Source organism: Pongo abelii, chromosome X (genome assembly GCF_028885655.2).
Source record: "Pongo abelii isolate AG06213 chromosome X, NHGRI_mPonAbe1-v2.0_pri, whole genome shotgun sequence".
Taxonomy (NCBI): domain Eukaryota; kingdom Metazoa; phylum Chordata; class Mammalia; order Primates; family Hominidae; genus Pongo; species Pongo abelii.
This window is the reverse complement of record NC_072008.2, coordinates 76,556,125-77,043,711: the sequence shown is the minus strand read 5'-3', so window position 1 is coordinate 77,043,711 and position 487,587 is coordinate 76,556,125. Positions and strand designations below refer to the sequence as shown.

At 44.6% G+C, this 487,587-nt stretch overlaps 7 protein-coding genes, 1 non-coding gene and 3 pseudogenes across 14 annotated transcripts in view; 5 read left to right on the top strand and 6 right to left on the bottom strand.

Moving 5' to 3' along the window:
- The first annotated feature begins 12,397 nt into the window (after window positions 1–12,397).
- Window positions 12,398–50,222, top strand: ERCC6L (ERCC excision repair 6 like, spindle assembly checkpoint helicase). Its single transcript, XM_002831796.4, has 2 exons — window positions 12,398–12,600; window positions 46,188–50,222. Exons 1-2 carry the CDS (start codon window positions 12,533–12,535, stop codon window positions 49,870–49,872), a joined length of 3,753 nt encoding a protein of 1,250 aa, XP_002831842.2. The 5' UTR covers window positions 12,398–12,532; the 3' UTR covers window positions 49,873–50,222.
- Window positions 39,519–76,971, bottom strand: PIN4 (peptidylprolyl cis/trans isomerase, NIMA-interacting 4). 3 transcript variants are annotated; one of them, XM_054544711.2, is made up of 5 exons: window positions 76,780–76,964; window positions 72,074–72,147; window positions 57,964–58,083; window positions 57,438–57,506; window positions 39,519–41,390 (listed from the first exon to the last, which is right to left on the bottom strand). In XM_054544711.2, exons 1-5 carry the CDS (start codon window positions 76,895–76,897, stop codon window positions 41,244–41,246), a joined length of 528 nt encoding a protein of 175 aa, XP_054400686.1. In that variant the 5' UTR covers window positions 76,898–76,964; the 3' UTR covers window positions 39,519–41,243. The 3 variants fall into 3 exon arrangements, with proteins under 3 accessions (XP_054400686.1, XP_054400687.1, XP_002831846.2); XM_054544712.2 differs by lacking the exon at window positions 57,438–57,506 and having other exon boundaries at window positions 76,780–76,971; XM_002831800.6 differs by lacking the exon at window positions 39,519–41,390 and having other exon boundaries at window positions 57,329–57,506; window positions 76,780–76,961.
- Window positions 76,972–95,464: 18,493 nt separating this feature from the next.
- On the bottom strand, window positions 95,465–96,180 carry LOC100432504 (TPT1-like protein). Its single transcript, XM_054544237.2, is given in 3 exon segments — window positions 95,465–95,731; window positions 95,734–95,766; window positions 95,769–96,180. Coding segments are annotated over 3 exon segments (501 nt in total). The 5' UTR covers window positions 96,163–96,180; the 3' UTR covers window positions 95,465–95,657.
- A 6,010-nt stretch (window positions 96,181–102,190) lies between these two features.
- On the bottom strand, window positions 102,191–345,194 carry NHSL2 (NHS like 2). 5 transcript variants are annotated; one of them, XM_054544705.2, is made up of 9 exons: window positions 344,794–345,194; window positions 245,767–245,835; window positions 123,342–123,497; window positions 121,350–121,477; window positions 120,864–121,059; window positions 118,322–118,453; window positions 114,779–117,109; window positions 113,187–113,319; window positions 102,191–112,302 (listed from the first exon to the last, which is right to left on the bottom strand). In XM_054544705.2, exons 1-9 carry the CDS (start codon window positions 345,071–345,073, stop codon window positions 111,981–111,983), a joined length of 3,747 nt encoding a protein of 1,248 aa, XP_054400680.1. In that variant the 5' UTR covers window positions 345,074–345,194; the 3' UTR covers window positions 102,191–111,980. The 5 variants fall into 5 exon arrangements, with proteins under 5 accessions (XP_054400680.1, XP_054400681.1, XP_054400682.1 ...); XM_054544706.2 differs by lacking the exon at window positions 118,322–118,453; XM_054544707.2 differs by lacking the exon at window positions 123,342–123,497.
- On the top strand, window positions 123,521–128,469 carry RTL5 (retrotransposon Gag like 5). Its single transcript, XM_024240937.3, has 2 exons — window positions 123,521–127,416; window positions 127,871–128,469. Exon 1 carries the CDS (start codon window positions 124,024–124,026, stop codon window positions 125,737–125,739), a length of 1,716 nt encoding a protein of 571 aa, XP_024096705.1. The 5' UTR covers window positions 123,521–124,023; the 3' UTR covers window positions 125,740–127,416; window positions 127,871–128,469.
- On the top strand, window positions 289,428–289,530 carry LOC112131089 (U6 spliceosomal RNA). The gene has a single exon (XR_002913236.1). It is a non-coding gene; the product is annotated as a U6 spliceosomal RNA (small nuclear RNA).
- Window positions 345,195–379,701: 34,507 nt separating the features above from the next.
- Window positions 379,702–383,175, top strand: LOC100431755 (uncharacterized protein CXorf49-like; annotated as a pseudogene).
- A 20,858-nt stretch (window positions 383,176–404,033) lies between these two features.
- On the bottom strand, window positions 404,034–427,138 carry LOC129052821 (cytochrome c oxidase subunit NDUFA4-like; annotated as a pseudogene).
- Window positions 427,139–429,724: 2,586 nt separating this feature from the next.
- LOC112130839 (uncharacterized protein CXorf49-like) lies at window positions 429,725–439,005 on the bottom strand (annotated as a pseudogene).
- A 43,209-nt stretch (window positions 439,006–482,214) lies between these two features.
- On the bottom strand, window positions 482,215–486,692 carry CXHXorf49B (chromosome X CXorf49B homolog). Its single transcript, XM_024240961.2, has 6 exons — window positions 484,777–486,692; window positions 484,040–484,196; window positions 483,421–483,497; window positions 483,097–483,142; window positions 482,496–482,537; window positions 482,215–482,389 (listed from the first exon to the last, which is right to left on the bottom strand). The coding sequence occupies exons 1-5, from the start codon at window positions 485,998–486,000 to the stop codon at window positions 482,497–482,499; spliced, it is 1,545 nt and encodes a 514-aa protein (XP_024096729.1). The 5' UTR covers window positions 486,001–486,692; the 3' UTR covers window positions 482,215–482,389; window position 482,496.
- Window positions 486,693–486,774: 82 nt separating this feature from the next.
- LOC129047433 (uncharacterized protein CXorf49-like) overlaps window positions 486,775–487,587 on the top strand; it is a 1,882-nt gene continuing 1,069 nt past the window's right edge. The window contains exon 1 of the mRNA XM_054544182.1: window positions 486,775–487,395. Coding sequence (XP_054400157.1) covers window positions 486,775–487,395 — 621 coding nt within the window. The remainder of the gene's footprint in view (window positions 487,396–487,587) is intronic.

The window sequence follows — 487,587 nt, the reverse complement described above, 5'->3', positions numbered from 1 at the left end:
AATGTAAATTCATTTATCCCTTATGTAGGGCAATTTGGCAGTTTCTAGCAAAATAAGAAAGACATATACACTTTGACCCACCAATTCCAATTTTAGGAAATTATCCTACAGATACACTCACACATTTTTTTTTTTTTTTTTTTTGAGATGGAGTCTCGCTCTGTCGCCCAGGCTGGAGTGCAGTGGCATAATCTCGGCTCACTGCAAGCTCCGCCTCCCAGGTTCAGGCCATTCTCCTGCCTAAGCCTCCCGAGTAGCTGGAACTACAGGTGCCCGCCACCAGGCCCGGCTAATTTTTTTTTTGTATTTTTAGTAGAGATGGGGTTTCACTGTGTTAGCCAGGATGGTCTCGACCTTCTGACCTCGTGATCCGCCCGCCTCTGCCTCCCAAAGTGCTGGGATTACAGGCGTGAGCCACCACGCCCGGCCCACTCACACATATTTTTTTAAAAAATGCATGTACCAGGCCGGGCTCATGCCTGTAATCCCAGCACTTTGGGAGATGGAGGTGGGAGGATCACCTGTGGTCAGGAGTTCAGGACCAGCCTGGCCAACATGACGAAACCCCCATATCTACTAAAAATACAAAAATTAGCCAGGCGTGGTGGTGGGCATCTGTAATTCCAGCTACTTGGGAGGCTGAGGCAGGAGAATTGCTTGAACCCTGGAGGTGGAGGTTGAGGTGAGCCGAGATCGCGGCACTGCATTCCAGCCTGGGTGACAGAGCGAGACTCCATCTCAAAAAAAAAAACCAAAAAACCATATACCTGAATATTTATTGTCACTATGTTTTTATTTATTTTTATTTTTCATAGAGACGGGTCTCACTATTTTGCCCAGGGTGGTCTCAAACTCTAAAGCTCAAGCAATCCTCCCACCTCTGCCTCCCAAAGTGCTAGGATTACAGGTGTGAGCTACCATGCCTAGCTCTCACTATGTTTTTAACAGCAAAAGATTGGGAAAAATATCCTTCAATAGAGGACTGATTAAATAAAGTACACCTTTACAATGGAATATGTGCAGCCATCAAATCTAAGGAAGTTCTTGGTCATTTTTTTGTTTTTTGAGATAGGGTCTCACTGTGTTTCCCAGGCTGGTCTTGAACTCCTGGGCTCAAGTGATTCTCTCACCTTAGCCACCTGAGTAGCTGGGACTATAGGCACGTACCACCATGCCCAGCTGATTTTTTTTTTTAACTTGAAAAATTGAGATGAAATTTACATAACATAAAATTGACCATTTTAACTATTTTAAAGTGTAAAATTCAGTGCCTTTATGTTTTGATATGAAACAACCTTTGAGATATATTGGTATGCACTTACCCTCACTCGCCTTCTATCCCCACTTGCCTACCTCTGCTTGTGATAGTGGGAGAGAGTTTTTCTGATGGGCATCTCTGAAAAGTCTCCAGAACACAGGAGGCTGAGAGGGACTGTTGCCAGGGAAAGGTGGTGGTAATGTTATCAGCGGTTCTCACCCCCGGCTGCACATTAGCATCACCTGAGGAGATTTTGAAAATGCCCTTGCCCAGGCCCCACCTTTAGATACTTTGATTTAATTAGGGGTGAGGCCTGGGCATGAGTCTTAAAATTTAGGTATAATTTACACACAGTAAAATGCATAGGCCTTAAATGTATAGTTCAATGAATTGTGATATTGTGGGCGCTTGTGTAACCACTGCCCCATTAAAACATAGAACATTTCCATTTCTCCAGTCACTGCCCTTCACCCTTGCCAGAGGAAGACACTGTTCTGATTTCTATCATAGATTCATTTTGGTTGTTCTTGAACTTCATAGAAAATGGAATCAAGCAGTATGTAACATTTTGAGATTGCCTTATTTCTCTTAGTATAATGCCCTTGAGGTTCATCCAAGTAATTGCGCTGATCAGTAGTTCATTTCTTTTTGTGGCTGAGTGGTATTCCCTTGTATGGATACACCAAAGTTTATCCATTCAGACATCCAGGGACATTTGTGTTGGTCCCAGTTTTTGGCTATTAGAAACAAAGCTGCTATCAACATTCTTGTACAAGTCTCTCTGTGAGCACATGTACTCATTTCTCTTTGAGTGGAATTCCTGGGTTTAACTTTATTTGACACTGCTGGTTTCCAAAGTGGTTGTACCAATTTGCACCCCTACCAGCAAAAAGTGAGACTTACAGTTGTTCCATATCTTTGCTAACACTTGGTATTGTCTGTCTTTTAAATTATAGCCATTCTCATGGGTATGTAGTGGCATGCCCTTTTAGTTTTAAATTGCATTTCCCTAATGGAAAATTATTGTTGATCATCTTTTCATGTGCTTATTGACCATTCATATGTCCTGTCTCATGAGGTGTCTGTTCCACTCTTTTGCTCATATTTTTGGGTGGTCATTTTATTATTGATTTGTAGGAGCTCTTTATATATTCTGGATATTAGTCTTTTGTCAGATAAATATATTGCAAACATAATTATTATTTAAGATATCCCTAGTGAGTCTCACATGAATGCAGACTTGAGAACCCCTGGTGAACTAAAGATTGGCCCCAAAGGCCCCCTACTTTTGCAAGTCCCCAAACTTACTCCCTAGCAATTTTGCCTGAGGATTGTTTTTTTTTTTCTTTTTCTTTTCTTTTTTTTCTTTTTTGAGATGGAGTCTTGCTCTGTCACCCAGGCTGGAGTGCAGTGGCGCAATCTCGGTTCACTGCAACCTCTGCCTCCTGGGTTCAAGAGATTCTCCTGACTCAGCCTCCCGAGTAGCTGGAATCACAGGTGTGCACCACCATGCCTGGCTAATTTTTGTATTTTTAGTAGAGAGAGGATTTCACTATGTTGGCCTGGCTGGTCTTGAACTCCTGACCTCAGGTGATCCACCACATTGGCCTCCCAAAGTGATGGGATTACAGGCGTGAGCCACTGCACCTGGCTGAGGATTGGTTTTTCAATTCATGTGACTGTTCATGGCTGTGGGGGATTTCAAGAGAGAGGGTTTCCTTGTCAGTCTTTCTCCTGCATATCTGCCTGGCTTCTTGGACAGCTCCATTCATCTGAACTGTTCTCTTACACTCTGACTGTGAGAAAGTCTTTTCCTGTCTTCACCCTAAGATTTTCCACATGTAAAACCTGACCTTAGTGCCTGACCCATTTCTACAACCCACAGACAGTGTGTGTCAAAGAAATAAGGACATGTTTTTTTTTTTTTTTTTCTTTTCTTCTGGATGGAGCAAGCTATGTCCTAGGCGCAAAAGGAGTGTGACTTTCTGTATCCCCTCCTGGCTATTATCCTCAGGCTCCCTATCTGCTCACTGAAGGGAAGAATCATTTTCTAGCAGCCTTGGCAACCGATCACCAGAGGACACTCATTGAATCTGCTGTGTACTTGCTGCATGACCTCGTGCAAGGCAATTAACCTCTCTAATCCTTGGTTCCTTCAACTGGTACAAGAGAACATCTTGTTTGTTGTGGGGAAAGTTCCTGGCATAAATTAGCTGCTCACAAAGGATGGAAGACATGGTTCTAAGATCAGTGGAACTGGACTGTGAGAGGAGCTCTCTGTTCTGGGACTTGCCATGCCCTCAATGTGCCCTAGTGTCATATATCTGCCCCTTCCTTCCACACCTTCAGAGGCCCAGACTGGTCAAGGCCCCTCCTGCTGTGTTGTCTTCACCCTGCCCTTTTTGGCTAATTTGAACAGAACATCCCATGAGGGCCCCTAGGCTCTTTAAGCTCTGAGCAGATGGCTGGGAAGCCAGTTCTCTGAAACATACAGTTCTTGACTCGGATCTGGGCAGGGGGCCAAGACCTTCGAAGGGCTGTAGAAAAACTTCACCTTCGCCCCCACTTCCCTCCTGTTGCCCTCGAGAGCTTGTAGTTTTTACTACCTGTCTCTTTTAGTGCCAAAGAGGAAGGGGAAAAGGCCACACCTATTTGGATTAGATGCCCACTTGGAGTCCCTTCTTGGGCTGGCACCAGGGAGAAGCCTTGACCCCAGGTTTTGTGAGAGGCACCCATGCTATGTAGGGAGGGTTTCTCTGCTGCTGCAGGAGGAGGATAAGGAAGCTACAGGAGAGCTCATGGGGAGCTCCCAGAAATGTCCTTGACTTGGGGAACAAGTGGGTACAGGGCATCTGGAGAGTCCAGCGACACTGGGCTCTGGCTGGAGCCTGTTCATCTCACAGCCAAGCATGGGTGGCTTTGTCCTAGCACAAGATCTGGGAAGGGACTAGAATAGGGCTGTCTAGTTCCTGGGTGTAACTCAGAATCCTCTGTGTTACTTCCAGGTCCATCTGGAGGCAGGTATAAAAGGGAGACGGGTAGTATTGGCAAGAGAAGTGGCTGGGATGGGTATGCTTGGCCCTCCCCACTTCCCTGGTTTCTGGTCCCCATTATGTCTTTGGATATATCATTCCCACCCAAGGCCTCATTCTAGTTCTCTAACAGAGCACCCAGTGCTCTCCTTTAGGATTACTAATTGACAGATCATCCATCCATCCATCCATCCAACAACTATTTACTGGTCAGCCATTATATGTAGGGACCATTCTGAGCTCTGCGAGGGTATAACTGTGAAAAAGACAGAAATGTTCTTCACAGAGCTCACATGATCACGGGGGAGCCAGACAGGTAACCAGGCAGCTACATTCCATGGAATAAACCCAATGATAAAGGCAGGATGTGGGATCACAGAGGATGACCTGTTGAGAAGGATCAGGGAAGGTTCCTGGAAGCAGGGAGACCTGCACTGAGACAAGAGGAGTGAATAGACAATAGAGAGGTGAAAAGGGTGAGTCCAGGCAGAGGAAACTGCATGTGGGGAGGCCTGGAGGCAAGATCTGAATAGCTGGAAGTTGTTCAGTTTGAGAAGAGATCGTGTGCATGTATGTGTAGGGGTTGTGAAGAAGTAAGATGTGGCCAGAGAGGTAGTCAGAGGCCAGACCAGGAAGGCCTTGTAAGCCATGGTGAGGAGGCAGGACTTGATCTTGAGGGAATCGAGGGGGCTTTGAAGGATTTAGACAGGGCCATGGCATGATCAGTTTGGTATTTTTGAAAGATGATTCTGGTTTTTGGGTAGAGATCAGATAGTGGGGGAAAGGCACAAATAGAAGCAGGAAGACAAGCCAGGAGGCTAGTGCAGTCATCCAAGTGAGACAGAATGATGGCATAGACTACCGTGGTGGCAGTGGAGATGGAGAGAAGTGATTGGATTTGGGATGTATTTTAGACTCACTGATGAATTGAACGTGAGGGGCAAATACGAGGCAGGCCTCAAAGACACTCCCCGGTTTCTGACTTGGACCACTTTGGGGGTTGGTAGTGCCATTCATGGAGATGGGAAATATTGAGAGAGTAGGTCTAGGGGAGAGTGGGTGAGTTCAGTGCTATGTTGAGTTTGAGCTTCCGGGGTGACATGTCCTATAGCCATTTTGCCATCTGGGTCCAAATCTCAGGAGAGAGGATGAGGCTAGAGACAGAATTGTGAGGTCTTGAGAGCCAGTGAGGTAACCCAAAGGGAGTGGAGGATGCCATGTTTTGTGCAGTGGGACTGCCTTGTCAAAGGTTTCTCTATCCTTTGGTGCCCACTTCACCCAAACCCCGAAAGGCAGGTTTAGAAGGCTTTCATCAAAGACTGTGAAACTTAGGGCAAAGACCCTGCAGGTAATCCTAACTCTTGGCTCCCTCCCTTCCTCCCAGTCCCTGTCATTTCCACAGCATCCTGGGCTGACTTGATTAGTTTCCAAGAAGGGTTTATCCATCCCAGGGGCCAGGCCAGCTGCCATTCTTAGGAAATTCAGTTTCTGGCTCCCTCTGCTGGCAGAGCTGGAGATGACTGTTGGCTGGGGCAGCCTCCATCCCACGGCTTTCCTCCTCCTTCCTGCTTCCCCGGGAGATTAAACCCTCAGTCTCAATCCTCTATCCCCTACCCCCAAATCCCACCTACTTTATAAGAACCCTAGCTAGAAATGGGGTGGGAGAAGCCTAATTAGGTATCTGGGAAACACAAATTCTTACTGTTGGCAGAGCTTTGTGGCTCACACCTGTAATCCTAGCACTTTGAGAGGCTGAGGCGGGAGGATCGCTTGAGCCCAGGAGCTGGAGAACAGCCTGGGCAACATAGCAAGACTCTGTCTCTACAAAGTATTAAAAAAATTAGGTGGATGTGGTGGCACATGTCTGTAGTCCTAGCTGCTAAAGAGGCTGAGGTGGGAGAATCGCTGGAGCCTGGAGGATCACTTGAGCTCAGGAGTCTGAGGTTACGGTGAGCCGAGATCACACCACTGCACTCCAGCCTGGGCAACAGAGTGAGACCCTGTCTCGTAAATAAAATTATTACTGTTTCTAATCACTTTCATCTTTTTTTCTGCCCCAAACCCACTCTCGGTTCCTTTTTTTTTTTTTTTTTTTTTTTTTTGACAGGATCTCACTCTGTCACCCAGGCTGGAGTGCAGTGGTGTGACTCTGCTTACTGCAGCCTCGAACTCCTGGGCTCAAAAGATCCTCCCATCTCAGCCTCCCAAGTAGCTAGAACTACAGCACACACCACCACACACAGCTAATTTTTGTGTTTTTTGTATGATGAATCATGTTGCCCAGGCTGGTCTCAAACTCCTGGGCTCAAGCGATCCTCACACCTCGGCCTCCCAAAGTGCTGGCATTACAGGTGTGAGCAACCACGCTCGGCCCCAAACCCACTCTTGATCTCCTTGTGCATGAAGACTTCATTTGGTTATCAAAAACACTCTTCCATTCTCAGTCCCCAAGAGCAACATTTTGCTGGCACTCCCTCCTCATATGCAGGGAAGCCATGATGTGTGCTGGAAAAAACGCTGGGTTGGGAGTGAAGGTACCTAGGTTTGAGTCCTGTTTCTGTCACAGGTTCAGGGTCTGACCTTGGACTGGTCACTTCCTTCTTTCCCCGTGGCAGTTCCCTTACCTGTGACATTAGACTGGAGTCCAAAAAACCGTTTCAACTCGGCATTCTAGACTTGCGCCAACCATCTTAGCCTTTTTAGTTTTCATACACATCAAGCCCTCTCCTGCCTCAAGGCCTTTGGTCATGCTATTCCCTCTGCCTGAAATGCCCTGCCCTTCCCTTTTTGTTTGGTTAACTCCTCCCTACCCTTCAGCTCTTAGCTCAAATGCTACTTCCTCAGAGAAACCTTTTCCAGCCCTCCAGATTGGGTCAGATACCTCATGGTATGCTATCATAATTGCCTGTAGTTTTCCTTCTGAGCCCTCTTCACGTTTGTAATTTTCCAAATGTTTGTGTGATTATTGTTTCAAGTCCATCTTCACCATGGAACTTTAAGCTCTTTGATAGCAAGGACTTGTCTGTTTTTCTCACCCCAGCACCTGGATCCTTACGTGACCATCTTGTAAAGGCTCAACACATATTTACTAAATAAATGAATAAGTAAATGGATGAATTAATCATTTTCTTCACCTGTCAGCTGCTTTCTGTATCTAACTAGCATCATGTTAAAGAGCAAAAAGTCGAAAGCCAGACTGCCTGGGTTTGGAATCCTGCTTCACCATTCACAAGCTGTGTAAACTTGTGTAAGTTATTCAATCTTTCTGTGCCTCAGTTTCCTCATCTGTAAAAGGAGGATGATAATAGTATATACATTGTCTAACAAGGTTGTTGTTAAGGATTAAAAGACAGTGTATGTAAAGTCCTTAGAACAAGGCCTGGCACTTCAGTGCTATCTAAGTAATAGCTATTGTTCTTATTCGGCCTCATCCATCTCTCCATTTATGCATTCTGAACCCTCCCACAAAGCCTCATTATCTTATTTCCGGCCTGTGAGTGTGGATGACTCAGTGTAATTTGCAGATTAGGTTGAAAAGTTTTGTTTTTTAAAATTCTTATTATGGAAATGTCCAATCATACACAGAAGCAGAGAAGAGGATAATGAACCTCTGTAACAAGCTTCAACAATTATCAACATTTTGCCAATCTTTGTTCATCTATACTCTCCTTTTTTTTCCCTCTGTACTGGAGTATTTTAATGTAAGTCCCAGATGTCATATCATTTTGTCTGAAAATACTCCAACATGTATTTCTAACAGACGAGGACCTTAAAAAAAAAAACAGCAATACCATTATCACCCTTTTAAAATTAACAATAATTAGGGAGAGCTTTTTTTGTTTGTTTTTTTGAGACAGAATTTTGCTCTTGTAGAGGCTGGAGTGCAATGGCATGATCTTGGCTCACTGCAACCTCCGCCTCCTGGGTTCAAGCCATTCTCCTGCCTCAGCCTCTCGAGTAGCTGAGATTACAGGCACCTACCATCATGGCCGGCTAATTTTTGTATTTTAGTAGAGATGGGGTTTCACCATGTTGGCCAGGCTGGTCTCGAACTCCACCCACCTCGACCTCCCAAAGTGCTGGCATTACAGATGTAAGCCACCGCACCCAGCCTAGGAAGAGCTTTTTTCTTTTCTTTTCTTTTTGAGACGGAGTCACCCTCTGTCGCCCAGACTGGAGTGCAGTGGCGAGATCTTGGTTCACTGCAACCTCCGCCTCCCGGGTTCAAGCAATTCTCCTGCCTCAGCCTCCCGAGTAGCTGGGATTACAGGCACGTGCCACCACACCCAGCTAATTTTTGTATTTTTAGTAGAAACGGGGTTTCACCATGTTGGTCAGGCTGGTCTCGAACTCCTGACCTTGTGATCCGCCCGCCTTGGCCTCCCCAAGTGCTGGGATTACAGGCGTGAGCCACTGAGCCTGGCTGGGAGAGCTTTATAAACCCCATTCCCTTGAGAGACGCTGGGGGAATGGGAGCCCTTGATTGGGGTAGATGCATAATGAGGAACAGCAGATAATTAATCGACACTTTAGTGTTTTGAATGGGGCCTGTCACATAAGAGGGATATAGTAGTAACTATTATTTTGACTCTCTTTGATTCTCTCCATTTACCCACTCAAAATCCTCCCAATCTCTCTCTTATTTTCAGGCTGTGAGCCTGGGTGACCATTTATAAAGGAGGACTAGGAGCCTGGGCTGGGGAGTTTCCTGGGTCATCAGAGCCCTGGGTTGAGACCTGGGACTCCAGAAGGCACCAAGAAGGGCCCAAAGGAAGCAGACTACAGGACCGAAGGGGAGGGGAGGAGCAGCCAGAGCTGGGGAGTTTAAAGGAGGAGCCCTACAGCTGTGTGAAAATGGGGCTTAGAAAATCCAATAGCCAAAGGGCAGGCAAGCTGAGGGTTGGTCCTTCCTTCCCAGTGATCAGGACCTTTGGGCATCACTGCCAGCTGGGAAGCAGAGGGGAGGTAGCCGGGGTTCCTGAGGGAGTTCTCTTTAGCTTTTCTTCACAGCCCACAATGGGGCATGCCTACAACAACCACCAGGGGCCTGCTTTGCTTCATCTTCAGTTCTCAACAATTCCCAGGACATGAGTGATAATGGTGGACCCTGAGCCAAAGCACAACCAGACATGGCCTTCCCCAGACTCAAGATGAAGATTTTTGTGCTCTCATCTCTCTTTTCCTTCCTGCAGAATTCTCTCCTACATCTTCTGCCCTATTCTGCTCTTCTCATTATACTCATCCTTTGGGTATTCAGGGTGCCTGGACACTCAACTCATCCTTAGCTCCTTTGTGCTGCTATAATAAAATGCCATAGACTCAAACTCATATATTTTTTTTTTTTTTTGAGACGGAGGTTTGCTCTTGTTGCCCAGGCTGGAGTGCCAATGGCATGATCTTGGCTCACCACAACCTCTGCCTCCCAGGTTCAAGCGATTCTCCTGCCTCAGCCTCCCGAGTAGCTGGGATTACAGGCATGTGCCACCATGCCCGGCTAATTTTGTATTTTTAGTAGAGACAGGGTTTCTCCGTCAAGCTGGTCTCGAACTCCCAACCTCAGATGATCCGCCCGCCTCAGCCTCCCAAAGGGCGGGATTACAGGCATGAGCCCCCGCACCTGGCCATCAAACTCATAATTTATAAACAATAGAAATGTATTTATTATGGTTCTGGAGGCTGAAGAGTCCAAGATGAAGGTGCCAGCAGGATTGGTATCTGGTGAGGGCTGCTCTCTGCTTCCAAGATGGTGCCTTGTTTCTGCATCCTCTGGAGGGGAAGGAATATTGTGTCCTTACATGGTAGAAAAGCAGAAGAGCAAAAACGGCTTAAACTAGCTCCCTCCAGCCCTTTCATAAGGCACTAATTTATTCATGAAGTAGGATCCCTCATGACATTACTTCCTAAAAGGCCCCGCTTCTCAATGCCACCATAGTGGGGATTAAGTTTCAACACATGAATTTTGAAGGACATTCAGACCATAGCACAGCCCAATCCAAGCTTGCCTCCAGGAAAAGATGTGATTCAAACACTTTAGCAGAGTAAACAAGTTCCTTCATAACCTAGCCTTCAACTGCCTCATCAACCTCATTTCCCCGCCACTGCCCTCTTCTTTCCAGTGTGACACAGCGAAACAGCGCAGATTTGTGTCCATATGGACCTAGTATTGAATTCTGGCTCTGCTGCTTCCTAGCGCAGGAAGCTTAGATGAAGTCACTTTATCTCTCTGAGCCTGTTTCCACATCTGAAAAATGGGGATAATAGTATACTAAAAGGCCTATTAACAAAGGCCTTAAAGTCATACAAACCAGGAAAATAGCCCATGTTCTCCAAGATCCCCCACCTCCCCCCCACCCTTTTCTTTTTTTTGAGATGGAGTCTTGCTCTGTCACCCAGGCTGGAGTGCAATGGCACGATCTCAGCTCACTGCAACGTCTGCTCCTGGGTTCAAGCGATTCTTCCGCCCCAGCCTCCCGAGAAGCTGGGATTACAGGCATCCGCCATCATGCCCAGCTAATTTTTGTAGAGATGGGGTTTCACCATTTGGCCAGGCTGGTCTTGAACTCCTGACCTCAGGTGATCCGCCCGCCTCGGCCTCCCAAAGTGCTGGGATTACAGGTTCAGTGAGCCACTGAACCCGGCCTCCAACATTCCTTTTAACTCATAACGGTCTATAAATTTTATAAAAAGCTTAAAATTCTCTGGACATATGATGTATGACTGGGCCAACAGGTGAGTTTTCCAATACTGAATGCTAAATTAGTGTCTTGAGGAATCATGTCTGTGTTCTTAACAGTATATGAACAAGGACAATTTTTGTTGGCCCACAACCTCCTATTTAGTGTCACCCAAGCAAGCCACTTAAACTCCATCACATTTCCTTCAGCTCTAGGCTCTGCCTCTTTTTTAGACTCTGCCTTTGAAAATGACTGTATCTTAGTTAGTGCTTCTGAAAAAATGGTGACCACAGCACTACTTCTTTTTTTTTTTTAATTATTTTTGTCTTCCTTTTATTACACCAAGTATGTGAACCTAGTTACTTATTTCTTAAATAAGAACTTTAATTTTTTTTTTTTTTGAGATGGAGTCTTGCTCTGTCACCCAGGCTGGAGTGCAGTGGCATGATCTTGGCTCACTGCAGCCTCCACCTTCCGGGTTTGAGATTCTTGAAGACCCTTCTCTCTTTCTCTCTTTTTAAAAAAATAAATACAGCATAACGCCCTGTGGAGAAGAAAAAAAATTTTTTTTAAAGAGACGGGAGTCTCACTATGTTGCCCAGGCTGGTCTCGAACTCCTGAGTGCAAGTGATCCTCCCGCCTTAGCCTCCAAAAAGGCTAGGATTACAGGTGTGAGGCACTGCACCCAGCCTTTTTTTTTTTTTTTGAGATGGAGTCTCGCTTTGCCACCCAGGCTGGAGTGCAGTGGTGCAATCCTGGCTCACTGCAACCTCCACCTCCTGGGTCCAAGCGATTCTCGTGCCTCAGCCACCGGAGTAGCTGGGACTGCGGGCGCCCGCCACCACGCCCGGTTAATTTTTTGTATTTTTAGTAGAGACGGGGTTTCACCATGTTAGCCAGGTTGGTCTCGAACTCCTGACCTCACGTGATCCGCCCGCCCCGGTCTCCCAAAGTGCTGGGATTACAGGCGTGAACCACCGCGCCTGGTCGCTTCTTCAATGTTAGTTTAAATCACAGGGACTATGCCTCCCAGGGTGTTTGAATTCAAAGCACGGTCAGTGCCAGGTACTGGCGATCAAGGAAGGGAAGCTATCTGTGGATGCGGGGCAGGGGTTGGTTGGAGGACGCAGGCGTTGGAGATCTCCAGGGGTCGCCGCAATGACTGGGATCATATCGGGCAGTCTCCTCCACTCACAATGATAGCACACGCACGCGCGAACGAATTGGCCGCAGCATGGTTTGAACTGGATTGAAACGCGAGGGGATCACAGACTGACGCAGCACACTCTGTGTCTCGAAGGCAGAGATCACCTCCTGCTTCCCGGCGCGCGTAGGCGCAGGCGCCCACCCTCGTGGGCGGGGCTCAGGCGGTGGCGTCGCAGCGCGTGGTCGCGGATTGGCCGGCCGCGAGGCCGACGGTTGGCTGTGTTCCTCTCCACAGGCGCACAGAGCATGCGCGGGGCGGGAGTGAGCGAAATTCAAGCTCAAAGCTCCAAGCTCCAAGCTCCAAGCTCCAAGCTCCAAGCTCCAAACTCCCGCCGGAGTAACTGGAACCCAATCTGAAGGTCATGGAGGCGTCCCGAAGGTTTCCGGAAGCCGAGGCCTTGAGCCCAGAGCAGGCTGCTCATTACCTAAGGTATGTCTGGACCGCTGGGCGGGTCTAGCTAACCGACCTGGCCCAGAGTGGAGGTGGGGTAGCCCCCGGATCCTCCTGGGGACCCGAACTGTTGAGGCGGAGCCTTTTGAGACGCGCGCTCGCACTCTTCTCGCAGTAGGGTGTGGGAGTCAGCTCTGGATGTTTGACCAGATTTCTAAAACCTGAGGAGACCCCGATACCTCTTCTTTTGGGCAAATGACCCTCCAGTATGAGCTCCTTAAAAGCCAGAGCCTTAATTAATCAAGCCCTTCTTGATTCTTTTCAGTTTATCAAGCCCTAAGTCTAGGGGATACAGAGATGAGTAAAACGAGGTCCCCGCCCCCAAATTGTTTGTAATCTAGTAGTGGAAACGGATCTGTAAAGCAATAATTACTAGGTTTGATAAGTGCTGTAAGAGGTATAATGTATGTGCAGGGCACAGTGTTGGCATAAAAGAGGGAATGGCCAACTACAAGGGTCGTCAGCTAAGGGATGGCGTGGCAAGAGGAGACATTTGAGCTAGGCGTTGAAAAATAAGTAAACATTCACCAGTTGGCTAAGGGTGGGGGGCGTGGTAATGTTGGGTTAAGAATTTAAATTTTTTCTTAAATTGTGGTAAAGTACACATAACATAAATTTTATCTTTTTGTGCAGAAACTGGGTTTTATGAAAAATAAAGTTTATCATCCTAACAATTTTTAAATGTACAGTTCAGTAGTGTTGACTACATTCATATTGTTGTGCAACCGTCCGTCATCTCCAGAACTTTTCTCATGTGGCAAAACTGAAACTACTCCCATTAAACAACTCCCCATTTCCCCCTCCCTTCAGCCCCTAGCAACCATTATTCTGTCTCTGTGAATTTTTGCTTTAACTTTTTTTGAGACACGGTCTTGCTATGTCGCCCAGACTGGAATTCAGTGGCCTGATCATAGTTCACTGCAGCCTTGAACTCCTGGGCTCAAGCAGTCCTCCTGCCCCAGCCTCCCTAGTAGCTGGGACTTCAGGTGGGTGCCACCATGCCCAGCCAATTTATTATTTTACTATTGTTGTTTTATATATATTTTTAGAGACAGGGTCTGGCTCTGTCACCCAGGCTGGAGTGCAGTGGCGCGGTCTGGGCTCACTGCAACTTCCGCCTTCCGGGTTCACGCCATTCTCCTGCCTCAGCCTCCCGAGTAGCTGGGACTACAGGCGCCCGCCAACACACCCGGCTAATTTTTTGTATTTTTATAGAGACGGGGTTTCACCGTGTTAGCCGGGATGGTCTCAATCTCCTGACCTCGTGATCCGCCCTCCTCGGCCTCCCAAAGTATTTTTTTGTGTTTTTAGTAGAGACAGGGTCTCGCCATGTTGCCCAGGCTGGTCTCAAACTCCTGAGTTCAAGCAGTCCTCCTGCCTCGGCCTCCCAAAGTGTTCAGATTACAGACGTGGGCCACTATGCCAGGCCTTTCATTTAGATTTTTCCAATTGTTTGCCATTATACTTTTGTTGTAATAGGCAGCCTTTTGTGTGAATTTTTGTGCACTTTGTAACTGAGTGTACACTTTGGAATTCGGATTGCTGGGTCTTAGGGAATGTGTATTTAAAATTGCCATTCAAGAAAACCATGCCAGATTTTAATAAAGTCAATAGTGTGAGTAAGCATTTATTTATATTCTCTCAGGCTGGTGTGTGATGAGCTATATGGGTCAATTCAAAAGTTAAGATATATAGTTTTACTTTTGAAGCTAGGACTTGTAGTATTTTCTTCTACAGATACACTTACATGAGTGAGCAAAGATGTGTTTGCGTGTGTATACAGTAAGTCCTCACTTAACATTGTCCACAGGTTCTTGGAAACTGACTTTAAGTGAAATGACGTAGCAAAACCAATTTGTTTCTCATCAGTGTTGCAGCAAAATGATATTGAATGAACCAGTGTTGTTCAAGGGCCTGCTGTGTGTCATTTTGCTTAAAGTTGCAGTTGCCAAGAACCTACTGACCACGTTAACTGAGGACTTACTGTACATATAAACATATACCAGAGGTGTGTGCCATGAAGCCCGGCTAATTTTTAAAAGATTTTTGTAGGCTGGGTGCAGTGGCTCGTGCCTGTAATCCCAGCACTTTGGGAGGGCGAGGCAGGCGCATCACGAGGTCAGGAGTTCAAGACCAGTCTGGACAACATGGTGAAGCCCCGTCTCTACTAAAAATACAAAAATTAGTCGGGTATGGTGGCGGGCACCTGTAATCCCAGCTACTTGGGAGGCTGAGGCAGAATTGCTTCAACCCGGGAGGCGGAGGTTGCAGCGAGCTGAGATGGTGCCACTGCACTCCAGCCTGGGCAACAGAGCAAGACTCCGTCTCAGAAAAAAAAAAAAAAAAGATTTTTGTAGAGATGGAGTCTCACTGTGTTGCCCAGGCTGGTCTTGAACTCCTAGACTCAAGTGATCCTCCCAACTCAGGCTCCCAAAGCACTGGGATTAGAGGTGTGAGCCACCATGCCCAGCAGAATCAGACTTTTTATTTATTACACTTCCATTATTACACCACCGTTCAAGTGTTCTACTCTCCATCCTCTACCTTACTCCCTCTAGAACACCAATTCCAACAACTGTTTGATATTGTTGGGATCTATATAGTTCATTGATTCTATCTTTTCACTGTTGCACACCCCTCAGGTTCTCACTTCTCTCCTTACATAATTTGAAGTTCAGAGTCAATAATTGTGGAGGCTTCTTTGTATACAACTTCCACTTATTTTTTTCTCTTTCACACTTCATTATACTGGCTTGGCATTACCAGCCTTCGTATGGTAAGCAGAGTAATGGCCTCCTGAGGATATCCACATACTAATTTCTGAACCCTGTGAATATGTTACCCTCATATGGTAGAGAGGAATTAAGGTCGCTAACCAGCTGACCCTAAAATAGGGAAATTGGAATATCTGGGTGAGCCCAGTGTAATCACAGGGTGCTTAAAAGTGGAAGAGGGGCTGAGTGTGGTGGCTCACGCCTGTAATCCCAGCACTTGGGGAGGCCAAGGTGGGTGGATCACCTGAGGTCAGGAGTTCGAGACCAGCCTGGCCAACGTGATGAAACCCTGTTTCTACAAAAATACAAAAATAAGCCGGACGTGGTGGCACACGCCTGTAATCCCAGCTACTTGGGAGGCTGAGGCAGGAGAATTGCTTGAACCCAGGAGGTGGAGGTTGCAGTGAGCTGAGATCGCACTGTTGCACTCCAGCCTAGGCTACAAGAGTGAAACTCCATCTCCAAAAAAAAAAAAGTGGAAGAGGGAGGCAGAAGAGGAGGTCATGGTGACGCAGTGTGAGAAGGATTCAACCTGTCCTACCTGGCTCGGTAGATGGGGGAAGGGGCTATGAGCCAAGGAATGTGTATGGCCTCTGGAAGCTGGAAAAGTCAAGAAGCACATTCTCCCCCAGAGCCTCCCGAAAGGAACACAGCCTTGCTGCAACCTTAATTTTAGCCCAGTGAGACCTGTGTCAGACTTCTAACCTATATAACCTGCAAGATATAACCTGTAAGATAAAAGATAATACTTTGTGTTGTTTTAACATTTGTGATGATTTGTAACGGCAGCAATAAGAAACTAATACATTTTGCTAAATCCAACTCTGGCCCTCACAGATGAACATGGTTGAAGAAACAATCATGCTGACTGGTCTTACTTGAAATCCATCAATATTAATGTCAAGCAGGCCCTTCATGCTGCCTGGCAATCATATTACATTTCTCTAATGTATTCACTCATCCATTGTACTAGATGCCTGTTTCATACCTTCTTGCTTTTCAGACCTTCAGCATCTCTCCCTCATCTCTATTGCTTCCAATTTCACTGGGTTGATAGACCCAATCAGAAGAGAGTTTCCAGAAGCTTCTTCTCCCATATCAACCTACTTCCCAGCATTATTCCCTCTGTGTTCTTTGCCTTCTATCCTGTTAGTATAGATGAACTCTCCATGCTTCTAGCTAAGGCACAACCCCTCCATTTGTGCAAAAGATCTCATCCCTTGTCACTCACTGGTATAAGGACTTCAACCCACCAATTCTTTCATTGTTAAAAAAAAAAATCCTCTCTTGATCCTATTTTCCTTTCCAGTTATTGCTCCATTTCTTCTCTTTCCTTTACAGCAAAATTCCAGGTGTCATATCATTGTCTACACTTGTCATTTCCTATTTCTTTCCTCCTAACTTCTGTTGAACTCGTCCCAATCAGGTTTTCACCCCATCACTTTACACAAACTGCTTTTATCAAAGTCACCAATCTTTAACTCCTGGACTCAAACGATCTTTCTGCCTTGGCTTCCAAATGTGCTGGAATTACAGGCATGAGCCATTGCACTTGACCAGTTTTATTTTTAACCAACAATAATTGTATATATTTGTGGGGTACAGTGTGATGTTTCAATGCATGTATACATTGTGGAATGATCAAATCAGGCTAATTAACATATCCATCACCTCAAATACTTATCATTTCTTTGTGGTGAAAAAATTTAAAATCCATTCTTCAGCCTGGCCAACATGGCGAAACTCTGTCTCTACTAAAAATACAAAAATTAGTTGGGTGTGGTGGTACGCATCTGTAGTCCCAGCTACTCGGGAGGCAGAGGCAGGAGAATCCTATGAACCCGGGAGGCGGAGGCTGCAGTAACCTGAGATCATGGCACACTGCACTCCAGGCTGGGTGACAGAGGGAGACCCTGTCTCAAAAAAAAAAGTTCATTCTTTTAGCTATTTTGAAATATATGATTCATTATTATTAATAATAGTCACCATGATGTGCAGTAGATCACTAGAACCTATTCCTCCTGTTTAACTGAAACTTTGAAACTTTGTACCATTGACTTGGTACAAAGAGGGGGCTTGGGGCTATGTCTTCTAACGAGTCCTGTAGTTCTGTTGAAAGAGCCTTAAAGTATGTTATGGAAGTGGCTAATCTGCTTGCTCTCAATCCAAGTCCAGAGGTTATACCCAAGGTGGCTATTAAGGGAATGACGTGGATGGCCCTTCCTTTTCTAACATATTGGATGGGTGGGATGGGCAAAGGTCGATCAGGAGGAACAAGTCCAATGGAGGGAGATAGATAAACTAGGGTACAGGTTCCAGTCCAGTTGGTAGGGAGACAAAGGTATGTGTTGGTGCCACACAAAAAGAACAGGACTTTGTCGTGTATACAGGCAGAGATATGGAAAGAGAGTAAGTGAACTAAACATGGGATGTTTTTTCTTTCCTGTGGTTCATTACTCCAAATGGACAAGGAGGAGGCCAGGGAGACACCTACTATAGTAGAAATATAGGAAGAGTTACTTTTTACACATTTAATGCAATAGGATGTTGCACCATTGATATTGAGCCGTGGAAAAAGGTGGGCACCAGGGACAGCACAAGTTAGGCCATAGGCACTGGCTGAGAGAGAGGCTGTCAAACGAGCCAGTTGCAGAAATGCTCCATTTGCTTCAGGTGATACTGGGTAGTTAACTCGGTTAGTTTGATGGTCAGAGGGGTGTTTAATAATGATAGTACGGTTGCATTGGTTAGGTGTTAAGGATCCTACAGGGAGATTTCCTTCAGAGGCTGAAAAGCAAAGTGAAGCTTGTTGTAAAAGGGGGGTGTGTTTAGTTATAGGCCCTTTAATGAGAGAGTCTTGGGGCTTGAGGCGTTGCAGGGAGTTGTAATAGGTTTGAAATAATTTGTTAGCCTGATTGGCCCTGGAAGTAGGATAATTGTCGACCAGGGCGTCAGCTCTTTCAAGAAAGGAAGCTCCCTTTTGGAGTGTATAAATTAGGGTTATGCTCCCTGCTAAAAGGTCATGAAGGGGTGCAGGAAGGGCTGTGTAAGCTGAGGAAGACAGCGATAAGCACATCCAGCATTCGGGAGCAAAGGAAGAGTTAGTTCGCAGCAAGAGGGATTGTGTAAGGTTTGTAGTTCGAGCTTGAGAGCAGTGAGAAGTGGTTGTATTGGTGAAGTTGATGTACTTAGGGTATTTATATTGAAAAAAAAACAAGCAAAAAGCGAAAAAGGTTATCTGGGTAAGAGTAAAGTCCTGGAAAGTTCCTTGAAGCCATAGGTCCCATAGAACAGTAAAGAGCTGATCAGGATATATAATGGGAGTTTCGTAAGGGTACCGCTGAAGGACTGTAACAAGGTGATTAGGAAGCAATGAAAGTTTGGGAGAGAAAGAGACATAAGCGGTTTAGGTGAATTTCTCTTCCTTTTCTTCCAAGATTTGGGTGAGGCAAAGGGAAGTGGGTCCTGTGGAGACACAAGAGAAGGCTGAAGGGGTTTTAGATTTGGTTGTTTGGGTATGTGGCGAAGGGAAGTCTGTTTTCTTGAGAGAAGTATAATGAAACCAGTTGGGGAATCCCTGGAGTTTTGGTGCTGTGGGTGTGGTAAGAATGATTTGGTAAGGTCCCTTTGTTAGAAATGCTTGTTCCCTGGTGCCATAAAGAAATAGCACTTGAACATAAATTTAATTTCCTCAGCAAGGCCATTTTTACTTTCTGCAGAAAGGGCACCCTCGCCAGCAGTTTTGCCAGGAGAGTACACCAAATAAAGGAGACAGGATCATTTATAAACTGACACTTCCACCCTACTGCTGTGTCCAGTTTCCATTGGCTGGAACGGGACCTCACATTCTGTATTTGTCCCGATTGGCTAGCAACTTAGAACTTTTTAAAAGAGGCAAAGGCAGAGGAGAACAAAGGAAGGAGGAAGTAACTTGTGGAATGCTGAGAAAGGTAAAAACACCTTCAAATAAGGAAGAGTGTGAACAGGCTATGACCTAATGCTTGCTTGGACCAGTATAAGCATGCCAGGGCAAATATTTAGGCTAAATTGTGGGCGCTAAGAACATAAAGTACATTGATTTCTTTATTACAGCTGGCCGATATTTAAGAATGTTAGCACAGGTCTTTGAATAAATTTTGCTTCTAAGAGAAGTTGCTATTTATTCCTAATTAGATGGGGAGGAAAGTCTTTGAAGAGGAACCTCTATTTTACTTTTTACACCTTCCATTTAGGTGTGAGGGGGGAATTGGGGGTAGGACTGGGATCTTTTATGAGAACCCAGTCTTCTGGCTATAGGAAGGGATTAGAGGAGTCAGTGATGGGTTGTGGCAGGTATTTGTCAGCATATTCCCAAATGAAATGGCGGATAATATACAGAAGAGGGGAAACAAGGGGAGTTGGTAGAGGTGGCGTTTGACCTTGAGGTGGAACAAAAAGGGCCAGTGGTTTCCCATACATGAGTTCAAAGGGGCTGATCATTAAGGGTTTATGTGGGAATGTCCAGATTTTTAGAAGGGCCAAAGGTAAAAGTGTAACCCAGTCTTTAAGAGTTTGGAGTGAGTACCTGGTGAGGGTGGTTTTTAGAATGCCATTCATTTTTCCAACCTTTCCTGAAGATTGAGGTCGATAGAGGATATATAGCTTCCAGGTGATATGTAGGGCTTGTGCAAGTGTTGAGTAATTTGAGAGATGAATTCAGGACCATTGTCGGATTGAAAAGAAAGAGGCACCCTGAACCTGGGTATGATTTCCATTATTAATTTGGAGGTGACAGTAGAAGCCCGTTTGTTGGTTGTGGGAAAAGCCTCGACCCATCCTGAAAGGGTATTGACGAGAACTGGAAGAAACCAAACCTTTTTAACTGGGGGCATATGGGTAAAATCAATTTGCCAGTCCTGTCCTGGAAGGTGTCCCCTGGCTTGATGGGTTGGGAAAGAAAGGGATTTAGTGTTGGAGTGGGGTGAAGCCTTTTGGCAAATAGAACATTGATGGGAAATGGCCTTTAGCTGTTCCTTTATATCTGGGGTTATGTGTATATGGGAGCTTAAGAAATGTTGTCGAGGGGAATGGCTAGTATGGAAGAGGTTGTGAATGTCCCATAAAAGAGTAGTTTCTTCAGGGTCAGGTGGGACTAATTTGTTTTGTACAAACCAATATGGGGGTTTGACTTGTGCTCCCGCCGTGATTAGTTGCTGTATTTGGTGTTCTGGATAAAAGGAGGGGATATGTTGTATGAGGGGTAATAGGTATTGGGGGATTGGATGGTTGGTTGAGGCTTGTTTTACCCAGTAGTCAGCCTCACGGTTTCCTATTGAAATGTGGTTTTTATCTGATTGATGTCCTTTGCAATGGATAACTGCAACCTTTTCTGGAAGTAAAGCTGCCTTTAGTAAATGATGAGTTTTCCATTAATGATAGGAAATCCCTTAGCCATGACATAGCCCTGCTCGCTCCAAATTTGGGCATTGGAATGGATGGTGTTATAGGCATATTTAGAATCGGTGTATATATTAACTTGTGTACTTTTTGCTAGGGTTAGTGCTCTTATTAGGGCAAATAATTCTGCTTGTTGGGAGGATATGCCCAAAGGCAAGGGGGCAGCCTCTACGACTCTTCTAGGTGGGTATCATCATGATATCCCTCAATGATGGCATACCTTGCTTGGAGGGAAGGGTTTTCTGATGCACTGCCATCTATAAACCAATCTGGGGCTTGCTTTATGTGAGTGGAAGTAAGTGGGTGGAACATGGTGAGAGAACTTTCAATTAAATTCAAGCATGAGTGTTGGTCAGGGTCTAAAATTGGTCCTGAAGGCAAAAGAGTGGCAGGATTAAGGGGGGAGCATCTATGAAGAGAGATAGAGTGTTGAAGGAGAGTTGAATGTAAGGCCTGCATGCGGGAGGATGAGATGGAGCTTAGCGCCTTATGGCTGAGTATATTTTGCAGACTGTGAAAAGAAAATACCTGAAGGGGTTTGTAGAATGTGAGTTTTTGTGCCTCAGGGATAATTAGAGAGGCTGTGACCAAAATTTTTAAGCAAAGGGGCCAGCCTTTATAAATGGGGTCTAGTTGTTTTGAAAAATATGCTACCAGTTGGAGGGAGTCTCCCACGGGTTGGGCTAATAGTCCAAGGGCCTGATTATGAGAACTGTGTAAATATAGATGAAAGGATCTCGGGGTTTGGAAGGCCTAGAGCAGGGGCCTGTAATAAGGCATGTTTTTGGTGAGAGAAAGCATGATAAAGGGCTGGAGTGGGAGTGAGTGGTTGGTCAAGATTGCCTTTTGTGTGTTCATAAAGGGGTTTAGTGTTAATGGCAAAATTTGCTATCCATAATCAGAAATATCCCACTAATCCGAGGAAAGAAAGTAAGTCCCTTTTTGTTTTAGGAAAAGGGATTTGTTGAATGCTTTGCTTTCATGCTGGCGGAATTTCTCGAGTATTTGGAGTTATGATTAATCCTAGGTATGAGACTTTTGGAGAGGTTAATTGGGCCTTCTTTTTGGACACCTGGTACCTGCATTCAGGCAAAAAATGTAAAAGCCTGGTGGTGTGTTGAATACAGTGTTCTAGAGAGGGGCTGCAAAGAAGTAAATCGTCCATGTACTGAAGCAAGATGCTAGGTTGTAGATGTAGCTGGGAGAGGTCTAATTGAAGTGCCTGACTGAAATAGTGAGGGCTGTCCCTAAACCCCTTGGGGAGGACAGTCCAGGTAAGTTGTTGGGAGTGGCCTGTGTCAGGGTCAGTCTAAGTGAAAGCAAAAAGGTTTTGAGACGAGGGATGTAGAGGAATAGTAAAAAAAGCATTCTTGAGGTCCAATACTGAGAAATGGCTAGTGTTGGGAGGAATTTGCAATAGGAGGGTGTAGGGGTTTGGGAACAATAGGATAAACAGGAACAATAGTGGAGTTGATTTATCACAAATCCTGAACCAGTCTATAGGAGCCATCTGGTTTTTTGATTGGGAGAATAGGAGTATTATGGGGAGAATGGGTGGGGATTAAAATATTGGCAGCCAAAAGTCAGTAGATGATGGGCTTGAGTCCCTGTAATCCATTAGGGTTGAGGGGATATTGTGGGACCACTGTGTAGTGCTTAGGATCCTTTAGTGAGATTTGAATTAGAGAATGGTGGGTAGCTATTATGGGGGAGTCAGTGTTCCATACTATAGGATTTACCTGGCTGAGGAATTTGGGTGTTTTTTGTTCGTTTGTTTTGAGACAGAGTTTTGCTCTTGTTGCCCAGGCTGGAGTACAATGGCGTGATCTTGGCTTGCCGCAACCTCCACCTCCCGGATTCAAGCGATTCTCTTGCCTCAGCCTCTGAGTAGCTGGGATTACAGGCATGCACCACCACGCCCAGTGAATTTTGCATTTTTAGTAGAGACAGGGTTTCTCCATGTTGGTCAGGCTGGTCTCAAGCTCCCAACCTCAGGTGATCCGCCCACCTCGGCCTCCCAAAGTGCTGGGATTACAGGCGTGAGCCAGGAATTTGGGTTTTAAGTCTATTTGATGTGGAGTGTCTGAGCAGGGGTTTTGTTCTTGACATAATAATAAGTAAGGGTGGCTTTGATGTAGGGCCGATGAATGAATGATTCCCCCTAGTTTGTGTAGGATGTCCCTTCCTAGTAAAGGAGTGGGACAATGAAGAATGACCAAGAAAGAGTGAGTGAGGGTGACTCCCTGAAATGAGCAGTATAGAGGCAGTGTTTTGTATGGAAGTTCTTGTATGTCCTTCATGCCAACAACAGAAAATTATGAACATTCTAGTGGGCCTTGATATTCAGTTAATACTGATAGGCTTGCCCCAGTATCCAGGAGAAAGGAAATAATCTTACTGGATACTGTACCAATTACCCTGGGTTCCATGGGCTCACTGGATGTGGGGGCGAAGGATTCCAGGCACCCTCAGTCTTCCGTTGTCAGTACCAGCAGTGAAGATATTTCCTCCTGTGATGGTCGGGGGGCCTCACAGGGCCACTGTCAAACAGGGAGGTTGTACCCATTGGGTGCAGTCCATTTTCCAGTGTCCCCAAAGACCACAAGTTGGGCATGGTTTGGTAGGGGGCCAGGGGCTAGGACAAGCCTTTGCCCAGTGTCCGGGGTTGCCACATTGGAACCCTGATGTGGCACTTCAGGGTGACACTTCCAGAGAGGTGACGGAGTTTCCCTTGGGGTTGTCTGGAGGCTTTTGTGTAACTGACGTTTGGACAGCAGAGGTGAGCATCTGGTATTTTAACCAGAGATGTTTGTCTTTTTGAATTTTTTGTTCCTTGTCTCTGTTGTTAAAGACACAGAAGGCCTTCCAGCACTTTGGGAGGCCAAGGCGAGTGGATCACCTGAGGTCAGGAGTTTGAGACCAGCCTGACCAACATGGCAAAACCTCGTCTCTACTAAAAATACAAAATTAGCTAGGTGGAGTGGCGCATGCCTGTAATCCCAGCTACTCGGGAGGCTGAGGCAGGAGAATTGCTTGAACCTGGGAGGCAGAAGTTGCAGTGAGCCAAGATCACGCCATTGCTCTCCAGCCTGGGCAACAAGAGCAAAACTGTCTCCAAAGGCCGCATTTAGGAGGTCCCGCTGAGATGTTTAGGGACCTTCCTCTAATTTTTTTTTTTTTTTTTCAGACAGAGTTTCACTCTTTTTGCCCAGGCTGGAGTGCAATGGCGCGATCTTGGCTCACTGCAACCTCCACCTCCCGGGTTCAAGTGATTCTCCTGCCTCAGCCTCCCAGGTAGCTGGAATTACAGGCACCTGCCACCATGCCCAGCTAATTTTTTTTTGTATTTTTAGTAGAGACGGGGTTTCACCATGTTGGCCAGGGTGGTCTCGATCTCTCGACTTCGTGATCCGCCCACCTCGGCCTCCCAAAGTGCTGGGATTACAGGCGTGAGCCACCGCGCCCGGCTGACCTTCCTCTAATTTTTGTAATATTTTCTGGATATCTGGGGCAGATTGGGAAATAAATTGGAAGTGGAGAAAAGTTTGCCCTTCTCTAGATTCTGGATCCAGATTGGTATATTTTAGCATGGCTTCAGTGAGGTGTGATAAGAAAAGGGCAGGATTCAGGCCTGGCGCAGTGGCTCACGCCTGTAATCCCAGCACTTTGGGAGGCCGAGGCAGGTGGATCACGAGGTCAGGAGTTCAAGATCAGCCTGACCAACATGATGAAACCCCGTCTCTACTAAAAATACAAAAATTAGCCGGGCGTGGTGACACGCGCCTGTAATCCCAGCTACTCAGGAGGCTGAGGCAGGAGAATTACTTGAACCTGGGAGGCGGAGGTTGCAGTGAGCTGAGATCGCGCTACTGCACTCCAACCTGGGCAACAGAGTAAGACTGCGTCTAAAAAAAAAAAAAGGGGGGCTGGATTCTCCTGGGGCTCCTTTGTAATTTCTCTGAGTTTTTCATAATTAACTGCCTTATGGGCATTTTTGTTCATGCCCGTGAGGAGACAGGTAATCATGTGGTTCTGTCGCCTGATGCCATTGTTTCCCTGTTGGTAAGTCCAGTCTGCGTCTCTATGGGGGACTGCATCATTGGCCACTGGATTTTATATAGGGGCTTGGTTATGGAGTTCATTTGTGTGGGCTTCAGCTGAACACCAGATGCTCTCCTTTTCATCAGGAGTGAGGGTGGAGGTTAAAATTATATAAATATCATGCCAAATTAAATTAAAGGATTGGGTTACGTGCAAGAATTCCCTGCGATAGTGAGAGGGATTTTCAGAGAAGGATCCTGGCTGCCATTTGATTTGTGACAAATCAGACTTGGAGAAAGGGACGTGAATACGAGCAATGCCTTCAACCCCAGCCACTTCCCGGAGAGGGAGAATGGCTGGGGTGGTTTGACTGGTGGCTTTTGAAGGGGTAACAGGTGGAGAAGGAGGAGGAGTGGGGTTTGGGGCTGGAGGCTTGAGAGCAGGAGGGCCCCCTGGGGTGGAGGGTTTGGAGGGATGAGGAGCAGAACCAGGGGGCTGGGAATACGGAGGGGGTTCATCTGCAGGGTCAAAAGGGGTTTCAGAGGAAGGGGTTTCGAGCGAAGGGGTTTTGGAGGAAGGGTTTTCGTGGGAAGGGATCTCAGAGGAAAGGTTTTTGGAGGAGGGAGAGACCCAGACAGCGTTTTCATTGAGAAGAAGGCCTTCATGAGGGGTGCAAGATTGACCTAGGGAGGGTTGGGATCTAAGGCAGAAGAAAGCCTGAATGTAGAGAACCTCTTGCCATTTGCCATTCCTGGTTATAAAGTTGTCAAGGTCCCTAAGAATTTGCAAGTAAAAGGAGCCATTTTCCGGCCATCGGCTGTCATTATCTAATGTGTATTGCAGCCAGACCATGTTGCAATAAAAGACTAAATGCTTTGGCTTTATGCTTCCCGGTAAGCCAAGTTTGGTGAGGTTGTGAAGGAGGCAGCCCAGTGGGGAGGATGTAGGAATGTGGGATTGTTTGGCACCCATGTGGACTGGTGAGAAGAAGCCGAGGGTGTCTGTTTTTGTTCTAGGCATCCCCAGACGAAAGACAGAGACCCGGAGTCCTCTTTCTAAAGAGGATGGTCAAGCTGAGATGAAAACTGGGCATCCCCAAGATTTCTTCTAGCTTTTTAGTCCTGCTGGTCCCCTGAGGACTGGGATGGCAGACCTGACTTTTCCTGGTACCGTGAGAAAGCCAGGGGAGGGCAGATCTTAGCAGTTGGCTGGATTAGTGTCCAATGTTGGATGTTCCAGTTGGAATTGGCAAAGGGCCCCTTAGACCGGAGCCACATGAGGAAGAGAGAAAAAGAGAAGGGAGGAGGAGGGGAGAGGGCAAAATACCCATTGTGTGAAGTTGGAGGTGGATTCCCAAGATCTGAAGGTTTAAAGACTTGTTGGGGAGTAGCACCGGCCAGAGCCTCGCAGTCCCCTTCAGGTTAGTTGTCCTCATGCAAATCGCTCCAAAAGTGAAGTGAGAGAAAAGACACGGCAGGTGGCCAGAGACCCTCAGGATCCAGGAATTAACTATGATGAGCTGCCGTTGCCCACTGCTTCCTGGGTTGCAAGAGAGACTGCCCCCAGCACCTGTTCCAGATTTTGGCACCAAATATAAGAGTTAAAGACGAAAGAAACACAAATGCTTGACAGTTAGAAACAGGTTTACTTTAGATAAAACCTGAGAGGGGTTTCTGGCCAATTTTGGTCAGGAGCGCTTTCTCTTACAGACTAAGAGTATATATTGGTTTTAGGGTGAGGGGGCTTATCATAAGCTTAGAATGTTTCTGTGTGAGGGAGAAGATTTATGGCGGGGTTGGAATCTCTCTGGGAGGAGGGGAGGTTATCTTGGGGCCGACATCTTTCCAGCCAGAGGGGGATTATCTCAAGGCTGTCATCCTCCTGGCCAGAGGGGGGTTATCTCGGGGCTAGCATGTCTCTGGTCAGGGAGGAGTTTGGAATGTTTCTGGTTAGAGATGTTATTTGTGGTTTATGGTCATGCTGACCTTAGCCATTAGGCTGATGCCCTTTAGATTTAGGCAGTTTTTTATTAAGGTGAACTTTAGAATGTGGGGCTTGTCCAAGATGCCGATGCTCCTGCTGAATGAGGGGCTTGTCCAAGATGCCAATGCTCCTGCTCTGTCAACACTTATCTTTCATCTTTTTGATAATAGAAAGTCTAACAGGAATGAGGTGTTATTTCAATGTGGTTTTAATTTGCATTTCTTTGATGATTATTACATTTTTTATCTTTAGTCCTGACCTTCTGAACTCCATACTCCTATATGTGATTGCTTGGTTGACATCTCTGCTTGATAATAGACATATCAGATTTAACATGCCTAAAAACTAAAGGACAAAAAACACATTTCTTACCTCAATAGGTGCAGAAAAACATTTGACAAAATCTAGCACCTTTTCGTGATACAAACACTCAACAAACTAGGAATAAAAGGTAACTTCCTTAACCTGATCAAGGGTATCTACAAAAATCCCATAGCTAACATTGTACTTAATGGTGAAAGACTAAAGGCTTTTCCCGCTCATATCAGGAACAAGGCAAGGATGTTTGTCTGCTCTTGCGACTTCTCTTCACATTATAATTCAACATTATAGTGGAGGTTTTTTTTTTGTTGTTTTTTTTTTGAGACACAGTCTCACTGTGTCGCCAGGCTGGAGTGCAGTGGCGCAACCTTGACTCACTGCAATCTCTGCCTCCTGGGTTCAAGTGATTCTCCTTTCTCAGCCTCCTGAGTAGCTGGGATGACAGGCGTGCACTACCACGCCTGCTAATTTTTTTGTATTTTTAGTAGGGACAGGGTTTCACCATGTTGGCCAGGATGATCTCCATCACCTGACCTTGTGATCCACCTGCCTTGGCCTCCCAAAGTGCCGGGATTACAGGCATGAGCCACTGTGCCTGGCCTATAGTAGAGGTTCTAGCCAGGGCAATTAGGAAAGAAAAAGAAAAAACAAAAAGAGCATACAGATTGGAAAGGAAGAAGTAAAACTATCTGTATTTGTAGGTGATGTGATTTTTTTTCCCCTTCAATTTTTTTATTGTTTTAAAACATACATAACAAAATTTACCATCTTAGCCATTTTTGAGTATATGGTTTACTGGTATTAAATACATTCACAATGTTTGTATTAGTCTGTTTTCACATTGCTGATAAAGACATGCCCAAGACTGGGAAGAAAAAGAGGTTTAATTGGACTTACAGTTCCACATGGCTGGGGAGGCCTCTGAATCATGGCACTTCTTACATGGTGGCAGCAAGAGAAAATGAGGAAGAAGCAAAAGCGAAACCCCTGACAAACCCATCAAATCTTGTGAGATTTATTCATTATCACAAGAATAGCAGGGGAAAGACCAGTCCCCATGAGTCAATGACCTCCCCCTGGGTCCCTCCCACAACACATGGGAATTCTGGGAGATACAATTAAAGTTGAGATTTGGGTGAGGACACAGCCAAACCATACCATTCCACCCCTGGCCCCTCCAAATCTCATGACCTCACATTCTAAAACCAATCATGCCTTCTCAACAGTCCACCAAAGTCTTATTTCAGCATTAACTCAAAAGTCCATAGTCCAAAGTCTCATTTGAGACAAGGCAAGTCCCTTCCACCTCTGAGCCTGTAAAATCAAAAGCAGGTTATTTACTTCCTAGATACAGTGGGAGTACAGACATTGGGTAAATACAGCCATTCCAAATGGGAGAAATTGGCCAAAACAAAGAGGCTGCAGGCCCCATGCTAGTCCAAAATATAGTGGGGCAGTCAAATCTTAAAGCTCCAAAATGATCTCCTTTGACTCCATGTCTTACATCCATGTCATGCTGATGTAAGAGGTGGGTTCCCATGGTCTTAGACAGCTCCGCCCCTGTGGCTTTGCATCCTCCTGGCTGCTTTCACGGGCTGGCGTTGAGTGTCTGCGACTTTTCCAGGTGCATGGTGCAAGCTGTCAGTGGATTTACCATTCTGGCATCTGGAGGACAGTGGCCCTCTTCTCACAGCTCCACTAGGCAGTACCCCAGTGGGGACTCTGTGTGGGGGCTCTGACTCCACATTTCCCTTCCACACTGCCCTAGCAGAGGTTTCCATGAGGGCCCCACCCCCTCAGCAAACTTTTGCCTGGGCATCCAGGCGTTTCCATACAACTTCTGAAATCTAGGCGGAGGCTCCCTAACCTCAATTCTTGACTTCTGTGCACCAACAGGCTCAACACCATGTGGAAGCTGCCAAGGCTTGTGACTTCCACCTCCTGAAGGCACAACCCGAGCTCTACATTAGCCCCTTTCAGCCACGGCTGGAGCAGCTGGGACACAGGGCACTAAGTCCCTTGGCTGCACACAGCACAGGGACCCTGGGCCCAACCCACGAAACCACTTTTTCCTTCTGGGCCTCCGGGCCTGTGATGGGAGGGGCTGCCATGAAGGTCTCTGACATGGCCTGGGGACATTTTCCCCATGGTCTTGGGGATTAACATTAGGCTCCTTGCTACTTACACAAATTTCTGCAGCCTGCTTGAATTTCTCCCCAGAAAATAGGTTTTTCTTTTTTATCGCATTGTCAGGCTGTGAATTTTTTGAACCTTTATGCTCTGTTTCCCATTTAAAATGAAATACTTTTAATAGCACCCAAGTCACCTTTTGAATGCTTTGCTGCATTCAAAGAATGCAGCAAATTCAAAAGAAATTTCTTTCACTTTGGCCTGGCACAGTAGCTCACGCCTGTAATCCCAGCACTTTGGGAAGCCAAGGCGGGCAGATCATGAGGTCAGATTGAGACCATCCTGGCTAACACGATGAAACCCCATCTCTACTAAAAATACAAAAATTAGTCGGGCACGGTGGTACGTGCCTGTAGTCCCAGCTACTCAGGAGGCTAAGGCAGGAGAATCCCTTGAACTCGGGAGGTGGAGGTTCCAGTGAGCTGAGGTTGTGCCACTGCACTTCAGCCTGGGTGACAGAGCAAGACTCCGTCTCAAAAAAAAGAAATTTCTAGGCTGGGCGCAGTGGCTCAAGCCTGTAATCCCAGCACTTTGGGAGGCCAAGGTGGGTGGATCATGAGATCAGGGGTTCGAGACCAGCCTGACCAACATGGTGAAACCCCATCTCTACTAAAAATACAAAAAAAAATTTAGCCAGGTGTGGTGGCGTGTGCCTGTAATCCCAGCTACTCAGGAGGCTGAGGCAGGAGAATCGCTTGAACCTGGGAGGCGGAGGTTGCAGTGAGCCGAGGTCACACCACTGCACTCCAGCCTGGGCAACAGAGTGAGACTCTACCTCAAAAAAAAAAAAAGGAAATTTCTTCCACCAGATACCCTAAATCATCTCTCTCAAGTTCAAAGTCCCACAAATCTCTAGGGCAGGGGCAAAATGCCGGCAGTCTCTTTGCTAAAACATAAGACTCACCTTTGCTCCAGTTCCCAACAAGTTCTTCATCTCCATCTGAGACCACCTCAACCTGGACCTTATTGTTCATAACGCTATCAGCATTTTTCTCAAAGCCATTTGACAAGTCTCTAGGAGGTTCCAAACGTTCCCACATATTACCGTGTTTGTTTGTTTGTTTTTTTGACCTGACCTGACCATGTTGGCCAGGCTGGTCTCGAACTCCTGACCTTGTGACCTGCCCACCCCGGCCTCCTAAAGTGCTGGGATTACAGGCGTGAGCCATTTCCTGTCTTCTTCTGAGCCCTCTCAACTGTTCCAACCTCTGCCTGTTACCCTGTTCCAAAGTTGCTTCCACATTTTCGGGTATCTTTTCAGCAGTGCCCCACTCTACTGTTACCAATTTACTGTATTAGTCCATTTTCATACTGCTGATAAAAACATGCCCAAGACTGAGAAGAAAAAGAGGTCTAATTGGACTTACAGTTCCACATGGCTGGGGAGGCCTCAGAATCATGGCGGGAGGTGAAAGACACTTCTTACGAGGAAGAAGCAAAAGCAGAAACCCCTGATAAACCCATCAGATCTCATGAGGCTTATTCATTATCACGAGAATAGCAGGGGAAAGACTGGCCCCCATGATGCAATTACCTCCCCCTGGATCCCTCTCGCAACACGTGGGAATTCTGGGAGATACAGTTCAAGTTTAGATTTGGGTGGGGACCCAGCCAAACCGTATCAGTGTTGTACATCCATCACCACTATTTATCTCTGTAACTCTTCATCTTGTAAAACTGAAATTCTATAACCATTAACTGTAACTCCCCATTTCCTCATCCTCCTGGCCCTGGGTGCCACCGTTCTTCTGTCTGCCTCTATGAATTTGACTACTCTAGGCACCTCATAAATGGAATCATGCAGTATTTATCTTTGTGTGATTGGCTTATTTTGCTTACCATAATGTCCTCAAGGTTCATCTGTGCTGTAGCATGTGACAGGATTTTCTTCCTTTTTAAGCTGAATGACACTTCATTGTGTGTATAGACCATATTTTGCTTATTCATTTATCTGTCTGGGTTGCTTCCATCTCTTGGCTATTGTGAATAATGCTAGTATGAACATGGGTATGTTCATATGGATCTCTTCAGGATCCCATTTTCAATTCTTTTGCATATATACCCAGAAGTGGAATTGCTGAATCATATGGTAATTCTATTTTTAATTTTTTGAGAAACTGATATGGTTTGGCTGTGTCCCCACCCAAATCTCACCTTCAATTGTAATAATCCCCATGTGTCAAGGGTGGGGCCAGGTGGAGATAATTGAATCATGGAGGTGGTTTCTCCCATATTGTTCTCCTGGTAGTGAATAAGTCTCATGAGATCTGATGGTTTTATAAATGGGAGTTCCCCTGCACAAGCTGTCTTGCCTGCCACCATGTAAGACGTCCCTTGCTCTTCCGCCATGATTGTGAGGTCTCCCCAGCCATGTGAACTGTGAGTCAATTAAACCTCTTTCCTTTATAAATTACCCGGTCTCGGGTATGTCTTTATTAGCAGCATGAGAACAGATTAATACAAACTGCCATACTGTTTCCCAGAGAGGCTATACTGTTTTACATTTCCATCAACAGTGCACGTGGGTTCACAATTTATCCACATCTTCCCTAACACTTATTTTCTGCTTTTTTTGGTTGGGGAGGGGGCGGTTGGGGAAGAAGGTCTGGTTCTATTGCCCAAGCCGGAGTGCAGTGGTGTGATCTTCGCTCACTGCAACCTCCGTCTCCCAGGCTCAAGCCATCCTCCCACTTCAGCCTCCCGAGTAGCTGGGACTACAGGCATGCACTGCCATGCCTGGCTAATTTGTTTTTTGAGATGATAGTCATCTTAATGGCTGTGAGGTAGTATTTTCTAGTTTTGATGTGCATTTCTGCAGTAATTAAGTGATGTGGAGCATTTTTTCATGTGCTTATTGGCCATTTGTATATCTTTGGAGAATTGTCTATTCCAGTACTTTGCCCATTTTTGAATTAAGTTTTTTGTTTCTTTGTTGAGTTTTAGTTCTCTATATATTCTGGATATTAATCAGATATATAATTAATGAATATTTTCTCCCATTCTGTGGGTTGCCTTTTTACTCTGTTGATAATTGTCTTTTGATGTAAAAATTTTGAATTTTTTCCTGAGGTTCAATTTGTTTATTTTGTAGTTGTTTGTGCCTTTGGTGTCATGTCCAAGAAATTATTGCCAAATCCAATATTTTGAAGCTTTTTTTTTCTTTCTTCTTCTTCTTTTTTTGAGACGGAGTCTTGCTCTGCTATCTCCCAGGCTGGAGTGCAGTGGCGCAATCTCAGCTCATTGCAACCTCCACCTTCTGGGTTCAAGCAAACCTCCTGCCTCAGCTTCCCGAGTAGCTGGGATTACAGGCACGTGCCACCACGCCTGGATAATTTTTGTATTTTTAGTAGAGATGGTGTTTCACCATGTTGGCCAGGCTGGTTTCAAACTCCTAACCTCAAGTGATCCTCCTGCCTTGGTCTCTCAAAGTGCAGGGATTATAGGTGTGAGCTACTGTGCCCAGCCTGGTCTCGAACTTCTGGCTTCAAGTGATCCTCCTGCTGCAGCCTCTCAAAGTGTCAGAATGACAGGTGTGAGCCACCCGTCCAGCCAAATGTTGTGAAACTTTTACCCTGTTTTCATCTAATTATTTTATAGTTTTAGGACTTTGATCCATTTTGAGTTAATTTTTGTATATGATATGAGGTAAGGGTCCAACTTCATTCTTTTGCATGTGAATATCCAGTTTCCCCAGTGCCACTTATTGAAAAGACTGTCCTTTCCCCATTGAATGGTCTTGTGAAAAATCATTCAACTAAATTTGCAAGGTTTTATTTTTGGGCTGTTTGTTCTAGTCTATGAGTCTACATATCTGTCTTTATGCCAGTACCATAGTGTTTTGATTATTGTAGTATTGCAGTTAGTTTTGAAATCAGGAAGTGAGTCCTCTAGGTTTGTTCTTTCTCAACGTTGTTTTCATGGCTATTCAGGGTCCCTTGAGATTTCATATAAATTTTAGGAAGGGTTTTTTATTTTTTATTTTTTATTTTGAGACGGAGTCTTGCTATATCGCCTCCCAGGCTGGAGTGCAGTGGTGCAATCTTGGCTTACTGTAGCCTCTGCCTCCCGGGTTCAAGCAATTCTCCTGCCTCAGCCCCTGAGTAGCTGGGATTACAGACATGTGCCACCAGGCCTCGCTAATTTTTGTATTTTTAGGAGAAACGGGGTTTCACCGTGTTGGCCAGGCTGATCTCAAACTCCTGACCTCAACTGAGCCACTGTGCTTGGCCATGAATTTTAGGAAGGGGTTTTCTATTTCTTCAAAACACATCACTGGGATTTTGATAGGGATTGTATTGAATCTGTAGATTGAAGTGAATAGTATGGTATCTTAAAAATACTGTATTCTAATCCATGAGCATGGAATGTGTTTCCATTTACTTATGTCTTAATTTATTTTAGCAGTGTTTTTAAATTTTCATTGTACAAGTCTTTTACTCCTTGGTTAAGTTAATTCCTAAGTGTTTTATTCTTTTCGATGCTATTATAAATGGAATTCTTTTTGTAATTTCCTTTTCAGATTGTTCATTGTTAGTATATAGAATTGCAACCGATATTTGCTTGTTGACTTTGTATCCTGTTACTTTGCTGAGTTTATTAGTTCTATCAGTTTTGTTGTGAAAAATCTTTAGGGTTTTCTACATCTAAGATCATATCACCTGTGAACAGAGGTAATTTTACTTCTTCCTTCCTAATTTGGAAGACCTTCCTTTCTTTTCTTTCTTTTTTTTTTTTTTCTTTTTTTTGTTTTTTAGAGATAGCGTATTGCTCCGTTGCCTAGGCTGGAGTGCAGTGCTGGGATCATGGCTTGCTGCAGCCTTAAACTCCTGGGCTCAAGTGATCTTCCTGCCTCAGCCTCCTGAGTAGCTATGACTACAGGCATGTGCCATCATGCCTGGCTGATTTTTAAATTTTTTTGTAGAGATGCGGGTCTTGCTTTATTGTCCAGGTTGGTCTCGAACTCCTTGCCTCAAGTGATCCTCCCGCCTTGGCCTCCTAAAGTGGTGGGATTACAGGGATGAATCACTGCACCCAGCCCTTTTCTTTCTTTTTCTTGCCTAATTGCTCTGGTTAGAACTTCCAGTACTGTGTTGAATAGAATTGGTGAAAGCAGGGATCCTTTCTTGTTCCTGATCTTAGAGGAAAAGCTTTCAGTCTTTCACCATTGAATATGATGTTCATTGTGTTTTTCATATATGACTTTTATTAGGTTGAGGTAGTTTGTTTTTTGAGCAAAACACTCATGAAAAGGTATTAAATTTTGTCAAATGCTTTTTTCTGCATCATTTGAGATAATGAAACTTCTTTCATGCTGAAGAACATTGCCTGGTATGATCTCTCTGGATGCCAAAGCACAAGATGTTTTTTTCCTTCATTAGTTAATGTGATGTATTACGTTGATCAACTTTTGTATGTTGAACCATGCTTGCATTCCAGGAATAAGTCCCACTTAGTCATGGTATATAATCCTTTTAATATGCTGCTGAATCTGGTTTGCTAATATTTTGTTGAGGATTTTTACATTAATGTTCATAAGGGATATTGGTCTGTAAGTTTTTTTTTCTTTTCTTTACTTTTTGTAGTATCTTAATGACATGACCTTTAATATAGAAAACCCTAATGAATCCACAAAAAACTATTAGAGCTAATAGATAAATTCAGAAAGTTGCAGGATACTAGATCAATATTCAAAATTTAATTGTATATATAATTATATACGTATATGTACATACATATGTATATATACAATATATATGTACATATATGTGTGCGTGTGTGTGTGTGTGTGTGTGTATATATATATATATATATTTTTTTTTTTTTTTGAGACAGAGTCTTGCTCTGTTGCCCAGGCTGGAGTGCACTGGCGTGATCTCGGCTCACTGCAGCCTTTGCCTCCTGGTTTCAAGCGATTCTTCTGCCTCAGCCTCCTGAGTAGTTGAGATTACAGGCACCCACCACCACGCCTGGCTAATTTTTGTATTTTTAGTAGAGGCGGGGCTTCTTCATGTTGGTCGGGCTGGTCTTGAACTCCTGACCTCAGGTGATCCGCCCGCCTTGGCCTCCCAAAGTGCTGGGATTACAGGCATGAGCTATCACGTCTAGTCTATTTATTTATATTTTTTGAGGCAGAGTCTGTTGCCTAGGTTGGAGTGCAGTGGCGCAATCTCGGCTTACTGCAACCTCCATCTCCCAGGTTCAAGCAATTCTCCTGCCTCTGCCTCCTGAGTAGCTGGGATTTCAGGCGCAGGCCACCACGCCCGGCTAATTTTTGTATTTTTAGTAGAGATGGGGTTTCACCACGTTGGCCAGGCTGGTCTCAAACTCCTGACCTCAGGTGATCCTCCCGCCTTGGCCTCACAAAGTACTGGGATTACAGGTATGAGCCACCACACCTGGCCTTATTTATTTATTTTTGGGACAGGGTGTCATTCTTTTGCCCAGGCTGGAGTGCAATGGCGCGATCTCTGCTCTCTGCAACCTCCACCTCCTGGGTTCAAGCGATTCTCCTGCCTCAGTCTCCCAAGTAGCTGGGATTAAAGGTGCCCACCACCACACCCAGCTAATTTTTGTATTTTTAGTAGGGACGGGGTTTCACTGCGTTGGCCAGGCAGGTCTCAAACTCCTGACCTCAGGTGATCCACCCGCCTCAGCCTCCTAAAGTGCTGGGATCACAGGCGTGGGCCACTGTGCCCAGCCAAAACAATTCCATTTACAGTAGCAACAAAAATAAATGCTTAGGAATAAATTTATACGAGGAGGTGCAACACTTAGATACTGAAAACTATAAAACATTGTTGAAAGAAATTTAAGAAGGCCTAAATAAAAGAAAGATATCCTGTGTTTATGGATTGAAAGATGTAATATCTTTAAAATGGCAATACTTCCCAAAGTGTTCTACAGATTCTAATGCCACATCTAAGAAAATCCCAGCTGGCTCTTTTGTAGCAATCGATGAGCTACCAGCCTGGCCAACATGGTGAAACCCCGTCTCTAGTAAAAATACAGAAATTAGCCGGGTGAGGGTGGTGCACGCCTATAATCCGAGCTGCTCGGGAGGTTAAGGCAGGAGAGTCGGTTGAACCTGGGAGGCAGAGGTTGCAGTGAACCGAGACCGTGCCACTGCACTCCAGCCTGGGTGACAGAGCGAGACTCTGTTTCCAAAAAAAAAAAAGAGAAAGAAATTGACAAACTATTATAAAAGCCATATAGAAATACAGGGGACCCAGAATAGCCAAAACAATCTTGAAAAAGAGTAGTTAGCCGACTGTGGTGCCTCACATCTGTAATCCCAGCTACTCAGGTGACTGAGACAGGAGGATCACTTAAGGGCAGTTTGAGACTAGCCTGGGCAACATGGCGATACCCCATCTCTATTATTAATTTTTTTTTTTTTTTTGAGACAGAGTCTCGCTCTGTCGCCCAGGCTGGAGTGCAGTGGTGCGATTTCAACTCACTGCAAGCTCCGCCTCCCAGGTTCCCGCCATTCTCCTGCCTCAGCCTCCTGAGTAGCTGGGACTACAGGCGCCCGCCACCATGCCCGGCTGACTTTTTGTATTTTTAGTAGAGACAGGGTTTCACCGTGTTAGTCAGGATGGTCTCGATCTCCTGACCTCCTGATCCACCTGCCTCGGCCTTCCAAAGTGCTGGGATTACAGGCATAAGCCACTGCGCCCAGCCCCCATCTCTATTATTTAAAGAAAATTTTTAAAGGAACAAAGTTAGAGGACTCATAGTTCTTAAATTCAAAACTTACAACAAAGCTACAGTAGTCAAGACAGTGTGGTACTTGCATAAGTATAGATATAGATCAATGGAATAGAAGCAAGAGTTCTACACTGTTCTTTCCTGGAACAGCATGGAGTGCCCATATTTCAGGCACTTGCTTATGTGTAGGGAATAATGGTTGCTGTTGTATTTTGTTCTTTTTGTGTTTTGTTTTATTTTTTTTTCTGCTCCGTAAGTTTTCATATCCACCTTCTGGTAATGGTCTTATCCCCTGGCCACTAGGGTGGGCAAGTAACATTCTTTAAAACTTTTATTGTGAAATATAAGATACGTATATTTCACAATAAATGCATAAATAAAATGTATAAAACATGAATATTCAATTTAATGGTGGCCTGGGCCTCTTAGGATAGGAGACTACACAAGTTTTGGTTTGGGGCTTGACACTGTCAGCTCCGTACTCTATTTCACCTACAAGAGCAATCACTGAAAAAAGCGTAAGGCTTTCTGTAATATTTATTATCTGGTTATTGGTTTGGATTCCTCAGACAAGAACTATTTGGACCAAACTATATGGCTCAAAAGAGACTCAAGGTTCTTCTTGCTCTTTTAGGTCCTTTATATCCTGTCATAAAGATAATACAAGCAGGCAGGAAGAGCAAAGCTGATTTCAAAGTGAGTAAAAGCAGGCAGGGTTGTTGAACTCCTCCTTTGTAATCAGACCTGAACATTTTAGTGCTGCTTGTGGTTGAACTGGGCAAATACCCTTCTGCCAGAATAAACAGGAAGAAAGCATCCTCCTACATGCTAACAACATGCCCTCAGAAAGCAGCTGAACCTGCTGGCTAATCACTCCGGAAAAAAACAGCATAACAGTAATTATGCCAAAACCAAAATTATCCTTTTTTCTGGCATAGCAGATGTGCTTTGGCATCTAGAGGGTATCCTACCAGCCAATGTTCTTCAGCAGAAAGAAGTTTTTTTATTTTGGGGAGCATTTGGTGGCTAACATCCTGACTGACCCTTTGGAATAAAGTCTAACTAAAAATGAAAAATTCTCCAGGGACAGTTAATTTCTTTTACAATGGGTATAGACCTTTAGTACCTCTGGCTCCTTAATCTTCTAGCCCAAGGTTATCTGGTTAACCACTGCCAAACACAAAAGGACAAATACTATATGATTCTACCTATATGAAATATCTAGAATAGGCACATACACAGAGACAAAAAGTAGATTAGATGTCACTGAGGGGTGGGAGAAATGGGGAGTTATAGCTTAATGGGTACAGAGTTTCTGTTTGGTATCATGAGAAAGATAGCAGTGATGATTACACGTTGTGAATGTAATCAATGCCATTGTACCCGTAAAATGGTTAAAATGGCAATTTTATGTTATATGTATTTTACCACATTTTTTTTTAAAACCTAGACATTCTGTCACAGTTATGGAAACGAAAAGTCTGAAATCAAGGTGTCAGCAGGGTTGGTTTCTTTTTGGAGACTGAGAAATAATCTGTTCCAAGCCTGTCTCCTAGTTTATGGTGGTACTGGCAATCCTAGAAGCTTTTGCTTGTAGATGTGTCACTCCATTCTCTGCCTGCATCTTCATGTGGCATTCTCCTCTCTATGTCTCGGTGTCTCAGTTTACCTCTTATAAGTACACTAGTCATATGAGGTTAGGGCCTACTCTAATCCAGTATGATCTCATCTTAAATCAATAACATCTGCAATGTCCTGGTCACATTCATGGGTTCCAGGTCGACATGAAATTTTGGAGGACTCTATTTAACCTAGTACAGGGCACTCCCGTGGATAAAATCTTCTGGGAAATGTACATAGAATCAGAAGGACATTGACAACAAAAAGATCCCCAGAAATGCCAACATTTTATAGAGGATATGTGGATGGAGAGGAATTCAAGATGCAGACTGAGTATCTTGAATGGTTAGTGAGGTAGAAGAAATCTAGGAGAAGGGTTGTATGCCCCTGAACCCAAGGGGGAGGGAAAACTTCAGGAGGGATGTAGTTATCAGTGGTTTTAAGCACAGCAGAAAGGTCAAGAAAGATAAAGACTAAGAACTGTCCATGGAGTTTGGCAATATGGAGGTTGGTGTCCTTGATGAGAACAGTTACATTAGAGTGCTAGGTAAGAAGCCAAATCGCAGCGTGTTATGAATCTTGCTTTCTGTATGCCTTCACATTGAGAGGCAGCAGTCTATTGGCAAAGCAGTCTTTTTAGTCTCTCTTTTTCACCTACCACCTAGATTCTGCTATTAACATTTTACTATACTTGCTTTATCACATACCTATTCTTACAATATATCTATTCCATCAATCCATCTTCTTTTTTTAGGATACATTTCAAAGTAAATTGCAGACATCAGGATACTTCCCCCTAAACACTTCAGCATATAAACTATTAGGTGGATTTCAATATTTGTTTAGTTTTTTTCTTTTAAAGTAAAATTTTCATACAAAGAAATGCAGAAATCTTAAGTGTACATTTGGTGAATTTTGACAAGTGCATACACGTGTGTAACCCAAACCCCTATCAGGATATAGAATACTATTATCACCCCAGAAAGTGCCCTCACACCCTTTCCCAGGCATTTTCCACCTCCAGAGGCAACCACTGTCTTGATGTTTTCCACCATATGTTAGTTTTGCCTATTTTAGAACTTGATATAAGTGAAATCACACTGTTTCTACTCTTTTATGCCTGGCTTTTCCTCAGCATGTTTTTGAGATTCATACATGTATAAATTCACACATGTAGTAGTTTGTTCTTTTCTGTTATTGAGTCCTTTGTATGAATATATCACAGATTGATGGGTTTTTTGTTTGTTTGTTTGTTTGTTTTGAGTCAGAGTCTTGCTTTTTCATCCAGGCTGGAGTGCAGTGGCTCAATCTTGGCTCACTGCAACCTCCATCTCCTAAGTTCAAGCGATTTTCCTGCCTCAGCCTCCTGAGTAGCTAGGATTACAGGGACCCGTCAGCACACCTGGCTAATTTTTGTATTTTTAGTAGCGATGGTGTTCCACCATGATGGCGGGGCTAATCTCGAACTCCTGACCTCAAGTGATCTGCCCACCTCGGCCTCCCAAAGTGCTAGGATTACAGGTGTGAGCCACCGCGCCCGGCCTGAACTTTTTTTTTTTTTTTGAGGTGGAGTCTCACTCTGTCATGCAGGCTGGAGTGCTGTGGCGTGATCTTGGCTCACTGCAACTTCCGCCTCCCAGGTTCACATGATTCTCCTGCCTTTGCCTCCGGAGTAGATGGGATTACAGGTGCCTGCCACCATGCCTGGCTAATTTTTGTATTTTTAGTAGAGATGGGTTTTGCCATGTTGGCCAGGCTGGTCTCAAACTCCTGACTTCAGGTGATCCAACCGCCTCGGCCTCCCAAAGTGCTAGGGTTGTTTCCAGTTTTTGGCTATTAAGAGTAAAGCAACATTGTTTGTTTTTTTGACTCTTAAATGCCTGTCTTATAAATGGCGCTAAGCAGGGAAAAGCTAATTATTAAATACTGTTTGACGGAAATGTGAACTATATTTTTCCCTAATTTATCTCAGAAATCACTATTTAATAATATTGTTTGTGTTTATATGTGATTTTAAAATGATCCCCACCTTAATTAAAATGACCATCCCTGAAAGTGAAGCCAAAAGGAAGGAATCCTCCTAGCCTACTCTGCCATGACTTGGGCTTTAAATGGACCTGTTTTCAATACTGGCATTCAGGTCACCTGCAATTTTTATGTTATCCAAATGTTTTATGTTTTATTGATTTTGATGGAGAATCAAAAGACATCTGTTGTGTCTAATGCATCTACATGCATCTTGACAAGGGGACTGGACATAGAGACATGTCAGGGAGCAGATACTCCAGGAGCTGTATCAGTATAGGGAAACTGTTAACAGGCGGGTCTTTGTTCTTAGAGCTCCCAAGATGGTGGCAAGCCTTTTGTTCTCTGACCTGGGGTTCTTGGCCTCACGGATTCCAAGGAATGGAACCTTGGGCCACATGGTGAGTGTTATAGCTCTATTAGAAGCTGTGGGTCACGGAAGAGAACCGTGGAGCCCAGCAACTAGTGTTCAGCTGGATTAGGACGAACCCAGGCACTTAGCCATGCAGGAACAACGGTGAGCCTTTAGCCCCACTGGGAGCGGCAATGGGCGCCTTGCTGTATCAGAAACGCAGTGGACACCCTGCCATATCCGGAGGGGTGGAAGTCAGCGGTGGGTCTGCAACCGTGGCAAACAGCAGTGGTGGACAGTGAGCGAAAGCTCAGCTCGAGCTGTAACAAACACAGACCAGAAGAGTGTGCAGTTGCAAGATTTAATAGAGTGAAAACAGAGCTCCCATACAATGGGAGGGGACCCAGAGGAGGTTGCCCCTCCCGGCTCGAATGCCTGGATTTATATCCCGATCATTGTCCCTCCCTCTGTGCTCTCGGGCGATATATGATTTGACTATTTCTTTACCTCCTGCTTTTAGCCTAATTTGTATTTTAGTGAGCCCTCTTTACTACCTGATTGGTTGGGTGTGAGCTGAGTTATAAGCCCTGTGTTTAAAGGTAGGTGCAGTCACCTTCCCCAGCTAGGCTTAGGAATTCTTAGTCAGCCTAGGAAATCCAGCTAGTCCTGTCTCTCAAAACTGGGTTCTTGTTGAGAGGACAGCAATAACCCCACTCACATGCACCGAGATTAGCAGGTCTAGGCTCCTCTACCCCTATATGGACCTAGTGGCTGGTGGCCAGATTACAAAACAAAGAGCATTTCTGATTGTTTTGCATGTGAAGAAAACAGAGTTTTATTGAGTTAGGGTCTTTGCATTCAGTTCTCTGTCTCTTCACATTCTTTTTTTTTTTTGAGACAGGGTCTGGCTCTGTAGCCCAGGCTGGAGTGCAGTGGTGACACGATCATAGCTCAATGCAACCCCTGCCTCCCAGGCTCAAGCCATCCCTCCCACCTTAGCCTCCCAGTAGCTGGGTCTATGGGCGCATGCCACCAAACCCGGCTAATTTTTTTTCTATTTTTTGTAGAGACCAGGGCTTCACTATATTGCCCAAGCTAGTCTCAAACTCCTGGGCTCAAGCAATCTGCCCGCCTTGGCCTCCCAAAGTACTGGGATTAGAGGCTCAAGCCACCGCTCCCGGCCGTCTCTTTACATTCTAAAATAACTTTGTAGGGAATGTTCCAAAGGGCCCTCCATAGCAAGGAAAATCAAGTGTGTGTCTTCTGCAACTTAAGCTTGTGTGCCTTTTCAGCTGCTCATTTGCAAACACTATGTGTTGAGCTTAGCTTAGCTCTTTGGGGCATAGGTATAATAGTATGGCTTATGGGCTTCTCCAGATAGAAAAACTTTTCAGCATCTGAACTGGCAGACCCTCTGTGGAGAAGAAACGTTTCTCAAGGTATCAGCCAGTTCTAAAGGGAGGTGGATTAGATGTTGAGAGGTTAATTGGCTATGGTCAAGGAAAATGTTTGCATCTGAGGAAGTAGCTTTGGGGCAGAGATGATTTTATTATTATTATTATTATTATTATTATTATTATTATTTTTGAGATGGGGTCTCGCTGTGGTGCACAGGTTGGAGTGCAGTGGTGCGATTTTGGCTCACTGCAACCTCCGCCTTTCACGTGATTCTCATGCCTCAGCCTCCCGAGTATCTGGGATTACAGGCACCCACCACCACGCCCGGCTAATTTTTTTTTGTATTTTTAGTAGAGACGGGGTTTCACCATGTTGGCCAGGCTGGTCCCGAACTCCTGACTTCAGGTGAGTGACCCGCCTCAGCCTCCCAAAGTGCTGGGATTACAGGCATGAGCCACCATGCCCAGCTGCAGAGATGATTTTATATGGCCACTTGGGCAGGGCTTCTTATAGAGAAGACCTTTAGGTGGGGTTATGACCCAGGGAGTTAGCAACTGGGCAGTTTTGCCAGTGAAAGGGTAGCTTTCCAGGTAACAGGACTTTGTAGCCCAAGTTTAATTGTTGTATCACCTTCCTCTAAGAGTTGTTTGTATATAACATTTCTTTTTTTTTTATTTTTGAAACGGGTCTTGCTCTGTCACCCAGGCTGGAGTGCAGTGGTGCAATCATGGCTCACTGCAGCCTAGACCTCCCATGCTGAAGCGAACTTCTTGCCTCAGCCTCCTGAATAGCTGGGACTGACTACAGGTGTGTGCCACTGATATGGTTTGGCCGTGACCCCACCCATAATCTCATCTTGAATTGTAATCCAGATTGTAATCCTCACGTGTTTGGGGAGAGACCTTGTGGGAGGTGATTAGATGTCCTTTAAAATAATCCTTAAAGAGAACCATGCTGTAGTCATATAATTTCAGGTAAAACCATTTAAACATACAAATTTTTGTTTTTATTGTCCATTCTATGGAATTAAAAACTGACATTTCACCCCATACTCTAGCACTATTCTTCTCCTTGTTCTCTTGCTTGAGGGGTATGGTTCTTTGTCCTGAACTGGTTACTCCACCCTGTCCTCTTGGCTCCCAAGCAGGCCTGGCTTCTCCCTGCCTAGTTCAAGGAAAATAGGGGAGCAATTCTGGAAAAATATTGGAGCCCATGAAGTGTTAGCTAAGTTATCCAGATCATTAGGGATCCTGTGTGCTATAGATGGATAAATCATTACATTAGCAATAAAAAGGACATGTTTTCCCTCCAAGCCCTGAAAAATGGAAGTGATTAGAAGCTAAGTGGCTAAATCAAACTGCATTGTAAAAAGCATTCTAGTCTTGCAAATAATCAGATATCCAGGGCAGTGCTATTAAAAGCATTTATTTTTCCTCCTGATTCCATTGTAGGGAAAGAATACCATCCTGGGTCCAACTTAATTGGTGGAATAGACTGAGGGGAAAGGAAGAGCTGAGATGTGGTTGTTAGACAGACCTGCTAACTAGGGTGCACCAGGGACTGGGGAAGGCAGCTTGGCTCACAGCAGCGGTTTAACCCAGCCAGAAAGCAGTGATATCTAAGGAATACTGTAAACTCTGGTTGTGGTTCAGGCAGAGGTTGACAAATGGGGGTTCCTGAGGGTGGGTAGAGCATACCAATAAGTATTTTAGGCTGGTGCTAAGAAGTCTAGGCACACAGTTGCCATTTAAAAGGCTGGTGTGTGTGATTAGTGGGGACTCTGGCCCAGAGCTAGGGATCAGGGGCAGCACTTTAGTCTCTGGGGAAGACGCCTGGCTAGAGTTACACAGAACCCCAGGTTTCATAGGGGTTTCAGGATACTGGGTAGGTTACCAGTTCAGGAACTTGGAAATAATCTAATAATTTAAGAATGTTATTTTTTCCTTCAAGCTCTAGAACATAGATCAAGACCGCTTTTCAAAGCAGCTCTGAACCATTAATAATTCCCATCAATAGTGGGAGTTTTTCACACCTTGCCAACACTTGGTATTTTCCCACTTGTTGGTTATAGCCATCCTAATGGGAAGTGGTATCTCCTTGTGGTTTTGGTTTGCATTTCCCTGACAACTAATGATGTTGAGAGTCTTTTCATGTGCCCATCTGTATATATTTTTTCCATTTATTTATTCATTTATTTATTTATTTATTTTTTTAAGAGACAGAGTCTCGCTATGTTGTTCAGGCTAGTCTTAAACTCCTGACCTCAAGTGATCCTCCTGCCTTGGCCTCCCAAAAGTGCTGGGATCACAGTCATGAGCCACCGCACCCGGCCCTGTATATCTTTTTTCCCTCTCTGGTTGCTTGTGTGTTTGGCATCATATTTAAGATATTGCCAAATCCAAGTCATGAAGATTTTTACACCTATATTTTTTCCTAAGTTTTGTAGGTTTAGCCCTTAGATTTAGGTATATGATCCATTTTGAGTTAATTTTTGTGTATGGTATGAGTAGGGGTCCAATTTCATTCTTTTGCACATGGATATCCAGTTGAAGACTTCTTTCCCCAGTGAATTATTTTGGCGCCCTTACTGAAAGTAATTGACCATAAACCACTGAAGAATTTTAAGCAGAGGAGTGACATGATTTCTTTTATGCTTTAAGACAGTATTGCTGGCTGCTATATAGTGTGTATTGGAGGGGCAAGAGTTTATGTAGGGAGAGCAGTGAGTAGGAAGCTGCAGTTATCCAGGTCAGAGATGATGGTGACTTGGGTCACAGTAATGGTAGTAGAGATGGAAAGAAGGTGGTTATAACTTGGGAAATAAAGTTAGTAGGACTTGGGACTGCCTGGCCTGGGGGTAGGGCATAAAAAGAAAGGACAGGGATGACTCCTATTTAGGTTGGGGTCAAGGATTCTCTTCAGATTTGAAGTTTGGGTGGCTAAATAGATGGTAGTGTTATTTACTACCACACAAATGGAGAAGCACGTTTTTAGAGGGGAAATAATGAGTCTAGTTTGGGATGAATTGAATTTGATTTCAAGTGGAGATGTCCAGAAGGCAGCTGGAATACGGGTCTAGAGTAGAGCTTGAGGGACAGCTGTAGGTTGGAGAGAGTGATTTGAGAGTCATGAGCACATAGGTGGGAGTGGAAGCTCTGGGAAAACTTGAGGAGAGATTAAAAAGAGTGAGAAGAGGTCCTAGGACTGAGTCCTCTGGGAGGAAGAACACAGAAGAAATGGTCAGTGAAGAGGAGGAAAACCAGAAGGAATCTATAGGAATCTGGTGAAAGGAGGGAATTTTAAGAGGGGAGGGGAATGATCAATACTGTCAAATGCATCATGGAGGTCCAGTAAAATAAGGCCAGAGAGGTTCCCATGTTTCCATGCCCCTACACATAGAGGTTTGTTTTACAAAAATATCACTTCATACTTCTTATGGGTGCCAACTTAAAAAAAATACTGTGGAACCAATAACCTTTGCACATTCATTTTCCACAACTAGTGCCTGAAGGTGTTGCTGGCAGCATCTGGTGGATATTTGTTTGTGTCTCAAGTGACGCCAGCTTTCATTGGCATCTTCTGTGCTAATCTTTCCCATCCTGAATTGAGGATATTAAAAGTCCAGCTGCAGTTTGGATTCTAAAATGAACTCTAAAGCATTCTTAGACTGAATGTTCAGTGTTTCCTTTCTCTTCTTCTTCTTCTTTTTTTTTTAATAGATATGTGAAAGAGGCCAAAGAAGCAACTAAGAATGGAGATCTGGAAGAAGCATTTAAACTTTTCAATTTGGCAAAGGACATTTTTCCCAATGAAAAGGTGCTGAGCAGAATCCAAAAAATACAGGAAGCCTTGGAGGAGTTGGCAGAACAGGGAGATGATGAATTTACAGATGTGTGCAACTCTGGCTTGCTGCTTTATCGAGAACTGCACGACCAACTCTTTGAGCACCAGAAGGAAGGCATAGCTTTCCTCTATAGCCTGTATAGGGATGGAAGAAAAGGTGGTATATTGGCTGATGACATGGGATTAGGGAAGACTGTTCAAATCATTGCTTTCCTTTCTGGTATGTTTGATGCTTCACTTGTGAATCATGTGCTGCTGATCATGCCAACCAATCTTATTAACACATGGGTAAAAGAATTCATCAAGTGGACTCCAGGAATGAGAGTCAAAACCTTTCATGGTCCTAGCAAGGATGAAAGGACCAGAAACCTCAATCGGATTCAGCAAAGGAATGGTGTTATTATCACTACATACCAAATGTTAATCAATAACTGGCAGCAACTTTCAAGCTTTAGGGGCCAAGAGTTTGTGTGGGACTATGTCATCCTTGATGAAGCACATAAAATAAAAACCTCATCTACTAAGTCAGCAATATGTGCTCGTGCTATTCCTGCAAGTAATCGCCTTCTCCTCACAGGAACCCCAATCCAGAATAATTTACAAGAACTATGGTCCCTATTTGATTTTGCTTGTCAAGGGTCCCTGCTGGGAACATTAAAAACTTTTAAAATGGAGTATGAAAATCCTATTACTAGAGCAAGAGAGAAGGATGCTACCCCAGGAGAAAAAGCCTTGGGATTTAAAATATCTGAAAACTTAATGGCAATCATAAAACCCTATTTTCTCAGGAGGACTAAAGAAGACGTACAGAAGAAAAAGTCAAGCAACCCAGAGGTCAGACTTAATGAAAAGAATCCAGATGTTGATGCCATTTGTGAAATGCCTTCCCTTTCCAGGAAAAATGATTTAATTATTTGGATACGACTTGTGCCTTTACAAGAAGAAATATACAGGAAATTTGTGTCTTTAGATCATATCAAGGAGTTGCTAATGGAGACGCGCTCACCTTTGGCTGAGCTAGGTGTCTTAAAGAAGCTGTGTGATCATCCTAGGCTGCTGTCTGCACGGGCTTGTGGTTTGCTAAATCTTGGGACATTCTCTGCTCAAGATGGAAATGAGGGGGAAGATTCCCCAGATGTGGACCATATTGATCAAGTAACTGATGACACATTGATGGAAGAATCTGGAAAAATGATATTCCTAATGGACCTACTTAAGAGGCTTCGAGATGAGGGACATCAAACTCTGGTGTTTTCTCAATCGAGGCAAATTCTAAACATCATTGAACGTCTGTTAAAGAATAGGCACTTTAAGACATTGCGAATTGATGGAACAGTTACTCATCTTTTGGAACGAGAAAAAAGAATTAACTTATTCCAGCAAAATAAAGATTACTCTGTTTTTCTGCTTACCACTCAAGTAGGTGGTGTCGGTTTAACATTAACTGCAGCAACTAGAGTGGTCATTTTTGACCCTAGCTGGAATCCTGCAACTGATGCTCAAGCTGTGGATAGAGTTTACCGAATTGGACAAAAAGAGAATGTTGTGGTTTATAGGCTAATCACTTGTGGGACTGTAGAGGAAAAAATATACAGAAGACAGGTTTTCAAGGAGTCATTAATAAGACAAACTACTGGTGAAAAAAAGAACCCTTTCCGATATTTTAGTAAACAAGAATTAAGAGAGCTCTTTACAATCGAGGATCTTCAGAACTCTGTAACCCAGCTGCAGCTTCAGTCTTTGCATGCTGCTCAGAGGAAATCTGATACAAAACTAGATGAACATATTGCCTATCTGCAGTCTTTGGGGATAGCTGGAATCTCAGACCATGATTTGATGTACACATGTGATCTATCTATTAAAGAAGAGCTTGATGTGGTAGAAGAATCTCACTATATTCAACAAAGGGTTCAGAAAGCTCAATTCCTCGTTGAATTCGAGTCTCAAAATAAAGAGCTCCTGATGGAACAACAAAGAACTAGAAACGAGGGGGCCTGGCTAAGAGAACCTGTATTTCCTTCTTCAACAAAGAAGAAATGCCCTAAATTGAATAAACCACAGCCTCAGCCTTCACCTCTTCTAAGTACTCATCATACTCAGGAAGAAGATATCAGTTCCAAAATGGCAAGTGTAGTCATTGATGATCTGCCTGAAGAGGGTGAGAAACAAGATCTCTCCAGTATAAAGGTGAATGTTACCACCTTGCAAGATGGTAAAGGTACATGTAGTGCTGACTCTACAGCTACTTTACCCAAGGGGTTTGGAAGTATAGAAGAACTTCGTACTAACTCTTTATTGGGAATAGAAAAAAGCTTTGCAACTAAAAATGAAGCTGTACAAAAAGAGACATTACAAGAGGGGCCTAAGCAAGAGGCACTGCAAGAGGATCCTCTGGAAAGTTTTAATTATGTACTTAGCAAATCAACCAAAGCTGATATTGGGCCAAATTTAGATCAACTAAAGGATGATGAGATTTTACGTCATTGCAATCCTTGGCCCATTATTTCCATAACAAATGAAAGTCAAAATGCAGAATCAAATGTATCCATTATTGAAATAGCTGATGACCTTTCAGCATCCCATAGTGCACTGCAGGATGCTCAAGCAAGTGAGGCCAAGTTGGAAGAGGAACCTTCAGCATCTTCACCACAGTACGCATGTGATTTCAATCTTTTCTTGGAAGACTCAGCAGACAACAGACAAAATTTTTCCAGTCAGTCTTTAGAGCATGTTGAGAAAGAAAATAGCTTGTGTGGCTCTGCACCTAATTCCAGAGCAGGATTTGTGCATAGCAAAACATGTCTCAGTTGGCAGTTTTCTGAGAAAGATGATGAACCAGAAGAAGTAGTAGTTAAAGCAAAAATCAGAAGTAAAGCTAGAAGGATTGTTTCAGATGGCGAAGATGAAGATGATTCTTTTAAAGATACCTCAAGCACAAATCCATTCAACACATCTCTCTTTCAATTCTCATCTGTGAAACAATTTGATGCTTCAACTCCCAAAAATGACATCAGTCCACCAGGAAGGTTCTTTTCATCTCAAATACCCAGTAGTATAAATAAGTCTATGAACTCTAGAAGATCTCTGGCTTCTAGGAGGTCTCTTATTAATATGGTTTTAGACCACGTGGAGGACATGGAAGAAAGACTTGACGACAGCAGTGAAGCAAAGGGTGCTGAAGATTATCCAGAAGAAGGGGCGGAGGAAAGCAGTGGCGAAGCCTCCAAGTATACAGAAGAGGATCCTTCCGGAGAAACACTGTCTTCAGAAAACAAGTCCAGCTGGTTAGTGACGTCTAAGCCTAGTGCTCTAGCTCAAGAGACCTCTCTTGGTGCCCCTGAGCCTTTGTCTGGTGAACAGTTGGTTGGTTCTCCCCAGGATAAGGCAGCAGAGGCTACAAATGACTATGAGACTCTTGTAAAGCGTGGAAAAGAACTAAAAGAGTGTGGAAAAATCCAGGAGGCCCTAAACTGCTTAGTTAAAGCGCTTGACATAAAAAGTGCAGATCCTGAAGTTATGCTCTTGACTTTAAGTTTGTATAAGCAACTTAATAACAATTGAGAGTGTAACCTGTTTATTGTATTTTAAATTGAAACTGAATAAGAGGGAATTTTTGTTTCCATAATTGGATTCTTTGGGAACATGAAGCATTCAGGCTTAAGGCAAGAAAGATCTCAAAAAGCAACTTCTGCCCTGCAACGCCCCCCACTCCATAGTCCGGTATTCTGAGCACTAGCTTAATATTTCTTCACTTGAATATTCTTATATTTTAGGCATATTCTGTAAATTTAACTGTTTTGTTTCTTGGAAAGTTTTGTAAAATTATTCTGGTCATTCTTAATTTTACTCTGAAAGTGATCATCTTTGTATATAACAGTTCAGATAAGAAAATTAAAGTTAACTTTTCTCAAGGGTTTTCCATCCACTTTGTTTCACTGAGATGATACTGGCAGATCTTAAGATATGCTTGTGAACATGCTGTTTCATGCTTTCAGCTTAATACAGGTTGAGCATCCCTAATCCAATCCAAAATGGGGAAACTTTCTGAGTGCTGACATGATGCCACAAGTGAGGAAAGTTCCATACCTGATGTCATGTGACATGTCACAGTCAAAATGAAGGTGTATAACACACTGTTTACTCAGCATCCCCAAGAGAAAAGAGATTCTGTTAGACCCCTTCAGCTACTATATATCCTTTCCACACAGGCCCAGATTCTCCCATGCAAGCCTGCCTACAAAGGGTAATAAAATGTTTCAACATACAGAAACTTTGTTTCATGCACAAAATCATTAAAAGTAATTATAAAATTACCTTCAGACTATATATAATGTGTATGAAACATAAATGGATTTCATGTTTAGACTTGGATCCCATCTCCAAAATATCTCATTATGTGTATGGAAATTCTCCAAAATCAAGAACACTTCTGGTCCCCAGCATTTTGGATAGAGTACTAAACTGGAACAGCAGAAAGCTGAGCTAGGTACCTGGTGCTAGGATTCTTTATCACTGGTAGCTTGCCCTGGAGTCACTGCTGACCATTTAGCCATTCTTCATGCACCATTAACTGTGTTCTCCCTTTCGCCAAACCAGGTATCTCGTCTATTCTGACACATATTATCACAGTCTATCTTTGGATTGTAGACTGAAAAGGAGTTTGGTTCCCTTGCAGAAAGATAAAGTGCAGTATAGCACGCTGCACTCTGTCACCAGAGAAGTGGACTATCCTTGATGAAGTACTATGTGTTGGGCACTCCACACAGGTTTCTCATTTCAGCCTTACCGTAATCCTTTGAGGTGAAGGGAGAATAGCATTTCCATTTTTCATGTGAGGAAACAAAGGCTCAGTGATCAGTGAGGCCGTGACTTCCCTGTGGTGACATGGTTGGGGTGAAACAGATTTTTAACCTTGTGTAAATGAATACACTATAATACACTGAGCTGTTTTTACTCAAAACACTTCTGACACCAAATGTGGGGGTTTTCCACATCAAGCAATTCTCCAGTTCTCCAATTCAAAATTGAACTGGTGTCCTACAATTCAGTTTTGACACTACCCAGGGTTAGCATCAGACTCCACAAGTTTAAGGGCTCAGTCCCACCAGACTGCCCTCACTTCAGACGTCAGTGGTAAGTGTTCGGTCCCCATGTTACCCACACTTCTCTCTGACTTGGCTACAAATTAGGGGTTCCCATGACCGTCCCATCCCACCCCCTGGTTTAATAATTTGCTAGAATAGCTTATAAAACTCAGGAAACATTTACTTACTAGTACCGGCTTACTATAAAGACTACAACTCAGGAACACCCAAATGGAAGAGACGTGTAGGGCAAGGTATGGGGGTGGTGCATTAAGCGTCCATGCCCTCCAGGCACACCACCTTCCCAACATTTTGATATGTTAATCCAGGGCTCTCCAAACTCCATTGTTTGTTAGGGTTTTTGAGGTTTCCTTAGGGAGGCATGATTGATAAAATAATTGGCCATGGGTGATTAACTCATCTTCAGCCCCTCTCCCCTCTGCAGAGGTTGCAGTTAGGGCTGAATGTTCCCTCTAATCATGCCTTGATGTTTCTGGTGACCAGTCCCCATCCCGAAGCTACTAGGGGCCTCCAGCCACAAGCTATCACATTAGCATACAAAAGACACCAGTTGAGATTTCAAGCCTTTCAGGAACTATATGCCAGGAACCAGGGACAAAGACCAAATATTTATTTTTATTATATCCCATACATATAAAAGTTACTTGTAAATTATATGTATATACACACTAATAATCTCATGTATATTACAAGAGATGACAGAAGTTCAAAAGAAGCTGAATTTCAGGTTATTGATGGAACAAAATTTTACTCTTACTAAAAGCAATTATTACTATTTTAGGGTAATATGATTGAATATATATCATAATTTTTGAAATATTGGTGTAACTGTGAAGCAATTCAGTCTGCATCTGAGTTCAGCTTACCATTTCCCTGTGCTTCCCACCATGATGTGAAGGGAGTGGCTGCGCCCTACATCTTTGTTTTTCTGTCCCTTCTACCACACACACAAATGTTTGTGAAAATTCAGCTAATAAACTTCTTTCTTCCCTGATGTAGAAAACAAACAAACCCACACAACTTATTTGCCTTCAAGGAAGCTTTAGCGGCCTATATCCATTTGATCTTAACAGTGAAGCGTCTAAGTCCTAGGAATATTTCTCACTGAAAATAGCAATGCTCTTTCTGTTCAAGTGTGTGTGTACTATGACAAATTCTATTGTTTGGGGAAAAAAATACATGCTCATATTCAAACAGTATCCATGGCAGGGATTTTTAACCTGGGGTTCATGGGTAGAAGAAGTCAGGTGTCTGAATTTGGATGGGAAAAAAAGTTTTATCTTTTCTCTGTCTGGTAGCTGAAATATAGCATTTCCTTTCATCATGAATGTGAAGCAGGAAAATAGGGTCTGGAGGCAGGGAACATAAGGCCAATTCACACTAAAGCTACTACAGGAAATATCCTCTCCACAGGGTGTAGGCCAAGTAAATGACTTTGTAACTTCACTTCATCCTTTCCATTTACATAGGGTATACCCCAAGTAACCAATGGACTCCTCTAGGGGATATTTAAACTCCCCAAAATTCTCTAACAGGGTCTTTTGAGCTCCTATGCTGTGGAGTGTAGTTTCGTTTTCAATAAATCCCTTCGTCCCTTCCTTGCTTTGTTTGTGCGTTTCGTTCTTTGTTCAAGATGCCAAGAACGTGGACATCCTCCACGGTTAACAAATGTACTCATAAACTGCAGAAGTATTAGCAGTACATGTTATGTCACCAGTAGAAATCACATAGACTTTGGGGTTATTGCAGATATCTCAAAATGCCATTGATATTCATTACTGCGAAGTCACAGTGCTTTTTAGACCTTCTACCAGGTATTTAATAAAGAGGCACACACACATATTACAAACTTTTTTTTCTGAGACAAGGTCTTACTCTGTCACCCAGGTGGCAGTGCAGTGGCACAATCTTGATTCACTGCAACCTCCGCCTCCTGGGCTCAAGCGATCCTCCCACCTCAGCCCTACTTGCCCCTGCCAGGAGTAGCTGGGACTACAGGTGTGCGCCACCATCACGCCTGGCTAATTTTTTGTATTTTTGGTAGAGACAGGGTTTCACCATGTTCCTCAGGCTGGTCTCGAACTCCTGAGCTCAGGCAATCCACCTGTCTCGGCCTCCCAAAGAACTGGGATGGATTACAGGCGTGAGCCACTGTGCCCAGCCACAATTTAAAAACTTTGGACTACTGTATTTCAGCATAGTTGATGTCTTTTGTAATCCTATGTATTTTACTTTAAGCACTTAAAGTCAACATTTTTTCTTTTTTGAGACAGGGTCTCGCTCTTGTCACCCAGGCTGGAGTGCAGTGGTATCACGGCTCACTGCAGCCTTAACTCCAGGGCTCAAGCAACCCTCCTGCCTCAGCCTCCCTCCTGAATAGCAGACACTACAGGCACACACCACAATGCCCAGCTAATTTGTAAAATTTTTTGTAGACAGGGTCTCACTATGTTGCCCAGGCTGGTCTTGAATTCCTGGCCTCAACTGATTTGCCCTACTCAGCCTCCTAAAGTGCTGGGATTACAGGTGTGAGCCACCGCATCCAGCCTAAAATAAACATTTTGAAAAGGGATCCATAGGCTGGGCAAACTGCCAAAGGCTGCAAGGCACAAATGAAAGGTGAAGACCCCTGATCTAAGGGTGTGAGGTGAAAAATCTCTCACCCTCCTGTCCTGGAGTTCTGGATTCCCATTCCCAGAGACAGTCTATGATGTACAAGCACAAGTACATATGTGTATATATTTATGTTGCTACCCAAATGATAGTGTATTGTGTACACTATTCTGTACCTCATCTTAAATTTTAAAATAACTGCATGATACTCTATTGAGGGATATACCATAATTTATCATCATCTATTGTTGGTGTTCAGTTTGTTTCCAAATAATGCTGTAATGAATATCCTTGTATCTTTTATACATATGATTATAGGATACATTCCTAGAAATGGAGTTGCTGGGTCAAAGGGTATATTTATAAATTTGACAGGAATTGCCAAACTATTTTCCAGAGGATATAATTGCATTTCCACCATTAATGAATGGATGAATGTCTGTTTCCCCACACCCTTACCAAACAATGTTAAACATTTTTAACTTTACCAATCTGACACATAAAAAGAGGGAACTTGTATCTTATTTTGATTTTAATTTGCAATTATTTTACAATGAATACGGTTTGTTCTGTAAACACTGAACTTAATCAGAGATATCTTAAAGCAGAATTAAATGCATATGCTATAATGTATATAAATCTGTATAAATCCTTAATTTTTTCATGTCAACTCTTTTTTTTTTTTTTTTTTTTTGAGACAGAGTTTTGCTGTTGCCCAGACTGGAGTGCAGTGGCGCAGTCTTGGCTCACTGCAACCTCCACCTCCCAGGTTGAAGCAATTCTCCTGCCTCAGCCTCCTGAGTAGTTGGGACCACAAGCATGCACCACCACGCTCAGCTAATTTTTGTATTTTTAGTAGAGACGGGATTCCACCATGATGGCCAGGCTGGTCTTGAACTCCTGGCCTCAAGTGATCCACCCACCTCGGCCTCCCAAAGTGTTGGGATTACAGGTGTCAGACACGCTGCCTGGCCCGTTTACCAGCTCTTTCAGAATCTTAGTTGTCAATCAAAAGCTAACTTCCTAAAGGTTCGCTTGGTGTCAGAGGTCCATTCCTGCCTTACTTTCTCACAGGCTAGCTATAACTGCTCTCTCTCCATACCACAGAATTTAGTTTGCTTTTTCTAGTCCACCTTTCAGTACTCTGGCTTCTTTCCTTTGTGGTGACATCTGTGCAATAGGTATTCACTTAGTATCCTGGGCAAGTCAATGTCCCAAGCAAAGGACTCTAGCTTGGTAGTGTCTCATGCCTATATAGCTCTTCAGAATTTACTGCCCTTATTTAGACACATTGTTTTATTTTATTTATTTTATTTTTATTTTTTTGAGATGGAGTCTCGCTCTGTCGCCCAGGCTGGAGTGTAGTAGCACGATCTCGGCTCACTGCAGCATCCACCTCCTGGGTTCAAGCAATTCTTGTGGCTCAGCCTCCCAAGTAGCTGAGACTACAAGCGTGTGCCACCACACCTAGCTAATTTTTGTATTTTTAGTAGAAACGGGGTTTTACCATGTTGGCCAGGCCTCAAGTGATCCACCTGCATCAGCCTCCCAAAGTGCTGGGATTACAGGCATGAGCCACCGTGCCCAGCCTAGAGACATTGTTTTTAATGTAGTTTTCAAAGTACACGTAGGCAGGGTGCAGTGGCACTTGCCTGTAGTCCCAGCTACTAGGGAGGTTGAGGCAGAAGGGTCATTTGAGCCCAGCCTCAGCAACGTAACAAGACCCCATGTCAATAAATCATTAAAAAAAAATCAATCAATAACATGTAGTTTCAGCTTTAAATTTTTTTAGACACGGGGTCTCACTGTGTTGGCCAGGCTGCAGTGCAGTGGATATTCAAAGGTGCAATCCCACTACTAATCAGCACAGGAGTTTTGACCTGCTGAGTTTCCAACCTGGGCCAGTTCACCCCTTTTTGGGCAACCTGCTGGTCTTTCACTCCCAGGAGGTCACCATGTTTTTCTTTCTTTTTTTTTTTTTTAAGAGGCAGGGCCTCTGTTGCCCAGGCTGAAGTCTGGAGTGCAGTGGGCATGGTCATAGCTTACTGCAGCCTCGAACTCCAAGGCTCAAGTGATCCTCCCACCTTGGCCTCCTAAAATGCTGGGATTATAGGCATGAGCCACTGTGCCCAGATGAGGTCACTGTATTGATGCTGAACTTAGTGCTGATACCCGATTGGCATAGGACACTACAGCCCAGAACTCCTGGGCTCAAGTGATCCTCCTGCCTCAGCCTCCCAAGTAGCTAGGACTACAGGCGCACACCACTGGGCCCAGCCATAGTTTCATCTTACATCTGTTTCAACATCTCTGTATACGCTGGCATATCTGCTCCGTGGGGAAAATCTCATGGAGGCATAACCTACTGAGGTGCTCAGAAACTCTTCTCAAGTGGGAAAGTCAGGTATCTAGGTAAAGTTGCCATTATATAAGCGGGTATAATATCAAATGCAGCTGAGGGAGAGAAGGCAGTGTGTTAAAATAATCTGTTAAGAATCACATAGCTGCGTTGGCAAAGTTTTACTTTTGAAGCAGTATAGTATTCATATTAGTAATCTTTATACTTTTTTATGTGTCATAAATATGGCATTTTAAATTTTTAAAATTTAGATGCACAGAACATTGGCCGTGGAAAGGACAGTCCTAATGTAACCCATACGCTGAAGATGAGGGAGTGACGTTTTTATGCTGACATCCCTCCCTTTAACCAGCACTCGGTTAGTCTAGTACAAAACAACTCATGGAACAACTGAGTGCTTTTTTCCTCCAATAAACATTTATTTAAAAAGAAAGGAGTTAACACTGAAAGGCTATAACGTGCCGCGTACTATGTTAGGACAGTGGAGCTAATACCACCTGTCCTGGAAGATCAGAGTTGACTAACATGTAAAACAAATGTTGTCTAGGAACTTATTTTATGATTCTCACACACTAATCTATTTGATGCCCAATATTTTCAGTTGTGTGAATAGTGTGAGTTGATATCTGCTTCCCCTGAAGATGGTTTCTGAATTAATTTATGGGACAGACTGAGAGTCAGATATAGTTCTGGGAGGAAAGAGAACACAGGTTAAAGGGAGTCTGCTTGACTTCTCTTTGAGAACGACTGACTGAATACCTACTACAGTTGACATTCACTTAGCCCCACCCTCTTACACCTACAAACCCATACTTAGAGCTTTCACAGAATACAAGGAGCATCCAATATCTTTTCTTTTTAAAAATTTTTGTACTTCCTTGCAGCTCCAGCTCAAAGGAATATCTAACACCTTTTAAAGAAACAAAATGTATAAAACTTATTCAGTCTTTCATATGATTTTATTTTCTTCCTTCAACCATAATAATATGATATCCAAATTTTGTCTTAACCGGTGGGTCTGTAAACACAGGCTTATCCAACCCACTTACAGGCAAGGCAAATGCTGCTTCTTGAAATGGTCCCACCATGGACCCTCTGGTCATCCAACCCAAGTCGCCCTGAAAAACCCAAAAGATAAGTGATATCAAGTGGCCCTGAAGAGGGAACAGTTCTACTGCAGCTTGAGAGAATTTCCCAACATTTTGCTAAGGTTACGAGGTATATTCCTAAGAGCAATACAGGAACAGGCTCAATAAGGACAAATAGGTAGAATAAATCTAACTAGACTGAACACATAAGTACTCTCAACACTGCTGGACTTTGAAGTTAGCTGTGCAAGTTTGGTCATGCCTAGGTTTCGACACAGGTGACCCTTATTCTACTATTCACAAGTTGGACATTTCTGCTTTTGAGATCTTTAAACCAAAATATGGCTACAACTAATGGTTGAACAAAGGAATGATCCCTACTTCTGTGTTTCTTCTGTGGAGGATGGAAAATTTTATTTTATTATTTGTCATTTTTACTTTGCTTTCTTACCCTGAGAGAAAATTATAAATAATAAGAGCAACGTACCCCTTGCCTGGCTTTATCTTCACTATACTGTGCGGCCACTTCATTGAATCTCATCCCAGACTTTAACTTTTCCATGGCTTCCATGATTTTGCCATGTTTTTCACATAGAATGTGTCTGACCTGCAAGGAAAAAGTACATTCATGTAATACTTGGAGACCCAAATGACTCCTTAAAGTACAGTGGTTACATTTGGATTACCCCCACCAGTTAAAAAAAAAAACACATTAGTTCATAGCCAAGTAAAAATCCTGGAAGTTTGCCCAGGACAACAACCACAATCCCATTCCCCATATTAAGACAATGTCTCAGAGTCCTGATTTAGATGGAAAATAGGCACCTGGCTGTGGGAAGCTCCTCTTTTTTTTTTTTTTTGAGAAGCAGTCTTGCTCTGTCATCTAGGCTGGAGTGCAGTGGCGTGATCTCGACTCACTGCAACCTCCGCCTCCCAGGTTCAAGCAATTCTCCTGTCTCAGCCTCCTGAATAGCTGGGTTTACAGGTACGTGCCATCACACCTGGCTAATTTTTGTATTTTTAGTAGAGATGGGGTTTCTCCATGTTGGCCAGGCTGGTCTCGAACTCCTGACCTCGTGATCTACCCGCCTCAGCCTCCCAAAGTGCTGGGATTACAGGCGTGAGCCACCGCTCACGGCCGGGAAGCTCCCATCTTTTACCATATACCTCCATGCTAACAGGAGGAAGAAACATGATACAGGTTGAGAGCTGTGGTCCTGGAATCAAATCCCAACTCTGCTGTATGAACTTAGGCTTTATTTATTTATTTATTTATTTAGAGACGGAGTCTCACTCTGTCTCCCAGGCTGGAGTGCAGTGGTGTGCTCTCAGCTCACTGCAACCTCTGCCTCCCGGGTTCAAGCAATTATCTTGCCTCAGCCTCCCGAGTAGCTGGGATTACAGGCACCCGCCACCACACCCAGCTAATTTTTGTATTTTTAGTAGAGATGGGGTTTCACCATGTTGGCCAGGCCGGTCTCGAACCCCTGACCTCAAGTGATCTACCCGCCTTGGCCTCCCAAAGTGCTAGGATTACAGGTGTGAGCCACCATGCCCGGCTGAACTTACGCATGTTTTTAAACCTCCAAGTGTTTCTCCATTTGTACATCAAGATGCGATGATAACGGGACCTATGTGTTCTCATAGGATTGTGAAGATTGAGATAATGCAGCTACCACTGACCAATGGCTAGCTATTATTTCATCAGAGGATAAAAAAAACCTGCTAGAAAGTATTTCTATCTTTTTTTTTGAGACAGAGTCTCCGTCTGTTGCCCAGGCTGGAGTGCAGTGGCCCGATCTTGGCTCACTGCAAACTCCACCCACGGGTTCAAGCAATTCTCCTGCCTCAGCCTCCCAAGTAGCTGGGACTATAGGTGCGCACCACCACGCCCAGCTAATTTTTTGTGTTTTTAGTAGAGATGGGTTTCACTATGTTGGCCAGGCTGGTCTCAAACTCCTGGCCTAAAGTGATCTGCCCACTTCGGCCTCCCAAAGTGCTGGGATTACAGGTGTCAGCACACCGTGCCTGGCCAGGAAGTATTTCTTACTAAAAGAGACCCAATGTATAAGCCTCCCCACAATTCCACACTTTGAAAAGGTGTCATAGGTTGAATATTAAGAACACCCAACCCTACTGAAGTATTCAAATTTGACCTATGTTTACATAAAGCCATGGATTTAAAAAAACACTATTATCCTTAAAAATGATTTTGTCAAGATAGCTGTTTCGCAGGATTTCTCATTTCACATTCAAATAGAATCACTTATAGTCATGCGTCACTTAACTACAGGGAAACATGAGAAATGAGTTATTAGGCAATTTTGTTGTTGTGCAAACATAACACTGTACTTACACAAACCTAGATGGTATGGCCAGCTACACACCTAGGCTATATGGCATAGCCTATTGCTCCTAGGCTACAAACCTGTACAGCATGTGACTGTACTGAATACCATAGGCAACTGTAACACAACGGTAAGTATTTGGGTATCTAAACATAGAAAAGGTACAGTAAAAATATAGTATAAAAGATAAAAAATGGTACACTTATACAGGACACTTTAAATGAATGGAGCTTGCAGGACTGGAAGTTGCTCTGGGTGAGTCAGTGAGTGGTGAGTGAATATGAAGGCCTAGGACATTACTGTACACTACTGTAGACTTTTTTTTTTTTTTTTTTTGAGATGGAGTTTCACTCTTTTGCCCAGGCTGGAGTGCAATGGTGCGATCTTGGCTCACCGAAACCTCCCCCTCCTTAGTTCAAGTGATTCTCCTGCCTCAGCCTCCTGAGTAGCTGGGATTACAGGCATGCGCCACCACGCCCGGCTACCAGCTAATTTTTTTTTTTTTTGAGACGGAGTCTTGCTCTGTCGCCCAGGCTGGAGTGCAGCGGTGCGATCTCAGCTCACTGCAACCTCCACCTCCCGGGTTCAAGTGATTCTCCTGCCTCAGCCTCCCTAGTAGCTGGGATTACAGGCATGCACCACCACACCTGGATAAGTTTTGTATTTTTAGTAGAGATGGTTTCGCCATGTTGGTCAGGCTGGCCTGGAACTCCTGACCTCAGGTGATCCGCTTGTCTTGGCCTCCCAAAGTGCTGGGATTACAGACATGAGCCACCATACCCAGCCTAATTTTGTATTTTTTGTAGAGACGGGGTTTCACCATGTTGATCAGGCTGGTCTCGAACTCCCGACCTCGGGTGATCCACCCGCCTTGACCTCCCAAAGTGCTGGGATTACAGGCATGAGCCACCGCACCCATTCCCTACTGTAGACTTTATACACACTATATATGTAAGCTACAATTTATAAAACACTTTTCTTTATTCAATATTAAATTAGCCTTAGCTTATTGTATCTTTTTAACTTTATACATTTACAAAATTTTAAACTTTTTGACTCTATTTAATAACACTTGGCTTAAAAAACAAACACATTGTGCAACCGTACAAAACTATTTTCTTTCTTCATATCCTTATTCTATAAGCTTTTTTCTTTTTTTTTTTTTTTTTTTGAGATGAAGTCTCGTTCTGTCGTCCAAGTCGGAGTGCAGTAGCACAATCTCAGCTCACTGCAACCTCTGCCTCCCAGGTTCAAGCGATTCTTGTGTCTCTCAGCCTCCTGAGTAGCTGGGATTACAGGCGCGCGTCACCATGCCAAGCTAATTTTTGTATTTTTTGTAGAGACAGGGTTTCACCACGTTAGCCAGGCTGGTCTTGAACTCCTGACCTCAAGTGATCTGCCCGCCTCAGCCTCCCAAAGTGTTGGGATTATAGGTGTGAGCTACCACACCTAGCCACTATAAGCTTTTTTCTATTTAAAATTTTTTTTTTAACTTTTTAAACTTTTTTATTAAAGACTAAGACACAAATACACACACTAGCTTAGGCCCACACAGGGTCAGGATCATCAATATCACTGTTTTCTACCTCCATGTCCTGTCCCATGGAAAGGTCTTCAGGGACAATAACATGCATGGGACTGTCATCTCCTATGATAATGCCTTCTTCTGGAATACCTCCTGAAGGACCTGCCTGAGGCTGTTTTACAGTTAATTTTTTTTTTTGATTTTTTTTTTTTTTATGAAGTATTTATTGATCATTGTTGGGTGTTTCTGGGAGAGGGGGATATGGCAGGGTCATAGGATAATAGTGGAGAGAAGGTCAGGAGATAAACACATGAACAAAGGTCTCTGGTTTTCCTAGGCAGAGGTCCCTGTGGCCTTCTGCAGTGTTTGTGCCCCTGGGTACTGGAGATTAGGGAGTGGTGATGACTCTTAAAGAGCATACTGCCTTCAAGCATGTGTTTAACAAAGCACATCTTGCACCGCCCTTAATCCATTTAACCCTGAGTTGACACAGCACATGTTTCAGAGAGCAAGGGGCTGGGGATCAACAGCATCCCAAGGCAGAAGAATTTCTCCTAGTCAGAACAAACTGGAGTCTCCTATACCCACCTCTTTCTACACAGACACAGCAACAATCTGATCTCTCCTTCCTTTCCCCACACTTCCCCCCCTTCTTTTCAACAAAACCGCCATCGTCCTCATGGCCCATTCCCCATGGTGGCTGTCTCTTCGGAGCTATTGGGTACACCTCCCAGACAGGGCGGCCGGGCAAAGGCGCTCCTCACCTCCCAGACAGGGCGGCCTGGCAGAGGCGCTCCTCACTTCCCAGATGGGGCGGCCGGGCAGAGGCGCTCCTCACTTCCCAGATGGGGCGGCCGGGCAGAGGCGCTCCTCACTTCCCAGATGGGGCGGCCGGGCAGAGGCACTCCTCACATCCCAGACGGGCGGCCGGGTAGAGGCGCTCCTCACATCCCAGACGATGGGCGGCCGGGTAGAGGCGCTCCTCACCTCCCAGACGGGGCGGCCGGGCAGAGACGCTCCTCACCTCCCAGATGGGGTGGCCGGGCAGAGGCGCTCCTCACTTCCTCCCAGACGGGGTGGCAGCCAGGCAGAGGCGCTCCTCACTTCCTCCCAGACGGGGTGGCAGCCAGGCAGAGGCGCTCCTCACTTCCCAGACGGGGCGGCCGGGCAGAGGCGCTCCTCACCTCCCAGACGATGGACGGCCGGGTAGAAGCGCTCCTCACTTCCCAGAGGGGGCGGCCGGGCAGAGGCGCTCCTCACATCCCAGACGGGGCGGCCGGGCAGAGGTCCTCCTCACTTCCCAGACGGGGCGGCCGGGCAGAGGCGCTCCTCACCTCCCAGACAATGGACGGCCGGGCAGAGGCGCTCCTCACTTCCCAGAGGGGGCGGCCGGGCAGAGGCGCTCCTCACTTCCCAGAGGGGGCGGCCGGGCAGTGGCACTCCTCACCTCCCAGATGGGGCGGCCAGGCAGAGGCACTCCTCACTTCCTCCCAGACGCGGTGGCAGCCAGGCAGAGGCGCTCCTCACCTCCCAGACAGGGCGGCCGGGCAGAGGCGCTCCTCACTTCCCAGAGGGGGCGGCCGGGCAGAGGCACTCCTCACCTCCCAGACGGGGTGGCCAGGCAGAGGCGCTCCTCACTTCCCAGACAGGGTGGCGGCCAGGCAGAGGCGCTCCTCTCCTCCCAGACGGGGCGGCTGGGCAGAGGCGCTCCTCACTTCCCAGATGGGGCAGCCGGGCAGAGGCGCTCCTCACTTCCTCCCAGACAGGGTGGCGGGGCAGAGGCGCTCCTCGTCTCCCAGACGAGGCGGCCGGGTAGAGGCGCTCCTCTCTTCCCAGATGGGGCGGCGGGGCAGAGGCGCTCCTCACTTCCTCCCAGACGGGGTGGCAGCCAGGCAGAGGCGCTCCTCACCTCCCAGACGGGGCGGCTGGGCAGAGGCGCTCCTCACTTCCCAGACGATGGGCAGCCGGGCAGAGGCGCTCCTCACCTCCCAGACGGGGTGGCCAGGCAGAGGCGCTCCTCACTTCCCAGACGGGGTGGCGGCCGGGCAGAGGCGCTCCTCTCCTCCCAGACGGGGCGGCCGGGCAGAGGCGCTCCTCACTTCCCAGATGGGGCAGCCGGGCAGAGGCACTCCTCACTTCCTCCCAGACGGGGTGGCAGCCAGGCAGAGGCGCTCCTCACCTCCCAGATGGGGCGGCCGGGCAGAGGTGCTCCTCATCTCCCAGACGGGGCGGCCGGGCAGAGGCGCTCCTCACTTCCTCCTAGACGGGGTGGCGGCCAGGCAGAGGCGCTCCTCACTTCCCAGACGGGGTGGCGGCCAGGCAGAGGCGCTCCTCACTTCCCAGACGGGGTGGCCGGGCAGAGGCGCTCCTCACTTCCCAGACGGGGCGGCGGGGCAGAGGCGCCCCTCACTTCCCAGACGGGGCGGCCGGGTAGAGGCGCTCCTCTCTTCCCAGATGGGGCAGCCGGGCAGAGGCGCTCCTCACTTCCTCCCAGACCGGGTGGCAGCCAGGCAGAGGCGCTCCTCATCTCCCAGACGGGGTGGCCAGGCAGAGGCGCTCCTCACTTCCCAGACGGGGCGGCCGGGCAGAGGCGCTCCTCACTTCCCAGACGATGGGCGGCCTGGCAGAGGCGCTCCTCACCTCCCAGACGGGGTGGCCAGGCAGAGGCGCTCCTCACTTCCCAGACGGGGTGGCGGCCGGGCAGAGGCGCTCCTCTCCTCCCAGACGGGGCGGCCGGGCAGAGGCGCTCCTCACTTCCCAGATGGGGCGGCCGGGCAGAGGCACTCCTCACTTCCTCCCAGACGGGGTGGCAGCCAGGCAGAGGCGCTCACCTCCCAGACGGGGCAGCCGGGCAGAGGTGCTCCTCATCTCCCAGACGGGGCGGCCGGGCAGAGGCGCTCCTCACTTCCTCCCAGACGGGGTGGCGGCCGGGCAGAGGCACTCCTCACCTCCCAGACAGGGTGGCCGGGCAGAGGCGCTCCTCATCTCCCAGACGGGGCGGCCGGGCAGAGGTGCTCCTCACTTCCCAGACGGGGCAGCCGGGCAGAGGCACTCCTCACTTCCCAGATGGGGCGGCCAGGTAGAGGCGCTTCTCACTTCCCAGACGGGGCGGCCGGGCAGAGGCGCTCCTCACTTCCTCCCAGACGGGGTGGCAGCCGGGCAGAAGTGCTCCTCACCTCCCAGACGGGGCGACCGGGCAGAGGTGCTTCTCACCTCCCAGACGGGGCGACCGGGCAGAGGCGCTCCTCACTTCCCAGACGGGGCGGCCGGGCAGAGGGGCTCCTCGCATCCCAGACGATGGACGGCCAGGCAGAGATGCTCCTCACTTCCTAGACGGGGTGGCGGCGGGGCAGAGACTGTGATCTTAGCACTTTAGGAGGCCAAGGCAGGCGGCTGGGAGGTGGAGGTTATAGCGAGCCGAGATCACGCCACTGCACTCCAGCCTGAGCAACACTGAGCACTGAGTGAGCGAGACTCTGTCTGCAATCCCAGCACCTCGGGAGGCCGAGGCGGGCAGATCACTCGAGGCCAGGAGCTGGAGACCAGCCCGGTCAACACGGCGAAACCCCGTCTCCACCAAAAATACAAAAACCATTCAGGCGTGGCGGCGTGCGCCTGCAATCCCAGGCACTCGGCAGGCCAAGGCAGGAGAATCACAGGAGCCCGAGGCAGGGAGGTTGCAGCCAGCCGAGATCACGGCAGTACAGTCCAGCTTCGGCAACAGAGGGAGACCGAAAAAAGAGGGAGAGGGAGACGGGAGAGGGGAGAGGGAGGGGGAGAGGGGAGAGGGAGGGGGAGAGGGGAGAGGGAGGGTGAGGGGGAGAGGGAGGGGGAGAGGGGAGGGGGAGGGGGAGGGGGAGAGGGAGGGGGAGAGGGAGGGGGAGAGGGAGGGGGAGAGGGAGAGCTAATTTTTTTTTTTTTTCAAGAGACAGCTTCTAGACTGCCTGCTTGCTTCTGCTTCCATACTCACAAAGTGATTGTCTGATACAATTCCTGGGAAAATGTACACTGCATTCATGGTCACAGATAGGGCATACCGTCCACCATTTTATAAATGAATAAACGAGTATTCTACTTTAGACAGTGCGACAAAGAGTTTTTCATTCCTGTGGGGTCTGCAAGTGTGACCAACCAACTGGCAACAGTGCAGCTGTGTCTTGGAGAGCCAAGCTACAGAAAGAGTTTTGGAGTGATGACTATGGAGGTGGCAGCTGAAGTGTGGAATTCATGAGGTTACCAGGAAGGAGATGAAAATGAGAAGAGGAGGAAAGAAAACTAAAGTAACCTTGGAGACTATCAATGTTCAAGCAACAAGTAAAGAACTCAAAAAGTGTAATAAAAAGGGGCCGGGCGCAGTGGCTCACACCTATAACCCCAGCATTTTGGGAGGCCAAGGTGGGAGGATCCCTTGAGGCTGGGAGTTTGAGACCAGTCTGGGCAACATAGCAAGACCCCCATCTCTACAAAAATTTTAAAAAAAATTAGCCGGGCATGGTGGTGCACATCTGTAGTCTTAGCTACTCAGGAGGCTGAGGCAGGAGGATCACTTGAGCCCAGGAATTGAAGGCTGCAGTGAGCTATGATCATGCCACTGCATGTCATGCACCCCGGCCTGTGTGACAGAGCAAGAACCTGTCTCTTAAAAAGAAAAAAGAAAAAGCATAATAAAAAGGAAAGGCCATATAGGTAGGAGAGAAGCGTGTGCTAATAAACCAAGGCAGGAGAGAGTTTCAAGGAGGAAATGGTCAACAAGAGTTAAGTGTTGCAGAGACATCAGGTAAGAAGTATAATAAATTGTGCAATGATGGAGCAATGATCTCAGAAAAAGGAGTTTCCGAAGCCAGAATGCAGCAGGCTGACTGAGGAAACAATGGCAAGTGGGAGGGTGATTCAAACAAACTAATTTTGTTTGAAAAGGAGAAAGGGCTCTGGCTAGAGGCAAAAAGTGGAAGACATGTAAATACGAAATTTACACTGGGCGAGGTGGCTCAGGCCTGTAATCCCAGCACTTTGGGAGGCAGAGGTGGGCGGATCACCTGAGGTGAGGAATTGGAGACCAGCCTGGCCAACATGGAGAAATCCCATCTCTACTAAAACTACAAACAATTAGCCGGGAGTGGTGGTGGATGCCTGTAATCTCAGCTACTCGGGAGGCTGAGGCAGGAGAATAGCTTGAAACTGGGAGGTGGAGGTTGCGGTGAGCCAAGATCGCACCACTGCACTCCAGCCTGGGCAACAAGAATGAGACTCCATCTCAGAAAAACAAAAACAAAAACAAAAAAACCCATGAATGTTAAAGGTCCCTGGGCATATTTTCAGAATGAAGGGAAAGACCTAGGAAAAAAAAAACCGGTTGAAGACAGAACAAAAAAGAGGGTAGAGATAAATGAAGGAGCAAGGTTTGGTATTCAGAACACGGTTTCAAAAATTAGCCTTAAAGGAAAAAAGGTGAGGAGGTAACTTTGTTGATAGGGGGCTGAAAGCCAATGAGTTCCTGACAATGGGTCTAGTTTCTACTTTCTTGTTAAAATACTAAAAACATTTAAAAGTTGATGAGTACTTATCTCATTAAATCCACACACTAACCCTGTGAGACTAGATGAGTGTTTCTTAACCCTGGCAGCATATTAGAATCACCTCCAGAGCTTCTAGAAAAGTTTTTTGTTTTTGTTTTTTGAGATGGACTCTCACTCTGTCGCCCAGGCTGGAGTGCAGTGGCGCAATCTCAGCTCACGGCAACCTCCGCCTCTCGGGTCCAAGCGATTCTCCTGCCTCAGGCTCCAGAGTAGCTGAGATTCCAGGCGCATGCCACCATGACCAACTAATTTTTGTATTTTCAGTAGAGACAAGGTGTCACCATGTTGGCCAGGCTGGTTTCGAACTCCTGACCTCAAGTGATACACCCACCTCGGGCTCCCAAAGTGCTAGGATTACAAGCATGAGCCACAGAGCCCAGCCCTTCTAAAAAAGTTATCAAAGTCCAGGCCCGCCTCCAAGAGATTCTGATGCAGTTGGTCTGGGGTGAGACCCTAGGCACTGGTATTTTTTTAGGCAAATCTGATGTACATCTAGGGTTGAGAACCATGGAATGAAGTTCTCTCTTGACTGATGGGAGTGAGGTGGTGGATGGCTACAGGTGGGTGGTAAAGGATTGCTGAGCAGCACTGAGGGCCTAGGTAAAGTCAGAGACCAAGTATTAGTAGTCCCAATCCCCAAGGCTGTGTGACTTTCCAGTAGGGCCCAGAAGTTCTGGGGAGTTTTTTTTTTTTTTTTTTTTTTTTGAGACGGAGTCTCGCTGTGTCGCCCAGGCTGGAGTGCAGTGGTGTGATCACGGCTCACTGCTACCTCTGTCTCCCAGGTTCAAGTGATTCTCCTGCCTTAGCCTCCTGAGTAGCTGGGATTATAGGCACCCGCCACCACACCCGGCTAATTTTTGTATTTTTAGTAGAGACGGGGTTTTACCATGTTGGCCAGGCTGATCTTGAACTCCTGACCTCAGGTGATCCGCACACCTTGGCCTCCCAAAGTGCCAGGAGTACAGGCGTGAGCCACCGGCGCCTGGCTGAATTTTTCTTTCTTAAGTAACTGTTTCAAATTTGAGTCAAGCTACTGAAATAAGTTAATCTATGAGCAAATATAATACTCATATTGGAATTATTAGTAAATATTTTATTTACATACTTATTAAAAATCAAGTATTAATATTTAAGTTGCCCCAAGGTAGACGTTTTCAAGGAAATCTATCTATTCTTTTCTTTTCCCTCCTTTCTTTTTTATTGATGCATAGTACATGTACAGTTTCAAGGTAATGCAATAATCTAATACATTCATATAATTGGTAAAGATCAAATCAGTATACTTGGAATATCCATCACCTTAAATATTTGTCTTTTCTTTATACTAGAACCACTCGAATTCTTCTCTTCTAACTATAGTTCTGATTTTAAGTGCATAGAAAGTAGACCATTGGATTGATCCTGAGTAGCAAGGAGGTGGCCAAAAGAAAAATTGGACCTCCTCAATCCAATGATCAAGCCCTTAGGCCTAATTTTGAGTGTGCAGGGGATAGGAAAACAAACATGAAGCCTAGGAGAAAGTGGGGAGATCAGGGTGGGCTCGAGGGCTTGGGGTCTGTGAGGAGAAGAACAGAGGAACAGGATTGGCGGAGGCAGGAAGGGAAGGGGAAGGAGGGAAGCTGTGGTCAGTGGATGGGTCTCAGAATCTGCACAGCTTATAGCGACAAAAGGGCAGGGTGTGGGCACAGGGGTGGGGTCTGAAGCAGAATGACAGAATGTGAAAGGAGCTGAACCCTAAAAGGCTGGAGGGTCCCAGGGTCCCTCACCGACTGGGGCCTTCAAAAAACACTTGAAACAACCCAGCTGTCCTTCAACAGGTGAATGGTTTGACATACTACAGCACTTCCACATCATGGGATACAGGTTGAATATCATTTATCCAAAATGCTTGGGACCAGAGTGTTTCGGATTTGGGAATATTTGCATTATACTTACCAGTTGAGCATCCCTAATCTGAAAATTCAAAATCTGAAATGCTATAATGAGCATTTACTTTGAGTGTCATGTCAGTGCTCAAAAAGTTTCAGATCTTACAGCATTTTGCATTTTGGATTTTTGGATTAGGGATACTCAACCGGTACTATTTAGCAATACAGAGGAATAAACTATTGATAAACAAAACCACTTGAATGAAATCTCCAGCGAATTATACTGGGTGAATAAAACCAATCCGAAAAGGTTACATACTGTATTATTCCATTCATATAACATTCTTGACATTATAAAGTTACACAAATGGAGAACAGATAAGTTGCTGCCATGGGTTAAGGGGGCAGAGGTGGGGCAGGAAGGAAGCGGGTATAGTTATAAAAGGCCAACAGGAGGGATCCTTGTAGTGGTAGGATTGTCTGTATCTTGACTACACCAATGTCAATATCCTGTTTGTGCTATTGTACTATAGTTTTGTTAGGTGTTACCATTGGGAGAAACAAAGGAATACGTATTATTTCTTTTCCTTTTTCTTTTTTTCTTTCTTAGAGACAAGGTCTCATTCTGTTGCCCAGGCTGGAGTGCAGTGGCGTGATCATGACTCACTGCCGCCTCAAACTCCTGGGCTCGAACAATCCTCCTACCTCAGCCTCCCAAGTAGCTGGGACTACAGGCACACATCACCATGCCCAGCTAGATGTATTATTTCTTACAACTGCATGTGAATCTATAATTATCTCAAAATAAAAGGCTTTATAAAAAAAAAATTTAACCCTAATCTACTTTCCTAGTGAATAACGTGCCACTCCTTTCCATATATCTCATGAGTGGCCACACTGAACTTATTTTTTTTCCAGAGAGGGTAAGACGCCTCTTTAAAGCCATATGCACCAGGTGTGGTGGCTCATACCCCTATAATCTTAACACTTTTGGAGGCTGAGGCAGGAGGATTGCTTGAGGCCAGGAGTTCAAGACCAGCCTGGGCAACATAGTGAGACTCCATCTCTACAAAGATAAAAACAACAAAACAAAGTTTTTTAAAAATTAGCTAAAGCCGCCAGGCACGGTGGCTCACGCCTGTAATCCCAGCACTTTGGGAGGCGAGACGGATGGATCACCTGAGGTCAGGAGTTCAAGACCAGCCTGGCCAACATGGTGAAACCCGATCTCTACTAAAAATACAAAAAACTAGCTGGGCGCGGTGGCGGGCACCTGTGATCCCAGCTACTTGGGAGGCTGAGGCAGGACAATCGCTTGAACCTGGGAGGCGGAGGTTGCAGTGAGCCGAGATCGTGCCATTGCACTCCAGCCTGGACAACAAGAGTGAAACTCCGTCTCAAAAAAAAAAAAAAAGTAGCTAAAGCCATATGCAGTGCAACAGGCTCTTAGGTTAGATGCTTGTGAAAGCGTATTAGGTGAAAACTGCATATAGCCAAAATTACCCTAGAATATCCCTTTATGAAGATGTCATATGGGAGACCAGCATGTCAGCTCTCATTTAAGCCCAGACATAGCCAGACACACTCTACTCCGTTTGTAACATGAAGTAACTGGGTTTTATTTAGGGGCTATGTTTTATGAAAACTTATCTTTGGATACCAGGACCTCACTTCACATGACTGGATGCTCATACAAGAATTCAGGGCAACTATAGAAAAGCAGGTGCATGTCTCTCATCTCTCTCTCTCTCTCTGTGGGGCATAGGTTCATTGAATAGAAGAGTGGGCAGAACAGTCCACACCATTCACATGATCTCTCTTTTTTAGGCTGCACATGTATGGCTGAATTTATATGATGCAGTTCCACTGCTATGCTTATCATACAGCAATGAAATATATATCTTTACCTAACTGCTCCCAAGTAGCCTGTGATAACAAGGACCATCTCTTACTTTTTATTTATTTATTTTTTTGAGACAGGGTCTCGCTCTGTTGCATAGGATGAGTGCAGTGGCACAATCATGGCTCACTGTAGCCTTAAATTCTCGGGCTCAAGCGATCCTCCCACCTCAGCCTCCTGAGTAGCTAGGGCCACAGGTGTGCACCACCACGTCTGGCTAATTTTTTATTTTTATTTTTTTAGTGACAGGGTCTTGCTATATTGCCCAGGCTGGTCTCAAACTCCTGGGCTCAAGTGATCCTCGTGCCTTGGCCTCCCAAAGTGCTGGGATTACAGGAATGAACCATTGTGCCTGGCCCATCTCTTACTTTTTTATTAAATAAATAAATAATTAAAAATCCCCAGAGCCTAATACATTGCTTGGCACAGGGCAGATGTCACTAAGTCCTTACTGAATGAATGAATCAAAGTACAGGCTCCCATATCCTGACTAAAACATAGAAATTGCCTTGTTACATAGCACTTACTAGTTTGCAGATTAAATTTTCTCCCAGCAGATACTCCTCTGGGACTAGGTTAAGTATTTCAAGTAATTATTTGCTGATTTTCTCCTGCCCCCATTTTTATGGTCAAGACCCTGGTTTGTAGCTCACCAGTGGGGAAGCTTTCTAAAGAGACCTGCACCCTTGCCTGTTTATTCAGCAGAGGCCTTTTAACACTTATCTAATCTCTTGGTTTCATAAAATATTATTTTGTCCTGAGAAATAACTCAATTACTGGGAAGATCTAACTTAATGCATTTTAAGGAACAATACTAAAAAAGTATGAAGAAATTCTGGGTATCTGAGAAAGTATATGAGAAAATATTTAAAGGGAATTACTTTTCATAAGCAAGTATGAGAAAATATTTAAAGGGAATTACTTTTCATAAGCAAGACTGGTCTATATTTTCCATTTTTTTAAAATTTATTTTTATTTATTTATTTTTTGAGATGGAATCTTACTCTGTTGCCCAGGCTGGAGTGCAGTGGCGCAATCTCAGCTCACTGCAACCTCAGCCTCCCGGTTGAAGCGATTCTTGATTCCCGTGCCTCAACCTCCCAAGTAGCTAGGATTACAGGTGTACACCACCACACCAGGCAAATTTTTGTATTTTTAGTAGAGACAGGGTTTCACCATTTTGGCCAGGCTGATCTGCCTGCCTTGGCCTCCCAAAGTGCTGGGATTACAGGTGCGCCCAGCTACAATTTTGTGTTATTTTGATTTTACACCAGTGTTAAGCTAGCCTGTTAGAATGAGTTAAGCATTCTGTCTTTTATGCGTACTAACACATAAATGGAATTTATATTTAACATGGAAAAAAAGGAACCAGTAACTCACCTTTACTGCATTGCCACCACCTTTGGGACCCTGAGCCTTCTTGTCAGCACTGTCACTCCCAGATGCTGCTCCCCCTTTAGAGAAGAGAAGAGATGACAGGTACTCATTTAAACTGCACCTCTATGTTTACAGAAAGGTCCAACACACAACGGGAGTGGATATTTCCATCATAACGCCACACTTCAAAAGGGAACTCGGCCAGACACTTTACAACAACGGTATCCAATCTTTCGGCTTCCCTGGGCCACAATGGAATAATTATCTTGGGCCACACAAAATACGCTAACGCTAATGATAGTTGACAAGCTAAAAAAAAAAATCACAAAAAAAATCTCATGTTTTAAGAAAGTTTCCGAATTTGTGTTGGGCTGCGTTCAAAGCCGTCCTGGGCCGTACGCAGCCCGTGGGCCATGGGTTGGACAAGCTTGCTTTACAACATCAAGCTAAATTAATCTGACCCATCTTTCTTCAAACAGGAAATCTGTGCCCTATATAAACCCTTCACAGAAAATGGATACACAAATGAGTGTGCTAATAGGTGAATGAAAGCTCCGGAAGCCTGGCCCAGATTCTCTGCATCCAATTTAACACCCTGCCTTCTGAGGGCAGACTCCTAAGTTCTTGTAAGAGTTCTATCATATACCGCAACTGTGTATTCAAGCATCACAATTCCAGTAAGTAAAATCTCCAAGAATATATTTTTTAAAAAGATCAAATTTCCCACTACCCATTTTTGGCTAAAGAATACATTCATGTCCAAATTTCTAGAGTCTACTACATTGCCTATTGATGTCTTCCTAGAACCATTAGCAGCATCTTACATTTTACTAGTATGTCATTTTGCTACTATGGTAACTTCTGTGTCAATGGCAGCCTACGTACTGCTAGAGGCTGACGTTCCTAAGAATTACAGTTGAATTAAGGGTTCAGTTCAATAAACATTTCCTATACAACTACTGAGTTCCAGGCACTGGGAGTACAAAGATGAACAAGCCATGTACTTTCCTTCAGAAAACTCATATTCTAGTGAGGAAGACAGATCATTTCAGGAGAATGCAGGAGATGCAGAGATGGTTATGGACAGGGGGCTGTGGAAGCACAGAGGGACACTGGAGCCAGCCAGGGAAGGTTTCCTGGATGAGTAGGAGCTGGTTAGCCAAAGAAAGGATGAGGAGACACTCCAGAATGGGGGAAACGACATGGTATGTGTAAGAAATTGTATGGATGAAGCCAAATCTGAGGTGGGAGTGCACTCAGATGAGCCTGCCTGAGGGAGGTAGCTGAGGGTCAGGGCATTGAGGCCTTTTGGCCCCATTAAGGAGCTTGGGATTTATCCTAGACGTAATAGGGAGCCATCGAAAAGTTTTTTTTTTTTTTTTTTTGAGACGGAGTCTCGCTCTGTCTGTTGCCCAGGCTGGAGTGCAGTGGCGCGGTCTCAGCTCACTGCAAGCTCCGCCTCCCGGGTTCACGCCATTCTCCTGCCTCAGCCTCCCGAGTAGCTGGGACTACAGGCGGCCGCCACCACACCCCGCTAATTTTTTTGGTATTTTTAGTAGAGACAGGGTTTCACCGTGTCAGTCAGGATGGTCTCGATCTCCTGACCTCATGATCCACCAGCCTCGGCCTCCCAAAGTGCTGGGATTACAGGCGTGAGCCACCGCGCCTGGCCACCATTGAAAAGTTTTAAGCAGGAGTCTCCATCTTGCTTGTCTTAGTATCTCCAAGCCTAGCACAATGCCTGGCACACAAAAGGTGTTTTAATAAATGTTTGATTAAACTGAAAACCCCAAATACGGACTACCAAAACCCTAAAAAAATGTTACTGCCAAAGGAGTGTTATTAAATCAAACTCCTAACTGGGTTTGCTATAGATCCACTCTTGAATGATGATGCCTTCCAGTTATCCCATCCTCTTCCCTGCTGGATGCTGTCATCTTCTGACTGCCACCTCACTGCCTTTGATTTCCTGACAACTCTGGCATCAGCTTTGGGCTTCCTCTCCACCCTCACTCCTGCCATTACCTTGAGTGACCTCACCATCTATCTTGGGGAATCTCACAGTTCTAGGTCTCTTTCCCGAATGTCATGCTCTCTACTCCAAGCTACCTGCCCCGGGGGCACACGATGGAACTGTGCCACTCAGAACTAGTTCAGTCTCTGGCTATAACCTCCTGTCCTTCCAGCTTCCTCATGTCTCATTCCCACACTACTGGCTCTTTAACTTCACAGAACCTCTCCCTCGACCCCACTCCCTTTGTCCTGCTACATTGACCTAGACCACCAGACCTCTTTTTCCCTTCCCACTCTGGACCCCATGTTCATTCATCTGAACTGCATTCCCACTGGCCCTTGTAATTCCCTTGTGTTGCTATCCTCCTATCATAACTGCCTAACAAAACCTCAACCATGGCTTAAGGCTGCACCTAGCTCTTTTCAATCCTATATTGTGCCAGTTGCATGGTACTAGGTAAATCAGACTGTGAAGATTATGTAGTCTACAAATTCATGGGCTTTGATCTTAGTCAGGCTCCTAGCCCTGAGCGCACTTCTTTTGTGTTTCATTCCCTCTCCCGTTAGGATATTCCAGACCTTTACCACTCTCCTCAAGATGCCTACTGAGTCCCTGCCCCTCCATCTCCTTTCCTATGACCTCAAGCATAAGGTGTCCCTACTCCCCCTAGGTCCTGGATTCCATTTTCTCCTAAATCTCACTCTTCTGTACCTTTACCTCTTTTACTTTACTGGATCCTTCAGCTTCACTCCCAAGTTTTCCCCATTCCAAAGAAGCAAAGAAAATAAAACTTTCTCTTAATCCTCTGTCCTTCTCTATCTACCATCCCATTTCCATGCTTTTCAATTAAAACTTTCCAAGAAGTCCAAATTACCACTTTCCAGTCAGTTCTCTAGTCACTGCAATCTGGCTTCTGTTTCACTGAAATCACTTTTACCGAAGGCCACCTCTAATTTCCAAATCTGCTGTGCTTGATAGACTATACCCTCTCTCTTTAAAACATTCTGGTCTCTCCAGCCTCTGGCCACCATTCTGCACTCCCTCTATCTGTCTGCCTCTTTCTCTGCCTGTCCTAGGATCACATCCTCTGCTCTCTGCTCTTTTCATCCTATAAACTCTCCATGGATAATTGCATACACTCTAATGGGCTCAACTACCATCTATAAGTTAATGACTCCTAAAACTTACATGTACAGTCTAGACCTCTCCTTCAAACTTCAGACTCAAATATCCAACCACTTCCTGACTATATCTCCACTGAGATGTCCCACAGACACCTCAAAGCCAATCTATCTGAAAGTGAATTCATCAATCTCATCCCTGCTCCTCATGTATCCTTGATGTTACCCTGCAGGACCAGCAACAGGTTAGAAATCCAATCCAGAAAACAGAATGATCGTTGATCCTCCCTCACCATCCCTCCCCAACCCAATAAATCACCTAGTCTTGACTATTTCACATCCTAATATTTACAGAATCTTTTTTCTCAGTTCCCACAGCCACTCCCTTAGGTCAGTCCACCATCATCTCTCACCAAGACTACCACAACAATCTCCTTACAGGTCTTTCTGATACTTAACCGTCCTTCTTAGCAGCATATATAGCACTCTCCATGATCTGGTCTTTGTTTCTGTTTTCATTCTCACCACTTGCCATTCTGCCTTGAGTTTTTGCTCCAGCAACACTACACTGCACACATCATGCTGTTTCTCACCTCAGTGCTTTTGCTGCTGGACCCCAAGTAAGGAATGCTTTAACTTACCCTCAATGCCCATCTTGACCTCTGCCTAATTCATCTCCAGGAAGTCTTCCGTTCCCTGTTCCCCAGCTAAATGAAGCACTTCCCTCAATTTCTATTATATCCCATACACATCCCTCAACACTACATTTAGTACAGTGCTTTATGATCACTAAGCCTTTATCTTCCTCACTATTTCGGGAGCTTCTTAAGGCCAAAATCTTTTTTTTTTTTTTTTTTTTTTTGAGACAGAGGCTTGCTCTGTCGCCCAGGCTGGAGTGCAGTGGCGTGATCTCAGTTCATTGCAACCTCTGCCTCCCGGGTTCAAGCGATTCTCCTGCCTCAGCCTCCCGAGTAGCTGGGATTACAGGCGCACACCACCACGCCTGGCGAATTTTTGTATTTTTAGTAGAGACGGGGTTTCGCCATGTTGGCCAGGCTGGTCTCGAACTCCTGATCTCGTGATCCACCCTCCCTCGGCCTCCCAAAGTGCTGGGATTATAGGCGTGAGCCACCGCGCCCAGCCCTCTGTCTTATTTTTATATCCTCAGCGCTTAGCACTGTGCCTGACACATTTCTGTTCAATGAATGAATGATTTCTTCACCGATGGTGGGCATGTCATTCTGTAAGCATTAAAGTGAACTTTAAGGACCATAATCAATGTGTACTTCTTATTGCTGGCTTTTGATAAGACCCAATTTTAGAGCTCTAATAACCCCTTGAAATAGCAGCCCTAAGTCATCGCCTCCGAGGAACTATCCCCACCAGATTCCATTACCCACCAGGACGGTCCCTGAACCGTCGCCCAATGTATTCCTACAGATGTAATCGATGGCAGCACTGTGGGGCCACTGGCTACCTGCTGCGTCCGTCCCGGACTCCACAGATGGACTGTCTGTTCCCCCCCTTCGCTCCTCACCCGCCCCCATTCTCCTTGATCGCTCTGGCCGCTCTACCTTTCCCCGCTTTTCCAGAACCACTTTTTCCTTTGGGCGGCATCTCGGAAGCTTGTTGCTGAACTCTGAACTGCTCCAGTTGCCGTACAAGCCCCTTTAGAACCCCTTCCATGGGCATGTCCTAAACAAATGCCTGAAAGCCGTATCTCAATTGACCGTTCCTATTGCGGCTCCGGAAGCAGGCACAGCTTGGGGCAGACCCCGTCCTTTGACTCTTGGACCAATGGGGCTGAAGATGTCTGACCAATAAGACGCTTGGGCCGAAACAAAGGCAGAGGGGCGGAGACAAAGGCCGGATTAGGGCGGGAAGTCCCGCCTCTGCGCTTTTTGTGACTTCTTTCACGCATCCTAATTTGCACCAGATCCCCCACTCCCCACACTCTACCCCCGAAACTCCCCCATTCCCCCCAACCCGGCTTTTTTCACGCGTACGCAGTAGGAGCCGCGGGGGCGCTCTGCAGTCCCTCGGCGCCAGCTCTGGCCAATCCCGCGGGGCCGCCAGACAAAGGGAAGCAAGAGAACTGTGGTGGCGGCCAACTTCTGCTGTCTCCTCCTACACACGGGGCTGCCCTCCCTGGCAGTTTTTCGTTTGTTAATTTTATTCTGCAGTTGTAGCTAATTGGGTTCAAAAGGTAGTTTTTTAAAAAGTCTGTCACCTTTTTGCCTCTTGCAGAGCTCAGTCATGGAGAAACATTGGAAGCAGTCTAAGTGCTCCTCAGTCGGGTACTGCTTAAATAATGTTTTAGCCACACAAGAAGATATTATACAACATTCAAAATAACGATTGTAAGGCTGTGTGTACAGATGGGGGAAATGTTTTTAAGATCAAGATAAAGAATATGATTCCTTGTAAAAGAAGTATATGTAATGTATGTTATATGAATATAAAGGAGAGGAAAGCTATACAGCAAGATGTGGCCAGTGGTGCTAGTGCATACAGGTCATCGTGTTTGTTTCTGTGTATTTTCCAAAATTTCCATAATGGTGCAGCATAATGTAGTAAAAGCATGGATTCTGGAGCCAGATTGCCCAGTTTCAAATCCCTGCTCCACATCTGTCTACTAGCTCCATGACCTTGAGGAAGTTACTTCACCTCTCTTTGGCTCAGTTTCATCATCTGTGAAATGGAGTCGATGATAATAGTACCTACTATTATCCTATCAGATGTTGAGAATAAAACAAGTTCATATCTGTAAAGCACATAAAATGATGGCTTGCTCATATTAATAGTGTTTGCCTAAGATAAATGATTTTTGAATTTGTGCCCACACACTTTTTCTCCCCTTACAATCCCTCCCACCATCAATAATTTGTATATGATATGTCAGGGCGTTTCCTCCACTCCGTGAGACAGCTGTCCTAGCTTGCCACTACCAGCCAGAATATAGAGGTCTTCCAGCTCAGTTTAGTTTTTGGATGCAGCCTTGCTGGACCTGGAGATGCTTCATGCTCATACCAGGGAATCAGGTATTTCTGAGATTGTGCTCATGCCCTACTCAAGACATAACATGGAGCCCTCTTATGTTTGGCTGCTGTAAATTCTGGACACATTTCGGGCACTCCTTGTTTCGGATTGGGAGTGATCAACTGCGGAGGACACATCTAGTGGTGAGGGGATCATTGCTCTGCCACTTCTGAGGTGGGTCCTGCCCCTGTACTAATTCTCCAAGTTCGGCTGCGAGATGGAGGGATGGGGGAGTCGGGATTGGGTGTTGACGATGACAGTGTAGCCTTGTGTTCATCAGGTTATCTATGGCCAAGAGGCCCAAGGGGAACCTTTACTTTTGATTTTTCATTGGGAAGAGCCTTTCCTGTGACCACTGGCTATGGCAGTTGTGAAGTAGGAATGAAGCAAACTAGAGTTCCGATCCCAATGAACAGCCAATGTTTGTCAATGGCTGATGTGCCTAGCAAATGCTTAGTGCCTGGAACACTGTGAGAGCTCTGTGCATTGCAGCAGATAATAACAGCAACAATGATAATAAGCAAGCCTGTGTCCATGGCTGAATTTTTCAAGCAAGACTGAAGGCCAACAGCTCCAAGGGGAAAAGAATGGGCATAGGCCTGCTGGAGGTTTCAAGGTCAAAAGCACTTTAAGACAGATCTCAACTATGCAGTATGGATTACAAAAAGATGGGGCAGGTATTATGATACAATTTTAAGTATTCTGAAATGTGAGTTTAACTTTCATTTTCTTCAGTTTATATTATATTCTATCACTTGACACTTATTTTTTATTCAAGAGAAAAAGACAATAAACGTAATTTGAAAAGCAAATCATAGAAAAGCCAGCTTCTATTCAGGGTTAAGTCTGCACCAGTCTATGGAGGCAGACTGTGGATGAGTCTGTGGAGCAGAGTGACAAATTAACTGAAGAGAGAGGGCAGGGGGAGAAAAGAGGAGAAAAATTCAGCCTTGAAACCATGGTAACATCTGCTGGAGTGTGCACTGCGACTCAGCCAGCAATGGCTGCCAGTTGTATTTTCTGCTAATTACCTCGTCAGGTTCGTTCTTTTATGCATTACTTGAGGAAAATCAGGAAGAGAAGCTGGCAGCCCTCTTCCCAGGACAGAGGTTCACAGACCTTGGCCCAGACTCACACACTGCCCCACCTGACCTGCTCCACAGCCAAAGAACTACAGTTTTTTCCTATTTGAGATCCCAGCAGAGCTTATTCTGCAGGGGAAAGCTTGAAGCAACAAAACACAGAGATCTAGCTGATCCCATTCATAGATGGTCATTGCATAGGGAGCTCTAGGCCCCAGACTCTGGGAACAAGGGCAGGAAAAGGTCATGTTTGGAAAATGAAGACAGGAAAAAAAATCAGTACATAGTGGATGAAATCAGCCATCTATAAAAATAACTACTCATCGTGGCAAATGGACATAGGTATTAATATTAAATATATTGCTGATATGACTGATGTGTCTCCATGAGTCCAGTCCGTGGCCAAATAATTTTCTTTTTTTAATATTATACTTTAAGTTCTAGGGTACATGCACACAACATGCAGGTTTGCTACATAGGTATACATGTGCCATGTTGGTTTGCTGCACCCATCAACTCGCCATTTACATTAGGTATTTCTCCTAATGCTATCCCTCCCCCAGCCCCCCACCCCACGACAGGCCCCAGTGTGTGATGTTCCCCACCCTGTGTCCAAGTGATCTCATTGTTCAGTTCCCACCTATGAGTGAGAACATGCGGTGTTTGGTTTTCTGTCCTTGTGATAGTTTGCTCAGAATGATGGTTTCCAGCTTCATCCATGTCCCTGCAAAGGACATGAACTCATCCTTTTTCATGGCTGCATAGTATTCCATGGTGTATATGTGCCACATTTTCTTAATCCAGTCTATCATTGATGGACATTTGGGTTGGTTCCAAGTCTTTGCTATTGTGAATAGTGCCTCAATAAACATACGTGTGCATGTGTCTTTATAGTAGCATGATTTATAATCCTTTGGGTATATACCAGTAATGGGATTGCTGGGTCAAATGGTATTTCTAGTTCTAGATCCTTGAGGGATCACCACACTGTCTTCCACAATGGTCAAACCAATTTACACTCCCACCAACAGTGTAAAAGCCTTCCTATTTCTCCACATTCTCTCCAGCATCTGTTGTTTCCTGACTTTTTAATGATTGCCATTCTAACTGGCATGAGATGATATCTCATTGTGGTTTTGATTTGCATTTCTCTGATGACCAGTGATGATGAGCATTTTTTCATGTGTCTGTGGGCTGCATAGATGTCTTCTTTTGAGAAGTGTTTGTTCATACCATTTGCCCACTTTTTGATGGGGTTGTTTTTTTTCCTTGTAAATTCGTTTTGAGTTCTTTGTAGATTCTAGATATTAGCCCTTTGTCAGATGGGTAGATCGCAAAGACTTTCTCCCATTCTGTAGGCTGCCTGTTCATTCTGGTGGTAGTTTCTTTTGCCGTGCAGAAGCTCTTTAGTTTAACTAGATCCCATTTGTCTATTTTGGCTTTTGTTGCCTTTGCTTTTGGTGTTTTAGTCATGAAGTCCTTGCCCATGCCTATGGCCTGAATGGTATTGCCTAGGTTTTCTTCTAGGGTTTTTATGGTTTTATGTCTAACATTTAAGTCTTTAATCCATCTTGAATTAATTTTTATATAAGGTGTAAGGAAGGGATCCAGTTTCAGCTTTCTACATATTAGGCTAGCCAGTTTTCCCAGCACCATTTATTAAATAGGGAATCCTTTCCCCATTTCTTGTTTTTGTCAGGTTTGTCAAAGATCAGATGGTTGTAGATGTGTGATATTATTTCTGAGGCCTCTGTCCTGTTCCATTGGTCTATATATCTGTTTTGGTACCAGTATCATGCTGTTTTGGTTCCTGTAGCCTTGTAGTACAGTTTGAAGTCAGGTAGCACGATGAGTGGCCAAAGAATTTTCTAACCCACTTCATACTAGGTAATGAAGCTTTAAGTGACTGGTTTTTCAAAAAGGACTTCAGAGAAGAAGGCTCCATCTGTGTTTGTCCAGCATTATCTAAGCAAAAGAACTACAGTTTCTGGAAGACCTTACTATACCAGTATCTCATGAGGTAGATTTTGTTTTTTAGAGGCAGTGTTCACTTAAGACAGTGGAAAACAACCAACACAAATTGCACACATACTATAAGCCAGGAGCTTTCCCTTCGTGATCTCTTTTAGGGTTCACAACTGCCTTATTTGGAAAATATTACTATTGCCATCTTTTTTTTTTTTTTTTTTTTTTTTTTTTTTTTTGGGGACAGAGTTTCGGCCTGTCACCCAGGATGAAGTGCAGTGGCACGATCTCGGCTCACTGCAACCTCCGCCTCCTAGATTCAAGCAATTCTCCTGCCTCCGCCTCCTGAGTAGCTGGGACTACAGGTGCCTGCTACGATGCCTGGCTAATTTTTGTAGTTTTAGTAGAGACGAGGTTTCACCATGTTGACCAGGCTGGTCTCAAACTCCTGACCTCAAGTGATCTGCCTGCCTCGGCCTCCCAAAGTTCTAGTATTACAGGTGTGACCCACCCCACCCAGCTCTATTACCACCTTAAAGCTGAAGAAACAGGGTCAGAGAAGTTAAGAAATGTGCCCCAAGTTTCACAGCTATCTAGGGTCTGTGGCAAGGTTGGGCAACGAACTCGTCTGTCTGACTTTCAAGTTGGTACCCTCTCCATGATGCCATGCTGCTCCAGGCTTTGACATCCCCTAAATGAAATCTAAGAACATCCAGTTCTCTTTTTTTCTGAGAGCACGTTCACCAAATCAGCTCTCCAGGGACCTTGAGGCATTTGGGGACACTCTGTGCAAGAGGCCCCAAGGTCAAGTTATACCCCCAACATGGGACATAAATAAGCCTTTGGCTTACGCATCAGTGTGTTATTATGAGTAACCTGGAATGTGCTCTCCTCTGCCTGCTGTGCTGGACCTTCCAGGCTGCAGAAGCACAGAGGCAAGGAGAAGAAACATAGTATGGGTGGGGCACAGTGGGCAGGGTACTGTAGACAAGGAAGAGGGGAGCTGCTGGGGAAGAGGTCTTCTGCATCCTCAGCCTTGGGCACTGGTCTCCATGTTCAGTGGATTCTGCCTCCTAAACAACACTTCTCCCTGCCCCCCATAATTTTATGGTGAACAGTGAACATTTTGCTAGATTTGCTTTATCACATATTCACCCATCAATTTTTCTTATTTTTGTTGCATTTCAAAGCAAGTTACGGACATCAGCACACTCCATCCCTAAACACTTCAGTTGTCATAATGTTAACTAGGAGTCACTAATTATCTCTGGCTTGTCCCCTGCCCTCCCCACCACTGCCATAGCCTTCTGCATATTCTCTAGACCATCGGAACAGCCTCCACATTGATCCCTCTGCTGCCAGTTTCACCTTCTCTTCAAACTACCTTCTGCGGCATCTCAGAGGGACCTCTTAGAAACACAGAACTGATACTGTGACTCTCCCAGTTAAGACCCTTCAGTGACTCCCCATTGTCTGATAGGACACTGTCTCACTTTTTAACCTGGAGGCCCAGGGCCCATTATACTGACATCTGCAGCCTCATTTCTCGCTAGTCTCCACTTGGCGCAACCATATAAAGTTACTATTTACAGGCCCTATCTTAAGACTCCATGCTGATCTCTCTCCCTGGAATGCTTTCCCTTATTTTTGATCTGGCTAATTCTTATTTACCTTTCAAGACTGAGCTCAGGTGATACCTCCTTCCTGGAAGCCTTCCCTGACTCTCTTCTTTTTCCCAGTCTGGGCTAGACACTCCTCTGTGCTCCCAAAGTACCCTATGCTTATCCCCAACGATGTATAATTTCTATTATTTTAAATTTGTAAAGTTTTGTTTTATGGCCCATAACATAATGTGGTCTGTCTTGGTAAATGCGTCACGTGTACTTGAGAAGAATAGGTACTCTGCCGTTGTTGAGTGGAAGGTTTTATACATGTTAGTTGGATCCTTTTGGCTGATGGTGCTGTTGAATTATTTCATATCCTTCGTAAATTTAGTTTTGTTGTTGTTTTTAATTTATTCATTTGGCCTTTTTGCCTTTTTAAAAATTATTATTTTTATTATTATTATTTTGAGACAGTCTCGCTCTGTTGCCCAGGCTGAAGTGCAATGGCGTGATCTTGGCTCACTGCAACCTCCGCCTCCCAAGTTCAAGTGATTCTCCTGCCTTAACCTCCCCAGTAGCTGGGACTACAAGTGCGAACCACCACGCCTGGCTAATTTTTTGTATTTTTAGTAGACACGGGGTTTCGCCATGCTGCCTAGGCTAATCTCGAACTCCTGAGCTCAGGCAGTCCACCCGACTGGCCTCTCAAAGTGCTAGGATTACAGGTATGAGCCAATGAGCCTGGCCTAAAAAATTATTATTATTATTATTGTTAATTAATTAATTTATTTTTTGAGACAGAGTCTGGCTCTGTTGCCCAGGCTGGAGTGCAGTGGTGCCATCTTGGCTCACTGCAAGCTCCCCTTCCCAGGTTCACGTCATTCTCTTGCCTCAGCCTCCCGGGTAGCTGGGACTACAGGCACCCGCCACCACGCCTGGCTAATTTTTTTCTGTTTTTTTTTTTGTTTGTTTGTTTGTTTGTTTTTGTATTTTTTAGTAGAGACGGGGTTTCACCGTGTTAGCCAGGATGGTCTCGATCTCCTGACCTTGTGATCTGCCCACCTCGGCCTCCCAAGTGCTGGAATTACAGGTGTGAGCCACCACACCCGGCCTAAAAAATTATTTTTAATTGATACGTAGTAATTCCACATATTATGGGGTACAGTGTGAAATTTCTATACTTGCATACTATGTATAATGATCAAATCAGGTAATTAGCATATCTGTCCCCTCAAACATTTATCATTTCTTTGTGTTGAGAATGTTCAAAATCTGCTCTTGTAGCTATTTGAGAATACGCAATAAATTGTTGTTTATTGTTGTCACTCTATAATGCTATAGAACACTAGAACTTATTCTTCCTATCTAGCTGTACTTCAGTGTCTGTTAACCAAACTCTGCCTTGCTAAATTTCTATTTATTTCATTATTTGGTAACAGAGGAGTATTAAAATCCCAAAATGTAATTGTAGATTTGCCTATTTCTCCTTTCAGCGCTATCAGTTTTTACTTCAGATAATTGGAAGCTGTATTATTAAGCACACAAATGTTTAGGATTGCTATGTTCTCTTGATGAATTGGCCATTTGATCATTTTGAAATCACTTTCTTGATCCCTGGTGATATTTGCTCTGAAATCTACTTTGATATTAACCTAGGCATTCCAGATTTTTCTTTTTTTTGAGACAGTCTGGTTCTGTTGCCCAGGCTGTAGTGCAGTGACAGAATCACAGCTTATTGCAACCTCCGTCTCCTGGGCTCAAGCTATCCTCCCACCTCAGCCTCCTGAGTAACTGGGGCTACAGGTGCATGCCATTATGCCAGGAGATATATATATATATTTTTTGCATTTTTGGTAGAGATGGTATTTCACCACGTTGCCTAGGCTGGTTTCAAACTCTTGAGCTCAAGTGATCCACCTGCCTTGGCTTCCCAAAGTGCTGGAATTACAGGCATGAGCCACAGCCACCCAGCCCCAGCTTTCTTCTGATTCATGTTAGCATGGTAAATATTTTTCTATCTTTTTACTTTTAACCTATTTGTGTCATTATACCAAAGTGAGGGCTTTTTTTTCAGGGAGGATATAGTTAAGTCCTGTGCTTTTCCTTTTTAAAAAAATTATTTTTTATTTTTTATTTTTTAACTTTTTTTTTTTTTTTTTTAAGAAACAGAGTCTCACTCTGTCACCCAGGCTGGATGCAGTGGTGTGATCACAGCTCACTACAGCCTTGAACTCCTGGGATCAGGTGATCCTCTGGCCTCAGCGTCTCAAGTATCTAGGACTACAGGCATGCGCCACTACACCTGGCTAATTTTTTAAACATTTTTTGTAGAGATGGGGTCTTGCTATGTTGCCCAGGCTGATCTCGAACTCCTGGGCTCAAATGATCCTCCCACCTTGGCCTCCCAAAGTGCTGGGATTATAGGCATAAGCCACTGTGCCCTGCCCTCTGTGCTTTTTCTACTTAATATGACAGTCTTTCCCTTTGGATTGGGAGTGTTTAGATGCTTTGCATTTAATGTGATTATTGATATGGTTAGATTTCTATATGGTTTCTCTTTGTTCCATCTGTTCTTTGTTCCATTTTCCTCTTTCTTTGCCCTCTTTCAGATTGAGTTTCTTTCTTCCTTCTTCTTTTTTTTTTTTAATATAAAGAGATGGGATCTTTCTCTATCACCCAGATTGGAATGCAGTTGTGAAAACATAGCTCACTGCAGCCTCAAACTCCTGGGCTCAAGGGATCCTCCCACCTCACCCTCCTGAGTAGCTGGGACTACAGGCACATGCCACCACCCCCTGCTAATTTTTAAATGTTTTGTAGAGATGGGGTCTTTCTATGTTGCCCAGGCTGGTCTCAAACTCCTGGCCTCAAGCAATCATCCTGACTTGGCCTCCCTAAGTGCTGGGATTACAAATGTAAGCCACCATGCCTGGCCAAGTATTTTTATGACTCATTTTTATCTCCATTGTTGGCTATTATCTATAACTTTTTGTTCTATTATTTTAGAGGTTGCTTTAGGGTTTATATTATAAATCTTTAACTTGGCCAGGCGCAGTGGCTCATGCCTGTAATCTCAGCCCTTTTGGAGGCTGAGGCAGGCAGATCACCTGAGGTCAGGAGTTCGAGACCAGCCTGGCCAACATGGTGAAACCCCGTCTCTATTAAAAATACAAAAAGTTAGCCGGGCGTGGTGATGCGCGCCTGTAATCCCAGCTACTCAGGAGGCTGAGGTGGGAGAATTACTGGCACCCAGGAGGTGGAGGTTGCAGTGAGCCGAGATCGCACTATTGCACTCCAGCCTAGGAGACAGAGCGAGACTCCATCTCAAAAATAAATTAATAAATTAATTAATAAATAAATGTTTAACTTTTCATATTATACATTCAGATGATATACCACTTCACCTACAGCATAGGAACCTTACAAAGGTATACTTCCATTTCCCTCCTCTGGCCTTTGTGTTATTGTTGTTATATATTTTACTTATCTACGTCATAAACCTCACAATATATTGTAATTATTTTTGCTTTAAATAGTCAATTATCTTTTTCATTTTAAACATTCTTATTTTAAAAGAATTATAGATTAACAGGAAGTTATAAAATACTACAGAGAGGTTCTGGGTATCTTTCACCCAGTTCCCCCAAATGGTTACATCTTACATAAATATAGTACAATATCAAAACCAGGAAATTGGCACTGACATAATGTGTGTTTATGGTTTTATGTCATTTGATGCCCCGTGTAGGTCCATGGAACTACCATCAAGATACAAAACTGAGGCAGGAAACAAGGGTCTGGAGGCAGGGAACCTACGGCCAATTCACGCTGACTTCCTAGAACTAAATCAAAAGGAAAACCCCAACTTTGTACACCTAAGTAACAAAAGGACCAGAAGCTACTTTCTTTGCAACATGCCCCTTTTCTGCAAGGCAGATGGAAAATTGAAAGTACCTCTAATTCGTTGCTTTCTGCTTTGTATAGGAGTGCAACTTTGTAACTTCACTTTAGCCTCTGATTGCGGACCACTACTTACTTCATTTGCATGGAGTGAACACCAAGTGGCCAATGGGAAACCTCTAGGGGGTACTTGGACCCCAGAAGATTCTGTAACTGGGCTCTTAAGCCCCTGTGTTCGGAGTCTTCTCCCACACTGTGGAGTGTACTTTCATTTTCAATAAATTTCTGCTTTTGTTGCTTTATTCTTTTCTTGCTTTGTGTGTTTTGTCCAATTCTTTGTTCAAAATGCCAAGAACCTGGACACCCTCCACCAGTAACACAACTATCCCATCATCCTCATCTCTAAACCCTAGAAATAACTAATCTGTTCTCCATCTTTATAATTTTGTCACTTTAAGAATGTTACATAAATGAAATTATGCAGTATGTTACCTTTTGAGATTGCCCTTTTTCACTCAGCATGGTTCCTTTGAGATCTATCCAAGTTGTTTCACGTATTAATATTTCATTCTGTAGTATTCCGTGGTTTGGATGTACCACGCTTTGTTTAGCCACTCACCTATTAAGGGACAGTTTGGTTATTTCCAGTTTTGGCTATTGCAAATTAGAGTGCTGTGAACACTCATGTATAGGTTTTTGTGTGGACATAAACTTTTATTTTATGTATTTATTTTATTTTGTGATGGAGTCTCATTCCGTCGCGCAGGCTAGAGTGCAGTGGTGCAATCTCGGCTCACTGCAACCTCCACCTCCTGGGTTCAAGCGATTCTCCTACCTCAGCCTCCCGAGTAGCTGGGATTACAGGAGCACACCACCACGCCTGGCTAATTTTTGTGTTTTTAGTAGAGATGGGGTCTCACCATGTTGACCAAGCTGGTCTCGAACTCCTGAGCTCAAATGATCCACCAGCCTTGGCCTCCCAAAGGGCTGGGCTTACAGGCATGAGCCACCGCACCCAGCCCATAAACTTTTTTTTACTGGACTAATTAAACAAGAGTGCAATTGCTGGGTCAATCGGTAAGTATATGTTTGGTTTTTAAAGAAAATGCTAAATTATTTTCCAGAGTGGCTGTACCATTTTGCATTTCCACCAGAATTATGTGAGTGAACTATTTCTTTGCATTTTTACCAGCATTTGGTATTGTCACAATTTTTTTTTTTTTGAGACAGAGTTTCGCTCTGTCGCCCAGGCTGGAGTGCAGTGGCATGATCTTGACTCACTGCAACCTCCACCTCCTGGGTTCAAGCAATTCTCCTGCCTCAGCCTCCTGAGTAGCTGGGACTACAGGTGCATGCGACCATGCCCAGCTAATTTTTGTATTTTTAGTAGAGACAGGGCTTCACCATGTCTCGACGGCCAGGTGGCCAGGATGGTCTCTATCTCCTAACCTCATGATCTGCCCCCGTCGGCCTCCCAAAGTGCTGGGATTACAGGCATGAGCCACCACACCTGACTGGTATTGTCACTATTTTTAATTTTTGTTGTTCTAATAGGTGTGTAGTAGTATCTCATTGCTTTCTTAATTTGCATTTTCTAATGGCTAGTGATGTTGAACATATTTTCATGTGTTTATTTTCCATCTGTAGATAACTTTGGTGAACTGTCCCTTCATGTTCTTTGCCCATTTTCGAATTGCATTTTAATAATCATTGTCTTGGGTGGGCATAGTGGCTCACGTCTTTAATGCCAGCACTTTGGGAGGCTGAGGCAGGTGGATCACTTGAGGTCAGGAGTTCGAGACCAGCCTGGGCAACATAGTGGAACCACCACCTCTACTTTTAAAATAAAAACAAAAAAATGCCGTTTAAGATAATTGTAGATTCACATGCAGTTGTTAGAAATTATGAGTCCATGTGTACCCCTTGTCTAGTTTCACTCAATGAAACTTGCAAAACAATAGTACAGTATCACAAACAAGAAATTAACATTAATATGATCTGTCTATCTTATTCAGATTTCACCAGTTTTACATGCACTCAAATGTATATTTGTGTATTAACTCGATGTAATTTTACCATGTTGTAGATTCGTGTAACCTCCGTCACAGTCAAGATACAGAATAATCTCATTACAAGAATCCCTCATGATATTCTTTTATAGCCACAGCACCTCCCTCCCTCCCTCGCTCCCTAGTTTTTAACAACCGCTAATATGTTTTCCATCCTTGTAAATTTGTTATTCCAATAATGTTATGGAATCATACAATATGTAATATTTTGAGATTGACCTTTTCACTCAGCATAATTCTCTGGAGGTTCATTCCAGTTGTTGTGTATATCAGCGGTTCATTCCTTTTTATTACTGAGTAGTTAGTATTCCATGCTATAGATGTGCCACAGTTTGTTTAATCATTCACCTGTTAAAAAAACATTTGGGTTGTTTCTCATGTTTGGCTATAAAGCTGCTATAAACATTTATGTGCAAGTTTTTGTGTGAACATATTTTCAGCCAGGCATGGTGGCTCATGCCTATAATCTCAGCATTTTGGGAGGTCAAGGTGGGTGGATTGCTTGAGTCCAGGAGTTCGAGACCAGCCTGGGCAACATAGTGAGACCCCCCAGTCTCTACTAACAAATAAAAAAATAAAAAATTGGGAGGCTGAGGTGGGAGGATCACTTGCACCCAGGAGGTGGAGGCTGCAGTGAGCTGTGATTGTGCCACTGCACTCAGCCTGAGTGACAGAGCAAGACCTTCTTTCAAACCCCCACCCCCCAACCATAAGTTTTAATTTCTTTGGGTTAATTGCCTAGGCGTGTAATTGCTGGGTTGCATGGTAATTGCATGTTTAGTTTTGAAACAAACTGCCATACTTTTTTCAGAGTTGCTGTACCAATTCACATCCCCACAAGTAATGTATGAGTGATCCAGTTTCTCCACCTACTTGCCAACAGTTTGTGTTATCACAGTTTTTTATTTTAATCATTGAACCAACAAGATTGGTGGCAAATTGGAAGTGGGTGGTGAGCAAAAGGAAGAATCAAGAATGACTCTTCGGTTTTGGGCTTCAGCGGTTGCATGGATGGTGGTGCCATTTATTAGGGTGGTAAAGATTTGAGAAAGAGCAGGTTTGAGAGGGACAAAGGAGTTCATTTTACACTTTATATATATTTATATATATAAATTTATATATATAAATGCCAGGTGGACCACTGGATACACAGATTGGGCTCAGGACAGTGGTTGGGCTGGAGAAAGAGATTTGGGAGTCACTTCTAAACTCATTCACACAGACTTTTTCTTTCCTTTGCGTAATTTTCCTAATATAGAGGCCCAGAAGTAGGATTACTGAGTAAAACGGTATGAGCATTTAAAATTTCCTATTGCATATTGCCAGATTTTATTTTAAAGGGGTGGTATTTATTCATAGTGTTAGCAGCCAGTAACCGTGCATCAATTTGATATTCTTTCCAGCCTGACATATTGCAATTTCTTCTGCCTCCCCTTAATTTTTGCTACTATAATTGGCCATTCAGTTTTCACAATTTAGTGTGTCTTTGCTCATTAGGAAGTGTAGACATTTTCCCATATGTTTGCCTCTTAATAGTATTTCTTCTTGTCTGTTTGTGCCTTTGCTCATTTTTCTATGGTGCAAGAGTGTTCTTGTCGTAGCTGCAAGGACACAAGCTGGTGACTGTTGGCTGTGCTCTAATGTGTCCCGCAGAGCAGGGGTGCATAAGGGTTGACACGGTTGTCCACTCTCTTTTTGAAAATTTGGAAGCTTCTGTTTTGAGCTTCCTTAACACCCTGCTCTACTGGTTTGCCGTCTGCCTCTGGCTGCCCCTTCTCTGTCTGTTTCCTAAGGAGACGTCTTCTGCAGCCTTCTCTGATATGTGGTATTACTCAGAATTGTATCCTGGGTCCTTAAGAATATTTCTCATTGTAGGCCGGGTGCAGTGGCTCATGCCTGTAGTCCCAGCACTTTGGGAGGCCGAGGCAGCCAGATCATCTGAGGTTGGGAGTTCGAGACCAGCCTGATAAACAGGGAGAAACCCCGTCTCTACTAAACATACAAAAATTAGCAGGCATGGTGGTGCATGCCTGTAACCCCAGCTACTCGGGAGGCTGAGGCAGGTGAATTGCTTGAACCCGGGAGGCAGAGGTTGCGGTGAGCTGAGATCGCTCCATTGCACTCCAGCCTGGGCAACAAGAGCGAAACTCCATCTCAAAAAAAAAAAGAATATTTATAATTGTACAATATAACATGCATACATACATACATACATATATACACACAGAAAAGTGCTTAAATGTATAGTTTGTACACTTGTAAAATTAGTTACAAGTGAACACCATTGTGACTACCATGCAGGTCAGAAAGTAGAACTTTGCCAGCACCCCCAAAATCTTCCATGTGTCCTTATCAATTACAATTTATCCTTAGAAATAGCCAATCTCTTAACTTTTATGATAATAACTTGCTTACTTTTCTTTTCTCTCCCTCTGCCTCTCTCTCCCTCTCTCTCTCTCTCCCTCTCTCTCTTTTTTCTCTGAGACGGGACCTCACTCTGTCACCCAGGGTAGAGTGCAGTGGTGTGATCAAGGCTCACTGCAGCCTCAACCTCCTGGGCTCAAGCAATCCTCTGGCTTCAGCCTCCTCAGTAGCTGGGACAACAGACACATGCCACCATGCCCAGCTAATTTTTTTTTTTAATTGAGAAAGAGTCTTGCTCTGTCACCCAGGCTGGAGTGCAGTGGTGCCATCTTGGCTTACTGAAACTTCCACCTCCCAGGTTCAAGCAATTCTCCTGCCTTAGCCTCCTGAGTAGCTGGGGTATAGGCATGTGCCACCACACCCAGCTAATTTTAAAAATATTTTTAGTAGGGGAGGGGTTTCACCATGTTGGCCAGGCTGTTCTCGAACTCCTGACCTCATGATCCACCCGCCTCGGCCTCCCAAAGTGTTGGGATTACAGATGTGAGCCACCGTGCCCGGTCTTTTTTTTTTTTTTTTTTTTTTACTTTTTGTAGAGACAGGGTCTCACCACGTTGCCCGGGCTGGTCTCAAACTCCTGGGCTCAAGTTCTTACCTGTGGAGGGTGTCCAGGTTCTTGGCGTTTTGAACAAAGAATTGGACAAAACACAAACAAAGCAAGGAAAGAACAAAGCAACAAAAACAAGAGATTTATTGGGAACAAAAGTACACTCCACAGGGTGGCAGTGGGCCTGAGCAGCTGCTCAAGGGCCCTGGATACAGAATCTTCTGGGGTCCAAATACCCCCTAGAGGTTTCCCATTGGTCACTTGTTGTTCACCCCATGTAAATGAAGTGGTGGCCTGCAATCAGAGACTGATGTGAAGTTACAAAGTTGCATGTCTATGCAAATGAAGACTTGGCCCACAATCAGTCTGATTGGTTGTGGACAGCAACCAATCAGAGGCTGAAATAAAGTCACAAAGTTATACTCCTATGCAAACATATGATTGGTTGCAAAAAGCAACTAATTAGAGGTACTTTCAATTTTCTGTCTGCAGAAAAGGTGGAGGTTTGCAAAGGGTGTAGCCTCTGGTCCTTTTGTTAGTTAGGCGTGGAAAGTTAGGGTTTTCCTTTCAATTTAGTTCTAGGAAGTCAGCGTGAAATGCCCTTAGGTTTCCTGCCTCCAGACCCTATTCTGCCTCAAAGTGATCCTCCTGCTTTGGCCTCCCAAAGTGCTGGGATTACAAGTGTGAGCCACAGTGACCAGCCTTGCTTTTCTTTAGTTTTATCATCTACATGTGCATTCACTTTTTAAAATGTATTAAATAATGTATTTTTCTTGGTAGAGATGGAGGTCTTGCCACATTGCCTGGGTTGGTCTCGAACTCCTGGGCTCAAGTGATCCACCTGCCTTGGCCTCCCAAAGTGCTGGGATTACTGGCAGAGCCATGCACCCAGCTATATGTGCATTCCTAAACAATAATTTAGTTTTGCTTGTTTTTGAACTTTATATAAATGGAATCACACTGTATGTATTCCTTTGTGTCTTCTTTCACTCAACTTCATATTTGCATGATTTATACATGTTGTGTGTGGCTGTAGGTTTTTTTTTTTTTTTTTTGAGACGGAGTTTCACCCTGTCACCCAGACTGGAGTGCAGTGGCACAGTCTCGGCTCACTGCAAACTCTGCTTCCTGGGTTCAAGCGATTCTCCTGCCTCAGCCTCCTGAGTAGCTGGGACTACAGGTGCCCGCCACCAAGCCTGGCTAATTTTTGTATTTTCAGTAGAGACAGGGTTTCACCCTGTTGGCCAGGCTGGTCTCTAACTCTTGACCTCGTGATCTGCCCGCCTCGGCCTCCCAAAGTGCTGGGAATACAGGCGTGAGCCACGGAGCCTGGCCGTGGCTGTAGTTTAATTGTCGTTTCTGTATAGCATTCCACAATTTATTCATTTTGCTCTTGATGGACTTTTGGATTGTTTCCAATTAGGGCTGTTATGTATAATGATGCTTTGAACCTTTATATATCTTTCTTTCTTTTTTTTTTTTTTTTTTGGCAATGGAGTCTCGCTCTGTTGCCCAGGCTGGAGTGCAGTGGTGTGATCTCAGCTCACTGCAACCTCCGCCTTCCAGGTTCAAGCGGTTCTCCTGCCTCAGTCTTCTGAATAGCTGGATACAGGCACATGCCACCACGCCGGTAATCCCAGCTATATATATATATATATATATATATATATATATATATTTTTTTTTTTTTTTGTATTTTTATTAGAGATGGGGTTTCGCCATGTTGGCCAGGCTGGTCTCAAACTCCTGACCTCAGGTGATCCGCCCACATCAGCCTCCCAAAGTGCTGGGATTATAGGCGTGAGTCACCGCGCCCGGCCTATATATCTTTCAGTAAAGCTATGTACACTTTTCTCTAGGATATATACCTAGGAATGGAATTGCTGGGTTCTTGGAGATGTGTATCTTCAATTTTAATAGATAATGACAAATTGTTTTCCCAAGTTGTTGAACCAATCAATAGCCCCATCAGCGGTGTATGAGGGTCTCTGCTCCTCTACATCTTCCTCAACACTAATTATCATCAGACTTTAAAAAATTTGCCAGTCTGGCATATGTGAAATGGTATGTTGTTGGTGTGTGTCTGTGTGTGTGTGTGTGTGTATATAACTTTTTTTTTCTTTTTTGAGACGGAGTTTCGCTCTTGTTTCCCAGGCTGGAGTGCAATGGTGCGATCTCGGCTCCCTGCAACCTCCGCCTCCCGAGTTCAAGCGATTCTCCTGCCTCAGCCTCCCGAGTAGCTGGGATTACAGGCATGCGCTACCACGCCCAGCTAATTTTATATTTTTAGTAGAGATGGGGTTTCTCCATGTTGGTCAGGCTGGTCTCGAACTCCTGACCTCAGGTGATCCACCCACCTTGGCCTCCCAAAGTGCTGGGATTACAGGTGTGAGCCATTGCACCGGGCCATATGTGTGTGTATATTTTACAACTTTATTGATATATAATTGATGTACAACAAACTGCACATGTTTTAAGTGATGATTTGATTAGTAAACATCCTTGAAACCAGAGCCACGATCAAGATAATGCACATATCTATTACCTCAAAAAGTTTTCTCATGCTCCTTCCTCATGCCCCATTCTCCCTCATTCCTCATTTCCCTGACAGTAGATGAGGTTAAGCACCTTTCCATGTTTATTGGACATTGGGATTTCTTCTTTTGTGATGAGCTCATACAAGTCTCAACAAAGCTGAACAGTGTAATGAAGTAATCAGATGGGAAAGTTAGAAAGATGTGAGGTTGTGGGGATTGAAGTTAAGATTTCAGTGGTACAGCAGTTCTGGGCCATCGCAAGATCCACTCGCGGCCCTGAGAGTGGGTGACTGGAGCAGAAAGGGAGGGCAACAGAGGTGAGTAGGCTGAAGAAACAAGAAGCGTGGGAAGTGGGATAGATCTTTGACATGAATGTTGAAGTGATTTGGATTTGGGCAAGACTAGGGGGTGGGCAAAAGGATAGAATGGAGGGAAGTGCCTGAGAGGTACAGCCGGTCATGGTCTGGAAGGTGCAGTGGGGAGCAAAGAAGGGGCCCGCTCCACCTCCAGATGCAGAAGTATTTGGGGGAGGGAAAGAATCTCTTAGGAGAGGGCTACAGGCGAAGTGCGGTTCTCAGGAGACAGCGAGGTCTCAGTTAAGGAAGGTGTTTAGGGAAGCTTTCTATTTCTGTTGTTGGGGTATTTAGCAGTCCCTGTGCTATGGTTTGGATGTGGTTTATTTGTCTCCATCAAAACTCATGTTGAAATTTGATCCCCAAATGTTGGAAGCTGGGTCCTAGTGGGAGGTGTCTGGGTCATGGGGGTGGATCCTTCATGAATGGCTTGGTGGCAGTCTTGCAGGAGTGAGTGAATTCTCAGTCTCACAAGACTGGATTAGTTCTCTCAGGAATGGATTAGTTCCTGCGACAGTGGGGTATTTTAAAGCCGGGATGCCACTCAGGTTTTCCCCTCTTTGCACGTGTCCACTTTCTCTTTGACCTTCTCCACTATGTTGTGACACAGCACAAAAGCCCTTGCCAGAAACCAGGGCCATGCCCTTGAACTTCTCAGCCTACAGAATCACAAGATAAAGAAATCTATTGTTTTTCTAAATTACCCAGTCTCAGGTATTTTTTTTTTGAGTTTAAATACATTTTACTTTTAGACAACCTACATGACATGTTTTTCTTAAAAACAATGCCTCCACTCCAAATAAATCAGTCAAAATAATGAAGAACTCAAGATGATATCAGTCCCATTTGTCTTAAGTCCTGGTGTTGTGTGGATGACAAACAGAAGCCAGTTATGATGACAGGTGATAGATCCAAAGTAATTGCCAAATTTGTTAACATTTTTCCATTTCTAAACCATCCTTAAAGAAAATCATATATCGGGTCATACCATCCTCACAGTAGTCCGCAGAGCAACCATGCCATCTGGATTCATGTTTTCTGGTAGTTTTTGAAATTAGCAAGGATGTGCTTGATCTGTTCTGCAGCTCCTGTCATAAAAGATTTTACTCTTTTTGGTCTCTGTTCTTCCAGTTTGCCTTTAATTGATTTCATGTAATCTTTGATGCACTTATTGTAGGCTTCTTTTGTGAAGCTTGTTTCTTGCAGGTGATGATTCATGACAATATCGACACCAGTGATTACTGTGCTTTCAGTACCTTTGCCCTCAGGGCCTTCAGTGGAGGCATTTCCACCAATGAGTGAGTCAAAAATGTTACCTTGTGTCCTACTGACTATCTTCCCTTCCACCTCCAGGCGCAGCCTGTCTGCGATTTCCTGGCTCATGTAGCTGTCGGAGAACATCTCATCATGGCTGATGAGGTCCCAGTAGATAATCATGATGATGGCTGAAGGGAGACAATGGTGGCACTAGATTAGCAGGAGCCCAGAGCTCAGAGTGAGCATGGTGCAGCCGAAGTGGTGCTGGGGGGATGGGGGGAGTGGATGGAAAAACTCAGGTATTCTTTTATAGTAACACAAAACAGACTAAGACAGAAAATTGATACTGAGAAGTACAGTGTTGGTGATAAGAAATGCCTGAAAATGTGGAAGCAGCTTTGGAAATGGGTAATGGGCAGAGGTTGGAAGAATTTGGAAGAGCAGGCTAGAAAAAACCAAGATTCTGGTGAGGGCTTATTAGACAAGATGACTATGGAAGGTCTGGAACTCCTCAGAGATTGGTTAAATGGTCCCGACCAGAATGTTGATGGAAATATGGACAGTAAAGGCCATTCTGGTGAGGTTCCAGATGGAAATGAGGAACAACATATTGGAAACTGGAGTAAAGGCCATCCTTGTCTTAAATTGACAAAGAACTTGGATGAACTACATCTATGCCCAAATGCTCTGTGGAGGCTTCTTATAGAATTGAACTGGCAGGGGCAGGAAATCCCTGCTCCATCTCAGATGGAATTTAATAGAATACTTGGTGGAAGAAATTTCTAAGCAGCAAAGTATTCAGGCTGCTGCATGGTTACTTCCAACTGCTTATGGTGAATTTCTGGAGAAAAGGGAAACACAGCAAAAAAATTTGGAAAATGCGTAGCCTGGCCAAATGGCATAGAAGAAAAGAGCATTTTCAGGAGAGGAGACCAAAGTTGCCAGGTGCTAAAGTCAAGACAATGGAGAAAAAGACCCTGAAGCCATTTCAGAAATCTTCGAGGCTGCTTTTCCCATCACATGCCTGGAGGCCTAGGAGGACAGAATGGTTTCTGGGGTAAGGCCTGAGCACTGCTGCCCCTGCTCCACCTCAGGACGCTGCTCCTCACATCACTGCTACATTGTTTCTGACTCTGGTTGAAGCTCATTGGCCCCTGGTACTGCTTGGGCCATCATTTCAGAGAGTGTAAGCCATAAGCCTTGGTGGCTTCCATGTGGTATTAAGTCTGTGAGAGCCCAGAATGCAAGAGCCATGGAGGCTTGGCAGCTTCCACCTAGATTTCAGAGGATGTATTGGAAAGCCTGGGTGCCCTGGCAGAAGCCTGCTGCAGGGGCAGAACCTCCACAGAAAGTGTTCATGAGGCAATGCTTAGTGGAGCCATGGGAGTAGGGCTGCCATGGGGACCCCACAATTATAGACCCACTGGCAGTGTGCAACTTCAGCCTGGAAAAGCCACAGGCATTCAACTCCAACCTGTGAGAGCAGCCACATGGGTGGTATTCAGCAAAGCCATGGGGCAGGGCTGCTCGAGGCCTTGGGAGCCCACTCCTTGCACCAGTGTGCCTAGGAAGTGGTACACAGAGTAAAAGATTACTTTGGAGCTTTAAGATTTAATGTCTGCCCTGCTGGATTTTGAACTTGTATGGGCCTGTTACCCTCCTTTTTGGGTCCAATTTCTCTCTTTTGGAATGGGTGTGTTTGCCCAATGCTTGTACAACCATTGTATCTTGGAAGTAAATAACTTGAATTTTTTTTTTTTTTTTTTTTTTTTTTTTTTTTTTGTTGAGACAGAGTCTCGCTCTGTCACCCAGGCTGGAATGTAGTGGCGCGATCTTGGCTCACTGCAAGCTCCACCTCCTGGGTTCATGCCATTTTCCTGCCTCAGCCTCCCAAGTAGCTGGGACTACAGGTGCCTGCCACCATGCCCCACTAATTTTGTTTTGTATTTTTAGTAGAGACAGGGTTTCACCATGTTAGCCAGGATGGTCTCGATCTCCTGACCTCGTGATCCACCCACCTCAGCCTCCCAGAGTGCTGGGATTACAGGTGTGAGCCACCATGCCTGGCCAATAACTTGATTTTTAATTTTACAGACTTATAGCTGTTAGGAACTTGCCTTGGGTCTCAGATGAGACTGGACTTTTATATTGGTGCTGGAACAAGTTAAGACTTTTGGGGCTATTGGGATAGAATTATTGTAGGTTGCATGTGAGAAGGACACTAGTTTTGGGGGGCCCAGGGTTGGAATATTACGATTTAGATGTAGTTTGTTTGTCTGCACCAAAACTCATGTTGAAATTTGATCTCCAAATGTTGGGAGGTGGGGCTAGTGGGAGGTGTTTGAATCATGGGAGCAGCTCCATCATGAATGGCTTGGTGCTGATCTGGTGGTAGTAAGTTCTCACTCTAGTGAGACTGGATGAGTTCTCTCAGGAATGGATCAGTTCTTGTGACAATGTGTTGTTATAAAGCCAGGATGCCACTCAGGTTTTCTCTTCTTTGCACCTATACACTTCCCCTTGGACCTTCTTCACCATGTTGTGACACAGCACAAAAGCCCTTGCTAGAAGCCAAGGTCATGCCCTTGAATTTCTCAGCCTACAGAACCATCAGCTAAAGAAACCTCCTTTCTTTATAAAGTACCCAGTCTCATATATTCTATCAACACAAAATGGACTAAGACACCCTGGAACTGGGGTTCCAGGAAGGCACAGTTGAAAACGATGGGAGGAAGAGGAGCAGGGAAAATTGGGTATCAGAGCAGAGTATGAAGTAAGTGCTGACCAGAGGAGTTCATAGCCAGGGTAGTGGCCCTTAGATAACAGGAACATGAGGTCCATTGGTCCTGATTCCCAGGGATGCCATGTGAATTGGTCTCAGCAGTGGCTCCACTGGATGGTAAGCTCCATAAGGGCAGGCATGGTGTCTCCCTCAGTCACTACTCTACCCTCAGCTCCTAATGCTCCACCCAGCATGTTGTAGGAGCTCATTAGACATTTGTTGAATGGAAGCATAAAACAAGTGGATGGAGGAGCACATGATGCCTGGCCAATTGTAGGTGCCTGATAGATGCTAGTGACATTTTATTCATGGTATTTTATGGTGGACTGATTTAGCCATTTGCATATGTGACATGACATGTCCTTGGAGAGAGTTTATTAATGGGCACTAATGAGGCTTATGAAACACTGAAGTCTATTTAAAGTCTACTAGCATGTGTCCTAAGATGGTGACAATTGAAGAAAGTTATAAACCTAATAAAATGAAATGTAATTGATCTTAAGTAAGGAGTGGGTGAGGGAATTGGGATGGGCATGGTGGCTCACGCCTGTAATCTTAGCACTTTGGGAGGCTGAGGCAGGAGGATCACTTGGGCCGAGGAGTTTGACACCAGCCTGTGCAATATAGCGAGACTCCGTCTCTACAAAAAAATTTGAAAATTAGCCAGGTGTAGTGGTGCATGCCTGTGATCCCAGCTATTCAGGAGGCTGAAGAGGGAGGATTGCTTGAGCCCAGATGTTCGAGGCTGCAGTGAGCCGTGATTGTGCCACTGCATTCCAGTTTGGGTAACAGAGCAAGACCCTGTCTCAAAAAAAGAAAGGTAGGGGTGGAATCAGAATAAGGATTTGTAAGTGTTTTGCCTGCACTATTCATGGGAGAAAGACACCTGTGATGGACAAAGAACTGTGTCACCAAGATCCCCCTTCAAGGGAGGATTTACTGCCAGCTGCTGAAAGTGCTGTCAGCAAAGAGCCTTCTTCAGCTATTGGTTCCTTCAGGGATTTCCTCAGCTTGAGACAGACATCTCACCCAAGGTCAAGCCCTTCATGGCGTGGCCCAGAGCCAATGCCTTATTGAAGCGGAGATATGAAGGCCTGCCCTTTGGCCCAATGCAGGACAATGGACAGGTCATGTGAATGCCAGAGCCAGCCATTGAGTGAGCAGAAGCTTTGCGACACCTGCATTGCTACTCTTTTCTCCTCCTAATTTTTTTTTTTTTTTTTTAGATGGAGTCTTGCTGAGTCATCCAGGCTGGAGTACAGTGGTGCAATCTTGGTTCACTGCAGCCTCTGCCTCCCGGGTTCAGTTCTCATGCCTCAGCCTCTCGAGTAGCTGGGACTACAGGTGCACCCCAACACACCTGGCTAATTTTTGTATTTTTAATAGAGATGGGGTTTCGCCATGTTGTCCAGGCTGGTCTTGAACTCCTGACCTCAGGTGATCTGCCCGCCTCGGCTCCCAAAATGCTGGGATTACAAGCGTGAGCCACCTTGCCCAGCTGCCTCCTGTCTAATCTTGTTTCCTTCCTTTCTCTTCCACAGATGTTGATCCCTAGGGCATTCCCTAGTAAACATCCCACACAGTAAACTCCATCTAAGCATGTGCTTCCTGGGGACTTCAACCTGTGATGACAACTTAATGTAAGGGTCAAAAACTCATATGCCTTCAGGGACCTGAGAGATAATATAAGGGAATGAAGCTGGTTGGGTTTGATGCAACAGGGAGTGGTGGGAGGTAAATTGGAGAGACTGTGCTCCATCTAAATTTTTTTTTTTTTTTTGAGATGGAGTCTTGCTCTGTCACCCAGGCTAGAGTGCTGCGGCGCGAGCTCAGCTCACTGCAACCTCCACCTCCCAGGTTCAAGCAATTCTCCTCTCTCAGCCTCCCGAGTAGCTGAGACTACAGGCGCCTGCCACCACACCCAGCTAATTTTTGTATTTTTAGTAGAGATGGGGTTTCACCTTGTTGGTCAGGCTGGTCTCGAACTCCTGACCTCAGGTGATCCAACTGCCTCGGCCTTCCAAAGTGCTGGGATTACAGGCGTGAGCCACCATGCCCAGTCCCCTAAATTTTTAAAAATTGACAAACAGCACTGTGTACTCTAGATAATGTATGTGAATTCAATTCAGCCTGCAGCCCTCCTGTTTATGACCTTTGTTTGAGAGGTATATTCTCTCTTCTGTTAATTAACATACCAGGACCTGTCTTTTGTGAGTTTGGTTAGTATGAGTAAATCCTTAAAAGCTTCATCAGCTTATGATGGTGTGGCACTGCTGTGGTTTGAATGTATCCTTCAAAATTTGTGTGTTGGTCTTCGGTGGCGATGGGTGGGGGTGTGGGCATGATGGACTGGTGGCTTTATAAGAGGAAGAGAGACCTAGGATGGCATGCTCTTGCTCTCTTGCCATGTGATGTCCCCCACCCTGTTATGACTCAGTAAGAAGGCCCTCTCCAGATGCAGCAACACGTCCTTGTACTTTTCAGCCTCCAGAACTGTAAGAAATAAGTGGATTTCTTTTCTTTATTAATTACTCATTCTATGGTATTCTGTTATAGCAACAAAAAATGAACTAAGAGAGGTACAAAGGAGTTCTGAACCTGCTGGAGTGAACACCAGACCCTGAACTGCAGGGTTCTACCAAGGGACTGCTTGCCATGAGGCCCACCTCGAGCTAGCTTCCTTTTCTGACCTTCATCTCCAACTTAAACACGTGCTATTGTCTGAGGGTGGCCCTGGCTCCTCTCCCTTCCCTTGTAGGTTTTCTAGCTATTTCCAGTTCTGGTGTATCTTTTGGAAGAGCAGCCGGGTGGTATCAGGGGCCTGGGGAGACACGGATGCTGGCTACAAGAACCTCAGCCTTAGAGGCCTGGGACAGTTGGGAATAGAGAACAAAGTTCCTTTCTTCTTTTGATGAGATTTGACTCTCAAATATGGCTGTCACCATCTGCATGGTGGGACCATACCCTTCTTGAGGGATGGAAATGATCTGGACCACATTTGGTCTGGGATTTTTCCCTCCCAGCCCAGACTCACTCTGGTCTGCCTTGCTGGGTGACTTTACTGAGCTAGAGAACACAGAGGGAGTTTTTGCCCTGGAGATGGTTGCTAAGGCTGCCTCCTCCCCTCAGGCCTGGTGATGGCTGCCCACTCCCCCTTGTTGACTCCATGAACAGCTGGACTCGAATCCCTGAAATGAAGTCCCAGAACATGGGTTACCTGCCTTTAGGCCCATGGCTCAGTGGGCCAGGTTTCTGCAAGACATTCTGTGCCACATAGCTGTTTTGAGCTCTCAGGTTCGTGAGCATCAAAGCCATTGTGTGTGGGCCCCATACTCATGTGGATGGTTAAACATGCTCACAAACTGGGCTGAGTGTCTGAATAAAAGTATCATTGCTACAATAAAAACCAGAGGGTGAAACAGAAAATGATTTTAACAGAAAAAGTTTATTTTAAGAAGACACAAACAGCTCTAGCTATATAAAGAATACAGTTCAATTGCTGGTAGCAAGCCAGTAAGGAATGCCTTTTTTTTTTTTAAAGAAAGACAAGAAAAACCCTTTGTAATATCACCCCACAGAGGGCTCCCTTCCATTTTGTGTTGGAATCCTAAAAAGATTGAGATCGTGATCTCTCCTACTTTCTGCTTCTTCTTGAAATGTTAGGGACACATTCCCAGCTCTAGGAGATGTGTCTTTCCTGTACCTTCCAGTTTAGGGTATGGTCTGTAAATTCTTGTCTCCCTTATTTTTCTAAGTGCATTGTTGGCACTCAGTAAGCACTAAATGGTAAGGGCTAACTTAACAAAAGTCCACCTCCTGACTGCATACTAGGACTGGCCAATGCTCATTCCTCAGTTTGCTTTTGGCAAGTGTAGTATTTTTGCTGCTTTTGGATCCAAGGCACAAGCCTGGTTTCTCTTCCTAATTCTGGAAATCCTAAACAGAAGGCATAAAGGAACTGTTTCATGGATGCTTTTAAATAGGGAAATCCTGAAAATTACTTGCATCACTGACTTTTTAAAATTTAGATTTCAGTAAGTGGGTAGATCCCTGGGCTCAAATGACAGAAATCAAGCTAAAGATTCTAAGAAGCAATTTGCTGAGCTAGGATAAGTTGCAGCCTGAGACCTAGGTCTGAGTGGCTGAGTCCACATCAAATTAGAGTGCTAGTCCTCTGTATGTCAGCCTGTTTTGAATTGCCAATGGAAAGAAGGTCTCAAGAGGCAAGAAACGGCAGATGCTTCAGGAGCCCCCACCATCCCCTTCTTGACCAGTCCCATCAGATCTGGACCTAAACCAGAGAACTGATGAGGGTGCTGGACTGTGTGTGTGTGTGTGTGTGTGTGTGTGTGTGTGTGTGTGTGTGTGTGTGTGTGTGTGTGTGTGTGTGTGTGTGTGTGTGTGTGTGTGTGTGTGTGTGTGTGTGCGCGCGCACACGCGCATGTGTGGTGTGATTTGTGAATTTATTAGCCCTCACAGTCCAGGTTGAGAAACCAAACTCACACAGACACATACATATCATCCATTCTTATCCCACAACGTTTATACGAGAAAATGTGAAAATGTGAATCTGAGCTTCAGACTCCCAAGAAGTGTGGGAGGTGGAGATGGGAGCAGGATGGAGACAGACGTGAAGAAGCTTTAGAACAGAATTCATTCAGAGGTTCAAAACACAGGAGGAGGTGGTGTGCTGAATGTCTCGTGGCTGTGTTGTTGCATGGGCAATCCCAAGGAGCCCATCCCAGGGGCTGAGGGTCCAGAAGGCAGGGAAAAACTGTGGACACAGAATATCTTCTGCACCTCATTGGTTTTCTCGCTAGGGCTGAGTGCTCTGTCTAGAACAGGTCCAAATTGCATTAGGAAATGGATACATGGATATTCCAGGTTTAAAAACCAGCCTTTGGAACCTGGTGATTTCCCTAGGAAATTGTAGGCTGAACTGGAATCCTATGGCCTGGGCTGCCATACTTTCCAATGACAGCCCTAAACTCATGATACTAGTATGAGGCAGGACAGGGTGGACAAGGGTAAGGGTGGGAGTCCCCAACCACAGATTTGAGGGAGAAGTTATGGAACAAAATAAGTAAAAGAACTCAGAAATTCTCTCCTTCCAGTTTATCCCAAACCCAGGGAAGCAGAGGCACATTGGGTAACAAGGATAGGTCTGGGGAAAAAAATGAGGGTTTCTACACTGAGGTAGTCAGTAATGAGAGAGAGAGAGAGCTCATGAAGGACACCCTATTGAAGGGTAATGGTTGGCATATGCAGCCCCCCTCCACCTGCCCCTGTGCAGTCAGTCTGGTCTGACAATGCAGTAGATGGGAAGGCAATAAACCACATCAGCTACTGCACAACTCAGTTATCACATAGGGCAGCTCACAGAAATGCCTGTCTCAGAAGACAGTCTGGATCAGGGGTCAGCCTAAGGCTTTGCATAGCCCATGAGCTAAGAATAGTTTATATTGGCAGGGCGCGGTAGCTCACGCCTGTAATCCCAGCACTTTGGGAGGCCGAGGTGGGCGGATCGCAAGGTCAGGAGATCGAGAACATCCTGGCCAACATGGTGAAACTCTGTCTCCACTAAAAATACAAAAAAAAAAAAAAAAAAAAATTAGCTGGGCACCTGTAGTCCCAGCTACTCAGGAAGCTGAGGCAGGAGAATTGCCTGAACCCGGGAGGTGGAGGTTGTAATGAGCCGAGATTGTACCATTGCCCTCCAGCCTGGCTACAGAGAGAGACTCCGTCAAAAAAAAAAAAAAAAAAAAAAAAAAAAAAAATAGAGTGGTTTACATTATCCAAAGGTTGCAAAACGAACGAATGAACAAACAGCAACAACAAAGAAGAATGTGCTACAGAGACCACATGTAGCCCACAAAGCCTAAAATAGTTACTGTCTTAACCTTTACAAAATTTGTCAATCTCCCATCTAGATGATGGGGGAAATCTCACCAGTCTCTGGTGAGAAGCCTTTAAGCATCCTCAAAAAGAGAAACCAGAGGAAGTCCAGGAGAAACAAGGGAACAATGGAAAATAAATGGAAATGCCAATCAATTCGACTAGTGTGGCTCTAAAAGATGCATGGCTTGCAATTCCACAGAATAGTAAGGTATGCATGTACTAAGGAAGGAGGCCCCAACTAAAGAGAGAGCCACACTAAGGAACATTAGGCAAAGAATGTTCTGGAAAAGAGACTGCATGCAGAGCTTAGTACTGATTAGGGAATTCTGTTATTGTTTGATAAGATGGAGCTGGAATTTGAGCCCAGGGATTGACAGAATATCAAGCCAGGGGAAATTTCTACAACACAACTAAATATGAGCATTTAACAGTCTGAAAATTTCTCATAAAGATTAAGAAGGGAAGGCTAAAGTAGACTCTGGGAAAGCTAATATTGGTTGGGTTGTACCCTACTTTTAAATAAACACCAAATACAAAAGTTTGCACTAAAAAAAGTAGAGACATGATGAGACAATGACAAGAGGAATCTCGGTTTTTCAAAAAGAAGTCACCAGAAGGTTCCCTTACATAGGAAGTTTACCTCTAAAAAATGATACTTGATATATAAAAAACTCATTTTTCACACAACTTTTAGCGAAAACATCCATTGTACTAAGTAGGGTGCACATATTGAATTTGGAGGGAAACTAATGTTTATAAACTGAAAATCCAATTTGTCTTTGGATTAATGAATTAAAGAACTCTTGAACATTTTCCCTTAAAGCATATATATTAGTTCATTGAAATACCTGGGAAATTCATGTGTCATAAAAGTAGAAGCCAGCTGTCGGTCTTCTATAAATTGTAGTGCTTTAAATGAAACCAGATTGGGCCCAAGGGCAGGAGACCTGGAATTGAGGCTGGGCCCCACCGCTGACTCACTGAGTGACCTTGTATATAAGTTATTTGACCTTTCTGGGCCTCAGCTTCCTCATGTGTGAAATGAGAGCAGTTGGTCCCTTTCAGCTCTAACATTCCAAGACTGCAGATAAATATAGAAATAAGATAAATACAACAATCTAGAAATAAGAAATATTCCCCAAAGTAAGCTTTGGAGTCAGTAGAAAAAAGTAGCAATGAAATATAATAAAAAGAATAAAATTTTAACCACTAGCCAAGGTAAATATATCTCATTTAAAAATGAATGAAAAGGTTTGTAATTTACAATTCATCAGAAGACCTCAGCACATACATATATTGATATTTCTTTGCCATGATACACATGGGGGAAGGAATGAGTGTGAGGTGACTTGTACAATGAGCACAATGCTGCATTTGCATGCACAACGTTTTATAAAATTGGATGTTAGAAAAAGCTCACGACCACCTAAGGAATAAATGTCTATAAAGCTTGGCATTACAAAGAGGCTGAGAGGGGTTAACTAGTTGTTCCAGTTCAGATTTTGTTTTGGAGTTCGTTGCTATCAAATTCTACTATTTAGGCAAAAATCTTAAAATCAAATATACTTCTGCCAGAGCCTTACTGGAGAACAGCCACCATGGTGAAGACAGGTATTTAAGAGCTGGCAATACCAAACAAACTTAACGCCTTTCCCTTTTTTCTATTTGTGAGTTAAAAAAAATCTGTTTTTGTTTTTTTTTTTAACCCAAAGCAGGCCAGATGGGCTGGCTAAGTCTAATCAAAGATTTTGCAGATTGAGCAATTTGTTGATCCAATATGGTAAGTTCTTTTTTATTTTTTTTTCGAGCATATGCACCGGAGTCCCATAAAACATGAGACTCCTCAATCTGATAATTTCTTAAAACCAAGCAAACATATGCCTGACCAAGATAACAATATACACCTCTTGGCCAGAGACTGGTCCTTATGATGAGAGCCAGAATAATGGTAAAGGTTGGAATCAGTTGGAGAGTTGTGGCTATAGTGATTCAGAGGCTTGAAGGAGTAACATCACTGGAATGCGCACACACACACACACACACACACACACACACACACACTCTCTCTCTCTCTCTCTCTGTCTCTCTCTCTCTCCAGGGATGCTGCTGTTGCTGCTCCTGGAACTGCACTTTGAGAATCATTGGCCTAGATTTTGGGCTTTACTGAACAAAAGTATAATGCCCATTTCACATTGCTCATTACTTATGCAAATTTCTTCTTGCTAACCTTATTAAAAACGCCCCAAATGTGTGTCTATAACTATTTACTATGTATTCCTCTATAAATCTGTTTCAAAGTATTCTAAAACTTTGCTTATTTCATATTATGTTTATATCATTATACTTTTTGCTGCCTTTTGACAAAGGCACTTCCTTATACCTCTTTCCCACTCTCTTGTCCTTTTAAATCCCTAATATCCTTGTCACTTGTAGCTGAAATACATGCAAAGGCTTTGAAAGGATTGGGGGCTGTGGTATAGATATAGTCTCATTTTCACACCAAGCTGGACTGATAACCCATAACAGAGATGAAGCAGGGAAAGCAGAAGCTTGTAAACGTAAGCTTATTGGAGGTAAAGTTGTACCTCCAATAAGTTTAATAATCACTACCAATACTGGACGACTGACATTGATTGGAAATGGATTGGACAGTTTCACCTTTCACAAACAGGACATATTTTCACAGACTCTTTAATTCTTTATGTTCTTTACTCAAATGGTAAGTAGTATTAATTCCACTTATGTAAAAATGTCAATGTACAATATGAATGATCTAGGCCTTCTCAGTGGCTTTTAGTAGCCATTTCTGAGAGTCCCTTGGTAGTAACCATATTGAATAACATTGGGTATCAGGACAATTTAATTGACCATCAGCTAGTAACTCAAATGATTCCAGGCGATTAAGATATTTTCTATATTCTGGAGTTAGGCATCAGGGAATTTGGCCTTTCCATGGTGAAAAATACACTTCTACAACTAGTTGATGCCTAACATTCTGCAAGTAGAACTTCATTCCATTGGCTTAAGGCTTTTCCCTTGTTAAAATGCAACTAACCCTCAAAAGAGGTAGCATTAAGCCTTATAATCTCAAAGTAAATGAATTTATCCCTTTCCTGAGAGCACGTTTTTCTTAGAGAGGAGGAGAAGGAAGTAGGAGGCACTGAAGAGAGTTGGTGCTGGGAAGCGAGGTTTAGGAGAATGGAGCAGAAAGAGGAGAGGGAGGATCCTGGTGACAGACCTTCAACTCAGTCACTCTTTTGTTGAAAGGCTGGCCTTGGGAGCATCCCTGCTGAAATGGGTGTTAACTTGCCACCTGTAGGCTATTACTTAGAAATCAACTATGTTTTCCGATATTAACACTACTAAAGATTCTTTAATGTATAGGCACACAAAGACTTATAGCAATGGAAAAATAGGTAGCAATAAAATATTTGGTGCAACAAGAGATAGGGAGTTAACCCCCCACCCCAAATCAGAAGGACTATACTTGTTCATAGGAAGAAGATAAACTGATATTACTTTAAAGAGTGCAAATCACAGGGCTGGGACGAGGGTAAGGCACTTGCATGGCCCTGAGAGTGGGCACCTCTTTGAATTTTGCACCCTAGGTGCCTCGCTCACCTCACCCTAGTCCTGGCCCTAGCAAATCATATTAAAGCGAAAGCTCACCATTGTGTCACAGACTTGATAATGGAAGGTGGAACGAGTGAGGAACAGAGCACTGAGCGTGAACTCATCTTTTTCCTGACGTGTTCATTGATGAGGAAGAGGGCAAGTGCATGGACAGATCTGCTCAGACTGACAGGTACAGAGAGACTGCAATCGGGTCTGTGTTGTCCAGATAGTTACACTGGATGTCAGGTGCAGTGCTTGTTAGGAGAGCCTGGTAGGATCTCCTCTGTCTTTGCACGTTCAAGGTAATTTATCCAGATCAACTGGTCAGTTTGTGGTCATTAAGCTAACATTAATTGTTTTGCTTCCTGTTGTCTCATTTCCTTTATGGGTGAGTTGTTGTGCTAGGGATGCAGTTCATGGGATTTGGGGCTGAGGGATAAGTTGGGCCTGGTGGGGGAGGCCCAGTCAGGGGCTGAGGCAGGCCAAGTAGTACAGGATAAGGAGAGGAGACACCAGCAAAGCTTGCTATTGTACTAAGAATAACTACCCTCAAAAACACGTACTAACTACCCACCAAATGCAAAGCATCCTTGGTTAACAATTAACCTCCTCTCCTGGGGATGGTGACTAGATCAAAGTCAGGCTAGCAGAGCCATCTGTTGCTACTGACTGGAATGGGGAGGAAAAAAGAGGATAGGGACGACTTGAAATGGAAGCTGACCTCCTAAGGCCAACTTCATTTCACTCAAATCTCTTCTCTATTCCACCTTCAAAAATTATTATCATTATCATTTGTACTAGTAATTGTAGTAGTGATGGGTTCTCTGTAAGCCTTTCTGAGAGGGGCTTTCAGCCTCTCTTCTCCAGTCTCAGCAGTGTAGGTGCAGAAGGCAGTAAACATTGTGGTAAGTGCCTGGGTGGGAGAGAGAGTGGAGTTATGATAATCAAAGGTAGGAGAGAGGTTGAGTGTTAGGAGTGGGGAAGATGCTTGGTGTTCTGTTAATTAGTGATTAGTAGAAATTTTACGGTTTGGTTGTTTATTTGGGACTACGTCTACCTGTTGCAAAATATTAAATGAGGCCAGGCGCGGTGGCTTACCCCTTTAATCCCAGCACTTTGGGAGGCCAAGGCGAGAGGATTGCTTGAGCCCAGGAGTTCAAAACCAGCGTGGGCAACATAGCAAAACCCCCATCTTTACAAAAAATTAATTTAAAAAATTAAGTGAATACTTCCAGTCTTAAATGTTCTCTCTGACCATATGATTTCTGCCCCAAATCCTCTTGTGCTAATGGGAACACCACTGCGTGGGCCACAGTGATGATGTAGAAGATATTCTAAAAATTCCAGGCATATAGAGTATTGTAGAGGAAAACAAGACTAAAGGTAATTGACAAACATCAAGGTGTCTGAGAATTCAGCTTCAGAATCTTTTGGGAAAACCTCCAGAGGTAGCAAGGTGAGGGGAGAGGCAAAACCCATTAGAAGTAGTAAACAAGAAACTTCCAGAAAAGTCAACAGAAGTAACAAGGCCTATACTATGTGAGTCCCATACTCAGCTTTAACGTTCAACTAGTCATAATGGTTCCCAAGGAGCAGACCCTGGTGTCCTTTCATTTTTGCTAAGCAAAAGCACAAATACTCCTTCATTTACTACAGAGGAAAATGTCTGTTTTTTGGAATTCTAAGTCTGGAGCAGACAAATGTGGCATTCATATATAAACTGAGGCCAGGGATGAATTGATTTTATTTCCGGCAAAATCCCTGAAATTTGGAATTTGGTTAAGACCGTCACACCAAGTAGTTCTAGTACTTTCAAAAGCAACTGCGCCTAGCTGTTTATTATTTTAAGTGTTGAAGTGCTGGTTGCAAGGGAGTTGGTGGGCCTGGCCTGTTTCCAGAAGTCTCAGATTCAGAACTATAACAACAAAGGGCCTAGGCCTAGGGCTTCTCTTGTGAGAGGCCCAAGTTTTCTCAGTACTTAGTGTGGTTTTTCAGCTGCTCTGTCCAGCTGGAGTGTGGGCAGTTGAGCTAAAAGGTGGCTTCTCATTGGGCAATACGACCTATCAAAGTTGAGATCTGCTTGTCTCTGGAACCTTACTGCATCCTCCAGGAGGTTGACCATTGAATCTATTGAGTGAGGGGTGAAGTAGGAAGGGGGTGGGGAACTCTCTTTGTGAAGCAGGCTACAATTTCATTCAACTATTCTTTTTGCCTCTTGAAGACAGTAGACAATTAACTTTCCATCATTGGTCAGCAGGTTTTCTTTGCTCAGTGCTTTGTCTTCCTCCCCAACCTCCCAGAAATCAGGCATACAAAAATCAAATGAATCACTGCTCTTGCTCTGCTTAGAAAATTGAGCTGACAAGAATAGTCAATTCTTATAGGCTTCGTCGGGGGTGGGGGCAGGGAGGGGTTGCAATGATTATTCTGAAGCTCTTTCAGTATGCCATTTACCCAGGTTCTTATGCTCTCCCACAGCAAGGTTAATTGAAAGCTGGTCAAACACAGAACCTAAATAGCAAAAAGTAGCCCTTTTGTGTGTGTGTGTGTGTGTGTGTGTGTGTGCGCGTGCGTGCATTATGGGCCATAGCAACTGGCAAGACTGCCTTTTAGATTTTTGATAGATCCTTTTAGTTTGTATGTTCTTGGTTTTTGGAACAGAGTCGGACTTCCTTTAAACAAAACCAAACCAACCACAAACCACGATCTGAATTGACTGGTGGGGGGCAAGACGCACTTACTTTCCATTATCCTTGAGCCTTTGATGACGCTGTTCCTTCAGTTAATTACTTCCTGTAATGAATTTTATATGCAAATGAAATGAGAGTTCTTAGAATGCAGCATGAGCTGGGCGCAGATCCTGGCTATCGCTGTTGACAGACACATGGAGGATCTCAACGTGCACTTGTGAGTTACCTCGGCTAGATCTGAGTGAACAAATGGCTGTCTTGTTTGTTGGTCAAGCTTGGTTCATTTAAAGCAACCCAGTCCTGGTCTTTTCTAGCTAATGGGGGTGGGTGGGGGGGGCGTCTATATGTTTATTGAAACTTATCACCCTGATCTCCATGTAGACAATCAAACTGAAAAAGGCATTAAGTTTCAGGACGGAGTCACAGTCATATTTTGCACCACAAAAGCCATCCAATCAACCCCATGCCGAAATAAGTGCACCCTGCAAACCTCTTGTGAGCGCAGGGGAAAGCTAAACTGTGGTTGAGGAGGCATCAGAGTCTTTCTGTGTTTGCACACAGGGCCATCAGAGCCTCCCTAGGAAAGTGAATAATAAGCAATGGCACCCTATGTCCCCCAAGTTTGGCAGCCTCCAATCTGCTCTCACACTGCACTCCTCAGTGACAGGAGCCAGGGATGGAGCAGCCAGGTCACTGAATTGAAAAAGTGGCACATGTGCCCTGACATCTGAAAATTTCTTCTTAGTTAGTGCACACCACTGGGGGAAAATAAGAAACTTGGTAGTCAGTCATGACAAGCTTATAAGTATGAAAACATAAAAATGTCTGAAGATGATTAAGTGCCAGATGATTTTAGCTCTAGATGAAGTAGCCTCTCTCCTGCTGTCCAGAGTGTGAGTTAATGTAAAAGAAATGTAGGCTCTGTTGTTTCCATGGTTCTGTTTAAAGACCCTTTCTCTTCCCCCTTCTCTACTCAAGTTTAGTAAGTAAACCCTGCTTGTTGAGCCCAGGGCTTAGGTACTGGGGTTATCGGTGGTTTCATAGTCTTTTGAAAATTGTGCAATAATTCTCCGAGCCAGTGGGTTAGTGGTCTTCAGCAGTTCAGCTGCTGAGGGACGAGACCTTGGAGTTGCCTTACTTCCCTTCTTCTGTAGCAAGGCCTTGAAATCGTCATTTCTGCCAGCATCTAGGTTGGCACTGCTGCCTGACCCTGCAGTGGCGGGGGACTCACTGATTGGAGACTCAGCTGTGTTCTTTATTGGTGAGTGGGAACTCGTTCTGCCGCCCACAAAGGCCTCACCAGGTTCCTTCCAGCCGAGCAGCTTCCTTTTGGACCTAGATAAGAGAAAGTTTGATTTGAGTGAGTTAATGCAGCAGACATTTACCAGTGCTTCACAGACCCCCATGCCTGTGACACAATCCAGGCGGCAGCCCTGCAAGCGGCCGTATTGACCTGCTTTCTCTCTCACCTCTAAATCCTCAGAGTCTGTTGTTGGGCCCTCCCGTCCCCACATTCCTTTCAATGCTCCCAGCTGGAGTCACTTGCCCTGTGCCTGTAGCCTCAGTCCTGCCCAGGTTCTGGGACCAAGGACGAATTTCAGGAGACAAGGCTAGTAGCTCAGTGACTCTGAATCAGGACAGCCTGGGGACCGATCCTGTTTTGGACTGGTGGTCTAGCTCCAATAATAGACTCTTTCCAGTTTTCTTGTCACTGAACCCCTGCCTTGTAACCCTGTCCAATAACTGGTCCCCATCTGGTTCCTCTTTTCCTAAGTTCCTGTTTAGATATGCTGCCTGGTGCCCCACTTCACCTCTTGATGGGATTTTTTTGGTACAAGGAATTCTGTGAAGGGTTAAATGTCTCTGACTATAGACAGAGCTAAGAGAGAGCAGATGGAGCCACAATAGGCCAAGTGGTTGCTAGGAGACGAGGGGCCTCTCACTCGGCACCTGCTCCTCCTCTCCCCTCCCTTCCTCCACTTTACCCAACAATGTCAGTGAATTTGAGATGCGAGGCCCTGGACTGCGCTCACATATGTGGGTATCTGAACTTAGCCTCCAGGTGCAATTCTAATGGCTGCTTAAAGGTAGCAGTTTTTCTTATTTTTAATTTTTTTCTTTTTCTTTTACAATTAGGATTTCAATGTGGAATAGCAGGTTTTCTTTAAGTACAAAAAGGGAAGGCAATTGCAATTAGAATTAAGGAAATTGGTGCAGACCTGTGTATCACAGTAAATAAATCTTCAGTTGTGCGTGAAGCCACAAACACGTCATCATCATCCTCCACAATCCATTCGGCTGTTTTATCACTGATTAAACTTTTTTCTTCGGTGCCTGGTTCCACAGAACTCCCTAGACATAAAAAACCAAAAGGAATGACTTTGACCACAATAGATAGGACAAAGCACATTCTCATATGTTATTTCATTTGATGGTCAAAGCAACTCTGTGAGGGCAGCAGGGTGGAGATTTTTAATATCTCCATTTTGCAGAGGAGGAACATGAAGTTCAGAAGCTTAATGATTTGCCCAAGGTGGAGTGAGTGGTGAAGATCAGCATGGGTCCCTATTCTCTCATGTCTTTGTCATTATAACAGGTGGCCCGAGCATTCTCTTGTTTTAAACGCTGTATATCATTTCTCTAAATGAAGGAGCTGGGAGTGATCTAAACTAGTGACTCCCACCCAGTAGGTGAGAGTGGAACCTATTTGAATCTCAGAGAGGAGCCTGTGGAGTCTGAGGAAGTGTTTTCTACAACTACCTGGGGCTTTGATTTATTTACTTGACTTAGTCATGATTGACTCATATTGAAAGTCCAAATTTGCATATAGAAGACCATGAGATTTCGATTTTTGGTGTTAAGGGTTCAGAAAAGAATGAGAAACATGGATGAACCCTGACAACATTAAGCTTAGTGGAATAAGCCAGTCACAAAAAGACAAATACTGTATGATTCCACTTATATGAGGTGTCTAGAGTCAAATTCATAGAGCCAGAAAGTAGAATGGTGGTTGGAGGGAAGAATCTGGGGGGAGGAAGAAAGAGGAGTTATTGTTTACTGGGTACAGAGTTTCAGTTTTGCAAGATGAAAGGAGTTCGGGAGATTGGTTGCTTAACAATGTGAATGTGCTTAACACGAATGAACTGCACACTTAAAAATGGTCAAGATGGTAAATGTTATGGGTACTTTACCACAATTAAAACAAAAAGAGACAGAAAAAGAAAGGATGAGAAGCATTATGTATTATGTTTATGGTTCCAGGAAGAGCCAAAGAACTCAAACCACCCAAGAAAGTGAGCTCCCTTTCCTCCGGAAGGCACAAAAAGAGGCTGCTGGTGGCAACATATTCCATTGTTTCAGATGGCTCCAAGCCTGCCATGGCACTTGAACTCAGTCTGGTGGGGTATTGAGTCCCATGTAGGGAACTAAATTCAGTACAGCCAATGAAAAGTACTGTACAGTGAGGTGGAGTAGTTCCCATGACAGGACGCATGCTTGGCTAGGGACGTGGGATGCTGAAGTCCTAGGGTGCTAGAACCTAGTTTGATTTCATTATCTCAGCACTAGAGACTTAGGGGGAGAGTGGCCTAAACTGGGCCTTGGAGATCTGCCTCGGGCTAGTCTTGATCTCAAGGGCAGTAAGGCCAGCCCGTGGTTCCTATTTAGAGTAATTCAAACCCTCAAGGGGTGCCCGCTACTGACTTGGGATCAGGATAATTATTCTGGGGCATCTGCTTCCATCTCTGGCACTCCATTCTCACCCTCATGTCTCCTGTGACTGAAGGAAAAAGCCAGCAGACAGTTTACTAACCCAGAGGGCTTGCCTCCCTTTCACTGTCAGCCTGAGGAGTTGAAGTCACCCTTTGACCAAGTGATTGCAGGTCATCGCCGGTGGGGGGACGCTTGGTGTCTTCCTCCAGGGTGATGATGGGGCTGAGAGGCAGCCTTGGTTCTGCCACATAGGCCTCCGTTTGAGCTGTGGGAGAAGTGAGAGGCAGGTACAGCACGCTGGGTTTTTTTGGTACGGGAGGTGGAATCTTGCCTTTCTTTTTCTCAGCTTCTTCCTGGCTCTGGAGGCTAATTCTTTCAGGCAGAACCCTCACCTTGGGGCCCTCATCCTCTGCACTTCCCTGGGGATGCTGCTGTGTTCCTGAGAAGAAAGCATCAGAGGAACTGGCAAAAGGCGTGAAAACAAGAGATGAGGGTGCTGTTGACTCCCCTGGGCTTCTGCCATCTGGGAAGCTGGAGGGCTTTGGTTTCCGCACTACTGTGTAGCTGTCTTGAGGGAGTGGTCTCGCATGTTGAATTGAGCTCCTGGGGGGCATAGCCAAGGTTGGTGAAGTTAGTGCATACTCCTCGGGAACAGATGGTGGCTTGTGGACCAAGCTTGGAGGCCTCCGGGCCACCGGAGGCTTCTCAGCTACGGGAGGTTTTGTCTTTCTCTCTGGCAAGGTGAAGACTTCTTCTGCTCTGGGTTCCTCGGCATAGTCAGGGCTCTCAATGTCATCTTCCGGCTCAGACTTGCTGACCGACCTCAGGCGAACAGAACGTAGGTCGGACTGAGTAACCATAGGCATGATTGGCTGGTTGGGATTAGTCTTCTGGGCCAGCTTGACACCAAAATTTGTCTCTGAGTGGTGCCGACTCACCTTGGTTTTGCTTCGGATGGAGATACTCATCCCAGACAGATCCAGGTTGGGTGAAGAGGTCAGTGGTAGGTCAAATGATAGCCGTGACTTGGGAAATTTCTCCATTGGTGACGTCGGGGGTAGTGATGACTTCCTCTCAGGTACCACTGGACGTACCCGGCCACTGCTGCTTGGAGGGGGTAAGTGGCCCAGGGTCAGGGACATGGAAACAGTGGGTGTTGGTGTTTCCGACTGGCTGGAGTAGCCACTGGAGGGTGACATCAGTCCAGGGGGCCTTCCCGGGGATGATATCTCCCTGGCCTCCACTTCAATGGAGAGTTGGGAAGGTGTAGTGGCTCTGGAGGTGGAAGGTGAGGCAAGAGACTCTGAGCTGCCCTGAACTTGGGTGCACTCAATGACTGTGGTGCCAGTGGCAGTGCTGGAGCTGGACAGGGATTGGTAGGTGTCACCAGACTTCCAGTCAGTAAGATACCAGTGGTGGGATAATTGTGTACCTTCTGGATCTTTGTGGTTTGGAACAGCTGGGTGACCCTGAGCATCTGGGTGGGACGAGTGATGTCCTTGATGTTCCAAGGAGAGGCAAAGGCTCTTGGGCCTCTGGTCCTTGGGTAGTGCTGACCCACCTTCAGGCAAGAGGCCTGGCTCATCTTTGACCAGTGAGACACTGCGTGTGGGTGGGGAAGGCTTCTTTTTGGCCTTCCTAAGTGAGATACTCTTGGACCTCTGCCTTCTGTGCTGGGCCTCTTGCTGGGCACTAAAGGAGGCGATGTTGTCAGCACTGTTACTGCCTTCAGAGCTCGTACTGGCAAAAGGCAGGGCACAGGCCTCATTGGCCTTCTGCTCCTCATCATAGTCCACATCTGTGGTGCCTGAGTCTGTGGGCACAGACAGTGACCGCTCCCGGAATCTGCTGGCCCCACCAGGGCCTGTCTCCAGCCTCGAGGTCCCACTGGTCAGAAGGCCAATCTTGGAGAGTCTTTCGGGCATGTGCCTTTGCTGAATAAGGCGCTCAGGGTAGCCAGCTGATCCACTGCATCCTGCTGGGTTATCACGAGCGACAAGGAGGGTAGCAGCCTCCTTAGGAACCAGAGGTGGGACTTTGTTTAGAGAGACCCAAGAATTCCCACAGGAAGGATTCTTCCCATTTTCATTGACTTGATTGCTCTGGCTGGTGGCACTTGGAGTCATGTAGGTAAAAGCATCTCCCTTCCAGGAAGTGGAGAAGGTTGATTCTGTAGGTCCATTGCAAGAACTGGGGACACTGTATACCATTCCCATGCTCTCCATGCCAGGAGGGTTTGGGCCACTCCGTGCCTGGTGAGGTTCGTCCGGCTCACTGGAAGGAGTTCTCAGTACTGGCGAGGTGAGACCTGGGAACCGAGCATCCTGACCAACTGCAACTCTTCCATGAACCCCTTCTGGAACTGAGTGACTGGGCCTGATGTCGGAGGTGGTAGAGTGGGCCACACTGCCTGCTGGGCTGTTGCTGTGACCTGGAGGAAATAAACACAGGACATGAGTGCTACAGCAAGGTGTCTCCCACCAGCTGTTTTGAGACACGAGCACCAACTTTTTGCCAAGAAGCATTTGCCAACAGCTTGGTCAGAATTCCTTGGTTCTTCCCTTCCATGGATGAGGATGCTGGGGAAATTGGGTCCTTGCCCATCACTCCACAGTGAGACACACGGTGCCCTTGAATGGTCCAGATGGCTGCCAAATACTTTCCGGCTTTGATTATTCCTCTTAGAGCTGAAGTGTCACGTGGGATTACCTTGCATTTTCCCCATACTTTCACCCCAGGCTCATGAAACCATCACAGACCTCAGCATTCATCCATCTAGAGATGAGAGTAGAGGCTTCTGAACTAAGGACAGCGTGGTGTGATGTTTGGCTCCAGCAGTGACTCTGGAGTATGCCCAAGCTGCAAAGCTAAGAGTCTGGTTGCATTGTTCGCACCCGTCACCTTTACGCTTTGCAACATAAGAGGCTGAGGATAATCTACAGATGTGAGGAAACCTTTTGGATGTTCCAAATCCCCAAAGGTTTTCTCATACACACAAACAATTAATACTGTCATGTCATTATTATTATTATAGCTACTACTGCTATGAGAATTTGTAACAATAGCCACCATTTATTGGACACTGACTATGTACCAGGCACATGGTAGGCAAGTTACATACAATAACGCTAATCTTCATGCTAATTCCACCGTGTCAGTATCATTATCCCCACTTTATAGATGAAGAAGCTGAGGCTCAGAGAGGTTATGTCACTTGGCCAAGGTCTCCCGGTTAGTAAGCGGAAAGACCAGGGCTCTTATCCTCTGCTATCTCCCCGGTCTGTGCTGCTGGCCAGCATTCACTTAATGGTAGTAATGGTTCTGTTAAGATGATGGTGAGGATCCCTCTCTCCTCATCTATTTGCCTAAATTTGGCATATCTGGTTGTATTACATTTATAATGGGAAACAATAATGTAATGGATTCATTAGCCCGGGAGACCTACTCTCCATATTCAGTTGCCACCCTTGATGAGAGGCCCTTAGCTATTCTTAATTACCATATTGGCTTTTTCAGGACATCCGGAGGCCCCCTCCTCCACCCAATTATTCCTGTTCCCCATCACCACAGTACCACCTGGGTGGCAGGATTGGCGGGAGTGGGTAAGGGGAAGGGACTGGGGAATCAGCTGTGGTGGGGTCACCTTGGTCTCGCTGGGAAAAGTTAGAGAATCCAATAATGGTCCGCCTCCGCCTCAGGGTGGACTTGGGGTTCACGGCTGTCTCTGTGTTAAACAACGAGTGTCGCAAACTTGCATGTTTATCAAACTGCTGCCCTGTAGCCAAAATAAAGACACTTGGGTGCATCCTGGTTTCTGTTTAAAGCACAGTGGAAATTGGCCTGAGAGAAGAGAATGATGGCAGTCGTGATGAGCATGAATAGCATCCAAGGCAGGTGGCACTTCTTCCTCATCCTTCCCAACTTGGCCCTGGGCATGCATGCTGGGTTTCCCAGGCTGCACCCAGGTTGCCTGTAAGTCTTAGGTGGCCTGGGGCAGTGGTTTTCAACCCTGGGCGACATATTAAAATCAACTGGGCAGCTTTTGAAACTGCAACACCTGGACCTTACCCCAGAACACTGAAATCTCTGGGAGTAGGGCTCACGTAGAAGCATTTTAAAAGTCTTCAAGTGATTATTCAGAGGTACAGCCAGGGGTGAGAACCACTGGTGTAGAGCAGCGGGCTGGGACTAGATGCTGCCTGACTGTGATCTTTTCTGAGAAGGCCTTTATATGGGCCAGGTGAGGCCAGTGTCTCCAAGAGGCTGCCCTACTGCCCTCCACCATCCAGGAAGATGCCTGATAGTCTGTCCTACAGTCACCTGGTCACATTTTACCAAAGCTGGCCCACAGCATGGTGATTGAGCTCCATTTCTTTCTCTTTCTCTCTCTCTCTTTTTTTCCTGGCACTGGCTTTTCAATTTAGGAAAATTATTGACACAGATTTTAATTATCACTTCATGTGAGTTACATGGTACTTTCAAAATACCTGTTAATTCAGTTTGTTTACTGACTTGATAATGTTTTCAAATTCAACACAATTAAAATGGAAGATTTCCTCAATAATATGCCTTACTTAATATTATTAAAAAATTTTTTTAGAGCTGTATTTCTCTTAAAGTGCTAGGTCAGTCTTTGGGTGCTGGGAAATGGCTGGGTCAGAGTCAAGGCAAGGCAGGGTGGTGGGGCGAGGTCTGTGATTACCCCTCCCTTTCTCTCATTCAGCAGCTGGCTAGCCAGACCCTCCCCCGCCAGCCAAACAGCTGCACACGTTCACAGACACCTCAGCAAATGGCTCTGTGGGCAATGCTCAGGGACAGCCTCATTGAGAGGAAGACAGACATTTATTTATTTATTTAGAGACAAAGTCTCACTGTCACCCAGGCTGGAGTGCAGTGGCGCGATCTCGGCTCACTGCAACCTCTGACTCCTGGGGTCAAGCAATCCTCACATCTCAGCCTCCTGAGTAGCTGGGGCCACAGGTGTGCGCCACCACACCTGGCTATTTTTTTGTATTTTTGGTAGAGATGGGGTTTTACCATGTTGCCCAGGCTGGTCTTGAATTCCTGAGCTCAAAGGATCCACCCACCTCAGCCTCCCAAAGTGCTGGAATTACAGGCGTGAGCCACTATGCCTGGCCAAGATAGACATTTAGACACAAAATGTTCAACATCACTTCTGGAGCCTTTCCTCATCAGCCCTCACTCCTTTTGGTATATTTCCCTAGGCTGTGGGCTGTATTTCCTGCCTCTGATTTTCTGAAATGATGCCAGTGACAGTGGAGGACCCCATATCCAGGGAGCATTGCCACGTGTGGCAAGAGCTGTCCTCATCATCTTCATCAGCATTTCCCAGCAGAGCACAGGCTGGCGCTGGCTCACAGGACCCCTCTGATCCCTTTAGGTTACTGAGATCATGGTTTCATCATGTCGCTGGCCCTAGCTCCTTGTCAGATGACTGGCCCTCCTTCTCTTCCCCTTAGAGCTCATGGAGTGTAGATCATGGATTAATAGTGAGCATGGTATAGTGTGCCACATTCCCCCAGAGCCACAGCCAGCTGGGCTACATATAATACAGCATGTTCCCCACTCTCAAAGTTGTACTGGGTCCCCTTTTGGTCTTTTTTGGCCTTAGGACCTTTCTACCACTTCTTTTCTTGAAAACTTGCCAAACAAGTTGAGGAGGCCCACCTTGCTAGAAGACTAGTGTCCAGTGAAAGTGCTACCAGGCCTTTGGTTACCACCAGCACTCCAAACCCTTGTTACCACCAGCACTCCAAACCCCACTCTCCCGCTCCGACTCTTATCAGTGTACTCCAAACCCAGCTCTGGGCACAAGAAGTTGTCTTGCCCTGACCCAAACAGAACTCACAAACTTTAAGTTTCCGTAAGTGCTCTGAAGAGCACAGAAGTTCATAAGGCTTTGGAGCTTTCTGTTAAGAAAATTTTGTTTGCTATCAAATGGTCTCAGTTAGGGTGGCAGTGCCAGGAGGGGGTGAAGAAAGAGCAGCCAGCGCCCCCTCTTCTGCGTGCCTCCGTTCCCTGGCAAGAGCCATGACCGTGACAGCGCAAGGTGAGCCGGTAGCAAAGAAAGTCTCACTTCCCTCCCCCAACACCCAGTGCATCAAAGAGGATGGTCTGTAGAGGCATGAAGGGAAGAAGACAGAGGCAGTGCTAAGCAACTCTACCAGAGATGTTGATGGGCACAATGTCAGACTGCGTGGAGCAAGGCTGAGGCCACTGCTTCTCCTCTAGGATGGGCAGAGGGAAGAGGCTATTCCAGGCAGTTTGCTTGTCGGCTGTGGTAGACAGGCTCAGGGAGGCCTCGTGGGCCCTCACACCCTGGGTGGTAGTCTCATCCTCGCTCAGCTGCCGTTTTGTAGGCTGTTGGGAGAGAAGGTGATGGAAAGGGTGTATTCCTGCCTGGCGATGAGCCAGTGCCCATAGGGTGGCTGTTTAGGCTGGGTAGTTGGAGGCTTCGTCTGGGAGGCAGGAAAGCGTGGATAGGCCGCCAGGCCAGGCACCTGCTGTGCAGGGCCTATCCCAGTGGGGCCTCAGGGTAGCTCTGCTGGTGAGCAGGGGTGAGCAGCTTCCACTGGGTAAAGTAAGCAGCTGGAGGTCTCCTGTCAGTGGGTGCATGCTGGCTCTCCCAGGTGGGGGATGAGGCAACTCACCATCAATACAAACTCCAGACGCCTGGCAGACTGGGGCCTTGGGTTGGGGGTGGGCTCAGTGGCCTCATCAGAAGAGCGGAAGGTCTGCCCCACAAGTCTGGCCTCCGAGTACTGTTCCTCATATTCTTCTGAAAAATAGCACAGTGGAGACACACACTCTAGGGTGCCACAGCCGAGCGCTGGGCCGGGGAAGGGCCAAGAGCCAGGACTCCTGCTCTAGCTGCCAGGCCTGACTTGCATTTTCTTTAGGCTATTTCCAGGTGTTTGAGCCACTGGATTTGGAAATGGAAAAGTGCTTGCTTCCCAGGACCACGAGGGTCGAGGAGAAGAGAAAGTCAATAAATTCACGCTGTGGTGGTTTGGGGACCAAGCCCTTATCTCAATGACCCCCACCTTGAGTGCTCAGTTACGAAAAGAGGCTCAGAATGCAGACACCTTTTGCTACTTTGGACTGCAAGGTCCTCCCTTTGAAGCCCTGCAGCTCTTAAGGTTTTCTGCGACCCTACCAAGGAAACGACCTGTGTGAGGCAAGAAGAGATTTACACCAGGAAGTCCAATCTGGAGTTCTTTCTTGGATGTCAAGAACTTTTACTTGAGCCTTTGTGGGCCGTGTTCCCTGCACCTTAGTCCCGCTGTAAGTGATGTCAGGTCTAGGAGGGCTAAGGTGAAAGAGAGGGAAGGAGGAGGTAACAGCATAAAAGAGGCAGAAGTTCAGCAGCATCATCAGTGAGTAAGGATGCACAAGATTTGAATGGGGTTGATTGAAGTGATGAATTTGATGAATACATGAAGAAAGTGAGAGTAGAGAAGGGACATTCATGCTGTATGTACAGTGAACAAAGACTCAGAATCACAGAGATTTGGGGTTGCTCTTGGGGTTCTTTGGTCGAACGCCTCATTCTGTGCCCAGACTCCCTCCTCAGCAGCCCTTCTAGGTGTTTCTTCAGCCTCAGCGCACACACCTGCAGGGAAGGGGAGCGCCCTCCCTCCCAAGGCAGCTCATTTCTTCCACGGACAGTTGGGGCTGTCAGGTGTGTCAGAAAGTTCTTCCTTATCTGGAGGTGGAATGTGCCTCCTTCTGGGTTTCCACCCACTGGTCCTAATTCTGCCATGGTAGCAACACAGAGCACATCGACTCTTTTTGTGTGTGGCAACTCCTTTGTTATCTGAAAACAAGGCTCATGGTGTCCCTTGGCATCTTGCTTTTCCAAGGTCACCACTGCCCTGGTAGGGGGTGGGGGTTATGGTTGTTATCCTGTTGGTGGCCCATCAGCAGTTTTCTATTCGCCATTAGAGTTAACCTTTATTAGTATAGATAAAGGAGTGCTGACAAGACCTCTTTTCATGCTCAACATCCACTGAGCACCTCTTGGCAGGTGGGGAGGGAATCCAGCCTTGTGCCAGGTGCTTCTGGAAACCTAAGGGTAGCAAGATGTGATTCTTTACATCGAGAATGTCAGGCTTGGTTAGCGGGGACAAAATAGGTGACCTCTGGGTGCTGTGTATTGGGCTTACTTTGGTGAGGCAGTAGCTATCCAGGGGCGGTTATTGCAAGAGCAGAGTGAGTGAAGCCCAGAGTGGGAGATCCTGCAGATGCCCCCTTTGTCTTCTGGTGCCAGGATCCCAAAGGCATGAGCGATGGGGCAAGAGGGGGGCTGGAGGGAATGTAGGCCCACATTGTGGGAGTCTCCCACCCAGCTCTCGGTGAATGGCATGACTTACGGCCCTGCCTCAGCCTCTGTCCTTGTTTCCCCATGGGCTACTGAGCTGAAAAAAGGGGCTGGGGCTGGGGGGAAACAGCCCCGGAAATAGCCTCTTTCAGAATCATTAGGCTGAAGGGTGAAAGCTGGAAACTGCTTTGTCGATTGTTTTTAAACTGTTCTCTCTCTTTATCTTGCTGGTCCCTGTTCTCTTTCTTCTTTGCCTCCCTCCTACCGCTGCGCATCTCGCCTCAGGGCTCCGGCCGGCCGCAGCCCCCCTCCCTCTCGGTACCTTGCAACAGGCTCTGGAGATTGAGCTGCGCCTCGCGAAGCAGCTCCTCTACACTCGGGGGCCTGCCCGAGGAGAGGAACACGTTCACTGGCTGTCGCCATGACGACCTCGAGTGGGCAGTCGCTGTCGCATTTTCCCGACTCGAGTTAGCTGCAGCTAGGGAAGGAGAGAGTCAGTGAGAGGCGCAGGCGAGCTGGAGGGGAGCGGCGCGCGGCGGCCAGTGGGCGCCCGCGGTTCCCCAAGGCCCGCCCTTGCGTGGGGTGGGGGGAGTGCGAGGCTGCGCTTAAAAGGCGGGGAATCGCCAGCCGCAAGATTTTTCCTCGACAGATCCTGCCGCAGTCCGCTCCCTCCCGCTCCGCTCGCCCCTGCCCGCCCGCCCGGTCGCCGCCGCCACCGTGTCGCCCGCATCCTCCGCCTGGCGCCTCCGGGCTCCGTGCCGCCGCCCGCCCTCTCCGGCCCCGGCGACGAGGTAACGCGCCCTGGGCCGAGCCGCCGGGCCCTCCGCCCAGAGCGCCGCCCTCCGAGCTCGCCCCGGTGGGTGTGGCCCGGCCTGTCCCGCGCCCCGCCGCCGCACTTCGGTCCCTCCCGCGCCCCGCCGCCGCATTTCGGCCTCCTCCGGCCGCCCGTAGCTCCAGTTCCCCTTTCCCCACTACGAAGCCCCAGGGCCCCTGGGCTTGTCGAGATGTCTGAGGCGTCAGGAAATCTCAACAGCCTCCGCATGGCGAATGTGGCCCTGCGCGAAGAATTAAATGCCCTTCGCGGGGAGAATGCCAATTTGGGCCTCCAGCTCGGGAGAGCCCTGGCCGAGGTTAATTCCTTGCGGGGCAATGTCTCCAGCTACATCCGCTGGCCAGTACCCATAGTGCCCGTCCTTGCGGAGGAGAACTTGGAGTTCGCGCTCAGTGAGATCGAAGCCATTCCCGGGGGAGAACTGCCCTTCTTGTGCCGGCCTCCGCCACGCGCGGAGCCCGACTGTATCTCGGATGATCTTTTGATTAACGTGATCCAGGATCGCAGCACCCCCGACGGGCCCGCTGATCCCCCTCTGCTGCCCATCCCGCCCCCGCCGGCGCTGCCTCCGCCCGCGTCAAAGGAACCGCCCCCGCAACCCTCTCTGCCACCGCTGGAGCGGCCTGAGATAGAGCCCTTTTCAGGAGACCCAGTCTACCTGGCTGAATTCCTGATGCAGCTAGAGACCTTCATAGCCGACCATGAGGATCATTTCCCCGGGGGCGCCGAGCGGGTGGCCTTTCTGATCTCCTTTTTCACTGGCGAAGCCAAGGACTGGGCCATCTCGGTCACCCAGGAAGGAAGCCCCTTGCATGTCAACTTCCCGCGCTTCCTGGATGAAATCCGTAAGGAATTCTGTGGCCCCATCCCCCAACGTGTGGCTAAAAAGGCCATTCGCAAGCTCAAGCAGGGCCACTGTACCCTCGGCAGCTATGCAGATGCTTTTCAGTTCCTGGCTCAATTCTTATCTTGGGATGACTGCCGCCTCCAAAACCAATTCCTCAAAGGCCTGTCGGAATTCTTCCGCAAAGAGCTCTTATGGTCAACAGAAATGGCCGACCTGGATGAGCTGATTCTCGAATGTGTGGAGATAGAAAGAAAAGTGCGCGTTCCCAAGCCTATCCCGCTCCCTGGAGTTCGAAATATCATCTTCCCTTTTGCTCCGAGTCTCAATGAGGAAGAAAGTGAAGATGAAGAGTACTACAGTGAAGATGAAGACCAAGAGGCACGCAGGCACAGGCTTCACCCCAAGGACCAGAGGAAGCGCATGTGGGCTTTTCAGCAAGAGATGAAGGAAAAGGAGGAGGAGGAGATGAAGGAGGAGGAAGAAATGAAGAAGAAGGAAGAGAAGGAGAAGGAGGAGGAGGAAGAGGAAATGAAACAGAAAGAGGAGGAGGAGGAGGAGATAAGGAACAAGAATGAGGAGGAAGGAGAGAGTAAGGATGAAGAAGATGAAGATGAGGATAGGGGCCAGAAACCAGAGCGAGAGCCGCAGCAGGATCCAGGGACTGAGGAGACCTACGGTGAGGTGGAGGAGGAGCCACTGGATGAGGCCCAAGATGATGACCTAGATGAGCTGATGGAGATGGAGTCGACCTTTGTTCAAGCATCATCCCAGACTTCTGGCCCCGCAAGTGGTTACCACCCTGAAAACTTCCTGGGTGCATCGCCTCCCATAATACAGCCTAGCAGACGGAGGAACCAGAATCGAGTCCCACTTCTGGAAGGCCTTCCAGGCACCAATTCACCATTCTACAGCTCCCCCCAACTGATTCGCCGCACAGGTCGTTTAGGGCAACGCCAAGTTCGAAGACGCCCCCCTGTGCTTTTCCGCCTCACTCCGAGACAGGGGGGCCACCGAGCTGCTCGTGGCCGAATTCGAGTGTGAGTGCTGGGGCCAGATGGCCACCCAGAACACACCCTTCTTTTGCATCCCCCGCCCCTGCTATTGCTGCCATACCTGCCCCATTTGCTGACCAGGACTTCAGGGAGTTTCAGACCTGCAGAACCTGAAGAAGACCTGCAGAATTCCAGACCATCTTGCAACCATGACCAGAGAGCGACGTGTGCCCAACCAGGGCCACCTGGGAAAGGAGGGATCAGCAATAGCTGCCCTCTTGGCATGTACTCTGCTCAGTCCGGCCACGAGCTGGAGAGCCAGTTTCTGGGCCTGTTCCCATAAATGAACTGGTCACCCTCTTGTATTTCCCCTCTGGTTGTTCCTAACCCTCACCTCTCCTGCGTTTCTTCACCCTATGTTCTACAGTTTTATTCTCTGACTGACCCACCAGGACTTCACCCAATGCCTCACTGATCTGCCCCAATGAGCAAGAGGACAGGCTACGCTGAACTCCTAAAGCCACTGAGGCCAGTTGCTAGATATAATCGATGGTGAGCAGGATGGTATCCAGAAATGTCCCTAGAAGCCTACACTCATTTCATGCCACACCTCCAGCAGAGGGCCTGGAAGAGGACCCGACATCTAGCCCAGTGAGAGTGTGCAAAGCCACGTGTCAAATGGACAACTTGACCGAGATTTGCCCTTGACTGACTGTGCAGGCTGGTTCCACTTACAGCACTTGAGTTTACCTTTGCACAGATTCCTGTATCAGGGCTCTTGGACTGACTTGCCACATCTGGAGCCCTTTCCTCTCACCACATTGCCCTCCTGGGCACCCCTGGTGGACAGCGCCCAACATTGCAGGCTCCACCACTTTCCTTGATGTTGCCTAAAAGGTAGCCAGTTAGGGTTCTGGAGAGGAGAAGGAGGAAGAAGAGGAGGAGGAGAAAGAAGCAGCAACAATCATTCTGCCATTGTAAAGAGTGACTCTTTCCTTAGGGATGGTGGTCTTCTCCCCTTGCCAGGCCTTGGACTGCAGCCCCCAGTCAAAGGTCTTTGCAGGACACTTTCTATCCTTGGAGTTGCAGAGGAGGCCTGATTGGCCATTCCTTCTGGGACAGACAGAGAGAGGGCCCATGGCCTGCTCTGAGCTCCCTTCAATTTCAAGGAACCCTTAGTTCTGAGAGGAGAGAGGAAGGCTGCACCCACCGTGGCCTCACAGCTGGGACCCCTTCATGACTCTGACATGGGGGCCAACCCCTGGCCTGCTGCTGTGCTTCAGTGACACAGTAAAGCTTAAGAGGGTGGCTGCCTCCTAGGAACTCCTGGGACTTCTAGGTACAAACTCAGGTGCCCTTATAAAGAGACCCACTGCTTGCCTTGAGTCCGGAAAGTACTGCTTCTGCAGTGAAAAACACACACTTACTATGTCAGTTTTGGCCATAAAATGCCAGCCAAATCCACTGCTGGCCTGAACTGCCCCTGGACACTGGACTTTCTGCACAGTGACTGGCAGCAGAGCAAGTGCAGCCAGGGTTTGTGGCCAAAGGGAAGAAAGCAGAGTAAATTCAACCTCTGTTCCTCATGGGAGTCTGACCAATAACCTCAGGCCGACCTTAGGATCTTGGGCCTGGAGGCAAGAGGAAAGAGCTGGAGGAAGAGGAGTCGCAGAGAAACCCAGTCCTCTGACTGGTTTCTGGTGAGGTCTCTATTCATCAGTGGGAGGTAAGATGCCCTTTTCATTAGCGCTTTTGTTTCTCAGCCTGGGGATCAGTGGATTTGGGTTCCTATAACCTGTTGCTACCTTTTAAAAAGGTCCCCTCTCTCCAAAGAGAAAAGTAATACATAATCATTAAAGAAAGTTTGGAAAACAGAGAAAACTATGAGGACAAAAAACCCCCCAGCCATTCAGAGTCCCACCACACAGAGGCAAGCACTATTAACACTTTGCTGCCTTCCTTTCTAGTGTGTTCTTGCTATGTCTTGTCAAAGCTGAGATCACCCTGCCAGTTCTTGATCAGCAGGATTTAAAATGGCTGCCACCTGTGCAGTCATGCATACTGAATAATTCATTAAAGCATTCTCCTAATTTGTTGGACCTTTCAATTGTCTGGTTTTCCCCATCCCCACCAGGGCAGGAGTAAACAACTTTGTAAAGAAAATTTTGTCTGTTTTTCAGCTGATTTTATCTGATTTCCTCAAGAGTGCATTCCAGAAGGGGACCTGCTATTCTTCGAGGGGACCTGCTATTCTTCGAGGCGGTGGACCCTGTTTGCTGATGGTTGACACTCTGGCCCTGCTGCCCCATGTCCCTGTGGAGAAGTGTGAAGGACGGGTGCCTTAAACCCACACTTCCAGGGACCCTTCAACACAGGTCCTGCCTGTTCCCATGGTGCTTCTCACCCCGAACCCTCAGAGCCACAGCCAGGGACAGAGCAGATGAGCAGTGAGCTGGTTTCCACCCTCTGGGGCAGGAGGCGCTTGGGCTTCCCTTTGACCCTCTTCCTTCCTTTCCCAGATCTTCAATATTGGTTGTGATGTAACAGCCATAAGAGCTGTAAGAGGAACTGTGGGCTTTTGGAGCTTTCTTGGGTTGAAAGGGGTGGGGGGAGGGGATGCATGCAGGGGTATGAAGGCAGCCCAAGGTCTCCCAGAGGCTCGGGAGGAAACCCTTTTGGAATACATGTGTTATTGTTGCATTACTGTGTTGTGAAGATAAGAAGCTGCTCTGTATGCTAAAGCTTTCTCTCCTCAATAAAAGTATAAAGGGTGTGTAAAGATTGTGCCTCTTTGTTATTGAGCAAGCATAGATGGGTACAGAGTAGGCATCGGGTGCTTCCAAGGTCCCCTGCCGGAGTCAACCCTACCCTGAAGTCTTGAAATCCTTAGACAAGGAAACCAAGGGCCGGTGAGGCTCAAGGGACCTGCCTACAGTTCTGTGCATTTGTGGATGGCAGAAATTGTTGGGAGGGAAGTGGAAGCACTGGGCATCTTGAAAAATAGCATTCGTTCTCCCGGGGACTATGGGTGGCCCAGCCCTACAGGCACGCATGGGCCCGCATGGGACTTTGAGTGAAGGAAGAGAAAGAGGCCAGGTTGGCTGGGGAGGGCCCTTCCGCTTTTTGGCACTAGGTGGCGCTATGGGACACCAGTGAGTTAGCTGGTGAAGATGAATCACAAGTCCCCAGAGCAGTCCATGTAAGAGGCCCTCCAAGCAAGATCTCATGGCTCCTCACGGACTGTGGGGTCAGAAGAAACTGAATCCCATTCTGGGATTTGCCCAAATTTCCCAGCATGAATTGGACTTTTTTTTTTTTTCCAAGGGAAGTTGGTGGGATCATTCATTAAGCCTCTGCTGCTTTTGAGTGCTGTGCCAGGCACTTCACATCTGTTATCTTATTTCATTCTGATAATGATATCCTGGGGGGAAAGAACTAACTACCCTTACCCTCATCTTAAAGATGAGGACACCAAGGCTTAGAGAGAAGTCACTGGCTCAAGGTTCACAGCTAGTGAGTGGCTCTGTCACAGCCCTGCAGCTGCCCATTAGCTCTGGGGACACTTAGCACCTCTCTGCCCCCACTCCGCTGGCCCTGCTAACAGGCCAGGCTGGTCTCCTAGTTCTGCCCTGTCCTACCCCCCACCTCCAGCCTGCAGGATTCCCATGGGGGAAACAAACCCTGGTTTCAGAGGCACATTTGCTTTGTCCCTTTAAGAGGAAGGGAGGGAGGGAGGAAACCATGGTATTTCTGACCATGTGTCAGGCACTTTCGCCAACATCATTTCATTTTATCTCCACAATTAAGTGAGGCAGGTGATGCTGTCTCCTTTTAGAGCTGAGGGACCTGAATCTCAGAGATATTAGGTCATATGGGGGACTCCAGGTCTTCGTGACTCCCAAACCCATATACATTCTTAACTCAAATACACCGTGCTTGCTATCTCCCAGGAGAGACTCCTGACAAGCTGAAAGTCTCAACCTGTCTGGATTCTGGGTCTTTGCCAAAGCAACGAAGCACGCATCAGGTGCACGATCTCTGGAAGCTCTGGGGGAACCAGCCAGGTGGCAGTTCTGAGTATGTGGTTGACTGCCCCTTCTAGGGAGGAACAGGGTTATGGGGTCGTGGACTTCATCAGTGAGCACTGGGACTCCCCAGTACTCTTCAGGGGGCCTGACAAGGTCTCCAGAACCCAGGGGATTTCTTATGACATCACAAGTAGTGATAGGTGAGCCCAGATTGTGTTATGGCCAGAGAAGGTGGAAAAAAAAGAGAAACAGAGTCAGCCGTGCCCCAACCCTAAAGCTGGAAGCACTGTGGGAATGGGGAAAAGAACCCTGGATTCCAGTCCAGCCTTGCCGCTGACTCTATATGGGCTCTGGCATGAGTCTCATCCCCTCTCGGGCCATGGTTTCTTGATCTGTCTAGTCACTGTTGAGTCCCTGGGGCCCAGCACACTACTTGATACACAGTAGAATCTCAATCCTAGTTTGGTACATAAATGAAGAAGCGAGTGAATAAATGGGCCACTGGATGGAGACCTAGAGGCAGCCTGCTAAGGGCATCTGCAGGTGATACAAAGCTTGGAGGACTAGAAGATCTCCTCTAAAAGGGAATGAGGGGCCAAAAAACTCTCCCTAACCTGGAAGGATGCACTGAAATGACCTTTACTAGGGGCTCATCTGAGATCCTGCAGTCAGGTTCAGAAAAGCAACTTCAAAAGCCTAAGTGGGGGAGATGTGGCTTAGAAGAAGCTTGTGAAAATGAAAATCTGAGGATGTGAATTGACAGGAGATTGGTCAGAATCATAGACTGACCTGGCTGTCAGATGCGCCAATGCTTTCCTGGGCTGCTGCAATAGCAGTGTGGAATCCTTGAGATGGGCAGGGCCCACCTGGGGCCCTGGCTGCCCTGTGGAAGGGGACAAAGTTGCACCTCACAGAAGCCCTTTGGCTTGCCAGGAGTAAGAAAACATCAGAATAAAAGGAAGGAAGGAAGGAAGGAAGGAAGACAGTAGAAGGGTGACAAGGATGGCGAGGGTCCTAAAAACCCTCTCCTGGGCTGAGCGATGGAGGAAGGCAAGGAAAATCTTGCTGCCTGTGAAACAACTGTGACTTCCCCACGTTCATTCTGTAAGTGAGGAAACCAATCAGGCAAGTGGCTTGAGGTCACTTGCCCTGTTTGCCGAGTTTGACTGTGAACCCCAGCAGTTTGACATCCAGAGCCCATGCTCTTACCTGTACTCCCCACCTGCACCCACGCCGTTGGAAACAAAATCTCCAGGAATGTCTACATCTAGAAAGCTCCCTAGGTAATTCTAACATCCAACACAGCCCAGCCTAGAGCAGCATAGAGCTTTGGGAACTAACTAGCCCGTGTGACATTTAATGGCCAGTTTGGTTCTGAGCCTTCCCCTAGAGCTCCCTGGAGCAAGAACCGACCCACAGATCCAGTTCTAGCACAAAGTAAGTGATCAAGAAACATAGCATGCGTGACAATCCCTCAGCAGGTACCATGGTCTGATGTGAGCTTGCCCCTCCTGGATACCTGCCTCAGACAGCAGGTGACACCCATTTGAGAGAGATGTGCCACAAGGTCAGTGCAGAATTCTGCCCCCGAGAAACCAGGTCCATAGGAGCCAAAGCCTGTGCCCTTGACAACCAGGAGTGGCTCCTGAGGGTGGGGGTGGACTCTTCCAGGGGATCAGGACAGGCATTAATCAGGCAAGAGACCACCCCTTTAATGGGAGGTGGGGAGTGGGCTCCACCTCCGGCCAGCACTTCCTGTATCCTGCCCAGACTAGGGAAAGCTCGGCAGGCCACTTCTCCCCAGGGACTCTAAAGACAGAAACACAAATACCAGGGCTCTCGGTTGCCCTGGTAACAGCGGGACCTACTTGGAAGAAAACAGTTTCTTAAAGGCTTAGGAGGGTGGATATTTCCTTTGACAGAGAGCAGGCCCTGACCTGTTCCCTGTGTCCCCTCTCCCCTTCCTGCCTGCCACACATCGGGTAGAGCAGGGCCCCTCGCCTCAGCAACTCTCCTGATGGGGGATGGGGGTGGTGTGTTTGTGTGGGAAAGTAGGGCCCGGGCTTTTTATTCTGCTCTTGCAGTGGGCTGTTCAAGTGAGAAAGAGGCTAAAATGGAAGGTATCAGCAGGTGAACTCATGGCGAAGGTCCCCTGGCCTGGGGAAGCCTTGCCTTGTAGGATCTCCTCACATGACCAAGCTGGAGAAGGGCGGGTGCCTCCAGCGACTGTGGTCTCCTTCACCTCTTGCATCATACAGATGAGGCCTGTTGGCTATGAGGCTTGCCAGAAAGAGTGTCCCCAAATTGATGACCTCTCCACCCACAGTTCAGCCCTTCCCCCTCTCTCACCTGAGCTACTGAAGCAGGCTCTAGTCTCTACCTGTTCTAATAGGTCCATCTTCAACATGCCTGGGGGTGGGGGCCGTGGGCCTTTGAATTCACACACCTGGCCTTGCTGCTCCTGTACAAAACCCCTCAATGGCTCTCCTTCCTCGTGGGAAGACTTGTAGACTTGCTTTTGGCATTTTCTTCCCTATCTGCTCATTAATTATCTATGCCATCTCATCTGCCTATGCTATCCTTCTTTCCTCTTCTACTTAGCACAAATTCCAGACATCTTGAATTACTTCCTGCTTTTCTGTACATACCAGGCCCTTGCATGCCTCTGGGCCTTTGCACACTCCATTCCCTCTCCCTTAAAAATTCATGAACACTCCTGGCCTCACTCCAACTGGCAATCTTCTCCTCAGTTCCAAGACCACTTCCTCCGCGAAACTGCCTCCACTCCCCAGACAAGCCCCTGCCCTTCTGAGTTCCCCTCAGGCCCTCTAACCCCGACCCCACTGGCCTGTGAGGCTTGAGATCCACTTGGGAGCAGAGGCTGGTCCATGACTCCAAAGTGAATTTGTTACTGCAAGACTGTGGTTCAGTGGGAGAACATGGACTTGTCCTCTTTGCAGATGAAGGCTGCATTGGCAATGGCCTTTGGAAGGAGGACTGGCCCCCTGAGACCTGGCTGAGGGCTGATGGTACGCACGTGGAGCTGGGAGCCCCCCAGATAAGGTTGGAGGTGTGGACAGTAGGGACAAGCAGGGGAGACAAAGCAGGAGCTTGCAGAGTTGCTCCTTCCCAGCGAGCACCCTGTTGATGGCTTCCATTTCTCTGAGGGCCATCACCTCCTCTCAATAGTGTGCTAAAGAGTGACCTCCACTGGGCTTGAGAGTCACACAGACCTGGCTTTGAACCCTGGCTCTGCCACTCCCTTGCTGTGTTCCCTTGACTTGGCCATTTCACTTCTCTAAGCCCCAGTTTCCTTTTTCTGAAAATTGAGATAATAATAGCATATATTAATGAGATGATTGATATAAACCAGCAATAACAACAAAAATAGCTAATAGTGCTTACCGTGTATTGGGCATTAAGTGGTTTACATTTCTTAACCCACTGAATCATCACAACCCTATAAGGTAGGTAGTGTTATTATTCTGCCTTTTGCAGATTAAGAAACTGGCACAGAAAGTTTCTCCTGCCCAGTGTCACAGCACTAACATGCAAGTGCTTTTGACCCCTCCAGTAAGACAGGCAAAGTTCTGTGGATCAGAAGTGAAGCCCATGGAGCAGGAGAGTTCCAAGATCCAGGGCAGGGTCTTGATCTTTTTTTAGGTAATGGACCCTTTTGGCAGTTTGGTGAAACCTCCGGACCCCTTCTCAGAATAATGTTTTCACGTGCATAAAATAAAATACATAGAATCACAAAGGCAAACAATCATACCGAAATGGCTAGAAAAATATTTTTTAAATTTTGTGATCTAGTTGTGTTACTACTTTCATAATGCACTAAATCGCAAGATTTAGTGGCAATTCTATAGATTAGAAATGTTGAAGTGGTGATGAACACAAATGATTTTTTGAGATACTTACAACAACAGTAATGTGATATGAAAATATTTGTGATTTCTGTTGGTGATAAAGTCACAGATAACCGCTAATGCTACTGTGGTTTGTCACTTACATTCCTAATTTGAGAAAATGCTAAATTGTTGTTTGAGATTCATGAAGAAAAGATCAAATAATCTTCCCATCCAAGTTTGTAGACCCTCTAAATTCTCTCCACACACCCCTTGGAGGTCCATGGAGCTCAAGTTAAGAAGCCCTGCCCTAGGGTGTCAGAGAAAAGACAATGGCAGTGCTGTCAGTTACGGGGACAAGCTGGGGGCTGGAAGAAAGACAAGTGTGTGGTTTCTTTTTCAAGAACTGTTTACAGAAATTGTGAAGTCTGGCAGCTCCCTCTTCCTCTTGGTCCTGAGTCAGCAGCCCAGGGTGGGGCTGAGGCGGTCACACTTGGTTTGAGTTTCAAGCTAACCACATACTCATCCCAAAGAGTTGATTTGTTGCCATTTCCTTACCATGGAAATGTTGGTGGGCTTTGCTCCATTTTAAAATGGGGACCTGCTTGCACACACAGATTTTTCATTAGTCTGGAAATAATCTTTAAGTGGACATGTGGCTCTAAGACATCTTCTGAACTAATGAATGCTTCCACACTAGCACCCTAGCCAGGCTTAGGGCTTGCAGAGGGAAGGGGAAAGATGACCAACTGGGCCAGGGACCCCAAAACACTAGCCAGGATCAGCACTTGCCCAAAATCCCCAATTCTTTTTCCTGACTTCCTGACTTTACCGTCTGTCAGCTGAGTCCCTGCCAAATAGGGAAGCACAGTCCTGGGCGCCGTGACCAAGGAGACATATGGTCCGAACAGCAGTAGGCCTCTGCTTTTCTAACTTGCCTCTGTTCCCATTCAAGACTCAAAGCGAGTGGCACCCATGAAGAGCAGGCCCCAGGCGTATCCACAATGCCTTGCGTGGGGGTCCCGGCTAGCCAGGGCCTCCTGCTTTCTGCTCTTCCCCAGGCCCTCATATTTAGTCAGAAATGAGCAACACTTGGCTGATGGCCATATACTAAAAGGGCTGCAGCTTAATTTCCACAGTGAGAGGGTAGAATTTTGACAGCCTTATGCACCATAGCCACTGGCTAATAAAGAAGCTGCTTCAGAATGAATCTGCCTCAGTTAGCTGAGGAGACATAACAATATGCTTTGGAGGTTCAGGCTGAGAGCTCCACATGCAGGAGTGTAGAAAAGACTCATTTTCCTGACTGTAAAAGACATATATGTATGTTCTTAGGTTGGCCAAGGCTCTCAAGTATAGGCAGAAGGAGGCGGAGGGCCAAACGGGAATTCAAAAGAAATTTGGTTAGCTAGATTGACCAAGAATCAAAGAGAGAAGACCCCAATTACAAAAATCAGAAGTAAATGAGGGGACATTACAATCACCCTTACAGAAACAAAAGGGATTATAAAGGAATACTATGAACAACTGTATGACACTAAATTAGACAACTTAGATGAAATGCTTAAATTCCTAGAAAGACACAAACTATTGAAGATGGCTGGACAAGAAATCAAAACCCCAAATAGACAAATAACAAGCAAAGAGTTTGAATTAGTAGTGATCAAAACTGCTGACAAAGAAAAGCCCAGACATAAATGACTTCACTGGTGAATTCTTCCAAACATTTAAAGAAAAATTAATGCCCATTCTTCACAAACTATATAGAGGAGGTAATACTTCTCAACTCATTCTATGAGGCCTGTATTACCCTGATACCCAAACTAACAAAAACATCATGAAAAAACTACAGACCAATATCTCTTATGAGTATAGATGCAAAACCCCCCAACAAAATATTAGCAAACCAAATCCAGCAACATATAAAAAGGATCATACATGATGACCAAGTGGGATTTATCCCAGGAATGCAAGATTGTGTTAACATCTGAAAATCAATTAATGTAATACACCATATCGATAGGCTAAAAATTATTTGATAAAATCCAACACTCTTTCATGATTAAAACCCTCAACAAACTAGGAATAGAAGGGAACTTCCATCACCTGACAAAGGGCATCTATAAAAAACCAACACTGGCATCACAGTTAAAGGTGAAATACTAGATGCTTTTCCCCTAAGATCAGGAACAAGACAAGGCTATTCACTTTCCCTACTTCTGTTCAACATTATACTGGAGGTTCTAGCTAGAGCAATCAGACAAGAAAGAGAAATAAAAGGCATATGGATTAGAAGGGAGAAGTAACCCATATTTGCAGAGATGACATAATCTTGTACATAGAAAATCCTAAGAAATCCACTAAAAAACTATTAAAACTAATAATTGTGTTCAACATGGTTGCAAGGCCATGAAATCAATTTAAAAATTGTATTTCTATTTACTTGCAATGAACAACCTGCAATGAACAACCTGCAATGAAATTAAGAAAACAATTCCATTTACAATATCATCAAAAGAATAAAACACATAACAATAAATTTAACAAACGTGGCGTGAAACTTGTATGCTAAAAACTATGAAACATGATACAAAATTAAAGGTGGAAACAAATGGAAAGACATGTTCATGGATCAAAATACTTAATATTGTTAAGATGGCAATATTCCTCAAATTGATCTACAGATTCAATGCAATCCCTATCAAAATTCCAATTTCTTTGTAGAAATTGACCACCTGATCCTAAAATCCATATGGAAATTAAGGGGACCCAGAACAGTCAAAGCAATCTTTAAAAAGAACAGAGTTGGAGGACTCACACTTCCCAATGTCAAACTTTATACAAAGCTATAGTAATCAAAATAGTGTGTTGCTAACATAAGGATAGACATGTAGATCCATATAGTGGAAAGAAATTGAGAGTCCTGAAATAAATCCATACATATATGGCTGATGGATTTTTGACAAGGGTGCCAATTCCATTCAATGCTGAAAAGAATAGTCTTTTCAGTAAGTGGCGCTGGGACAACTGAATATTCAAATGCCAAAGAATGAAGCTGGAATTCATTCTCATATATATACAAAATTAAACTCAAAATGGATCAAAGACCCACATGTAATGGCTAAAACTATAAAACATAGAAGGAAACACAGGTATAAATCTTTAAGGCATTAGATTAGGCAGTGGTTTCTTAGATATGACATTAGCAGCACAAGTAACATAAGAGAAAAACACAAATTTGACTTCATCAAGATTAAAAACTTTTGTGTCACAAATAATGCCATCAAGAAAGTGTAAAGAAACCAGGCATGGTGGCTCATGCCTGTAATCCTAACACTTTGGGAGGCTGATGTGGGAGGATCACTTGAGGCCAGGAATCTGAAACCAGCCTGATCAACATAGCAAGACCCTGTCTCTACAAGAGGAAGACAAAATTAGCTGGGCATGGTGATGTGCACCTATAGTACCAGCTACTTGGGAGGCTGAGGCAGAGGATTGCTTGAGCCCAAGAGTTCGAGGCTACGGTGAGCCATGATGGTCCCACTGCACTCCAGCCTGGGTGACAGAGACTCTACCTCAAGAAAAAAGCGAAAAGGCAGTCTACAAAATAAGAGAAAATATTTGCACATCATATGTTTGATAAGAGACTTGTGTCCGAACATATAAAAATATCTTACAAATCAAAGGAGAAAGACAAATAATAATCCAAATCAAAAATGGGCAAAGGATCTGAACAGACATTTCTCAAAAGATAGTACTATATACAAATGGGCAACAAGCACATGAAAAGATGCTCGACATCATTAGTTATTAGGGAAATGCTAATAAAAACCACAATGAGATCCCACTTCACACCCACTAGGATGGCTATAATAAAAAAGTCAAACAAATGTTGGTGCGGATGTGGAGGAAGTGGTACCCTTGTGTTAATACATTGCTGGTGGGAATGTAATGTGATGCAACCACTTTGGAAAACAGTTTGGCAGTTCCTCAAAATGTTAAACACAGAGTTACCATTTGGCCCAGCACTTCCACTCCTAGGCATGTACCCAAGATAATTGGAAACATATGTCCACACAAAAACCTGAACATGAATGTTCATAGCTGCATTATTCACCATACCCAACAAGTGGAAGCAATCAAAATGTCCATCAACTGGTGAATGGATAAATAAATAAATAAATAAATAAATAAATAAATAAATAAATAAAATGTGGTCTATCCATACAATGGAATTATCCAGTCACAGAAAGGAATGAAGTACTGACGCATGCTATAACATGGATGGACCTTGAAACATCATGTTATGCGAAAGAAGCCAGTCACAAAAGGCCACATAGTCAGTGATTTGATCCTATGGCATGTCCAGAATAGACAGATCCATTAAGACACAAAGTCGATTAGTGGTTGCCTAGGGCTGGGGAGGGGATTGAGGGGAAATGGGGAGTGACTGATAATGGGTAGAGTTTCTCTCTGGGATGAAAAAATGTTCTAAATGGGTTGTGGTGATGGCTGTGCAACTCTGAATATATTAAAACCCAGTGAATTGTATGCTTCAAATGGATGAATTGTGTGGTTTGCACATGCTTTATGTCTTAATAAAGTTGTTATCAGAAAAGAACCTTGGTAAGTCAGAAACATACCACAATATCATACTCAAGCATCAAAAGAATGGCCACAAAATGTGATCAGGGCAGCTGTGATAAACTTCAGAAATTCTAGTGCATCATACTTGATCGTATAGTTACTATGTATCAACAGATATGCTACCATTTAAAAGTAAACTGATTACTGGGATGCAAAGATATATACTATAGAGACAAGCCCCATACTCAGACCTCAGTAAACTCTTACTAGAGTGTCTTTGTTCCAGTTTAGAAGGGAAAATAGGGCTGAGAGTAGCATGCACAGTTGGAGTTTCAAACTCACCACATGCCCACCCCAATCATCTGACCTGGGTCTTGATCTTGAAATCAGCTCTCCTGGCCCTATGCCAGGATTTCACAGCCCAGTCTGTAGGACCCTGGTACCTATAGATATGTAGGTGGCAAAATGGAGATAAAAACCCACTGACTAGTTGTACTTATCCTTTATAGATGGAGATTTAGTTGGCACTCTCAAAAAATGGTCAGACTTTCCCATAACAGCTAGCCAAGTTTCTCAGCTTCCAAGACCACCCTGGTTCCAGCTGGATTCTTTCTCCCTCCCTGAGGATGAGGGAGACCCCATGAGCACCCCCTAGCTGTCCTCACTGGGGCCAGCCATCCTTGCTACTGTTATTAAGCATCCTCAGGTGGACCACACTCTTGCTCATGTCTCCTCCCTTCTAACCTTGAGGAACCTTGAGCTTGATTTTCTCCAGTGTAACCTGATGAGCCCAGAACCACGCCCCTGCCCCTGAGTCGAGTGGGGATCCACGCATGCAGTCCTTTATCATGAGTCCTCTATAGTAGTCTCTACTTCAACTCTGTCCATTGCTTATCTTGTGATTCAATATGTTTTTCTTGTCCATCTGAATTTATTTAATATTTGGATCTCAAAGATCTATTATATTTAACCACATTTCAAAAGTTTGTGATTAGAGAAAGAAACCATCCATAATTTCACCTTGTTTATATGCATAAGTATTTGTACATAAGTACAATCGCAGTGAAGATAAAATTTTGTGCCATATTTTTTTACTTATCAAATCACAGGAAACTTTATGATCCAGTTAGAATTACTGTCATACTGAGGGAGCAGACAGAAGTCCCAGGCTCCATTATTTCCAACGATAACAGTTGTTAACATTTATATATATATAGCCCTTACTATAGGCATTGCTCTAGGCATTTGACAAATTTAATCTTCATGACAGCCCTATGAAGCAGGTACTATTATTTCCCTCATTTTACAGATGAAGAAATTGAGACACTGAGAGGTTAGATGGCTTGTCCGACATCACAGTTACTATAACCCAGGCTGCCTGGTACTAGAGTTTGCACTCATAACTCCTCTAGGGGGTCTTAAGCTTGAGTGTGTGCATCAGAATGCTTTGGACAGCCTGATAAAACACGAATTGCTGGGCCCCACTCCTAGACATTCGAACTGAGGAGGTCTGGGGAGGGCCCAGGAATTTACATTTCTAACAAGTTCCCAAGGGATACTGCTGGTGCAAAGATCACATTTTGAGAATCACTGCCCTACACTACACTAGTGGCTCACATGTTAGAGATACCTGGAACCCAACACCAGCCCTTACAGTGGCCAGGAAGGGAGCATTCCTTGTCATCTGCTTTCTTATTTCCTTCTGTCACCCTTCCCCCCACAATGGCAGGGCGTCCACTGAGCAGTTGCATATCACAAGGGGGTTGTCTTATCCGTGCCAGCCCCAGACTCAATTAGCTAAATGCAATCCCATCCATTAAAAGGCCTGATAAATCAGTCCCTGGCTGTCAGGCTGCCCTGGCCACCGCTGAATTAATGCCTGTGCTGTCACTTGCCTGGCGCCTGTAGCCAATTGATCTCATAGGTTAATAAGATTAACTCAGGATTAACTCAGTCAGTCTCCCTGCAGCCTCTCACGCCCCGCGTATCCACCCCCCTCACCAAACTTCGGGAGGTTCAGGATTGTCCTTGGTGGGAGGAAGCTCTGCCGTCCTCCAAAGACAGCAGCTTTTCAGGATAGTAAGGGGCCCTTTAGGTTGCATCAACTGAGTCAATTTGACTTTGTAATCTGCAGGATTGGGACCAGCTCATCTGAAAATTGATTGCCGGACATGTAGAACAAACTGGTTCAGTGTTAACGAGGAGGAACGGATTTGTCCATCTGACCACAACCCAAATTGCTTGAAAATTTGGGCAGCTGTGTTAACAGGGAAAGAAGTTGGGACATGGAGTTGGACAGACCTGGCTTTGAGACTCTGCCTCATTACGACCCCGCTGTGTGTTCCCTCTGAACTTAGCTTTCTATATTAACAAAATGAGGCCAATAATAATTCCACCCTGTCTGCATTCCAGAGCAATTAAAGAATCATAAATTGGCCTATCGCTGCTTCAAAGGTCACTGCCTGAGGAGACAAATCAGGAATGGAGATCACAGCTCAGAGTGGAAAATGAAGCCAGGCTTCTGAGTTCAAAGATGAGTTCTTCCTCTTCCCAAATTCCCCTCATATCTGCCTATTGGCTTGCCTTTATGGAGGTCACCTCTGCCAAACAGTCCTCTTATAGTGGACACCGTGATGTGCCGCCAAGGTTCCACCTCAGGGATAAACAACTTATTCTCTTAAATGTTGGCCAAGCTGTCAGAAGGCATTCTGTTGTTAGCTCTCTTTGGGGATTACTTTGTCCAACGTCACATCTTGCCAGGGTGGCTCCCTCACCTCAACTCAGGGCAGCTCTGTGGGGCTTTCTCAGCTCCAGAGCTTCCCTTTTGGATTGACTGTGGCCTTTGTTGCAGTTTACATTACCCTCTCTGCATAATCCTGCTTCCTCACCCACTTTCCACAGTTGTGGATCCCAAGGGCCCCCTAACAAACTTCCTGCACACTAATCTCTGCCTCAGGGTCGGCTTCCTGGGGCCTCCAATCTCCTCTGGCAGGAAGGGCCCTTTGCAGTTTGAGAGGCTCATTGGCATATGCTCTCCCGTGGGCTCAGGCATGGCTCAGAGGCCTGCTCCAGAGAGGAGGCCGCTGCTACCTTTCCCACTCCCTTTGTTTCCTAATGGCTTCTAGGCAATTCTCTCTTTTAAAAATTGTCATGCTTTTCTGTTATGCTTTCCTTTTTTGTTCTTATTACAAAAGCGAAACATGCTTATCATAGTTAAAAATCAGAACATACAAACAGAAAGAGGAAAAGAACATTCATAATCCTACACACCAGAGGCAACCACGGCTGATACCTTGGGTATATCTTTCCAGAAATTTTCCTATGCCAAAGATGGAATCATACTGTAAACATTGTTTTGTGGTTTACTTCAACTCTCTCTCATTACCACAATAACTATTTTCTGCCAGCCATGTTCAGCCTCCCTATGAGAATGGGAAAGTGAAGACTCAGAAGCCTGTGGGCAGCCAGAGGCCCTAGTCCAGCCCCTTATACAGAAGAGATGTGGAAACTGAGGGTCAGAAAGAGGAAGGACCTCTTCTCAGGCCCCACACTGAGCCAGACGGGGGCTCCTCCCCAGGCACCCAGAGACCATCCAGATCACCTTCTGACCTGGCTCTGAGCCTCTTTCCAAATGTCTGAATTGCCCAACCAGGTTCAAACCAGGAGAGGAGCAGAAAATGGGACTGGCATAAAAGAAATGTAGGAAAATGAAACCAGCCTGTTGATGTCTGTGCCTGGGTCCAGGCCACTTTGCAGGTGTATGGTAGGCGCACCTGACAGCAATAACTTAAGAAATGAGGTTTGCCACATAGCGGTTGCTGAGGGAAGGTGCTAAGTGAGGGTGCCATATAAACTGCATGCTTTTTGCAAGAGGTTGTGGTTCTCCTGTCCAGCCTGCTCCCACTGGATCACCTCTGTAAGTAAGTTCCCTCTAATAAAACCCTGTGTCTCATTTGCTGGCTATGGGTCTCCTCTTCGGCCTCTTGAACCTGGTGCCATCCCTGCTGAAGTCAATAGGGGTCTAGCACAACAGCAGGGTTCAGCATTTGGTCCACAGGGGAGTCGGCAAGCTGTGTACAGAGCACCCCTCACGGCAGGTGGCACCCCTCCTCTTGCCGGCTACTGAGCAACCCCACCTCCCATCTGTTTCCCACACAGCAACCAGAGGAATCATCCTCAAAAGTCACTCAGGGATGAGGCAATGGATTCTTAGATATGACACCAAAAGCACAGACAACAAAAGAAAAAATAAACTGAACTTACATCAAAGTTGAAAACTTCAGCACTTCAAAGGCCACCACCAAGAAAATGAAAAGGCAGCCCACAGAAATGGAGAAAATATTTGCCAATCATGTATCTGTTAAGGAACTTGTATCTAGAATATAATAAAGATCTCTTATAACTCAATAATAAAAAGACAAATAAGGTTTGGGCATGGTAGCTCATGCCTGTAATCCCAGAACTTTGGGAGGCTGAGGTGGGAGGATCGCTTGAGGTCAGGAGTTTGAGACCAGCCTGGCCAACATAGTGAAATGCTGTCTCTACTAAAAATACAAAAATTAGCTGGATGTGGTGGTGTGCACCTGTAATCCCAGCTACTTTGGAGGCTGAGGCAGGAGAATCGCTTGAACCCAGGAGGTGGAGGTTGCAGTAAGCCAAGATCGCGCCTCTGCACTCCAGCCTGGGTAACAGAACGAGACTGCATCTCAAAGAAAAAAAAAGGAATGAAGTTCTGATCCAGGCTACAACATGGATGAACCTTGTAAACATTACACTAAGTGAAAGAAGCCAGCAACAAAAGGCCACACATTATATGACTCCATTTCTATGATATGTCCAGATTAGGCAAATCCATCAAAACAGAAAGTTGATTAGTGGTCACTAGTGGCTGGGGAGAGGTAGCGGTTGGCAAAAGTGGAAAGTGACTGCTAATGAGAAAAACGTCTCCTTTTTGGCATAATAAAAATGGTCTGGAATTAAATGGTGACAGTTGTGCATATCTGGGAATATTCTAAGAGTCACTGAATTGTATGCATTACATAGGTGAATTGCATGGTATGTGAGTTATATCTCAAGAAAGGTATTAGTAAAGAAAGAAGTGAATCACATCCCGTTGCTCCCCAGCACATCTTCCCATTGCTTCTCATCACACAGGACTAAAATGCAAAGTCCTTACCATAAGGCCTGAATGATCTGGCCTCTGCCCCTCCCTGCTTGCTGGCTCTTTTCCTATCACAGGGGCCTTCTTGCTGCTCCTCAAACATGCCAGGTCCATTCCTACTTCAAGACCTTTGAACTGGCTGTTCTTTCTGCCTGGAACACTCTTTTCCCTGATTTTCACATGGCTTGCTTCCTTCCTTCATTTGGGTCTCTGCTCAAATATCACCTCTTCAGATAGATCCCTGATCTTGCTATGGTGTCCTGATCCTAGTCACCCTAGCCACATCACTCTGCTTACTTTTCTTCATAGCACTTACCACTACTTGAAGCTTTTCTTGGTAAGTGGTTTCATTGATGACTGTCTGTTTGCCCTATCCTGGACTGTAAGCTCCCTGAGGTCAAGGATCTTGTCTGTCTTGGTCACCAGCATATCCACAGTGCTTGGCACATGGCAAGTGGTCATTAAATGCATGTTGAATGAATAAATGAGTGAATCTCACTTCAGCCAACTGTCTTTGCAAGTATCCACTCCTGCTTCTGAGGAGGACTGAGTGTGAGTATGTCAAGGGGTTGTATAGCCCCTCCCTGCTGCTAAAATGCTACTACAGAACTGCTGCTGCTGCTGCTATGGCTGCAATTCTTTAATTTACCTTATACTTACTTACTGTGGGACTTTGGACAAGTCTCTTCACTGAGCTAAGACTCAGTCTATATTTGCAAAACTGAGATAATAATAATGTCTCACGGGGTTGCTATGAGTGTGTCCAGTACTTCTTAGTGCAGTGCCTGGCTCACAGAAGAAGACTCAATAAAGAGTAGCTATTGTTATTATTTAAGCCTCCCACCTCTCCTTAATTCCAGGAATTTGGGACACTCTTTTTGCAGCAGAGTGGAGGACTACTTGCACACCCAGACAGTGCTGGAACTCTGGTCCAGACATCCTCCGCCCAATTAGCTGTCTTTCCCATATAAACCTTTATGGCCTCAGCCTGCATCACTGCAGGCTCGGCCCCTGAGAGCAGCCCCCAGCCACCCTGCACAAGTCCACCCAGGTAGGGTGGCCGGATGCTCAACTGGCCTTCATCCTCCTTTTCTGGGCAGAGTCCGGGGCAGGGAGATGCACTCACAAACTGTTTTCCACTATTCTGAAAATTCTCAGTCCCAAAACATTGCACATAACCTCCATGGCCAAGTTACTTTCCTAATTCCGGTTGCCATAACAACGCGATTTAATGAAGGAGCAATTTTTTTTTCTTAAAATAATTCAACCCGTTTCCATATCAACAGGGGTTTATTTTGGTTCCACATGCAGCAAGGGCTTGGTAGCCCAGCACCTGACAGCACCTTCTGCACTTTGGGAGGAACTTGAATTTCCAGGGGGCCATTTGAGATGTGGGAAAGGGACTGTGGTGGCCGTGTGTGCTGAGGAGGCCATGGCCTCAATAAAGAGAGCAATAAACAGTGTGGGCACCTCAGAAGTTCCTCCTTGGGTTTATTTTTTATTTTTTATTTTTTATTTTTTATTTTAGGTGGGAGGATGGAAGAAACAAGGAGGGGACAAGTCGTTCAGCGTCCTGTCCAAAGTCTAGGGTCTACAGAAACCAACTCCCTGTTGCTGGGCCTCCCTCATGAGACCACAGGCTAGGAGGAGAGTCCCGGGGCTGGGGTTGGGCCTCTTTGTTGGAAAGCTTGCTGGAGGGGGTCACGGCAGGGGAAGGGGTTGCACAACATGCATAGTAAATGATTCTATCTGTGCCTAAGCTGGCTGTATGTGACTAGATTCCTTCATAAATTTACTCATTCAAGAAACATGACTGAGTACCTACTAGGTGGCTGGTACTGTGCAGGGGACCTTGAGGACACAACGAGATACAGTCCCTGTCCTTAGGAAGCTCCCAGTCTGGTGATGAGGAGGTCATTCTCAGAGGCTGTCTTCTAGGCCAGTGCTTCTCAAACTTTTTTTGCACATGAATCACCAAATCCCCTGGGGATGTTGTTAAAACGCGGGTTCTGTCGCAGTAGGTGGAGCGGGGGTGTGTGTGCTGAGATTCTGTATTTCTTAACACTCTCGTAGGTGATGCAGCTGCTGCTGCTGCTGGTCTTCATACCTCACTTCGAGTAGCAAGGATCTAGACAACTAAGAAGTTGGTGGAGAAAATACGGGACCAGAGAAAAGCACTTCACCCCTCTGTTCCTGGCATCCTTGGGGGGATGCCCCATCCTGTGGATTTTGGCTGCATCTCCTACTGGAATGGGGTGACTTTCTCATTGAGCAGAGAACTCTGCTTTGCTTTCTGAAGAACTTCTCTAATTCTGTGGAGTTTTTAATAAATAAGAATGAAAAGGTGGAACAACCAGGGTGTTTAACAACCCTAGCTGAGAGGCCACCAGAATTGCTTCAATTCCTTTCTGGGGAAGTCTAAGTTAGCCATGTAAAGCAGCACACGGAAGGACAGAGCCCCAGCCTTTCTCAATGAAGACCCTGCCTGGGCTGGGTGAGGTGGCTCACGCCTGTAATCCCAGCACTTTGGGAGGCTGAGGCGGGAGGATCATGAGGTCAGGAGTTCGAGACCAGCCTGGCCAACATAGTGAAACCCCGTCTCTACTAAAAATACAAAAATTAGCCGGGCGTGGTGGTGCCGCCTGTAATCTCAGCTACTTGGGAGGCTGAGGCAGGAGAATGGCTTGAACCTGGGAGGCGGAGGCTTGAACCTGGGAGGCGGAGGTTGCAGTGAGCCGAGATCGCGCCATTGCACTCAATCCCAAGTGACCGTGCAAGACTCTGTCTCCCAAAAACAACAACAACAACAACAACAACAACAACAAACCTGCCTGAATGCACACTTTGGAGGAATGTGTTTAAGGGGGCCAGTATAAGTCAAGAGTCAAGTTCCAGTTCCAGCTCTGTTTCTTCCTAAGCCCTGTGACCTTGGGCAAGTCAAGTCATCTCCCAGTGCCTCATCTATAAAATGGGAATAACAATCACACTTAATTCACAGGGTTGTTTTGAAGAGTAAACGAATTAATGTTTGTAAAGTGCCTGACACACAGCAGGTACCAAAACAGCTCATTCATTCAACAAATACTTAGAGAGCCCTTTCTGTGTACTGGGCCCATAAGCTTGGGGAATACAACAGTGAACAGGACAGACACAGTCCATGCCCTCACGGAGTTCACACTAAAGCAGAAGAGATCTGAATGATAAGAAGGAACCAGCCGCACAAAGAGAAAAAGAGCACACTTGGCAGGGGAAACAGCAAATGCAAAAGCCCTGGGGTGGAAAAGGATGACTGAAAGGAGCCAGTGTACGTGCGATGTATGAGGGGAGCATGGCAAGAAAAGATGTCACAGAGGTGGTCAGGGGCCATATTACTTCAGAGTCTTATGGGCTGCAGTCAGGAATTTGGATTTGATGCTCGATACCTGAAAGCTGTTGGAGGGTCTATGGTCTGGGGAGGGGAAGGGACCTGTGTGGTGTGACCTGACTGCTCTCCTTCACTGCCTACAGTGCCGGCAACCTGGGCTCAGCGTTTCCTTCCCTGCCAGACCCGCATCTCCTCAAATTTCTGGAACTAGAAAGCCCATCCAAGGCCTCGGGATTTCACGTCTAGATGCTCACTGGAGAAATGTGTGGGATGCACACACTACTAGCCTGCTGCAGTTTGCTCAGGCTGGTCTGTGTGCAGAAGGTCTCTGTGCTCAGTGACCACTCTTCTGGCCCCGCCCCCAGGCAGCAGAGCGAAGGCTCTGGAGCAGACGATGTGGGTTCAAATCCTGGCTCTGTCGCTTATTAGCTGTGTGACCCTGGGAGATTCACGTTGCCTCTATGGGCCTCTGTTTCCTCATCTGTAAAATGACGTAAGAATAGTAACTACTTCCTAGGGAAGTTGTGATGACGCAGTGAGTGAATGTGAAGGCAACGCTTCAGCCTGGCACCTAGGAAGTGCTGCACGAAGCCTGTGGACAGGCAGTAGGTTGGTGTCTTTGACTTTGAGGCTGGGGTGAGTTAATGTAAGGGCAAATACTGCAAATGCCCCAGAACCCTTAACAAAGGGCAGCTACTGCCGTGGCTGGGATAACACTGCACACCAGTGTGCCACTGGGTCCCAGTTTTTACTTTCCACCTTGAGGAATCGCCAAGACCTGTCAATCTGACCTCCTAACTCCCTCTCAAATCCGTTCCTTCTCCCACTCACTGGCACCTCTCCAAATCAAAGCCCTGTTACTTCTCAACTAAACAATTACAAGAACCTCCTACCTGCTGCTCTTCCTCCCTCAGATCTTGCTCTCTTATGATCCAGCCTCCACGGGGCCAAGAGAGTCATCTTCTAGACACACACAAGTCAGATCAGCTCTTCCCTCTGCCTCAAAACCACCAGGATAAAATGCCAGTTCCTCAGCCTGGCTGACAGGGTCTCCCCAGTCTGGCCCCTGCCTCTTCTCCGCTTCACATGCGCCGCTTCCTTTAGGAGCACCATTCACCAGCTGAATTGTTCCTTTGCTCTAGAATGCCATTCTCCCACCCATGCCCTGTTTTCCACCTAGTAGAAGTCTACCCTTGCTCCTAGAGTCTCTATGACGTTGTCCCAACTTCGCTTTTCCTCATGGGTTGTTCCTTCCTCCAACACCCCCCCGGGACTCTATCTTCCGTCTGTTGGTGCACATGGGTCCTCCTCCCCACTAGATGGTGAGCCCTGAGGGCAGAGGAGACAGCAGAGCAGAGCAATGACATCATCTATCACTGTGTAACCTCAGCACCCAGCCTAGCCAAATCAAGGGCTCATGAGCACAAACACTGGCAGGGCCCAGGCAGGTAACACCAAAGAGAGAAGCAGGCTAAATGGGGCCTGCCGTGAACTGTGGAACTCCCTGCCCACCCACAAGGGGGCCGAACCCCTTAGTGTTAGCTGATTCATCCATCGGGACCAGATCTTAAGATTTTTTAAGAAAGTGCATTGGGAACTAACTTACATTATTTATTTATTGTTTATTTATTTATTTAAATTTTTTGTATTTTCAGTAGAGACGGGGTTTCACCGTGTTAGCCAGGATGGTCTTGATCTCCTGACCTCGTGATCCGCCCACCTCGGCCTCCCAAAGTGCTAGGATTACAGGCATGAGCCACCGCGACCAGCCTTTTTAAAATTTTATTTTTTTATTATTATTATACTCTAAGTTCTAGGGTACATGTGCGCAACGTGCAGGTTTGTTAAATAGGTATACACGTGCCATGTTGGTTTGCTGCACCCACCAACTCGTCATTTACATTAGGTATTTCTCCTAATGCTATCCCTCCCCCAGCCCCTACCCCCCAACAGGCCCCGGTGTGTGATGTTCCCCCTTCCTGTGTCCATGTGTTCTCGTTGTTCAACTCCCACCTATGTGTGAGAACATGCAGTGTTTGGTTTTCTGTCCTTGTGATAGTTTGCTGAGAATGATGGTTTCCAGCTTCATCCATGTCCCTGCAAAGGACATGAACTCATCCTTTTTTATGGCTGCACAGTATTCCATGGTGTATATGTGCCACATTTTCTTAATCCAGTCTATCGTTGATGGACATTTGGGTTGGTTCCAAGTCTTTGCTATTGTGAATAGTGCCACAATAAACATACGTGTGTGTGTGTCTTTACAGTAGCATGATTTATAATCCTCTGGGTATATATCCAGTAATGGGATCGCTGGGTCAAATGGTATTTCTAGTTCTAGATCCTCGAGGAATCGCCACACTGTCTTCCACAATGGTTGAACTAATTTACACTCCCACCAACAGTGTAAATGCATTCCTATTTCTCCACATCCTCTCCAGCATCTGTTGTTTCCTGACTTTTTAATGATCGCCATTCTAACTGGCATGAGATGGTATTTGTTTATTTCTTCTTAAGCTGCACTTCTGAGTGTGGAAAATTCATTTTTTGAACTATGCAGAACAAAAAAACCTGAACTTCAGGCCACACTTCATCTTTCAGCCTATCATCTTGCAAACTCAGAACCTTTGTGTGTGTGTGTGTGTGTGTGTGTGTGTGTGTGTGTGTGTGTGTGTGTGTAATGAGGGAATGAATGAATGAATTTTTCTGGATTCAAGTCTCTTTTTTTTTTTTTTTTTTGAGACGGAGTCTCACTGTCGCCCAGGCTGGAGTGCAGTGGCGCGATCTCGGCTCACTGCAGGCTCCGCCCCCCCGGGGTTTACACCATTCTCCTGCCTCAGCCTCCCGAGTAGGTGGGACTACAGGCACCCACCATCTCGCCCGGCTAATTTTTTGTATTTTTAGTAGAGATGGGGTTTCACTGTGTTAGCCAGGATGGTCTCGATCTCCTGACCTAGTGATCCGCCCGCCTCGGCCTCCCAAAGTGCTGGGATTACAGGCGTGAGCCACCGCACCCGGCCTCATGGATTCAAGTTTCCTATAGCTACTGTAAATTTCAAAGGTTTGGGGGAATTTACACGTAGTCAGTTCAGTTGCTATTTGGTTTGATTTTTTGGCGTAAGGACATGAACGTCAAAATTGAAAGTCAAGTTTTTACATTTCTCTCTTTAAAAATGAAGCCCAACCTTCTTTCACTTGGTGGTTATAACAGTATTGCATTTCCTGGGTAGCTCACAGGCCTTGTGAGCAGACCTGTAACCTCAATTGTGGTGACATCCCTCTTTGAGATGCGGGTCACCCCAGAAGGAAGGGAGGGATGTGAAAGCCACAGAGATTGTTTCCATGGTGGCTGATTTGCTTAGTTTGGTAACCTCTTATAAACAAACTGTGCAGAAGATGGCAACGGCACAGTTCCCTCCAACTTCCACCTACCTCGTCCCACTTATCTTAGCCCCAAGTAAGAGAGGTTGGGGGAAAGACTGAGGACTCTGAATTACAGGCATCAAGGACTCAAATTCCTTTTAGGTCCTGACTCCCTGTCCCTGGGACTCCTATAACTGGCTTTGGGCTGCAGGGAGGGACTTGCCCAAAGGCCTGCAGGGTGGGAGGCAGCCAGTTGCATTTCCTGAGTGACTGGAACACCAGACCTTGAGCTGCTTGATCCCCCATTCAGGACCAAGGCACTCAGTCCCCCAGCTACCAGGGGTGTTGGTTCATGGCTCACAGTTGAGTCTCTTCTCCAAGGTAACAACCCCTTTCCTGGGGGGCAGCCTGCATCCAAGTTCTCGTCAATAGATAGGGTGGGGTGGGAGGTGGGGGAAGAAAGGCCCAGCTGCCTGGCCTCAACTGGGGCCATCTGAAGAGCATCTCAGCTCCAGAGCTTCCCATGTTATCAACTGAGGTCTCCAGTGTGCCCACACTGCAGGTGAACTCCTGTCTCTGACCAATCCTGCTCCCTCACAGGTGCTGTTCTAGAAGGCAGTTCCCAACAAACCTTTTGCAGGCAAATCAATATCTCCAAATTTGTTTCTTGGAGATGCCAGCCTATGACAATCCCGTGCCTTGGCCTCTTTTCTCTCCCTGCCTTTTCTTCCTTGTTGAGCACAATCACTCCAAACGCCCCCATGATCATCTCAGAGGATGATACTCAACTCTTTCCTGTTGCCACGGCCACTCTCCCAGTCTGCCCACTTGCATTTCTCAGAGCCTGGTGGACATCTTCACCTGGATACCCACTTTTTTAGTCTCAAATTTAATATACTTAAAATAGAACCCTCTCCTGCTATCCTAATCCACTCTTCCTCCTGACTTCTGTATTTCTGTTAATGAATCCCAGGCTGGAGACCTCAGCGTCACCTTGGGCAACCTCCTGCTCAGAAACCTTTAGCATCCCCTCAGTGTGAGCAGAACACATGCCCATGCTCCTTATCTTCATACTCAAGGCCTTCCTTGTTGACTCAAATGAGGCTGATTTCCTGACAACCCTCTAATCCAGGATTTCTTAACAGTTTAATGGCTTGGACTCCATCAGGAGCCTAATGAAACTTATGGGCCTCTACTTGGAATGTTTCTACAAGCACAAAATAAAATACATAGGATTACAAACGAAGCCAATTGCATTTAAAGTTATCTATATATGTCTTAAAATTTGCAACATAGTAATATGCATTTCATTATTAACACATTAAGTAACATGAGCTAGTGGTGGGTCCAGTGACTGCCATGATTTTGAAGTAGTCGTGAATGGGACAGTAATTTAAGGCACCTGCAGCAGCAGTAATGAGATATAAAAACATCTGTGGCTCCTGTTAGAGACAAAGTCACAGGCTAACGCCGCTGTGATGTGTGGCCTGTGTTCATAATGGAAGGAAAGCTAACTTTCAATTACAGGTTAATGAAGATAAAGTTATAATTTTTTCTCATTTAAGTACATGAACTCCTGGTCAAGCACTTCTGTGCTATAGGGAGTCCATATTGTAGCTCAAATTGGATATTCACACTTCCCTGAACGAATGTCACGCATCCCACATGCATCCTGGCTGATGCTGGAAACTGGTACTCGGGCACCGGGTCAAGTCGGCCTCACTCTCCACATGGACCTTCTGCCACAGGCTGGCCAGGGCTTGGGGCTAAGAGCTGTGCAGAGCACTGCCTGCCCATGGGCAGACCTGGGAAGGTATCTTCTCTGGCTTTTCTCCTCTCAGGTCCCAGGCCCTGTCTGAGTGAATTTACATGTTTCTGATGGCCCAACCAAGATTACCCAGGCACTTGGCTCATGGGGTAGTGTACAGCCATCAAGCTAGTTGTAGAGCATCTAGTTGAAGATGCCTTCTCCAAGGTGCCATTTGGAGCTGTGAAGAGGCCACTACTCTGCCTGGGTCCTTCTCCTGAACCTTGGACCTGGGACTCATCCAGCTCTACTCTTACCTTGCTACCAGATTCTAAATGTTCTGCAATGCATGGGACTGTCCTGTACAATGAAGAATTGTCTTACCCACAAGGGCCATGATGGCCTCAGTGAGAAATACTGCTTAGGAAGTTTATAACTGTTTGCTTAGTGCTTCAGTAGTCCTTGGCCTGGGGTGCCAGCAACGGAGGCAGAGCAAATCTGTGGGCATTTCTCTGGACTCTTCCCAGTCCCCTCTGGCCTGAAATCCCAGTGACCTTTACATCTAGGATTGGGATTGAGGGAGCGATGTATAATATGGTGAGAACCTTCCCCCACTCCCTCCACTGTGGCCACTGCAGCTATCAGTTCCAAATCCAAGCTTTCCCAGGCATGGGACTTTGCTAGGTCAAGAGGAGCTACCTGGGCTTGACAGCTGCCACTAGGGAGGGAAAAGTTGGCAAGAAGCTGTTTTTAGTTTCCTCCAGATGTCTGCTGGCCTAGGACCCTTTGGCTCTGTCCCCTGGGAAGGAATGTCTGTCCTAGGCAGCCTCTGCTTTGCTACTGGAGCTAGGGAGTGGGTACTCCTATCTGGGGCAAGAGAATGTGCCAACTCCTACTGTGCTTTTGCGGGTGAATCATTTCCAGGTAGGAGCTGTCACGAGTCACCCTGGTGTTCACCTCCATTGCTTTCCATGAACCAGTCTAGTTTCCTAAAAATACCTGCTCCCTGTTTCCCAGGCCAAAATGCTCCAGGAAATGCCTGCAGCCCATGATTGTCAGATAAGTGGCTTCTTCTGTTAGTTTGACCTGTATTCTGATGAAAGGGATTAGTCACTAATACTGCAAAAAACAATATTCTGTGACTTTCAAATTATATCTGTTAAGAATAATGAATACTTATATAGGGCTATTTATTATACTCTATAGTTTATAAAGGCTACTTTATATATTAGGTTGAACCATACCAAATTGCTGGCATTTAAATGCTTTGGACAGTTTTATAGGATTCAACCTAACACGTTTTCTCATTTATTCCTCACCGTAATGCTGGGTAGGTATTTTTAGCCCCATTTTACAGAGTAAAGTACTAAATCTTAGAGTGGTGAAATGACTTTTGACTAAGATTATATATATAGGAAATAGCAGGGTTGAGACTTGAACTAAGGGTTGAGACTTGAACTAAGTCTGTCTGATGCCAACTCTCACGCTCTTGGTTCTCGAGGTAGGATGATTCAGCCTGGAAGACCACTGCAAGGCTTCGAGACTCCTAGACTACCCTCAGGAATCCCCTGGCTGGTTTCTCTTGTCACCTTTTCTTAGTGGGAGAGATCAGCAGGTGCATAGATGCCTGCAAGTAGAAGGCTCTAAAGTGATGAGGTGACAAGTTCTAGTTTTAAGGCTTTGGGAGCCCTGAGGAGGTACAACAAAGACAATATCCAAAGCATGTTAATTCACCCATGCATTTATCCATCCAAGAGAATGCTACTGGGTAGCTCCCATGCATGTGACAGGCTCTGCACTAGGTGCTAAGTTAGTGCAGAGCCTAGGCTGCCAACATTCAGGGAAGAGGCTTAATCAGCAGGGCTTCTACACTTTGGCCAGCCTCAGGAGGGGGCTGAAGCAGTAGAGGCTGGGGTGAGATCACCATGTGCATGGGACTTAGATTTCCTGTGACACTGCTCTGTCTTCCTAGCCCAGGCATGATTTGGGAGGCCACAGCTTGTGTGACCAAGCAGAAAGAAGCTGAGCTGTTGCCTGGTGCTTCAGGAGTCTGATACCACTGAGAGTTTCTAGGCTGCAGGGCTGGAGGAGGCAGCAGTAGGAAGGGAAAAGGAATGCTGGTGTTCTACTCCTCAGCATGGTAATGGGGAAGCTGGCAGGTGGGGCCAATGAAAAAGAGCTCCCTCCCAGGCAGCCACAGGAAGAAATTCCTTTCTCCTGCGCCTAGCTGCTCTGAACCCTTGGCTCCACCATGGGGTTGGGTCTTGTAGCTGGCCAGCTTGGGGAGAAAAGGCTGGGGGAGGGCTCGTTTAGAACTTAGGCAGTGGGCATGCGACCGCCACCTTTGTTCGGGGACAGCATGTTGTCCTGTTGGAGATAATCACATTTCTCAGCTTCCTGTCAATCCAGGGGCCAAGCCCCCAAGCCTGCTGTGGAGTCCAAATGCTTCCCAAACCTGGCCTGACTCAGGCCAGGGCAAAACTGGCTGCTCCACCTGTCCCCAGTGCTCTCCAGCCACCTGCCTCCTCCCATTCTGCCGACACCCATCCAGGCACCAAACCCCGAGCTCAAACCCTGATGCGAGTCTTCTTGCAGGATGCAATTGAGCCCATGCTTACCATTCCAGGCTCTAAGCTGTGCCGCCATGGCTGTCACCACTGCCGCCCAGGAGCACAGTGGCTCTGGGGCCACACAGTTAAGATCTCACAGTTGAGTAAGCCACAATGTGGGTTCTTCACACCACACCCTCCCCAACCACAGTGGTAGGGATTTCCTCAGAGCCCCATTGCCACACACTCTGCTTTTGAAAAAAAAAAAAAAGGAAATAGGCATTGGGTTTTGAGTGTGATGAGAAGCTGTGAACAGAGGCGCCTCTGAAAGCAAAGAAAGGGGAACCTGTGACAGACCTCAGATAATCACCTCCTGAGCACCCAGGCTCTTTCTAGATCTCTGTGGCCATGCTACAGCTTGTGGAAAGGCCAGGGCCATTTGTACAGCAATGTGCCACATAATGGCATGTAAGTTAACACAGCAGTCCCCAACCTTTTTGGCACTAGGGACTGATTTTGTGGAAGACAATTTCTCCACCGACTTGGGTGGGGTCATGGATTCAGGATGAAACTGTTCCACCTCAGATCATCAGGCATTAGTTAGATTCTGATAACGAGCACGCAATTGAGATCCCTCACATGCACAGCTCACAGTAGGGTTCCTGCTCCTATGAGAATCTAATGCCGCTGCTGATCTGACAGGAGGTGGAGCTCAGGTGGTAATGCTCGCCCGCCTGCCACTCACCTCCTGCTGTGTGACCCAGTTCTTAACAGGTCATGGACTGGTACGGGTCCATGGCCCAAGGGTTGAGGACCCCTGGGTTAATGGACTGCATATATGACAACCGCATATATGACAGTGGCCCCATTAGATGATACCATAGTTTTGCTCTATCTTTTCTAGGTTTAGGTATGTTTAGATACACAAATAAGTACCATTGTGTTACAACTGCCTGTAGTATTCAGCACAGTCACATGCTGTATGGGTTCGTAGCCTTGGAGCCATAGGCTGTACCATATAGCCTAGGTGTGCAGCAGGCTACACTATCTAGGTTTGTGTAAGTACACTCTATGATGTTTGCACAATGAGGAAATCACCTAATGACGCATTTCTCTCATAGCGTATCCCCATTGTGAAGTGAGGCCTGACTGTACTTGGCTCGGCTGTTCTGGTCTGCACTCAATCAGCATACGTTGAATTTATTGGAGTCCACAAACCAAGACCCTGAGAAGCTTCATGAGTTGCCTCGAGTGGTGAAGTTGAGGATTTTGTCCTCAATGTCTGACCTTCTAATCCATTCCTACCAACCACAGAGACACACAGCTCAGGTGACATTTTGAATCTCTCTGCCTGCTCAACTTCCACTGTTCAATACAGTAGCCAGAAGCCACATGTGGCTCTTAAGCTCTTGAAATTGGCAGTCTGAACTGAAATGTGCTGGATGTGTAAAACATACACCAGATTTCAAAGACTGAATATGAAACAAAGAATGTAAAGTATCCCATTAATAATTTTTAATATTTGATTACATTGTAAGACACTATTTTTGATATATTGGAGTAAATTAAATATATTATTAAAATTAATTTCACCTTTTCTTTTTACTTTTTAAATGTGGCTACTAGAAATGGGGACACTGGTGGCTGGCGTGGCGGCTCACGCCTGTAATCCCAGCACTTTGGGAGGCTGAGGTGGGCGGATCATGCGGTCAGGAGTTCGAGACCAGCCTGACCAATATGGTGAAATCCCATCTCTACTAAAAATACAAACAAAAAATTAGCCAGATGTGGTGGTGGGGGCCTGTAAATCCCAGCTACTCAGGAGGCTGAGGCAGGAGAATTGCTTGAACTCGGGAGGCAGAGGTTGCAGTGAGCCGAGAATGCACCACTGCACTCTAGCCTGGGTGACAGAGTGAGACTCCGTCTCAAAAAAAAAAAAAAAAAAAAAAAATGGGAACACTGGTGCCAAAATTGGCAAATAGATGAATGAAATACAATAGTTCAAAACAAACTTATGTATATATGAGCATTTAGGATATAATAAAGGTGGCATTTCAAATCAGCTGGGGAGGGGAATGTAGCTACTAAGACAAAATTCAAAATTCCATAAGTGGCTGGCATTTGTGGCCCACATTATATTTCTATTGGATAGTGTGGTGCTAGACTTTCTATTTTACCTAAATGTCCATTAACAAGGGATGGGTTCCACACATCATGGTGCATCTACACAAGGGGATGATATGCAGCTATTAAGAAGAATGAAGGAGATCTCTTTGAGTAGAAACTAGAAAACTTCAGAGTTATTGGTAAGTTGAAAAAAAGGGGCAAGGAATGGGCCAGTATGTATTGTATGATCTCATTTGTGTATCAAAAGCACACAGATGCTTATATATGCACAGAATAAGTTTGCGAGGACCCACAAGTAACTGTTAATTCTAGATGATTTTGACATGTATGTTTCACTTGAAACTCTCCAGTACTATTTGAAATTTTAACAGCAAACGTGTCATTTTACAATAACAAACCATTAAATATATTTATTTTCATGTAACATAAAACTATTAAAATAAAAAGTAAATAAAATAAAATTTTAAAAAATCAGTTTCTATTATTCAATTCATAGCTTTATTTCTATTCCTCCACTTGTAAACACCCCTTTCAACTTCTTCTTTCTTTTTTTTTTTTTTTTTTTTTGAGACGGAGTCTTGCTCTGTCATCCAGGCTGGGGTGCAGTGGCGCAATCTTGGCTCACTGCAAGCTCCGCCTCCCGGGTTCACGCTATTCTCCTGCCTCAGCCTCCTGAGTAGCTGGGACTACAGGCGCCCGCCACCACGCCCGGCTAATTTTTTTGTATTTTTAGTAGAGACGGGGTTTCACCGTGTTAGCCAGGGTGGTCTCGATCTCCTGACCTCGTGATCCACCCGTCTCGGCCTCCCAAAGTGCTGGGATTACAGGCGTGAGCCCCCGTACCCGGCCAACTTCCTCTTTGTTATTCCTCCCTTTCTGTCCTATTCTTTCCAAACCTTCTCTTTCCTCTCTCCTTCAAAACCCACAAGGGTCTATGAATGAGGAGCCATTCCACTTCTGTTGGCTCCCCTTGCTCAGCTGCTGCCTCTGTCTTCCCGCCAAGGAAGAGCCTGAGGAAGGGCACCATGTTGGGTACTGCTCGATTCCAGACACAATAATCAAAGATGGCCGCATCAGCTCTATCAACTGTGGAGAAAGAGACCTACCTGGTGGAAATACATCCTACCATTTCTTCCTAGCAATTTTGCCACATTCATGTTAAGAGAGGGCGACACAGAAGAGAGGACAATAACTCCGTAAATTGTGTCTGTGTGTTTTTTTCTTTCCTGGTTCAAGGGTGGGCAGAGGCAGGGTAAATGCAGGAGGCATTGGAGAGAAGGTTTGGTCCACATTTGGGAAACCAATTTAATTGCCACCTGCAGTTAAAAATCACTAAGAGGGTTTAAGTGTTTTGAAAAGAGAACTATAGTGGTTGGAGAAAGGAAAAAAGCTCTCCAGCTTCTGGGAAACAGGTATAACAAGAGATGTGTTTGCTCCAGGGCAGATGGGAACCTCAGTCCTTAGACTTTAATTGAGAGAGGAAGAAAGACAAGAGGTCTCAGCAGACTGTCAAGCAGATAATAGCTTCTGAAGGGTGGGCCTGCAAGAACTGAGAAATGAAAGACCTGTTGATGTGTGTAGGGGACAAGTGGTGTGGGAAAATACCAAATTTTCTTTTACACTCTTTCTCAATGCAAATGGAATAAATTCTTTCGAATAAAGAAGGGTTTTGAATGTCTACTGGAACTTTTTTGTTTATCACAGACACACTTTCCCCTCCCGCTTCTCCCCCAAAAAGTTAAGGACCTGGCAGTGCAATAAGTAGCAAGAACACTGGATGGGGAGTCAGGAGACAGCCATGGTCCTGAATTTGCAGAATATGACAACAAATGATATATATGAAATTCCCCTGGAAGCTGTAAAGCATAGTTAACTGCGGTTAAGTGTGGTTAACTGTTATGAAACTTAAGTTTGTTTATGGCCCTTCCCATTTCTTCCCCTTTTGGGCCCTCTTCTCTTCCAACCTGTTGGAACAAAAACTACTGGGCCCAAGGTTTGAAAGGAATCCAATTCAAAGAACACATGTTGGTCCCAGAGAAGATCACCTAGACTGAAGAACGTTTTCAGCATCCTAAGTTAATGGTAACTCAGCTATTTTTAAAGTAATATCCCATTCAAAAATTGGAGGACTAGGAAGAGATTTGTTAAATTATACAAAATTACAGCTGGGGAGGAGGAAAAAGTTCTAGTGTTCTATGCCATTGTAGGATGACTATAGTTAAAAATCATGTATCATTGCTAGGCATGGTGGCATGTGCTTGTAGTCCCAGCTACTTGGGAGGCTGAGGCAGGACGATCGTGTGAGCCCAGGAGTTTGAGTCCAGCCTGGGCAACACAGTGAGACCCAGTCTCTAAAAGAAGAAAAAATTTAAAAACCCAAATGATAATATATACTTTCAAATAGCTAGAAGGAGGATACTGAATGTTCCCAACACAAAGAAATGATAAATATTTGAGATAATGGGTATGCTAATTACCCTGATCTGATCACTATACATTATCTGTATACATTATCTGTATCAAAACATTACTATGTACCACATGAATGTGTACAAATAATTACATTTGTCAATTTTAAAACAACTTAAAAATTGGAAGCCAACAATTTACCTTTAAGAGGAATTCTGCATTCAACATAAAGCTAGAATGCCATATATTATCCTACACAATTTTTAAGTACTAAATGCTTTTTTCAGATTAAGTCTAGCAAGCTGATTTCTGGACTGAAGGACTGACATCATACTGCTCCACAGAGGCGAGATAAGGAGAAATGGACCCTCCATACACTGTACCTCAACAGCCTTGGGATTGGCTTTATGGGCTCCAGTGGCCCAAGTCCTGGGGACACAGTTAGCTAAAATATCTCCTTGCCTCTTCCTCACTCCCAAAAGTTAGTCTGTCACCAAGTTCTGTTGATTCTACTTCCCAAATCTGTCCAGAATCTGGCCATTTCTTACCATCAGCACTGCCACCACCCTAGACCAAGCCACTGTTGCAGGCAGAAGTCTCCTAAGTGGCCTCCCAGCCCCCTCTCCTGCCCTCTGGCTCTACGAAGCAGCCACAGTCAGCTTTTTAAAAGAGCAGCCCTACTGCATCTCCCTTCTGCTTGGACCTCGGATGAGGAGATCTTTGGCTAATATCTGTCTACCCCTGTGGCCTGAAAGCTCAGGGTGCCAGCAGGAACCCTGTCTGTTTTGATGACCACTGTAAGCTCAGGCCTGGCCTCATGCCTGGCATGTAGTAGACACTTATTTGTTGAATGAAGGAATGGATTTTAGCAGTGCACAATCGTACAGTGCTTTAAAGGTAACAAAAACTTCATTTGATGCTCAGAATAACCCTGTCATAACCCTGTGTTATTGCTCTTATTTTGCAGATGAGGAAATTGAGGCTTAGAGCATTGCCTATGTTGGCAGAGTTAATGCAGAGCATATTGAAATCCAGGTCTATGGGGGTCAAAAGCCCATGCCTTTCTGGCTAAACCCCTCAGAGAGCTACGGGAGTGTGGAGGGGGCATGGAGTTCAGAGGCACTTTGATATTTCTTGGCTGTATAAGGGGCTACTTTACTCAGGCCTTCAGGGCCCTAGAGGCAAGTCCTGTGGGGATTCCCTGCCAAGCAGCCAGGGAGGACAATGGATTCTAAATCAGGCTTTCCTGGATGACTACTCTAACTACAGTGACCTTATTTTCTGAATCTCAAATCAGAATTCTTGGTCTGACAAACAGAATAAAATACTTGAAACTGGGACTTTTCTGGAAAATCCAGGGCACAGAGTTGCTGTACCTATACCACATGGCAGCTACATAATGGGCACTTCTCGGCAAATTCTGACCCAGACACCTTGGTCTATCACATCTCAAGATTTCTTTTAAAAAACAAAAGCTGTTTTCTGGGCCTCACCCCAAATTCTTTCCATCTACGTTTCTTGTTTGTTCGTTTAATTACTTCCCTTACTTGCTCTTATCTTTCCTGTTTACAGCTTTCTTCTCAGTCTGCCCGAAAGAGCTTCTAGGTCCTGCTTGCTGATGGATGCTATAAGCTATTGAGAGAAATCATAAGCAAAAAAGTGCTTGGGAACCATGGCAACAGGGGCCATAGCAACAGGGGCCAAGCACTGAGAGACAGCCCTTCCTGGTTTCTGTTTTAGACCAAGTGGTGCTGATAAGGCCTGATGGTCCCATTGTGTCTGCTAGTCAGGCAACACTGTTAGCAGGAGGCATTATGGCAAAATTCTGGTTTCAGAAAGAGCTTTGCAATGCTCTTGCTTTACTGCACCCTGCATTGCAATGGTGGGCTCATGGTAAAGGGCATTGCCAAATCCAGGGTTGAATCTAAAATTTGCCCCAATTACTCCTCACATGTGGTTCAAGTATACTTAGAGCTCCATGATGGACAGGCAGGCAGGTCCCAGTGTTAGGGTGACAACTGCAAAAATTTGGTTGTCATTCTCTTGGGCCTGGAAGTCGAGAATCATAAGGTTGTTCAAGCAATAGATCCTAAGGATTTATACTGATGTCTGGGAGAGAAGGGGCTCTTAGTGAATTGGGGTGCAAAGTCTCTTCCCATGGAGGTTATCTATCTCTCTGATGTACCAGGTGCCCTTGAACAAAAGGGTGGGCTCTGGAGGGGCTGTGAACCTGCCCTGCCTTTTTCTTGTCTTGTTTTTTTTTAGATGACGAACTCTTTCAAGCATATGGAAAAATATTAGGAACAAATTCATTTCCCTTTATTTGCCTCAGAACATTTTTCCTAAAGAAATAAAATACTACAGCTTGAGTCGAAGCCCCCTGCATGTTTTAAAATGTGCTATGTTTGTGCTCATAAACAATAAACTACACAGTATGGGTTGTATGTTCTTAAACTGTATAAATTGCATCAAATTGTCCATACCATTCTTTGCCATCATGAACATTCACGGCATATATGCCGTCATTCACCTGTGTCAGAGTTTCTCTAGGGTATAGACCTAGGAGTGCAATAACCGAGGTAAAGGGTGGAAGTGTAACTTCTTAAGCCTTTTTGAGGGTAGTATTCTGGTACTTATTTAAAATAACTATACACTGTTGGATGCTGTAACTGCACTTTCATAAAGCTATACTAGGGCCGGGCACGGTGGCTCACACCGGTAATCCCAGCATTTTGGGAGGCCAAGGCAGGCAGATCACCTGAGGTCAGGAGTTCAAGACCAGCCTGGCCAACATGGTGAAACCCCGTCTCTACTAAAAATACAAAAATTAGCCAAGTGCGGTGGAGCACGCCTGTAATCCCAGCTACTCGGGTGGCTGAGGCAGGAGAATCACTTGAACCCAGGAGGTAGAGGCTGCAGTGAGCCCAGATCATGCCACTGCACTCCAGTCTGGGCAACAGAGTAAGACTAGGTCTCTAAATAAATAAATAAATAAATAAACAAACAAATAAATAAAGCTATACTAGGGGAATATTCACACACACGCACACAGATATAAGTCCAAGGATGTTCACTGCTCCATTGCTAGTAATGAGGTGAAAATGGAAGCATCCTCAACATCCATCAATGGAAGGTGAGGCAGACAACCTGTGGGTCACCCACCCTATAGAATACCTTGGACTTTGGAAGGAAGCAGGCCCTTTTTCACCCATCTCCTTGACTCCTGGATTGAAGAAATAATGTTGCTCACAGCACAGGGCCAGGTATTCGGGAAATGACTGGTAACTGCTTGTGTATTGGATAGAGATAACATGACTACTGCCATGTAGGGACCTGGCCAAGGTTCTACATCTGCAGAGAAACCACCTTTCCTGGCAACAAATTCCAATATATCTGGGTAAATAGTCCAGAGAATAGATTCGAACTCAGGTTGTAGAATCATCATAAGGAGACAGACTTTATAAATATTTGAAAGCAATATTAGCAAATTGATGAGATGGCTTGCCTTGTCTCAAAGCTAATTGAACAAGAGAAATAAAAGACTTTTTCCTTTAGTTGTGAACATCAAGAAGTAAACGTATTTGTGGTACCTGGCTGTGTGTTGACTTGAGAAGTCCAAACTTATATCTAGAAACACAAGCACACTTGCATTTACCAGGAGCTTAGCAGGCACAAGTCAGGAAGTTTAACTTGAAAAATGACATGAATCATCTCAACACATAATACTTCTTGAATGTCTTTATGCATTAGGCACTGAGGTGGGTGCTTTGCATTCTTTGTCTGGGCTAGTTTTCATAACAGCACTGCAAGGGAGATACTATAAGCTTCATTTTATTGGTAAGGAAATGGAGAGGTCAAGAAACTTGCCCAAGGTCACCATAGTTAGTGATAGTCAGGATTTGAACTCAGATCTGTTTGGTTACAAAGCCTGTGTTCTTCTCAATACTTCACTTTGGAGATAGAAGTATTAACGCAGTTAATGAATTTGCTGAATTTGGCCTTAAGCCTAATATATCAAAGAGGAATCCAACAATGTTCTCCATGCGTCCCTCACTCGCAGCCTCCTCCTGAACAGAGTTGACAGAGGGATTCCTCAATCTTGGATCACTATTTACTCATTCAGTAAATATTTTGTTGAGTGGCTACTCTGTGCCAGGCACTGTTCTTTAGGTCACAAAATGGACACACCAGACAGCCTGGGCCTGAGTCAAGGGTAGCCATCTTTCAGTTGGGTCTGAGGGTGCCCAGAGGCCTGTGAGGTGCTTTGCACTGAGCACTCAGGCTGATAAGAATGTTCCAGAAGGTGGAGTGACCAATTGACCCAATAAGAACTCCTCTCTTGGGGAACATGTATGTGACAGATACATACAGAGGAGCACAGGCAGTGAGGTGGCCCAGAACCCAGGAGAAGCCCAGGGAGACAGCAGTAGCAGAGCCATGGAGAATGGGGAAAGCAAAGTCATGGGGAGCGGTCTTGTCCAGCACTCCTGAGACATCAGTTGTAAAGAGCAGTGGCTGCCAGGGAGGGGTTCACTTATACATTAATCCTTACACTCATGTCCCATCACCCAAGGAAACGGAAGCACACCTTTGTTCTCTCAACCTGAAACAGGCCATCTAACCTACAGCTCTTGGAAACTCAGACTATGAAGAGCTGTGCTTCACAAGGCACAAGCCTGCACTTCTGAACCTGGCTCTTGAGTTCTGTATTTGGTCCTCTTGGTGCGTGTGTGCGTATGTGCATTCATGTGTGCATGCATGTGGTGACAGTGAATTAAAATACATTTTGCTGGCTTACATCTGCCAGCAAACTGGCTTCCAATCCAGGCTTCCTTGTCCTGGCTTGAGATCCAGAAATGGTTCTGCATGAAGCTGAAAGAGGGTAGTAAGGATCAAAGAATCTCTTTTGACACTCTAAGACTTGCACCACGTGGGTTTGTGGATCATGGGTATCCTGGAGTGCTGCTAGACACCTAAGGTCTTGGGGACACAACACTTGTGGGCTACATCCACCGCTGGGCTGTTGTGAGAGCCTCAACCATACTCACGGGGAACAACTGGAAAATCTCTGCCTTCCCTGACCACACTCCCACCCCCACCACCTCAGGTTCTCATCCTGCTCTCCAAGCACACATTTAAAAGGCTTATCACATGCTGTTATGGGGAGAGAGGATATGGAGGAATAGGCACTCCTATATACAGCTAGTGGGAGGGTCAACTGAAACAACTTCTTTGGAGGGCAGTTTGGCATTAACCGTCAAAGTTTTTTTTTTTTTTTTTTTTTGATACAGACTCTTGCTCTGTTGCCCAGGCTGGAGTGCAGTGGCACGATCTCGGCTCACTGCAAGCTCCGCCTCCTGGGTTCACGCCATTCTCCTGCCTCAGCCTCCTGAGTAGCTGGGACTACAGGCGCCCGCCACCACGCCTGGCTAATTTTTTTGTATTTTTAGTAGAGATGGGGTTTCACCATGTTAGCCAGGATGGTCTCGAACTCCTGACCTCGCGATCCACCCGTCTCGGCCTCCCAAAGTGCTGGGATTACAGGCGTGAGCCCCCGCACCCGGCTAACTGTCAAAAATTTTAATGCACATTCCTGTTCACCAACAATTCCACTTCTAGGGATTTCCAGCATAGATTTAGTGCATATGAAAATACATGAACAAAGAATACATGAATATTGGAGTACTATGTGTAATAGCAAAATACTGGCAACAACTCCAGTAGAAGACAGGTCAGATAAATTGTGGTTCAGCCATATAATGGAATTCTCTGCAGCCATTAATAATAATTATGTAGCTAAGATATGTACTGATGTGGAATGTTCTCCAAGATACAATGTCAGGTGAAAAAAGCAAGGTGCAGAATGTTGTGTATAGTATGTCATCAGTTACATTAAAAATCTTTCTCTGTCTTTCTTCCCCACCCCTTCTCCATACACACACACACACACACACACTCACATACACTTGTATATGCACAGGTCATTTTGGGAATGACACTAGAAACTGGTATCTGTGTTCGCCTCTTGAGGGAGGAGCTGTTAAAGTGGGGATGGGGGGTTAGGGGTAGGCAGGAGAATTACTTTTTTCATGAAATAGTCTTTTACACTGTTGAATTTCTTTCCACAAACATATAGTACTTTAAGAATGTAACAGTAATAAGCAAAAGCAAAATTAATTGCAGAATTCCTCACCAATAGGGGAGTGGTTAAATAAATTGTGGTATGTTCTTACTAAGGAATACTATACAGCTGTTGAAAAGAAGATATATTCTGCCATAGAAAGATGTCCACAGACATATTAAGTTTTAAAAATCAAGGCTCTGTGTAAAATACGTAAATAATTTCATTTATGTAAAAAGATATGGCCGGGCACGGTGGCTCACACCTGTAATCCCAGCACTTTGGGAGGCTGAGGCAGGCGGATCGCTTGAGCTCAGGAGTTTGACACCAACCTGAGCAACATGGTGAAACCCTGTCTCTACAAAATATACAAAAAATTAGCCGGGTGAGGTGGTGTGTGCCTGTGGTTCCAGCTACTTGGGAGGCTGATGTGGGAGGATCACTGGAGCCTGGGAATTCGGGGCTGCAGTGAGCCATGATTGCACCACTGCACTCCAGCCTGGGTGACAGAGCAAGACCCAGTCTCAAAAACAAAACAAAACAAAACAAAACAAACAAACAAAAAAACAACAACAACGACAAAAACGAGATATAAATACAAACACATATGCAGGCATATTCATAGGAAAAGTTCTGGGATGATATACACCCCACTGTTAATGTGTGTAGTCTTCAAAAAAGACTAGAATTGGTCAAGTTAAAGGCGGACTTTCATTTTTTACCCTAAATACTTGTTGATTCACTTTATATTTTTTTTGTACAGTAAGTTCGTATTTTATTTTACAATAAAACACACAAATGATAAATTACAGGCAGGATAACAAGTCCCACTCTTAGAGGGATCTGCATTCTAAAACTTGGTTTCCTTCTACACTCCTCCATCCCAGATCCCCCAGTGACTTCTCAGAGCAGACAGACCCAGCTCCCAAGCCTGGCACTGGAGGTCTCAGTGCTGTGGTTGCATCTCACCTTTTCTCCCACTGCCCCTTCACACTTTCCTCTGGAAAGGCCACTGGTATGCCTTCCCAGCCCCAAGCAGGTGTTCATCTTTCTTCACTTATTCAATTTGCTTCCCTCATGCTCTGTGCACCTAGATACTGCTTCCTCCCCACTCCACCCCTAGTTTATTGAACTTCCTTTCACTCACGCTATAGACCTAGCCACCTCCTACAAGCCCTCTGGAATCTTCTTGCCCATTAGCGAGTGAGTACCCCAGGGACTCATTCTGAAATTGGGAAGCTGCCTTGTGACATTCTTTATTGGGCTATCTTGTATTGCTAGTTAACTTCTACAGAATCATTTAACTAAAATGTGAATATCACTCTTGTGTTTACGAAGCACTTCCACAACTATTACTTTTTTTTTTTTTTAACAAATCTTCCTGTCCATTTCACGAGGTAGGCAAGGCAAGTATTGACATTATTATTCTCATTTCATTGATGAGGAAACTGAGGGGTAGGGAGGCTTCTTGTTCAAGGTGACACAAGTGGAAAGTGATCTAGAGGAACCTAGATCTTCCTGACTAGTCTAGGACACCTGCTTTTGTTCCCCCAGTCAGAATATAAGTCCCTGGAGGACAGGAAATGTGTTTTCAATGACTCTGTGCACAGTAAAGGGGCAAAGGGAAAGTCATCAGCATTCTGATGGCAAGCTTACGAAAAGGACAGGACAATCGGCCATCCGAAGGGTATGTAGTGAGGACTTGCCAAGTGCTTAGATCAGGGCTGCATGCTGGAGGGAGAAAAAGGCTGTCTTCATGTGAGGCCAACGCACCAATGAATTAGAACACAATCAAATATGAAATGAAAGCGATTTGAGGTGGTACGCAGATGAACTTTTTCCTTTCTTTTTTTTATTATTATTTTTTGAAACCCCCCAGGCTGGAGCGCAGTGGTGCAATCACAGATTACTGCAGCCTGGTCAGTCTGGTGGTGATGTGTAGTATGGACTGAAGTAGGCTTGATAAGGGACCCCAGAAAATGTCACCAAGGTGTTAATGCCCAGAAGAGTCAGGCCTTGAAGCTAAAGTCAAGGCCATTTCACGGAGACCCATGTGGGAGTTGTGCTTTCTCATGTATTATTTAAGGTGTTAAGAAAAATTATCTAAAACTTAACCACAAGGCAAAAAATATCACTGATACCCTTTCAGGAGCATGTGAGAGCACCATCCATGCAGCTGTTTGACTTACAATTCCCTATTAATTAAGTTCCAGACTCGGTAAAGTTAAAAGTTAACTTGTAGAAGAAGGATAAGTTGCAAATGATTTTTGTCTGGTAGAAATGAAAATTAATTCTGTCCAGTAGAAAAGGCAGCCACAAAGGTTACCATTATATTACTCTGTAGAACTAACCAGTTTTTGTTTTTGTTTTTGTTTTTTTTGAGATGGAGTTTCGCTCTTGTTGCCCAGGCTGGAGTGCAATGGCGTGATCTCAGTTCACCACCACCTCTGCCTCCCGGGTTCAAGCGATTCTCCTGCCTTAGCCTCCTGAGTAGCTGGGATTACAAGCATGCGCCACGATGCTCAGCTAATTTTTGTATTTTTAGTAGAGACGGGGTTTCTCCATGTTGGTCAGACTGGTCTCGAATTCCCGACCTCAGGTGAGCAGCCCGCCTCGGCCTCCCAGAGTGCTGGGATTACAGGAGTGAGCCACCGCACCCGGCCAGAACTAACCAGTTTTGTATCCAACTTTTTTTTGTTTGTTTGTTTGTCGAGATGGAGTCTTGCTCTGTCATCCAGGCTGGAGTTCAATGGCGTGATCTCGGCTCATTGCAACCTCCGCCTCCTGGGTTCAAACGATTCTCCTGCCTCAGCCTCCTGAGTAGCTGGGATTATAGGTGCGTGTCACCACGCCCGGCTAATTTTTTTGTATTTTTAGTAGAGACGGGGTTTCACCATGTTGGCCAGGCTGGTCTTGAACTCCTGACCTCGTGATCCGCCCACCTCGGCCTCCCAAAGTGCTGGGATTACAGGCGTGAGCCACCGCGCCCCGGCCCCAACTTTTAAATCTTATTCCAGCATTCTTGTGAAGTCTCTCACACCTTTTTAAAACTACTTCGTTGCAGTAAAATATATGTAAGACACAATTTGCCCTTTTAAGTGTACAATTCAATGGCATGAAACATATTCACAATGTTGTACAACCATCACCACTATGGATTTCCAAAATGTTTCATCACCCCAAACAGACATACTGTAACTGATAAGCAGTAATTTCCTATTTCTCCCTCTCCTAGGCCCTGGTAACTTCTAGTCTACTTTCTGTCTCTCTGAATTGGTAATGGTCTACATGTTTCATATAAGTGGAATCATACAATATTTGTTCTTTTGTGTTTGGTTTCTTTCGGTTAGCATAATGTCTTCAAGACTGAACTATATTGTAGCATGTGTCAGAACTTCATTCCTTTTTTTGGTTGAATAATATTCCACTTTATGGATATCCCAAATTTTATTTCTCTACTCATCTACCGATGGACATCTGGGTTGTTTCCACCTTTCAGCTACTGTCAATAATGTCTCACTGCAGGTCAGACCCCCCAGGCTGGGATGACCCCCAGCCCAGCCTTCCTTCACAGCCCAGGCCCTCTCACAGCCCAGTGCTATGAACATTCACGCAACTGAACATACCTGTTCAAGTCTCTGTTTTCACTTCTTTTGGGTATATACCTAGAAGTGGAACTGATAGGTTATATGGTAATTCTATGTTTAACTTTTCAAGGTAATTCTATGTTTAACTCTCGTGTCTTTTTAAAAAATCAGCTTTACGGTAATGAGTTAAATAAATCTTTGACACGTGATCATTATACATTTGAATAAGACTCATGTTTTTACCCCTTTGAAAATTACATCTTGATAAGGGTGGTTTATTTACCTTGCTTTTTTTTTTTTTTTTTTGAGATGGAGTTTCACTCTGTCTCCTAGGCTGGAGTGCAGTGGCATGATCTCAGCTCACTGCAACCTCTGCATCTCAGGTTCAAGTGATTCTCCTGCCTCAGCCTCCCGAGTAGCTGGGATCACAGGCACCTGCCACCACACCCAGCTAATTTTTGTATTTTTAGTAGAGACAGGGTTTCGCTATGTTGGCCAGGCTGGTCTTGAACTCCTGACCTCAAGTGATCTGCCCGCCTTGGCCTCCCAAAGTGCTGGGATTATAGGCGTAAGCCACTAAGCCCAGCCTACCTTGCTAACCCTTAAAGCAGAAAGCCGACACCTGCGCCTCCCTGTGACCCCCATTACTTACTGCATCTCCCTATAAGGAAGTATGAGAAATGAGGGCCCCCTTGTTTAACCAACGAGGCCAGCAAGATATTTTGGTAGATCCAATGAGAAAGGAAATTTTTAATTAGGGTCCTGTGGTAGTGATGGGAAATGAAGTCATGTGAGGGCTATAGAACATGTGTATCTTTATTATTGCTGGGAACATATGAAGATGGAACATCTTTCTCCTCTGGAACACAAAACAACTGTTGGTTCTCTACAGCATGATGACTTCTGCTAGGAAAGCGCTAGAGAAAAGCTTTGCTTTAGGTGAACTCTGGGACCAGGCAGACCACAAGGAGGCCCATTGGGAGAGATGCTAGAATTCTTTTTGTTCAGCCTCAAAATTTGCCTTCATTGGCATCTGACAGGGAAGGAGGCCCTGAGGAATCTTTTAGGCAGGGAAGGAAGAGGAGAAAAAGGACTTGGCCTGGAGTTTGAGGAGGAGGGTGGGCACAAAGGTGGGGGAGAGGGCGCAGTATACAGGTGGTGGGGAGGGAGTAGGGAGCAGCTGCACTGCCTGGGACCCAACTCCTCAAAGGGGATTTTTAGTTGCCTCTATGTGGTATTTTCTTCAAACTATACCACCCCACCAAAAAAAAAAAAAAAAAAAAAAAAAGAATCTCTCCTAGAGCAGTGATCATACAGAAAATCAGAGGTGTTCTTGGTCTCACATATTTTTAATGTTTCAAACCAAGAAAGTTTTGCTTTTTTGAATAAGGCTGACATTTTAAAATACCTGTATTTCCCCCCTTACAGCTCAAAAGGAACTAACTGGATTTTGATCCCAGTTTTCTCACTTTTGAGACAAGATATGGAAGAGCAGATGAGTGCAATGGATGAATTTCACAGGTGGTTAAGAAGGTGCAGGAAAAAGAAAACCAGATTAAAAAAGAATGTCATGGTTATAAATATGATCCGAATATATCTATTTCTGAAAGCATACCGGGCAGGTTAAGAAAATAAAGGTAAAAACCTACTTTCTTCTGACACCCTTATTTTGCTATCTTGCAGGGCTAGGTCAAGATGAAATATATATAATAAGCAAAGAACTGCATGTGTCTTTGAGAGGGGCTGGGTGGTACAGGGGAGAGGGCCCGGGCTATGAAGGCAGGCGTGCTGGGGGTCATCCCAGCCAGAGGGGTCTGATTTGCAGTGAGGTCTAAAGCAAACCCTGGATCTCTATTTTCATATGTTTAGGGTGAGGACAATAATTCGTGCCTTAGAGGGTTGTTAGAAGGGTCATAATAGAAGGCCTCCAAGAAAAGCACGAAAAAAGTGCTGTGGAAACCTGGTCTTTGGTACGCATCACAGGTACACATCACATCACTTACTGCATTGTTCTGGAATAGTCCCTTTTTATATCTGTTGCTCTGGTGATACCAGAAGTTCCCTGTGACTTGTTTGCCTCTATAACCTCCTTGCCTGTAAGCCCAGTGACTGGAACATCATACCCAGCCACTCTGTCTTTTAGCAAACATTTACTAGGTCCTACCAGCTGCCAACTCTTGATAGCCACACTCTGCCCTCCAAACCACTGTTCTCTCCTTGCTGCCTCCTCAGCACCGAAGCCCCAGAGGCTCTGACCAGACCCCTGTGGTGGACACTGTGATGTGTGCCCAGATTCCCCTTCAGGACTGAAGGCCTTATTCCCTCAGCCGCGGAACTGCTGCTGGCTGACGGCCCTCTTTGGGAAGTGCCCAGCTACCTCCTCAGACAGAGATGCTTTGCCCAAGGCTATGCTTCCTCCTGGGGGCAGCCTGCATCTAAGGACTGGTCCCCTCACCCTGACTCAGAACAACTCTAAAGGACCAACCCAGCTCCAGAGCTCCCCAAGTGTCAGCTGAGGCTGTCATTAGGACAGCATCATAGCCCAATTTCTCCCTCCAACCAGTCCTGCATCTTTCCCTTAGACTCCAGATGCTGATCCCAGAAGTACCCCAATAAACTTCCCGCATGTGACATGCAGACCCCAGGCTGGGTTTGTGGCCTGTGCAGGCTCTGGCTTGGCATCTGGAAAGCCTCAATTCCAAGTGACACCAGGAGCTGTGATAGTCCCCAGGACCAGTCACTGACATAGGCCTCACTCACAGTTATATTTCTCTCTCCCCCTCTCTTCTCAAGCTTTTCTTATAAAATGCATTGGGAACCAAGGGTGGAGGATATAGGCCTGTAAGTGAATGATGACAGGAATGTGAGAGATGCTACAATAGAGACATGAACCTGGTGCTAAGCTGAACTTAACCTGGGGAATTTGAAGGAAGGCTTCCTGGAGGAGGTGCCATTTAAACTGAGTCTTGAAGGATGAGCTGAGGTTTGATGAGTGGGCAAGGATATGGGAAAGACATTCCAGAAAAAGGATACAACATGCTGGAAGGCACAGCAGAGTGTGTGGGCAGGGGGAGTAAGGGGCAATAAAGGCTGGGACAAGAGTAGAGACAGATCGTGCAGGGCCTTCTAGGCCATAGGAACTTGGTGCTCAGAAAACATCTGCTGAGTGAATGCCACATTCCAGTGTTGCCTAAGTTTCGGCCATTGGGGTACCAGTTTCACAAGTTTTGCTGTATGTAGGCACCACTGGTTCTATTTACAATTCACTTAATCTTTTTCTCTAAGTGAATTGTTATTTTTTTCTTAAACAAATCAATCTATATTAAAAGAAATTCTATATGGAAACCATAACCAAAACCAAAAGGAGTATCACTTGCCATAAATAGAAAGTGGCTGTATAAAGAAATACAATGAGAACAGAAGAGAGTGATTAAATTCTATGTAGATATTGTTGCCTGTCCATGTCTTTGAGCCTGAGGCCTGCTCTAGCTTTGTTACAAAAGAAGATTAGTAAGCATTACAGAAGTTGAAGAATAGCACCACACTGAGACCTTCTCCTTGATGTAATCAGAAAGCTGGAAAGAGAAGGAAAAGAGAATCATTTTCTCACCATGTAATTCAATGTTCTTTAAAGCTGTACTATGTGCCATTAAAATCGCCTTGGAGTTCCCTCTCTACCACTTCGCAGACTGTGAAAACAGTTGGTAAGCACTAAAGTAGCCTACAAATGTGGTTGTTATTGCCACTTTGCCGCTGCGGCCATTGGCTCTGGAGCCATTGCTTGGCTCAGCGAAGGTTTCCAAACCAGTGCCTTTGGCTACCCTCATCCCAACACTGTAGGGGGGAACCAGCAAGGGTGGGGCTGGAGAGAGGGGGACCCTGGGAATCCTAGACTCTGACTCAGAAGGGCCAGAGAGAGTGTCTTATCTTCCCACTCTGGGGAAGCTGGGACCATAGGAGGGGCACAATTTCTCCAAGGCCACAGGGGTGGTTAGTGTTAGCAGTCTAGGGAACTGTTAACATGAAAAAAAACAATAGTATAGTTCATTGTTTTAGGCTACTGATCCCAGTAGGTGTTATCTGCAAGGCTGGAGTACAGAGTGTGGGAGAAGCCAGCCCATGGGGCCTGAGAGCATGGGGCACCATCAGAGATATCAAACTGCTGGGCTCTTCAGCCTGGCTGAGGTTGGCGGTGGGCCTGAGGCCTGTGTGATGGGCAGTGTGGAAAGAACCTACCAGAGGCTCAAGTGTTTATAAAAGAAACCCAAGGAAATGAGGGAGGCCAGCACATCAGAGCTGCTCCAAAGGGCAGTGCCAGGTCAGCCAGGGACATCCTGGGACTGGGCAAAGCAACTAAGCTTTGGAGTTTGATGGGCCTGTGTTCAATCCCCGTTCTGTCACTTCCTAACTATGTATGACTTAAGGTAAGTCATTTCAGTCACTTAAGCCTCCTCACTGGAGTATAATGTGGGTAAGGATGGTACCCACCTCACAGGGTTGTTGTGAGGATCACACAACCAATACAATCAATTCAAAGACAATGCATCTCAGTCAATCTTGGTGCTTTATTTGCCTCCTGGACTCCTGCTAAAGTGCTGAATTTACTTTTGCAATACCAAGGCATGTAGGCAAGGAGAGGCAGGAAAGGGGAGGCAATTAATGCAAAGCTCCTAGCACAGGGCCTGGTACATTACTTAGCATTGCTTCCCTCCCCACCCTCGCCCCTGCACCCTGCGCAACCAGATTCCTGACCATACATTTTCTTCTCTCTGGCTCCCTCCCCTAGTCCAGACTCCCAAGCCCATACCTCCAGGCCCTGTCTGACCTATTCTTGTGCTCGCCTGGCCCACTTATCTCAGCTATGGGGTTAATGAGGAGTCTTTCAAGTATATGCAGATAACAAAGTTGAAGGGTCACACTTCACAGGGTGGGACAGGGACCTCCTTCACCTAGAGACAGGGGAAGGTGGATGCTCTAGGGCCGATGCCTGGCCAAGCAGCTTGTGCGGCTCACTGGAGGGAGAGGCCAGCTGTGGCCTCTGTCTGTCGAGGTAGAGGTAGCGTCTCTGCTGGTAGAGAACAAAGAAAAACTCTGGTCTCCTGTGGCATTAGAAGGCAGTGCCTGAAGCAAGTCCCTCCATTAAAAGCTACAAGACGGAAGGTTAAATATAGCCCTTTCCAGTTGTCTAGGACAAAGATTTATGAAATGTCAGAGCTGTGTTAGAGTGAGAAACGATCTTATCTCAGCTCTGTTTTTAGAGAGTAGAAAGGAGGCAATAGAGAAGAGAAATAATTCCGGACTTTCACCAGTGGGCCATGGGAGGCCATCACAGGATTTTGAGCAGCTGCGTCTGTTTTTTAAAGGCTCGCTCAGGCTGCAGAGTGGAGAATGGGCTGGAGAGTGGGAAGCAGGGAGCCACATAGGAGGGAGAGAGATGAGGGAGGCCAAACCAGGGGAGAAGTTGTGAAGGTGGAGGTCGGGGGGGTGTTGGGCCTTCATCCCAGGTGAGGGTGGCCCCTCCTTCCCATTCTCTCTCCCTCGGAAGCAGAAAGCTCGCTCCTACATGCCCTTCTTCTCTAGGGCTCACTCTGCGTCGCTGTGAAAAAAGTAACCTGCAAAAGTTACCAAGACCCTTGGCTCCTTCTCAAGGCAGGCCACTGCACCCATGGAGGGTCTGTTGGAAAGTTCCTCCTTGTCTACAGACCTCAGCTTTGCCTCCTGAGGCCCCACGCAGACCCCATCTACTCCCGTCATCCGGTGACAGTCCCTCAAAGACCTGAAGACCAAAGATCACTTTCCTCTGATTCTTCTCCATGCCAAACAGCATGGAAGTGTGGTCCTCACGGGACTTCGGTTTTGGTCCCGTCACCACTTTAGCTCATAAACTGCTTTTGAGCATACACCTGATGCAAAGGGCCAACTAAAACTCCAGAGACACAGCATGGACTCAGTCTGTCCTGCCAGCTACCTCCACAAGCAGTAGCTTTCAGACATTTTCAAGGGCATGTCACTGCGGCATCACGCGCCCCCTCCCCCACCACCACGTGGCTAGTCTTCTTCACAGAAGCCAGAGAGGGGTCCTGGTGTGGCACAGGGCCCTGTACTTGCTTCTGCCTTACTGCCAGGAGGTCTGGCTTGAATTGCAATTAGAAAGCTCTTGGTCCCTTGGTAGCAACCTGTGTGCACAGAAGACCAGTGACAGGAACCCCTTTCCTGCGTCTCTTTGCCTACATGCCTTGGTATTGCAAAAATAAATTCAGCATTTTAGCAGGAGTCCAGGAGGCAAATAAAGCCCCCAGATTGAATAAGATGGATTAAATGAGATGGAATTTTCTACCACCAAAGGGACAAGGCCTCAGAATCTGGGACAAGAGTAGAGGAAGTAAGAGGTGCAGTAATTCTTACACACACACACACACACACACACACACGTGCAGAATTCCTCCATCACTTTCATTAATCCTTTAGGATCTCAGAATATCAGGGTTGGGATGTGATCACATCCACCCTCTCTTCCAAAGCCATCCGATTATGAATTCCCTTCAGAGGATCTCAGTTAAGTGGCCATCCTGGCCCTCCGTGCACACCTCTAGAACGCAGTCCCACTCCCTCCCAAAGCAGCCCAGGCTGCCCCAGCATAGCTGTGAGTGCAGAAAGCTCCTCCTCTTCCATGAGCCCCAGTGCCTTCCCTTCTTCCCTCTGCTGAGCATGCACCCCTCCTCCCCCAACGACTCACCTCCCCGGATCCAGAAGAGGGTGACAGAGTCGGTTCTCTCCATCCCAGCGGTGTGGATAACCAAGAATCCACATCCAGCAAGTCCTCATGCATGAGAAAAGTGTGTGCTGAGCCCACACTGGGGGCAGGGAGCCGACGGGCTCCACACTGTCCCAAACCCTGTCCCTAGGCTCCTCAGTGGGTGCCCAGGGACTTTCCTGAACCCCATTTCCCAGCACCTTGGTCCCATCGATCACATACTCCTTTGCCCATTGAAGTTGTTCCTGGGCAGCCCAGCCTAGGGAAAGCAACTGAGGATTCAAAAGTGAGTTTCCTCTCTCTTTCCCCACCCTGCTGCACTCCACCCACAGCCACCCTGGACCCGTCGGCCCAGTCACAGCGGATAAGCCAGGGAAGTTTACTGTGAGTTGGGCTTGTCTTTCTCTAGGTAAGGTTCTCAGCCAAAGGCCCGAGTCAGAGCCCCTCGGAGGGCTGACCTCCCGCTCAGCGGCTGTCCTGCAGTGAGGGGAAATGAACAGGAACTGGCTGTCTGAGTCAGCGCCCCTGGTCTATTGTCACTGTGCGGGCCCCTTCCTTCCCAGAGGAGAGGCGTGCACAGGGATAGGTCTTGTTTTTTGCAAGTCTCTCTTCCACACACACACTTTCTCTCTTGGCCTGGAACGAGTCTGTGAACTACGGCTGGATGCAATTCCATTCAATTTCCCCCAACGCCTAGCAATGGCCTACTCTACAGCACATAGAGGTCATCTCCTATCATCCTCACCACAGAGGAGCTAAAGACAACTAGTTCCATTTAATCCAGGAGGAAACTGAGGCTCAGAAAGGGAAAGGGGCTTTCCCAAGGCCCAATGGCTAAAGGATGAGACTTGGGGTCATCCAGCTTGCTCTTCGTGGCATCAGGAGAACCCTGTCGATCTTCCCTACCTCTTCACCCACCTACACTTCTGCCAATAGACTGCAGATTCCAGCAAAGCCTATTTCCTGGTGCACAAAGCACAAGAGAATCACTGGCTTTCAAACACTGAAAACATATCTTGTTCCAATTTGTTTCTCTTTGTTTGGAAGGACAAGGACCCAGGAAACAACTCGCATGTGGGAGAAGCTCCTTACAAAGGGACTTCTTTGTTCTTCATTACTAAATGACTACATTGGCAAAATGAGCATGGGCGATGGATTGAGCCCTCGTTCCAGTAACTGTCTTCTAATCAGAAGAGAGGCATCACTGGCTCTTGCTCACAGGGTGGAAAGAGACTCAGCGTGAGATTTATTCTCTTTTCTATCTTTGCCAGGGACACAGAAAGATAAGGAAACAGCTTGAAGGAAGGCTCAAGATGGAGGTCTACCTTCGCACATGGCCAGAGCCACCTGCGTTGAAAAGACTTTCAACTCTTTGAGGGCAGGGCCAGGGCTCATGCATGGGTCTCTGGAGACCCTATCTTCAGAATGTATTTGTACAGCATGGTACAGAAGCCATAGAAAAAGACTGAGGTGAAATCCCCAGACAAGGAGAATGCATTGTGTCCCTGAGCTGGGAAGAGGGTTAGTTTCCAGGAGCAAGGAATGGTTAGATGCATTCAAGAATTTAAGTAGTCCGAGGCGTAAGCACTGTTCACTTTAGCACCACTCAGAGGGTGACCTTGGCAAGGATGGCTTCACGGAGGCCAGAATGCAGCAGGTTAAGGAGGGAAATGGGAGGGGAGGGGAGACACCTCTCAGGAAGTCTGGCTGTGGTTAGAGAGGAAAGAGGGCCGTAGCTGGAGGGAGAGGCAGAACTGGAGAAGGGAGTCAGATGTTTGTCAGGATGGGAGAGATGCTGTGTGTTTTTAAGTTGAGGAGCTTCTGTGAAAACTGCAGTTCCACCCTACCCTCTGTACTCTCTGAAGGCTGAACTTCACTTCAGACCAATTAAACCAGAACTTCTGAGGGGTGGAGCCTAGGCATTGATACTGCTTCAAATCTCCCCAGGTGGAGAACCATTGCACCAGTTTTTAGGAAAGTCCAGTCTTAAAGCCCAGCTAGTGTGCTAAAAGCAAGGACAGCCTGACTGTCTTACCCCCCTCACATTGGCAGATTAGCATAGGGACTAAGAAGACAGACTTGGGAGCCCTACTGCCTGGGCTCAAATCCCAGCCTCACCATTTACAGCCTGTGTGCCCTTGGGCATGTCACTTAACCTCTCTGAGCCTCAGTTTCTAATCTATAGGTCACTTATGTAGTCTATGGTTTCTCATTTATATGTGCCCTTTAGGAGCTAATAAAAGGACCTATGCCATAAAGTTGCTATGTTGACTCAGTGAGTAAATATCTGCACACTGCTCAAGCTACTGCCTGGCTCCACAGAAGCCTTGCTGGAGCTGGCCCGTGTTTCCTAGCAGTCCTCCTATGGCCTTTCTGACCGGTATCCTGGGCCTTCCCTCTAAGGCGCAGGAGGGCCACCTTTCTAAAACACTGCTGCTCCTACTCTGGGCTTGGCTCTCCCACTGGCTATTCTCTCTGGCCTGCCTCACACATACCTGAGTTTGTCATCCCGTTTCACAGTCACATCTCACCCCGGATCCCTCTGGGCTGGAGGTGGCTGCTGTTGCTGTGGTAGGAGCTGCCATTGCACATTGCACATGGCCAGAGCCACATGTTATTTGAGATGGGAAGACTCCACAAATTAGAGTCCCAGTCCATATTTGTCTTTTGTTCCCCCAACTCAGGTTTGGGGGTTCTTTGGGCTGGAATCATGGTAAGCTATTGTCCCTGGGTGGGGAAATGGCTGTGTATATAAGTTTCCATGACACAGACCTCATGTTTCTGGGGTTGGAGACCTATTAATGAGGGCGGTGGGGAGCCATCTTCGTCCTCAGAACCAGCAGTGTGACCTCTGGCTCTGAGCATCATGACTCTCAACCTTTCCAACCTCGCTCTGTACCCTGGGCAGACAGCTCCCATCCCCCAAGCCAGCCAGGAAGACGGTTATGGTGCAGGGTTGGGATAGTCAAGATTCTGGCAAGGGAGAGGCTAGAAGTGGCAGTATTCAAAGTGGGGAGGTGGGGGGAGTGTGAAGAGCTAAGCCTGGGAAGCTAGAAACCCCTAAAGCCAGGTCCCAGAAACAGAAGCAGGGCCCCAGGCTGCTAGGTGGGTCAGAATATTCCACAGGGGCAGTGAATGCCTTTTATCTCCTGTGTGGCATGGGAAAGGGGATTGCACATCTCTGAGACAAGCTTAAAGGGCCCGAAGAGCACCCCACCTGTACCCCACCCTGACCAGGCCTATGAATTCCACAAAAGGAATTGATAGAGGTGGCTCTGTGCTACCCTCCTCAATGCCAGAAACAAAACTCAGAGAACACACTCCACCTGAATTGTGGGGAGCAATTAGGAGCCTCACCCTGCTCCTGGGACCCCATACCCCTCTGTCTGTGCTCTGGGAGATTTTGACAGGAAACTGACTTTTGAAATAGAAAATCTGCTATTGAGAGAAATGAAGGTTTCATCAAAGACAATTTACTCCACATGACTGGAGATGGCACTTAGGAGGCCACGTTAGCCCAGATTGTTTGAAAGTACTGCCTAGGGGTGATGAGGAGCTGACACATCAGTGTGCAGGGTCTCCTACCAAGGACATCTTTCCTTGTAGTCTCAAGCATCATTTTTGCCTCTTTTCAATGTCAGAGCCTTGTCTGGTTTCTCCCAGCTTGATAATGGCTGTACGGCCATGACCATGTGGCCTAGGGTGTCTCTACTCTGTTAATGAGGAAATCCCAGAGGTCATAAGGACAACTCTTGGGCAGTGGTGGTGGCAGTGGTGGGGAAAGAAGCTGGACTGTTGCCCCTATTGATCTCTGTAGCTGCATGACCCTGGGAATGTCATCTTACCTTTGTGGATCCATAAAATGAAAGGTTTGTGGGAGATTAGTGGTTTCTAAGCACACACCTCACCTTTACTAAAATGCCTGGGTCTCACCATAATGGAGACAAAAAAATCTGCTTTTCTCGTGGAAGACTTTTCAATGTTGCCATGCAAAAATAATAATATGCATGACCATATATAATATACACTGTGCTCGGCTGGGCTCGGTGGCTCACATCTGTAATCCCGGCACTTTGGGAGGCCGAGGCAGGCAGATCACCTGAGGTCGGGAGCTCGAGACCAGCCTGACCAACATGGAGAAACCCCATCTCTACTAAAAATACAAAATTAGCTGGGCATGGTGGCGTATGCCTGTAATCTCAGCTACTCGGGAGGCCGAGGCAGGAGAATCGCTTGAACCCAGGAGGCAGAGGTTGCAGTCTGCTGAGATCGTGCCATTGCACTCTAGCCTGGGTGACAAGAGTGAAACTCTGTCTCAGAAAAAAAAAATACACACACACACACACACACACACACACACACACACACACACACTGTGCTCCCCCAAGACCCCCTCCACATCCCTCTCACCCCCTCGTTGAGAACCCCTGGTTCAGGTGATTTTTAGAGACCCTTCCTACCCTGATCATCTTGGACAATAACAATGGCAGCTCACACACGCTCCTTGCAGCTCACACACGCTCCTTGCAGCTCACACATGCTCCTTGCTTACTACATAGCAGGTGCTTTACATGCAGCACCTGATTTCATCCTCACAACCACCCCATGAGGTAGGCACTATTAATTCCAACTGACCAAGGAGGCTCGATGAGCTTAGGTCACTCGCCTGAAGACACACAGCTTGTAACTGGCCAAGTCTATCTGAGAATCCAAGAGCTGTGGAAGTCTTCACCATGTTCAGAGTTCAAGCATTTTAGAGGAAGAGAAAAACCCACAACATTTTCCTGATGATTTCCCATCCAAGGCAAAAACTAGAAAGCTTTGCTTGCTTAATCAGATTTCAATGGCACCCAGCACTGAGAGAAGACAAGGTGGTTGCTAACTGAAGCCACCCAGCAGCACAGGCCCAGGCTGGCTTTGTTGTCAACTGGGTGTGACAGTGGAAAACAGTATCTAACACTCTTGTTTCAAAGCATCCGTACACATGCCATGATAAGGTTTTACAATATGCAGCATTTTACACTTCACAAGGTCTTTGAGAACGTCCCAGATCATTTGCTCCTCAGGCTATTATTATCAACATTCCTACATTGCAGATGAACAAACTGAGGATACAGGGGTGAAATAGCTTCCTCTAACATAAGGATCTGAACTTGAGTTCAAACGTGCAGCTTCCCACACTAACTTCATGATCTCTCCCCATTCCTTGTAGCTGCCTCTCTCCAAAAAGGTACCTAGTTTTGTCTTTATGTCTTCCGAGTGTGTTCGCTGGCTCAGTGAAATGATATGATTTGGTTTCTCAGCTTGACAGAATGATTTCCCAGTGTAATGGTTGTATGTGTTAATGGCTTTTATTATTCTTTGCACAAACAACATTATAACAACATTAATGGAAATCTAAGGGAAAGAAAAATCCACCAAGCCCGCCACCCACAATAAATCAAGTTTTGATTTTTCCACAATTCTCTTCCAATTATTGGCCATGTGCAGACATACTTTCTGCAGGGTTTGTGAAGCTCAGCATAGAAACAGTTTTGTGTTTTGCCTTTTGCATGTTATACTTTATTATAAGCATTGTTCATGTTGCTCAAGTCTTAATAATTAGCTTTCATGGTCCACCATATTTCAGTGAAGTTGGATGCAACATATTTATTTTGCCATTCCCCTGGTATTTGACATTAGGGTGGCCGTTGTATCTTTCTTTTTACACCTGCTTTTTGCTTCCTTCTATGTTCTGGCCCAGAAAATGTAGGCATATCACGATTGGCCCCAACCCCCAGGGCCTGTGCCTCTGCCTCCAACACATCTCTGAGTCGTGGGAGGAGAGCACCAGGAAATATTTTGTTCGGTGGCCTAGAATGTTAACTTCTTCCGTACCTTCCAATGGACTCATTAAGTCTGACTAGAAAATAGGTCTTTAGGAAGAAGGTCCCAGGGGGATAGGGGTCAATGGACTCCCTTATAAGTCTCTGCCACTTTAGCTTCCACCATACTGAAATCAAGGATGTGAGAATTCAATAAACTTGTGAAGATGAAAGAGCCAGGTCAACTATAAAAATGCCTTGCAAATGTAATGAGATGATTTCCTCATTTTGTTTAGGTACAGAGAAGAGAACGGTGGACTCATTTTCATCCTCAAGCACAGGCCACCGTGTTTACAGCACTGATTCGGTTGCTTGCGGGGAGAGGGATGTTGGAAACCAGCATGATACCAGTTGTCTGGATCTGAAGCCTCTCTCAGCCTAACCTGGTTTAGGCTTAAATTCAAGAATCCTCTACTTTCTTATTACCTCAGGAATCCCTGGCTCTAGCTTCCGGACCCAGCATGGAGTCCCCAATGAGTTCAGTTATTCCAATAATACAAATATGCCATCAAACAGATATGTGGTGGGACTTCTACAAGGCTGGGCATTGCAGCCCTTGTTGCCATAGAGATTTGCTAGCCCTACCACAAGCAAGCCCAGACCCCTCCTTCCACCACATCCAGTCTCCAGGGTTACTAATGCCTGTCACAGATGCAAAGATGCTGAGAAGCACATGGTATGGTGCAATAGGCAAAGGCTTGAGAGTTAGGCAGATTTGGGCTCAAATCCTGGCTCTACAACTTCCTTGTTATCGGATCATGGGGCAGCTCTCCCTTAGAGTCTCAGTTTTCTTATCTGTAAAATGGCATCAATAATCCCTGCCTGGTGGTTTTTCTGAGTTAAGTAAAGTTGTGGATGAAAAGTGCTGGCATATAATATGTGCATGATAGATATTAACTCTCTTTCTCTTCTCTATGGGATGCTAGTTCAAATAGATGGTTCATATATGCACAGCTATGCGTATGCTGTATAGTGACGGTGGCGCTAGCATGCATCCCCCTCCCCACCACATACAGATTCACAGGGTGACAGGGCTACACTCACTCAATAGGCCAAAGGGGCTGTGAGAGTTGGTGAGAACTCAATCCCAACTCATGAGCTTGGCAGACAAGGCTTTCCAATCTTAAAGCAACCTATGCTCTAAGGTCCTGTTGAGTTTCCATGTGCTGCGACTGCCCCGCTCCCCCCTGCCCCCACCCTCACCCCTACTGGCTGTGTGGCTGGTTTTGCTCATGCTTTCCCTGCTGCAGCTCAGCCTGGCTGCTCCTCCACAGTCTCCTAAACCTGTGGGGCTCACTTCTGGCTCCAGCCTCTGGGAAAAGTTTCCTCCCCCTGCAATAATAATCACCCTTCTTCCTTTGAAAAACAATTTCAACTTTCAAAAGCTTTCCTAGCTACCTCACATTGCATCTTCCCAATTACCCTGGGAATGTGCTAAGGATCCCCCCTGAGGATTTGTAGCTTTTTATAGCCAAAGGACAGAGGTAGCAGAGGTGGATGACCTGCCTAAGATCACCCTGCAGGTTACTGGGTAAGAGAGATCGGAACCCAAGTCTTCTGAGTCTTGGTCAAGGGTTCTTTCCCACCCTTTGGTATACAAATTGTAGCCCTTGCCCTAGAAAAGTTTATATTTTACTAGGGGGAGATAAACATGCAATAACAAGTATAAAAATGATAATACCAGCAATGATAAAATGATGTAAAAGGTATCAATTTAGTACTGAGGAGCGGGTGATGAACTTTATTAATTAATTTTGTATGAAGTAAGGCGGTCAGTCAGGGACAGTTTCAGAGAAGAGGAAACACAGGATCAGGATTCTGAAGGCTGAAGAGAAAACTGTCAGGAGAAGATAGCAGGTAGAGGAGGTGTTCCAGGCAGAGGAAAGTGTATTAGTGAAAGCATGGAAATGCTGAATGGGAGCATTTGGAGACCTTCAACTCATTCAGTACGGCTGGATCAAGTTCAAGGTGAGAAATGATAGCTGGTGAGGCTGGAGAAGTAGGAGGGGCCCAATCATGAAAGATCTCTAAGTTGTGCTAAGGAAAATATACTTTATCCTAGAAATGGGTGCTTCTCAAGCCTCAGGCATTGGTATCTCAGTTTCCCAACTTTTGCCATTTCCATGTGCTTCCTATGCTACTATTTACTTCATCATTTTATTCAAAAAGACTCACTTTAAAAACATTTAACCTTACCTTAATTTAAAAAAATATGAGAAATCATGGGTTTGATGTATTAGTTATATATTTTTTGAATACACATTAAAATATATACAGAACTTGAAAGGCAAAAAGAGTTTTCTCTGTTACACCTACAATGATCCCCTGGGCCACCTGAGATCCACTCCACACTTGGGGAGCAATCGTAATCTCTCGTACCCCAATTAGTAAGACTTGAGTTCATAGCAAGGGAGCACAGGGACAGCTCATTCTGGTGGCTGTGTTGGGCGTGCCCAGGAGAAGGTCAGAGGTGGATGCAGGCAGCCCAATTCTGGAATAAGCGAGAGTGACCAAAGGCCTGGATTTGGACTCTGACAGTAGGATAAGAGAGGGGCTCAGATGTCTCAGAGGAGGCCTCAAAAATGAATACTTTTTGAATGAATGAGCAGATAGATGGATGAGTGAAAACTGTAAAGTGTGTAGTGAGGGAGAGAGAGAGAGGAGTGAAGGATGACTACCAGGATGCTAGTTTGGGTTACTGGAAAGACAGTGGGGTCACTAAGAGAAAATGGAAGAGAGAAAAGCGAGCAAGAAGAGAAAGAGTGGCACAAGTTTAGCCCAGTGGGAGTGAGTGTTCAATTGGGGCTTCTGGGATAGCCTAGGGATTGTGAGTGAGCAGGTGTGGTGTTGTGGTAAGGTGAGGACCAGGAGGTGGAAGGGAGAGGGAGGGAAAAGCAGTTATGAGGCTACCTCCTCGTGCTGCCAGAGGCTGTTCCCATAGCTACTACGTCTAGGATGACCCTGGATTGGAGCTGGCATTGAAGATACAAAGCAACTTCTAAGAAATGAAACAATAGCCAGTAACTGTCCCAAGTTGTCACATCAGCAATTATGTAAAAAGTTATCTTCAAGCTTCTGTACTGGGCTGCACAGAGCATCTCCATGTAATACCAGTAGGTCCTGAGCCTTCAGCTCCAAGGCAGAGAAGCAGGAGACTCTGAGGTGGTGTTTGGGCCATTCACCTAATGGTGGCCTTGGAAGAGTATGTCCCTGAAAGATTCCAAAGAAACTTCAATGCTCAGAATTTTTATTCTTTAGCTCAGTCCACCACAGAGACCCAAATTCAGCCCATATAGGAGGCTAAACAAAGCCCTGCTCTGACAGGCGGGCTCCAGAGACAGTTACCCTGCCTGCTAGCATATACCAAGTTGCTTTCCTGTAGCTTCTCTCCCCACAACGCCCTGTAAGAATCGCATTGTAGGGCTGCCCCTGGGACTGGCTGGCCTTGGACAACTACCCTCAACTGCGTAGCCAGCTGAGTCCCCAGAAAGAGGCAGAGGCAACCCTCTGGGCCTGAGCATGGCACACTTTTGGCAAGAAAACAATCCATTTATTGCTTTCTTATGGTAAACGTGAGTCAAACTTGGCAAAAACTTTTCCTTCCTTCCCACTGGCCTGAATGGTGAATGAGAGCTTCCCAAACAGGCACAGAGGGAACTGCAGGCTCCTCCTGGACTCTGTGTGATGCAAAGGGTGTGTGTGTGTGTGGTGGTGGTGGTGGGGGCGGTGGGTGCTGACAAAGTAGAAGAGGGAACTCCACCAAGACAGAGGGAGGAGGGCACAGAGAGAAAGTGCTTGCGACCCTAGTGCATGAAGCCTAACCCCAGGCAGCAGTGGAAGGTACTTTCAAGTGGCCAATGGGTAGATAGGAGGGTAAGAGTTGGTGGAAGTGGGTGAATGGATGAAGAGAAGTTGCTTCCAAATTGTTCTTGCACCGCCTGGGAAGGTGAGCTAGGAAAAGTTGTCTGCAGACCTTGATTTCCACAGTGTCAGCATCCAGGAAGGAGTTGTTGGGGAGAACTATGCCAGCACCCTTGAGTCCATATCTGGAGAGGGGCAAGGAAGGGGCAAAGCAGAGCACACCCAGGGGTAGGGGAACAACAAACTCAAGGCTGGCAAATGCTCCTCTCGCCCATGCATGAGGAGAGCTCTGTCAGGGCTGGGGCAGGGAGGTGGGGGGCAGGGCATTACACAGCAAGAAACAGATTTGTCTGGATCGTTCCATGCATGCAGCATATGAGGTAGAGTCAGGAGAGGTGTAGGTGTACATGTTCAGGGCGGGTATGGGGGCTGGGGCGGGGGGAGATGAAGGTTTGAATAACAAAGGAGGCTCGGCTAGTAAAGAATAAGCCATGCATGGTTCCAAGATTCTGCCTACTGGATCCAGGGAGAAAGCACAGTCCTAGCCATGAACTTCAGTCATTGGCACGCTGCTCACTTCTCTGACACTCCAGCCACCCTCCAGAGGCTACACAGGGTTGCCGGCAAAGGGGCTGGCCCCTCCCAGCTCAGGGTGCTCTGACTTATGCAATTCAGCCTGGCACAGGAGCAGGGGAGCTGGGAGTTCACCCTCATTTCCCTCGGGTTCTCTCCCTGCCCCCTGCCAGCCCCTGCAAGTCACGCCAAGGGTCAGGGGCCCCGCATGGCAGCAGCTGGGAGGCCCTGGCTGTAGGAGCCCCGGAAAAGGAGGGAAGGGAAAAGAGTACCTGTTGCTGAATGCATCCTGCTTTGGCTCTTACTCCTCGGTTGCTTGTGGTGAGAGTTGCCCATCATTCTGCTCTGGACTGGCAGCCACCGCGGCGGCCGCTGCCACCTCCTCCTCCTCCTCTTTCTCCTCCTCCTCCTACTCCTCCTCCTCCTCCTCCTCCTCCTCCTCTGCCTGTGCTCCTCCCCAGGTGCTTACATCACCTCAGCTTTGCTTCTCACATACATGGCTCTTCCAAATCCCACTTGTGCCCCTGGCACAGAATTATACAGATCTGAGCCTCTCACTTGGACTAGAGCCTGCTAGGAGCTTCTCTCAGTCTCTCTCAGTCTCTCTCTCTCTCCCTTCCTCCCTCTCTCTCCCCCTCCCTTTCTCCCTCCCCCTTGCTCAGTGCTCCACTCGGGGTCGAGCAGCCCAGGTTCCAAGAGAAACCCTAGCAAGCCCTGAAAGTGGCCCCCACTTCATCTGCCTCTGCAGAAAGGGCCAGCACAGGCACCCTCCGGGACCCGACTCCCCCACCCTCACCGTCCCTGGCTGTCTCTGCTCTCAGTGCTGTCATTCCTGCTGCCGCTCGCTCGCTCACTCACTTGCTCACTCTGTCTGCAGAAGCTTGCAGGAGCGCAGGGCCAATAACAGAGCCTAATCCAGGAGTGTGACAAGGACTAGTGAAGGAATGTGCTACCCAGGAATTCTAAGTGACACAGCTCCCTGCTCCACTGGGGGATGGATCCAGTTCTGTAAGTGACAGCTGCCAATGAGCTCTGGGCTCCAGTCCTGACAGAAATCTGGGAAAATTTGGGCAGAGCACAAAGCTGTCAGGCTGCAGACTTGGAGCTAGCACAGCCAGATGCCACAAGAATGCCCAGTGTGGCCACCAGGTGTACTTGTTTCCTTGTCAGACACACCTGAAGCCTCACTGCGCTCTCCCCTCCCTTGCCTGCTTTGCCTTCCCAGGGGAGGGCAGAGCTGGCAGCCCAGAGATTCGCAGACTGGAACTGGGACCCTTGGCAGCCAATGAGAGGGCTCCTTCCATGAGTCCCACAGCAAATACATGCGCTCTCTCTCTCTCTCTCTCTCTCTCTCACACACACACACACACACACACACACACATGCACACACACACGGACACACTTATGCAGCTGCTCACTGTGAGTGCTGCAGCCCTGTGGGATAAGTGACACGGGGCAGGTGGTGCTAGCTCAGTAGCCCATTCCAGCCCCAGCAGCCTGGCTGTGAGGAAGGGCTGTGGCTCCTGGAACCAACTCTGCCACAGCTAGACAGCCTCAAGTGCCTTCACTCAGGCGAGTGGTGGTACTGCTCAATGCTGATGTCATCAGATTTGTGCTCACTGGGACAGGGGGCCTGTCTGTAATAGTCATGGCCACGGAGCACTGTGGGTGTGGGTCCGGCTAGAGCTTCAGCCTGGAAGACTTGGGGCTCTGTGCCACACAGAAAGCAGAGCTTTCTGACTTTGGGGCAAGAGATCTAAAGTGGGATGCCTGCATCCATCTGCCCACTCATCTGCCCAGTCATTCAGTCATTCTTTCAGCAGTTCCCAGGGATCTGCTCTGGCCAGGCTCTGTGTGAGGGTTGGGACATAGAGGTGCCAGTCATTGCCTAGGAGGGTGTGAATGACATGTCCACAGGCCATGACAATACAGAGAAGGATCAATAATGTTGTGGGACTATCAAAGAGAAGCTTCTTCAGTCTGGAAGGTCTGGAGATACCTTCCCAAGGGAGGTGATGCTTGGACTGGGTCATGAAAGATGAAGAAGATTTGGCCAGAAACAGAAAGGGGAAGGACACACTGTTAACTATTTGGAATATTACCCCTGCTAGGAACCTCTCCTGTTGAGACCCCAGCTTTCAAGGGTCTCTTCAGTTTTCTTCAACAATTCCATAAACATCTCTCAAGCTACTGACTTCAGGCTGTCTCAGCCTAGTGGGGGCAACAGATAATTATAGAGAGGAATCACAGGATAGTGTGACCCACGCTTGGGCTTTGCAGCTCACTGTGGAATGGGAGGCTTCCAAGGGGACCGATATGAGGCCAGAAAAGAGGGCTTGGGAAATAGAGGTCCCAGAGCAAGCGTGAAGGGCCAGAAGTGAAGCATCTTGGGAAAATACATTTATGAATATGATAAAAATCATGAAGATTGAACATGGCAAAAATCTTCAAGGTGATAAGTGAATAACTGAAGCTTGGAGAATGTTTGGTTCCTGACCTCTTATCCATTTGTGATGGGTCCTAGGTATGAGTCTTGGTAGCTTCAAGGTTGTAAACATGGACTTTAAGCTCAGAGAGGCTGGAAAAGACAGGACCATAACAACTTGAGATGATTCTAGAATGCGTGGGACATCCTGAAAGTGAAAATAGAATTGAATTTGCTTGGGCTGTGCACTTGGGACCCTGGATTATATTTCCAGGAACCACATGAGGAAGCTTGAATAGGAACAGGTATGTTTTGGAAGAGTTTGGGGAGTAAAGGCATGGGGGGTGGTGGGGAGGAGGAATGAGTGAATGATCACAACCTGGACACACTTGTGTACTCTTACTTAGGTCAAGAAGTTGAACATGACCAGGGCTACAGAAGCCCTTCTCGAAGCGGTTTGTGTGTTTGTTTGTCTGTTTTTTTTGAGACAGGGTCTTGCTCTGTCACCCAGGCTGGAGTGCAGTGGCACGATCATGGCTCACTGAAGCCTCAACCTCCTGGGCTCAAGTGATCCTCCCAACTCAGCCTCCTGAGTAGCTGGGACTACAGGAGCGCCCCAGCACTCCCAGCTAATTTTGCTTATTTATTTTTTGTAGAGATGCGGTCTCACTATGTTGCCCAGGCTGGTCTTGAACTCCTGGGCTTAAGTGATCCTCCCACTTCGGCTTCCCAAAGTACTGGAATTACACCTGTGAGCTACCACATCCGGCCTCAAAGCAGTTTTTTAACCATCATTGCATATCGTTCTCACACCAGCCCTGTCAGGTAGATAATACTAGTTTAATCCACTCCACAGATACTTAAACAGGCTAAGATAGGGGAGGCAGCTTAGCCAAGGTCCATACTGGCTTCTTCTACTGGGCCTACACCCATGCTCAAGATGTTCCCATTGGAGGAAAAACAACAAAAGAGAAGAGCAGACACGGAACCCCTCCTTTCTCCCTTTTGCTTTCTGCCTCACCATTCTTCTCCACTTCTCTTCTGAGCTTCTCATTTGGGAAGCCTATATCTCGTGTCCCACGTCCTCACCTCCTCCTCTCTGTAAGCCCCATTGTGGCCCCTGGAGCTTTTCTCACCCAAGCACCAGTGTCCCCATGGCCATAGCCCATTAGATGCTTAAGGATCTGCTGGGAGTCACATACTCCCTCTGGACTAAATGAACCCAACTGGTACATGGTGCAGCCAGGTTTTGGACCCCTGTCTATCTCCACATTCAGTGCTTTCTCCACCATATCCTTTTTTAATCATCTAAATTGGATGAGGAATGCTTTTAGACATCTTTTATGCTTTCCTCTCCCTCCCCTATCCATTCACTGAGTCCTGTAAATTGTTCCTTAGAACTGTCTCAAATTGGAGCACTTCACGGCATCATCTCCACTTCCCTCACCCTGGTCCCAGTCACCATCATTCCTCCCCAGACCCCTGCAATGAATATCTTCTTCAGTGGGCTCCCTGATTCCACCTCTGCATCCTAAAATCTGTTCATGACACAGCAGCCAGAGTGAGCTTTTACAAACATAAATCAAACCACATCACTCCATTGCTTGGAACCTTCCAATGACCTGTTGTCTAAAGTGTCAAGTCCACACTCTCCAGCTTATACTCAGAACCAGCTTCATCTGACCTCTTTGCCTCCTCTCTCTTGATTCCCTGAAACAGACCCCTCTGCCCATTCAATCTGGGCTACTCATTCTCTTGTTTGTCTTGTCATTGTGGCTTATCATTTCATGGTAAAGCCACCAGGGAAAAGCTTTGTGGTCAGAGAAGCCTAGATTCAAATCCTCATGCTGCCATTTCTACTTGTGTAACCTTGTACAACTTACTTAACCTCCCCAGCCTCCATTTTCCATGTATAATGGGGGAATGAAAACACCTAACTTGTAAGCTACTGTAAGCCTTTCATGAGATAATGCTGAAATGAGCTAAACAACACCAGGCCCATAGTAGGTGCTTGCTAAACAGTGCTTCCCATCCCCTCTCACCGCTTCTACCTGCTGTTCCCAAACCGTACAGGCTGCTCCTCAAGCTTCAGCCCAAATCCCATCACCCCTTGAAAGCCCTCTTTGCACACATCCCTCCTAGCAGTCTGCAGGGATAATTCCTCTCAATACCTTCAGCTCTGGCTGGCTGAGCCTCTCATTTGTCCTTAAACATAGATGTCCTGGAATTGTTCCAAATCTTCCACGTATTCATGAACCTTCTCTGCCCCAGCAACTTATGAATGCTTTGCGGGATGGGCCAAAGTTTGGGTGTTTGAAGCTGTGCCTTGTGGAGGGCCTTGCACAGAGGATGGCTCAGTTAGTGTCTGCCCATTCATGGGCACGGGCCAAGCTACCCTGCTCATGCAGACTTTCCTTCCTCTCCTTCTTCCCAGCCCTCCTTTGCTCCCTGAGGATCCCTCTGAAAGCTCAACATGCTTGGTCCTTGTTCCCCCACCAACCCAAGAGTCTTCTCCAATTTTTCTCATCCCTTTCTACTCATCGGGGTGCACATCCAGGTTGGGTAGGGTGCTGGCGGCGCTGTTCTGATGGGTTCACTGATGTAAGATCACTGCCTGTGGAGAGGGTCTGGAAAGGCTGGCTAGCCTTTTCACTGAGCACTGTGCTCAGGGAGGGAGGCATGGTGGCTTTAGGAGGGGGGCTGAACTCCCTGTGGTGTCTTCACGTGGAGTTTGGGAAAGAATGGCTTCTTTCTTTTTCGCCTGTGTGCAAGCTAAGCCCAGCCAGGAGCACCCAGTTCTATCGAAGAGAGAGGGAGGGCCAGGTCCCACCATTTGGCTGGTCTCCCACCCTACTTGATGCCTTAGGCACACCAAGGGAGGAGACAGAGAAGTCTGAGGCCCGAAAGAAGCAACTCAGGGGCCCAGGTCCCCAAAGTGAAACAGCTTAAGGTTCATCATTACCACCTCACTGGCTGTACCCCTCTGTACTCAGGGATGTCAAAGTGGTGGACAGGGAAGTGCGGCAGGTGGTACTATCTCTGGACTGCCCCCTGGAACCCAAGAGCTGGGACAAGAACTACCCCTGTCACTTTAGTCATGCTCTTACTCCTCACAACCACCCTGTCAGGTGCGGATTATTAGGACCTAAGTTGAAGATGCGGAGACAGACATTAGATTAAAAAATGGAGCTAGTAAGTGGCAGGGTTGGGACTTGAACCCAAGTTAGGCTGACTCCAAGCTTGTCTCCTTTTCATTCTGCTGATCCCATCTGCCATAACCTGCACGTGCTCTAATCTGGTGTGGGGAATTTCCAGGCGCAAGTTCCATAAGGAAAAGTGAATTCTAATACACAGTCTGACTCTGACTCCAGTGGGCTGTAGCCTGCCAGCAGCTACTCTCATAGTGCTTGTGTGTTGTGTGCCCCAAGAGAGCAAACTCACTCAACCCTGGGCCCGGAGACACTTTCCAACTGCACATCAGGCACAGTCCCTCAAGCCTGAAACACAAACTTCTCTTCTAGCCCTGATGAAGTGTTCTCTAGGTTCTACTCCTTCTGTCTAGAATGCTTTTCCTTCCACTTCCATCTCTGCTTGTGAAAAGTCAGACTTATTTCTCAAGACCCAGCCCAAATCTCAAGACTCTCCCTCACCATGAGGCTTTCTCTGAGCCTTACAGCCAGAATCGACTTCACCTCTGCACAGCCATATCCTCTCTACAGATCTCAGGTCCATCTTGAGCCTTTTCTGATCTTCCCAAATGTAAATAGTCTTCCCCTTGAGTTAATTCCCACGGTACAGTATTCCCCCAAATGCAGTACACATTGTGCTAGTGGTATGTGAGGTGATAGTACGATGGGGAATTTTAGGAATACATGGATGATCTTTTAAAGTTTAACAGTCACATATTTATTCTAATGTATACTAGATTCTAAAAAAAATTACAGGGGAAAATTGAGTGCATGAAAAGTAATTTCTTGAACATTCGAGGCAGAATGGAATGAGTTGGTTTAAAGAAAAATAATTTGGTATCTGTGAATTGGATTGAATTACTCATACCTTCCTCAAGGCTGCTGGACAAAAGATCTGCAGTGATGGTTAAAAACTGTTTTGAGGGGTTACTTCTGTAGTCCTGGGCATGATCAACTTCTTGGCCTTGGAAGTGTGTACATGAGTGTGTATAATTTGTGATCATTCATCAATGTGTGTGGTTTTTTTTGTATGTTAATTGCCCGTACAAAGTTTATTTTTTAGAAAGTGCCTGACACATAGTAGCCCCTACTCAAGGGAGGTAGAACACTTTGTATTTTGGGCCAAAGTGACCAGAAAGGCAGTGATGTCATTAATAGCCAAAGAACACGGGGATTAGTTACATAGAAAGTGGGTTTGGTGGAGGCAGGAGGCTGTGGAATTATGATTTGGGAAATGTTTTTCTTTTTTGGCCTCTATCCCAGTAAGAAGCCAGAACGCCTTCTGAGAGCTGGTGTTAAGAGTAGTAGGCCAAGGCCAAGGGGGTGGAACCAGCCAAGGCCCGGATCGTGAATAAGCATACACCCCAGAGGCTAAGCAGAGACGCAGACACAAGGGAAAGAGTGCTGGCGGGAGGCTCTATGACCTTGGGCAAGCCCTGGCCGTTTTGAGCCCCATTTAGTTTCCATCTGGACAGTGAAACATATGAACCTAATTACCTCCTGAGGGTCCTCTCAGCTCAGACACTCAGAGGGGGTTGTCCTATGCACTGATATTAGTCAACAAGTAGGTTCTCGAATGATCCAAGCACCTGCTATGTTCCAGGTACTATTCTGGTTACGGAGGACACAAGAATAAGAAGCCCCAGCTGCTGCCCTCAGGGAGCTCCTAGGCCTCAGTCTTTCCCACATACCTCCCCCTTGGGATTGACCAGCACCAATTTCCAGAATAGAAGGTTCTCTAGAGACTTGCAAAGGAAACCCTCTCTGGGGTTGGAAATGCACACGCCTGTAATGGTCAGGAAGGACAGGGCCATGAATGAAGCAGGCTAGGGTAAGCCACAGGGTGTGGTGGAGACCTGGAGCATGCATGCTGGCCACCCCCAACCCTGTTCCCAAGGCACTCAACCTCCAATCTGGGAAACCTCTCTGCTGACTCAACCCAACCTATCTGTAGTTCACATTCTGCCAACAGTCTGCCAGTTTGCTTCCCACCAGCTGTGGTCTCCAAGTATTTTTGAGCCTATACTCCCATATATACATATTTATGTATAAACCATATATAGGTACTACTGTGCTAATCAGTTTTATAAAATTTAAAACATAAACAAACATGGAAATTAGGATATGATAAAGATAACTGTTAAAAGAAATTCTAATATTTTCTCCTTGCACCCTAATAGATGATACATCCACTTTGGAGGCCACAGGTCTAGCACACCACCCTCTGCCTTACAACCAGATGATGGAAGAAGGCAAAAAGAAAGTAATAAACATGTATTGCACTCTATTATCTTTCAGGCTTTGTTCTCAATGCTCTACCTACCTCATTCATTCAATAGATTTTATTGAGCCTATTATATTAGGCCCTGTGCTGGGCACTGGGTGATAGAGGTGAATGAGGCACATGTAAAGAGTTTACAATCCAGGCAGAGGAGACAGACAATAACCAAGTACACAAATAACCAAGGTAGGACTAGTTCCTGAGAAGTGCCATGAAGGAAATCAGCATGGTGATGCGATGGCAAGGGATGGGGCAGGCATGGGGAGCTAGTTCGGATGAGTAGTAAGAGAAGGTCTCTCCTAGCTAAGAACTGAGCCTGAGAAGGAGCTGGCAGAGGGTGCCAAGGCCATGAGGCCACGAGGTGAGAGGGACCTCGATGTCTTTGAGAAATGGAAAGGAAGCCAGCATGTCTAGGGTGGAAGAGGTAGGGGGTAAGAGGTGGATGTTATTTGAAGTGCAATGGGAAACCATTAGAGCATTTTAAGCAAGGGAGCGACAGGATATGATTTAAATGTTTAAAAGACCACCACGTCTGCTATGTAAACAAAGGGCTGGAGGGAAGTTCCAGTAGAAATGGGCAGGAGGCTATCGTAGTAGTCCAGGCAAAAGATGATGGGCCAGGATCAGGGTGACGGAAACAGAGAGAAGCAGGCAAGCATAAGATATATTTAAACCTCATAACAATTTCACCATCTTGCCCATGAAGGCTGTATTACCATCCCCATTGCACGTATGAGAAAACTGAGATTAGGGGAAGTTAAGTAACTTGCCAAAGATCACACAGCTTGTAAGTGATGAAAGCAGGATTCACCCAGGTCTGCCTGGCTTCCTTCCCAGCCTACTCAGGATTCCAAATATGTTTCCTGCTCCAGGGAGTAATTCACCAGGACAATATAGGGTCTTCCTGTTTCAATCCTGAAAAACATTGGGCATTCCGAAAAAAGAAAAAGGGATTGAGGACTATTTGATCCAGCAATCAGCCAAGGGTATGTGAGTGATTCGAACAGTCCATTCCTCCCATTTTCATAAACACGCCGAGTTCACCAGAGCTCTAAGTAAGGGAAAAACCATTCTTTCCTTTGGAGCGGGGAGTGGTCAGGAGGAGGGTAGTGATGGTATATTTGGAAATAGAAAAATAAAAAGCTGCCAACTTGTGCCTTCAAGGAAAACCCAAGGGCGCAGGCCAAGACAGGGGAAGTGACTTGCCAAATCCCTCCTCACAGCCCCCAGAGTTATTCATGTGAAAAAGAAGGCGGAATTGTCCCTGCCAAAGACATGAAGTCCTTTACAGAGCACTTTGTTAGCAAAGCCTAGCATCCCTGTCACTATGCAAAGCGAGCTGGAATGTTGCCATGGCAACGGGCAGCTGGGCCCTTGAATCAGCTTGAGGCCTGCCTTGGCAGAGAGGCCCAAGCCTGTGGGGGCATCTCCTGGAGGTTGGGCAGGGGGCAGGGAGCTGGTTTTATGTTTGTCGATGAGGAGTCCTGAGCTCCTTTCTAGGTACCAGGGGTCCAAAGGCTGTGTCTTCAGGAAGTATTTCCCGTTGTCAGATATGCCTAACTTCCACAACACACAGCATCCCAGGTTGGCATGACCTGATCATTTTCCCAATTCAATGAGAGAAAATGGAAACACCCAACTGCTGTAAAACAAAACTTCCTTATGTTACAAGTATAGGAAGAAACCAAAGCCCAGAGAGGGCAAGTAACTTGCTGAGGGTTGCACAGCCTTACTAGTGCCAGAGTCAAACGGCAACTCCTTTGACTTCTGAGGTAGTGTGAGTTTCACCATACTACACTTCTTTCCTTGGGCACTGGGGAGGGAGAAAAATGAATTGACGTTGACAGAGCCCCTCTATGTACCTAACACCATGCTGGATTCTTTGGCATTCCTCATAGCTCATCTGCACCACAAACCTGCAATGGAGCTATTACTATCCTCAATTCGCACTTTAGGAAACTGAAGCTCAGAGAGATCAGGAAATTGGCTCAAGGTCACACAGCTAGATGGACTTCAAAGACTAGTCTTTGTGCTTCACCACATGGCCTCATGCTTCTGAGGTCAAATGCACTTTTTTCCCCTTTGTGTGAAAGACAGACATAATTGCAAATGATTCTAGACGCTATCCCTACTCTGCTATTTATGGTAAGAAAGTGTTCTGCTGCAGATCACCAAGCTGCCCCTCAGTAAAGCTTCATAACCGCTGATAGAACCCTGGCCCTCAGTTTTTTCATCTCTAAAGTGAGGATACAGTGAGCTTGGGGTTGCTAGAGAATTAGAATGAAAGAGAATGCATAGAAAGTACACAGAGCAAGGTCTGGTGCATAGCAAGTGCTCAATAAATGTTAATTATCATCAAGATTATTCCTTTTAGGGATCAGCTCAAATTCTGCAACCTCAACCACCCCAGCCATCATTTGATGCAATCCCCTTTCACTCCCTAGCCATCCATTCATTGCCAGTTGCCAGCACCCAGAACTGAATTCCTTCCCTCAGAGGAAGGGAAGGGCATCAAGAAAAGGTGATGACGAACTCGAAAAGAATGAAGCAACATTTGCCAGTAAAATGAGGTCTGGAGAGAGGACATTCTAGGCAAAGAGGACATTTTGAGCAACAGCATAAAGGTATGAGGGTTTCTCGTATTTGGGAAGAAAAATAAGTGATCTGGTATAACCAGGTAGAAGATGAGGTAGTTGGAACTAGACCATGGAGGCCTTAAATGTCATGAGAACGGGTGCGGATTTTATCTTGAAGGTGATAGTGAGCCACAGAAGCTTTGGGCAAGGGAGTGACCTGAAGATCAGTAGGGTGGCTGCAATGTGGAAGGCTGATTGGAGAGGGGCCGGGACACCAGTTAGGAGGCTCTGGAAGGGGCCCAGATGAGACATGATGAGGGCTTGCCTCAGGGTGGAGCAGTGGGGCCAGACAGGGAGAACAGACCAAGACGGTGATATGGAGATAGAATGAGTGGTACTATTCCTTAAGTTAGAGAACCCTGGAAAACCAGCAGGTGCGGGGACGAGGAGGAGAGAGCTTGCCTTGGACACAGTTTGTGTGTCTAGAGGGTGGTAAAGATACGTGGTCAAGAGCTGAGAGCTGGAAATAAATATAAATGGAGCAGTCACAAGGTCTTGGGAGTATATGAAGCCAAAAAGCAGGTGAGATGGTCCAGTTTGAGTGGAGAGAATGGGAAGAACAGGGAGCACTGATGTTGAAACTTTGTGTCACAACTCTGTGTCTCTGCCTTCCTCTGCAATGGCAGCCTTCCTGTGCACTAGTCCAACATTTGTGCAGCTCCCTGACATGCAGACCAAATCACTCCTGCAATGTGATGGACAAAGACAGCGTCCACTCTCATGCATAGGGCCTCAGCAAGCCAGGTCAGATAGCAATCCTGGTGTCCTTTACAATGAGGATTTTCTGGACAAGGAACTGGAGAATCCTAACAGATCATAAAGAGTTAAGGGGCAGGCAGAGAAAGCCTTTAAGAACTGGGAAGCTGGCCGGGCGCGGTGGCTTACGCCTATAATCCCAGCACTTTGGGATGCCGAGGTGGGTGGATCATGAGGTCAATAGATAGAGACCATCCTGGCCAACATGGAGAAACCCCGTCTCTACTGAAAATATAAAAATTAGCTGGGCGTGGTGGTGCGTGCCTGTAATCTCAGCTACTCCGGAGGCTGAGGCAGGAGAATCACTTGAATCGGGAAGGCGGAGGTTGCAGTGAGCCAAGATTGCATCGCTGCACTCCAGCCTGGTGACAGAGTGAGACTCCATCTCAAAAAAAATTAATAACAATTAAAAAAAAAAAAGAACTGGGAAGCTGTCAAGCCCCTGGTGCCAGAAACAAGTTTTCTAAAATTCTGTTTTTCACTTGAAAGTTCAAGTTTTATCTTTGGTAACAAATACTGTGAGCTGTTTTCCTTGAAGCAACAGGCTCGTTTTGTTCATTTTTGAGAAAAATGTCCACAAAATACCCAAGTCTGACTAACCATAGTTTACCTGTCAATTGTTCTTTCAAGTGAAAATGACGTTCCAGGAAAAAGGAGGCCTGTTGAGCTCACACCTCAAACAATTGCACAGTGCTCTTCTCTAGACAACCATCTCACTCAGCATGCAGCAGAAGTGCTTTCTGTGTTCTTCCTGTTTCATCACACAGGATATTAAAAAGACGTCAACTCCAGGCTTGAGATTTAATAAAAATTGCCATTTTTTACTGCTTTATCTAAGCTACTTTTCAGTAAGATTGGTGGCTTTTTTTCCCCTTTTTCTGAGTATGTAGTGGTGAAAAATACAAAATACAATGACTGCTAGTACAGGCTGGTGCCACTGCCTTGATTCACACTAAGGTGGTAACAGTTTTGCAAATAGTGCAAAAGTCAACCTCATGAAAAACGCAAATAGTGTCCTAGTGTTATCTTAGAAACAGCTCTGACCTTGAGCATCCTCCAAGAGTCTCAGTAACTCTGAGGGGTCTGTGAATTGTACTCTGAAAATCTCTGGTTTAGAGAAATTCTTGCCCAGGTCCCTGGGAGCAAGTCGAGGAAGGTTCATTGCAGCATTATTTATGGTCATGGAGAGTTGGCAGAACCAAGATGTACAGTCTCAGAGGAAGGGAGAAGTAAAATGTGGTGGATGAGTGCCAAGTCAGACAGAAGTGATCAACGAGATGTGCACATAGCAGCACCAAAAGGCCTCAAAACAGAGGGTTGAGGGAAAAAAGAAACAGAATATGATCTATGGATCAATACTATTTATGTAAATTAAAAGCACATAAACACAGAAAACACTACGTAATTTTCAAAGACATCTATATTTCCAGCAGCATGTATCAAACCATTAGAGAGGAACTGGGAGTGGAGATTAGAGATGAAAGGAAAAATAAGATAAAAAAATTTAAGGACCTTGCATGGATAGATAATGGTGTGCACAACAGTATACTTAAGTGTGCCCTTGAATGCAAACAAGGACAGAATGAATGGGAGGCAGAAAATAAAGTACCTTTTCAAGAGGCTTGATGGCAGAAAGAAAGGGGATTGCTAGAGAGAGAGGTTCACAGAGAGAAGTGGGCAGGGATGTCTGGCTTTGCCTTCTAGCAATCTACCCAACATGCTCTAGCCTGGGTTCCCAATGGCCTCCTGGTGTCTGAAGTTCACAGAATCAGGCCCTGGTAGGGAAGGGCACTGAAGGACTCCACACTTGCTGGCTCCCAATTTCTCTGGGAAGTAAGAGATGATATCATCGTCTAAAAGTAGGAGGTGGTAGGTAGTCCGGCCTCAAGAGCCAGGGAAGGCGTAAAGCAGCTGCCACAGAGACCAGACAAAAGTAAAAGTATTTGTAGGCAGCACTGATGGCTCAGCTGGAGATTGAGGGAAGTTTGGGATGGATGGGAGGGAAATTGAAGAATTGAATGCCTGGTGGCCTTGATTTTTCATTCATTTCTTCGGTGGCCTTGATTTTTCATTCATTTCTTCAGCCAGTCCATTAGTCAACAAATATAATATTTATTATCTATTACATACCAAGGTACTTGGGATATCAATAAGGAGTAAAACAGGCTTAGTTTCCATCCTCATGGACATGCCAGTCTGTGTGTGTGTGTGTGTGTGTGTGTGTGTGTGCACGCGCAGACGTTAAATAAGCACACAAATACATATATTATGAAGCAATAACAACTGCAATGAATAAAGGGTACAGGGTGCTGACAGAGTATATTGGTGAGGCTTGATACAGTCTAGGAGGTCTGTTGGTAAACAGACACTTCCATCTTTGTTTTCAACAGCTGCATAATGCCCCACTATATGGATGCTCCATAGTTTACATAACCAGTCACCTACTGTAGGGAACATAGAATTTTCTCCCTTTCTCTTTACATCATAACCAATGTTTTGATGCACATCTTTGTACATGCATCTCTAGCACTCGTTTGATTATTTCCTTAGTATGCATTTCTAAAAGTAGAATTGCCACATCAAAGGATGTATACATTTTTAGGCCTTTTGAAACATATTGCCCAACTGTCCTGCAGAAAGGAGGTACTGATTTACATGGGAAAATGTCCGCTTTTAAAAAAAGGGTTAATGGTGGCCAAATCTAGGTGGTAACAATTCTGTAAAAAATTTTAAAGGCTGCGTAGTATTCCATGGTTAATTAGACTATTTTTTCTATTTTGCCATTACAAAAAAAAATTTACTTATTTAACAACAATAATAACAAAAGTGGAAAGTTTTTGATAAAAGAAACCACCTACCAAGGTTAGAATATGCTTTCATCTGTTCAAGTAATATGCTAGGTGATAGGACTAAAAAGGTGACATCTTTTTTAGAATCTCCAGTAAAAAAGCAGATTTTTAGTCTCAAGGTTCAGAACGTTTGCGTTTCTGTTAAGCAGTTGATTTGCTTTTATCTATGAATCTTATAACTGATCATGTCTCCCTTTTTGTTATCTGCCATGAAAGGTTAAAGTCAAATTTGGGACCCACATTGATCAAGAGGGGACTTCCTGAAATTCACTTTCTATCACGACTTCTTCACAAGTTACCCTTGTTTTCTCTCTGCCTCATCTTCCTCCCTTACATCTAATTTAGGTTCTGTCCAAGTATAGGATGTATCTTATAAGCCACCTTAAACCCTTTTTGGAATAAGTCAAGGTGGAAATAATTTTTTACAAAAATTAAGCTAAATGCTCAGATCTCCCTCCAACACAGTCCTCAAGAGGCATAGGCAAGACACAAACAGAAAGATGCCTCAAGAAAACAACAAAAACCTAATTGGAGGTCAATCGATTTCTGGGCTACATACGTCAAAGCTGAGGTCTTCAGCTTCCAAACACGCAAAGCAATTTAGCGCTCGTGTTCCCATGGCAACCGTGCCAGCGATGGAGAAGATGCAGCAAGCCCGGCCTGGCGGCCTGGCGGTTGCTGGGGAACTCCGGCTGTTGGCCGCGTGACTTTGCTCAAGTCTGAGTGTTTAGATGCGCAGGGACTTTCCATTAACTGGGAGCTCTGGATTCGGACCTAACTGAAAATGTAGTTGCTGAGGAGAAGTGAAAAGTGTACACTGGAAATGGGGTGACACCTAGGTAGCCTCCAATACTTGAAGTTAGTTAGCACTTTCCTTTTTCTCTTTCTCTCCCCCCTTGCTAAAGAAGGGGGTTAGGAAGCGGGAGATGGGACAACAGGCAAAGTGATCCACCCCAAGCTGTCCTTTTACAAAGGGGCTGAAAGAGTGATGGGGGAAAGGGTGATCTCATTAGCATATTTAAAGCTCCAGCCTAATGATTGTTTTGTGCCTCAACTGAAGAAAAATTGTGTTAACTGCAGGGGGAGAGGCATCATGGAGGCTAGAAAAGGGGAGCCCTAAAGAACTCAAATGGGGTGAGCTCGATGAATGTCATCCTCGCCACTTGGGGAGAATATAGATGAGTACTTATTTGGTCTGGGAGGAGGCAAGACTTTCTAAGCATTAAAATCACAAAGGAAAATGTCAACATATTACATATTTGGCAGCATCATTCAAAAAAATGTCAGCACATCCCAAAGCACAACAAACCAAAAATCAAAGAGAAAATAGCAAATTGGGAAAGAAAAAGATATTTGTAGCATAGGACAGAAAAGGATTAATATCTTTACTTTATATAAAGAGCTTTAAGTAACAAACTCTTTACCAATAAGTAAACAGACAAACATATTTTACTTTTCTAATCAAGAAAAAACCAACTTTATTTCAGAAGAGAGAAAGAGTCCAGAAGAGCATGTCATTCTCTGAAAGGGAAGCTATTAAGAATGACAGAATGTGGATCAGCTCAGGCAACTGCTAAAATGGCCCAGGGAAGAAAGAGTGAAAATGTTCTGCTTATTGCACTGGAGAGATGGGAGTGGGGATTGGGGGGTTTCCTAAAGCTTACTGCACCAATCAAAAAGCAATCATTTTGGAACAACCTGTCAAAATAGTACTGGAACCTGTCACTGACATACGCAAGCAGGAAGGCTCTACTTCCCACCCACACAGTGTAGACAGAGAAGTATGGCAGAGAAAGTGCTGCAGCATCTCGTTGGAAGACAGGGCTGTGGAGTATCCCTGGCACCTACAGCAGAGCTGACCCAGAGTAAGCAGGTGTTCAGTGAGGCCTTGTTGAAGAGTTGTGAGGTTCTCTTCATGATGGCCAAGTCCTTAGGTGGGGTCCTTGGTTCCAAGCAGCCTTCAAGGAACTCACCCACTCTCTTTGAGACCCCACCAGGAGCCTGCTGTGAGTGTCTATCCCAAGCTCAGGTTCTGGAAGGAGAAGCAGACTTATTCTGTGTTGCTGTAGATGGTAGGAGTATTAATTTCTTCCACAAACATTGCTTGAGGCCAATTATGTGCTGGAAATGAGACGGGGTGGAGGAGTGGACCCCAAAATGAGGAGCCTATTACAAACAGTTCCCAGTCTATTGGGAGAGACAACATGTAACTTATGAAACAAGCAGCTTTTGAGATGGGCTTTGAAGGTTGGGTAGGAGGTCAGCACGCAGAGATGTAGTCAGAGAGCATACAAGAATTGGAACTGAAGGCAAAGACATGTGCATGGCGAGATGATCCCTCGGGCCCTTTTCTGTTCTGCCAGTCTACGATTCTGAACTTCAGCCTCATTCTCAGCAATAATATCTCTGTGAAATCATGGATTTCACAGGTATGCTGGTTATACTTTTCTCTCATATATAGAAAAATAAATATGCAAGCATTCAAGTAAAAAGAAAAGTTCATCTGTACCTCTTGAAGGCATTTCAATTAGTGTGGTGGAGTTTACACAGTTCTAGGAAACTGTGCCAGAGGTCATAAGGAGTTATGGAGTGTCCTGTCCCCAGAATGGAGAAGATTGGAGGGGGAGAGAATGGAGACAGGCAAACTGGTCAGGTGACTGTCGCAAGAATCCAGTGAGAGGATGGGCCCCCTAACTTCTCAGAAGAAATGGCTGAGAAGCCTGGGGTGTGCGGGGTGAAGCAGCTGATTAGACCAGAGAGAAGGCTCCTAATTCCTGGTTTGCTGCACTCAAACCCTAACGAGGCAAGGCTCACATTCAATTCTGGTCATTATGTTCTTCTCAACATTGTTTTCCATTTCCCTTACCCAATTTAGGATGTATTATTATGGCTGTTTAAATAAGGTGCCAATCCGACTGGGCAAGAGCAGGAAATGTTTCCACACAGGAAAGACTCTCATCAGATCCCTATTGCCTTTTGCAAATGGAAATCAAGCCTCCTCCTACAGAGGGCATGAGGGCTGAGTCACAGCTGCATTAACGTATTAGTAACACAGAAAATCCTCCTTTTCTGTTAGCAGCTTGGCCAGAGTGTGTCTACAGAGGGGCTGGGGGGAGCGGAGGGTGAAGAAAGGGGTGGAGAGAGGGATGGCTCAGGAGAGGCCCCCACCTACCCTTTTCATTTGCAACCTGGAGGGGGTCTTCCCTTCCCAAACACAGGAAGATGACTCATTTGAAAACCGCCAGGGTGGTCAGCCTAAGTTGGATAGACCAGGCGAGAGTGTCCTGTGCTCCTGGAGGAATGAGAGGGACATGGGGGAAGCTGGACTGGAAGAGGAAGGAATGGGGAGGACTGGAATGTAGCCGCATCCTTACCCCATTTCCTCCCTCATCCCTAAGCCCATCTCTTTCAGTTGAGACCCTTTGCCTTGTTCCAGAAATCATGTGGCCTCCCAGGCAACTCCCAGGGCAGTTGGCTTGAAGGTCACAGGCTCCTGGCCTCTTGGCACGTGTGTGACTTATCTCAAACATGGTTCTCCTTCAACTGTCCAAGACTTTTAATGCCCGACCTGCCATGCAAGCAAGCTCGCCCTGAGGCCCCTAGTTGGTGCCAGGCACTAGGGACAGAAACTAGGAATTGAGCATCCAGTCAGACAGGTGTGCCTCGGAGGACTGAGGAGGGCAACTTTCTCAGAGGATGATCGCCACGCATGTCACCCCTCACCCCATCACACTGGAAGTGCCACAAAGCCAGGAGCCTCATCTGGCTCAGCCACCACTCAGCACCTAGTGCAGAGTAGGTATGTAATACACATTTGTTTAGTTTGTTGAAGGAATTCTAAGCAAGAAAGGAAAACGACATCCATTTTGGTTACACTTACTTTCCAAGCAAAAGAGTCAAGAGGCTTTGTGTCTGATTTGTATAAGCTGCTGGGATAAATACTATAATAGAGAAATAAATGCTATATAAAGTACAGTGGGAGCTGAGAGGGGGACTCTGCCTGGAGTTATCTGGAGAGGCTTCCAAGAAAGGTGTCATTGAGGCAAGTTGTGAGAAATGAATGAGGTTTTCCTAGGTGGAAGTGAACACTGAGACTAGGTGTAGGGAATGGTGGCATGACCAGAGGTGTGCAGGTAACAGGTGGGGACATGTTGGAGAGAGGCCCGCAAGTGGAAGAATCTGGAGGAACCAAAGACTTCCTGAGTGTGTGCTGAGGGCAGGCAGCAGGAGATGATGTTGGAAAGGTTGCCTGGATCCATCTGTGGAGGGCCTTAAATTCCAGCCAGAGGAGTAGATCAGGAACATGTTGTGGAGAAGGAAACCTTAAATAGGGTTGAGCTGGCAGTGAGGTAGGAGAAGCAAGAGGAAGGAGGGGTGGATAGGAGATGATCACGTGGTATGACAGCGTCTAGGAAACTCGGTCACTGTGAGAACAGAGCGGGTGGGCCTAGGGTGAAAGGTTGATGGGGCTGTAGACAAACAGGTTCTCTCAGATATTTCTGGCAGAACTGTACATCGGTATAGCCATCTGAAAGAGCGATTTTGCAATATCTACACATACCCCTCAACCCAGCAATTTGACTTCTTTCTAGGTACATACAACGGAAAATTTCTATACGTGCATGGGAAAATATCTACAAGAATGTTCATTGTAACATAGTTGGTAATGGTAAAAAATAGAAATAACCTGAGTGTCTATCAGTAGTGGATTAAGAAATCAATTTTATTATTCATCTGATGGTATATTATATAGCAGTTAACATGAACAAACTACATCTATGGGTGTAAAAGGGACAGATACCAAAAAACATAACACTGAGTGAAGAAAGTACATTTCAGAGTTACCTCATGTAGTATAATAGCACTTATGACAAATTTTAAAAGTGCAAAACCAAATAGTACATACCATTTATGGATGCATAAACATAGCCTGGATTTGCATCACAGCCCAGACAATAAAAAATAGGACTGGGGAGGAGAATGCAGGGACTTCAGTGGCATCTGTAACATGGTTTTGGTTTGGTTTGGTTTGGTTTTTGTTTGTTTTTTTTTTTTTGATAGACAGAGTCTTGCTCTGTCACCCAAGCTGGAGTACAGTGATGCGACCTCAGCTCACTGCAATCTCTGCCTCCCGGGTTCAAGTAATTCTGCCTCAGCCTCTTGAGTAGCTGGGATTACAGGCGTGTGACACCAAGCCTAACTTTTGTATTTTAGTAGAGACGGGGTTTCGCTATATTGGCCAGGCTGGTCTCAAACTCCTCACCTCAAGTGATCTACCCACCTCAGGCTCCCAAAGTGCTGGGATTAGAGGCATGAGCCACCAGGCCTGGCCTGTCATGTTTTCTTTTGCTAGAACAAGTTTCTGGCAAACATGATGCAAATGTTAACATTTGTTCATTTTGGGTGGTTCATATGCATGTTTATCATAGGCATTTGCTACATTATCTTCTGACATTTTTCCTTAGTGTTTTTTAAGCAAAAAAGAAAAAAGGAAAAGAGGGGAGGAATGAAAGAGACAGAGCCGGCCACTACCTCATCTAGCAAATAGAAGCCTACAGACACTTACTGAAGGACAACAAAGCCACAATCAAGAAAAATAACAGGAAAAATGACCCCACAGCTCCTAATAAATGCTATATTTCAGAGCCTGGGCTCATTGCTACCCTTGCCCCTACCCACCTTTGCTGGCTGTCAGTCAAAAAAACAATAAATAGTATACGAAAGTGGATCCAAGGTGGAGAACAATGATTTGGAACTCTTGCCAGGCCCGGATGCAAAGGCACTTGGAGAGCAAAATTTACACGTATGTTCCCCATGTGAGAAACAGTTCATTCCTGCAGGGTGTCTAAGTACCACGAGGCCTTCTGGAGGGAGAGAGAGGAGGAGGGTTTTCAGGGCATCAGACCAAGAGAGAAGAATGGTGAAATCGAAGGGAACATAACCTACCAAAACTAGAACTATAACTAACTAGAAGCTAGTTATAGCTAGAGGATTTATTTATGCTTGTTTTGTGAATTGTTGTGTCACCATAGCCTTGAACAGTGTTTGATACATAGCAGATGTTCAGTAAACATGTGTAAGTGAAAGGCAACAGTGAGTGACACGAGGTGGATGGGAGAAGCCTTGAGTGTTCCCAGCTCTCCCTTATCTTGATTGCTTAAGTGACCAGATTTCAGGTGTGCCAAAGCAGGCACTCACCATGTTTTCTAGAGAATTTCTATCATTGCCTGAGGTAAGAACCGGGGGCCTGGATTGAGACACTGGCAGTAAAAGGGTGATGGAGTTATAGAGGAGTGAGGCTCCAGGAAGAATAAAGAGCCAGAAGGCTTAAGCAAGACATGCCCCTAAAACATGAAAATCTCACGAGTAGGAACAAGTATGAGGGGGTTTTGGGAAGCAAAATGGACACCAGAGAGAATAAAGAAGGGAATTGGGGGGAGTCTCACCCACTCCGGGCACTGCTAATTCATAAGGTGCCTCCTCCTGCTAGATGTACAGCTTGGAGAGCTGCAATGCCTTTGAGAGAATTAGGAAAAAGTGGCCCCAGGATATAGGTCTTGACTATTGGATTGTCCCCACTCACTTGGGTGTGCTTGCGCAGGGCACAACCTGCAGAACCACACACCGAGGCCCTGGCCCCCAGATCCGCATTCTGGGCCACGAGGTTCTTTCTAGTCTCTCATCATTCTGCAGCCCCTCGCCACCTGCTGGGAGCACTCTGCTATCACTCTGGCTGCCATCCCTGCTTCATAGCCCCTGCCAGTTCACTTTGCCCTGGATCACAGCAGGGCCTTCCCTGGCAAGAAGCCAACAGACACCAATCAGTTCTCAGGTGAATTTTGAATCCTCCTCCTCCTCCTCCTCCTCCTCAGGTGAATTTTGAATCCTCCTCCTCCTCCTCCTCTTCTTCTTCTCCTTCTCCTTCTCCTTCTTCTTCTTCTCTTCTTCTTCTTCTTCTCCTTCTTCCTGTTTTTTACAGACGGGGCAAGCATAACTCACTATAACCTTGAACTCTTGGCCTCTAGAAATCCTCCTGTCTCAGCCTCCTGAGTAGTTGACATTACAGGCATGAGCCACTGTGCCTGGCCTTGAATATTATCCTGTGTGCAAAGACTCTGTGTTCTAATCAGAAACATTTCAACTGCTTCAGATAGGTAGGCACATGCTTTTCTACCTTCCTGAAACAGGTCGAGTAAAGTCCAAGAAGCCTGAAGCCAGAAACAAGCTGCTGCCCCCCTTGGTGTTGCCTACAGGAAATATTGACATTTCTCCCGTCACCATGGAGGAGAAATGCCCTCCAACCCCAACCCCAGCATCCCAGAGAGAGTTTTTGAGTTTGCCGGGCTGGGACACATGCAAACAGCGGGGATAGAGCATCAGCACTCTCCTCAGGACCTCAGTGGCATTATGTCACCTTTTCTCAAGCAGGAGAATGCAGCCTCTTGAATTCCGAGAAAGTGGTGGCCATTGGACAGGAGCTCTGTCACTCTTCACCAAACAACAAAGTCACTCTTCACCAAACAACAAAGTTACCTGCATCTTCCCCTTCGTGACAACATGTCCTTCATCTTTTCTAAAGGCTACCCCCACCCACACTCACTCTGGCTCCCATTCCTTCCTAATAACCACCTTTTCCTTGAACCCAAGTATGGGAAACTCACCTCATCTCTCCTCGGATGCATAGGAGAATTAGGAAAAAGCTTCCTCATCTTTATTAGGGGGAGAAAACAGTATCTACCTTATGGGGTTATTGCGAGGACTGAGTGAGTTAATCCGATAAATGTTTAGTGTAATGCCTGCCATATAGTAGGCACTCAAAATGTTGCTTTATTATTATTAATTATTATTATTATTATCATGAGTGTGAAAGGCACAGTTAAGGGTAGTGAACTCTTAATGGCACTGAACCAGTGTGGACAGACAGGTCTGGGTTAGCTATCTGTGGAACCAAAGTTTGTCTCAGGATGGAGGCCCTACCAAGAAGGCTTCTGGCCACTGCCTGGCTGGCTCCTGGAGCCCTCAGAGTACGTTCCTCTGCTTAGTGGAGTTGGCAACCCTTACCTCCTGACACTCTTGGCTTCCCATCTTGCCTCCTCTTTGCCCTATTTAGACTTGCTCCACTGATCTGAACTGACTGGGCAGTCCCAAAGGCTGCTAGCCCTAGGAGCTGGCCCTGGCACCATGCTGTACCATAGCATGAGGCCACCCTTCTCTATACCCAGCCCAGCACTCTGGGCCTCACAATGTTTGGGAGAAATCTCCTGATGGTTCTCATCAGGAAACACTTGCATATGGACTCCCTGGAACCCAATTTAGGGAGACAACTATTGAGCTAAAAATTTCACAGTCAGGACCAGTCTCAGTATAGGCAGATACGATTTGGGGGAGCAAAAGAAAGATTCCAGAATGTCTGTCACCCAGTGGCTGTTGCCTAAACTTCCACTATTGGAAGGCTTCATTCCTGGGCCACAGCCATTGCTCCCTGTGAGAAGACAAAGTCCCTGAGAATGGGAACATAGTAAGTCAGCCTCCAATGTCGATGGCCTCTGTGGAAGTTTACTGAGCAAAGTCTCTGCAAAACTGGGAAACACAATAGGTACCAGCTCCCTTTTCCCTTGCTTCCCTGCCACAACAACCACTGAGAAATAAAAACTCAAACACAGGTAAGGAGAGCTTGACTGTGGAGATCCTTTGGGGAAAGCTGAGGGCACTAGGCTTCTGGGTATGGTTTCAGGATGGTGGCTGAAGAGGATGATGAAGTGAGATGTGTATGTTGTGGCCGGGGGTGGGGGTGCTGGGAGGGGAAATAAGGGTGCAACCATGTTTTAACTTCACCACCTTCAAGGTGAATGACAGCTATTGTGTATGCTCATCACAATGCATTTTGAGTTAAACAAACCTAAGTTCTAATTCCGGCTCTGCCACTTATTAGCTTTGTGACTTTGGAGATGTCACTTAACCTCTCTGAATCTCAGTCTTTCCATCTGCACAACTCTGTTGTTACTAATAACAATACCAAATTAATAATGTTGTTTGGGGGCTTAAATGAAAAAAGACTTACAAGAGAAACCAGCCCAGTGCAGCACAGTGGCAACTCATTTATCTGCTCCATCTGAATCTTGCTCTGGGCCAGCAATAGGTGCTTTGCCAGCAATGTAAAGACACCGAGAACCAGAAACACACGGCAAAGGTGATCCCTGAACACTTTCTCTGCAGTGTCTGTCCTTGAAATGTCTCCAGGGAAGAGAGCATAATCCTCAGTCTAGGACTTGGAAGCCAGAATCCAGATGGCATGGCCCATTTATCAGCACCACCAGACTCTCAACTTTAATAAGCCTTCTGCATTAGTAACCACAGGAAGAGGAGGAAATGGGCTAGATTCCTTAGTGATAATGAGCACTGCCAGCTCACTTTTATATTGGCAAAGTGCATCGTGATCACTCTGATTAGTTAGTTTGCTCTCATATCAGCCCTCAGGAGGTACAAGGAGTATTTTTCTCTTTGTTTTAAAGATGCAGGAACTGGGAAGCACAAGCTGTCTGCCACTTGCAGCCCTTGGCCTGGTCAATGCCTCTACTCAGTATATGGAGCTGCCTTATGGCTCTTAGAATTTTAGGGATGAATTTTAGAGTCTAGTGCCATTTAGCACTTTTCTGGGAAGACAGGTTGCCTGGTGTTGTCTAAGAGATTCTGTCCTTTACCTATCAGATGAGGCTGTGGGCCGGCCTAGGAGCAAAGAAACTCCAAACCTTAAAAGGTTAGAAATGCAGGACCCAGGGAATTCGGGGAAACAGACCAATGAAAGTGCTTAGCAACATCCCAGGACCAATGCGGGTGAGCCCCTCTGTTTCCATGAGACAGTCTTGATTTTCATTGGCCATGAACATGATACTGTCTCCCTGAATGGGGGTGAGGGAGTGGGGGTTGTCTGCAGCTCTGTTTAGGTGTTTATACCTGTCTATGAAGGGGGCTTAAGAAAACTGGGGGAGTTCCCATTTGGGCCCTTGGCACTGGGAAGTTCTCAGTCATATCAGAAAAATGAAAGCAGTTTGGCAGACTTTTACTGTTGCCATATCCCTGCACAAATGCAAATTGTGCGGGCCATAGGCATGTGGTCTGTACACAATACAAAAAGGCACACATGGTCATCTTAAAGCTCTGAGTGAATAAAAAGCTACTTATATGTCAGTCTCTGCCTGGCCCAGGCCTGTCTCTGTAAGCAGGGAAGGTCAAAGCCCTTCTTCCTGCTCAACTGGCCCTGCTCTGGAATCAGAGTGAATCCAGTCTGACCGGGGACTGGGGGGTTCCCTCCTCAGAAAGTGGTATGAGAGGGGGACTGCAAATAGTGTATGCTGCCCTGGGTGATGCCTCTGAGGCTGGAAGCAAGCTGAGCCCCAGAGGCCACGGGGGCCTCCTACCTCCCACCACCCCTCCACCCCTGCCATGAAGGGCTGGTTTTCCTGACTGGCCACTGTGTGTGAGGCCAACATCCTTGGTCTCTCCAGCAACCCCACCACAAGGGACCTGGCACTTAGTCCTGAGCCTCAGCTGGCAGCTGGGGAGCCACGCTGGTCTGTCTGGCTCCTGCCAGCCCCTCCTTCCCTCATTGCTGGGACTCTGCTAATCCCTCCCATTGTATGCCCAGGACTGCTATTTCACTCTGCTCCCCTGCACTCCCCAAGTACAGTCATCTGTAGCAGACCTGCCTTGAGTATTTCCCACACCCCTGTGACTCTTGTCATTGTATTCAGACTGCTTCTCCTGCCCTGACTTGGGCTGTTATGTGTGCTAGACGCTGGGAAGGCTGTTGGGTCTTAGTTGTCTCCAGCTCCTCTTCCCAGTGTCAGCTTGGACCCTGATGGCCAGATATCTCCACGTGGGGGCTTCTAGCATGCTATGCAGCCGGGGCCACATCAGTTAGAAAATTCCCTTGGGCCACTCTTCTTATGTAATCTCTAGAGTTCTGTGGGGGCCCAAACCATCCAGGGATGTAGAGGAATGGGGACCACCTGACAAGGATACTGGTTGATGCTCATGCTGAGGTGGTTGTGAGTTCTTGTTTAGGAGCAGGACCTTCCCTGCCACTTGATTAGGGGGAAGAATTCCAAAAATTGGGTGGAATCTGGATTCAGTCAGCTGCCCTAAATCTGGTTGTCTCAAGTGAGCCCCAAGCAAGCAAGAATCCAAAAAGCCACAATGTCCTCCACTGTAGCCATATTGGCCCTGAACATCTGCTTCCACTTCTTTAGGTTCCTGATTTGCACTCGCTTTGCCCACTGTGCCAGTAACCCTGCCTTGGGTTCTAGTCTGCTGGGCTTAGCATTGACCTGTGTTCCCTCAGCTCCATCCTCTTCTCTCCCATGACCACAGCACTGGCCATGTCCCTCTGAAAATAACTCCCCACCGTCCTCTCAACTAGCCTGGTAGCTTTCAGGACAGGGACCGAGCTTCATTTATTTCTGTATCCCCAATATAACACAGGGAGTGTATGACATCAAAGGGAGTCCAATAAATTTTGGCAGAACAAACCCACACCTTCATGTTCTCACATAGGACTCAGCCGGTTTCCTCGTGGCTTGGTCAGTTTATTTAGTACTTGCAGAATCTCCACTCCTGTCTAAGAAATAGCCTACCTAAAACTTGAATTTCCAGTTGCCTGGAGAGGGGGAAAAACAAGGGCTCAGGAAAGTAGAACCCAGGTAAAATGGAGGGTAAATATTTGCCAGAATAATCAACATGTGTGGCTCAAGAGGGACAGGGACCACATCGGCCAAGAGGAGGTCTCAGGGTATTTTGATGCATGGCAGCTCCTAAGAAAAGGGGCTGTACTAAAGAAGCTGTTTCTGAGGGAGCAAAGTATCATGGAAAGAGTACGGGTTTGAGGCTAGAGTGCTTAGGGTCGAATCCCAGCTCGGCCATTTACTGTGTGACTTCAGGCAATTTCCTAAGGAAACTTTTCATTACCTCTCTTTCCTTGTGTGTAAAATGGGGATGGTAACATTGTCTACCTCATGGAGTTAGTACAAAGATTAAAACAATATGTAGAAAGTACCTGGCAACACAGAACATTCTCAATAAGCAATATATATTAATATTAATAATATCATTAATAACATTTAGCATGTGATTGATACTGATGCCCAAAGTTTAACCTAGTTCAATTTGCAGTGACCTCAAGCAGTGTCTTCAGGGTGAAATTATGTGTGTGCATGGGTTATATTTTCTAGGAGTTTCATTTTAGTGTAGTAAAGGAAGTGCTAGTAAATTGGCTATAGAAAGACGTAGCAGGTCTGCAGGAGTTGAGACTCACAAAAGTCAGGAAACAGCGCATTGCAGCTGTGTGTGGCCATGCTCATCTTCCCCACATCAATTGTGAGAACCTCAGCGGCAGGACTGAGTCCCACTCCCCTCTCTCTTTGCCTCGCCACCCTACATACCTAGTCCAGGCCTGGCACAGAACAGATGTGTGGGGAGTGAGAGGGTAACCAAATACTTCTGAACAGGAAAGCTACCTGACTTGAGTGTGGGAGAACCTTAAATTACATGTCTACACCTGGTTCATTCCTTCCTTCATTTATTTATTCAACAAAGCACCTACAATGCACCGGGCACACAATATAGGCCCACATCTTCCATCCAGGCCCAAGGCTCCTTGCTTACTCTACAAAGTCCTTGCAGCTCCTTTTTTTTTTTTTTTTTTTTGGCTCAGGGACTGTCTTCTTGGCCAGACACTCTGCTTTTCTGCCTCAAGCTCCTCCCATTACTGCCGACAGTTAGGTGTGGTCCAGTTCTAACCCCCCTTCTAGCCCCAGGACACATCACCCTAGTCTAGCCCTTACATCCCAGGCAGCTACTGGCCTGAAAAAGAGTGGGGAGCTAGGACCAACTCACAAGCAAAGAAGACAGAGAACAACTGAGTCCTGTCTTCAGAGAGGAAGTGGACATGAGGCAGGGTAGGGCGTGAGGAAGCAGTGAGGCCAGGAACTTAGCTGGTGACTGGTTCATCCTAGATGCCTATGGGGGTGAACTGGGACTGCCAATCTCTCACAGAGGTAGCACACTGGGCTGCCGGCCACTGCAGAGCCACATTCACTCAGAGCCCAAAGAAAGAGCAGAGCTTCAGGTTTTTGTTTCAAAGACAAGTTCAGTCTGCCTGACTCTGTGGTTTGAACACAATTCTAGATATTTTCCTGCTGAAATCACAGGGACTAGGGATTGAAGAGAGAGATCGGGATAGAAGAGTAGAACATCCAGGGGCAGGGCCTGAGAGGGTGGCTTCATCCATGATGCCTGCAAGGCCCTTGTCCCCAAACAAGGCCTCCAGACACTTCCAGTCTCCACTGTAGGCCAGTGTATTCCTGCTTTGCAGAGAGAAAGCACTTGGGATCTGTAGCAGCTGTTTCTGTCAGGGCTGGCAGACCTTGTAGGGAAGCTCAGACCTGAGGGTTGCAGGAAAACAGAAGGCGAGCAGCATCCAGCGTGGGTGGCTCCCGAGCACACGACCTCACCTCACCGTTCTCATGTTCCTTTAGCTTTCATCCCACCCCAGCCATGGCCTGCAGAGAATTGATAGCTGGGGGCCAGAATCCAATGAGTAAATGAGCCATACATAAAACATTTGGACCCAGAAAGGGAAAGAGGGACATGCTATGAAACCCTCCCCCAATTGTTTTCTTCTCCAGTTTCTTAAACCTTATTTGTGCTGTCTTCTGTTCGAAAGCAGATTTTGAAAGTCAGGTGTCTGAACGTCTGCATCACCCAGGGCCTGGACTGTGTGCGGAGGAGAAGAGCAGGGTGCCTGGCCCTGGTTCCCTTCCCAGTTCCTTTTCTTTCCAGCCCCCTCCACTCTCCCAAGGCTGCAGAGGAATGGCCGGCAGACATGTTTTGATGGTGTAGCTTACAAATGTGAAATCGTTGTCAATGTTGAAAAGCGACAATATTTTACATTTTAGAAATCTGGATTTCTGGCATCTCTTGTAAAACTGGAAAATGTAGCAACACTGGGCCAGTAATTCCATATGACAACTAGCAGCAGAGCTCAGCAGCAGCTGTTCCCTTAGACAGGGTGCAGACTCTCCAGTTTCCCACGGTCCCCACACCTCCCTATGGTACTCTGAGCATGGAGGGCCACTGATAATGATCGTGTGGATCTTTGTACGTGACCTGCTTCACTCACTTATGTTAACTTCCTGGGCCCTCTTAGCCTTCAGCTGAGATCCCTGATTTATATCAGCTACTTACTGTTCCCAAAACAGACTTCCATATTTGCCTTTATGTGTGCAATGCCATCCTACAGCCTACCTAGAAAACATCTATCCATCCTTTAAGACTCAACTGAAACCTCCCTTCCCCTGGAAGCCTCCCTTAACTCATGCAAGCAAAGTTAGGGACTTCCCCCTCTGAATTCTCACTACATCTAGCCCAATGCTTTATCATCATTTATCCACTGCATTATAATTATGTGTTTATATGTCTGTTTCTGCTTCTAAATTGTGTGTTTCTCAAGGGTAGGGACTGGGCATTCCTCATCTTTGAATCTCCAGCTCCTAGCACAGGGCCTTTACACAGGGAACACTCGAATGCTTGTTGAGTAAGTGATACAATGACTGACTCAAGGGATGAACAGGGAGTCATAAAGCACTTTTCTTTTATGAGGGTCAGAAGCAAGTTGGGTGGCATCAGAGCATTTCTAATTTCCCCAAAGTGACAGCTCTGTGGAGTCAATCTCATTTGGCACTGAGTGCTTGGCACAGAGCCTGGCACATTGCATGTGCTCAGGGGATGCTCCTGGAATAAAATAACGAAGCTCATCTGACCATGGAGAGTGACACTTGAACTTCAGTTTGTGTTTGGAGTGCTCCAGGGACCACCCACATCACTCTCGTTTAGAATGTGGCCTCCAGCACATCCTAGCTCTGGGATCCAGGGCAAGTAACTTAACCTCTCTGAGGTTCAATGTCCAAACTTGAAAAAAATGGAAATCACGATACTTCATTACAGAGTGTGAATGAGGATTAAACAAGGTACCTCTAGGTCAAGTGACATATTTCACACAGTTAATAAGTGTTAGGGCCTTCTGTTAGTCTGAGTTAGTAAGAGAGTATGTGTGTGTGAGAGAGTGGGAGGGTATGGTAAATGAAATGTGGAACTGTGATCCCAAAGCATGGATATGATCTGTGTTCCCATCCAGCTCTGATTCCTTGGGCTTACCCTCTCAAGGGAACATTAGGGCACATTCCCTAACAGGAGTGGCTCCTGTTACAGGATGGTCAACAAAACCCCAAAGAGAGAGATAAACTCAATTCCTCGATCAAAGGCTGCCTGTAGCCCCAAGCTGAACTCTGCCTCACACCAATCCCCATCCCATAGGTATGAATGTTGCACTTGCTGAACCTATTTTGGTGGCAGTTTCCTCATCTCTATAATGGAAATGATAATAACTACTTGGAAGGGTGGCTGGGACCATTAATGAGACAAAGTATCTAAAAGCACTTAACCTGGTGTTGGGGTACAGAGTAGAGCTCAATAAATGTTAGGCCCTTCCCCTTCCCTGGGGCCACAGGGCTGCAGGCTAACAAATGAAGAATGGCAGAGGGAGGGACACCGAGGGTATGTCATGTACTGCAGACTGTGGACACGAAAGTGACAGGGACTAAAGGACTTTTAACAGGCCACGATGAGATGAGATGAGGCCAAGGGATTGAGAATGAGTAAAGAAGATGCACACATGAGTCCTAAACGTATCATGGGGTCTCTGGCTGAGTCCTCAATATCCACAACTCCACACAGGACACAGCTGACCTGGTGCAACCAGCTCCCATCCAACCAAAATGGGCCAGATTGTGGTTAATGGATCTTGCCAAGATTTCCTACAGACACCACATCATGGGGATTATTGATTGGAAGTGTACGCCACTACACTTGACTGAACTTGAAGTTGTAGACTTTCTCAAATGCTTCAAGAAGCATTTGATAGCATCATTGTTTATAAACAGGGAAAAACTGGAGGAAACCTAAATGTCTAACAACTGGAAAATGGTTAAATAAATTGTGGTACAGCCATTACATAGAATAGTGTACAGCAGTTAAAATGACTAAACTCTAACTCGTGTATCAACATGGATAAATCTCAAAAGCATAATGTTAAAAAGAGAAAGTTCAGACATAAGCCGCAAATTCAGGTTGAGACTACTCTAATCCTCCCAACTATCCCTAAGAGTCATGTTGCACAAGATCACTTTCCCTTTCCCAATTGAAATAAAGGGAGGCAAGGAAGGAAAGCAAAGGGAAGGGAAGGGAAGGGAAGGGAAGGGAAGGGAAGGGAGGGGAGGGGAGGGGAGGGGAGGGGAATAGGAGGGGAGGGGAAGGGAAGGGAAGGAGAGGAGAAAAGTTCCTTCAACTAAAGGCTTCTTTGGGCAGCCAATCCACTTCTGCTTCTACAAACTGGTATCTTGGCCTCTGTATGTTTTTTTCTCACAGCTAATCACCCTCTCTGCTTTCTTGGTTCTGTTACTTAGTCTTATCTCCCATGTTGTTATATACCTTGATATCTTTATCTCCTATATATACCATAATGTCCTATTTTATCTCTTATATTATTACATGTCTTTATTCACACATTTCTGCTCTCTACTCATATCAAATGACTTTACATGAATATCATGTCTCATCTCTATTGCTTGGCCAGTCTTCTTTTGGACCAATCATAACACTCTAAATGTACATAAAAAGAGAAATTTGCAGAACATGTATGCACAGTATGATGCCATTTATATGCAGCTTAAAACATGCAAAACAATATTATATACTGTTTATAGATGTATATGTATGTGGTAAGATATAAATACATGCATGGGAATTGGAAACAGACAGTTTGGGACACTGGCTATCTCTAGGCCAGGGTGGGGGCAGAGCTTACAACTGGGTGTGTAATGACCTGTTTCTTAGAAAAGATCTGAAGCAAATGTGGCAAAATGTTAAGATCTGACATTTTCTCCCTACTTTACTGTTTATAAAGAGTTTGAAAGAGTTTATAATTGACTGTTTATAAAGAGTTGAAAGAGTTTGTAATTTTGAAAATGTGGAGAAGAAGATGTTTCAGGCTGCCCTGCCTCAACCTTTTACCCATACCCCTTTGTTAAGGGCCTGCACAGCGGGCATAGGGGTTGCGGCATCTCAGACCACAGCTCATTTAAACCTTTACACAACCGTGGGAAGGAGGTGCCACTTGCGACTTATTCTACAAAGGAGAGACACTTGAGCCTAGATAAGCAAAGTGACTTGTCCAAAGACAAGAAATGTGACCAGGTCGCAGACTCCCAGACCCTACTCTCATACCTTGCACCTGGAAATGAGTCCTGTGCTGCCGAAACAAATAGGGATTCTTTGAGCTTTTGCTATTTTGGATTCTGTGTTAAAAAGGGGGTTGATCGACATTTCTCGACCTGCCACTCACTGGCAGAAGGCAACCCAGGTCTGATGTCTCCCAGCCCTCCACCCAGTGAGAGAAGGTGGCCTTTCTTTCCCTGGTGGCACTGGCAGAGATAGAATGGGAGCTCTGTTGGCACCAGGCTTTCCAGAGAGTTGGCCAGGTGAGGCACCCTCTGCCCTGCAACACGGTATCTCTCATCCCTTACCTAGAGGAACTCAGTGAGAGGCCTAGGAAAGAACCTTCTGCCAACACTGGGGGCACTGGTAGAAATCAAGTGACAGTTTCACAGGCACCTGGCCTGCGGAAGAGCTTTCTTCCCTCACAGGCCTGGTATCTTCCACCCCCACCTACCAGCATCAGTCCTGGGAAAGTACATTCTGCCCCTGTGTGAAGCATCAGTAGTGACCAAGTTAGGGAGCTGCAGCTGCACCAGATGTACAAAGCACACCAGAATAGCACTGCAAGGACTCCAAAAACTAAATTGTCATTGGAACCACAGCCCACAAAAGTAGGCCCGATCCTACATGTTTTTTTTTTCTTTTCTTTTTTTTTTTTATTTTTTGAGACAGAGTCTCGCTCTGTCACTCAGGCTGGAGTGCAGTGGCGCCATCTCGGCTCACTGCAAGCTCCACCTCCTGGGTTCACGCCATTCTCCTGCCTCAGCCTCCCGAGTAGCTGGGACTACAGGCGCCCGCCACCATGCCTGGCTAATTTTTTTTTGTATTTTTAGTAAAGATGGGGTTTCACCATGTTAGCCAGGATGGTCTTGATCTCCTGACCTCATGATCTGCCCTCCTCAGCCTCCCAAAGTGCTGGGATTACAGGCGTGAGCCACTGTGCCCAGCCAATCCTACATGTTAAACCTAAACAGACTGCCTGCTGAAATAGGAGACTGAAATAAGAGCCTCCTAACATAATATCCAAAATGTCCAGGATAAAAATTTAAAAATCACTCATCATATCAAGAACCAGGAAAATCACAACATGAATGAGAAAAGCCAGTCAACATATATCAACACCAAGATGTCAGATGATAGAATAATTGGGCAAAGGTTTTAAACCATTCATCATAAAGTGCTTCAACAAATACTCTTGAAAAAAATAAAAATAGGAAAGCTCACCAAAGTAAAAGAAGATATCAAAAAGAACACACTGGAAATTATAGAACTGAAAAATAAAATAACAGAATTAAAAACTCAGTGGATGGGCTCAACAGCAGAAAGAATAAGACAGAGGAAAGTATCAGTGAACCTCAAGATAGAGCAATAGAAACTACATGATATAAACATGAGAGAAAAAAGGCTGAAAAGAAAACATGAGCAAAGCATTAGAGAGCTGTGGGACAAAAAAAAAAAAAAAAAAGATCTAAGATTTGTATCATCAGAGCCTCAGAAGGAGAGGAGAAATAAAATGAGACTGAAAAAGTATTTGACTAATGAAAGGCTAAAAACTTCCCAAATTTGCTGAAAGACACAAACCTCCAGGTTCAAGAAGTTGAGCAAAACCAAGTAAGATAAACCTGAAGCAATTCATGACAAGTCATAATTAAACTTTCTTTGTTAAAAATAAATAAAAACTTTTGAAAGCAGTCAGAGAGAAATAATGATTACTCACAGTGGAAAAGCAAGTCAACTGACAGTGGATTTCTCATCAGAAACCATGGAGGCCAGAAAAAAATGACACATTTTTCACATCCTGAAATAAAAGAGTTGTCAACCCAGAATCCTATATCCAGTGAAAATATCCTTCAGGAATGATGGGGAAATCAAAAAATTCTCAGAGAAGGAAAAATTAAGAAACTTTGTTACCAGGCCTACCCTGGAAACATGGCTAAAGGAAATCCTCTGTCACCAGGGACTGGTTTAATGGAAGACAATTTTTCCACAGATGGGACTCAGGGGGATGGTTTTGGGATGAAACTGTTCCACCTCAGGTTATCAGGCATTAGTTAGGTTCTCATAACGAGCAGGCAGCTTAGATCCCTTACATGCACAGTTCACAGTAGGGTTCATGCTCCTATGAGAATCTAATGCCCCACTGATCAGACAGGAGGTGGAGCTCAGGTGGTAATACTTCCTTGCCCTGCCGCTCACTTCCTGCTGTGCCGCCCAGTTCCAAACAGGCCACAGACTGGTATTGATCTATGGCCTGGGGGTTGGGGACCCCTGCTGTAAACATAAATGAAACAATAAAGAAGGAATCTTGGAATACCAGGAAGGAAGAAATAACACAGTAAGCGAAAATATGGGTAAATACAATAGATTTTTTCTTTTCCACTTGAATTTTCTAAGTTATGTTTGATGGTTGAAGCAAATACTATCTTATGTGGTTCTAAATGTATGTAGAGGAAATATTTAAGATAATTATAAATAAGGGAGGCTAAAAGGGCGTAAAGGTAGATAAAGTTTCTGCACTTCACTTGGGCAACAAGAGCGAAACTCTGTCTCAAAAAAAAAAAAAAAGGCAAAAACTGAGCGAGCTGAAAGTACAAATTGATGAATCCACAATTATAGTTGGGTTCTTCAACACTCCACTTACAGTAATTGATAGACATATTAGACAGAAAATCATCAAACAGAAAGAATTCAACAACACAATCAATCCGAGAGATGTAACTGACATACAAAGAACCCTCCACCCAACGGGAGCAGAATACACATGGAACATTCACCAAGGCAAAAATCTCAATAAACTTAAAAATATTTGAAGTCACACTGAGTCTATTCTCTTGACATAGAGAATCAAACTACAAATCAATTTTTAAAATATAAGAGGAAAATCTCCAAACACCTGGAAATTAAACAACACACTTCTAAACAACCCATGAATCAAAGAGAAAGCCTCAAAGGAAATTTTAAAAATATATTGGACTGGATGAAAATTAATTAAAATACAAATATCAAAATTTGTGGGATGCATTTAAAGCAATGCTGACAGGAAAATTTATAGCACTAAATCCTTACATTAGAAAAGAAGAAAGGCTTCATATCTATAAGAATGTATAATAATAATAAGAGAAAAATAAACCCAAAGTAAGAAGAATAAAGGAAATAAAGAGAAGAACAGCAATCAATGAAATTGAAAAGAAAGCAATCAAGAAAAGTCAATGAAACAAAAGTTCATTTTCGAATAAATCGATAAAATTGATAAATGTCTAGTAAGAATAACAAAGATAAAAAGAGAGAAGACACAAATCACCAATGTCAGGAATGAAACAGGGTTATTGGTACAGATTCTGAAGGCTTTAAAAGGATATTATAAACAACTTTACACTCATAAATTCAACAACTTAGAAGAAATAGAGGAATATCACAAAACCACAAACTACCAAAGCTCAATCAAGAAATAAATAATCTGAATGTGAAATCTTATAATGATTTCAAAAATTGAATTTAAAATTTTTAAAAGCTTCCAAAAAAGAATGTCCAGGCCCAGGTGCTTTCACTGGCGAATTCTACCAAGCATTAAAGAAAAATTAACACCAATTTTACACAGTCTCTTACAGAAAATGGAAAAGGTGGGAACACTCCTCAGTTAATTTATGAGGTATTATACCCTGATACCTAACTAGACAAAAACGGTATACAAATAAGAAAACTACAGGCCAATATAGTTCACGAATATAGGCACAAAAATGTTTTAAAAACATTAGCAAATAGAATTCAGCAACATATAAAAAGAATTATACACCATGACCAAGTGGGTATTTTACTCTAGTGGAGGTTTATTCCAAGAATGCAAGGCTTATCCAATATTTGAAAAATCAATGTAATCTACTACATCAACAGGCTAAAGAAGAATAACCATATAATCCGATCAATGGATTCAGCAAATCATTTGGCAAAATCCAACACCCATACATGATAGAAACTCTTGGAAAACTAGGAGGAGTGGGGGAACTTCCTCAATGTGGTAAAGAACATCTGTTAAAGAACAAAACAAAACAAAAAACAAAACCAAAACCCTACAGCTAACATTAAACTTAATGGTGGAAGACTGTTTTCTCCTTGAAATTAGGAAGAAGACAAGGATGTCTACTTTCACCATTCTTATTCAACATAATACTGGAAGCTCTAGCTGGTGCAATAGGCAAGAAAAAGAAAGAAAAGGCATACAAATTGGAAAGGAAGGAATAAAACTGTCCCTATTTGCAGACGACATAATTATCTACATAGAAAATCCCAAGCAATCTACACAAAAACTCTTAGAATTAATAAATGAGTTCAGCAAGGTTGCACTATAAAAGATCAACACAGAAAAGACCACTGCATTTCTATATATTAGCACTAACCAGGTGGGAACCAAATTAAAAACACATAATACCATTTAAAGTTGTTCCAAAGAAAATAAAACACTTATATGTAAAACTTGTATAGGATATCTATGCTGAATATGACTAAATGCTGGTGAAATAAATCAAAGAAGGCCTAAATAAAGGACAGACATACTATGTTCGTGGATTGGAAGACTCAACATAGTAAAGATGTCAATTCAGAGGCCGGGCACGGTGGCTCACGCCTGTAATCCCAGCACTTTGGGACCCAAAGGCGGGTGGATCACGAGGTCAAGAGAGCGAGGCAATCCTGGCCAACATGGTGAAACCCCGTCTCTACTAAAAATACAAAAATTAGCTGTGCATGGTGGCATGTGCCTGTAGCCCCAGCTACCCAGAAGGCTGACGCAGGAGAATCGCTTGAACCCGAGAGTCGGAGGTTGCAGTGAGCCAAGATTGCGCCACTGCACTCCAGCCTGGTGACAGACCGAGACTTTGTCTCCAAAAAAAAAAAAAAAAAAAAAAAGTCAATTCTTCCCAAATTGATTTACGGGCTTCATACAATTCCTATTAAAATCCCACAACGTTTTTCTTTTCATAGATATAGACAACTATATTCTAAAATTTACGTGGATAGGCACTAGGCCCTAAAACAGCTAAAACAATCTTGAAAAAGGAGAATAATCAGAGGAATTACTCAGTGCTAAAGCCTACTATATAGCTACACTCATCAACACTGTGTGGTATTGGTGGAGAGATAGATAAACAGATCAATGGAACATAACAGATAATCCAGAAATAGAACCACAAAATATACCCAACTGATTGATTAATTTTATTATTTATTTTTAAGAGCAGAGTCTTGCTCTGTCGCCCAGGCTGGAGTGCAGTGGTGTGATCTCAGCTCACTGCAACGTCTGCCACCCCGGCTCATCCAATTCTCCTGCCTCAGCCTCCCGAGGAGCTGGGACTACAGGTGAGTGCCACCACGCCAGGATAATTTTTGTATTTTTAGTAGAGACGAGGTTTCACCATGTTGGCCAGGCTGGTCTCGAACTCCTGACCTCAAGTGATCTGCCCACCTTTGTCTCTCAAAGTGCTGGGATTACAGCTGTGAGCCACCATGCCCGGCCTACATAACATTCTTGAAATTAAAAAAGTCATATAGATGAAGAATAGGTTCTTGCTTACCAGGAGTTAGCTGATGAGGAGAGTGGGTAGTAGATGAGTACAAATACCAAGAGGCAGCATGAGGAAGATCTTTGTAGTGATGGAACAGTTCTGCATCTCCTTTTTATTATTATTACCGCCATTTTTTTTGAGACTGAGTCTCGCTCTTTCGCTCAGGCTGGAGTGCAGTGGCATGATCTCAGCTCACTGCAACCTCCGCCTCCCGGGTTCAAGCAATTCTCCCTGCCTCAGCCTCCCAAATAGCTGGGATTACAGGTGCCTGCCACAACGCCCAGCTAATTTTTATATTTTTTTGTAGAGATGGGGTTTTGCCATGTTGGCCAGGCTGGTCTTGAACTCCTGACCTCAGGTGACCCGCCCACCTCGGCCTCCGAAAGTACTGGGATTACAGACATGAACCACCGCGCCTGGCTTATTATTATTATTTTTTTACTTCAGTGGCCAGTTACTAGAAGTTCTGCATCTCAATTGTGATGGTTATACAAATCTATACATGTGATAAAATTGAAATGATATACACACTCATATACAGAGTACATGACATGTAAAACTGGTGAAACCTGAATACGCTCTGTGGATTGTACCAACACTTTCCCAGTTGTGTAAGATGGCAACATTGTAAAACTGAGTAAAGGGTCACTCGATCCACCTTGTAAATTTTTTTGCAACTTCCCTTGAGTCTAAAATTGCAAAATAAAAAGCTTTTAAAAAGGGTTAATGTGTTCACTTGATATATTTATTTCCTAGCTTGTCAGAGCTGGCCTTTTTTTTTTTTTTTTTTTTTTTCCAAGCGAGGTCTTAAGCCAGTGTGTTGGAAAGGAGCGAGAAAGCAGGAAAGGAGCAAAACCAGCATTTGCTGAGAACCAGCTCTGGGCCAGACAATTCACATACATGATCTAATTTAATTCTCATGACAACACTGACAAGGTTGGCACTTTAGTCCCATCTCATAGATGAAAATGAGTCCTAGAGAGGTTCAAAGCTTGTCCAAGCTAGTTGTTAATAATTCTTAATTGAAGCTAATAATTCCTAATCGAAGCTAATAATTAGTAAGTGCTTATGCGTGCTAAGTGCTACACATGAAATAGCTCATTTAACACTCACAATAGCTGTGTAAGGTAGGTACTACAATTACTCTCATTCTATAGATATGGGACCTGAGGCTCAGAGAGGTTAAGTGACCTGCCCAAGATCACACAGCATGGAAGAGGTGGAACCAGGATCCAAAACAGGTGTGTAGGAGTCTGATGCTCTTTTCCTCAGCCCCAAGACACCTCCCAAAGCAAAGTGGAATAAGAGATATATTTCTGATTCAAAGGCAGAAATGAGCCCTCCTTGGTGCCCTCAATTAAGTCCCATGTAGTCTCCTACACAGCCCCTAGAACTCTTTATTGCACATATACCTTCACACGTCTGCCTCTCCTTCCGAGTGTTAAATTATGTAAGCTCCTTGAGGGATAGAACCATGGTTTACTCATGTCTGTGACCTTAGAGCTTGCCACAAGGTAGCGACACAACCGATGTCTGCTGCATAAAAGGAGCTGGAGATCACTTTAAATCCTGTGAATGATTCTCTCCTCACTAAGGGGGCTGGAACTGGGAGTATTTGGGAGCCCACTCCTACCTGCGTTGGGTAGTTGGGTGGACTTGGCTCTCTTTAATCCTTTGTTACAACTGGTGGTGTGCTGGAGCCAGTCTGCTTGGCTCACCAGAGCCAATTGTTAAATTTTCATAATTTTGTGAGCCAGTTGTTAAACTGTTGGTAGCTTGAAATTAGCCATAGCAGGAATATTTATACCACAAAATTAGCAAAAGCTACAAAGCAGGGCACCCCATTACACACAGCAGAACTGGTTGTTAAACATTTACCAGCATGCCGCTGATCACAAACATTTGATTGCAGCACTTGGTGCGTGTAAATACCAAATGGAAGGGGCAAAAGTAAGCCTTCTGGGGTGCTGCAAATGTTCTATATTTTGATCTGGGTGGTGGTTACACACAGATATATACACATACACACACACACACACACATATATACACAGCTTCATTGAAATGTACATTTACAGTGTGCTTTATGCAATTTACTGTATATATGCTTTCCTCAGTAAAAAAGAACTCCCAGACTGTGCACAAAGCTATGATTGATTCTGAGTGCCCCCTGCGGAGACCCCACTTATCAGAATGCATAGATGAACCCCAGTGGTATTGATCAGTGTCACCAATAACGCAGCCCAGTCCAGTGCATTTTTTATTGCACAGGACGGGGCAAAGGTGAGCCAAACAGCTGCTGGCAGCAGGAATCCAGTTCCCTTCATGTCTTTTCTTCGTCATAGCTACTGTCATCTCTCACCTCTGTTATTCCTGGCTCTGTGGCTAGGGTCAGTGCTGTTTGCTGACAGGCAGCATGACTCATTACTCGGCAGATCATTTTTCTGATTAAGTGGGGAGATGGATGGATATTTTCCCATACTTGGGCAGAAACCTCATTCGCTTGGATTCTTTTCCTGGAATTACTCAGCTTTACATTTAACGGGCGGTTTTCTCCACTTTTTTTTTCTTTAATAGTACACATAACCTTTAGCTCTCCTCAAACAATCAGACTTGCAGAGAAAATGGAGAGGAAAACAAAGTGATTCCCAAAAATGCACCCTTACAAGGGAGAGGGAACAATCTTTCAAGGGCTTCTTTCATGAAGTCACCCTACTAGATGGGAAGGCCCAGCTGCTGGCAAGCATTCAACTTTCCTGACATAAGCCCCTGACATTTTCTCCGCCTCCCCTCCACCAGCCACCCTTCTGCACCACTTGCTTGGGGTAGCTGCTTTATTCTGCAAAGGAATGACAAGAGCTCTGAGGGCTTGCAGCCAGAGCCCAGCAATCCAAGAAGTGGGCAGAGCATGTGAGAGGGCAGTAGGCCTACCTGCAGGAGTGGGCAGTTGAGCTTGGAGGTATCCCTTCCTGAGGAGGCAGGAGCAGCCACAGTGGGATTGGAAGGGTGGACAAGGATAAGTTAGCAAAGTGCCACTGTCATAGCCTCAGGACATCACGGCCTATTCCCTATCCCTTTTCCAGGCTCACAAATAACCCTTTAGATAAGCCCAGCTCAATCGCAAACACCCAGTGCAGTGGTAGCTGGGCTATGAGGATTTGTTTTTAAGTAGGGTGGTGGCAGCCCCGAGCAGGCCAATTCAGCCCTCTCAGCTGAAGTCATGAAGCCCACCCGTTGGCTCCACCACTCCCATTTCTGCCTGAGCAGGGTGAGAGCAGACTACACAGGCGCTGGCATTGGTCTCACTGCCCTTCCTCTGTATGCATTAGGTCCTTGTGTGAGCTGCCATTTATGACTCCAGTCCTGAACCCCAACCCAACTTGGACAGGGTTAGACTCTGCCTTGCTTTTGCCGGGCCTTTTCTCCTGGGGGATACTTCCTATATCATACACACATACATGCTTGTCTATGCCATGCCTAAGCTTTCCACACCCAAAGGACCACCCAAGAGCCAGTATTCCCAACCCTATCCTTTCCCCAGCAGCCAGGTGGCTGAGATCCTAGCATGCCTCCTGCCACAACTTACTTAAATCACAAAGACCAAAGTCCTTAGATATTCTTGGCAAATCCAAACAACGCTTGGTCCACATATGATGCTGAGGACCCAACCAGGGGCCCAGCTCTACCGACAATGTCCAAAGAAGACCTGGGCCACCGCTTCTGTCAGGGAGGGGTTAGGCTGAACTTGTGGATCCCTGTTGTTTCCTGACCTTCAAAATCCTTCCCAGTGGCTGAGGTAATGTTTGGGACCCAGGCCCAAATCTCTTTCAAGAGAGAGTGTTGTCAAATGAGATGTACCCACTCTAGTGCCAACAATGTCAGCACCTATCATGACCTTATCATGTCACCTCAGTACACTAGAAGCTAGTGCCCCTTCCTCTCTCAAATCAGCTGGGGGGTGAGGGAAAGGGAGGAGTAGAGATCTGGGGAAGGAGGCCAGGCGGAAGGACCTGCTGCCATATTAGATTGCTGGTTCCCTGACACCAGTGACGGGCACCAATAGGCATTTAACTGATGTTTGCTGATTAAATACACAAATAAATGAATGAATTATTCCTGAAATAATAGGGGGAAAACATCCTTGAGCTCACAGAAATCTCGAGCTCTCCTTGAATCTCTATCACAAATCCAGTTTGCCTTCTCTACCTCTTCCTTTGTGCTTCCCCCTTTCAGCTGAGTAGCATTAAGTCATTTTCCCTGAAGTGTAAACTGAAGTCCTCAAAAGCTAAAAGCCTTGCTTGTAGTCATCCAACAAAGTTGAAAAAAGCAAGCCCAAGAAGACCTTGAGTGGCTCCTGGCCCACCACACATGCAGCTGGAGCAGATTGAATCACGTTCACCTTAGCTGAGTGGTTCCATGCTACCAAAATCACAGATGGCTGGGGCTGGACATGTTGCCATCTGCTTTTCTCATAGGGTTCCTAGCACCCTCTGGCCTCAATTCCTCTAGCAGCAGCAGTGGCAGCAGCAGCGGCAGCAGCAGCAGCAGCAGCAGCAAACTCAACACCTCACACTCCTAAACTCCCACCCATCATGGGTTTGGTAGGCAACTCACGAGGGTGGAGGTAGGCCAGGCTGCATGGACCAAGCCTCCTTCTGACCCTTAATACAAAACCTCTAGTGGAGTCACCAAAGCCCACCCATCTCCTTCCTGCCTCGGTTACCAAGGTTCTCGGAGGTCTTGAGAGTTCCCTTCCGCCTCCCACAGGGTCTGTGTTGGACACTCCCCAGACTTCCCTGACAGGGTGAAGGATAAAATGTCCAGACCACGTACCTACTCATTCCAGCCACTTGTCCAGCTGTCCTCCAAACTGTGTGCTCAGGAGCTGAAGGAGGGACCAGGTGAGAGGACAAGGCTGCTAGGGAAAGCCCTGGGCTCTGGAACCTCCTGGCCAAGTTCACCAAATTTCCAGACGAAGGACGGAGGAGAGACGAGCAAATGAGAGAAAGGAAAGGAGGCAGGACCAAAGCTAACCCCTTCTTTTTTCTTTCTAAACTCAATCCAGATTCGCCTTCTGAGGGCTGCTTGAAACTGATCCCCGCGGCTCTGACTCGTCCTTTCTTAAAGACATAGTCTCTGCTTTGGAGGTGGGGAGTGAGGAAAATCCCACCTAGCTAAACGATGTCCAGGAGCAAAAGACGGGGGGAAGGCAACATAAGCACGAAACTCAAAATGCCCTATGCCCCCACTCCTGATCCAGACTCCGAGCTGGAGCCTTACTGGAAGTTCCTTCAGAGCAGCTGACTCAAGATCTCTGCTGGATATCATGAGAGACCCTGTCAGAGCCACAGGGCTGTAGTGGGAAGTGGGTCAGTTTTCTGGCACTGGCAGATTAGGGACCAAAGCTGAAGTCTCAGGGTGTGTAGGGAAGGGAGCACTGGACAGGGAGTCCTGTCTCTTCTGCTACTCCCTGTGGCATCATGGGCCAACCACTTTCCTCTTCTCCTCTCAAACACAGTTTCCCTTCTTCACACATTGAAAAGATCATCACTGCAGCCCTGCCCAGCTCCCAAGTTGCTGAAGTCTCTTCTTATAACAAAAGGCAGCACACTTGGGGAACTGGTGTCTGACCCTGGCATGCTGTACTGCTCTGGCTGGCAGATATTTACAGAGACCAGAGGTGGGACTTTCTGCTGGGTTGAGTGATGGTGGAATCCGGATGTGATCTTATGAGTGGGTAGATGGGGAGTCATTTTGTATGTGTGCCAAGGGAGGAGGTGGAACAGACTGTCTCTCGTGTTTCTTACAAGGTGTTAACAACTTATCAGGATCTGCCATTTGAGGGTGCAGAAAGAGGCTGTGAGTACATCCTTACATCCTTATCTCGCCCTCACCTCCATATTTCCCATTTCCCTCTGCAGGAAAACCACCTAGGCCATTGGCCTGGCAGGGCCTGGGACAGCCTCTGGCTGTGGTGCCTTCCCCATAGCTCTTTCTTGCTGCAGGATCCAGCTCCCACTCTTTCCTAAAGCTTAAACCTGCCCACCCCCTCCCCATGCCTGAGCTTCTGTTCGTTTTCATCGTGTCTGCAGAGCAGGGCATGATCTCTGAGTTTCTTCTTCCTTCCTTGTTGTCCCCAAAGAGCAGCACACAGGCCCGTTTCCTTCTGAGGCCACAGTTCTCAGCTTTGTCTCCACATTAGAATCTCCTGAGGAGCTGCAGAAAAAATACTCCAACTCCATCCCCATCCCCAGAGTCAGATTCCAATAGTCTGGGATGAGGCCTGGGCAGCGCCATTTCAAAAGCTTCCCAGGTGATATTAATGTGCAGCCACAGATGGGAACAGTGGATTTAAAGGTTCCTGCTGTCTATACATCAGGGAATTGAGCAGGGGAGACCCTGATAACAGACGGGGAAGGGACAAAGGGTTAATAGACGTCAAAGGTCTTCCAGGAGCCCTGAGTCTTCTCCATGCATTACTCTCTTAGGAGAAAATAATGGCACTGGTTCACACCACAGCTCAAGGCACAGTGCCAAGTGCTTTATGTGTATTACTTCACTGAATCCTCATGACCACCTTAGGAAATATTATCAGTAACTTCATTTTACATTGAGGAAACTGAGGCATCAAGAGGTTAAGCAATGGGTCCAAGAGTACACAAACAGCAAGTGGCATAGATGGGATTTGAACTCAGGCATGCAGCTGGCCATCAACCACTATGCCCTGGCTGCCAAGCATCAAACCGAGTACTGCTCTAAGACGTTCCCTTCATACCTGGAAGAGCCCTCATTCCACACCCCAGGTCTGGAAATGTGCACTGGGGCTGAAAAAAATGGTGTCACTTAGTTTCCACTCAGGTGTCCTTTGTCCTAAATGGGTCATTTGTTTTTGAGGGAACTGCATTTAAGGGCTGGCAGTCACCTTCCAGAGGAGACAGAGAGCTGCAGTGGTTACAAAATGGACTCTGGTCGGACAGACCTGGATGTGTGTCCCAGCTCCGCACTTAACATGCTGGTGACTGTAGATGAGGCTTCCCTCCTGTCTAGCGCTGGTCTCCTGTGTGTCAAGTGGGATAATCACACCGAGTTCCTGGAGTTGGGAGGGTGAGGTGAGAGTGCATAGGTGAGGTGCCCGGTACAGAGCCTGGCCAAGCCTCCAGCCCACCCTCTATCAGGAGTGCCTTCTAGGCCATGGCATGGACCCCTTTGTCATGCCTTTGGCAGTCTGGCACTGCTTAGGGACCCTTTCTAGGAAAAAAATTGGTGGGAGATCTTTGGGGTAGAAAATAGTAGCTATTATTTTGTGTTTTTAAAGTTTCATTTTATTTTTCATTGACAAATAATTGTATATATTTATAGGGTACGTTGTGAGGTTTTGATACATGTATACATTGTGGAATGGTCAAATCAGGGCAATTAGTATATCCATGACTTCAAATATGTATCATTATGATCATTTATCACACATTTATTATGTGTGAGAATATTTAAAATCTAAGACATTGGTCAACAGGCACTAAGTTACAGTTAGAGAGGAGGAATAAGTTTTGGTGTCCTATTGCACAACATAGGCGAATACAGTTGACAATAATGTATTGCATGTTTCAAAAACTGCTTCTAAATGTATTAGATAAATTACCTAGGATTATAAAAGAAACTGATTACTGTATCTTGAGATGCAATTTACAATATAGCCATATGTGCTTCTTGATTAACACCTTCAATATAACACGATCAAGCAGTGGGTCTAATGACTATTATCATTTGAAGTGGTGATGAGCATAGATGATTTTCTGAGATCCCTGCAACAACCGTAATGTGATATGAAAATAGCTGTGATTCTAGTAGTGACAGTCACAGATACTGCTAATAGCACTGTGGCTTACTGCCCCAGAAACAGCTTTGTGTGCTCTTTTGTTCTTTAGCTATGTGATCTAGACCACCCACTCAGCCTCTCTGTGCCCGTCCTCATCTGTGAAATGAAGGTACCTGTGAGGATGAAATGAGTTAATGAACCAGCAAAAATGGCTCCAACACCATGCAGAGTACTGTGCCATTTGTATTCTTTTGAGATCTGGGATCTTTAAATGTCTCCTTTAAAATACTGCCAAGGCCACATCTTCCTAGGTCAAGAAGTAAGCCCATGTTTCAAGGATGCCAACTCCTGGGCTTCACCTCAGGAGAGTCCCCAGGGCCTCTCCTGGTAGCCCCATTTGTGGCCTCAGTCGCTGTCCTTACCTCCCCACCAAACCACTATACTTACAAGCCCTACCACAGATCCCAGCTTCCTGTGTAAGAGTTCAGAATTTTCCTACAGACTTCTAACAAGTTAAAGACTAATTTGGAAACCTGCAGGGCTCCCTAATTTGTTATAGTTGTTAGGGGTCAGGGAGGGGTTTAGGGAGCATCAGAGCCATCTCTTTACTGTGCAGATGTGGCAACTGAAACACAGAAAGAGACCCTAAGGCCACATGGAAGCTTGTTGGCAGTGTTAGGCCTGGGACCCAAGATTCCTCTCCCTCAGGCCTCCTAGGGCACAGCCAAATCTCCATCCTCTTTGGTTCCTCCTCCTTCATCCCCACCATCTCGTCAGTTGACAGTTCCCGTCGGTTCCATTTCCTCCTAAATATGTCACTTATCTGTCAGCCCCTGCCTTGGCTCAGGCCCTCTCCCACTCTACTCCCACTGGCACTGCTGCCTCGGCCTCCCCACCAGCCTCCCTGCCTCCAGTCTCAACCTCCAATAGAACCTTCCTAATCCGTGCTTCTCTTCCTGTTGCATGCCAAGAATGTCAAGAGCTCAGAGGAAGCTTGCAGTCCCTGAGTCCAAGCTCCTCACTCACCACCCCACTCCACATCTTGCCATGTCATAGAGGAGGAAACTGAGGCTGAGCCAGGAGAATGGAGCTAGCCTAGTCTGATAGTGAGCAAGAGGTAGAGCTGAAACCAAAACTCAGGTCAAAGGGTCATGGAATTTGAGGGCTAGAAAGCTTAGTTTAGTGCTGTTCCCATTACATCACCCGCCTCTGAGAATCACACCCCCAGATCCTATTGTTTCAGGTAACAACTGGAAATATTGTTTTCATCAGGGCCATAATTGCCACTTCCCTTTCTAGGCGCTCATTTTGGAAAAAGCAGACAATACTCCATCTCCTTCTCCCATTTCTCCCCAAGGCTCTTGAAGTAGGCCTCCAGCATCCGCCAGCCTGATTTTCTTCCTTATCTGTTCTAGGCATAGGCAGGCCCTGCCTGTTACCCAACCATTTTCACACATATTTCTACTGGCCTGGGCCCAAAGTCAATTTGCCAATCTTATGTCATTGGACTTCCCTGTTGCCTTGAATTTACTAGAATATACTAGACCATATTTGTCTCCCCTCTGCTGCCCGAACACCTAGTATCAAGCCTGGCAGAGAATGAACATTCAGTCTCTGAGAAATAAATGAATGAATAAAAGAAAATGCTGGTATTGCAAAGGATAAAGAAAAGAATAAGACACAGACAGTCCTGCCTTCCAGGAGCTTAGAGTTTACTTATGAAGACAAGATCTAGAAAGTAGTAGAAATAGTGAATGGATAACCAGGCAGCCATGTTTGACTTTCCTTTCAGGCCAAGCAGGGACCTGGGGTACTGTATCCAGGCTGGAATGCAAAGAGCTGTTAGGTGCAAGGTATAATAGGTCAGTCATGGAGGTGGGGTGATCTGAGGCAGCATCTAGGATCAAAAAGTGGGGATTAAGTTAAGCCTCAGACTCTTAACAGGGCTGAGAAAGTTGTGAAAACCAGATACGGTCTCTAGGACCTAGACACACTAAGTGTCATGGATTGAATGTCTGTGCACCCTTCTTCGTATGTTGAAACCCTACGCCCCAGTGAGATGGTACGTGGAGATGGGGCCTTTGGGAGGTGATTAGTTCATGAGGGTGGATCCCTCATGATGGGATTAGTGCCCTTATAAAAAGAAACACCAGAGAGCTTGCTTCCTCTCTCTGTTCTCTGCCAAGTGAGGACAAAATGAGAAGGGGGCCATCTGCAAAACAGGAAGAGGATCCTCAGCAGACACCGGATCTATGGGTGCAGTGATCTTAAAATTCCCAGCTTCCAGAACTGTAAGAAAAAAAACATTTGTTGTTTAAACCACACGCCCATGGTATCTTATTACAGCAGCCCAAACGGGTTGAGACATTAAAGTAATGAAAGCAAGTTCAGAATGGAGAAGAAAGATTCTGGAAATAGTTCTTCAAGCCATGGGGTATAGCTGCAGAGGCTTATTATATTATAATAATATTTATTGGCCTCACTTGTGAGTTGGGGTGGAGCTCTTCAAACCACCAACAGGCGGCAGCACTGCTAAAGTGACAGGCTCCTAGCTCAAGGCTCTAAGGGCTCAGGGCAGCTTTGGTGGGTGTGGGGCTTCCTAGAAGCGTGAGAACCTATGCTCTTGAAGCATGGGAAAGATTCTGAGAGGCAGGTAGAGTGCCTGGGTGTTTGAAGTCGAGAAAATATCCCAGAGAGCAGAGGCACCATGGTAGGGGAATTCTAAGGCATGACTGAGGCTAGGGAGGAACAGGATTCAGGGAAGAACCCCACTGGTAGGTGAGGAAAAGAGACATGGTCTAGCACCTCCACATGCCAAGTAAAGTGCTGGGGAAGAAGGAGAAGCCGAGCTGAGGCAGGGGCACCATGACAGCCTTGGCTGTCAGGCTCGGAAGTTTCAACTCTATAGGCAAGAGGGTTTCTCTGAAGGCTTCTGAACAGAGGAGCTACCGAATGAAAATTTACTTACAGTGTCAGAAGAAGGGAGTTTCCAGCCTCAGTCCCATCCCTGACTCCCTGAATGACCTTAAGTCGCCCAATCTTCATCTTCCCCCTGAGTAAGATGAAGGGATGATATCGTGGAGAGCCCAGGCTTTGAAACTAGAGAGATGTGGATTCGTATCTCAACTCTGACTTCCTCACTGTGTGACCTTGGACAAGTTACTCAATGTCTCTGAGCCTCAGTTTCCTAGGGAATAATAATGCTACCTCAGTATAGATTCAGAGTAAGGGAAGTTTGAAGGCCTACCTGGACCCTGAGGAGAAGCTCCCTTTCTCTGCCCACTTAGTCTCCCTTGGAGCACACACGTCCAGTGATTTTAAGTTGGATTTGGGTAACAAGAATTGGGTGACAGGCAGTGAACTGGAGGGAAATGGACCAGTGACAGGAAGGCAGGGGATAGATGAGAAGTGTCTGAGAATAGAAGCAATAAGAAAATAGAGGCAGAGCCAGGGCAAAAATGTCTAAGGAACCAATTCCATTTGGTGACTGAGAAACTGATGCTATCATCACTGAAATGAATAAGTGATTGGAGAGATGGGAACACAGCTTAAGTCTTCTCACTCCTCAGCTTTCTGCATTAACAGGGCAAGCATTCACTGAACACCCAGAACATAGTCCTCAATATTTGTGTGTGTGTGTGTGTGTGTGTGTGTCTGTGTGTGTATGCGCACGCATGTGTGTGTGTACACACTCTCACCTCTAGGGAGTTTCCCCTGCCCTTTCACTTTCAGAGAAGACAAGGGCAAAAGAGGAATCTAGATCTTTGCTACTCAAAGTGTGGTCTGTGGACCAGCTATGTCACCATTACCTGAGAGTTTGTTACAAAATGAAGAATTTCAGGTGCCTCTCCAGACCTTCTGAAACAGAATCTGCACTTTGCTTCTCAGTGTCAACATACAAACCATCACCTAGAGATCTTGTTTTCTATGTCACTGGTCCATGGGTTACACATTGAAAAGCAAGGAACCAGGGCAAAAAAAGAGCCACTGTGTTGGGGATGGAGCTTCAAAATGGCGGGGGCCAAGGGAAACCAAGTCAGCTAGGGTTATGGGTTTATTTTGGGGGCTTTTCTCAGACAGGTGGGGCAGTAAATCCCAGAGCACTCCCTTCCCCCCTTCCTAAAAAGCTGCTCAGCACTGTCTCTGGTCTGGACCAAAGCAGGGCTAGTGGCCCTCACATAATCTAGCTTAACCCTAGCCCAACTCCAGGAAGGAAGAAGAGGCCACATAGTGGTTTGCGTCCAGAGCCCTGCCTCAGAATGAAACGTCCTCTGAGCAGTATGTTCTTTGAGGATTTAGCCTGATGATCTGCAGCTGGTTAAAGAGTCAGAGTTTTGGGGTCCCAGCCAACACCTCTTCCCATCAGAGACAAACTAATGGAGAGAAAGAGAGAACTGTCCCCAGGTCATGCTTTTGCTGAGAACATAAGACTCACAGCGATCTGTGCCAGTGCTGCTGTGTGAGCTGAAGTGTGTGTGTGTGCGTATTTTAATGAAGGCATAAAAAAATCAAGGAACTATGTCAGGTAGTGAAATTACGGATAGTTTTTATGTTCTTCTTTGTACTTTCCTGTTTTTTCATAATTAACCTGTTAGTATAAAAATCTGTAAATAAAGACTATTTCAAAAAATAACACAAAGAAAAATCATGGCAGAATACAAGTAAGTGCTGACTTTTGTGCTGCAGATAGTTTATCCTATGGGGATAGTATTCAAGGGAGATTTCTAAGGTGAAAGACAGAGGAAGCAGATGGAGAAGGGGTGCCTAAGATCACCAGGCCTTTACTCTGCAGATGGGCTGAGTCAAAAGTCAAAACCTGAGTCTCTTGGACTGCCCAGCACTGGTCAGGCTCTGACTAGGCTAACTGGATTCATTTCTTGAATCCAAGAACCTTAGATCTAGAAAAATCTGAGAAATTACAGAGCCAGCCCTATCCTTTCCTTCTCACAGGAGGGACTGAGGCTCAGAGAGGTGAGAACTCTGAGGACTCCTAGCTTTTGCACAGGCTGTTCTCTGCCTGTATCACCCTCCATCTGGCCCTTGTCTGCCTAGCTAATCCCAACCCTTCCTTCAAGACTCGGTTCAAACAGCACAGAATCTTGTGAGTTAGGTGGCCTCTGCTGTGCTCACAGAACACTCAATACATTCCTCTGTCATTCATTCGACAAATTACTGAGCACCCACTGTGTGTCAGGCACTGTTCTATGTACTCGGGATGCATGAGTGACCAAAAATCTCTGCCCTAGTGTGTGGTGACTAAATCATCGCATTTGTTCATTCAGCCAGTGTTTACGGATCACCTACGTGTCGGGTCTCTGTACCTGGCCTAAGCTATTTTATGGTCAGGGCAATTGTCTCCACAGGCTTGGCCTCCTTCTCTTCCCTTCACTGTGAGTGCCTTGCGACACAGTGAGTGTTTTCTGAATGAATGAATGAATAATGAAATGACCAAGGTCACACAGCAATCTCATGATGGAGCTGGCACTGAAACCCTGGTCCCCTGACAGCTTGTGCACTTTCTCCTGCGCTCCACTGCAGACAGCTCCAATCTTCCTAACCTCCATCACCTCAGGTGAGACAGGTCACAGAGGAGAGCAAGGACCGGGTCCCTAGGCAGATTCATTTTGGAAAAGGGAGACTCATCCTATCACAGACCCTCTCTGGCGAGAGTGGGGACGACACCAGCCTCGGACAGGACATCCCTGCTCAAAAGCTTGGGGCGATCAAGACTGGACACTCTCCAGTAGGGGCCATGTCGGCCCCATCACTCTGCCCAGCGTCTGAATCTTGAAGTACATTTCGTTTCTGGATCAAAAACAGAGCCACCTCTGGCACTGCAGAAACATTCATTCCTCACGCACCCCATCCCTGGGCCCCGATCTTTCCCTCTGAGCCAAAGGTAGCGCTGGCCTTTGGCAGCCGCACTGCAGCGCCCTCTGCCGGGCATCGGGCTGGCGCCGCCGCTCCGCTGGGCGGGGGAGGAGGGCGGGCGGGGGCCCGGCTGCTTCCAAGCAGCCTCCTGTTCCGGAGGTGCTGAGGGATGGTGACTCATCGCGCCGGCTGCGCCCGCACCGGCCACCCTCGCAGGCTCGCCGCCTCCGCACGCGCCTGGTGACTGGCCGAGCTGCTCCGCGCACGAAAAGCAGCCCGGGGGCCGGCCCCCGACGGTAGCGGCGCGGCAACGCTTGCTTTCCTGGCCCGTGCCCTCGCCCTGCCCGCGGACCTGGGCATCATGGAAGCTTCTGGCGCTAAAAGCCCGCTCTCCTCCACTTGTCGCATTGAGTTTTCACCTCTAACCCGGGATAGGGGTCGTTTTTATCACACCACCTTAACAAGAGGGAAACTGGGCGGGGGGACGGTGAGGCGAGGGCCGGGGTCAAGCAGATAAGAAGCACGGGAGGGCCTAGATTAACCAGTAACCTCTGATTCCAGAGCTCAAGGTGTGCTTTCCATAGCATCAAGCTGCATGGTCCCCCTAACCTCCCAGGTCCTCACCCCCACGCAGGCAAAGGAAGGGTAGGTTGGACCACCTCATAGAGGACCTTGAAAGTCAAGCACCGTAATAAACATTTACCATTTTAGAAAGAAAAGAAAAGCTATAAATGGCATTTAAGACGAAAGTCAGGTAAGCGTTGGGCTTGATTCTGTAAATATGTTTTAGATTATATAGAGCAGAGGGCAGTGATCAGAGCTGTGAGTTCGAAAGCTGCACCAAAGTAAAACAGATTGGAGAAGTAGCACCTGAGACCCCAGCAGCCTCAGCAGGGTCTAAATTAGAGTCAGGAAAATGAGGGGGAAAAAAAAGATTACAGATCTGGGAACGGGAAGGACTTAGTGATAGACTGGATTTCAAAAGGTGGGGCAATTAAAATCCACACATCACTTTGTACTTCTACTCAGGTATTCACTACAATTGATTCTGCCTTCTATCTGAGTAATATTTTGCCAGCTTTGTTAGACGGTTAGGTCCATAGAGTAGTGCTGGTGGCTCAGGCCCCATTCCTGCCTTGAGGACCATGACCTTGTAGGGGGAGAATGCAGATATCTGGTGGCAGTGTCCATCCTGTTAGCTGGAACACAGGTGAGGGCCGTGCTGCTTGCCCAGACAGCATCTGCACATACCACAGAACCCCTAAGCCAGCTCCTACTTCCTCCTCGGGAAAAGTCCGGAGGGCTCCAGCTTAACTCCAAGGCTGCCTCACACTACTGAATATCTTTCTGGGCCTACAATTTGCTGGAGCACCTGAGTGGGAAGCTTGAGCTGCTCTGGCAGCCCCACCTCAAGGCCAGGCATCAAGACCTGTGCAGCTGGCTGCGAGCACCTGCTGCCAGCTGGCAACATTGAAGGGACACACCACTGGGCAGGTAGCATGGCTCTATTGTAGAAGGGTACTGTATCCAGGTGTCAGCACCCCACAAAGACAAAATCTCCACAGAACTGGAGAGTATTATGTCAGCAGTGGACCCAAAGGTAGCTAGAACTTCCTCTGAACCCACAATTTGGTCTATCCAGAACATTCAGGCCCAATAGGCCCTGCTACCCAGCCCGTCTTCCCCTATATAGAGGGGCATGATGAATGAGTGCACCCTTCTGGGGTGGGTTGTTTCCTGGTTCCACAGGACCCCAACCCACAGACACCAGCGTGGAACAGGGGCCACTCCTAATTTCTGGTACTTCCCATCCTCCACCATTCATGATAACTTGCTGTCACCCTGGGCTCTCCTGGATAAAAAAGCACAGCCCCACTGGCTCCTAATGTTACCAGATGCTGCTTGTCTACTTCATCCACTCCTCACTCCCTTCCCTGAAGTTCAACAAGGTATGTAATCAAGCCAGAGTTTTGGTGGGTTGGTTTGTTTGTGATCAGGAAAAGGAAGAGTTGCTCCTACTTTGGAAGTACCACTGAACAGCAGAGCAAGTGTCCAGAGCCTCTGTTTATAATAAATATTTACCCTCAGAGCCTGAAGTGTAGGTCCTCAGAAATACAGACACAAATGTGTGTGTGTCTGTGTGTGTGTGTGTGTGTGTGTGTGTATGTGTGTGTGTGTGTGTGTGTTGGGGATGGGTTATGTGGGTTCTTTGACCCCTGAACATCTTTCATGCAGGCCCCAGTGGTCTTTCTGAAGGAGAAAAAGTTGTGTGGAGAAAAGGAGAAAAGATGTCTATTCTCCCTAAATTAATCTATAATCTCATTGCTATTTCAATCAAATCTCCAGAGGAATTTTTCATAGAACCTGACAAACTGATTCTAAAATCCATGTGAAAAAGAATATGTATAAGAAGAGCTAAAACAATTTTTTTGGGGAAAAGAACAAATGAAGGATGACATTATACAAGGTATCAAATCTACAGTAATTAACAGGGAGTGGCATTGGCACAGAAGTAGACAAATGAGTGAAAGAGAACAGAGAGCTCTCAAGCCAACTCATGTAAAGATGTTAAATAAAATAATAAAAGCTGCATTTATAAGTCAGTGGTGAAAGGATGGACTATTCAACAAATAGTGCTGAAGTAACTAGCTTTCCATTTGAAAAAAATTAAATGAGATCCCTACCTCATACTATACACGCACATATTCCACATAGCTCAAACAACTAAATATAAAAAAAGAATAGAAACCTATAATGGGAAAAACAGAGATTTATATATTTGTGACTTTGGTACGGAGAAAGTCATTTTAAACAACACACAAACACAATCCAAAAGCCAAGAGGGAGTGGTTGACAAATTTGAATCTACACAAAAGAATGATTTTTTTTTAGGCAAAAGACGCCATCAATAAAGTTAAAATACAAATAATAAACTGGGGAAATATATTTAAAATGTATGTATTAGACAAAGAACAATCAAAATATATAGAGAATTTCTGTAAATCAATAAAAAGGTAAACAACTCAAAATAAATATGGGCAAAGTATATGGAGAGGTAATTCAAAAGGAGAGTTACAGATGGCCAACAGACATTTGAAAAGATGTTCAGCCTCTGGGAATCAAGGAAAGGCAAATGATAACAACCACCAGATATCATCTTTCAATCATCACATTCGGAACTCAAAGTCTGACTATATCAAGCGTTGTCAAGAAGTTGAGCAAAACTGCTACTCTCATACACTGCTGGGTGGAGCACAGCCATTATGGGCAGGAATTGGACAACACCCATTAACATGGAAAATGTGCATCCCCTATTACCCAGCAACGCCACTTCTTAGCATCTATCATGAAGAAACTCCTGCACGTGTACACAAATGTTTATTGAATGGATGTTTATTGAAAGATTGTGTTAGCCACCACAATTAAGCAACAACCTAAAAGTTCATCAATGGGTGAATAGTTAAAAAAATCCTGATAAAAGTCATACTCTGCAAAATTACATAACATTTTAAAAGAATAAGTTAGGACTTCTGCTTCTGGGAAGATGGAATGACATACTTTTCCTTGGTCCTCCCTCTAAAGCACAACAAAAAACCGTGAGCATTATATATAAAATGAACACAAAAAGACTGGAGAGGAGGTGGAGAGAAGAATGTACACCTGCAAGAGACCTCAGGACTCAAGGAACAGCATGTGGTGAATTCCCTGGATTTTTGTTTTGCCTCATATATCCCAGAGTTGAAGCATGAAAAAGTCTGCAACCTGGAAATACCAACAGGGGCAGATTTTTTAAAAAGCCTGCTCTCTTACCAAGACAGAAAATTTTATACACTAATTCTTTAGCCAAATACCACAGAAAAAAATATGTGGTCCCGTTCCCAACCCCACCAGCAAAGGAGGGGTTGAAAACATAGCTTTTCACCCTTGCTAAGCTATAACCAGGTGCCCCAAATTTCTCCACTGGGGTGAAGTCAGAGAAGGCTGAGCAGGCATCTGGGATAGACCTACTAGACAGAAAATCAGCAAGGGTATATAGGAACTCAACAACACCCTCAAACAACAGGATTTAATTTGACATTTATAGAACAATAGAACATCTCATCCAACAGCAGAAGACTACACATCCTTTTCAAGTGCCCATGGAATACAAAACATGTTAGACATATCCTGTGTCATAAAACAAATGTCAACAAATTTAAAATAATTGAAATCAAATGAAATGTATTCTGTGACCAAATTGGAAATCAATAACAGAAAGATAAGAAAATATCTAAAACTTGAAAAATAAACAACACACTTTAAAATAACCCATGGGTCAAACATGAAAATTTAAATTTCAAGATAAATTTTAAAAATACATTGAATTGAATCAAAATGAAAATACAACATAGAAAAATTTATGAGATGCAACTAAAACAATGCTTAAAAAGAAGTTTATAGCTCCAAATGCTTATACTACAAAAGAAAAAAGGTCTCAGATCAATCATCTAAGTTCCTACCTCAAGTAACTAGAACAAGAAGAGCAAAATAAAGCCAAAGCAAACAGAAGGAAAAAAACAATAAAAATAACAGCATAAATAGGCAGAACTGAAAATAGAAAAACAGAGAAAATCAATGAAATAAAGAGCTGCTTCTTTGAAAAGATCAGTAAGACTGACAAACCTCTAGCAAGACATACAAATTGCTCATATCAGGAAGGAAATGAATATCACTACAGACCCTTCAGACATCAAATGGATAATAAGGGAATACTATGAACAATGCTACATGCTTTGACAACTTTGATGAAACAGACCAATTTCTTGAAAAATATAAACTTCCCAAATCTACCAAATATGAAATAGATGATTTGAATAGCCCTATAACTATTAAAAACATGAAATTCATAATTTTAAAACTACTCCCTTTAAAATCTCCAGGTCCAGATGGTTTCACTGGAGAATTCTACCAAATGTTTAAAGAATTCTATGCTAATTCTACACAATCAGTGTAACAAACTAATAGAAATCACATGATCATATTAATCAATGCAGAAAAAGCATTTGATAAAATCTAACACTTATTATTATAAGTTAAAAAAACGCTGAGAAATAGAGCAAAAAGGGAACTTCCTTAACTTGATAAAGAGCATCTACATACAACTTATACCTAATATATATATATATTTTTTCCTGGATCAAGCAATATTAGACTTATACCTAACATTAAACACAATGCTTGAAAGACTAAATGCTTTCCCCCTCAGATTGGAAACAAGGCAAGGATCTCTGCTCTCACCACTCTTATTCAACATAGTGTTGGAAGTTCTAACCAGTGTAATAAGGCAAAAAAAAAGAAGAAAAAAGAAAAGATAAAACATGTAGATTATAAAAGAAAAAATAAAACTGCTCCTATTTGGAGACGACATTATAGTCTACATAGAAAATCCCAAGGAATCTACAAGACAATTCCTAGAACTAATAAGTGAGCTTAGCAAGGTTGCAGGATACAAGATAAGCTTGCAAAAATAAATTATATTTCTATATACTAGCAATGAACACATGGATGCTGAAATTAAAAATACAGTGCCATTTACACTTGCTCAAAAACGAAATACTTAAGTGTAAATGTAACAAGATATGTATAGAGCTTATATGCTGAAAACTACAAAATGCTGATTACAGAAATCAAAGAAGACCTAAATAGAGAAAGAAATATGCCACATTCATGGATCAGAAGAGTTAACATAGTAAAGATGTTAGTTCTCCCCAAATTTATGTATAGTTTTAGCTCAATCTCTATCAAAATTCCAGGAGGATATTTTAAACATAGACAAGTTTATTCCAAAATTTATATAGAAAGGCAAAGAAACTAGAATAGCCAAAACAATTTGGAAAGGGAGAATAAAGTGGGAGGAATCACTCTATCCAATTTCAGGACTTATTATGTAGCTACAATAATCAAGACTATGTGGTATTGGTGGAGGGACAGACACACAGATCAATGAAACAGAGTAGAGAACCTAGAAATAGACCCACACAAATATGCCCTACTGATTTTCAACAAAGGTACAAAAGCAATTCAATGGAAGAAAGATAGCCTTTTTGAATGGTGCTGGAACAACTGGACATAGACCAAAAAATGAACTTTGACCTGTGTAGTGGGCTGAATGGTGCCCTCCCAAAAGATATGTCTACGTCCTGATTCCCAGAGCCTAGGGATGTTACCTTATTTGGAAGATGAGCTTTTGCAAGTATAATTAAGATGAGGAGATCATTCTGGATTCAAGTGAGTCCTAAATCTAATGACACGTATCCTTATAAGACGGATACACAAAGGAGATGATGATGTGAAGATGGAGGTAGAGATTGCAGTGACATGGCCATAAGCCAAGGAGTATTGGCAGCCAGCAGAAGCGGGACTAGACAAGGAAGGATCCTCTCCTAGAGCCTCCAGAGAGAGTGCAACCCTGCCCACACCTTAAGCTCAGACTTCTGGCCTCCACAATCATGAGAGAATACATTCTGTTGTTTAAAGCTACCAAGTTAACAGTTACTTGTTACGGTAGCCTCAGGAAATGATATAATCTGTCTCACACCTTATACAAAAAAAAAATCAACAAAATGGATCAGAAACTTAAATGTAAAATTATAAAATTTTTAGGAAGAAACAGGAAAGTGTTTGGAATCTAAAGCTAGCCATATAAGCCAGACCTTATACTTGACAATCAAAACACATCCAAAAAAACAAAATTGATAAATTGAACTTCATCAAAATTAGCAAGTTTTGTTCTATGGAGTACTTGTTAAGAGGATGAGAAAAAGCTTCAGACCAAGAGAAAATGTTTGCAAACCATATGTCTGACAAAGGACTGGTATCTAAAATGTATAAAGAACTGTCAAAACTCAACAGTTAAAAATTCAAACAACTCAACCAGAAAATGGGCTAAAGACATAAATAGACAAGTCACTGAAGAAGATATACAGATGGCAAAGAAGCTCATGAAACAGTGTTCAACATCACTAATCTTAGGGGAGTGAGAATTGAAACCAGAATGAGATACTACTTCACACCTAGAGAAGAACGGCTAAAAGGGAAAACAGTGAGAACACCAAATGGTGATGAGGATGCCAAGAAACTGGAATCCTCATACATTGCTGGTGGGAATGTAAAATGGTACAGCCACTCTGGAAAACAGTTTGCCAGTTTTTGTTTTGTTTTGTTTTTGAGATGGAGTCTCACTCTGTCATCCAGGCTGGAGTGCAGTGGCGAGATCTCGGCTCACTGCAACCTCCGCCTCCCAGGTTGAAGCAATTCTCCTGCCTCAGCCTCCCAAGTAGCTGGGACTACAAGTGTGCACCACCACGCCTGGCTAATTTTTGTATTTTTAGTAGAGATGGGGTTTCACCATGTTGGCCACGATGGTCTTGATCTCCTGACCTCATGATCCACCCCCCTTGGCCTCCCAAAGTGCTGGGATTACAGGTGTGAGCCACTGCGCCTGGCCGTTAGTTTTTTTTTTTTTTTTAAACTAAAAAAAACTCTACCTCCATCTTCATATGACTCAGCAATTGTACTCTTGGGCATTTATCCCAGAGAAATGAAAACTTATTTCCACATAAAAACTTGTTACATGAAGGTTTATAGCAGCATTATTTATAATAGCCCAAAACTGGGAATAACCCACATGCCCTTCAGTGGGTGAATGGATAAACGGTCTTTGATACATCCATGCCATGGAAGACTACTCGGCAATAAAAAGGAGCAGATTATTGGAAAAGGGGTAGGGGCAGACTGTTGATACACACAACAACCTGGATGGATCTCCAGAAAATTATGCTGACTGAAAACAAAATCCCTAAAGTTTGCATACTGTGTGATTCTATTTTACTACATAACCTGGTTGAAACAACTGGATTTTAGAAATGGAGAATAGATGAGTGGTTGCTAGGGGTTAAGTAGGAGGTTAGGGTGGGAGGGAAATAGGCATGGCTATGATAGGATGACTTGAAGCATCCTTGTGGTGATGGAAATATTCTGTATCTTGACTGTATAAAGGCAACACCCTGCTTGTATATTGTACTATAGTTTTGCAAGAAGTGATCACTGAGGAAAACTGGGTGAAGGGTACATGGGACCTCTCTGTATTATTTCTTATACTGCATGTGAATCCACAATTTAATCACAATTAAAAGTTTAATTAAGAAAACAAGAATGAACTAGATCCATATGTCTCCCAAAACAGAAAGGTTTCCAAGACATATTCCTAAGTGAAAAAAAGCAGTTAGTATATATGGTGTGACACCATTTATTTTGAAGTACCCACATAAAACCAAACTGTGTATGCACAGAAAGAGATGTGGAAGAAAGTGGGCACTCTACACTGATAACAGTGGTTACCTTCGGGGAGCAGAGTGGGATCGGAGAGATAGAGATTTGAATTGTAGCTGAATTGATTTTTTTTTCACAATAAGAATATTATTCCTATGTTATTTGTATAATAAAATCATCACCCTGGACACAACTACGTTGTTCTAGAAACGCATATCTGTTTTGCTTATCCTGATTTCACCTATCCCTGTGTCACAAACACTGTGGTCATAGGACCCAGCTCACAGGTCCCCTACCCTTGAGCCTCAAGGAAGTGGCTACTGAGCCTCCTAATTTGGAAATAGGCCCACTAGCAATCAAGGCTACCTTTGAGGTATGGAAGAACCACCTGGAAGAACCAGTGCCCCTATGACTATGAATCTACCCACTGTGGCTGATGACAGCTTAAATAATACACAAAGCTTAGTCCATGCCAATTAATGCAGCAACAATTTCCATAAGATTCAAGTCAACAAACTGTTGTGCAAGTTTCAATACCGGAGGCAGCAAAGGCCTTCCCACCCGCCGACCTGAAAACATGGCAGCAGTTGAGCCTCTTTAGAGGAAACTGTGAACAGCAGGAATGAGTAACAACTGGTAACCTACATCCAGCTGTGCCTGGCTGAGAGCAGACTCGTTAGAGTGGCCCCAGAGTGTACATCCATTCAATCATTTATCCATTCACAATTTATTGGACACCTACTCTGTGCCAGGTACTGTCCTAGGCACTGACTATAGCAGTGAACAGAACAAAGTCCCTGCCCTCATGGAGCTCTCATTCTAGTGGGAGAGCCAACAATAGGCAGGGGAAATAAATAAATTACATGTCAGATAGTATTAAGTGCTAGGAAGAACAAACAGCATGGATGGAGGATATGAGGTGTTGAGGGCGGGGGCTTGAAATTTTAGAAATGGTGGCCAGAGAAGGTAACAAACTGAGAAGGTAACAAACATTCCGGTGGAGATGTGAAGGAAGTGAGGGAGCCAACTACAAAGATATCCAGTTGTTCTGGACATTTTCCATTCCACATCTTTTCCACCCTTCTCCACCCAGCTTGTACCCTGGTAGGCTGACCTGTGTGGACGGCATCAACAGGCTCCCTTGCCCTCTGGCTTCGGGTTAGGTTTGACCAATGGGAAGCACCTGCAAAGAAACCAGAAGAAAATGGAAAAGTGAGATTGGGGTATTTAGTCATCCACTCTCTCTGTTCAGGGTCACCATGAGTTGGCGGCATCCCTGTGCCAAAGGCCATAGCTCCTGTCAGGTGGTTCTCTCCACACAGCAACCGTTTCCCAGTTCCTGTGAGCACTCCCTCCAGGGATCCTTCCTGACATACTGGGGAAAAGCATTCCAGGCAGAAGGAAAAGCAAATACAATGTACCTGGAAAACTTAAAGAATGATCAGGAGGCTAGTGTGGCTGGAATGGAGAGGCAGACGATGGGATTTGTAGGAGATCACGTCAAGGAGGTAAGGGGGACCAGATTATGCAGGACCTTGTGGACTACTATAAAGATTTTGGCTTTGAATCTGAGTGAGATGGGGAGCAAGTGGAGGATGTTGAGCAGACACTGACATGCTCACACTATGTTTTCACAGCATCACTTTGGGAGACTGGTGACAGGGATACTAAAATAATCCAGGCCAGAGACGATGGTGGCATAGACTAGGGTGACAGCAGTGGAGGTGGCAGAAAGTATCCAGATTCGGAATCGATTTTGAAGGTGGTGAAGAAAAATCCTGTTCCACTACAATGACCAGGGCTAAAGGCCAAACTCAAGACCAGCAACTTATTCCTCAGCATGTCATTATGTATGACTGAAAGTTCTGTTACGCAGGAAGATTTCAGAAGGTCTTGCATGCAGCATGACAATCTTAATACCCTATCACATGTGTGGGACATACAACTCTGTGCCAAGGTCCAATCCAAAGGGTTTCTAGACTGTTCCTCACTCCAGAACAACTCCAGAAATGATCATCATGGGTTTTCTAGCCAACTTACCCCACCCCAAAGCCGCATCTCCATGGGGTGGTGCTGGGTGCCATTTTGCCCCCTGCTCTAAACCCCTTATTGGCTCCAGCCACTCTACCTCCATTGGCTCCTCCACGAGTTGGCTTAACCATGTCACATCAGAATTTTGGAAAACACTGTCCACAACCTGTCCTGTCCATACCTCCTGTCCTCTACTCACCGACTCACAGGTTGACAGCAGACAGAACACGTCCAACCACTGAGCAGATAGGGACGTGGGTCACACAGTCAGTCAGAACAGAGTGTGGGCAACAACGCAAAGGTGCCAATATTTTGATAAAGATTTTACAATTTTCCTGGGAAAACAGGCAACTGTCAATCATATGCAGGTCATTGAAAGGGAAGAAGAAATGGAAAACTTGGCCCCATAGGCTGAAAGCCTCCAGCTTGAAATATCTCCTGGGAGCAAAAGTACCCTGGTATTTTTTGGTGCACTGTGTTGATTCTCAGAATGAGACCTGTTGCTTCATATTCACGAACCCCCCCAGCAAAGGCACCCAGCTGGAAACTGGAGAAAAGCACATGATTCTGAGGGCTCATTCCAAAGCCAGGAAAAACTGATGGTATTTTGTTTATGTTCAAAGAAATCAATCCAAAGAGATCAGCCCCACAGCCAAAGTCAGCAAGAATGGAGAGCAAACTGCTGCCAACCTCTGGGTCCTGGCCCACTCATCAAGGGGAGAGGATGACCTTCATTGGAATCTGGGATCCAAGACTTTGAAGTGGTGTGCCCTTGGGCAAGATTCTTAACCCTCCTTAGGACCTTGATTTTCTAATCTGTAAAACAGGGCTAATTCCTACCTCACAGAGTTGCAGTAAAGATCAAATGAGCTTTTGTGTGTCTGGCATAGCCCCTGGGATACTAGCTGCTCAGTATGTGTTAGTTCTCTTCTCATGCCCACCTTTCTTTGGCAAGAGCCAGGCCAGTGATGTGGGGCAACTCTGGGGTTCCAGTGGTCCGTGGTGCCCTTAAGAAGAACTCTCTGAGGGATTCTCCAGCTCTTACATGCCAATGCTGCTTTCTGCTCTGTATTAAAAGGGCATCCCTGGGTAGCTGCCATTTGATCCCAGCAGGACATGGTTCCATGCACAGCTTAGCACCAAAGGGCACTAATGCCTATTAATTAACTGTACATTCAGCTGACCTGCCAAAGCAGCTGATTTTATTTTCAGAATCCCAAATGTTTTCTTATTCCACTCTACCATACCTGAATCCTTTATGCATGTGAACCGCCAATGCAGACGTTTGCTCTCCCCCACTTTCTTTCTCTTTCATCCTCTCAGCACCTCCTCTCTTCTCCACGCTGCTCCCTCTGCCTGTCCCTTGGCTTGGCTCCTTCTCTTTCCTAGCTCTTCCACAAACCCTCATCCAAAGACAGTACTTGTAGGGAGAGAGCAGGTAAAAGTGGCTCAAGTAGATCCGTGGTGAGGTTTGAAAGAGACCATTCCACTTCCTCTTTGCCCTGCCATACCGGCCCATCCTCAGCCCCACTTTCTTGTCCATTCACACTGGGCTGGGCAATGGAATTGCAGAGCAAAACGAGTCATGGTCACTGCCCTCAGAGTCTCGTGGGAGAGACTTGCAGTCCCATGGTGTATATGAAAAACTGCATGGCTAAGAGCAGTGGTTCATACCTGTAATCCCAGCACTTTGGGAGGCCAAGGTGAGAAGATCTCTTGAGGTCAGGAGTTCAAGACCAGCCTGGGCAACAGGGCAAGAACCTTTCTCTACAAAATTAATTAGCCAGGCATGGTGGCACATCTGTGGTCCCAGCTCCTCGGGAGGCTGAGGCAAGAGGCTCATTTGAGCCCAGCAGGTTAAGGCTGCAGTAAGCCGTGATGGCACCACTGCGCTCCAGCCTGGGCAACAGAGCAAGAGCTGGAGAGGAGGGTGCACAGAGGTGGGAAGGCATCTGCCTGCCTCTGAGGGGTTGGGGAAACCCAGGAGACTTGCACTGGGCCTTGATACCTGAGTGAGATTTTTCCAAATGGAAAGAGGGTCAAAGAGCATCCCAGGGGTGGAGATAGCATGGAGGAGAGGAAGGCAGTGTGTGTTTGGGGTTCTGTGTAGCCACACAGTAAGGTCTGAGAGATGGATAAACCATGAACCTGGAAAGGGGAATGTGGAGCCAACTCACCAAAGATGTGTCAGGTTGGTGGGAAGCTGGATCGCAGGGGGTGAGAATGCAAGGCTAAGCAGTTTGGACTTGTTGAATGTTGGGAAGGGACATGATGAAAGCCGTGTTTTAAAAAGAAAATTCTGACAGGCAGAGAGCCAAAAGCAGAAAGGAGGCCAGTAAGGAGATTGCTGCAGTGGTCCTGTCACAAAATAAAGTCCCGAAACAGGGTGCTAACCATGGGAACAGAAATGAGGAGGCAGAGAAGAGATACCACTGGGGCCTACTTTCTCTACCTCTGGCCTTTATCTTGAAGTCATTCTGCAACTTTCCCAACACCTTCTCCCTTGATAACCTTAATGGAACCTGGGCCTCAGGTCTAACTCCTACCTCAACGTGGGCTTATCCCAAATTTATATCTTGAGAGCTGACCCCTCACCTGCCCCTGGGATCAGATTCTAGTTGCTTTCTGGACATTTTCAAGTAATCATCTCATCAGCATGTCCAAAATTGCCATCTTGATGCCTGCCCCTCAGCCCTAACCCAGTCTGGTGGAACCATGTAACTCAGCTACATTACGGGCTTCTGGGCCTAACCCAGCCACTGATGAATCATCTTACATTTCTATAAGGCAAACGTGATTCTCCAGTTCTAAACCACCAATTTATAAGTGAACTTAGAGGACTCAACACATTCACACCTTGGAGGTCGCCTTGCTTCACGCCCCATTGTCAAGTTCCTCCACAGTGGCCCTCAACCAGGGCTGCACTCTCCCGTCCCCTGGAAGTATTTGGAAATGTCTAGAGGCATCTCTGTTTGTTCAAAATGACTCCGGGGAACTACTGGCCTTTAGAGTCAGGAAATCAAGAGGTTAAACATCCTGCAATGCACAGAATCCCACCCTGCAAAGAATTGTCTCACCCCAAGTGACAATAGTACTTTCACCAAGAAACACAGTGACCACTAGCTCAATGAGGCAGGGACTGTATGTTGTTCTCCACTGTGCTCTCAGCATGCAGCAGAGTGCACTGCACATGAGGATGTGCAATAAGTGTTGGTTAAATTAACAAATTGGACTGGGTGCAGTGGCTCATGCCTGTAATCCCTGCACTTTGGGAAGCCAAGGCGGGAAGACCCCTTGAGGCCAGGAGTTGAAGACCAGCCTGGGCAACAAAGAGAGACATCTGTCTCTGCAAAAGTTGTTTAAAAAAATTAATATAGCTACTCATTCATTCATATAACCAATGCCTACTGAGCGCTACCCTTGGTGCTGAGGATAGAAAGATGAACAAAACTTGGGCAATATGCATTTGTATCTCAGCCTGCCTTAGCTCGGTGGGTGGGAAACGTGATCCTGAGATGGAGGCTAAAAGTCCAGAATGCCTCGCCTTCCATAACTACCAAGGGGCCCCTTCCCAGCAAGGGGAACTTACAAGCTAAATGCTGAATTGAAAATTCATTCATTCATTCAACCAACACTTGGATAGCACATAAAACTTTTTGAAGCACTTTCTCAGACATTATCTTGCTGAAGTTGGGCTGCCAAGAGAGGAAGGTGGGGGTGGGGGCTGAAAACTGGGGCCTGAAAGGTTCTCGCCCAGCTCTGCTGGGCCCCAGCAGACAGGCCCTAGCAGACAGTCTCCTGGGACTGAGGCGGGGTGGTGGGGGGCTGGGGGGGTGGTTCTGGTGTGAATGGAAATATGCACCACATGGCCTGAATTGCAGGGCCGACCTCAGGCTCCCACAGCCCCAAACACTTCCAGATGGATTTATTTATAACTCCCAAACCAGAGGCAGCACTCCTTACTGCTTTTCCTTACTCCCCTCCCCACTCCTGAAGCAAGCAGTGGCCGCCCCTCTCTACTCCGGAAACCAGCAGGAGACTGGGAATGTGCAGCCGCTGAGCCACAGCTACAGCCAAACTTGGGCCCCTGGTCACTGCCTGTCCCCTAGGTGGCAACAGCAGCTCACGGTGTGGGTGTGCTTGTGGAGCCTGGTCAGATTCCTGCCCACCTGGCCCATCTGGGCTCTCACAGGACGGCTGCTAAATGGGCAGTGCGAGCCAGGCACATTAACTCTGGCAAGCCTCCGTTCCAGATCTGCCTCCACTTCATAATGCCACAGTCACACCCATGTCTTCTCATTCTCTGTCTCCGGGACATTCCTAGCCCCTCCCCTCCACCATCTCCCACAGGATACTGCTCCTCACTGCTGCCAGAGGCTTTGGACTCTGACATTTTCCAAATCAGGAAACTGAAGCTCAGAGAGGTTGAGCAACTTGTCCAAAGTGACACAGCAAGTTAAATAAAAGAGACAGAAGTTGCAAACCCAAGTCCTGCCCCGATACTAATGCCTCCTAAACCTCAGTTTCCTCATGTGTGAAGTGGAACTAATGCCAGGCAGGTGGTGTGGTTAGAAGCGTTGGCTCTAGAGTGGCTCTGCATGGAGCTCATGATGGTTCTGTTATTTACTAGCTGGGTGACCTTCCATGAGTCACTCTTCCTCTCCTAACTCAAGATTTTTTTAATCTTTCCTTTAAGGATTAAAGAGATAATGAATGGCTTAGCATAGGGTCTGTCTGGCCCGCAATACAGAGCAACAACTATGATAGTTTATTGTTCAATTGAATCATTATAGAGCTTACAGATCCCATCTCTTGATGAGATTGGGAGCATTCAGGGTGTTATGGACATAGATCCATCTCTTAAGATATGGGCCAGGCCCCACACAACATCACCTTCTGACTCCTCACACATAGAAGTAAACTTGGGCCTGAAGAGATTAAGTGACTTGCGTAAGGCCATACTTGTAGGAATAGAGGAGAGAGTTGAACCCAGTTCTAGGTGGTTTAGCCCACCCAGCTGAACCTGAGCATTTTGGTGGCCCTAAGCAGAGCTGTGGACACATGAAACCTGGAGTAACCTAGTGGCCCTGGGGCTGAGGCCTTCCTATCTCCCTCCGCTCCTAGCCATGGCTTGGACTGGTGGTGGCTGGAAGGGATAGGGTAGCAAAGAAACCAGATGAAAGCTCCAGAGTGAAACTTCTAGATGTACATATCTGCTGCCGAAAAATCCTCGTTGCCCTCAAAGTTACTCAGAACCAAAGTATGGCAAACCCACCTCTCTGCCTCCAAAGGTCCAGACAAATTTTCCTGCAGCTGTTTAGCAACACATGACACCAGATTTCTGCTTCAGTGGGAGTCTTTGGCACTCACATTCCTTTCTGCTTGCTGCTGTGCAATTAAACACGCATAATTTCTCCATGTTTTCCCATCCCGCACCACACGTCAGTACCACCAGTGACAGCATGAGGGAATAGCACAATCTCTGTGCGCATGTGGACAAGGGAACCAGTGGGCACTCTGTCAATTGAATGTGACTCACCAAATGGGTTCCAAATCCCATCAGCAATTAGGGTCTATTTATCTGTATTTCCCTCATCTTATCAGTGGGCCACCTAGGATGCTCAGAATTCCTGATAGTCCAAAAATAAGTGCAGTTATTTGGTAAATATCCAGCACACAATAAGCATTTAATAAACGCTCAATCTCTATCCAAACAAAATTAAGTCTCGGAGTTTGTGAGTTTGTAGACAAACTTTACCAGAGAGCCTCAGGGGAAGCTCCTCTCTGCTTCCAGCATTGATACTTAGGAAAGTTTCCTCATGGAACAAAGGCTGTGGCTCTTACCACGGAGACTACCAGATCTACAGCTCCAGTCCTACTGGATAGGCTCTCTGAGCCTCGGTTTCCTTATCTGTGATATGAGAACAATATCACTAATCACAAAGTTGCTCCGAGGCATCTGACACTGAGTCGGGTACATGGTACTCTCTCAATAGATATTACATTTATAAAGCTTTATCTTGCAGCAAAAGTAAATTCTAACACACTCTAGAATTATCTAGAGTAAAATTATTTCTTCTCTCAATATTGATCAAGCATCTACTATGTCCATAGCAGCATAAAAGAAACAAAACAAATTCAAAATAAAGTTTCTTTCCTCTGAGACTGTAATATAGCTGGAAACTTAGGCAGGTGTGAAATATGTCAGATAACTCAAATGCCTTTAGGAGCCAGGAAGGTACTATAAATGAGTGAATGAGGTTGGAGTGAGACAATACGGAGTAGTGGGGACTGTGTCTAGCTGGAGAGCACATACTCCATCTAAAGTGGAAGCTGCCACCCGGCCATGCCAATCTAGCTAACTACTGTCTTGGGGGGGATACAGATCCAGTATTACCAGATTTTTCTGTTTTTCAAAGAAGCTAGAAATCCAGATTGTATGGAAAGATTACTAATTGCTACATGTTAGCACATAGTTTAAAAAGAAACAAACCACTTGCAGACTAAACAAAATATACCTGTGGGCATTATTTGGCTCACCAGCCAACAGTTTGCAACCTCTCCATAATGGTAGATGATAAATTTGTCAAAATAAGTCCTGCTGACAATAAGTCCTAGACACATACAGAGGACATGAGTCCCTTGGGCTGGGATGATCTGGAAAGTTTTCCTCAAGGTGAGCCTACCTTAAGGTAGGATTCAGACTGGGCCCCAAAGTATGAGTGTAAGTCTGACAGGTAGAAAGAAGGAGCAAAGAGCTGTTGACAAGACTGAAGGTAGAGACAAGAATGTTGTAGTCAGAGCTCACAAGCGGTGAAGAGATGGGTCTGGCTGTTAAGGCTTCCTGGCGGGAGGGGCAACTTCTGGCCATTCGGTTGGTCTCAGTGGAGGAGGTTTCTCGTGACAAGAATTAGGGATCTCAGTGTGGAGGAAACAAGGGAAGATGGGAAACTGTTACTTAGAGAGTCTGTTTCTGAGGAGCCAGTCAGAGAGAAATAGTAAACACAGACAGACATATACCTCATTGGCAGGGGTGGGAAAAGTACATTTTAGTTAAGTCCAGGGCCATTTCCAGAATAAGGCAATGTAAAAGTCTATGAGAATAACAAATAAATAATGCATGATCCTAGCTGCTGACTAGAAACAGGTCCAGAAGGTGGGAATGGGTAAACCGTAGCACAGCGAAACCAGCCATGTTGGAAAGGAGGGCTCTGGCACCATATAAGCACTGTGGAAAGGAAGTAAAAAGCCAGGAATGCACAAAAATCTTGGAAAGTATTTTTAAAACACTTTAGTAAGAACATAGGTAAAATATATGTCCACGATTAAAAGCCCCAGGGTTTAGAAGCCATTCCCCTACAAGGCTGTCTGACTGGCTGGGTGAATGACTGAAAGGGGCATCTTACTCCAAAGGGAGAGCACAGAGATGTGTGGCAATGCAGGTGTCAGGAAGAATTCCATAGGCCCCACATCAGATTTTGTGACCACTAAAATGACAGGTGAGGCAGGAGAAGGTCAAGGAAAAAGCACAAGAGTGATAGACAGGATTATAGCCCCCACAACGATGTCCACATCCTAACCCCTGGAACCTGTGAATGTGTTCAGTTACATAACAAGGGGAACTAAGGTTTGCAGGTGGAGTTAAAGTTACTTATCAGCTGACATTGACTGAAATGGGGAGATGCTGCGCATCTCATCTGGGTGGGCTCAATGTAATCACGAGGGTTTTTATAAAGTGAAAGCGGGAGGCTGGAGAGTCAGAATCAGAGAAGGAGATGTATAGAAGCAGAATCAGGGTGATGGGATGTGAGAAAGACTCGAATGGCCACTTTTGGTTTTGAAGTCAAGGAATGCAGGCAGCCACTACACGCTGGAAAAGGCAAGGAAAAGGATTGTCCCGTAGAGCCCTAAGAAGGAATGCAGCCCTGCTAGCATCTTGATTTTAGTCCAGTGAGACCTATCTCAGACGTCTGCCCTCCAGAACTGTAAGATAATAAATTTGTGTTGTTTTAAGCCATTGAATTTGCGGCAATGTGTTACAGCAGCAATAGGATACTAATAAAATTGGCTTTGGACTCAGATGAATGTGGTTTAATTCTGGCTCACTATATACCAATACTTGACCTTAGTCTAGTCATTTAACCTTTCTTAGCCTTAATATCCTTATCTGTAAAATAGAGACCACAATACCTTCACTTCACAGAGTTGAGGTAAAGAGCACCTGTAATGATGAACACAAAGGGATAGTACAGCCTCGCACAGAGAAGGTGCTGGGCAATGTTCTTTTCTTTCCTTCAATGTGTTTGATGAGATCATAATTCATATGTAGGACCGGTGGTGTTCTGGTAAGTGTTCAGCAACCAGCTCTCAAACAAATGCACAAACGTATATATAAATATACACATACATACATAGGTTTATTATAAATTTACTTATATAAGAATGTGAAGTGCTCAATTTACAGATAATACTGAAATATATAATACTCTTTATTATAAATTCCATATAACCAATGGATTCTCCCATAAGGCTTTCATTGATTTTGCTGAACACATATCAATAGCCAAACTTCGGCCATAACGGAAGAGCAAGTGTAGTTCCTAAATGAATGATGGTTGATATTTTCATTCATGTTAATGAGTAAGAAGAAAGTGAAACAACCAAGAAGTATTGGAACTTGACTAATTTTTTTTAAATGTTGAAATAATTTTAGACTTATAGAAGAGTTGTAAAAATAGTATAGAGAGTTTCTGTGTACCCTTTACCCAGCTTCCCCTTATGCTGACATCTTACATAATTATAAAACATTGATCAAAACTGAGAAATTAAACTTAGTACAACACTAACTAAAGTACAAACTTATTTGGAGTTCATCAGCTTTTCTACTGAAGTCTTTCTTCCATTCTAGGATCCAATCCAGGACCCATACTGTATCTAGTTGGTCATTTATTTTGTAGAATGTCTCTCAATTTCAGTTTGTCTTCTGTTTTCTCATATAATTTAATTTTTAATGATGGCTGTATTTAACAACTGGCTCACACGTTTCCTAAATATTTAACAATTGATTCTCACAAACCACTACAAGCCAGCCCCAGCACACCACTCTAAGCAAAATTGACAAACAATTCATTCACGGTTTTTTCCCCATTAATTTCACAAATATTTATTGAGCGCCCTCTAGGGGCTAGTGCTGGGGATATAGAGATGATCAAAACACAGTCCTTGCCTGAGAAAATCAGAGATTAGGGGAGGTGACAGTGCAGTAGCAGACAGTGCCTGTAGAGCGATGGATATGATAGAGGGTAATAGAATGTGGTGGAGCATTCAGAGGTGGGAGGGCCAAACTCTGCCTGAGCAAGTCAAGGGGAACATCAAGGATGAACAAGAGCTCCGCAGGTCAGACACAAGGAGGTTGAGGGAGGCTTCTCATGTAAGATGATGTGTGAGCTGAGTCTTGATGCATGAGTGGGAATGAGCCAGTCAGCTGAGGAAGCAGAAGGAACAATAGTCACTCATTTATTCCTTCATTTATTAAGCATCTATTAGGTATCCATTCCATACTATGCTCTGGAGATGCCCAAACAGGTAATGAATAAGGGCCCTTCAGTGTGACTGGTGATGGTGTCTGAGCTCTCTTGAAAGATGAGGCAGTGTTTGCATGTGTGAAGGTGGTGTCATGAATGAGCATGGGGCATGAGGGTACTGAGTATAGATCAGCAGTGGAGAGGATCCCACGGCCAGACACTTCCTCCCTGAGAGTGCAGAAAGATGAAGGGGGAGCTGAAAGGCCACTGACCATCGTTTAACCTAGAGCAACCAACAGGTTTTGCCGGAGGACGACTGATGCCAGAACCTTCCTATGCAGGCGCCACATGTTCATAGCCCCCTTCTCTCCAGCCCTTCACACTAAACCTCCAAGTAAAGATCCCCAGAACTACACTGAGCAACTTATCCCTGCCTTAGGCAGAAGGATGAGGTAGTGATGATATGGTGTCACAGGCCAACTCTCAACAGAGGTCCTTGACGTGAGACCAAGACGCCCCAGAAAGGTGCCAGTGTTCCTACCTCAGATGCCTTCTCTGACCATAAACTAAAGCAACCCCAACACATACACAACCCCAGCCATTCTCTATCTCATTATACTACTTGATTTTCTTCATAACACTTATTGCTATCTGAATAAGTGCTAATAAGTCCTATTTAGATCTTTACTTATTTTTGCCAGTCTCCTTCCATTACAAGTTAAGCTCCTCAAATGTAGAAACCCTTGTCTATCTTGTCTTCAATACATCCCCAGCTCTCAGCTCAGGGCCTGGCCCTTAGGAGTATTTGTGAAATATTTGTAGAATAGATGACTGAATGAATGGATGAACGAATGCTTTTACCCATGTTTGACAGCTGTACTCCCAATCCTTTGTGGCCCAAACTTTTGCTCTCCATTTTAAGTCTATTGCATATTCCTTCAGTACCTTGACTTAGAACTTGAACCTTACAAAGAGGAGCAACACTAACATGCATGATATTCAGAATGCTCCTGTTAGAACTATCGTGAGAATGCAAAAGATAACAACAAAAACTAACACTTGTTGTGCCAAGTGCCAGCTCCCATCCTAAGCCCTTTATATATATTTAATAAATATCTGTTGAGTCCCTGCCAGGTGCCAGGGATTGTTTAGGCCCTAGGGACATGGCAATGAATAAAAGACAAAAATGTCTGCTTTTAGGGAGCCTAAACATTAGCCAACTTAATCTGAAAACAGCCTTAAGATGTAGATCCTGTTTTAAAGATTATTCCCATTTTAAAGATGAGGAACCTGAGGCACAGAGGCTAAGTAACTTACCCAAGATCGCACAGCAGTGGAATGGCAGAACCAGGCAGTATGGGCCCTGAGCCTGTGTTCCTAACCAGTAGGCTATTCTGCCTCCTGAAGAGCTATGGGAAAGTGCTTGGCAAACTTTCAAAGACTTTGATAAATTTGAATTCCTATCATTCTTGGTAGAAACACATTGTGTTATGTGGGGAGTAAAGAGACTGGGCCAGGGAGTTCAGAGGACGTGTGGAGGGCAGTGGTCCTAGAGGTGGCCTTTGGCACATCTTGGGCCAGGAGAGCACTAGCTGTGCTGTGACTCCCCAGTCCCTTGCTGGAGACTGTCAGACTTAGCAGATCCACGTAGAGTAAGGCTGCAAGAGGGAGGCTGTAAGGCCTCCCCACTGGCACTTACTTAGCTCTTTGTGGGTTTTTCCCCCATTGTCGTAGAGTCCTGTCCTGATCCCCCTTCTACTGATTTGTTGCCCTTGTAGTGGCCCTGCCCCACCCCCCTTGCCACAGTCCTCCCATTCAGCCTCCTAGCCCAAGAAGACAAAGGAAACTTTGAATGTCCCCCACTGGGCTTTTCTGATTTTCTGTTTCCATTGGAACAAAGAACAGCTCACCAAGTGCTCTCTGATCCTTGGAATGAGAAAGGAAAATAGTTTATCACATGGAGTAACTCGCACACCGCCCCCATTGCTCACTGGTCCCAGCCTCTCAGGACGCCCCACATTCCTGGCAGGGCAAGACGGGGAAGGCGCCTCCCTTCTGCTCAGCCCTCAGGGAACCAGTGGGATAGTGATGACTTCCATCTGGGCTGGCCTGTTTTCCACCCCTTAGGCTCCACCTGTGGCCTGGATGGAGCCGAAGGAAGAACGAAACATCCTTTCTGCCTGTCTCATTGCTCCAACCATGGGTGAGCCTCCTAGACTTTGGTCAGCAGATTTCCAAGAGACTCCTGCATGGGGGAAGAGGTTGTGTGGGACCTTGGGCAACACTCTTAACCCCTCTAAGACTCGATGTTCTCCTCTGAAAATGAGTCTAATAATGCCTACTTCACATGGTTAGCATAAGGATTAAAATTTAATGTAACAAATGCTTGATAAATGCTTGGCCCAAACTAGACCAGACTCTTCTACAGAGTTTGGTCTAGGAGAGGAGGTGAGGTTGCTCCAGCGATGGGCCTACCTGCATGGCAGGTGTGATAGAATTGTTTGCTCTGAAAAATGGGGTGGATGCTATCTCACTGCTGGATTTGCCCAGGCCTTCAAGCCAGAGTGAGGCATACTGCAGGGAGCACAGCTGGCCTGGCTGAATGAAGCTGACTGGCAGCCACCGCCCCATCACTATTTGAACAGCTGTGACATGGTATGTTTATAGATGTGGGGTGAAGATAAGATGGCGCTTTGAAAGAAGTCAAAAAAGAAACGGGGAACTGCAGGAGTGAGGATCTCTGCCCTCATGCCCAGGGGGCATGAATGGCAGCCCAGTTGGCCAGGCCCCCACCTTGCCCCCAGAGGCTCATAATGCTTGTCCTTAGAGACAATCACATCAAATTATAAATTGCTTTATAAATGGACAAATTGAGGACACTGAGGGCAAGGGACTTGCCCAAGGTCATCCTGGCTAGACCTGCTAACTCCTACAGTCCAGTGGCTCTCTCCCTCCCCTACATGATCTGTTCCTGAGAATCCCAGATCACATGGCCCTGAGATAGCCCAGGGCAACCTCACCGATCCCCACAGTTCACCTATTCATTGATCCCATAAGTCCTTACTGAGTGTCTCCCATGTGCCAGGCACTGGTCCAGGCACTAGGAATACCACAGGGGAAAACAGACAAAAGTTTCTGTTCTCATTAAGCTTACATTCTGTGGAGGGAGATAGACAATAAATAAAACAAATGAATAAAATATGTAGTAAGTTAGAATGCAATAACTGGCTTGGAGAAAAATGAAACAATGGAGGGGTTCAGGGGACCAGCAGGGCTGGGGGTGTTATTCTATAATAAGATGGTCAATGAAAGCTTCATTGAGAAGGTGACATTTGTAGAGAGACCTGAAGTGAGGAAGTGAACCACGCAGGTACCTAGAGGAAAAGATTTCTAGGCAGAGGGAACAGCAAATGCAAAGCCCCTGGAGGCTGTTTGGGGATCAGTGAGGAGGCCAGTGTGGCTGGTGCAGAGTGCAGAAGGAGTAGCAGGAGAGCAGGAGGTGAGGTCCTACAGGTCAGGGGGTCAGAAAGAGTATGCAGGGCCTGTGGGCCATTGTAAGGACGTTGGCTTTTCATCTGAAATAGAGATCCGGTAGAGGGTTTTGAGCAGAGAAAGGACATGACCTGACTTATGTTTTTGCTGAATCACACGGGCTGTTGTGCTGAGAGTAGAGCATAGAGGATCCAAGCTGGAATAGGCAGGGAGGCCTGTTAGGAGGCTGCTGCAAATAAATACCCAGGTGAGAGATGACAGGAGCACAGATCATAAAGGTGGCAACAAGTGGTTTGATTCTGGATATATTTGGAATGTAGAAACAACATAAACTACTAATGGAGTGGATGTGGAGTATGAGAGTCAAAAATGACCTTGAGGTTTGGGTCTTGAGCAATTGGAAAGTTGGGACTGCCATTAATTGAGATGGTGAAAACTGCAGGAGCAGCAGGTTTGCGGGGCAAGGCCAGGGGTCTGGTTTGAATAGGTCAAGTCTGAGATGCCTATGAGATGCCCAAGTGGATGCCTATGAAAGCCACCCTTGCCAAACAGGGGTGGGGGCAGCAGCCACTCTCCACATCCCTTCCTACCTCATTCATCTACTCACTCACTCAGCAAGTATGCAGTGGGCAGGTCCAGGCACTGGGGACACAGCTCCCTGGCTGGCCCCCTGTCACCAGTCTCGCCCCCCTTCCTGACTGTGTAACACATGGAGGCTGTAGTGTGGGCCTCGCAAAGCTGAGATCAGACTCATCACTCCCCAGCTCCAAACCTGCAGGTGGCTCCCCATTGCCTTCAGAGGACAAAAAGCCAAGATCCGCAGCCACTTACAGCATCTCATTCCTTTTTTTAAACTTTGATTTTAGGTTCAGGGGTACATGTGCAGGTATACGGGTAAACTGCGTGCCTCAGGGGTTTGAGGTATAGATTATTTTGTCCTCATTCCTTAAACACTAGTCACATAGGGCAACACACTGGGGCATGAACATGCCATTGGTATCCATAACTCCAGGGGTCTGCTCAGGGACTCCCTGCGCCAGTAAGGCCCTGCCTCCTCTTCAGCTTGATTTACTCATTTTGTTCCTCCAGCACCTGGCTGAGCCATCTCCTTTTCACTCGAAGCCTACCTTCCTCAACTTTTACACACACACACACACACACACACGCACACATACAGAGGAAGCCTCCGTCAGGGATCTCTGAGTCTGTCTGCCCTCCCATCTTTCCTCCTATCAGGCTGGTTGCTTCTCGAGGGCAGGGGTTATTTCTTATTTGTTCATCTCTGTAACCCCAGCACTACCTTTGCCAGAGTAGTCAATAGAGGTTTATTGAATGAATGAATGAATATACTAATATGTTACAATAGATACTAACGGATCAGAGAGAGGAGAAGCATTTGTTTGGCCTAAGGAGAGGATCAGAGAAAGTGGCTCAGAGATGCCATTGGAGCTAGATGTGGAAGACCAAGAAAGAGTTCACCAGGCCAAAAGAATTCTCAGTGATGTACAACTAAATTTTGCTTTTCACATTGGATACAAACTGGCAGCCAGAAGGCTGAATGTGGCTTGCAGATGCTTTTGGTTTGGCCATATTTTTTTTTGTTTGTTTTTTGTTTTGGCCTGCATAGTGTTTTCAAAAGTAAGGTAAAAAGACAGGCATTATGGTTGGTCACACCATCACTTGTCTTACACTTGGCCGACTCTCACCCTTATGGTACCTGCTGGGAGGCAGGTGGGGAGTGTGGCCCTGTGTGCATTTGATTTGCCTCCTCTGGCCAGGGAACCCCAGTGCCTTCTCACTGCTCAAAAGTCCTGCTGCTAAGGACAGAGCATCCTTGGCTCATTCAGACAGAGCCTCCATACCATGCCAGGCCTGGCCAGCTGGTTAGTAGCTATGGGGATGACAACCCAAATGCCCACCACCTACAGGACCATCATGTCTACCTCAAACCCTCCAGGGTACTCAAGAGCTCTCCTTGTGATGGTGGAAGTGGGTGGAGAGGCTGGGCAGTGTGCAGACAGCAGCTACAGACCAGGCCAGGGCTTGGCTTGCCTTGACCCCCAATTACTCAAAAGATAGAGAACAGCAACCTCAGAATCCCCTCCGTGGCTCCCATCTCAGTAGGCGATTGCATTTTAGCAGGAAGCCTCACTGTGTGATGATAAGGCCTTTGGCTGAACATAAGGCTCAGGTATGGGTCTTCAACCAAGGGCTATGCAGGAAAAGCTGGGCTTCCAGGCCACTGGTGGTAGCTGAGTGTGCCAGAAACGGCATAAGTCAATGTGTGGGTTTCCACGGCTTCCAGCTGGAATACTGCAGGCCAGTTAGAGGAGGAATAAAAGCCTTCGGACACCAGCAACTACTGCCAGAGAGACAGGCCCAGCTGGCTATGTGGAAATGAAGGTGAGAGAAGTTCCCGCCCCTCCCATCTAGCTGACACTGGGGCTCTCTGGCTTTGTCGCCCATACTTGTTCCTGTCGCTGCCAGAGCACCCTGGTTTCAAGCTATACGGAACAAATCCACACACTACAGCTACAGCCAGGTCCCTCAGTGCTGTCACAAACATGTACATAACACACAGCACACCCACAGTCATACCAACACCGCATCATGTCCCGCTGTGTTCACGGTCTTCAGTCTCAGCCACAGCCTAGCCCAACCCAGCCCAGATCTAATGCCCTTCAGAGACTGTGCTGTCTTACAGCCCCACAAGCGGGTGTACCCACTTCCCCTGGCAGCCGCAATGATCTTAAGTGTCTCACTTAACGCCTTGCTGACATAAGTTAGTGGCAGTCATGCAGAGAAAACCAAAAACAGAAAGAAAACAAAACAAAACAAAAAACCCTAAAATTGCTTCTCCAGGGCTTTGAAATGTGTTCCATAAAGTTTCTTTGGAAAGTTTGCTTTATCCATTCTATTTGACTTTGACAAACAGTACTAGGGCTTTGTCTCCCTGAGTTCCTAAGCAGTGTAGCAGGAAAGGGCAGAAACAGGGAGACAAAGATACATGGTCAATCTTTTTCACCCCAGGAAAACTGTCCCTGCAGTTGTTCTGGACACATGAAACAGCTTAGTCAGAAACAGTCTTTCTTCTCCCCTTTTCCTTCCTCACCTCCCCACCCCACCCACTATCTCAGATGCCTACAACTGCTACATACAGGTGGATATGTTATTATGTGTCCCTAACTGAATAGCCCCTCTACGCCCTCCACACTGATTTTGGGGACACCCAGGCTCTACATACACCCAGTGACTGCAGCCATTTGGCTCCACAGGCCATCAGTGCTTCCACTTTGACCCAGTGCCTGACTGTGCCCAGTGATGGGCACATACACCCACACCAGCCCTCTCTGCCCACCTCCCAGTACCTTTCACCCAGATGCTGCCCAAATGTGTGGGACTCAGTTGCTGTCCAGACTACGCGAGTGCCTTCCAGCAGCTGCTGTGTTTGTCTAGCATCTCCCAGTGAGCTGTGCCTTGCCTGCCTGTGGCCAGGCAGATCTGCAACTCATGTGGCCCTTGGGACTGGCTAATGCAAAGGAACCCAGTGATGAGAATGCCTCCTTGATCTTCCCTGCCCTCTGTGCGTATCTCTATGGAGTCTTAGTGCAAACTAGGCCACTGACAGCCAAAGACAGACACAGAGAGAGAGAGAAAGAGAGAGAGAGAGAAAGAGAAAGAGAAAGACACATAGAGAGACATAGAGAGACAGAGAGAGAGAAATCCTTCTAGCACACACCCCTCATTCAGCACTTTGTTCTGGAAAGGACTGGGCTAGGCAACTTGGGCTAAATTCACACTTTGTGCCTGCAACCAGTGCCCTCTGTATAGGCCCAGCTGGCTGCCAATAGGCACGCTGTGCTTGGTCCTTTCTAGTCTATAAATGGGCACCACTTGTGCTGGGCTATGTAAAGACAATTATTTTCAATGGAATAACATCTCCCTCTGCAGCTGACTGCCAAAGTCAGAAATACTAAAGGCATATTCCACTGTTCTTTGGTGGCCTGTTTTGGGAAGGCAGTTAGTCTGGCCTGACTGCTGTATATTAGATGACACTGGAAATCACTTAAGCAAAGCACTTGCAATTTTCATTTCAAAGCAGGTCAAACAAAGAATTCCAGCCACGCCAGAGTTGAAAGGTGAGTAAACACCACCTAATCCTAGAGTCACAAATGTAAATGCCTTTAGGCACCAAGCAGCTAATGAAAATGAGGGAGGTGGGGAGGTGTAAGAAAATGGGAGAAGGAATGGGGAACCACAGCACAGGCGCTTTCCAGAAAGGCATTCAAAATCACGTTAATGTGCCAACCAACAAAACATGTTTGCAGGCCCTTCGGGCCCAAGAGCTGCAAGTTTGAGACACCTGTTGAAGACACGAAGCCCAGAAAGAGGAAGGGACTTATTCAAGGTCACCCAACTGGTCAGTGACAGAGGACCCTGCACAACTATTTGGCAAAATGAGTCTTGTGATGGCTTAATCACGCTCATTCTTTCATTCCTTCACTCCCTCAGCAAACAGGTCCTGACTCCCAATGTCCTAGACACTCTCCTGTCCTGTCACAGCCCCAGTAGTTAGCCAGGCTTGTTCTTCATCTTCAAGAAGTTCTCAGTCCAGTAGGGAAGTGGCAAGAATAGAGCTTGGAAATAGAAATAGAGAGCAGGTAGAATGGGGTCTCGAAAACCAGGCTGAGGCATTTGGATTTTATGCTGGAAGCAGCAGAGAAGCCTTGGGGAAGTCTGAGCAGGCCTCAGAAAGCTGTTCTGCGGAAGATTCATCTAGCAGTGTTGACAAGATGGATTGGGGCCAGGCCAGTGTTGTGGGAGGTGTAACTGGAGGCACAGAAAGTAGTAGGCCTGAGGTGATGAGGTTGGAGGTCACTAACAAGAAAGGAGAAAGGGTGAATGTGTAAGACCCTACAAATCAACAGTGTAAGGGGGGTGGTCTTGGGTATGGGTGTGTGTGTGTGTAGAGGGGGTGGCCCAGGGGTGAAGGAGAAGGGTTGTTATGAGGCAAAGAGAGAGTAGAATGAAGATGACTCCTAGGTGGGCTGGATGGCTGGAGCACCAACAGAGAGGGAGAACCCAGAGGACATGGGTTGGGGGAAAGTATGTGGGTGGGAACATCCAAATGTTTTTCTGTGACAGCAGCCTGTAGACCAATAGAAAGAATCTGGGACTGTCTGTTTTATGTTATTAGCCTCTCCTTCCTCAGTATGGAAAATTGAGTCTGGGCCTTTTGACCTCTTGACTCTTCTAGATACCCAGAAGTGACCCCTGGGGAAATCCCATTCAGTGCCTCTAGTTGAAACAGTCCAAAGATTTAACAAACACTAATCAAATAAATAACTAAAATACATTCTCCGCCCCCGAACTCTTTTTGTCCCCCACTCCAAAACAGCTCTGTGGGAAAGTCAATTTGGGAATTTCCCACATGTGTCTATGACCGCAATGCCAGAACAATGGTCTGAGTCAGCTACAATCTTCAAAATTCTGTATTTGCTTCTCAAATCAAAGGCAGCATGCTGGCAGGCGGAGCCCTGGTGATGCTGTAAAATGATTCCCATGTCACCTCAGGGACCACGTGGGACTTCTGTACTGGCTTCCAAAGCCCAACGCCGGAGCCACGAGGTAGAGAGAAGCCTGCCAGGCATGCAACTGAACCAGCAAACCCATCCAGATGATCTACTCTCCCCACACCCCATAGGGATGGTTCATCTGCCTTCAGGTTCCTCTCAAGTCACCCTTTTCTTTGCCCTCTGGGAAGAGGCTGCAGCATTGGTGAATGAGCAGGAATCACTGTGGGGTTCTAAAAACAGCTAAAGACTGCTAGTCCAAGCCTTGGCTACAGAAAAGAGATTTGAAAATCTGCAGATGAAACTGAAGTTGAAGGATGCTTGGGGCTCTGGAAAAAATAGTAAGGGCTTTGGATTCAACTTAGCTTCAAATCTCAGCTTGACCCCCTACCAGATGCATGGTCCGGTCACAGTTTTCTCATTTCTAAAATTGCAATTATGATATTTCCCTCCCAGGACTACGATAAGGATTAAATGTGATGATGCATGCATAGTTCCTGGCACATAGTAAATGCTTAATAAAAATTAGTTTTATCTTTCACATCTTCCCTTTTTTTTTGGAGACGGAGTCTTGCTCTGTCGCCCAGGCTGGAGTGCAGTGGAGCGATCTCGGCTTACTGCAACCTCCGTCTCCTGGGTTCACGCCATTCTCCTGCCTCAGCCTCCCGAGTAGCTGGGACTACAGGCACGTGCCACCACGCCCGGCTAATTTTTTGTATTTTTAAAGACAAGGTCTTTTAAAATAAGGACCAAGTGCTTTGTCAAAGCACCACCTGGTGAGAAGGCTGGGTGGGGTACAGAGCTGAGGGGAAGAAAGGTGCCACTACCTTAGCCTACCAAGTGGGGACTCAAAAGATGCAGCTCGTACTTGATGGAACAAAAACATAGAAAGTGTTAGTATATTGCATAGCTTACTGGGGTAACCAAAAAAGAATACAAAATAGTGATGAGTTAGACAATGGTGCTAAATCTTTAACTAGCTTAGCAGGAAGTCAACAGATAACCAGAAATTGGTAAACAGACTGCTCTGCCTATGGAGTAGCCATTCTCTTATTCCTTCAATTTCTTAGTAAACTTGCTTTCACTTTACTCTATGGACTCACCCCAAATTCTTTCTTGCGCGAGATCCAAGAACCCTCTCTTGGGGTCTGGATCTGGACCCATTTCTGGTAACATCTTTCTGGCAAACCCTGAAGGAACGATACTGAGGAGACCCCCAACCCAAAGGAAATAGTCTGCAGCACCAATTGGCCGACTTTGGGTAAGTGGGGTGCATTTACCAGTGTAAAGGATGGGATTGAGTTAGAGGCCCAATTTAGGGGAGTTAGTGTCTCTCCTAAGACAGAGAAGGTTAAAGGTCCCTCTTAATAAAAGTCAAGGACGCTTGACTGACCTTGGGTTACAAGCCCAACTTAGGAGCGTTAGAGTCCCTTCTAAGATTTAGGGGGTTGGAGATCCCTCTCAGTAAAGTCCCTCTCGACTAAGAACGAGTTTGGCACTACTATTAACTGCTATTCTCTTTGAATTAATCTGCCTTTGCTGATGGCTGTAGGTGACAAGATTAGGTATATACAGGATCATTGGACATGGGGAGCTTTTTCCTCCCTAAAGGGGGAAACTTGAGAGCTGATGGGAACGCTGGAAAAGATCCCTTTGACAAACAAAACCTTCAAAAAAGATCCCTTCAACAAAACCTGAACTTTTCAGTGGCGTTGCAAATGGGTGGCTCTTTCTCTGGCCTCCCTGAGCAACTCGCCTTCCCCATCCTGCCACAGCAATGTTTTTCTCTCTTTCTTTCTCTCCTTTCCATTTCTTATCTTGTCTGTTACTCAGGGCGACTGTCTTGCCAGAGACTACATGTTGAAAAATGTCCTTGGGAGCTTAACCTTGTAACCACGTGGCAGTACTTTCTCTTGGTTGCCATCAGCCAGTGGACAGGAATTTGGGGTTTCATGTCATAGTTAGCCCTAAAAATTATCTCAAGCAGTTAAAAGCTTTTGCAAGTTCAAAATTGGCTGTTCTAGGCTCCTTCTAGGAAGAGAAATGGAAACTTCCCAGTGCTGTAGCTCAGTAGCTAAGGCTTTGTGTCTTCACAGTGGTGGCCTGGCTTCAGGGTTCAATTCCTGGCTTAGGGAATGACTCTATCTTCTGTCTGTCTGTCTGTGTATTTATATGTGTTGTGTGTGTAGTATAAAAGAGTTTTGATTAATTGGTTTAAAAATAAGAGCTTAAATCAAATATTTTATCAGAAAAGTAAAAGTACAAAGCCTTTTGGTTCATGTGACTTTAGCAATCTTTGGGAAATAAAAACAGTTTTAAAGGTTATTGGTAAAATAAAAATGTCTTCAAAATTTAGACATTTGGTCTAAATTCGGTCACATATTAGCTTTGCTAAATGTTGTAAGGTCATAAAGTGCTTCTTTGACTTCTGAAAGTTGTTCAATTTACCTACTACCTTGGAGCATTAGATTCTAGATAAGGCCTGGGGACATATGGACAGCCTACGTACGCTGGAATGAGTCAGCCTTTATCTGCACTTCTGTCTGATGTTCTAGACTCCAGACCTGGTACCTAATTACAATGGCTTACTAGCCAAGCTTTTCACCAAAAGTAAAAGTTGCTAAGAGTTAACCGTGTAACATGTATTTGAGACTACTAAAGAAACAGTTTTTTTCTTTTTCTTTTTTTTTGATATGGAGTCTCGCTCTGTCACCCAGGCTGGAGTACAGTGGCACGATCTCGGCTCACTTGCAAGCTCCACCTCTTGGGTTCACACCATTCTCCTGCCTCAGCCTCCCGAGTAGCTGGGACTACAGGTGCCCGCCACCACGCTCGGCTCATTTTTTGTATTTTTAGTAGAGACGGGGTTTCACCATGTTAGCCAGGATGGTCTCGATCTCCTGACCTCGTAATCCACCTGCCTCAGCCTCCCAAAGTGCTGAGATTACAGGAGTGAGCCACTGTGCCCGGCTTAAAGAAACAGTTTTACATGCAAAGTGTGTAAAGAAAGTGAAATGTGTCTTGGTAAAAGATTATAAAAAGGCATAGGAATGTGGACTTTTTTTTCTTGCCTAGATTAAAGGGTTAAAGGATTGTTTTAAGTTAGATAAGATAAAGCTGAAGGTTTGAGCAAGTTATGGAAGGTTTGTGAAAAATTAATCTTGTAAAAGAAATTCTGTGTGTGAACATATTCGCTCAAATTAAAGGGGTATTCAGTTTTTCCATAAACTGAACATTGGACTAAAAGCATACTGATTTGGTGCCAGAATTTGGGCCCACGTGTCCAAATAACAGGGTTTTCTTAGAAGATTGATCTGTTTAACAAAAATTATAAAGAGTTATAAGAGGTTTATGAAAATCATACCTTATGGTCAAACTAATTAAAACTGGATAAACTTATAAAATGTTATTTAAAACTAGCTTTGGCATCAAAAATGCACTAATGCAAATATGAAATTTGGTTTTCTGTTTCAAAAAAGATTTTTACATAATATGAAAAGATAATGAAAGGTTTTTGTCTATGCCTTTGGATAAATGGCAGGGAAAAAGGGAGGGGAAAAAGACAGATTCAAGATTCAATTGGCCTCATGCTGTCTTTATTGGGTCTTGTTTAGAAAGCTGATTCTCTCCTCTCTTAGTGAGTATGGGGTTTTGCCTTTTTAAAATATTTATCATTTTGGTTGAATGAGTGACTTATGGTGACCTGGAATTCTTTTTATAATATCAAGTGACTTAAGCCTTTAATATTTGATAAGCTTTCCAAAATGAAATTATAAAGTATGCCTTTTTCTGACCTAATTAATCTTTTAGATATTAGGTTGCCTAAAGTCCAAAAGTGACATTTGGCTTATTTGGTATAAAAGTAATACAGGAAACATTGTCAAATATAAAATGGTGTTTGGCTTTCTTTGGGCTGTATTTCTAGAAATATGTTATTGGTATGTGTTCCAAAATTATGGGAAACTCTTATAATCCTAATATAACTTAGCATATATTATCAGTAATAATTATAATTATTACATAAAATCATTGTGTGCTATAGAGGTAACCAAATTTCTTTGTCAATCATGTTTTTGGCTGTGGCTGCCCTAAGACATTTTGTCATCCACAGACAACTGTTGTCTTGTTTTGATCCTCTTTAAAAGGTGGTTTATAATCAGCTACAGGACTCTAACAGGTGTTCTTGAATGCAGGTTTCTAATAATTTTGGAGATTATGACATTAGAATAGAGGAAAAACTTTCAAGACTCATGGAAAGCTGAAATGTTCATGAATATAAAGCAGAACAGGAGTTGACTGAATGGACTGACCTAATAGAAGACTGAAGTAATCTTTTTTAACTTAGCTTAAAGCATTGCTGATCCTTTCGTTTTGTTTTTCAGAGTCAAAGAAACTTTTCTTTTAAGCTATTTATAGCGTTCAACAATTGAGTAAAGTATACTCCTGGGAATAAAACTTGGAGCATATTTGTTTCTCTCTACCTGATTTCTCCAGAATTTGGAAACTAGTTGTGAGTGTTCTTAACTTATAGCAATAGTTATTTGCATAAGTGCAATAAGAATCTGTTTTCTTTTGCAACAGGACACAATTTGAGAAACTGGTTATTTTACCAAGGCTTTGAATGGAATGGTGTGTTTTCCTTTAAGGAATCAAACTTGACTTATAGAGCCAATAAAAGCCCCTTGGGAAACTGGCCTCATACCTTGTCTACACAGTTCCTGTACAGGGTTCCTGACCTGTGGTAAGTTTAAAGAATGTCACCTTCTGACAGGCCCAGGAGCCCCAAGTTACCTTGGGACCTCAAGGGGAGAGGGATTTACTCAACTTATGGGTATCTGAGGGCACCAATCCATGGCTGGGCTCGGCTTTAAAAAGATCTGAGATTCCATCTATGAAACAGAGCTCCATCAGCCGGTCATGGTGGCTCATGCCTGTAATCCCAGCACTTTGGGAGGCCGAGGTGGGCAGATCACGAGGTCAGGAGATCGACGCCATCCTGGCTAACATGGTGAAACCCCATCTCTACTAAAAACACAAAAACTTAGCCAGGCGTGGTGGCAGGTGCCTGTAGTCCCAGCTACTCAGGAGGCTGAGGCAGGAGGATGGCGTCAACCTGGGAGACAGAGCTTGCAGTGAGCCAAGATCGTGCCACTGCACTCCAGCCTGGGCAACAGAGCAAGACTCCATCTCAAAAAAAAAAAAAAAAAAAAAGAAATAGAGCTCCATCAAAGCCAATTTAAAAAGGGCTTATGTGAAAAATAATTATTCTTGCTGCACTTTATACAAATAGTCCAACCAAGTATAATAAAGCAAATCAGTCTTACCATGATTTATCTTTAGTAAAAATGGGAGACTGGAGAGAGAAAAAAATTATGTTTCAAGAATTGTGGTATACCTGTTATTAGCTTTTAGTCTCATTAGTTGTTTTTAAGTATTTTTCTGCAATTTATACTGACTCTGCTTATTCCTGTGAATCATCCAGTGATCTCCGACTGCTTCTCAGAAGAAACAAGAGGGATGGGTAATGTAAAAATCTGGATCAGTATTCCAATTCTGGGCACATACTGAAATTGGCTACCAACCCCATATTAGCTTGGTTCCAACAATTGCCTAGTTCATGGAAAGCTTTCTAATTTAGTTTACTAGGGATAATTTTACTTATTTTGCTTTACTATTGTGGAATATATTGCTGTTGTACTCTTTGGGTAGGAATGCAGGATAAGCTTACCGAATGTTTTCTTACATTGAATACTTATTAATCTTCAAGATATCACCTTTTGTCAGAACTCAGAATTGTGAATGGCCCACGACATACCAATGCTTTCTGACTGAGCTCCTCTCTACCCTGATTGCAAGAGATCTAATAGTTAGACAGGAATATCATCACCCCTATTCATTAGAAGATGGATCTTTGTCCCTCTGCAACCCTTAGGATTAAGGGTTCTCTTATAAAAGTGAGGGGGGAAATGTCAGAGGTGTTTGAACCACAGCAACTCCATCTTGAATAGGGGCTGGGTAAAATAAGGATGAGACCTGCTGGGCTGCAGTCCCAGTAAGTTAGGCATTCTTAGTGACAGCATGAGATAGGGAGTTGGCACAAGATACAGGTCATAAAGACCTTGCTGATAAAACAGGCTGTAGTAAAGAAGCTGGCTAAAACCCACCAAAACCAAGATGGCGATGAGAGTGACCTCCAGCCATCCTCACTGCTACACACCCACCAGCGCCATGACAGTTTACAAATGCCATAGCAACATCAGGAAGTTACTCTATAAGGTCTAAAAAGGGAGGCATGAATAATCCACCCCTTGTTAAGCTTATCATCAAGAAATAACCATAACTTTTTCAAGTCCACCATGGTGGCTCTGGGTAGTTCTTTTCTCATTCCTTTTTTTTCCTTCAAGTTTTATTTTTTTTTAGAGACAGGGTCTCACTCTGTTGCCTAGACTACAGTACAGTGGTGTGATCATGGCTCACTGCACCCTCAAGCTCCTGGGCTACAGTAATCTCCACACCTCAGCCTCCAGAGTAGCTGGAACTTCAAATGTGTGCCACCATGCTTGGCTAATTTTAATTTTTTTTTTTGTAGAGGTGGGGCCTCACTATGTTGCCCAGGCTGGTCTTGAAGTCCTGGGCTCAAGCAATCCTCCCACTTCGGCCTCCCAAAGTGCTGGGATTACCAGTGTGAGTCATAGCACCAAGCAAAATTTATACTGAGATATAATTTGTGTACCATATAATTCAATCAATTAAAGCAGACAATTCAATGGCTTTTTAGTATATTCACAGAGTTGTATATCCATCATCATAGTGAATTTTAGATCATTTCCCGGTGATAGTGGAAAAACAAACTGTTTTTCCTCTGTTCTCACACCACAACAACAATCAACACAGAAACTTCTGTAACCAAATGTGTGGGATTTTCTCTCCCCGTTCGCCAAATAAGCAATCAATTCTACAGTAGACACAGATGTCTTCCAGTTCAATTCTGATACTATCTACCTGAAGATAGCATCAGATCCCACAGGTTGAAGGCTCAGTCCCCAAGACTGCGTCTCCCCTTCTTCACACACCAGTTGCAAGTTCTAGCCTCTGGAACTTCCGGACAACCGGCTTCAAGTTGGAGTTCCCATGACCCCCTCTTTTCTTCTATTAATTTGCTAAAGCAGCTCACAGAACTCAGGGAAGCACTTACTGACATTTACTGGTTTATAATAAAGGACATAACAAATGATACAGATGAAGAGATGCATCAAGCAAGGAAGGTATGTGGGAAGGGGCACAGAACTTCCGTGTCCTACTTGGGTAGGCCACCCTCCATGAATCTTCACATGTTCAGCTATCCAGAAGCTCACTGGACCCTGTTCTTTTGAGTTTTTGTGGAGGCTTCATTATGTAGGCATGATTGTTTAAATGACTGGCCATTGGTGATCAACTTCACCTTCAGCCCCTCTCCCGTCCCTGGAGGTTGGGCTGAAAGTCCCAACCCTCTATTCATGCCTTGGTCTTTCCGGTGACCAGTTCCTATCCTTGGGCTACCTAGGGACCGCCAACCATCAGTCAACTCATAGGCATACAAAAAGACATCACTTTGGAGACTCCAAGGATTTTCGGAGTTGTATGCCAGGAAATGGAGACAAAGACCAAATATATATTTCATAACATCACACCCCCCAAAAGAAACCCTAAACTTATTAGCTCTCTATTATCCTCCCCACTCCAGCCCCTGGCAACAACTAGTCTATTTTCTGTCTTTATGGATTTGCCTAATCTGGGCATTTTATAGAAACGGAATCATACAGTATATGGGCTTTGTGTCTGGCTTCTTTCGCTTAGCCTAGTGTTTTCAAGGTTCAACCATGTTGTAGCATATATCAGTACTTCATTCATTTTTATGGCTGGTTCCATCATATGAATATACTACAACTGTTTATCCACTCACACATTGAAGGACATTTGGGTTGTTTCCATCTTTTGGCTATTACAAATAATGCTCCTATGAACATTTATGTACAAGCTTTTTTCATGGGGACATATGCTTTTATTTCTCTTGAGTATGTACCTAAGAGTGGAATTACTGGGTCATACAGTAACCTGGGTCATATGTTTAACCTTTTGTGTAACTGCTGTACTGTTTTCCATAGAGGCTGCACCATTTTATGTTCCTACCAGTGGTATTTGAGATTTCCAGTCGCTCCACATCCTTGTCAACACTTATTATTTGTATGTTTGATTACAACCAGTCTATTGGGTGGGAAGTGGGATCTCATGTGGTTTGATTTAAATTTCCCTCATGGATAATGATGTTGAACATCTTTTCATGTACTTGTTGGCCATTTGTATATCTTCTTTGGAGAACTGTCTATTCAGATCTTTGTTCATTTTTAAATTGAGTTGTTTGTCTTTTTATTGCTGAGTTTTAAGAGTTCTTTATATATTCTGGATACAAGTTCTTTACTAGATATATGATTTGCAAACTTTTTTTTTTTTTTTTTTTTGAGACAGAGTCTTGCTCTGTTGCCCAGGCTGGAGTGCAGTGGCACGATCTCTGCTCACTGCAACCTATGCCTCCTGGGTTCAAACAATTCTTGTGCCTCAGCCTCCTGAGTAGCTGGGACTACAGGTGTGTGCCACCACACTCAGCTAATTTTCGTATTTTAAAAAGAGATGGGGTTTCGCCATGTTTGCCATGTTGGTCTCGAACTCCTGACCTCAAGTGATCCACCCGCCTTGGCCCAAAGTGCTGGGATTACTGGCGTGAGCCACTGCACCTGGCCATAAGATTTACAAAACTTTTATCCATTCTTTGGGTTGTCTTTTCCCTTTCTTGATAACCTTTGAAGCACAAAGTTTATAACTTTTCATAAAGTTCAATTTACCTAGTTTTTCTTTTGTCTTTTGTGCCTTTGGTGTTATATCTAAAAAACCATTGCCTGATTCAAGGTTACAAAGATTTACAACTATGCTGTCTTCTAACGGTTTTATAGCTTGAGCTCTTATAGTTACGTCGTTGATCCATTTTGAGTTAACTTTTGTACATGATATAAGGTTAGGAGTCCAAATTATTCATTTTTACATGTAGATTCTCCTTTTTAATTTCAAGGGGCAACACCCTAGTTGAGAATTGGGTCTAGGGAAAATAATAATTATAAAAATCGTTGATTAGGTCTCTATCAGGCACTCACATATGCTACCTCTTATTTTTACAGTAACTCTTCAGGGTATATCTTTCTACTATCCTCCTTTTATAGTTGATCAAAGTAAGACAGATTAACTTGTCCCATATTGCCTGACTGACAAGAAGCAGAGCTAGGATTTGCATCAGGCCCATCTGTCTCCAAAGCCCAGACTCACAGTGCTGCACTGGATTGCAAGTGGGCTTCATTCTGTTCATTGACTCTTTCAACTTATCCTTATGCACATATGTACACATGCTACACACACACACACACACACCACACACACACACTGTTTGGCATGTAAAAAGTGTTTGAGACACCTGAGCTAAATGATTAGATGAGCACAGGTGTTGTTGACAACAGCTGATATTGGGCAAGTTGTGAGCCCAACAACAAAATAAAAGAGGACACAAACAAATGGAAGAACATTCCATGCTCATGGTTAGGAAGAATCAATATCATGAAAATGGCCATACTGCCCAAGGCAATTTACAGATTCAATGCCATCCCCATCAAGCTACTAATGACTTTCTTCACAGAATTGGAAAAAACTACTTTAAAGTTCATATGGAACCAAAAGAGAGCCCGCATTGCCAAGTCAATCCTAAGCCAAAAGAACAAAGCTGGAGGCATCACGCTACCTGACTTCAAACTATACTACAAGGCTACAGTAACCAAAACAGCATGGTACTGGTACCAAAACAGAGATATAGACCAATGCAACAGAACAGAGCCCTCAGAAATAATACCACACATCTATAACCATCTGATCTTTGACAAACCTGAGAAAAACAAGAAATGGGGAAAGGATTCCCTATTTAATAAATGGTGCTGGGAAAACTGGCTAGCCATATGTAGAAAGCTGAAACTGGATCCCTTCCTTATGCCTTATACAAAAATTAATTCAAGATGGATTAAAGACTTCAATGTTAGACCTAAAACCATAAAATCCCTAGAAGAAAACCTAGGCAATACCATTCAGGACATAGGCATGGGCAAGGACTTCATGTCTAAAACACCAAAAGCAATGGCAACAAAAGCCAAAATTGACAAATGGGATCTAATTAAACTAAAGAGCTTCTGCACAGCAAAAGAAAATACCATCAGAGTGAACAGGCAACCTACAGAATGGTAAAAAATTTTTGCAATCTACTTATCTGACAAATGGCTAATATCCAGAATCTACAAAGAACTCAAACAAATTTACAAGAAAAAAACAAACAACCCCATCAAAAAATGGGCGAAGGATATGAACAGACACTTCTCAAAAGAAGACATTTATGCAGCCAACAGACATGTGAAAAAATGCTCATCATCACTGGCCATCAGAGAAATGCAAATCAAAACCACAATGAGATACCATCTCACACCAGCTAGAATGGCGATCATTAAAAAGTCAGGAAACAACAGGTGCTGGAAAGGATGTGGAGAAATAGGAACACTTTTACACCGTTGGTGGGACTGTAAACTAGTTCAACCATTGTGGAAGACAGTGTGGTGATTCCTCAAGGATCTAGAACTAGAAATCCCATTTGACCCAGCCATCCCATTACTGGGTATATACCCAAAGGATTATAAATCATGCTGCTATAAACACACATGCACACATATGTTTATTGCAGCACTATTCACAATAGCAAAGACTTGGAACCAACCCAAATGTCCATCAATGATCGACTGGATTAAGAAAATGTGGCACATATACACCATGGAATACTATGCAGCCATAAAAAGGATGAGTTCATGTCCTTTGTAGGGACATGGATGAAGCTGGAAACCATCATTCTCAACAAACTATCGCAAGGACAAAAAAACAAACATCGCATGTTCTCACTCATAGGTGGGAATTGAACAATGAGAACACATGGACACAGGAAGGGGAACATCACACACCGGGGCCTGTTGTGGGGTGGGGGGAGGGTGGAGTGATAGCATTAGGAGATATACCTAATGTAAATGACAAGCTAATGGGTGCAGCACACCAACATGGCACATGTATACATGTGTAACAAACCTGCACATTGTGCACATGTACCCTAGAACTTACAGTATAATTAAAAAAAAAAAAAAACCTTGACAAGTTTCTGTAGTAAAATGAAGGGCAACAGATATAGCAGATTTCATCTCAAAAAAAAAAAAAAAAAAGATGTGAGCCCAAGATAGGCTAAATGATGCCAGGGCCAGGGCCAGCCTAACCGAAATATAAGCAGTAGCCTGAATAGTAGTACTGAATGTGCCAACAGCTTCTGATCTGATGCAGGGGTGCCATTCCACTCCTCCATGACTGAATAAAGTGTGTCTTGCTGGGAAACCTCTTCTAGTCCTATGCAGAATGAGGTTAAGGACCTATAGCAAGTGGTTTTTTGGGCTTGACAGTCTATGGAGGATTACCTCAGAAGCTGCTCTGTGCAGAGTCCTGGCACCAAATGAGAGCCTTATGGCTCCAGTTGGGTATAAAGCACCATCCAAGGGCAGGGGTTGGCAGGGCCAAAGGAGGGATATGACGGCAGTCCAAGATTCCCTTATAAAGGCGAGTGCTCTAATCAGGAGCTGAGAATGCAAGGAGATGTGAGAACTAGCTAGTAAAGGAAAACCTAAAAGAAAAGTTTAAGGGATGCCTAGTGATTTCTTAGTTTATTTTCTAATAGCAATGAGAACAGCTACTTTGATTAAGGCTTCTTATGTGGCAGGTCCTGTGCTAAGCACTTTAGATGAATTAATTTGTTTAATCCTCATAACAACCCCATGATAGAGTCGTTATTCTTATCTCTTTTTTTTACACATGAGACAATTGAGGTCAAGGGAGGTTAGGTAACTTCCCATGGCCACACAGAGAGTAAGTAGCAAGGATGGAATCTGAACCCAGGCCACCCCTCTCTAGAGTCTGTGCACTTATACTAGCAGGCTGTACAAATGCAAGCAGTATGTAATAAGGGAGGTGGGATAAAAGAGTATGGTCACCTCCTTCTAGAAAGTTGTTTAAGATTTCAGAAACTTTCCACCATCCTCCTAATGAGGTGTCTGGAGCACTTTGGAAAGTTTCTAAATGTCTATAAATAGAAGGTGCGGCCATGATTAGGACTGTGGTCTTGGTTTTTGGAACAGGTCAAGAAAGAAGAGAGACCGGACAGGCGCAGTGGCTCACGCCTGTAATCCTCGCACTTTGGGAGGCCGAGGAGGGTGGATCGCTTGAGCTCGGGAATTTGAGACCAGGCTAAGCAACATGATGAAACCCTGTCTCTACAAAAAATTAGCTGGGCATGGTGGCACACACCTGTAGTCCCAGCTACTGGGGGGCTGAGGTGGGAGGATCACTTGAGCCCAGGGGGTTGAGACTGCAGTAAGTCAAGATTGTGCCACTGCACTCCAGCCCGAATGACAAAGTGAGGCACTGTCCAAAAAAAAAAAAAAAAAGAGAGAGAGAGACTGCCACCAAGTTTGAGCACATATATTCATGAAGGACAAATACTAGCTACTGTTTATAAAATAACTTACTGTGTGTGAGGCAATGTTCTGAGAGCTTTCATGTACTATTTTATTTAATCATCACAACAACCCTGTGACGTAGGTATTATTATTATCTGCCACTTTACAGATGAGAAAAGGAGACATAACATTTCCAAGGTTACACAGATTTAAGTGGCAAAATGGAGATTTGAACCTGGGAATTCTGTTTCTCCATCTGGGGCACCTAACTGCTATGCTAACCTCATCTTGCCAAAGCCTTTAAGGGAGGGCTTAACCACACCTGTTACAAAAGGAGCCAAACCATAATATTACCCTGTTGGCCTCAAAGCAGCTGGCCAATCCTTTCTTGCTTTGCAACTTGTTCTAAATCTAGTTTTAAAAGTCCCTTGTGTTGACTTCAGCAGTTTTCACAAGCATCAGCATATCCTGGCCCCAACCCACCCTGTATCATTCTCACACGGTTACACCACTCTTTCAGATTGGTTTCTCATGGAGAAAAAACAACGCTCTGTGGTTTTCCCTAGGGAGAACTGAATCGCAAGTCTCTCTCATGTCTTCCTGTCCCTGTGTGTTTTTCCCTCTCTACGGTCTAGTGGAAAGACAACAGGCTTTAGTCAGACAGATCTGGAGTCAAATCCTGCTTCCTCCACTTCCAGGTCGGGAGGCCTTGGGCAGGACACTTAGCTTCAGTTTGCTCATCTGTGAAATGAGGATAATCATAGCAGCTGCCTCATAGGTTACTGCGGGGGATGAAAGCGTAGAGGTACTGAGAACATATAGCACTGCAGGGGAGAAAAAAATGAATAAGACAGGAGCCTAGTGTGGCTGAAGCCAGATCAAGAGGGTCTTGAATGTCTAGACAAAGGGGCTAAACTGTATTTAGGAGGCAATGGAGCCTTTGGAGGTCTTTGCAACAGGGGATGACACAATTGTGTTTAACATTTATTGAGTACTTATTCCAGCTTAGGCATGGTTCTTTACTAAGTCCTCACAACAGGCTTACTAAGTCTTCACAACAGGCCTATGAGGAGGTATAACTATTTTTCCTATTTTGCAGATAAGGAAACAGAGATTCAGAAAGGTGAACTAACTTGCCCAAGATTACCTAGCTTATAAATGGCAGCTGGGACTAAATCTACACAGCCAGATCCCAAGGTACAAGCCCTTTACCACAAGACTCTGTTATTTTGAGGCAATTATGTTGTACACAGTAGACTGGGCGGGGAGGGGCATGAAGCAGAGAGACCAGTTAGGTGGCCATTATAGTCATCCAGGTGACAAGGCTTAAAGGCAGGGACCACAGCGGGCCAGTGAAATGGAGGATGTGTCCTTAGCAGGCAGCTTTCCAGAACTGGGCAACTGAGTTAATGTGGGAGATAGGGGAGTTAAATCTAGCCCAGAGATGTGGGGGGTTTTGCTACTTTCCCTAGGTTCTTGGGGAAAAAAAGAATAGTTTTCAACATTTAAAAGTGAGACAGTTTACATTAAAATCTGGAGTTTCTATCTTCTCTTGAAGACCTATAGGTTCTGGCAGCACTGGGCTGTTATTCTCACAGGATACTAGTGGTAGGGCCAGCAGCAGCTTTCCCCCTGAGACAGAGAGGGACATGCCCCAAGACCCTCTGGGACCTGCTTCTCTCTTTCACCTGACTGCTGCAAACCAGGATGCTGGGAGGAATGGTGATGGGGAAGGAGCTAGTTTGGGAGAGGAAAAAAGTACCATCACTATAAAGAAAGCAAGCTCAGAGCCAAGAGGAGGAGGAGAGAAAACAGCCAGGGGAAGGGGCAGGGAATGAGTCTGGAGATAATAATTGGCATAATAAGAAGGGTCTAAGGTCAAGGAAAGAAGGGTATCACAGGGTATAGGCTTTTTAGAGAAGCAATTGGAAGCATTTACTGATGGGGAGAGAGGGGAGAGGAAGAGAGAGACGGAGAGACAAGTGTGGGGTGTGGAGAAGCAGTGTCTAAAATCCAAATATTTGGGCAAAAGCCAAGAGACCATACTGCAGGTGTGCTGGGAAGCTGTGGGAGGAGAGAGGTTGTGCTCCCAACAGAGAATTAAAGAGTGATATCTTGATAAAAATGGGTGTATGAATGATGGAGAGAGTAAATCAGAGGAGTTCAGGGTAAGAAACTGAAAGGCCAGGTCACCACTGTGGTGGTAACGGTCTCCAGCAGCCACTCCTCGGTGTGAACTTCTCTTGCAAAGGCAAATAGCAGAGTGTCGCCAGGGCACAGATGGGTTGGTGTCTGCCTCTCCAGCCCAGTAGTCCCGCAGCCAGCATATGAGGCTGCCAGCTTTAGGCACAAAGGAGCAGCGGAAGTCCGCAAACGAGACACAAACAGGCTGAACAAGGGGGAAGAGAAGTGAGAGCTGCCATGGCTGAATCTTCTCTTTGGAGTCCCATACTTCTTTAAAATTGACTATTCCATTGATAAAATGGTGGGGATGAGTAGGCTAAGAAGAGATACAATTGAGGAGAGGGTATCAAATCCAAAGGAGGTATCTTTCCCAGTGGCACAGCGCTATCACACTTTCCATTAAGGTAGGAGTTTCACAGCCTTGCTATTGTTCAGGGAGGGAGAAAGCAAGGCAGAGAGAAGGAAAATGAGCTTTTGCCAACAGTCAGCATGGAAGGGATCACTAAAGCGGTTCAAAGTCACAGCAGTGTCACAATCTGCTTTTCTGCATTTGTGGACCCAGCCTGTATGTTTCTAGAGACCGGATGAGGGGCTATTTTGTATGCTCTTGCCAATATTTACTGACGATAGTTTTTCTCTATAAAAAATTAAAAAGAAATATCAAAACCATAACTGGAGCAACAGCAGAGAAGGCCCTATTTAACCCACAAGGGTTCCCAGGGATGAGATTATTTCTGCTGCTCTAGGGATCAGAATGTTTTACACATAATTACTACTGTTTCCCCTTCTGATTAATGCCTTATTCTGGAGAATAGCTACTTTGCAAAACGTCAACATTTATGTAATAAGTGTGAAACTCTTTATTTTTTTTAAAGTAAGCCTCACATTGTAACACCATTTCACTGTTCTATATGCTTTCTTTCCTCCTGAATAAAATCTTGAGTTTGGGCTTAATTGAGTTCTAGTAGAGATGATATGTAGAGAAGCCCACATCAAAAAATTTTTTTCCACTGTCACAATTTTCAGTTAGGGGACAGGACTTACAGAATGGTTGTGTTGGAAATAGACACTTTTCCTCAGTGAAACAATCATTTCGCTGGTGAAAGTTTTTTAAATAACCATTTAAAGTCTCTGGAAATTTTCCTCAGAGCACACAGTAAGTGGAGAAACATTTATTCAAGAAAATTTACTAAATATTGGTAAGAACAGATAGAGTCTGTGACATTTGAGCCATGACCTGCTCCAGTTCTGCCCCTCACCAGCTCCATGTTACAGAAGCACTGTTCTGGATGGGTGTGGCCAAGAAAGCAAGGTTCTCTATTCCCCCAGCTCCAAGTCTATGGGTTTCAGCTTCACTCCAGGAGTATGTCTCATCTCCCCCAGCTCAGTATTGCAGAAGTTCTATTCTGAGTGAAAGTGGCCAAGAGGACTGGGCTTCCTTCTCCCACCCGGTCCCAGCTTGTAGGGCAGAATCTTTACCCCAGGCACAACAGGCCAAGAATGCTAGGCCTCAATCATCCTACTGCAGCTGGCTAATAGGATGCAAGCTCCATACTGGGAGAGGCAAGCTGAGAAGACCAGGGACTCCTATCCCCTCCCCACCTCCCCAGTGCCCACTCTTAGAGTAAGGGGTGTCACTCCAGGAGAACCAGGAATTCTCCCCATCCCCAGCTCCAGTGCAGTGACTTAGAGGTTCTACCAGGGGCAGACCCTGAAGGCAAGCCGTAAGGATGGAGAGCTCCACAGTTCTGTCCTAAGGGGACTGGTTATTTAGAACAGAGCCTGGAGAAGTTCATGCCTAAGGGCACTGTCGAAAACAATGGAGATCTTCATGGCAAGCAGTTAAGACAGGGCTGGTAGCTTCATGAAACTAGTAGCAACAAGAAAAATGGCAGACCAGCCAGAAAGTTGCCAGAGAAAACCATGGAAACAGCTAAGAAGACACCTCATGGGATCATACTCATCCCTATGGACTTGGAAGGCTGTGTACATGCACTAGGCTGCACCTACTTCAGGAGCAATCAAGGCAGGACGTGGGACAGACTGCAAAACATTCCTCAAGCCACACACAATTCAAGCAACAAAGGACACAAGCCTTACTGGCTCACAACCTGTGACAAATCACTGACTGAACAATAAGCTACTCTAAACCAGGGGCCACTCCTAGGCAGCCAGGCTTAAAATTTAATCACACTCATCCTTGGAGGTCTGAAAGACTGTACATATGCCTAAGACTAGGCCCTCTCAGGAATGACTGGAGAGAAAACTAAAGTAATAGTTCTTGTTGAACATGGAGCAAAATTGTAAACTTCTTGACCTCTGAAAGCAGTCTCCAAGCCAAACACACACACACACACACACACACACACACACACACCCAACAATAAAGATAGGCAATAGAGATTTTTCAGTCTGAAGAACAACAACAACAACAAAATGAACAGAGCCTCAGAGAAGTGTAAGACAACATTAAGTGCACCAACATATACATACATAATGGTAGTACCAGAAGGAGAGATGACAGAAATAGGGACAGACAAAATATTTAAAGAAATACTGGCTTCAAACCACTCAAATTTGATTAAAAACATTAATATGCACATCTAATAAGCTCAATGAACTTCTAGCAGGATAAAGACAAAGAGATCCACGCCCAGATGTATCACAGTTGCTGAAATAATGAAGTATTGAAAGACAAAGAGAAAATTTTGAAAGCAGGAGGAAACACTTAACTTATCCATCATGTACAAGGAAACCTCAATAAGATTAACAGCTAACTTCTCAACAGAAACAGTGGAGAGCAGAAGGTATTGAGATGACATATTCAAAATGCAGAAAGTAAACAAACAAACAGACAAACTGTCAACCCTTAAGCCCAGCATAACTATCATTTAAAAATGAAAGCAAAATAGGCCGGGCGCGGTGGCTCATGCCTTTAATCCCAGCACTTTGTGAGGCCAAGGAGGGCAGATCACCTGAGGTCAAGAGTTCGAGACCAGCCTGGCCAACATGGTGAAACCCTGTCTCTACTAAAAATACAAAAATTAGCCAGGCATGGTGGCACGCACCTGTAATCCCAGCTACTTGGGAGGCTGAGGCAAGAAAATCGCTTGAACCTGGGAGGTGGAGGTTGCAGTAAGCCGAAATCATACCATTGCACTCCAGCCTGGAAACAAGAGTGAAACTCCGTCTCAGGAAAAAAAAAAAAAGTAAAATAAAGACATTCCCATAGAAATAAATACTAAGTGAATCCATTGTCACTTACAGAAAATACTAAAGAAAGTTTTTCAGGCTAAAAGGGAATGACATTAGACAGCAATTTTTTTAAGAGATGGGGGCTCACTCTGTTGCCCAGGATGGAATGCAGTGGGATAATCATAGCTCAATGCAGCCTCAAACTCCTGGGCTCAAACCATCCTCCTGCCTCAGTATCCAAAGCAGCAGGGACTACGGGTACATGCCACTACACCTGGCTGAGACAGCAATTTAAATTCACACAAATAACCAAAGAGCTCCAGTAAAGGTAGTTATGTAGGTAATGATAAAAGAATAATTACATATTTTTCCTACTTTTAAAAATAATTTAGAAAGCAACTTCATAAACAATATCTATAAAATTGCATTGTTTTCCATAAAATATATAAAAATATAATATATTTGACAACAATAGGGTAAAGAAAGTTGTTGGGAATGGAGCTGCACTGGAATAAGGAAATGACACTAGATGGTAACTCAAATCCACAGGAACAAATGAAGAGAACCACCAATGGTAATTAAGAAGGTCAGTATTTTTTAAACTCTGTAAATATATCCATGCTCTCTTTTCTTCTATTAGCTTCTTTAAAAGACATAAGATTACATAAAGTAATAATTGTAACCAAGTGTTGTTAGATTTGTAACACACATGGACATAATATATATAATAACAATAGCACAAAAATGGGGAAGGGAGCTATATAAAAATAAAGTTTCTGTATCTCACTGGAATTAACTTACTACAAATCTGAAGTAGATTCTGACAAGTTAAGGTGTATATCATAAACTTTAGGACAACAATTGAGAAAAAAACTTTTTTAAAAAGTTAAAGAGGGGGGAGGGATAGCATTGGGAGATATACCTAATGCTAGATGACGAGTTGGTGGGTGCAGCGCACCAGCATGGCACATGTATACATATGTAACTTACCTGCACATTGTGCACATGTACCATAAAACCTAAAGTATAATAATAATAATAATAATAATAATAATAAAGAAAAAAAAAGATTCTTATAACATTAAAAAAAAAAAAGTTAAAAAATAATTAAATGAATTACAGTGTTACACTAGAAAATACTTCATGCAAAACAAGGCAGTAAAAGAGGAACAGAGGTTAAAAAAAAAGAGATGTGAAACATATAGAAAACAAAAAGCAAAACTGAGGCTGAAGCAGGAAGATCACTTCAGGCCAGGAGTTTGAGACCAGGCCGGGCAATATAGCAAGACCGTGTCTCTACAAAAAACTTAAAAATTAACTCAGCATGGTGGCGCACACCTGTAGTCCTAACTACTCAGGAGGCTGAGGCAGGAGGATTGCTTGAGCCCAGGAGTTGGAGGCTGCAGTTACCAATGACTGCACCACTGCACGTCCAGCCTGGGTGACAGAGTGATACTCTTTACAAGAGAAAATTCAAAAAGCAAAAATGGCTTAAGGAACCAGTGAAAGAAAAGCAAACTAAATTCAAAGCAAGAAGAAGGAAGGAAATAATAAAAGAGGAAATAAATGAAATAAATATTAGAAAAGTAGAGAAAATTAACGAAACCAAAAGTTGGTTATTTGGAAAAAAAAAAAAAAAAAAAAGAACAAAATTGACAAATCTTTAACTAGACTGACCAAAAGAAAACTAGAAAAGACTCATCACTACTGACCTTACAGAAATAAAAAGAGAAATAAACAAATACTATGAACAACTATATGGCAACGAATTCGGTAACTTAGATAAAATAGACAAATTCCTAGAAAGAACAGCTTCTAACTCAAGAAGAAATAGAAAATCTGAATAGACTTATAACAAACAAAGAGACTGAATTAATAATTTTAAAACTTCCCACAAAAAAGTCCAGGCCCAGATGGCTTTACTGATGAATTCTACAAAACATTTAAAGAAAAATTCACAAACTCTTCCAAAAACAGAGAAGAAACAAACATTTCCAGACTCATTCTATGAGGCCAGCATTATTCTGATACCAAAGCCAGAAAACGATATCAAGAAAAGAAACCTACAGGCCTTATAAATATAGATGCAAAGTCCTCAATAAAATACTAGCAGATCAAATATAGCAATATATAAAAAAGATTATACATGAACAAAAGAGATTTATCCCAGGAATTTTAAGTTGATTTAACATCTGAAAATGAATTTAAAATCATTAGAATAAAGGGCCAAAACCACATGCTGATTTCAACAGATGCAGAAAACTATCTGACAAAATCTAACACTTGTTTATGATAAAAACACTCAACATACTAGAAATAGAAGGAAACATCCCAACCTGATAAATGCATCTACGAAAAACCCACAGCCAATACCATACTTAATGGTGAAAAACAGAAAGCTTTTCCCTAAGACAAGGGTGTTTGTTCTCACTACCTCTGTTCAACATTGTAATGGAGGTTCTAGCTAAAGCAATTAGTTTAAAAAGAAAAAGAAACAAAAGGCATACAGATTAAAAAGGAAGAAGTAAAACTATCTCTATTTGTAGATAATATGGTCTTGTATATAGAAAATCCTAAGGAAACCACTAAAAATCTATGAGAACTAATAAACAAATTCAACAAGTTTGCTAAATGAAATTAAGAAAACCGTTTGGCTGGACGTGATGGCTCACGCCTGTAATCCCAGCACTTTGAGAGGCTGAAGCGAGTGGATCACCTGAGGTCAGGAGTTCGAAACCAGCCTGGCCAACATGGGGAAATCCCGTCTCTACTAAAAATACAAAAATTAGCCAGGCGCAGTGGTGGGTGCCTGTAATCCCAGCTACTGGGGAGGCTGAAACAGGAGAATCTCTTGAATCCGGGTGGTGGAAGTTGCAGTGAGCCAAGATTGCACCATTGCGCTCCATCCTGGGCAACAGAGTGAGACTCTGACTCAAAAAAAAAAAAAAAAAAAAAAAGAAAAAAGAAAATCCTTCAACTTACAAAAGCATAAAAAAAAGTAGGGATAAATTTAACAAAAGAAGTAAAAATTTCTTACTTTGAAAACTAGAAAACATGGTTGAAAAAAATCTTAAAAGATATAAATAAATGGGAAGACATCTCATGTTCATATATCAGAAAATTTAATATTGTTAAGATAGCTACATGGCCCAAATTTATCTACAGATTCAACACAATCCCTATGAAAATCCCGGCTATCTTTTTTGGCAGAAGTTGGCAAGCTGATCCTACAATCCATATGGAAATGAAAGGGGCTCAGAATAGCCAAAATGTTCTTGAAAAAGAACAGCAAACTTGGGGGATTTATACCTTCCAATATCAAAACTTACCACAAAGCTACAATAATCAAGACTACATGGTGCTAGCACAAGACTAGATATTTAGATCAACTGAATAAGCGAGAGATGATAAAGAAACCCTAAAATTATGGTCAATTGATTTTTGACAAAGATATCAAGATAATTAAATGGGGAAACAAAAATCTTTTTAACAAATAATTCTGAACAACTGGATAGCCACATGCAAAGGAATAAAGTAGGACCTCTATCTGAGATTATACACAAAAATTAAAGAAGATTATAGACTAAATGTAAAAGCTAAAACTATAAAACTCTTAGAATAAAACATGGAAGAAAATCTGCATGACATTGGATTAAGCAATGACTTCCTACATATGACACCAAAAACAAAAGCAAAAAAAAGACTGACAAGTTAAACTTAATCAAGGTGAAAAATTTTTGTGCATCAAAGGATGCCATACAAAAAAGGGCAGAAAGAGCTCACATTACGTAAATATTTATTGCAGCATTATTCATAATATCCAAAAAGTAGAAACAGCACAAATGTGTATCAACTAGTAAATGGATAAATAAAATATGGTATAGCTATAAGATGGAATGGAATATTATTCAGCAGTATGAAATAAAGTGGCAGGTTCCACTTCAAGCATGACAGTGTGAAGAGCAGTGGCTCATGCCACTGCTCTTTGTCATCCCAGCACTTTGGGAGGCTGAGGTAGGAGGACTGCTTGAGGCCAGGAGTTCGAGACCAGCCTGTGCAACATAGTAAGACCCCCATCTCTACAAAAAATTAAATAAATTAGCCAGGCATGGTGGTGTGTGCCTGTGGTCCCAGATACTAGGGAGGCTGAGGCAGGAGCATTGCTTGAGCCCAAGAATATGAGGTTACAATGAGCTATGATTGTACCACTGCACTCCAGCCTGGGCAATGGGGCAGAGACCCTGTCTCTTAAAAAAAACAAAAAGATTGACTTCCAGTTAACATGCACGCAGCTTAGAAGTCGCTACTCCATCCTAACAAGTAAAAAGCTGAACACACTGAAAAGTCAATACCTCTTCTTAGATTAATCAGAGAAATGAGGTCACAGGGCAAACCTCTGCCCTCAAAATTAGAGACAGACAGATGAACACAGAGAATCACAACTCATGGGAAGAAAAACTCATGAACAGAAATCAGTACTGGAGTAGGAAAACCTGAATTGTAATTGATGAATTGTTGGATGCTCAGTGAGGATAAATCTGACAACAGTTAATACTTTTTTATGGGCCATTAAACACACTTTTACAAGTTTAAAGGAATAGCAATCATATACTGTCTGCTCTCAGACTACAATGGAATTGAAATAGAAATCAATAACAGAAAGATGTCTAGGAAATCCTGAAATACTTGGAGATTAAACATATATTTCTAAATAACACACGGATCAAAGAAAAAATCTCAAGAGAAATACAAAATATATTGAACTAAATGAAAATGAAAATATATCAAAATTTGAGGGATGCAGCAAAAGCAGTGCTTAGAAGGAAATTTATAGCATGTACATATTAGAAATGAAGAATGTATATATTAGAAAAGAAGAAAAACCTATGCTTCCACCTTTGGAAAATAGAAGAAAAAGCAAACTAAACCCAAAGTAAGCAGAAGAAAAGAAATAAAAACTAGGACAGAAATCAATGAAACCGAAAGCAGAAAATCATTGGAGAAAAAATCAACAAAACCAAAAGCTGCTTCTTTTAAAAGATCGATAAAATCAATAAGCCTCTAGCTAGGCTAAGAAAAAAAGAGAGAACACAAATGACTAATATTACAAATGAAAGAGGGGGGAACATCAGTACAAATTCCATGGACACCAAAAGAATAATAAAAGAATACAAAGAACAACTCTATGCCCACAAATTCAACAGACTAGATGAAATGAACCAATTCCTTGAACGACACAGTCTGCCAAAGCTTACACAAAAAGAAATTGATAATCTGAATAGGCATATATCTATTAAATAAATTAAATCAGTAATTAATAACCTTTCAAAACAGAAAGCACCAAGTTCAGATGGGTTCACCGGTGAAATCTGTCAAACATTTTATACCAATTCTCTACAATCTGGTTTAGAAGATAGAAGCAGAAGGAACACTTCCTAACTCATTCTGTGAAGCCAGCATTACCCAAAGACCAAAATCAGATGAAGTCATAACGAGAAAAGAAAACCACAGACCAATATTTCTCATAAATATAGATGCAAAAATCCTCAACAAAATATTAGCAAATTGAATCCAGCAATGTATAAAAATAATTATACATCACAACCAAGTGGGATTTACCCCAGGTATGAAAGGCTGGTTCAAGATTCAAGAATCAAATAATGTAATCAATCACATCAACAGGCTAGTAAAGAAAAATAACGATTGTATCTATAGATGCAGAAAAAGCTTTTGACAAAAATGCCAGCACTCATTCATGATAAAAACTCTTAGCAAACTAGAAATAGAAAGGATATCCTCAACTTTATAAAGAGCATCTACACAAAACCTATGGCTAACTTAATGGTGAGAAACTTGAAACTTTCCCGAAGAACAAGGCAAGGATGTCCCCTCTCACCACTTGCTTCTCAACATTTTACTGGAAGGCCTAGATAATGCAATGAGAAATAAAAGATAAATAGATTGCGAAGGAAGAAATAAAACTGTCTGTGTTCACGGATGACATGATCATCTATGAAGAAAATCTGAAAGAATCAATAAATAAACTCCTAGAACTAATAAGCAATTATACAAGGTTGCAGGACACAAGGTTAATATACAAAGTCAATTGCAGTGCTATATACCAGCAATGAACAAGTGGAATTTGAAATTAAAAACTCATTAGTATTATGTTTGCTTCAGCAGCACATATACTAAAATTGAAACAATACAGAGAAGATTAGCATGGCCTCTGTGCAAGGATGACATGCAAATTTGTGAAGCATTCCATATGTTTGGTGTATATTTATCTCAAACTCATCAAGTTGTGTATATTAAATATGCACAGCTTTTTGTATGTCAATCATACATCAATAAAGTGTTCTTTTTAAAAAATTACTGTTTATATTAGCATTCACAGAAAATGAAACATTTTGGTATAAATCTAATATCATCTGTACAAGATCTGTGTGAGGAAAACTACAAAACTATGATGAAGGAAATCAAATAACTAAATAAATGGGGAGATAGTCCACGTTCATGAATAGTAAAACTCAACATTGTCAAGATGTCAGTTCTTCCCAACTTGATCTATGGATTCAATACAATTCCAACCAAAATCCCAGCAAGTTATTTTGTGGATATCAACAAACTGATTCTAAAGTTTATATGGAGAGGTAAAAGACATGGAATAACTACCTCAATATTGAAGGAGAAGAAGAGTTGAAGGACTCACACTGCCCAACCTTGAGACTTACTATAAAGCTGCAGGAATCAAAACAGTGTGTTATTGGTAAATGAACAGACAAGTAGATCAATGAAACAGAATATACTCTCATATACTCAACTGATCTTTGACAAAATAGCAAAGGTAAAACAATGGAGCAAAAATAGTCTTTTCAACAAATATTGCAGGAGCAAGTGGACATCCACATGCAAAAGAAATAGATCTAGACATTGACTTTATACTCTTTACAAAAGTTAACTCAAAATGGATCACAGACCTAAATGTAAAATGCAAAACTATAAAACTCCCAGACAATAACACAAGAGAGAACATGTAAATGACCTTGTGTATGGTGATGGCTTTTTGAAAACTTCGATTATTAGTCTATTTGTAATTTTGACACCTTATCTTCATCTAGGGATTTAAACTTTTCTTAAATTAATAAAATTTATTTTTAGAGCAGTTTTAGGTTCATAGAAAAACTGAGTAGAAAGTACAGAGTTTCCATATACCTTCCACACACCCTGTCTCCATATACATGCAACCAATCTCCTCCACTATCAACATCCTGCACCAGAGTGGTACATTTGTTAAAATTTATGAACTTACATTGCAATGACAACACCAAAGGCACAATCCATGAAAAAAATAGTTAATAAACTGGACTCATTAAAATTAAAAATTCTGCTCTGTGAAAGACACCATCAAGAGAATGAAAGATGTAAGAGTTTGGAGATGTTCTCAAAAACAGTGGAGACTGTGGCAAAAGGCAATTGGTAGGACAATAATAGATTCATTGGAGATACAGGCTTAACTGTAAGCTGGCTAGTTCACTGGAGAGAAACAGAGAAGAGACAGCTGAGAAGAGCCCTCCTGGTATCAGAACAAATCTCAAATACTGATCTAGGGAACTATACTTCAAAGATGCCAGAATTTGATTGGACCAGTTTTTGGAGCAATTTAGGCCCTTAAGGATTTTTGAAAACAATAGAACAATCAGCCAGCAATTAGTGGGGTTTAACAGCTGGCTGTGTTCAGTCAAAGAGAGCCCTGTCAAAACGCAGGATTTTGGGTTTTAAGAAAATGTGGCACATATACACCATGGAATACTATGCAGCCATAAAAAAGGATGAGTTCATGTCCTTTGCAGGGACATGGATGAAGCTGGAAACCATCATTCTCAGCAAACTATCACAAGATCAGAAAACCAAACACTGCATGTTCTCACTCATAAGTGGGAGTTGAACAATGAGAACACATGGACACAGGGAGGGGAACATCACACACCAGGGCCTGTTGGGGGTGGGGGGCTAGGGGAGGGATAACATTAGGAGAAATACCTAATGTAGGTGATGGGTTGATGGGTGCAGCAAACCACCATGGCACGTGTATACCCATGTAACAAAACTGCATGTTCTGCACATGTAACCCAGAACTTAAAGTATAATAATAATAATAATAAATATATATATATAGCCACTCCACCTTTCTCTTTCTTTTTAGAGACAAGGTCTCACTCTGTTGCCCAGGCTAGAGTGCAGTGGTACGATCATGGCTCACTGCAGCCTCAACCTTCTGGGCTCAAGTGATCCTCCTACCTCAGCCTCCCAAATAGCTTGGACTATAGGAGTGTGCAACCATGCCTGGTTAATTTTTTATTTTTTGTAGAGCTGGGGTCTCCCCATGTTGCCCAGGTTGGTCTCAAACTCCTGGTTTCAAGTGATCCTCCCACCTCGGCCTCCCAAAGTGCTGAAATTGCAAGTGTGAGCCACTGCACCTGGTCCATTCCACCTTTCTTGAGGTTGCTGTTTGCATGACATATCTTTTTCCATCCTTTTACCTTCAATCTATTCGTATCTTTGAATTTAAAGAGTGCCTCCTAGAGACAGCATGTAGTTATACTGTTACACTGTTTTTTGGATCCTGTGTGACAATCTCTGCCTCTTGATTGGATTGTTTAATTCATTTATACTTAATATCACTATTACTATTGATATAATTGAGTTTACATTTGCCATTTTATTTTTTGTTTTTATATGTCTCATAGCTTTTTATTCTCTATTCCTCCTTTATGCTTTCCTTGCATTAAGTGAATATTTTCTATCATAGCATTTTGATTTTTAAAATTATTTTGAATAATAAAAATAAATAAATATTTTACTATATTATTTATGTATTAACTGTTGCTCTAGGGCTTACCATAAACAGATTAATTTACCACTTTCAATAATGGACAGAACCAGGGAGAAGATTAACTTTACACCTCAAGACGCCAGAAAAATAAGAGGAAACTAAACTCAAAACTAGCAGAAGGAAGGAAGTAACAAAGAGTAGAGGTAAATGAAGTAGAGAATAGAAAAAAATGGAGGAAATCAATGACCTGACAGCTGGTTGTTTGACAAGATTAACAAAATTGACAAACCTCTAGCTAGACTGACCAAGAAAAAAAAGAGAAGACACAAGTTACTAAAATCAGAAATGGAAGTAGGGGATGGGCATGGTGGCTCATGCCTGTAATCCCAATGCTTTGGGAGGCTAAGGCAGGAGGATCACTTGAGGCCAGGAGTTAGAGACCAGCCTCAGCAACATAGCAAGACCTGGTCTCTACAAAAAATTAAATAAAAAAAAATTAGCCAGGCATAGTGGCACATGTCTGTAGTCCCAGCTACTCAGAAGACTGAGGCAAGAAGACTGTCTAAGACCAAGAGTTCGAGTCTGCAGTGAGCTATCATGGTGTCACTGCACCCTAGCCTTGGTGACAGAGTGAGATCTGGTCTCAAAAAAAGAAAAAAAAAAGGAAAGAGATGAAAGTGGGCACATTGCTACCAACCTTACAGAAATTTTTAAAAAACTGTAAGAGAACCAAGTTCCTAGAAACAAAAACACTATCAAAATGAACTCAAGAAATAGAAAATCTGAATAGACCTATAACAAATAAAGACATTGAATCAGTAATAAAAAAATCTCCCAATAAAGAAAAGTCCAAGATCAGATGGCTACACTGGTGAATTCTACAAAATATCTAAGGAAGAATTAATACCAATTCTTCTGAAAGTCTTCAGAATATTGAAGAGGAGGGAACACTTCCCAACTTATTCTCTGAGGGCAGCATTGCCCTGATATCAAAGACAAAGATATCACAAGAAAATAAACTACAGATCAATATCCCTTATATAAATGTAAAAATTCTCAAGAAAAAATTAGCAGGCTGAATTCAATAGTAGCATATTAAAAGAATATATGCCATGGCCAATTAGGATTTATCCCACGAAAGTAAGGGTAGTTTAACATACGAAAATCAATCACTGAAATGCGTCACATTAATAAAATAAAGAAAAAAGACCACATGATCATTTGAAAATAAAGCAAAACAAACAAAAAACAAAACAAAATTCACACCTTTCATAATAAAACACTCAGCAAATGAGGAAAACAAGGGAATTTTCAAAACAGGATAAAAGGCTGGGCACGCTGGCTCATGCCTGTAATCCCAGCATTTTGGAAGGCTGAGGCAGGCAGATCACTTAAGGCCAGGAGTTCGAGACCAGCCTGGCCACCATGGCAAAATCTTGTCTCTACTAAAAATACAAAAATTAGCTGGACATGGTGGTGCATGCCTGTAATCTCAGCTACTCGGGAGGCCGAGGCATGAGAATCGTTTGAATTCAGGAGGCGGAGGTTGTAGTGAGCTGAGATCATCGTGGCACCGCACTCCAGCCTGGGCAACAGAGTGAGCCTCTGTCTCAAAAACAAAAATCAAACAAAAAACAGGGTAAGAGGCATATATTAAAAACCTACCCAAAGCTACATCATACTCAATGGTAAAAGACTGAAAGCTTTTCTCCTTAAATCAGGAACAAAACAAGGATGCCCTCTCTTGACACTTCTATTCAACACTGTATTGGAACGTCTAGACAGAGCATTCAGGCAAAAATAAAATAAATGGAAAACAAGGAAGGAAGAAAGGAAGGGAGGGAGGGAGGAAGGGAGGGAGAGAGGAAGGGAGGGAGGGAGGGAGGAAGAAAGTACAGAAGAAAGGAAAGAAGAACAGAAGGAAGGAAAAATTCATTCACATAGTTAAGAAAGAAATAGTAAAACTATCTCTATTCACATATGACATGATCTTATATATACAAAATCCTAGAAAAACTATTGAGCTAATAAACGAATTCAGCAAAGTTGCAGGGTACAAGATCAATATGTTAAAATCAGTTGTACTTCTACACATTATCAATAAACAATCAAAAATGACATTAAGAAAACAATTCCACTTACAATAGCATCAAAAAGAATAAAATACTTACGAATAAGTTTAACCAAGGAGGTACAAGATTCATACACTGAAAATTACAAAACACTGCTGAAATAAATTAAAGAAGCCTAAATAAATAAACGGAAATACAGTCTAAGTTCATGGACTGGAAGACTCAGTATTGTTAAGATGTCAGTACTACCGAAAACAATCTACAAATTTAATGCAATTCCCATTAAAATCCCAATATCCCTTTTTGCATAAATGGAACAGCCAATTCTAAAATTCACGTGGTCTTCCAACAGACCCCAAATAGACACATTACTCTTAGAAAAGAAGAGCACAGTTGGAAGACACACACTTCCAGATTTCTAGTTATACTACAAAGCTACAGTAATCAAAACCATATGGTACTGGCATAAAGAAAGACATAAACAAATGGAATAAATTGGACAGTCAAGAAATAACAGAAAATTGATTTTCTACAAGAGTGTCAACACCATTCAATGGGAAAAGAACAGTCTCTTCAACAAATGGTGCTGGGACAACTGGATAGCCACATGCAAAAGGATAAAGTTGGATTCCTACCCTAATAAAAGAGAAATGGATCAAAGACCAAAACGTAAGAACTAAACCAATAAATTTCTTAGAAGAAAATATAGGAGTCAATCATCATGATCTTGGATTTGGCAATGTTTTCTTAGATATAATACCAAAAGCATAAGCAACAAAAGAAGTAAAAAGCATATGCAACAAAAGAAATACATAGTAGATATAAATTTGACTTTGTAAAAATTAAAAACTTTTGAGCATTAGTAGATAATATCAAGAGACTGAAAGGACAACTCAGAATGGGAGAAAATATTTGTAAATCAAATATCTGATAAGGGCCTACTATCCAGAATATATCAAGAACAATTATAACTCAACAATAAAAAGACAAATCACCCAGTTACAAATGGGCAAAGGATTTGAACAGATATTTCTCCAAAGAAAATATACAAAGTGCCAACTAACACATCAAAAGATGTTTAACATCATGAGTCATTAAGGAAATGCAAATTAAAAGTATAATGAGATACCACTTCACACTCACTGGGATGGTTATAAACAAGACAATATTGCAGAACAAGTATTGATGAGGATGTGGAGAGATGGTATAGCCACTTTGGAAAACAGTCTGGCAGTTCCTCAAAAGGTTAAACTTAGAGTTAGCATATGACCCAGAAATTCCACTCCTAGGCTCTGCAAAAATACTTGTCAATGTAAAGGTCTATCAACTGATGAATGGGTAAACAAAACGTGGTATATCCATATAATTGAATATCTTTCCACAAAAAAAGGGAATGATATATTGATACATCTTACAACATGGGTAAATCTCAAAAAACCATATGTTAAGTAAAAGAAGCTATTTTAGAAAGAAGACATATAATATCGTTTATATGAAATGTCCAGAGTAGGTAAATCTCTAGAGACAAAAAGTAGATTAGACGTTTCCTAGTACTGGGGAGTGGAGGAGTAAGAGAGGCTGAGGGATTGGGGGGGTCACAGCTTGAGGGTACAATGTGGATTTGGGGGTTTGAAGCTGAAAATCTTCTAAAATTGATTGTAGTGATGATTGCACAATTCTTTAAATATAATAAAAACCATTAAATTGTACATTTTAAATGGGTGAACTTTGTGGTATTTAAATTACATATTTTTTAAAAAGCTGTTAAAATACTTCAATTAAAACCAGACTACATTTTTGGTATAAATCTGTTTCAGAAATATACTAGTAAGACTCTTACTGTTGTATACATTAACAAATATTCATACGTTAAATTTGTTCAGGATAAGTGGTCCCTCTCTGGGGGCTGCCTTTGGCTGACATCAACCTTAAAGAGGTGCACAGAGCCGACAGGCTGTGGCTGCATCGCTGTAGCACCCTGGGCAGGCAAGAGCCAGATGAGTGGGGGCTCCATCTCCATCCTCTTTCCTATCCTCTGGAGACTTGTAGACACCTCCATACTGGAATTGAAGCCCTGAGTTTTCTTTTCCACCCTTGATCAACTTATTCTTCATGGTGGCACAAGGAGAATAGGTTGCCTAACTGGTAGCTGCCTAACTCTCGCATTTCCCCTTTTTTCTCCTTTGTTCAGTCCCTGGATCGTTTGTAACTAATTTGTAACTGCCAGCCTTCAGACTGTACAGCTGAGGTCACTTGCAGTTAGGAGTCCTGATCTCCAATTTCACCTTCCTATCTGCATCCTTGGCAGTCGCTCAACTTCTCTGGGCCTCAGTTTCCTCATCTGTAAAGTGAAAATAATAATTCCAACTTACAAAATTGTTTTGAAGATTCAATGAGATAATATATTTGAAAATATCTGCTTAAATGAATCCAATATCTTGTCCCATGTCCAGTGAAACCATTCAGTTTACCAGTTAACGGCAGCCAACTGCCTCTGGACAGAAATTAGGAAACAAAGAGGCAGAGAGCAGAGAAAGGGCTGGATTATATGCCCAGGCTCATGCCTATGTATAGCACACCCAGGAATGTCGCTACCCAATTCCCCACTGTGTAGTTTTGGGGCAGCCCAGTGAACAATCTCATGCACAATAATGTGCCCTCCCCCTCCCCCAACTCGTCCCCATTGCTGCCCAGCAATGGTCTATCTGAGCCACATGAATGATGGATGAAGTGAGCCAGAAACTATTGTTCCCTGCATGGCCTTCTCCCAGAGTTGAGGACCTTTATTGTTCCCAGATAAGAGCTGAGCTGGGAAGAAAGGCTTTCATGAGGAAATGTCTGCAAGGCCACCAGGACTGGCTCTCACTTCTGGTTTGGGCTAGCTAGCCCATGAGCCAGCAAGCAGCCCAGCTAAGTCCATTTGGCCACTTGTGGGGGGTCTCAAATCAAGGCATGGTGGGATGGAGGTTGAAAACATGCAGTATAGTGAGGCTCTAGGACTATCACTGATTTGCAGTTCTCTGTGCTCTCTGAGGATATACTAAGGGAGACTTCTGGCCTTAAGTCTGCTGCTGGGGCCTGGAATGCAGCCTGCCTTGACTCCCCACCCCCACCACACAAACATTCCTGAGCCACTGTAGAAACCCCGTCCCTATTCAAAACCAGCTCGAATGTCACCTCAAGCAGGAAGTTTTCTCTAGAGTCCCTTCCCCCCACCACTGCCAGATGTGAGCGTCCCTCCTCCCAAGTTCTTCGCTCAATTGGTTGTTCATCTCCCAAGGCATTTATCACATTCTGTCGTGTGTAACAGTTATTTATGTGCTTGTCTTATCCCTCTTTCTCTGCTACAGTCAGGGACGGAGGCCAATTCATCGTTGTACCCCCTAGTGCTTGACATGGAGTTAGAGTTCATTCAGTCAGTCAGCAGATATTTACTGAGCACCTACTCTGGGTACTTCCTGAGTACTCAGGGAGTAAACACCCTGGGTCTGCTCAGAACCCTGCTACCACCACAAATTCCCCATGGAGGCACTCTTTCCTACCTTACCCTGAGGCACAGTAGGCCGACTGGGGGTCTGAAAAAAAGGGCGGGGGAAGTAACTGGCCCCCCTCCCTTCCTCCGGGGAGTTATAAAAGATGCAGCTGTTGTGGCTCATGCCTGTAATCCCAGCACTTTGGGAGGCCGAGTCAGGCGGATCACGAGGTCAGGAGATCGAGACCATCCTGGCTAACACTGTGAAACCCCGTCTCTACTAAAAATACAAAAAAATTAGCCGAGCATGGTGGCGGGCGCCTGTAGTCCCAGCTACTCAGGAGGCTGAGGCAGGAGAATGGCGTGAACCCGGGAGGCGGAGCTTGCAATGAGCCGAGATCCTGCCACTGCACTCCAGCCTGGGCAACAGAGCAAGACTCTGTCTAAAAAAAAAAAAAAAAAAGATGCAGCTGTTGGGGCACGTGCTCACACCATAATGACTGTGTGCAACTCAGCTCAGCCCAGCACTGCCCCAACCCCAGCCCATAACAGGTCCCCTTGGGGGATTGTACCCCAGGGCAAACATGAGGCAAAGTGCCAGGTAGAGGTCCCTCCTAATCCCAAGATTTCTATCCTGTCCTGCTGACCTTGTGTTCCCACCATGGGGTTTACTGAACATTTGTCCGCACCTGGTACTAGGAGGCTGAATACAATGAATTACATGCCCAGAGAGCATCTGCTTTCTGGAAAGCCCAGTCTAAGAAAACTTAAGACTCCTGTTCTATGGCCTGATTTGGTCTGATTTAGGAGGGCAGGGGAGCCTCCTCTCTTGCCTCCTTACCTACCAGAGGTCTGAGGAGGTGAACTATGGTCCCCAGATTAAACCAGGAGGAAAGTAGAACTATCTCTTTGATGCAAGGACCCTTAGTCATGACAGCAACATGGAGCTAGGCCTGTATTCTTGGGAATGGAGTATGGGGCAGTGCAAAGAATATTAGATTAGGAGTCACTGCTGGATTTGCATCCCAGCTCAGTTACGTGTTGGCTGTGTAACTCTGAGCCAATCTTCTCTTCTTTCTTAGCCTGTTTTCTCATCTGTAAAATGTGGTTAATAATCCACCCAGAACCCTCAGAACCCGACATCACTCTGACCATCAGCCATGACCCTGCCAGAATGTAACTTGGGGGCATGAGAAAGCAAAGTAGATTACACTTCTTTTATGTTTTTAAAAAATTGCTGTTTAGAAAGGTTGTATCATAGAAAGGTCCTGTCACTCAGACTGACAGGAAACCTTAGCAATTTTTTTGTCCAACTATTCCATTTTATTGATGGCAAAACTGAGGCTCACAGAGGGTTAAGTTGGACTCAGGTCCCCAAGGCCACTGCTCCTGATAGTTTTCTAACATAAGAATAACCCATCAACAATAAAACCATGTTCTTTCCCTTACTTAGGCTATGAAGAAAGATTAAAGGTGATCAATAAGGGGAAACTTTTAGGGGTGATGGAAATATTCATTATCTTGATTGTAGTAATGGTTTCACAGGTGCATACATATGATCAAACTCATCAACCTGTATACTTCAAACATGTGCCATTTAGTGAATGCCAATTTTACCTCAATAATGTAAAAGAAGAGCAAGGTGGGGAGAACCCAAATGTTGAGCAGGGTCTGAGTCTAATGCGGCCTCCAAGTAGCTTTGTTGTTCAAGATCAGCAGTCGTTCCACCCTGTTTCATGGATGCACCACAAGCAGCTTCCTTAGAAGCTGTCACATATGGGGCCTCCCAGGAGCTTCTCTCTGCCTCTGAGTTGCTACAGAGCGTGAGGCCCACGAGGCAAGTTCCTCAGGCTACGTCCTGCTCTTTGGCTCACCCATGTGGTACTCCAGGGCGAGCCAGGGAGAGGCGAAGGACTAACTTTTCTGACTTCCTTCTCCCTAAGGATTCATGGGAAACATGCAGTCAGAATTGAATAAAAACTAAAAAAAAAAAGTCAATTTAAGTCATTTGAAAGCTTCCCATCACTTCCCTCTATAGCCATCCTACCCTCCCCACCCTACCCTCTGTCATTTTCCCTCCTCTCACAGCTCCCAGAGGAGACATACATGGACTCAGATGAGCTTCCAGGTCAAAGAACTGACTTTTTGTCTTTTGCCTCCCCAGTTCAATAAATGCTTTTTGAGACTGTGTGGGCTAGGTCTAGTGGGAAACAAAGATGCCTAAGCACTTCTCTGCCCTCCACATAAACTCCCAGCCTTGAAGACAGAACAGGCAAACTTGGACACAAATAACTCTCGTGCTGGGCAAAAAGTGATGCATACCATCAAGAACCACCAAGTGCTATACAGCACTGCATAAAGAGAGTGGTCACTCTCTCCAGGGAATCAGGGGAGACTTCACGGGGGAGATGCCATTGAGCTGAGCCCTAAAAGATGGGTCATTTTCCTTTACCAATACAAAACAGCATTTGGATGGTGTTTCACATTTTACTAAGGGTTTTTTTCATAGCATTCAATCTCATCATAACCATTTGACAAGGTAAGTGGGCTACACCATCAGGCACATTCGAGAGAGAAGGAAACTGAAGCACATAGAAGATGAGGCTCGTAGGCATGCCACTCTATCCGGCTCTTCGGATTTGAGCTCGTTCCTACTTCACGAAGTTGCTTAATAGGCAGAGGTGGGAGGAACAAGGGGGCCAGAAAGCCAGGAGCGTTTAGGGCATGGTGGGTATTTTGGCCACCAGGAAAGTGAGGATTGTATAAAGAAGTGGTGGGTCACAAGACTAGAAAGGCTGCTTGAGACCAGCTTGTTTGTAGCTTGCAATGCCAGGCACAGGCCTGAATATTTATCATTTATCAGCTATGTTTTAGGGGAATAGGGTTAAAATCAGTGTTTGGAAAGGAAGTGGGGACAAAAGCAGTGGTATACATGAGGGTTGCCTTTGCTTCTGCTTTAGGCCCCTAACAAAACAAACGACACTAGGGTAACCCTGGTCCCCCTCTTCAGCCATGAGTAGATTTCCAGAGAAGGCACATGGTGACACTTATTCAGGTTAAATAACAAAAGCCATTTCCTTCTGAGCAGCTTGCTTTTCAGCTCCCATGGAAGGGCAGCAGGGTCAGGGCGCAGAAGGCAATGGGAGAGTGTAGAAGATAAAGGGAGAGCCAGGAAGGGAAGTGAGGCTCCAGGCTACATCCTGACAGCCAACTGGGCCCAGCCCGAGGCCCTCCAGAGATGCTCTGGCCAGTTTCTCACTAGGACAAAATCAGCTTTAATCAATCTGTTTTCCCCTTGAGCTCATTGTTGTTGCAAGCAAAAGAGAAAGCCCCTGTGTTGAGACCTTTTGCTAGTTGTCCAAACAGCAGCGCGGCAGCACACGCCAGGCAGAAAAGGGCAAGCCCCCACAGAGGCAGTGCAAAGTGCATGAGGGTCAGGAAACCGGGGGCAAGTCCTCCTGGCTTCTGCCCCTTCCTTGCTGTGTGATTGTGGGCAAGTTACTGAGCTTCTCTGAGCTCAGTTTCCTCAGATGTCAAATGACACCTACTGGGCTGGTGTGAGAATTCAGCCAGAATTCAAACCAATAGAAGGCCTAGTGTAGCTCCTGGCTCATGGTAGGGACTCGATAAATGCCAGATGCCTCAGTCCCTTCCTAGCATCCCGTGGACAGCCCCCCAGGGAATGCCTGTAACATGATGGAGCAAGGAGTAGTTTTATAAGCAGAAGTCAAGCTTAGTGCAGATTTCTTCAGTGCAAAAAATGTTTATGAATGCTTCCCATGTAATGCTTCTGGAAAATATGTGCTGGGAGAGTGACGAGCAAAAGGAGAAAAGATTTGAAAAATCCCCTTTCTCGAAGGTGCAGGCTGGGGATAGAAGGTAAACTATTGAGCTAAAGAGATTCTTCTGAAGAAGAGTAATCTGAGGTTTAGGCACACCATTTCTGCCTTGAATTTCAGCAAGGAAAGCATTATAGGAAGCTAATGAAGAAATAAAATATGGTCAATGGCCCCTTTATCTGTGCTCACAGAGGAGCCTATTAGTAGAACTATTCAAAGGGGAGAGAAAATTATATTCTAGGCTTTCCTTGCTCTCACCAGAGAGCATCAGAGATCTAGAAAGGGAAAGACCCCTGGAACCGAAAGTTGGTAATTCTTTCACACAGTCCTCCTGGCAACTGTCTCTTAAAAGGTTCTTTTTAGAGAGGCAAGTCACTCTAAGGAAGTATGTCCCAATCTTCAGTCACTTGGGGGCTACCTTCACAATTTTTGTCACATCCACATACCCCCTTAACTATTATTGTTAATTTTTTTTTTCAATTTCTTACCCTTTTACTTAAAAAATCTGTGAATCATTGATGTAAATGGAAAACCACCACCACATGACTTAAATCGAAGGAAACTGCAAAAGTAAACACATTGCTATTAAAAACATAATACTAATTCATGTCCCATCCAAAAGCATGAGATGGACTCCCACTCCCTGGGGGACACAGGTCTACCTTGGGAAGCCAGCTCTAGAAAACAAGACCATTTGCCTTGAGGATGCATACAGGGAGGCACAGCTACTTCCCAAACAGGTACCCAGGTTTAGAGCCAGAGGGCCCAAATGAACAGCTGATTTGGAATATGGTCTCTTCTGGTCTTACCCTGGAAACTCCTCCTAGACAGTGGAGAGTTAGATGGCACCCACTCCCCAGAGACAGGCTGGGAGCTGGGCCAGAAGGACGTCAGGCAAGGGACCAGCCACGATGCCCTGGGCCTTGGTGGTTCAGACTGCATTCACTGTTGGACCCAAAACTTACACTCAGGAAACCTGTCTATTTAATATGCTGTTCATTGTAATTTTTGCAATGATTTCCTCCTTACTGTCCTGTAGTATTTGACAAATTTCCTGATGAGAATGCAAGATATCTTAGGAGCCCAAAGGAGAAGAATGTGGATCTGGTCCCCAGGTGGGTTAACCCAGGCCACATGGTGTAGTGTGGACAGTGGGGATCAGGGAGAGGACCCCAACAGGAAGGTGAAACTGAAGACACATGTCTGCTATGCTCTGAACATTGGTAGCCCCCCAAAATTCGTATGTTGGAACCTAATACCCAATGTGATAGTATTAAGAGGTGGGGCCTTTAGGAGATGATTAGGTCATGAGGACTCAGCTCTCATGAATGGGATTAGTGCCCTTATAGAAGAAGCTTGAGGGAAGGGAGCCTGTTTACCCCTTCTCCCACATGAGGACACATAGAAGGTGCTATCTATGAGGAACAGGTACTCATCAGACACCAAATTTGCTGGCACCTCATCTTGGACTTTCCAGCCTCCAGATCTGTGAAAAATAAGTTTCTATTCATTATAAATTACCTAGTCTATGGCATTTTGTTATAGCTGCCCAAGCTGACTAAGACAGCATCCCTTCTCCAACTGGAAACACTCTTACTGTAATGCTATGAACTTGGAAGGGCTTCCTTTTTGTTCTTACTTTTGTTTTCCATGAGGTTCACTGGCTCTTTACACTCACTAAGAGATCAATCAGTAAAGGAAATCCCTAGATAGCATTTTTAGTGACAAATCCAGGCATTTTGACACTTGCCCTCTCGTAGCTACATTTTCTATACTTCAACTCATATTGGAGAATAGGCAAGTTTCTAAGAAGGCATAGAACTGCTTGATAGACAGACAAAATAGGGTGTTTTTGGTTTTGTTTTTGCATAGAAGGAGGACCAGATTCACTTACTCTTTTGACCAGATAATGGGTTCAGAGAAATCTGTCACCTTCTTCCTTTTCCCCTCTTCTCCGTTCCCTGAATCTTTTCCTCTTCAGGATGGCTGGCTGGCTATCACAGCAGGGTGGGACTATAAGGGTTAAATACAACAGAAAACAGAGAATCAAAGAAATCTTAGGGCTTACGGAAAGCCAAGTCTACAGTGAGGGGCAGAGAGTATAGAGAAGCCACAGGACTGACTGGCTGTAAGGTTGCAGCCTTCAAAGCATGTGGAGAGTCCAGAGGTAACTGTGCAACAAAGCATTCTTTAAGTAAAGGTCATTCTAACCTATGAAACAATAGCCATATCCAGTGTCCAAGAGCGTTTGGAAAACAAGACTAAATGCGCAGTTTCATCAACAGGTCAAAAACATGCCTGCCACATGAAAAGAGGCTCAACATCACTAGTCATTAGGGAAATGCAAAGCAAAACCACAAGATACCACCTTGAACCCAATAGGCTGGACATTACCAGAAACACAAGAAATAACAAATGTTGGTTAGGATGCAGAGAAATTGGGCCCTTATGCATTGTTGATGGGAATGCAAAATGGTGCAGCCAGTATGGAAAACAGCATTGCAGTTCCTGAAAAAATTAAACACAGGATTACCATATAATCCAGCAATTCTACCTCTGGATATATATCCAGAAGAATTGAAAGCAGGGACTTGGCTGATTCTCCTCAACCTATTTCTTATAGCAAAGCTTTATGTTAGCTTTATGTCTAAAATCTTAGGGAGAATAAATTAGTTTGCCTGGCCTGTCAGTGCAGGTAAGACTCGGACACATAAACACAGAGACACCAATCACTATATCAAATACTGATAATCCAAATATATTTAGACACACAGAGTTGGAGATTGTCAATTTGCAAATAAAATTTGACACCATACCTGTAACTGTGAGATGGCAAACACACAAATGAAAACTGAAAAGGTTCTATCCACTATTTTTTTCAACATGATGCCAGGTATTTGGATGTGTGTGTGTGTGTGTGTGTGTGTGTGTGTGTGTGTGTGTGTATTTTGTATTTTGGGGTCCAAATATGTGGCATTGGAATGTTGAGCATTATAGAAGATTAATTGTTGAAGTCTTTGAATGCCAAGCCCGGGAGTTTGGACTTAACTCTAACGCTTCTGTCAAAATGAGCATTAACCTTTCTCCCCATCACAGCTACAGGCTGCTACTCAGTGTCAGGATATACCAGAAATCAGTAGGGTGTGACTGACACCCACCCACAGAAATGAGGGTGTGTGTGTTGGTTCAGTGTGAGAATGATAAACAGAGCTGTCTAAGTCCAGCCACAGGGATGGGGAGAGTTTACAAGCCATAAGAAAGACCCACCATGTCACAAGTGGGAGCAGAGCCATGGCATAGATGCCCGGCCCTTGGGCAGCTTGTAAGGCATATGCCATTCTTGGGCACTTATAGCAGCAGGAATCCCTGGGGTCATAAAGGCACAAGGGCTTCTCCCTGAAACAGCCACAACACTCTGCTGCTGACGCAAACTCCAGCTAGAACTGGGGCAAAAAGTCCAGCTCTCCTCCCATTATTAACCATCCTCCCAATCCTCCACCCTCAGGCTCACTCTGCTTTTTTTCCAGTCCCAGTGCACCAGCAGGCAAAATACCATGGCAACCTGCCCTAAACAGGGAGCGAGGAATGCCTGCCGAGTATTGTTGGCCAGGCTTAGGTCTTTGGGCTGGGCATTGGGACTGTTACTGCCACTCCTTAGCCTTGCCTTCTGCCCTGCCCTCATGGGCTTTCTCTTTTTCTGGAAGTTATCCTTTGCCTCTTGCCTGGGCCAGATGGACAGCTCGGCAGGCACCTGGCGTATGCCCCTGGCTGGACGAACTTATGGCTGCACCTACTGGCCAAAGGATTCCAGGTGGAAAAAAAAAATACTCTGATGGATGGAGCAGAGGTCTGGAGAAAACCAAGAAATGGATAATCCAGACCCACCACTTGGAATGCGAAAGCGCATGCTCAGGTGGTCACACTCTGCCCCAGCGGATGGGTCTGGCGCTCCCAGCCGCCAGAGGCCTCCTGCTGCCAACCGTGTGGTCTGGGGAGTCCAGAGGTCATACAGCTGGCCAGGGGGAAGTGCTTCCCCCACCACAACCTCAGGCCTGCCCTGTGGCATTCTGGAGAAAGGAACCAGCCTCTACCCCACCGCCACTCCTTGTGTGTGGCTTGGTATGTGGAAGGCGGAGGGGGGATTTCGAGTTTCCGATGAGCCTGTATGTTTGCGCTGTGGGCTCTGTGCTTTCCCACACACAGAGCTCTGTGCTTTTCCACACACAGTGATTCCTGCTTTACTGAAGCTGCCAGAGTAGGAGAGGAGGTGGAGGATAGGCAAAGTCAGACGAGGAGTTGGGGGTTTGATGCAGAGTGTGGCATCAATTGCCTGGACGGACCGCAAGGAACCCCTTTGGGCTGTGGTGGGGGAGCTCAGTGACTGTCCAATGCAGTGACCTGGACTTTTTCATCCCTGTGTGTGAGCCAGGCGGGTCTGGGACAAATCGGCTCACTCCCCGACCCTAACACTCCACAGGGAAGCTCAAAGGTGCTCACCTGCTGGGTGGCGGCCCAGACTTCACAGATTTCTAGAGGTTGTCTGGACTCATCCTGGCCCAGCTCTCCAACTTGTGCCTTTCCCACCCTTTGTTGCTGAATGTTCTCCTATTCACCCTTCTTAACTCTCCTCAGGCCCCCTTGCCTTCAGGAAGCCCACCTCAAATCCCTTCTCACCCACGCCCAGCCCAGGTTCCTCTCTATCAGCCCCTCTATGCTACTTTTCTTGTTGGGGGATCTGGCATAGCTGTGCCAACATTTTATTTGATCAAGTAAGAGCATTTTTTAATTTAAAAAACTGCCATACTAAAACCAAGATGTCATAAACAACAAAATGATGTTTTAACATCAAACAATTGGAATGACAATTTTAGAATTTAAAAAACTGAACAGATTTGGCTTCATAAAAACTACATCGGCCAGGCACGGTGGCTCATGCTTGTAATCCCAGCACTTTGAGAGGCTGAGGCGGGAGGACTACTTGAGCTCAGGAGTTTGAGACCAGCCTGGGCAACATGGCGAAACCCCATCTCTACAAAAAAAAAGTACAAAAATTAGTGGCCATGATCATGCCACTGCACTTCAGCCTGTGTGACAGAGAACTTATCTCAAAAAAAAAAACTACATTTTTTTTTTTTTTGACAGAGTCTTGCTGTGTCGCCCAGGCTGGAGTGCAGTGGCATGATCTCGGCTCACTGCAACCTCCACCTCCCAGGTTCAAGCGATTCTTCTGCCTCAGCCTCCCGAGTAGCTGGGACTACAGGTGTGTGCCTCCATGCCCGGCTAATTTTTGTATTTTTAGTACAGACAGGGTTTCACCACATTGGTCAGGCTGGTCTCAAACTCCTGACCTCGTGATCAACCCACCTCGGCCTCCCAAAGTGCTGGGATTACAGGCGTGAGCCACCGCGCCTGGCCTACATCATCATTTTTTAATTCAGAAGAGTAAAAACTTTGTGAAGGACGAGTGCTGATTTGCACTTGGGAACTGCAGACCTAGATGACAATTGGATAACTAAAAGCCTAGCTTAGAGCGCCTGTGATGCCCCCCACACACTAATTTGGGCAGCACTTGGAGTTTACCAAACCACTTGCACATGCTCACAACCCCTGGGATGTAGGTGTCATTATTCCCATTTTACACATGAAGAAACTGAGGCTCAGAAAAATGAAATAGCTGCCCAAAGCCACACAGGCCAAGACTGAAAATCCTGGGCTTATTTGCCTGCCTGGGCCAAACTGCCTCAACACAACAGTGTCAGCAATTCAATTCAACCGGTATTTATTGAGCACAGACTCCATGTTCTTCTTCTTCTTCTTTTTAGTTGTGTTGACACCTGTTATTTTGTTTTATTTTATTTTATTTTACTTTTCTCTGTTGGATCTCTTTTGCTTTTTATTTAATGGCCATTTTCTTTCTTTTTTAATTTCCATAGGTTTTTGGGGAACAGGTGGTATTTGGTTATATGAATAAGTTCTTTAGTGGTGATTTCTGAGATTTTGGTGCACCCATCACCAGAGCAGTGTACACTGCATCCAGCATGTAGTCTTTTATCCCTCACCCGCCTCCCACCCTTTCCTCCGAATCCCCAAAGTCCATTGTGTCATTCTATGCCTTTGCATCCTCATAGCTTAGCTTCCACTTATGAGTGAGAATATACGATGTTTGGCTTTCCATTCCTGAGTTACTTCACTTAGAATAATGGTCTCCAACTCCATACAGGTTGCCAGATGCAGTGTCGAACACAGTGTGTTCCATATCCTCACAGAGCTCACAGGGAAGCAGGGACACTACAGACAACTTGAATAACATCACCATCTCACAAGGTTGTTGTGACAATGAATGACACAATTTATGAAGCACCCTAGCATAAGGCCAGACACCCAGGAGGCATTCAATGAATACTAGTCTCCTAACTTACTTCCTTTTCCTCTTCAAAGCATCAGGGAGTGATTTGGAAAACAACCCTGCTGCCAACAAGCATCTATGCACCCCAGCCTCAGCACAATCTGTTGTATAGCACATGAAAAGTGCTGCAGCGTTCTTGAATTGTGTTCCTTAACATTTGATGCAGTTCATCCTAGTCCTTTCAATCCGGTTCAGAGAACTAAAGGTAAGTACATCTGCAGGACGAGGTTAGGAACAGAGGCCCATGGCCCAAGGACGTTTCTAGGAGGAGCCAAGAGTCAAGGATCAGCTGGAGTGAGGAGAGGGAAGCCCTGATGGGCTGGTGAGGAACAGGAATTCTTCAGGCTCCTGGAGTGTGAACAGGTTGAGCATGAGGCAGGGAGGGTAGAGGAAGGGGCCATTGTTCAATTTTGCCAGAATGGAAGGGAGGAGAGGGGTAGGAGCAGCAGACAAGGGAAGTGAGAGAAGCTGGAGTGCCCAGGTAGAGGGTGCGCAGCTGAGGATGGAGGTTTGCAGAGTCTTCAGTGAGCCTTCCTGTGGATACCAGCTACCATACGGGAAAATCTTTGGCAACCTCTCCACTGGCCAATGGTGAACCAGGCCCTGTGCTGGGCCCTTTTGTCACATGTGTGGTCTCCATGGATTCTCAGAGCCCTGGCAGCAGGAGGAAGTACTAGTCCCATTTTACAGATGAAGAAATTGAGGTTCAGAGAAACCAGGAAACTTGCCCAAGGTCACACAGCCAGCAAGTGATAGGAGTGAACATGCTAAAATCCATACTCTTCTATATAAGCTGTCTGCTCCAACCAGATTATTTTACTCACCCAGTTACCCAGTTAGCAGAAAAGCTATAAGGAACTTTTAAAAAGACTTGAGAAACCAGGAGATAAGTTGTAAAGACTATCTGACTAGATAGTCCAGATATAAGATGATATGGGCTTCAAGAAAGGCAGTGGTAACAGAGTTGGAAACGATGAGATGGTTGTGAAAGTGGAGCCAGACGACTGCTCCCTGTCAGTCTCCTGTGTGAGCTCATCTTTCTCTGCCTGCCTCTTAGCATTTACCAAGGCTTGGTCCTCGGCCTGGCACTCTGTATAGCCTGCCACGGTAATCCCATTCACATCTATAGCTGAGAACTCCCAATTCCCTTCCTTGCTATAAATGCTTCCATCATGACCCAATTTGAAGTGACCAATCGTCTGATAACCAGCTTGCAAAATTCTTGAATACTTAATCAACAGGCAGGCTATGCCCTCTGCCTGAATTGCTTATTGGCCATCTCCTTCACTGGGCTGACTCGTACTCTTTCTCCAGATCCATACAGCTCATCACTTTCTCTGGAAAGCCTTTGCTGACTCCCTGCCTCCTGCTCCTGTCTGTGATGGGTTCCCCCTTCTCTGTCCTCCCATAGCACTAGGCTCTTCCCCATCAGAACAGGCACTACCCTGTCCTATCACTGCCTGCTTGTCTGTCACACCCACCCTCATGGGTGCAAGTTGCTGAAGACAATGACCCGATCTTATTCACAGCCGCACAGCCGGTATGTCAGCCTGAGGCTTGTCTTGGAGTAGGTGGCTCAATACATTTTTGTTGAGCAAATCCTGATTTCATTATTCCCTGGGTAAGTGACTCTGACTAAGTCCCCTCTGAGCCTGTTTCCCCAAAGGTAAAGTGTGTGTGGGGGTAATACTTGGCAAAGCTCTTGTGAGGGTTAAACAAGATGGCATGTGTAAAGCACACAGCACACAGTAAGCGCTCAATAAATGGCAGCTATTGCTGGGTAGCAACTGGTCAGGAAAAAAGAGAAAAACAAGTCTCTCCTCCCTGCTAGCCCATATACACACCCATCCTGCTTCCCTCCTGTCTTCAGGCTCTTGAATAAAGTTGGAAAACCTGAACCAGCAAAAATAATCTCCTTCAGTAAACTCTTAGGAGAGAACTATCTTCTATATCAACAACACACCCTTGGCTCAGCCTCCAGCAGACCAGCCCCAAGTCGGAGGTCTGGTTTTTCTTTTCACCCCATTCAGATATTTACAGTGTAAACCTTGGATGATGAACAGCAGGGGTTGTGGGGTGGGGGGACGCAGAAGCACAGCCAGTGCCAAGAAACCTCAGGAAGGAACTCACACTGGGTCTCCACACAGTAACGCACACTGTTCTGGAATGGAAGTGTAGTCTTCCATCAGAATGCTTCGTCAGCTGCGAGAGAGAAGAAAGGGGTTTTCTCAGCAGTGAGGCAGAGTGAGGTGGGCCCACAGAGGCCAAGTCTCTCTTTCCACACTTGGAACGTAGCCTGCTAGAGAAATGACCCAAGTTCAAGTTCAAGCTCTCTCTTAACCTTTCCGTCTTCATGGTGAAAGAAGGAATAGTATTGGATGCCCTAACTCCCACTTTTTAAACTTCAGCTGAACTGGACTTCCCAACGGATGACCCCCCCCAACTGCCTCAGAGTTGGCATTCAATTTCAAAAAATACATCTTGGTTGCCTAATTCCTCTTTGATTTCAAACTGGACAACTGTCTTCTCATCTTTTTCAAAGCACACATGTATATTTTACGCAGCCAGTATGTACCTACTATTTTTTTTCTGCCTTTTCCACTTAACGTTATTCCATACGTATTTTTGTACCATCAGAGTTCCTGAAGTAGTCACATTTGGTGGCTGTATTGTAGCCTAATATACTAAAACTCACAGTCTGCTTAGCCAAATCCCTATTATTGGCTGTTTGGGTTGTTTCTATTTGTTGCTATAATAAATAACACTTTGCACAATGTGATTTTGGAAATTTCCTCTTCTAGATTTTTTTCTTTGAGTGCAAATTCAATTCCAGAACTACTCCAGAAAACATACGAAAACCAAAGCTCCAAGGGCAGGGATGATTTTTCCATGAAGAAGCAAGCCTATCCATTCATTCTCCCCTCAGTCCTTGAAGTAGAGCCACAGGCAGAAGCTACTCACCTAGCGGTAACTAAATGGGAAAGCACCATGCTCTACACAGGCTCTTCCTTTCGCCTGAGGGAAACAGCCGAGAAAGCCCGTACGACCAGCTTGACCTTCTAATGGACAGTCAGGGAAATTTAGGTGCAGTTGTTTGGGCACAGGGAAGATGGCTCTTTCTGGAAACCTCCAGGCCTTAGACCTACCAAATCTTAGAACCTGACTCAGGACTGGAGCAGGCCACTTACTCTCTAAACTGGTCTTTATTGAGCTCTTTGGTAGACATTGCTGGTTGCCTACTTCACAGCCATCCCCTGCACCTTCTTCCTTGCTAACAGAACTCCAATTTGTAGCTGGCAAAGATTCTTTCATATCAGAGAGGGAAAACTCAACTCCAGTCCCAGGCTTGAATTATGATTGGTCTAAATCAGTCACTGGTCTAAGACGGAGCATGTGACAGAAGCAGAGTGAGGTGGGCAGGCATTGGCCGAGTCTCCCAGTCCACACTCTTGTAACTTGAACTTGGGTCTTTTCTCTAGCAGGCTATACTCAAGAGTGTGGAGAGAGGGTTCTGGCTAATGAAATGTAAGGGGCAGTCTCCGGGGGAAGTCTCCCTTCCCAAATAACAGGACAAAGCCCCCTGAGCAGAAGACCTTTGCTCCTTCTTCCTGCTTGAATGCAGTTGTGATACCTTAAGATGCAACAGCCACATGTGACCATGAGGCAACAAGCGTAGGACGAAAGCCAATTCACTACGGATGGCAGAGCAAGCAACCACCTAACTCTAAACTTTTTGTTATGCAAAAAATAAACCTCTATTTGTTTAAGCCACTCTAAGTTGGGTTTTCTGTTACTTTCAGGCCAAAGTACACCCAGTTATACCTCCCATATGCCTTGCGTGTTGCTAAATGCCAAAGAGGTTACAAAAGAAATGAAAAGTACACTCCTTTACCTCAGCAAGCTGAGTCTACTTAAAGAGACACAAATGAAACACAAAAAGCAATATAAGGAAAATAAGTAAGTAACCAAATGGAAAGGACTGAACTATTTTAGTCAAGGTATATAGAACAGAGCTAGAGCTAGACATAAGCAGAGTACATCTGAGGAATAGTAAAGACCTAGATGGGTCCTAGAAGGGAAACGGGCAATATGTGCAGATACTGTTAGGCTGAAGCCATAGTCCGAGGACTGAAAATTGCTCATTCAGGAGTCTGGCCATGATCTGATACTCAGTGGAAAACCAATCCAGGAGAAATTCATGGTGAAAGTTGTGCTTAAGGAAGATGAATTGAATGGTGAAGTATAGACTGAGGCTGTGGTATTCAAACGGGTGATGACAGTTGGAAGGAGCACAGTGCAAGAGATATTCTGAGATGGGCATGGTGGCGTGCGCCTGTAGTCCTAGCTACTCGAGAGGTTGAGGCAAGAGGATCACTTGAGGCCAGAAGTTTGAATCCAGCCTGGGCAACAGAGTGAGATCCTCTCTCTAAAAAAAAAGAGAGGGAGAGGGAGAGAGAGACTCTGAAGGAAGAATTAACAGGACTTGTTCAAGATTCAGTGTGAAAAAGGAAGACGGAGGGATCCCAGGGATATTACCAATCACCAGGCTGGGAAAGACATACACACACACACACACACACACACAGGCACACACACACAGAGAGAGAGAGAGAGAGAGAGAGCATGAGAGCCCTCAACAAAGACCAGAAAGTCAAGAAAGGGAGATGGGGCTTTTGACTTTGACCTGTTCAGATGACAGTTGACCACACAGATTACTATGTCTATTAGACAATTCCCAACGCAGACATCCTGAGTATGGGGGTGGGGGGCAAAAGAGGCAGCAGAAAAGGGAACGTCATTTGGTTAAGACCACTCTTTCCCAAACCTCAGTCATCTGTATACTACCTTCATGACTTTTGCTACATGTCTAACACCTACACTACTATCCACTTAGTATTTTTCTTTAAATAAACTTCCTTTTCTAAAACTTTACATGGCTTTAAACAATAATACCCTTGAAACCACCAGTTTTGTATGTTAGTTATATTTTCTTCTAAAATACATGAAAATAAATACATAACTATTAAAGTTAAAAAATGTTCAGCCAGGTACTACCTGAAATTATTTCATGTTTCACTAGTGACCTAAACACCACCCTTAGGAAAACATCAGCTCAGACACAAGTCATCAGGGACCAGGTCATTTCAAGGAGCCTGATATCCGAGCAATGGTCCTCTTAATACATTCCCTTCCCCTACATCAGCAATTTACATTCTCTTCAGGGGAAAAAGAATCTTTACCCATCTGTATCAAGCTGTAAGGAAAAGAGAGATGGAGAGAAGATGCCCTGACTATCAGGGTGCCTGGGGAGGGGTTGCTCACACATCAGGCATCTTGGGCTGCACCAACCAGGTGAAGGATCCCCTCACATTGCAGTCTAGTCACAGTGGGGCCTCAAATCCTCTCACTAGAGCTCTAAGGAAAGATTCCCATAACTGGAGCTAACCAAGAAACTCAGAAAGAGGCTAAACTGCTGCCTTCCTCTTCCCTTTCCTTCCCTCATCCACCTCCACTCCTCTAGCCCCCTTCCAAATCTGAGTTGGACTTAGCATAAGAGGAGCATGACTCATAGAAACCGAGGACTGAGCAGCAGGGGCCTGGCTGCCAGGATTCTCCCAAGCTGACAATGAGCAGACCCAGCAGCTCGATCCCCAGCTCATGGCAGACTCAGTACTCCAAAGGCTTTGGGCCTTTAGAGCCCACAAGGTGACAAACATTCCCGGAGGAAAGGTCAGAAGACCAGAAAATGGTAAAGAGCTGGTGTGAAGGAAAGAAGACTGTGTTTATTCAATGGTGATGGAGTTCAGATCCCATCTCCCCTAATGTCTTTTCTAAATTCTATTAGGCCCCCAGTGCCTGCTTTCGTAGTAAAATAATCACAATAGTAATAATTGTAATAATAAGTAATGTTTACAGGGAAATAAATATGTGCCAGGTACTGTGCTAAGTGCTTTTTAGTACTGTCTTATTTCATTTTCACAAATACCTTAATGAAGCAGGTACACTTGCTGAACCCATTTTAGAAATGAGGAAACTGGGGATCAGAGAGGTGAAGTAAATCTCCCAAGGTTACACAATAAGTGGGACAGCCTGGATTCAAGCCTAGGCATCAGGTTCCAGAGCCCCTTAACCATTCTGCTTGTTTTACTCACAAAACCTTCTGAAAGATGTTGACGCTGACTGGACCAGACATAGATCCCTGACTCAGGGCAGAAAACCCATAGGTTGGCCAGCAGCCTAAGGGGTGACCTGACCTATCACTCAAACATGAATACAATGACCCATAGAATCACTCGGATAGTCTTTCCTGTGGATTCTGAATGTGAGACAGGGAGAGGGTCTTCAGTCAGTAATGAAGGCAAAAGCAGACACACAGACATACACAAATACACAAGAGGCAGAAGCCATGAGCATAAGAGCCCTGAATGAGCAGAAGCTATGGAGTGGGGAATGGAGAGAAGTTATAAGCAGCAGCAGAAACAGAAGCTTCTGAATCAGAGAGTAGGAGAATTATGAGTCAATCATTTTAACTACTCCCTTACCGACATCCCCACCTTCTTTACCCCGTTGCCCATCCTTCATCCATCTTGCAAATCCACAAGTGATGTTTAAATCAATCCAAATGTCTACCCTTTGTGCTCCTACTACAGGATTGCTAAGCACTCCTTGGTGAAAATACTCCAACCACGCAGCTGGGAACCACTATGAACCTACTGGGCCTCCGGTACAACTGGGCAACCCTTTTTATTTTCCATCTCCATTGGGCTCTCTCTTCCATTTTATCCAGTGGCTCTCTGAGCACTTCTACCATCTACAAACCCCCAGCCTTGCCACATCCCCCTCACCCAATTTCACAGAGAGAAAGCCACCAGGCAGCAACTTCCCACAACCAAATCTGCACATTCACTCACTGCATCCATACTTTCTGCCTTCCCTCTTGTGACTCCTCCCAACCAAGATTAACACTTCCAACCTGGCCTGCACTCTGTGAGTTCCATCTCCTCCCACCATCTCAGGGACTTCAAGCCTCAGTTGTCCCCTCCCTTACCCGTGTCTCCCATCTTTCCCTCTCTACTGTCAGCCTCTTCTCCATCAGCACTGAAGCATGCCCTCTCTTCTCCCATAACCTGCAATCATCTGCTCACCCTTCCTTTTCACAGACAAACTTCTGGAAAGAGTTGTTTACACTTGCTATCTCCATTTCCTCACTCCCACTCTTCAACCCAATGTAGTCTGACATACAGTTCTACCACTCCACGAAACTAGTCTCACCAACAATTCCTCGTAGCTAACTCCCATTGTTGTTTATCAGATCTTCTTTTATACTGACCTCTCCAAAGCACTGCGACCATTGGCCACTGCCTCTATCTTGAAACTTTTTTGTAGCTTGGCTTCTATGATGCTGTGTTCTCTCCTGATTTTTCTCCCTCCTCTCTGGTTGCTGCTCAGCCTCCTCATTAGGCTCTTTTACCTCTGTCCACAAATGTTGAGGGTTCTCGGGTCTTGCTCCTAGGCCTTCTTTTCTTCCCACTCTACAAATTATCCCTGCACAGTCTCCCAAGGTCTCAATTACCATCTATAAACTGATAACTCTCAAATTTATATTTCTAGCCAAATATCTCCTGAGCCTCAGATCCATATAACCGATTTGCACTTGAGTGTCCCACAGACAACCTAAATTTGACATGCTCAGAACTGAACTCATCATCATTCCTATGAAGCCTGTTCCTCTTCCTTGTTGCCTATAATAGCTAACATTTATCGAACATTTTCTATGCTTCAGATACAGTTCAAAGCTATATATATTATTTCACTTAATCATTAAAAGGAAGGTAGTGTTAATATTCTCATTTTAGGTAAGGAAACTGAGACACAGAGAGGTTAAGGAACTTGTCCAAGGTCACACAGCCAATCAGTGGCAGATCTGGAATTCAAAATCCAGACAGGTTTGCTTCAGAGCCACTACGCTTAACCACCAACCTATTCTCCCATCACTGCTCTCCAGTTGTCTAGGCCAGAAACCTAGGCATCATCCCTGATGCCTGACTTTCCTTCACTGTCCACATCTGTCTATTCTTTCTTCTAAATGTGCCTCAGATTCATCCATTTCTTCCCATCTCCATCACAAATATCTTAAGCAGGTCACCTGCACTCCCAGCCTCCAATGTCACAACTTCCTAACCCACCTTCCATACTGCTTCCACAGTGATGTTTCTGAAAAGCAAGTGTGATCTGAATGGCCAACTATTCCATGGTCCCCTGCTCCCCTCAGGATAATGTCCAAGCCCCTTTACATGGCTTACATGGTCCTTCATGATCTAGTCCCTGCCTGCCTCTCTAGGCTCAGATTCTCCCACTCCCCTCTACCTCCTAACTTTCTGCAACTTCCTTCCTTCCCACCTGCCTTCACCTGGCTACCACCTACTTATCCTTCAGTCCTCTGTTTAGATGAAGGACTATTCCTCTAGGAGGCTGGCTTTGGCTCCCCAAGTCTAGCTTAGCTGCCATTGCCTTATTACCCTGTACTCAGCCCTGTCAGAGCACTTGCCATGCCCTATATTATTTGTTTAATCATTTTCTTCCCCCACTAGACTCTAATTTCTGTGAGACCAGGGACATTGTCTGTTTTGCTCATCTCTGCACCCTATGGTATAAACCATATCAAAGCCCTCTCTGTTCATTTGCCTTCTCCAAGCCATACACTCAGTGGTCAGAGGAATCATCCTGGGGCCAGCTACCTGGAACAGGTCCTGTGCTCTTAAGCTAAGGATATGTTTCCTGAGCTATCAGCTCATACCTTCCTTCCCAGCAGTGGGGCCAAGAGCCAGTGCGTTCTCTTCACTCCATTTCCTGGACAGGATTTGCACTGTGAATTTCAGTTATCACTTGACTTTTAGAACCAGAGTCGAGCTATGTCTTACTTACTGACTCTTTTAATAGCTTTGTGAGATCGATGGGAATGCAACGGAAATAACAATGATGACTCACCCAACCCTACTCTCCTCCCTTCATCACTCTGCACAAAATCCAATCCCACCACTGTCAAGTCAAGTGCCATTCTGGATGAGGTAGCAGCAGCTCCTTGGATATCTGAGCAATCATGCATGGGAGAAGAAGATGCCAAGGAGACCTCAAGTGAGCTGCTAGTCAGACTCTATGGTCAAATGCCCTGTGTGCTTGAAGCCTGTGAAACACAGACAGACAGAAACAGGTAGAGCAGAATGGCGAACTTCCAAGGGGAAAGGGGCTCTGGCTGGAAAATGGGTGCATAATGGGGCAGGCTGCCTTAACAGTATCACCTAAAGGGACACAGGGATGGAAAAAACTCAGGTGGGCTTCCTCAACTCTGCTCGTGCAATCCCTTCTTTCTCCACGACTTCATCAGCTAGGAGCAAGTCATGTTCATATGTTGTACCACAGTGGGCAAGTGGGCTATGATAGTCATTAGCACTGTTTCCCAAATATTCCCAGCACTGTGCCTTGTAGGTAGATGGTGAGATTTCACTTCTTGGCCCATCACAGTTGTGTGGGACCATATGATGAGTTCTGGCCAATGGCACAGAAGTAAATATATGTGACTTCCAAGCTGGAATATTTCTATGCCATTATGATGCCTAACAGGGCTCTCTTTCCCTTTCCCATAATGACTAGCAATGTTCACAATGGTAGATTCTCTGACCACCGGAGCTGTAAGGTAAGGAGACAAGGAGCACAGCCCTCAGCTAACTCATCATAGACATAAAGCAAAGGCAAAGAATAAACCTTTGTTGTCATGACCCACTAGGATTCTGGGGATGTCTGTTAGCACAGCACAAAGTTGTTCATCCTGACCAATAACACAAGCTAAATCTTCCCTTTGGAGTTTAGCATTATTAGAGATAGGAAACCACAACCACCATACTGAGAAGACAGACAATCATTTATCAAAATGACCACCAAAAAATATTAAGCATATTAGTAAGGGTAAGCTTTTAGCAATGTTCTAGATCATGATTTGGGTGGTGGGTTCATGAATGTTTGTTATATTAATATTATTACATTAACAAATGAGGCAAAAAAACACTTGGCTACAAATGTGATGATTATCAGGATACAAACAGCAATTCTGAAATGCATAGTATAGTCCAAGAGTCCAAACCTGTCCATTCAAGGACACAAGTCCTAAGAGGTTCTAGGTCCTTTGGTCCAGGTCCAAACCTAGGCCCTTCCTGGTGCCGCTCTGACTCTCCAGCCTTGCGGAACTACTGATTTCTCTTCCGAAGTCTCCCCTGGTTCTCCCTCCACCCTGGCTACAGCCCCCTCTCTCAAATTCCCAAATTACTGAGAACATGAGCTCCACCTTTTTGTTCTCCACAAGCATTCCCAGACCTCTGCTGCTGCCAAAGAAAGGTACTATGTGTTCTTGATGCCCATCCACCTGTAACTCCTCAACTCTCTTCTAGGAGAGAGCTCCTAACAGGACAGGGTGTAGAGTTTGAGGTCAAAAAGAGCTCGGTTTGAATCCTAGCAACACAATTTACTTGCTATGTGATCTTATAAAAGTTATTTTCACTCTCTGGGTCTGAATTTCTTCATCTTTAAAATAGGAACAATAATACTTAGAACTCAAGGGTTGCTGTTTGCATCCTATGAGTGAGGCTGCAAGCAGAGAAACTGGCACACAAGTAGGCACTCAGTAGCTGTTGCTTCCCTTTCCCTTTTCTACTTTCTCCTCTTTTCAAAATGGCAACTGACCCATACCACTGACCCAAACTGTAACCTCATTCTTTCCTCTTGTTTTCATTTTCCTCTTTTTCCTTCCAGTTCAAACTCCCCCCACCACACACACACACCACCATCATCACTCTCACCACAGTAGACACCTTCATTCAAACCTGTCTCTCATTCACTATCTAGTTCAGGGGCTTTAAAGTTTCTGTTTTGTTTCTCTTTGTTTGTATTTAGAAGTGGCACCCTCTTGCAAACAAAAATCATCTCTAGATCTCTAATATATAAAAGACAGAATCAGAACTGCTCATGGCAGCCCCTGAAACACCTCTGTGGGATTCCCTGGGGCTCAATGGATCACACATTAAAAACTATTGGGCTCTTTGCTCTTTCCAGGTCTTCAGAACATCAGAGCTGGCAGGCCCCTCAGAGGCCACCCACTGACCCACTGCCTAAATTTCTGGATGGGAAACACGCCTAGAGATTCAGAGAGCTTTTGGCTCCAAGGGCTGGAAAGAACCCTGAAGGTCACATAGGCCCCCAGGCTGACTGACAGGTAGTGGGCTCCAGAGTAGGAGAGAGCAGGGGAACCAGCCTCCTGCTCCCATCTCTAGGTTTTGGGAGCACAGCCTGCCTCTCACCATGCCTAGGAAGCAGTATCCCCTAATCAAGTGTCAAGAGGTTGACAAGGCGGACTCAAAGCCTAACACAGCCACTTGGTAGCTGTGTGGCCTGGGGCAAATCGCTCCCTCTCTCTGCAGCTCCATCTTCCCTCTGTCAAATAGGCTCATGATGCCTATCTCACAGAAGCTTTATGTAACTTTACCTGTGTGTGCCTTTACCTCCGCAAAACACTCATAGGCAACACCTGGCTTTCAGACTTTCCAGGAGGGACACAGACAATGGTGGTGGGAAGGAAGATAGGCACCTCACACATTTTTCCTTTTTCCAGGCAGGGGTGAGATTCACTCCCCTCCACAGAACCCTAATTCCTATTTATGAAAAGCCTCTGGCCTCTCACAAATCCCCTAGGCTTTTCCTAGCAAACAGGCAGCTTCCCAGTCCTGGCTGTATTAAGGCTCACCCCTCCCTGCCTCAGGGCCCTCCTTTTGTTCCACTTCCCCTCTCAAGCACACAGCCTGAAGGGCTGCCCAGCTGGCCTTTTCTGAGAGAAAGTTTGGCAACCAGCATCTGAATGGAACCCATTAGTACCTCTTTGCACCACTAATGTGAACTCCCACCCTGAGGCCCTAGAAACTCTAAAGCTACAGAGTGTACCTCAGAACCGACTCCGCCTGGAACCAACCAGGTCAGTGGCCAAGACTCTTTCATTTTATTTCCAGTTTTCCACAACCCCCTCTCCTTCAAATGAGCTGCCTAGGCAACAGGCTACACATTTAGTTAGCAATTGCACTTAACAGCCACAGATTGCCACTTTGGATGGTGCAGCAGCGCATTTGGTTTAGTAAGTGTGCTACCACTATGGTTTTCACATTTCCCTAGGCTGGAAACCACTCTGATAGGATAAAAGGCCCTTCAGACCACCTAGGTCACTCATTACTGCTGACCCCCTCCTGGGAACAAAACAGAAGAGGGCTGCTTCCTAGGATGAGGCTCCTTGAGGGGACAGCCATGGTTGTTGTTTTTAAACTGAGAATCATTAGCAAAAAATTTGTATAAGAAACAAAAATAGTGACAGGACCATGTAAGAGACCCTGAAGGACTCCCGGGAATGGTGCTGTGTGAGGTCCAGAAAGGGCTGCCACAGCAGTGTGTGACATGTGATGTGTGTGGGTGTGTGTTTGTGAACACGTGGGTGTGCATGAGTGTCCTTTACCGAACAGCTTGCCTGAAAAACAAAAAAAGGTCCTGCCAGTTATATTGTTACAAAACAGCTGGAAGCGCACCCTAAAAGAAGTCCAAGCTGAGGCTCCTTTCAGTTATCACTCAGGTATGTCTTGACAAAGTCAAGGATTCTGTGGTTTTGATGCTAGTTAAGAATGGACGCCATCTACCCAGATGTTCAAGCCAAAAACCTGGAGGTCATCCTGGACTCTTATTCTCCTTACTCCCCATCTCCAATCCAGCAGAAAATCTTGTCTGCTTTACTCCAAAACAGATCCTAAATCCATCTGCTTCTTGCCCCTCCACTACCATCTGTGTGGCTCAAGTCACCGTCAGCTGTCCTCTGAACCAGGCCTCCTTCCAGGCCTCCCTGCTTCCACCCTTGCTGCCTCACAGTCCATTCTCTACACAGAAGTCGGGGGATCTTTTAAAAACGTTAAGTCCAATCCTATATCTCTTTTTCATGCCATGGAAGCACATGTTCAAGAGGGAAGCTCCACCAGCTTGGATTACTGAGTGACTAAGAAGAACACATCCCTCCCATCAATCCACATTAGACAGTTCCAGCGAGTGAGAATTTGATACTGGTGGTCACTGGAGCATAACTTATCCTATCCTGACTGATGCATTGAATTCACGTGTATTTTGGGAGCAGGCATTATGGCTTCAACTGAGTCCTAAAGAAGTGTGAGATCCCAAAGGATTATCTTAACCACTGCTCTAGAAGGAAAAGGGAGCTGGCTGAGTGAAGTACGATGTTCAGAGTGTGCAATTAACAAACCTAGTTATGTAAACCCTGGGAAGGGGCATGGTGTTGATGAAAGAAGTCAAGCAAGTAGGCTGCTCAGCAGTCAGGAAATCTGTACCAAAACGAGGATAGAGGACAGGACTTTGGTCCTGGAGGAGAACTGGAATACAAAGAAGAGTGAGTGGGCAGAATTTAGTAGAAGTCGATATGGTGGGAGTGGTAGGGAAAGGGGAAGGAAAGGAAGGGAGGAGGAAACAACCTAGAGGCAGCATGGATCTCCAAGGGTCGCTCTTGGAGGTGCCTGATCTCAGATCAAATTGGCAGCAAGAAGCCCCAGGGACCAATGCAGAGCCCAGCTGTTGTCACAAGTTCCCCAGCTCCTGGGTCTGCTGAAGCCAACGCAATATTTCCTGCCTCTGTTGGGATTTTGGCTCAGTGGCTGGAATGGTGAACCAAGCTGGCCAAAATGAACCTGCCTGGGGATAGCTGGGGGAAGCAGAGGCAGCAGAAATGAGGAGGGGCTTGCACGTCATATTAACAGCTGACAGTTATCGAGTGCTTATCTTGTGCCAGGCACTGTGGCAAGGATATTACATGCTCTCCCTATAATCCTCACACAAACCCCATAAAGTTAGTGCAATTTTATGTCCACTTAGAGACACTGAGCAACTTGCCTGAGATCATACAGCTAATAAATGTCAGAGCCTGATTTGAAACTAGGATATCTCCTCCCCAACCTATGTCTTTCACTATTTTATTTTCTCTTTTTCCTACTCCTTGAATTTATGTATTTGTTTTCCTTTCTCCTAGTTTTTCATTTCACCCCATTTCCTGCCACCTGTTCAATTCCTTCTCCTCACAGTCCTCTACTTGAAATGGAAAAAAAAAAAAGTTTAGTGCACCTTGACATGTCATCTATTATTAATCTTTCTGTCATCCATCTTCTGGCTTAATGTCTCAGTATTTCAGCTTTCCATGCATTGACTACTGACAGGTGACCCTTGTCTCTAACAGCAGAGAAACAGGAAGGCTTTTGGACAGGGCGACTCTCACTGGGAAAAGAGGCAGTGTAGCTCTCTGTGCACAAACAACAAATCCAGGTTTACAAATCAGATACTTGGAAGATCTAAACACTCCTGGAGGGCCTTGGTAGCAATGCTGTAGAGATGAATTCTGTGAAAAGGAGGCCAATGCTTCCCTGGGAGCACAGGTGTGGAGGGCTGGGAAACACTTGGTGTCTGTGGGAGAAGTCCTAGTAGTGATCTTCACTTATTATTGGAAACTATTTAGGATGAGCCTTTCTAGAGAGTCAGCTCTGGTGTCATGGAAAAGAAAAAGCACAAGGGTTGTTCTTAGAATAACAGGATTCTGGTCTGGCTTTGCCACTTATTGGCAGGCCAGCACTGGGCAAACCATGATAACCTCTCTGGTACTCAGTTTCCTCATCTGCAAAATGAAGACAAGAGTCTTATACCTTTCTCATGGGGATGATTTGGAGTGAGGATCAAATAACTTAATAACATCTGGAAGGCATCTCAAACTCAGTAACAATGATTCCTCCAAAGCCACCCACACTCATGTACTCTTTATTTTGGTGAAGACCACCCCTGCCAGCACCATCACATAGGCCTCAAGAACCAAGGACTGATTCTGAAACCTCCTCTATTTCTCTTGCATCTGTGAATCTGTCCACCTCCTCTGCAGGGTTGCCATCGCCACCTTCATCTAGCCCTCCCTCATCTCTCTCTCGGACTACAGTAATATCCTCTTAACTGGCACTGATCTTGCACACCCCTCTCCAGTCCATTCTCAGCACAGCAGCCAGAGTGAGCATTTTGAAATCAAAATCAGATCATGTTACTTCTTTGCTTCGGTGGCCCACAAGACCCTGTAGAATTGGTTCCCCTCAGGCAGCTCGCCCTCATCTCATGCTGCTCTTTCTCTTGTGCTTGTAGGTCATCAAATTCATCTCCTTGCAGTTCCTTAAAAGCATCCTCCTTTCTTGCCTTTGAGAATGATGTTCTTGCTGCCTGGAATACTCTTCCCATACATCTCCTCCAACTCAGGCACCTTCCTAATTATTGATTTCTCCAGGAAGGATTTTCTTGGTCCCCCACAACTAAGTCAATCATTTCTATCATTCATTTTAAATTTATTTTGGTGATTATTTGACTAATGTCTGCTTCTCCCACTAAATGCTTAGCTCCCTGAAGGCAAGGGCCATGGCTAATTGTTCACAGCACCTGGCAAAGTATCTGGCACATGGTAGGTGCTCAATCAATATTTGTCAGAAGAAAAAATGAATGTGGATATCCTTGATAAACATTAAACAGCTGGGCAAAAATAAGGCAGTGCTGCAGAAATGAAGAAACTGATCCTACAAATCACGTGGAAATTCAAAGGTCCCAGAATAGCCAAAACAATCTTGAAAATAAAAAACTAAGTTGGAGGACTAACACGTCCCAATTTCAAAACTTACCACAAAGTAATCAAAAGTAATTAAAGCAATCAAAGTTTTCCAAACTGTGTGCTACTGGCATAAGGATACACATATAGATCAAAGTAATAGAATTGACAGTCCAGAAATAAACCCATTCATCTACAGTCAATTGATTTTTCACAAGGATACCAATGCCATTCAACGGAGGAAGGAATAGTCTCTTTAACAAAAGGCGCTAAAACAAGTGGATATCCAAGAACATGCAAAGAATGAAGTTGGACCATTACTTCACACCATACACAAAAATTAACTCAAAATGGATCAAAAACCAAAATATAAGAGCTAAAACTATAAAACTCCTAAAAGTAAACATGTAAATTTGCATGTTCTTAGATTAGACAACGGTCTCTTACATATGATGGCAAAAGGACAAGCAACCAAAAAAAAAAAAAAATAGGTAACTTGGGCATCATCAAATTTAAAAAACTTGGATATAAAATTCTTGAGTGACATCTTCCAGTATTGAATTTCTTAAATGTTATTCAATTGAATAGCAGCCAATGTTGCTGTGGAGGAAATCAGGGCCAGGCTGACACATTACCTATTGTAGGTTATTATTTATTTTACTGCTTCATGAAGCATTCTTTCTTTACCCTTCAAGTCCAATGATGTCTTAATATTAACCACTCTGTATTATTTTTTTACATTCATTGTGCATTTGTTATATTTAGCTCAAGTATTGTTTTAGTTCTAAAAATATATGTCTTTAATTATAATTATAATTATGGGTTCTCTTTCTAAATTTTAGGATTTTAGAGTTTTTTAAATTGGGGATTCCAATTGTGAATGGCCTGAATCCCCTTATCTGCCTTCTATGTTTATCATATTTTCCCTAATATTTTTTCTCTTTATTTTTCTTTCATTCATGTAGCTCTACCTCACTGTTTATTTGTAAAGAATATTAAAAATATCCATTAAGATAGCAAATGTTGTATAATTAAAAAAAATAAACTTTGTAATCATAAAAAAAGAAAAAAACAAATTTAAAAAACTTCTGTGCATCAAAGGACACTGTTAAGAAAGTGAAAAGGCAACTCACAGAATGAGAGAAAATATTTACAAGTCTATACCCGACCAGGGATTAATATACAGAATACATAAAGAACTATAATTCCACAACAAAATAATAAACAACCAAATTCAAAAACAGGCAAAAGACTCGAATAGACATTTATCTAAAAAGACATACAAATGGCCACTAGGCACATGAAAAGATGTTTAGTCCACAATGAGATACCACTCCACACTCCCTAGGATGGCTATAATAAAAAATTCAGATAATAACAAGTATTGGTGAGGATGCAGAGAAATTGGAATCCTTGTACATTGCTGATGGGAATATCAAATGGTGCAGCCTCTGTAGAAAACAGTCTGGCAGTTCCTCAAAAGTTAGATGTAGAGTTACTATATGAGCCAGCAATTCCATTCCTTAGGTACATACCCCAGAAAAATGAAAGCATATGTTTACACAAAAACTTGAACACACATATTCATAGGAGCATTATTCATAATAGCCAAAGGATAGAAACAAGCCATAGAAACATACTCTTCAATGTGTGAGTGGATAAACAAACTATGGTCTATCCACACAATGGAATATTACTCAGCCATAAAAAATAATGAAGTATTGATACATGCTGCAGCACGGATGAACCTTGAAAACAACATGCTAAGTGAAAGAAGCCAGACACAAAAGACTACATATTATATGACTCCATTAATATGAAATTTCCAAAATGGGCAAATCCGTAGAGACACAAAGTAAATTAGTGGTTACTAGGGACTGGTGGGAAGATGGGGAATTGGACCAGTAAGGGAATGGAATTTCCTTTTAGGGTAATGAAAATGTTCTAAAATTGATTATGGTGATGGTTGCATAACTCCACCAACATGCTAAAAGCCACTGAATTATACACTTTAAATGGGGGAATTATATGGTATGTGAATTATATTTCAATAAAGCTGTTAAAAATAAGGTGAACAGTGAGTTCTAAAGGCTAAGAATGAGCCAGTCATACTAAGATTTGGGGAATGAGTGTTCCAGCCAAAAAGAACAGCTAGTGCAAGGATCCTGAGGCAGGAATAAGCTTGGTGAGGAATAGAAATGAAGCCAGCACAGCTGAAGTGGACCCGGTGAAAGGGGTGGGAGGTGAGGTAAGAGAGGTGGGCAGGGCAAATAGAATGTGGAATCAATTCTGAATATTATGAGGTTCAAGCCACATGGCCACCCCTAATTGCAAGGGGGTGAGGAAGTGCAATCCTGCCATGTTCCTGGAAGAAGGACAGCCAGAGTCTGGGCGTGGTGGCTCATGCCTATAATCCCAGCACTTTGGGAGGCTGAGGCAGGCAGATTGTTTGAGCCCAGGAGTTTGAGACCAGCCTGGGCAACATGACAAAACCCCATCTCTACAAAAAATACAAAAATTAGTCAGGTGTGGTGGCACACACCTGTAGTCCTAGCTACTCGGGAGGCTGAGGGGTGAGGATCACTTGAGCCTGGGAGGTTGAGGCTGCAGTGAGCCATAATCATGTCACTGCACTTCAGCCTGGGCAGCAGAGCAAGACCCTGTCCCCCACCGCCAAAAAAAAAAAAAAAAAAAAAAAAAAAAAGAGAAAGAAACAGAAAGAGAACCAGAACTACTCAGTGAGTTGCACTAATGAAAACCATCCATGCACACTACAATCTTGAATAGAGTTTCAGGGCACTCAAGCTCCTCCTTCAAGTCAATTTCTTAGAGCAGGATTAAGATCCCATGCTGGGTCAGTTCTCCAGCTTCGGCTTTGCCTTACGACAGGGATTCTTAATGAGTTAAATTAAGTTCTTAACCAGGTGTTACATGAAGAGAGTTCAGGAGGCCCATGAACTTGTATGTGAAAATAACTAACTTTATTTTCACTAACCTCTAATTGAAATGATGAATGTAGGCAACAAACCACAGAAGTGTTAGCAATACCTGTGCCTTTGTCAGTAATAGAAATCACAGATCATATGACAGTTGTTGAAGGTATCTTGAAATTTCACTCATTCAATATTTCGGTAATTATAAGACCCAGTGCTAGATCTTGTAATTTGAAATATGCTAAGAAGCACATATACTACTCTATATCACAATTTAAAAAGTATTTTGATAACTGTCTTTCAGTACCATTGTTTTCCTTTGTAAGCCTAGGTATTTTATCTCATGCTTAAAAAACAATTATGAAAACAACTGAGAACTTCAAAGTCTTAGGGGATAATTCACATCATGTTAGGTCCCTGCCCTGTCTTCCTCTCAGCTCGCCCTATAAAATTGCCTCCACGGTAGGTCTGCCAAGCCTCATGTTTAAGACTCCATCTATGACAGTATGGGGAGTTAAGCAGAAGAAAACTTGGAATCAGGTTCCGAAGAAGACTTCTGGGTACTACAGTAGATTTGTGTGCTACTCAATTATATCTCCAGGATATGGCCCAGGCTCTCTTATGCAACACTGCATGGCAGAAATATTGACCTGACAAAACCTTCAATAGTTTGCTGCTGGCTTGCTGGGGCTAAGTCTTTCATTTCTCCGGGCCTTAGTTTCCCTATCTATGCTATGAAGGGTTTGGACTGGATGTCCAAACCACCTATGACAGCCCAAGTTTATGCTTCTGTACCATCTGCTTCCCTGGGGTCCCAAAAAGAGGCCCAGTAGTACCAGGTGCCCCTCGACCTTGGCACCAAGTTTGAGGGGCCACCCCAGGCTTCTATACCGTATGGTAGAGGGGAAACAGTGCTTTCCCCAACTCCAAAAATGCCATCCACAGCCTTACCTCCTTGCCTTTGCTCATGCAACTCCCCTTGCCCAGGGCACACTCCGTGTGTACATCAAGGATCCAGTCCAAAGACAAGCATCACAACAAAGCTGTCACTGGCCACTTTGAACTCCCGTGACATTAGACACAAAGCATCTTTTATTGCAATATTCTTATGCATATGTCTGCTGTCCCTACCCACAGAGTCAACTCCTCTGGGTGAGACCCATATTTCCCCATTTTCAGCATTTCCAGGGCCCAATTCAGTTCCTTTATCTTCAGGTATCAAGCCTAAGATAATGGCTGTGTACAGTCCTATACAATCCTGCAGTTGAGTGGGCACTAAAGAATCAATTCTCCCAGGGTCAAATCCTCTGGCTTTGTGGCTCTGTGGCTTACTAGTTAGCTCATTTTTTGCAATAACTACTAACTTAGTTAATGACACAGTGACAACATCTCCATGCCTGGATTTCTTCATCTATAAAATTGGGAAATAGTACCTGTTTCAAATAAAGCAAAGATTAAGAAGCAAATACAAGTAAAGTGCTGAACACTTAGAAGTATTACTTATAAATTTTGTGTGACAAATATTTAATGCCTGCCAGGCTTATAATCTTCATTAACATGCCTATAAAGTTGGTACTATTATTATAATGATCCCTAATTTACAGATAGAGAAACTAATGCAAAGAGATGTCAGGCTACTTGTCCAGGGTCATAAAGAAAGCAAGTAGTAGGGCCGGGTGCGATGGCTCAGGCCTGTAATCCCAGCGCTTTGGGAGGCAGAGGCGGGTGGATCACCTGAGATCAGGAGTTCAAGACCAGCCTGGCCAACACGGTGAAACCCCGTCTCTACTAAAAAAAGTAAAAAAAATTAGCCAGGCGTGGTGGCAGGTGCCTGTAATCCAGCTACTCAGGAGGCTGAGGCAGGAGAATCGCTTGAACCCACCAGGTGGAGGTTGCAGTGAGCTGAGATTGCACTGCTGCCCTTCTGTCTGGGTCAGAGAGCAAGACTCCGTCTCAAAAAAAGAAAAAAAAAAAAAAAAGAAGAAAGAAAACAAGTAGTAGACTGAGGATTCAAACCCAGAGAGGGTGGCCCCAAGGCCCAAGCACTTCACTGCTGTGCTATCTCTGCTACCTCTCAATAGCTATCCTTATTATCTGTCTTCTGCCAGTGTTAGACCAACTCTAGGTGCAAAAGAAAATTAGGCCAAGTGGTAGGCGGCTTTCCTCTAGCTCGCTTTCTGCTGCTTCTTCGTGCTTTTGATCTTCAAGACACATTTTTGGTTCTTCTTCCCTCTGGCTGACTTTCACAGCCTGACCCCATTGAGTCCCTCCCTCTGATCCGGCCCTCATACGCACATTTGTGCTGCCAACCCGATGGTCAGCAAGATGGTGAATGAGACGAAGGAAGAAGAGTCCATCTGCTCCTTGTGGACAAACTGCTTAGTGAGAGAAGGCTTGCTCCCATATTTTTGGAATTTCATGAATTTCTGTCTCTCAAATGAAGCATACAGTACTGTCAAGAGGACAAATAATTTAACCTGGGTCTCCAAGAGTGGGTCCTCTGAGCCATTAACATTCCCAGCCCACTCTCCTTTGTAGAATTATAGACCGAGCTGCAATAAGTCTCAGAGACATCCCAGTCTCTCATTTTACAAAGGGAGGAATCAGGACCCAGGAAAGAGAAGGAACTCACCAGAGATATAGCAGGTACTCAATAAACATTTTGTTGCAAGAATGAAGGACCGATGATTCATATGCTCAAGAGGTGAGGGGCACAGTCTGTGAAATGGGACCAAGCTATTCTTTATCTCAAGTGCTTCGTGTAAACTCCACACCCTGAACTCAGTAGCACCATTTGAGGAGGCACATTTTAAAAGTACACATGTCTGGACATAACCACAGAGATTTTAATTTAATTAGCCTCAGAGGTAAAGCCCAGACATTGGTGTATGTGTATATATATATATTCTCAAGGTGATTTTAATGAACAGCCAAGGTTGAAAACCACTGCTCTAAACCAATGGTTCTTGAGCTTGATTGCACACTAAAACCCCCTACAGCAGGTTTAAAATTTGAGTGTGTGTGCACACACACACATCAATGTTTTGTTCAAAGTGTGCCCGGTGATTCTAAAATACAGTTAAGGTTGAAAACCAAAACCAATATCTGTTACTTGACAGAGGGTAATTGAAAAGAAATAAATCATAGTTTATCTACCTAGTAAGTTCCATAAGGATAAATATTTTGGCCTGTCTTGTTCACTCCTGTATCTCCACCACCTAAAACAGTGCAAATGGTTTCTTGGTTTTCACTTCCCACTTGCCACTGTGGGAAGGTCAGTTTTAATATCTCTGAGTCTATTTTTTTCATTTCTCAAATAGAAGTAATAACTCACAGGGCTGTCATGGGAATCACATGAGATAACAAATGTAAAAGAGCTTCATAAATTAGAAAGAAAGGCAAAAATGCTAGTTAATTTCACAGAGAAAATTCAATTTCCTGTTTTTTCTCCCTGTGCCCCTCCCCCAGACATTTTAATTCTTTTTTTAATCTCACTAGATATGTTCCTGCTGAATCTCTTGCAATCCACTAGAAAGCCCTCCATCAGATCCTATCCCAACTCAGTGCATTGAACAAAATATCCTCCCTGATAGTGGTAAAAACACATTTCTTTTCTGATCCTTGCTTTCAGTAAAATCTATTCCCCATTGACTGTGATGGAGAACATGGACGGGCATTCAAATTGTGGATGCTCAATTTACTCCATAACTCTAAATTGTTTACTCTTCTCTGAGCCTGTTTCCTTATCAAGAAAATTGAGATAATAATGGTAACTATTTCATGCAATCATTGTGAGGATAAAATGAGTTAATGATGTATATATTGTCAGGCACACAGAAAGCTCTTAAAGATAACAATAAAAACATGGGTTTCTGTCCAAAGATTTTTTAAATTAGAAAAGGAGGGTCATCTCAAGTATAAAAGTAAGATGAGGGTGATCTAGCTGTGACATCTGTCACTTTCTGCTATCTGGAGTTTATTTGGCTGGCCAAATAGAAGTGCAAAAACATAACCCGGGAGGCGGAGCTTGCAGTGAGCTGAGATCGCGCCACTGCACTCCAGCACTCCAGCCTGGGTGACAGAGCGAGACTCCGTCTCAAAAAAAAAAAAAGAAGTGCAAAAACATGCCACTCCCTCTCTCTGTTAGTCACTCAGAAAATATGTATTGAGCACTTACTGCATACCAGGGCAGTGGGGGAAAACAGACAGGAATAAAATACAACTCTTGAGGAGTCTGGTGGGAAACCTAAGCTCTTAAGACAAAAGGCATCAGCCCAGACACCACTGTCAATTTGGCACTGGTATATCCTATTACAGGCAAAATATCTAGGAGTCAATAACCACCTCTTGGGTGTTACGAGGTTCACAGTGTTGGTAATGGCAAAAATTACCAAAAAAGCTAAGGGTAGGCATTAACTAATATAGCAGATTTATTAGATAATATGCAGAGCTTTAAAGAAACACAAAAACTCATCTCTTACTAGGCCAGTTAATCATTCAACAAACATTCACAGTGTGCCTACTTCCAAACTAGATTTTGAAGAAAGAGGAATGAGTCAGCCACTATCCTTGCCCTAAAAGATGATAATACATAACATTTGGGGAGGTGGGGGGTGATTTTTTGTTTACAAAGCCTTTTCCCATACAGGCTTTCATTTGATCCTCCTGACAAACAGAAAACAGAGGCTCAACACCAAAAATTACTCCATTAGCAAATACTGGAATTGGGCTTACATTGGGCAAAATTAGCAAAGTAAGCCAAGTTCATGATCAGGGCTCTTTCTACTCTCAAAGGCCCATCACTAGCCTACAACCACCTAATGTAACTCTGATTTCCCTTGAGCTAGAAGGAACTCTTTATATTCATCTAAATGTATTGGGATCAGAAGGCCTCAACAGTTCTACTCTGTTTCCAAATCCTCACAACCTTTAAGATGGGCTTTAATTCTCCTAGGAAGAGACCTCTAACTTCTAGCTTCCAGTTTATCTTAGGCCAAGGGATGGCCAGGGTGTTCTTTCAAGTTCTAAAGAAGAGGGTCATATTACTTTCAAGAGGTGGTAAAAGAAGGAAATAAACATGAATTCAAAAATGGTCAATAAATACTGGCAGTCTCTGCCTCCTACCCGTAGGGTAGGCTACCTGGAGGAACATAGTGAAAAAAGCATAGCAGGAACATAGTGAAGGGAGTCAGAGAGGGCCGTAAACAGGAAGGAATGCCTGAATAGAAATCTGGAGGAATAAATAAGAGTTTTCCGGAAGACACGAGAGGAAAAGGCTATGAAAACCTTCCCTGCTTCGGTACTCTGTGCTTTTCACATTGGACCCTATGTGAAAGGGTCTGTAGCGAGGTCTGCAGCAAAGTTGTCTTCTTCCATACTGTCTCCCCAGCTAAATGCTAAGACTGAAGAGCAAAAGGTAAGTCTTTTCACTTTGGTATCACCAATACCTGGCAAAAAGCCTGGCAAAGTTATAGTACAATGAGTGGGGTAGGAATTACCCCTCAGAGTCAGCTCTAAATCACCAGATTAAAGATAAACTGCTTTCCTTTATTAAAGAACAGGAAAATTAAAGGGCAGAAATATCTCAGCTACACCAAAACTCACCATTTCAAAGCACATTTAAACAGAACACAGAAAAGTTGTAAAGCCATAGTGAAGTGTTAAATGATTTCCATGTTTTCCCATCTAGAACCCAGAAGCAATGAGCCACCACAATTAACCAGTAACTCTGGCTGTTCATTGTGGAAAGCAGACATTTAGCCTGGATCCCCAGACAGGAGCAGCACAGCCACGTCAAACAACAGCCTGCAGCCCGGGCATCTGGAGGGTGGATGTTTCATCACCATAGAGAGTAGCTCTGCCAGCAGCGACGCAGGAGAGGTGGAGCTGGCAGCAGATGGGGTGAGTTAAAGCCAGTGGGGATTTAGAGGGGCTGTCCTATAAATTATCCAAGAACAGGGTATATCACTGACATATTTCTGTATACCTGGTGCCTGGTGGCACCTGGCACTACAGGACCACTTATACTGTTGTGCAAGTTGTATTCCTACAAGGGTACCCTGCAAAGGGTTCTCAAGTTGGAGACACAATCCAGCCAAGCCCAATGCCTTGTCTGACTGCACATGGAGGAAGAAGTACCTTTATTTAGTTACTATGCACAGAAAGGGTGACTTTTTAAAATTGGTCCACCCAGAGGATACTCCATATTTTAATAATTATTAGCAGAAAAGGGGACTTTTTCTAATTGCTGTTCCCAGAGGATGTGCCTGTCTAAAGATTCCACCAAAAAGAGTGGCTTCTCCTAATTAATCCACCCAGGGAAAGCACCCTTTGCCATCCCTCTACCTGGAGGGGACACCTGCTTGCCAAATTTCTACCAGCTCCCTCTGGCATCTTACGAGAGTGAAATAAATATTTAATAGGACAAAGAGATCCTTCTCCTTCACTAGCTCTTCCCCTTCCCTCATGACCCCACACCCCATGTGCATTAGGTAGTCTGGAAGCTACAGGCACAAAATATAAAACCTCTGTGCAAGCCAATAACATTTGTTTCCTAAATCTGCCATTTTCATTAACTCAGAATTATGGGAAAAAAGATTTCATTGGGCTATTTCGCAACAGGGAGTAAACTTATGTAACTCTTTATTCCAAGAGGTAATACAGGCTGGAAATTGGAATACAGGGAGACTTTGCTATCCAAAATCCTCAAGAAATGAGTTCTCTTAATGGGTAAGTTTCCTGGGAGCTGGAATGTTCCCCACTTTTCAGTATTTAATCTTTTCTTCAATTTTCAGCATTTCAAGTGGAACTCTTCCTGAACACACCCTTCTCAGCCTTCTTAAACAGATTCCTCTGAAGATGCTGAAGCCTCTTTTTCTTTTTTTTTTTAAAACAGTCAAGTTCTCGCCATGTTGCCCAGGCTTGAACTCCTGAGCTCAAAGGATCCTCCCGCCTCAGGCTCCCAAGTAGCTGGGACTACAGGCCCGTGCCACCTCTCCCAGCTACAGCCTATTCTGGATGCCTTATTTATCATCCTCGATGTACAGTATTGCTTGGGAGGCAAACTATAGGGGTTACCTTTAGCATCTCCCCTCTCTGATCACACTATGGAGGGATGCCAAAAATGCCCCCCACAGTTCTCCCTTTCCCTTTGTCCCCTTGCCCTAGTATTTCCTAGGGGGGTTGCTGACAGGGTCACATAAGTGGATGTCTCAGGACCCCAAAATAGCCACAAGAGAGGTTCTGCACTGGAAATCCAAACACACAGCCACCTACCCAGAGATCCCTTTGCCCCAGTCCTCTTCCTTTCTCTGGGTGAGTGTTGGCCTAGATCCACATTCTAAAACTATTTCTGTTGGGATCATGAAGGGAAAAAAGATAAATACTCTTTCTTCTGCATCGCATTTGTTGAAGTATAAATGGGATTAAAAATACTCAATACATTTATACATTCTACTGCGCAACTGGGATGAAGAACCCCTGTCATAGATGGTTAAAGCTGGGAGAGACCACTCCACAGTTTCCCAACTTATTTGAACACACAATCCTTTACAAATTATATTTGTGGATACAAATACAAAATACAAATGTGGATAACACATTTCACTCTTATGCCGTATTATTAACACAATAATCTACCTGCATGAAAGAGTGTGCCACATCAGAGAACACGGGGAAAGCACAGAGTCTGATCTAGACGTTGATTTGGAGGAAACCATTCCAACTTCTATTTTGGAATTTCTCGCACAGCCTATTTCAGAACACTAAATATTCCAACTGGAAGTTTCTTTCCTCTTGCCTATACTCCAGTGAACTTGTGCATAGTGGAGTCGTTATATTCTGTTGCAAAGAAAAATAAGTTGAGATTGACCTGGTGTAGGGATCCAACCCAGTAACATCATGGGTGATATTAAGTGGCGGTGACGTAAGAAAACAAAAATGCTATTCTTGTTTAAAATGTTAGTGGGTTTTGATGACGTGTTATAACCAAAATATGTAAAATAAAAGATGTTTTACTCTACCTCATCATATATTTATCCTTTTTATTAATAAAATAAAACGGTTTCATGTTTCTAATTTCCTATGTTCTCTCTCTCTCTCTTTTTTTTTTTTTTTCCAGAGACGGAGTTTTGCTCGTCACCGAGGCTGGAGTGCAATGGCACAATCTCAGCTCACTGCAACCTCCATCTCCCGGGTTCAAGCGATTCTCCTGCTTCAGCCTCCTGAGTAGCTGGGATTACAGGCATGCGCCACCACACCCGGCTAATTTTTTGTATTATTAGTAGAGACGGAGTTTCACCATGTTTGGCCAGGCTGGTCTCAAACTCCTGACCTCAGGTGATCCACCAGCCTCGGCCTCCCAAAGTGCTGGGATTACAGGCATGAGCCACCGCGCCCAACCCCTATGTTCTCTTATAATGTTAAAAAATATATTGGCCGGGAACGGTGGCTCACGCCTGCAATCCCAGCACTTTGGGAGGCCAAGGTGGGCGGATCACGAGGTCAGGAGTTCAAGACCAGCCTGACCAACATGGTGAAACCCCATCTCTACTAAAAATACAAAAATTAGCTGGGCATGGTGGCGGGTGCCCGTAATCCCAGCTACTTAGGAAGGCTGAGGCAGGAGAATCACTTGAACCTGGGAGGCAGAGGTTGCAGTGGGTCGAGATCGCACCACTGCCCTCTAGCTGGGTGACAGAGCAAGACTCAGTCTCAAAAAAAACAAAAACAAAATATATATGTAATCTAACCTCGCATTATTACTGCTTACAATTAATTCATCTGCAAGACCATTTTTTTTGTCACTTACTTTAATCTAAGTCTGCATCATCATAGTTCATGCTCATTATCCACAAGTATAATTTGTAAAGGATTGCGTGTTCAAATAAGTCAGGAAACTGGGTCTCTCCCAGCTTTAACATCTATAACAGGAGTTCTTCACCTAAGCTGCACGGTAGAATCACATGGGAACTTTTAAATAGTACTGTTTCCTGGGCCTCATCCCCCAGAAATTCTGGATTTATTGGTATGGGGTGGAGCCACAGCATTAGTACTTTTTTTTTTTTTTTTTAACATTTAGGGTAAATTTTACCAACATGTTGTACTGATTACAGAGGACTTTGTTTTAAGCATCACTATATCTTGCTCAATAATATCTATTGGTCTACCTAATGATTTTGTATAATTATTAAGAATTTAGCAAAACATTAACAATTAAAAAAACTCTCTAGGTGCTTTGGATTGGCAGTCAGAGTCTATATGAATCTATGGCTGTAATTAAAAAATGAAAAATGCAATCAGACATGTAGTGTGAAGGATTCTACCCAGGGAGATGGCTGGATTGCCTGGTGGCCAGGGCATCTTGTAGACACTGCTGAGGTGTGCCTATGTCCTTGAGGCTGCCTGGCTGTGAGCTCAGGATTTCCTTGCTTCATATCCATGCTGGTGAGAGTTAGGCATGCTGGGCCCTCAGGCAAACTGCCCAGTACTTTACTGAAACACGCTTAGGCCCCATAAGTTCTGTGAGAAGGTGTTTCTTAACCCATAAACCAGGCTGGTTCTGTAAAACTGGTGAGCTCAACCAGGAGCCATGCAGACATCCCAAGGGGAAGAAAACAGAGAGCCAGCGAGACACTTGGACAAGAGCTCTGCCCAAAGGCAGGGGACGCTGCCTGGCTGTGCAGCTTGCATCCATCCTCTGCTGCTTCATTAAAGCCCCTCCTTGGCATCCCAGCCTGGCAGGTTCTGTGGTCAGCCAGCACCACATAGTATCTGTGACAATAAACATCTCATAGCTGCCTTGACTCTTGGTGGTGCCTCAGCTTCAGTTCCAAAGAATGTTTTCCCCCTTGGTTGGCGAGGCAGTGAACAGATGTCAGTGGGGGAGAATGAAGGGAGGAGTCAGTGGAAAGGAAAATCCTCGGGTTGGGAAAGATGAGCTGACAGCCTCAAAGGCTAGATGCGGCTCCTCCGTGGGCACACAAACATTCTTTACATATTCTGGAAAAGGGAAGAATGGCTACAATTCGTAGCTGTCTAGGAACATTCTTATTATAACTTCATCTTGACAGTATCCCCATCCAGGGATTTCAGCAAGCTTCGTGGAATTTCACCTTCTTAGTATTTAGTGATGGTGTGCATGGTTGCAGCATAGGCACCAGGCATTTCATTAATACATACATTATTTTGGATCCTCACAACAACCCTGTGAACTGGGTAGTGTTTAACCCCATTTTACAGATGAGGAACTGTGGCTCAGAGACACTAGAGTCAGCTAGTAGGTGCTGGGCAAGTGGGACTTCACCTGGAAGCTGACGATTCCAAATCCAAAGATCCATTTCCTCAACATGTCATCCACTGTCTTTTCTATTTACTAAAAGTAATAGATGTTGATTGGGGAAATTTTGACAAATACAGAATGGTAGAAGGAAAATAATACCACTCATCCCCATAATCCCATCACCCCAAGATAATCATTGTCAGCATTTTGGCATAGGCTTCTCCAGTTTCTTCCTATGTGTATGTGTCTGTGTGGGTGCTCTATTTTAGATGATATTGTATATAGTAAATTTTATCTTTGGTTTTTACTTAGCATTATTTTGTGCATTTCCATGTAGCCTTATGCTTCATTTAGAGCATAGCTTTTCATGGCTGTATATTAGTCTATCACATAGACCTAGGAAAATTTATATAACCACTCCCCTATTATTGAATATTTAAGTTTTTTTCCTTTTTCTGGCTAATGCAAATAACCAAAAAATGCAGTGGGGATTCCCTGCACATTTTCCCCCCCACAATATCTGATTATTTCTTTAGCATAAAATCCTGGAAATGGAATTACTGAGTCAAAGGAGACACTCAATGTATAACAAGGCCTGTCTTGCTGACAACTCCTGCAAGGGCAGATACCACCTCCTGCAAGGGCAGAGAACTGCCCTCCCCCTCAGCCCCCAAGGACCGAGGATGTTAACGTAAGGAGACTTCAATCACCTCCGGGCCTCCTAGTCTGGGGGAATAATTTGAGTTTGGTATTTTTCAGTTACTGGGGATCAGGCTATAAATTGTCAGGCAGCTAATTACTGAAGCAAATGATTCCAGTCAAAATGAAAACAGATGATAGATATTTTTTAAAAACTCATTTTCTGAGTCCATTTTCAAAAAAAAAAAATTCTGATTTTCCCCTTGATGAATTACAGACGATTCTGAAGAATCTATGCTATTCAGAAAGAAAAATAATAATAAAAGATATTGTCAAGCCTCAAATTTCCCCACTCACAGAAAAGCAGGGGCATAAATAATACATTTAGCTTTGGAGTGCAACTGGATACACACAGCCGGGGACACACAGCCGGGGACACACAGGCAGGTAGACTCTTGCTTTCTCTCTCTTTCTCACTGTGGCTCGGAGCCCCTCCTGCTCTGTCTAGCCTTTTTAGAGGGGCCCAGGGCCTGGCCCTGCAAAGCATGAAGGAGCCGAGGTTGCCTGGGTCTCATCTGCCCAAGGATAATGAAAACTTGAATGTAGATAAAGAAAATCCACAGTTAGTTAATATTACAACTTCATTTGAACCATGCAGTTTAACCTTCTCAAGACCCTCATATCCAACTCCCTGACAAACAAACAGGATGTGAGGAACTTCCCACCCCACCTCCACCCTGGGGGCTTATTCTGAGTCAGGAGGTGCCTTGCTCCCTCTCCTCCTGAATCACTGGCAGTGAATTCCTCCCCCACACCAGCTCTCTCACATATCCAGGGCTTTGCACAGGCTACTTCCTGAGCCAGGAATTCCCTCCCCCGCCTTCTTCAACCTTCAACGGCCAGCTCCAGATCATCCTTCAGAACTCAGACATCACATCTTCCTGGAAGCTTCGCTCAGCCTCTGTCCTGAGTCAGGTGTGCCTCTGCCTTGCCCCGGTAGCCTAGACCTTATCTCCACAGCTCTATGGCTCACTGCTCTCCCCACTGGACTGTGGGCCTGCATCATAGTTCTACTCTATATCCGCAGAAACCAGCACAGGGCAGGGCCCAGAGTCAAGTACTCAATAAGTGTGCAATGGCTAGAAAGAAAGAAAGAAGGTATTCAATCTAACAGGTATTTATTAAGTGCCTATTAAGTGTCAAGCATTGTTTTGGGAGCTGGAGACACAACAGTAAACACAGATAAAGACTCCTACCCTCAAGGAGCTTATATCTTATTGAGGAGCTTACATTTTAGAAAGAGAGGGAGGGAGGAAGGGAATGGAAGGGAGGAAAGGAGGGAGGGAGGGAGGGAGAAAAGGAGGGAGGGAGGGAGGAAAGGAGGGAGGGAGGGAGGAAAGGAGGGAGGGAGGGAGGAAAGGAGGGAGGGAGGGAGGAAAGGAGGGAGGGAGGGAGGGAGGAAAGGAGGGAGGGAGGGAGGAAGGGAGGAAGGGCTGCCTAATTGCTCAAACCTCCCAAGTTAACTGACTGATACCTAGTGGTCTTGTGCATGACCTCATAAAAAGCACTTTACTGCAAACTACCTGTACACTTAATAAACATATCTCCTGTTTGTGGCATTATTAAAGTAGTCTTGACTGTTAAGATATTGCCATCCTGTGCCCTCTAACTTGAAAACTTCAAAGAGGGCTTATTTGAGTGAAATCATGGAATTCCACAGAGCAGGGAAGAGCTGATAGCTTGAACCAGGAAGGCCAGCGATTCCCAACTGAAAGTAGAGGACTCTAGAGGACCATAGAGTTATCACAAGAAGTCTGTAAGTTTGCAGATCCACCAAGCATTGTCTATGGACTGAATAAGCACTACTCTTCATATGCATGAAGATAACATTATAGTGTTTAAAACTGCAAATTCATTTAAAAGCATTGCTAAATTCACAATAACACTAACAGAATGACAGATTGGTTTTTATTTTTGTTTTTACCATAGGGAATTCTAAAAGTCCAAATTCCATCTTTGGACCCCAAACCGGACTGAGCAAAAGAATCTTCTGGTATGTGAACTAGGGTCCTGGTTCTGGTTATCAGCTCTCCTCCACCTAAATAAGACCTGATTTCCAGGTACCACATGCTGATGTGGTCGGGAATGAGATGGCACCTACCTCTGCAGTTTGGGAGCTCCTCGAAGGGAGACATTGGGTTTTATTCACCTCTGGGTCTTTAGCACCCAGCATAAAGGTCAGACAGGGTCCAGACGCAGTTGTGCCCACTTTTCGAGGCTAGAAAATAATGATCTAAGGAACAGATGATTTGAGGCCTTCAGAAAGAGAATAGAGCAGCAAAGCCAGTGAGCCTGTTAAGCTACTTGAGCACTGAAGGATAAGAAATCCATACCCTGTAAATGTGTATGCTAAATGCACTTTTGGTAATAATTTTACTTTCTTGTCCCCATTGGTTTTTAATAAAAGGTGCCTTCTGAAATGCCAACTAGCCTCTACTAGAATAACAGAAAATAGTCTGGATGCAGGTGTGTGGCAAGTAGTGTCTACAACTGGATTGAAAGCTACAAGGGAGAAGAACAGGTATAAAAATGGCAGAGGGATCAGGAGGGATTGCAACAGTGTCAGGGTCACTGGCCAGCCACCCCTTCCCACGTGAAGATCCTTTTTCTGGAGCAATTTTCCATTCAAAGAAGACTATGTTTTGCTTTAACAAGAGAGCCTGTTGCCTCACACCTATTCTCTATATTCTCTATATGAGAAAGTTTGACCTTCCTTTCTTCTCTCCAGCTTAAGCTCACCCCCGGCCACAACTACAGAACCACAGGGTGCCCTCAGTTACTAAAGGTAACAGGAGTTATTTCTCATCCTGGACAAGTTCCAACTAGAGAAAATGCCAAGACAGTGACTCTCGAAGAACAACTGACTTTGAACTTAGCATCACTGCAGAGGGCAGAGCACTAGTCTGGTTGTCAGAAGGCATGGCTTCTAGGTGGAGGCCTCCTGTCACTGACCTGCTGTGTGACCCAGCCAGTACCACATTCCCAAATCAGCAGATTAAATACATGATTAGGCCACCAACAGCAGGGGTACAAAAGACAAAGAGGAAGGGAGAAAGAATCTAATAAGATATTTTAATTTCAACATCCATGTGAGCTTTGAGTCATTTAAAAAGAGTAACTTTTTTTTAAAGGTTTAGTATTGCTTTCACTTGGAATTACATATGGGGAGGCACTAAAATCTTTTCAGCACTCATGACTCCTGAAGGTCTTGATCTAGCTGGGTGCCTTTGGACAGGTACCTTCCCCTTTCTGGGTCCAGGATGTCAAGTGTTATGACACATATGGTGGTTAATGATTGAATTGTTGGTGCCACACCAGAGAGGTACAGGAACAGATGATGTAAATATACCACTCTCCTCCTAAAACCTAATCAATGTCATCAAGGTCAAGGTTGAGCCCAAGAGCCATAACTTGAATCTTCTCCTATTACTCTACTATTCCAACATCCTGACACTTTTATCACTTTAGCTATTCATGTGTCTAAAAAAAGAGAAGATTAAATGTCTTGTTTCTAAAGTGGAAGAAATTCTAGTGGACATTTTGGTATCCAAATTTCCAGGGAAGATGTTTTCAACACATGGAAATACCATGAAGCAGACCAGGAATTTCATAGTATTTAAAAAGAAAATGGAAAGCAGGGTGGGGTGGGAAGAGAAAAGAAAATGGGTTTCCTTCCCCCTCCATACTCTGTCAACCCTCTGTCCCAAGAGCCTCTGGGGATGAAACGTACCACAGAGACAAAGTAAGCCCTGGCTGAGTGCCTGTTCCAAGTCCCCAAATTCCTGCCACCCTCCCCACTCCATCTGACTCAAGAGGCCATCTCTTCTCTTCATTAGCAAGGACGGTCAGACTCAGGGTCCACAACACCTCATCTAATGGCAAACTCACTGTAGTCTGGAGGTGCTTTTTTCATTTTTTCATCTCCATATAGATTTACAACAGTCTATTCTCACACTGGAATTATGATTTAAACACAAATAAACCAGCTGTCCTTTCTGATTTGGAGCCAGAGTTGCCATAAAGTTGGAAAATCAAGAAGTAGGGATTTTATATAAAGATGAAGAGGGAGTTTCCACCATGGACCCAACTGGCTGTATTCAAGCCAAAATAATTGTAAGAAGCAACAGAACATCTTTCCCACAGCAAGTTCATGAGCTAGTGTAACATGATAGTTTTCCAGTGTTATTAAACATACTTAGAATTATCTAGCCCTTCAGTGACTTCCTTGATGGCAAAGAAGATATTATATCCCTAGGCGGATGGCCTGATTGCTTTTGTAATTATCATCTAAGCACCTACAAACATTATATAGATCTCCAAGGGAGGAGTTGGAAAGCTTAGATTGACTTAGCATATGGTGGCAGGCATGGAGCTATTTCCCAATGGCTTTGACTACACCATTTTTTAGATGAAGAACCTAGTGTACAGGCCACAGATGCCATAAAACAGGACACATTCAAAACCAGATGTGGGGAAAACCTCAACTTATAGGCAGGGCCATGCCTAGGGTGTGGCAACTGCCACAGATCCACAACCACAGGGGCCTTCGGCAGTCCTGTGGTCTACCCTCTCCTCCTTCCATCCCTATCCCCCACACCATACCAGTTACAAGAGCTTTTAGGGCAGTCTCAAAGGGGTTCAAGTTACCAAAGAACAGCCTTCAGTGGAGTGGGTGGGATGTTGCGAGGCAACTAGCCTAGCCCAGTCCACCCCTGTAACCTTGAAGATGGTGGGGGCATGACCCATGATTGTGATTGTGTAGAGAAGCACCTTCAACTTCTTCAGCATCCACTTTCTCCTCCTCTATCTCACTCCTCCTCTCTCTATCCTCCCCCTGCTGCTTCTCAGGGCCCCAGCCCAGCCTGCAGGCTATGGGCCAGTCTGACTTGCCACTATTCAGTCAGTGGCAGCCAAGTTGTCACTGCAGGGAGGCTATATGCTGCTGGCCTGTCAGCTGTCATTCACTCTGGCCGTGTTGCCTTCCAACCTTCCTCCCACTTTCCCAGGTTTCTCCTGCCCCATGGTCAAAATAAATAGCTAGAGGAAGAATCTGAGGGAAATCCAGACAGAAGGAGGATATGCAGGGTAAAATGCTGACCCCCAGCAAAATGGTCAGCAAGGGAGTGGGAATCCCAGGAGAAAAATGCATAGGGAAGAAAAAAGGGCAAGACATGACAATGTTCATTTATTTACTTATTTACGGTCAAAATCTAATATTCGGCTTGCTAAACACCCTGTTGAAGCTTATGCCTGAGCAACAAGGGAGTGGCCAGATGGTGCACTGATTATGCTCCCCAACTCTCTTTGCATTTGGCACTTATGTTCAGACCATTGCTGAGAAGGCCTAATTTCAGTGCTACCCAATCACAGCTCCTGAAGAGAAAAGTGTGCCCTGAGAACTTCAAGGGGAGTCTAGGGTAGGGCATTAGACCAGAAAATGGAAAATCAGACCTTTTCACCAACTTCCAGAAGGTAACTGTGTTCCATTTATGCAGCAGTCCCTTGGGTGCCTCTGAGCCGTGGGACATGTACATTCTCAAAGGCAAGAGGCCACAACAGGAATGAGAGATGGCCACTCTTCCCACTCTTGAAAACTGCCAAGAAGCCAAACCAATGGTAATTTAACTTAACAATTGTTCCTCTCCATTGCAAGCTATCCATTGCATAAAGCCATCTCTTTCTAACCTAGCAGATCACCGGAGAGGGTTAGGTCCCAAAGGTGACTTGGTGAAGCCCTGCCTTCCCTCCCACGGAAAGGGCTCGCTAATTCAGTGGACAGGAAGGTAGAGTTGAAAAAAATGTCCTTAACTTACCCTACTGAACTCAGTAGGTGGCTCTCTGCAAACTGTGTAGGGATTTTGAAAACTACTCCTCAAGCTGACTTATCAAATTTCTCCTAGACTACTCCTGTAATCAGTGAGACCCCAGTAAAAAACTGAGCCCTGCCATGCAGAGGCTCTTGGTCCAACGTCTACATTCCATCTGGCAGTCATCTGTGGCTTCCACCTTTCTTTTCCAATAGGACTCAGTTCATTTATCTCCACCAGAGACCTCTGCCATCTACCTCAGAGGTCAGAGACCTTTATGAAGAGAGGTGCCAGGGCCTGACTCCAGTCCTTCCGGAAGGGGTGGGGATGGGGTGGGGTCTGCAATGAAGAGGGGCTGGCCCAGGCAATTCTTTCCCAAGTTAGCTGGAAGCTTGCACTCAGATCAGCCAGCAGTTATCTTCTGCCTCCATCGGGAACTTTCTGGCCACACTGCTCCTTCTCTCCCCAGCTTTCTGGAGGAACCGATTGGCCCTGGTACCTGGCATGCCCCAGCTGTAGTCAGCATTTCCAGCCTACTCAGTCCCCTTGCTTTCAGCAGAAGTCCCACACTCCCAGGGGCACTGCATTTCCACAGACAGAGGATTCCCCGTGTAAAGTGTTGGGATCCAAAACAGTAAAGGACAAGGGCTCGCGTAGCCCCCCTACCCTCTCACACGTCCCGCGTGCTCAGTGAGGGCACCACTGGGACCTGGTGTTTCTCAGGCATGGCTGATTCCTAAAGTGAATGCGCTTCAGGAAATTGATGATAGTTTCTTTAAATGATTCTCTCCAGCAAATAGCAGCCAGACCCTAGCGGTAGTGGGTAAGGGGTCAGCGAAGCCCCGGACATTCTCCCCTCCCCCCTCCCGGCCACTCCCCAGCACAGCGGCCCAAAACTTGCGGAGAGAAACAAGCGGGAGGGCGCTCAGACACTCCTGTGAGTGCGAGCCGCGTCCACGCTCCAGCGGGAAGTTGCACAGGTTTAAAGCTTGTAGGCACCACCGCCGGCTCCTGCCACCGCGTAGGTGGCGGTCGGCTCCGGCGCGCTTTCTGAAGTGGCCGAGCTCCTAGACAGGAGCAAAGAAGGCAGTGGCTCGGCCATTTAGCTCCCGACGCGGCGATGAGGCCGGCGCCGAGGGCCTGGGGCTAGGTGGGCGGGTGGGGGCGTATCGCCCAAGCCGTCCTGGACCCAGCGGGTGCCCCCCCAAAACCCCAGGAGGCGGCCACCAACCCCAGGGTCGGGAGTCCCAAGGGCACGGGGCTACTCCGGACGGCGGGACCGGGTCCAAGAGCAGGAAGTTCCAGCGGTAGGGCGGCGGTGGGGCGGAGGCGAGGGTCGGGGAAATGGGATCCCCTCACTCCCAGAATGGAGGGGACGGGAGGGGCGGAGAGAGGCGGGGAGAGGGTGGGCACAGCGCTAAGCGCCGACCGGCGCCCCTAGAGGCGGGGTAGACGCCGGGCCGCGAGCCACCGGGACGCCGTTTTTACCTAGCTCTTTCTCGTCCTCCTCCGGGCCAAGCAGGCGGCAGGGAAGGCGGCGGCGGAGGCGCACGGTGCGCCGGTACAGGCTGTCTGTGCGGCGCCCCAGGGCCAGCAGGTGCCCCTCGAGGTCCTCGAGCAGAGCCAACGAGTGGCCACAGAGGTCGGCGAGCTGCCGGAGCAGGCTGAGCGCTGCCAGGTGGCTCACGTCGCGGAGCTCCGCCAGCTGCTGCGGCGGGTTGCGCGGGCACAGGCGCTGGGGTACCACCGTGCGCCTGTAGAACGGCATCCCGGCCGCGGGCGCGGGCGCGGGCGCGGGCGCAGGGGACCAGCCTGGCGGCGCGGCGGGCTCACCCCGAGCAGCGCCCCTGGCCCGAGCGCCCCTGAGCGGCGGCCCCAGCTCCGGGTGTAGCAGGCCCCTGGGCGCGGGCCGGAGAGCGTGCGGGCGCCAAAGAAGACGGGTGGGTAGGCGGGCTGACGGGTTCCTCGCCTAGAGCGCCGGCTCCCCCGGGGCTGCACACTCGCCGGAGCCACCAGTCCCTCTGACTCTGCTTCGCCGGGCTCCTCCTCCTCCTCCCCCTCCTCCTCTCTTTTCTCCTCCTCCTCCTCCTAGCTCTGCTACTTCGGGATCCCCCCACCCACCTTTTTTTTTTTCTTTTGCGGTCAGAGATTCGCAGATTAACGCTTGATCCGGGAGAGGGAGAAAGGGAAGTAGGAGTAAAAAGAGCGAGCTGGAGCGTGAAAGAAGGAATGTCTGCGTGAGGGGGGACGTAAGGTACGGTGTAGAATGTGTGCCCCGGTCCTCCTGAGAAGCTCCACTCCCAGTTCTGATGGTTAAAGTTATTTTCTGCTTTTTTTTTTTTAACTTAAACTTTTTCTTCATAATTACAAAAAAAAAAAAAAAAAATTCAAGCACACCCGCGCCCACACCAGCGGGTAACCAGCGAAGACCGACCGAATAGTTTGACTTCATTGATCTAGCTTTCTTTTCCCAAACGTACTGGGTGCCACGCACGGGCTAGACTAGGCTGTGAATACAACCTTCTAGCACCCAGGAGCTTGGAAATAAGGACCAAAGAACCAAATATCTTATTCGACTGTTTAAGAAGACAATGTCTCCAGGGAGTCCCACAGTGCCTGGACATTGTAAAGCCATTGGAGTGGATGAATAGAAACAAACCCATTTTCTGGAACAATAGACTTAATTCAGATAGAGGGACGCCACTCCATAGTTTATGCAAAAAGAGAGCCCAGGGACGCCTCCTTCTGGTAGGGTCCGCCAGCTGGGATAGGCTCTATCCCTGGTCAGGCTGAGCCGCTGGGATGCTCTCCGAGGAGGGTTACAGGAGCCGAGATGTGCTTTCAGTGCGGGCAACCCTGTGGTCACGGCCTGATTTCTCTCCATTCCAGAAGGCAGAAAAGAGGGGGCACATTATTGTCCTTAGAAAACCAGAGTACGTCAGCATATGTCCTCGTGCACTTAGGACCTTTCCACTCAGAACGCTTATTTTCAACACACTGAGCTCCCATCTGACTCTCCTCTAACCCACTTCTTTGACTTTGGTGTGCTTCCGTTTCTTCCTTCTCTTCATTCTCTTCTCATTTTTCCTCTTACAAATGTTCACATCCTTATAATCCTTTATAATCTATTAGCAAAACACTTTTTTTTTTTAAGAGACAAGATCTACCACTGTCACCCTGGCTGGAGTGCAGTGGTGTGGTCACAGCTCACTGCAGCCTTGAATTCACTCTGGGCTCAGGGGATCCTCCGGTCTCAGCCTCCTGAGTAGCTAGGGCTATAGGCACATGCCACCACTCCTGCTAATTTAGTTTTTATTTTTTGAAGAGACGGAATCTCCCTGTGTTGCCCAGGCTGGCCTTAAACTCCTTGGCCCCAAGCAATCCTCCTGCCTCAGCCTCCCAAAGCACTGGGATTACAGGCATGAGCCACCACACCGGCCAGTAAAACACTTTGAACAGAATACCTGCATCTACATTAATGATTCTGAGTGTGGCCTGTTTTCATGCATTCCTTCAGATAATTAATTGTCCCTGAAGCAGTTCAAGAAGGTTCTACAACTAGTATATTTCAAAATTGCTAATAGATTCTAAATGTTCACACCACAGAAAAATGGTAAATATGTGAGGTAATGGATATGTTAACTAGCTTGATTTACTCATTCCACAATGTATTAATATATATACATCAAACCACATCGTGCCCCATAAATACATATAATTGTTTGTCAATTAAAAATGAAGTAAAAGCGTAATCCGATTTCCCTTTTCAGCATATAGTTGTTTCTTGTTTAGTAAATTAGAAAAGTTGGCTTCTGATTAAAATAAGAACCAACAAATGGGCAAAAGACTTGTACCCTTCCTGAAATGTAAAATCCAGTTGCAGAATAAAAACCCCAAATTCTCTATTTGGCAAACTCAAACCTGAGCCAAGAGAGCAACTGGCAGGAAGCAGGGACTTGGCTGGATTCTCCAGGGATACTTTTCCTTGACCTATGAGCTGTTTAGACTGATCTCTGCTCTGGAGAAGAAGAAATGAGGTATGAGCAGATTGAAGGAGACTGTGTGGTCAGACTGAGCACAGCAGGCCTGGACTGGGCCTGGTCGCTGAGCCTCCCTCACTACTCTGATTCCTTATGCTGATGAATCTTTCAGAGATCTATAATAACAAGCCCAATTCCAAGCAAACCAGCTTTGGCCCTACCCCCTTTCCCCCAGCCTAGTCTGCTCTCACTCCAGCCTCATCAATGAGATGGCCCTGGCTTTCGTCAAGGAAACATCAAGTATTTGCAATGGAGTAACTTCACAGCAGAGCCCCTCCTCCCTTGCCAGGACTAGAGTGGGTCTGCATGTATGATGGAAGAAGCCAAGGGAATATAAGTTGTCACCTTGATTCTTATCCAGTCTCTTCCCAACAGGAAAGGTGAGACCTCGAATAAGGGGCTGCCTTGGGTTCAAGAGGTGAGCAGAGATGCAGAAAGCCTCAGAGGAAGGAGCGTAGGGAGCCAGGCTCTGGTATGTGGAGGGAAAGTTAGAGTTCTTGAAATACCGTGCTCCAGCCAAGCTGGCTGGGCAGGAAAGCAGCTAGGGTAAAGTGTCCTCTCCTGTGCTCCCACATCACCCTCTAGCACAGTATCTGGCACAGTGTACTGGAGGGTGATACGAACATCCTTGTTTAATAATAATACTAATATTCCTTTGTAATAATATTGTCTCCCCCACATGATTGTTAGCTGCATGGCAGCAGGAACCACATCTGTCTTGTTCACTGCTGTATGCCCAGTGCCAAGCCCAGTGACGGGTACACAGTAGGTACTCTGAAAATGCCTGCTGAATGAATGAATAAATGGAGGATTATAGGCAGAGCAAGACATGAAGAGCCTTACTAAAGGATTTAACTCAGCCGAAAGGGCTATAGAGAGTCATTGTGGATTCTGGAGTAGAACATTGCCTGACACAAGGAAGGAAGTGCTTAAGAACTTTTCATGTGGAGGCCAAGGCTGCTACGCCCCACCTGCGCTCACATCTCCAGGACCAAGTAGCCAGAAAGTGCTCCGTGAGTTCAACATTTGCTTTGATTTGCCTATAAACCTTGGCATTTCACATTCAGAAGGAGAGAGAGAAAATGAAACTGCAAAGAAGAGAAGGGGAGGCCCTTGACAGCCAAGCCAGACCTGAAAGTGCTGGATGCTTCCCACGCACCCACCAACTCCCATGCTCCAGGCCTGCAGCAGTTCATCCTGACACCAGATTTTGGAGTTGCACTCTGAGCCTAAGCCTAAGCACCTGTGGAATCAGGTATGGATCCAACCTAGAAACAGAGAAGGAGTAGCCAGAGAGGCAGGAGGAAATGGGAGCGTTGACCACTCAAGACCAGTAAGGCCTCTGCTTTCCTTCCCATCTCCCAATCTGCCTTCCTAGCTGCTGCTAAGAACCTAGAATTTCAATAAAAATGAACTTGAAAGAATAAATAAGTGACACAGGATATGCCATTTCTCGTTCTTTGAGCTGGCAGTTTCCACAGCTACAAAATGAAAATTTATGAGCAAACCTCATGCAACCTACCCAGCATCCCAGTACAGCCCTCAGTCTTATTTCAGGATGAGAAACAAGAAAACTACCTCCATGTTGCTACCTCTTAAATATGCCAGATAGTAGCAACTTGGTGGCTAAGAAGGGATGTTGGCTTTCTCTTTGATATTCCTCTACAGTCAATTGTTTTATTTAAGTTTTTTTTTTCTGGTTTTAGGGACAACGTCTTGCTATGCTGCCCTGACTGAACTCGAACTACCCGGCCCAAGCAATCCTCCCAAGTAGCTGGAACTATAGGCTCGCACTGTGTTTTATCTAAGTTTTAAGAATATATATTTCACCCCACACCCTCTTGCCATGAGACTCAATAAAAATATATGTACAACCAGTAGGGGTATGAAAAGGCTGCTCGTTAATCCTAACTCTAACATTCTGTTATCTGGTTCTAAGTGTCTGTACCAAGAGAAATTAACAAGAATTGGCAAATACTAGATTGAATCGACTCTCTTTTTAAATGTCATTTACCCTTTTTGGTATAAATGCATGGCTCTGCGGTTAAGAATACAATTGAACTCTCTCTCCTCAGTTAGGCAGCCCAGGAGCCCAAAGAAATCGAACTGGCAGCTTTTCAGTCAGACAGAGCCTATAATTCAATTAACAATGCAGACAGTATCAAGGCTAATCAATGCTACACTCTGAAAAGAGAGGGATTTGTGGATTGAGTTTATCTTTACAATGATTATTAACAATTTATCAAAACAAATATAAAATTAGATAAATTATTAATGAAGCATGCAAAGTTAAAAAAAAAAAAGAGTGGGCACACTGAGTGGATCAGTGCTACAAGATTTGAGAGGAAAGAGCATGCTTCTGCCCTAGAGGCAACAGAGGCTTCGCTGAGTGGGAGGGATGTAACCCCAGAGCTGGGCCTACAAGGGTGGACTGGAAACTTACATGGCCATCAATCATCTCCTAGGGCAGTAAGCGTGTGAGCCAAAGATGGCTCAAGGTCCTAAAATAAATTCCTTTCAGTCCAGTCTCAATGCTTCACACACATGGGGCAAACCCTTCAAGAATTCCATGAGGAAATAAACCTTTATTTCAAAAATAAACTTTGATGTTGTTTGAACTTTGACCCTGACTCTGAGCCCAGGCTGAGACTTCGAAAAAAGACTTGTGGCATTTTGAAGGAAACTATGGGAGATTTCAGCAGAATGTGAACAAATTCTTTTTCAGTCCCTCATCTTCATGTCCTATGTAGATCCTCCCTCACCACCAATCCCTCACCTGCCACCCAACTGTCATGTTTTACCCGCTTTGTCTTGTTAGGATGAGACTATAATTAGGAACATTCTAATGTTGTTGCGTTTAATAGGTAATTTTATCTTAACATGCTTACTTTACACAAGAAAAATCATATTAAGCCACTCCCTGACTATCCTACTCTTGACCTGACAACCACCATTCCTCCTCTGCAAACCTCTGTCTCCCCACAAAATCCCAAAGCAGTAAGTAAAAGTCCTTAATCCCCCCAGAATGGGCTATGTATGCCACGTAATGACATGTCTTCAGTGTGTTTGAGATTAAGGCTAGATTTAGGTAATAACCATGTCCATGTACAGCATTACATTGGGTGTTGTCTTAGTCCATTTGGGCTGCTATAACTAACTGCTATAATAAACTGAGTGGCTTATAGATAAAAGAAATTTATTTCTCACAGTTCTGGAAGCTGGGAACTCCAAGATAAGGTGACAGCAGATTCAATGTCTGTTGAGAGCCCACCTCCTGGTTCATAGATGTTGCCTTCTTGCTGTGTCCTCACATGGTGGAAAAGGACAAGGCAGCTCTCTGGGGCCTCTTTTATAAAGGCACTAATCCCATTCATGAGGGTCCCACCCTCATGATCTAATCACCTCCCAAAGGTTCCACCTCCCAATATCATCATATTGGGAATTAGGTTTCAACATGTGGATTTTGGATGGAACATAAACATTCAGACCATAGAAGAGGTTGTTATATAGATCAGGATTTTGTGATTAATTATGGAGAAATACTGAATCTGAATAACTAATGTGTCAGTTTTATCAAGCACCCAAATATGGTTAGATACATGATCAGTCTTCCCTCTCTATAGGAAGCTAGGCAGCAAAACATAGTGATAACAGCCAAACAGGCTTTGGAGATCCACTGATGTGACTTCAAATCTCCAACTCCATTGCTGGCTGTGTGTCTTGGACAGGTTACTTATACTCTTGGTGCCTCAGTTTCCTCATCCATAAAATGGACGTGGCCAATATTCAATTATTGTGTGTGAGTGTGGCTGTACTGATTGTCTATAGGTGACCATCCTGCTTGGCTAAGGCCTATGCCATACATTAAATATTATGAATATCACTCCTAAAAATGGGGATAACAGTGGTACTTACCTTATAGGATTATTCTCAGGATTACATGAGATAATGTTCATAAAGTGCTTAGCACTGTGCTTGGCACGTAGGAGGTACTCAATAAATGTTAGCTCCTATTATTAGCAGTATAGATAGTAGTTTCCTATTTTTAAAAAAGGAAGGGACTTTTTTTCTCCCTTCTCCTTCCTGGGTCAACATAGCTTCAAGTCCTTACTTCAGAGTTTCTGAAGAATTTATTAAAATCAGGAATAGTCTAGATTTTGTCTCTTGCCAAATTACCTTTTAATTTGTCATAGGCTTTCTGACATTCAGGTTGTCTCAACTTCTTTATCAAGCCTTTCTCAGCCAAATTAATAAGATTTATTAGGTTAAACTGCATTACAAATTTGTGGCAATAACAAGTGCTGGTCCCCATTTGCTTCTTTATGTCTGGGTTGCCCCACTTCCCAATCATCTTAGCTATATCTTAAATAAGTAGGATTCTATTGGTTACTCTCTAGCCCAGAATCATCACCTTGGACAATCTAAATGGATGTTTGCTCAACTCCTTAGTAAGCCCAGTTTCTGGAGTTACCCAGAGAACAGTCACTAAATATCTCAGATGAGTTTACATATTCACCTTAAAAATGACTATCTCAGGGAGGAGCCAAGATGGCTGAATAGGAACAGCTCTGGTCTACAGCTCCCAGCGTGAACGACACAGAAGACGGGTGATTTCTGCATTTCCAACTGAGGTACTGGGTTCGTCTCACTGGGTTGTGCCAGACAGTGGGTGCAGGACAGTGGGTGCAGTGCACCGTGCGTGAGCCGAAGCAGGGCGAGGCATTGCCTCACCCAGGAAGTGCAAGGGGTCAGGGAATTCCCTTTCCTAGTCAAAGAAAGGGGTGACAGACGGCACCTGGAAAATCGGGTCACTCCCACCCTAATACTGCACTTTCCCAATGGGCTTAAAAAACGGCACACCAGGAGATTATATCCCGCACTTGGTTCAGAGGGTCCTACGCCCACGGAGTCTCGACCATTGCTAGCACAGCAGTCTGAGATCAAACTGCAAGGCAGCAGCGAGGCTGGGGGAGGGGCTTCTGCCATTGCCGAGACTTGATTAGGTAAACAAAGCTGCCGGGAAGCTCTAACTGGGTGGAGCCCAGCTCAAGGAGGCCTGCCTGCCTCTGTAGGCTCCACCTCTGGGGGCAGGGCACAGACAAAAAGACAGCAGTAACCTCTACAGACTTAAATGTCCCTGTCTGACAGCTTTGAAGAGAGTAGTGGTTCTCCCAGCATGAAGCTTGAGATCTGAGAACAGGCAGACTGCCTCCTCAAGTGGGTCCCTGACCCCCAAGTAGCCTAACTGGGAGGCACCCCACCCCCTGTAGAGGCGGACTGACACCTCATATGGCCAGGTACTCCTCTGAGACAAAACTTCCAGTGGAATGATCAGGCAGCAGCATTTGCGGTTCACCAATATCCGCTGTTCTGCAGCCACTGCTGCTGATACCCAGGCAAACAGGGTCTGGAGTGGACCTCTAGCAAACTCCAAAAGACCTGCAGCTGAGGGTCCTGACTGTTAGAAGGAAAACTAACAAACAGGAAGGACATCCACACCAAAAACCCATCTGTATGTCACCATCATCAAAGACCAAAGGTAGATAAAACCACAAAGATGGGGGAAAAACAGAGCAGAAAAACTGGAAACTCTAAAAATCAGAGTGCCTCTCCTCCTCCAAAGGAATGCAGCTCCTCACCAGCAATGGAACAAAGCTGGATGGAGAATGACTTTGACGACTTGAGAGAAGAAGGCTTCAGACGATCAAACTACTCCGAGCTATGGGAGGAAGTTCGAACCAATGGCAAAGAAGTTAAAAACTTTGAAAAAAAATTAGATGAATGGCTAACTAGAATAACCAATGCAGAGAAGTCCTTAAAGGACCTGATGGAGCTGAAAACCAAGGCATGAGAACTACGTGACGAATGCAGAAGCCTCAGGAGCCGATGCGATCAACTGGAAGAAAGGGTATCAGTGATGGAAGACGAAATGAATGAAATGAAGCAAGAAGAGAAGTTTAGAGAAAAAAGAATAAAAAGAAACCAACAAAGCCTCCAAGAAATATGGGACTATGTGAAAAGACCAAATCTACATCTGATTGGTGTACCTGAAAGTGACAGGGAGAATGGAACCAAGTTGGAAAACACTCTGCAGGATATTATCCAGGAGAACTTCCCCAATCTAGCAAGGCAGGCCAACATGCAAATTCAGGAAATACAGAAAATGCCACAAAGATACTCCTTGAGAAGAGCAACTCCAAGACACATAATTGTCAGATTCACCAAAGTTGAAAGGAAGGAAAAAATGTTAAGGGCAGCCAGAGAGAAAGGTCGGGTTACCCACAAAGGGAAGCCCATCAGGCTAACAGCTGATCTTTTGGCAGAAACTCTACAAGCCAGAAGAGAGTGGGGGCCAATATTCAACATTCTTAAGGAAAAGAATTTTCAACCCAGAATTTCATGTCCAGCCAAACTAAGCTTCATAAGCAAAGGAGAAATAAAGTACTTTACAGGCAAGCAAATGCTGAGAGATTTTGTCACCACCAGGCCTGCCCTAAAAGAGCTCCTGAACGAAGCACTAAACATGGAAAGGAACAACTGGTACCAGCCACTGCAAAAACATGCCAAATTGTAAAGACCATTGAGGCTAGGAAGAAACCGCATCAACTAACGAGCAAAATAGCCAGCTGACATCATAATGACAGGATCAAATTCACACATAACGATATTAACTTTGAATATAAATGGGCTAAATGCTCCAATTAAAAGGCACAGACTGGCAAATTGGATAAAGAGTCAAGACCCATCAGTGTGCTGTATTCAGGAAACCCATCTCACCTGCAGAGACACACATAGGCTCAAAATAAAGGGATGGAGGAAGACCTACCAAGCAAATGGAAAACAAAAAAAGGCAGGGGTTGCAATCCTAGTCTCTGATAAAACAGACTTTAAACCAACAAAGATCAAAAGAGACAAAGAAGGCCATTACATAATGGTAAAGGGATCAATTCAACAAGAAGAGCTAACTATCCTAAATATATATGCACCCAATACAGGAACACCCAGATTCATAAAGCAACTCCTGAGTGACCTACAAAGAGACTTAGACTCCCACACAATAATAATGAGAGACTTTAACACCCCACTGTCAACATTAGACAGATCAATGAGACAGAAAGTTAACAAGGATATCCAGGAATTGAACTCAGCTCTGCACCAAGCAGACCTAATAGACATCTACAGAACTCTCCACCCCAAATCAACAGAATATACATTCTTTTCAGCACCACACCACACTTATTCCAAAATTGACCACATATTTGGAAGTAAAGCACTCCTCAACAAATGTAAAAGGATAGAAATTATAACAAACTGTCTCTCAGACCACAGTGCAATCAAACTGGACCTCAGGATTAAGAAACTCACTCAAAACCGCTCAACTACATGGAAACTGAACAACCTGCTCCTGAGTGACTACTGGGTACATAACGAAATGAAGGCAGAAATAAAGATGTTCTTTGAAATCAATGAGAACAAAGACACAACATACCAGAATCTCTGGGACACATTCAAAGCAGTGTGTGGAGGGAAATTTATAGCACTAAATACCCACAGGAGAAAGCAGGAAAGATCTAAAATTGACACCCTAACATCACAATTAAAGAACTAGAGAAGCAAGAGCAAACACATTCAAAAGCTAGCAGAAGGCAAGAAACAACTAAGATCAGAGCAGAACTGAAGGAAATAGAGAGACAAAAAACTCTTCAAAAAATTAATGAATCCAGGAGCTGGTTTTTTGAAACGATCAACAAAATTGATAGACCGCTAGCAAGATTAATAAAGAAGAAAAGAGAGAAGAATCAAATAGACGCAATAAAAAATGACAAAGGGGATATCACCACCGATCCCACAGAAATACAAACTACCATCAGAGAATACTATAAACACCTCTATGCAAATAAACTAGAAAATCTAGAAGAAATGGATAAATTCCTCGACACATACATCCTCCCAAGACTAAACCAGGAAGAAGTTGAATCTCTGAATAGACCAATAACAGGCTCTGAAATTGAGGCAATAATTAATAGCTTACCAACCAAAAAAAGTCCAGGATGAGATGGATTCACAGCCGAATTCTACCAGAGGTACAAGGAGGAGCTGGTACCATTCCTTCTGATACTATTCCAATCAATAGAAAAAGAGGGAATCCTCCCTAAGGCATTTTATGTGGCCAGCATCATCCTGATACCAAAGCCTGGCAGAGACACAACCAAAAAAGAGAATTTTAGACCAATATCCTTGATGAACATTGATGCAAAAATCCTCAATAAAATACTGGTAAACCAAATCCAGCAGCACATCAAAAAGCTTATCCACCATGATCAAGTGGGCTTCATCCCTGGGATGCAAGGCTGCTTCAACATATGCAAATCAATAAATGTAATCCAGCATATAAACAGAACCAAAGACAAAAACCACATGATTATCTCAATAGGTGCAGAAAAGGCCTTTGACAAAATTCAACAACACTTCATGCTAAAAACTCTCAATAAATTAGGTATTGATGGGATGTATCTCAAAATAATAAGAGCTATCTATGACAAACCCACAGCCAATATCATACTGAATGGGCAAAAACTGGAAGCATTCCCTTTGAAAACTGGCACAAGACAGGGATGCCCTCTCTCACCATTCCTATTCAACATAGTGATGGAAGTTCTGGCCGAGACAATCAGACAGGAGAAGGAAATAAAGGGTATTCAATTAGGAAAAGAGGAAGTCAAATTGTCCCTCTTTGCAGATGACATGATTGTATATCTAGAAAACCCCATTGTCTCAGCCCAAAATCTCCTTAAGCTGAGAAGCAACTTCAGCAAAGTCTCAGGATACAAAATCAATGTACAAAAATCACAAGCATTCTTATATACCAATAACAGACAAACAAAGAGCCAAATCATGAGTGAACTCCCATTCACAATTACTTCAAAGAGAATAAAATACCTAGGAATCCAACTTACAAGGGACGTGAAGGACCTCTTCAAGGAGAACTACAAATCACTGCTCAAGGAAATAAAAGAGGACACAAACAAATGGAAGAACATTCCATGCTAACGGGTAGGAAGAATCAATATCATGAAAATGGCCATACTGCCCAAGGTAATTTATAGATTCAATGCCATCCCCATCAAGCTACCAATGACTTTCTTCACAGAATTGGAAAAAACTACTTTAAAGTTCATATGGAACCAAAAAAGAGCTCGCATCGCCAAGTCAATCCTAAGCTGAAAGAACAAAGCTGGAGGCATCACGCTACCTGACTTCAAACTATACTACAAGGCTACCGTAACCAAAACAGCATAGTACTGGTACCAAAACAGAGATATAGACCAATGGAACAGAGCAGAGCCCTCAGAAATAATGCTGCATATCTACAACCATCTGATCTTTGACAAAGCTGACAAAAACAGGAAATGGGGAAAGGATTCCCTATTTAATAAATGGTGTTGGGAAAACTGGCTAGCCATATGGAAAAAGCTGAAACTGGATCCCTTCCTTACACCTTATACAAAAATTAATTCAAGATGGATTAAAGACTTCAATGTTAGACATAAAACCATAAAATCCCTAGAAGAAAACCTAGGCAATACCATTCAGGACATAGGCATGGGCAAGAACCTCATGTCTAAAACACCAAAAGCAATGGCAACAAACGCCAAAATTGACAAATGGGATCTAATTAAACTAAAGAGCTTCTGCACAGCAAAAGAAAATACCATCAGAGTGAACAGGCAACCTACGGAATGGGAGAAAGTTTTCACAACCTACTCATCTGACAAAGGGCTAATATCCAGAATCTACAATGAACTCAAACAAATTTACAAGAAAAAAACAAACAACCCCATCAAAAAGTAGCCGAAGGATATGAACAGACACTTCTCAAAAGAAGACATTTATGCAGCCAAAAGACATGTGAAAAAATGCTCATCATCACTGGCCATCAGAGAAATGCAAATCAAAACCACAATGAGATACCATCTCACACCAGCTAGAATGGCGATCATTAAAAAGTCAGGAAACAACAGGTGCTGGAGAGGATGTGGAGAAATAGGAACACTTTTACACTGTTGGTGGGACTGTAAACTAGTTCAACCACTGTGGAAGTCAGTTTGGCGATTCCTCAGGGATCTAGAACTAGAAATTCCATTCGACCCAGCCATCCCATTACTGGGTATATACCCAAAGGATTATAAATCATGCTGCTATAAAGACACATGCACACGTACGTTTATTGTGGCACTATTCACAATAGCAAAGACTTGGAACCAACTCAAATGTCCAACAATGATAGACTGGATTAAGCAAATGTGGCACATATACACCATGGAATACTATGCAGCCATAAAAAATGATGAGTTCATGTCCTTTGTAGGGACATGAATGAAACTGGAAACCATCGTTCTCAGCAAACTATCACAAGGACAAAAAGCCAAACACCGTATGTTCTCACTCATAGGTGGAAATTGAACAATGAGAACACATGGACACAGGAAGGGGAACATCTCACACCGGGGACTGTTGTGGGGTGGGGGGAGGGGGGAGGGATAGCATTAGGAGATATACCTAATGCTAAATGATGAGTTAATGGGTGCAGCACACCAACATGGCACATGTACACATATGTAACAAACCTGCACGTTGTGCACATATACCCTAAAACTTAAAATATAATAATAATGAAATAAAATAAAATAAAAAAATGACTCTCTCATCACTATATGCAATTGCAGGATCAATTGCATATATTAGCAATTGCAGACAATAAAATATTATCCACCACCAAAATACAGTGAAAGCTTTCTTATTCCAAAGGGAAATAGATTCCATTTTTAGTCACTATCAAAGCACACCAACTGAATATTTGCCTTGTCCATTTTATGGATAAGTAAACTGAAGCACAGAGAGTATAAAGTAATCTTCTCAAGAAACACCAGCCATGTTGGTCTTGGCCTTGTGTATGCTAGGATGCTTTGGCTGTAAGCAGCAAAAAACACAACTCAAAGTTGACAATAAGGACATTTATTATCTCATAAAATAAGAAATAAAGGGTAGGCACTAAGTTTGGTTAATTCAGATGCTTGACAGCATCATTTGAGAGCTTGGTTTTCTCTGTCTTTCTGCTTTGCCATCATTGGCATGTTGGCTTTATTCCCAGGCTAGATGCCATTTAGGGGCTGGAGCAATATACTTCTTTATATATATCCAGAGGAAGAGAATAAAAAAAGCACTCTCCCAAACATGGAATAAATATTTCCCCCCCCATTTTCACTGGACAGATGCCCATCTTTAAACAATTATCTGTCATTAGGGGAATGTACTGACACATTCTAATCAGCACACACATGGAGCCAGGTGTGGAGTGGATACCTGTACAAAAGTGAGGTTCTGTTAGGAAGGAGGAAAGCCCAATGACTGAGTGTAGCAAGGATACTAAGATAGGTCTATTCCAGGGAGAAATGGGACCCTTCTGATGATCATTCTTGGCTTGAGAATAAACTGACAGCTCAAGGATTCCTCGTAACTGACCTGAATCATAGACTGATGGGCCTCTTACCCTCCCTCAGTTCCCTCCACATATTTTCTCAGGAACTTTCCTGATACATTTCTTGCACATCTAGTCCTGTCTTGATATCTGCTTCTCAGAGGACCTAGGCTCAAACAATCACTAATCAACCAACTCAATAAACTCTTCTCCATCCTTATTATACCGGACGTCTCTGTAGCATTTGACAATGATGACCACACCCACATTCTTGAAACTTCATCCTGCATTTTCTTCTTCCTTCTTTCTTTCTTTCTCTTTCTTTCTTTTTTCTTTCTTTCTTTCTGTTTCTTTCTTTTTTCTTTCTTTCTTTCTGTTTCTAATTTCTTTCTTTTTTCTTTCTTTCCTTCTTTCTTTCTTTTTCTGTCTTCTTTTTTCTTTCTTTTTCTTCTTTTTTCTTTCTCTTTCTCTTTCCCTTTTTCTTTCTCTTTCTTCTTTTTTCTTTCTCTTTCCTTTTTTCTTTCTTTTTCTTCTTTTTTCTTTCTCTTTCCCTTCCTTCCTCCCTCCCTTCCTCCCTCTCTCCCTTCCTTCCTTCCTTCCTCTTTCCTTTTCTTTTCTCTTTTCTTTTGAGATGGGGTTTCATTCTATCACCCAGGCTGGAGTGCAGTGGTGCAATTATAGCTCACTGAAGCCTCAAACTCCTGGGCTCAAGCGATCCTCCTACCTCAGCCTCCCAAATGCCTTCACATTCGTAATGCTACTATATCCTGACTCTTCCTAGCTCTCTAATAGCTTCACCTCCTAATCCAGGTTTCAGTTCTAGCCTTCTTGCTGGGAAACAATTTCCGATTGTTCTCTTATGCTTCTACATATCTTGCAAGCAGAAGCACTGACTGCCTTTGTTCCAAACTATCTTTTCAAGGATATTTGTATAGTGAACAGCCTTAGAAGATACAAAAAATGTTTCCCTCTAGATCAAATGTGCTTACCGTCCAGCATAATAAAGATTATGTCTTGTCTCCCTCCAGAATAAAGGGCAACTGTGCTTACTGCTTATTATGATAAAAGGTTCAGATTCCCCAAGCTCAGAGTTCCTCTCCTGTAATGCTACCCACTATGTGTGCAGGTGACACCTGACCTTCTTTGTATTGCTCTATGGGAATTGGTACTCAGGAAACCAGTATCAGAAAATACAAATACTCTGGCTATGCTATCATTGTAATAAAGTCATTTGTCTCTGATCCAGCAGTCTCATGTCTCTTGCAAACATCTATGAAACTATGACAGGCTAACTTGTTAGCTTGCAAATAAAGTAAAATTTCACACCCCTCACAATTCTTGCCATCTTTTCTCGTCTCATCTCACACTACACTCTACTTAATCAACTCATGATTGGGAGAGGTTAAGAGTACAATGATCTATCCTCCAGCCTCTATGTTACTATAGCCTAGAGTGAAGAGGGGATGCCAGAATTCCACAAGCTTCTAGTAAGAAACCAATGCCTTTGTATTGGGGAAAGAGAAATAATCAGACTTTGGGGAGATTACTGGACACTGGCTCTGAACTGACCCTAATTCTTGGTGACCCAAAATATCACAATGGTCCACTAGTCAGACTAGAGGTTGGTGGAGGTCAGGTGATTGATGGGGTTTTAGATCAGGCCCAACTTGCAGTGGGCCCATTGGGTTCCCAAACCCACTATGTGGTCATTTCCCCATTTTCAGAATGCATACTTAGAAGAGGCATATTCTGCAACTGATAGAATCTTCACATTGTTTCCCTGATATTTGGAATGAGGGCTATTACATTAGCCCTCATTTGGAAAAGCCAAATGGACACCACTAGAACTGTCTCTGTCTACAAAAATAGTAAACCAAAAGCAATATTGCATTCCTGGAAGGACTGCAGAGATTCGTGCACTATCCAGAATGTGAAAGATTCATGGGTGTTGATTCCTGTTGCTTCCTTACTCAACACACCTATTTTGCCTGTCCAGAAGACAATTAGATCTTAGAGAATGACAGCGAAATAAATCAGGTGGTGAATCCAATTGCAGCTGCTTTTTCATATGTTTTTTTGTTGCTTGAGAAAATTAACACCTCCTCTGGTAACCTGGTATGCAGCTACTAATATAGTAAATGCTTTTCTGTATGCCTGTCAACAACGACCACCAGAAGCAGTTTGCTTTCGGCTGGCAAGCCCAGCAATATCCCTTCACTTCAGAGGATGTTGAGAATTTTTCCCCAAGTCCTAAGAATCTGCACTGTGATTTACCTACAGGGATCTGCCAGAGGTTCTAGAGTGTCTATTTGCTATTGCCACTGAACATACCATCACATCTGCTGGAGCATATGACCCAAGTGGCAGAGCAGCTTGCAGTGCAGCCTTGACCTGTTACCAAGCCTTCTCTTGTACCTCAGGGGTAAATCTATTCATTCTCATGTCCACAAGAAACTTTATTGCCTTTACCTTCTAGTTAATAACATATTGGTCTATAAAATTGATGATGCTGTCCTGACTAGACCTGGTGAGCAGGAAGTAGCAACTACTCTAAATAATGTGGTAAGGCATTTGTGTGCCAGAGGATAGGAAATAAATCCTACAAACATTCAGGGGTTTCCATCTCAGTGAAATTTCTTGGGGTCCAGTGGTGTGGGGGGATGTCAAAACATTCATTCTAATGTAAAGGATAAATTATTGCATCTAGCTCATCCTACTACCAAAAGAAACACCAAATCCAGGGGATTTTGGAGGCAACATATACCTCATTGGGATGTGCTTCATTTACCAAGTGATAAAAAAACTGCTAGTTTTGAGTGACACCATGAACAAGAAAAGGCTTGGCAACACATCAAGCTTGCAGGTGCAAGCTGCTCTGCCATTTCACCCATATACTCCAGCAGATCTGATGGGGTGTTCAATGTCAGTGGCAGATAGACATTCTGTTTGGAAACTCTGGCAGGCCCTTGTAGGTGAATCACAGTGTAGATCCTTAAGATTTGGAAGCAAACCTACCATCCTCTGCAGATAACTACACTCATTTTGAGAAATAGTTTTTGACTTGCGACAGGGCTTCAGTGGAGACTAAATGTTACCCATGGGTCACCATGTTACCAGGCAATCTGAGCTGCTAATTATAAATTAAGTGTTGTCTGACTTACCAAGCCACAAGGTTTGCTCATTAAGCACTCCATTGTCAAATAGAAGTGGTATGTATGAGATTGGGCTTAAGCAGGTCCTGAAGGTTCAAGTACATTGTAGGAGGAAGAGGTCAAAATACCCATGGCTCCTACTCTTTCTACATTACCTTCTCACTATTAGCCTGCACCTATGAGTGGTTCCTGCAACTAGTTGACTGAGGAAGAAACAACTTAGCCCTGGTTTACAGATGATTCTACAAAATATGCAGGCATCACTAGAAAGTGGCACTACAATCCCTTTCTGGGAAAGCCCTCAAAGACAGTAGGGAAGGGAAATCCTCTTAGTAAACAGAACTTTGAACAGTGCTCCTAGATATTCATTTTGCCTGGAAAGTAGAAATGGCCAGAGCTGAGTCTATAGGTTGACGGGCTGTGGCCAATGGCTTTGATGAATGACCAGGGACTTGGAGGAAATGTAATTGAAAAATTGATGAGTTCTGGGGAAGAGGTATATGGCTAGAACTCACTGAATAGGCAAAGAATGTGAAGATATATGTGTCCTACGTGAATGCTCACTAAAGGGTGACCTCGGCAGTGGAGGATTGAATAATCAAGTGGCTAAGACTACCTGCTGTACAGATACCAGTCTGCCTCTTTCCCTAGCTACTCCTGTCATTGCTCAATGGGCTCATGAAAAAAGTAGCCATGGTGGCAGGGACCAAGGTAATGCATGGGCTCAGCAACATGAATTTCTACCCTCCAAGGCCATCTTTGCTTCAGCCACTGCTCAATGCCCAATTGCCAGCAACAAGGACCAACACTGACTCTCTCATATGGTTCCATTCCCTGGAGTGATCAGGCAGCTACCTGGTGGCAAGCTGATTACACAGGACCACTTCCATTATGGAAAGGGCAGTGTCTTGTTCTTACTGGATCCATTTTACTGATCCACTAGTAAAATTTTTACTTCCCATTCCTGCATACACATTTAGGATTGTTATATCTTCTTGAAAAATTGACACATTTATCATTATGTAATGTCCCTTTTTATCCCTGAAAATATTCATTGTTTTGAACTCAGTTTTGTGTAAAATTAATATAGCTAGTTCAGCTTTCTTTTAGTTAGTGTCTGTATGGTATATCTTTCCCCCATCTTACTTTTAATCTATTTCTGTATATTTAAAGTTGATTTTTCTGTAGACAGCATATAATTTGGTCTTTCTTTTTTATCTAGTCTGATAATTTCTGCCTCTTAACTGGTACATTTAGACTATTCACATTTAACATGATTATTGATAGGTTTGGATTAAGTTATATCATCTTGCCATCTGTTTTCAATTTGTTCCATCTTTTCTTTGTTTCTTTTTTCTTCTTTCTCTCCCTTCTCATAGGTTAATGGACCATTTTCTGGAATTATTTTTTTGTGGTAAAATATATATAACATACAATTTGTTATTTTAACCATTTTAAATATACAAGTCAGTGGTATTAATCACATCCACAATGTTGTGCAACCATTACCATTAGCTGTTTCCAAAACTTTTTCACAATCTAAAACAGAAACCCTGCAACCATTAAGCAATAACTCCCCATTTCCACCCAGCCTGGGCAACATAGTGAGACTATGTCTCTAAAAATATTAAAAATAGTATTTTAATCAATAGTATTGATCCAGAAATTCCACTTCTAAGGTATATACCCAGAAGAACTGAAGGCAAGGTCTCACAGAGATATTTGTACAGCTGTTTCATAGCAGCATTATTCACAATAACCAAAAGTTGGAAGCAACCTAAGCGTCCATTTATAGATGAATAAATAAAGTGTTGTATTTCTATATAATGGAATATTACTTAGCCTTGAAAAGGAAGAAGATTCAGACACATGTTACAACATGAATGAACCTTGAAGACATTATGCTAAGTGAAACAAGCCAGTCGCAAGAAAAACAAATACTGTATGATTCCAGTTATATGAGGTGTCTAGAGTAGTTAAATTCACAGAGACAGAAAGTAAAAGGGAGGTTGCCAGGGGTATGGAGGGATGAAGAATTGGTTTTTAATGGGTATACAGTTTGCTTTGCAAGATGAAAAGAATTCTGAAGATCAGTTACACAATAATGTGAAAATACTTAACACTACTGAACTGTAAACTTAAAAATGTAAGATGGTAAATTTTGTATTATGTGTATTTTACCCTAATTTAAAAGTTTTTAAAATTTAAAAAATTCAGAGAAAAAGTATTAACTCCAAAGGAGACATACATATTATTTAGCCTTAAAAAAGAAGGAAGGAAATCTTGTCTTTTGCAACAAAATGAGTGAATCTCCCTTAACATACCAATGGACACTTAGGTTGATACCATATCTTGGCTATTGTGAAAAACGCTGCAATGAACATGGGATTACAGATATCTCTTCAATATACTGATTTCATTTCCTTTGGATATATACCCAGAAGTGGGATTGCTAGATCATATGGTAGTGGTATTTTTAATTTTTTGAGGAACCTACATAGTGCTTTTCATAATGGGTGTACAGCAACCTTTTTATGTAAATGGTCTAGCAGTATATAATTTAGGCTTTGCAGGCCATATGGTCTGTCACAACTACTTAACTCTGCCACTGTAGCATGAAGGCATACATAAATGATACATTAAGGAATTTCTGTGGTTGTGTTCTTTTCCTTCCTTTCTTTCACATCATAGCTCACTGTAACTTTGAACTCCTGGGCTCAGGCGATCTTCCCATCTCAGCCTCCCAAGTATCTAGGACTGCAGGCACACAACACCATACCCAGCTAATGAGCATGGAAATGTTCTACTAGAACTTTGTTTATGGCCAGGCACAGTGGCACATGTCTGTAATCCCAGCTACTTGGGAAGCTGACACAAGAAGATCACTTCAGCACAGGAGTTTAAGACCAGCCTGGGTAACATAATGAGACCCCAATCTCTAAAGAAGACCCAAAAAACAAAACTTTGTTTAAGAATGCCAAAATTTGTATATCATAAAATATTCTTCTTGTGATTTTTCCCCAACCATTTAATAATGTAAAAACTATTCTTAAGTCACAAGCCATACAAAAACTGACACCAGGCCAGATTTGGTCTATAGACCACAGTTTGGGGTTTGCCTACCCCTGCTATAGATCAAAGAAAATTAATAAACTGTAGCTACTCCTGACAACATGGACAAATCTGACAAATATAATGCTGAGAGAAAGTAACCTGTGTTAGTTTCCTATTGCTGCTATAATAAATTACCAAAAACTGGCTGGGCACAGTGGCTCATGCCTGTAATCCCAGCACTTTGGGAGTCCGAGGTGGGAGGGTTGCTTGAGGCCAGGAGTTCGAGACCAGCTTGGCCAACATGACAAAACTCCATCTCTACTAAAATTACAAAAATTATCTGGGCATAGTGGTGCACACCTGTAATCCCAGCTACATCGGGTGGCTGAGGCATGAGAATCATTTGAACCTGGCAAGCGAAAGTTGCAATGAGCCAAGATCATGCCACTGCTCTCCAGTCTTGGTGACAGAGTGAGATGGTCTCAAAAATAATAACTAACTAAATAAATAAATAACCACAAACTAAGTATTTAATACAAATTTATTATCTTACATCTCTGGAGATCAGAAGTCTAACACTGATCTCACTGGACTGAAATCAAGGTGTTGGTAGGGCTATGTTCTTTCTGGAGTCTCTAGGGAAGAATATGTTTTCTTTTTTTGTTTGTTTCTTTTTTTTATTATACTTTAAGTTCTAGGGTACATGTGCACAACGTGCAAGTTTGTTACATATGTATACATGCGACATGTTGGTGTGCTGCACCCATTAACTGGTCATTTACATTAGGTATATCTCCTAATGCTATCCCTCCCCCCTCCCCCAACCCCACAACAGGCCCCAGCATGTGATGTTCCTCTTCCTGTGTCCAAGTGTTCTCATTGTTCAGTTCCCACCTATGAGTGAGAACATGCGGTGTTTGGTTTTTTGTCCTTGCAATAGTTTGCTGAGAATGATGGTTTCCAGCTTCATCCATGTCCCTACAAAGGACATGAAGTCATCCTTTTTTATGGCTGCATAGTATTCCATGGTGTATATGTGCCACATTTTCTTAATCCAGTATGTTTTCTTGGCTTCAGCTTCTAGAGGTCTTCTGCATTCCTTGGATTGTGGCCCCCTTCCTCCTTCTTCAAAGCCAACAAAGCTGTACTGAATCTTTCTTGTGCTACCGTCTCTATGGTTCTCCCTCTTCTGCTTCCTTCTTTCACTTTTAAGGACCCTTGTGATTACATTGAGCCCACCCAGATAATCCAAAATAATCTTCCTATCTTAAGGTCAACTGAATAGCAGCCTTAATTCCACCTGCTATCTCAATTCCCATTTGTCAGGTAACCAAACATTGTCACAAGTTCCAAGGATTAAAATGTAGACATTTAAGGGGCCATTATTCTGCCTACCATACAATCCAAACCCACAATGACATATGCTGTAAGATTCCAAGATAAAAAATAAAAACTTGCTGTAATGTTCAAAAATGCTCCTTACTGGTGGTAAGACTCTAAAGAACAAAAAAGAAGTGATAACCATAAATTTTAGGATAGTTGTTACTTTGGGGTAAAGCAGAAGATGAAGTGATTGAGTGGAGACACAGGGGAAGCATCTGAGTGCTGGTAATGTTCTATTTCTTGACCTGTGTGGTGATTACAAAGGTGTTTGCTTTATGATAATTCATTGATATATCAATTTATGTTCTGTGATCACCTGTATACACATGACTTTTCACAATAAAAAATTTTTAATGTAAAAGAAAGAAAGAAAAAGAAGACTCCAAATTGGGAATCACTAAGCAGTGTGTGGTGGAAGAGTTTGTGATCAAACACTGTATACATTAATACAACTTTCAGTCAGCATTTTAGTGCTTCAAATTTTAATATTAGTAGAATACCAGGGATCCCATGATATTTGGGAAGGTCTCCAAAATTACAGGAATCAAGACAAACAGAAAAGGAGAATCCAGAGGAAATTTTCATACAATATGGGGAATAGAAAAAAATTTAAACCATAAATGCCAAAACCTCTAATTGCTATCCCAGATAAATGAGAGAAGATTCTGCATACATGCTTTAAAATGGGAACAGAGAATAAGAGCTTGTAAAAAGTAAAATACAAGAGACTTGAAAAAGTTCATGAAGGCCAGGTGCAGTGGCTCACATCTGTAATCCCAGCATTTTGGGAGGCCAAGGTGGGAGAATTGCTTGACCCTAGGAGTTTGAGACTCACTTAGGCAATATAGGGAGACCTTGCCTCCATACACACACACACACACAAAATAACAATAATAAAAAAATTAGCCAGGTGTGGCAGCATGTGCCTGTGGTCCCAGCTACTTTGGAGGCTGAGGTAGGAAGATTGCTTAAACCCAGGAAATCGATGCTGCAGTGAGCTGTAATCATGCCACTGTACTCTAGCTTGGGTGACAGACAAAGAACTTGTCTCAAAAAAACAAAGTTCATGGAAAAACAAAATTAAGAGATAAAAATAATAAATGTAAACTTTATTTCTCACTTAAGCTCCATCAATGTCAAGACACTTTTGTAAGTGATGATACCAGCTTTTTAATCCATCCCTAAAGAACTGAGGGTCCTGGGAATTTAGGCATGTCAATGCAGTCTTTTGTACATTACTAGCTGAAGAAAATGGGTGCTCTTTAAAGATTTTTTTTAAATTAGGAAACAAAATGAGGTCAAAAAGAGCCAAATCAAGGCTGTAAGGTGGATGTCTAATGATTTCCCATCAAAACTCTTGCAAAATTGCCCTTGATTGTTGAGAAGAATGAGCAGGAGTATCATTGTGGTAGAGAAAAACTCTCCGGTGAAGTTTTCTCAGGTATTTTTCTGCTAAAGGTTTGGCTAATTTTCTCAAAACACTCTTGTAATAAGCAGATGTTAGCATTTTCAGCCCTCCAGAAAGTCAACAAGCAAAATTCCTTGAGAATTAAAAAACAAAAAACTGTTGCTATGACCTTTGCTCTTGATCAGGCTGCTTTTGCTTTGACTGGACCACTTCCACCTCTTAGTGCCCATTGCTTTGATTGTGCTTTGTCTTCAGGATTGTACTAGTAAAGCCATGTTTCATCACCTGTTACAATTCTTCAAATGCTTCAGGATCTTGATCCCACTTTAAATTTTCAATTGAAAGCTCTGCTCTTGTCTGCAGCTGACCTAGGCACAACAGTTTTGGTACCCATCAAGTGGAAAGTTTGTTCAACACTATTTTTTCAGCCAGAATTGTGTAAACTAAACCAATTGAGATAGCTACAGTGTTGGCTATTGTTTGTGCTGTTAATCGTCTGTTCTCTTCAATTAAGGCACTAACTAGGTTAATTTTTTCCTCACAAATTGGTAAGGACGGTCTGCCATTACAGGCTTCATCTTCAATAGCATCTCATCTCTTCTTTAAAAGAGTTATCAATTTGTAAGAGAAACACATCCCATGCTCATGGATGGGTAGAATCAGTATCGTGAAAATGACCACACTGCCAAAAGCAATCTCCAAATTCAATGCAATTCCCCTCAAAATACCACCATCATTCTTCACAGAACTAGAAAAACCAATTCCAAAATTCGTATGGAACCAAAAAAGAAGAGCCCACATAGTCAAAGCAAGACTAAGCCAAAAGAACAAATCTGGAGGCATCACATTACCCAACTTCAAACTATGCTATAAGGCCGTAGTCACCAAAACAGCATGATACTGGTATAAAAATAACCACATAGACCAATGGAACAGAATAGGAAACCCAGAAATAAAGTCAAACACTTACAGCCAACTGATCTTTGACAAAGCAAACAAAAACATAAAGTGGGGAAAGGACACCCTATTCAACAAATGGTGCTGGGGTAATTGGCAAGCCACATGTAGAAGAATGAAACTTGATCCTCATCTTTCACATTATACAAAAATCAACTCAAGATGGATCAAGGACTTAAATCTATGACCTGAAACCATAAATATTCTAGAAGATAACCTCAGAAAAACCCTTCTGGACATTGGCTTAGGCAAACACTTCATGACCAAGAACCCAAAAGCAAATGCAACAAAAACAAAGACAAATAGATGGGATTTAATTAACTGAAAAGGTTCCACATGGCAAAAGAAACAATCAGCAGAGTAAACAGACAACAGAGTGGGAGAAAATCTTCAAAATTTATGCATCTGACAAAGGACTAATATCCAGAATCTACAAGGAACTCAAATAAATCAGCAAGAAAAAACAAACGACCCCATTAAAACATGGGCTAAGGACATGAATAGACAATTCTCAAAAGAAAATATGCAAATGGCCAACAAGCATATGAAAAAAATGCTCAATATCACTAATAAACAGGGAAATGCAAATCGAAACCACAGTGCGATATCACCTTACTCCTGCAAGAATGGCCATAATAAAAAAAGTAAAAAATAACAGATGTTTGCGGGGATGCTGTAAAAAGAGATCACTTTTACACTACTGGTGGGAATGTAAACTAGTACAACCACTATGGAAAACAGTGTAGAGATTCCTTTAAGAACTAAAAGTAGAACTACCATTTGATCCAGCAATGCCACTACTGGGTATCTAACTAGAAGAAAAGAAGTCTTTATACAAAAAAGATACTTGCACATGCATGTTTATAGCAGCAAAATTTGCAATTGCAGAAATATGGAACCAGCCCAAATGTCCATGAATCAACAAAGGGATAAAGAAATTTTGTGTGTATATATATATATATATATATATATATATATATATACACACACACACATACATACATATACGTGTATATATGTATACTGAGTAGTATTTCATGGTATATATACACACAAATATATAAACATATATATACATATGTATATACACACACATATACATATGTATATATACACATATATACATATGTATATATACACATGTATATATACACATATATACCTGTGTATATATACACATATACACATATATACATATGTATATATACACATATACACACATATACATATGTATATATACACATATACACACATATACACATATGTATATATGTGCATATATACACACATATGTATATATACACACATATACATATATACACATATATACATATACACATATATGTATAAATGTATATGTGTGTATATACACATATACATATATACACACATATATACATGTATGTATATATGTATATATACACATATATAGTGTGTGTATATATATATACCATGAAATACTACTCAGCCATAAGAAGGATCAAAATAATGGCATTCACAGCAACCTAGATGGAACTGGAGACCATTATTCTTTTTTTTTTTTTTTTTTTTTTGAGGTGGAGTCTCACTCTGTTGCCAGGCTGGAGTACAGTGGTGTGATCTCAGCTCACTGCAACCTCCGCCTCCTGGGTTCAAGTGATTTTCCTGCCTCAGCCTCCCGAGCAGCTGGGACTACAGGCACATGCCACCACACCCAGCTAATTTTTGTATTTTTAGTAGACATGGGGTCTACTGAACCATGTTGACCAGGATGGTCTCGATCTCTTCACCTCGTGATCCACCCACCTTGGCCTCCCAAAGTGCTGGGATTACAGGCGTAAGCCACTGCGCCTGGCCTGGAGACCATTATTCTAAGTGAAGTAACTCAGGAATGGAAATCTAAACATTGCATGTTCTCACGCATAAGTGGGAGCTAAGCTATGAGAATACAAAGGCATAAGAATACAATCGACTTTGGGGACTTGGGGGAAGGGTGGCAGGGGTGAGGGATAAAAGACTACAAATTGGGTACAGTGTATACTGCTCGGGTGAGGGGTGCACCAAAATCTCAGAAATCACCACTAAAGAACTTATTTATGTAACTAAACACCATCTGTTCCCCCAAAACCTATGGAAATGAAAAATAAAAATAAGTAAAAGAGTTATCAATTTGTAAACTGCTGATTTATTTGGAGTATTGTCCCCATAAACTAGTTCTAGGGTACACATGCAAAATGTGCAGGTTTGTTACACAGGCATACATGTGCCATGTTGGTTTGCTGAACCCATCAACTCGTCATTTACATTACGTATTTCTACTAATGCTATCTCTTCCCCAGTCCCCCACCCCCTGACAGGCCCCAGTGTGTGATGTTCCCTGCCCTGTGTCCAAGTGTTCTCATTGTTCAGTTCCCACCTACGAGTGAGAACATGTGGTGTTTGGTTTTCTGTCCTTGTGATAGTTTGCTGAGAATGATGGTTTCCAGCTTCATACATATCCCTGCAAAGGACATGAACTCATCCTTTTTTGTGGCTGCATAGTATTCCATGGTGTATATGTGCCACATTTTCTTAATCCAGTCTATAATTGATGGACATTTGGGTTGGTTCCAAGTCTTTGCTATTGTGAATAGTGCCGCAATAAACATTCGTGTGCATGTGTCTTTATAGCAGCATGATTTATAATCCTTGGGGTATATACCCAGTAATGGGATGGCTGGGTCAAATGGTATTTCTAGTTCTAGATCCTTCAGGAATTGCCACACTGTCTTCCACAATGGTTGAACTAATTTACACTCCCACCAACAGTGTAAAAGTGTTCCTGTTTCTCCACATCCTCTCCAGCACCTGTTGTTTCCTGGCTTAAATGATTGTCATTCCAACTGGCATGAGATGGTATCTCATTGTGGCTTTGATTTGCATTTCTCTGATGACCAGTGATGATGAGCATTTTTTCATGTGTCTTTTGGCTGCATAAATGTCTTCTTTTGAGAAGTGTCTGTTCATATCCTTTGCCCACTTTTTGATGGGGTTGTTTGTTTTTTTCTTGTAAATTTGTTTAAGTTCTTTGTAGATTTGGGGTAATAGCCCTTTGTCAGATGGGTAGATTGCAAAGATTTTCTCCCATTCTGTAGGTTGCACGTTCACTCTGATGATAGTTTCTTTTGTCGTGCAGAAGCTCTTTAGTTTAATTAGATCCCATTTGTCAATTTTTGCTTTTGTTGCCATTGCTTTTGGTGTTTTAGTCATGAAGTCCTTGCCCATGCCTATGTCCTGAATGGTATTGCCTAGGTTTTATTCTAGGGTTTTTATGGTTTTAGGTCTAACATTTAAGTTTTAATCCATCTTGAATTAATTTTTGTATAAGGTGTAAGGAAGGGATCCAGTTTCAGCTTTCTCCATATGGCTAGCCAGTTTTCCCAACACCATTTATTAAATAGGGAATCCTTTCCGCATTTCTTGTTTTTGTCAGGTTTGTCAAAGATCAGATGGTTGTAGATGTGTGATATTATTTCTGAGGGCTCTGTTCTGTTCTATTGGTCTATATATCTGTTTTGGTAGCAGTACCATGCTGTTTTGGTTACTGTAGTATAGTTTGAAGTCAGGTAGCGTGATGCCTCCAGCTTTGTTCTTTTGGCTTAAGATTGTCTTGGCAATGTGGGCTCTTTTTTTGGTTCCATATGAACTTGTCATCTTTTAGAGCAAGTCCTCCCACCTTCTTCTTCTTCATGAGAGAATCTTGGCCATTCTTGGCTCTTTGCACTTCCATATACATTTTAGAATGAGTTTATCAGTTTCCACAAATATCCTGTTGGTGTTTTGATTGGGATTGCACTGAATCTATAGACCAATTTGGAGTGTATTGACATCTTTATAAATTCGACTCTTCCAATCTGAAGACATAGAATAGTCCTCCTTTTGGCTAAACTTTTCAATAAAATTTTATTATTTTCCTCAGAGAGATCATGTATATCTTTTATCAGATTTATTCTGATGTACTTTAAGTAATTTAGATATTATCATAAATTGGAATTTAAAATTTATTTTTTGTATTCATGCTATTTAGAAATAAAATTGATTTCTGTATACTGACTATGAAACAACTCTGCTAAATACTTTCACTAATTCCTATAATTTCTCCATAGATTTCATTTGGCTTTTATATTGACACAATCAAGTCATTCACAAATAATGAGAGATTATACTCCTTTATTTTTCAATTATTTGCTTTCCGTGTATTTTTTCTTGCCATACTGTGCAGTCTAGGTGCTCGAGTACAATGCTGAATACAAGTGGTGAGAGCAGACATCCTGGTTTTATTCCTGATCTTAAATCAAATCCTCTCAACATTTCTCCACAAAATATGATGTAAGTTCTTTGTAGAAACTTTTTTCGTATAGATTGCACTTTTTAAATTTTTGTGGCTACACAGTAGGTATATATACTTATGGGATACATGAGACATTTTGATAGAGGCATGCAATGCATAATAATCACATCATGGAAAACGGGGTATCAGTCCCCTCAAGCATTTATCCTTTGTGTTAGTAACAATCCAATTATACTCTCTTAGTTATTTTAAAATGTACAACTAAGTTATTATTGGCTATAGTGTCCCTATTTGTGCTATCGAGTAGTAGCTATTATTCACTGTTTCCAACTATTTTTGCATAACCATTACCATCTCTACCTCTCCCCCTTGACCCCCACTACCCTTTCCAGCCTATGGTAACCATCCTTCTACTCTCTGTGTCCAGGAGTTAAATTGTTTCGATTTTTGGATATGACAAATAAGTGACAACATGAGATGTTTGTCTTTCTGTGCCTGACTTATTTCACTTAATATAATGAACTCCAGTTCTATCCACGTTGATGCAAACGACGAGATCTCATTCCTTTTTATGGCTGAATAGTACTCCATTATGTATGAGTGCCACATTTTCTTTATCCATTCATCTGTTGATGGACTCTTGGGTTGCTCCCAAATCTTGGCTATCGTGAATAATGCTGCAGCAAACATGGGAGTGCAGATATCTTTTCAATATACTGATTTCCCTTCTTATGGGCATATACCTAGCAGTGGGGTTGCTGGATCATACGGGAGTTCTATTTTTAGTTGTTTGAGGAAGCTCCAAACTGCTCTCCATGGTGGTTATACTGATTTACATTCCCACAAAAAATGTACAAGGGTTCCCTTTTCACCATACCCTTCCCAGTATTTGTTACTGCCTGTCTTTTAAATAAAAGCCATTTAAACTAGGGTGAGATGATATCGTAGTTTTGATTTGCATTTATCTGAGGATCAATGATGGTTTACTATTTGTATGTCTTCTTTTGAGAAATGTCTATCCAGATCTTTTGTCCAGTTTTTCATTGGATTATTAGACTTTTTCCCTATAGAGTTTTGCTCTACAGAGTTTGAGCTCCTTGTATGCTCTAATTATAAGAGTATATAACTCACACACTTTTCCTTCTCAGATCGGTAGTTTGCAGATATTTTCTCCCATTCTGCAGGGTGTCTCTTCACTTTGTTGGTTTTTTCCTTTGCTGTGCAGAAGCTTTTTAACTTGATGTGATCCCATTTGTTCATTTATGCTTTGGTTGCCTGTGCTTCTGAGGTATTACTCAAGAAACCTTTGCCCACTCCAATGTCCTGGAGAGTTTCCTCCATGTTGTCTTTTAGTAGTTTCATAGTGTGGGGTCTTAGATTTAAGTGTTTAATCCATTTTGATTTGACTTTTGTATATGGTGAGACATACTGGTCGAGTTTCATTCCTCTGCATATTGATACCCAGTTTTTGCCGCACCATTTACTGAAGAGACTGTCTTTTCCCCAGTGTATGTTCTTGGAAGCTTTGTCAAAAATGATTTCACTGTAGGTGTGTGGATTTGTCTCTGGGTTCTCTATTCAGTTCCATTGGTCTATGTGTCTGCTTTTATGCCAGTACCATGCTGTTTTGGTGACTATAGCTCTGTAGTACAATCTGAAGTCAGGTAATGTGATTCCTCCAGTTTCTTTCCTCTTGCTTAGGATAGCTTTGGCTATTCCGGGTGTTTTGTGGTTCCATATAATTTTTAGGATTGTTTTTTCTATTTCTGTGGAGAATGTCTTTGGCATTTTGATAGAGATTGCATTGAATCTGTAGATTGCTTTGAGTAGTATGGACATTTTAACAATATTGATTCTTCCAAACCATCAACATGAAATATTTTTCCATTTTTTTGTGTTCTCTTCAATTTGTTTCATAAGTGTTTTATTGTTTCTATTATACAGATTTTTCACTTCTTTGGTTAATTCCTAGGTATTTAATTTTATTCGTGGCTATTGTGAATGGGATTACTTTGTTGATTTCTTCTTCAGATTGTTTGCTGTTGGCATATAGAACTGCTACTGATTTTTGTATGTTGATTTAGTATCCTGCAACTTTACTGAATTTGTTTATCAGTTCTAATAGTTTTCTGAAGGAGTCTAGGTTTTTCCAAATATAAGATCATATCATCTGCAAACAAGGATAATTTGACTTCTTCCTTTCCAATTTCTATGCCCTTTATTTCTTTCTCCTGTCTGATTGCTCTAGCTAAGACTTCAAGTACTGTGTTGAATAACAGAGGTGAAAGTGGGCACCATCTTTGTCATGTTCCAGATCTTGGAGGAAAGGCTTTCAGCTTTTCCCCATTCAGTATGATACTAGCTGTAGTTCTCTCATATATGGCTTTTATTATATTGAGGTATGTTCCTTCTATATCCAGTTTTTTTAGGGTTTTTACCATGAAGGGATGTTTAATTTTATCAAATGCTTTTTAAGCATCAGTTAAAAAGATCATATAGTTTCAGGCTGGGCACGGTGGTGCACACCTGTAATCCCAGCACTTTGGGAGGGCAGGGAGGGTGGATCATTTGAGGACAGGAGTTTGAGACCAGCCTGGCCAACATGGTGAAATCCTGTCTAGACTAAAAATACAAAAAAAATAGCCAGGTGTGGTGGCACACATCTGTTATCCCAGCTACTCAGGAGGCTGAGGCAGGAGAATCACTTGAATTTGGGAGATGGAGGTTGCAGTGAGCCGAGATCATCCCACAGCACTCCAGCCTGGGAGTCAGAGCAAGACTCTGTTTTAAAAAAAATCATATAGTTTTTGTCCTTCATTCTGTTGATATGATGTATCACATTGATTTGCATATGTTGAACCGTTCTTGCATTCCAGGGATAAATCCCACTTGGTCATGATGAATGATCTTTTTAATGAATTGTTGAATTCAGTTTGCTAGTATTTTGTAGATGATTTTTGCATCAATATTCATTAGAGAAATTGGCCTGTAGTTTTCTTTTTTTGATGTGTCTTTGTCTGGTTTTGGTATCAGGGTAATACTGGCCTCATAGAATTAGTTTGAAAGTATTCCCTCCTCCTCCATTTTTTGGAATAGTTTGAATGGATTGATATTAGTTCTTCTTTAAGTGTTTGGTAGAATTCAGCAGCGAAGCCATCAGGTCCTGGGCTTTTCTTTACTGGGAGACTTTTTATTACAGCTTTGATCTCATTGCTTGTTATTGGTCTGTTCAGGTTTTGGATTTCTTCATGGTTCAATCCTGGTAGGTTGTATGTGTCTAGGAATTTGTCTATTTCTTCTAGATTTTCCAATTGATTGGCAAATAGTTACTCATGGCTGTTAATAATTCTTTGAATTTCTGCAGTATCAGTTGTAATGTCTACTTTTTCATCTCTGATTTTATGTATTTGGGTCTTCTCTCTTTTTTCTTTATTAGTTTGGCTAAAGGTTTGTCAAAAGAAAAACCAACTTTTTCTTTTGTTGATCTTTTTTGTTATTTTCTTCATTTCAAATTCATTTATTTCTGCCTCTTTTTTTATTCTTTTTTTTCTTTTGTCTCCTCTGACTTTTTCTTTTGTCTCCTCTGACTGTGTATTTTCAAATATCCTGTCTTCAAGCTCACTAATTCTTTCTTCTGATTGACCAATTCTGCTATTAAGAGATTTTGATTCATTCTTCAGTATGTCTATTGCATTTTCAACTCTAGAATTTCTTCATTCTTTTTAATTTCAATCTTTTTGTTAAATTTATTTGATAGAATTCTGATTCCTTATCTGTGTTATCTTGAATTTCTTTGAGTTTTCTCAAAACAACTATTTTGGCTTCTCTGTCTGAAAGGTCACATTTCTCTGTTTCTCCAGGATTGGTCCTTTAATTTGTTTGGTAAGGTCATGTCTTCCTGGATGATCTCGGTGCTTGTAGATGTCCGTCAGTGTCTGGACATTGAAAAGTTGGGTATTTTTTTTTTGACAGGGTCTCAGTCTGCCATCCTGGCTGGAGTGCAGTGGCATGATCTTGGGTCACTGCAACCTCTGCCTCCCGGGTTCAAGTGATTCTCCTGCCCCAGCCTCCCGAGTAGCTGGGATTACAGGCATGAGTCACCATGCTCGACTAATTTTGTATTTTTAGTAAAGACGGGGTTTCTCCATGTTGGTCAGGCTGGTCTTGAACTCCCAACCTCAGGTGATCCGCTGGCCTCAGCCTCCCAAAGTGCTGGGATTACAGGCGTGAGCCTCCATGCTGGACCAAAGTTAGGTATTTATTGTAGTGTAAGACCCAGAAGGCCTCTTTGGTTGCTTCCAAGAAGAGCCTCACCTCTTGCAGAAGACGAGCAGACACAACTGAGGAGCACCACATCAACATAATTTGATAGCAAATGACACAGAACTCCAGAGATGATGGCACCTTCAAGCAACACAGGCCTGTTATGCTAAGGTCAGGGCCCTGTTTGGAGAAACCCGGTCACCTGAACTATGGGATGGGGATGGCTGGATGGAGTGTGAAAGGTGAGCCTTCCTGTCCTAGCAAGAGCTACCCCGGGCCCCATGCTGGTAGGTGCTACACAGCCCTGGGTCCCACAAAGCCATGGGTGCCTCCCTCAGGGGCTGCCCCATATGCTTTCTGTCACCTCGCTGGGTGATGCTGAGCCGGATAAAGGGAGAACAGAGATTATACGCCAAGCAAGAGATAGCCTGTACAGGCAGGAGACAGGGAAATACCCCGGGAATGGACTTTAAGAGGCTGGATCAAGGGACTGGAATATATGACTAGATAAGCAAGTCTACTCGACTACGGGCACTTTCTGGTATCGTGAGATTTAACACCCTTGCAAATGTGTTTTGCAGTTTTAGGAGGCTCAGCTCTAAGCACGAACTCCATGGAGCCCACCTGCCTTGTTCGTGACCTGCAGCTGACACTTACCAGCCAAACGAATGACCTTGAGCAAGCCTTGAACCTCTCTGTGCCCACTTCTCCACCTGTAAGAAGGTGGCAATAGCAGGCACTTCCACCTAAAACTGTCCCGAGTATGAGTTAACATGTAGCGATAAGGCCCAGAAGAGAGCCAGGCACATAGTGAATGATGCATAAGTTGAGTTTCATGGATCCTGCCAAATTACCCTCCCAAGTGGCCACCCTCCCCCTTTCCCCCAGCAAGTGAGCAAATGCACTGGTTTGCTCAGGACCTCTCCTACCCCCAGAATGGTTAAGCTTTCTAAGAGTCACAAACCTGCCGTGTGTAAATTGAGTTTTGATTTTAGTTTGCACCTTTAGGGTGAGTGATGGAGAGCATCTTTGGGGTATCCTAGACCATTGGTTGGACTTCCGGCTTCGTTGAATAAATGACAGTGGGGTGGGGGAGGCTGGGAGAGGTGGGAAAACTCTGGCCTGCCAAACCACCATACCCATATGCCAATCAACCCTTGTGGGCACACAGCCACGTGCCGATTTGATCACCTATTCTAAGAAAAAGAAAAAAAAAAGCATCCAAATTGGAAAGTAAGAAGCTCAATTATCTCTGCCTGCAGATGACATGATCTCACATGGAAAAAAACCCTAGCATACACTGCACCAAAAAACGTTCAAAGCCAATAGACAAAGTCAGCAAAATTGCAGAATGGAAAAGCAACATGCGAAAATCACTGGCATTTCTATGCCCTAACAACAAACTATCCAAAAAAGACACGCGGGAAACCAACGTATTTAGAATACCAGGAAAAGAACAAAACCCTTCGGAATACATTTATCCAGGGAGGTGAAAGGTGTGCATAATGAAACCGACCAAACACTGATGAAAGACTCAGAAGACAAATAAATGGGGACACATCCCATGCTCACGGTCGGGAAGACGGTTAACACGTCCGTGCTACCCAAAGCCGTTATAGGTTCAACGCCGTTATAGGTTCAAGTCCCTAGGAAAATGACACGGGGTTTTTCGCAGCACTAGCAGAAACAACCCTGAAACTTCTGCTTCTTGACTGTGGGCCTCCCTGTCCATGTTCCTATCGGGTGCTACCTCTTAGTGTGGAACACAGGCTTGAAGCTCCTCTGTGCGTCGGGTGATTGGCGTGCATCATGACATATACTCTCCCAAGCTGATGAGCTGGGGGTGGCTCTCCCATTGACCCCTGCCTTACAGATGGGACACTGGGGCTCAAAGATGTGGCTCTCATTGGAAAGTAGGTGCCTGGCCAGAGGCGACAGGACAGGAAGAAAGAGATGGATGGAGAGCTCCAATGCACCCTGGCCTCAAGACCCGACCTGAGCGCAGCCACCCAGTCAAATGACAGGCGTCGGGGCAAACCAAGAGCCCGTGTCCCGATTGGTTAAAGCCCAGAGGCCCCGCCAAACAAAGGGAGCGCTTGTTGGCAGAGGGTGGACAAATGAGAAGGCATGGTGCAGGCTTCCCGGGTGCACAGAAGCCACCGATGTCAGGGACATCTCCTACTGCCGCCTAGGGAGAGGACGGCGGTGACCTGCAGGCCTTGCTGTTCCTCGCGTGGCCCCTTTGGCTGGGCTTGGCTGGGCTTGGCTGGGCTTGGCTGGGCTTGGCTCTTCCCTCCCACCGCTACCAGAACGACCGTCTCCCCACAGCCCAGGCTGCCTGGACTGGCGCCATGAGCTCCCCAGAGGAGGTGTCCGTTTGGGGGGCCGGTTTTGGGCCAGAGGGTGGCGAGCAGGTTGGCGCTGGCACGGCCACTTCAGGAGCCCATTGGGGCCACGGGAATGACCACGATCTCGATTTGGGGGTGCTGCACAGCAGCAAGGGCGAGGGCGAGGGCAAGAGCGGGTTCACAGATCCCGAGGGCTTCAGCTTCGGGTCTGAGAGCAAATTGACAGAGCAGGGAAGGGTGGTGCTCTGGGGCTGGGAAGGCCGGCCTGACACCCCAGTCGTCAACCAAGGGGACTGTGTGGACTACTCGTCCTACCTGGCTGACGAGCAGCTGCCATCGTGCCGCCGCCCAGCGTCTGCCAAAGGGTCCGCTGACATCTGGGCGGACCTGGAGGTCGATCCCAGTGGGAGAGGCGCCCTGGGCCCCACCCCTGGAGAATGGGAGCAGGCCTCTGCAGGCCCTCTCCACCTCAGTGGTCCTGGGCCAGGCCGGGCCTGGGAGAACCCGGAAAAGCGGCTCGAAGAGCAGATTGAGCGGCCACGTGGATCCCCAGCAGCCCTCCGCGAAAGGCCCTGCGGGGCACGACTCCGATTCCCCAGATGAGAGCAGCGACTTACCGCTGATGAGGGTGGGCATTCGCCGCAACGAAGGAAGCCAGGCCAAGCCCGGCAGCCCCAAGAAGACAGCAGACACATCCAGACAGGCAAGCTTCCACTGCAAGGAGAGTTACCTGCCCTTTTCCTGACCTCTGCTCCCCGCGGACTCACTCCAGTCGTAGAGAGGCCGGCTATGGGAGAGCTGGAGGACTCTCGCCAGAAGAAAATGCAGAGCAGGGCCTGGGGAAAGGTGGAGGTCAGGCCCAGCTGCTCAGGAGCTGTCGCTGCAGGGGCCCTGCCCCGGGGCCCTTCGAGGAGGAAGATAGCCCAGGAGAAGAAGTCCCTACGGGGTGCCTCTCAACTGGCCCCGGGAAGAGCCTTTCCTGCCTGCGGAGAGAGGCTCTCAGCCACTCCCCCAGAACCGGCCACCTTCCCGCTATTGTCTGGTGTGCGGCCGCAGGGGATGTCCACGAAACCCTAAAAGCCTAAGCACAGCAGCCCTGGGAAGAAACCAGCAGGAAGGAAGACCAGGGAGTCCCAGGCTGCGGCCAGAGAAGATAATGACCCAAATAGAGATGAGGTCCCAAGGGCCCACGGAAGTAGGCCTTGGGAGTTCTTGCTCTCCTCTCCCTTTTCACCCTCCTACTCCTCTGGTCTCCCCCAACGCCTCCTCTCTTCCAGCACACGCCTGTTTAGCCATGCCCCCTCTGTCCCTTGCTCCAGGGTTGTCATCGGGAGCCCAGGGACACTAGAATGCCCGATCGGGGTCTTCGTCGTAGGGGCACACGTTAAGGGGACCACTTGGTATGTGACCGGCATGCCTCCGGACACTCGGCAGGGGCCCTGCTTCCTCCTCCATGGAGGAGCTGGGACGGAAGGCAGGGCTGGCAGCTGGTTTGGATGGGGTGAGCTCTTAAAGTGTGGGCTGCCAAGCTGGGGCACCTAGGCTCATCAACTTCCTGATTCCTCCTTCCTTAGCTGTTGCCTGAGCCACCTGGCAGGCGGCCCAGGCTATCTCAGTATACCCAGTGTTTTCCCTGGCTGGCCTCTGCCTCCTGGCCTGGGGCTGACTAAGGGAGAAAGTGCTAATGAGATTAGGCTACGGAGTCTCCATCTTACCACAATCCCTCCCAACATGTACTCACCACCCACCCCCACCGCCAGCCTGACTCAGAAATTTCTGTTTTAGCTTCCCACCCACAGGCCAGGGCTGCCTCGCCTGTCTGTGCGTCATGGAGAATTCAGCAGTGGCGACCCCAACATCAGAACTCTCCAAATTCTGGGAAGTTCAGAGCCCTCGGCCTGCAGCCTGGGAGGCCTCGTGCCCAGATGCCATGCACCTTCCTGTGAGTCTTGCGGGTTTGATAGGAGTGGAGGGGAGAGGGGTCGGGAGGGAAACCTCTGGCTCTGTCGCTTCTGGGGGCTCAGCCTTGTTCCCAGGCTTCACTGCCCACCCAGGCAGCTGCACTACCAAAAACGGGGTATCCACAGGGCTGGCTTTAAGCCACATCATCCTAAGTGGGGTTTGTGTGGTGGGGGGCGATTTGGAGCAGCGCCCCACACTCCAGCTCTGGAAGGAGTCTTTCGGTGGTAATGAGCCCTTTTCTGTTAAGTCCTGCTCAGCCACACTGGCCCTCCCAGGGCCTGGCTGTGGCTGCGGCGCTGCTGGAGTCCAACCCGGAGTCACAACGCTAGGGGGCCACAGGTGCAGATGGGTTCACACTGGGGAACAGGGAAGACAGTCCCAGAGGGAGGGTCGGAGTTGCTGGGCAGAGCAGGGGCAACGTGTTGACAGCAGAGGGTGATGGTGCCTCACTTTAGACCCTTCTAGGCCTTTTCCACCTCACTGGGAGGCTTGGAAGCTGGATTTTGTGTTCTCTTTCAGGTGACCAGCAGCCACCTATCCATCCCCCAAGACCGGAAAGGCAGCAGCAGCCCCTGGGAGCCCAGGGCTGTCCTCCGGTAATGCTTTGTGTGGCTCTTAGAAATAGAGGTCCACACTAGATGGTGGGATCCGTGTCCAGGTTAAACTGACTTCTGTGTCCCCCCACCCCCCACCTCCACCTTCCGCACCCCATGGAGAGAGGGTGCCTCCTTTCTATTGAGGGTTTTGTGCCAACCCACCTCACCACTGGGCTGCAGGCTATGGGGGCTGTAAGGGCTGGGGGAGAGAGGGAGGCCGGGGACAGAGCAGGCCAGAATTGACTAACCATTTTTCTTCCTCAGGTGTCTGCTAGTCTAGTGCATCCAGCTGCAAAGGGAAATTGAGGACCTTACACAGCAACTAAGTATGACGGTGCCCTGGCTGAGGCAGGGATGGACAGCAATGTCTTTCTGCAGGTGCCGGGGGCAGGGGTGGGCTTCAGATACAGGAAGCATCACTGGGACTGACTTTCCTTTGGGGAAGAGAACCAAGCAAACCCTGGCCCTGGAGCCTTCTGTGCCTTTCCAGCTAGGGGTGTGCACAGACAGCAATGTGTCATCTGAACTCCGTGTACACTTTGTCCATGAGTCCCAGAGATCTTCTCTTAGGACGGTTAGAGATACTGCATGTATTTTCCCTTTAACTGCTGCCTGGTAGAGCTTGTATGGTTTTTGCTTGCTGGCTGGCTTATCTGTCTTTGAAACACATTCTGAACAGTTCTGGTATGCCCCAGCACCCGAGAACCACTTTCCCGCTTAGAAGGCACTTCCACATTTAATTCAGGTGATGGGTGGGTGAGTTAGTCCCAGGGCTGGTGGGGTTTCTGGTTGCAGAGCTAGGTGGTTCCCCATAGGGGCAGGGGATGGGCTTCTGTTTCCCTGGGTCTGGAGTGCCTGGTTCTGCCTCTCTGTTTCAGCGGCCATGCAGTCCTTCACTGACAAGTTCCAGGACCTTTGAAGTGAGTGTTGCACACACCATGCCCCTTCCCACAATCCTGGTAGCTTAGGAGGGCTGTGGGCTGGCCCTGGCTGGGGGCCAGTCCCTGAGCCTGCTCTGTTTCACAGGTTGGAGCCAGCATCTTCCTACAAGATGAGCAGCTGCTACCTTTGGAGCTCCAGAGCTGCAGCCAAGCGAGTTTCCTCCTTATCCTCCTTAGCCAGGGCTTTTTCTCTTCCTCTGCATTTGCCCCCTTCCCAACGCAGTTCAAAGCAGTGTGGAATAAAGTCGTTCTTATATTCTGTGGTCTGTTGTCTGTGGTCTGCCCTCTCTGCGATTGTTGGGAGTGTTGGGGGATTTGGTGTGTTGCTCTCTTCCCTGGCGCTTGAAGAACAATTCCCCTGGCGCTATGTGGTTGGCCCTCTCCCTACGGGACTACTGGGCTGACCTCTGAGCAGCAGCCCTGCACTCGGGCTCATCATAGTACCCTGGGTCTAGGTGCTGTGGGGGCCCTGCCTGGCCACAGCAGCATTTCCTGCCTTTCCCTTACACGCCTTGCTCATGGTCCCACTTCTTCTTCTCCTACTTCGGGGTCTCACAAGTCCCCTTCTTCACGCTATTCTCCCTCCCCTTCTACAGGAACTGATGCCCTCCTAGAACCCTGGTCTTTCTCTCCTTTTCTCCTGCAGTTCACTGTCCCGGTTCTACGCTGTCACTGTCCTTTCCGTTGTGAGCATCCTTGCTCTCCCACGTGGCTTGACGCCGGTGGTCTTTCCTGCATGGTTATTTCCGTGCTGTTGAGGAACACGTTGGAGCTTATCCTCCCACGCAGGAAACCAGTCCTCTTTCTGGGGCCATTATGTCCCTCTGGTGCCACCACACACATGGTCAGGTCATCTGGGCCAGAAACCAGGTGGCATCCTCAGTTCCTCTTAGCCCTCATATTTGAACCTCAGTTACCAAATCCCATCAGGTCTCCTCCTTCGTTTCCGTTTCAGTAGCCAGGTGGAGGCAGAAGCCACATCCCTGTGGGTGGCTGAGCCAAAGGGAAGGTACATGGAGTGCCGAAGAAAAGGGCAGGGTAGACTCTTGGTTGGAGGTGGGGGCACTGAGTCTGTTCTGGTGCCTGCGGGCCAACCTGGTAGGAACTGCTACACGGAAGGTGGCTTTCTCAACCTTGGTGTCCTATAGGCGGCCAACAGCCCCTTCTGCAGCCAGTCGACTCCATACCCTTGATTTGAAAATGGCAAGCTGCCTTCCAGGGCAAGTCTCAGATTTTCGTGGACGTGATATTTCCATATCCCTGGTCAGTCTTTCAGACCACCTCTCAAGGTCACACGAGATTTCCTTGGGTTCCCTGTTCTTCCTTCACCCTCCCTGACAGTTGGGATCACCTGCTTCCTTCAGCCAGAATCTTGGGCTGGGCAGGCCCCAGATTCGGGCACAGATTCTGGTTCCAGTGAGGGGGTGTGTGTATGTTCTGCCAGCTCCCATCTCCAAGAGACTGGGAGTTGAACAGACGAAGACAATAGAAATGCAGATACCATTCAAGGTTAGCGTGTGTATGTGTGCATGTGCCCCTGCATGCATCTGCTTGGGAATCAAATTAATCATGGGTGCTGTCCCTTGAGGGAGAAAGGGCTAATTGACAGAGTGGAGGCCGTGATAAAGGATACCTGAAGGATGGAATGAGCAAAAGCAGGGCTGGGATCCACTTTTTACAAGACCTGGAAGGCTGTAGAGTGGGACGAATGGGAGGTCCCCAAACACAGGGATGGGTGTTGGGGCTGTCAGAATGCTGGAGGTGCCACAGTAGGCTCCCGATCCTCCGCGGGATGGATGGGATGTCTCAGCACTCCCATGTGTGGGTGCAGTGATAATACCTCAGAGTCGCTGGTTGGTGCCTCATCTAGGAAGTGGGGAGCTCCCGTGGGAGGGTGCCATGACGCCAGCTAACAAAGACACGGGCAGGACGGACAGTGAGGGTGGAAAGCGGGAAAGCGGGACTGCCTTGGGACAGCTGGTCGGGTTCGGTGCCTGCCTTCCCTCATACTCTCTCTGTGTCTCCCTGCTGGGCCCGTGGTGTGAGCTCAGTGAGGGGGACCATCACGCAGGTGGTGGGCCAATCACAGGGCTCAGAGCTGGAAACCAGCTGTGGTAGGGATCCATGCTATCTGCCTCAAACCCCTCGCCTGAGATGGTTGGCTTGATTCCTTGGGCCAAGGCTTTGACCCTGACACAGATGGTTGTTTCTTGGGAGGATAACACAGCGGGCTGGGATCTGGGGAGGACATCTGTCAGGAACTCTCCAGCTTGGGTTTTTGCCACTGGAGACATCTACGCAGGTTCTGGTTGGGTGAGAACTCCAGCCCCAGGCACTGCCCCGGGGGCCATGGGCCATGGTCAACAGGGTGTGGAAGGGGAGAAGCCCGTGGACGGAGTCGTGGAAGGCGAGAACCCATTCCTCGGTGGCTGAATTTGCCAGCCCCGCCTCTCAGCACGCCACCTCGGTTCCATATTCAGACCACCTTCTGCACAATAATGGGGCTGTAACATGTATACCCCAGGCTATGGTCGGGCGGAGGCTTCCGGTTCTATGGGAAATAAGTGCAGAATCTGAGGCTCCTCAGATTAGAGGAATCCATTTGGGCCCCAGTGGAGAGGAGGTCAAACCCCTCCCCTCATTCAGTGCCTCCCTCTTGCTTTTCCCTCAAGTCTCCTCTCTCACCAAGAGGAATGTGGGGTCCTGCCTGGAGAGCCTTAGACCCCCTCCTGCCTTGTCCTGCCACTCAGCTCAGACGGGATCCGGAGGTCTGCCAAGCTGCGTGCCTCCCCTTAATTCAGCCACAGTGACGGAGCCCTGAGCAGAATCCCACCTGCACTCAGTGCCAGAGATCCCACTGGTACATTTCCAGATAAGACCTCTTACTCCTTTGGCTGAAAAGAGCGTCTCTCCTTCAGGCTCCAGCTGGGTTTGAAGGTGTGTGAGTCTCCTCACACACATGCCAGACAGAGTCCCCAAGGGTGGCCGTCCAGGCTGTGGTGGAGGCTCAGGGCACGGCACACAGGAATGTGAGATGGTAATCATAGGATCATAGTGGTCATGGTGAGTAACAGGATGAACTTTAGCCCGCCTAGAACACAATCCTGGGTGAACTCGGACAACCTTATGCCCATCTGTCCTCAACCTGCACGCCAAGATCTCTTCCTTTCTTCCACACTTTTTCTCATCATCCGTTTCCTTGAAGGATGAAGGCAACACTCATGTTTGCCAGGTACAGCCGCGTAGGCTGTGGCCACCTGGGTGGCCATGCAAATATTATATGCAGGAATCCAGGGTGCCCAGTTCAGATGATCCAGCATGAACGGCTCCCCTGTGGTTGTGCAATGTTGAAGTCCAGGTCACTACCATGCAGAGCAAGGAACAGAAGGCTGGCAGGGTGTTGGAGCCCTCTTGCTGGCCCCACCCCGATCACTACTTCCTCTTTTGCACACCCCTCCAGAAGTAATCACTCTGCTGACTTTTCCAATAATCACTCACTTTCTTTTAAAGGATTAATAATTTCCATTTAATAACCGTCACCAAGATATAAAAGTTAGAGGCAGTTAAATGTAAAATTATATTTTTGAAACAATACACACACACACATACACACATACAAACACACACACACACACACACGGAGAGAACTCAGAAGTTGGCCATTTGACAAATAGTTATAAGGTGATCAAGCCAGGTAACTACTACCCAGGTCATGAATCTGTACATTGCAGCTTCGGAGAGTTGCGGTCAGAATGTCTTTCCCTGAAGGAAGCCAAATGCACATGCTACCTACTGTGTGATTCCATTTATATGACATTCTGGAAAAGGCAAAACTATAGGAGCAGAAAACAGATTGGTGGTTGCCAGGGTCTGAGGGTTAAGACCAGGAGTTCACTACCAGAGGGCGTGAGGGAACCTGGCGGGGATGGTGATGCTCTGTATCTATATATCTTGTGCTGGTGTTTCCACAGCTGTATGCATTTAGAAAATCCCATAGACCTGTGTGTAAGTTATAGCCCAATAGTCCTGACTTTTTAGAAAAAAAAATGTCAGCAATACATCTCGAAAGGAAATTGACACTTAGTCAATAATTTTGTGACTATGAAGAGTGTGTTTCTCTCCCCTAATCTGTTAATGTGGAGAATTACAGCATTTTATTTTCTGAAGGGAAATTAAGTTCATATTTCTAGGATGAAGCTAATATTTGTCATGCCACATTAGGTATTTTCCTTTTTATATCCTGTAGGCTTCTGTGTGCTAAGATTCTGGTTCTGATTTTTGCTTCTATGTCATGAGCATGTGATTGGCTTGCAATGTTTCTCTAAGTATCCTTGAAGTATTTGGTATCGAGGTTATGCCAAGCTCATAGAGTGAGTTGAGGATTGTTCCTCTTTTTCAATTTTCTGCACGAGTTTGTGTCAAATGGAAGAGACATATTCCTAGGGTGTTTTTCAGAATGTGGTGGGGAATCCTGGAGTTTATTAGTGGAAAGCCTTTGACTACTCATATCTTTCTGTAATGATTCTGGAACGGTTCAGGCTGGCTGTTCTTTCTTGTGTCAGTTTTGGTAGGTTTTGTTTCCTAGCGATTGGCGACCTTTTTCTTTGTTTTCAAACTGACTGGAATAAAATGGTCCATAATATCCCCCTTCATCTCAGATTGCATTTGTTTAAATTTCAAAGCCACACAAGAGTTGCAGGGAAAGCACAAGGAGCACTCATACGTATATTCTTCTACTGAATCCTCCAGTTTCTAACATTTTCTCACATTTGCTTTATCCCTCCCTCCAACCCATCCCCTGTCTTTCTCTGTGTGTGTGCATGTTTTCCATTATTTTGTGGAATCATTTGAGATCCATTTGAATCATTAAGATCCATCATCCCTAAATACTGTAGCATGTATCGCCTACGAGAATGCATGGTCTTTCACAAAGTCTTAATGCCGTCATCACACTCAGGAAATGTAACATTGAGACCACACAATTTTCTACTGTATGATCACATGAAACATTTTCCAGTTGTCCCCGTGGTCCCATAGTATCCCTCATAGCTGCTTTCTAACAAAATTCTCTTTCCAACCAAACATCATGCTTTGCACTTCGTTGTCAAGTCTCTTTTGAGACAGGGTCACCTTCTGTTACCCAGGCTTGCGTGTAGTGTCGTGAACCCAGCCCACTGCAGCCTCGAGCTCCCAGGCTCAAGCTCTCTTCCCGCCTCAGCCTCCTGAGTAGCTTGGACTACAGGCACGCACCACCATGCCCAGCTAATTTTTAAAATATATTTTGTAGAGACTTGGTTTCACTGTGTTGCCCAGGCTGGTCTGGAACTCCTGAGCTCCAGCTGGGTCTCCCAAAATGTTGGTATTACAGGCGTGAACCATGGTGCCCGGCCCGTCAAGTCTCTTCAGTGTCCTTTAAAGTGTGCTTTAAAGCAACGTTTAAAATTTGCTTTAAACCAGTGCAGTTGTTGTCAGAAAGCCCTTGAACTTGGGTTTGTTGAATGTCTTCCTTGTGATTAGACTCAGGTAGGTTTAACATTTTTGGCAGGACTACTCTGTAGTAGATGTGCTGGCCTTCTTGGGGCATGACTTCAGCAGATTCTCCATGTTGGTTTGTCTTATGACTGGTGATGTTCATCTTGACCATGTGGTCAGGGCACTGTTCCAAATTACTCCATTGTGAAGGTGCCATCTTTTCTTTGTATTGAATTAGCCAGGTGCTGTTACTGCATGAGCACTGTGTGAATATCCAGTCCCCCCACAATATCCTCTTTGTATCTTTTGGATGTTTGCATATGATATGGTTTGGATCTGTGTCCCCACCAAGTCCATGTCAAATTGTAACTTCTAATGTTGGAGGTGGGGCCTGGTGGAAGGTGACTGGATCATGGGGCTGAATCTTCAGGAATGGTTTAGCAGCATCCACTTGGTGCTGTCCTCATGGTGGCGAGTGAGTTCTCATGAGTCTGGTTGTTTAAAAATGTGTGACACCTCCCCCTGCTGTCTCTCTTGCTCCTGCTCCTACCATGTAACACGTACTTGCTCCTGTTTTGCCTTCCGCCATGATAGCAAGCTTCCTGAGTCCTCCCGGAAGCAGAAGTCACTACACTTCCTGTACAACCTGCATAACCCTGAGCTATTTTCTGTTTAAATGGCTCCATCTTGGGTATTTCTTTACAGCAGCACGAGAGCGGACGTAACATCATTTGTGCTTGTTTCTCCCTTTTCTTTCCTGATAGCTGTGCTCTTCCCCCTTATTTTCTTGACCAGTCTCAAAAGAGTTTTACCAATTTCATTCTTTTTCCAAACACCCAACTGGTTTTGTGATTCTTATGCTTACTTCCCCTTTCACTGATTTCTGCTTTTACCTTGATTATTTCCTTCTACTTTAGTTGGTCTTATCTTGTAACTTTTTCTCATTAATTGTATGCTGTCCTATTTTATATGGCTTGGCTGTGTCCCCACCCAAATCTCAACTTGAATTGTATCTCCCAGAGTTCCCACGTGTTGTGGGAGGGACTCAGGTGAGGTAATTGAATCATGGGTGCCGGTCTTTCTCATGCTATTCTTGTGATAATGAATAAGTCTCACAAGATCTAATGGGTTTATCAGGAGTTTCCACTTCTGCTTCTTCCTCCTTTTCTCTTGCCGCCACCACATAAGAAGTGCCTTTCACCTCCAGCCATGATTCTGAGTCCTCCCCAGCCATGTGGAATTGTAAGTCCAATTAAACCTCTTTTTCTTCCCAGTCTTGGTATGTGTTTATCAGCAGTGTAAAAACTGACTAATCTACTAAATTGGTACCAGTAGAGTGGGGCGTTGCTGAAAAGATATCTGAAAATGTGGTAGCGACTTTGGAACTGGGTAATAGGCAGATGTTGAAACAGTTTTGAGGCCTCAGAAGAAGAGAGGAAAATGTGGGAACATTTGGAACCTCCTAGAGACTTGTTGAAAGGGTTTGCCCAAAATACTGATAGTGATATGGACAATAAGGTTCAGGCTGAGGTGGTCTCAGACAGAGATGAGGAACTTTTTGGGAACTTGAGTAAAGGTGACTCTTGTTAGGTTTTAGTAAGGAGACTCATAGCATTTTGCCCCTGCTCTAGAGATTTGTGGAACTTTGAACTAGAGAGAGATGATTTAGGGTATCCGGTGGAAGAAATTTCTAAGCAGCAAAGGATTCAAAGGGTGACTTGGGTGCTGTTAAAAGCATTCGGTTTTAAAATAGAAACAGAGCATAAAAGTTCAGAAAAGTTACAGCCTGACAATGCAGTAGAAAAGAAAAACCAATTTTTTGAGGAGAAATTCAAGCCGGCTGCAGAAATTTGCACAAGGAGCAAGGAGCTTAACGTCAATCCTCAAGACCCTGGGGAAAATGTCTCCAGGCCATGTCAGAGACCTCCAAGGCAGCCCCTTCCATCCCAGGCCTGGAGGCCCATGAAACTGGTTTCATGGGCCAGTCCCAGGGTTTCCGTGCAGTGTGCAGCTAGGGATTTGGTGCCCTGTGTCCCAGCCACTCCAGCCATGGCTGAAAGGGGCCAATGTAGAGCTCAGGCTGTGGCTTCAGAGGGTCAAGCCCCAAGCCTTGGCAGCTTCCATCAGGTATTGAGCCTGTGGCTGCACAGAAGTCAAGAATTTAGGTTTGGGAACCTCTGCCTAGATTTCAGAAGATGTATGGAAATGCCTGGATGCCCAGGCAAAGGTTTGCTGCAGAGGTGGAGCCCTTATGGAGAACCTCTGCTAGGGCAGAAGGGAAATGTGGTATCAGAGTCCCCAAACAGAGTCCCTACTGGGGGACTACCTAGCGGAGCTGTGAGAAGAGGACCACTGTACTCCAGACCCCAGAATGGTAGATCCACTGACAGCTTGCACTGTGCTCCTGGAAAAGCTGCAGACACTCAATGCCAGCCCGTTAAACCTGCCAGGAGGGAGGCTGTATCCTGCAAAGCCACAAGGGCGGAGCTACCCAAGATCATGGGAACCTACTTCTTGCATCAGTGTGGCCTAGATGTAAGACCTGGAGTCAAAGGAGATAATTTTGGAGCTTTAAAATTTTACTGCCCTGCTGGATTTTGGACTTGTATGGGCCCCATAACCTCTTTATTTTGGCCAATTTCTCCCATTTGGAATGGCTGTATTCACCCAATACCTGTATGCCCACTGTATCTAGGAAGTAACTAGCTTGCTTTGATTTTACAGGCTCATAGGCGGAAGGGACTTGCCTTGTCTCAGATGAGACTTTGAACTGTGGACTTTTGGGTTAATGCTGAAATGAGCTGAGACTTTGGGGGACTGTTGGGAAGCCATGATTAATTTTGAAATGTGAGGACATGAGATTTGGAGGGGCCAGGGGCAGAATGATATGGTTTGGCTGTGTCCCCATCCAGATCTCGACTTGAATTGTATCTCCCAGAATTCTCACATGTTATGGGAGGGATCCAGGGGAAGGTAATTGGATCATGGGGGCTGGTCCTTCCCGTGCTATTCTTGTGATAGTGAATAAGTCTCATGAGATCCGATGGGTATATCAGGGGTTTCCACTTTTGGTTCTTCCTCCTTTCCTCTTGCCGCTAACATGTAAGAAGTGCTTCCACCTCCCGCCATGATTCTGAGGCCTCCCCAGGCATGTGGAAGTGTAAGTCCAATTAAACCTCTTTTTCTTCCCAGTCTGGGGTATGTCTTTATAAGCAGTGTGAAAACAGGCTAATACACTCTTTTAAATATGTGCTTTTAGCAACCTACACGTCCCCCTCAGGAATCCTTTACTTGTGCCAACAAGGGTTTATGAGTAGTATTTTTGTAATCATCTAGTTCCAAATATGGGAAACAACGAATATTACAACTTCCATGGGATCAATACATTGTAGTGTGTTCATACAATGGAATACTATTTCAACACTTCATCTAGGAAGTGTTAGATGAGGAATCAAAAGACCTGGCCCTCTCCAGACTTGCTGAAAAGCACTTCCCCTTTCAGAACCTCCATTTCTCCATCTGTGAAAAGAGAAAGATGGCATGGAACAGTGCTTCTCAACTTGAGGTCTATGAACTTTCTGAAAAAGCGAAAGTACAAAGTACTCCTCTACTGAGTAATAGGCATGAGTCTTACAAAGATAACACCGAATGAAAGAAGCAAGTAACAACACGGACATGTTTAATTATTCCATTCCTATAACTTCAAATGACAGGCAACACTAATCTACCTTGTCGAAGAATGCATACCTAGGGTATAAAACCATAGAGAAGAGCAAGGAAAGGACAATCAGAAAAGTCAGGATGTTGGTTTCCCCTTGCAGTAGGAGTGGGGCTGAGCTCAGGCAGGGACACCCCAGGAGGCTTTGGGGGATGCTGGCGGTGTTCTCCTCTGGGACCTAGGGGAGCGTTCCCATACAGGTGCACTTGATAATCATTTATTAAACTATGCACATAGATTGTGATATTTTCTTTCCATACGTTGCCTTCAACCATAGGCGGAGAAAAAATAGTGCTAAGGGAAATAACATTGCGTTAAACAGGTAAGTATTTTATAACTAGAAGGATAACCAAAATTATTTTCGCTATTTATAGCAAATCTCCTTGAGAGTAGTAATATCAGTTTATTGATGATAATAGCTTTATTTTCAACTTCTCATAAATTTCTCTAAACATCATAGAAATGATACATAATTGTGATATTAATTTTTACTTTTTAGTAAATATTTTATATTTGGATGGTAAGTTTTCATTCAGAATTTGTGATTTTGTGCTGGAACCCCATGAACCTGGTAACTTGATACAGTTTCTCAGGGGAGATTTGTCACCTCCCATCCTCTTAACTCTCAGAGGTGGAGGACCAAGAACTGGAGAAAAATAAATGACCAAAAAAAATCTAAATAGATGTGCCTTCAATGTAATACATTAATTTGACCAGGTGAGGGCAGTGCCGTTTTAAGCTGTTTGCTGGGAAGCTAGTAGTGGCAGCTGGTGATTTCATGCCTTTTCAATTTGTCCTCTTCTCTAAGGTTAGCTGCTGGGATTGAAAGGGCCATTTGTGCCAATGAAGGTGGAAACAGTGTTGGCAATTCTTCTGATGGGCTGCATCTCCTTTGCCCGCTTGGCACTTCCATCTTAACACCAACCTTGCCAACAGCTTTCCCCAGCAACTCTTTTCTTCCTCTTTTTTCTCCTCAGGCCCAGCTAAGACCACTGATGTGCTAGACAAAGCACTGGACCCTGACAGAGAGAGTGATAGCAGGCTGGAGTGTGCAGTCCTTTGGGGCCTTATTGTTTGTTGCAACTTTCATGGGATGGGATCAATACATTGTGGTGTGTTCATACAATGGAGTACTATTTCAGCAGTGTAAAAGTACAAAGTACTCCTCTACAGAATAATAGGCAAAGCCAGAGGTATTTTCCTAAAAAGTCAGCCTCCATCCCAGGATGAGTTTCCCCTGCTTTTGTTTCCAGTCTTGTACTCCTCCAGAGTGGCTTGAGTGAAGGCTCCACACTAGTTTGTGGCTTTAATACAGTCAAGTAGGAAGAATGTTGTGGTTATTTATTTCATCGATTGATGAAATGAAATAAAAACTCTTCTCTGGGGGCAGGTTCAGTGGCTCATGCCTGTCTGGGAGGCCAAGGCAGGAGGATCACTTGAGCACAGGAGTTCGAGACCAGCATGGCCAACATGGCAAAACCCTGCCCCTACGAAAATTACAAAACATTAGGCAAGTGTGGTGCCGCATGCCTGTAGTTCCAGCCACTTGCGGGGCTGAAAGGGTAGGATCGCTTGAGCCTGCAACGTAGAGCCTGGCAGTGAGCTGACGAAATCACCACTGCACTCCAGACTGGATGACAAAGTGAGACCCTGCCTCAAACAAACAAACAAAACAAAACAACAAACAAACTATTCTCTGGTTCTCTGGGGGCCACCCCTCTCCTTAGAGATAAATAGCATTTCCCATGATAAGTACCACTCCATTCTCTGATTCCATTATTTAGAAGTCCAGCAACTGTGAGAACTTACTTAAGGGCGAGTGAGAAGCAGAAATCAAGGAACCACTTAGGTTGAAACTTTAAATTACTACTTAAGTAAAGGGTCTTCTCAGATTCTCGTTAGGGACTTTTCATCTACATTTTCTTTGAGACAGGGCCCCCACCCTCTCACCCAGGCTGGAGTGCAGTGGCATGCTCATAGCTCACTCCAGCCTCGAACTCTTGGGCTCAAGCCATCCTCCTACCTCAGCCTTCCAAAGTGCTGGAATTCCAGGTGCGAGGCAGCACACCCAGCCTTTTTCATCCCTTTAGACTACATTTCTTTATTGCTAATTCTATCATACCATTAGAAGAAATTTGAGGGAAAAAATTATTTTGCTCTTAATGCTAGGACCCAAATACCTCAACTGATTTTTTTTTTCTCCATGGTTCCCGCTCTAAGATCATGGAAGTACAGAATATTGGAACTAGAAGAACTCTTGGAGAAATTTAACAGGCCAACTCATGGTCAGTGTGCAAGTGAGGAATCTAACAGCTGAAGGGGCAGTGTCATGTCAAGGCCACCAGATAGTTCAAGGCTGCACCTCCTCAGTCTCCATTTTGTCCTTCAGCAGGGCAGAAGCCACTCTATCTCCTCATATGCAGGCCTCATGTGGATTGATATCAAAGTTGGTGCAGCTTCTTCCCAACCTCTTGACTAGTTCTAAGCACTATAATATATCCCATTTGCTGTCAGTTACACCTAGAGCCAGATTAGCCCATAAGAGCATCTTGGGTGAGGAAGAAGCTGTTGCCTTTACTCCATCCAGAGGATCTGTGGTGTGCTGGGGTCACTAAGGATGGTTGTCTCTTGGTATTGTACAGTTCTGTACAGGCACAACAGATGGTAGAATAAGGTAAAACAAGCGCTAGATGAGGAGTCAAAAGAACTGGCTCTCTCCTAACCTACTGAAAAGCACTTCCCTTTCAGAACCTCCATTTCTCCATCTGTGAAAACAGAAAAGTGGCCTGGAACAGTGCTTCTCAACCTGGGGTCCATGAACTTTCTGAAATTGTGTGCAGAGTCGTGGGAGGTGATGTATGCAGTCTCCTAGGAAGAGTGTATAGAGCTTTCATCCCATTCAACAATACTGAGGGGAAACCATGCAAATTTTTACTTTCATAAGTTTGTATCAGTTAATTGTGGTATATTCATATGATGGAATACCTTTTTTTTTGCAGTGGAAATGTACTGGGTATTCTTAGGAATGCTATCTGTTTTTAAGAAAAGTCCATTACCAATATATAACAAATTACATAAAGTTAGATATTATATGATATTTATAAAGCATACTATACATATATACAAGTTTAGAAAATGAATCGGCTGTGAATGAACTGTTATGAAGTGATGAAAGCATGTATTGAGTACTGAGGTCAAGAAAGAGTACTTTGCAGTTCTAGAGGTGTCATATGTATTTCATTGTGCTAAAGACACCAAATATGGAACGCTACATAATGTGTGATTCCATTTGTAGGACATTCTTAAAACTGGAAAACTACACACACAGAAAACTAATCAGTCATTTCCATGTCTGTGGATTGTGAGAGGTGTTTAACTACAAATGCGTGTTATTTGTTGTTAGCAATTTTGCCTTTCTTTATTTTGAAATGTAACATACATAGAGAGAACTTCACAATATGTGTGTGTTGTTTAATAGTGATTATCAAGGGCACCTCTACAGAAACACCCCCATGTCACAGAGGAGAACACCGCCAGCATTCCCCAAAGCTCCTGGGGTGTCTCTGCCTGATCTCAGCCTCATTCCTCCTCCAAGAGGAAACCAACACATTTACTTTTGTGATCATCTTTTCCTCTTTTTCCTCTATGTTTTTTTTTGTCCTATGTCCTATATTACATTCTTTTAATAGTACAGTTTGCCTGCAGACAACATGATCCTGAATATAGAAAACCCCATAGTCTCAGCCCCAAAGCTCCTTAAGCTGATAAACAACTTCAGCAAAGTCTCAGGATACAAAATCAATGTGAAAAATCACGAACATTCTTATACGCCAACAACAGTCAAGTGGAGAGCCAAATCAGGAACACAGTCCCATTCGTAATTGCCACACACACATACCCAGGAATACACCACACCAAGGAAGTGAAAGATCTCTACAAGAAGAACTACAAAACACTGCTCAAGGAAATCAGAGATGCCACAAACAAATGGAAAAACATTCCTGCTCATGGATAGAAAGAATCAATATCATTAAAATGGCCATACTGCCCAAAGCAATTTGTAGATTCAATGAAATTCCTATTAAGTTATCTTTGACATTCTTCACAGAACTAGAAAAACTATTTTAAATTCATATGGAACTGAAAAAGAGCCTGAATGGCCAAGGCAATCCTAAGCACAAAAAACAATACTGGAGGCATCACACCACTCAACTTCAAACTATACCACAGGCCTATAGTAACCCAAACAGCATAGTACTGGTACAAAAACAGACACGGAAAACAATGGAACATAATAGAGAACCCAGAAATAGGGCCACACACCTACAACTATCTGATCTTTGATAAACCTGACAAAAGCGAACAATGGGGAAAGGATTCCCTATTCAGCAAATGGTGCCAGGATAACTAGCTAGCCATATATGGAAGATTGAAACTGGATGCCTTTTTTTACACCAGGTACTAGTCCATTCTCTTGCTGCTAATAAAGATATACCGAGACTGGGTAATTTATAAAGTAAAGAAGTTTAGTGGACTCACAGTTCCACATTCCTTGGGAGGCCTCACAATCATGGCAGAAGGTGAAAGAGGAGCAAAGGCATGTCTCACATGGCTGCAGGGAAGACAGCATGTGCACAGAAACTGCCCTTTATGAAACCATGAGATCTTGTGAGACTTATTTGCTGTCATGAGAATAGCAAAGGATAAATCTGCCCCCATGATTCAATTACCTCCCACCGAATCCCTTCCAGGACATGTGGGGATTATGGGAGCAACAACTCAAGATGAGATTTGGGTGGAGACACAGCCAGACCATATCACACCATACACAAAAATTAACTCAAAATGGATTAAAGACTTAAATGTAAACCTCCAAACTATAAAAGTCCTGGAAGACAACCTAGGCAATCATATTCCAGACAAAGTAACAGGCAAAGATTTCATGACAAAGACAGCAAGAGCAATTACATCAAAAGCAAAAACTGACAAATGGAATATAACTAAACTACCGAGCTTTGCCCGCTAAAGGAAATTATCAACAGAGTGAACAGATAACCCACAGAATGGGAGAAAATTTTTGCACACGATGGATCTGACAAAGGTCTAATATCCAGAATCTATAAGGAACTTAAACAAGTTTAAAAAACAACAACAACAAACAACCCCATTAAAAAGTGGGCAAAGGACATGAACAGACACTTTTTCAAAAGAAGACATACATGCGGCCAACAATCCTGTGAAAGAAACTCAACATCACTGACCATTAGAGAAATGCAAATCAAAACCACAATGATTTACCATCTCATGCCAGTTAGAATGGTGAACATTAAAAAGTAAAAAAATAACAGATACTGGCGAGGTTGCAGAGAAAAAGGAACACTTATACACTGTTGGTGGAGTGTAAATTAATTCAGCCATTGTGGAAGACAGTGTGGTGATTCCTCGAAGACCTAAAGACAGAAATACCATTCATCCCAGCAATCTCATTACTGGGCATATACCCTGAGGAATATAAATCATTCTATTATCAACACACATGCACGTGTATGTTCACTGCAGCATTATTCACAATAGCAAAGACATGGAATCAACCTAAATGCCCATCAATGGTACACTGGATAAAGAAAATGTGGTACATAGACACCATAGTATATTATGCAGCCATAAAAAAAAGAACGAGATCAGGTCCTTTGCAGGAACACGGTTGGATCTGGAGGCCATTATCCTTAGCCAACTAATGCAGGAACAAAAAACCAAATACCACATGTTCCCACTTATAAGTGGGCACTAAATAATGAGAACACAGGGACTCAAGAGGGGAACAACACACACCAGGGCCTATCGGATGGTGGAGGGTGGGAGGAGGGAGACGACCAGGAAAAATAACTAAGGGGTACTAGGCTTAATCACTGGGTGACAAAATAATTTCTACAAGAAACCCCCATGTTACAAGTTTACCTGTGTTAACAAACCTGTACATGTACCCCTGAACTTAAAATAAAAGTTAAATTCAAGAAATAATAATGATATGGCTTGATGTTGACTGTTATGTACTTTTATATTAGTGGAATCACAAAATATGTTCGTATTTCTTGCTTCTTGTGTTTAACGACAGGAGTTTGGTTTTGGATATTTAAATTTGAGATGTCTATTAGGTATCCACGTGGAGTTGTTGAGTAGACAAAGGTGTGGCTCTGGGCTAAAGAAATACATATGGGAGTCATCATAGTATTGATATTTTTCTTCAGGGTCCACTCCAGAGACAGAAATTACACCACTTTTTTATTGAGTTATGTTAAAATACAGAGAACATAAAATTTACCATCTTACGCGTTTTTCAGTTTTCAGTTCAGTAGTGTTAAGTATATTTGCATTGCTGCGCAGCCAATCTCCAGCATGTCTTCAATTGCAAAACTGATATGTATACCCATTAAACAATTCCTCATTTTCCCCTGCCTGCCAGCCTCTGGAAACTGCCACTCTACCTTCAGTTTTTGAGTTTTAATATTTTAGATCCCTTATACAGGTGGAACCATGTAGTATTTGTCCTTTTGTGACTGACTCATTTTATAGCATAATGTCCTAAAGTTTTATCCACATTGTAGCATTTATCAGAATTCCATCTTTTTATGGGCGAAATCATAATTCATTTTAATGGCCAAATAATAATGTACCATACTTTGTTTCTCTATTCATCCATCAGTGGACACTTGGGTTGCTTCCATCTCTTGGCTCTCATGAATGATGCTGCTATGAGCAGGGATGTACAAATATCTCTGAGACTCTGATTTCTATTTTTTCGATATAGACACGGAATGGAATTACTGGATCACATGGTAATTCTATTTTTAATTTTCTGAGTAACCGCCATACGGTTTTCCACAGCAGATGTGCCATTTTACATTCCCACCAACAGTGCACAAAGGTTCCAGTTTCTGCACATCTTCACCAATATCACATCAGTTTTACTGAACAAATGGAATTTATTTCAATTTTTGTATTTTATTTTTGTTTATTTTTTAATTGACAAGACTATATATTTTTATAGTGTACAACATGATGTTTTGAAATATGTATACATTGTACAATGGCTAAATTAGGCTAACTACATACCTTTCATCTTTTGTGGTGAGAACACTTAAAATTTACCCTCACATACCTTTTTTAACTCACATACCTTTTTAACTCACATACTTTTTAACTCACATACCTTTCATCTTTTGTGGTGAGAACACTTAAAATTTACCCTCTTAACAATTTTCAAATATACATTATTATTAACTATAGTCACCATGTTTACAATAGATCTCTTGAACTTAGACATCTTGTCTAAATGAAGTTTTGTATCCTTTGACCAATATCTCCCCAATCCTCCCCAGCCCCAGACCCTGGTAACCACCATTCTATTCTCTGTTTCTAAAAAGTTTGATTTTTTAAGATTCTACATCCCAGTGAGATCATACAGTATTTGTCTTGCTGTGCCTGCCTTATTTCACTCGACATAATATATTCCAGATTCACTCATGTTGTCACAAATGACAGAATTTCCTTTTGCCTCTTTTTAAGGCTCAATAGTATTCTATTGTATGTGCATATACACATGTGCTTTATCCATTCATCCACTGATGGGCTCTTAGGTTGATTTCACGTCTTGGCTATTGTGAACAGTGCTGCAATGAATATGCGAGTGCAGATATTTTCGACATACTCATTTCATTTCCATTGGCCATATATCCAGTAGAGGGATTGCTGAATCAACTGACAGTTCTGTTTATAATTTTTAAATTTTAATTTTTAATGGATTCGTGATATTTGCACATATTTATGGTGTACATGTGATGTTTTGTTGCATGCATAGAATGTGTAATGATCAATTCAGGATATTTGGGTTAGCCATCACCTGGAATATTTTTCATTTGTATGTATTGGGAACATTTGAAGTCCTCTCTTCTGGCTATTTTGAAATTTACAATACATTGCTGTTAACTCTAATCACCCTATTCTGTAGCTGAACATTAGAAACTATTCCTTCTTGTTTTGTTTATTGTTTGTTTGTTTGTTTTTGAGATAGGGTCTCACTCTGTCGCCCCAGGCTGGAGTGCAGTGGCACGATCACAGCTCACTGCAGCTTCAACCTCCTGGGCTTAAGCAATCCTCCCACCTCAGCCTCCAGAATAGCTGGGATGACAGATACGCACCCCTACGCTGGGCTAATTTTTTTTATTTTTTATTTTTATAGACAGGGTTTCGCTATACTGTCCAGGCTGGTCTGGAACTCTTGAGCTCAAGCCATCTGCCTGCCTCAGCCTCCCAAAGTGCTGGGATTACAGGCGTCAGCCACCACGCCCAGCCTATAACTTGTTCCTTCTTTTCAACAGTATGTTTGTACTATTAACCAACTGCTCTTCTTTCCAACCCCCCGACCCCATTCCACACATCCTTCCCAGCCTCTCATATCTATCACTGTATTCTCTACCTCTGTGAGATCAGCTATTTTAGCTCCCACATATGAGTGAGAACGTACGGTATTTGTCTTTCTGTGCCTGGCTTATTTCACCTAACTTAATGACCTCTAGTTCCATCCATGTTGCTGCAAATGAAAGGATTTCATTCTTTTTGTGGCTGAATCGTATTTCCTGTGTACATATGCCACATTTTCTTTATCCATTCATCCACTGATGGACACTTAGGCTGATTCCGTGTCTTGGATATTGTGGTGAGTGCTGCAATAAACATGGGGGTGTAGGTATCCCTTTGATACACTGATTTCCTTTCTTTTGGATAAATACCCGGTAGTGGGATTGCTGGAGAGTTCTATCTGTAGTGTTTTGAAAAGTCTCCATACTGTTTTCCACAGTGGCTGTACTAATTTACATTCCCACCAACAGCGTATAAAGGTTCTCTTTTCTTCACATCCTCGCCAACACTTGTTCTCTTTTATCTTTCTGATAATAGCCATTTTAACAGGTGTGAAGTGATAGCTCATTGTGATATTTCCCTGATGATAAGTGATGTTGAGCCTTTTCATACAACTGTTGGCCATTTGTATGTCTTCTTTGGAGAAATGTCTATTCAGATCCTTTGCACATTTTAAAATCTGGTGATTTGTTTTCTTGATATTGAGTTGAGTTCTTTATATATTTTGGATATTAACTCCTTATCAGATGTATAGTTTGTGAATATTTTCTCCTATTCTGTAGGTTGCCTCTTCACTGTCGATTGTTTCCTTTGTTGTACAGAAGCCTTTCAGTTTGACGTAATCCCATTTCTCTATTCTTTCTTTGGTTGCTCATGCTTTTGGGGTCATAGCAGAAAAATTATTTCCCAGATCAATGCCATGGATATTTCCCCCTATGTTTTCTTCTGGTCGTTTTACAGTTTCAGGTCTAACATTTAAATTTAGAGTCCAATTTGCCTTGATTTTTGTATATGATATGAGACAAGGGTCCCATTTCATTATTCTGCATGTGGATATTCAGTTTTCCCAACACCATTTATTGAAGATACAGTCCTTTCACCACATTATGTTCTTGGCATCTTTGTTGAAAATCACGTGACAATACCTCACCAGCCCAGTGTTGTGACTTTGTAGCACACCCCATATCTACCATATTCCAGAACACTGTAATGCTACTAGGCTGGCCCAGAAAAGGTTTAAATGTTGAATTCACTTAAATTACATTTGTTGTACCATCATGGAACCGTGATGTGTATTATTTATAGTGGCAGTAGACTCCAAGGTGTAGAGAAAACTTGGGTCTTGGGTAATATGGACCTTTTCATCCTCAGACTTGTTAGGAGTACATTTCTTGGTCTTGAGACCAGTATTTTTCAGTTATGTATGCAATTACCTTTATTATACCTGGTTATCACAATTCAATTCTCAGGTGTTGCAGAAAAATCTACCTCTTTCAGACTGTAGATGGAAATAACTGTGAAAAAAATGATGCAGATATCTTCTAGTTTGTGCTAAACACACTGCTTTATATTTACTGCCCACGTCTTTCATGAGGATATGAATTGTTAAGAGGCAGTCTTGTTTTGCTTTTCAAAGACATTTTGTAGAGATTTTTCACTAATGTGAATCTGGTTTTATCCACTTGATTCTGTATAGATTAAGTAAATATGTATGATAAACTTTAAAAAAAGAAAATCACGTGACAATAAATGCATGAATTTTTTTCTAATCTATTATATTGGTCTATGTGTCTGTTTTTATGCCAGTACCATGCTGTTTTGATTACTCTAGCTTTTATTATATTTTGAGATCAGGTTGTGATTCCTCCAGCTTTGCCCTTTTTGCTCAAGATTGCTTTGGGTAACTGGAGTCTTTTGTGATTTGGTGCAAATTTTAGGATTGCTTTCTCTATGCATGTAAAAATAGCATTGGAATTTTGATAGGGATTGCATTGAGTCTGTTGATTGCTTTGAGTAGTATGGACATTTAAACAATATTGATTCTTCCAATCCATGATCATGGGATAGCTTTCCATTTATTTATGGCTTCCTTGATTTCTTTCATCAGTGTTTTACAGTTTTCAGGGTACAGATCTTTCACCTCCTTGGTTGAATTTATTCCTAAGCAGTTTGTGTTATTTTTGAGAGCTATTGTAAATGGGATTGTTTTCTTGATTTCCTTTTCAGAGAGCTACTGATTTGTGTATGTTAATTTTATGTTTTGCAACTTTCCTTAAAATTCATTTGAATTTTAATTTTTTTGTAAAATATTTTAAGATTTTATGTATACAAAATCATGTCATCTGCAGACAGAGGTAATTTAATTTCTTTTTTTTTTTCTTTTCTTTTTTGAGATAGGGTCTCACTTTCTCACCCAGGCTGGAGTGCAGTGGTGTGATCTCGACTCACTGCAGCCTCAATTTCCTGGATTCAAGTGATTCTCATGCTCCAGCCCCCTAAGTCGCTGGGACTACAGGCACACGCCAGCACGCCCGACTAACTTTTGTATTTTTGGTAGAGACAGGGTTTCGCCATGTTGCCCAGGCTGATCTCGAACTCTTGGCCTGATGTGATCCACCTGCCTCAGACTCCCAAAGTCTTAGGATTACAGGCATAAGCTACCGCGCCCAGTAAACTTGTTATTTTTTGATTTGTGTGATTTTCATATTTTTTCTCTTGCCTAAGTTTTTTGGCTAAAATTTTCAGTATTATGTGGCATAGAAGTGGTGAAAAGGGTCATCTTTGTCCTGTTCCTCATACAGGTAATATTAAAACCAGGGTCTTCCATCAGCTATGGCAAGAGTGTAGTTAAAGAAAAGAATCAGACCAAGGATTGAGCCCTGGGGCTCTCTATTTGTAAGAATTTGGGGAGAAGAGAACTTCCGCATAGCTGAACACATGGAAGTTCCTGGAGGGTGCTGCACCTAGAGAGGGCATGGAAGCTCCATGCCCCTTCCCACATACTGTGCCCTATGCATCTTTTTACTCTGGCTGTTCGTCTGTATCCTTTGTCATGTTCTTCATAATAAATGGGTAAACATATTTACTCATCAGTGTTAAAACCCAACACGATACAGTAACATGATTTTGTGCACTTGGAGGAGAAATATTTCCTAGTTAAGGGGAAAATTGGGCAAAGGGCCTCTGGAAGACCTTCACTCTAACCTGTTTTGTAGGAAAACATTTCATTCAGAAGTTTGGACATTTTTTATTCAGTTTGCTGTAATCTATACTCACTGAGTAGAACTTGCATTGATCATTGGGTTCCAGTTTATTCCAAGGTTCTGGGGGATTCTTTCTGTCCCAATTAGCATCTGGGTTAAACAGTGTCAGATGCAAGACATGCAGCCCTGCTCTAGTGCTTCCTGCTCAAATATATACAAAGAGAGGGATGTCAAACTCGAATGCTTTCTGGCCTGACCAAAGGTGGAGCTTGTGTGTAGCCTGGAAGGAGAGAAGAACAAATATTTCAGGCCCAGGTCTAAGTAGTCTAATGCAGCATTTGATTTTTGGAGACTTAGGTAATACAGAACTGAGTTAATAATACTTCTTGTTTCATAACATGCTACTTGTGATTGATGTGAGGCCCTATTTGTTTATTTATTTTACAATGCTAGGTGCCCCCATTTGCCTATTACCCAATCCAAGAGCTAGACTATTACTAGTAACTTACTTACATCCACCTCTAAACTCCCCCTCACTGCATCTTCTTGACTTCCTTCACTCCCACCAGAAGCAACCCTAACCTGAATTGTGCACTTGGCATTCCTTTGATTTTTGTTGCAAATAAGTATATATATAAAACAATATACTCTTTTTTTCTTTTTTGAGGCAGGGTCTCACTCTGATTGTTCAGTATGGAGTGCAGTGGCATGATTTTGGCTCACTGCAGCCTTGACCTCCCCGACTCAGGTGATTCTCCCACCTAAGCCTCCTGAATAGCTGGGACTACAAGAGCACGCCCTGACACCTGGCCAATTTTTCATAGAGACAGGGTTTAGCCATGTTGCCCAGGCTGATCTCAAACTCCTGGACTCAAGCACTCCATCTGCATCTGCCTCCCAAAGTGCTGGGATTACAGGCATGAGCCACTGTGCCCGACCATTATCCTCTTCAGTTTTGCTTGATTTTGAATTTTATAAAAAGGGTGTCACACTGCATGTAGTCCTGTGGGAATTGCTTTTCTCAAACTAACATTTATCCATTGTTGAGCGTAAAACTGCAGTTCACCCATTTGCCTTGCTACATAGTATATCATGGTGTGGATTTGCCACAGTTGTTCTATGCATTCTCTTGTTCGTGAACATTTGCATTGTTACCAGGTTTTTGCTACTGTGGCCAGAGCTGCTGTGAAATTCTTGTCCAGTGGACGTTGAGAGGAATTGCTGAGTTGTGAATGTTCAGCCTTATATATTGATGCCACATTGTTGTCCAAACTGGTTGTGTTCATTTATATTCCCAACATGTTGCAAGCTGTATGAGATCCCACTGCTCTGCATCCTCTCTAACCTTTGATGTTGCTAGGTTTCTTATTCTTTGCCAATCAAATGGGTACAAGATTTATCCTGAGGTCATGTTTAGCATTTCCCTGACTACTGATGAGCTGAGCATATCTTCATGTGTTTATTGGCCACATAGGTTCCTTCTTCTATGGAATTCCTGTTCATGATTTTTGCCTATTTTCTTACTGGGTTGTTTGTCTTTCCTTATTGATTTCTAGGAGTTGTCAAAATATATTCTTGAAACCAGCCTTTTGTCAATTGCATATAGAATAAATATATTCTTCCAGCTTGTACCATGTATTTCCACTTCTGTATGATATCTTTTAAAATTGAGGTAGAACAGGCCAGGAGAGGGGGCTCACACCTGTAATCCTAGCACTATGGGTGGCCAAGGTGGGTGGATCACCTGAAGTCAGGAGTTTGAGACCAGCCTGGCCAATATGGTTAAATCCTGTCTTTACTAAAATACAACAATTAGCCAGGCATGGTGGCGGGTGCCTGCAATCTCAGTTACTCAGGAGGCTGAGGTAGGAGAATAGCTTCAACAAAAGAGGCAGATGTTGCATCAAGCCGAGATCATGCCATTGCACTCCAGCCTGGGTAACAGAAGTGAAACTCTGTCTCAAAAAAAATTAAAAAATGAAAAATAAAAAAATGAGGTATAACACACATATGGCAAATCACAGAAACCTAAGTGTACAATTTTAACACAGTTCTACACCTGGTAACCACCATGCAGATCAAAATAGAGAACACTTTCAACAGCCTCCATCCCCAAAAAGAGAATTTTTAGAGAAGATGAGGAACCAGTAAGGAAGATTGAGGAGTGATCACTGAGATTGGAATAAACCCAGTGTCTTCTCCTTCTGGTAATGGCAGATTAGATAATTCAGATAAACCCTCTGTGTTGGCCATCACTTAGTTGGCCATCTGGTTGAACTCAGTCTACAACCTTGCTCTCTCTCTCTCTGATGATTAGGCTGATATCATATAGTTCAATGACCCAACCCTCTAGTCATATGGTTGGTCTTTCTAGTATGGCCAGCCTCCATTCTGAGTCATCTCATTACATAAACTATCTAGGGGCCTGCCATGATTCACCTCATTAGCATAAACCATGAAGCGTGGTCCATGGGGCCCACCAGGAATGACAAAGACACACCTATCTCTTAGGAAATTGCAAGGGATTAGAGGTTATCTCCCAGGACTCAGGGACAAAGTCCAGACAAATTCTTTATTTTACATTAAGTGCACAGAAAAATGCACATTATAAAAAATTCATCTTATCGGGGTAGAAATATACTGCTATGGTTTGGATATGATTGGTCTGTCCCTGCCAAAACTCATGTGGAAATTGGATCCCCAATGTGGTGGTGTTGGGAGGTGGGGCCTTGTGGGAGGTGTTTGGGTCATGGAGACAGATCCCTCATGAACAGCTTGCTGCCGTTCTGGAGGTAGTGAGTGAGTACTGGCTCTGGTGAGACTGGATTAGTGCCCATAATGGTAGGTTTGTTATAAAGCCAGCAAGCCCCTCAGGTTTTCCCTCTTTGCACATGTCTGCTTCTCCTTTGGCCTTTTCCACTGTTTTGGCCTAGGAGGTGGCTGTCACCAGAAGCTGAGCAGTTACTTTTGCCATGCTTCCTCTACTTCCCAGCTTGCTGAAACATGAGCTAAGTAAACCTCTTTTATTTTTAAATTACCCAATCTCAGGTATTCTGTTACAGCAACACAAAACAGACTAAGACACATACTAGCAATGTCCCAGTAGAGGGAAAAATGGTATTAAGTTGGTGCAAAAGTAATTGCAGATTTTGCCGTTACTTTTTTTTTTTTTTTTTTGTCAGAGTTTCTTTCTTGTTGCCTAGGCTGGAGGGCAATGGCTTGATCTCGGCTCACTGCAAGCCCCACCTCCCAGGTTCAAGCGATTCTCCTGCCTCAGCCTCCTGAGTAGCTGGGATGACAGGCGCCCCCAACCACACCAGGATTTTTTTTTTTTTTTTTTTTTGTATTTTTAGTAGAGACAGGCTTTCACCAAGTTGGCCAGGCTGGTCTTGAACTCCTGACATCAGGTAATCCACCCACATTGGCCTCCCAAAGTGCTGGGATTACAAGCATGAGCTACTGCTCCTGGCCCATCATTACTTTTAACAGCAAAAACTTCTACACCAACCCAATAATACAAACAACTCAATGCATATAATTCAACAACTTACATGAAATGCACTAATTCTTTTAAAGACACAAATTATCAAAACTCACCCAATATAAAATAACTTGAATAGTCCTATAAAGGCATTGAAATTTGGGAGGCCAAGGTGGGAGGATCATCTGAGCTCAGAAGACCGAGACCAGCCTGGGCAACAAAATGAGACACTATCTCTACAAAAAAATTATATATAAAAACAAATGGAATTCATAGTTAAATACCTTCCAAAAAAGATATTCCCAGCCCAGATGGCTTCACTGGCAAATTTCACCGAACATTCAAAGAAGAAATAATACCTACTCTACAATATCTCTTCCCAAAAATAGAACAGGAAGGACTACTTGTCAACACATTTTATGAGGCCAGGATTACCCTGATACCAAAACCAGCCAAAGACAGTATAAAAGAAGCAAGCAAGCAAGAAATGACAGACCACCAACTCTCATGAACATAAATGCAAAAATCATCACAAAATATAAGCAAATTGAATCCAGCAATGTCTAAAAAGAAAAATATCGCTCAACCATGTGAGGCTTATTTCAGGAATGCAGGGTTTATTCAATGTTAAAAAAATCAATTGATTCCATTATATTAATGGTCAATAAAAGAAAGACATGGTAATATTAATTGATGTATAAAAAGCCTTTGGCAAAATTCAACATCTATTCAGGACATAAACTCCCACCAAACTAAGAATAGAAAACTTCCTCAATTTGATAAAGGGATTCTACAAGGAAACTCACAGCTAATATCATAGTTAAGAGTAAACAACTGAATGTTTTTCTCCTATGTTCATGAACAACACAAGGTTATGTACTCTTGCCACTTCTATTCGACATCATACTTAGAAGTCTTTCCTATCATAATAATTCAGGAAATAGAAACAAAAGACATTCATAGAGGAAAAGAAGAAATAAAACTGCCTGGTGTTCACAGATGACATTATTATCTATGCAGAGAATCCCATGGAATCTACAAAAAAAATCCTAGAAATAATAAGTGACTTCACAAAAGGTAAAGCATATATGCTCAATATGCAAAAATCAGTTGTATTTATATATACAGTAACTGCATAAATGGAAACAAAACATTTAAAACCAGTGTCATTTACAATAGCTCCAAAAATGAAAAACCTAGGTATGAGTCAGAGAAATTCGAAGCCCTGAAAACTACACAATGCTAATAAAATAAATCCACGAAGGCCTAAATGAATGGAATAAACGTGAGTATACTTTGTTTATGAATGGGAACACTCAATAAATGTATGAGTTCTCCTTGTATTCATCTATAGATATAACGCAATACAATTAAACTGATAGTATGATTTTTTGTAGACATACACAACATGATTCTGTAATTTATACTGAAAATCAAAAGAACTACAATGATTAAAACAATTTTAAGAAGAATAGACTGACGGGAGCCAAGATGGCCGAATAGGAACAGCTCCAGTCTACAGCTACCAGCGTGAGTGACACAGAAGATGAGTGATTTCTGCATTTCCAACTGAGGTACCAGGTTCATCTCACTGGGGAGTGTCAGAAAGTGGGTGCAGGACAGTGGGTGCAGTGCACCAAGTGTGAGCCAAAGCAGGGCAAGGCATTGCCTCACCTGGAAAATGCAAGGGGTCAGGGAATTCCCTTTCCTAGTCAAAGAATGGGGTGACAGACAGCACCTGGAAAATCGTGTCACTCCCACCCTAATACCGTGCTTTTCCAATGGTCATAGCAAATGGCATACCAGGAGATTATATCCTGTGCCTGGCTCGGAGGGTCCTACGCCCACGGAGCCTCGCTCATTGCTAGCACAGCAGTCTGAGATCAAACTGCAAGACGGCAGCGAGGTTGGGGGAGGGGCGCCCGCCATTGCCGAGGCTTGAGTAGGTACACAAAGTGGCCAGGAAGCTCGAAATGGGTGGAGCCCACCACAGCTCAAGGAGGCCTGCCTGCCTCTGTAGACTCCACCTCTGGGGGTGGGGCATAGCCTAACAAAAGGCAGCAGAATCCTATGCAGACTTAAATGTCCCTGTCTGACAGCTTTGAAGAGAGTAGAGGTTCTCCCAGCACGCAGCTGGAGATCTGAGAATGGACAGACTGCCTCCTCAAGTGGGTCCCTGATCCCCGAGTAGCCTAACTGGGAGGCACCCCCGAGTAGGGGCAGGCTAACACCTCACACAGCCAGGTACTCCTCTGAGACAAAACTTCCAGAGGAACAATCAGGCAGCAACATTTGCTGTTCACCAATATCTGCTGTTCTGCAGACTCCGCTGCTGATACCCAGGCAAACAGGTTCTGGAGTGGACCTCTAACAAACTCCAACAGACTTGCAGCTGAGGGTCCTAACTGTTAGAAGGAAAACCAACAAACAGAAAGGACCTCCACACCAAAACCCCATCTGTACATCACCATCATCAAAGACCAAAGGTAGATAAAACCACAAAGATGGGGAAAAAACAGAGCAGAAAAACTGGAAACTCCAAAAATCAGAGTGCCTCTCCTCCTCCAAAGGAACACAGCTCCTCACCAGCAACAGAACAAAGATAGACAGAGAATGACTTTGACGAGTTGAGAGAAGAAGGCTTCAGATGATCAAACTACTCTGAGCTAAAGGAGGAAGTTCAAACCCATGACAAAGAAGTTGAAAACCTTGAAAAAAAATTAGGCAAATGGCTAACTAGAATAACCAATGCAGAGAAGTCCTTAAAGGACCTGATGGAGCTGAAAACCAAGGCATCAGAACTATGTGACGAATGCACAAGCCTCAGTAGCTGATGCAATCAACTGGAAGAAAGGGTATCAGTGATGGAAGATCAAATGAATGAAATGAAGCAAGAAGAGAAGTTTAGAGAAAAAAGAATAAAAAGAAACAAACAAAGCCTCCAAGAAATATGGGACTATGTGAAAAGACTAAATCTACGTCTGATTGGTGTACCTGAAACTGATGGGGAGAATGGAACCAAGTTGGAAAACACTTTGCAGGATATTCTCCAGGAGAACTTCCCCAATCTAGCCAGGCAGGCCAACATGCAAATTCAGGAAATACAGAGAACACCACAAAGATACTCCTCGAGAAGAGCAACTCCAAGACACATAATTGTCAGATTCACCAAAGTTAAAATGAAGGAAAAAATGTTAAGGGCAGTGAGAGAGAAAGGTCGGGTTACCCACAAAGGGAAGCCCATCAGGCTAACAGCTGATCTTTTGGCAGAAACTCTACAAGCCAGAAGAGAGTGGGAGCCAATATTCAACGTTCTTAAAGAAAAGAATTTTCAACCCAGAATTTCGTATCCACCCAAACTAAGCTTCATAAGTGAAGGAGAAATAAAATACTTTACAGATAAGCAAATGCTGAGAGATTTTGTCACCACCAGGCCTGCCCTAAAAGAGCTCCTGAAGGAAGCACTAAACATGGAAAGGAACAAATGGTACCAGCCACTGCAAAAACATGCCAAATTGTAAAGACCATTGAGGCTAGGAAGAAACTGCATCAACTAATGGGCAAAATAACCAGCTAACATCATGATGACAGGATCAAATTCACACATAACAATATTAACCTTAAATGTAAATGGGCTAAATGCTCCAATTAAAAGACACAGATTGGCAAATTGGATAAAGAGTCAAGACCCATCAGTGTGCTGTATTCAGGAAACCCATCTCACCTGCAGAGACACACATAGGCTCAAAATAAAAGGATGGAGGAAGATCTACCAAGAAATGGAAAACAAAAAAAGGCAGGGGTTGCAATCCTAGTCTCTGATAAAACAGACTTTAAACCAACAAAGATCAAAAGAGACAAAGAAGGCCATTACATAATGGTAAAGGGATCAATTCAACAAGAAGAGCTAACTATCCTAAATACATATGCACCCAATACAGGAGAACCTAGATTCATAAAGCAAATCCTTAGAGACCTAGAAAGAGACTTAGACTCCCACACAATAATAATGCGAGACTTTAACACCCTACCATCAACATTAGAGAGGTCAACGGGACAGAAAGTTAACAAGGATATCCAGGAATTGAACTCAGCTCTGCACCAAGCGGACCTAATAGACATCTACAGAACTCTCCACCCCAAATCAACAGAATATACATTCTTCTCAGCACCACACCACACTTATTCCAAAATTGACCACATAGTTGGAAGTAAAGCACTCCTCAGCAAATGTAAAAGAACAGAAATTATAACAAACTATCTCTCAGATCACAGTGCAATCAAACTAGAACTCAGGATTAAGAAACTCACTCAAAACCACTCAGCTACATGGAAACTGAACAACCTCCTCCTGAATGACTACTGGGTACATAATGAAATGAAGGCAGAAATAAAGATGTTCTTTGAAACCAACGATAAGAAAGACACAACATACCAGAATCTCTGGGAAACATTCAAAGCAGTGTGTAGAGGGAAATTTATAGCACTAAATGCCCAGAAGAGAAAGCAGAAAAGATCTAAAATTGACACCCTAACATCACAATTAAAAGAACTAGAGAAGCAAGAGCAAACACATTCAAAAGCTAGCAAAAGGCAACAAATAACTAAGATCAGAGCAGAACTGAAGGGGGTAGAGACACAAAAAACCCTTCAAAAAATCAATGAATCCAGGAGCTGGTTTTTTGAAAAGATCAACAAAATTGATAGACCATTAGCAAGACTAATAAAGAAGAAAAGAGAGAAGAATCAAATAGACGCAATAAAAAATGACAAAGGGGATATCACCACCAATACCACAGAAATACAAACTACCATCAGAGAATACTATAAACACCTCTATGCAAATAAACTAGAAAATCTAGAAGAAATGGATAAATTCCTTGACACATACACCCTCCCAAGACTAAACCAGGAAGAAGTTGAATCTCTGAATAGACCAGTAACAGGCTCTGAAATTGAGGCAATAATTAATAGCTTACCAACCAAAAAAAGTCCAGGACCAGATGGATTCATAGCCAAATTCTACCAGAGGTACAAGGAGGAGCTGGTACCATTCCTTCTGATACTATTCCAATCAATAGAAAAAGAGGGAATCCTCCCTAACTCATTTTATGAGGCCAGCATCATCCTGATACCAAAGCCGGGCAGAGACACAACAAAAAAAGAGAATTTTAGACCAATATCCCTGATGAACATCAATGGAAAAATCCTCAATAAAATACTGGCAAACCAAATCCAGCAGCACATCAAAAAGCTTATCCACCATGATCAAGTGGGCTTCATCCCTGGGATGCAAGGCTGGTTCAACATATGCAAATCAATAAATGTAATCCAGCATATAAACAGAACCAACAACAAAAAACACATGATTATCTCAATAGATGCAGAAAAGGCCTTTGACAAAATTCAACAACGCTTCATGCTAAAAACTCTCAATAAGTTAGGTATTGATGGGACGTATCTCAAAATAATAAGAGCTATCTATGACAAACCCACAGCCAATATCATACTGAATGGGCAAAAACTGGAAGCATTCCCTTTGAAAACTGGCACAAGACAGGGATGCCCTCTCTCACCACTCCTATTCAATATAGTGTTGGAAGTTCTGGTCAAGGCAATCAGGCAGGAGAAGGAAATAAAGAGTATTCAATTAGGAAAAGAGGAAGTCATATTGTCCCTGTTTGCAGATATGATTGTATATCTAGAAAACCCCATCGTCTCAGTCCAAAATCTCCTTAAGGTGAGAAGCAACTTGAGCAAAGTCTCAGGATACAAAATCAATGTACAAAAATCACAAGCATTCTTATACACCAATAACAGACAAACAGAGAGCCAAATCATGAGTGAACTCCCATTCACAATTGCTTCAAAGAGAATAAAATACCTAGGAATCCAACTTACAAGGGATGTGAAGGACCTCTTCAAGGAGAACTACAAACCACTGCACAATGAAATAAAAGAGGACACAAACAAATGGAAGAACATTCCATGCTCATGGGTAGCAAGAATCAATATTGTGAAAATGGCCATACTGCCCAAGGTAATTTATAGATTCAATGCCATCCCCATCAAGCTACCAATGACTTTCTACACAGAATTGGAAAAAACTACTTTAAAGTTCATATGGAACCAAAAAAGAGCCCACATTGCCAAGTCAATCCTAAGCCAAAAGGACAAAGCTGGAGACATCACACTATCTGACTTCAAACTATACTACAAGGCTACAGTAACCAAAACAGCATAGTACTGGTACCAAAACAGAGATATAGACCAATGGAACAGAACAGAGCCCTCAGAAATAATGCTGCATATCTACAACCATCTGATCTTTGACAAAGCTGACAAAAACAAGAAATGGGGAAAGGATTCCCAATTTAATAAATGGTGCTGGGAAAACTGGCTAGCCATATGGAGAAAGCTGAAACTGGATCCCTTCATTACACCTTATACAAAAATTAATTCAAGATGGGTTAAAGACTTCAATGTTAGACCTAAAACCATAAAAACTCTAGAAGAAAACATAGGCAATATCATTCAGGACATAGGCATGGGCAAGGACTTCATGTCTAAAACACCAAAAGCAATGGCAACAGAAGCAAAAATTGACAAATGGGATCTAATTAAACTAAAGAGCTTCTGCACAGCAAAAGAAGCTATCATCAGAGTGAACAGGCAAACTACAGAATGAGAAAAAATTTTTGCAATCTACTCATCTGACAAAGGGCTAATATCCAGAATCTACAATGAACTCAAACAAATTTACAAGAAAAAATCAAACAACCCCATCAATAAGTGGGTGAAGGATATGAACAGACACTTCTCAAAAGAAGACATTTATGCAGCCAAAAGACACATGAAAAAATGCTCATCATCACTGGCCATCAGAGAAATGCAAATCAAAACCACAATGAGTTACCATCTCACACCAGTTAGAACGGCAGTCATTAAAAAGTCAGGAAACAACAGGTGCTTATGGAGAAATAGGAACACTTTTACATTGTCGGTGGGACTGTAAACTAGTTCAACCACTGTGGAAGACAGTGTGGTGATTCCTCATGGATCTAGAACTAGAAATACCATTTGCCCAGCAATCCAATTACTGGGTATATACCCAAAGGATTATAAATCATGCTGCTATAAAGACACATGCACACATATGTTTATTGTGGCACTATTCACAATAGCAAAGAGTTGGAACCAACCTAAATGTCTGACAATGATAGACTGGCTTAAGAAAATGTGGCACATATACACCATGGAATACTAAGCAGCCATAAAAATGATGAGTTCATGTCCATTGTAGGGACATGGATGAAGCTGGAAACCATCATTCTCAGCAAACTATCGCAAGAACAGAAAACCAAACACTGCATGTTCTCACTCATAGGTGGGAATTGAACAATGAGAACACATGGACACAGGAAGGGGAACATCACACACCAGGGCCTATTGTGGGGTGGGGGCAGGGGGTAGGGATAGCATTTGGAGATATAGCTAATGTTAAATGACAAGTTACTGGGTGCAGCACACCAACATGGCACATGTATACATACATAACTAACCTGCACATTGTGCACATGTACCCTAAAACTTAAAGTATAATAATAAAAAAAAAGAATAAAGTTGGAGGAATCACTTTACCTACTTTTTTTCTTTTCTTTTCTTTCTTTCTTTCTTTCTTTCTCTTTCTTTCTTTCTTTCTTTCTTTCTCTCTCTCTCTCTGTCTCTCTCTCTCTCTCTCTCTCTCTTTCTTTCTTTCTTTCTTTCTTTCTTTCTTTCTTTTTTAAGACAGAGTCTCATTCTGTTGTCCAGGCTGGAGTGCAGTGACAAAATTTTGGCTCACTGCAGCCTTTAACTACCGGGCTTAAGTGATCTTCCTGCCTCAGCCTCCTGAGTAGCTAGAACTAAAGGTGTGCAGCATAACACCTAAGTTTTTTATTTTCTTGTAGAGATGAGATTTCATTATGTTTCACAGATCTCACTATGTTGCCCAGGCTGGTCTTCAATTCCTGAGCTCAAGTGGTCCTCCTGGTTTGGCCTCCCAAAACCCACTTTATTATTATTATTATACTTTAAGTTATGGGGTGCCTAGGCACAACATGCAGGTTTGTTACATAGGTATACATGTACCGTGTTAGTTTGCTGCACCCATCAACTCGTCATTTACATTAAGTATTTCTCCTAATGCTATCCCTCCCCAAGCCCCCCAGCCCCTGACAAGCCCTGGTGTGTGATGTTCCCCTCCCTGTGTCCATGCCAAAACCCACTTTTAAGACTCACCAGAATACTACACTAATTAAGACAAGTGTGTTATTGGCAATGTGGTAGATATAAGTCAGGGGGATATATAGAGATTCCAGAAATAGACCCTAGATCTATTGCCAATAAATTTTTAAATTTATGGGCCCGGCACGGTGGCTCACTCCTATAATCCCAGCACTTTGGGAGGCCGAGGCGGGTGGATCACAAGGTCAGGAGATGAGATCATCCTGGCTAACACTGTGAAAACCCATCTCTACTAAAAGTACAAAACGTTAGCCAGGCTTGGATTGGGTGCCTCTATTCCCAGCTACTTGGGAGGCTGAGGCAGGAGAATGGTGTGAGCCCAGGAGGCAGAGCTTGCAGTGAGCTCAGAGTGCGCCACTGCACTACAGCCTGGGTGGCAGACTGAGACTCTGTCTCAAAAAAAAAAAACAAAAAGCAAAAAACTTAAATTTATTTTTTGAGGAGCAATTTTCATAACATTAACCTTTCAAAATGAACAGTCCAGCAGCATTTAGTATTTTCATAATGTTGTGCAAGTACTGCTTCTATCTAGTTTGGAACATTTTCATCATTTTCAAAGAGATTGCATACTCATTAGGAAACTACTTCCTATCCTCTTCCTCCTGGGCTCTGGCACCCACTAATTTAGTTTCTGTCTTTATGGATTTACCTATTCTGGATATTTCATATTAATCAAATCATACAATATGTAACCTTCATGTCTCTCTCTTTTTTTTTTTTTTGTTATTGAGACAGAGTATCACTCTGTCACTCAGGCTGGAGTGCAATGGTGTGAACATGGCTCACTGCAGCCTTGTTAGAACTCCTGGGCTTATGGGATCCTCCCACTTTGGCCTCCTGAGTAGCTGGAACTACAAGCACACACCACCACATCTGACTAATTTTTTTGTAGAGACGGCATTTGCCATGTTGCCCAGCTGGTGTCGAACTCCTGGCCTCAAGTGATCCACCCATCTTGGCCTCCAAAAGTGTTAGGCATGAGCCACTGCGCCTGATCTTTGCTTTTTTTTTTTTCTTAGCATGATGTTTTTGAGGCCTATCCACGTTGTAGCATGTATCAGTATTTCATTCCTTTTAAAGGCTGAATAATATTTCACTGTATGCATAGACAACAGTTTGTTAATCCATTCATCAGTTGATGGATATTTGGGTTATTCCCACTTTTTGACTTTTGAAATAATACTGTTATGAACATGCATGTACAAGTATTTCTTTGAGCACCTGTTTTCAGTTCTTTTATTATTATTATTATACTTTAAGTTCTGAGATACATGTGCAGAACATGCAGGTTTGTTACATAGGTATACAAGTACCATGGTGGTTTTCTGCACCCATCAACTCATCATCTACGTTTGGTATTTCTCCTAATGCTATCCTTCCCCTAGCCCCCAACCCCCTGACAGGCCCCAGTGTGTGATGTTCTGCCCCCTGTGTCCATGTGTTCTCATTGTTCAACTCCCACTTATGAGTGAGAACATGCATTGTCTGGTTTTCAGTTCCTGTGTTAGTTTGCTGAGAATGATGGTTTCCAGCTTCATCCATGACCCTGCAAAGGACATAAACTCATCCTTTTTATGGCTGCATAGTATTCCATGGTGTATATATGCCACATTTTCTTTATCCAGTCTATCATTGATGGACATTTGGGTTGGTTCCAAGTCTTTGCTGTTGTGAACAGTGCTGCAATAAACATATGTGTGCATGTGTCTTTATAGTAGAATGATTTATAATCCTTTGGGTATATACTCAGTAATGAGATTGCTGGGTCAAATGGTATTTCTGGTTCTAGATCCTTGAGGAGTCACCATACTGCCTTCTGCAATGGTTGGACTAATTTACACTCCCACCAACAGTGTAAAAGCATTCCTATTTCTCCACATCCTCTCCAGCATTTTTTTTTCCTTACTTTTTAGTGATTGTCATTTTAACTGGTGTGAGATGGTATCTCATTGTAGTTTCGATTTGCATTTCTCTAATGACCAGTGATGGTGAGCTTTTTTTCATATGTTTGTTGGCCACATAAATGTCTTCTTTGAGAAGTGTCTGTTCATATCCTTTGCCCAATTTTTTATAGGGTTGTTTGTTTTTTTCTTGTAAATTTGTTTAAGTTCTTTGTAGATTCTGGATATTAGCCCTTTGTCAGATGGAGAGATTGCAAAAATTTTCTCCCATTCTGTAGGTTGCCTGTTCACTCTGATGATAGCTTCTTTTGCTGTGCAGAAGTTCTTTGGTTTAATTAGATCCCATTTGTCTATTTTGGCTTTTGTTGCTATTGCTTTTGGTGTTTTAGTCATGAAGTCTTTGCCCATGCCTATGTCCTGAATGGTATTGCCTATGTTTTCTTCTAGGGTTTTTATAGTTTTAGGTCTTATGTTTAAGTCTTTAATCCATCTTGAGTTAATTTTTGTATAAGGTGTAAGGAAGGGGTCCAGTTTCAGTTTTCTGCATATGGCTAGCCAGTTTTCCCGACACCATTTATTAAACAGGGAATCCTTTCCCCATTTCTTGTTTTTGTCAGTTTTGTCAAAGATCAGATGGTTGTAGATGTGTGGCATTATTTCGGAGGCCTCTGTTTTGGTCCATTAATATATATGTATGTATATATATATATATATATATATATATATATATATATATATATATATATCTTTTGGTACCAGTACCATGCTGTTTTGGTTACTGTAGCCTTGTGGTATAGTTTAAAGTCAGGTAGCGTGATGCCTCCAGCTTTGTTCTTTTTGCTTAGGATTGTCTTGGCTATATGGGCTCTTTTTTGGTTCCATATGAAATTTAAAGTAGTTTTTTCTAATTCTGTGAAAAAAGGCACTGGTAGCTTGTTGGAGATAGCATAAAATCTACAAATTAGTTTGGGCAGTATGGCCATTTTCACAATATTGATTCTTCCTATCCATGAGCATGGAATGTTTTAAAATTTGTTTGCGTCCTCTTATATTTCGTTGAGCAGTGGTTTGTAGTTCTCCTTGAAGAAGTCCTTCACATCCCTTTAAAGTTGTATTCCCAGGTATTTTATTCTCTTTGTAGCAATTGTGAATGGGAGTTCACTCATGATTTGGCTCTCTGTTTGTCTGTTATTGGTGTATAGGAATGCTTGTGATTTTGCACATTGATTTTGTATCCTGAGACTTTGCTGAAGTTGCTTATCAGCTTAAGGAGATTTTGGGCTGAGATGATGGGGTTTTCTAGATATACAATCATGTCATCTGCAAACAGGGACAATTTGACTTCCTCTCTTCCTATTTGAATACCCTTTATTTCTTTCTCTTGCAGGATTGCCCTGGCCAGAACTTCCAATACTATGTTACATAGGAGTGGTGAGAGAGGGCATCCTTGTCTCGTGCCAGTTTTCAATGGGAATGCTTCCAGCTTTTGCCCATTCAGTATGATATTGGCTGTGGGTTTGTCATAAATAGTTCTTATTATTTTGAGATATGTTCCATCAATACCTAATTTATTGAGAGTTTTTAGCATGAAGCGTTGTTGAATTTTATCAGAGGCCTTTTCTGCATCTATTGAGATAATCATGTGGTTTTTGTCTTTGGTTCTGTTTATGTGATGGATTACATTTATTAATTTGTGTGTGTTGAACCATCCTTGCATACCAGGGATGAAGCCAACTTGATCATGGTGGATAAGTTTTTTGATGTGCTGCTGGATTTGATTTGCCAGTATTTTACTGAGGATTTTCACATCAATGTTCATCAGGGATATTGGCCTGAAGTTTTCTTTTTTTGTTGTGTCTCTGCCAGATTTTGGTATCAGGATGATGCTAGCCTCATAAAATGAGTTAGGGAGGATTCCCTCTTTTTCTATTCTTTGGAATAGTTTCAGAAGGAATGGTACCAGCTCCTCTTTGTACTTCTTGTAGAATTCGGCTGTGAATCCATCTGGTCCTGGACTTTTGTTGGTTGGTAGGCTATTAATTACTGCCTCATTTTCAGAACTTGTTATTGGTCTATTTAGAGATTCGACTTCTTCCTGGTTTAGTCTTGGGAGGGTGTATGTGTCCAGGAATTTGCCTATTTCTTCTAGATTTTCTAGTTTATTTGCATAGAGGTGTTTATAGTCTTCTCTGATGGTAGTTTGTATTTCTGTGGGATCAGTGGTGATATTCCCTTTATCATTTTTTATTGTATCTATTTGATTCTTCTCTCTTTTCTTCTTTCTTAGTCTAGCTAGTGGTCTATCTATTTTGTTGATCTTTTCAAAAAACCACCTCCTGGGTTCATTGATTTTTTTGAAGGATTTTTTTTGTGTCTTCATCTCCTTCAGTTCTGCTCTGATCTTAGTTATTTCTTGTCTTCTGCTGGCTTTTGAATTTGTTTGCTTTTGCTTCTCTAGTTCTTTTCATTGTGATGTTAGGGTGTTGATTTTAGATCTTTCCCACTTTCTCCTGCGGGCATTTAGTGCCATAAATTTCACTCTAAACACTGCTTTAACTGTGTCCCAAAGATTCTGGTACCTTGTGTCTTTGTTCTCATTGGTTTCAAAGAACATCTTCATTTCTGCCTTCATTTCATTATGTACCCAGTAGTCATTCAGGAGCAGGTTGTTTAGTTTCCATGTAGTTGTGCAGTTTTGAGTGAATTTCTTAATCTTGAATTCTAATGTGATTGCACTGTGGTCTGAGAGACTGTTACGATTTCTGTTCTTTTGCATTTGCTCAGCAGTGTTTTACTTCCAATTACGTGGTCAATTTTAGAATAAATGTGATGTAGTGCTGAGAAGAATGTATATTCTGTTGATTTGGGGTGGAGAGTTCTGTCAATGTCTATTAGGTCCACTTGGTGCAGAGCTGAGTTCAAGTTCTGAATATCCTTCTTAATTTTCTGTCTTGTTGATCTGCCTAATATTGACAGTGGGGTGTTGAAGTCTCCCACTATTATTGTGTGGGAGTCTAAGTCTCTTTGTAGGTCTCTAAGAACTTGCTTTATGAATCTGGGTGCTTCTGTATTGGGTGCCTTTATATTTAGGATAGTTAGCTCTTCTTGTTGAATTGATCCCTTAACAATTATGTAATGCCCTTCTTTGCCTTTTTTGATCTCTGTTGGTTTAAAGTCTTTTTTGTCAGAGACTAGGATTGCAACTCCTCCTTTTTTGTTTTTTCTTTCCATTTGCTTGGTAAATATTCCTCCATCCCTTTATTTTGAGCCTATGTATGTCTTTGCACATGAGATGGGTCTCCTGAATACAGCACACCAACAGGTCTTTACTCTTTATCCAATTTGCCAATCTGTGTCTTTAATTAGGGCATTTAGTCCATTTACATTTAAGGTAATATTGTTATGTGTGAATTTGATCCTGTCATTATGATGCTAGCTGGTTATTTAGCCTGTTAGTTGATGCATTTTCTTCATAGTGTCAATGGTCTTTACAATTTGGTATGTTTTTGCAGTGGTTGGTACCAGTTTTTCCTTTCCATATTTAGTGATTCCTTCAGGAGCTCTTTTAGGGCAGGCCTGGTGGTGACAAAATCTCTCAGCATTTGTTTGTCTGTAAAGGATTTTAATTCTCCTTCACTCATGAGACTTAGTTTGGCTGGATATGAAATTCTGGGTTGAAAATTCTTTTCTTTAAGAATGTTGAATATTGGCCCCCACTCTCTTCTGGCTTGTAGGATTTCTGCAGAGAGATCCGCTGTTAGTCTGAAGAGCTTCCTTTTGTGGGTAACCCTACCTTTCTCTGTCTTCCCTTAACATTTTTTCCTTCATTTCAACCTTGTTGAATCTGACAATTATGTGTCTTGGGGTTGCTCTTCTCAAGGAGTATCTTTGTGGTGTTCTCCGTATTTCCTGAATTTGAATGTTGGCCCATCTTGCTAGATTGGGGAAGTTCTCCTGGATAATATCCTGAAGAGTGTTTTCCAACTTGGTTCCATTCTCCCTGTCACTTTCAGGTACACTAATCAAATGTAGATTTGGTCTTTTCACATAGTCCCATATTTCTTGGAGGCTTTGTTTGTTTCTTTTTACTCTTTTATCTCTAACCTTGTCTTCTCACTTTATTTCATTAAGTTGATCTTCAATCTCTGATATCCTTTCTACTTGATCGATTCAGCTATTGATACTTGTGTATGCTTGACGAAGTTCTCTTGTTGTGTTTTTCAGCTCCATCAGGTCATTTATATTCCTCTCTAAACTACTTTTTCTAGTTAGCAATTCATCTAACCTTTTTTCAAGGTTCTTAGCTTCCTTGCATTGGGTTAGAACATGCTCCTTTAGCTTGGAGGAGTTTGTTATTACCCACCTTCTGAAGTCTACCCTGTTAATTTGTCAAACTCATTTTCCGTTTGGTTTTGTTCCCTTGCTGGTGAGGAGTTGTGATCCTTTGGAGGAGAAAAGGTGTTCTGGTTTTTGGAATTTTCAGCCTTTTTGCACTGGGTTTTTGTCATCTTCATGGATTTATCTACCTTTGGCCTTCGATGTTGGTGACCTTCGGATGGGGTTTCTGTGTGGATGTCTTTTTTGTTGATATTGATGCTGTTCCTTTCTATCTGTTAGTTTGGCTTCTCATAGTCAGGCCCCTCTGCTGCAGGTTGGCTGGCGTTTGCTGGGGGCCCACTCCAGACCCTGTAGCCTGGGTATCACCAGTGGAGGCTGCAGAACAGCAAAGATTGCTGCCTGTTCCTTCCTCTGGAAGCTTCATCCCAGAAGGGCACCCACCAGATGCCAGCCAGAGCTCTCCTGTATGAGATGTCTGTCGACCCCTCCTGGGAGGTGTCTCCCAGTCAGGAGGCACAAAGGTCAGGGACCCACTTGAGGAGGCAGTCTGTCCCTTAACAGAGCTTGAGTGCTGTGCTGGGAAATCTGCTGCTCTCCTCAGAGCTGGCAGACAAGAACATTTAAGTCTGCTGAGGCTGTGCCCCCAGCCACCCCTTCCCCCACATGCTCTGTCCCAGGGAGATCTGAGTTTTATCTATAAGCCCCTGACTGGGGCTGCTGCCTTTCTTTCAGAGATGCCCTGCCCACAGCGGAGGAATCTAGAGAGGCAGTCTGGCTACAGCAGCTTTGCTGAGCTGCAGTGGGCTGTGCCCAGTTTGAACTTCCTGGGGGCTTTATTTACACTGTTAGGGGAAAACCGCCTACTCAAGCCTCAGTAATGGCAGATGCCCCTCCCCTCATCAAGCTTGAACATCCCAGGTCGACTTCAGACTGCTGTGCTGGCAGTGAGAATTTCAAGCCAATGGATCTTAGCTTGCTGAGCTCCACGAGGGTGGGATCCAGTCGTGGATCTAGGGAGCTAGACCACTTGGCTCCCTGGCTTTAGCCCCCTTTCCAGGGGAGTGAACAGTTCTGTCTTGCTGGCATTCCAGGTGCCTCTGGGGCATGAAAAAAACTCCTGAAACTAGCTCGGTGTCTGCCCAAATGGCTGCCCAGTTTTGTGCTTGAAATCCAGGGCCCTGGTGGCATAGGCACCCGAGAGAATCTCCTGGTCTGAGGGTTGTGAAGACCATGGGAAAAGTGTAGTATCTGGGCCAGAGTGCACTGTTCCTCACAGCCCAGTCCCTCACTGCTTCCCTTGCCTAGGGGAGGGAGTTCCCCAACCCCTTGAGCTTCCTGGGGGAGGTGACGGCCCACCCTGCTTCAGCTCACCCTCCATGGGCTGCACCCACTGTCTAACCAGTCCCAATGAGATGAGTTGGGTATCTCAGTTGGAAATGCAGAAATCACCTGCCTTCTGTGTTGATCTCGCTGGGAGCTGCAGACTGGAGCTGTTCCTATTTGACCATCCTGCTTTTCTTTTTTTTTTTTTTTTTTTCAGACAGAGTCTCATTCTGTTGCCCAGGCTGGAGTGCAGTTGTGGGATCTCAGCTCGCTGCAACCTCTGCCTCCCATGTTCAAGCTTCAAGCAATTCTCCCACCTCAGCCTCCCAAGTAGCTGGGATTACAGGCACCTGCCATCACGCCCAGCTAATTTTTGTAGAGAAGGGGTTTCACCAGGTTGGCCAGGCTGGTCTTGAACTCCTGACCTCAGGTGATCTGCCCGCCTCAGCCTCCCAAAGTGCTGAGATTACAGGTTTGAGCCACCTCACCTGGACTGTTTTCATCTCTTTTGACTATAGACCTATGAGTGTAATTCCAAATTCGCCTGGTAATTCTATGTTTAACTTTTTAGGAACCACCAAAATGTTTTCCACAGTGGCTGAATTATTTTACATTCCCAGCAGCCATGTATGAAAGTTCTAATTTCTCCACATCCTATTCAACAATTCTTATTTTCCCTATTGAAGTAAGTATAGGCATCCTGGTAGATGTGAAATAGTACCTTATTGTTTTCATTTGCATTTTCCTAGTAGCTAATGATGTTGAGTATGTTTACATGCATTTCTTGGCTATTTGTATATCTTCACTGGAGACATGTCCATTCAAATCTTTTGCTTATTTCAAAACTGGGGTTGTCTTTTGTTGTTGGGTTTTTCTGGTAAGTTTTAATATATTCTGGATATCAAACTATCAGATATATGATTGGCAAAGTTTTTTCTCCTATTCTGCTATCTTTTCACTTTTTGAAAATGTCCATTGATGCACAAAAGTTTACAATTTTCAATGAAGTCCCATTTATCTTTTTAATTTTCATTGCCTGTGCTTTTGGTGTCATATTCTAAGAATCGAATGCCAAATACAAAGTCATGATTTATCCCTATACTTTGTTCTAATAGTTTAATATTTTTAACTCTTACATTTAGGTTTTTGATACATTTTGAGTTAATTTTGGTACATGGTATAGGGTATGAGATAGCGGTCCAACTTCATTTTTTGGCATATGGATAACCAGTTGTCCTAGCACCATTTGTTTAAGAAATGATTCTTTCCCCATTGAATGGCCTTGGGACTCTTGTTGAAAATAAATTTAGCATAGGCTGGCCCCCAGAGACTCAGGCTCCAGGCTTGCCCTTGCAGTCCCAGGCACCAGGTCACCCCTGCATATTGTCTTCAGCTCCAACCCAGTGCCAATCCCAGGTTCCAGGTCACCCGTGCACACTGTCTTCAGCTCCAACACAGTGCCAGTCCAGCCTGCACAGACTCAGGCTCCAGGCCCACCTCATCACCAGGCAGGCCATGATTGTCCCAGGCTCCAGACTGGCCCCATGGCCAGGCTGCTCCCCTCAACCCTAGACTCTGGGTACACCCATGAACCAAGACACCAGGCCCACCTTGAGGCCAGGCTAGCCTCATAGCCCCAGGCTCTGAGCTGGCACCCATGGCCACCAGGCCTGCCAAGTCACCAGGGTGGCCGTGCAGCCTCAGACTCCAGGTCAGCCTCCAGAACCCCAGACTCCAGGCTGGCACATGCAGACGTTACCTCCAGACCAGTCCCCACCACCCCAGACTTCAGGCCTGGACTTGTAAACCCAGCTTCCAGATCCTCCCATGTCAGGACAATGCTTACCTACCCTGGACCCAGTCTGCTTCAATGATAGGCTAGCTTCTGTAGTTTCAGACTTTAGGCTGTCATACATAGACCTAGCCTCTGTACCCACTCCAGCTCCAGGCTGACCCCTGTGACCTCAAGGACCAGGCCAGCAACTGCACTGCCAGCTTCCATGCCAGCCCCCAAGGATTAAAGGCTCCAGGCTTGCCCAGGGCCAGGCTAGTTCCTTTGGCTTCAATTCCAGGCTGGGCCTCTGACATGCAGGTCCAGGACCACCCGAGGCATCAGATTGGCTCAGAGCAAGCACAGAAACATTGTAACACTAGGAGATAGTTGAACATATTTTACAATTGACTGGATATATTACACAAGTGTGGTAAGCAACTTTTGTAGAGATAGTATGTGTGTGATAATGCAATTTTCTTCCCAATTTTGGACTACAGTTGAATAAACTTTTTAATTATTTAGACACATTTTTACTGAATAATGTTATGATTTTTTGAATAATAAATTTGATTTTGTAAATACGTATTTCCTGATGTGATTTTTGTGAGAAACACTAAATCTTTTGTAAATCACATCCTCGTATAATTGGCATGAGCTAAATAATAGTTTGTGGGTGATTTGCATTGTACAATACTTGTGAGACTTTTAGAATTATAAAAATATTTATTAACTTTTAGTGTGTTGTTTGAACAAATTATTGGAACATACTGAAGATATGAGTAGGATTTTTTCTGCATATTTCAGATGTGTACTTGGGCTAGCTTTCTTGTATTTTTCAAAACAAAATAGTGTCTTTTCTCTTAAAATCAATAAATCTGTTTTCTTGTTGCAAAGAAGTTTACAATTTTCACTATTGTTAAGCGCACAGTTTAATAGTATTAACTACATCCCCATTGCTGTACAACCATCACCACTATCTATCTCTACAAGTTGTTTCATCTTCCCAAACGGAAACTATGTACCCATGAAATAACCCCCCATTTCCTCTTCCCCCACTCAGATGCTGGAACACAGCATTCTGTTTTCTGTCGATATAAATTTGATTACTCTAGGTACCTCATATAAATGGAATCATACAGTATTTGTCCTTTGGTGACTAGCTTATTTCACTTAGCATAATGCCCTGAAGGTTCACTCATGTTGTATCATATGACAGGCTTTTCCTTTTTTAAAGGCCAAATAATATTTCATTGGATGTATACGCCACCTTGTAAAAATCCATGCATCCATTCATGGAGAGTCAGGTTTTTTCTACCTCCTGGCTATTGTGAATAATACTGCCATGAATATGGGTGTGCAAATATATATTCAAGATCCTTTCTCAGGTATTCTTGATGTATACCCAGAAGTCAGATTGATGGATCATATTTAGGTAATTCTATTTTTAAATTTTGGAGAAATTATCATACTGTTTTTAATAGTGGGTGCACCATTTCACATTCCCACTAGTGTACAGGGGTTCCAGTTTCTGGGTTTTTTTTTTTTTCTTAATAGTGGCTATCCCAACAGGCATGAGGTAATATTGTGGTTCTCATTTGTATTTCCCTGATGATTAGTATTAGTCAATTCAGGCTGCTATAACAAAGTACCGTAGACGGGGTGGCTTAAAGAACAAATGTTTATTTCCCACAGTTCTGCAGACTGGGAAGTTCAAGGTAAAGGTGCTGGCAGATTCAGTGTCTAGTGACGGCCCTCTTCATGATGCATGAGAAGCACCAGGCTCACAGAGGAGCTGCAAGCCTCTGTTCCACACAAAGAGCTAGCACCCAATAGAAACATGGGCAGGGAGGCTCACAGTCAAGAAGCAGGGGTTTTAGGTTTGTTTCTGCTAGTGCTGTGAAAAGCACCATTGTCATTTTCCTAGGGACTCACTACGTTTAACCTGTAACGGCTTTGTGTAGCACCTACGTGTTAACCATGTTCCCATCCATGAGCACAGGATGTCTCCATTTATTGGTCTTCTGCATGTTTCATCAGTGTTTGATTGGTTTCAGTGTGCACACATTTCACCTCCCTGGATAAATGTATTCCAAAGTGTTTTGTTCTTGTCCTGGTATTCTAAATATGTTGGTTTCCCGGGTGTCTTTTCAGATAGTTTCTTGTTCAGGCATAAAAATGCAAATGATTTTCACATGTTGCTTTTGTACTCTGTAACTTTGCTGACTTTGTTTATTGGTTTTGACCATTTTTCGGTGCAGTGTACATCAGGGTTTTCTCTATGTGAGATCATGTCATCCGCAAGCAGAGAAAATTGAGCTTCTTAGTTTCCAATTTGTTTGCCTTTTATTTCTTTTTCTTAGAATAGGTGATCAAATTGGCACGTGGCTCTGCCCAAGAGGGTTCATTGGCATGTGGGTGTGGTGGTTTGGCAGGCCAGAGTTTTTATTTCTAAGAGTTTGTCCCACTCCATGCCCTCCTAGATTTTAGAATTGAAAAATACCTCTTGTTTAAGATAGATCCCATCCCTGCTTTTGTGCATTCACACCTTCACAAATCCTTCACCACTGCCTCCACTCTGTGAATCAGCTCTTTCTCCCTCAAGGGAGAGCATTCCTGATTAATTTGATTCCCAAGCGGGTGTGTGCATAGGCACCCACGTGTGCACGTGTGCACACACAAACAAGAGAAACACAGGGCCCAGCATGGTGGCTCACACCTCTAATCCCAGCATTCTGGGAGGCTGAGGTGGGCAGACCACTTGAGGTCAGGAGTTCAAGACCAGCCTGGCCAACATGGTGAAACCCGGATATCCACCAAAAAAAAAAAAAAAAAAAAATTACCCAGGCATGGTGGTGCATGCCTGTAGTCCCCAGCTACTTGGAAAGTTGATGCAGGAGAATTGATTGAACCTGGCAGGTAGAGGTTGCAGTGAGCCAAGATCGTGCCACTGCACTCCAGCCTGGGTGACAGAGTGAGGTTCCATCTCAAAAAAGCAAACAAAAAAACCCCCCAAAAAACCCACCACATACGTCTCTGCACACACGCTAATCTTGAATGGTATCTGCATTTCTCCTTTGTCTGTTCAACACCCAGTCTCTTGGAGATGGGAGCTGGCAAAAACTACACACACCTCCTCACTGGAACCAGAATCTGTGTCCGAATCTCACGCCCATCCAGCCCGGGATTCTGGCTGAAGGAAGGAGGTGATCCCAACCGTCAGGGAGGGTGAAGGCAGAACAGGGAGCTTGAGGAAATCTCATGTGACTGCGAGAGGCAATCTGAAAGACTGAGCAGGCACACAGAAATATCACATCTACAAAAACCTGTGGCTTTGGGAATGGTGGAACAGTATTTGACAGGGACCATCCAAGAACAGCCAGGCCTAGCATCCACACTTGCCCTGGAAAGCAGCTGGCCATTTTCAAATCAAGGGTGTAGAGACCACCGGCTGCAGAAGGGGCTGTTGGCCACCTACAGGATACCAAGGATGTGGAAGCCGCCTTCTGTGTAGCTTCAGGCGGGCAGTTTCCACCAGGTTGGCCTGCAGGCACCAGAACAGACTCAGTGCCCCCACCTCCAACCTGCCCTTTTTGTCTGTGCTCCCTGTGCCTTCCCTTTTGCTCAGCCACCTATGGGGATGTGGCTTCTGTCTCCACCTGGCTGCTGAAACAAAGGAGAGACACCTAACAGGATTTGGTAACTGAGGTTCAAAGGTGGGGGGTAAAAGTGAAACTGAGGACGCCATATGGCTTTCGGGCCCAGATGACCTGACCGTGTGCATGGTGGTACCAGAGGGACATAATGGCTCCAGAAAGAGGACTGAACTCCTGAGGGGGAGGATGAGCTCTGTCGTGCTCAACAGCACAGAAGCAACCCTACAGGTAAGGCCTCCGGCGTCAAGCCACAGGGGAAAGCAAGGATGTTCGTGATGGAAAGGACAGTGACAGGGCAGAACCATGACAGTGAATTGCAGGAGGAAAGGTGAGAGAGAGCGGGGTTCTGGAAGGAGGCCATCAGTTCCTGCTGAAGGAGAGGGAGAATAGTGCTGAAGGGGACCTGTGAGACCCCAAAGTAGGAGGAGAAGAGGACGGATCATGAGCAAGGTGTGCCGGGGAAAGGCAAAAAATGTTGCTGTGGCCAGGCAGGGCCACCAAAGCACCTAGGCCCAGGGCACTATGGTGAGCCCGAGTACAGGGCTGCTGCTCAGAGGCCGGCTCAGGCGCCCCCCAGGAGTGAGCTCACCACACAGCACTAGGGTAACTGCTCTTCAAGGGCCAGGGAACACAGCAACACCCTGCACCCCCCAACACTCCCAACAATCAGAGGGCAGACCACATACCACAGAATATGAGAACGACTTTATTGGAAACTGCTTTGGGAAGGGGGCAAATGCAGCAGAACAGCAGAAGCCCTGGCTGAAGAGGATATGGAGGGAACCCGTTTGGCTGCAGCTCCGGAGCTCCAAAGGTACCAGCTGCTCATCTTGTAGGAAGACGCTGGCTCCAACCTGTGAAACAGAGCAGCTCAGGGACCGGCCCCCAACCAGGGCCAGCTCACAGCCCTCTTAAGCTACCAGGACTGTGGGAAGGTGCATAATGTGTGCAACACTCACTTCAAAGGTCCTGGAACTTGTCAGTGAGGAACTGCATGGCCGCTGAAACAGAGAGGCAGAACTGGGCACTCCAGACCCAAGGAAACAGAATCCCACCCCCTGCCCCCATGGGGAACCACCTAGCCTTGCAACCCGAAACCCCACCAGCCCTGGGACTGACTCATCCACCTGTCACCTGAATTAAATGTGGAAATGCCTTGTAAGTGGGAAAGTGGTTCTCAGGTGTTGGGCCATCCCAGAACTGTTCAGAACGTGTTTCAAAGACAGATAAGTCAGCCAGCAAGCGAACACAGTACAAGCCATACCAGGCAGCGGTTAAAGGAAAACACATGCAGTGTCTCTAACCGTCCTAAGCGAAGGAGATCTCTGGGACTCGTGGACAAAGTGTACATGGAGTTCAGATGACACATTGCTGTCTGTGCACACCCCTAGCTGGAAAGGCACAGAAGGCTCCAGGGCCAGGCTTTCCTTGGTTCTCTTCCCCAGAGGAGTCAGTCCTAGTGATGTTGCCTGCACCTGCAGCCCACACTTGCCCTGGCACCTGCAGTAAGACACTGCTGTCAATCCCTGCCCCAGCCATGGTTCCATTATACCTAGTTGGTCTCTAAGGTCCTCAGTTTTTTAAATTATTATTATACTTTAAGTTCTAGGGTACATGTGCACAACGTGCAGGTTTGTTACATATGTATACACGTGCCATGTTGGTGTACTGCACCCATTAACTCGTCATTTACATTAGGTATATCTCCTAATGCTATCCCTCCCCACTCCCTGACACCACTACAGGCCCCGGTGTGTGATGTTCCCCACCCTGTGTCCAAGTGTTCTCATTGTTCAATTCCCACCTACGAGTGAGAACATGCGGTGTTTGGTTTTCTGTCCTTGTGATAGTTTGCTCAGAATGATGGTTTCCAGCTTCATCCATGTCCCTACAAAGGACATGAACTCATCATTTTTTATGGCTGCATGGTATTCCATGGTGTATATGTGCCACATTTTCTTAATCCAGTCTATCCTTGTTGGACATTTGGGTTGGTTCCAAGTCTTTGCTATTGTGAATAGTGCCGCAATAAACAACATGTGCATGTGTCTTTATAGCAGCATGATTTATAATCCTTTGGATATATACCCAGTTATGGGATCACTTGGTCAAATGGTATTTCTAGTTCTAGATCCTTGAGGGATTGCCACACTGTCTTCCACAATAGTTGAACTAGTTTACAGTCCCACCAACAGTTTAAAAGTGTTCCTATTTCTCCACATCCTCTGCAGCACCTGTTGTTTCCTGACTTTTTAATGATTGCCATTCTAACTGGTGTGAGATGGTATCTAATTGTGGTGTTGATTTGCATTTTCCTGATGGCCAGTGATGATGAGCATTTTTTCATCTTTCTGTTGGCTGCATAAATGTATTCTTTTGAGAAGTGTCTGTTCATATCCTTTGCCCACTTTTTGATGGGGTTGTTTCATTTTTTCTTGTAAATTTGTTTGAGTTCTTTGTAGATTCTGGATATTAGCCCTTTGTCAGATGGGTAGATTGTAAAAATTTTCTCCCATTCTGTAGGTTGCCTGTGCACTCTGATGGTAGTTTCGTTTGCTGTGCAGAAGCTCTTTAGTTTAATTAGATCCTATTTATCAATTTTGGCTTTTGTTGCCATTGCTTTTGGTGTTTTAGTCATGAAGTCCTTGCCCATGCCTATGGCCTGAATGGTATTGCCTAGGTTTTCTTCTAGGGTTTTTATGGTTTTAGATCTAACATTTAAGTCTTTAATCCATCTTGAATTAATTTTTGTATAAGGTGTAAGGAAGGGATCCAGTTTCAGCTTTCTCCATATGGCTAGCCAGTTTTCCCAGCACCATTTATTGAATAGGGAATCCTTTCCCCATTTCTTGTTTTTGTCAGGTTTGTCAAAGATCAAATGGTTGTAGATGTGTGGTGTTATTTCTGAGGGCTCTGTTCTGTTCCATTGGTCTATATCTCTGTTTTGGTAGCAGTTCCATGCTGTTTTGGTTACTGTAGCCTTTTAGTATAGTTTGAAGTCAGGTAGCATGATGCCTCCAGCTTTGTTCTTTTGGCTTAGGATTGTCTTGGCAATGCAGGCTCTTTTTTGGTTCCATATGAAATTTAAAGTAGTTTTTTTCCAATTCTGTGAAAAAAGTCATTGGTAGCTTGATGGGGATGGCGTTGAATCTATAAATTACCTTGGGCAGTATGGCCATTTTCATGATATTGATTCTTCCTACCCATGAGCATGGAATGTTCTTCCATTTGTTTGTGTCCTCTTTTATTTCATTGAGTAGTGGTTTTTAGTTCTGCTTAAAGAGGTCCTTCACATCCCTTGTAAGTCAAATTCCTAGGTATTTTATTCTCTTTGTAGTAATTGTGAATGGGAGTTCACTCATGATTTGGCTCTCTGTGTGTTCTTGTTGTATAGGAATGCTTGTGATTTTTGCACATTGATTTTGCATCCTGAGACTTTGCTGAAGTTGCTTATCAGCTTAAGGAGATTTTAGGCAGAGATGATGGGGTTTTCTAAATATACAATCATGTCATCTGCAAACAGGGACAATTTGACTTCCTCTTTTCCTAATTGAATACGCTTTATTTCTTTCTCCTTCCCAATTGCCCTGGCCAGAACTTCCAACACTATGTTGAATAGGAGTGGTGAGAGAGGGCATCCCAGTCTTGTGCCAGTTTTTGAAGGAATGCTTCCAGTTTTTGCCCATTCAGTATGATATTGGCTGTGGGTTTGTCACAAATAAAATAAATATTTTATTTATTTTATGAATAAAATAATAAATATTATTTTGAGATACATCCCATCAATACCTAGTTTATTGAGAGTTTTTAGCATGAAGGGCTGTTGAATTTTGTTGAAGACCTTTTCTGCATCTATTGAGATAATCATGTGGTTTTTGTTTTTGATTCTGTTTATATGATGGATTACGTTTATTGACTTGGAATGTTGAATTAGCCTTGCATCCCAGGGATGAAGCCAACTTGATTGTGGTGGATAAGCTTTTTGATGTACTGCTGGATTCAGGTTGCCAGTATTTTATTGAGGATTTTTGCATCAATGTTCGTCAGAGATATTGGTCTAAAATTCTCTTTTTTTGTTGCATCTCTGAGACCAGGCTGTATCAGGATGATGCTGGCCTCATAAAATGAGTTAGGGAGGATTCCCTCTTTTTCTATTGATTGGAAGTTTCAGAAGGAATGGTACCAGCTCCTCTCTGTACCTCTGGTAGAATTCGGCTGTGAATCCCTCTGGTCCTAGACTTTTTTTGTTTGGTAGGCTATTAATTATTGCCTCAATTTCAGAGCCTGTTATTGGTCTATTCAGAGATTCAACTTCTTCCTGGTGTAGTCTTGGGAGGATGTATGTGTCCAGGAATGTATCCATTTCTTCTAGATTTTCTAGTTTATTTTGTAGAGGTGTTTATAGTATTCTCTGATGGTAGTTTGTATTTCTGTGGGATCGGTGGTGATATCTCCTTTATCATTTTTTATTGCGTCTATTTGATTTTTCTCTCTTTTCTTCTTTATTAGTCTTCCTAATGGTCTATCAATTTTGTTGATCTTTTCAAAAAACCAGCTCCTGGATTCATTGATTTTTTGAAGGGTTTTTTGTGTCTCTACCCCCTTCAGTTCTGCTCTGATCTTATTTCTTGCCTTCTGCTAGCTTTTGAATATGTTTGCTCTTGCTTCTCTAGTTCTTTTAATTGTGATGTTAGGGTGTCAATTTTAGATCTTTCCTGCTTTCTCCTGTGGGTATTTAGTGCTATAAATTTCCCTCTACACACTGCTTTGAATGTGTCCCAGAGATTCTGGTATATTGTTTCTTTGTTCTCGTTGGTTTCAAAGAACATCTTTATTTCTGCCTTCATTTCGTTATGTACCCAGTAGTCATTCAGGAGCAGTTTGTTCAGTTTGCATGTAGTTGAGCAGTTTTGAGTGAGTTTCTTAATCCTGAGTTCTAGTTTGATTGCACTGTGGTCTGAGAGACAGTTTGTTATAATTTCTGTTCTTTTACATTTGCTGAGGAGTGCTTTACTTCCAGCTATGTGGTCAATTTTGGAATAAGTGTGGTGTGGTGCTGAGAAGAATGTATATTCTGTTGATTTGGGGTGGAGAGTTCTGTAGATGTCTATTAGGTCCACTTGGTGCAGAGCTGAGTTCAATTCCTTTGTTATCCTTGTTAACTTTCTGTCTCGTTGATCTGTCTAATGTTGATGGTAGGGTGTTAAAGCCTCCCATTATCATTGTGTGGGAGTCTAAGTCTCTTTGTAGGTCTCTAAGGGCTTGCTTTGTGCATCTGGGTGCTCCTGTACTGGGTGCATATATATTTAGGATAGTTAGCTCTTCTTGTTGAATTCATCCCTTTACCATTATGTAATGGCCTTCTTTGTCTCTTTTGATCTTTGTTGGTTTCAGATGTGTTTTATCAGAGACCAGGATTGCAACCCCTGCTTCTTTTGTTTTGTTTTGTTCTCCATTTGCTATGTAGATCTTCCTCCATCCATTAATTTTGAGCCTATGTGTATCTCTGCACGTGAAATGGGTCTCCTGAATGCAGCACACTGATGGGTCTTGACTCTTTATCCAATTTACCAGTCTGTGTCTTTTAATTGGAGTATTTAGCCCATTTACATTTAAGGTTAATATTGTTATGTGTGAATTTGATCCTGTCATTATGATGTTAGCTGGTTATTTTGCTTGTTAGTTGATGCACTTTCTTTCTAGCATCGATGGTCTTTACAATTTGGCATGTTTTTGCAATGGCTGGTACCAGTTGTTCCTTTCCATGTTTAGTGCTTCCTTCAGGAGCTCTTGTAAGGCAGGCCTGGTGGTGACAAAATCTCTCAGCATTTGTTTGTCTGTAAAGGATTTTATTTCTCCTTCATTTATGAAGCTTAGTTTGGCTGGATATGAAATTCTGGTTGAAAACTCTTTTCTTTGAATATTGGCCCCCACTCTCTTCTGGCTTGTAGAGTTTCTGCCGAGAGATCCGCTATTAGTCTGATGGGCTTCATTCTGTGGGTAACCCAACCTCTCTCTCTGGCTGCACTTAACATTTTTTCCTTCATTTCAACTTTGGTGAATCTGACAATTATGTGTCTTGGGGTTGCTCTTCTCGAGGAGTATCTTTGTGGTGTTCTCTGTATTTCCTGAATTTGAATGTTGGCCTGCCTTGCTAGGTTTGGAAGTTCTCCTGGATAATATCCTGAAGAGTGTTTTCCAACTGGGTTCCATTCTCCCCGTCACTTTGAGGTCCACCAATCAGATGTAGATTTGGTCTTTTCACATAGTCCCATATTTCTTGGAGGCTTTGTTCATTTCTTTTTACTCTTTTTTCTCTAAACTTCTCTTCTTGCTTCATTTCATTCATTTTGTCTTCAATCACTGATACCCTTTCTTCCACTTGATCAAATCAGCTGCTGAAACTTGTGCATGCATCCTGTAGTTCCCGTGCCATGGTTTTCAGCTCCATCAGGTTATTTAAGGACTTCTCTACACTGTTTATTCTAGTTAGCCATTTGTCTAATCATTTTTCAAGGTTTTTAGCTTCTTTGTGATGGGCTCGAACATCCTCCTTTAGCTCAAAGAAGTTTGTTATTACCAATCATCTGAAGCCTTCTTCTCTCAACTCTTCAAAGTCATTCTCCATCCAGCTTTGTTCCGTTGCTGGCGAGGAGCTGCGTTCCTTTGGAGGAGAAGAGGTGCTCTGATTTTTAGAATTTTCAGCTTTTCTGTCCTGGTTTCTCCCCATCTTTGTGGTTTTATCTACCTTTGGTCTTTGATGACAGTGACGTACAGATGGGGTTTTGGTGTAGATGTCCTTTCTGTTTGTTAGTTTTCCTTCTAACAGGCAGGACCCTCAGCTGCAAGTCTGTTGGAGTTTGCTGGAGGTCCACTCCAGACCCTGTTTGCCTGGGTATCACCAGCAGAAGCTGCAGAACAGCAAATATTGCAGAACAGCAAATGTTGCTGTCTGATCCTTCCCCTAGAAGCTTCGTCTTAGAGGGGCACCTGGCTTTATGAGTTGTCAGTCAGCCCCTACTGGGAGGTGTCTCCCAGTTAGGCTACTCAGGGGTCAGGGACCCACTTGAGGAGGCAGTCTGTTCATTCTCAGATCTCAAACTCCATGCTGGGAGAACCACTACTCCTTCAAAGCTGTCAGACAGGGACTTTTAAGTCTGCAGAAGTTTCTGCTGCCTTTTGTTCAGCTATGCCCTTCCCCCAGAGGTGGAGTCTACAGAGGCAGGCAGGTCTCCTTGAGCTGTGGTGGGCTCCACCAAGTTCAAGCTTCCCAGCTGCTTTGTTTACCTACTCAAGCCTCAGCAATGGTGGATGCCCCTCCCCCAGCCTCCTGCAGTTGGATCTCAGACTGCTGTGCTAGCAGTGAGTGAGGTTCCATGGGCGTGGGACCCTCTGAGCCAGGCGTGGGATATAATCTCCTGGTGTGCTGTTTGCTAAGACTTTTGGAAAAGCGCAGTACTAGGGTGGGATTGTCCCGATTTTCCAGGTACCATCTGTCATGGCTTCCCTTGGCTAGGAAAGGGAATTCCCTGACCCCTTGCGATTCCCGGGTGAGGTGATGCCCCACCCTGCTCCATGGGCTGCACCCACTGTCCGACAAGCCCCAGTGAGATGAACCCAGTACCTCAGTTGGAAATGCAGAAATCACCCGTCTTCTGCATCATTCATTCTGGGAGCTGTAGACTGGAGCTGTTCCTATTTGGCTATCTTGGAACCTCCCCTCAGGTCCTCAGTTTTCCTCTGCAGCAGGATGCACTAGACCAGCAGACACTGGAGGAGGAGAAACGGTTAGTTCCTTCTGGCCTGCTCTCTCACCATCCTCCCTGTCTCCCCCAGCCTTTACAGCCCCCATGGCCTGCAGCCCGGTGGTGAGGTGGGTTGGCACAGAACCCTCAATGGAAAGGAGGCATCCACTCTCCACGGGGTACGGAAGTTGGAGGTGGGAGAGACACAGAAATCAGTTTAACCTGGACATGGATCCCACCATCTAGTGTGGACCTGGATTACTATGATCTACACAAAGCATTACCTGAGGACAGCCCTGGGCTCCTGGGGGCTGCCGCCGCCTTTCCAGTCTTGGGGGATGGACAGGCAGCTGCTGGTCACCTGAAAGAAAACACAAAATCCAGCTTCTAAGCCTCTGAGTGAGGTGGAAAGGGCCTAGCAGGGTCTAATGTGAGGCAGCATTACCCTGTGCTGGCAACATGTTGCCCCTGCTCTGCCCAGCAGCTCCAACCCTCTCTCTGGGACTGTCTTCCCTGTTCCCCAGTGTGAGCCCATCTGTACCTGTGGCCCACTAGCATTGTGGCTCCCAGTAGGATGCCAACAGCAGGGCAGCCACAGGCAGGCCCTGGGAGGAGCAGTGTGGCTGAGCAGGACTTAACAGAAAAGGGCCCAGTACTGCTGAAAGTCTCCTTCCAGAGCTGGAGTTTGCAGTGGGGCTCCAAATCACCCCCCACTGCTCAAATCCCACTCAGAGAGGGAGATGTGCCTTCAGGCTAGCCCCGTCAACCCTGCATTTCCCGTGGGACAGCTGCCTGGGTGGGTAGGGAAGCTCGGGAACAAGGCTGAGCTTCCAGAAGCGACAGAGCCAGAGGTTTCACTCCCGACCCCTCTCCCCTCCAAGCCTATCAAACCCGCAAGACTCACTGGAGAATGCACGGCGTCAGGACACAAGGCATCTCAGGCTCAATGCTAAGGGGTGTGAGGTTCCTGGAACTTGGGGAGTTCTGATGGTGGAGTTGCCACTGCTGCATTCTCCACAACTCACAGACAGGGAAATCAGCTGGGGCTTCTCTTTGGGAAGCTAAAACAGAAAGTTCTGAGTTGGGCTGGCAGTGGAGGCTGGCAGTAGGACAAGTGAAGAGGGGTTGTGTTAAGGTGGAGACTCCAGACTAATCTCGTTAGCACTTTCTCCCTCAGTCAGCTCCAAGACAGGAGAGCTTGCCTAATAGCTAGGGAAGGAAGAATTGGGAAGTTGATTAGTCTAGACCTCAAGTTTTGTGCCCCACACATTAAGAAGTCCCCTGATCCAAACCAGCTGCCAGCCCTGTCTTCCATCCCAGCTCCTCTCTAGGGGCGGAGTCTGGACAACTGCAGATTGTCCAGAGCCGGGCCTGGCACACACCAAGTGCTCCCTTTAATGTGTGCCCCTATGAGGAGGACCCCAATCGGTCATCCTAGTGTCCCTGGGCTCCTGATGACAACCTGTGAGCAAGGGATAGAGAGGGCATGGGCAAAGAGGTGGGTGCTGGAAGAGAGGTGGGTGGGGGGAGACAGAGGAGACAGAGGAGGAGGAGAGCAAGGAGGAGAAGGAGGAGTGAGCGAAGAGAACCTACTTACTTGGGCCCTTGGGACCTCATCTCTATTTGGGTCATTATCTTCTCTGGCCGCAGCCTGGGACTCCCTGGTCTTCCTTCAAGTTTCTTCCCAGGGCTGCTATGCTTGGGCTCCTTGGGTCTCACGGACTTCCCCAGGAGCCCCACACTAGACACTGGCAGGAAGCTGGCCGGATCAGGTGGAAATGCTGAAAGTCTCTGCCCCCAGGCAGGAAAGGCTCCCCGCAGGGCCAGTTTTGGCGCGCCCTCTAGGGATTTCTTCTCCTGGGCCACCTTCCTTCCCAGAGTGCCCCGGGGTAGGGGCCCTGTAACGGCAGCTCCTGAGCAGCTGGGCCTGACCCCCCTCTTTCCCCACACCATGCTCTGCATTTTCTTCAAGGAAGACGTGTCCAGCTCTCCCACGGCTGGCCTCTCCATGGCTGGGGTGAGTCTGCGGGGAGGAGAGGTCAGGAGAGGTCCCTGAACCTGAAGGTAACTCTCCCTGCGGTGGAAACTGGGGCGTCTGCAAGTGTCTGCTGGCTTCTTGGGGCTTCCGGGCTTGGCCTGGCTTCCTCCTTTGGTGAAAATGATCACCCTAATCACCGGTAAGTCGCTGCTCTCATCTGCGGAATCAGAGTCTTGGGTAGACAGCCATGCGAGCCCTTCCTCGGAGGGCTGCTGGGGATCCACGCAGATGCTGCGTCTGCTCTTCAAGCCCCTTTCCGGGTTCTCTCAGGCTGGGCCTGTCCCAGGACCAGTGAGGTGGAGAGGGCCAATGGAGTTCCTCTGCTGCCATTTCCCCGGGCTGGGGCCCAGCACACCTCTCCCACTGGGACCGACCTCCAGGTCCGCCCCAACGTCAGCGGACCCTTTGGCAGCGATGCCTTCTAGGGACGGGTGTCCCTGGATGCTGGCCGGTGGCATGACTCACCGCGTTTTACCTGTAACAGCTTTGGGTAGCTCACAGTCAAGGCTCACATGGATGCTCACAGTCAAGAAGCAGGGGTTTTAGGTTTGTTTCTGCTAGTGCTGTGAAAAACACCATTGTCGATTTCCTAGGGACTCACTGCATTGAACGTGTAACAGCTTTGGGTAGCACCTACATGTTAACCGTCTTCCCGTCCGTGAACACGGGATGTGTCTCCATTTTTTGGTCTTCTGCGTGTTTCATCAGTGTTTGATCGGTTTCAGTGTGCACATCTTTCACCTCTCTGAATAAACGTATTCCAAGGGTTTTATTCTTGGCCTGATATTCTAAATACGTTGGTTTCCCGGGTGTCTTTTTTCGGATAGTTTGTTGTTCAGGCATAGAAAAGCGAGAGATTTTCGCATGTTGCTTTTCCATTCCGCAACTTTGCTGACTTTGCCTATTGGTTTTGATCGTTTTTTGGTGCAGTGCACATCAGGGTTTTCTCTATGTGACATCATGCCATCAGCAAGCAGAGATAATTGAGCTTCTTACTGTCTAATTTGGCCCCTTTTATTTCTTTTTCTTACAATACATGATCAAATCGACGTGGTTGTGTGTCCTGTGTGTGTGTGTGCGCGTGTGGTGCGTGCACGCATGCACGCACGCATATGGCCTGGTGCCCATGTATGCTCCCACTTGGGAATCAAATTAATCGGGGATGCTCTTCCTTGAGGGAGAAAGGGCTGATTCACATAGTGAAGGCAGTGGTGAAGGATCCGTGGAGGATCCAACGCATAAAAGCAGGGCTGGGATCTACCTTAAACAAGAGGTATTTTTTCAATTCTAAACCTAGGAGGGTGTGGAGTGGGACAAACTCTTAGAAATAAAAATTTCTGGCCTGCCAAACCAGCACACCCACATGCCAAACAACCCTCATGGGCACAGCCACGTGCCGATTTGATCACCTATTTTAAGAAAAGAAATAAAAAGGATTCAAATTGGAAACTAAGAAGCTCAATTTTCTCGGCTTGTAGATGACATGATCTCACCTAGAGAAAACCCTGATATACACTGCACCAAAAAACAGTCAAAACCAATAAACAAAGTCAGCAAAGTTACAGCGTGCAAAAGCAACATGTGAAAATCACTCGCTTTTCTATGCCCGAACAACAAACTATGCGAAAAAGACACCCAGGAAACCAACATATTTAGAATACCAGGACAAGAATAAAACCCTTGGAATACGTTTATTCAGGGAGGTGAAAGGTGTGCACACCGAAACCGATCAAACACTGATGAAACACGCAGAAGACCAATAAATGCAGACACATCCCGTGTTCATGGACGGGAAGACGGTTAACACATAGGTGTACACAAAGCCATTACACATTCAATGCAGTGAGTCCCTAGGAAATCGACAATGGTGTTTTTCACAGCACTAGCAGAAACAAACCTAAAACCCCTGCTTCCTGACTGTGTGCCTCCCTGCCCATGTTTCTATCGGGTGCTAGCTCTTTGTGTGGAACAGAGGCTTGCAGCTCTTCTGTGAGCCCGGTGCTCCTCATGCATCATGAAGAGGGCCGTCATCAGACACTGAATCTGCCAGCACCTTTATCTTGAGCTTCCCAGTCTGCAGAACTGTGGGAAATAAACATTTGTTCTTTAAGCCACCCAGTCTATGGTACTTTGTTATAGCAGCCTGAATTGACTAAGATACTAATCATCAGGGAAATACAAATGAGAACCACAGTATCACCTCATGCTTGTTGGAATGGCCACTATTAAGAAAAAATAAAACCCCAGAAACTGGAATCCTTGTACACTACTGGGGATGGTGCACCCATTATTAAAAACAGTATGGGAATTTCTCCAAAATTTAAAAATAGAATTACTTAATATGATCCATCAGTCCGACTTCTGGGTATATATCCAAAAGACCTGAAAAAGGATCTTGAATACATATTTGCACACCCATATTTATGGCAGTATTATTCACAATAGCCAGGAGGTAGAAAAAACCTGACTCTCCATGAATGGATGCATGGATTTTTACAAGGTGGCATATACATCCAATGAAATATTATTTGGCCTTTAAAAAAGGAAATCCTGTCATATGATACAACATGAATGAATCTTCAGAACATTATGCTAAGTGAGATAAGCCAGTCACAAAAAGAAAAACATTGCATGATTGTACTTATATGAGGTATTTTTAAAAGTCAAACTCTTAGAAACAAAAAGTAAAAGGGTGATTGCCAGGGGCTGCGGAGAGCAGGGGAAAGGGGAGTTGTTCAGTGGATGTAAATCAATTTTGCAGGATGAAAATGTTCTAGAGATCAGTTGCACAATAACATTCACATAGGTAACACTACTGTACTGTATACTTAAAAATGATTATGATGGTATGTTTTATGTTACTTTTTACCACAATCAAAAAAGTTCTATCCAGAGAAATTAGGCAAGAAAAAATACCAAAGGGCGTTCAAACTAGTAAGGGAGATGTAAAATTATCTCTATTCACAGATGACACAATTCTATACATAGAAAACCTGAAAGAATCTTCAAAACCATTACTAAAGCTAATGAGCAAGTTAATACACAAATTCAACAAGGTTGCAGAGAATAGGATGGATCAAAAGGCAAAAATTATAAAAAAATACTGTGTGATTCCATTTATATGAGATACCTAGAGTAATCAAATTCATATCAACAGAAAGTAGAATGCTGTGTTCCAGCATCTGAGTGGGGGAAGAGAAAATGGGGGGTTATTTCATGGGTACGTAGTTTCTGATTGGGAAGATGAAACAACTTGTAGAGATAGTGGTGACGGTTGTACAGCAATGGGGATGTAGTTAATACTACTAAACTGTATGCTTAACAATAGTTAAAATTGTAAACTTCTTTGTAACAAGAAAACAGATTTATTTATTTTGAGAGAAAAGACACTATTTTGTTTTGAAAAAGACAGGAAAGCTAGCCTGAGTACACGTCTGAAATACTCAGAAAAATCCTACTCGTATCTTTAGTATGTTCCAATAATTTGTTTAAACAACACACTAAAAGTTAATAAATATTTTTATAATTCTAAAAGTCTCACAGTTGTTGTACGATGCAAATCACCCACAAACTATTATTTAGCTCATGGCAATTTTGTGAGAATATGATTTATAAAAGATTTAGCGTTTCTCACAAAAATCACATCAGGAAATACATATTTACAAAACCAAATACATTATACAAAAACCCATCATGTTATTCAGTAAATGTGTTTTTAAATAATTAAAAAGTTTATTTGGCTGGGCTTGGTGGCTCACGCCTGTAATCCCAGCACTTTGGGAAGCCGAGGCGGGTGGATCACCTGAGGTCAGGAGTTCAAAACCAGCCTGGCCAAGATGGTGAAACCTAGCCTCTACTAAAAATACAAAAATTAGGGGGCCGTGGTGGCAGGTGCCTGTAACCCCAGCTACTTGGGAGACTGAGGCAAAAGAACCACTTGAACCCAGGAAGCAGAGGTTGGGGTGAGCTGAGATCGCACCACTGCACTCCAGCCTGGACGACAGAGTGAGACTCCATCTCAAATAAAAAAATAAAAATAAAAAGTTTATTCCAAGTCCAAACTTGGAAAAGAATATTACATTATCACACACGTACTATCTCTACAAAAGTTGCTTACCACATTTATATAATATAGCCAGACAATTGTAAAATGTGTTCAATATCTTTTAGTGTTACTATGTTTCTATGCTTACAGGAATGAATAATGCAATCTGCCTAATTTAAGTGAAATTTAAATGATGGCACTTAAAAATTGTAGTATCTTAAAAAAACACAGTGAAAGAAGTTTTGGTTTCTGGTTCCAAAATGGTGGCATAGGTGGAAGCTGGCTTCACTCCACCTCACAGAAAAACAAAAACAAATATACGACGCCAAGATTATCACTTGCAATATCCCTGAACTCAACTATGAGGATGAGTCAGTTCTCAGGGCCACAGAGAAATGAAAACACTCCAAGCAAACAAAAAGAGAATTGGATTTCCATATCTGCAACACTCTCCCCCTGAATCTGCTTGGCACCACGTGTGCGGAAAATTTCCCTTGAGTCATGGTTTCTATACTGGAAGAAGTGATATTGAGGTGAATGGTCAGCTTCCGTACCCTCTTGGGTTCCCTGGCAGGAGACCTGTTCCTGACTCAACCCACGGGAAGCATCGTGAGTGCCTGAGGGGAGAAATGTCCCTGAGGACAGTCAGAGACAAAACGGGGAGGCAGAACTATCGTCCTCAACCCAGGAAACTGCTCTGTAACTCAGCCAAAGGAGATGCCAAATCAGAGTGGCTGTTCAGCAGCGTCACACTGTAGGTGGTATGTTCCACAGGCCTCCTGGACTCGGACCCTTAGCCATCTTTTCTACACTGCCAAGATACCATCTTTGGGACCTCCACCATTCTGGATGGGCAGCACTCTGTTCATTTGCTTGAGACAAAGCAAATGGGCTTAAGGCACCATCTAATGCTGTAAAGGAGGCAGTGGCCTAGCAGAAAAAAATAAGACGTTCAATAGGTAAATTACACAGAATCTCTAAGCAAACATAAAGATCCAAACAAGCCAGACAGAGGAGACTGGAATAAATAGCAAATCCTTTAGGTATTTTATTTTATTTGTAGCTGTTGTGAATGAATTTACATTCTTGATTTCTTTTTCAGAGTGTTCACTGTTGGCATATAGAAATGCTATTGATTTATGTGTGTTGATTTTGTATCCTGCAACTTAACGCAAATTTGTTCATCAGTTCAAACAGTTTATTGGTGGAGTCTTTAGGTTTTTGCAAATACAAGATCATGTCATCTGCAAACAAGTGGAAGGATAATCACTAGAGGGTGGAAAGGGTAGTGAGGTGTGAGGGAGAGCTGGGGATCTGTATGTTCCTTCTATACTCAGTTTTGTGAGGGCTTTCACCGTAAAGGAATTTCGAATTTTATCAAATGCTTTTTACAGCATCAATTGAAATGATCATATGGTTGTTATCCTTCATTCTGTTGATATAGTGTTTCACATTGATTGATTTGCATATGTTGAACCGTCCTTGGATCCCAGGGATAAATCCCACTTGGTCGTGATGATGACTGAACACCTTTCCTCTAAGATTTGGAACACAACAAGATGACCACATTCACCCCTTTTTTTTCAACATGGTACTGGAAGTCCTACCTAGAGCAGTCAGACAAGAGAAAGAAATAGAAGGCATCCAAAGATCAGATGGTTGTAGATGTGTGGTGTTGTTTCTGAGGCCTCTGTTCTGTTCCACTGGTCTATATATCTGTTTTGGTACCAGGACCATGCTGTTTTGGTTACTGTAGCCTTGTAGTATAGTTTGAAGCCAGGTAGCATAATGCCTCCAGCTTTGTTCTTTTTGCTTAGGGCTGTCTTGGCTATGTGGGCTCTTTTTTGGTTCCATATGAATGTTAACGTAGTTTTTTCCAATTCTGTGAAGAAAGCCAGTGGTAGCTTGATGGGGATAGCATTGAAGCTATAAATTACTTTTGGCAGTATGGCCATTTTCACGATATTGATTCTTCCTATCCATGAGCATGGAGTGTTATTCCATTTGTTCGTGTCCTCTTTTATTTCGTTGAGCACTGGTTTGTAGTTCTCCTTGAAGAGGTCCTTCAAATCCCTTGTAAGTTGGATTCCTAGGTATTTTATTCTCTTTGTAGTAATTGTGAATGGCTCTCTGTTTGTCTATATTGGTGTATAGGAATGCTTGATTTTTGCACACTGATTTTGTATCCTGAGACTTTGCTGAAGTTGCTTATCAGCTTAAGGAGATTTTGGGCTGAGATGATGGGGTTTTCTAAATATACAATCATGTCATCTGCAAACAGAGACAATTTGACTTCCTTTTTTCCTAATTGAATACCCTTTATTTCTTTCTCTTGCCTGATTGCCCTAGCCAGAACTTCCAACACTATGTTGAATAGAAGTGGTGAGAGAGGGCATCTTTGTCTTGTGCCAGTTTTCAAAGGGAATGCTTCCAGTTTTTGCCCATTCAGTATGATATTGGCTGTTGGTTTGTCATAAATAGCCCTTATTATTTTGAGATATGTTCAATCAATACCTAGTTTATTGAGAGTTTTTAGCATGAAGCGTTGTTGAATTTTGTCAAAGGCCTTTTCTGCATCTATTGAGATAATCACGTGGTTTTTATCTTTGGTTCTGTTTATGTGATGGATTACGTTCATTGCTTTGTGTACGTTGAACCAGCCTTGCATCCCAGAGAGGAAGCCGACATGATTGTGGTGGATAAGCTTTTTGATGTGCTGCTGGATTCGGTTTGCTAGTATTTTATTGAGGATTTTAGCATAGATGTTCATCAAGGATATTGGCCTAAAATTCTCTTTTTTTGTTGTGTCTCTACCAGGCTTTGGTATCAGAATGATACTAGCCTCATAAAATAAGTTAGAGAGGATTCCCTCTTTTTCTATTGATTGAAATGGTTTCAGAAGGAATGGTACCAGCTCATCTTTGTACCTCTTGTATGGGGAAAGGATTCCCTATTTAATAAATGGTGCTGGGAAAACTGGTTAGCCATATGTAGAAAGCTGAAAGTGGATCCCTTCCTTACACTGTATACAAAAATTAACTCAAGATAGATTAAAGACTTAAACATAATACCTAACACCATAAAAACCCTAGAAGAAAACCTAGGCAATACCATTCAGGACATAGGCATGGGCAAAGACTTCATGACTAAAACACCAAAAGCAACGGTAACAAAAGCCAAAATAGACAAATGGGATCTAATTAAACTAAAGAGCTTCTGCACAGCAAAAGAAACTATCATCAGAGTGAACAGGCAACCTATAGAATGGGAGAAAATCTTTGCAATCTACCCATCTGACAAAGGGCTAATATCCAGAATCTACAAAGAAATTAAGCAAATTTACAAGAAAAAAACAAACAACCCCATCAAAAAGTAGGGAAAGGATATGAACAGACACTTCCCAAAAGAAGACATTTATGCAGCCAACAGACACATGGAAAATTGCTCATCATCACTGGTCATCAGAGAAACGCAAATGAAAACCACAATGAGATAACATCTCACACCAGTTAGAATGGCGATCCTTAAAAAGTCAGGAAACAACAGGTGCTGGAGAGGATGTGGAGAAATAGGAACGCTTTTACACTTTTAGTGGGAGTGTAAATTAGTTCAACCATTGTGGAAGACAGTGTGGTGATTCCTCGAGGATCTAGAACTAGAAATACCATTTGACCTAGCAATCCCATTACTGGACATATACTCAAAGGATTAGAAATCATGCTACTATAAAGACACATGCACACGTATGTTTACAGCCACACTATTCACAATAGCAAGGACTTGGAACCAACCCAAATGTCCATCAATGATAGACTGGATTAAGAAAATGTGGCACATATACACCATGGAATACTATGCAGCCATAAAAAAGGATGAGTTCATGTCTTTTGCAGGGACATGGATGAAGCTGGAAACCATCCTTCTAAGCAAACCATCACAAGGACAGAAAAACAAACACCACATGTTCTCACTCATAAGTGGGAGTTGAACAATGAGAACACATAGACTCAGGGTGGGAACATCACACACCGGGGCCTGTCGGTGGGTGGGGGTTGGGGGAGGGATAGCATTAGGAGAAATACCTAATTTAGATGACGAGTTGATGGGTGCAGCAAACCAACATGGCACAAGTATACCTATGTAACAAACCTGGATGTTGTGCACATATACCCCAGAACTTAAAGTATAAATATGTATATATATATATGAAAAAAAGGAATCCAAATTAGTAAGAAAGAAGTCAAATTATCAATGTATTGTTGAATTCGGTTTGCTAGTATTTTCTGAAGATTTTTGCATCAATATTCATGAGAGAAATTGGCCTGTAGCTTTCTTTATTGTTTCTTTAATGTGTCTTTGTCTATTTTGTTGGTATCAGGGCAATCCTGGCCTCGTAGAATGAATTTGAAAGTATCCCCTCTTCCTCTGTTTTTCAGAATAGTTTGAGTAGGATTAGTATTAGTTCTTCTTGACATTTTTGTTCCTTTTTGATGTAGGTGCTTTTAGATATACACTTCTCTCTTAGTACTGCTTTTGCTGTATCCCGTAGTTTGGGTATATTGTGTTTTCATTATCATTCGTTTCAAGAAATTTTAAATTTCCTTCTTAATTTCTTCACTGACCCATTGGCCATTCAGGAGCATGCTGTTTAATTTCCATGTATTTGTATAGTTTCTAAAATGCCTGTAGTTATTCATCTCTAGTTTTATTCCATTGTGCTCAGAGAAGATGTCTGACATTATTTCAATTTTTGAACGTTTTAAGTTTGTGACCTCACCTGGTCTATCCTTAAGAATGATCCATGTGCTGAGGAAAATAATGTGTTTTCTGCAGCCATTAGATGAAATGTTCTATAAATATCTATTACATCCATTTGCCCTATAGTGCAGATTAAGTGTGATGTTTGTTTGTTGATTTCCTGTCTAGAAGATCTCTCTAATGCTGAAAGTGGGATGTTGAAGTCTCCAGCTATTGTTGTATTGGGGTCTATTCCTCTCTTTAGCTCTAGTAATATTTGCTTTATATATCTGGGTGCTCCAGTGTTGGGTGCATGTATATTTACCATTGTTGTATTCTCTTGCTCAATTGACACCTTTATCATTATATAATGACCTTCTTTATCTCTTCTTATAGTCTTTGTCTTGAAATCTATCTTGTCTAATATAAGAATAGCTACAGATTCTCTTTCTTTGGTTTCCATTGGCATGGAAGATTTCTTTCCTTCCCTTTATTTTCAGTTTATGTTTGTCTTTATAGTTGATGTGTGCTTCTTATAGAAAACAGATCATTGGGTCTTTTTAAAATATTTATTCAGCTACTCTATGTCATTTGATTGGAGACCTGAACCCAGCACTGCACTGGGTCTCACCCATTACCTGGCTGTAACCAATACCTGACTACTGCCTATGTTCACTCAAGGCCCTAAGACTCTATAATCAGCAGGTGGCAAAGCCAGCCAGGCCTGTGTCCTTCCCTTCAGGGTGGCGAGTTCCCCCAGATCCCAGGTGGGTCCAGAGATGCCCTCTGGGAGCCAGGGACCAGAGTTAAAAACCTTAGAAATCTACCTTGTGCTCTACACTATTGCAGCTAAGCTGCCACTCAATCCACAAGACAAAGTCCTTCCCACTCTTCCCTACCCTTTCCACAGGCAGAGAAGCCTCTTGCTGTGGCCACCACCACTGCAGGCCCACAGAGACTATTGCCAGGCTACTGCCTGTGTTCACTTAAGACTGAAGGGTTCCTCAGTCATCTGTGGTGAATGCTGCCAGGCCTGGGACTCACCCTTCAGGGCAGTGGGCTCTCCTCTGGCCCAGGGGAGGTCCAAAAGTCCCATGAAAGAACCAGGACCTAAACTCAGGGACCCCAAGAGCTCACTTGCTGCTCTGCCCTACTGTGGCCAAGCTGGCATTTAAGGTGCAAGACAAAGTCCCCTTTACTCTTACCTCTGCTATTCTCCCAGAAAAACTATCTCTGCCCATAGCCACCACAGCTGGGAATGTGCTGGATCTCCCCTGAAGCCAGCATGTCTTAGACTTTCACCCAGAGCCCGTGGTAAACTACCTGGGGGTATCATTGCAGGTTACTCAGGGCCCAAGGGCTCTTTAGTCAGCAGGTGATGAATCCTGTCAGGGCTGAGTCCTTCCCTTCAAGGCAGCAGATTCCCTTCTGGTCCAGGGTGTGTCTAGAAATGTTATCCATGAGCTAGACCCTGAAATGGGGGCCTCAGGACTCTGCCCAATGCTGTATCCTACTGTGACTAAGTTGGTGCCAAGATGCAACACAAAGTCTTCTTTATGCTTCCCTCTCCTCTCCTCAAGTGAAGGAAGGAATCTCTCCTGGAACTCTGAGCTGTGCTGCTGGGGTTAGGGGAGCCGTGGTGCGTGCATTCTCTCAGCCACCTTAGCTGGTGTCTCACTAGGTCATGGGCTCCCTATGTTCTCTGACTCTCAGCCCAGCACAGCACTGTGAGTTGCAGTCCTTGTATCCTAGACCACCTCTCAAGTTTATTTAGAATCCCAGATCCTGCAGTGGTGAGGCTTCCCATAACCCAAGTTCTGACCTCTGTGGTGTATAAATCCCCTCTGGCTAGGGCTGGTCTAAACGTTCCCTCTGTGGGCAGGCATCAGCCGACTTCAGACCAGTTTTGCTTTCTGCTGTGACAGGGCAGCACTGAGTTCAATGCACATCCCATAGGCACTGGGTCATGCTGAGCAATCCTTTAATTAAACAGCAGAAAAACACACAAAAATTAATGTGCTGTGAAATTTGATTTGCTAGTACTTTGTTGAGGATTTTTGCTTCTATGTTCATCAGGCATATAGGCCTATAATTTTCTTGTAGTGTCCACGTCTGGCTTTGGTATTAGGGTAATGCTGGCCTTGTAAAATGAGTTTGGAAGTATTCTTAATTTTTCAGTTTATTGGATGAGTTTGAGAAGGATTGATTTTTTTTATTATACTTTAAGTTTTAGGGTACATGTGCACAACATGCAGGCTTGTTACATATGTATACATGTGCCATGTTGGTGTGCTGCACCCATTAACTTGTCATTTAACATTAGTTATATCTCCTAATGCTATCCCTCCCCCCTCCCCCCACCCCACAATCTTAATCCTTCTTTAAATGTTTGGTAGAATTCAACAGAAAGCCATTAGGTCCTGGGCTTCCCTTTGATGGGTGACTTTCCATTACTGATTCGATCTCTTCACCCAGTTTTTGTCCAGATTTTTTATTTCTTTATAATTCAGTCTTGGTATGTTGTATGGATAAAAGACATTTATTCATTTATTCTCGGTTATCCAATTTGTTGGCATACAATTGTTCATAATAGTCTCTTATAATCCTTTTAATTTCTGTAGCATTGGTTGTAATGTCTCTGATTTCATTTCTGTTTTTAGTTGGTCTTTCCTCTTTTTTTCTTAATTTAGCTAAGCATTTGTCAATTTTGTTGATGTTTTTAAAAAAACCATCCCACATTTGTTGCTATTTTCTATTGTTTTCCAAGTCTCCATTTTATTTATTTGTGCTCTGATGTTTATTATTACCTTCCTCCTACTATCTTTGGGCATAAACTCTCTTCTTTTTCTAGTTCCTCGAGGTGTAACATTTGGTCATTATTTGAAATCTTTGTTGTTTTTTGAGGTGAGCAATTATTGCTATAAACTTCCCCTTAAAACTGTGCTTTTCCTGCATTTCTCATGTCTTGGTATGTTGTGAGTCCATTTTCATTTGTCTCAAGATAGTTTTTAATTTCCCTTTTAAGTTGTTCTTGGATCAATTGGTTGTTTGGGAACATGTTGTTTCATTTGTATGTATTTGTGAATTTTCTAAAATTCTTCCTATTATTGATTTCTAAATTCATAGCATTGTGTTCAGAAAATATATTTGATATGATTTCAATCTTCTTAAATGTGTTGACTTGTTTTGTGGCCTAACATATCATCTATCCTGGAGAATGTTCAGTGTGCACTTGAGAAGAATGTGTCTTCTGCTGCCGTTAGATGGAACATTCTGTATATGTCTGTTAGGCCCGTTTGTTTTATCGTGTTCAAACCCACTGTTTCCTTACCAGTTTTCTCTCTGAATTTCCATTGTTGACAATGGGATAGTGAAGTCTCCTCCTACTGTTGTATTGCAGTGTATTTCTCCCTTCAGATGTGTGATTATTTGCTTTCCATATTTAGATGCTCTAAAGTTAGGTGTGTATGTGTTTATAATTATTATAGCCTCTTGATGAATCGACCCCTTTATCATCATATAATGACTTTCTTTGTCTCATTTTGTAGTTTTTGACTTCAAGTCTATTTTGTCTCATACAAATATGGCCACTCCTGCTCTCCTTTGTTTCCTATTTGAATGACATGTGTTTTTCCATCCCTTCACTTTTAGTCTATGTGTGTCCCAAAGGTGCAGTGGGTCTCTCAAAGGCATCATATGCTTTGGTCTTGTTTTTTTTTTTTCCCCCCCATTTAGACTTGCTATGTCTTTGGAGAATTTAATCTATTTACATTCAAGTTAATTCTTGATAGGCAAGGACTTACTGTTGCCTCTTTGCTCATTGTTTCTGGTTGTTTTGTGGATTCCTTGTTCCTTTCTTCTTTTGCTGTCTGCCTTCATGATCAAGTGGTTTTCAATAGTGATATGCTGCGATTCTTCACTTTTTATCTTTTGTGTATCTACTATAGATTTCTGTTTTATGAATACCATGAGGCTTACATAAAATATCTTATGGTTATAACAGACTATTCTGAGCTGATAACAACTTAACTTTGATTACACACAAAAACTACAATTATGCTCCTTAACTCCCCGTATATTTTATGTTTCTGATGTCACTATTTACATCTCTTTTATATTCCATATCCCTTAACACATTTTTGTAGCTATACTTTCACAAATAGTTTTGTCTTTTAACCTTCATACTAAAGATATAAGTGATTTATACATCGTCATTACAATAAGAGTATTCTGGGTTTGAACATGTACTTATTTTACTCATAAATTTTCTTCTTTCATATTTTCTTATTACCAATTAACATCCTTTTCTTGGCCAGGTGCGATGGCTCGTGCGTGTAGTCCCAGCACTTTGGGAGGCTGAGGCAGGCTGATCACTTGAGCTCAGGAGTTGGAGACCAGCCTGGGCAACATAGTGAAACACTGTCTCCACACAAAATAGAAACAAACAAAAAAATTAGCTGGGCATGGCAGTGCATACCTGCAGTCCCAGCTTCTTGGGAGGCTCATGTAGGAGGTTTACTTGAGCCTGGGAAGTCGAGGTTGCAGTGAGCCACGATCACACCACTGCACTCCAGCCCAGGTGATAGAGTGAGATCCTGTCTCAAAACAAACAAAGAAACATACAAAAAACAAAACCCAAATAACAAACAAACTCAAAAACCAGATCGCTTTCTCTCAGCTTGAAGAATTCCCTCTAGCATTCCTTGTAATGCAGTGAACTACTTTAGGAAGATTATTTTTAATTCCTTCTTAGAAAGTTTCTAAATCTCTCTTCTTTAGGGTTGATCAGTGAAGCTTTACTTTGTTCCTTTGGTAGTGTCATGTTTCCCTGATTGATTGTGACCTTTGTGGCTGTACATTGGCATCTGTGCATTTAAAGAAGTAGGGACTTGAGCCGGGTGCGGTGGTTCATGCCTGTAATCCCAGTACTTTGGGAGGCAGAGGTGGGCGGATCACTTGAGGTCAGGAGCTCGAGACCAGCCTGACCAACATGGTGAAACCTCGTCTCTACTAAAAATACAAAAAGTTAGCTGGGCATGGTGGTGGGCGCCTGTAATCCCAGCTACTCAGGAGTCTGAAGCTGGAGAATCACTGGAACCCGGGAGACGGAGGTTATAGTGAGCTGAGATTGCGCCATTGCACTCCAACCGGAGCAACAATAGCAAAACTCCATTAGAAAAAAAAAAGGAAAAAGAAAAAACAAAAAAGAAGTGGGGACTTGCTCCAGTGCTTGACGACTGGCTCTGGTTGGGAAAGCCCTTCACGGTTCAGTCCATCCAGGGATTCTGGGAAGACCATCTGGCATGGTGCATGGATAGACTTGCTGCTGGATTTCTTGGGAAAGCTGGCTTGGTGAGCAGGTAGGGTGGACCTGGAACCTGAGTTCATGGATTTGGGCCTGGGTCCTGGTGCCATGGGGACCAACCTGGCTATTGGGGCCAGTCTTGCCCTGGCGTGGGCCTGAAGCCCGAGGCCATGTGGGTCAGACTTCCTCTTAGCCTGTCTGGCGCCTGGCGTGGGCCTGGAGCCTGAGTCTGAGAGGGCCAGCCTGGGGTCTGAGGCCAAAGATGCTAGCGTGGCACTTGGCAAGCCTGGAGTCTTTAATCCTTGGGGGCTGGCCTGGAAGCTGGCTTTGTAGGTTCTGGCCTGGTGCTTGAGGTCACAGGGGTCAGCCTGGAGCTGGAGTGGGTACAGAGGCTAGGTCTATGGGTGCCAGCCTGAAGTCTGAAACTACAGAAGCCAGCCTATCATTGAAGCAGACCAGGTCGAGGGTCATAGGGGTTGTCCTGACACTGAGGAGGATCTGGAAGCTGGGTCCACATGTCCAGGCCTGAAGTCTGGGGCTGTAGGGACTGGTCTGCAGGTGATGTCTGCATGTGTCAGCCTGGAGTCTGGGGTTCTGGAGGCTGGCTTGGAACCTAAGGCTGCAGGGCCACCTCGGCCCCATGGCAGGGCTGGTGGCTCATTCCATGGGTGCCAGCCCAGAGCCTGGGGCTGTGAGGCTAGCCTTGCCCCAACGCAGGCTTGGTTCATGGGTGTACCCGGAGTCTAGGGCTGAGGGAGCGGCCTGGCCATGGGACCAGTCTGGAGCCTGGGAAAACCAGGGCCTGCCTGGTGATGAGGTGGGCCTGGAGCCCGAGACTGTGGGGGCTGGACCGGCACTGGGGTGGAGCTGAAGACAGTGTGCGTGGGTGACCTGGAGCCTGGGACTGCAAGGGCAAGCCTGGAGCCTGAGTCTGTGGGGGTCAGCCTATGCTAAATTGATTTACAACAAGAGCACCAAGGCCATTCAATGGGGGAAAGAATCGTTTCTTAAAGAAATGGTGCTAGGATAACTGGTTATCCACATGCCAAAGAATGAAGTTGGACCCCTACTTCATACCATATACCATATACAAAAATTAACTCAAAATGAATCAAAAACATAAATGTAAGTGTTAAAATTAATACTTTTAGAACAAAACACAGGGGTAAGTCATGTCTTTGTATTTGGCATTGGATTCTTAGAGTATGACACCTAAAGCACAGGCAACAAAACTAAAAATGATAAATGGGACTTCACTGAAATTGAAAACTTTTGTGGATCAGTGGACATTGTCAAGAAAGTGAAAAGATAACAGAATGGGAGAAAAACCTTTGCCAATCATGTATCTGATCATGTAACATCCGGAATATATTAAAACTTACAAAAAACCCATCAAGAAAAGGCAACCCCATTTTTGAAATAAGCAAAGGATTTAATAGACATGTCTCCAACGAAGATATCCAAATAGTTAAGAAATGCATGTAAAGATACTCAACATCATTAGCAATTAGGAAAATGCAAATCAAAACAATCAGGTACTATTCCACGTCTACCGGGATGGTCACACTTTTTTCAAGATGGGCAATAAGAATTGTTGAATAGGATGTGGAGAAATTAGAACTTTCATACATGGCTGATGGGAATGTAAAATAATTCAGCCACTGTGGAAAACATTTTGGTGGTTCCTAAAAGGTTAAACATAGAATTAACATGTGACTTGAGAATTACTCTCATAGGTATATAGTCAAAAGAACTGAAAACAGGTGCTCAAAGACATACTTGTACATGCACGTTCATAGCAGCATTATTTCAAAAGTCAAAAGGTGGGAATAACCCGAATATCCATCAACTGATGAATGGATAAACAAGCTGTGGTCTATGCATACAGTGAAATATTATTCAGTCATAAAAAGGAATGAAATACTGATAGATGCTACAACGTGGATGGGCCTTGAAAACATCATGCTAAAGAAAGAAGCCAAGGCCAGGTGCAGTGGCTCATGCCTGTAATCCTAGCACTTTGGGAGGCTGAGATGGGTGGATCACTTGAGGCCAAGAGTTCGAGACCAGCCTGGGCAACATGGCGAAATGCCGTCTCTACAATAAATACAAAAAAAAATTAGCCAGATATGGTGGTGCGTGCCTGTAGTCCCAGCTACTCGGGAGGCTGAGGTGGGAGGATCCCATGAGCCCAGGGGGTCGAGGCTGCAGTGAGCCTTGTTTCCACCATTGCACTCCAGCCTGAGTGAGACAGGGAGACCGTGTCTCAAGAAAAAAAAAAAGAGAGAGAGAGAGAGTGAGAGAGACACGAAGGTCACATATTATATTATTTGATTCATATGAAATATCCAGAATAGGTAAGCCCATAAAGTCGGAAACTAACTTAGTGGGTGCCTGAGCCCAGGAGGAAGAGGATGGGAAGTAGTTTCTTAATGAGCATACGGATTTCTTTGGAAGTGATGAAAATGTTCCGAACTAGTTAGAGGCAGTACTTGCACAACATTATGAAAATACCGAATGCTGCTGGACTGCTCATTCTGAAAGCTTAATGTTATAAAAATTTCTCCTCAAAAAATAAATTTAAAAATGTATTGGCAATACATCTAGGGTCTGTTTCTGGAATCTCTATCTTTTCTGCTGACTTATATCTACCCCATTGCTAATAACACCCTTGTCGTAATTAGTGTAGTGCTCTGGTGAGTCTTAGAAGTCAGATTTGGGAGGCCAAAGCATGAGGACCACTTGAGCTCAGGAGTCCAAGACCAGCCTGGGCAACATGGCGAGACCTGGGAAACATAGTGAGACCCCATCTCTACAAAAAAATAAAAATATTAGTCAGGTATGGTGGTGCACACCTGTAGTCCCAGCTACTCAACACGCTGAGGCGGGAAGATCATTTAAGTCTGAGAGTTAAAGGCTGCAGTGAGCCATGATTGTGTCACTGCACTCCAGCCTGGGAACAGAATGAGACTCTGTCTCAAAAAAAAAAAAAAAGAAGTAGGTAAAGTGATTCCTTCAACTTTACTCTTTTTTATTTTATTTTATTTTTTTGAAGTGGAGTCTTGCTCTGTCATCCAGGCTGGAGTGCAGTAGCACGATCTCGGCTCACTGCAACCTCCACCTCCCGGGTTCAAGCAATTCTCCTGCCTCAGCCTCCCGAGTAGCTGGGACTACAGGCACCCACCATCACACCCAGCTAAGTTTTGTATTTTTAGTAGATACAGGGTTTCACCATGTTGGCCAGGATGGTCTCGATCTCTTGACCTCATGCTCCGCCCGCCCGGACCTCCCAAAGTGCTGAAATTACAGGCGTGAGCCACTGTACCATGCCTAAAATTGTTTTAATGATTGTAGTTCTTTTGATTCTTAGTATAAATTTTAGAATCATGTTGTGTATGTCTACAAAAAATCCTACTATCACTTTAATTGTATTGCGTTAAATATATAGATCAATTCAAGGAGAACTCATATATTTAATGAGTGTTTCCATTTATAAACACAGTACACTCATGTGTATTCCATTCATTTAGGCCTTCCTGGATTTCTTTCATTAGCATTGTGTAATTTTCAGAACGTAGAATTTCTTTGATTCATGCCTAGGTATTTCATTGTTGCAGTTATTGTAAATGTCACTGGTTTTTAAATGTTTTGTTTCTATTTCTATACTTACTTTATATAGAAATACAATTGATTTTTGTGTATTGAGCAAATACGCTTTACCTTTAGTAAGCTCACTTACGAGTTCTAGGAATTTTTTTTTGTAGATTCCATGGAATTCTCGGCATAGATAACAACGTCTTATGTGAATACCAGGCAGTTTTATTTCTTCTTTTCCTATCTGAAAGTCTTTTAATTCTATTTCTTGAATTATTACAATAGGAAGGACTTCTAAGTATGATGTTGAATAGAAGTGGCAAGAGTAGACATCCTTGTATTGTTCATGAACTTAGGAGGAAAACATTCAGGTGTTCACTATTAACTATGATATTAGCTGTGGGTTTTCTTGCAGATTCCCTTTATCAAGCTGAGGAAGGTCTTTTCTATTCTTAGTTTGCTGAGAGTTTATGTCTTGAATGGATATAGAATTTTGCCAAAGGCTTTTTCTACATCAATTCATATGATCACGTATTTCTTTCTTTTATTGACCATTAATATAATGGAATAAATTTATTATTTGTTTTTAACATTCAATAAGCCCTGCATTCCTGGGATAAGCCTCACATGGTTGAGCTATATATTTTTTAGACATTGCGGGATTCAATTTGCTAATATTTTGCGATGATTTTTGCATTTACGTTCATGAGAGTTGGTGGTCTGTCGTTGCTTGCTTGCTTGCTTCTTTTATACAGTCTTTGGCTGGTTTTGGTATCAGGGTGATCCTGGCCTCATAAAACGTGTTGACAAGTAGTCTTTACTGGTCTATTTTTGGGAAGAGATATTGTAGAATCGGTATTAATTCTTCTTTGAATGTTTGGTGGAATTTGCCAGTGAAACCATCTGGGTTGGAATATCTTCTTTGGAAGGTATTTTACTATGAATTCCATTTCGTTTTATATATAAATTTTTTGTAGAGCTAGGGTCTCACTTTGTTGCCCAGGCTGGTCTCGGTCTTCTGGGCTCAGGCGATTCTCCCAGCTTGGCCTCCCAAAGTTCAATGTCTTTATAGGACTACTCAAGTTGTTTCATATTGGGTGAGTCTTGACAATTCGTGTCTTCAAAAGATTTAGTCCATTTCATGTAAGTTCTTGAACTGAGTTGTTTGTGGTATTGGGTTGGTGCAGAAGGTTTTGCTATTAAAAGTAACGACAAAAACTGCAATTACTTTTGCACCAACATTATACCATCTCTGCCTCTTTTGGGCCATTGTTAGTATGTGTCTCAGTCTGTTTTGTGTTGCTGTAACAGAACGCCTGAGACTGGGTAATTTAAAAATAAAAGTGGTTGATTTAGCTCATGATTCAGCAAGCTGGGAAGTAGGAGGAGCATGGCACCAGTAACTGCTCAGCTTCTGGTGACAGCCACCTCCTAGGCCAAAGCATAGTGGAAGAGGCCAAAGGGGAAGCGGACACGTGCAAAGAGGGAAAAACCGAGGGGCATGCTGGCTTTATGACAAACCTACCGTCATGGGCACTAATCCAGTCTCACCAGAGCCAGTACTCACTCACTACCTCCAGAACGGCAGCAAGCTGTTCATGAGGGATCTGTCTCCATGACCCGAACACCTCCCGCAAGGCCCCACCTTCCAACACCACCACACTGGGGATCCAATTTCCCCATAAGTTTTGGCGGGGACAGACGAATCATATCCAAACCATAGCAGTATATTTCTATATTCCCAGGATCTAGAAAGATCCCAATAAGATGAATTTTTCTTATAATGTGCATTTTTCTGCGCACTTAATGTGTAATAAAGAATGGGATGCTTGGACTTTGTCCCTGAGACCTGGGAGATAACCTCTAATCCCTTGCAATTTCCTGAGTGATAGTGTCATTCCTGATGGGTCCCATGGACCACACTTCATGGTTTATGCTAATGAGGTGAATCATGGGAGGCCCCTAGATAGTTTATGTGATGAGGTGACTCCAAATGGAGGCTGGCCAGACCAGAAAGACCAATCATATGACTAGAGGGTTGGGGCATTGAACTATGTGATATCAGCCCAGTCACCAGAGAGAGGGAGGGAGGCTGTAGATTGAGTTAAACCAGATGGCCAACTAACAGATGGCCAACACACAGGGTTTATCTGAATTATCTTGTCTGCCATTACCAGGAGAAGACATAGGGTTTATTCCCATATCAGTGATCACTCCTCAATCTTTACTGGCTCCTCATTTTCTCTCAAAATTCTCTTTTTGGGGATGGGAGGATATTGAAAATGTTCTGTATTTTGATCTGGATGGCGGTTACATGGGTGTATAACTGTGATAAAATTGTAGACTTATGTTTCTGTGATTTGCTGTATGTATGTAATACCTCAATTTTTAAAAGATGTCACATAAAAGCGGAAATACATGGTACAAGCTGGAAGAAGATATTTATCCGGTATACAATTGACAAAAGATTGGTATCAAGAATATATTTTGAGAACTTGTAGATATCAATAAGAAAGACAAACAACCCAGCAAGAAAATAGGCAAAAATCATGAACAGGAATTCCATAGAAGAAGGAGACCAGGAGAGATTGCTCAAGGGTACAAATGTATAGATAGATAGGAAGAACAAGTTCTGGTGGTGTTTTTCTTTTCTTTTATTCTCCCTTCTTGGACTTCAGGTTCTTGTGTTCTATTGCACAGTAGGGTGACTACAACTACTAACAATGTAGTGTATATTTCAAGTTAGCTAGAAGAGAAGATTTTGAATGTTATCACCACAAAGAAATGATAAATATTTAAGGTGATTGATACGGTAATTACCCTCATTTAATCCTTATACAATGTATACATGTATTAAAATATCAACCTGTATTCCATAAATATGTACAATTATGTGACTATTATAAATTAAAAATTAATCAGAAAGAATAAAAAAAAAAAAGTTAAAAATAGACAAAATAGAGTAAAAAAAACTCTTAGCATCTGTGATGTACAGCATACTTTCTTATGTGAAATTCACTTTGTTCGCCTAATATCCCTGTGATAGAAATCGTATTACCTTTTTAAAAGGAGAGGGTCCTAAACCAAACTAATGCAGAGATGAATTCAAACCCAAGTATTCATCCACGTCCATTCTATCTTCTGCTCTGTTACCCTGCAACTATGAAATACAGTGGTAGACATCAGGTGTAGGGTCAGTTCAGAATCCTTGATTTCCAAATTATGATACTTCAGCTTATTGGCTTGTAACCTTGAGCAAATTAGTTAACCTCTCTGCAGCCTGATTTCTTTATTTGTAAAATGGGAATGATAATGACACATAAAGAGTTGTTGTGAGGATTAATGAGCTGATACATATAGAGGTGCATAAAAGAATGTCTACTGGGCACAGTGTAAAGTCTAGATAAATTTTTGAAAATATAAAAAAAAAAAAAAAAAAAGAAGAAGGAACCTATGTGGCCAATAAGCACACGAAGATATGCTCAGCTCATCAGTAGTCAGGGAAATGCTAAACACGACCTCAAGATAAATCTTGTACCCATTTGATTGGCAAAGAATAAGAAACCTAGCAACATCAAAGGTTAGAGATAACGCAGAGCAGTGGGATCTCATACAGCTTGAAACGTGTTGGGAATATAAACGAACACAACCAGTTTGGAAAACAATGTGGCATCAATATATAAAGTAGATCATTGACAACTCAGCAATTCCTGTCAATGTCCACCCGACAAGAATTTCACAGCAGCACTGGCCACAGTAGCAAAAACCTGGGACCAATGCAAATGCTCATGAACAAGAGAATGCCTAAACTGTGGTATATGCACACCATGATATACTGTGTAGCAAGGCAAATGGGTGAACTGCAGTTCCATACTCAACAATGGATAATGTTAGTATAAGTATGAAAAAAGTAATTCCCACAGGACTACATACCGTGTGACACCCTTTTCATAAAGTTCAAAATCAAGCACAACTGAAGAGTATAATGGCCGAGCACAGTGGCTCACGCCTGTAATCCCAGCACTTTGGGAGGCAGAGGTGGGTGGAGTGCTTGAGTCCAGGAGTTTGAGACCAGCCTGTGCAACATGGCTAAACCCCCTCTCTCCAAAAAATTAGCCAGACATCACGGCGCGCACTTGTACTCCTAGGTACTCGGGAGACTGAGGTGGGAGAATCACCTGAGCCAGGGAGGTCGAGCCTGCAGTGAGCCAAAATCATGCTACTGCACTTCAGACTGAACAATCAGAGTGAGACCCTGTCTCAAAAACAAAAAAAGAGTATATTGTTTTATACATATACTTATTTGCAATAAAAATCAAAGGAATGCCAAGTACACAATTCAGGCTGGGGTTGCCTCTGGCGGAAGTGAAGGGATTCAGGAGGTTACAGTGAGGGGAGCTCAGAGGTAGATATCCAGGTTTCTACTGATAATCTAGTTATTGGATCGGGTAATAGGTAAATGGGGGCACATTGCATTTTAAAATAAATAGGGCTTCGTATCAATCACGGGTAGCATGTTATGAGGTAAGGATTATGATTAACTCAATTCTATATTACCCAAGTCTCCTCCAAAAATCAAATGCTGCATTGACCTACTTGGACCTGGGCCTGAAATATTTGTTCTTCTCTCCTTCCAGGCTTCACACATGCTCCAGCAGCTCTTTGGTCAGGCCAGAAAGCATTTGAGTTCGACATCTCTGTATTTGTATCTATTTGAGCAGGAGGCACTAGAGCAGGGCTGCATGTCTTGCATCTGACACTGTTTAACCCAAAAGTTAGTTGGGACAGAAAGAATACCTCAGAATCCTGGAATAAACGGGGTCCCGATGATCAACACGAGTTCTACTCAGCGAATGCAGATTACAGCAAACCGAAGAAAGGATGTCCAGACTTCTAAATGAAACGTTTCCCTACGAAACAGTTTAGAATGAAGGTCTTCCAGAGGCCTTTTGCACAATTTCCTACTTAACTAGGAAATATTTCTCCTCTAAGTGCACAAAATCATTTTGGTGTATCGTGTTGGGTTTTATCACTGATTAATAAATATGTTACCCATTTATTATAAAGAATATGGGAAAGGATACAGACGAACAGCCAGATGAAAGAGATGCATAGGGCACAGGTGCACCTCCCTCCAGGAACTTCCATGAGTTCAGCTATCTGGAAGCTCCCTTACCCCAAATTCTTAAAAATATAGAGCCCCGGGGCTCAATTTTTGGTCTGATTCTTTTCTTTAACTACATTCTTGCCACAGCTGATGGAAGACCCTGGTTTCAATACTACCTACGTCAGGAACAGGACAAAGATGCTCCCTTTCACCACTGCTATGCAACGTAGTACTACAACTTTTAGTCAAAAATCTTAGGCAAGAGAAAAAAAATGAAAGGCACACAAAGCAGAAAGTAACAAGTTTGCTGGGCGCGGTGGCTCATGCTTGTAATCCTAACACTTTGGGAGACCGAGGCAGGTGGATCACATGAGGCCAGGAGTTCGAGACCAGCCTGGGCAACACGGCGAAACCCTGTCTCCACCAAAAATACGAAAGCTAGCTGGGCGTGGTGGCGCCCAGCTACATCTGGGCCTGAGGCACGAGACTCGCTGGAACCCAGGAAGTCGAGGCTGCGGTGAGCTGAGATCGCACCACTGCACTCCAGCCTGGGTGACAAAACGAGACCCTATCTCAAAAAAGAAACGAAAAGAAAAAAGAAATTAAATTACCTCTCTCTGCAGATGACATGATTGTACATATATAAAGTCTTAAAATATTTTACAAAAAACCTTAAAATTCAAATGAATTTTAAGGAAAGTTGCAAAAAACAAAATCAACATGTACAAATCAGTAGCATTTCTATACACCAATAACAAACTATCTGAAAATAAATCAAGAAAACAATACCATTTAAAACAGTTCTCAAAAATAACATAAAATACTTAGGAATAAATTCAATCAAGGAGGTAAAAGAGCTGTACACTGAAAACTATAAGACATTGATGAAAGCAACTGAGGAAGCCACAAATAAATGGAAAGCTAACCCATGATCAAGGATTGGAAGAATCAATATTGTTAAAATGTCCATACTACTCAAAGCAATTAACAGATTCAATGCAATCCCTATCAAAATTCCAATGCTAGTTTTACATACATCGAAAAAGCAATCCTAAAATTCGCAGCGAACCACAAAAGACTCCAGTTACCCAAAGCAATCTTGAGCGAAACGAACAAAGCTGGAGGAATCACAACCTGATCTCAAAATATAATAAAAGCTAGAGTAATCAAAACAGCATGGTACTGGCATACAAACAGACATACGGACAAACGTAATAGACTAGAAAGAATTAATGCATTTATGGTCAAGTGATTTTCAACAAAGATGCCAAGAACACACATAGGGAAAGGCCGGTCTCTTCAATAAATGGTGTTGGGAAAACGCAATATCCACATGCAGAAGAATGAAATGGGACCCTTGTCTCATATCATACACAAAAATCAAGGCAAATTGGACTCCGGATTTAAATGTAAGACCTGAAACTGTAAAACTACCAGAAGAAAACATAGGGGGAAACATCCATGGCATTGATCTGGGAAATAATTTTTCCGCTATGACCCCAAAAGCATGAGCAACCAAAGAAAGAATAGAGAAATGGGATTACGTCAAACTGAAAGGCTTCTGTACAACAAAGGAAATGATCAACAGAGTGAAGAGGCAACCTACAGAATGGGAGAAAATATTCACAAACTATACATCTGATAAGGAGTTAATATCCAAAATACATAAGGAACTCAACTCAATAACAAGAAAACAAATCACCAGATTTTAAAATGTGCAAAGGATCTGAATAGACATTTCTCCAAAGAAGACATACAAATGGCCAACAGTTGTATGAAAATGCTCGACATTACTTATCATCAGAGAAATGTCACAATGAGCTATCACTTCACACCTGTTAAAATGGCTATTATCAGAAAGATAAAAGAGAACAAGTGTTGGCGAGGATGTGAAGAAAAGGGAACCCTTATACGCTGTTGGTGGGAATGTAAATTAGTACAGCCACTGTGGAAAACAGTATGGAGACTTTTCAAAACACTACAGATAGAACTATCCAGCAATCCCACTACCGGGTATTTATCCAAAAGAAAGGAAATCGGTATATCAAAGGGATACCTACACCCCCATGTTTATTGCAGCACTCATCACAATAGCCAAGACATGGAATCAACCTAAGTGTCCATCAGTGGATGAATGGATAAAGAAAATGTGGCATATGTACACAGGAAATATGATTCAGCCACAAAAAGAATGAAATCCTTTCATTTGCAGCAACATGGATGGAACATGGATGGTCATTATGTTAGGTGAAATAAGCCAGGCACAGAAAGACAAATACCATATGTTCTCACTCATATGTGGGAGGTAAAAAAGTTGATCTCCTAGAGGCAGAGAATAGAGTGATAGATATGAGAGGCTGGGAAGTGTGTGTGGATTGGAGGAAGGGGGGTTTGGAAGAAGAGAGATTGGTTGACAGGCATAAACATACAGTTAAAAAAGGAATAAGTTCTAGGCTGGGCATGGTGGCTGACACCTGTAATCCCAGCAGTTTGGGAGGCCGAGGCGGGCAGATAGCATGAGCTCAGGAGTTGCAGACCAGCCTGGACAATATAGCGAAACCCTGTCTCTATGAAAAAAAAAAAAAAAAAAAGGTAGCCCTGCATGGTGGCATGTGCCTGTTGTCCCAGCTACTCAGGAGGCTGAGGTGGGAGGATCGCTTAAGCCTAGGAGGTTGAGGCTGCAGTAAGCTTTGATCGCGCCGCTGCACCCCAGCCTGGGGCGACAGAGTGAGAGCCTGTCTCAAAAGAAAAAAAAAAAAAAAAAAGGAATGATTTCTAATGTTCAACAGCAGAGTAGGATGACTACAGTTAACAGCAATGTATTGTATATTTCAAAATAGAAGAGAGGACTTGAAATATCCCCAATACTAGGAATGAAAAATATTCCAGGTGATGGTTACCCCAAATATCCTGAACTGATCATTACACATTCTATGCACGTGACAAAATATCACATGTACATCATAAATATGTGCAAATCTTATGTATCCATTAAAATTAAAAAATTATCCATAGCACTATCATTTGATTTAGTAATCCCACTACTGGATAGATGGCCAAAGAAAATGAAATGAGTATGTCAAAAATATCTGCACTTGCATATACATTGCAGCACTGTTCACAACAGCCAAGACGTGAAGTCAAACTAAGAGCCCATCAACGGATGAATGGGTAAAGCACATGTGTATATGTACACACAATAGAATAGTACTGAGCATTTTTAAAAAAACAAAAGGAAATCCTGTCATTTGTGGCAACATGAGTGAATCTGGAATATATTATGTCGAGTGAAATAAGGCAGGCACGGCAAGACAAATACTGTATGATCTCACTGGGGTGTGGGATCTTAAAAAATCAAACTTTTTAGAAACAGAGAATAGAATGGTGGTTACCAGGGTCTGGGGCTGGGGAGGATTGGGGAGATATTGGTCAAAGGATACAAAACTTCATTTAGACAAGAAGTCTAAGTTCAAGAGATCTATTGTAAACATGGTGACCATAGTTAATAATAATGTATACTTGAAAATTTTTAAGAGGGTAGATTTTAAGTGTTCTCACCACAGAAGATGAAAGGTATGTGAGTTCATACATATTGTAGTTAGCCTAATTTAGCCATTGCACAATGTATACATATTTCAAATCATCATGTTGTACACTATAAATGTATACGATTGTGTCATTAAAAATAAAAACAAAATACAAAGAAATGAAATAAATTCCGTTTGTTCAATAAAACTGACGTGATACTGGTGAAGATGTGCAGAAACCAGAACCTTTGTGCACTGTTGGTGGGAATGTAAAATGGCACATCTGCTGTGGAAAACAGTATGGCGGCTACTCGGCTACTCAGAAAACTAAAAAGAGAATTACCATCTGATCCAGTAATTCCATTCCGTGTCTATATCGAAAAAATAGAAATCAGAGTCTCAGAGATATTTGTACATCCCTGCTCATAGCAGCATCATTCATGAGAGCCAAGAGATGGAAGCAACCCAAGTGTCCACTGACGGATGAATACAGAAACTAAATATGGTCCACTATTTGGCCCTTACAGTGAATTATGATTTGACCTGTAAAAGGATGGAGTTCTGACACAGGCTACAATGTGGATAAAACTTTAGGACCTTATGCTATGAAATGAGCCAGTCACAAAAGGACCAACACTACATGATTCCGCCTGTATATGGGATCTAAAATATTCAAACTCAGAAACAGAAGGTAGAATGGTGGTTTCCAGAGGCTGCGGGGCAGGGGAAAATGAGGAGTTGTTTAATGGGTATACAGTTCAGTTTTGCAATCGAAGACGTGCTGGAGATTGGCTGCACAGCAATGCAAATATACTTAACACTACTGAACTGAAAACTGAAAAACGCTTAAGGTGGTAAATTTTATGTTACGTGTATTTTAACATAACTCAATAGAAAAGTGGTGTAATTTCTGTCTCTGGAGTGGGTGTCGGGGGTGCACGGCGACATATTCAAGCTTATGTACAAGGCGTTTGAGGTCGGGGCGTGGAAACACACTGAGGCACTGTGTGTATGTTATTTGTGCATGAGAATGAAACTCCTTGACCCTGAAAACAGCACGGGGAGTGGAGTGTGTGGCGTGATAAGGAACGCTGAAAACAGCCTCCCGAGAATGCGGTTTGCGTGCTTGTACCAGGCCACAGGTGTCTCAAGACCCGACCTCAAAAAGGCCATCTAGTGGATGTTTGTGGTTTAACAAGCCCGTTCAATGAATACTTGGCGGACAGATGCTGGGGCGGAGTCTCTTAGAAGAGCTGCCCCCGGCCCCCCTCAGCTGGAATTGTCTGAGAACTCATTCTTGGCGTTCACTGCAAGCTATGAGCTCTGCAAGTGGTGCCCCGGACGTGATCGCCTTGAAGTTACGTGTGAAGGAGGAGAGCTCATTACTTTTCGGGGAATCCTGGTAAGGGACAGTCCTGACTCCCATCAGGAGGACGGGACCCATGCGTAAACTATCGCGGGTTGGGTTATCATGGGTCAGGAAATGACCAAACAGAAAGTATTTTTTAAAACAGTGCAACAGCTACCTAAGGCTATCCAGTGCACTGTAGAGCCTGGAGCTCTACACAAGCTTACGCTTTTAATTTGGCAGAAATACCCTTGGTTTCCTGATCAAGGAACCTTAGATTTAGGGTTATGGGAGCAGGTAGGTCGCTGCCTGAAAAGAGGATATGAGCAAGGTCATTTTACTAATGTTACTATTTTGACCACCTGGGCGCTGGTGCGCTCTGCGTTGTATCCTCTTTATCTGCCAGATCGCGGTTAGACCGCCCATTATCTCCACCTGAAAAGAATTCAGAAGATTTAAAGGGAGAGATTCCTCTCCCCACTTCGTTCCCTTCTATGGGGAATAAGGAAGAGGTTTTTTTCTAGTGAGGACAAACAGGAACCAGAACAGTGGTTGGGGGGTGGGGGTGCTCCTCTCTCTACTTCATTCCCTTCTGTAGGGCATAAGGAGGATTTTTTTTTTTTTTTTTTTTAGTGAGGATAAGGACGGATGGGAGCCTTTTCCTCTCCCTGTAGAAAAGCCATTGCCCTTCTTTCCTCCACCCTTAGAAGGACCTGCATTTGTTGGCCCTGTTCAGCCAACAGCGCCTCCCATCCCCCTTAAGGAGATTGGAGGCCGCCCAAGGGACGGCTCTTAGGTAAGACCCCCGGTCAGCGAACATCTGTATGATCTGTGTGATTGGGTGGCTGCGTCTCCTCGACTAACTTCCCTGCTGGAGGGGTGCGTCCAGGAGGGAAGGAAAGTGGCTGATTATGATTGTCTTCCTAATATGCAAGTTCTCATTTCCTACTTCCAGCATCAGCCTTTCTGGCCTTGTCTTTTTTCTGTTTCACTGGAGTAAAAGGGGAAGTTACATGCTGCCTCCTGGGTTTTATCCCAGATAGCTCTAGCTTTCTTGCTGCCCACAGAGGCCTGGGGCAGGAGAGTTGCTAAGATGCCATGGAGTGCCCATTTGGTCACGGGCAGTCTGGGCAGGTTGCCCCTTTCTAGGTTTGTGGTGACGGAGGGAAGGCCAAAAGGCACAGGCCGAGTCCCCGGGTGGCTGCTGGCAGCTGCAGCCCAGTCCTGAGGATCCGCCTCACCATGGTCACGTGCCTTAGTAACTGTGCCCAGGAAGTGGCCTGCTGCTTGCTGTGCTGCTGCTTTTCCTACTTCTGCCCTTCCCTGCCACCCCTCACATGCCTCAGTTGACAAGCAAGTCCTTGTCTTCCCTGGCCCCCTAGGGAAAGGGCTAAGAAATAGTCCATGTGCACCCGGACCTTACTGGCCTAAGGTGGGCAAAGGAGTGTGGAGCAGCCTGGAGTACAGAGCCCTGGAGGAGGAGCCCACTAATAAGGGGCGCTCTCCCATAGCCATATATTAAATGCTAACTAGACTGAGGGGGACGAGCTCTGCCAGCTGCTGTCATCTTCAGAAGATAGACGCAGCAGTAAGGAATGTTTGTTTTGCTTTTTTACGAAATGTTTAAAAACACTGTGGCTAAGAAACTTCAAAGCAGACCCTGTGCTGCATGTCTGCTCCTCCCCTGAGCCTCTCTGCTTGGGGGTGGTAAAAATAATAAAAAGCCCAGTATATTCTCAGTACCTCACCTAACAGGGTTGGCTGCAGGCGTAGGTGGCCTAGAAGATAAGGGGAGTGTTTTTCTCCCAGCCTGTTACCTTCTTGCCTCCAGCCTCCGCACTTCCACACACAGTTTACCACCCGGTCATTCTCTGGCCTCTTACTGCCACTTGTACTCTTCCTTCCTTCCTCTCAGGGTAAGGACAGCAACAAGTGGCAGGCTATTAAAAAGAGAAGCTGCCTAAGGGGCCCAGAATGAATAGAAAGAAACCGGCCACAGCCCTACTTTCCCAAGCTCACTTCTAAGACATTCCAGCTGAAGGCTGATGCAGGAAAATGGCTAACACCAAAGCACATTTTTAAAAAGCTTTTTTTTTTTTTTTTTTTTTTTACACGCTTAAGCTAACTCAATGCAGGTTTATTATCCTGGTGACTTGCAGTCACTTTCTAATGACTTTCAAGGGCCAAAATATAGTAAAAATCACTTAAAATAGCCATCCTTTCCATGCCTTAGTTTAACAGGTAGGCTTTATCTTTTGCCATTTCGGTATTTTATATGTTATGTACCTGTCTCATAATCCCTCTAAACTTATACAAAAGACTACAGATATAATAGCTTCTCTTCTCATAAAAGGACGCCAGCGTTGCGTCCAGCTGTCAGGATAAGACCCTGCTACTCTTTTCCTACCTTTAAGCAAGGAACAATTTCACACTCTCTTAGCTTGTGATCTTGATTGGCAAGTGGCAATGGCTGACTTTATTGGTAATATCAGCTTTCATTTACCAGCCTCTAAACTCCTGAACTTTTTACAAACTGTACCTGTTTAATTTGTATCTATTGTTGTCTCTGAGCCTTTACTTCATGCCACCACTGTCTTTACAGATGGTTAAAAAAAACCCAAAAACTGAAAAAGCAGCTATAGTGTGGCAAGATGCCATGCAGAACTGGCAGCACAAAATCCAGGAGCATTTTAGAAACTACACAACAGGCGGAATTAGGTGCCCTGATATTGGCCTTACAAACTTTTCCTCACCAAGACATAAATATAGTTAGTGATTCTGCTTATGTGGTGTATAGTATTACTCATTTAGATCTTGCACATGTGAAGCGCATTACTAATAAACCCCTATTAGCTTTGTTTCTTGCAACGCAAGAGCTCCTCTGTGCCTGTCGTCACCCTCTTTACATCACACATATTTGCCGTCATTCTGGGCTACCTGGTCCTTATCAGAAGGGAATGCTTGAGCTGATGCTCTGGTACGACCACAGATGTGGTTTGCAAATTCTTCTGCTTTTTTGCAAGCTCAAGCTGATCATGTTGTTTTTTCATCAGAACGCCCGCAGTCTTAAACAACAGCTTCATTTGACACTTACTCAAGCTTGCATGATTATTAAAACTTGTCCTAATTGCCAACAGCATTCTCTTTCCCCCTTTTCCTTAGGGCTTGGTGCCAACCTACGAGGTCTGGTGCCTAATGCTATCTGGCAAACTAATGTTACTCGGTATCCACCCTTTGGACGTTTTAAATTTCTCCATGTTACCGTGGACACATATACAGGCCTAATACATGCTATCTCCCAGACAGGAGAAAAAACTAAAGATGCAATCGCTCATTTGTTTAAATCTATTATAACTCTAAGCCTTCCACACACTATAAAAACTAATAATGGACCTTCCTATCTTAGTGCTCGATTTACATATGCATTGCAACTTTGGCACATGCCACACAAAACTGATATTCCTTATAACTCAACCAGTCAGGCCATTGTTAAACGAGCTCATCAAACTCTTAAAGTATATCTTAATTTAAAAAGGCAGGGAGGGGGAGGTTATGGGGCTCTCTTCTAGAGAACAGGACCAGTCGTTGGAGAACCACCCAACAATGATGGTGATGACTCGGAAGGCAGCTGACATCACCTGGGGACAGCTAAAGAAATTGAATCAACAAGCATCTACCCAGCTTGCCGCCGTGGAAGCCCCTGCAACTGCAGACAATCGGTTTCTTACGTATCTGGCGGTAATTGGGGAAACTTCTGAGAAAGTAAGACAGACATGGATGTTGGGGTGGCGGGTAATTCTTGTCCTTTGCCAAGTGGGATCAGCTCAAGAACATGTTTATTGGAGTCATGTTCTAAATCCCCCTGTTTTTAATGTTATTACATGGTGGGATGCTGACCCGCTTTTGTCATCTAATGATACTTCTTGGGCAGGAGGCCGATGGATGCGTCTGTCTTACCCCGTAACTGAAAATCTGGGATGGATTCAACTTAACTACTCCTTGATTTTATTGTCTAGTAATCCCCCTCTTTATTTTTCCACAATAGCACATGATAAGTGTGTTACTCTCATCCCTCAGGAGTATCTTTACTATCAGCCTAAAAGGGATGCTAAGCTTGCAAACTTGACCTTTATTTCTACTATTACCACTAATCTTACTGAGGTCTCTAATGAAGCTACACAAGTGCCCGATCTTCCTATATGCCGTCCGAGTAGGTGCCAGTGGTCGCCGTACAGACCAGCCTGCTCCATGTCAAGGGCCTCTGTTTGATAATGGCACCTTACTTGATTGGGGTCCCCATGGTAATCTTATGTCTGCAAATCAGACTATTGGATTTGGGAGTCCCTCCAGTAGTTCTATTACCTAGTCAGAGTATGGGCTTTCAGGACCAATATTACAAGTGAGAGAGAAACAAGCTTTAAGCCCTGCTCATGCCCACATTTGGAGATTAGGATTTCCTGTTTTTGAACGGGTTCTTTCACATGGTGAGTATATTACTGGCGGTGGCAACCATACCCTCTCTTTGCATAATAATGTTACTGACACAGTCCTGATTTGTACCGCTCACCCTTACATACTTTTGTTTGGGCAAGGTGTTCCTAACGTAGAGCAGAATCAATCCTTTTATAGTGTTAAAGTCTCTTCCAGTAGTTGGTATGCTACATGCTTGTCCATCGAAACGTTACACAGTTGGATATAACCTATGTCATGATCTTAAAATGGCGTGCAGAATTGTGGCTGCCTGTAAATTTAGCCTGGAGCTGAAAAGGAGATTCCACCCTGCAGCTACTTAGAAAAGCACTATCTCATACTCGGAAAAAAAAAAAAAAAAAAAGATTCCTGGCCACTTTAATTGCCTTTTTAGTCTCAGCTATTATTATATTAGCAACTGCTGCTACTGCAGCTGTTTTTCTGACAGAATCTATTCACACAGCCTCAGTGGTGAACCACATGGTATATAATGTAACCCGTGAATTTCAAGAACAGGTCAATATAGATAAAACCATTCTGTCTCGCCTGGTCTCTTGAAGCCGCTGTTGAATAACTGGGGAATCAGCAGCAGGCATTCATTACCCATCAAAATTTACATTGTGATTCGCAGTATAATTCTATCTGTGTCACACCTCTGCCATATAATAGCTCCCAATATGCTTGGGAGAGAGTGAAAGCACATCTGCAAGGGGCTTATCACGACCATTTGTCTTCTCAAATTTCCATTCTTGAGTGTGAATTAAAGAAACACCTTGAAGAATGGTCGCAGCAATTACAAGAAGGCTTTCAATGGTTAAACTCGAACACTTGGTTGTCTGGGTTAAACATACGCATTTGGGTGATGGCCGCTGTACTTATTCTTTTTTGTATCTGTTTGCTAGGCACTTGCAGATGGCTCTGTGCTGCCACCCGACGCATCTATGACCAGGGAAGAATCATGGAAGCTTACCTTGCATTGGATGACCAGCATGCTGTAAGAATTAAAGAAGGGGGGGATATGGGGGGTGTACGACAACATATCCAAGCTTAGGTACAAGGCGTTTGAGGTTGGGGCGTGGAAACATACTGAGGCACTGTGTGTATGTTATTTGTCCATGAGAATGAAACTCCTTGACCCTGAAAACAGCACGGGGAGTGGAGTGTGTGGTGTGATAAGGAACGCTGAAAACAGCCTCCCGAGAATGCGGTTTGCGTGCTTGTACCAGGCCACAGGTGTCTCACGACCCGACCTCAAAAAGGCCATCTAGTGGATGTTTGTGGTTTAACAAGCCCTTTCAATGAATACTTGGCGGACAGATGCTGGGGCGGAGTCTCTTAGGAGAGCTGCCCCCGGCCCCCCTCAGCTGGATTTGTCTGAGAACTCATTCTTGGCGTTCCACTGCAAGCTATAAGCTCTGCAATGGGCCCTGAAAAAAAAAAATCGATACTACGATGACTCCCGTATGTATTTCTTCAGCCCAGGTCCAGACCTTTGTCTACTCAACTTCTCCACGTGGATACCTAATAGGCATCTCAAATTTAAATATCCAAAACCAAACTCCTGACATTAAACACAAGAAGCAAGAAAAATGAACATATTTTCTGATTCCACTAATATAAAAGTACATAACAGTCAACACCAAACCATATTATTATTATTTCTTGAACTGAACTTTTATTTTAAGTTCAGAGGTACATGTACAGGTTCGTTACATAGGTAAACTTGTGTCGTGGGGGTTTCTTGTAGAAATTGTTTCGTCACCCAGTGATTAAGCCTAGTACCCATTCGTTATTTTTCCTGCTCCTCTCCATCCTCCCACCCTCCACCGTCCAATAGGCCCCAGTGTGTGTTGTTCCCCTCTTTGTGTCCCTGTGTTCTCATCGTTTAGCTTCCACTTGTAAGTGGGAATATGCGATATTTGGTTTTCTGTTCCTGCATTAGTTTGCTAAGGATAATGGCCTCCAGTTCCAACCATGTTCCTGCAAAGGACCTGATCTCATTCTTTTTTATGGCCGTATAGTATCCCATGGTGTATATGTACCACATTTTCTTTATCCAGTCTACCATTGATGGGCATTTAGGTTGATTCCATATCTTTGGTATTGTGAATAGTGCTGCAATGAATATACACGTGCACGTGTCTTGATAACAGAATGATTTATTATATTCCTTTGGGTATATGCTCAGTGATGAGATTGCTGGGCCGAATGGTATTTCTGTCTTCAGGTCTTCGAGGAATCACCACATTGTCTTCCACAATGGTTAAACTAATTTACACTCTCACCAACAGTGTATAAGTGTTCCTTTTTCTCTGCAACCTCGCCAGTATCCATTATTATTTTTTTTTCACTTTGTAATAATAGCCATTCTGACTGGCGTGAGATGGTATCTCATTGTGGTTTTGATTTGCATTTCTGTAATGGTCAGTGATGTTGAGCGTTCCTTCACAGGATTGTTGGCCGCATGTATGTCTTGTTTTGAAAAGTGACTGTTCATGTCCTTTGCCCACTTTTTAATGGGGTTGTTTGGTTTTTTTCTTGTAAATTTGTTTAAGTTCCTTATAGATGCTATTTGTTTGTCACATCTCTGATTTCCTTGAGCAGTATTTTGTAGTTCTTCTTGTAGAGATCTTTCACCTCCCTGGTGTGGTGTATTCCTGGGTATCTTGGTGTGTGTAGCAATTATGAATGGGACTGTGTTCCCAATTTGGCTCTCTGCTTGACTGTTGTTGGTGTATACGAATGTTTGCGATTTTTCCCATTGATCTGGTATCCTGAGACTTTGCTGAAGTTGATTATCAGCTTAAGGAGCTTTGGGGCTGACACTGTGTGGTTTTCTAGACTTAGGAACATGTCGTCTGCAGGCATACTGTAGTATTAAAAGAATGTAATATAGGACATAGGACAGAAAAACGTAGAGAAAAAAGAGGAAAGAATGATCACAAATGTAAATGTGTTGGTTTCCTCTTGAAGGAGGAATGAGGCTGAGATCAGGCAGAGACACCCCAGGAGCTTTGGGGAATGCTGGCGGTGTTCTCCTCTGTGACATGGGGGTGTTTCTGTAGAGGTGCCCTTGATAATCACTTATTAAACAACACGCACATATTGTGAAGTTCTCTCTATGTATGTTACATTTCAAAATAAAGAGGGGCGAAATTGCTAATAAGAAATAACACGCATTTGTAGTTAAACACTTCTCACAATCCACAGACCTGGAAATGACTGATTAGTTTTCTGTATGTGTAGTTTTCCAGTTTTAAGAATGTTCTACAAATGGAATCACACATTATGTAGCATTTCATATTTGGTGTCTTTAGCACAGTGAAATACATATAAGACCTCTAGAACTGCAATGTACTCTTTCTTGACCTCAGTACTCAATACGTGTTTTCATCACTTCACAATAGTTCATTCACAGTCGATTGGTTTTCTAAACTTGTATATATGTGTAGTATGCTTTATAAATATCATATGATGGTTAACTTTATGTAATTTGTTATATCTTGGTAATGGACTTTTCTTAAAAATGGATAGTATCCCTAAGAATACCCCGTACATTTCCATTGCAAAAAAAAAAAAAAAAGGTATTCCATCATATGAGTATACCACAATTAGCTGATATAAACTATGAAGGTAAACATTTGCGTTGCTGCCCCTCAATGTTGTTGCCTTAATTTCTTTTTCTCAGGTCCTAAGTCGTCTGCCTCTGAGAATAAGTGGATGGGGAGGTGACAAATCTCCCGTGAGAAAAATGTACCAAGGCCATAGGGTTCCAGCACAAAATCACAAATTCTGAATGAAAACTTACCACCCAAATATAAAATATTTACCAAAACATCGAAATTAAGATCACAATTATATAAGCATCATTCCTATGATGTTTGGTGAAATCTATGAGAATTTGAAATCAAGCTATCACTATCAATAAACTGATATTAGTACTCGCAAGGAGATCTGCTATAAATAGAGAAAATAAAATTTTGGTTATCCTTCTGGTTATGAAATACTTACCTGTTTAATGCAATGTTACTTCCCTTAGCACTATTGTTTTGTCTGCTTATGGTGGCAGGCAACGTGCAGAAAGAAAACATCACAGTTTATGTGCCTAGTTTAATAAATGATTATCCAGTGCACCTGTACGGGAACGCTCCCCTAGGTCCCAGAGGAGAACACCGCCAGCATCCCCCAAAGCCTCCTGGGATGTCCCTGCCTGAGCTCAGCCCCACTCCTACTGCAAGGGGAAACCAACATCCTGACTTTTCTGATTGTCCTTTCCTTGCTCTTCTCTATGGTTTTATACCCTAAGTATGCATTCTTCAACAAGGTATGTTAGTGTTGCCTGTCATTTGAAGTTATAGGAATGGAATCATTAAACATGTCCGTGTTGTCCCTTGCTTCTTTCCCTCGATGTTATCTTTGTAAGATTTGCGCCTATTATTCCATGGAGGAGTACTTTGTACTTTTCCGTTGCTGAAATAGTATTCCATTGTATTAACATACCACAATGTATTCATTCCGTCCCATGAAAGTTGTGATTTTCGTTGTTTCCCATATTTGGGACTGGGTGATTACAAAAATACTACTCATAAACCCTTGTTGGCACAAGTAAAGGAGTCCTGAGAGGGATGTGTAGGCTGCTAAAAGCATATATTTAAAAGAGGATCGCAGACAATTAACGAGAAAACGTTAGAAAAAGAAGCCCAACATAAGACCAAGGAAAGTAGAAGGAAGTCATCAAGGTAAAAGCAGAAATCAGTGAAAGTAGAAACAAGCATAAGGATCACAAAACCAGAAGTTGGGTGTTTGGAAGAAGAATGAAATTGGTAAAACTCTTGTGAGACTGGTCAAGAAAACAAGGGAGAAGGGCACCGCTAACAGGAAAGAAAAGGGAGAAATAAGCACAAACGATGTTACGTCCGTTCTCGTGTTGCTATATAGAAATATCCAAGACCGAGTCATTCATAAAGAGAAGAGCTCATGGTTCTGCAGGCTGTACGGGAAGCATAGCGGCTTCTACTTCTAGGAGGACTCAGGAAACTTGCAATCATGGCAGAAGGCAAAACAGGAGCAGGTACTTGTTACATGGTAGGAGCAGGAGCAAGAGAGAGAGAACAGGGGGAGGTGTCACACACTTTTAAACGACCAGACTCATGACAACTCACTCGCGACCACGGGGACAGTACCAAGCGGATGCTGCTAAACCATTCCTGAGAAATCCAGCCCGATAATCCAGTCAGCTCCCACCAGGCCCCACCTCCAGCATTAGAAGTTACAGTTTGACATGAGACTTGGTGGGGACACGGTTCCAAGCCATATCATATGCAGACATCCAAAAGATAGAAAGAAGATATTGTGGGGGAACTGGATATTCACACAGAGTGCCCATGCAGTAACAGCACATAGCTAATTAAATACAAAGAGAAGATGGCACTTTCACAATGGGGTAATCTGGAACAGCGCCCCGAGCACATGGTCAAGATGAACATCACCAGTCATGAGACAAACCGACATGGAGAATCTGCTGATGTCACGCACCCAGAAGAACAGCACGTCTGCTTTGCAGTAGTCCCGCCAAAAATGTTAAACCTACCTGAATCTAATCACAAGGAAGCCATTGGACAAACCTACGTTCAAGGGCTTCCTGACAAGGACTGCACTGGTTTAAAGCACACTTTAAGGCGGGCGGATCACAAGGTCAGGAGATCGAGACCATCCTGGTTAAGACGGTCAAACCCCGTCTCTACTAAAAAATACAAAAAATTAGCCGGGCGTGGTGGCGGGCGCCTGTAGTCCCAGCTACTCGGGAGGCTGAGGCAGGAGAATGGCGTGAACCCGGGAGGCGGAGCTTGCAGTGAGCCGAGATCGTGCCACTGTGCTCCAGCCTGGGCAACGGAGTGAGACTCCATCTCAAACACACACACACACACACACACACACAAAAGCACACTTTAAAGGACACTGAAGAGACTTGATGGGCCGGGAACCATGGCTCATGGCTCATGCCCGTAATCCCATCAATTTGGGAGACCTCGGCGAGCGGTTGGTGCTTGCCTGTGGTCCAAGCTACTCAGGAGGCTGAGGTGGGAGGATGGCTTGAGCCTGGAGGTCGAGGCTACAGTGAGCCGGGTTCGTGACACTACATGCCAGCGTGGGCGACAGAGGGAGACCCTGTCTCAAAAGAGACTTGACAACTAAATGCAAAGCATGATGTTTGGTTGGAAAGAGAATTTTGTTAGAAAGCAGCTATGAGGGATACTATGGGACCATGGGGACAGTTGGAAAATGTTTCATGTGATCATACAGTAGAAAATTGTGTGGTCTCAGTGTTACATTTCCTGAGTGTCATGATGGCATTAAGGTTTTGTGGGAGCCCATGCTTTCTTGTAGGCGATACATGCTGCAGTATTTACGGATGATGGATCTAAATGATTCCAGTGGATCTCAAATGATTCCACAAAACAATAAAAAACAAAAATACAAGCACGCACACACGCTTAGAGAAAGACGGGGGTGCAGGATGGAGGGAGGGCTGAAGCAAATGTGAGAAAATGGTAACAACTGGAGGATGCAGTTGAAGAATATACGTATGGGTGCTCCTTGTGCTTTCCCTGCAACTAACTCTCCTGTGGCTCCAAAATTTAGACAAATGCAATCTGGGATGAAGGGGGTATTATGGACCATTTTATTCCAGTCAGTTTGAAAACAGTGAAAAAGGTCACCAATTGCTAGGAAACCAAACCCGCCAAAACTGACACAAGAAGGCACAGCCAACCTGAACCGTTCCAGAATCATTACAGAAAGATATCAGTAGTCAAAGGCTTTCCGCGAATGAACTCCAGGATTCACCACCACATTCTGACAAACATCCTAGGAATACATATCTTCCATTTTACACAAACTCGTGCAGAAAATTGAAAGGGAGGGGCCAGGCATGGTGGTTCACGCCTGTAATCCCAGCACTTTGGGAGGCCGAGGCGGGTGGATCACGAGGTCAGGAGATCGAGACCATCCTGGCTAACACGGTGAAACCCCATCTCTACCAAAAATTAAAAAAAAAAAAAAATTAGCCGGGCGTGCTGGCAGGCGCCTGTAGTCCCAGCTGCTTGGGAGGCTGAGGCAGGAGAATGGCGTGATCCTGGGACGCGGAGCTTGCAGTGAGCCGAGATCGTGCCACTGCACTCCAGCCTGGGTGACAGAGCGAGACTCCGTCTCAAAAAAAAATAAAAAAGAAAAGAAAAGAAAATTGAAAGGGAAGAACAATCCTCCACTCACTGTATGAGCTTGGCATAACCTCGATACCAAATCCTGCAAGGACACCTAGAGAAACATTGCAGGTCAATCACAGGCTCATGACATAGAAGTAAAAATTGGAAGCAGAATCTTAGCACACGGAAGCCTACAGGATATAAAAAGGAAAATACCTAATATGGCATGACTAATATTGGCTTCATCCCAGAAATATGAACTTAATTTCTCTTCAGAAAATACAGTGGTATAATTCTCCACATTAACAGATTCGGGGAGAGCAACATGCTCTTCATAGTCACAAAAGGTATTGACTAAATGTCAATTTCCATTTGAAATGTATTGCTGACAATTTTTTTTTTTTCTAAGAAGTCAGGACTATTGGGCTATAACTTACACAGAGGTCTACGAGATCTCGTAAATGCATATGGCTGTAAAAACACCAGCACAATATATATAGATATAGAGCATCGCCGTCCCCCGCCCCCCTCCAGGTTCCCTTACGCCCTCTTATACTGAACTCCTCGTCTTAACCCTCAGACCCTGGCAACCATCAATCTGTTTTGTGTTCCTAGAGTTTTGCCTTTTCCAGAATGTCATACAAATGGAATCACACGGTACGTAGCATGTGCATTTGGCTTCCTTCAGAGAAAGACACTCGGACTGCAATTCCCTAAAGGTGCAATGTACAGTTTCATGACCTGGGTAATAGCTACCTGGCTTGATCACCTTATAACTGTTTGTCAGATGGCGGGCTTCTGAGTTATCCCCGTGTGTGTGTGTGTGTGTGTGTGTGTGTGTGTGTGTGTGTGTGTGTGCACGCGCGTGCATGTGAGAGTGTGTGTGTGTGTGTGTATTATGTTTCAAACATATAATTTTACATTTAACTGCCTCTAACTTTTATATGTTGGTGAGGGTTATTAAATGACAATTATTAATACTTAAAGGAAAGTGAGTGATTATTGGAAAAGTCAGCAGAGTGATTTCCTCTGGGGTGTGCAAAGGGGGAGGTAGTGATCAGGATGGGGCAAACAGGAGGGTTCCAAGACCCTGCCAACGTTCTGTTCCTTGCTCTGCATGGTAGTGACCTGGACTTCAACACTGCACAACCACATGGGTGCCGTTCACGCTGGATCACGAGAACGGAGCACCCTGGAATCCCACAGATAGAGTTTGCACAGCCACCCTGGCGGCCACAGCCTACGCGGCCGTACCTGGCAAACACTGGTGTTGGCCTCATCCTTCGAGGAAATGCATGATGAGAAAATGTGTGGGGGAAAGGAGGAGTTCTTGGGGTGGAGGTTGAGGACAGATGCGCATGAGGTCGTCCGAGTTCACCCAGGAGTGTGTTCCAGGCGGGCTAAAGTTCATGGCTGTTACTCACCATGACCACTATGATCCTATGATTGCCATCTCACATCCCCGTGTGTGATGCCCTGGGCCTCTGCCACAGCCTGGAAGGCCACCCTTGGGGACTCCGGCTGGTGGGCGTGTGCAGAGACTCACACACCTTCGGCTCTAGCTGGAGTCTGAAGAGGAGATGCTCTTTTTTGCCCACAGAGTAAGAGGTCTCATCTGGAAATGTACCTGTGGCAGCCCTGGCACCGGGTGTAGGTGGGATTCTGCTCAGGGCTCCACCACTGTGGCTGCATCAAGGGCAGGCACGCAGCTCGCCAGACCTTCGGAGCCCGTGTGAGCTGAGTGGCAGGACAAGGCAGGAGGGGGGCTAAGGGTCTCCAGGCCAGACCCCACATTCCTCTTGGTGGGAGAGCAGGATTGAAGGAAAAGACAAAGCGGGACACTGAATGAGGGGAAGGGCTCGACCTCGTCCTCTCCACTGGGGCCCAGGTGGATTCCTCTAATCCGAGGAGTCTCAGATTCTGCACTTACTTCCCCTAGAACCGGAAGGCTCCACCTGACCATGGCCCGGGATCTACATTTTACAGCTCTATTATTGTGCGGGAGGTGGTCTGAATATGGAACCGAGGTGGTGTGCTGAGAGGCGGGGCTGGCAAATCCAGCCACCGGGAGATGGGTTCTCGCCTTCCACGACTCCGTTCACCGGCTTCTCCCCTTCCACACCCTGTCGACCATGGCCCACGCCCCCCGGGGCAGTGAGGGGGGCTGGAGTTCTGCCCCCACCAGAACCTGCCTAGATGTCTCCGGTGGCAAAAACCCAAACTGGAGAGTCCCTGACACACGTCTTCCCCCAGACACCAGCCCACTGTGTTATCCCCCCAAGAAACAACCACCTGTGTCAGGGTCAAAGCCTTGGCCCGAGGAATCAAGCCAACCCTCTCAGGGAAGGTGTTGGATTCCGATGGGGTAGGTCCCCACCAGCGTTCGTTTCCAGGTCTGAGGCCTGTGATTGGCCCACCATGTGCGTGATGGTCCCCCTCACTGAGCTCACACCATGAGCCCAGCAGGGAGACACAGAGGGAGTATGGGGGAAGGCAGACACCGAGCCCGACCAGCTGTCCCAGGGCAGTCCCTCTTTCCCGCTTTCCACCCTCTCTGTGGGCGTCCTTCCTGTCCGTGTCTTGGTTAGTGGGTGTTGTGGCACCCTCCCACGGGAGCTCCCCACTTCCTAGATGAGGCACCAACCAGCGACTCTGAGGTATTATCACTGCACCCACACATGGGAGTGCTGAGACATCCCATCCATCCTGCGGAGGATCGGGAGCCTACTGTGGCACCTCCAGCATTCTGAGAGCCCCGACACCCATCCCTGTGTTTGGGGATGTCCCCTTCATCCCACTCCACAGCCTTCTAGGTGTTAGAATTGAACAACACCTCTTGTGAAAGGGTAGATCCCAGCCCTGCTTTAGCGAATTCGATCCTTCATGGATCCTTCACCACTGCTTCCACTCCGTGAATCAGCCCATTCTCCCTCAACGGAGAGCACCCCCGATTAATTTGATTCCCAAGCGGGTGCTTGCAGGGGCGCGCACACACACATACACACGCTAACCTTGAATGGTATCTGTATTTCTTCTGTCCTTGTTCGACACCCTGTCTCTCGGCAATGGGAGCTGGCAGAACCTACACACACCTCCTCACTGGAATCGGAATCTGTGCCCAAATCTGGGACTTGCCCAGCCCAGGATTCTGGCTGAAGGAAGCGGGCGATCCCAACTGTCAGGGAGGGTGAAGGCGGAAGAGGGAGCTCTAGGAAATCTAGTGTGACCTCGAGAGGCGGTCGGGAAGACTGACCAGGGACACAGAAATAATCACGTCCACAAAAACCTGTTGGCCTTGGGGGTGGTGAAACGGTATTTCACGGGGACCATCCAAGAACAGCCAGGCCTAGCATCCACACTTGCCCTGGAAACCAGCTGGCCATTTTCAAATCAATGGTATGGAGCCCACCGGCTGCAGAAGGGGCTGTTGGCTGCGTATAGGACACCAAGGATGTGGAAGCTCCCTTCCACGTAGCTACCAGCGGGCAGTTTCCACCAGGTTGGCCCGCAGGCACCAGAACAGACTCAGTGCCCCCACCTCCAACCAAGAGACTATCTTGCCCTTTTCTTCCGCACTCCATGTATCTTCCCTTTGGCTCAGCTTCCCACCAGGATGCGGTTTCTGTCTCCACCTGGCCACTAAAGCTAAGGAGGAGATCTGACAGAATTTGCTAACTAAGGTTCAAAGGTGAGGGCTAAGAGGAACTGAGGATGCCAAGCGGGTTTTTGCCCCAGATGACCTGACCCTGTGCATGGTGGCACCGGAGGGACATAACAGCTCAAGAAAGAGGACTGGGCCCCTGAGGGGCGGGGAGGATGAGCTCCGTCGTGTTCCTCAACAGCATGGAAATAACCATGCAGGAAAGGCCACCGGCATCAAGCCACTGGGGAGAGCAAGGATGCTCACGATGGAAAGGATGGTGAGAGGGCAGAACAGAAACAGTGAACCGCAGGAGGAAAGGTGAGAGAGACGGGTTCTGGAAGGAGGCCATCAGTTCCTGCTGAAGGGGAGGGAGAATAGCGCTGAAGAAGGGGAACTGTGAGACCCCAAAGTGGGAGGAGAAGAGGAGGGACCATGAGCAAGGCGTGTAGGAGAAAGGCAGGAAATGCTGCTGTGGCCGGGCAGGGCCCCCACAGCACCTAGACCCAGGGCACTGTGGTGAGCCCGAGTGCAGGGCTGCTGCTCAGAGGCCGGCCCAGGCGCCCCGCAGGGAGAGGGCCCACCACAGAGCACCAGGGGAACTGTTCTTCAACTGCCAGTGAACCGGGCAACACCCTGCAACCTCCAACACTCCCAACAATCGCAGACAGGGCAGACCACAGACCACAGAATATGAGAACGACTTTATTTCAAATTGCTTTGAACTGCGTTGGGAAGTGTGCAAATGCAGCAGAAGAGAGGAAGCCCTGGCTGAACAGGATATGGAGGGAACCCACTTGGCTACAGCTCCAGAGCTCCAAAGGTGGCAGCTGTTCGTCTTGTAGGAAGAATGCTGGCTTAAACCTGTGAAACAGACTAGGCTCAGGGACGGGCCCTCAGCCAGGGCCAGCCTGCAGCCCTCCTAAGGTACCATGATTGTGGAAAGGGGCATGGTGTGTGCAACACTCACTTCAAAGGTCCTGGAACTTGTCATTGAGGAACTGCATGGCCGCTGAAACAGAGAGGCAGAACCGGGCACTCCAGACCCAGGGAAACAGAAACCCACGCCCCGCCCCGGTGGGGGAACCACCTAGCCCTGCAACCAGAAACCCCACCAGTCCTGGGACTGACTCACCCACCCGTCACCTGAATTAAATGTGGAAATGCCTTCTAAGCGGGAAAGTGGTTCTCAGGTGCTGGGCCATCCCAGAACCGTTCATTCAGAACGTGTTTCAAAGGCAGATAAGCCAGCCAGCAAGCAAACACCATACAAGCCATACCAGGCAGCAGTTAAAGGGAAAACACATGCAGTATCTCTAACCCTCCTAAGAGAAGGAGAGTTCTGGGACTCGTGGACTAAGGGTACACAGAGTTCAGATGACACGTTGCTGTCTGTGCACACCCCTAGCTGGAAAGGCACAGAAGGCTCCAGGGCCAGGTCTGCTTGATTCTCCTCCCCAGAGGAAAGTCAGTCCCAGTGATGCTGCCTGTACCTGCAGCCCACCCCCGCCCCCAACACCTGCAGAAAGACACCGCTGTCCAGCCCTGCCCCAGCCAGGGCTCCCTCATACCTAGCTGCTGTGTAAGGTCATCAACTTCCCTCTGCAGCTGGATGCACTAGACCAGCAGACACCGGAGGAAGATAAATGGTTAGTCAATTCTGGCCTCCTCTCTCCCCAGCCTCCCTGCAGCCCCCATAGCCTGCAGCCCAGTGGCGAGGTGGGTTGGCATGGAACCCTCAATGGAAACGAGGCACCCTCTCTCCGTGGGGTGCAGAAGGTGGAGATGTGCGGAGTGGGGTGGAGGGGGGGCGGACGCAGAAATCAGTTTAACCTGGACACGGATCCCACCATCTACTGTGGACCTCTATTTCTAGGAGCCACACAAGGCATTACCCGAGGACAGCCCTGGGCTCCCGGGGGCTGCTGCTGCCTTTCCGGTCTTGGGGGATGGACAGGCGGTTGCTGGTTACCTGAAAGAGAACACAAAATCCAGCTTCCAAGACTCCCAGTGAGGTGTAAAGGGTCTAGTGGTGTCTAACGTGAGGCAGCATCACCCTCTGCTGGTACACGTTGCCCCTGCTCTGCCCAGCAACTCCAACCCCGCTCTTGGACTGCCTTCGCTGTTCCCCAGTGTAAGCCCATGTGTACCTGTGGCCCCCTAGCATTGTGACTCCAGGTTGGACTCCAGCAGTGCGGCAGCCACAGTCAGGCCCTGGGAGGGGCAGTGTGGCTGAGCAGGACTTAACAGAAAAGGGCTCAGTACCGCCGAAAGTCTCCTTCCAGAGTTGGAGTTTGGGGCGCTGCTCCAAATCGCCCCCCACCACACAAACCCCACTCAGAGAGGACGATGTGGCTTAAAGCCAGCCCTGTCAACACCCCGTTTCCCCGTGGGACAGCTGCCTGGGTGGGCAGGGAAGTCTGGGAACAAGGCTGAGCCCCCAGAAGCAACAGGGCCAGAGGTTTCCCTCCCGACCCCTCTCCCCTCCACCCCTATCAAACCCGCAAGACTCACCGGAGGGTGCATGGCGTCTGGGCACGAGGCCTCCCGGGCTGTAGGCCGAGGGCTCTGAAGCTCCCGGAAGTTGGGGAGCTCTGATGTTGGGGTCGCTACTGCTGAATTCTCCACGACGCACAGACAGGCGAGGCAGCCCTGGCCTGTGTGTGGGAAGCTAAAACAGAAACTTCTGAGTTGGGCTGGCGATGGGGGCCGGCGGTGAGTACACGTGGGGAGGGGTTGTGGTAAGGTGGAGACTCCTGAACCTAACTTCATTAGCACTTTCTCCCTCAGTCAGCGTCAGGCCAGGAGGCAGAGGCCAGCCAGGGAAAACACTGGGGATACTGAGATAGCCTGGGCCACCTGCCAGGTGGGTCGGGCAACAGCTAGGGAAGGAGGAATCAAGAAGTTGATGATCCTTGACACCCCAGCTTTGCGGCCCACACTTTAAGGCATCACCCGATCCAAACCAGCTGCCAGCCCTGCCTTCCATTCCATCCCAGCTCCTCTCTGCGGGCAGAGGCAGGACCCCTGCAGAGTGTCCAGAGGCATGGCCATCACACAAGAATTTCTCCCTTTAACGTGTGCCCTTATGACGAAGACACCCATCGGGCATTCTAGTGTCCCTGGGCTCCCGATGACAACCCTCGAGCAAGGGACAGAGGGGGCATGGGTAAACAGGTGTGTGCTGGAAGAGAGGAGGTGTGGGGGGAGGAGGGTAAAGAGGGAGAGGAGGGCGAGAAGGGCCTACTCACTTGGGCTCTTGGGACCTCATCTCTATTTGGGTCATTATCTTCTCTGGCCGCAGCCTGGGACTCCCTGGTCTTCCTCCCTGCTGTTTTCTTCCCAGGGCTGCTGTGCTTAGGCTTTTGGGGTTTCTTGGACATCCCCTGTGGCCGCACACCAGAGAATGGCGGGAAGGTGGCCGGCTCTGGGGGAGCGGCTGAGAGTCTCTCTCCGCAGGCAGGAAAGGCTCTCCCCGGAGCCAGTTGAGAGGCACCCCCTAGGGACTTCTTCCCGCGGGCCATCTTCCTCCTGGAAAGGCCCTGGGGCAGGGCCCCTGCAGCGGCAGCTCCTGAGCAGCTGGGCCTGACCTCCACCTTTCCCCAGGCCCTGCTCTGCATTTTCTTCTGGGGAGGGTCCTCCAGCTCTCCCACAGCTGGCCTCTCTACGACTGGAGTGAGTCCGTGGGGAGCAGAGGTCAGGAAACGGCCCGGCACAGGCAGGTAACTCTCCTTGCAGTGGAAGCTTGCCTGTCTGGATGTGTCTGCTCGCTTCTTGGGGCTGCCGGGCTTGGCCTGGCTTCCTTCGTTGCGGCGAATGCCTACCTTCATCAGCGGTAAGTCGCTGCTCTCATCTGTGGAATCAGAGTCGTGGGTAGACAGCCTGGTGGGGCCTTTTGCAGAGGGCTGCTGGGGATCCACGCGGAGGCTCCATCTGCTCTTTGAGCCCCTTTCCGGGTTCTTCCAGGCCCGCACTGGCCCAGGACCACAGAGGCAGAGACGGCCGGCAGAGGCCTGCTGCCATTTTCCAGGGCCGTGGCCCAGTGCGTCTCTCCCACTGGGACCGACCTCCGCATCCGCCCAATTGTCAGCCGACCCTTCGGCAGCGGCGTCTTCTGGGAACGGGTGTCCCTGGACGCTGGACGGCGGCACGATGGCGGCTGGTTCGTCAGCCAGGTAGAATGAGTAGTCCACAACGTCCCCTTGGTCATCGACCGGGGTGCCTGGCCGGCCCTCCCGGCCCCAGAGCACCACCCTTCCTTGCTCTATCAATTCGCTCTCAGACTCGAAGCTGAAGCCCTCGGGATCTGTGAACCCGCTCTCGCTCTCGCCATCGCCACTGCCTGGCACCCCCAAATCGAGGCCGTGGCTGTGGGCCACTGGGGCTCCGGGGCTGGCCGTGTGGGAGCCAGCCTGTTTGCCACCCTCCAGGTCGAAACCGGCCCCACAAACGGACACCTTGTTGGGGGAGCTCATGGCGCCAGTCCCGGCAGCCTGGGCTGCGGGGAGACGGTCGTCCTGGTAACGGTGGGAGCGGAGAGCCGAGCCCGAGCCCAGCCAAGCCCAGCTGAGCGGGCCACGCGACAGAAACAGTGAGGCCTTCGGGACACCACCACCCTCACCCCAGGCGGAAGTACCAGATGTCCCGGACAGCGAGTGGCTTCCTCGCGCCCTTGACGCCGGCACCGAGCCTTCTCATTGGTCCCCGTCTGCCAACCAGCACGCCCTTTGTGGGGCGAGGTGCCTGAGCTTTAACCAATCGGGACACAGGCTCTTGGTTTGCCTCCACGCCCGTCATTTGACTGGGTGGCTGCACTCTGGTCGGGTCTTGGGGCCAAGGGGCACTGTAGCTCTCGATCACCTCTTTCTTCCTGTCCTTCCGCCTCTGGCCGGGCACCTACTTTCCAAGGAGAGCTACGTCTCTGAGCCCCAGTGTCCCATCTGTAAGGTGGGGATTAAGGGGAGAGCTTCCCCCAGCTCATCAGCTTGGGAGAGTAAATGTGATGCACGCAAAGCACCAGGTGCACAGAGGAGGTCTCATTGGAAAGTAGGTTCCCAGCCAGAGGCAGCAGGAAAGCAAGAAGGAGGTGGATCGAGAGCTCCAGTGCACCCTGGCCCCAAGACCAGACCAGAGCACAGCCACCCAGTCAAATGATGGGCGTCGGGGCAAACCAAGAGCCTGTGTTCCGATTGGTTAAAGCCCAGAGGCCTCTACCAACAAAGGGCTCACTGGTTGGTAGAGGGGGACCAATGAGAAGTCGCGGCACTGGCGTCAAGTGCACGCGCGGAAGCCACACGCTGTCGGGGACATCTGGTACTTCCGCCTGGGGTGAGGGCAGCGGTGTCCCGAAGGCTTCACTGTTCGGGTCGTGTGGCCTGCTCCGCCAGGCTTGGCTGGACTCGGCTCTCCCCTTCTGCTGTTACCAGGACGACCGTCTCCCCACAGCCCAGGCTGCCCAGACTGGCGCCATGAGCTCCCCTGACAAGGTAGCTGTTTGTGGGGCCAGTTTCGACCTGGAGGGTGGCAAGCAGGCTGGCTCCCGCATGGCCAGCCCGGGAGCCCCACGGGGCCAGGGCCACGGCCTCGATTTGGGGGCACCAGGCAGCCGCGAGGGCGAGAGCGGGTTCACAAATCCCAAGGTCTTCAGCTTCGAGTCTGAGAGCGAATTGATAGAGCAGGGAAAGGTGGTGCTCTGGGGCCGGGAAGGCCGGCCTGGCACCCCAGTCGACGACCAAGGGGACGATGTGGACTACTCGTCCTCCCCGGCTGATGAACCAGCTGCCATCGTGCCACCGCCCAGCGTCCAAGGACACCCCTCCCCAGAAGGTGCCACTGCCGAAGGGTCGGCTGACAACTGGGCGGACCTGGAGGTCGGTCCCAGTGGGAGAGGCGTGCTGGGCCCCAGCCCTGGAGAATGGCAGCAGGCTTCCGCCGGCCCCTGGGAGTCCAGGGTTGTCCTCGGGTAATGCTTTGTGTGGCTCCTAGAAATAGAAGTCCACGTTAGATGGTGGGATCCATGTCCAGGTTAAACTGATTTCTGTGTCCCCCCGCCCCGTCACCAC

Coding starts and splice junctions, on each gene's coding strand:
- RTL5 (XM_024240937.3), top strand. CDS start 124,024: ATGTCTGAGGCGTCAGGAAATCTCAACAGCCTCCGCATGGCGAATGTG.
- CXHXorf49B (XM_024240961.2), bottom strand. CDS start 486,000: ATGAGCTCCCCCAACAAGGTGTCCGTTTGTGGGGCCGGTTTCGACCTG. Junction 483,498..484,039: donor CAGACGCCATGCACCCTCCG/GTGAGTCTTGCG, acceptor GTTCTCTTTCAG/GTAACCAGCAACCGCCTGTC. Junction 482,538..483,096: donor TGACCTTACACAGCAGCTAG/GTATGAGGGAGC, acceptor TCTCTGTTTCAG/CGGCCATGCAGTTCCTCAAT.
- NHSL2 (XM_054544705.2), bottom strand. CDS start 345,073: ATGCCGTTCTACAGGCGCACGGTGGTACCCCAGCGCCTGTGCCCGCGC. Junction 121,478..123,341: donor TCTCCAGAGCCTGTTGCAAG/GTACCGAGAGGG, acceptor GCTATTTTTCAG/AAGAATATGAGGAACAGTAC. Junction 118,454..120,863: donor TGTGCCCATCAACATCTCTG/GTAGAGTTGCTT, acceptor TTTTGGCTACAG/GGCAGCAGTTTGATAAACAT.
- ERCC6L (XM_002831796.4), top strand. CDS start 12,533: ATGGAGGCGTCCCGAAGGTTTCCGGAAGCCGAGGCCTTGAGCCCAGAG. Junction 12,601..46,187: donor CAGGCTGCTCATTACCTAAG/GTATGTCTGGAC, acceptor TTTTTTTAATAG/ATATGTGAAAGAGGCCAAAG.
- PIN4 (XM_054544711.2), bottom strand. CDS start 76,897: ATGCCCATGGAAGGGGTTCTAAAGGGGCTTGTACGGCAACTGGAGCAG. Junction 58,084..72,073: donor GTGGTGGCAATGCAGTAAAG/GTGAGTTACTGG, acceptor TTTTCCTTGCAG/GTCAGACACATTCTATGTGA. Junction 41,391..57,437: donor AAGCAGCATTTGCCTTGCCT/GTAAGTGGGTTG, acceptor TGTTTGTTACAG/CTCGAGCTGAGCTTTCGCTC.